General features: G+C 46.6%; 1 protein-coding gene across 2 annotated transcripts; it reads left to right on the top strand.

Annotated features, from left to right (window-relative positions):
• The first annotated feature begins 150,545 nt into the window (after nucleotides 1–150,545).
• Nucleotides 150,546–548,906, top strand: LOC138246454 (putative methyltransferase DDB_G0268948). 2 transcript variants are annotated; one of them, XM_069201071.1, is made up of 8 exons: nucleotides 150,546–150,703; nucleotides 171,288–171,392; nucleotides 281,553–281,663; nucleotides 282,069–282,229; nucleotides 402,359–402,572; nucleotides 408,416–408,519; nucleotides 522,641–522,778; nucleotides 547,485–548,906. In XM_069201071.1, the coding sequence occupies exons 3-8, from the start codon at nucleotides 281,553–281,555 to the stop codon at nucleotides 547,573–547,575; spliced, it is 819 nt and encodes a 272-aa protein (XP_069057172.1). In that variant the 5' UTR covers nucleotides 150,546–150,703; nucleotides 171,288–171,392; the 3' UTR covers nucleotides 547,576–548,906. The 2 variants fall into 2 exon arrangements, with proteins under 2 accessions (XP_069057172.1, XP_069057174.1); XM_069201073.1 differs by lacking the exon at nucleotides 171,288–171,392.
• The last annotated feature ends 27,810 nt before the right edge of the window (nucleotides 548,907–576,716 follow it).

Below are 576,716 nucleotides of genomic sequence, written 5' to 3'. Positions count from 1 at the left end.
GGATGTGAGGGAAAGGTCTCTCATAACCAGTTTCCGTTTGGGGATCATTAGAAGTAATTTGTGTTTCCCGTTAGGTCAGTATGAGAACAAATGTATTAGACCCTGCCCCTGTGATGGGGTGTCCCAACAGACCTTGCCCCATTTTACTTTGTTTTGTGTTTTTTATACACCATTCAGAACTCGTTTTTTCTTACCTCTCCTAAGGCCCAAGGGTTTTGTGCAATATCGTCCTGCTTTTATGTGGCTGCAGATGGCCTCAGATGTATTGGTGTGGAAGGGGCTGGGATCATTCCTGAAGGGAACTATTACTTGGCGTAATAATGTAGAGTTTTTAGAATGAATTTTTCTATTTTATTGTTTCTATGCATGTGGTTATATATGTTTTTATTCCTGATGGGTGTTTTTATTATTTATGGTTTTATTGCTAATTTTAACAAATGTATTGGAGATTATTTATTGTCATGGATGATTTTTTTTTTTCATACCGAATAAAAGTTATTATTATGCCTAAAATGTATTAATGTTTGTCTAAAAATATATATATATGTTTAATTGATTAATTTTGCTTTTTAGTGTCATTAGTAAACTGTTAATACATTTTATATTTTAATGTATAGTTATAGTGTTACTTTAGCTTTTCTTTCAATGGTATATGTACATTGTTTTTATAGTAATAGTTTTGACTAATTTATTTTTTATAGTTTTATAGTACAGGAGGCTGGCCATCTATGTAATGTGCAAAATGGTACACTGCGCAGAGGTCCTGACAAACACACGTTAGTTTGCAGGGGAAAAACCAGACCACTTAATGCTCTAATTTGTGTGGTAGCTTAGTTGAGCAGTTAGGCTAAGAATTGGAGTAATCACAGTATCAATAAAGCAAGACACACACTTGTTATAACTCATGACCAATTTACAAAATTACTTCAAATGTTTCTACAAATTTAACGTCCAAGATCATCAAAATCGGGTAAGTACTTTTTAAGTTATGAATTTTCAAAGTTTAGAAAATTTCTCAGTACTGTGCGTAATTACGCACTATTGGAATCAATGGAGAAATACTTAAAAAATGCATAGAAAATCAGGCAATGCGTTGACCCATGTCTCCAAATAATTGTAGGTCGAGTCCATCTGTGGGCCCGGAGGACCAGCTGGAGAAGATCAGGTGGCTCCTGGTTTCGGCGGGAGCAGCAGCTAAAAGTCTTTGGAGATGGTGAAAGACCACTGTGGGGACCACTTGGAAAAGCACTGCACAGATGGACTTCAAGTTGAGTCTTGTGAGTCCCCTTGGAGTGTTGAGGTCGCAAGGGGTGGGGGACCCTCAGCACACAGCTGGATATTCAGTGCAGGGCACTGGGCCGCTGGGTGCAGAGCAAATCAGTGGGCCAAGAGCTGTGGGTAAAAGTGCCCTTGGAAGGAAGAGGTGGATCACTTGTAGTCAGCATGGGCACTCTGGTGGGATATCCTGGTGTTTTCTGAAGTCCCTCAACTGGGGCTTCCTCCTGGTCCTTTTTCAATCTGGAGTGGGATGTTATTCTGGGGGTCCAATGTTGGGGTTCCAGTACCCCTGGATATTGCGTGGTTCAGTCACTGGAGGTTGCAGTGCCACCAAATTTAGCGCACTTGCAGATGGACTTCCAGGTCCATTGAGTAAAATTTGGTCAAGCTGGGGTGTCAAATTCCGTGGTCAGCAGCCGATCAGTGAACTAGACTTCATTGGATTTAGGTCTTTGGTGCACTCAGAAGGGAGATCTTCAGTGATTTTCAGAAGAGTGGAGCTCCTCTATGGGATTTTAGAATCCATATGATGTCCGAGCAACCCCTCCGTGATTATTGTCGAGTCCTGGGTGCAGCAGGCAGGGGTTGGTGCCTTTTTCCTGATGCAGCAGGACTTCAGTTCTCCAGTCTTGGGTATTCTTTGTGGCTGGTATTCTTGTGTTCTTGGAGTCTGATCTGCAGGTCTAGGAATACCTACTAAATAATGTATGTAGTGGGTTTTTAGGGGAGTATCTGGTAGTGACCAAAGGTTCATCTATCTTAGGGTGGCTACACCACTAAAGTACCACTTCCTGTGGGCAGAGGTCACTTCCCTATCCCTGAGTGCATATTTTACTAACATGCAATTTGGAGGAAAATAAAATGGAAGGGTCACCTTGCATGCAACACCTTAAGGGTAGTGCAAGATGGGGGTTGCCACTCCTCCTGTCCTTTGTGAATTTTCCCTGCGTTGCTCCCACTAGAATTGGGGGTTTGCAACAGAGGCAGCCATCTGCTGGTAGCAGCAGGCCTGGGGGTTGAGTTTCAAAGGTGGTAAGCCCTTTGAATTTTGCTATCAGGGCAGTGCATATTCCTGAGGAGAGAGGTGTGACACCTCTACCCAGAAAGGGCTTTGTTCTGGGACCCAGAGAGCAGGTGCTCTCACCCAGGGTTTCAGAGGCTTGTCTGGTGGTGGTAGGCTTGTTTTAACCAGTCAGCAATCATGCCAGTGTCAGTTAGCTTTGCAGGGAGTCACCTCTATGGTGACCCCTGGGTACATTTTGTAATAAATCCAATACTGGTACCAGTTTGGATTTATATTTCTGAGTTGTTTGATACCAAACAACCCATGGTTCAGGGTAGCCATAATGTAGCTGTGAAACTCGTACTGACCAGTGTCCAGCACATGCATTTAAAATGGGGGCTTTGTTCACTTGCTACGTCACAGATTTTGCAAGCACACTGTAGGGACATATTGCTCATGCATCTATGCCCTCACATACAGTAAAGTGCACTCTGCCTGAGGGCTGGAAGGCCTACCAAAGAGGTGACTTACCTATATTACATGCAAAATATAGTGGACAGGGCACGCAAGCTGTGTTTTATGTCAAGTTTTCATTTTAGGATTGCACCAGCACACTCAGCCTGCAATGGCAATCCTGGGTGCATCTGGATGCATGGCCATTGAGGGTGGCATAATCTGTGCTGCTGCCCTCAGGGGCCTGCCCTTGGTACCTCATGCCATGGGCACCTAGGTACCATTTACTAGGAACTTCTAGTGGCAGCTACAGGTTGCCAGTTGTGCCAATGCATCAGTTTTAGGAAAAGAGATGTGGCCCAGGGAATCTGGTTAGCAGGGGTCCTGGCCATTAACAACCAGACCACATCAATACCAGGCAAAAATTGGGGACTAACCATGACAACTGAGGTCTTTTCTCACATGAGCATAGACTGCTTAATAAAGGCAACTTTTCACGATAGAAACCAATTTAAATGCCCTTCCCATTTTTAATGATCTTTTAATTCATTGATCCACTAATATAATATAATATATAACACAATAAAGCTTGTCACGTTTGTGGAGGAAGGGAAGATACTAGAACTGTACATACAGATAACACTATTGACAATCACATTTTTACTGAGGCAGGATATTGATTTCAGTTCAACACAACTCCTTTGAGATGGTCTCTTAGACTTTTCACCAGCCGCTGTATTTGTCTGGGTTATAATCTTTTAAAACTGCTGCACATATAATGGTAAGGCCATGTTAAGGATTAATGATAATTGTATCTCTGTTAGATGGGCTAGCTTTAACTGCAGAATTAACACTAATCAACAAACCATGAACCCTATCAGAGGAGATAATAGATACAGTATCTTTGATACCAATAATATGAGGTTAAGAGCATGCCAGCTGCCGGTTGAAACAAAACACATATCCACGTGAAACTCATTTTCAATCAATTTCAATATTACAGCAGAAAAATCTTGCTACTGGAGAAGTCATGCAAAAAATGCTTAAATGAAGACGAAAATCATCTGTCTAGAATCTTTAAAAAAAACTCCACTGAATCCTGTATTAATACATATGTTAAAAACGTGTTTTAATAGTTTGGAAGCTGAAATCAGCATATAATGGCGAATCATTTTTATAATCATACTTTAGGAAAATAAACAAAGCGTGATAGTTAAAACAAATGTTCCCCAAGTGAGAAAAAAGACACCAACATGAAGCAATAAAGAAATAGCTTATAGTTCTGTGATCTTTGGTGTAGGACAGCCTCCTATTAAGTTATGAAGTATGCTTGCAAGTACATTGATTGATAATTCAAAACAAAATCGTAGAGGTCTTCTCTGATTAACGTTTCAATGCCGTTTTGACCCTCATGCTGGATTCTAGGGTCTCATCAGGACAAAATCTGATCTAGGGAACTATCAAGGAAAAGACCATCAGTAAGAAGTGTGCTAGGATGTACAGAAACGAAAAGGGGTATATTTAAAATAATATATGTACTGGTGAAAGGTTTGAATTATTAAAGCCTTAGCTGGATGTCAAATATTGGAATCTGGAAAAAAGGTGCTCAATTCAGTGAATAAGCTTATATAAAAATTTGTATTTGTGGGAGCAAGTTACATGAAGGCATAAATCACCACTGTCTGACCCAGAATGGTGCTTTTGTCACCTAAAAAAAGAAAAGCATTGATGATTCTGTGGAAAATAAATGAGTGACAGCTTGAAGGGAGAAAATCATCTTTTTTACCTTAATATAAGAGCTGGGTATACTGGCAGCATCTTCCCACAGTGGAGAACACTGTATTTTCCTAATTCTTAATGTCTGGATACAAGGGAAAGTCAGACCTGACTCTCCTTCTATAATCAGTGTCTGGAGACAAGCCTGGCTTTGTCGCTAGCCCCAGGGCAAAAGGCAATTAGAAACAGCTGTGGACAAGTTGAAGAGAAAAATATACTTTGGGCTTGTTTGGATTAGGTAATATAAACAATAATTATGAGAGAGTTGAATGTGAATTGGAACAGACGTATAAGTGAGATGAATGTAATCTATTAGAAATAATTGCTGAGCGGAAATAAAAAAGGTTGAATAGAGAATCCAACCTAGTACCTCAGCCTTAATAGGTAATGGAATTGCCACAGAGCCATTCAGAAAGTGATCAGAGCAGCTTCCCAAAATAAGGAGCTAATAAATATTTAGTGGAAATAAAAAAGGGAAAATAGGTCCAGTGGAGAATCGAACCTAGAACCTCAGCCTTAATAGGTAATGGAATTACCAGCTGCTGGCTGTAGCATGGTGGTGGACAGCCACAGATGAGCTGGCCTCACGCATACATTCAGCACCAAGCAAGGTGTCCTTTATGTGCATCAGTGTTATACAGCAGTAAGTGACCTGGTCTCAGACTAGACTACTGACCAGTAACAATGGTGGCTGAAAATGGCACAAAGATTACATAGCCTGGGGTGTTGCCTACAGTTGAGCCACATCACTTGAATCTTGAAGAAAGGGGTCTATAGTTGGTGAATAATGTACGAGGCCCCTTCCTGCAGCAATAGCCACCAAGGAAACATAGTCCCACACACAATTTCAGTTAAATAATGCATTCAACAGTTGGGCCCTGATTATGAGTCTTGCGGTCCTAGGACCGCCAGACTCGCAGTGGTGATTGGACGACTGCCAAAGTGGTGGTCCTATAGCCACATTACAACCTTGGCGAAAGTGCTGCGGTCCGACTGCAGGCACTGCCACTTTTTCACTGCCCACCGGCGAGGGGGTGCCGGTGGTCTTAATCTTCCAGGGCAGCGCTGCAAGCAACGCTGCCCTGGGAAGTACGACTCCCATGTCTGTCAGCTTTTGCATGGCAGGTCCACCACCTGAATTACAGCCCCATCGCACTGATGCACCGCAACATTGCCTCCGGCTCGATTACAAGCCAACGTCAATGTTGTGGGTAGGTTCCTGCTAGACCAGCAGGAACCTCATAATAGGGCCAGTGGACCAATCGAGTTTGGCGGGCAGCCTCTGCCACCCGGCAAACTGATAATGAGGCCCCTGATGATTAAATACCCTCAAAAAACAATAAACAGCAGCAGATAAAATGAAATCTGCAAAAAAAAGCTAAAGGTGGCATGAGGTCTAGAAATGTACACATTGGGATGAAATTAGCATTGGGTTTCTTTCCTAAAAGTTGCCTCCACTCTGCAGCTGACACTTACTAGCCCAGTCCACAGTTGTGAGAAGAAAACATGAGTAAACAACTAGATTGAAAACCATTAAAAATGGTTGCAGAAAATGTTTAAGATGTTGCCTAGAGTTGAGAGGGATCTCTTGAAACTCGACAATGGAGTTTAAGACAACTATGGGTGTTGAATGATTGTAAGATGTTCCATATTGCAGTAATAGGTCACTGACATAATATTGTGGTAAAACATATTGTTGACAAAATGATTGGTCCTGATTTAGAGTTTAGTGAAGGGGGGTTACTCTGTCACAAACGTGGCGGATATCCCATCTGCTGTATTACAATTCCCTTATAGACTCTGGAACCTGTAATGGGGTCAACAGGATAACTATCACATCTGTGACAGAGTAACCCCCCCACCGAACTTTAAATCAGGCCCATTGTGTCAAAAATGTGCCATTGATATAATCCAAAGACATCCAAAAATACAGATTTTTAAATGTTTAATCCGTATACAGTTTAAAGTAGTAAATATTAACTATTATAGAATATATCTTTAATATAATGTAAATTAAATACATTACACTAATATTTAATACTATATATATAAATATATACCAATATACATACCTACCCTTCACTTTTTTCTGCTTCAAAGGTCGCCTTTCCCAACACAGCAGCCTCAGTGTGTGGGAAAGCAGCAACTCGCTTTACATCATTAACTTTTCCTCTCTCACCAGGAAAAAAGGGATAACTGCACATTGGTAAAATATCACTGTTTTATAGGTGCAACTGAACCCAATTATCTCTACCTTAATGTATAATCAAATAATGTTTGACATTATGGGTATTGAAACAGAAGAAAATAGGTAATAAAATCCAAAGTTGTTGGTCCCAAAATATTTCTTGCCCACGGTTCACAAAACCCTTAAGATGACATTGTATAAATGTAACAATTTCTTAACACAACTTGAGTTTCAGAGTACTTCTTTTTATTCTCTGTCCTCCAACAACTTCTCAAGGAACTCTCAGCTCTTAAGAAAGCAACTCCTGTTTGCAAATAGCAAATCCTGAATCTAAGTATCAAGGTCCTGGTCACAGCCACATTGAATCACAATTGCCTAACATGTATGCAGTGAAGCACAACGTTTTACCTGATAACTCAAGATGGCCTTGGCAATCTTCAAACAGAGTATGTGTTCAGGGACTGCTGGGAAGTGTAGTTCCTCATCGTGCTTTTTCTTACTGCATTCTACACACATAAGAGGCACATGTGAGTCATCATACCAGATAGCAGCAACACTGTGATACCATCAGCCCCTCCTTCTAAGATATAGACTCAGCATGATCAGATTTGTAGTGATTCACCTTCACACCCACTGAGCCATAAGCTGTAAGCAATTCGTCTTGATAGACAGCAGCAGCAACCAAGGATTCTGCTTGCTCTTGTCATGTCGCTAAGGTCAATAGGGGTGCAGCTTTGCACTGAATTCAGAGTTGAAAAGCCAAATCATCACATTCATGCAGCTCACTGTTCAACCTTTCGCTATTTTCAAATTCATATCAGAAGTAAACAACCTCTTACACTTTGCAAAACATTGTTATTAACATGATACAAGACGTAGTGACTCATGCGCTCCATGCTGGAAAAAGATTTGACAACAGGCCAAACTCTGAAGACAACTTTAGCACTTTCTAATGTCCTCCTCATTTGTGATATATCTATTTTATACTAAAAATATGCTTTCTGTGTAAATGCTGTGTTTCTATTACAACATAAACCTGCAAAAGAAATTAATAATAATCATTTTTACCAGGATAAATGTTTACTGCTTAACAAATTCTCGAACCCCAGAATAGCTAATATGGTAGAGGTGCCCTTCCTGCTTTCTTGGTTGATAGTTTTGATCAGTTTGGCTTAATTACATTGAAAGACTGCTACCATTGAATACTGATACAACAACCATGACCTACAAACACTGACATAAGGGGACAAGAATTTATATTGACTCTGAGACACTAACAAGAGCATTGGGCACTGAAAGAGTGCCAAGAATTACTGCCACAGTGACCCTATCTGAGTGAACAGTCACTGGGCAGAGAGGACACTGACACAGAGATATTGAAACTAACCTATCATTTCATTAGGCTGCTGACATTAATACATAGAAAGTAAAACAGAAGAATTGACATAGGGGCATTGACTATGAAATATGGACACCAGGGCACTGACACTTGGACATGAGTGGTTACGAAAATAGGAAGAATAACTTTTTATGGGAACACTGACAGGGGAAAACAAACAGAGTGACACCACACATATGCAAGTGCTGAGACAGTGACACAAGGATGCTAGCATTTAGAATATTACCACAATGATACTACAACACATGGCTATTAACCCTAGAAAACAGTACAGCATGAAGTTATCAAAATTCAGGCACTGACACTCAGTTTCTGACACTAGTGGACTGACACAGGTAAACTGCTAAAGGGGACACTCACTGGAACACCAGCACTTGCATATAATAATGAGACACTGATACAGGAATACTATATACATATATTGACGCATGAAAACAGGACTACTGATACTGTACAAAATTGAGATTTTAATTGAGGGTGGTGAAAACCATTCCCAAGCAGCAACCACAATCTGTTTCCAGCCAAAGTTCCAGGACCTAAGGAGGCATCTCTTGACAAGGTCCAAAAGAAGCCAGCAAGGCTCAGGCAGGTCAAATTTCACATTCAGGCAGGTCCCGATGCAGGTGCAGGCAGAGCTGGTTGCAGCGGGTCATCTGGGTGGTTGCAGGGAGGCCACTAGCTCTTGTTGTGCCCCTGTAGTTCAGAACAACAGGTCAGCCAACTTACCATACAGGTGAGCCTGGGAAAAAGGAAGCAGGTCCAGGATTCGGTCTCAGAGAGTAGGGTGGGCCTCAAGCAGCAAGGCAGTCCTCTGAAGAACAAGGCAAGCCTCAAGCAACAAAGCAGTTCTCTGGGGAATGAGGCAAGCTTCAAGCAGCAGGCCTTAAGTAGCAGAAGGGCGCTCTTCTGAAGAACAAGATAGGCCTCAATCAGCAGGGCGTTTCTCTAGGAAACAAGGCAGTCCTTATTTCTGTAATGTCCACAGGTCCAGGAGTATACTGATAGGTTGCTCAGGAGGCCCAATATTTATTCCTGGTGCCACTGTTTGAAGTGGGAAAAACGTCTAGTCCACCCCCAAATCTGGTTCTGGAAGATTTCCTCCTTCCCCTTTATTCCCCTGCACAGACCTCAAGAGATTTAGCTTGAGAAAATACTAGCATAAAGTTTCCTTGTGAGTGTGCTAGAGGCAGCCCTTCAAAATATATGTGGGGCAGGAAACAGCTCTGTCCCTCTAATCCTAATAGTCCTCTCAGAGCTACACCCAGGTCCTGTTGTTCACTTTCTGGTCCCAATTTGAATTCCTGATGAGGGCACAGGCCCAGGCAGTTGTAAACTCCTAGAATGCCTCAGAAAGTTAAGAGGAGGAAAATGGCAACCTTCTAAAAGTGGCATTTTCAAAATTATTAGTTAAAGTCTGACTTTGCCATTTAACAGGATTTTAAATTACAATGTATTTGAATCCAAAATTACATTTATACCTGCTCCCAATCAAATGTTAGCACTTATTAAATGAAACACGTGTATCTATCATGTATAGTTAATTAAAACCATTACATGTCCATTATAACACATTAAAAGATTGGCAATGTCAATATATTATAGCCATTTAAATGCTTTAAGAGACAGACTATATCACATACAATTAAGTTAAGCTGTGCCTGGCTAGCGAGGAAAATGATGTGATATCAGAATCAGCTGGACACAACAAAATAAATCAGTCAAGGCATTGGCATAATATCAAATGTTGCAATCAAGATAGTAAAAATCGACCAGGGCCTGCTTCAGAAAGGATCCCCTTAACCTTTGTCTCATGAGCAAAGTAGGTCTTCTAAGAGGTATAAGTGCTTAGCATACTGTGCAATCCTCATGCATTAATGTGCTGTTACACTTAGGTTAGACCCTAGGTGTGACATATATAAAAATAAGGTAGCTTGGGACTTTGGAAGTACTTTTAATTCAAAGGTTGAGTTTGAGGATAACTTTAGCTTAAAAGCAGCCAGCAATGCAGATCTGCCTTTAAAAAGCTACTAGGCACCACAACAGTGCACCTATGGTTGTACTATCTGTACTGGGGTCCCTAAATCCTACATGCCCTACAATATACTAGGGACTTATAGGTAGATTGGTACAGTCAATTATAGTTAGCCTCATTTGCATAATTCATTTTACACAGAACACTGGCCCTGCAACTGGTTAGCAGTGCCCAGGGCACAGTCAGAGTCAGTAATCACCATATCAGTTTGGGAGCGACCAGGGCAAAAACAAGGACTTTCCTACAGGAACCAACAGGTCTTACCTGGATGTGAGGGCTGTGAGAATGTGATGGTTGGAGTGGGGGATGTGAGGTATGGACAATCCTTTTGGGGTGGAGTAGGAGGCACTATGCTGACCAGAGAAGTTGTAGGCTTAGATGTTGTGCCACATTTACCAACAAAAGTGGGCTGGGGATCAGACTCTTCAACCAGTGCAAACAATGCCTGATTTTCATCCTCCTCTATGTCCTCCTCTGGTGCAGATCTTGCAGCTGACAACACAGCTTGGAAGAGTAATAGGTTCTCCCCTTGGATTGCTCATTGCCCGCCACCAGTAAATTGTCCTTTTTATGGGCGAGCGCGAAGCACTGCACCCATAAAGTAATCTCTCTTTGGGCTTCAAACCACGCCCAGGTCATGTCAGTCTCTTTCATTGGTTCCTGGGCTTGCTCTTTAAAATCTGCTTGCTTTCATTTGTGAAAGGCATGCATACGTCATGCCTATTCAGGTATTTATCCCGCCTACACGGCACCGGTAAACTACCAAAAACATACGAGGCTTGATGTTTTGAGCCTGGGGTCCGGACTACTTTATCTGTTCATTTTCCCTGCAGCGTGATTGTGCTGGGGTTTACATAGCGCGATCGCGCTCAGTTTTTCCGTTTTCAATTGCAGCGTGATCGCTTTGTGTTTTTTTTCCTTTTAATTTGTGTGGGAAGAAAAGTTAGGTTAGGAGTCTACAACGTAAATAGCTTCAACTCGAGCAAATGCGATCCCTGTTGCATTGAAAATGCTTGTTTCTGAAGCAACTCAACTCAATACAGAGGCAGCAACAGGCTAAGTCATTACCTTAGAATATCATGCGGTGCAACACAAGGATTGAGTCAAATTATCTTTGCATAAATGGATGTTCCACATGTGTCCTGGTTTGTGTATACCTACCTGTGACAGCTCACACTGTGGCACTGAGGTGCTCAATGCAGGTGTACAATGCAAAAGCAACTTGCCAGTTCCAACCACAGTTCTGTGTGGTATTGAGATTCCCCTTGATGTTAGCTGTTGGACCCGACTCACAAGCTCAACTCAGGCTTGAGTTTGGCCTGCATCACTAGGGTCCATTGAGAGACGAGCCCTAGTGAAATTCTGCTGGAGGACGAGGACAGCTGAAACGAACTTGCATGTGCATCAGTGTTGGCTGAAAATTGAAAAGCAGGCCCATAAACAGAAATTTGTGCTCCCTGGATTACAGCAGTCAATCTCAGCCCTACAACTAGAAGAAGCTTGCACTTCCCCTTGGAATGTGCAATTTTTAAATGAATTACCAATAAAGCAGCCAAGAACTCATCATTCAGCATCGACAAGGACACTGTAGCAAGCAAATGACACATGTGGGTGGTTATGTCATCATACGCTGCCTGAGGTCATACCTTTCTTCCCATTTCTCTGAGGCCAGGAAACAGGAGCTAATGCTAATCCGTTTTGGCGTCTTTTCATCGAAGGACCTAGCGTCCATCTGGAAGTAGCCTTGGTCCACCACTGAGTGCCGTCTTTTTGGATACATCAACAAAATGCTACTACAGACAAAAACTCTTACATCCTTTAAGATCTCCGCAAATCAGAACATGCTCTCCAGCCATAATAGCCTTACTGGGAGGGGACTCGGTGTAAATAGTATGCAAGGCTGTGAGGCTCTTGAACCTCAATAACAAGGAGCTGGAAATGGCCAGCACTTGACTTGACACTCTTCCACTTTGAGCAAAGGACCGTACAATGGTTGTCCTTAGGAAGCACATTGCATTTTGCACTCCTGGTCCTGTTATCAAATTCACACTTTTACACAGTCACAAGAACTGGTCAGTGACACCAGAATAAATTATAAGTACCTTGCATCTTACCCGCCAGGTCAGGTCTTCACACCTCAGGGTCCCAATTACTTTCCAGGGAATGAATGAGATATGCAAACCCTTAGAACTGTTTGCTCACACAGGTAAACAGGTTGGCTGCAATTTTTGTATGGATTCCCCATCCGTTCTTTAAAGATTTTTTTTACTCCATTAATAAAATAGCATTTTATGCATTACATTATAAAAGCAGTGCAAAGGCATGATTATTGCAAAGTATGACAAAATAGCACTGTTTGTAGCACTTTTTAATAGCAGCGCAAAGGCAGCTTAACTCATGAGGATTGCACAGTATGATAAAATAGCACTTTAAGTAGTACATTATAGGCTAACATGGAGAGACTTTATTTTAAAACAATAAAGTCTTATTTTCTATAGGAAGGAGCTAAATATGTCAAGTTTGGTATCACATTAAATGTTAAAATAAATCCAACAACTTGCCATTGTTTAATTTAATATAACTAACCCAGGGAAGGAATTTTAGACTTTTTGCTAAAAAGTACCAACTTCAGCCCTGTAGTACCTTTCTCTGATTGGTTAGCCTCTGGCAGCCTGAACCAGGCTGCCTTAATGAGGTTTGAAGTGGCCTGGACTGAAACAAAGGGAGCATCTGGTGGGGGAAGAACTGCCTCAGCAGATGGTAGAACAGGATGGGGGAGACCAGTTAACCTGGACTTCAAAGGAGGGAAGGATATTTGGGACAGCAACTGGACCTCCCCCATTTCCTGCAGCCCCAAATGGCCAGTTTCCCCGATTAGATTAAGAGAGGGGCTGGAAAGGGGTGTGTTAAGGGAAACCTAGCCACACCAGTGGGTGGACTCAGCCAGATCTAAACTCTATGATTTAATTTTTGCCATGTTGGTTTTTGGATAAATGCTGCTCCCTGGGATTGATTTTGCCACACTTCCCAGGAAGTGGTCACTTAAGAGGGTGGTCGTCTGCACATGATTGGCAAGGATAAATATGGCAGAGCTGTCCCACACTTCAGATTCCTGCTGGAAAAAGATAATAAGAAGAAAGACTGCCCTGCTGGACTCCTGGCCTGCACCTGGACACTGCACTCAGGAGAACTGCACCAGCTGCACACTCTGGGCTTCATCAAAAAAGGACTTTGCCTTACTTCTACAACCCTAGGAAGGGACTCCCTGTAAGCAACAGGTATATAGGAGCTGAACAAAGTCTCCTGCCTCACGTCCTGCAAAAATAGCCCAGCTGACCAGTGACTAGTAGCTAGTTAAGGATTTTGACCAGGTGCATTCTAAGAGTCGAAGTCCTAACTCCCAAGGGGCAACACAGAACTTCTGGAGCCTTGGATTTAGTTGTAGACACTTGGTGGACCTCAACAACACTCCTGGAAGAAGATCCAGAAGCTTTGAGAAGTTTGGAGCAAATTTGGAAAAAAGCTCCATAAGTGGACCGACCGGAAGTCGAGATTGAAGCCAGCCAACGCCATCTGTGACCTGCCCTGAGTTACAAGTTCGTCCTGCTGAAAAGCTCCGGAGCCCCAGACTTCCAGGATTTGACCGGGGGCTCATGGAAAGGCAATCCAATGATGTCTCATAAAAATTGGCTTGCTGAGGAGGACTGCCCAACGTCATGGAAGAAAAGCTCCGAAAAAGTTTGCAAGTCCAAAGGTAAAATCTTGACCGAGGCCACCCGCAAAGTGTATCTGAGGAAAGCTCCATCATGGTCTGATGAAAACAGCTCAAAAACGTTTGCAAGTCCGCAGGTAAAAGTTTGACCGAGGCTTCCCATGCCGTGTATCCAAAGAGGGCTCCATCGTGGTCGGCCTCAAATTGTGACTTTGCCCGGTTCGAAGAAAATCTTTAATCATTTTTCTAAGTGTGAAGGTAAAACTTTAATTAAGGCCTCCCACTCAGTGTAGAGTTCCATTGTGGTTGGCCTCAAATTTTTATTTTGCTCCGGTTGAGTGCGACCAGATTTCCCAGATTGGCATTTTTGTTTTTTAGGCACTAGAAAACATGAAATCATTTTAAAAAATCCTATCTCTTTTTCCTTACTTTGGATTTTTGCCATTTTGGTGTCATTTTAAAGATATTTTTTTTTTTTTAATTGCTGTTGGATTTTTATTGTATTTTGTGTTTTACTTATGTCCTAAGTTATGGCTAACTGCTCGTGGACAAGCTACCAAGGGTTGAGCAAGAGTTAATTTATTGAGACCGTGACTGGATCTAGTGGGGGGTTGTAGCCTATTGCTAAGTGTAGGCACCTACCTGTCCTTACCAATAATCCACTTTTCAACAGGTCCCCTACATATTCATACCCTGGTCGTGACTCCCATGCCTTCTCTCCAACAGCTAAGGGACATGCCACCGCTGGTGAGAAACAGGTAGTCCCTCTGCACAATTTTCCTCCCAGCAAACTCCCACCTGCCACCCCCTCTACTGATGGACCTGACAGTTGCATATGAGGCAATCCCAGCCAGAGACAGCTGGCATATGTTTATGGTGGAGCGTGGGAAGAGGATTTCTTCCAACAGCAGTTTGATGTGAGGCAGGACATTTGTGCCATTGTGGGATACTCTGTCTGATATGTCATACTCGCTACAGGATATGAGCCAACTCCTGCAGTTGGTCCGCAAAATGACTTAGGTATTTGCGAGGATGGATACATCTTGGCAAGACATGGGAAAGAGGCTTAATGGTATGGCCATACAGAGGGAAGAGAGTTCAAGACACCATGCAGTGTCTATGAAGATGATGGAGGGTATACTGAAACTGATACCAAATCAGCCTTCACGGTCAATACATGGAGGGGAGCCAACACATCTACCTGCACCACACACCCAATCCTTGGTAGCAAAAACTACTTAGCCCTCCATCAATCTTAAAAAGCACCACTCCCCTTGCACATGCCCACAATTGCACAGTAACACATCCCCATCCAGGCACCTCCCCTGTGTACAGGCACCACCCCCCATCCCCCTGCCCAGGCACATCCCCACCTGTACATGCACCACCACTGCCTGTCCAGGCACCACCCTCACCTGTACAGGTACTACAACCCACTGTCCAGGAACCTCCCCCACCTGTACAGGCACCATCACCCTATTGAGACACCTCCCCCCACATATATAGTCACAGGCAGCACACACCCTTGCTCCTCAGAACCCCAGGAAATACACATACTCACAGCAATCCTCACCACCAAAATTGAGAAGTCACATGAGAGATCCCCATAAGCACTGTAATATATGTTTTCATAAAGCTTTGTAAATAAAAGACATATTCCACATTTAAAATGGGTTGATGTAAGGAAATGCCTCCTTGGTATGGTTACCCCCTGACTTTTTGCCTTTGCCGATGCTAAGTTATGATTTGAAAGTGTGATGGGACCCTGCTAACCAGGCCCCAACATCAGTGTTATTTCGCTAAACTGTACCTTTGTCTCCACAATTGGCACAGCCCTGGCACTCAGGTAAGTCCCTTGTAACTGGTACCCTGGTAACAAGGGCCCTGATGCCAGGGAACGTCTCTAAGGGCTGCAGCATGTCTTATGCAACCCTGGGGACCCCTCACTCAGCACATGCACACTGCCTTACAGCTTGTGTGTGCTGGTGGGGAGAAAATGACTAAGTCGACATGGTACTCCCCTCAGAGTGCTATGCCAACCTCACACTGCCTGTGGCATAGGTAAGTCACCCCTCTATCAGGCCTTATAGCCCTAAGGCAGGATGCACTATACCACAGGTGAGGGCATATGAGCACTATGCCCCTACAGTGTCTAAGTAAAACCTTAGACATTGTAAGTGCAGGGTAGCTATAAGAGTATATGGTCTGGGAGTTTGTCAAACACAAACTCCACAGTTCCATAATGGCTACACTGAAAACTGGGAAGTTTGGTATCAAACTTCTCAGCACAATAAATGCACACTGATGCCAGTGTGCAATTTATTATAAAATATACCCAGAGGGCATCTTAGAGATGCCCCATGAAAACATACCCGACTTTCAGTGTAGGCTGACTAGTTTCTGCCAGCGTGCCACACACCAGACATGTTGCTGGCCACATGGGGAGAGTACCTTTGTCATTCTGTGGCCAGGAACAAAGCCTGTACTGGGTGGAGGTGCTTCTCACCTCTCCCAGCAGGAACTGTAACACCTGGCGGTGAGCCTCAAAGGCTCACCCCTTTTGTTACAGCACCACAGGGCATCCCAGCTAGTGGAGATGCCCGCCCCTCCGCCCACTGCCCCCACTTTTGGCAGTAAGGCTTGAGGAGATAATTAGAAAAACAAGGAGCAGCCACCCACCAGTCAGGACAGCCCCTAAGGTGTCCTGAGCTAAGGTGACTCCTGCTTTTTGAAATCGTCCATCTTGAGAGTGGAGGATTCCCCCAATAGGATTAGGGATGTGCCCCCCTCCCCACATGGAGGAGGCACAAAGAGGGTATAGCCACCTTCCAGGATAGTAGTCATTGGCTACTACCCTCCCAGGCCTAAACATACCCCTAAATACAGTATTTATGGGCTTCCCAGAACCTAGGAAACTAGATTCCTGCAACCTTAACAAGAAGAAGGACTGCTGACCTGAAGCCCTGCAGAGAAGACGGAGACGACAACTGCTTTGGCCCCAGCCCTACCGGCCTGTCTCCCAACTTCGAAGAAAACTGCAACAGCGATGCATCCAACAGGGACCAGCGACCTTTGAAGCCTCAGAGGACTGCCCTGCACCCAAGGACCTAGAAACTCCAGTGAACAGCGGCTCTGTTCAAAAACCTGCAACTTCCTTGCAACAAAGAAACAACTTTAAAGACTTCACGTTTCCCGCCGGAAGCGTGAAACTTTCCACTCTGCACCCGACGCCCCCGGCTCCACCTGCAGCAAATCAACACTTCAGGGAGGACTCCCCGGCGACTGCGAGCCCGTGAGTAACCAGAGACAACCCCACTGAGCCCCCACAGCAACGCCTGCAGAGAGAATCCCGAGGCTCCCCTTGGCCGCGACTGCCTGTAACAAGGGACCCGACGCCTGGAACCAACACTGCACCCGCAGCCCCCAGGACCTGAAGGAACCGAACTCCAGTGCAGGAGCGACCACCACCAGGCGACCCTCTGCCTAGCCTAGGTGGTGGCTGCCCTGAGGAGCCCCCCCTGTGCTTGTCTGCATCATTGAAGTGACCCCCGGGTCCCTCCATTACTTCCTATCTAAAAACCGACGCCTGTTTGCACACTGCACCCGGCTGCCCCTGTGCCGCTGAGGGTGTACTTTCTGTGCCTTCTTGTGTCCCCCCTGGTGCCCTACATAACTCCCCTGGTCTGCCCCTCAAGGACGCGGGTACTTACCTGCTGGCAAACTGGAACCGGGGCACCCCTGTTCTCCATTGAAGCCTATGTGTTTTGGGCACCTCTTTGACCTCTGCACCTGACCGGCCCTGAGCTGCTAGTGTGGTAACTTTGGGGTTTCCCTGAACCCCCAATGGTGGGCTATCTATGCCCCAACTTTGAGACTTGTAAGTGTTTTACTTACCTTCAAAACTAACCTTTATTTACCTCCGCCAGGAACTATTGATTTTTGCATTGTGTCCACTTTTGAAATAGCTTATTGCCATTTTAACAAAAACTGTACATGATACTATGTTCATTCAAAGTTCCTAAAGTATCTAAGTGAAGTACCTTACATTTAAAGCATTAACTGTAAATCTTGAACCTGTGGTTCTTAAAATAAACTAAGAAAATATATTTTTCAATACAAAAACCTATTGGCCTGGAGTAAGTCTTTCAGTGTGTGTTCCTCATTTATTGCCTGTGTGTGTACAGCAAAGGCTTAACACTATCCTCTTATAAGCCTACTGTTCAACCACACTACCACAAAATACAGCATTAGAATTATCTATTTTTGCTTCTATCTTACCTCTAAGGGGAACTATTCGACTCTCTGCACACTATTTTTTACTTTGAAATAGTATATACAGAGCCAACTTCCTACATTGGTGGATCAGCAGTGGGGTCTAAGACTTTGCATTTGCTGGACTACTCAGCCAATACCTGATCACACGACTAAACTGATTATTGAAATTTGAGCTATTTTTCTAAATTTTTAAAAGTCCTGCTAGGGCCTTGTGTAAGTCCCTGTTAGCATTTCTTTTAGAGTTTAAAAGTTTTGTAAAAGTTTGGATTAAGTTCTAGAGATAGTTTTAGATTCTTTAAAGGTATCCCAGGTTTTAGAGAAATAATGTCTAGCACAGATGAGATGGTGGTGGAACTCAACCTCACACCTTACCTGCATCTTAGGATGTCAGAGTTAAGGACTCTCTGTAAAATAAAAAATATAAAAACTGGATCAAACCCTACCAAAGTACAGCTCCAGGAGCTTTTGGCAGAGTTTGCTAGAGACCACCCCTCTGAAGACAATCTTACAGAGGGTGAAACTAGTGACTTGGAGGAAAATGTCCCCCCTCCTTTCCTAGTTAGGGAGCTCAGGGTTGCTCAAACTCTGACTCCACAAGTGATAGTCAGAAATGCTGCTTCTCCCACAGGGGAATCCAGCAACTCTGGAAGCATTGAGGGCAGCCTCAATGAAGATGACCTCCTGTTAGCTAGGATGGCCAAAAGATTGGCTTTGGAGAGACAGCTCCTAGCTATAGAAAGGGAAAGACAAGAGATGGGTTTAGCTCCCATCAATGGTGGCAGCATCTTAAAATGGGTCAGAGAGAATACTGACATGCTAAAAATCCCCAAAGGGATTGTAACAAAATATGAAGATGGTGATGATATCACCAAATGGTTCACAGCTTTTGTTAGGGCTTGTGCAACCAGAAAAGTAAACAAATCTCACGGGGTGCTCTCCTTTGGGAAATGTTCACTAGAAAGTGTAGGGATAGACTCCTCACACTCTCTGGTAAAGATGCAGAATCCTATGACCTCATGAAGGCTACCCTGATTGAGGGCTTTGGATTCTCAACTGAGGAGTACAGGATTAGGTTCAGGGGGGCTCAAAAATCTTTGAGCCAGACCTGGGTTGATTTTGTTGACTTCTCAGTAAAACACTGGATAGTTGGATTAATGGCAGTGGTGTAAATGATTATGAAGGGCTGTATAATTTGTTTATGAAGGAACAACTTTTAAGTAATTGTTTCAATGATAAACTGCATCATCAGCTGGTAGACCTAGGTCCAATTTCTCCCCAAGAATTGGGAAAGAAGGCAGACCATTGGGTCAAGACTAGGGTGACCCAGACTTCCACAGGAGGTGACCAAAAGAAAGGGGTCACAAAGACTCCCCAGGGGAAGAGTGTTGAGACATCCAAGGGAAAAAGTAAAAAAGAGTCTTCTACAGGGCCCCAAAAACCTGCACAGGAGGTGGGTCCAAAGCCTCTTCACAATCCTCATTTGGGTACAAGGGTAAAAACTTTTATCCCAAAAAGTCCTGGTGTCGTAGCTGTAATCAGCAGGGACACCAAACTGGAGACAAGGCCTGTCCCAAGAAAGGTTCCACTTCTACTACTACTTCAGTTAACACTGGAATAGCCAGTCTCCAGGAGGGAGTAACAGTGTGTCCAGAGTAAATCAGGGTCCACACTGAAGCTACATTAGTCTCTGAGGGTGGGGTGGACCTAGCCACACTAGCTGCCTGGCCGCCTAACATGCAAAAATAAAGGCAGCAGCTCCTTATTAATGGGACTAGAGTAGAAGCCCTGAGGGATACAGGTGCCAGTGTCACAATGGTGACAGACAAGCTGGTTTCCCCAGGACAATTCCTGACTGGACAAACTTATCCAGTCACCAACGCTGACAATCAGACTAAAGTACATCCCATGGCTTTGGTAACTTTAGAATGGGGAGGGGTCACTGGCCTGAAAGAGGTGGTAGTCTCTTCTGCTATACCAGTAGACTGTCTGCTTGGAAATGATCTGGAGTCCTCAGCATGGGCTGGTGTAGAACTCAAACCCCATGCAGCCATGCTGGGTATCCCTGACCTGGTGTGTGTCAAGACAAGGGCACAGTGTTGGAGTCTGGAATAATGGCCCAACCTTCCACGAGAAAAGGAAAGAAGACTGGGGAACCAGCTTCAGCACAGAAAAAGAAGAAGAACCTATCTTCTCAGGAAGAAGTTCTATTCCTTGAGGGAACTGAGCCCATGGAGTTAGAGCCTTATCAGGTTGAGCTCTTGGGTTCAGGGGGACCTACAAGGGAACAACTGTGCAAGGGGCAAGAAACATGTCCCTCTCTTGAAGGCCTTAGGCAGCAAGCTGCTGAGGAAACCAAAGGAAATGTCAGTGGAACCCACAGGGTCTATTGGGAAGATGGGCTCCTTTACACTGAGGCAAGAGATCCAAAACCTGGTGCCACTAGGAGAGTGGTAATGCCTCAGGAGTTTAGGGAGTTCATTCTGACCTTAGCCCATGATATTCCCCTTGCTGGGCATTTGGGACAAACCAAGACATGGGAGAGGACAGTCAACCATTTCTATTGGCCCAATATGTCCCAGAAGGTGAGGGAGTTTTGTGCATCCTGTGCCACCTGTCAAGCCAGTGGTAAGACAGGTGGCCACCCAAAGGCCCCCCTCATTCCACTTCTAGTGGTGGGGGTCCCCTTTGAAAGAGTGGGAGTGGATATAGTGGGTCAATTTGAACCTCCAACAGCATCAGGGAATCAGTATATCCTGGTAGTAGTGGATCATGCTACTAGGTACCCTGAAGCAATTCCCCCTAGGTCCACTACTGCCCCTGCAATAGCCAAAGCACTCATTGGTATTTTTACCAGAGTGGGATTTCCTAAGGAGATGGTTTCTGACAGAGGTACCAACTTCATGTCAGCTTACCTAAAACATATGTGGAATAAGTGTGGTATGACTTACAAATTCACCACACCATACCATCCACAAACCAATGGTCTTGTGGAAAGATTTAACAAGACATTGAAGGGCATGATTGTGGTATATAATCAATTGTAATATTAATGTAGATTGTTCTCTTTGCTCTGCTCTCAGGCTGATGTCATAGTCTGACATCATGTAGAATATGGAATGTTAGGAAGGTTGGATGAGAGCAGAGCTGAGAGGAGGAGAGTGTAGTTGGCTGTGGATGGGATGCTTCAATAAAGGACCAGATTTCATACCTTCTTGATCCAATTTTCATCTTTTCAACACTGGCGACGAGGATGGGATCCTGTGGAGCATCTTAACACTATTTGACAGGCTACTTCGTGCTGATTTGCGTCATATTTTTCATTTTTTTTTTTCCTCTCTCTGACTTGTGTCATTTTGCAGGGGGTTGTACGTTCAGAATTGTGCCCTGCAAAAATCTTAAGGTATTAATTTACCTCCACCTTAAGGTTTGACTAGAAAACAGCTGTGTTTTTTTTTACATCAGTTGTGTTTTTTTTGTTCTCTCACATTCTTTGCTGGCAACCTTTTACACCTTTAAGCTAATTCATTGAATGTGTGTATTTCGATTTTGGACTTTAGCACCATATTCTTGGTTCCGTTTTGTAATCATGCTCAGGAGAGCGTGAAAGTTCAGTGGTGTGCAGTCAAGAACATCGTTTTACCCAGAACATTTAATTCTTGCAGGTTAAGGGCGCTCAGGAGAGCGCGAGCAAGATTTATCGTATTAATTTTTCTTTAAATCGGCTCTAACTTTGATTTTATTCATGCTCGGTAAAGCGTGAAAGAATTATTGATTTTACCGAGACTGAGCTCAGGAGAGCATATTGCTTTGTACAAGGAACAGTTATTTATTTAAAGATTAACTTCGCTCAGCTGAGCACCAGCAGGATTCGTTTTAGAACAGCTTTAACTTTGTTTTTATTCATGCTCGGTAGAGCGTGAAAGAATTATTGATTTTACTGAAACTGAGCTGGGGAGAGCAGATTGCTTGTTCAAGGAACAGTTATTTATTTATGGATTAACTTCGTTCAGCTGAGCGGGAGCAGGATTCTTTTAGAACGGCCTTAACTTTGTTTTCATTCATGCTCGGTAGAGCGTGAAAGAATTATTGATTTTTAAAGAGTCTGAGCTCCGAAAGCTGAATGTGTTAAAAAAAAATACAAGCTGTAAGCTGAGGAAACAATTCTTTATTTACATTTTGTTTGTGTTCAGGAGAACGCGAACAAGTCTTCTTATTTAAACCGGGAGAGCGTGTAAGAATTATTGATTTTGTTTTCCTTCTCAAGTGTTAAGTTGGTTTAGGCAAATTGTACTGAACTGTTTTTTTGGTTTAATAACGCTCTATCAAGCGCGAGCCGATTCCATGGACAGCTACCTGTGTTGAGTTCCATATAGCGCAAGGAGAAGATGTTTCAGCTGAGATTGACTATCATATTCTGACATGTTTTTTTTTTTTTTAACCCCTTCGCTGCCAGGCCTTTTCCCCCTCCTGTGCCAGGCCCTTTTTTGCCTATTTGGGGCAGTTCGCGCTTAGGCCCTCATAACTTTTTGTCCACATAAGCTAACCAAGCCAAATTTGCGTCCTTTTTTTCCAACATCCTAGGGATTCTAAAGGTACCCAGACTTTGTGGGTTCCCCTGAAGGAGGCCAAGAAATTGGCCAAAATACAGTGAAAATTTCGTTTTTTTCAAAAAAATTGGAAAAAGGGGCTGCAGAAGAAGGCTTGTGGTTTTTCCCCTGAAAATGGCATCAACAAAGGGTCTGCGGTGCTAAACTCAGCAGCTTCCCAGCTTTCAGGAACAGGCAGACTTGAATCCGAAAACCCAATTTTTCAACACAATTTTGGCATTTTACTGGGGCATACCCCATTTGTGCAATTTTTTGTTCTTTCAGTCTCCTTCCAGTCAGTGACAGGAATGGTCATGAAACCAATGCTGGATCCCAGAAACCTAAACATTTCTGAAAAGTAGACAAAATTCTGAATTCAGCAAGGGGTCATTTGTGTAGATCCTACAAGGGTTTCCTACAGAAAATAACAGCTGAAAAAGAAAAATATTGAAATTGAGGTGAAAAAACCATCAATTTTTCTCTACGTTTTACTCTGTAACTTTTCCCTGCAATGTCAGATTATCGAAAGCAATATACCGTTACGTCTGCTGGACTCCTCTGGTTGCGGGGATATATAGGGTTTGTAGGTTCATCAAGAACCCGAGGAACCCAGAGCCAATAAATGAGCTGCACCCTGCAGTGCGTTTTCATTCTATACCGGGTATACAGCAATTCATTTGCTGAAATATAAGGAGTAAAAAATTGCTATCAAGAAAACCTTTGCATTTCCAAAAAGGGCCCAAGATAAGGTGTTGAGGAGCAGTGGTTATTTGCACATCTCTGAATTCCGGGGTGACCATAGTAGCACGTGAATTACAGGGAATTTCTCAAATAGATGTCTTTTTTACACACACTCCTATATTTGGAAGGAAAAAATGTAGAGAAAGACAAGGGGCAATAGTACTTGTTTTGCTAATCTATGTTCCCCCAAGTCTCCCGATAAAAATGGTACCTCACTTGTGTGGGTAGGCCTAGCACCCGCGACAGGATATGCCCCAAAACACAACGTGGACACATCACAGAAAACAGAGCTGTTTTTAGCAAAGTGACTACCTGTAGATTTTGGCCTCTAGCTCAGCCGCCACCTAGGGAAACCTACCAAACCTGTGCATTTCTGAAAACTAGAGACCTAGGGGAATCCAAGGAGGGGTGACTTGTGTGGCTCGGACCAGGTTCTGTTACCCAGAATCCTTTGCAAACCTCAAAATTTGGCTAAAAAAACACATGTTCCTCACATTTCTGTGGCAGAAAGTTCTGGAATCTGAGAGGAGCCACAAATTTCCTTCCACCCAGCGTTCCCCCACGTCTCCCGATAAAAATGATACCTCACTTGTGTGGGTAGGCCTAGCACCCGCAACAGGATATGCCCCAAAACACAACGTGGACACATCACAGAAAACAGAGCTGTTTTTAGCAAAGTGACTACCTGTAGATTTTGGCCTCTAGCTCACCCGTCACCTAGGGAAACCTACCAAACCTGTGCATTTCTGAAAACTAGAGACCTAGGGGAATCCAAGGAGGGGTGACTTGTGTGGCTCGGACCAGGTTCTGTTACCCAGAATCCATTGCAAACCTCAAAATTTGGCTAAAAAAACACATGTTCCTCACATTTCTGTGGCAGAAAGTTCTGGAATCTGAGAGGAGCCACAAATTTCCTTCCACCCAGCGTTCCCCCACGTCTCCCGATAAAAATGATACCTCACTTGTGTGAGTAGGCCTAGCGCCCGCGACAGGATATGCCCCAAAACACAACGTGGACATATCACAGAAAACAGAGCTGTTTTTAGCAAAGTGACTACCTGTAGATTTTGGCCTCTAGCTCAGCCGCCACCTAGGGGAACCTACCAAACCTGTGCATTTCTGAAAACTAGAGACCTAGGGGAATCCAAGGAGGGGTGACTTGCGGGGCTCGGACCAGGTTCTGTTACCCAGAATCCTTTGCAAACCTCAAAATTTGGCTAAAAAAACACATGTTCCTCACATTTCTGTGGCAGAAAGTTCTGGAATCTGAGAGGAGCCACAAATTTCCTTCCACCCAGCGTTCCCCCACGTCTCCCGATAAAAATGATACCTCACTTGTGTGGGTAGGCCTAGCACCCGCAACAGGATATGCCCCAAAACACAACGTGGACACATCACAGAAAACAGAGCTGTTTTTAGCAAAGTGACTACCTGTAGATTTTGGCCTCTAGCTCACCCGTCACCTAGGGAAACCTACCAAACCTGTGCATTTCTGAAAACTAGAGACCTAGGGGAATCCAAGGAGGGGTGACTTGTGTGGCTCGGACCAGGTTCTGTTACCCAGAATCCATTGCAAACCTCAAAATTTGGCTAAAAAAACACATGTTCCTCACATTTCTGTGGCAGAAAGTTCTGGAATCTGAGAGGAGCCACAAATTTCCTTCCACCCAGCGTTCCCCCACGTCTCCCGATAAAAATGATACCTCACTTGTGTGAGTAGGCCTAGCGCCCGCGACAGGATATGCCCCAAAACACAACGTGGACATATCACAGAAAACAGAGCTGTTTTTAGCAAAGTGACTACCTGTAGATTTTGGCCTCTAGCTCAGCCGCCACCTAGGGGAACCTACCAAACCTGTGCATTTCTGAAAACTAGAGACCTAGGGGAATCCAAGGAGGGGTGACTTGCGGGGCTCGGACCAGGTTCTGTTACCCAGAATCCTTTGCAAACCTCAAAATTTGGCTAAAAAAACACATGTTCCTCACATTTCTGTGGCAGAAAGTTCTGGAATCTGAGAGGAGCCACAAATTTCCTTCCACCCAGCGTTCCCCCACGTCTCCCGATAAAAATGATACCTCACTTGTGTGGGTAGGCCTAGCGCCCGCGACAGGATATGCCCCAAAACACAACGTGGACATATCACAGAAAACAGAGCTGTTTTTAGCAAAGTGACTACCTGTAGATTTTGGCCTCTAGCTCAGCCAGCACCTAGGGAAACCTACCAAACCTGTGCATTTCTGAAAACTAGAGACCTAGGGGAATCCAAGGAGGGGTGACTTGCGGGGCTCGGACCAGGTTCTGTTACCCAGAATCCTTTGCAAATCTCAAAATTTGGCTAAAAAAACACATGTTCCTCACATTTCTGTGGCAGAAAGTTCTGGAATCTGAGAGGAGCCACAAATTTCCTTCCACCCAGCGTTCCCCCACGTCTCCCGATAAAAATGATACCTCACTTGTGTGGGTAGGCCTAGCGCCCACGACAGGATATGCCCCAAAACACAACGTGGACATATCACAGAAAACAGAGCTGTTTTTAGCAAAGTGTCTACCTGTAGATTTTGGCCTCTAGCTCAGCCGGCACCTAGGGAAACCTACCAAACCTGTGCATTTCTGAAAACTAGAGACCTAGGGGAATCCAAGGAGGGGTGACTTGTGTGGCTCGGACCAGGTTCTGTTACCCAGAATCCTTTGCAAACCTCAAAATTTGGCTAAAAAAACACATGTTCCTCACATTTCTGTGGCAGAAAGTTCTGGAATCTGAGAGGAGCCACAAATTTCCTTCCACCCAGCGTTCCCCCACGTCTCCCGATAAAAATGATACCTCACTTGTGTGGGTAGGCCTAGCGCCCGCGACAGGATATGCCCCAAAACACAACGTGGACACATCACAGAAAACAGAGCTGTTTTTAGCAAAGTGACTACCTGGAGATTTTGGCCTCTAGCTCAGCCGCCACCTAGGGAAACCTACCAAACCTGTACATTTCTGAAAACTAGAGACCTAGGGGAATCCAAGGAGGGGTGACTTGTGTGGCTCGGACCAGGTTCTGTTACCCTGAATCCTTTGCAAACCTCAAAATTTGGCTAAAAAAACACTTGTCCCTCAAATTTCTGTGGCAGAAAGTTCTGGAATCTGAGAGGAGCTACAAATTTCCTTCCACCCAGCGTTCCCCCAAGTCTCCCGATAAAAATGATACCTCACTTGCGTGGGTAGGCCTAGCGCCGGCGACAGGAAACACCCCAAAGCGCAATGTGGACACATCCTAAATTTTGGAAAAAAACAGAGGTGTTTTTTGCGAAGTGCCTACCTGTAGATTTTGGCCTCTAGCTCAGCCGGCACCTAGGGAAACCTACCAAACCTGTGCATTTCTGAAAACTAGAGACCTAGGGGAATCCAAGGAGGGGTGACTTGCGGGGCTCGGACCAGGTTCTGTTACCCAGAATCCTTTGCAAACCTCAAAATTTGGCTAAAAAAACACATGTCCCTCACATTTCTGTGGCAGAAAGTTCTGGAATCTGAGAGGAGCTACAAATTTCCTTCCACCCAGCGTTCCCCCAAGTCTCCCGATAAAAATGATACCTCACTTGCGTGGGTAGGCCTAGCGCCGGCGACAGGAAACACCCCAAAGCGCAACGTGGACACATCCTAAATTTTGGAAAAAAACAGAGGTGTTTTTTGCGAAGTGCCTACCTGTAGATTTTGGCCTCTAGCTCAGCCGGCACCTAGGGAAACCTACCAAACCTGTGCATTTCTGAAAACTAGAGACCTAGGGGAATCCAAGGAGGGGTGACTTGCGGGGCTCGGACCAGGTTCTGTTACCCAGAATCCTTTGCAAACCTCAAAATTTGGCTAAAAATACACATGTTCCTCACATTTCTGTGGCAGAAAGTTCTGGAATCTGAGAGGAGCCACAAATTTCCTTCCACCCAGCGTTCCCCCACGTCTCCCGATAAAAATGATACCTCACTTGTGTGAGTAGGCCTAGCGCCCGCGACAGGATATGCCCCAAAACACAACGTGGACATATCACAGAAAACAGAGCTGTTTTTAGCAAAGTGACTACCTGTAGATTTTGGCCTCTAGCTCAGCCGCCACCTAGGGGAACCTACCAAACCTGTGCATTTCTGAAAACTAGAGACCTAGGGGAATCCAAGGAGGGGTGACTTGCGGGGCTCGGACCAGGTTCTGTTACCCAGAATCCTTTGCAAACCTCAAAATTTGGCTAAAAAAACACATGTTCCTCACATTTCTGTGGCAGAAAGTTCTGGAATCTGAGAGGAGCCACAAATTTCCTTCCACCCAGCGTTCCCCCACGTCTCCCGATAAAAATGATACCTCACTTGTGTGGGTAGGCCTAGCACCCGCAACAGGATATGCCCCAAAACACAACGTGGACACATCACAGAAAACAGAGCTGTTTTTAGCAAAGTGACTACCTGTAGATTTTGGCCTCTAGCTCACCCGTCACCTAGGGAAACCTACCAAACCTGTGCATTTCTGAAAACTAGAGACCTAGGGGAATCCAAGGAGGGGTGACTTGTGTGGCTCGGACCAGGTTCTGTTACCCAGAATCCATTGCAAACCTCAAAATTTGGCTAAAAAAACACATGTTCCTCACATTTCTGTGGCAGAAAGTTCTGGAATCTGAGAGGAGCCACAAATTTCCTTCCACCCAGCGTTCCCCCACGTCTCCCGATAAAAATGATACCTCACTTGTGTGAGTAGGCCTAGCGCCCGCGACAGGATATGCCCCAAAACACAACGTGGACATATCACAGAAAACAGAGCTGTTTTTAGCAAAGTGACTACCTGTAGATTTTGGCCTCTAGCTCAGCCGCCACCTAGGGGAACCTACCAAACCTGTGCATTTCTGAAAACTAGAGACCTAGGGGAATCCAAGGAGGGGTGACTTGCGGGGCTCGGACCAGGTTCTGTTACCCAGAATCCTTTGCAAACCTCAAAATTTGGCTAAAAAAACACATGTTCCTCACATTTCTGTGGCAGAAAGTTCTGGAATCTGAGAGGAGCCACAAATTTCCTTCCACCCAGCGTTCCCCCACGTCTCCCGATAAAAATGATACCTCACTTGTGTGGGTAGGCCTAGCGCCCGCGACAGGATATGCCCCAAAACACAACGTGGACATATCACAGAAAACAGAGCTGTTTTTAGCAAAGTGACTACCTGTAGATTTTGGCCTCTAGCTCAGCCAGCACCTAGGGAAACCTACCAAACCTGTGCATTTCTGAAAACTAGAGACCTAGGGGAATCCAAGGAGGGGTGACTTGCGGGGCTCGGACCAGGTTCTGTTACCCAGAATCCTTTGCAAATCTCAAAATTTGGCTAAAAAAACACATGTTCCTCACATTTCTGTGGCAGAAAGTTCTGGAATCTGAGAGGAGCCACAAATTTCCTTCCACCCAGCGTTCCCCCACGTCTCCCGATAAAAATGATACCTCACTTGTGTGGGTAGGCCTAGCGCCCACGACAGGATATGCCCCAAAACACAACGTGGACATATCACAGAAAACAGAGCTGTTTTTAGCAAAGTGTCTACCTGTAGATTTTGGCCTCTAGCTCAGCCGGCACCTAGGGAAACCTACCAAACCTGTGCATTTCTGAAAACTAGAGACCTAGGGGAATCCAAGGAGGGGTGACTTGTGTGGCTCGGACCAGGTTCTGTTACCCAGAATCCTTTGCAAACCTCAAAATTTGGCTAAAAAAACACATGTTCCTCACATTTCTGTGGCAGAAAGTTCTGGAATCTGAGAGGAGCCACAAATTTCCTTCCACCCAGCGTTCCCCCACGTCTCCCGATAAAAATGATACCTCACTTGTGTGGGTAGGCCTAGCGCCCGCGACAGGATATGCCCCAAAACACAACGTGGACACATCACAGAAAACAGAGCTGTTTTTAGCAAAGTGACTACCTGGAGATTTTGGCCTCTAGCTCAGCCGCCACCTAGGGAAACCTACCAAACCTGTACATTTCTGAAAACTAGAGACCTAGGGGAATCCAAGGAGGGGTGACTTGTGTGGCTCGGACCAGGTTCTGTTACCCTGAATCCTTTGCAAACCTCAAAATTTGGCTAAAAAAACACTTGTCCCTCAAATTTCTGTGGCAGAAAGTTCTGGAATCTGAGAGGAGCTACAAATTTCCTTCCACCCAGCGTTCCCCCAAGTCTCCCGATAAAAATGATACCTCACTTGCGTGGGTAGGCCTAGCGCCGGCGACAGGAAACACCCCAAAGCGCAATGTGGACACATCCTAAATTTTGGAAAAAAACAGAGGTGTTTTTTGCGAAGTGCCTACCTGTAGATTTTGGCCTCTAGCTCAGCCGGCACCTAGGGAAACCTACCAAACCTGTGCATTTCTGAAAACTAGAGACCTAGGGGAATCCAAGGAGGGGTGACTTGCGGGGCTCGGACCAGGTTCTGTTACCCAGAATCCTTTGCAAACCTCAAAATTTGGCTAAAAAAACACATGTCCCTCACATTTCTGTGGCAGAAAGTTCTGGAATCTGAGAGGAGCTACAAATTTCCTTCCACCCAGCGTTCCCCCAAGTCTCCCGATAAAAATGATACCTCACTTGCGTGGGTAGGCCTAGCGCCGGCGACAGGAAACACCCCAAAGCGCAACGTGGACACATCCTAAATTTTGGAAAAAAACAGAGGTGTTTTTTGCGAAGTGCCTACCTGTAGATTTTGGCCTCTAGCTCAGCCGGCACCTAGGGAAACCTACCAAACCTGTGCATTTCTGAAAACTAGAGACCTAGGGGAATCCAAGGAGGGGTGACTTGCGGGGCTCGGACCAGGTTCTGTTACCCAGAATCCTTTGCAAACCTCAAAATTTGGCTAAAAATACACATGTTCCTCACATTTCTGTGGCAGAAAGTTCTGGAATCTGAGAGGAGCCACAAATTTCCTTCTACCCAGCGTTCCCCCAAGTCTCCCGATAAAAATGATACCTCACTTGTGTGGGTAGGACTAGCGCCCACGAAAGGAAAGGGCCCAAAACACAACTTGGACACATCGCATTTTTTTATAAAAAGCAGTGCCTACCTGTGGATTTTGGCCTGTAGCTCAGCCGACACCTGAGGAAACCTAGCAAACCAGTGCATTTTTGAAAACTAGAAACCCAGGGGAATCCAAGATGGGGTGACTTGCGGGGCTCTGACCAGGTTATGTTACCCAGAATCCTTTGCAAACATCAAAATTTGGCCCAAAAAACACTTTTTCCTCTCATTTCGGTGACAGAAAGTTCTGGAATCTGAGAGGAGCCACAAATTTCCTTCCACCCAGCGTTCCCCTAAGTCTCTCGATAAAAATGGTACATCACTTCTGTGGGTAGGCCTAGCGCCCACAAAAGGAAATGGCCCAAAACACAACGTGGACACAACATATTTTTCACAGAAAACAGAGGTGTTTTTTGCAAGGTGCCTACCTGTGGTGTTTGGCCTGTAGCTCAGCCGGCCCCAGGGGGGGGGGGGGGGGGGCAGAAATGCCCTAAAATAAATTTGCCCCCCCAACCCCCACCCCCCCCCCCCCCGGGAGCGACCCTTGCCTACGGGGTCGCTCCCCCTGCGTGACATTGGCGCCAAAAAACAAATCCCCGGTGCCTAGTGGTTTCTGCCCCCTTGGGGGCAGATTGACCTAAAATTGGCCAATCTGCCCCCAGGGGGGCAGAAATGGTCTAAATACAATTTGCCCCCCAGGGGAGCGACCCTTGCCTGATGGGTCGCTCCCCATCTCTAAAAAAAAAAAAAGAACCAAAAAAAAAAACACAAAAAAAAAATTTGCCCTGGCGCCTAGAGGTTTCTTCCCCCCCTGGGGGCAGATCGGCCTAATAATAGGCCGATCTGCCCCCAGGGGGGGCAGAAATGGCCTAAAATAATTTCCCCTCCCCCCCAGGGAGCGACCCTTGCCTAAGTGGTCGCTCCCTTTGCGTGAAATTCACGCAAAGAAAAAACTCCCTGGTGTCTAGTGGTTTCTACCCCCCTTGGGGGCAGATTGGCCTCATCAAAATAGGCCAATCTGCCCCCAAGGGGGGCAGAAATGGGCAAAATATAATTTTCCCCCAAGGGGAGCGACCCTTGCCTAAGGGGTCACTCCCCACCAAAAAAAAAAAAATGAAAAAAAAAAAAAAAATGGTCCCTGGTGCCTAGAGGTTTCTGCCCCCCCTGGGGGCAGATCGGCCTAATAGTAGGCCGATCTGCCCCCAGGGGGGGCAGAAAAGGCCTTCCCGAAAATATGCCCCCCTGGGAGCGACCCTTGCCCAAGGGGTCGCTCCCTTTTGTCAATAACCATAAAAAAAAAAAAAAATCCCTGGTGTCTAGTGGTTTCTACCCCCCTTGGGGGCAGATTGGCCTCATCAAAATAGGCCAATCTGCCCCCAAGGGGGGCAGAAATGGCCAAAATATAATTTTCCCCCAAGGGGAACGACCCTTGCCTAAGGGGTCGCTCCCCACCTCAATAAAAAAAAAATGAAAAAAAAAAAAAAAAAAAAAAAAAAAGAGGTCCCTGGTGCCTAGAGGTTTCTGCCCCCCCTGGGGGCAGATCGGCCTAATAAGGCCGATCTGCCCCCAGGGGGGGCAGAAAAGGCCTTTTCAAAAAAATGCCCCCCCTGGGAGCGACCCTTGCCCAAGGGGTCGCTCCCTTTTGTCAATTTCTCCGAAAAAAAAAAAAATCCCTGGTGTCTAGTGGGGTTTCAAAAACCGGATTGCAAGCAATCCGGCTTTTGAAACCCTCGGAGGGACTTCAAAGGGAAGGAAATACTTTTCCTTCCCTTTGAAGCCCCTCCGGGCCTCCCAAGTGATTGAAAAAGAAATGCTTTTGCATTTCTTTTTCAATCGCGCTGGAAGCAGAGCTTCCAGCGCGACGAGGGAGGCCCCTGTGACACATCAGCGCGCGCGCGCGCGCTGACGTCACAGGGGGGGTGGGGGGGGGGTCGGGGGTGGAAGGGGAAGGTCTTCCCCTTCCATCCCCGACTTGGGGGGGGGGAGGGGGGTGCACGGGGGGCGCGCTAGCGCGCCCCCAAGTTCCCCTGTGCCATGGACGAGATGATCTCGTCCAAGGCACAGGGGAACTGTAGCCTTGGACGAGATCATCTCGTCCAAGGCACAGAAGAGGTTAACAGCACGTCATTTGAGAGAAGAATATTTAGTTTTACTGCACATTTTCTAGTATAAAAGACGACTCACCTGACATTTCTTCAGATCCTACCAGATGACAAATAAGTAGCAAGGGCTATTTTCCTTAGAAAATTTACTAATTGTTGCTAGTTATAAAACAAAGTTGTTTTTCCTACAAATTTTACATATATTACATTGTACTGTTATTACATATTTTATATTATAGCTTTAGTGTACTTTTATTATCCGTTTGGAGTTTAGGGTTGGCAATATGCAAAGTGTTACACCGCCACCTTTCTTTTTGACAACGCCTGGTGAACCTTTGATAAAATGGTCGAAATGGAAGAAGACTTTTTTGCACTATGCCAGGGTTTGTGGTTCTAATTTAACAAATGAGCGTAAAACTGCACTACTCATGCACTGTCTTGGGTGTGAGGGTCAAGAAATATTTGAGAGTCTTCCGGATCCGGGTGAGGAAGCTACAGATCTCAATGAATTTGAACTCTGTCTTAAAAAACTTGATTTACATTATCTTCCCAAAGTGAGCACTATATTGGAACGCTATCATTTTGGGATGAGGGAACAGAGACAGGGAGAAAGTATAGAAGAATATATCACAGCACTTAGAAAACTTGCGTCAACTTGTAAATTTGGCAGTACAATTGAAGAAAGAATAAGAGATCAGTTCATGTTGAGATGTATGAGTGATAAAATTAGGAAGGAATTATGGAGTAAAGATGACCCCACATTGCATGAGGTAATAATTTTGGCCAAAGGGGTTGAACATACAATGGCTTGTGTTGAGGAATTGGAAAAACAAAGGAAAGTAGAAGTGAACAAGATTGTAATGAAAGGAGAATCTTCTAAGTGTGATATATCTCAGCGTGAAAATGGGAATGTTGATCAAATTGGAGAAAACAGGTATAAGAATGCCAGGTGTTTTCGTTGTGGGAATTTGGGACACTATGCTACTTACAAAAAATGTCCTGCTGTGAATTCCACATGTAGATCCTGCAATAAGAAGGGGCATTTTGCTAAGTGTTGTAAATCTGCAAAAAAACAAATACCTGTGAAAACTGTTGAGGACTGTATTTTGTCTGTGTCACTGACTACTGGCAAAAAGAAACATCCTAAGGATTTTGTATCTATTTTAGGTAAATCAACTGAAATGTTATTTGACTCAGGGGCATGGTTGACATTGATTTCTAATGAGTTCTTTGATCAAAATTTTAGTCACAAGGTTAATTTGAAAGCTCCTGATCTGGTTCCTGGGGGGTATGGTGGTCAGGTCATAGATTTGAGGGGATATTTTGAAGCAGAGATTATCTACAAGTCTAACACAATTTTTGGGAAAATTTATGTTCCAGTCAAGGGAGGTAGTGTTTTGAGTTGGCCTCATCAGGCTGGTTTGAAAGTCATTTTGGATCCTAATTCTTCTTCTCCAGTGATGATCAAAGATGAATATGTAAAAGCTCTTGGTCAGGTATGTGAAATAAGTACAGGAATGGAGGTATCCTTCCAAGAGTTTGTTGATGAATTTAAGGATGTGTTCAGTTCAAAGTTGGGTTGTTTGAAGGGTTATGTTCATCAAATAAAATTAAGGAAAGGATCAGTCCCTGTTATGGCTAAAGTGCGACCTATTCCTATTTCATTGAAGGATGATGTGGAAAAGGAAATTAAGAGACTGTGTGGTGAAGGTATCATTGAACCTGTGGAGTCATCAGAGTGGGTTTCATCCATTGTAGTAGCAAGGAAACAATCTGGTGAGCTGAGGTTATGTGTGGATTTGAGAAATCTCAATAAATGTGTCATCAGTGATCAATTTCCTTTACCCAACATCACGGAAATGGTCACTTTACTATCTGGATCTAGATTTTATACGAAATTTGATTTAACCTCAGCATATCACCAAGTCATGCTACATCCTGATTCACGTGATCTTACTACGTTTATCACTCCTTTTGGTACATACAGATTTCTAAGAATGCCTTTTGGATTAGTCTCTGCAGCAGCGGTTTTCCAAAGATTGATGTATAATCTGTTTGGTTCCATGGCCGGTGTCAAGTGTTTTCAGGATGACATTTTGGTATATGGAAGTTCAATGTTTGAGCATGACGAGAGGGTTAGGAATGTTCTTACCATCCTTAGAGATCATGGTCTCACACTTAAGTTGAAAAAGTGTCATTTCAAGGAAACTGAGGTGGATTATTTAGGTCACAAAATTTCTGCAACAGGTCTGCATCCTAAGAAGGAGTTAGTGGATAATATTTTGCATCTTCGTACACCTGAGAAAAAAGATGAGTTGATGTCCTTTTTGGGAATGGTTGAATTTCACGCAAAGTTTCTACCGGATCTGGCTTCAAAAACGGTGTGCATGCGTCAGCTTCTGAAAAAGAATGTTGAATTTGTTTGGGATGATGCGTGTTCAGAGGAGTTTAAGAACATCAAGAGTATTTTGTCTTCGGTAGGGTGTTTAGAATCATTTGATCCCAAGAAGAAAAGTGTAATTATGACAGATGCGAGTGACAAAGGTTTAGGAGCTGTATTGTTACAAGAGAGTGAGGATTTGATTCGCAAACCCATAGTGTTTTGCTCCAGAACGTTACGTGGACCGGAGTTTAACTACTCAACAATTGAAAAAGAGGCTTTGTGTGTACATTGGGCAGTTAACAAACTTAGGAATTTTGTGTGGGGGAGAAAATTTGAAGTTTTTACTGACCACAAACCTTTAGTTGAAGTGTTCATGAGGAAAGGATTGGATTCTATTTCTGGAAGGGTGAGTAAATGGGTGATTAGTTTACAAGAGTATGATTACACTGTGCATTATGTTCCTGGTTTGTACAATAGAGTTGCAGATTGTCTCTCCAGATTGAGTTCAATTGTGGAAGAGAGTCCCAGTGAGTATGGTTTAAGGGATGTTTCTGTGTGCAGTGTGACAAGTGGTATTGTAGAACAGAAAGAATGGGAGGAAGCGGTTGCAGAGGATGAAGTTTTGCAACGAGTGTGTGAAAAGATCAGAGGTGGTTGGACACATGATGCAAAAAGGGATGTAGAATTGAGTGGATATTGGAAGGTAAAGGATGAACTATCTATTCAGGATGGTCTGTTGTTACGAGGTCTGAGGTTAGTGGTTCCTGTAGTTTTGAGAGATAGAGTTGTTAATCTTGGGCATGTTGGTCATCAAGGTATGAGCAGAACAAAGGCCAGAATTCGTCTGGATTATTGGTGGCCAGGAATGGATTTGAGTGTGGAGAGGGTTGTGAGAGAATGTATTGAATGTTGCAATAGTGACAAAGTTTATAAAACAAGAGTACCTCCAATGTGTGTAAGAGACATGCCACTAAAACCATGGCAAGAAATTGCGGTGGACATTGTGGGCCCGTTACATGGTAGGGGTGGTGTCACTTATTTGTTAGTGCTCATTGATCATTGTTCTAGATGGGCAGAGATAGGTATATATCACAGTACAGAAACCAGGAGAATAATTTAGTTTCTCAAGGACATTTTTGGACGTGAGGGTTTCCCTGATACTATTGTCACTGATAATGGACCGCAGTTTGTTTCGAGAGAGATGAGTGAGTATCTTGAGATGTCTGGTATAAAGCACAAAAGATGTTCTCTTTACCATCCCGAAGGAAATGGAATCGTTGAAAGATTTAATAGGTGTGTGAAAGAATGTATACAACTAGAGAGTGCTTCAAATAGAGACTGGAAGGAAGGTCTAAAAGAATTCCTATATGCTTATAGGATGACTCCCCATTCTACAACAGGATAGGTTCCTTTCGAACTGTTCAGAGGTCGGAAGGCTAACACGTCACTTGCACCTGCATGGGTGTATTGGAGGAAGGATGTAAAGGATCAAAACATAATGGATGAGAAGAATGTGCATGAGAGTGAAAAGGTACGAAAAAGGAAATTGTATTATGACCACAAGAAGGGAGTGTGTGAGCTTGACATAGAGGTTGGAGATCAGGTATTGATCAAAAAACCAACATTGAGTAAAGGCAAGAGTAAATTTCAAGGACCTTTTGAAGTTATTAAATTATTCAGGAATGCCGTGAAGATAAAAGATGGTAGAATATGGAATTTTAATAGAATTGTAAAATTCATTGGAAATTGTTAAGGTTAGTGTTTCAATGTATTGTATTTTGTTATCTGTTCTATTGTTATTTCTTCCAATCTTTGTATATTGTAGTCTGAGCATTTTTATTTTAGGGGGAAGGTGTGTGGTATATAATCAATTGTAATATTAATGTAGATTGTTCTCTTTGCTCTGCTCTCAGGCTGATGTCATAGTCTGACATCATGTAGAATATGGAATGTTAGGAAGGTTGGATGAGAGCAGAGCTGAGAGGAGGAGAGTGTAGTTGGCTGTGGATGGGATGCTTCAATAAAGGACCAGATTTCATACCTTCTTGATCCAATTTTCATCTTTTCAACACTGATCATGGGGCTCCCTGAAAAACTCAAAAGGAGATGGGATGTCCTCTTGCCATGCCTGCTTTTCGCCTACAGAGTGGTGCCTCAGAAGGGAGTACGGTTTTCCCCCTTTGAACTTCTGTTTGGCCATCCTGTCAGGGGACCACTAGCTCTTGTAAAAGAAGGCTGGGAGAGACCTCTCCATGAGCCTAAACAAGATGTGGTGGACTGTATGCTAGGCCTACGTTCAAGGATGGCAGAGTACATGGAAAAGTCAAGCAAAAACCTTGAGGCCAGCCAACAACTCCAGAAGATGTGGTATGACCAAAAGGCTGCTATGGTTGAGTTTCAGCGAGGGAAGAACATCTGGGTTCTGGAGCCTGTGGCTCCCAGGGCACATCAGGACAGATGGAGTGGCCCTTACCCAGTGCTAGAAAGAGTCAGGTCACCTACCTGGTAGACCTAGGCACTAGCAGGACCCCCAACATGGTGATCCATGTGAACTGCCTCAAACTCTTTCATGACAGGCCAGATGTAAACATGTTAATGGTTACAGATGAGGACCAGGAAGCTGAGAGCGAACCTCTCCCTGATCTCCTCTCCTCTGACCCTAAAGATGGCTCAGTAGATGGAGTGGTCTACTCAGACACCCTCTCTGACCAACAGCAAACTGACTGCAGGCAAGTCCTCTGGCAGTTTGCTGAGCTCTTTTCCCTAACCCCTGGTCAGACACACCTGTGTACCCATGATGTGGACACAGGAGACAGCATGCCTGTCAAAAACAACATTTTTAGACAGTCTGATCAAGTTAAGGAAAGCATCAAAGTGGAAGTCCACAAGATGCTGGAGTTGCGAGTATTTGAGCACTCTGACAGTCCCTGGGCCAGCCCAGTGGTCTTAGTCCCCAAACCTCACACAAAAGATGGCAAGAGAGAGATTAGGTTCTGTGTGGAATAGAGGGCTTAATTATGTCACCAAGACAGATGGTCATCCCATCCCAAGAGCAGATGAGTTAATTAACAAATTGGGTGCTGCCAAATACTTGAGTACCTTTGACTTAACAGCAGGGTACTGGCAAATAAGAATGACACCAGGAGCAAAAGAGAAAACAGCATTCTCTACACCTGATGGGCACTACCAGTTTACTGTGATTACCTTTGGCTTAAAGAATGCCCCTGCCACCTTCCAAAGGTTGGTGAATCAAGTCCTTGGTGGCTTGGAGTACTTCAGTGCAGCTTATCTTGATGATATTGCTGTCTTAAGCTCCAACTGGCAGGATCACCTGGTCCACCTGAAGAAGGTGCTGCAGGCCCTGCAAGCAGCAGGCCTCTCTATCAAGGCATCTAAATGTCAGATAGGGCAGGGTACTGTGGTTTACTTGGAACACCTTGTAGGTGGAGGCCAAGTTTAGCCACTCCAACCCAAGATCCAGACTATTCTGGACTGGGTAGCTCCATAAACTCAGACTCAAGTCAGGGTATTCCTTGGCTTGACTGGGTACTATAGGAGATTTGTGAAGGGATATGGATCAATAGTGACACCCCTCATAGAACATACCTCCAAGAAAATGCCCAAGAAAGTAACTGGACCGTGGAATGTCAACAGGCCTTTGACACCCTGAAACAAGCTATGTGCACAGCACCTGTTCTAAAAGCTCCAGATTACTCTAAGCAGTTCATTGTGCAGACAGATGCCTCTGGACATGGGATAGGAGCAGTCACAGTCCTGTCCCAAACAAATGATGATGGCCTTGACCAGCCTGTTGCTTTCATTAGCAGGAGGTTACTCCCCAGAAAACAGCGTTGGAGTGCTATTGAGAGGGAGACCTTTGCTGTGATCTGGTCCCTGAAGAAGTTGAGACCATACCTCTTTGGTACTCACTTCATAGTTCAGACTGACCACAGACCTCTCAGATGGCTGATGCAAACGAAAGGAGAAAACCCAAAACTGTTGAGGTGGTCCATATCCCTACAAGGAATGGACTTTATAGTGCAATACAGACCTGGGACTGCCCATGCCAATGAAGATGGCCTTTCCAGGTTCTTTCACTTAGAAAATGAAGACTGTTGGAAATGGCCCTTTTTGCTGGGTTATCCCCAGTCTTTTTGCCTCCTGCCTCCTATTTTTTTTTGACCTGTCGCCATTGGCTTTTGAACTCTGAGCAGTTTACCACTGCTAACCAGTGCTAATGTGCATATGCTCTCTGTGTAAAATTGTATGTGATTGGTTTATCCATGATTGGCATATTTGATTTACTAGTAAGTCCCTAGTAAAGTGCACTAGAGGTGCCAGGACCTGTAAATCAAATGCTACTAGTGGGCCTGCAGCACTGGTTGTGCCACCCACATAAGTAGCCCTATAATCATGTCTCAGAGAGAGTGTTGTGCTGGGAAAAGATTGACTCAAGATCTGTGGCTGAAAAAAACGGCGCGCCGCCGGCTCTGCAGCTAAGAAAATGATGCTTGCAGGAAATGTGACCGAAGAATCGATGCAGGGGAGCAGGAGAAACGACGCGCAGCTTCGCTGACGGAGGCTGGGAGATCATAACCTGCAAGGCGGGGATTTCGGATCATCGTGTGGCTGGATTTCTGACTCACGTACCGTAGTGCAGAGTTATTTTTGACGCACACCCACCCGTGCTGGGTTATTTTTGACGCGCACCAGGTACATTTTCACGCTAGCAGCGCTAGTGTGTGTTTAAAACTAGTTAAAGACTATTTTTGCATTTTTATTGATAACTTGGCATGTGTATTGTGGATTTTTGTAGTTTTGGTCTTGTTTTGTTTAGATAATTATTTCCTATTTTTCTAAAATGGTGTTGTGCCATTTTGTAGTGTTTTCATTAAGTTACTGTGTGTGTTGGTACAAATACTTAACACCTAGCACCCTGAAGTTAAGCCTACTGCTCTGCCAAGCTACCAAGGGGGTAAGCAGGGGACAGCTGAGGGTGATTCACTTTTACCCTGACTAGAGTGGGGGTCCTTGCTTGAACACGGGGTAACCTGACTGTCAACCAAAGACCCCACTTCTAACAAAGACTCTCTTGGGAAAGGTTAGTCTCATCCTCTTTTGTTCGGGGGTGGGGTTGTGTAAGGAAATGCCTCCTTGGCATGGTTACCCCCTGACTTTTTGCCTTTGCTGATGCTAAGTTATGACTTGAACGTGTGCTGGGACCCTGGTAACCAGGCCTCAGCACCAGTGTTTTTTCCCTAAACTGTACCTTTGTCTCCACAATTGGCACAGCACTGGCACTCAGGTATGTCCCTTGTAACTAGTACCCCTGGTACCAAGGGCCCTGATGCCAGTGAAGGTCTCTAAGGGCTGCAGCATGTCTTATGCCACCCTGGGGACCCCTCACTCAGCACATGCACACTGCCTCATAGCTTGTGTGTGCTGGTGGGGAGAAAATGACTAAGGGGGTCATTCTGACCCTGGCGGCCGGTGGCCGCCAGGGCCACCGACCACGGGAGCACAGCCAACAGGCTGGCGGTGCTCCCACGAGCATTCTGACCGCGGCTGTCAGAAGTGGAAAGTCGGCGGTCTCCCGCCGACTTCCCGCTGCTCGGGGGAATCCTCCATGGCGGCGGAGCGTGCTCCGCCGCCATGGGGATTCTGACACCCCCTACCGCCATCCTGTTCCTGGCGGGAGGATGGCGGTAGGGGGTGCCGCGGGGCCCTTGGGGGCCCCTGCAGTGCCCATGCCACTGGCATGGGCACTGCAGGGGCCCCCGTAAGAGGGCCCCACTGTGTATTTCAGTGTCTGCAATGCAGACACTGAAATATGCGACGGGTGCAAACTGCACCCGTCGCACCCCTGCAACTACGCCGGGTCAATTCTGAGCCGGCGTCCTCGTTGCAGGGGCATTTCCTCTGGGCCGGCGGGCGCTCTTTTGGAGAGCGCCCGCCGGCCCAGAGGAAATGTCTGAATGGCCGCCGCGGTCTTTTGACCGCGGTGCGGTCATTTGGCGGCGGTACCTTGGCGGACGGCCTCCGCCGTCCGCCAAGGTCATAATCACCCCCTAAGTCTACACGACGTTCCCCTCAGAGTGCCATGCCAACCTCACACTGCCTGTGACATAGGTAAGTCACCCCTCTAGCAGGCCTTACAGCCCTAAGGCAGGGTGCACTATACCACAGGTGAGGGCATATGCGCATGAGCACTATGCCCCTACAGTGTCTAAGCAAAACCTTAGACATTGTAAGTGCAGGGTAGCCATAAGAGTATATAGTCTGGGAGTTTGTCAAACACAAACTCCACAGTTCCATAATGGCTACACTGAAAACTGGGAAGTTTGGTAAACTCCAGTGCAAGAGCGACCCCCAGGTGACCCTCTGCCTAGCCCAGGTGGTGGCTGCCCCAAGAACCCCCCCGTGCATGCCTGCATCGTTGAAGTGACCCCCGGGTCCCTCAATTACTTCCTATTTAAAACCTGATGCCTGTTTGCACACTGCATCCGGCCGCCTCTGTGCCGCTGAGGGTGTACTTTCTGTACCTTCTTGTGTCCCCCCCGGTGCCCTACAAAACCCCCTTGGTCTGCCCCCCGAGGACACGGGTACTTACCTGCTGACAGACTGGAACCGGGGCACCCCTGTTCTCCATTGAAGCCTACGTGTTTTGGGCACCTCTTTGACCTCTGCACCTGACCGGCCCTGAGCTGCTGGTTTGGTAACTTTGGGGTTGCCTTGAACCCCCAAGGGTGGGCTACCTATGCCCCAACTTTGAGACGTGTAAGTGTTTTACTTACCTTCAAAACTAACCTTTACTTACCTCCCCCAGGAACTGTTGATTTTTGCAGTGTCCACTTTTGAAATAGCTTATTGCCATTTTAACAAAAACTGTACATTATATTATGTTCATGCAAAGTTCCTAAAGCATCTAAGTGAAGTACCTTACATTTAAAGCATTAACTATAAATCTTGAACCTGTGGTTCTTAAAATAAACTAAGAAAATATATTTTTCAATATAAAAACCTATTGGCCTGGAGTAAGTCTTTGAGTGTGTGTTCCTCATGTATTGCCTGTGTGTGTACAACAAATGCTTAACACTACCCTCTGATAAACCTACTGCTCGACCACACTACCACAAAATAGAGCATTAGAATTATCTATTTTTGCCACTATCTCACCTCTAAGGGGAACCCTTGGACTCTGTGCACACTATTGCTTACTTTGAAATAGTATATACAGAGCCAACTTCCTACAGTTGAGTAATGGTTGATAATGATCAATTGCTTAATGAGTTTGCAGGCCATATATGTGTTGATAAACGTGGGTAAGACATGTTCATTAGTAGAACCACCTGTGTACAAAGGTATCATGTTGAGAGCGTAGGTTACCCAATCCAAACGAATATTTTCATACTTTAATTCCAGCAAATACAATACCAAACAGTGAGTTTTTTTTATCAAAGACATTCATTTTTATATAAAATAGAGAAAAATAATGCCATAAAATAACTGTCTATTGGATAGGGAGAAAGTAAATGATATAATGGTCTTTATGCAGAATGGGCAAGGGGATTTGGAGGTATGGGTGGGCGGTGAACTCAGCTCCACTGGTAGAGTTCACAGAGTTTTGGCACTCCACGCTCCAAATGACGCGCAGAGTTTAGCAAAAAAAAACTCTGCCAGACAGTGGCAGAGCAAAGTTGAAAGCCTTGTCACTCATCCACCCCTAATACCATTCCAGTGAGGGTGGGGACTAGAGAAGGCAGACATTCGTAGGCAATCCAACCAGAAAGCTGTTTCAAGGACAAGAAAGAGCTCAGAGCTTGTGCATGTAGCCAGCGGAAGGCAATGAGTGGATAATCCGTGTAGCATTGGGGTATGCCATTGGATGTCACATCAGTATAGCTGCCTAGCCGGTACTGCAGCGGCAAGGCCTATAGGCACCTACCTGACAAGGAGGAAGAGCTGCTGTGCCAGTTCAGAAGGGAGGGGGACCGACCAGCGGGGGCTTTAGTGTGCACCAACTCTCCATGGTGCTGCTCACTGGTGCCTGCCTCTTCTTTCTGCTGCTGGCACTCACATACCTGAGAATGTGAGGTAGTGGCGGGCCACAAGAGGTTGCAGCTGATTACGGTGGTGAGTATCCAGGAGGTGATGGTTGCTCAAGGCTAAGGAGGCTGGATTAGTCTTAGTTTGAATGAGAACTTTGGTGGTATTTGAGGGTGAGAGGAGGGTAAGTCGAGCTATATTAAACGTTAAGTAAACCTTTAGGGATTTCGCCAATGAGTGAGCTGCTCTTCCTGGTCATAGGCACATTGAAGTGAAAGGTACATGTCTGTTGAGATGTTTAATGATCTAACCGTTTTAATCTGATCTTATGCTTTCACGTTTTACCTGGGGTTTCCTTATGTTTTTAAGTATTTGTTTTAATATCACCGTCAAGCTTAGAATTTACGATTTGGACAGACGATCCATCCTTTTTAAAGGATAATGATTTTAGCAGCCTGTCTGGTTTTCCAAGTGTAATGCATCTCCTTATTAGTGGGCTACCTCATGATTCCCAGTCCTGTTTACTTGACCTTAGGTGCTTGTTTAACCCCTTGGGTGCCTTGGATATAACAGTTATGCAGTGTGCTGCACTGCCCGGGTGCCCTGGACGTAACCATTATTTCATGCACCCGGCCCTCAGGGGCAGCGCTAGCGCTCCCCCGAGGGCCTACCACTCCCCTCCCATGGGCAGCAATGGAAGGGGAATCGCTGATGACGTCAGTGCGTGATCGTGCACTGCGATCAGAAGAGAAATGCTTTGCATTTCTCTTCTGATCCTGGGGGTGGGGGCAGGCAGAGAAATCAAAGGAAAGGAAAATACTTTTCCTTTCCTTTGATGTCTCTTTGAGCATTTCGATCGGGCTGCAGAAATGCCCACTAGACACCAGCCCCTTTGGCATGGGTCACTCCCCTGGGGGGCATATTTTAAGCTCTTTTCTGCCTTCCCTGGGGGCAGATTGGCCTATTGTAATTAGGCCGATCTGCCCTCAGGGGGGCAGAAGCCTCTAGGCGCCAGGGATAATTAAAAAAAAACATTTTTTTGTGTTTACATGTGGGTTTCGACCCCTTAGGCAACAGTCGCTCCCTTGGGAAGCAATTTGTTTTTAGGCCATTTCTTGGGGGCAGATTGGCATATTTTTACTGGGCCAATCTTCCTCCAAGGGGGGAAGAAACCACTTGACACCAGGGATTTTTTGTTTACACAACAATTTCACGCAAGGGGAGTGACCCTTTAGGCAAGGGTTGCTCCCTGGGGTACAAATTTATATTAGGCCATTTCTAACCCCCTTAGGGGCAGATCGGCCTATTTTAATTAGGCCAATCTGCCCCTAGAGGGGTCAGAAATCATTAGGCACCAGGGATTTTTTTGATGCCTATTTCACGCAAGGGGAGTGACCCCTGAGGCAAGGGTCGCTCCCCTGGGGTGCAAATTTATTTTAGGCCGTTTCTGTCCCCTTTGGGGGTAGATCGGCCTATTTTAATTAGGCCATTTCATTATTTTGGGTTTTGATTTTACATTCCGGCCATGAGAGCGTGGCTGACGCTCAAAATCGTCCTACTTGGAATTGTGAGGGCTGCACTTTTTTGACTTTGGGACACTGCCATCTAGAAAAGTCTACAAGACCTAGACACATCAGAAAACTAAACATCTGGGTGAGTCCAGGGTGGACACAGGCACCCTGCACAATTTTCCTACCCACAATGCCCTGCAAACCTCCAATTTTGCTTGAAATCAAATATTTTCCCCACATTTTTGTGATGGAACCTTCCGGAATCTTCAGGCATCCACACAATTCCTACGACCCAACATTGTCGCATCTATACCGATAAAGTTCTGCTCAACTCGTCAGCCTAAAAACTATTTTCTTTTTCAATTGTCCTTTTGGACCCGCTTTGGTTTTTCCTCAATTTCGACATGTTTTGGGCTCTTCTCTGTCACATGCACTTGTCCCACCTACATGAGTGAGGTATCATTTTTATCAAGAAGACTGAGGGGAACATTGGGTGGTAGGACATTTGTGCCGGTGCGGTGAGCCCACACAGAAATGTGGGAAAAATGTGATGTTTTATCTAAATTTGAAGTTTACTGAGGACTCTGAGGAAGAAAACACTGGGGGATCCATGCAAGTCACACCTCCCTGACTTCCTTGGGTTTCTAGTTTTCAGGAATGACTGGGTTTAGTAGGTTTCCCTCGATGGCTGCTGAGCTCAGGACCAAAGACGCAGGTGCCCCACCACGCAAAAATAGGTTGTTTTGTATTTGATCATTTTGATGTGTCCAAGTAGTGTTTTGGGGCATTTCCTGTTGCAGGCACTAGGCCTACACACACAAGTGCAGGACCATTTTTATCGGGAGACCAGGGGGAATGTTGAGTGGAAGGAAGTTTGTGGCTCCCCTCAGATTCCAGAACTTTACAGCACTGAAATGTGAGGGAAAAAGTGTTTTTTTTGCCAAATTTTGAGGTTTGCTAAGGATTCTGGGTAACAGAACCTAGTGGGAGCGCCACAAGTTAACCCATCCTGGATTACCTTAGATGTCTAGGTTTCACAAATGCATAGGTTTAGTAGGTTTGGTAGGTTTCCCCATGTGCCAGCTGAGCTAGAGTCCAAAATCCACAGCTAGGCACTTTGCAAAAAACAAGTCAGTTTTCTTTGGGAAAATGTGATCTTTCCATATTGGGTTTTGGGACATTTCCTGTCGTGGGCACTAGGCCTACCCACATAAGTGGGTATTTTGCCAAATTTTGAGGTTTTTGAGGTTTGCAAAGGAGTCTGGGTAACAGAATCTGGTGAGAACCCGAGAAGTCACCTCATTCTGAATTCCCCTAGGTTTCTTTTTTTTTTAAAATGCACAGGTTTGGTAGGTTTTCCTAGATTCTGGCTGAGCTAGAGGTCAAAATCTACAGCTAGGCATGTTCTAAAATAACACGTCGGATTTCAATATGAAAATGTGATGTGTCCATGTTGCATTTCCTGTTGCGGGCACTAAGCCTACCCACACAAGTGAGGTACCATTTTTATTGTGAGGCTTGGGGGAACACAGAATAGCAGAACAAGTGTTCTTGCCCCTTGTCGTTCTCCACATTTGCTCCTTCCAAATGTAAGACAGTGTGTAAAAAAGACATCTATTTGAGAAATGCCCTGTAATTCACATGCTAGTATGGGGACCCCCGAATTCAGAGACGTGAAAATAACCACTGCTTCTCAACACCTTATATTCTTCCCATTTTGGAAATACAAATATTTCCTTGATACCTCTTTTTCACTCTTTATATTTCACCAAGTGAATTGCTGTTTACCCGGTATACAATGAAAACCCATTGCACAGTGCAGCTCCTTTATTGGCTCTGGGTAGCTAGGGTTCTTGATGAACCTACAGACCCTATATATCCCTGCAACCAGAAGAGTCCAGTAGACGTAACGGTTTACTGCTTTTGAAAATCTACTAAAAGTTGGGAAGATGGTGATTTTAGCACAGCAAACCCATTTTTTGGGGGAAAAACACAAGCTTTCTTCTGCAGCATTTTTTCCCCATTTTTTTTTTTTTTAAACGAAATATTCGCTGTATTTTGGCTAATTTTTTTGTTTCCTCTAGGGGAACCCACAAACTCTGGGTACCTCTAGAATCCCTAGGATGTTGGGAAAAAAAGACGCAAATTTGGCATGGGTGGCTTATGTGGGTGGACAAAAGGTTATGAGGGCCTAAGCGCGAACTGCCCCAAATAGCGAGAAAAAGGCCTGGCACCTGAGGGGGAAAGGGCCTGGCAGCGAAAATTTAATAAGCTGCTAACATTCCGCACACATCGGGGAATGAATGAGCTTGTCTGTGCCTTCTGCACGGTCGTGTTACACTGTTGTCCCAACTAAAGACATTATGAAAAGAAAATGCGTGTCTACAGTTTGGATTTGTAGACTACACTGACATGGGCTTTCAATGTCCTGCAGCAGAAACATCACGGGAGCAAAGGCGGCCAACGCGTGCCCTACATTCGCATTTCTAATACATTATTCATGCATCTCAGAGGGAAAGGGCAACTTTTTTCAGTTGAACACTTACTTTCAAATTGTTTCCTATCGGTAACATCGAGTGTTTTTGCAGCATGTCCAGTTAGGTAGATAATCCAACAGGTGTCACAAATGTATTTGTATTGTATATTAATTCTTACTCAGTATCGTCACAGCCTTCAAAATCCAAGCAAACATGTTAAACAGCATAAATGTCATAGAAAAGTGTCCGTTTTCTTTTTAGTAGCTTTTTTAATTTTCACGCTGGGGCAGATATATTTGCAAACCAATACTGCCGAACATGGATACTGCATCCCGATTTGCTTCTGTTTATATTTTGCAAAGTCTTTGAAGTTCACAGATCCATGAATATTAAGTGAATGCGCTCAATATCAGCTCCAAACCCTTTTACCAATCCAGGCAGGCTCAAACGCCCTCCACCTTTCTCTTGAGTTCTGCGCAGTTGATAGCATGTGTAAACTAGAATGGGCAGCGTTCTGCTGCCATGGAATTCCAGTGAATTTCAGAGTTTTTAGATCATTCCGTGGAGTAGAACTCCGTGAAAACTGCCCACCCCTACTTGGAGGGGGTTGAACAAAATAAATTAAACACATCAGGTCGAGGAATTCAGTCCATATACCAATGTTAAACAAATGTCCAAACTTAGGGGCAGATTTAAGAGCCCCTAGCACCTCGTTGCGCCACATTAGCATAATTTGGTTTACGCTAATGTGGCCCAATGATGCCAAAGTCGCTGCGCCAAATTTACAAAGTGGCGCAATGCATGCATTGCGCCACTTTGTAACCCTTTGTGCTGCATTATGCCTATGCCAGGCATAATGTATGCAAAGGGGGCGCTCCTCAATTGTGGGGGGTGAAAAAGTGGGACAAAGAAATCTAAAAGATTTCTTTGCGTCATTTTTTTCAGCACTTTTAACGCCTACTCAGAGCAGACGATAAAAGGAGCACACCATTGTTTTCAAAGGGCCTCTGGGTGCTTTGCAGGATTAGCGTCAGAATATTTTATGCTAATCCTGCAAAGCACGAACTAGCTTAAAAAATTCTGAAGCTTGTTCCCTAACTAACACCATGGTGCCTTGTATATTAAATATGGCGCACACATGGTGGCTCTAGCAGGACGCTAAGGGGCGCAAGAAAAGTGGTGCTCCTTAGCCCTGTCACACATCATCCTGAGCAGCGGTGGCTAGCGTCACACCAGGCCAGCAGCTGCAAATCTTTAATAAAGAAAGGATAATAAACCATGTTTATTATCCTTTTGTTGTTAGAGGGGTGGGGCCATGGTGGATGACGGGGGTGAGGGGAGTGCACTGTGCACTCCACTCAGTGCGCATGTATGTTTGGCCAGCAGTCTTGGGCCAGCCAAACACACATGCCCACTGTTCTCTCTCCAGCCCGACATTGTGTTGCTGGGCTGGAGAGAATAGACACAGGCTCCCAGTCTGCCTGGGAGCTTTCTGGCTGGGTGCTCCAGCCAATCATAACTCTGAGCAGCATCAGGATTGGTCGCAGGGCAGGCTGGGAGCCTGTGCCTTCTAAGAGGTTGGTGGAGCAGTGGTGCGGCGCTCAGGTACATTTTTTTAAACTAGTTTTATATCAATAATATTCTCCCCCCCCAGCGCACCGACCTGCCCTTTGTAACCCCTGCGAGCCGTGACTCAGACTGAGATTCTTCTATTTAATGCTGTAGTGGGGAATCTCCCTGTCTCTCACAGTACGCTAGTTCACTCTGGCCAATTAGATATCTGGGAATATTTGTCACAAACAACTATGATCAGCTGTTCCAGTTAAACTATGTAAGAATGTTAAAAAAAAACAAGCACTTTTAGAAAGGTGGTCGGTTCTCATGTTGACTGTGATAGGGAGGGTCTCTCTAATGAAGATGTCCATTTTGCCATTGTTTGTTATTTTGTTCAATAATGTCCCATAAGAGTCAGAAGCTCATAGTTTCAGGTGTGAAGTTTTATTTGGAGCAACAAAGCCCTGAGGGTGAAATATTCAATTTTACAACTCGATAAAACTCAAGGAGGTGTAGCTCTCCCTAATTTCCTAATATATTAACAGGTAGCATTGCAGGCCATGTTAGCACGTTTGCTTGATGATATGGAAATGCTTGATTTCTTTTGCTAGGTAAAATGATCCATGAGTCACCAATAAATCTCCAAATTTTTATAAAAACAGTGAAACTGCCGAAAATAACTCGCTATAAGTTGATCCGTGAGCTCAGGGATAGGTTGGAGCTTTTTCTTAGAACTCTTCAAATACCAGTAGGTTATAGCTTCCTTAAATTACAGGAGTGCAGTCTTTTTGGATTAAGTGTATCTAGTTCAGTGACAGGATTATGGAATACCAAAGGCTTCAGAGAGTTGAGTGAATTCATAGTGCGAGATAGCTATATGACATGGGACAAGATCTTATTACGTCTTGAGGGACAGGGCACTAGGCTCTTCTTGAGTTTTAGACAGATTGTCCATTTTAATGCTTATATAGATACCAAGAACTAGTTAACAAGAACATGCAGTTTGGCAGGCTCTAATAAAGAGTAAACTGATAGGCACTGGTAATTAGTATAGACTGGTAAGTGATTACTCAGCTCACAAACTGATTATTGATTTTAGGGAACAAGGCCCAGATTTAAGAAAACTAAGTGCCGCCTTTCCACAATTTTATTTGAAGCAAAAGCAGCACTAACTTAACAAATATTTATATTTTGATGCTAGTGCAGTCTACCGTCAAAATTTTTGACTCAGCGTCATTTTTTGGGAGCGCCACCTCAACTGTCGTCATTTATCGACAATAACTTGCAAGGTAAGTGTTCCCTCCTATGAAAATGATGCTAGGCTCTAGAGGCAAATCCAGAACCCAACGGAAAAACAATGCATGCAAAGTACCGGGTGCAAAAAATTAAGCTGGGTCCGATTATTGTCAACATTTTAATGCCTGGTCAGACCAGGCATTACAATGAGGCCTACACACTAGTACATAAGGGAAACACACAGGAGGAGCATTGAAAAGCGACTGGACACTATGCAAGTGTTACTTCTACAGTTTGGCACCCGTAGAAGGCAATAGCAATGACACCACTGCCACCAGCACCACTGCAGCAACCACAAACCCCACCACAACAGCCACAAATGCTGCATAGAAGGCAGGAGAGGATCTTTCACCAGCATGCAAGCATCCTGGCCCTCAGGGAAGAAGAGGTGATCAGACTCTAACCTCTGAGGCGGGAGTCCATTGCACGCCTGCTCTATCACATTGCACCAGATATCACAGCAAGAGTGCAGAGTCACACAGCAATTCCACCCACCCATGACCAAACTTGCTGTCTTTCACTTGCTGGTATCAAGTTAATTCCAGATGACTCCTGCACAAGAGGGTGGGACCTCCCAACCATTCCCCTCTGCCTTCCTTACGAAGGTCCTGGATGCCATCATTAGACTCACACCCCATCACATCTGGTTCCCCAACACCAAGGAACTGCAACAGGAGACCAAGCAAGGTTTCTACCAAATTGCTGGCTTCCCGCATGTGCTAGGTGCGATGGATTGCACCCAGGTCCAACTTGCTCCTTCTGCAGCAACCGAACACCTCTACAGGAACTGCAAACATACCCACTCCATCAATGTTCAGGCCATTGTGGACCACCATTGAATTATCACAAACATCCTTGCAAAATATCCAGGAAGGATCCATGATGCTTACATCTTCAGCACTCTACTATAAACCAACAAGGATGGACAATATGGCAAAAGCCTACTTGTAGGTAAGAAACCATACAAATCATAACACACACAACACACCAAACTTGAAGTAAAAGCAATACAAACACAACACCAACCATACATAGACAGGGAAACACAGATGTAGAGACCACAATGCTTATGCCACATGCAACACTACACTGCATGCAATGCACATCACCCTCACAAACACACATAACTACAAGTCCCTGGCACCACCTGACTGACACATCACTGGACAGACAGGTGATGTAATGTTCCCTATGAATACAACAGCTGGATACCGGTTCATAACCAAACACTGCTCCTTCACACATACCACTTACCAAGGAATTGTTTTGCTATGTGATTTGCATTAGCCATTCAAACGTCAAACAACTCACATATTGGCACTGCCCCACATTTACTATGCTGTAGAAATCTCAGGCAGCACTGATATCTATTGCCACCCGAGTGGTCCCATCACCATCTACATATTAACAAAATAAATGAGATATACTCAATGTGTACAACTTTCCCTTGTGTGGTGCATAGTGCAGCACACTTAGAAATGCAACACCACAATCACCGAAAGATCATGGACACCAACAAACATACCTGTAAATCCCACATTTTATACCATGGTACAAGGGTACCAACAATGGACTGCGGCAGATGTACTACTGACAATGTACATGGAGAGGTCAGAAATGCATATGAATGAGGCCATATGAAACTTAGGAGGGCTGGACTCCTGATGCAGGGCAGTGCTGAAAAGCACAGCATGCCCTGTCCTGTCCCACAGCGGTCTGAAAATTCTTGCATACATCACAATACATCCCATATAAGTGTCCAACACTGGGCCTGTGAACCTCATGCACATAGGGGCTGAGGCTGAATCTTGATCCGACGTCCCTGGAGCCCTCCTCGGATACGCTGTGCGGGAAGTCCTGGTCAACTTTTTACATTCAGACTTTGTCACTTTTTTGGAGCTTTTTCCTTCCAACGGCAGTCGACCCTTTACAGCAAGCCGATTTCAATGCAAGGTCATCAGATTACCTTTCCAGAAGCCCCCGGTAAAATCCTAGAAGTCTGGGGCTCCGGAGCTTTTCAGTGGGACTCCCCCTTTATGGAGTTATTTACCAAAAGTTCCCCAATCTTCTCCAAACTTCTGGATCTTCTTCTAGAAGGTCTATGAAGACCCTTTCGGAGTCCATAGCTCACCCCAAGGTTCCAGAAGCTCTGAGTTGCTCCTTAAGGGCTAGAACCCCAACTCCCAGAATGCACCTGGCTCAAACTCGAAAATGACCACTGGACAATGATCAGCTTGTCAGTTTCTTCAAGATTTACTGCAGGGGACTCTGGTTAGCTATTTTTCACATTTAGTGAACAGGAAGTCCCTTCTTAAACCAGTTAAAGCCAGGCTAAGTCCTTTTTGTGGTAAAGCCCAAGTGTGCAGCTGGTGCAGTCCTTTAGAGTACAGTATCCAGGTGCAGGTCAGGGGTCCAGCAGGGCAGTCCTTCTTCTTCTGACATTGTTCCTTGCTGGGATCTGAGGTGTGAGTGCAGCCATGCCAAATGTATCCTTGCTCCTGGGGTGAAATGCAGGGGGGCAACTGTCCAGTTGCTGGCAGTCCACCACCCTCTTGGATGACCAATCCCTGGGAAGTGTGGCAAAATCAGGAGGCTGGCCTGGTTTGTAGTGGGTACCTTGGGTACTTACACCTTACACCAGGTCCAGTTATCCCTTGTTAGTGAATGTAGTAGTGTTCTAGCAGCTTAGGCTTATACAGGTAGCTATAGCAGAGCAGCTTAGGCTGAACTACGAGACATGCAAAGCTCCTGCAATACCACTTATAGTTACACAGTACTTATATACAAGTAAAGACAATACTCAGTGTGACCAAAAATAAATGTAGTTATTTGGGTGACACAGCACCAGAAATATCTTAGAGACAATACCCCTTCTGGAGGTAAGTATTATACTCAATATATACACTAGACACCAAAATTAGACAAGTAAATAGTCATAGAACAATGCAAACAGTAGGAAATCCTATAGAATGCAAAGGGAGAAAATAGGTCTAGGGGCAACACAAACCATATACTAAAAAAGTGGAATGTGAATCATGAATTCCCCCCTAGATAAGTGTAGTGTGTGCAGAATCGCTGCGAGAGTAAGAATACAGTAAAAGTAAGTAAATTACCCCACCCCAGAGCCCAGAAAAGCAGGAGTAAAGTACTACAAGTTTCCTTAGGACACACTACATCTCGTTTTTGGAATTTAGCAGCAGCCAACCAAGTCTGCAAAGAACAACTGCTGGATTATTAGACCTGAAGACCTGCAAAGAAAGAGGACCAAGTCCAGAAGTCAAAAGAAGTTCCAGGAAGGACAGGAGCCCCTGCCAACCCACAAGAGGGTGCCAAAGAAGAGTCCCCAGTTAGTTGAAGACTGCAGAAATCCACCCTAGGAAGATGCCAGCGGGTTCCTGCATGGTGCAAAAGATGTCCCACGGCGCGAAGATTGTTGCAGACAAGATTTCATTTTGGAAGGCAGCAACAAAGCCTTGGCTATGGCAAAGTGTGATTTTCATCAAAATGGTGTTGGATGGACCCAAGAGGGACCTGAGGGCCTCAACTCTGTGTGAGGAGGAAGAGGGGGCTCTCAGCACTTTAGAGAGCCCTCAGGAGGCCAGCCAGCACCCCCAGAACCCACAGGATTTGGGTTTAAAGGAGGTGCAAAATGCAGTTGATGCAGCACAACAAAAGAAGGTCCCAGGATACCGGAGAACAAGTCAGCGAGTTGAGGGTCATAGGGTGGAGTGCTGGGGACCTGGGCCAGGCTGTGCATGAAGGAATTTTGCAAAGAGTGCACAGAGGCCTCAGGAGGCAAAGAAGACAAAATACACAGGTTACTGTCGTTCTCAGGGAATGCAAGGTCTCACCTCCTCCAAATTGCATCAGCAGGACCTCAGGACAGTCTATGTCAATAATGTCCACCTTCTGTGTCCTTAGGAGCACGCTCATCACCGTGAGAGGAGTCCCAGGGTACCAGTTGTCGTTTTGGAAGGAGCCTGCTTGGTGCAAGGGATTGATTCCGTCACTTCACTGGAGAGTTCTTTGGTCCTTCTGGTGCAGGATGAAGACAGGGAGTCTCCAGAGCATGCAAACTGTGGAAACTGTTGCAGTTGCTGACTTGTAGCTGAGGTGGCTGAAGAAAAGTGTCTTTTGTAGACACTTTGTTGCAGTTAAAGTGTTTCTTGGAGCAGGCTGCGGTTGATCCAAGGTCAGAAGAGTCTGAAGTTGTTGCAGAGGATTCCTGAAGGAAACTTGCAAGCAGAATTTGAAGAGAACCCACAGGAGAGACCCTAAATAGCCCTAAAAGGGGGATTGGCTCCCTTATCAGGTAAGGTCCTATCAGGAGGGTTCTCTGGCATCACCTGCTGGCACTAGTCATTCAGAGGCCTCCAGAGTGCCCCCACACCTTGCAAAGCAAGATGGCTGAAGTCTGGGACACACTGGAGGAGCTCTGGGTACCACCCCTCGGATGTTGATGGACAGAGGAGTGGTCACTCCCCTTTATTTTGTCCAGTTTCCCACCAGAACAAGGGATAAGGGGTCCCTGAGCCGGTGTAGACTGGTTTATGCAAGGAGGGTACCAGCTGTGCCTTCAAAGCATTTCTAGAGGCTGGGGGAGGCTACCCCTCCCCAGCCTGTAACACCTATTTCCAAAGGGAGAGGGTGTAACACCCTGCTCTCAGAGGAAATGCTTTGTTCTGCCTTTCTGGGACTGGGTTGCCCAGACCCCAGGAGGGCAGAACCCTGTCTTTGAGGTGGCAGCAGCTGTAGCTGCAGTGCAAGTCTCAGAGATCTGGCTTGGCAGTACTGGGGGTCCATGGTGGAGCCTCCCAGGATGCATGGAATTGGCTCCTCAATACCAAATTTGGAATGGAGGGACAAGTCCATGATCTTGGACATTGTTACATGGCCATATTCTGGGTTACCATTGTAAAGCTACATATAGGTATTGACCTATATGTAGTGCAAGCATGTAATGGCGTCCCCACACTCACAAAGTACAGGGAAATGGCCCTGAACTATGTGGTGGCACCTTTGCTAGTGCACGGGTGCCCTCACACTTAGTAACTTTGCACCTTACCTTCAGCAAGTGAAGGTTAGGCATGTAGGTGACCTATAAGTTACTTAAGTGCAGTGAAGAATGGCTGTGAAATAGTGTGTGCACTATTTCACGCAGGCTGCAATGCAGTCCTGTGTAAGGGTTTGTCTGAGCTCCCTACGGGTGGCAAAAGAAATGCTGCAGCCCATATGGATCTCCTGGAACCCCAGTTCCCTGGTTACCTAGGTACTGTATACTAGGGACTTATAAGGGGGGTCCAGTATGCCAATGGAATTGGTAAGTGAAGTCACTGGCCTACAGTGACAAATTTAAAAGCAGAGAGAGCATAAGCACTGAGGTTGTGATTAGCAGAGCTTCAGTGACACAGTTAGGCACTGCACAGGCATACACATTAGGCCACAAACTATGAGCACTGGGGTCTTGGCTAGCAGGATCCCAGTGAGACAGGCAAAACACACTGACATGTAGGTTTTTATCTGTGAGCACCTGGGTCCTGGCTAGTAGGATTCCAGTAACACTGTAAAAACACACTGACACACACTCACAAGCAGGTCAAAAGCGGGGGTAACCATGCTAGAAAGAGGCTACTTTCTCACTACCCCCCCCCAAACGAAGGACAATAAGGCTAACCTTGGCCAGTTGAGACTTTATTGTCTAAGTGGTGATAAGTGGAGAGTAGATCTGTAATAGAGTGATTACTCCCTTTATCATCCACTATATGGTTACTTCCCTGTGGGGATGTAAACCACCCTGTTTGGAGATTTTTACCTAACCAACAGTGTGAGTGTAAATTCTCAGAGTTCCTTTTAGTATGTTTTTAAGTTGGGCCGTGGAATTAGTCCACTGGGCCTATGCCAAATGCAGGAAATGCTAGACAGGGATGCTTTCTCAATAAAGCCAAAGCTGGGCAAAAACTATGTCCATATGGCTGTAAGAGAGAACAGGGTTGCTGTTTCTCTTGAGTTGGAGCAGGGCAGGGCTGCTGTCGTATAAACTCCACACCAGGACATGGCTGCTGTCCTAAGTGTTTAGAGGCAGTGCAGGGCTTCTGCACTAAAGTTTCTCCGGGAGGGCTGGAGGGATGCTCCATATTTACTGAAATGGTGCAATTTTGCACATCTGGATTAGTAGTTCCACACAGAGGTACTTTTACCTCTGGGAGACCAGCTGTATTAGATGATGGCTCCTTTGGTACAGGTTCCACCCCAGGAGAGGTTTCTCCCACCACAGGAATGGTATCCTTAGTGGTAGGGTGGGGACGGGATACTTTGATACCCTTCTTACCTGTTGGTGGAGAGGGATCCTGAGATTTCAGGCCGTTTTTTCTCCTTTGCGTTGTTATTTCACCAGAAATGAGAGGAAGCAATTCCTTAGGGATACCCAGCATGGATGCATGGGTACTAAACTCTACCTCAGCCCAACCTGAGGCCTCTAGGTCATTCCCTAAGAGACATTCTATAGGTAAGATAGGAGATACCACCACCTGCTTAGGGCCAGTAACTCCATCCCAACTAAGTTGAACTACAGCTAAGGGGCGAGACCAAGTGGACATCAGTAACTTGGTACTTCTGTCCAAGGAGGTGTTGTGCAGGTGACACTAGGTTTTCAGTCACCAAAGTGATACTGGCACCTGTGTCCCTGTAGGCCTGGGCCTCAACACCATTTATTGAGATTGACTGCCTGTACTTATCCATGTTAAGGGGACAAGCAGCCAAGGTGTGAGGCCAATACCACCAGGTGTGACAGAAACTGTCTTGGGACTGTCTACCCCAGTTTCTCTTATGATCCCAAAAGTGAACCCAACTACACCTTTAGTTTGATTATTGCCAGTAGTCCCTCCACTATTACCACTACTGCTAGGGGCACTAGAGTCTGATGCCGTAGTTGTGGTAGGCTCACGGGCTTTACCTGTGCAGGACGTATCCCCTGGCCAATGGCCTTTATTTCTATACACATAGCAACAAAGCTTTTTCTGATTGTGTGAAGAGTCAGAAGAAGATGAAGAAGATTTATCCCCACCCCCAGAGCAGTGTTTTTGACCTGAAGAAGGATCTTTCTGTTTACTTTTATCCCCATGCTTGTTCTGAGATTTTTCACCATCTTTCTTCTTGCCATCTTTCTCACCCCCTGTATGAGCTTTTCTGTTCACCCTTGTTCTGATCCATTTGTCTGCTTTCTTTCCCAATTCTTGGGGAGAGGTCAGATCTGAGTCCACAACATACTGATGTAACAAGTCAGACACACAATTATTTAACATATGCTCTCTCAAAATCAGGTTATATAGGCTTTCATAGTCAGTCACCTTACTGCCATGTAACCAACCTTCTAGGGCCTTCACAGAACAGTCCACAAAGTCTGTCCAGTCCTGTGATGACTCCTTTATGGTCTCTCTGAACTTAAAGCTGTACTATTCAGTGGTTAAGCCCAGACCATCTAAGAGTGCATTTTCTAGAACCTGGTAATTATCTGCATCATCCTGTCTGTCAATAAGAAGTCTGTCTCTAACTTTGACAGAGAAGACTAACCAAAGGCTAGCAGCCCACTGTACATGAGGGACCCTCTGAACTTTACAGGCCCTCTCAAGTGCAGCAAACCAGTTGCTGATGTCATCACGATCCTTGTAAGGAGGGACAACTTTGGGCAGATTTCTAGAATGAAATGAAGGTTCCTGTCAACACCAGGGCAGTGCGCGCTCTATTGGCGACTAGAATGCAAAAACCCAGCACTCTCAAAACAACGTAATTTATGCATTGTGCTGATATGTTGTTGTTTAACCTTTTGCATTGCAGAGTTTAATCCTGAAGACTTATTTTTAATGTGTTTACAAATACTGTTCATTTGCAATGTATTACTGCAGGCTTTCAGAGTGTGTTAGGGTGTGGTCCCTTTCCAGGGCCTTCCAGAGACTTTCCCTGCAGCATGCCTGGGTGTGGTTGTGGGCTGGGCCAAGACTCTATAAAAGGGAGCCAGCCCAGCTCCAAGTGCTCACTATTCAGAGGTCCCGGTGCAGAGCAGCAGCTACTTCCTGAGCTCCTGTCCCGGTGGCCTATTCGATCTTCCAGGCCTCTGCCCTTCATCCTTCATTGGTGATCCTTGTTCTGGGCGGTAAGACGGTGGATGGGCTGGCCTCCCGACACCATTATCGAGAACTTTCATATTCTTGGCCGAATTCTTTAATGATTAACAGATTACTTTGCGCGCTACCATTTCTTGACATTTGCATAGTGGCTTGCGAATCGGCAAGACGCGCGATTCGTTTCATGATGATTTGATCTTGTTATTCATTGTGTGCTACCATTTCTTGACATTTGCATGGTGGCTTAAGAATCGGCAAAACGCACGATTTGTTTCATGGTGTTTTAACTTTGTTATTCAGTGCGCTCTACCATTTCTTGACATTTGCATGGTGGCTTAAGAATCGGCAAGACGCGCAATTCGTTTCATGGTGCTTTAACCTTGTTGTTCATTGTGCGCTACTATTTCTTGACATTTACATGGTGGCACTCGAATCGGCAAGACGCACAATTCTCTCCTCGAGCTTCATTAATGTTGTTCATTTTATGCCACTATTCTAAGACATTTATGAGGTAATATTCGAGTTGACAAGTTGTGTGATTTGTTTCCTGAATCCATGTTGGGTTATTCATGGTGCAAAATCCTTTTATGGTGTTTACTATATATATAAAAATCTGCAATGTGCGCAATTCGTGTTGAAATATTTCAAGAGAACACAGAAGGCCAGAGTTTCTAGATGCAATGTTGCATGGTCCTAGTATGCATTCTCAAAAAAAGGATTCATATGACTGGTTTATAACTTATTCAGAATGTTTTCCTGATTCCCTTGTAAAGGAAAGTACTTGAATTTGAAAGTTTCATTTAATCCATCTTGATTCCTTTACAGGTATCCGGCCATCTTGAAATTTAGTCATTTTAAGCCTAATTCTTAGATTGTTCATGTTTTCAGAATGACTAGGCTTAGAGTCATAGGCGGTCATTCTGACCCTGGCGGTCAAAGACCGCCAGGGCGGAGGACCGCGGGAGCACCGCCGACAGGCCGGCGGTGCTCCAATGGGGATTCCGACCACGCGGTAAAGCCGCGGTCGGACCGGCAACACTGGCGGTCTCCCGCCAGTGTACCGCCGCCCCATTGAATCCTCCAAGGCGGCGCAGCTTACTGCGCCGCCGAGGGGATTCCGACCCCCCCTACCGCCATCCAGATCCCGGCGGTCCGACCGCCGGGAACCGGATGGCGGTAGGGGGGGTCGCGGGGCCCCTGGGGGCCCCTGCAGTGCCCATGCCACTGGCATGGGCATTGCAGGGGCCCCCGTAAGAGGGCCCCTACAAGTATTTCACTGTCTGCTTGGCAGACAGTGAAATACGCGACGGGTGCCACTGCACCCGTCGCACAGCTTCCACTCCGCCGGCTCGATTCCGAGCCGGCTTCATCGTGGAAGCATCTTTCCCGCTGGGCTGGCGGGCGGCCTGAAGGCGGCCGCCCGCCAGCCCAGCGGGAAAGTCAGAATTACCGCGGCGGTCTTTTGACCGCGCAGCGGTATTCTGGCGGCCCCCGACAGGCCGGCGGCGACCGCCGCCGGTCAAAGTCGGAATGAGGGCCATAGTCTAGTATTGATTTCATGAAATGTAATTCTCATATTGTGTGTTTTAACCTTTTTCTTACTACAGGTCTCCTTCCCAGCTGTTCCTCTCTTAATCCCCTCTTCCCCTCTTGAACTCTCTTAGCCTCTGTGATTTATCTATCAGAGTCTTGGAGCTGTTCAATGGTGGACGTGTTGGGAACGTGCACAGACCCGAGGATCTGGTGACTCTGACAGTTCCCTAACATTTGTATTCCTAAAAGTGCTGCTGTCTAAGGCCAACTGCTGCTGCATTAGCTTCATTCTGGCCTCCACTAACCTCAGCTTTCTGAGTTCCCCACTCAATCTGAGCCACAGAAAACCATGACTATACACCATACACGCACCTCACAGCACACACCCCAACACAGCACCCCACACACCCTCACACATACCACTCACACCACATCCTTGGCACCCCAAAGACACCCCAGGTTTTCAGAGGAAGAGCTAAGGGGCATGGTGGAGGAAATCATACGGGTTGAGCCACAGGTTCGGATTCAGATCACAGGTGCAGCAGACGTCCATTGCAAGGAAGATGGAGCTATGGCAGATAGTCATGGACAGGGTCAACGCCATGGGACAGCACCCTAGAACAAGGGATGACATCAGGAAGAGGTGGAACGACCTACGGGGGAAGTTGCGTTCCGTGGTAGCAAGAAACCAGGTAACTGTACAGAGGATTGGTGGTGGACCCCCACCTACCTGCTCCTCCACAACTAACAACATGGGAGAAGCATGTCTTGGCGATCATGCATCCTGAGGGCCTTGCAGGAGTAGCAAGAAGACTGGGCTCTGGTAAGTCAAATCTTTACTATTATGTCCCCCACCCTTCCTGCATGCCATCACAAACTCCTACCCCTACCCTCACCCCCATCACTCCACCACCTCACATATACCCCACTATCACAACCGTCCCATCACAAAACCAAGCCCTGCATGCCACACCAATGCATGGACATCCATAACCGACCTGCAAGGACACCCATCACTAAAGCATGCACTTCAGAGAGAATCACCTAGCCCACAAAATCACCACTCACACAAGGCAAAGCTGACAGGGCAATCACAACCATACAGGAATACACCCATGCACAAGATGGTACATGCAGCTACAATAATACTGCATGTACATCCCCACAGGAACCCCACTCAACGTCACCGGGGAGGAGGTGCCACCAACATCCAGCCACCCCCAGAAGAGGCACACAGTGATGACAGCAGCTCTGCACACCTGGATCATGATGACCAATCTCCAACCTGGCCCATCAGGGACTTCTGGACAGTCGGTTACCCTGCCACAGTCCCAAACCACTCAGGAAGCACAACCACAGCACCCACCCAGCGGGCCCATCCCTCTGTCCCCAGGACACGTCAATCAGCAGTGTGTCCATCACTACAGGGACCCCAGGCAACCCCACAAACCCAAGACAATCAGGGACCTGGGGTCAGTGGCAGTGGGCATACAGTTCAGGGGACAGAGGCACAGGACAACAGGGAAGCTGGGAGGACTGCTGTGCGACAGGGGAAGGACAGGCCGGGGGAACCCACTCTCCACGAGGCATATGCAGGGATCCTGGGAGCATACCACCATTCCCAGGAGACCTTGGGCCAGATACTGGCCAAGTTGCAGGAGACCCAGCGGCTACAAGAGGGACAGTGCCTGGGGATCAGGAAGGACCTCAAACACATCCACAACATCCTGGTCACCATTGCAGAGGTGCTGGCTGACATGGCCAACACCATGAGAGAGGCAGTGGCACACCAACAGGCCCCTGACACAAGCCACACTGAAGAACAGCCCTTCACCTCTGCCGGCGCTAGTGGACAGGAGGCCCCGCCACAGGACCAACAGGCCACCAGAACCCCACCCCCTGCAGAAGGAGAAACAAACCGCAAATGGTCCCTGCGATCCAGGCAGAAGCCAGAGAACATTGCCAAGACCCCCACCAAGAGATAGGACTCTCCTGAATGTCACCCTTGTGTCCCACTATGTCACCCTGGACACCTTGAACTGCCATATGCCCCCTTGGACAATGCATCTGTGATACAAAGAGACTGGACTCTATCTGGACATTCCTCCACAATCACCCCAGCCCATTGCACATCCCCCTCCACCTCTTAGCACTTAAATAAACACCCTTCAAACAAATACAACTATGGAGTCTGTCAATTGATTTAAATATGTATTAGTTCAACAATCTGTAAACATTTCAAATCATATGTACAGTTACATATACATTGGTATGACCTGTAGTGGGCAGCACTAAACACATCAGGAGCCAGAGTGGGCCACAGAGATCTGAAAATAGAGATGCCAAAGGGCACAGTAAGTGGCCATAGACATGGGGAAATCAGGCTACTATGTCCAATGTCTAACACAAAACTGCAATGGAAAGTGAAGGTACAGTGTCTTACCTGTGTGTCACTGGAAGTACTGTTGTATGAGTGAGCTTCTGTTGTTCACATCTTCTTCCTCTGCCTCCTCTTCCTCACTGTCCACAGGCTCCACCGCTGCCACAAGACCATCTCCAGGCTCATCTTGCTGCAGAAAAGGCACCTGGCGTCTCAAGGCCAGGTTGTGCAACATTCAACATGCAACATGCAACGATGATCTGGCACACCTTCTTGGGTGAGTAGTACAGGGATCCACCTGTCAGATGGAGGCACCGGAACCTGGCCTTCAGGAGGCCAAAGGTTCTTTCAGTGATTCTCCTGGTTCACCCATGTGCGTCATTGTAACTTTCTCTGCCCTTGTCTTGTCATTCCTCACTGGGGTCAGTGGCCATGAGAGGTTGGGGTAACCAGAGTCACCTGCAAACATTCGAGGGATACCTGTTAGACATACACTCACCCTTAGGGACCACCCCACACCCATATACCTACCTCAACTGGCTGAGGACCATGGGCTCACCTATTAGCCACACCCTGTGCCTCTGGAGTTGAGACATCACATATGGAATACTGCTATTTGTCAAGATATAGGCATCATGCAAGGAGCCTGGATACTTGCCATTCACATGGGAGATGTACTGGTCCGCCAAACACACCATCTGCACATTCAGAGAGTGATAGCTTTTTCTATTCCTGAACACTTGTTAATTCCTTACGGGGGGGACAAATGCTACATGTGTACAATCAATGGCACCAATAATGATGGGGATATGTCCCAGGGAATAGAAGTCAGGTTTCACTGCGGCCAAATCGTCCACCTGGGGGAATACGATGTAGCTGCGCATGTGTTTCCACAGGGCAGACAGCACTCTGGTCAACAAGTTTGAAAACATAGGCTGTGACATCCCTGGTGCCATGGCCACTGTCGCTTGGAAGGAACCACTTGCCAGGAAATGGAGCATACCTGTGGGCTGGCGGATAGCTGAAATCAGGTCTGGCTCCAATTGGGCACACAGTTCTTGGATTGTGGCCCTATGAAGTCTGTAGGTTAGGATAATGTGTATGTCCTCCATTGTCGCCAGGTCCACCAGCGGTCTGTACACGGAAGGATGTCTCCATCTCATATTCATCCTCAGCGGTTGAAGTCTAGGGAGAAAAACGGTGAGCAGAGGGTCATATTCACATATCTTTTGAAATAATGATGCATCTCTTCCTTTAAAGAAACAGTATGTGAATTTGAGAGTCAGTTGATGTGCCACTGTCTGCTGTGATGCAGTTAGGTGCCATGCCCTGTGCCCCCTGAAATGGCAGCTGACTGACCTCTGTGGAGAGACAAGTAGAAATGAGATAATTCCGCTGGTGTTGTGCGCCATAGCGGTCGGCGTTCAACGATTGCCACGCAACCTTGCATTGGTTAACATTGTGCCCTATGGGTTCCAGGAGCAAATGTCGTTGTACGCCGGCGGTGGCGGTATGCACCGCCGCGGACGTGACCGCCATTTTCTATCTGTTGACTCACTTGCTACCTGACCTTCAACAGGAGAAGACCTACACTGCAAGTGCTGCTGTGACCTGTGTCTGGAAGCGACAATGGCTCAAGTGTCTGTGGCAAGGGCATCTGCCTTCACTTCTGAGGACTTGGAGAGACTGGTGGATGGGTCCTACCCCAGTACACTTTACTCTATGGTCCTCCAGACAAACAGGTGAGTACACTGTGAGCATGATGCATGGGCCATGAATGTATGGAGTGCTGTGTGTGTCAGCCTCATGTAGAGGGGGGCTGAGGGGTCCTGGGCAGAGTGCTGCATGTATGGTGGTCAATGTATGTGCATAAGGGGATGGGAGGGATATGGTGGGGCATGAGTATGACAGTCCGGACGGTATGACTAATCCTTTTTCTGCTGGCTTTTCCCTGCAGGACAGCGCCCATCAGAAAAAGGGTATTTGGCGTGCCATCGCCAAGGGGGTGCTGAACTTGGGGAGCTTTGACAGCCGGAGCACCTACTGCCGCAAACGTTGGGAGGACCTGCGATGCAGGGCAAGGAAGACGGCGGAGGCCCAGCTGGGACTGGCCTCCCAACGAGGAAGGGGTGGCCATCGTACCCAGACCCCCTAATGTTCCGCATCCTGGTGGTGGCCTATCCAGAGTTGGATGGGCGCTTGAAGGCATCAATAGGGGGTGAGTATAGATTCAGATTCCTGACTTTGCACGTGTTAAGGTTTTACTTGGGTGGAGGATGTGGGCTGTGGGTGCCCCTAAGCCAGGTGCGAACATGGCAGGGTAGGTCCTTTGTTGGGCAGGCTCTGAAGCACTCCAACCCCAATAGTGTTAGTGACCATCTACTACTGGGCTGGATCCTGTGGGTTTTAGGTGTGCAGCTAATGGCGTTAGGCAGTGTACCCCATGGGCTGGTGACTAGCAGTGTAACTGGTAGTGCATGGCATAATGCATAGGGCTGTTCCCTGTGTGTTGTGTACGCCAACGGTAGTGTTGTTGCTGGCATTGACCAAGTGTATCCTCTGTCTCTCCTCCCCTTTTTGTTTTGTCACCCTGTCCTTGTGTGCATTAGCATCATCTGGAGGAGGAGCAGAGGCACCGTCGACGGAGGGAGCTGCATCCCACATGGGCCTGAAGGCTGAATCCACCGACTGTGAGGCCACCAGTGGGACGGAGGGCGAGGGGAACACCACGACGGAGACAGTAGGGGACACTACGGACAGCGACTCCTCCTCCGATGGAAGCTCCCTGGTGGTGGTGGACACCTCTGTGTCCACTCCAACAACAGGTACAGCCGCCACCACCAGTACCAGCACCACCCTCCCAGCAGCCCCTCAGTGTGTTTCATGTGCACACTCACCCAAGAGGGTGGGCATCTCCTTCGCCATAGGCACCTCAGGCCCTGCCCCAGTCAGCCCTGCTGCCCATAGTGAGAAGGCTATTCACCTTCTCAGATCCCTCACTCTTGGGCAGTCAACCCTCCTGAATGCCATCCAGGGTGTCGAGAGGCATTTGCAACAAACAAATGCATACCTGAAGGGCATTCACTCTGGCGTGGTGGCCCAACAGAGAGCATTTCAGGCTCCTGCCTCCGCTCTGATGGGAGCCATTGTCCCTGTCTCCAGCCTCCCCCCTCCAAACTTCCTCTACCCAGTCCCAATCCCCTCAACTCAAGCCTATCCCAAACACACCTCCAGACCAGCATTCACCCATATCAACACACAGAAGTGGCTCAGGCAAACACAATCACCACAATTCATCTTACAAGCACTCATGCAAGCACCATCCCCATGCAGACACACTAACATCCACTGCCTCCACTCTGCCCCCTCCTCCTCCTCCTCGTTCACCTCCCTCCCAGTAGTGTCTCCACTCACACCTGCATGCACTACATCCTCATCCACTACCTCCATCACCAGCACACCTATCACTACACACCCCTCACTGGCAGTCACCCACCCCACATCCATGCACATGTCCCCTGTGTCCTCTCCCACTGTGTCTGTGACCCCTCCTCCCAAAGTACACAAACACAAGCACACACCCACCCAACAGCCATCCACCTCACAACAGCATCCAGCTCATGCACCTGCACCCAAACACAGCAGACTGACACCTCCTACAAGCACTCCTAAACCTTCACAATCTTCCCGCCCCAATGTCCCTAAGAAGCTTTTCCTAGCCAAAATTGACCTGTTCCCTACCCCTACCCCCCGTCTTTCACTTCAGGCCAGGTTGGCCAGAACCCAGCCCAGCACCTCAGGCACCAAGTCCATGTCCGCTATGGTTTCTGCAGCTGTCAGAGGCTCTAAGGGGGCACCTGTCATGCCACCAACCCCTGCCAAAGGCCAAGAAGATTCCGCCAACTGGCAAGGTCAAGAAGGGGACAGCATCCAGCAAGGAGCCACAACCACCCAGCAGGGCCACGTCAAAGACTCCAGCTGGCAGACCCAAGGTGACACCACCATCTGCCAAGGGCAGGAAGTGGCAAGGGACACCAGCCAAGGCACTTCAGCCGTCCGAGTCTGCAGGTGAAGGCCTGGTAGCTACCAGCACAACCGCCAGCACCGCCACATGCACTGTGGCCAGCACCACCACCTGCACCGCCGCAAGCACCACCACCTGCACTGCCACCTGCACCACCTCAAGCACCACTACTGTCAGCAGCAGCAGCCCCAGTGGGCAGCAGGGGAAGGGCTGGAAAATCCCCTTGCATCTGGCAGCACCCCCACCAGCACCGGCACTACCACCACTGTGCAGCCGTAGCAGACGGTAGATGGAATGTAGTGCTGGCTCCATGGAGTATCATGCATCCTGGCCACTGCAAATCTCCGGGCTCTGACACCCAGGTGAGGGACTGTGCCCTTGCACAACCCAAGTGCTGCATCACTGGTCACAAGGCCCCCTCCAGAATCAGTGGAAGAAGGCATCCACTCACCCTATCCTTGGCTGGATGAGGCACACTGGGCACAAAGACCCCTCCAGAACCAGTGGAAGAAGGCATCCACTCACTCTATCCTTGGCAGGATCAAGCACACTGGGCACAAGGCCCCCTCCAGAACCAGTGTAGGAGCCACCCTCTTGAGAGACTGTGGCTATGCACTCTCCAGGACCAAGCAGTCGACAAACCACCCACTTGAGAGACTGTGGCTTGGCACTCCCCAGGACCAAGCAGTGGGCAAACCACCCACTTCAGAGACTGTGGCTTTGCACTCCCCAGGACCACGCAGTCAACAAACCACCCACTTGAGAGACTGTGGCTTGGCACTCCCCAGGACCAAGCAGTGGGCAAACCACCCACTTCAGAGACTTTGGCTTGGCACTCCCCAGGACCAAGCAGTGGGCATGGAGCCCCCTCCAGGAGCAGTGGTGTTGTACCATCTTCTGGCTGAGGTGCCCCCCCTTCCCCATCCCCCTGAGGTGCTTGTGTGTTTTCAACCTGATGCCCCTGCAGTGTTCTCTCCGTATTGAGGCAGGAGTCAAGTGTGGGCTTGGCCTACGTGTTTTGGCCCAGTGGGCCACGGACATTTTGAGTGGACAGTGTCCCGCCTTTTGTAAATATTGTATATTTTGTAAATACTGTTTTTGAATTCTAAACATATTTATAACTATTTCTAATATAACACTAATTTGACTCCATTCCTTTTGTCCTTGCGTTACTCCTGAGGGTAACGGGGTGTATATGTAATGTTGTTGCATGTGTTTGTGTGTATGGTGTTGGGGGTGGGGGTGTTGCGTGTTGCGTGTGTGTGTCACTCTCTTTTTCCTCTCCCCCCTGTGTGATAGGTGCAGTACTCACCGTGGTCGCCGGCGCTGGTACTCCTGGTATATGAGCAGATACATCAGCATGGGAAAAACGTGCAGGTCGGGCTCCATGGCATCCTGGTTCTTCCTTGAGTGTCGAGAGGTGAGTCGTTTCCCTTCAGAACACTGTTTCCACCGTGCTTTTGATGGCATTGGTACCACCCCCGGAAAAGGTGGCAGATAGGCCTCTTGTAATACAGTGGGCGGAACCTTGTCTTCCGGATGACTTTTAGCGGTTACTGCCGCTGTGTATGTTACTACCGCCGTCGCGGTCGGAGTGTTAATATGGCTGTCTGTGTTGGAGGTTTCGGCCGTGGTCATGATTCCATTTTTTTTACTGCCGGCCTGTTGGCGGTGTTACCGCCGCTTTACCATTGACCGCCAGGGTTCCAATAAGGGCCTATTTCTCCTTTCAGAGGTCTCCAGATTCAGAGAATCTGCTCTCTAACTTCTTTTGTCTTTGTTTTGTTTTTGTTCATCTCAGTGTTTTTAGAACCCCCTTGTGCTTGTTTAGTACCTTCCTTAAGGTTGGCACTCTGAATCTGTGGTTCAGTTGGTCTGGCTCCCAGACTATCTCGACCTATACTAGTATACGTTTCAGAGATAATCTTTGGCAGTCCACACTCCTTGTTCTGTTGAGGAACCTCATGGAGCCATTGGCGAACGGTCACAGTTGCTGTTTCCCTATTTAAATTGCTTGATATTATTGCGGAGACTGTGTCAAAGTTATACATCAGTTTCATCCCCTGGCTTCACTGTGTTAATTTTTTTATCTTTTTAACACTTCCGGCAAATTGACAGGTGTCGGGGTACTATGTGTGGTTGTGTAATTTGCGGCAAAGACTGTACCCCAAGTGGTACAGTGCTTTACTGAGGGAACCATTCCGAAAGGCAAGCACATTATGAGTATTTTAAGTTTATCTAGGGGTCCCGTATGGGGACATACTGCTTCGAACTGATTTGTTTTTGGTCCCAAACTGAATCTTTTCCTTTTCCATGGGTGCTTTGACCATTATTGAGTGTATGTTTGAGGATTTATTCCTGTATCTGCTAATTGATGGATAGCTAGAGCAGCCCTCTCTGAGATGGTGTTCAAAGTCTGCATTATGAACTGTATTAGTTGTCTGTATATTGCTACTAGCTCATTGTAAAATGTGCATATGTCAGCTACTTGCATAGCGTGCACTTGGGGATGTGAGGTGTATGTGGCAAACATGGGCCACATTGTTCCATCATTACTTAAGGAACCTAATCTCATGAGTTGTATTACATGTGGAAGGGCGCCATTGAACCAGTTTTGGTGTTCTTGAGTAGAAGTGGTATTTCCAAGTGTTGATAAGCTTGTTACCACTGTTGTACGTTCACTATGCTGTAAGTGTGAAATGTATGTGAGTTGTTCACGTCAGGAAAAGTGACCCAAGAATAGAATGTTTCTGTTTTGGTATGCTTCTTTAGCTTCCACAACAAATGGACTTCCCTGCCATCATCAGTTAAACCATTGGCTAGAAGTAACTACATGAGTGCTTGTCTGCAATTCTCTGGGATGTTTATGGCATTTGCCATGTTTAAGGAGAGAGTTTCAGAGTTGGGAACACAAATGGGGGAAATAATCCTTTTTAAGGTTTGAGCTTGGACAACCTACATTCTAGATAGATACTCCTTATTCCGCAGATGAGGATTGTCCCTAATGCTACAGATGCATCTGTATAATGGTACTTTGGGGTACCTTAGTGTGTGTGAGACAGAGATACTCAGGAGACTTGTAAATTACTGTCTACACCATTGTTCGTGGTGCCATGTCATAAGGACTCTTGTATCTCTACAAGACTGCTGGATTAGGGGTGGCAGCACCTCTGATTGTAGGCGACTGAGTCACTCCTACACCAGTTGGCAGCTGTCAGTCCAATCCTTCCAGCTTTCTATCAGCCCCTCACTCAACAATAGGTACTAATAGGCTTAACAACCCTATTGTCAGTACAGACAACTAAGAGCCAGGGCAGGGGAAGTAGGAAACTCCTGGAATTTCAAGGAACCTTTCTGGAATCTTCTCACACCTTCTAGGAGCAGGACACCAGGATATAAATTAGTGTTCTCCAACCCACTCCTCAGTTCACTATTGGACCTGTGGAAGGACATTTTGAGGACTGCCTGCTGCTGTGACCTGCTGAGAACACTCTACTAGACTGCTGCTGTATTTGGATGGACTGCTTTACTGCCTGGAGCCTGCCTTGAACCTCAGATCTCAGTCCTGCTGTTTTGCCCTGCATCTTCTCTGGGGAGAGAAGTGTGTTAAGCATTTAACATTTAAAAAAAACAGTAAGTAAGAAAAGCATGACACACAATAACAATTGAACAACAATTTATGAAAATAGGACATTTTTATATCTATACTGTTACACCAAAATGACAAAATTCCAATGTAGGGAATGTGAGATAAGAATTTTTAAAGTTTAGATAAAATATGTGCCTACTAGTGCCTAAATGTGAAAAGCACCAAACTGCGACTATCTGGTTACACCTGACCGGGTCAAAGTCAAACTTTGAGGCCGACCGTGAAAAAGCCTGGGTCGGATACACAGAGCGGTATGCCTTGGTCAAAGTTTTATTTTCTCATTCAGGCCCTCATTACAACCCTGGGGTCGGTGTTAAAGCGTCAGTAATACTGCCAACAGGCTGGCAGTAACATAAATGGAATAATGACCAAGACGGAAACCACCAACACAGACAGCCACTTTAACACTCTGACCGCCATGGTGGTAGCAATAAACATTGCGGCGGTAACCGCCAACAGCCAGGAGGAAGACAATGTACCGTCCACCCCATTACAACCTGCCCATCCGCCAGCTTTCTCCGGGGCGATACCAACGCCATCAAAAGCACAGCGGAAACAGTACTTTGAAGGGAAACCACTCACCTCTCGACACACAAGGAAGAACCAGGACACCATGGAGCCCGAGCTGCAGGTCCTCCCCATGCTGGTGTACCTTCTCATATACCAAGAGCACCAACGGTGGCGGTGACGACCACAGTGAGTACTGCACCTAGCACATGGGGGGGATGAAAAAAAGAGTGGCATACACACGCAACATGCAACATCCCCACCCCCAACACCATACACACAAACACATGCAACAACATTACATATACACACCGTAACCCTCTGGAATAACGCAAGGACAAAAGTAATTGAGTCAAATTAGTGTTATATTAGAAATAGTCAAAAACAGTATGTACAAAATATATACTATTTACAAAAGGTGGGACAATGTCCACTCAAAATGTCCGTGGGCCACTGGGCCAAAACACATATGCCAAGCCCACAGTTGTCTCCTGCCTCAATATGGAGAGACCACTGCAGGGGCATCAGTTCCAAAACACACAGGCACCTCAGGGGCAGGGTGAAGGGGGGTGCGCCTCACCCAGAAGATGGTAAAACGCCACTGCTTCTGAAGGGGGCTCCATGCCCACAGCGATGTCCTGGGGAGTGCAAGGCCACAGTCTCTCAAGTCTCTCAAGTGGGTGGTTTGCCCACTGCTTGGTCCTGGGGAGTGCAAAGCCACAGTCTCTCTAGTGGGTGGTTTTCCCACTGCTTGGTCCTGGGGAGTGCAAAGCCACAGTCTCTCAAGTGGGTGGTTTCCCCACTGCTTGGTCCTGGGGAGTGCAAAGCCACAGTCTCTCTAGTGGGTGGTTTGCCCACTGCTTGGTCCTGGAGAGTGCAAAGCCACAGACTCTCAAGTGGGTGGTTTGCTCACTGCTTGGTCCTGGGGAGTGCAAAGCCACAGTCTCTCAAGTGGGTGTTTTGCCCACTGCTTTGTCCTGGGGAGTGCAAAGCCACAGTCTCACAAGTGGGTGGTTTGCCCACTGCTTGGTTGTGGGGAGTGCAAGGCCACAGTCTCTCAAGTAGATGCCTTTCTCCACTGGTTCTGGAGAGGGCCTTATACCCAGTGTGCTTCATCCTGCCAAGGATAGGGTGAGTGGATGCCTTTCTCCACTGGTCCTCGGAGGGGGCTTTGTGGCCAGTGTGCTTCATCCTGCCAAGGTTAGGGTGAGTGGATGCATTTCTCCACTGGTTCTGGAGGGGGCTTTGGGCCCAGTGATGCAGCACTTGAGGGGTGCCAGGTCACAGTCCCTCACCTGGGTGTCAGAGCCACAAGATTTGCAGTGACCAGGATGCATGATAGTCCATGGAGGCAGGGCTACTGTCCATCGGCCGGCGACTATGGCTGCACAGCGGTGTTAGTGCCGGTGGTGGTGGTGGTGCTGCCAGTGGTTGGGGGAGGCTCCAGCCCTTATCCTGCAGCCTCGGATGGCAGCCCACGGGGGCTGCTGCTGCTTGCAGTGGTGCTACTGTCAGCGGTGCAGGTGGCAGTGCTTGCCGCGGTGCAGGTTGCGGTGCTGCCCACGGTATAGGTGCAGGTGCCGGTGCTGCCATTGGTGGGGGGAGGCTCCAGCCCTTCTCCTGCAGCCTCGGACGGCTGCCCTCTGGGGTTGCTGCTGCTGGCAGTGGTGCTACTGTCAGCGGTGCAGGTGGCGGTGCTTGCGGCATTGCTTGCGGCGGTGCATGTGGTGATGCTGGCTGTGGTGCCAGTGGTGGGGGGAGGCTTCAGCCCTTCTCCTGCAGCGCCAGACGGCTGCCCACTGGGGCTGTTGCTGCTGGCAGTAGTGGTGCTTGCAGCAGTGCAGGTGGCGGTGCTGAGTGCGGTGCAGGTGGTGGTGCTGGCAGTTGTGCTGGTAGCCACCAGGCCTTCACCTGCAGGCTTGGATGGCTGAAGTGCCTTGGCTGGTGTTTTGTGCCCCTTCCTGCCCGTGGCAGATGGTGGTGTCACCTTGGGTCTGGCAGCTGAAGTCTTTGAGGTGGCCTTGCTGGGTGGTTGTGGCTCGTTCCCCTTGCTGGATGCTGTCTCCTTCTTCACCTTGCCAGGTGGCGGAATGTTCTTTGCCTTGGCAGGGGTTGGTGGCACACTGGCTGGGCTGACGGGTGCCCCCTTTGAGCCTCTGACAGCTGCATGTACCACAGCAGACATGGACTTGGTGGCTGAGGTGCTGGGCTGGGTTTTGGCCACCCTGGCCCGAGGGGAAGGACAGGGGGAGGGGGAGGAAAGAGGTCAATGTTTGCCAGGAGAAGCTTCTTAGGGACATTGGGGCGAGAAGAGGGTGAAGGTTTGGGAGTGGAGGAATAGGGAGTGGTTGTAGGAGCTTTGTTTGGGTGCAGGTGCATGTGCAGGTGCATGAGCTGGATGCTGTTGTGAGGTGGATGGCTGTTGGGTGGGTGTGTGCTTGTGTTTGTGTAATTTGGGAGGAGGGGGTCACAGACACAGTGGGAGAGGACACAGGGGATGTGTGCATGGATGTGGGTGTGGTGACTGCCAGTGAGGGGTGTGTAGTGATGGGCGTGCTGGTGATGGAGGTAGTGGATGAGGATGTAGTGCATGCAGGTGTGAGTGGAGACGCTACTGGTAGGGAGGTGGGCGAGGAGGAGGAGGGGGACACAGTGGAGGCAGTGGATGTTGTTGTGTCTGCATGGGGATGGTGCTTGTGTGAGAGCCTGTGAGATGAGGTGTGGTGCTTGTGTTTGCCTGAGCTACTTCTGTGTGTTGATTTGGGTGTATGCTGGTCTGAAGGTGTGCTTGGGATAGGCTGGGGTTGAGGGGATTGGGACTGAGTAGAGGAAGTTGGAGGGGGTGGCTAGAGACAGGGACAGTGGTTGCCATCAGTGCGGAGGCCAGAGCCTGAAATGCTCTCTGTTGAGCCACCACACCAAAGTTGATGTCCTCCGGGTATGCATTTGTTTGTTGCAAATGCCTCCTGACACCCTGGATGGCATTCAGAATGGTTGACTGCCCAACAGTGAGGGATCTCAGGAGGTAAATAGCCTCCTCACTGAGGGCAGCAGGGCTGACTGGGGCAGGGCCTGAGGTGCCTGGGTCAAAGGAGATGCCCACTCTCCTGGGTGAGCGGGCACGGGAAACACGCTGAGGGACTGCTGGGACGGCGGTGTTGGTAGGGGGGTGGAGGCTGTACCTGTTGTTGGGGTGGGGACAGAGGTGTCCGCCACCGCCAGGGAGCTTCCATCGTCAAAGGAGTTGCTGTCTGCAGTGTCCCCTCCTGTCTCCGTCGTGGTGCTCCCTCCGTCCTACTGATGCCCTCACCATCATTGGATTCGGCCTCCAGGCCCATGTGAGATGCAGCTCCCTCTGTCGCCAGAGCCTCTGCTCCTCTGCCAGATGATGCACACAAGGAAAGAGTGACAAAACTAAAAGGGGCGGAGAGACATGATACACTTGGTCAATGCCAGCAACAACACTACTGTTGGCGTACACAACACACAGGGAGCAGTCCTATGCACTAGGCCATGCACTACCAGTTACAGAGCTAGTCACCAGCCCATGGGGTACATAGCATAATGCCATCAGCTGCACACTTGAAACAAATAGGGCCCTGACCAGTAGTAGATGTCCACTAACACCATTGGGGCCCTACCCTGCCATGTTCACCCTGGCCTAGGGGAAACCACATTCCAGATCCCCACCCAGGTAAAACCTTAACACGTGCAAAGTCATGAATCTGAATTTGTACTCACCCCCTTGTGGCTGCTGTGATGCCCTCAAGCGCCCACCCATTTCTGGATAGGCCACCGCCAGGATGCGGAACGTAAGGGGGGGGTCAGGGTACTGCGGGCACATCTTCCTCGTAGGGAGGCCAGCCCCAGCTGGGCCTCCACCGTCTTCCTCACCCAACGGCGCAGGTCCTCCCACTGTTTGCGCAGTGGGTGCTCTGCCTGTCAAAGACCCCCAGTCTCCGCAGCTCCTTGACGATGGCATGCCAAATACCCTTTTTCTGATGGGCACTGAACTGCAGGAAAAAATACAGCAGAAAAGGTATACGTCATACCGTCATGACCATCACACTCATGGCCCACCATATCTCTCCCATCCCCTAATGCACATACATTGACCACCACACATGCAGCACTCTGCCCAGGACACCTAAGCCCCCCCACATGAGGCTTACACATACAGCACTCCATACATTCATGGCCCACTCATCATGCTCACAGTGTACTCACCTGTTTGTCTGGAGGACATAGAGTCAACTGACTCTCGGATTCACATACTGGTTCTGTAAAGGAAAAGATGCATCATTATTTCAGTAGATGTGTGAATATAACCCTCTGCTCACCGTTTTCCTCCCTAGGCTTCAACCGCTGAGGATGAATATGAGATGGAAACATCCTCCAGTGTAGAGACCCCTGGTGGACTTTGCGACAATGGAGGACAGACACATTATCCTAACCTACAGACTTGATCGGGCCACAATCCAAGAACTGTGTGCCCAATTGGAGCCAGACCTGATGTCAGCTATCCGCCAGCCCACAGGTATCCTCCCTCTATTGCAAGTTCTGTCAGCGCTCCATTTCCTGGCAAGTGGTTCCTTCCAAACAACAGTGGCCATGGCATCAGGGATGTCTCAGCCAATGTTGTCCGTGTTGACCAGAGTGTTGTCTGCCCTGCTGAAACACATGTGCAGCTACATCGTAATCCCCCAGGTGGAGGATTTAGTCACAGTGAAAGCTGATTTTTATGCCCTGGGACATATCCCCAACATCATTCGTGCAATTGATGGTACACATGTAGCATTTGTCCCCACCCCCAGAGAAATGAACATGTGTTCAGGAATAGAAAAAGCTATCACTCTCTGAATGTGCAGATGGTGTGTTTGGCTGACCAGTACATCTCCCATGTGAATCCCAAGTATCCTGGCTCTGTGCATGACTCCTTTATCTTGAGGAATAGGAGCATCTCATATGTAATGGCTCAACTCTAGAGGCACCGGTTGTGGCTAATAGGTGGGCCCAAGGTCCCCACCCAGTATATGTTGGTGTCTGGGTATGGGAATGTCCCTAAGGGTTAGTGTGTGTCTAACAGTTGTCCCTCGATATTTGCAGGTGACTCTGGTTACCCCAACCTCTCGTGGCTACTGACCCCAGTGAGGAATGCCAGGACAAGGACAGAGGAACGTTACAATGAGGCACATGGGCAACAAAGGAGGATAATTGAGGGAACCTTTGGCCTCCTGAAGGCCAGGTTCCGGTGCCTCCATCTCACAGGTGGATCCCTGTACTACTCACCCAAGAAGGTGTGCCAGATCATCGTTGCATGTTGCATGTTGCACAACATGGTCTTGAGATGCCAGGTGCCTTTTCTGCAGAAGGGTGAGCCTGGAGATGGTCTTGTGGCAGCGGTGGAACCTTTGGACAGTGATGAAGAGGAGGAAGAGGAAGAAGATGTAGACAACAGAAGCTCTCTCATACAGTAGTACTTCCAGTGACACACATGTAAGACACTGTAACTTCACTTTACATTTCAGTTTTCTGTTGGACATTGGACATGGCAGCATGATTTCCCTATGTGTATGGCCACTTACTGTACCCTTTGGCATCCCTATTTCAGATCTCTGTGCCCCACTCTGCTCCTGGTGTGTTTACTGCTGCCCACTACAGGTCATACCAATGTATATATAACTGAACATATGAATTGTGTTGTACTAATACTTATTTCAATCAATTGACAGACTCCAGATTTGTATTTGTTCCAAGGGTGTTTATTTAAGTGCTAATAAGTAGAGGAGGATGTGCAATGGGCTGGGGTGATGGTGGAGGAATGTCCAGTTAGAGTCCAGTCTCTTGGTATCACAGGTGCATTGTCCAATGGGACATGGGAAAGGGAGTAATGGCAGTTCAAGGTGGACAGGGTGACAGAGTGGGACACAAGGGTGACAATCAGTAGAGTCGTATTTCCTGCAGGGGTCTTGGAAATGTTCTCTGGCTTCTGCCTGGATCGCAGGGACCGTTTGCGGGGTGGTTCTCCTTCTGCAGGGGTTGGGGTGCTGGTGGCCTGATGTTCCAATGGCGGGGCCTCCTGCCCACTAACGCCGGTGGAGGTGGAGGGCTGTTCATCGGTGTGGCTAGTGTCAGGCCCATTGTTGTGCCACTGCCTCCCTCATGGTGGTGGCCATGTCAGCCAGCACCCCTGCAATGGTGGCCAGGATGGTGTGGATGTGTTTGAGGTCCTCCCTGATCCCCAGGTACTGTCCCTCCTGCAGCCACTGGGTCTTCTGCAATTTGGCCAGTATCTGGCCCAAGGTCTCCTGGGAATAGTGGTATGCTCCCAGGATCCCTGCAAGTGCCTCATGGAGAGTGGGTTCCCTGGGCAAGTCCTTTACCTGTTGCACAGCACAGCAGTCCTCCCAGCTTCCCTGTTGTCCTGTGCCTCTGTCCCCTGAACCGTGTGCCTACTGCCACTGACCCCAGGTCCCAGATTTTCTTGGGGTTGTGGGGTTGCCTGGGGTCGTTGTAGTGGTGGGGTGGACACACTGCTGTTTGATGTGTCCTGGGACAGTGGTTGTGTGCTGTGCTGTTGTTTCCTGAGGAGGGAAGGTTTGTGGTGGTATGGGACTATGGCAGGGTAACTGACTGTCCAGAGGTCCCTGATGGGCCAGGTTGGTCATCGTGATCCAGGCGTGCAGAGCTGCTGTTATCACTGTGGGCCTCTTCTGTGGGGGGGCTGGATGTTGGTGGCACCTCCTCTCCGGTGACGGTGACGTTGCCCTGTCAGCTTTGCCTTTGGTGATTTTGAGGCTAGGTGATTTTCTCTAATGGGCATGCTGTGGTAATGCGTGTCCATGCAGGTCTGTGATGGGCGTCCATGCATTGGTGTTGCATGCAGGGCTTGGTATTGGGATGGGTGGGTTGTGATAGTGGGGTATATGTGATGTTGTGGAGTGATGGGGTGAGTGTAGGGGTAGGAGTTTGTAATGGAATGTGGTAAAGTGGGGGATATAGTCGTAAAGATTTGACTTACAAGTGTCCAGTCCTTCTGCTACTCCTGCAAGGCCCTCAGGTGCATGATCACCAAGACTTGCTCCTCCTATGTTGTTAGTTGTGGGGGAGGAGGTGGGGGTCCACCACCAGTCCTCTGTACGGATACCTGGTGTCTTGCAACCACGGAACACACCTTCCCCCGTAGGTTGTTCCACCTCTTCGTGATGTCATCCCTTGTTCTGGGGTGCGGTCCCACGGCGTTGACCCTGTCCACGACTCTCCGCCATAGCTCATTCTTCCTAGCAATGGACGTCTGCTGCACCTGTGATCCGAATAGCTGTGGCTCTAACCGGATGATTTCCTCCACCATGACCCTTAGCTCCTCCCCTGAAAACCTCAGGTGTCTATGGGGTGCCATGGATGTGGTGTGAGTGGTATGTGTGAGGATGTGTGGGGTGATGTGTTGTGGTATGTGCTGTGAGGTGCGTGGATGTTGTATGGGTGATGGTGTTTTGTGGCCCAGACTGAGTGGGTGCTCCTGGCTTGTCTCGCTCTCTGTTAGCAATCTTTATTTTTCATTGAAAGGGTTGTGGGTAATGTGGGTGTGTGTTTTATAGTGGTGTGGGTGTGTGGGTGCGGTGTGTGTATGTGTGTCAGGTGTGTGTAGTTTGAATTGTCCAACGTGGTGTAGTTTTGTAAGTGTCTGTGTATTTTGAGCACATCGGTGTGTACCGCCAATGGTTTGCCGTGGTTGAAAGACCGCCATGGTGATTCATGGGTCCTGATACTGTGGGAATATTTCTGTTGGCATAACGGTGTGGGTTATGGTACCACCAGTTTATCACTGACCTTTGGTCTGGCGGACTTGTGTGGGTGTCTGTATAGTGATGGATTTCTCTGTGTGGGTCATAATACCCGTAGCGATATACTGCCGTGGTCACAGTATGTTGGTGGCTGTCAGCACGGCGGTAGGCGGCATTTACCACCAAGATTGTAATGAGGGCCTTAGTCACTTTTTTTGGTTCTTTTTTTCCTTCCTTGTCGTCAAGCGGGTCTCATTGGCAGGCAGGGTTTCGAGTCGATGACAGCAGCTTGCTCCAGCATGAGGCATCGGTGAAGTATTGGAGGTTGTGGAGCTTTGGGGGTTTCTGCGGGACGAACCTGGGGTCTTGAAGTGTCCGCAATACCAGCTGAGGTTCGAGAAGCTCTGAGTTGGTCCTTGGATAGTTGGGACTACAATTCCCACAATGCATCCTGTCACATCCTTAAAGGTCCGCTGGTCAGCTGGGCTCTTCTTGCAGGAGTTGATGCAGGGGACTCTTGGTAGGTCTTTTGCACCTGTTGCTTATAAGACTCAGGAGTGAAGGGAGTCCACTCCTGAGTCTTATAAACAAGGCAAAGCCTTCTTTTAGTGAAGACCAGAGTGTGCAGCAAATGCAGTCCTTTGGGATGCAGTCCTCTCTTGGTGCAGACCAGGGGCTTTATCAAGGCAGTCCTTCTTATTCAGATTTCTTCCAGTAGGGATCTCAGGTGCTGGGCAGTTCTCACATATTTATCCAGGTTTCTAGGCTGGCAAGCAGGGGGATGCCACTGACAGGGGGACACCACCGACCAAAGGGATATTGAAGACACCCTCTGTGATGGCCACTTCTTTAGAAGTGTGGCACATTTTTGTCCCAGAAAGACTGTTTCTCAAAAATCCAAGATGTAAAAATCTCTCCTGGATGTTCAGGTCTGGCTAACCCCATCCGCAGGTGTGGCCATCTTTCCTTTACACTCACATTCCAGTCCTTCTCCTAATTGAATTACAGGGGCTCCCATCTAGTTGGGGATTGTAGGAAGTGGGGGTGGGCCTGGTTCCTGTCCTAACTGTCTTTCTCCCTTTGAAGGCCAGTTTGGCTACCCATCTTCTTCCTATCCTGGCATCATCAGACAGCAGACCTTCTCCCACCAGATATTTCCTTCATACCCCATCAGAGCAGCTCAGCCCACCAAGGGCAGACCAATCAGAATGCGTGGCTACAGGGCTGATTTCAGGTAACTTAAGGAAAGAGTTCTAAAACTCTGTACCTGTAATAGTTATAATAAATCTAACCTTGGTAAGTTGTTGGATGTATTTTAATGATGATGTTGGCATTTTGAATCCCTGTTCTAGTCCATTCCTAGCAAAAGTTAGACTTTATTAAAGTTTAATAACTCCTTCCCATGTTAGCCTAAGGAGCTAGCAGTCATACAATGGGGAACAATGAAATTGGAAGTTTTTCCCTCACCAGGGAATACAAAATATATTTTATAATGTCCCTAATAATTATTACAATGCCCCCCCCCCTTGGGGCACCTAGGACTGCTTATATGTTCCTGTTTACTAGAGTGAGAGATCTGTCTGAAATCTACCACTACAAAACTTCCTCTCACAAGAGTTTTCTTTTGTGAGGTACAAAATGAAATATTTGAGGTGGCAGGGGATAATATTTGAGTTCCTGGTCTCTTGACTAATTTCCTTTCAGATAAAACATTTTGAAATCCCCAGAAAGGTTAGTTTTTCTTCTCTGTTGGAGGACGAAGTTTTGGGAAAGTGTCATCCAACCAACCTGAAACATACTCAGAAGAACTCCAAATTCAACTGAAAAATGTTTGAAGATGACTGCCTTCTTAAAGTCTCTGAAAGGTGAAATTTCAGAGTAGAATAAAAGGGAACATACAAGATCCTAAACTATTTTTCCACGGGTGCCTAGTGACTCAGGGCAAACAGGTAGTGGCATATCAAAGTCTTTCCTCCCTGTACAGAATTGTAGGCTGTAGGTATAGCCAATCTTGCTTTTGATGTACTGCCTAAACAGCTATTGCTTGTATAACATCCAAAGCTATGTTTTTTTGTGGTCTATACATTTCTCTGAAACTCCTGGCAAAGTGGTCCAGTGTAGAATGAACTTGGAATACCTGATCAGAGTCTGGATGGTCTCTGGAAAGGGCCTGTGTGTTTTCATTGAAATGCAACATGCATTGTGGAAGCAAAACAAGATCTCCACTAATGTCAACAGAGAACAATGGCATGCATCAAGCTGGGTCATGAGACCTGTAAGAGGACACTATTGAGTTGTAAATTATGCCAACCAGGAGACTAAGATGCCCAATATTTCTAATTTCTTCAACATTGGTTGCTGTCCATTGCTGCACTCTTGAATGAGGCTGAATACAGTCCTGCATCAAATACTGTTTGGCAGAGAGCGTAGATCAGAGTTCCCGATCTGTAGGCCTGCCAGCAGCATGATCTTGAAAGCCAACTGAACCCATGGACCTCTGAGGTTTGCGGGTGGGTGCTGGTGACCACAGCAGTGTGGCTGCAAGATGGCATGAACCCCCTGCAGGGGTAGCTGGGACTGCCAAAGAATGTGTCCATGTGTGATAGAGCACAACAAATGCTGGTGTTGAATCAGACAGCCTGAGCTGTGCCTGTAATGACTGGTCCCTGGTAACGTTTAGTTATGTATTTAATATGGTTTTGTGGGCAATAGGTATATCGAGCATTCGAGTGGAGGTAGTTGTACATTCATAGCAGAGGTTGATAAGGAGCAGGGGCCTGAGAGGAGGGTGGTGGGCAGATGCAGCTGAACTGGCTGGATATTCCCTATGATGGCATGGGTGGGTGGATGGTAACATCCCAGATGGTCTCCAAATATGACACACTCACTGGGTTGGGAAGGGCACTTCTCTTAAGATTCTTTCATGGAATGTTCATGGACTGGGAAACAAGTTGAAGAGAAGGCAGGTGATTAAATATCTGGAGCACCACTCCCCGGACCTGATGATTTTGGAGGAGACCCACTAGATTGGCAATAATTGTTGATTCCTTTGCCAAGGCAGTTACAATACATTGGTTAATGGGTTACTTCACAGGGTTGAGGGGGACTGGAATTGTTACCCACAGATCCCTATCATTTCAGATGACATATAGGTCTACCAGACACAATCTGTGGCACACAGACAAAGAGTGATGAAACCGATTGGTGTTACATGCCCATAACCCTTTTATTTGCTAGAATAACCCTATCTCATACCACTGCTCAAACAGAGGGGCTTTGGGACACCCTTTTTGACTTGGCTGCTCATCATTTACCAGAAACAGACAGTAACAGTCTGAGTGAATGATGAAGTCTCAGAGAAATTCAATTTGGACAGGAGCACCCGTCAGGGTTGTCCTAAGGCTCCCCTGTTTTTCACAGTAGCAGTGTAAGGGCCTAGACATGCCCCCTATTTTAGAGGGAAAGTCGGTTCCTGTACTTGGGAATCTATGTGAGTACAGACTGCAAATTATGGTGCAACACAAATTTAGGACATGTTATGGCTGACTCTAAAAGGGTCATGTGCCACTAGTGTTGACTCCCCATCACTCTGCTAGGGATGCATTCCCTACACAAGATGATGTATCTGCCCACAATTTTCTATTCCATTCATAACTCACTGTTTGAAGTCTCCAAGTACTTTTTCAAGTTGGTAGAGACTGAGATAAGATCCTTGCTGTGGAATGGTGGGACGCTGATGATAGCCCCTGCCACTCTGGCCAGAAAGTCAGCAGCAGGGTGAATAGAATGATACGATCTGCATTTGTACTAAGGGCAACTCAACTGCTGGTGGTAACAGATTAGTCCCAGAGAGAGTTCTCCATTAATGCAGACCAATGGGCTATGTATCCCTGGTGCTATGTTGACAGCTGTACGGCAAGAGGAGACTTATCTATCTCCTGACATAAACAGCTATTGTGGTCAGGACTTGGAGGAGGGTGTGGTATATAATCAATTGTAATATTAATGTAGATTGTTCTCTTTGCTCTGCTCTCAGGCTGATGTCATAGTCTGACATCATGTAGAATATGGAATGTTAGGAAGGTTTGATGAGAGCAGAGCTGAGAGGAGGAGAGTGTAGTTGGCTGTGGATGGGATGCTTCAATAAAGGACCAGATTTCATACCTTCTTGATCCAATCGTCATCTTTTCAACACTGGCGACGAGGATGGGATCCTGTGGAGCATCTTAACACTATTTGTCAGGCTACTTCGTGCTGATTTGCGTCATATTTTTCATTACGTTCAGAATTGTGCCCTGCAAAAATCTTAAGGTATTAATTTACCTCCACCTTAAGGTTTGACTAGAAAACAGCTGTGTTTTTTTTTACATCAGTTGTGTTTTTTTTGTTCTCTCACATTCTTTGCTGGCAACCTTTTACACCTTTAAGCTAATTCATTGAATGTGTGTATTTCGATTTTGGACTTTAGCACCATATTCTTGGTTCCGTTTTGTAATCATGCTCAGGAGAGCGTGAAAGTTCAGTGGTGTGCAGTCAAGAACATCGTTTTACCCAGAACATTTAATTCTTGCAGGTTAACAGCGCTCAGGAGAGCGCGAGCAAGATTTATCATATTAATTTTTCTTTAAATCGGCTCTAACTTTGATTTTATTCATGCTCGGTAAAGCGTGAAAGAATTATTGATTTTACCGAGACTGAGCTCAGGAGAGCATATTGCTTTGTACAAGGAACAGTTATTTATTTAAAGATTAACTTCGCTCAGCTGAGCAGGAGCAGGATTCCTTTTAGAACAGCTTTAACTTTGTTTTTATTCATGCTCGGTAGAGCGTGAAAGAATTATTGATTTTACTGAAACTGAGCTGGGGAGAGCAGATTGCTTGTTCAAGGAACAGTTATTTATTTATGGATTAACTTCGTTCAGCTGAGCGCGAGCAGTATTCATTTTAGAACGGCCTTAACTTTGTTTTCATTCATGCTCGGTAGAGCGTGAAAGAATTATTGATTTTTAAAGAGTCTGAGCTCGGGAAAGCTGAATGTGTTAAAAAAAAAAAGGAAATACAAGCTGTAAGCTGAGGAAACAATTCTTTATTTACATTTTGTTTGTGTTCAGGAGAACGCGAACAAGTCTTCTTATTTAAACCGCTTTCCCTTTGTTTTCATTCATGCTCAGGAGAGCGTGTAAGAATTATTGATTTTGTTTTCCTTCTCAAGTGTTAAGTTGGTTTAGGCAAATTGTACTGAACTGTTTTTTTGGTTTAATAACGCTCTATCAAGCGCGAGCCGGATTCCATGGACAGCTACCTGTGTTGAGTTCCATATAGCGCAAGGAGAAGATGTTTCAGCTGAGATTGACTATCATATTCTGACATGTTTTATTTTTTGTTTAACAGCACGTCATTTGAGAGAAGAATATTTAGTTTTACTGCACATTTTCTAGTATAAAAGTCGACTCACCTGACATTTCTTCAGATCCTACCAGATGACAAATAGTAGCAAGGGCTATTTTCCTTAGAAAATTTACTAATTGTTGCTAGTTATAAAACGAAGTTGTTTTTCCTACAAATTTTACATATATTACATTGTACTGTTATTACATATTTTCTATTATAGCTTTAGTGTACTTTTATTATTCGTTTGGAGTTTAGGGTTGGCAATATGCAAAGTGTTACACCGCCACCTTTCTTTTTGACAACGCCTGGTGAACCTTTGATAAAATGGTCGAAATGGAAGAAGACTTTTTTGCACTATGCCAGGGTTTGTGGTTCTAATTTAACAAATGAGCGTAAAACTGCACTACTCATGCACTGTCTTGGGTGTGAGGGTCAAGAAATATTTGAGAGTCTTCCAGATCCGGGTGAGGAAGCTACAGATCTCAATGAATTTGAACTCTGTCTTAAAAAACTTGATTTACATTATCTTCCCAAAGTGAGCACTATATTGGAACGCTATCATTTTGGGATGAGGGAACAGAGACAGGGAGAAAGTATAGAAGAATATATCACAGCACTTAGAAAACTTGCGTCAACTTGTAAATTTGGCAGTACAATTGAAGAAAGAATAAGAGATCAGTTCATGTTGAGATGTATGAGTGATAAAATTAGGAAGGAATTATGGAGTAAAGATGACCCCACATTGCATGAGGTAATAATTTTGGCCAAAGGGGTTGAACATACAATGGCTTGTGTTGAGGAATTGGAAAAACAAAAGAAAGTAGAAGTGAACAAGATTGTAATGAAAGGAGAATCTTCTAAGTGTGATATATCTCAGCGTGAAAATGGGAATGTTGATCAAATTGGAGAAAACAGGTATAAGAATGCCAGGTGTTTTCGTTGTGGGAATTTGGGACACTATGCTACTTACAAAAAATGTCCTGCTGTGAATTCCACATGTAGATCCTCCAATAAGAAGGGGCATTTTGCTAAGTGTTGTAAATCTGCAAAAAAACAAATACCTGTGAAAACTGTTGAGGACTGTATTTTGTCTGTGTCACTGACTACTGGCAAAAAGAAACATCCTAAGGATTTTGTATCTATTTTAGGTAAATCAACTGAAATGTTATTTGACTCAGGGGCATGGTTGACATTGATTTCTAATGAGTTCTTTGATCAAAATTTTAGTCACAAGGTTAATTTGAAAGCTCCTGATCTGGTTCCTGGGGGGTATGGTGGTCAGGTCATAGATTTGAGGGGATATTTTGAAGCAGAGATTATCTACAAGTCTAACACAATTTTTGGGAAAATTTATGTTCCAGTCAAGGGAGGTAGTGTTTTGAGTTGGCCTCATCAGGCTGGTTTGAAAGTCATTTTGGATCCTAATTCTTCTTCTCCAGTGATGATCAAAGATGAATATGTAAAAGCTCTTGGTCAGGTATGTGAAATAAGTACAGGAATGGAGGTATCCTTCCAAGAGTTTGTTGATGAATTTAAGGATGTGTTCAGTTCGAAGTTGGGTTGTTTGAAGGGTTATGTTCATCAAATAAAATTAAGGAAAGGATCAGTCCCTGTTATGGCTAAAGTGCGACCTATTCCTATTTCATTGAAGGATGATGTGGAAAAGGAAATTAAGAGACTGTGTGGTGAAGGTATCATTGAACCTGTGGAGTCATCAGAGTGGGTTTCATCCATTGTAGTAGCAAGGAAACAATCTGGTGAGCTGAGGTTATGTGTGGATTTGAGAAATCTCAATAAATGTGTCATCAGTGATCAATTTCCTTTACCCAACATCACGGAAATGGTCACTTTACTATCTGGATCTAGATTTTATACGAAATTTGATTTAACCTCAGCATATCACCAAGTCATGCTACATCCTGATTCACGTGATCTTACTACGTTTATCACTCCTTTTGGTACATACAGATTTCTAAGAATGCCTTTTGGATTAGTCTCTGCAGCAGCGGTTTTCCAAAGATTGATGTATAATCTGTTTGGTTCCATGGCCGGTGTCAAGTGTTTTCAGGATGACATTTTGGTATATGGAAGTTCAATGTTTGAGCATGACGAGAGGGTTAGGAATGTTCTTACCATCCTTAGAGATCATGGTCTCACACTTAAGTTGAAAAAGTGTCATTTCAAGGAAACTGAGGTGGATTATTTAGGTCACAAAATTTCTGCAACAGGTCTGCATCCTAAGAAGGAGTTAGTGGATAATATTTTGCATCTTCGTACACCTGAGAAAAAAGATGAGTTGATGTCCTTTTTGGGAATGGTTGAATTTCACGCAAAGTTTCTACCGGATCTGGCTTCAAAAACAGTGTGCATGCGTCAGCTTCTGAAAAAGAATGTTGAATTTGTTTGGGATGATGCGTGTTCAGAGGAGTTTAAGAACATCAAGAGTATTTTGTCTTCGGTAGGGTGTTTAGAATCATTTGATCCCAAGAAGAAAAGTGTAATTATGACAGATGCGAGTGACAAAGGTTTAGGAGCTGTATTGTTACAAGAGAGTGAGGATTTGATTCGCAAACCCATAGTGTTTTGCTCCAGAACGTTACGTGGACCGGAGTTTAACTACTCAACAATTGAAAAAGAGGCTTTGTGTGTACATTGGGCAGTTAACAAACTTAGGAATTTTGTGTGGGGGAGAAAATTTGAAGTTTTTACTGACCACAAACCTTTAGTTGAAGTGTTCATGAGGAAAGGATTGGATTCTATTTCTGGAAGGGTGAGTAAATGGGTGATTAGTTTACAAGAGTATGATTACACTGTGCATTATGTTCCTGGTTTGTACAATAGAGTTGCAGATTGTCTCTCCAGATTGAGTTCAATTGTGGAAGAGAGTCCCAGTGAGTATGGTTTAAGGGATGTTTCTGTGTGCAGTGTGACAGGTGGTATTGTAGAACAGAAAGAATGGGAGGAAGCGGTTGCAGAGGATGAAGTTTTGCAACGAGTGTGTGAAAAGATCAGAGGTGGTTGGACACATGATGCAAAAAGGGATGTAGAATTGAGTGGATATTGGAAGGTAAAGGATGAACTATCTATTCAGGATGGTCTGTTGTTACGAGGTCTGAGGTTAGTGGTTCCTGTAGTTTTGAGAGATAGAGTTGTTAATCTTGGGCATGTTGGTCATCAAGGTATGAGCAGAACAAAGGCCAGAATTCGTCTGGATTATTGGTGGCCAGGAATGGATTTGAGTGTGGAGAGGGTTGTGAGAGAATGTATTGAATGTTGCAATAGTGACAAAGTTTATAAAACAAGAGTACCTCCAATGTGTGTAAGAGACATGCCACTAAAACCATGGCAAGAAATTGCGGTGGACATTGTGGGCCCGTTACATGGTAGGGGTGGTGTCACTTATTTGTTAGTGCTCATTGATCATTGTTCTAGATGGGCTGAGATAGGTATATATCACAGTACAGAAACCAGGAGAATAATTGAGTTTCTCAAGGACATTTTTGGACGTGAGGGTTTCCCTGATACTATTGTCACTGATAATGGACCGCAGTTTGTTTCGAGAGAGATGAGTGAGTATCTTGAGATGTCTGGTATAAAGCACAAAAGATGTTCTCTTTACCATCCCGAAGGAAATGGAATCGTTGAAAGATTTAATAGGTGTGTGAAAGAATGTATACAACTAGAGAGTGCTTCAAATAGAGACTGGAAGGAAGGTCTAAAAGAATTCCTATATGCTTATAGGATGACTCCCCATTCTACAACAGGAAAGGTTCCTTTCGAACTGTTCAGAGGTCGGAAGGCTAACACGTCACTTGCACCTGCATGGGTGTATTGGAGGAAGGATGTAAAGGATCAAAACATAATGGATGAGAAGAATGTGCATGAGAGTGAAAAGGTACGAAAAAGGAAATTGTATTATGACCACAAGAAGGGAGTGTGTGAGCTTGACATAGAGGTTGGAGATCAGGTATTGATCAAAAAACCAACATTGAGTAAAGGGAAGAGTAAATTTCAAGGACCTTTTGAAGTTATTAAATTATTCAGGAATGCCGTGAAGATAAAAGATGGTAGAATATGGAATTTTAATAGAATTGTAAAATTCATTGGAAATTGTTAAGGTTAGTGTTTCAATGTATTGTATTTTGTTATCTGTTCTATTGTTATTTCTTCCAATCTTTGTATATTGTAGTCTGAGCATTTTTATTTTAGGGGGGAGGTGTGTGGTATATAACTACCACTAAATCTGGGATGGAAGGACAAGATTATTCTAGAGACATCATTAAGGGACCTGAATGCTCTTGTACACCTGCCGGGTTTGCCAATTTTAGACAATGGGATAGATTGGGTAACTGGAAAATGGGTGATATCTGAAAGTATAAAGGGTGTCTATCCTTTGCTGAACTACAGAGGCAATATGATCTGGCTGGGAGACAATTTCTGAACTACTCAGAGCTTAGATCGATCATAGCCTGCTTTATTGATCAGTCCCAACAAATAGGGAAGACAACCCATCGGGATATAGGGTCCTTGGTCCCCCCTACACAGTCGTGCAGTATCTCTGATGTATACAACACTTCTCAACAATAGACAACCCCCCTGCTGGAACTGATGGAGAGGCAAGAAAGCAACCTAGGCAGGTGGGAAGATGCTCACTAAGGGATGGGGGGGAATACACCTCAGGGAGGTTGCTATTTTAGCTGGGTTAAGGCTGGTCCTGGTAAAACTAGGCCTAGGTGGAATTTCAGTTATGCCCGGGTAATTGGAATTATATTGGTAATTCTGCAATACACTTTCATGTATAATTGCTGATAGTTACGCGATTACTTCTCATCACGTAAATAAGAGTGATTTGGGAGCACATTTAGTGATCATGCATGGATGCTCCCTTTGCTGTCCTCAGTAGTTTGCAAAAATTTGGGGACCATGGCAGGGTTCCGATTGTTTATGAGGCAGGTCAACCGAAACAAAGACATCAATAACTCTTGTTGGACCCATCTTCGATGGACATAGTGAGGGGGAAGAGGGACCCTACAGGGGAGAACAATTAAAAGAAGCAGGATGGATGGCTGGCATCATAATCCACCCGGCCACTCCGTTGTACAAGTGATTGCTTGACTTTTCATTGATGACTTTAACATTCATAAGTGGCAGTACTCATGGTTACTCACGGTTACTGCCCTTTTTACTGGGTTATGGTGTTTATATGATAGATGCTCAATAAAAAGATTTGAGAAAAATACTTTTTTGCATAAAGGTTCATTTGAACAACCATCTTACAGAGGTATCCATTGTCTATGAAGAAATAAAAATAATGAATTGGAGTGAAATTGTTTATGTCTGCAGGATAGCCAACTTCTACAAAATGATAAGGTACAACATGTTGGACCCTAATGAGATCTACCCACATCAGCCCACCTCTGCCTTTGTTGCATCAGATTATTAACCTGTGAAGCTTTCACTTTCTCCCCAACAGTCAAAGACCTTGACTAGCCAACAACGGATGTGTCACCATTGTCATAGAACTTTGATTCCTCTCCATACTCAACATCTGATTCGGTGTCAGTGTCTGAACCATGCATCAGCTCTAGGTCTGAACTGGGTTCCAGAATGATGCAGCAGTAGACAGCTCCATAAAGCCAGTTAAGGTCAAAAAAGTAAAACAAGAAAAACAAGAAAAAAAACTGAAAAACTCCTGAAGTGAAGCGCTGATATTGTTTGAACAGAAAATTACTTATTTAACAGTAGCAGTGAGAAGAATGATAATAATGCCTCTCAAAGAAAAGCACACAACACAAATAATATAATGTAAAACGTACACAGACAAAGCAGTAAAACAAAGTAAAATTTGACCAAAATCCAACCGTTTAACCTACTCTACTAACTACAAACCTACATAAAAATCAATAACCAATCACAATACAATAACAATTGACTTTACTGAAAGACACTCAATGCTAGTAGAGCCAAAAAAAACTTACCTCCAACTCATCAACAAAATGCAACATACCACCATCAAAATTAACAATATAACTCTCCAAAAAATATATGTATAAAGAAGTTACATACAGAAAACATGTAGGAATTGTAAATACATTGGTAAAATTATAACCATTCAAGCTAAGCTGTTTCAAACGCAGTGCCTACTTTCACAACCTTTCACACAAATTGGTAATACGAGTCTCACATATGCAACGTCTGATCAGTGTTCTCTGCAAAGAGGGCAAACATTAGATAAACATAGAGGGCCTGATTACAACTTTGGCAGAGGGGGTTAATCTGTCCCATATGTGACGGATATCCCGCCCACTATATTACGAGTTCCATAGGATATAATGGACTTGTAATACGGCGGGCGGGATATTCGTCACGTTTGGGATGGATTAACCCCCTCCATCAAAGTTGAAATCAGACCCATAGTCTAAAACGGGGATCTCCAAACTGTGGCCCGCTCCCCACATCTGCCCTCTACAAGATTTAATTGGGCCCTCTGCTGTTTTCAAAAGCCTTGGATTCCGATGATCAAAGGGAAATCCATATCTAATTCCTTTGACAGCCTGTAGGTGACAGCAGAGCCTCTTGAATCTTCTCTATTGCAAATTTTAGACCAGCAATGCCTTGTATGCCAGATCTTTGAAAAACACACTTTCCTAGTGCAAATTATCCATGTTGCAGAATACTCAAATTGCCAGAACTGTGTAGAAAGGTATAGAGTGATTTTTTTTGTTCGAACTTTATTAATAGTTCAAGTTTATTTTGAATTTATTTGCTTTGTTTCTTGAAGCATTTTTCAGAAAACCACAGAATTGTTTCTCTGTAATTGTCACATTTCACTTTTGTTCCGAATCATTTCATGCTGATTACAAAAAAAGAGCCAAGTAAGCCTTATTCATACATTTTAATTGTATTCATTCATTTATAAAAGTGTTTTTTTTGTCCTGTGAATATTTGTGAAATGAACCATATGGCCCTGGTACTGAATGGTTTGGAGACCCCTGTTCTAAAATCATTTATTGCACAGTGACGGTTCAGTGAGGAACTCATGCTGTCTTCAGCCTCTACTTCAGAGCTTTCAAATTGTTTGCTATCGTGAAGACCTGGGGCACAAAGTACACAGCATCTACAATAAATGGGTGGCATAAAACAGTGCTGTAACACATCATCCAGAAAATGCTGATGCTTCTAGCAAATAAAGGATGAAATAACAAATAAATGTTTTTGCCACCCCTCGCACCTGGAAACTCAGAAAATGTAATGCATTCTTCAGATTGAATGAACAAAGGTGTAGCTTCATTTATTTATATTATTTTCATTGGTGGGGGTGAAGTTAGGTGCCTTGATAACACCAAGGAAACCAGGTAGCCATTTCCACTGACTTAATTGTGTCAGTTACGAAATCATGTCACTTTCAGAGCCTTCACACCCCCATGCAGTGAAGCAGGGGAATCTCAGGGAGAGGCACAGAGCAGGCCACAACAGCTGCTGCATCAGGGCCAGACACCTTGGCATCATCGTGCGTCAACTGCGCCCATCCATGAGCGCTCTTAATAGATAGGACATGTCAATATAGCCCAAAGGGCTAAGTTACATAAGATAAACAGCAAGATATATCTTAGGTTTATCACCAGCTTCAGTTGAGTCTGTTCTTCAACAGTAAGTATGGGTGATGCTAAAACCATGAATTGTAAGGAATAATTAATGTAATGACATAATCCAAAACACAATTTAAAATGTTCCTTAAAGTACAGTATGCAGTGCACTTCAAACATAACAAGAGAAAGAATACTGTCCTTCTACAATAGGGCTTACAAAGAAGGGAAAACCCTTCTAGGTATGCTGGGACTTCCTACAACCAGAATTCTTATGCAGCACCTTTTATCAGTGAGTATAGATCTGTTTTGCAAGGTGCAAAATACAAGGGCATAATTTCGAATGATGTGTAATTTACATGAAGAATTCATGACTTCTTTTTAAGAAGAAAAGACAATTAAAAATCTCTGTGATGAATGGAGCAGTTTTGGGGCTTTCTGAGCCTAGCAAATACCAGGTACTACTATTATCTATGTTATCAATAATCAATGCATTGATCGCTTCAGAATATAAAGCAGACATGGCTTACACACTGATTATGTATGTGCACTACGGCTACATTTATGATAAGGATTGAAACTCAGTGAAGGGCTCTGTGGTCTGGTGGGGCACATCATCAAATCACTGTATGCCAAGCAGACTGTTGTCAGTTCGCTGTACTGAGAGTTGTGGCAGCAATACCAATTATAGTGGCACAACATGCATTTTATCAGTCGATGCTGGAAAAAGTAACTTACTAGCCTCTCCCACACATTTCAAGTTAGTCTGCAAGTGTTCAGCAGCCAGCCCGTTTTCCAGCCATGTGCTTAAGGATGTGACATGTGTAGAGAATTAGTTGTGGGAGGAATTGGCAGAGTTTGATTCTGCAGAATTCCATAGATCTGCAGAAACATTCTGTGAGATTCCTTGGAATTCCATGATGCGGCAGAGTAGGCATTTGGTGATTTCTTCCTAGCACAAAATGCACCCTCGTGTCTAAAAATGGATGTGAGGATGCATTTTGCACTAAGAAATAGCACACCGAAAAACTAAATACACTGCAGTGCCTACCCTACGACAGCGATACAGTGATTACTGCAGAGTATGCAAGGGCTCCAAGGGGTACGTACTGCAGTGCAGTCAGAGTTTTCTAAAGATTAAACTTTAATCTGCAGTGTATTTTAAACATAGAGTGACTGCCCCCTCTTCCAGCCCTATTTAGAATCCAACCACTGAAGATTAGGAATTTAATTCCCCATTACAAGTGTAACACAGAATTACTAAATTCTTCTGATTCTACTGGCAGGATTAAACGTTCCACCCATGCCCATAGAGGATGTGTGTATGGAATGTCCACATAGGTGGCCACAGCCATACTGGAATCTATTTTGTATTTACTGTACTTAAGTGATCCCAAAGTTGGAGTTTTGGAGTAAGTGCTTAATTAGTAAAAGGATAAGTGCCAGGGTCCTCAGATTTGCCCTGAAACCCCCAGCTAGTGCTGTCAAATGTCAGAGAATGTTTAATATTAAGGCTGCATTGTCTTGATTGCACCTCATGCCACTTTCGTTTACTACCAGACCCTCACAAGCCCTACATCTCGATCTATCAGTTGGTTTCATCTCACTTTGTTTATTTGTCACTGTTTTTCCGTCTTTCTTTATCCTCTTTTTTGGTTTTCTCTTGCTTGCTCTCGGCCAAAGACTGAAAAGAATAATAAGTGATGATCCCCCAACATGAGTACGGTTTGGAGGAAAAGCTTTAGCCACAGAGATTAAGTTAAAGAGTGCAGCCTTCCCCTTCCTGGACCATTTGTCTTGATAAAGTCTACATCTACTGGCTAAGATGTTTTTAAGTGGAGCAGTTTCTCTTGTATGTTTCCCGTTCTTTTGGTTTTCCTCTGCTTGAAGAGAGTAAGGGCCTCATTTACAAGCCCTTTCTACCACTGCTGCACAATTTTTTCTTTTATGCAGCAGTGGCGGTAGCAGTGCACTGCACTGCTATACATTTACAAACTGATGCATTGGGCCCAATGCATCAGTTTATAAAGTCCTGCATAAAGTCCTCCACCACATTATACCTGCACCAGTATGCAAGTTAGGCATTCCCCCGGGAAAATACATGCAAAACAGATGCAGTGAAATTTGCATTTCACTGCGTTATTATGTGCCTCCACTGCGTCATAATTTAACCTTCTGCTCAGAGCAGGATTAAGGTTGATGCAGGGCTTTTTCCTATAGGTGACTCCTCACATTGCTAGAGTTGCATTAGTTTAACAATGCTACTCCAGCAATGCACATGTTTAGTGTGAAAACATGCGCCATGGAGCTCTATGTTGTAAATACAGCGCATCCATGGCTTAGTTAGGGGACGCGTGGGAAGCGCAAGAAACCTGAGGCATCAATGGTGATGAGTCAGATTCTCATAAATGAGGCCCTAGGTACCTCACCTACTCCCTGCTCATGCAGAGTGACAAAATCCTTAGCTGAATTTGCTTGATTAAAATAAGTAAAAGAGCAGAACTAATTAGAAGTTGTCTTTCCACACTGCTCCAAAGAAGGTGGCAGTGAAGGGTTGGAGGAGAGCATAGCAAGAAACATCCACTGCAGTATTAGAGAGAGGCATGCACCACTCTGTGAAGGTGAGGCCCTGGGATCCTGACGTGAAGCTATACTTTATTGGAAAAAGAGTGTGAAGGAACATGTGATCTAAAGTTTAAGGTGTAGAACGAGGGCTCCAAGAAGTCATGCAGCTTTAAAGGATGCTAGACCACAGTCAGAGATTCCTGACAGGAAGAACCTACAATACTTGAGGCAATGTGTATCCACTGAGTGGCTTGTTCCAGCAGTAAGCAGTCACCCACACCATCAGAAGTAGGCATTTAGCTTGTTTTGGTGGTGGACTTTGGGTCTGGGCCAGAGGAAAATTGCAAGCTGCAAAATGCATTGAGCTTTGGGATTGCAACTCCAGTTCACCTTACATGTCTTGTGCTGAGGCTACCCTTTGGTTGCCTTGTGCTAGCACCATTAAGAGTTGACTATGCACCAGACAGCACGGCCTAGCCAAAGTGCCTGCTCCTCGTGCTCCACGAGCCATGAAGGGCAAGCAACGTTGAACCTCACGTTCCTGCTGACAAATGCTGAGGTCTGTGTCAGCAAAGATCTTAGTGAGACAATGACTAAAATACAGTGGAAACCCAAAATTTCATACAGAGGTTGTTGACACTAGTCCAGTCGTGTTAGGCGCTATCCTTGCACAGCACAGTCAACTCCAAAATGCTCAAAGGCATATTGTGGCCTCTGCTAGTAGAGGTTTGTCCCAAACAGAACATGCTTACTCACAACCTTGAGAAACAGGTTTAGCCATGGTACGGGCTTGTGAACATTTCCATTTATTCGTGTCCGGCAAGCCTTTTATCCTGTCAAGGGATCATCAAGCCTTACTGTTCATCCATGCAATCAAAAAGTCAAGATACCTCCTCACATTGAACCCTTGGGACTAATATTGCAAGAATATGATTATACAATTGTCCAGTAAAGGATCGGAACCCTGCTGAATACATTTCCAGAGTGCCTAAAGAAGGTCATGGTACTCCAACCAAGATGGCTGAAGCCTATGGTTAGAAATTGGGTCTCTAGTAGGCAGAGGTATGCACCCTGTCCAAGTACTGACCACAATCCTAGCCAGGGTATATCAGATACACAACCTAAATTAACCTGTGCTCATCCTCTGCTAGCGTGGCACAGAGCAGTCTGGCTCAACTTAAGAGGCAATGAGTAAAGTATTTGTGCAAGAGTTAAATTACAGTAATACTGTGAAAACACAACAAAAAGATCTCACACCAGTATAAAAAATAGATAATATGTAACTGAGTAAAACACTACCAAAACAACGAAAATCCAATGAGTAGTTCTCAAGAGATGAATTTTAAAAGAATGAACTGAAATGTAGTGCTTTAAAGTCAATAGCACTTAAAGGTTACCTGAGGTCACACTAGACTGGGATGAATCCAAGTTCAGGCTGACCACGATGGAGGGTAGCCTAGCCTCAGGACTCATGCAGAACCCATTTAAAAAGTATCTTCAATGGAGTAAGCGTCAGTCTCACAGACTCAATGTGTCAGTTCTGATCTGCGCAAATGGGTAGTTCATCATGGTTGAGCCTCGCAGTTGGGTTCCACTTTGAGCTCTATTGAGATGTATGGAATGTGTTGAGCCACGCAACAATGTCCTTAGATTGGCGATGTGCCATCGTCAAACCTCACAGTGGGGTCACGTGTTGTTGTTTAATCAGCAATGCACAGGCATTGTAGGGCACTGAGATGATTCCAAGGGGCGCAATGGGCCTGGTGTGTCACTTTTTGATAAAATCAGCTACAGAACCCACTTCTGAGGCTAAGGACTGGACTGGCTCCTCAGGCAGGGGAGGACTCCCAGTTTATAGAGTCCGGCAACTGAAGCAAAGTTGCAGTAAGTCTTTGATGACGTCAAGAATAGGAAGCAGGTCAGCCAGCCTTTGGAGAAACGTGGGTTCAAGGATGTAGAGAGCAGGTCCAGTCCTTTCTACTCCCAAGCAAGAAACAGCAAGCAGCAGACCAACACATCAAGGAAGGTAGCAAACTGTCAGTCCCACTGAGCAGCACAGCAATCTTCTTCTAGGCAGAATGTCCTTGGTTCCAGCAAAGTTCTGATTTGGTGTCAATTGGGGTCCAGTACATATACCCAGTTGAACCTTTGTAGAGGAGTAGATTTCAAAGAGAGGCCTTGGAAGTGCACACAGTCCCCGCCCTTCCTTGCTTGGCTCCAAACTCCCTACAGAGTGGTACGCAGCCCTTTGAGTGAGGAGAGGCACAGCCTTCTTTGGCGCAGTAGCTCTTCTTTCCCATCTAGGCCAGGAAGACCCATCAGCCTAGTGATGGTCAATCAAGTTGCAAATGTCACACCCCAGCTCTCTTTGTGTGTGACTGTCTAGAAGGAATGCACAAAGCCCAGCTGCCACCTGCTGCAGACTTGTTTTCAGAGACAGGCAGAGGCACAGAATGGTTAAAGTAAGAAAGCACCAACTATCTTAAGGCATGACCGGTGTCCAATAACAGGCTCCAGAGGTCTAGCCTAACCCAGTAATAATAAATACTGAACTTGGGCCGGAACCAGACACAGAGCAAGAATATGGAAGACCAGTTGCCACTGGTTCCTTAACTGCCACTGCTGCTCACCACTGCCCAGAGGCAAATAGGAAACCATGGACAGAGAACATCAAGTTACACAGTCAGGGACTTTGGGGCCATGCAAGCTCCACCTATGCTCAGCCTGACTTTTCAGACAACAGCGATATGCTAACTCTTATTCCAGAGTATATATCAAAAGGCAACTGTGACATCCTGAACAGGGGCAATATTTTCCTGTTATTGTCATCAATTCCAAACCTTGCTTTTTTGAAATTGAAAGACCTTACAGCAACTGAAATTGTTCAAACTAATGATAGTCCCTGAAGTGAAGCAACTAAGGCTACTTGGAGCACAATTGCAACTTCCCAGAGAGTGTTGTCTGAATGGCCAACCTCTAAGAGGTGGGGCATAAAGGTCACTCAGCACCACGACCCAGGGTGCCCCTCACCGTTGCCTACCCCCGGCTAACCTAGTTGGAGGTTCAAGCACACAAGGTAACCTTCTCTGTTGTCAAGGGAGCTAGGGGTCCTCTCCAAGGCACAGGGGTTCCAAAGGCGACCAACGGGTCCAAGAATTCACTGGATGGGGACATGAGGTGGTTCTTGAGGACAATCATCCATCTGCCTCATGGCGCATGACAGAGCCCGGACCAAGGGGTACCTGTCAAGGTCAACAGTCATCCCTTTTGTCTGTGCTCCTGGAATACCAGTGGCCTTTCCTCCAAACTACTGGACCCTGATTTCCAACAGTATGTGTAAGCATTTGGTACCTTCCTTTTACAGGAGCCTTGACTTGATGAATCAGTTTACATATAGGGGATTACAAATTATTTTGTTCCACCCATAAAAGAGGCTAAATATGGCCACCTCTCTGGCGGTCTCGCAACATATACCTCAATATCAAGTGTCGCCTCAGCCATTGTTCTGAACACATAGGGGCATATTTACTAGTGGCATATGCTGCAGATGCATCACTTTGTTTGATGCAGCGGTGGTGCAGGTTGGAGGCCCATATCTACAATGCCACACAAAGCATCTTTGAGTGACTTTTCATGGCCTTGTAGATATGGAGTTAGGCAACACAGTGCAAGCTGCTGCATTGCCTTACTCTGCATCAGAGGGCGTTGTGGTGGTTTTTCCCATGCTACACCCATGGATTTGGATGCATTCCCAGATTAACAAGTATTTGTAAACCTGGGAATGCGTCAAAGGCCTCCGCCTCCGCAAGGGATGAGTAATGAGGAAAAATAACTTTATTTCTCCTACTTTATTCCTCTTTTTATGTCTGCTGTATTCTGCCTCCATTAATTGTTTTTGTGCAGGAAAGTGTCCCTTCTGCACAAGATAATAATTGCTACTACACAGACACACTTGCACCATGTTACAAGGGTACCTGCACCTCCTTGGTTCCTGCTAGAATAACATTGTGTTGGCCCATGGCTCATATTGGGAGACACCAGAGCAAGGTAGATGTAAATATGGGGCCCTAACTAGAATTGGTAGGCAGCTGTTAGATGACCTGGAACATCTTAGTTTTAGGGTTCAGGGGGAACCACACCAAGGATGCCATGTCTAACACCTACATTAATTTACAAAAAATTAAATATGCCAGCTGCTGTTTCATTAGTCCACATTATCACTGCAAAGAACCATGATAGTGACATGCTGAAGTTAAAAAACATAATTACACATCAGTCATAGAGCTGACACAATTTAACCCCTTGTCAATGATGGTGAATTTCAAAAATACAGAAATGTCAAAGATGAATTGTCCATAACTCAGGAAGGAGTTAAAATGCAAGTGTTGAGAATCCTGAATCCGGAGGGTTTGCAACAGAAGGTAATTTAAATGGCTCACAAAGGTCATTGTGGTTTCATTGCCACAAAAAGAGTTCTCAGGGATAGAGTTTGGCTTCTGTATTTAAATGAAAGAGTTGAAAAATAACCCAAGGGCTGTCATGTATACAGCTGCATTTCTACCAATGTTAATCAACACACTCATGTCAAACGTTCCTAAGCATGCATGGGAGAGAATAGCCATTTACTTCTTCAGTCCACTCAGTAATGGACATTACCTGATGGTGATTGTGGATGGATACTCACTTTTTCCTCTGTTGAGGATCTCTTATTCACAAATCTCATATAAGTCACTGAAAAAAATAGAGGGCATCTTTGCAAAATGGGGCATTCCAGCCATTTTGAAGTCTGATAATGGCACGCCTTTAAACAGTAAATAATTCAAAGAATTCCTGGAACATATGAACATAAAGCATCAAAAGAGTATACCTTTGTGGCTGCATGCAAATGGACTTGAGTGTTTTATGATTATACTAAAGACAGTAGTAAAGTGTGCAATTCTTGAGATGCTCAATTTGAAAGGTATTACATTCTACCCGTTCAATACCTTACTCGACCACATGCAAAACTCCTGCAACTGTGATGTTCGGGAGAACAACCAAGTTGCCTCAAAGGACCACAAACAGAAAACAAATGAGAACATGATTCATACAGGGAATCTGGTTAGCCAGCAGAAAACTAAAGCATGATCAGACAAGAGGCAACATACAAAGAAGATCACGTTTAAGAGTAGGGCGGTCATTACAACATTGGCGGTATAAGGCGCTTACCACCGTGCAGAAGACTGCCAATACACCGCAGCAGACGCGGTAGACGGCCACAGCTATTATGACACACATCACGGAATCCGCCGAAATTCAGACACCCACACAAGTCCGCCACACCAAAGGTCAGCGATAAACTGGCAGAAACACATCCTCCACCTCCACAGAAACACGCCCATGCTATTACGACCCACGAATCCACGCGGCTGTCTTTCAACCGTGGTATTCCATTGGCGGTACACACCGCTGCGCTCAAAATACACACACATATACAAAACACCACCACAGTGGACATTTCGAAATACACACACCTGATACACATACAAACAACACTCCCACACACCCAACACAATATAAAACACACACCCACATCACACACAAACCCCTACAACTAGAATTTCTGATAGCAGGCCAGAGAGACAGCACAGCTATTGACAACCCCATCACACAGAGGCGCACAACACCATCACCCACACTACATCCACGCACAAAACACCACATACCACTACTCTCACCACACTCATCAACACATACACCACTCCACACATCACACACACCACCCCATGGCACGCCAAAGACACCCCCGCTTCTCCGAGGAGGAGCTCAGGGTCATGGTGGAGGAAATCGTACAGGTAGAGCCACAGCTATTTGGCTCACAGGTACAGCACACATCAATAGCCAGGAAGATGGAGCTATGGCGCAGAATAGTTGACAGGGTCAACGCCGTGGGACAGCACCCAAGAAATAGGGAGGACATCAGGAAGAGGTGGAACGACCTACGGGGGAAGGTGCGTTCCACGGTCTCCAGGCACAACATTGCAGTGCAGCGGACTGGCGGCGGACCCCCACCTCCTCCCCCACAACTAACAACATGGGAGGAGCAAGTCCTGACCATCTTGCATCCTGAGGGCCTCGGAGGAGTCGGTGGAGGATGGGACACTGGTAAGTCAATTCTTAACTATCACATCCCCCACCCTACCTGCATGCTATCACACACCCCCTCCCTCACACCCTCGCCTATCACTACAACTCCTCACTAATCTTCCCATGACACCAACTACCCATCCCAACACCAAGCCCTGCATGACAAAACTAAGCATGGGCACCCCTCACTAAAGCATGCCCACTGCACATACCCAGAACACCCCCCCAACCATCACCACACAAACCCCCACACAGGAATGCCTGCACTGGGGTACACAAACACCCACCCATTGCACACCATTACACACACACATGCAATAATCATGTATTTATACCCCTGCAGGAACCCGAAGGAACGTCACCACACCGGAGGGTCCAGACAACACCACACCACCCCCAGAAGAGGCCCACAGTGACGACAGCAGCTCTGCCCTACTGGATCCTGATGACCAGCCCAGACCATCGTGGGCCTCAGGACAGTCGGTTCCCCTTGCCCAGCCACAGCCCAACACCGAGCTGCCACCCTCTGGTAACACCAGCATAGCACCCACCCAGCGGGCCCAAACCACCCTACCCAGGACAGGTCAATCAGCGGTGTGTCCACCACTACAGGGCACCCAGGGTAACCCACCACCCCAACAACAACAGGGACCTGGGGGCAGTGGTAGTGGGCACACGGTCCATGGGACGGAGGCACAGGAACATAGGGGAACTGGGAGGGCTGCTGTGCGACAGAGGGAGGACAGGCCAAGGGAACCAACTCTCCAAGTCTCCTCCATCATGGGAGCATACCACCACTCCCAGGAGACAATGGCGACGGTCCTGGACAAGTTGCAGGAGACCCTGCGTCTGCAGGACGAACTGTATTTGGGGTTCAGGGAGGAGCTCAGGCCCATCAGCTCCGCCCTGGGCACCATCGTAGGGGTGCTGACGGACATTCAAAAGACCTTGAGGGACACTGTGGGACTCCAAGGGGCCCCTGACACTAGACTGGACGACGAACTGCCCACCACCTCCGCTGGCGCTAGTGGACAGGACGCCCCGCCACAGGACCAACACACCAGCACCCCATCCCCTGCAGACGGACAACCACCACGCAAGCGGGCCCTGAGATCCAGGAACAGGACAGAGCAAGATGGCAAGACCACCACCAGGAAATAAGACCACCCTGATTGTCCCCCCACTGTCCCACTTTGTCACCCTGTCCAGATTGGAACTGCCCCAGCTCCACTTCCTATGCCCATATGGGCAGTGCACCTGTGAGACTAATAGACTGGACTCTGCCATGGACATTCCTCCACCATCACCCATCCCCATTTTACAAGCTTCCTTGATTTTATTAGCACTTAAAAAAACACCCTTGAAAGCCAAAAAAATCTGGAGTCATACTAATGTCACACATCACAAGCCCTTCAAGGATGCAAGCAGTTGACACGTAGGTAACCACACCTGTGAAACTGAAATGGAGGTACAGGATAGAGGTAGACGTGTGAAAGTTAATGTAATGTTAAACATGCAAATGTTCTCATTTGTGTGTCACTGGAAATATTGCTATATGACTGACTCCCTGTTGTCGTTTTCTTCATCCTCAGCTTCATCCTCATCACTGTCCACTCGCTCCCCAGGCTCCACAGCTGCCACAACACCGTCATCGGGATCATCCTTCTGCAGAAAAGGCACCTGGCGTCGCAATGCTAAATTATGGAGCATTGAGCAGGCGATGATGATGTCGCACACCTTCTTCGGTGAGTAGAATAGGGATCCACCTGTCATATGGAGGCACCTGAACCTGGCCTTAAGTAGGCCGAAGGTGCGTTCGATAACCCTCCTAGTCCTCCCATGGGCATCATTGTACCGTTCCTCTGCCCTGGTCCTGGGATTCCTCACTGGGGTCAATAGCCAGGACAGGTTGGGGTAACCAGAGTCCCCCAATAGCCATACACGGTGCCTCTGGAGTTGACCCATCATATCAGGGATGCTGCTATTCCGCAGGATGTAGGCGTCATGCACAGAGCCAGGGAACATAACATTTACCTGCGAGATGTACTGGTCTGCCAAACAGACCATCTGGACATTCATCGAATGATAATTCTTCCTGTTCCTGTACACTTGTTCACTCCTGCGGGGGGGACCAGAGCTACATGGGTCCCATCAATAGCACCTATGACGTTCGGATATGTCCAAGGGCATAGAAGTCACCTTTAACTGTAGGCAAATCCTCCACCTCGGGGAAAATGATGTATCTCCTTACGTGTTTCAGCAGGGCAGACAATACTCTGGACAACACGTTGGAAAACATAGGCTGGGACATCCCTGATGCCATGGCCACTGTTGTCTGAAAAGAGCCACTTGCAAGGAAATGGAGTACTGACAGCACCTGCACTAGAGGGGGGATTCCAGTCGGATGGCGGATCGGTGACATCAGGTCTGGCTCCAACTGGGTACATAGTTCCTGGATTGTGGCACGGTCAAACCGGTATGTGACGATGATATGTCTTTCTTCCATTGTCAACAGGTCCACCAGCGGTCGGTACACCGGAGGATTCCGCCATCTTCTCCTATGTCCCAGCTGACGGTGCCTAAGAAGGACAACAGCGAAGAACCAGTCACTATTCCTCAAGGTATGTACCCACAGTTACACACAAGACTACATCACACAAAAGACCTTCCTGTATGTGTGTTGAGTATAGGCCTAGCTATGCGTGACGCAGTAGTAAATTAAGCAATGTGGGACCCTGAAATGGCGGCTGCCTGACCTCTAAACTGGGACAATGGGATTGTGGGGTAACTGCGCTGGCGTTGCACACCGTCGCGGTAGGCGGTCGTAGACCGCGGCGCAATGCTGCATTGGTTAACATTGGACCCTATGGGTCCCAGGAGCCAATGAACAGGTGCACTGGCGGTGATGATGTGCACCTCCGCGAACGTCACCGCCGCGGACATCACCGCCATTTTCTATCTGTTCAATCACTAGATACCTGACCTTCGACAGGAGAGGACCTACACTGCTAGTGCTGCTGTGACCTCGGTCTGGAAGTGACGATGGCTGCTGCGTCTGGGGAAAGGGCCGCTGCCTTCACTGCACAGGAGTTGGAGAAACTTGTGGATGGGGTCCTCCCCCAGTACACGCTACTCTACGGTCCTCCAGACCAACAGGTTAGTACACAGGGAGCACATTGTATTGGCTAGGCCTGGGTGAAGAGGGCTGGTTGGAAGAGGGAAGGGGGCAGAGTACATAGATCAGTTATGCATGGGAATGAATGGGCCACATGGGCAGAGTAGGGAGGGGGCCACTCACATTGACGGTGCAGTTGGTAATGACTGTTCCTCTTTCCTTGTGCATGTCATGTAGGTCAGCGCCCACCAGAAGAGGGACATTTGGCGTGCCATCGCCAAGGAGGTCTGGACCCTGGAGGCCCACTAGAGATGGGGCACCCACTGCCGTAAGAGATGGGAGGACATTCGCCGCTGCAGCAAGAAGATGGCGGAGGCTCAGCTGGGGATGGCCTCCCAACGTGGGAGGGGTGCCCGTCGCACCATGACGTTCCAGATCCTGGCGGTGGCCTACCCGGAGTTGGATGGGCGCTTGAGGACATCACAGCAGACACAAGGGGGTGAGTACAACCTCATTCTGTGGACTTTGCATGCAGTGGAGGGGTCTGGGTGGGGGAGGTGGACTGTGGGTGTCCCTAGGGCAGGGCGAGTTAGGTAGGCAAGGCCCCTCCGTAATGAAGGCCATGTGGCACTCCACCCCACCTCAGCAGAGTGCCAAGTTGAGGTATAGTTGCCCCTGTGGCATCCATGTGCGCAGATTTCCACCATTGCCATGTAGGCCATGTCCCAGAAATTGCAAGTGCAGAGGTCAGGAGCACGGCGTAATGCAGGGGGCTGCTGCGTCTGTCTTGTCCGCCAATGGTAGCGGCATTACATGCACTAAAACTCTCTTTCTTCTGTCTCCCACCCTTTTCCTGCTCTCCCTGTCCTTTTGTCCATCAGCATCATCAGGCGGAGGTACAGTGGCACCGGAGCACGAGGGAGCTGCATCCTACTTGGCCATGGAGGGCCACACCACAGACTCTGAATGCACCAGTGGGACGGAGGGCGAGGGGAGCTTCACGTCGGCCACAGGATCACCAAGCAGCGACACAGACTCATCCGCCAATAGGAGCTCCCCTGTGGTGGCAGCACCACCTGTGCGCCCCACTTCTACAGGTACAGCCGCCACCCCCCCTACCAGCACCGCCCTCCCAGCAGCCCCTCAGCGTTTGCCCCGTGCCCGCTCACCCAGGAGGGTGGGCATCACCTTCGCCCTAGGCACCTCAGGTCCTCCCCCACTCACCCCTGCTGCCCTCAGTGAGGAGGCCATTGACCTCCTCAGGTCACTCACTGTTGGGCAGTCTACCATTGTGAATGCCATCCAGGGTGTAGAACGAGAGTTGCAACACGGTAATGCATTCCTGGAGGGCATTCATTCTGGTCAGGCTGTCCTTCAGCGAACCCTGCAATCTCTGGCCTCAGCACTGATGGCAGCCATTGGCCCTGTGTCTAGCCTCCCCCCTCCAACTTCCTCCACCCAGACCCAATCTCCTGTACCCCAGCCCATCCCAAGCACACCTACAGACCAGCATGCACACAAGTCAACACACACAAGTAGCTTAAGCAAACATAAGCACCACACACACCACAGGCACTCATGCAAGCCTCACCCACATACAGACACAGTAACATCCACTGTCTCCACTGTGTCCCCCTCCTCCTCTTCTCCCTCCTCCTTCCCAGTCTCGTCTACACACACACCTGCATGCACCACATCTACAGGCACTAGGACTCGCACCAGGACACCCAGCACCAAAAGCCGCTCACCTACACTCACCACCTCCACTCCCATTTACACGTCCCCTGTGTCCTCTCCCAGTGTGTCTGTGACGCCCCCTCCCAAAGTACACAAACGCCGGCAATCACTCACCCAACATCCATCCACCTCACAACAACCTCCAGTACCTGCACCTGCACCCAAAACAGCTAAAGTGACACCTCCTACAACCAGCTCCTCTTCCTCCACTCCCAGACCCCCTCCAGCTACCCATCCCGGTGTTCGTCAGAAACTGTCCCTCTGTCAAATTGACCTTTTTGCCCCAACCCCCCCCCCCCAATTCATCAGTCCCGTCGTAGCGCCTCAGCCAAAAAGCCTCCAGTACCAGTGGTGCGTGTTCCAGGTTTTTGGAGTGCACCGTCCACCAGGGCAGGCAGTAGGACCCGGAGCCAAGGCACTGGCAGCCCACCCCCTGTAAAGGCTCAGAAAATGGAGAGTGGACGACGGGACCCTCTCAAGACCCCTGGTGGGACAACAAGTGACATGGGATCGAAGGGGATCGGTGAGTCAGCTGTAACTCCAACAAAGGTGGGGAAGGTCCAGAGGAAGTCTGCCCAGCCTGTTGTGAGTGTCACGGCGGAGAAGTGCGCCATCATTTCCGGCGGTCCAGACACAACCGCCAGCACCGTCGTCACTGGTCAGGAGACAACTGCCAGAGTCACAGCCCAGGAGGGCCCAAGTATCGTCACTGGTCCAGAAACCACTGCCGGAGTCACAGCCCAGGAGGGCACAAGTATCGTCATTGGTCCAGAAACCACCGCCGGAGTCACAGCCCAGGAGGGCCCAAGTATTGTCACTGGTCCAGAAACCACCGCCAGAGTCACAGCCCAGGAGGGCCCAAGTATCGTCACTGGTCCAGAAATCACCGCCGGAGTCACAGCCCAGGAGGGCCCAAGTATCGTCACTGGTCCAGAAATCACCGCCGGAGTCACAGCCCAGGAGGGCCCAAGTATCGTTACTGGTCCAGAAACCACCGCCGGAGTCACAGCCCAGGAGGGGCCAGGATGCCACAGCCCCGCTGGGCAATGATAGAACGTCATGCCACACACCAATGTCCAGTGTAGAGATCGTCATGCCACACACCAATGTCCAGTGTGGGGTTCGTCATGCCACACACCAATGTCCAGTGTAGAGATCGTCATGCCACACACCAATGTCCAGTGTGGAGATCGTCATGCCACACACCAATGTCCAGTGTAGAGATCGTCATGCCACACACCAATGTCCAGTGTGGAGATCGTCTTGCCACACACCAATGTCCGTATCAGAACCGCCATGGCAAAGCACCGCTGAACAGGGCAAAGACCGCCATGGCAAAGCACTGCTGAACAGTCCTGAACCGCCATGGCAAAGCACCGCTGAACAGTCCTGAACCGCCATGGCAAAGCACCGCTGAACAGGGCAAAGACCGCCATGGCAAAGCACCGCTGAACAGTCCTGAACCGCCATGGCAAAGCACCGCTGAACAGGGCAAAGACCGCCATGGCAAAGCACTGCTGAACAGGGCATGCACCGTGTAGGAATGAATGGACCGCCACATCAGGCATCCTTATCCCATGTGCAGCTGGGACAGGACAGGTACTTTCACGTGGAGACTCATCCAGTCTGGGCACCAGTCCCCCTCCAGAACCAGTGGAGACCTGCATCTACTTGAGAGACTGTGGCTTTGCACTCCCCAGGATGGCACAGATACTTCAATGGGCATGGAGCCCCGTCGTGGATCTGGTTTCGCATTCATCTGGCTGAGGTGCCCCCCCTTCCCTTCCCTCTCAGGTGCCTGTTTTATTTATATCTGATGCCCCTGCAGTGTTCTCTCCGATTTTGGTCAGGTATCTATTGTGGGCCTCGCCCATGCATTTTTGGACTGTTGGTGCACGGACATTGTTATGTACATATCTGCACTACTTCTCGGATTGTATGTGTAAATAAGAGTGATTTTTAAATTTAAATATCTGTATATTTTTTTATGACATGTATATTGGCACATTACAATGTTTGCCCGATTTTGGCTATCTGTTTTCATTCTTCCGGGGGGATTGTGGGTTGTTACTGTTATTTTTGTGACTGCATTGGTGTGTATGTTGTGATATGTGATGGTGGGGGTGGGGGTGTTTGGTGGGTGTCCCACTAACTTTTGCCTCCCCGTGTCGTAGGTGCTGTACTCACCGGTATCTTCTGCGCCTACGTAGCTGTTGGTCGTAAAGGAGCAGAAAACAAGCGCAGGGAGTATTTGGAGTTCGGGGTCCATGGAGTCCTCGTTCCTCATGGGATGTGTTGAGGTGAGCGTATTCCCATAGCAAAAGCTGTTTCCACCGTGTTTTTGAATCCGCCCCGGAAAAGGTGGCAGATTGGCGGGTTGTAATAGTGTGGGCGGTACATTGTCTCCCGCCTGTCTGTTGGCGGTAACCGCCACGCTGCTTGTCTATACCGCCGTGGCGGGCGGTGTGTTAAAGTGGCTGTCTTTGTTGGCGTTTTCCGCCAGGGTCATAATTCCCTTTTTTTGTCCGCCGGCCTGTTTGCGGTATTACCGCACCTTTAACACCATCCGCCAGGGTTGTAATGACCCCCTAGATTTAGTGATCGCCTGACAGATGTGCACAAGGAAATCTGATGTTCCATGTGGTGCTGAACCTTTCCACGTGGCTATTACCAAGGGACACATGGTTAGCTCCCAACATCCTGGGAAGTCTGTTACCAGAGACTCTTCTCACGTTAGGCTGTTGAGGCATCAGTCTTCAAATCGAGATTGTGAAGTAAAGCTGAATCTGAAAGCTCAATGACTGCTGTTACCTATTCACCGTCTTTACAAATCTCTGACACTGAAGATGGCATCTTCTAGTACCCAGATCAGGTCTAAAGATCAGAGCTCTAAGAAGGTCGATTAAAGAGATATAGGTGTACATGTTTATATATTTTGTAAACATCAGTCTGAGATTAAATAAAGTTATGTCCCAAATACTTTTTATTCATTGTGTTGAGTTATGTTGGTTAATTTGTGACTTTGTGATAATAAGTATCTATTTTATTCACATTGACATTCCTTTTGTTTACATTAGCTTTATTAAAGTACAGAGGGAATCAACATGTATGGATTTTTGTATGTACAGTAGTGGATGTAGATAACATCTATTCATGTATGAGAAAATAAGATGTTAAAGACAAGAAGCATATAATGATGTCATATAAAAGTGTTTGGCTAATTTAATATTGATATTTTCCTTTTCTACATTTGTGACAGCCCAGAAAAAGTGCAAAACACATGTTAGCTATCTGAAAAACGCTATATTTATAAATAAATGAAGTTGGGACAAGGCACAGGTACTTGGGACATTATCTTTATTTCATTTCAGACTAACTTTTACAGTATTATAATTACCAACTCTGGTGGGGTACCAATGTCCAGAGAGACAGTATATATATACAGATTTTGTAAAAAAAAAAATATATATATTTAACAGATGGGTAGATGTAGTGTCTTGTGAGTCTAATGACCGAACACTTTTGTGTCTGAACGAACTCCGTAGAAGAGTGGTGTAACTTTTTGAGTGGAAGATAATGAACGCTTGGTTTAGAATGTTGGGTTCACAGGTACACGCAGAGGAATAAAGATGTGTAATATTCAGCTCCATGTGTGGCATAGTCATTGGCAGGTACCCAGGCTGGGGAGGAGGCTACATTGATGAGGATGCTGCTTGAATGTAATCATTGTTGTCTATCAAACTAGTCATCACTCTTGCATTGCTGGTGTTTATATGTGGAGTAGTGGGAGCTGTACAATATGGTGCATCAAATATCGTGGAACTGCTTACTAACCTCACCAATGCTTCTACGTCCCCTAGGGATGAGGTTTGTTAACCAGTCCACTTGGGATTGAATTGTGTAGGGTAGCCCTCTGCTTTCCTTTTCCTAAGCCTGATCAGCCTGTTCAGGGGCTAGATTGGTCTCCAAGTCATCCTATTTCATACTACCCAAGGGGTCTGTAAATGACTTTATCATAGGCTAAATGCTCACTGGTCTCAAGGATGTGCCTAATCTTATGAGCCTATTATTAAGTGCTTGCACCTGCCTATGGATCCAGATACACAACAGTATTACTGCCATGTGGGCATAGGTACCATTTAGTGTCCTTTCCAGTAGATCCACCTCGCTATGGTCAATCTGGCCATGCAGCACACAATGGGAAAGGAGCTTTGCTTTTGTCCTTTACACTATTTGTTATGGTCATTATTTTGGAAGGTATTCCCCAGGCCATGTTTATTTTATTGTCGCTACTTATTAGTTTGTCTGACCTTTGACTGCCTTTTGTCAACCTGGTCCCTCCTGTGTCTGTGAGTCTTTGTCTGTATCATTTTACAGCTTCCTGTGCTTTTTGGCTACCTTCCAACATGTGTCCAGGCATAAAGCCATATATGAGTGATCTCACTGGGGATCAGCTTGAGAGTGTGCCGGTGCTTGACTTACAATCTCTTGTCCATAAACCCCTGATCTCCCTCCTAAACATGCAATGATTCTATGTCCTTTACCCAGAGTTCTAAATAAGGAATGAGGATAGTTGAATGAAATCTTAGGAAAATGTGAAAATGCAAGAAGGTGTCAACATAGTGAAAGATTCAGTAGAAGTCTTCCAGCTAAGGGAATAAGGGCCAAATTTACAAAAAAGTGACGCTGCACGGTGCAGTGTAAAAATTTACAGCACCACACAGCATCACTTGAGAAACGCAGGGATGTGCTGTATTTACAAAAATACAGTGCACCCCTGTGTTTCCCCCTGCACCAGCGCTAAATTTAGCTGCCTGCGCCAACACAGGCATCCTTGCACCATAGTGCAAGTGTGTCTGCATTGAGAGAATTGATTGTTTATGTACAGGAAGGTGTCCTTTCCTGCACATAAACAATCTACAATGGAGATTTGGCACTTCTATGTGTGCTGCAGAATGCAGCACACATAGAAGTACCAAATCGTCATTCTTGAATGATTGCTTATGTGCAGAAAGTGATACATTCCTGCACATAAGCAATCATTCATGGGCTTTAGCATAGAAAAAGGAAAAACGAAGAGGGATAACATTATTATTCCTCGTTGCCCCATGCTAATGCCACCATTGAGGTGTCATTAGTTTTCGGCGCTGTCACAGATTTAAACTTTATAGTAAATTTGGGCAAGTGTTAAAAGCAATGGGTGTTGCAGTGGAACACCCACTAGAACACCCACTGAACACCCCTCTGATGCAGAAAACTGCGTCAGAGGGCCCCACATTTACAAGGTGGCATTAAGCCACAAAATGTGGCTTTGTGCCACATTGTCAATGTGGTGCACTGCACAGCGCCACTGGAGTATCACTAAAAGTGATGCTCCGGTGGGGCTAGGGCCTTGTAAATCTGTCTGTAAGTGTTTAGCATGAAGCTTCACACTTGCAAGAAGAAAGGAAGCAGAGAGGACAGCATCCCTCGAAGTCTACGGGAATCTGCCTGTGTCTAGCAATGTGAGCATTAATTAAATAACCTAACAAAAACCTCCAACATCAATGGTATATCCTTCTTCCTCACCAGTAGCCAATCACCTCCCTGTCCGTTCAGTACAATTACAACATCACCTGAACTTCTTATCAGACAGAACTTGGACTGTTACTGCAACCTTGAATACCCCGATTTCTGATCCACAATGAATTGAAGATTTCAGCTGCTCATTAGGTCTTTATGTCTCTCACCAATAATTATTTTCTCATTCCTTACAATCAACAACTAATACATATAACAATGCTCCTTTTCTCGAACTAATGTAGCCCTGAAACACACCTGCCAATGAAATAAAATGACTGACAAAACAAAAAAATCTCAGAATTGAGCTAACTTAAAAGGAGGACTTAATGTGTATTTTGAATACATGGCATTAATTTTGCGCAAATGATCTCAAACTAATATGTTACATGAATAAAGGCACGTGCAATTACACTTTCAAATATGAAATGTAATGTGAATACAAAACACATCTCCATGTTAAACGAAACATTAGCACACATTGTATAAACTGTAGTTTCTGCATTAAATACATCTCATTAATGCATTTAAACATCCACAAGAGAAAATACTATTAAGGCACACTTTGAATATAATGTCAAATGTAAATGTTGTTTTGGGCAATAATGATGTACAAAGGAGGACATCTATCATGTGGTGCTCCAAGCATGCATCGTCATTGTTTCTGTCAGGAATAGTATGACCTTGTGGTCCCAAGACCCACCAGCCAACTCCTTGTCTTCATTTTATTGGTGCACCAAATACATGAAGGGCAAAACCATCTTCATTGTCCCTCCTTCTTTGAACATTTTTCAACTACATTGTGTAAGGGCAATGGTACATCTCCTTTCTGTTTGCACATTTTTTAAGACAGCCTTATTGTTAATTTCGATTTTGGAAGTTCTCGCTTCCCTGACCACCTTTGTGATGTTATGTTATTTTGATTTGCATGGTGCACTAATCACGCAAGAGGGTATCCAGGCTCTTGGGCAGGTGTGCAGGTGCATGGTCCCCAAGATGCTTGTATGAAAATCCAGCTCTTCAGATTCTTGCGGAACTCAAAAAGTGAGGAAGAGCCTTTGACTTGTTAAGGGAGGTCATTCGTGGGTCAAGTGTGCAATGTAAGCAAATGAGTGGCCTACAGTTTTGCTTTTGCGGATGCAGGAATGTGTGCGAGTGAAACCTATGAGTGTCATTTTTACTCAAACCTTTCATGAACTCTGATGATCATTCACACAAAATATAACATAGAAATACATGGGAGGCAAAAGTCAAATCAAGTCAAGAGTGTAGTTGCAACCATCATTGACAACATCTGTTAAAAGTGCAATCCAAACCTTCAACGTCACAAACTGTCCAAATTGAAAACAGGTCAAGCGGTAATACAGAATCAAGCAATAGTTTCCCATTTTCTATTAGGTCCTGACCATCTTCTATGTGTTCTCCTTCTTATGTCCCTCTTCTTTTGTCCCACTTGCCCCTCACTCTCAGAATTGGTGTACTTGATTTTCTGTACACAATTATTTTCCTCTGCAAGGCACAGCTGCTGCCGGACAATTTCTACACTCAGGAATGCTACTTAAGTAAGCTGCTCAGCCACCTACTCAATTGCAAGGCAACACGAGGAGCCATGGACTAATGTCTAGTCCTCTCTCTTGGCTTTCTAGGAGTCCTGTTTATTGACTCCAATCTGTCAGAGAAGAGACAGTATGGGAACAAACGAAGGTTAATGTGGCATAATCATTAGGAGTGGGTGGAACTTGTGGAGTCTCACTTCAGAGAATTCCTCGGGTTACATGAAAACTTCACGAGATTCCATGGAGTTCCACCAACAGACAGAAATCTGCATGTCGAACTGCTTGTGCTGCAATTTAGCTCCAGTAGTGCGAGCAGTGATATTAAATCATCACAAATTTTACCATGCGGTGCAGAAGAGCACGCAGTCTTTTGAGTTGATTTTGTTGCAGCTCAACTAGAAACTCCACTTGAGAAGCAGTCCTTTGACCAGGAACGTCCATGTTAGAAAATGGTGCCAGGGTATGCCAAATCTTGCTCGCACTCACTCGCATTTCTGGACCCTCATTGGGAAAATATCACCACAGAGTGAATGGGGGAATTTTGCCAGAACTCTGTGTTACAAGAATAATGTTGAGTTGCCAAATTCCGCTAATTTCACATACACCACACAGGTTTAGAAAAATATAAGATATTTATCTGGTTAAATTAAGGTCAAAACGATAAAGACTCAATAAGCACAAGTTGAGAGATCACTTTTGCAAGATTAGAAAGAGTCTTAAATCTTTAAATCAACAATTGTCTCTTGTTTGCACAAAGCACCTGTTTTGTGTCAAAAATAACATGCATGGAGATCGCAGAGGAGGAGATGCGTGGAAAAATAGGGTGTGCATCGGAATTTCTGGTCCAGCACAGACAATGCGTCGTTTCTTTCCACACTGCGAGGGGCTTTGCGTTCATTAATGGCACACAGTCTTGGTTCCTCAGTGCGATGCGGGGATCTTTTTGACACCCAGGGATGATGCATGGAAATCCTGGGCATGCAGGATGAAGTCACAGGCGTTGCATCGATCCAGTAGGCAATTCACCAAATTTTCTGTCACACCACAGGCACTGCGTCGATTCTTCTCTTGGGAAGTTGGGCTGCATTGTTTCAGTTTGGCTGTGGGTCGATTCGGTAGGCCGTGCATCGAATTTCCGGCTGCAAAGCAGGTGCTGCGTTGATTCTTCACTCTGGAAGTCAGGACGTGTCATTGCAGTTCAGCTGTGCGGTGATTTTCTCATTGCAAGGCAGGCTCTGCATCGTTTCCGACAGGCTGTGCATTGATTTTCGGTCCACAAGAAGTTTCTTGAGGGGATGAAGTCTTTTTGGCCCTGAAACTTCAGAAAACAGGAGGTAAACTCAATCCAAGCCCTTGGAGAGCACTTCTCAGCAGAGTCAGAGGGCAGCAGGGCAGCAGGGCAACAGCAGGGCAGCAGTCCTTCTCAGCAAAGCGGTCCAGATGAGTCCTTTGGGCAGCCAGGCAGTTCCTCTTGACAGGTTGCAGGTTCAGGTCCAGAAGTGTCTGAGTTGGTGGGGTCAGAGACCCAGTTTCTATACCCAAAAATGCCTTTGAAGTAGGTGGTTTTGAAGTGCACAGGTTCCCCTTTCAGTACAGGTCTGTCTGCCAGGGTCCCAGTAGGGGGTTTGGCAGTCTATTGTGTGAGGGCAGGCCAATAGCCTTTGAAATGTAAGTGTCAGGCCCTCCACCCTTTAAGCCCAGAAAGACCCATTCAGTATGCAGATGAGTGCAGGTGTGACTGAGTATCCTGTGTTTGTGGTTGTCTGGGTGAAATGCACAAGGAAGCTGTCAATTAGCCTAGCCCAGACATTGATTGGAGACGGGCTGTAAGATACAGATGGATTTTAAGTGCAGAGAGATGCTCACTTTCTAAAAATGCCATTTCTAAAACAGTAGTGTAAAATCCAACCTCACCAATAAGCAGGATTTTGTATTACCTTTCTGGTCATACTAAATATGACCATGTTACCCCTTTCTGATCAGACTCCACTACTCACACAGTATATAAGGGCATTCCTAATGCTATCCTATGAAAGGTACAGGCCTCACAGCAGTGGAAAATGAATTTAGGAGTTTTCCACTACCAGGACAATTACAACACACATATACATGTCCTAAACTATGGGTTACCTAGAGCCTACCTTGGGGATGACTTATATGTAGAAAAAGGGGAGTTTAAGGCTTGGCAAGTACTTTTAAATGCCTGTGGCAGGCTTGGGACATGGTTAAGGGGCTACTTATGTGGGTGGCACATTCTGTGATGCAGGCCCACTGGCGGCATTCAATTTATAGGCCCTATGCACCTGTAGTGCACTTTACTAGGGACCTACAACTAAATCAAATATACCAATTGGGAATGAACCAATATTACCATGTTTAAGGGAGTGAACATGTGCACTTTAGCACTGGTTATCAGTGGTAAAGTGTGCAAAATCCTACAAACCAACAAAATCAGTGTCAGAAAAGTGGAGGGAGGCAGGCAAAAAGTTTGGGGATGACCACCCTAAGGCTGTCAGGACTAACAGCGAGCTACAGCATTGTCGCCGGCTCGATTACGAGCTGGAGACAGTGCTGTAGCCTGTTTCCCGTGAGGCCAGTGGGCAGACACATAGTGGGAAACTCTTAATGACTCTGACGGGGTGGTTGTCCCTGTCGGGAGTTTGGTGGATGGGCTTTCCCATCTGCCAAACTCTTACCTATGGCCATTGTGTTGGAAAGTGGATTATTGGTAAGAGCAGGTAGGTACCTATACTTAGCAATAGGCCACAGGTCCCCCCCTTTAGGCCCAGTCAGGGTCTCAATAAGATAATCCTGGCTCAACCCTGGGAATCTTGGCAAGGAGAAAAGATGCTTAACTTAGGAGACAAAGGGCCTTATTACGACCTTGACGGAGGGGTTTCCTCCATCACAAATGTGACAGATATCCCGTCCGTAGTATTAGGATCTCCATTGAATATAATGGGATCGTAATACGGTGGACGGGGATCCCCGTCACATTTGTGATGAAGGAAACCCCTTCGTTAAGGTGGTAATAAGGCCCAAAGTGTGTAAGACATTAAAAAAATCACAAAACAGTAATAAAATACAGTTTAAAAATCCTTAAATTAAGTATAAAAATAGATCTTATTTTTATCTTTAATTCAAAATTTGCAAAATCATTAGCAAAATCGGATAACGGAAACCGGAGATATGAAACTAAAAGCACCAATCTGGACATCTGGTCTCACTCGACCAAGGCAAAGTCCAAATTTGAGGCTGACCTAGATGGAGCCCTGCTCGGCTACAGTGAGCGGGAGGCCTTGGTCAAAGTTTTACCTTCTGACTTAGGGGGTCATTATGACCCCGGCAGTAAAACCTGCCTCCTACTGCGGCGACGGCTGCCAAAAGACCGTCATCGTGGCTGCCAGACGTCCGCTGGATTATGACCACAGCCGGATTTCCGCCAGAAGGATGGCAGAAATCAGGCTGTGGCCATGCCAGCGGATGGCAGCAGCGCCACACCATTAGACCGCCGCTGGCTGTATTATGATCCATAATATGGTCTGGCAGTGTTCTGCTGGTGGACGCTGCTGCTGGCAGCAGTGCCCCGTCCCATCTCCTGCAAGAGGACCTCCTGACTACAGGTAAGTGGGGGCTCCAACAGGGGAGGGGGGTGTTGTGTGTGTGGGTGTGTTTTTGTATGTCTGTGGGTGCATGGTTGTGAGTGTGTGTTGCATGTTGTATGTGTGTGCATGTATGGGGGTATGAGTGTGTGTGTATGTTGAGTTGTATGAATGCGTGACTGTGTGTATGTATGTAAGTGAGTGTGGATGCGTGTGTGAATGGATGTTGGCATGCTTGGATGAATGTTGGAATGTGTGTGTGTATGCATGTGTGTGTGTGTGTGTGTGTGAAGGGAGGGGTGTGTATGAAGGGGGGCCTAGAGAGGAACAGGGGTGGGGGATCTGTGGAGGGGGGGCAGGAAAACCCCTATCAGTGACAGGGAAGGTATTCCATATCACTGATGGTGCCTACCGTATCGTGGCGGTACGAAAGCCACGGAAACCATGGCGGTAGGCGGGGTCATGATCCCGTAGGCGGCCAAGTGACAGCCGCTGGGCTGGAGACTGATGTCTCCGGCTCGGTGGCCGTTACCGCCATGGCGATCAGTGTAGTACATTGGCGGTTTGGCTGCAGCCAAACCGCCAATGTCATAATATGGAGGAAAGTACGGCCAGCCTGTTGGCAGTACTTTCTTTCATATTAACACTGACCTCCGGGGTCATAATGACCCCCTTAGTCTTTTTCTCAGGATGAGTTTCTTCACCGGGACGAAGTTGCAAGTTGGATCCGACCTCCCTGGAGCTCTCTTCGGATACATGTCATAGGAGATCTCTGTGAAAAATTCTACTTTCGGACTTAGATGATTTTTCGTTCAGACCAAACTTGAAATTGGAGCTGACCTCCCTGGAGCCCTCTTCAGATACACCGCGCAGGAAGTCTCTGTCAACTTTTTACGTTCTGACTTTTTCACTCTTTTGGAGCTTTTTCTCTCCGACGCCAGATGACCTTCCAAAGCAAGCTGATTTTGAGTCAACGCCGTTAGATTGCTTTTCCAGGATCCCCAATGAAATCCTGGAAGTCTGGAACTCTGGAGCTTTTCAATGGAACAAACCTGCTAGTTAGGCCGGGTTGTGGTCGCGTAAGCCGGCGTTGGGTTGTTCCACTTTTTTCCAAAAGTTATCAAATCTTTTTCAGATTTCTGGATCTTCTTCCAGAAGGTCTTTGAAGTTCCTTTAGGAGTCCACAGCTCAGCCCAAGGGCCCAGAAGCCCTGAGTTGCTCCTTCAGGGTTAGGACTCCAACTCCCAGAATGCATATGGCTCAAATCCAAAACTGTCCACTGGACAGTGGTCAGCAGGTGAGTTTATTCAGGGCTTGATGCAGGGGACTCTGGTCAACTATTTTCTACCTGTAGCAAACAGGGAGTCTCTTCTTGAAGCAGTTGAAGACAGGCAAAGTCCCTTTAGTGGTGAAGCCCAAGTGTGCATCTGGTGTAGTCCTTCAGAGTGCAGTGCTCAGGTGTAGGTCAGGGGTTCAGAAGGGCAGTCCTTCTTCTTCTTTGCCTTTTTTCTAGTAAGGATCTGAAGTATGGGTACGGCTCTGCCCTATTTATCCTTGCTCCTGGGGTGGAAGCAGGGGGGGACAACTGTCTAATCACAGGCAGGCCACCACCATCTTGGATGACCATTTTCTGGGAAGTGTGGCAAAAATCAATACCAGCGAGCAACATTCCTCAAAAAATCCAAAATGACAGACATTCAATCTCAGAGGTTAGGTCTGGTTGAGGCCACCCACTGGTGTGGCTAGGTTTCCCTTAACACACACCTTTCTAGCCCTCTCCTAATCTAATCAGGGGGCACCTGGCTGTCTGGTTTTACAGGAAATGTTGGAGGTCCACTTGCTGGCCCAAATATCCTTCCCTCCTTTGAAATACGGTTTGGCTGCTGTCCCCTATTCTGCTTCACCATCTTTTGAGGCAGTTCTCCTCCTCCAGGCACTTCCTTCGTCCTCAGCCCAGGCTACTTCACACTTCATGAAGGTAGATTGGCCAGGCTGCCAGAGGCTGGCCAATCAGAGAAGGGCAGTGCAGGGCTGAAGTTGCCAATTTTCACATAGATTTCTAAACCTCTTTCCCTGAGTTAGTTATATTAAATTCAACAATGACAAGTTGTTGGATTTATTATAACAAGAAGTGTGATACCAAGCTTGGAGGTTTTAGCTCCTTTTGAGACTTTATTAATTAAAAATAAAGTCTCCCCATGTTAGCCTATGAGCCCATTCACTACTGTGAGGGGAAAACAAATGTGGTTATGTTTCTATCACCAGGGCTTATAAACCATCTTTTTTAAAGCCCCTGCTGATAGTTACATTGCACCAAACCCTAGGGGCACTTAGGGTACACCATAGGGGTGACTTATATGTATAAATAAGGTAGTTTAGGACTTTGTAAGTACTTTTAATTCCACATTTTAATTTGGGGTTAACTTTAATTTATAAGCAGCCAGCAAGGCAGGACTGCCTTTAGAATGACACCGTGCACCTCAGAAGTGCACCTATGAGTGCACTACTATGCTGGGGTCCCTAAACCTACATGCCCTATCATACACTAGGGACTTATAGGTAGGTTGGTACAGCCAATTATAAGTAGCCTAATTTGCATAATCCATTTTAACAGAGCACTGGCCCTGGGACTGGTTAGCTGTTTCCAGGGCACAGCCAAGAGTCAGCAACCACCAGTATCTGTCCAAAAAGTTTGGGGGTGACCAGTGACAAAATAGGACTTTCCTACACATAGTATTTGTCAAACTTTTCTATAACTTTGGGTTGACCTACCACCATAAAGTTACCATCAAGTAAACATATATAGGCTACAAAGACCACTGATACTGGAGTTGTTTACTTAATATCTCATAATCACCACTGTGACTAAATAATGTGTACTGTATTGCATTCCATATATCACAACATTTATATGGTGTTTGCTACCCATATGTGGAGCATTGCAGTCCCTGCCAACATGCTAAGCATGGTACACCATGTATTGCATTGCATTGCATAGCTTTGCAACTTTTTTATTGTGTTTACTACTCATATGTGAGGCATTGTAGTTCTTGCCACCATATAGGGTGTGTGGCTAAAAAGTGTGTTTTTGTTTTGATCCTATAAGGGAAGTGTTTCTATATCATTCAATGTCATGCATGATAGTCACTGAGGTGTGGTTATCATTCTATGGGATGGAATCTTAGCACTGTGATGAATGAAGATGTGCACGAGAGAGGAGCTCATTCATAGAATTCACTAAGGCGGCAGCTTTCAGCAGCTTTGCAGGCCCTTGTATGGTATTTATCATTATCATAGTCCGCATAGCTGGTTACCACACAGAGATATCCATTATAATATATTTGTATTAAAGTGTATGGTCCTGAGAATCCATAGGCACGGTAGAGAGATCTGCTGGGATGGACTATAATATTGTCATCCCATACATACATGCATAATAGGTACCCCCCCAATTAAGTAAATACTTTGTAGTAAATACTTTGTATGTTGTTACCTTGCTAACACAAAGCAAAATACATGATGATCTTGAATGCCAATAATGCAATGAGGCTGGTCTTGATATAATGTTGCCAATGCACCAGCTATTTAACCTACAAACATAGTAGGGCTGCATCAAAAGATATTCAAGTACATTTCAACAAGTCAATTACTTTATTTAGTTTGTTGAGTCTATGGAATGATGGAGTAAGGTACTAGATGGTCTCTGATTACTTAGGTCAGTGCTTCTAGGCCTGACATCATTGGTGTGGTAGTCCCTCAAACATTTTTGTCTCCTCCCCTCCTGTTTCACTGAATTAATTTCTGTTGGCATTAGGACTCTGTGCACTTTATCACTACTAACCAGTGCTAAGCTGCTTGTGCTCTCTCGTTCAAACATGCCGGATTTGGGCTACACCTATTTAGCACACTTACTTTACTTGTAGGTCCCTACAAAATGGTACTACCTCTACCCAGGGCCCGTAAATTAAATGCTACTAGTGGGCCTGCAGAAATCTTTGTGCCAGTAAAGTAGCCTTTGTCAAACATATGTCAGGCCTGTCACTGCAGCCTGTAGTAGAGTGCCAAACTTCCATTTCGACCTGGCAAAATAAACATTTAGGGGTGACATTACATAGTAAAAGGGAAGGTTAACCTTCCTTTTTACTACATAAAAACATCCCAAAGGTAGGCCTGAAAGTTTGCAGGGCAGGGTGCAATGTACTTAAAAAGTAGAACATGTGTGTTTAGCATTTACATGTCATAGCAGTAAAAAACTGCTAAAGTTGTTTTTTACTGTTGCAAGGCCTATGTCTCCATTTGAATAACACTAGGGGCCTGATTTACACTCTTTGTGTAAGATTATATTTGTTTTAGAATAGACAGACTCCAGTTTAATAGTAAGTCTATGACTGCAGAGACTTCACAGTTGGAGAAGAGACCTCCGCAAATAAAAAGATATAACTTTCCTATCTTTTTATATGCAGAGTTCTCCACCACAATTCTGGAGCCTTCTTCGTGTGTGAACTCCAAAACAAATGTAAACTTACACAAAAGTGTAAGTATACTATTGTGAATCAGGCCATTGGTTACCTCATTATTTTTAATAAGCACTATCTTTTGATTGGTGGAGAATAGACACATGCTGTTCACACTCAAATTAATTGAAATTTGAATCTTCTTCAACAGTAAAGTTGGATTTAAAATCACAATTCTGAAAATGTTTAGAAAGTTATCCTATTCTTGTCCCAACCATTTGTGCCTTTTGGCAGTGTTTTGTGTTACATGATTGTGAACGGCACTGCTGTTGGGGTTTGTGCATTCCTTCCAGACAGTGACACAAAGGTACATTATGTGTAGGCAAGATGAGCCATAACACACTGAGCATTTGCTGCCTAACACACAAAGCCTTCATTAGGAAAAGACACACTTACCTGTCGGCCAAGCTTAGCTGATACTGCCCTGCCAGATCTCTAAGATCAAGTGATAAAATGCTACTGATGGCCCCAAGAGTGAAAAAGTCTTGCTCAGGATGCGGATACTTTTCCTATCTTGCCCCACTGTACTGGAATAGGTTGCCTCTATGCACACGTATGTGCCTCGACCACTCCATGTTTCGGAAACTACTCAAGACAGCCTTGTTCAATGATCTATAACTACCTTACGGACTTGAGCAAGAGTGCATCTGGTCCTCAACTTTGCACTGATATACTCCATTCTGGAACGATTGGAGCATGCTACAAGTTCTCTGACATAGCCATTGTGGCAAGATGCATGGTGAGGAGCAGCACCCAGCTCAACTTGCACTTCAAAGGACCTTGCTTCACATAAACACAGGAAAATCTGACACCAGGCCTCCCCTGCCTTTTGCCACCTATAGACAATTGGCATTTTGATAGATTAAGCGATGGGGAAGAACTTTCCAGACGGTGATGTGGGGGTAGGACAGGGAGTCCCCTCACACAAAGACTGGCACCAGTTATTGACCTCCAGAGTCACTCATCAGAACACTCCTTGGGATATGGATGTGACAGGAAAAGGACTGCCCTGCTGCCAGGTGACTGGCCTGTTGCTGCAGGCCTGCCTTGCTGTCTGAGAAGGAAGATTGGACCTGCTTACCTTCATCCTAGCCTAACCAGAGGAACTCTAAAGTCAGTTGGCCTATATCATGTATAGCTATGGGAACTCAACATGTGTTAGAGGCCTACCTACAACTGTCAAGCTAACCTGCTGCAACTGGACCTGCCTGGGCCCAGCTGGCCTCAGCTGGAGTGAGTCCCTGACCCCCAAGAGGTGTGTCCCTAGGACCTGGACCCTTGGCTGTCATCAGAGTATACTTTTCTTGAAGTAAAAGTGGGAATCCTGTAGTTTGGCCTTCTTGAGAAAGCACACGGACCCATTCATGCAAAGACTCTGCTGCAACATCCACCAATGCGAAGCTCCAGTGAGACCTGCTCTTTGCACTACAGCAAACCTCAGTGATTGCTAACAACACAGGAAGTCTACAAGTATGGAAATGAATCTTAGCAGCCTAAAATGCCACACTGTTTCTTAGCTGAAAGGATTTTGCAAGAAGAAGGGAGTGCATGTAACCAGGAGATCAAAGAAGCAGGAGCTTCTGAAGGACCTGAGAGCCTAGGCAGAGGCCAGCCAGTTACTGTCTACAGTAAAGGATCACAAAGAGGATGAGGATATGGAGGAGAAGGAAGAGGAAGTGATAAAGGGAGATACTTACCTTAGAGGAGAGATATTGACTCAAAAGAGTGGGGTTCCCTGCTGGATATAAGGCAGGAAGGAGTGTATCCTCCCACAACCTGTCCCCAAAGGAAGTGGAGGAAAGAATGGCTGAAAGAAATCTAAAGTTGCAGCTGACCAACCTCAAAGTGAAGAAGGCAGTTGCAAAGAGGGAAACTACAAAGCAGGGGGCAGTGCCCAGAGGGCTTTAGACGAAATGAAAGGTCTGTTTGGCTCATGAAGTAAGCATGAAGGAGCTGGATCTGAACGCAAACAAGTCTCAATGTCCAGCAGCTATGAAAATCCAGTGTCTAGTGGAGAAAGGAGAGTCCACATCCCCAAAGATCTGATGCCTAGCATGGCTGCGAGGGATAACATTGACAAGTGGCTTAAGGCATAAGAAGTCGCCCTGGAGATGCATGGGGTCTCTGAGGAGGACTGGGGAGCCAGTCTATGGAGGCAAATAACCAAAGAGAGAAGGGATTCACTAGCAGCCCTAGAGAAGGGTGCCAGGGTGAAGTTCATGGAGGAAGCCATTGTCAAGAAATAGGAGCAGAGTAGAGAGATGTAGAAGCAGCGATTGGAGTTCAGGAACAGCCAGACGTTACCCTACCAGTCCTAGGTACATTATTTGGATTGCTTTAGCAAGGCATTGAATGGTTGGGCAAAGAGCAGTGATTTGACTGATTACAATGAGCTGTACATGTTGATTGCAAGAAGGCACATGTCCAGTAGGTATTTTCAAGAGCTGAGCCAACCCTTGCTATTTAATAAATGTACTGATAGCGTGAGCTTGCAAAGGAGACGCTGTCTCTGCACCGGAATCCAGAAGAAGGTGTCTGGGCTTGGATAGAAAAAAGGCTGGTCAGGGTTCCCACCAGATAAAAAAATGCGAACACAAAAATAAAGGGTTCTCATAAAGCCCCTTCTCAAGGGAAGCATACCCAGTCCCACCCTGACCAGAACAAAGACGGTTTTCCACAGAAAAACATCTTGCTCCTAAATGCCACAAGTGCTACAAGTATAGGCATGTCAAGGGGGACCCCCCCCCCAACAGCCCCAAAAGGCAGAAGCACCCCCACACTGGTGGCAGACACCCAACATCCAACATATAGCTTGGCAAGGAGGTTGCCCCAGTTAGTATGGGGGGAAGTGCAAAGGTTACCCTAGGATCCCTGGGTGACAGAGTTGGTGCTAACGATTCACATGCCTAACAATACTACCAAGTATAGGCAGTGAAATACTATTCATAAGCAGTAGGTGGAGGCTCTGAAACACACAGGAGCCAATATGACTATTGTCAGGGATCATCTGGTTCCTCAGAGCAGGTAATTCCTAATGTGTTCCACCCAGGATGTAGAAACTGAAATCTGCAAAAGTCACTATGTCATGACTATGTTTCCCTTAAGATGGGGTGGTGGTTTCAGGTTCCTCAAGAGTAGCTATGAGTTCAGCCATGCCTGTGAATTGTCTTGTTGGTAATTACAATGAGTACACCATCGGGAAGGTAGTGGAGCTCCGGTCCCACCTGGAGATGATAGGGCTGCCAGAACCAGTGTGCCTGCCCACACAGTCCCTGGCAGCTCAATTGGGAAGCCAAGAGCATCTAGAGCCTGGAAAAATGGCCCAGGTACCTGCAAAAATGAGGAAGGGCAAGTGGCATAGGAAACCCACTCCTAGGACTCCCACAGTCTGGAAGAAGACTGAGGGTGATATACCGGACCGTACAAAGGTGGATATTTCTGTCCTGGTGGACGTACCCAAGCTGCCCCACTGGCAAGCAGAATGGGGGCTATCCCGGGTGGATTTCTGAAAAGTCCAGAAAGAGTGTCCATTTCTTGAGATCCAATTTCAAAAAGTTTACTGGTGACACCTCTGGTGATCACCTGATGTAATAAGAGCATTAACTCCTGTATAGTGATCCTAAGGTACCTGAGTCTGGTGAGACCCTTGTGTTGGTGGGATAGTCCCCCAGTGCTACAGGGCCTTCCTACTGGAATTGGCTTTTGATGTACCCTTGACAGGACATCTAGGGTAACAGAATACCTTTGCCAGGCTTGGCATCCACTTCTACTGCCCCTGAATGACCTCAGATGCATTCTGGAGGTCTTGCCCCACCTGCTATGCCAGTGTGAAGTCAGGGGAAAAGCAGAAGCCTCCCAGGTTCCCCTTTCTATTGTAGGCACCCCCTTTGAGAGGGTGGGTGTTAGACCTGGCAGCCTTAAGGTGGTCACCCCTAACTTTTTGCCTGCCTCCCTCCACTTTTTGGGCTCTGTTTTGCTGGCTTTTAGACTCTGCGCACTTTATCACTGCTAACCAGTGCTAAAGTGCATATGCTGTGTCCCTTTAAACATGGTAACCTTGGATCATACCTGATTGGACTATTTAATTTACTTATAAGTCCCTAGTAATGTGCACTATGTGTGCCTAGGGCCTGTAGATTAAATGCTACTAGTGGGCCTGCAGCACTGGTTGTGCCACCCACAGAAGTATCCTCTTTTCTTTGTCTCAGGCCTGCCATTGCAAGGCCTGTGTGTGCAGTTCCACTGCCACCTAGACTTGGCATTTAAAGGTACTTGCCAAGCCTAAACATCCCCTTTCTCCAGACATAAGTCACCTCTAATGTGTGCCCTAGGTAACCCCTAGAGCAGGGTGCTGTGTGGGTGAAAGGCAGGACATGTACCTGTGTAGTTTCCATGTCCTGGTAGTGTAAAACTCCTACATTTGTTTTTGCATTACTGTGAGGCCTGCTCCCTTCATAGGCTAACATTGGGGCTGCCCTCATACAGTATTGAAGTGATAGCTGCTGATCTGAAAGGAGTAGGAAGGTCATATTTAGTATGGCCAGAATGGTAATACCAAATCCTGCTGACTGGTGAAGTTGGATTTAATATTACTATTCTAGAAATGCCACTTTTAGAAAGTGAGCATTTCTTTGCACTTAAATCTTTCTGTGCCTTACAATCCACGTCTGGCTGGGCTTAGTTGACAGCTCCTTGTGCATTTACTCAGACACACCCCAAACACAGGGTACTCAGCCTCACTTGCATACCTCTGCATTTTGAATGGGTCTTCCTGGGCTGGGAGGGTGGAGGGCCTGCTCTCACACAAAGGACTGCCACACCCCCTACTGGGACCCTGGCAGACAGGATTGAACTGAAATTGGACCTGGTGCACTTCTTAGCCACTCTTTGAAGTCTCCCCCACTTCAAAGGCACATTTGGGTATAAAATAGGGCCTCTGCCCTACGACCTCAGACACTTCCTGGTGAAGAAACCTGAACCAGAATGTGCACCCTGCCAAGAAGAACTGCCTGGCTGCCTAAAGGACTCACCTGACTGCTTTCTACAAAGGACTGCTGCCTTGCTGTTGTCCTGCTGCCTTGCTGAACTCTTGTCTGGCTGTAAAAGTGCTCTCAAAGGGCTTGGATAGAGCTTGCCTCCTGTTCCGTGAAGTCTCAGGACCAAAAAGACTTCTCTCTTTCATTTGGACTCTTCACGCACCAAACATTTTGACGCACTGCTTGCTCCGCGGTGAGAAAATCGCCGCACACGACTCTGATCGACGCAACACCTTCGGGGCGACTGGAACTTCGACGCACGGCCTCGCAAGGACAACGCCGCCCGACTTCCAGAGGGGAAATCGACACAACGCCTGCCGTGAGAACGAGAATTTCACGCACAGCCTCCCAGAACGACACGCAGCCGGAAAACAAGCTGAAGAATTCACGCACAGACCCCAGGACATCTGGTAATCCCGCGACCCACAGAAAGAGACTGTCTGCGCACCGGAAAATGATGCACAACTTCGCCGTGTGAAAAATAACGATGCAAGTCCGTGTGTGCAGGGGAGAAATCGACGCACAAACCATTTTTTCACGTATCTCTTCTTCTGCGGCCCTTTGCGGAGATTTTCCACTTTAAACCAGGTACTTTGTGCTTAAAAGAGACTTTGTTTGCTTTTTAAAGACTTAAGACACTTTGGGGGTCATTCAAACCCTGGCGGTCGGTGTTAAAGCGGCAGCCAACCCGCCAACAGGCAGGCGGTCAAAAAAATGGAATTCTGACCCTGGCGGAAACCACCAACAGAGACCGCCACTTTAACACTCCGACCGCCACGGCGGGACAAACAAACAGCGCGGCGGTCACCGCCAACAGACAGGTGGGAGACAAAGTACCACCCACCCTATCACAACCCACCAATCCGCCACCTTTTCCGGAGCGGTAGCCCCACCGATAAAAACACGGCGGAAACAGACATCACGAACGGAAAACGCTCACCTCTACACACTCCACGAGGAATCTGAACAGCATGGAACCAGAACTACACATCCTACCAGCTATTGTCTTCCTGCTCCTCTACCAGGAGCACGAACGCCGGCGCAGAAGACACCGGTGAGTACTGCACCTACGACACAGGGGAGGGGGGAGGGAAAAAATTACGGGCACACACATACGCGACACACCCACCCCCACCCTCACCCACTACAACACACACATCAATGCATAGCAACACATCACAGTTACCCTCCCAAACCCCCCGGAAGAATGCAAAGGCAAAAGGAAATGACCATGAAATTTGAATTATATTGTATGGCTAAGTAAAAAATATATCAAACATCTATAACTCTATATACATATGTAAATTGTCCGGTCCAAATTGGGTATCAGCCATTGTTCCAGGGCCAATGGGCCTAAACACATGGGAAAAGCCCACACAGGAGACCCGAATCCATTGGAGAGAACACTGCAGGGGCATCAGATAGCAAAACTACAGGCACCTCAGGGGGAAGGGAAGGGGGGGCACCTCAGCCAGATGAGTCCACGACACCAGATCCACGAGGGGCCTCCATGGCCACTGTTCAATCCTGGGGAGTGCAAAGCCACAGTCTCACAAGTCTCTACAGTGGGAGGATTGCCCACTGTGCCATCCTGGGGAGTGCAAAGCCACAGTCTATCAAGTCTCTACAGTGGGTGGATTGCCCACTGTGCCATCCTGGGGAGTGCAAAGCCACAGTCTCACAAGTCTCTACAGTGGGTGGAATGCCCACTGTGCCATCCTGGGGAGTGCAAAGCCACAGTCTATCAAGTCACTACAGTGGGTGGATTGCCCACTGTGCCATCCTGGGGAGTGCAAAGCCAAAGTCTCACAAGTGGATTACAGACTCCACTGGTTCTGGAGGAGGCATGGTGCCCAGAGTGCTTCGTGCAGCCCTGCCCGACACAGATGCGGGCCTGCCCCTTCTGCCAATGGGCCAGCGGTGCTTGACACGGCGGTGCCCAGCGGAGCGGTGCAGAGACGGCGGTGCCCAGCGGAGCGGTGCTTGAGATGAAGGGCCCAGCGGAGCGGTGCTTGAGATGAAGGGCCCAGCGGAGCGGTGCAGTCACGGCGGTGCCCAGCGGAGCGGTGCTTGAGATGAAGGACCCAGCGGAGCGGTGCTTGAGAGGAAGGGCCCAGTGTAGCGGTGCAGAGACGGCGGTGCCCAGCGGAGCGGTGCTTGAGATGAAGGGCCCAGCGGAGCGGTGCTTGAGATGAAGGGCCCAGCGGAGCGGTGCTTGAGATGAAGGGCCCAGCGGAGCAGTGCTTGAGATGAAGGGCCCAGCGGAGCGGTGCTTGAGATGAAGGGCCCAGCGAAGCGGTGCAGAGACGGCGATGCCCAGCGGAGCGGTGCTTGAGATGAAGGGCCCAGCGGAGCGGTGCTTGAGATGAAGGGCCCAGCAGAGCGGTGCTTGAGATGAAGGGCCCAGTGGAGCGGTGCTTGAGATGAAGGGCCCAGCGGAGCGGTGCTTGAGATGAAGGGCCCAGCGGAGCGGTGCTTGAGATGAAGGGCCCAGCGGAGCGGTGCAGAGACGGCGGTGCCCAGCGGAGCGGTGCTTGAGATGAAGGGCCCAGCGGAGCGGTGCAGAGACGGCAGTGCCCTGTGCAGCGGTGCTTGACTTGAAGGGCCCTGTTTAGCAGTTCTTGAGACGGCGGTGCCCTGTTCAGCGGTGCTTGACTTGAAAGGCCCTGTTCAGCGGTTCTTGAGACGGTGGTGCCCTGTTCAGCGGTGCTTGACTTGAAGGGCCCTGTTCAGCGGTTCTTGAGACGGCGGTGCCCTGTTCAGCGGTGCTTGACTTGAAGGGCCCTGTTCAGCGGTTCTTGAGACGCCGGTGCCCTGTTCAGCGGTGCTTGACTTGAAGTGCCCTGTTCAGCGGTTCTTGAGTCGGCGGTGCCCTGTGCAGCGGTGCTTGACTTGAAGGGCCCTGTTCAGCGGTTCTTGAGACGGCGGTGCCCTGTGCAGCGGTGCTTGACTTGAAGGGCCCTGTTCAGCGGTTCTTGAGACGGCGGTGCCCTGTTCAGCGGTGCTTGACTTGAAGGGCCCTGTTCAGCGGTTCTTGAGACGGCGGTGCCCTGTTCAGCGGTGCTTGACTTGAAGGGCCCTGTTCAGCGGTTCTTGAGACGGCGGTGCCCTGTTCAGCAGTGCTTGACATGTGTCTCCAGGGCACCAGATCCGGCCATGAAATGGATTTCACTCGCCACCTGACATGTGGCTGCCGGGCCCTCCATGCACATCTGTCTTCTCACTTGCAGGGCCCTCCTGTGCTGCCGTCCCAGCCCCGTGGGTGTCCTCCTTCACACCTGGAATGGGGCTGGTGGGGCCCTCCTGGGCAGCTTGCCTGCTGCCGGACTTGTCGGGCGTGCTGCCCTTGCCACCCTTCCCTGCTCCTCTGTGGCCCTTTCCTCCCTTTTTCGGTGTGCCAGGTGGCACCCCACTTCCTGACGGTGCCAGGGTAGTGCCTTTGGAGCCTGCTGTCTCTGGCCTCTCGCGCCGGAACCCTTGGTTTCTTGGCTTTTTTTCCGGGGGGGGGGCTGGCTGTCTTTTTACTGCTAGCCGAAGTATATGGCCTTGAAGGTGGTGGACTCCAAAATCCTTGGACTATTGTCCTTGTAGGTCCAGGGTTTGTGGTGGCTGAGGTGCTGATTGGAGACTTATGAGATGGAGGGGGTGGTTCAGGTGATGGAAAGAGGTTAAGTTTGGACAGGAAAAGCTTTTTAGGAGCAGTAGGAAGGGTAGGTGTAGTGGGTATGGGAGTTGAGGAAGAGGATGTGGTTGTAGGAGAGTCAAGTCTGGTGTCTTTGGGTGCAGGTGCTTGTGCTGGAGGCTGTCGTGAGGTGGATGGGTGTTGGGTGGGTGGCTGCCTGCGTTTGTGTGGTTTGGAAGAGGGGGTGACAGACACACTGGGAGAGGACACAGGGGACGTGTAAATGGTAGTGGGGGTGGTGACTGCACGTGTGCGGAGTGTTCTGGTGGGTGTGCTGGTGATGGACGTAGTGGCTGATGATGTTGTGCATGCAAGTGTGAGTGGAGACGTCACAGGGAGGGAGGAGGGAGACGAGGAGGAGGGGGACACAGAGGAGGCAGTGGCTGTTGGCATGTCGGCATGTGGATGTTGCTTGTGTGAATGCTTGTGTGATATGTGGTGCTTATGTCTGGATGAGCTTGCCTTGGGTGTTGAGGTGTGTGCAGGCTGGTCTGTAGGTGTGTCTGGGATAGGCAGAGGTACAGGGGAGTGGGACTGGGTTGAGGAAGTTGGAGGTGGGAGGCAGGAGACAGGGACAATGGCTGCCGTCAGTGCTGAGGCCAGAGCGTTGAACGATCGCTGATGGGCAGCCTGACCCGAATGAATGCCCTCCAGGTATGCATTACTCCGGTGCACCTCCCTCTCTACACCCTGGATGGCATTCAAAAGGGTAGACTGCCCAACAATGAGCATCCTCAGGAGGTCTATGACCTCCTCACTGAGGGCAGCAGGGGTAACTGGGGCAGGGCCTGAGGTGCCTGGGGCGAAGGAGATGCCCACATTCCTGGGTGAGCGGGCACGGGGCGAAGGCTGAGGGGCTGCTGGGAGGGCGGAGCTGGTGCGCTGGGTGGCGGCTGTACCTGTTGTTGCGGTGGGCATGGATGTTGCCGCCACCACAAGGGAGCTCCCTTCCGAGGACGTGTCTGTGTCACTGGTGTCACCACGTGTCCCCGCTGTGGAGCTCCCCTCGCCCTCCGTCTCACTGGTGTACTCTGAGTCGGTTGCATGGCCCTCCATGGCCATGTGAGATGCAGCTCCCTCGTGCTACGATGCCACTTCTCCTCCGCCTGATGATGCTAATGCACACATGAACAGAAAGACCACCAAAAAAGGGGGGGGGGGAGAAATAAAGACATGTTGAGTGCATGCATTGGCGACACAGTTGGCGGAGAGGACAGACACAGAAGCCCCCTGCACTACGCCACGCACTTGGGGTACACTACTCAATCCGTGGGACATGGCCTACAAGCCAATGGACGACAAATCCACACATAGGTGACACAGGGCCATGATTAGCTGTACTAGGCAACCTACAGAGGTGGGGGCGGGGGCACAGGGCCATGCCTAACGGAGGGGCCTAGCCTACGGAAATCGCCCTGGCCTAGGGATACCCACAGCCCTCCTCCCCCACCCAGACACCTCCAATGTGCGCAAAATCAGCAGAATGTGCTTGTACTCACCCCCTTGTGTCTGCTGTGATGTCCTCACGTGCCCATCCAAATCGGGGTAGGCCACCGCCAGGATCCGGGACATCAGGGGGGTCAATTGACGAGTGCCACCCCTCCTACGTTGGGAGGCCATCCCCAGCAGAGCCTCCGCGGTCTTCCTGCTCCCACGGCGGATGTCCTCCCAGCTCTTGCGGCAGTGGGTGCCCCGTCTGTTGTGCACCCCCAGGGTCCGGACGTCCTTGGCGATGGCACGCCAAATGTCGATTTTCTGATGGGCGCTGACCTATGTGACATGTACAGGGGGAGAAAATAAAATATCATCATTTTCTGCATGCTCGATGTGAGTGGCCCCCCATCCCCACCCTTGCCATGTGGCACATGCTCTCATCTGTCGTTGGATGCATGCCTCATTCGCTCCCCTCCCCACATCGTACATTCACCCCATTCAACCCAGGCATTGGCCACAAAGCATGGTCCCAGTGTACTTACCTGTTGGTCTGGAGGACCGTAGAGTAGCGCATACTGGGGGAGGACCTCATCCACGAGTTTCTCCAATTCTTCAGAAGTGAAGGTAGGGGCCCTTTCCCCAGTCGCAGCAGCCATTGTCTCTTCCAGACCGAGGTCACAGCAGCACTTGCAGTATAGGTCCTCTCCTGTGGATGATCAGGTCTCGAATGATTAAGCAGATAGAAAATGGCGGTCATGCCCGCGGTGGTGCGTACCGCGGCGGTGCGTACCGAGACCGCCGGCGCAAATCGTCATTGGCTCCTGAGACCCATAGGGTTAAATGTTAACCAATGCGGCTTTGCGCCGCGGTCTTCAACCGCCTACCGCCACGGTGTGGCACGCCAGTGCATTGACCTCACATCCCACTGTCGCACTTCACAGGTCAGGCAGCCGCCATTTCAAGGGCCCACATGGCTTAAATTCTACTGCGTCACACATACCTAGGCCTTGCATCAACACTCATACAAGCCATTAAATGCATTGAGAATCGTGTACTGTGCAAGCTGTGGGAACGTACCTGTGGGTTGATTGACTCTGTGCTCCATGTTGTCCTTCCTAGGCACCGTCCGCTGGGACTTGCGAGGAGATGGAGGAATCTTCCCGTGTACAGACCGCTGGTGGACCTGTCAACAATGGAAGAAAGACATGTCATACTAACATACAGGCTTGACGGAGCCACTATACAGGAACTGTGTGCCCAGCTGGAGCCAGACCTGATGTCACCCATCCGCCAACCCACAGGGATTCCCCCTCTAGTGCAGGTTCTGTCAGTACTCCATTTTTTGGCAAGTGGGTCATTCCAAACAACAACGGCCATTTCATCAGGGATGTCCCAGCCTATGTTTTCCAAGGTGTAGTCCAGAGTGTTGTCTGCCCTGCTGAAATACATGCAGAGCTACATTGTTTTCCCTGAGGTGGGCGATTTGGCTACGGTGAAGGGTGATTTCTATGCGCTTGGACATATTCCCAACATCATTGGTGCAATTTATGGGACCCATGTTGCTTTAGTCCCCCCAAGCACGAGTGAACAGGTGTTCAGGAACAGAAAAAGTTATCATTCCATGAATGTCCAGGTGGTCTGTTTGGCTGACCAGTACATCTCCCATGTAAATGCCAAGTTCCCTGGGTCAGTGCATGACGCGTACATCCTGTGAAATAGCAGCATCCCTTACGTGATGGAACTACTTCAGAGACACCGTGTGTGGCTAATTGGTGACTCTGGTTACCCCAACCTGTCCTGGCTACTGACCCCAGTGAGGAATCCCAGGACAAGGGCAGAGGAGCGGTACAATGAGGCCCATGGGCGAACTAGGAGGGTGATCGAGCGGACCTTCGGCCTCCTGAAGGCCAGGTTCAGGTGCCTCCATATGACAGGTGGATCCCTAATGTACTCACCAAAGAAGGTGTGCCATATCATTGTGGCCTTCTGTATGCTTCACAACCTGGCTTTGCGACGCCAGGTGCCTTTCCTGCAGGAGAATGGTCCAGATGGTGGTGTTGTGGCAACTGTGGAGCCTGCGGAGAGTGAAGAGGAGGAAGACGAAGAGGACGACACAGTCAACAAGGACACAGTCATACAGCAGTATTTTCAATGACATACAGGTAAGAATCAACACCGGCTTTTTACATTTACTTAAAGTCTCCTGCCTTTCTACTGTCTGAGTTTCCCCCCAGTGTATGTTAACTGAGTTGTGACTTTCCCTTCCAATTTCAGAGATGTGGGCCCCACTCCGTGACCTCTGCTTTGTTTCCCCATGGACTACAGCCGTGTGACAGTGGTATGTTGTCATCACAATGTATCTGGACATTTTGGCACGGTTCTGTGTAATACATTTGTTCAAAAACACAGGCAGACTCCAGATTATTTTTGTGCAATAAGTGTGTTTATTAAAGTGCTCAATTTTGGGTAATGGTTGCAATTTGGTGATGGGTGATGGTGGAGGAATGTCCATGGCAGAGTCCAGATTTTCAGTCTCACAGGTGCATTGTCCATATGCCTGTGGAAGGTGGAGCAGAGGCAGTTTAAGGTTGGACAGGGTGACAATGTGGGACAGTGGGATGACAATCAGGGGGTATCCTTTCCTGGCGGGGGTCTTGGCATCTTACTCTGAGGGTCATTCTGACCCTGGCGGCCGGTGGCCGCCAGGGCCACCGACCACGGGAGCACCGCCAACAGGCTGGCGGTGCTCCAATGAGCATTCTGACCGCGGCGGTTCAGCCGCGGTCAGAAGCGGAAAGTCAGCGGTCTCCCGCTGACTTTCCGCTGCTCTTTAGAATCCTCCATGGCTGCGGAGCGCGCTCCGCAGCCATGAGGATTCTGACCCCCCCTACCGCCATCCAGTTCATGGCGGGAAAGCCGCCATGAACAGGATGGCGGTAGGGGGGGTCGCGGGGCCCCTGGGGGCCCCTGCCGTGCCCATGCCAATGGCATGGGCACGGCAGGGGCCCCCGTAAGAGGGCCCCGAAAAGTATTTCAGTGTCTGCCTTACAGACACTGAAATACGCGACGGGTGCCACTGCACCCGTCGCACCTTCCCACTCCGCCGGCTCGATTACGAGCCGGCATCCTCGTGGGAAGGTCGTTTTCCCCTGGGCTGGCGGGCGGTTTTACTGGAACCGCCCGCCAGCCCAGGGGAAAACTCGTAATACCCGCCGCGGTCTTTTGACCGCGGCGCGGTAATTTGGAGGGCGGGATCCTGGCGGGCGGCCTCCGCCGCCCGCCAGGGTCATAATGAGGCCCTCTGTCTTCTTTCTAGATCTCAGGCCCGCTTGCGGGGGGGTTCTCCTTCTGCAGGGGGTGGGGTTCTGGTGGCCTGTTGTTCTTGTGTCGGGGCCTCCTTTCCACTAGCGCCGGCGGAGGTGGTAGCCTGTTCTTGGTCCATGCTAGTGACAGGGGCCCTTTGTGGTGCCACATGGTCCCGCAATGTGCTGACAATCTGATTGAGAGCCACAACGATGGTGCCCATTGCGGAACTGATGTTTCTGAGTTCTTCCCCGAACCCCATAAACTGTTCCTCCTGCAGTACCTGGATCTCCTGGAACCTGGCCAGGACCGTCACCATCGTCTCCTGGGAGTGGTGGTAGGCTCCCATGATGGAGGATAGGGCCTCGTGGAGAATGGGTTCCCTGGGCCTGTCCCCCCGTCGCACAGTAGCCCTCCCAGTTCCCCTGTTTCCCTGGGCCTCTGTCCCCTGGACCGTGTGCCCACTAGGTCCCTGTTGTTGTTGGGGTGGTGGGTTAACCTGGGTGCCCTGTAGTGGTGTACACACCGCTGATTGACGTGTCCTGGAGACAGAGGCATAGGCCCGCTGGGTGGGTGCTGTGCTGGTGTTCCCAGAGGGGGGTAGGTCTGCTGTGGCCTGTGGCTGTCTGTGGGGAACCGACTGTCCCGAGGTCCCCGATGAGCAGGGCTGATCATCTGGGTCCAGGGAGACAGAGCTGCTGTCATCACTGTGGGCCTCTTCTGGGGGTGGAATGGACATTTCTGGACCCTCCTGGGCGGTGTCGTGGCGTTCGGGTCCTGCAGGGGTATAAGAGTATGTTTATTGCTTTTGTGTGTGCCATAGCGTGCAATGGGTGGGTGCCCGTGTACCCCAGTGCTGGCATTCCCTTGTGGGGGCTGTTGTGACGGTGGTTTTGGGGGGGATGGGTATGTGCAGTGGGCATGCTTAGGTGATGGGTGTCCATGGTTTGTGGTCGCATGCAGGGCTTGGTGTTGGGATGGGTGGGTTGTGATGGTGAGACATTAGCAAGGAGGATGTGTGATGGGGTGGGGGGGAGGGTGGGGGTATGATTTGGCATGCTAGTAGGGGGAGGATGAAGTAGTTGAGATTAGACTAACCAGAGTCCATTCCTCCGCCTGCTCCTGCGAGTCCCTCAGGGTGCAGGATCGCCAAGACCTGTTCCTCCCATGTTGTAAATTCTGGGGGTTGAGGTGGGGATCCGCCGCCAGTCTTATGCACCGCGATGTTGTGTCTGGATACCATGGAACGCACCTTCCCCCGTAGGTCGTTCCACCGCTTCCTGATGTCATCCCGATTTCGTGGATGCTGACCCACAGCGTTGACCCTGTCCACTATTCTTTGCCATAGCTCCATCTTCGTAGCAATGGTGGTGTTCTGCACCTGTGTCCCGAAGAGCTGGGGCTCTACCCGAACTATTTCCTCCACCATGACCCTGAGTTCAGCGTCTGAAAACCTGGGGTGTCTTTGGGGTGCCATGGGGTGGTGTGGATGAGGTGTGAGGTGGTGTTTGTGGTGATGAGTGAGGTGAGTGTGGTGTTTTGTGCGTGGATGTTGTGTGGGAATGATGGTGTTATGTGCCTGTGAACAATTATCCTGATAAATATTATGGCCCTGATTCTGACCCCGGCGGTCTGAGACCGCCGGGGCCAGGGTCGGCGGGAGCACCGCCAACGGTGCCCCGCAGGGCATTCTGACCGCGGCGCTTTGGCCGCGGTCAGATTTGGAAAACCGGCGGTCTCCCGCCGGTTTTCCGCTGCCCTTGAGAATCCGCCATGGCGGCGGAGAGTGCTCCGCCGCCATGGGGATTCTGACACCCCCTACCGCCATCCTGTTCCTGGCAGGTCTCCCACCAGGAACAGGATGCCGGTAGGGGGTGCCGCGGGGCCCCTGGGGGCCCCTGCAGTGCCCATGCCAATGGCATGGGTACTGCAGGGGCGCCCGTAAGGGTGCCCCACTCTGTATTTCAGTGTCTGCTTTGCAGACACTGAAATACGCGACGGGTGCCACTGCACCCGTCGCACCTTCCCACTCCGCCGGCTCAATTCTGAGCCGGCGTCCTCGTGGGAAGGTTGATTTGCCCTGGGCTGGCGGGCGGCCTTTTGGTGGTCGCCCGCCAGCCCAGGGCAAATCCCAAAATACCCTCAGCGGTCTTTCGACCGCGGAGCGGTATTTTGGTGGGGGAAGTCTGGCGGGCGGCCTCCGCCGCCTGCCAGACTTAGAATGACCCCCTATATATTTTTCTAAACACTGTGTGGTGTATTTTTGTGGTGCTATATTGTGTTATTGTATGATTTATTGCACAAATACTTTACACATTGCCTTCTAAGTTGAGCCTCTGTGCTCATGCCAAGCTACCAGAGGGTGGGCACAGGATAATTTTGGATTGAGTGTGACTTACCCTGACTAGAGTGTGGGTTCTTGCTTGGACAGAGGGTAACCTGACTGCCAACCAAAAACCCAATTTTTAACATTGGTGATCAGCGGTGAGGATAGGACTTGTATTTGTGCAGTGACATACAGTAGCTAAGTATTTCACTACCTACCCACAGTTGAAGGTCAACTTGATTTTTATCTCTTTTTGCAAATTCGTTTTTCAAGACAATTTTCAAAAACTAAATCCTCACTCAACATGTCTCTGGCTGGGTCTCAAGTAGGAGATTTGGACCTAGCCCTGTTGGAGACATATACTGTCAAACAGCTAAGAGGGTTCTGCATGGTGCTGAGAGTACCCACTCAAGGGGCCTCCAAAAAGGAGGACTTTCAAGTGGCGCTGAGGGCCTGGGCAGAAGCCCATTTAGAGGAGGATGAGGAAGAAGAGGAGCCAGAAAATGGCCTCTCAGAGGATTTATTGCCATCAGTGTGTAATGTTACCACTGCAATTATGCCCCCTTCCAGACCAGGGAGCAGTGTCTCTGAGCAAAGCCTGACCGCAGAGGAAAGGAGAAAAGAAAGGGAGTTCCAAATTGAAGCCAAACAAGCTGAGGCGGAAAGAGCAGCCAAACAGGTGGAAGCTGAAAGAGCTTTGGCTGAAAATAAACTATTGTTAGCTCATGAACTGAGTCTCAAAGAGCTGGAGATCAAGGCGAGACAGTCTGAGTTCAGCAATAATGGTGGCAGCATACAGACAGGACCTGCTGGAGAAAAGAAGGTTTGTATACCCAAAAATGTGGTGCCCAGTTTTGTGGTGGGAGATGACATAGATAAATGGTTAGCTGCTTATGAAGTTGCACTAAGGACTCAGGAGGTTCCTGAAGGGCAAAGGGGGTAGCTATGTGGGGTTATGTGCCGCCATTGGGGAGGGACACACTTCTCACATTGGATCAACCTGATCAAAACACATACCCACTTCAGACGGCCACTTTACTTGCCAAGTTTGGGCTGAGCCCTGAGGGATACCGTCAGAGGTTCAGGGACAGCACCAAACAAACCACACAAACATGGGTAGATTTCTTTGACTTTTCCAGTAAGGCACTGAATGGGTGGGTGCGGGGCAACAAAGTAGATAATTATAAAGGGTTATATGACTTGATTCTGAGAGAGCATATGCTCAATATTACTTTTACAGAGTTGCGCCAGCACTTAGTAGATAGTAAGCTGACTGATCCCAGGAAGCTTGCTGAGGAGGCGGACCTCTGGGTTAGCACCAGAGTGTCCAAAAAGGTACCTGGGGGGGACACCCACAAAGGTGGTCAGGGTTCCCAACAGAAGAAAGAGGGGGGATATAAACCTACAGATAAAGAACTCTGCAAAGGCCCCCAAAAGAATTCCCAGGGAGGGGGTGGCAACCATTCCTTTTCCAGATTTGGGAAAAAGCCAGGTACTTATGATAAATCAGGGAGATCCAACCCCAAATGCTTAGAGTGCTACCAATATGGTTCACTATACAGGCGACACCCAGTGCTCCAAGAGGGCACCGTCCACTACTGGACAGACACCTGGGTTGACTAGTGTAGCGCTCGGGGGGAGATGAACCCAGATAGCTTTGGGGAGCAGGTAGAGATTTCCCTAGTGTCTCTGGGAGAAGGAGAAATGGTGCCCAAAGCCCACATGCCCCAAAATACTTCCAAGTACAGGCAGTGGGTCACCATTGATGGGCAAAAGATGGAGGCTCTGCGTGACACAGGAGCCAGTATGGCTACTATCAAGAGTCAGCTGGTGTCAACAGAGCAGATAGTCCCTAATACATTCCACCAGGTCATAGTCGCTGACAATCGTGAGAGTCACCTACCGGTGGCTCTGGTACCCTTTGAATAGGGGGGGTCTCTGGTACTCTGAAAGTAGCTGTGAGTCCTGCCATGCCTGTAGATTGTCTGTTAGGCAATGATCTTGAGCATACTGCTTGGAAAGAAGTAGAGCTCAGATCTCACCTGGAGATGTTAGGGTTACCTGAGTGGGTCTGCATGACCACACGGTCCATGGCTGACCGAGAGGGAAGTCAAGGGCGTCTGGAGCCTGGAACAATGGCCCAGAGAACTGCCAAGAGGAGGTGCAAGGGGCGCAGGAAACCGGTCCCAGAAGTTCCTGCAGTGGTTGACGGGGTTCCTGAGGAGGAGGCTCCTGAGCCAACTGGGGAAGACATTGCCACCCTAGGTGATCTACCTGAGCTTGCCGGCTGGCAAGTTGAGGGTGGACCCACCAGGGAGGAATTCTGCAAGGCGCAGAAAAAATGTCCCACTCTAGAGGGTATGAGGAAGCAAGCCTCAGCCCAGGCAGCAGGTGAAGCCTCTGGCGATTACCACATATATTGGGAGAATGATCTCCTCTATAGTGAACCTAAGGTTCTGGCCATTGGGGCAGCGCATGCGCTGGTGGTCCCCCAGTGTTACTGAACCTTCCTACTGGGTCTGGCTCACGACATTCCCCTGGCAGGACATGTGGGGCAGGCCAAGACCTTTGACAGGCTTGTCACCCACTTTTATTGGCCCAGAATAAGGACAAACTCAGATACGTTCTATAGAGCTTGTCCTACCTGCCAGGCCAGTGGTAAAACAGGAAATAGGGTTAAGACCCCCCTGATTCCACTTCCTGTCATTGGCACCCCCTTTGAAAGGGTGGGCATCGACATTGTTGGTCCATTGGACCCCCAAACTGCCCTAGGCAACAGGTTCATCCTGGTTTTGGTGGACCATGCCACCCGTTAACCAGAGGCAATCCCTCTGAGAACCGTAACTGCACAGAACTCTGATGGGGATATTTACCCGTGTGGGATTCCCAAAGGAGATAGTGTCTGACAGAGGCACTAACTTCATGTCTGCATACATGAACTCTATGTGGGATGCATGTGGTGTATCCTACAAGTTCACCACACCCTATCGCCCCCAATATAATGGTCTTGTGGAGAGATTCAACAAGACCTTGAAAGGCATGATTGGTGGCCTCCCTGAGGCCCTGAGGTGCAAGTGGGACGTCCTCTTACCATGCCTTCTCTTTGCTTACAGAGAGGTATCCCAGAATGGAGTAGGGTTCAGTCCCTTTGAGCTTCTCTAATGGTACCCTGTCAGGGGACCCTTAAGAATTGTCAAGGAGGGGTTGGAGAATGCTCCAAAGGCACCCCCTCAGGATGTGGTCAGCTACATGTTGGGCCTCCGCAACCAGATGACCCACTTCTGGAAAGAGGCCAAAAGTAACCTTGAGGCCAGTCAAGAGGTAATGAAATGCTGGTATGACCAGAAGGCCACCCTGTTAGAGTTTCAACCTGGAAACAAAGTGTGGGTAATGGAGCCAGTAGAGCCTAGAGCTCTCCAGGACCGCTGGTCTGGCCCATTCGAAGTAAAGGAGCGGAAAGGGGAGGCCACTTCCCTAGTGGACCTCCAAACCCCTAGGAACCCACTAAGGGTGCTCCATGTCAAACGACTAAAGCCTCATTTTGAGAGGTCTGAAGTCAACATGCTTCTGGTCACAGATGAAGGAATGGAAGAGGAGAGTGAACCTCTCCCCGACCTCCTCTCTGCCCAAGAAGGTGATGGGTCAGTGAAAGGTGTCATTCTCTCTTACCCCCTGACTCTAAACCAGAGAGGAGACTGCTATGAGCTGTTGGAGCAGTTCTCCCCCCTGTTCTCCCTTACTCCTGGACTGACCCACCTCTGTGTTCATGACATTGACACAGGTGAGTCTCCCTGTGAAGAACAAAATTTACAGGTTATCAGATAAGGTGAAGGCCAGCATCAAGGAGGAGGTCTCCAATATGTTGACTTTAAGGGTTATTGAGAAATCCAGTAGTCCCTGTGCCAGCCCTGTGGTGTTGGTCCCTAAGGCTACTGCCCCAGTTGCGAAGCCAGAACTCCGGTTCTGTGTGGACTACCGGGGTCTCAACTCAGTCACCCGGACTGATGCTCACCCTATCCCCCGAGCGGATGAGCTCGTTGACAGGCTGGGAGCTGCCAAGTTCCTGAGTATGTTTAATCTTACTTCAGGGTACTGGCAGATTGCCCTGACTGAGGGGGCTAAGGAGAGATCCGCATTTTCCACACCTGATGGCCATTACCAGTTACGGGTGATGCCATTTGGGTTGAAAAATGCCCCCGCTACCTTCCAACGGTTGGTTAACGGGGTCCTAGCTGGCAAGGATGCCTTCTGTGCAGCCTACCTGGACGACATAGCTGTCTACAGTTCCAGCTGGGAGGAACACCTGCTCCACCTCAAGGAGGTGCTTCAGGCCCTGCGACAGGCAGGCCTGACCATCAAGGCTAGTAAGTGCCAGATTGGGCAGGGTTCCGTGGTGTAATTGGGACACCTAGTGGGTGGTGGCAAGGTGCAGCCACTCCAGGCCAAGATTATAACTATCAAGGCCTGGCAACCACCTAGAACACAGACTGAGGTGAGAGCCGTTTTAGGCCTCACAGGATACTACCGCAGATTTGTCAAGGGCTATGGTACCATTGTGTCACCCTTGACAGAACTCACTTCCAAGAAACAACCTAGGTTGGTGAATTGGACAGAGGCTTGTCAGAAAGCCTTTGACTCTCTGAATGAAGCCATGCGCACGGCCCCTGTGCTCAAGGCCCCTGACTACTCCAAGGAATTTGTCGTGCAGACAGACGCTTCAGAGCATGGCATAGGTGGGGTCCTAGCAGAACTAAATCAGGAGGGCCTTGACCAACCAGTAGTCTTTATTAGCAGAAGGCTATTACCACGGGAACAGAGGTGGAGTGCTATTGAGAGAGAAGCTTTTGCTGTGGTCTGGGCACTGAAGAAGCTGAGGCCATACCTGTTTGGGACTCACTTCCGGTTTTCAGACCACAGGCCCCTCAGATGGCTCATGAAGATGAGGGGTGAAAATCCTAAACTCTTGAGGTGGTCCATTTCCCTACAGGGGATGGACTTTACGGTGGAGCATCGCCCAGGGGTTGACCACGCCAATGCTGATGGTCTCTCTAGATACTTCCGCCTTAGGGATGAGAGCTCCCAGGAGGTCGGGTAGCTCTCCCCACTTTCAGCTGGGGGGACACATGTTAGACCTGACAGCATTAGGGTGGTCACCCCTAGCTTTTTGCCTGCCTACCTCCACTTTTTGGACTCTGTTTTGCTGGCTTTTAGACTCTGTGCACTTTATCACTGCTAAACAGTGCTAAAGTGCGTATGCTCTCTCCCTTTAAACATGGTAACCTTGGATCATACCTGATTGGACTATTTAATTTACTTATAAGTCCCTAGTAATGTGCACTATATGTGCCTAGGGCCTGTAGATTAAATGTTACTAGTGGGCCTGCAGCACTGGTTGTGGCACCCACATAGGTATCCCCTTTTCCTTGTCTCAGGCCTGCCATTGCAAGGCCTGTGTGTGCAGTTCCACTGTCACTTCGACTTGGCATTTAAAGGTACTTGCCAAGCCTAAACCTCCCCTTTCTCCACACATAAGTCACCTCTAATGTGTGCCCTAGGTAACCCCTAGAGAAGGGTGCTGTGTGGGTGAAAGGCAGGACATGTACCTGTGTAATTTCCATGTCCTAGTAGTGTAAAACTCCTAAATTCGTTTTTGCACTACTGTGAGGCCTGCTCCCTTCATAGGCTAACATTGGGGCTGCCCTCATATAGTATTGAAGTGGTAGCTGCTGATCTGAAAGGAGTAGGAAGGTCATATTTAGTATGGCCAGAATGGTAATTCCAAATCCTGCTGACTGGTGAAGTTGGATTTAATATTGCTATTCTAGAAATGCCACTTGCTTGTTCCGCGGCGAGAAAATCACCGCACACCAACGCTGATCGACGCGACACCTTCGGGGTGACCGGAACTTCGACGCATGGCCTCGCAAGGACAACGGCGCCCGACTTCCAGAGGGGAAATCGACAGGGCGCCTGCCGTGAGAACAAGAATTCCACGCACATCCTCCCAGAACGACGCGCAGCCGGAAAACAAGCCGAAGAATCCACGCACAGATCCCGGGACATCTGGTAATCCCGTGATCCACAGAAAGAGACTGTCCGCGTGCCAGAAAACGACGCACGACTTTCCCGTGTGAAAAATAACAACGCAAGTCTGTATGTGCAGGGGAGAAATCGACGCACACACCATTTTTTCACGTATCTCTTCTTCTGAAGCCCTTTGCGGAGATTTTCTACTTTAAACAAGGTACTTTGTGCTTGAAAGAGAATTTGTTTGCTTTTTAAAGACTTAAGACAGTTTATATCACTTTTCAGTGATATCTCTACAATTTCACATTGCATCTTTATTCCTTTTGACCTACAATTATCCTGATAAATATTATATATTTTTCTAAACACTGTGTGGTGTATTTTTGTGGTGCTATATTGTATTATTGTATGATTTATTGCACAAATACTTTACACATTGCCTTCTAAGTTAAGCCTGACTGCTCGTGCCAAGCTACCAGAGGGTGGGCACAGGATAATTTTGGATTGTGTGTGACTTCCCCTGACTAGAGTGTGGGTTCTTGCTTGGACAGAGGGTAACCTGACTGCCAACCAAAAACCCAATTTCTAACAGTGGGCATCAACATTGTTGGGACCCAAGATTGCCCTAAGCAATAGTTTCAACCTGGTCTTCTTGAACCATGCCACTCAGTACCCAGAAACCACACCTCTGAAGACAGTGACTATGCACAAAGTGGCCAAGAAACTGATGAGATGTTTACCTGGGTGGATTTCCCCAAAGAGGTGGTGTCTGATTGGGGAACCAACAACATGTCAGCATACATAAAGTAATTGTCCTCAAAGGTATGATCACTTATCCTATGTTCTCTTGTTTGCTTACAGGGAGGTGTCGCAGAAGAAGAGGGTGGGGTTCAGTCCCGTTGAGCTTCTTTTTGGCCAGCATGTCAGAGGGTGTTTCAGCCTTGTGGTAGAGGGGAAGGAATAAGCTCTCAAGGACAACCCCCCAGGGCTTTGAAAGAAAGCTACTAAAAAGCTAGAAGTCAGGTAGTAAGTCCTATAACTCTGGCATGACTAGAAGGCCACCCTGGGTGACTTTCAGCCTAATCAAATAGTGTGGGTGATGGAAACAATGGAACCTCGAGCCTTGCTGGACCGGTCTTAATTGAGGTGAAGGAGTGCAATAGTGATGTCACCTACCTGATGGCTCTTAAGACCCTCAGAAACCTTTAAGGGTTTTGCATCTCATCTGTCTCAGATTCTAATTTGAGAGGTGTGAGGTAACCGTGCTCCTAGTGACACATGATCAATGTAACACATACAGTACAGTGGGGGAACCTATTCAATGTATACCTACTATCAAGTGTACATCCTGCCTTCAGCTAGATGCTGTGATTATTTAGACTACTGCCTTAATAATAGTAACATCCCTAAACATTATTCAAAAGGGGCCCGCTGCTACCTTTCTACAAATCAAGTGAAGATTTCAGTGAATTGAAAGGAATAACTATCTTATCATTCAAACAACTTGATTCCAGATATGAAAGGTAAAGCTGTTTCCCCATTTCTAATGGTGCGTTAAGCGAAGGATAATGCAGTTTCAGAACACAACCACCATATATAGTAATGGGTAACTAAGAATTTCTATCTATAGCTAGTAGCCAAAAATATAATTAATAGGAATAGTATATGTGTAATAACAGACCACACAGTTCAAGACAGAGGGCCCGATTAGAGAAGGATACTGTGCATTTAGCAGAAGTTTGCAGCCATAACGGCCACAAGGCACCTGACTCATCCCTGAACAGAAACAGAGCTCTGCTACCACAGCCTAATGTATATGAAACAGGACATTTCCGGTAGAGTAGGCTGAATGGCATGCTTTTATTTTCCCCTCCAAGGTACATGCTCTAGGTCTACTACTCTAATCTAAAAGCCTAGGCCCCAGCAGAGACATGACTTTCCTGTGTGCTGAGTGAAATAATAGTTACTTGATAACCTAGAGTTTGAATGACTCAGGAAAATGGTATAAGCCTGTATTTTTAAGCAGGGGGCACTTGCTTACCAAAAGTATTCATTCAGCAAGGCGCTAAAATTCTTCTGTCAAAGCTCTCTTGGTTAACCAACTTTACTGGATGATTTACTGACAATTTTCCTTGACTATCATTTGTATTTCGGGAACAAATGTGATCCATCTCTTTTCAGAAAGGGTCTCTATGAAGCACCCAATGCTCTGGCTTTTAGCACTATAGACTCAGCTCTGGATGCAAGAATGCTCTAATCCCAAATAGCAATTTAAATAATTGTAAATAAGGTGCTGAGGTTGGTGTGATTCTCAGTTCTAAGCAAATGTTGGCTAGTTGGGGTTACCCCTAGATGTTTTAGATATGAGAGAATGCAGAATGTGGCTCTATACATCCATTGATGTGATCATGTTACTCTGGCCCTCTTCCAATGGTTTCCAATCACCTAGCAGATTTAATTTCAATTTCCTGTTTGCTGGAGTGAGCTATTTAGAAGTGTACACTGCTCAGTAGCCAAACTGTTTAGATCTACTTGTCATTCAGCCCTGTTCAATCGTCTAATAGCATCTGAGAGTTAGGATGAACACCTAATTTCATGTCATCACAGGCATTGTCCCCAGTCCCACTCTTAATCTAGAAATAATTGCTTTGTAGCCTACAAAGCATTGCTATTGAAGGTGTTTTTTTTTGCAGTTTTATATTGTGCAATAGTGCAAACTCAACTCAAACATATCGGGACAGTGTACATAAGCACCACTTTAAATGAGCGATGCTGGAATCCGCGACAGAGCCCTAGACTGGGTCACCTCCTTTCTCACCAGCAGAACCCAGAGAGTCCGCCTCCCCCCATTCTGCTTAGAGGCCACCGAAATCATCTGCGACGTACCTCAGGGTTTGTCCCTCAGCCCAACCCTCATCTGCGTCAACATGGCCCCGTTCGCTAATATCGCCCGATCCCACAACCTCAACATCATCTCATATGCCGACACCCAGCCGAACCTCTCCCTCACCAAGGACTCCGCCAAGTCCAACCTCCACAAAGGAATGGAGGCCATCGCCAAATGGATGAAAAACAGCTGCCTCAAACTCAATTCTGACAAGATGGAAGTCCTCATCTTCAGCTCCACCCCCTCCGCATGGGATGAATCGTGGTGGCCTGCCACTCTCTGAACCGCTCCGACTCCCACCGACCACGCACGCAACCTAGAATTAATTTTGGATTCCTCATTATCCATGACCCAGCAAGTCAACATGATCTCCTCCTCCTGCTTCAACACCCTCTGCATGCTCCGAAAGACCTACAAATGGATCCCCATCGAAACCAGAAGAACAGTCACCCAAGCCCTCGTAAGCAGCAAACTGGACTACAGCAATGCCCTCTACGCAGGAACCATGGGCAAACTCCAGAAGAGGCTGCAACGCATCCAGAACGCCTCCGCTTGCCTCATCCTGGACTTTCCTCGCCACTGCCACATCCCAGGCTATCTGAGAGACCTGCACTGGCTTCCAGCCCACAAGAGAATCACCTTCAAACTCCTCACCCACTCTCGCAAAGCACTGCACAACACCGGACCAGAATACCTCAACAGACAGCTCTCCTTCTACACCTCGATCCGGCATCTCCGCTCAGCCGACCTCGTCCTCACAACCGTCCCACGCGTCCATAGAACTACAACCTGCGGCAGATCATTCTAGTACCTCACCTCCAAGACGTGAAACACTCTTTCCACCGACCTGCGTCAGACCAAAGACCTCCTTACCTTGAGGAAACTCCCCAAGACCTGGCTGTTCGAGCAGTAGCAGCACCCCACCCCGTCAGCGCCTTGAGACCCTCACGGGTGAGTAGTGCGCTTTACAAATTTCTGATTGTAATTACTAAACACTCTTTTACGTTTTAAAAAGATGAAATCATGAAAATAGGAATCAGGATATTTACTTTTCTTAAAATTGTCAAATTTCTTATTTCACTACTTAATTATGTACAATACTAATGCACTCCACTGCATAATAACATCAGCCTATGTTTTATGAAAAATAAATCTGCTAGGTCGCAAATCTGTTTCTGCCTCATTACCACACACATGGTCCCTTGATTGAACACATTTCTAGGAAATTCTGTTACATTAGACTCTTTTTATTGAGACATAAATGGTGAGCAACAAAAGGTTCTGAACTATTTTCAGGCCACCTTTTGCCCTCCATCTGCACAGAGCTCTGGGTCGAGCTACAGGTGTATTAAATCAAGGATCCTAAAGGCCAGAGTCCATACACTTAAATTTAGGTTGCATCTGGTGGCACGCAGCGCACTGTCAGACATAGTTGCATGTGGTTTTGTTCTGCCTTATAGATGAGATGATGAAGTCATAGCCCTATACCATTTACTTCCATTCAAATCAAATCACCTGCAGAATTGGGTCAAGTAAGCCAAGTGGTGGGCACGAGAATTAGAGCCTTATTTGGAGTTTAGTTGGAGGTAGTCTGTCAGTCAGGATAGTGAAGGCCATTACGTCCCCAATCCGGATACACCAAATTTAGAGGTCAAGACTGACCCACCTGTAACCTCTGCACTGTTAGAGGAACCAATGTTCCAGCATTTCCTCTGAAGGTATAAAAAGTTTGGTGGACAGACACCATCAGTTATGATCGCCCTCCACCCAACGTTTTGGTTTTCAGAAGCAAGTCTGAATATGGGAGCATGGTTTTAAAAAACTAATAGCTAATGATCCTCACACCAAGAGAGATTTCTCCCAGGTGTGGCTAATTCATTTAGTTTTCGTTTCCTGACAGCCAAGTTTTGCTTTGGGGTGTTAAGACAGAAAAAGAAACACTTGAACCTCCACCCTCACAAGGGCGGGAGGTGGGATACCCTTGCTTGAGGTCGAACACTCTGCCATGTCCTTGGAGTAAGCTTTCCCATAACAGAGCCAACAAGGGCACCGGTGAAATAAAGCTGACAGCCTGCCCAATTCTCAATAGGGGAAGGGAATGAAAGATCCACAAAAGTCTAAAATACACCTTTAGTCTATCCATATAGTATTTGGATTGGGTGCTTTATGTTGCCAAACATACAGTCTGTGCATGTTAATTGTCTGATATAGGTTATAGGTTGACAGTAACGAGAGCATTTAAATATTCTATTCCAATAAGATTAAAATGACCCAAAGTGAATGTTGCTACCAAAACGTATTTCTGTGATAAAAACATTTTTCACCTTAAAACTACATGTGCTCTTTGGGTTGGAGGGGGTCATAGTATTGTGGTTGAAATATCGATCTCAAACAATCTTGGATCCACAAAATCAACTCTCTTTATGTCTTCTTTTAATGGTAATACAGTGCTGGCAAATACTGTGAATGCACTGTATTACAGGATTGATATGTTTGACCTCAACGCCAAAGCTGCTGCTGCTCTTGGGGACTATGCATCCCAGGAGGTTTGAAGGTGAGGAGGAGACCGCCACATCTGCCATCGCCTGTGTGACCCCATAGAGCTATTTAGCGCTGAAGTTTCTTCCGAGGCATGGGATACGTGTGGCCCGTGCCGGAGAAGCTGGGGTCAAAGGGCAGGCCCACCTGTGCCAGGAAGAGTCGGGGCCACCGCCGTTGACCCTGCTTCAGGTCACCCATGCTGGCTATCCAGGACATCTTTAAATTATTGCTGAGACATAATTTAGTGTGTAACAAAGGCCTCCGCAGCTCCTGTGGTGCGGGGGATGGGGTGTCGGGGGATGATGTATACATATGGGTGAATTGTGTGTCTGCTGCACATGGAAGATGTATTGCTGAAGCCAGTCTGTAGCCAGTATTTGCATGCATCAAGGTGTGTTTGGGGTCTACAGCCTTCCATCATGGTTTCCGACCTTGAAGAGTAGTTGACTTACCATGAGGGGTAGTGGTAATGCACTGCTACTGAGTACATGTGTGGAATGCTGTTGACATTGCGGTACAGCCTTATAGTTGTACCAAAGGTTTAGGGTCCTCAGTCTGCTTGTTTGGGGAAATGTTAGGTGGACTTATCAGTCTTGTCCTGCTGTGTAGGCATGTCATGCTGCATTGTCAGCTGATGTGTGGCAAGCACCTATTCCTGACTACTCAGGGAGGTGAACAATAGAGGATGTTACCTATGTTACAACTTTCCCATCCTACACATGTGAGTGCCTATGCAGGCCTTTACATATGTGGTATAATAGCTGCTGGACCAGTCATCCTGTGTATGTGTTCAAATGCTGTGGATGTATGTCTTGTTTACATGCCTTACAACTTTGTGCCTGTTTCCATTTCATTTTCCCTCTTCAGGTCACATCTCTGTCTGCAAGCTGATTTCTGTATTGTCTGTTGCCATCATTTACACTGGATATCATTACAATTTGGATGTACTTACACACCTGCCTTTGTGTCCCACTACATCTGTCACTTCAACATTTTTGTGGTGCGAACATGCATATATATTTGCTGCTTGGAAACAGGATTGCCACTAAATAAAATGAAGAGACGTGCACCATGACTTCTGTGAATTTGTGTTTATTAAGTGTATGACATCACAGTCCAGAGGAGTGGGGTAATGGTGTGGGTGCTGATCAGAGTGGGAGGTACAGGCGTTTATCTCACAGGTCCTGTATCCATTTGCCCGGTATGCTGTGTACTTGGTATTGGATAGACAACAGGGTGTAACAGTGGCACACAAAGGTGACAGTTGAGAAGAAGGATCACTTCCTGGTGTGGGGATTGGTCTTGGCCTTAGGTCTTGCAGGATGTCTGGATGGACGGCCTCTTTTGCGGGGTCTCTCAGCTGCAGGGGTAGGGGTGCTGGTGGCCTGTGGGTCCTCCTGCTGTGCCTCAATTCCAGTAGCAGGTGCTGATGTTGTTGGCAGTGGTGTTGCCTGACTACTGGATGGGGCCTGCTGTTGGGTTGAGGAAGTCTGCAGGATGTAGTTCAATTTCTTGAACTCCCCTAATATGGAGATCATGGTGGCATTGAGTGCCTGCCACTGCTGCATGGCCTCCTGGTGGTATTCCCCCTGCAGCCTTTGCGTGTCCTACAAGATGGTGAGTATCTGGCCCAGCTTGTTCTGGGTTTGCTGGTAGGCTCCCAGGACTCTGGAGATGGCCTCCTGGCCAGTCATGTCCTGTACCAGCCTCGTCCCTTGGCCCATGATTGCCCTCCCACTGGCCCTTGCCCCCTGTGCCTGTGCCCCTGGTGCAGTGTGCCCCCTCACACTGACACCAGGACCGTCATTGTCTTGGGTGTGCACTGTTGACTCCTGTCCTGTGGGGAACACTATTGTCTGATGTGATCTCGGGACACAGGTGGGTTCTGCTGTACCTTGGCTGCCAAAGGGGAGGTGGTTTCATTTGAGGGCAGGGTGAAGCTGGTGGTGGTGGACTGTCCATTCATGCCTGATGGGCCAGGTTCGACATCCATATCCAGACTTCCAGGGGACTCCTCCCCTATTGGACCTGCTTCGAAGCCTGGGCTTTCTGTCACTGGGCCCCTCTACTGTGTGGCAGTACTTGGGAGACCTGTGGAGTGAGAGGTATTGTGTCAGATGATGGTATTGTAGCAGTGACACACATAGTTGTATGCCATCACTGACTGGATTTGCAGGGTAGTAATGACATTGACAGTTAGGAGTCCACTACTTGTGTTTCCATCAGTGGAATGTTGCAATGGGTCTATTTTGGAGGATAGTTAATGTTTGCCATGCTACTGTCATTGCCATGTGCTGATGTGTATTTCTTATACTTATTGGTGATGGGGAGTGACATGGTTTAACGTGCAATTGCAGAGTTGTGATGTGGTTGTAGCAGTCATGCAAGTGTAGGGAGTGTTGCATTGTGGTAGATGTGGTACTTGCTGCAGTGTGGAATATCCATGTACTAGGTGGGTCTGTGAGGGAATGGTGTCAGTGGGATGCTGTGGCATGCGAGGGTGGGTATTGGGTCCATGTTGGGTTTGTGCATGTTAGGGTGGTGGGGGTATATGCTGTGCACAGGGACATGTTGGCCGGTGAGTAAAGTAGACTTAAAAGTGACAATTCCATTAGGTATTCCTGTCAGCCCTTCAGGATATAGAATGGCCAGGACCTTCTCTTTCCACTGAGACATTTCTGGGGATGGGGACCCACCATCTGTCATCATTATGGTAATTTGGTGCCTGGAAGCCATGGCCTGTACCTTCCCCCTAAGGTTGTTCCACCTCTTTCTAATGTCCTCCCTTGTGAGTGGATGGGTCCCCACTGCATTCATCCTGATGATTATCTTTTGCCATAGGTCGTTCTCCCGGGCTATGGATGTCTGCTGGACCTGTGCTCCAGACAGTTGCGGCTCCACTCTGAGGATTTATTTAACCATTACCCTCAGCTCCTCTTCTGTGAATCATGGGTTTTTTGGTGGTCCCATGGTGGTTGTGTTGTGGGTGGGGGTGTGTGAAGTGCAGGGATTCTGGATGTGCTATTTATTGATGTGAGTTTGTGTAGTGGTATGTGTGTGTTCTCTGTGGTGTTTGTGTGCAGTGGTGTGTTGTATGATGCGTGTTCAATGTGATGGTACCTGTGGTATCTAGGTGATGTGGCTCCTTTCAGTGTGCTCTTGCCTCGCTCTGTCAGAGTTTCTGGTTGCAAAGGGTTACGGGTATGTGTGGGAGGGTGTTCTGTAGTGCTGTGGACAGGTGTGTGTATGTCTCAGGTGCTGGGCAATGTGGTGCAGTGTTCTGGTAGTGGTGCCTTTTTTCCCCACGGAGGTTTGGACCGTTAATGGATTACTGCTGTATTGGGTCCACAGTGCTGATTTGTGAATCGTTATTTGGTGGGTGGGATATTCTTGGTGTGGCCGTGCCGCGCCTCCTTCACGCTGTCGTTTCAACCGACAGAGTCGTTTTTTTGTGTGTATTTTGGGCAGTGTTGTGTGGGTGACTCGTAATATGGCGGTCTTCACTCCGCGGTCTTTCGGCGGCCACTTGCACAGTGGTCTTTGGTGATGACTGCCAAACTTGGAATGACCATCTCAGTCTAGAAGGTCACCTGGAACTTTTTATCATTCATCTTCTCAAAGATCTCTGACACAAACATGCACACACATGAAGCAAATTGTGTGTAGCAGCTGCTCCTTTAGGATTCTTATGAAAGCGAATTCTCTCAGCATCTTTTGCCGATACCACAGATCCTGTCTGTGCCTAGACATGCTCGCTGCCCTCCCTCAGTCAGGCTTTGTTGCTTTGCAGGGAGGAGAGATCCTCGAGCACAAGGGAGCTGCCTTTCCTTGAGTTACTTTCTGCCCACCAGTGAAGCGACTGCTGGGCAAGCAGGAAGACATACCCGTTGCAACTGTAAGTTATGTTTTTTCTCTTTGTTTAATTCTCTAGAATGTCTCAGCATCCTTAGCCTGCTAAGGATAGCAACGTAAGCGCCATGCTTCGTCTCTGCAGAAGCCATCTGGGTGTTGCCAGTAGTTGTGCTCATTTTTCTTTAATTTACCTTTTGTTTTGTGATTGCTTCCCCGTGTAGTCCGCTAATGACACACACACTGCTCACACTAAACATATTTTCATAAACCTGCACGCATACTTGTGCCTTTGGTGAGCCACTGATGTTGCTTTTTGTGCTGCTGTCATCTGTGACAGTGTCAGGGCATCATACAGTTTAAACCTGTTACTGAGTTTTAAAACTACTTTATGGAACACCTTAAAGCCATTTTCTATTACAATTGGTTTAATAGAGCGGCAGGAGGCTCTAGGCGCTGCCTCGTGCATTGCTCTCTTCCTGAGCCACTGGTAGCTCCCCACGCCCTCCCAACCAAGGTGCTCACTGCACCTGCTGCCAAGGTATTTATCTCGGTGGGTGGGATGTACCTGAACGAAGGGGTGTCACACAGGTGTCACACTACTCCGTTTCACACAATCACACTCACAAACGGACACATTACTGCTTTGTAGAAACTGATTTTACTTGTTTGTATCATTGTCTTATCCAGAAACAGGTATTTGCTTCTTCATCTTTAGCAATACTGGTTGGTTTCTTGCAAAAAACATGCCATGCACATTCTTATATTAGAAATTAGATTGCGGTCAGCACGTTTATCATAACACGTTTTTATAATGGCAACAAGCTGACAGAATTTCACTGAAGAAAATAGGGAAAACTGTACATCACCAAGCACACCCCTTCTTTGTACCTGAATGATCACTTGCTACAGGACGCCAGGAATACTATATGTGTCGTCCAAGTACCCTGATCGGGCAAACAACTCAGAAGGAGCGAGTAGGCTAGTGCAGTAGTAACTGTTTAGAAAGCCTCTGCTTTTGGCGGTCAGTCGTGGAGACCTGCAGAGCCCCCGAGCAGGGATCTGGTTGATCCAGTAACCTCGTACCCTCATGATAATAAAGGGAAGCAAGCCTTGCTGCCTTGCTGTTCATTCTCTACAGGTGGAACACACATTAATGAAAACGTGAGTTTTTACCTCCCAGGCTCAAACTCGTGCGTAAAGGAGAATTACGACCCTCCACAGACAGAGTCATATTAGCACAAGTGTAAGCTCTTGTTTAAGGACATGGTGGGTCAGGAAAATCCTCGTTGCATACCTTATGTATTATTCAAATCTGTTTATAATTCCATTCTTCAGACCACTGAGTGACTCAATGCGTTTTGGAGCAGCGCCATTGATGAAAGTAAGTGCCAGAGCTAACAGAACGAAGCAGGACTGCTAACGGAAAGAATACATCCCCGTTCTGCGCTAAATAAGAACTGGAATAAAAAAACTATTTTTTTTGTCCATGAAGATTCCCTTACTACTCCTGGGCCCGGTGTTCTACTTGTCATTGGTGCAGGGGCCGGGAGAGCCAGGCTCAGCTCTGTAACTATTCTAAGTGAAAGCATTCGCAGCGCTGAACACACACGTTCCCACCGCACTCCCAGTATCTATCTGTTTGTCTCCCTATAACCGGCTCCCTCAAGGTATTCACCTGCCTACGACGCTTCTGGCCAGACAAGTCAATGGAGCTCTGCTATCGCTCCTCCAAAGGCTATTGCATAAGCGCATGGAGAAGGGACGCTATGTACGCCTTGTAAATTACAAACTCTGCTATGATGACTGTGCCATAGCCTGTGCCTTCAAGCCAAAGAAACCGCGACCGACTGGCACCTGCACAGCAGGCCAAGTCAAAATCCATCTACACCCTGATGAAGCAGAAATGAAGGTTTTACATTTATTGACGCATAAACGTAGTGTGAAATAATCATGTGTGACTTTAACCAAACTAATAAAGATTGTACGGGGACAAAATGTGCCTTCAGAGTAGTTTGCCAACATTTATAAGCGTGCTTTATATAACGTGGTGTATTAGAATTGCACTAATCCGACATAATCATAAACGTGTGCTACAATTTGCTTGCTCGAAATGTTTTAGCTTAGCATAACTTTAGCGGAGGCTTTGGCCTAGTTGCCTGGTCTCACGGTTTAGATGCTCGTATTTTTCCAATGTGCTATTAAACGTGTATTTTTGCTTGAAGCTGTACTTTTCCACTGAGATCGTTCACATGCTTATCTTAAGGTTTCGTGCCAGCCTGGCATATTTCTCTCCTTACTCCAAGGTCAATCTGCAGGTGCGGACAATGGAAGCTCTGAAAGTGAGTTAATTGGTATAAAATGTTGCAACTTGCGTACTCGTCTCCAAGGATAATGTATGCTTAAGTAAAAGCTTGAGAACTGTTGTTTTTGATTGGACAATTTGAATTTAACCTATGAACCCTCCAATGGAAGACCCTACTGGATTTGAACTGTTGTCTATAAAACCCAGGTGCACGAGAGGAAAGCAGCCATTATTGGACATCCCGCCATTTTGTAGACTTTGCAGCTATTATGGCCCACTTAGCTGCGACGCCATTTTGAAAGAGACTTTGATGCTTTCTCTAATCGAGAGAAAGAGACTTTAAATGATTCTTGCCCTAGAGACTTTAACTTTGATCCCTTGCATGAAGTAGTAGTTTTACCTTGCCGCCGTGAGGCAATTGCCCTGTCCAACCCTGCCCCTTTGCCCCGTCCCATGCTGATCGAAACGGTACCCATGCTGATCGAGAAACGGTACCTGTGAGACGAAGACTTCCTTGTATGCTGATCGTAATTGGTAAATATGAAAGGAAATTGTACAATTGCATTGTGTTTCTTTTAGGTAACCAACTGCTGATTTTGATAAGACCCCTAGCTAGGAGTTTTCTAAATTAATGTTGCTAAATTGTTTTTGCATGAAGTCCCACATGCCAATGCTAATTTGTGGTTAGATGAGGATTCCTTTTGTTGCACGATGCAATTTGAGACCTTGTTATGCTGACTAAATGTATGCAATTAGTTCATTACAGATTATCGTATTAGTGATTTGCATCGCTATTATCGAATGCCTTGTTATTCAAATGCTACATAGATTGCATCTGTTTCGCCGCTATGGACAGCTATTAATGTTCATTTATGTTTATCATTTGGTGTTGAGACACATCTATATTGTGCTAGCTTTGTTAATATAGGGAAATAAATTCACTAACTCTGAACAAACTGGTGTGGTTATTCCTGACTGAAAGGTCAGGGTTCGCCGAAATGTATTCTGGATTAATTGTTAAGTGTTATGTTGATCAGGGTATTGCTTATGTTCGTTATTGATTATTGATTTAATGAAATTGACCGATATAGAGTACGGAGAGTCCCACTTAGCCAAAAGATTCATCGGCCTAAAGAGCGTCCAAATACAGGTAAATTATTAATACGGAACGCTCTATCAGTAGATGGTAGCAGAGGACGGTTTCGCCTTTTGGGACCCCGTACTATTAAAGTACATGGTGTTGAATTAACGGTTACGCCCTTTGAGACCCCATTCGAGAAGTTGAATTAGATTTTTCTTGGGTAAAATAGATTGACAGAATGATGATGGGCTAGGTCCACCGTGACTTTCCCGGGATCTCGGAGCTTGCGAATGAAGAGAATGGAGGTGTGAGATTGGCGTTGGTGGTACTAGTGACGGTATGAGAGAAGTTAGGGTTTTGCGCTTGCACAGCTTATTGCCGCAGATTGTGTGAAAAGGTTACAAGGATTTTATAGAATAGCGGAGTTGCGACTCCGAGTGTAGAAGTAGAGAAGTCGTCGAACTTCATAGAAAATAGCGGAGGTGCGACTCCGAGTGTGAGAGTAGGGAAGTCGTCGAACTTCATGTGCGTGTGGCGCTTTGTGCAGAAAAAGGTCCACGTGGTTGTTGTTGTTGAGACGGGCCCTGCGAGGTCAAGAGACTCCGGAGTATGTTGTTTTATGTTGTGGTCTGGTCGGTTTAGTAGGTTGACCGGGCGTGGTCAACGAGTCGGTACGTGTGTTAAGGGAGTGAAAGAAACTTCGACTTCGGGCTTTGACAAAATTCTAAGTGCACTAGAATAGATCATTGACAAGTTGAGAGTAGGTCTGCGGGTCAGATTCTGCTTGCGAAAGTGGGGACCGAGAAAGATGGAATAACTGCCGAGGCTAGTGAAAAGTCCCTAAGGTCCTGAAGCGGTTGTGTTACCCTTCCTGTAGTAAACCGACAGATCTGTTTTATATTTTTGGTAGCTCGCGATACATGCAAGAAGTTGTTACGAAAGGAGTTGAGTGAAGGAGGATTAGCCGCGAGGCTTTGTCAGCCGCAGTGTGTGTGAGTGTGACGTCACTAGGAGCCGCGCTGGGATAGGTTGGTTGCAGAGAAGGGTCGCGCACAGATTGGACGCAGTCCGTGGGGCTCGATTGGAAGGGGAAAGGCAAGCGAAGAGTATTCCGGGAATTAAAGTCACCTATTGATTACAAACTTTGTGAAATAGAAGACGAGAAAATGAAATTTTTTAAAGCATTCAAGAGTGCGATGAAGGGAGAGTCTTACATTAAAGCGAGCGTAGGAGAGGAGACGCCGCCCGAAGGTACACCAGCTTACATTGTAATGGAGGAAAAAGGGGTAGCTCCGTGTCTTTGGCTAAAGCAATGGCACAAGCTGACAGAGAAACATGGGAGCGTAGCATTCCCGATCCACGGGACATTTAATATAAGGATTCTAGAGAATTTGAGATTCGCGATGTACGACATGAAGGTGCCTCCAAGGCCAGCCCAGTTTGAGGCTCTAGTGATTTGGGAACTGATGGCTAGACAGCAACAGCAAAATAAATTCGAGACCAGGATAAGAAAGGTAGAAAAGACACTAGCGGACGCTAGGTGGGATAACGCACAGAAGGTGTGGAGGTCAGATGTATTGCAGGGGATAAAATTGTTTCCCGCAATTACTAAGGAAGAAGAGGAGACAGGTAAGAAAGCTACCTGTAAGACAAACAGGAGGTGTTCCAAGGAGTTAGAGGATGAGGAGTTAATAATGCAATTGCTGAACGACCGTCCACCACCTTATGCGGAGAGTGGACAAGGTCCAAGTACCAGTTCTGCCCCTCCGGCACCGGTACAGAACAGTGAAACTCAGAGTTCAGGAGCATCATCGGGGTCTAAGGACCCGAGTTTACTGTTCACCCCGCAGATACCGCAGGTTAGGAGAATATATCCAGATGTGCCCATGTTGAAACCAGCAGAAAATTATCAGCCGCAGATGCCAGGGTACTACAGCAGTGACAACAGTGCAGGAATGATTCTAGATCCAACCGTAAGGGGAGGACAGAATGGTCACAACCCAACACTGGCACAAGCCGCATCAACCCAGTTTTTGATGCCTCAAAAGCAGATGCAGGGGGGAAACGCACATGCTCAGATGACGGGGAGTCAGATGGGCATGCCGGCAATGATGACCCATGGTGTGGGAATGAACATGCCTCAGAACATGGGGAATGGACAAAACCCAGATGCGATATCGCTACCCATTACTGTAGGTCCACCGGTACCTTTGTACAGTCAGCCTAACTTAGGAATGAGCGGTCAGGGATCAATGCTGCAGAGTGGGACAGAAAGGAGGTGCATAGAAAACACTCCAGGGATAACTCCGATAGCGGCTCAGCCAACTGGACCCGGATCCTTGATGGAGTTTAGTCCCATATGTGCTCAGTCAACAGTGGTGAGGTTGAGTCCCCCACTGGTGATACCGCTGTCATCGAATACTGAAAAGTTGCCGCAACCATCAATGGCAGTCGATGCGAATGCTACACTTATGGGGTTGAATGCGCAACAGCTGACACAGTGGTTCAACAGTCTGAGTTCCACACAAAGCTCAGCCAGTGGGAAGGGAGAAGAATATCTGAATAGGGTCAGGTTGAGCATGGAAGCACAAGAATTGGTGGAAGGGACTATGGGTGTGAATAGGTTAGAGTCCTACTCGGAAGAAGAGCTGAGGTATCTATGTCCCAGGATTACGAGAGAAGTGGACAAGGTACATAGAAGGTTGCAAGAAATAGCAGACAAAAACGGGGTGGAGATAGACAAGATGAAACACTTGAGCAGGAGCTACAGGTTGGATTTTGGGACCACAGATTTTGAACACATGAGGTCAGCAGGCATGAAGGCGCACCTTAGAGAATTGTTGCAGAGTGCACAAGTGTGGAGGTGCTTAGGCAAATGGGAAAGCAGATGGGTAAAGAGAAAGGAAAAGAGGAAAGACAGTGTCCCAGAGCTAAACGAAAAGAGACCACAGAGTAGTGATGCAGTAACAATGTTACCAATGAGGGAGACAGCAGGGGGAAAGTTAATACATGTACCATGGCACAGAAGCGACATTCAGTCTTTTACGGATGATTTTCCTAAACTGAGAGAGAAACCGATTGAATGGTATCAACAGACTGATAGGTTTGTGAAGCTTGCAAAATGTCTCTGGGAAGACCTGAACACTCTCTTTGAGATTGTGGTTCCGGCAGACTTGTGGGAGGATTGCAAAAGAGCTGTAGGTTGGCCGACAAGTGAACCAGAGAGAGACAGGGAGACGGGTGCACCATCACCTATGGTGATGAGCTTGTACTATAAGGTAATTGAGCATTTGAAGACGAAGGTGGCCGCGAAAAATGTGGATTGGCAGAAGATCGATCGAACTGCCCAAGATGCTAAAGAGTCGATTCATAGTTACTATGAGAGGTTGTTGAAGACGTTCAAGAACTACAGTGGCACGGAAACAATAGAGGCGAAGGACATGCTTCATTTTGTGTTTAGATTTGTGGAAGGGCTGAGACCAGAGATAAGTCAGATGATAAAGTCGCATTTGATTTGTTGGCAGTCGAAACCGATTGATGAGGTGTTGAATTATGCGAAATACTGTAGCGACGAAATTGAAGTGAAACAGAAAAGGTTGAAAGAGAAGGTGATAATGATGCAACTTAAAGCAGCTCAGACAGGTCTGCAAAGTTTGCAAGGGTTGCAAGGGTTCCAACAGCAGGTACCGCAACCGCAGCCGCAGTTGCAGGGAAACATGGCGTTTCAGCCACAGGCAAGAGGCAGAGGAGGTTTTGTGAATAATGGTCCGGATTTGAACACTGTTGTGAATGGTGTGCAGGCAATGAAGAAGGTGATGCCGTGTCACGTGTGCGGAATTGTCGGTCATTGGAAACACGAGTGCCCGATGGTGGTGCAGGAAGGTGCAGGTGTAGGTGTTGGTCAGCAAAACAATGATGTCAATGCATTTCAGACAATGAGGGGACCGAAAATGAGAGGTCCAAACCCAAATTTTCAGACCGTAAATCAGTTGCAGGGATTACAACCTATGCAGCCGCAGCAGATGCAGATGCCTCGTATGCAGGTGACGCAAATGCAGCCAATGCAACAGCAGTTACCCATGGTACCTAATCAGCAAATGCAAATACCTTTGGCACCAATGAGTCAGCAGCAAGTGATGGTTCCTCCACAGGTCTCGGGTCAGGTAATGAGTACAAATGGCACCGTACAACAGTTCCCACTACACAGTGAGAGTGGAATAAACAATGTATGGGAGAGTGATAGTTCAGGAGAGGAAGGAGATTGTGTGCTTGCAGCATCCTTGGAAGTTGATCAAAAGGGTCCGTACGTGGAGGGAAGAGTAATGGGTCATCGTGTCTCATTCTTGGTTGACACAGGAGCAACACGTTCAACTGTTAAGAGCATTGAAGTACCAAATTTGCCACTCTCAGGGAGGACAATTCAAGTGGTGGGAGTAGCAAACAGGCACCTGACGAACCCAATAACAGATCCGGTACCAGTCAGCATCGGTAACTATCAAGGGTTACATCAGTTTGTGGTATGTGACTCAAGCCCGATAGCACTGTTAGGGAGAGACTTGTTGTGCAAATTGGGTTGTTCGATTATGTGTTCGAACGAGGGAATAAAAATACAGACGAGCAGTGATGGGGAAGAAGAGGACAGTGTAGAGGGGGATGAGATGGAAACTGTCGATGAAGAGTATCCTCTGATTTGCCTTTTCCCGATGATAACTGAAGAAGATATTCCAGCTGAATTACGGGAAACAGTCGGAAAGGAAGTGTGGGATATGACGGGGAAAGAGGTGGGATTGATGAAGGGAGTGGAACCAGTGAAAGTGACTGTAAAGCCCAATGCAACTTTTCCCCAGACCCCACAATACCATATGGCACAAGACACCCTCATGAAAGTTGCCCAACTTATTGACGAATTTGTAAAGCAGGGAGTACTGAAAGAAGTGTTGAGCAGTCCATGTAATTCACCAATCATGGGACTAATAAAGCCGAGTGGAAAGGTCCGAATTGTGCAGGACTTGAGGAAAATAAATGACATCATAGTCAAGTGTTGCCCTGTCGTACCAAATCCAGCTGTGATAATGTTTCAAGTCCCTTGCGACGCCGAGTGGTTCTCAGTCATCGACTTGTCACAAGCATTCTTTTCGGTACCTCTTCATGAGGACAGCCAATTCCTCTTTTGTTTCAAATTCTTAGACAGAGTGTACAGTTGGTGTCGAATTCCTCAAGGGTTTTCTGAGTCACCGTCAATCTTCAATCAAATTCTAAAGAAAGATTTGGAAGCATTAGAATTGCCATTCGAGTCAACCCTAGTACAGTACATTGATGACTTACTGATTGCATCAAAGACAGAAAGTGGCTGCACAGCCGGTACCATTGCTCTGTTGAACCATTTGGGAAGGAATGGACACAAGGTGTCTCCTTCCAAATTGCAGTTCTGTCAGAGGAAAGTGAAATACTTGGGTCACCAGATAGAGAAAGGGTCACGGAGAATAATGAATGAAAGAATAACAAGTGTACTTCAAATGAGTCCACCAAAGACAAGGAGGGAGGTGAGGAAGTTTTTGGGAATGGTGGGCTACTGTCGCCAGTGGATTCCCAACTTTTCAACTCTAGCAAAGCCTTTACTGAAATTGACCCAGAAGGATGCATTGGATGAAATTGAGCTGAAAGGAGATGAGATGGATGCTTTTGTTGAATTGAAAGAATGCATGTGCAGGGCTCCAGCTTTAGGTATGCCTGACTACACAAAGCCTTTCACATTGTTTTGTCATGAACGTGATGCATGTTCTTTATCTGTCTTGACTCAAGCCCATGGTGGCATAAACAGACCAGTAGCGTATTTTTCAGCTACTTTGGATCCGGTCGCAGCAGCACTTCCAGGGTGTTTGCGCGCCGTAGCAGCAGTTGGTATCAGCCTCACTCAGAGTGAAGGAATAGTGATGGGACACCCAGTAACAGTCATGGTCCCTCACTCAGTTGAGATACTTTTGACCCGCTCCCGAACGCAACACATGACTGGAGCAAGACTCACAAGGTATGAAACAATAATTCTGGGCTCACCGAATGTGCAGCTGAAAAGGTGCACTACGTTGAATCCAGCAACCTTGCTCCCTGGAGAAAATGCTGAAATTGAGAACGCTGAAGACGTCGAGCATGACTGCCTTCAGGTGACTGAATTTTGCACAAAACCTCGACCTGACATTAAGGATACTAAGCTTGATGAAAATGACCAAATTGTTTTCGTTGATGGTTCATGTCTAAGAGATGGGATGGGAATTTTGAAAGCAGGATATGCTGTATGTACTGTAACAGGTGTCTTGGAAGCGGGGTGGCTTCAAGGAGTCTATTCTGCACAAGTAGCAGAACTTGTAGCCCTTACAAGAGCATGTCAACTGTCTGCATTGATGAAAGTCACCATTTACACTGATAGTCAGTACGGGTTTGGGATTGTGCATGACTTTGGACAACTATGGTCACAGAGAGGTTTCCTGACTTCTTCAGGATCCCCAGTGAAAAATGGGGAAAGGATAAGGGAATTGTTACACGCCATTCAAATGCCAGCCGAAGTTGCAGTGGTAAAGTGTAGTGCTCATACGAAAGGACAAGACTATGGGGGTCATTCTGACCCCGGCGGTCTTAGACCGCCGGGGCCAGGGTCGGCGGGAGCACCGCCGACAGACCGGCGGTGCCCCGCAGGGCATTCTGACCGCGGCGGTAAAGCCGCGGTCAGACCGGCAACACTGGCGGTCTCCCGCCAGTGTACCGCCACCCCTTTGAATCCTCCAAGGCGGCACAGCTCGCTGCGCCGCCGAGGGGATTCCGACCCCCCCTACCGCTATCCAGTTCCCGGCGGTCCGCCCGCCGGGAACCGGATGGCGGTAGGGGGGGTCGTGGGGCCCCTGGGGGCCCCTGCAGTGCCCATGCCACTGGCATGGGCACTGCAGGGGCCCCCGTAAGAGGGCCCCTACGAGTATTTCACTGTCTGCTTGGCAAACAGTGAAATACGCGACGGGTGCAACAGCACCCGTCGCACCTTCCCACTCCGCCGGCTCGATTACGAGCCGGCTTCATCGTGGGAAGGACGGTTTCCCCTGGGCTGGCGGGCGGCCTTTTGGAGGCCGCCCGCCAGCCCAGGGGAAACCTCAAAATATCCACCGCGGTCTTCCGACCGCGGTACGGTATTTTGGCGGCTCCCGCCGGGCGCGCGGTGACCGCGCCCGGCGGGAGTTAGAATGACCCCCTATGTCTCCTTGGGAAATGCATATGCGGATCAAGTCGCAAGATTTTGTGCCTTGAACTGTATATTACTCAGGGATGAATGGAATTCGATAAGTGAACCAGAACTCGAACCAGCTGAAGCATTTGCCTTGAAGGTTGTAGATACAATAGATGAATTAAAAGCATTACAGAATAACGCCAGGGAAGATGAAAGAGATTCCTGGATTAAATCACAATGTATAAAGAGACCAGATGAGTTATGGGTTTCAAATGAGGGAAAATTTGTTTTGCCAAATAGTCTCTTATCACAGCTTGCGCGGTTCTATCATGGGCAAGCTCACCTAGGGAGAGATGCCATGATAAGATTGTTCAAAACTGATTGGTTTAACCCCAGATTTCGTCAAGCTGCAGAAGCCGTTTGCCATCGATGTGTCACTTGCCAGCAAATGAACCCAGGAAAGGGAACAGTTGTGAACGCGAGCCACATTGGCAGAGCCAGTGGCCCGTTTAGTCGAATGCAGATGGACTTCATTGAGATGCCTGTGCATGGAGGTCTGAAGTATGTGTTGGTGATTGTGTGCATTTTTAGTCACTGGATTGAGGCATACCCCACACGTAGAAATGACAGTCTTACAGTTGCAAAGCCATTGTTGAGGGAGTTAATACCACGTTTCGGATTCCCGATCTCTTTAGAATCAGATAGGGGAAGTCACTTCAATAACGAGGTGATAAAGTTACTTTGCGAAGCGCTGAACATTGAGCAAAAGCTACATTGTAGCTATCGCCCTGAAGCATCAGGACTGGTGGAGCAGATGAATGGTACACTGAAATCAAGAATGGCGAAAATATGTGCATCGACAAATTTGAAATGGCCTGACGCATTGCCCTTAGTGCTAATGTCAATGAGAAACACCCCTGATAGAAAGACTGGATTGTCTCCGCACGAAATTCTCATGGGCAGGGCTATGAGACTTCCTGCAGTTCCCGCAAACGCGCTTTTGAATATTACAGATGATATGGTGTTAGACTACTGCAAGGGTCTGGCTGACGTGGTTCGCTCTTTCTCTCACCAGGTGGAAGCAACCACCTTGCCACCGATCCAAGGTCCAGGACACGCTCTGAAAGCAGGTGACTGGGTAGGGGTAAAGAAGCACGTGAGGAAGTCGTGTCTGGAACCCCGTTGGAAAGGCCCTTTCCAAGTGATCCTGACGACAACTACCGCTGTGAAGTGTGCGGGAGTTCCCAACTGGATTCACGCCAGTCACACAAAGAAAGTGTTGTGTCCCACAGATGAGGAAGTTGAAGCGCTGAAACTGCCAGTGCCTGATAAAACAGTGCTGAGACAGAGCAAAACCGAACTGAAAGCGAACAGGCAGGAATGGAAGAGAGAGAGATATTCTCTGAGGATGAAGAGGCCAACTCACTTGGGGGAGACCAAGGAGAAAGTTCAGACAGCGACGAAGCAGCTGAAGGTGACAAAGAGCCTGAAGCAGCTGAGGGTAGCAAAGAGCCTGAAGCAGCTGAAGGTGACAAAGAACCTGAAGCAGCTGAAAGTGATAAAGAGCCTGAAGAAAGTAACGGTGACGAAGGGCTCGAAAAAGGTGAAAAAGCAGGAGAGCCTGATAAGAGGAGGGCTTTCCCAGAAGCAGACGATACAGAAAAAGAAAAAGAGAACGTGATTGATTCCCCAGAAGGAGGGGACAAGGCCGAACAGAACGAAAAGGTTCAAGCTTCCTCAGAAAAGATCGCAGGTCCATCAAATGGACATGGTGCAAAGAGGAGACTAAGTATATCACCAACAAAACAAAGGACTGAAGAAAGTTTGAACGACGGAGAAAGGCCAAAAGTGAAAGAGAAAAGAAAAGAAGTAACTGTTGTGGTACCATCCCCGAGTGAAGAAAAAGACTTGACAAAAGTGGAAAGTACCAGCGAAGCAGAATCGAAAAGAGAAGCAAAATTGAAAAGGAAAAGGATACCGAACAGAAGATATTCCGGTCCTGAATGGGCATATGTAGTTCATGACGATTGGACTGACGAGTTTGTATCTCTTAGCCTCGAGAACGAAGAAGAAGAGATACCAATAGAAAAGAAAAGTTTTATGGACTCTGTCGATTGAAAGGGTAATAAATGATATTGCTTGCTATAATATAACGTGATACAAACAACCAGCTGAGACATTGCTAAACCGGATGAGACTTTTGCTGAACTGATAAAAGACTGAGTTATTGCCGAATTGAGACAAATGCTGCTAACTGATAAGTGACTGGCCTCCTGAAGAAGACGGTGTGAACATTGCGCTCGTTCATCTTTGTAACTGAATTGCTAAATAGTTTCTTTATAGGTGCTTCTAGCTTTCTGATTCTATACAGATCATGATGCAAAACAGTAGAAAGAAATATTGTAAATATGTGTGTATAGGCTTGATAATTGCATGTGTACTAATAATAATGGCAATAGTGCTTGCAATGCATGGAAAGGGTGAGAATGAGAAAATTGATGCTTCTACCTTTGCTCCTGTTACTGTCACTGAACTAACTGCATTGAAAAGACTAGAATTAGATGAGAGACACTTGCATGATAAGAAAGAGCTTTCATATAATGTTTTCTATCGCTTGCTAACAGAATATGTTGAGACTATGGATGCGAAAGATTGTTATGTATGTACACAGATACCGACATCAGTAAAGGAAGGGGTGACTTATCACCACATGCCTCTTACATACGGGATTACATGTAGTATAGTAATGTCCAGATTTTATGGTCAAACTAACATACAGTATTTTTACTCAAATTATGATGTTACCTTTGCATATGTTCCTATAATAGCGCAGCTAAACCAGATTGCTAAAGATTGGGATGCTAAAATAATGAGGGAATTTTTCGAGCCAATGCAACCTTTTGAAACGGCTCACGCTCATAGGGAAAACCTTACCTGCTCGCTCTCTGCAGTAGAAATAAGCTTTTTAGATCGCACAGATGATAGAAGAGCACAAATGAAGGCGAAATTAGAAAAAGAGCTACATAAGAGGACTTCAGTAGACAATTATGATTTTGCCGCAATAAAGACACAAGGGAGAATAGCTTTAGATGCTTGGCATGTAGGGAAATTTTGTATATATCGAGGTGAATCTTATTATGACAACATTTTCGTAGGAGCGAGTGAGTGTAAACATACGTTTATCTTTAAGGCCAAATGGACATTCATGATGAACGGACTTGACCCTGTCATTCCAGGTGTATATTACATTTGTGGGTATAATGCCTATTATCGTCTTCCAAAGGGATGGTGGGGGAGATGTTATTTGGGTATAGTGTTCCCAAAGGTTTATCAACTGGATGACCTATCGATGATTCAAAAGACATCTGGATCCCATCGTATCCAGAAAAGAGAGACCGCAGCTGCTGTGGTGGGAGATATATTTGGAGCCATGATTCCTTCATTAGGAGTTGTGTTGAATTCCATCAAAATAAGAAAATTGTCTACCATAGTGGATAACATGTTGACAAAGTTTTCAGGTGCTATAATCCTGATAGATGCTGAACTTGCAGCGGAAAGAGCTATGACTCTTCAAAATAGGCTTGCTTTAGACATTCTTTTAGCAAAGGATGGCGGCGTTTGCAAAATGCTTGGTGCACGACACTGTTGTACGTATATTCCAGACAATAGTGTGAAGATTAAAACTATGCTTGCTAATCTAACAAAAGAGAGTGCAGATTTGAAGGAACTGAAAGAACTAGGAGTGTGGGAGAAGGTTGGAAAAGGACTTGCTTCAGTGGGAAATTGGATTGGGGGCATTTGGAATGGAATCTTGCTAAAAATAATACAGGGAATTCTAATAGTTCTGATTTGCATATTTGGAATTTGGGGAATAAAAAGAGGAATAATAATGATTATGGAAAGAATTAAAAGACGGAAGGAAGAGAAAATAATGAAAAGAATGGCAGAAGAATACAAAGCAAAAACTAGGGGAATTAAAAGGAAAAGAGAACTGACAGAATTTTAATGGAATAAAATTTGTGGGCATGATTTGGTGTGATGACAAGTAGTCATCAGAGGAGGGATTGATGAAGCAGAAATGAAGGTTTTACATTTATTGACGCATAAACGTAGTGTGAAATAATCATGTGTGACTTTAACCAAACTAATAAAGATTGTACGGGGACAAAATGTGCCCTCAGAGTAGTTTGCCAACATTTATAAGCGTGCTTTATATAACGTGGTGTATTAGAATTGCACTAATCCGACATAATCATAAACGTGTGCTACGATTTGCTTGCTCGAAATGTTTTAGCTTAGCATAACTTTAGCGGAGGCTTTGGCCTAGTTGCCTGGTCTCACGGTTTAGATGCTCGTATTTTTCCAATGTGCTATTAAACGTGTATTTTTGCTTGAAGCTGTACTTTTCCACTGAGATCGTTCACATGCTTATCTTAAGGTTTCGTGCCAGCCTGGCATATTTCTCTCCTTACTCCAAGGTCAATCTGCAGGTGCGGACAATGGAAGCTCTGAAAGTGAGTTAATTGGTATAAAATGTTGCAACTTGCGTACTCGTCTCCAAGGATAATGTATGCTTAAGTAAAAGCTTGAGAACTGTTGTTTTTGATTGAACAATTTGAAGCTAACCTATGAACCCTCCAATGGAAGACCCTACTGGATTTGAACTGTTGTCTATAAAACCCAGGTGCACGAGAGGAAAGCAGCCATTATTGGACATCCCGCCATTTTGTAGACTTTGCAGCTATTATGGCCCACTTTGCTGCGACGCCATTTTGAAAGAGACTTTGATGCTTTCTCTAATCGAGAGAAAGAGACTTTAAATGATTCTTGCCCTAGAGACTTTAACTTTGATCCCTTGCATGAAGTAGTAGTTTTACCTTGCCGCCGTGAGGCAATTGCCCTGTCCAACCCTGCCCCTTTGCCCCGTCCCATGCTGATCGAAACGGTACCCATGCTGATCGAGAAACGGTACCTGTGAGACGAAGACTTCCTTGTATGCTGATCGTAATTGGTAAATATGAAAGGAAATTGTACAATTGCATTGTGTTTCTTTTAGGTAACCAACTGCTGATTTTGATAAGACCCCTAGCTAGGAGTTTTCTAAATTAATGTTGCTAAATTGTTTTTGCATGAAGTCCCACATGCCAATGCTAATTTGTGGTTAGATGAGGATTCCTTTTGTTGCACGATGCAATTTGAGACCTTGTTATGCTGACTAAATGTATGCAATTAGTTCATTACAGATTATCGTATTAGTGATTTGCATCGCTATTATCGAATGCCTTGTTATTCAAATGCTACATAGATTGCATCTGTTTCGCCGCTATGGACAGCTATTAATGTTCATTTATGTTTATCATTTGGTGTTGAGACACATCTATATTGTGCTAGCTTTGTTAATATAGGGAAATAAATTCACTAACTCTGAACAAACTGGTGTGGTTATTCCTGACTGAAAGGTCAGGGTTCGCCGAAATGTATTCTGGATTAATTGTTAAGTGTTATGTTGATCAGGGTATTGCTTATGTTCGTTATTGATTATTGATTTAATGAAATTGACCGATATAGAGTACGGAGAGTCCCACTTAGCCAAAAGATTCATCGGCCTAAAGAGCGTCCAAATACAGGTAAATTATTAATACGGAACGCTCTATCAACCCCCATGGGAAGAAACACACAGATGTGCACTACCTTATCACAAGCAGCCATTTAGTTCCAGCTGCTCGGTGTTCCTTCTCTTCTTGCCTCCCCGCCAGGGTAGGACGACATCTCCCATCACGCCATTCACCGCCAGCCCCCCAGACTGTAGCTTTCATTAGATTACTAAGAATAGTTCTTTTTATAAACATTTTAGGGCTTCGCTAGGGCCCGTGAGGCATTGTATTCCACTGGCATTTTCCCAGTGGGCTGGAGCCCACGGAGGCCAGTTTTCAAAGACCATGGCCATTTCTGGTGCCTCTGTCACCTCTCCCAGGTCCATGAGGTTGATTGCTGTAGACAAGGAAGGTAGCAAGAAAGCTGGAGATGGAGAAGAGGAAAGAAAAGAGAAAGAGATGCAGATGGTTGGAAAGAGAGAGACTGCACACGGATACACATGGGCAGGGGCTGGTTTGAGAATGTTGCCAGGTCTGCCTTAGGTTCCCAGCCCAGTCCTGTGCTTCATGAGCCTTCATGACAGAAATCCTTAATACCATGCTGAACTGTTTGCCACTGACAAATGTGTGTTGAATTATTACAAATCGCCTTTGCTGACACCTTTTATGTGTTAACTTCATAACATATGTTATGCAAAAATCTTTATATTCCACAGAAAAAACTCATCACAAATAGAAGAGCAGATCATTTTCCATGGCAGTCTATGTAATTACTAAACACTCCTTTACAAAGCTTTTAAAAAGCTGAGATCATGAAAATAGGAATCAGGATATTTACTTTTCATAAAATTGTAAAATATCTTATTTCACTACTTAATTCTGTACAATACTAATGCACTCCAGTGCATAATATCATCAACCTCTGTTTTACAAAAGATTAATCTGCAAGGTCGCAAATCTGTTTCTTCCTCATCACTACACACACAGTCCCTTGATTGAACACATTTCTAGGGAATGCTGTTCCATTAGACTCTTTTGATTGAGAGATGAATGATGAGCAACAAAAGGTTCTGAACTATTTTCAGGCCACCTTTCACCCTCCCTCTGCACAGAGCTGTGGGTCGAGCTACAGGTGTATTAAATCAAGGATCCTAAAGGCTAGACGGCATACAATTTCAATTAGGGGTTGTACGACGGAACACCGACTTCCAAAACAACTAGTGCCTTAACAACGAGGTCGGAACACCGACCTCGTTCTTACTACTAATGATTTTACCACGAATGCCTTAACAACGATATTTCATTGTAAAGGCATTCCTGATAAAAGCATTACTAATAGGCACCATTCACCCTACATCCCTCACCCCACCCCCCCCAACCCCACCCCAAAACCTAAAACTCCCTGACCCCCCACCCCCTCCCCAAAACCAAAAACGCCCCACCTCCCAACCCTGCCCCAAAACCTAAAACCCCCTAACCCCCCCACCCCCTCCCCAAAACCAAAAATGCCCCACCCCCCCCAACCCCGCCCCAAAACCTAAAACCCCCTGAACCCCCACACCCTCCCCAAAACCAAAAACGCCCCACGCCCCACCCCCAACCCCACCCCAAAACCTAAAACCCCCTGACCCCCACCCCCTCCCCAAAACCAAAAACGCCCCACCCCCCAACCTCACTCCAAAACCTAAAACCCCCTAACCCCCACCCCCTCCCCAAAACCAAAAACGCCCCACCCCCCAACCCCACCCCAAAACCTAAAACCCCCTGACCCCCACACCCTCCCCAAAACCAAAAACGCCCCACCCCCCAACCCCACACCAAAACCTAAAACCCCCTGACCCCCCACCCCCTCCCAAAACCAAAAACGCCCCACCCCCCAACCCCACCCCAAAACCTAAAACCCCCTGACCCCCCACCCCCTCCCCAAAACCAAAAACGCCCCACCCCCCCAAACCCCACCCCAAAACCTAAAACTCCCTGACCCCCCAACCCCTCCCCCAAACCTAAAACTCCCACTTACCCTAGTCGACCCCTTGTCACCTGCGTCATCCTCCTTCGCCAACTCCCTTCTTTGTACCTTAACCACGCATGTTCGTTGTTCAGAACATACGTAGTTAAGGCGGCACAAAATAACGGAGTCGTGGTTAAAAAAAGCGTTGTTGCGCTTTCGTTAACCACGACTTTCGTAAATAAAACGTAATAAAGGATGTTTCCCTCATTTAGGTTGCATTTGGTGGCATCTTGTTCTGGGTTTGCTGGTAGGCTACCAGGACTCTGGAGATGGCTTCCTGGCCAGTTGTTTCCTCTACCAGCCTCGTCCCTTACCCTCCCACTGGCCCTTGCCCTCTGTGCCTGTGCCCCTGGTGCAGTGTGCCCCCTTCCACTGATACCAGGTCGGTTATTGTCTTGGGTTTGCACGGTTGACTCTTGCCCCTGTCCAGTGGGGATCACTGTTGTTTGATGTGACCTTGGGACACAGGTGTGGGAAGGTGGGCTCTGCTGTACATTGGCTGCCACAGTGTAGGTGGTTTCAGTTGTGGGCAGGGTGAGGCTGCTGGTGGTGGACCACTCATGCCTGGTGGGCCAGGTTCGTCATCCATATAGAGACTTATAGGGGGCTCCTCCCCTATTGGACCTGCTTCCAGGCTGGGCTTTCTGTCACTGCGCTCCTCTGCTGTGTGGCAGTACTTGAGAGACCTGTGGAATGAGAGGTATGGTGTCAGATGATGGTATTGTAGCAGTGACACACATGGTTGTATGCCATCATTGACTGGATTTGCAGGGCAGTAATGGCATTGACAGTTAGCAGTCCACTGCTTATGTTTCCATCAGTGGAATGTTACAATGGATCTATTTTGGAGGATAGTTAATGTTTGCCATGCTACTGTCATTGCAAAGTACTGATGTGCATTTCTTATACTTATTGGTGATGGGGAGCAACATCGTTTAACATGCAATTGCAGAGATGTGATGTGGATGTAGCAGTCATGCAAGGGTAGGGAGTGTTGCATTATGGTAGATGTGGTAATTGCTGCAGTGTGAGGTATCCATGCACTACATGGCCTGTGAGGGAATGGTGTCAGTAGGGTGCTGTGGCATGCAAGGGTGGGTACTGGGTCCATGGTGGGTTTGCACACGTTAGGGTAGTGTGAGGGGGTGAGAGGGTATTGGGGTATATGCTGTGAACAGGGACATGTTTGCAGAGGAGTACAGTAGCCTTACCAGTGTCCATTCCAGTAGGTATTCCCGTCAGCCCTTCTGGATATAGAATGGCCAGGACCTTCTCCTCCCAAGGTGACATTTCTGGGGGGGAAGGGGCAGTGGGGGCCTACCACCTGTCATCATAATGGCAATTTGGTGCTTGGAAGCCATGTCCTGTACCTTCCCCCTAAGGTCATTCCACCTCTTCCTAATGTCCTCCCCTGTGCGTTGATGGTTCCCCACTGCATTCACCCTGATGATTATCTTCCGCCATAGGTCGTTCTTCCAGGCTATGGATGTCTGCTGGGCCTGTTCTCCAAACAGTTGAGGCTCCACTCTGAGGATTTCTTCAACCATTACCCTCAGCTCCTCTTCTGTGAACCATGGGTTTTTTGGTGGTGCCATGGTGGTTGTGTTGTGTGTGGGGGTGTTTGAAGTGAAGGGATTCTGGGTGTGCTGTTTCTTGATGTGAGTTTGTGTGTGTGCTCTCTGGTGTTTGTGTGCAGTGGTGTGTTGTATGATGCGTATTCAGTGTGATGGTGCCTGTGGTATATAGGTGCAGTGCCTCCTTTAAGTGTGCTCTTGCCTTGCTCTGTCAGAGTTTCTGGTTGCAAAGGGTTCCGGGTATGTGTGGGGGTGTGTTCTGTAGTGCTGTGGACAGGTGTGTGTATGTGTCTCAAGTGCTGGGTAAATGGTACTGTTTAATGTGGTGCAGTGTTCTGGTGGTGGTGCCTTTTTTCCTTGTGGTGGTTCCGACCGGCAATGTGTTACTGACATGTTGGGCCTGCGGTGATGATTTGTGAATCGTTATTTGGCAGGTGGGATATTCTTGGTGTAGCGATGCCGCCGCCTCCTTCCCCCGATCGTTTAGGCCGACAGTGTAATTTTTGGGGTGTATTTTTAGCAGTGTTGTGTGGGTGACTCGTAATACGGTGGTCTTCATTCCACCATCATGGGCAGTCTTTTGGCAGCCGCTTGCACAGCGGTCTTTAGTGATGACTGCCAAACTCAGAATGACCAACTCAGTCAAAAAGGTCACCTGGAACTCTTCATCATTAATCTTCTCATAGATCTCTGACACAAACATGCACACATATGAAGCATGTTGTGTGTAGCAACTGCTCCTTTAGAATTCTTACGAAAGAAAATTCTTTCAGCATCTTTTCCCAATACCACAGATCCTGTCTGTGCCTGCACATGTTCGCTGCCCTTCTTCAGTCGGGTTTTATTGCTTTGCAGGAAGGAGAGCTCTTTGAGCACGAAAGAGCTGCCTTTCCTTGAGTTACTTTCCACTCACCAGTGAAGCAACTGCTGGGCAAGCAGGAAGACCTACCCATTGCAACTGTAAGTTACGTTTTTTCTCTTTGTTTCATTCTATAGAATATCTAAGCACCTTTCGCCTGCTAAGGTTGGCAAAGTAAGCGCCATGCTTCGTCTCTGCAGAAGCCATCTGGGTGTTGTTGGAGTGTGTCTTTTAAAAGCAATATTAACATGAAAAGCTTGCAATATATTCTGTAATGAAGCTGTAAAGAAAATGTGTTAACATACAAAATAATGCACATGTTTGAAATGTGAACACGGGGAGTGGCTACCAATGTAAACGAAGACTAATGAAAATTATTAGTAATGAATTAATTATGTACTAATTTTTTGAATTTTGTTAGAAATGGGGTCTTTGGTTGACAGTCAGGTTACCCCCTGTTCAAGCAAGGACTCTCACTCTAGTCAGGATAAAAGAAAATCACCCTCAGCTAACCACTGCTTACCCCCTTGGTAGCTTGGCAGAGCAGTAGGCTTAACTTCAGAGTGCTAGGTGTAAAGTATTTGTACCAACACACACAGTAACTTAATGAAAACACTACAAAATGACACAACACCAGTTTAGAAAAATAGGAAATATTTATCTAAACAAAACAAGACCAAAACGACAAAAATCCAACATACACAAGTCAAGTTATGAATTTTTAAGGATTCAACTAAAAAAAATAGCGCTTAGAAACAAAAATGCTTCGATGAGATGTTAACACGGCGTCGTGATGGAGTCGTTCCCAACAAGCCGACACCAGCGGCGCTGGACACGGAGTCGTGGAGACCCCCAAGTGAAGTACCTTTGGTGAAGAGTGAAAACAAGCTGATGCGCGAAGTCGGGGATCGCGGCGTCTGTGCGAAATGTTGAATCCACGCACTTTGAGCGGCGTCGGTCACGACGTGGTGCAGCAACTTCCACGGAGTCGTGGACTTCAGCGGGGCTGCAGTGGCGTCAGGCCTGCGAAGAGCGTCGCGTTCCAGCGAAGGTTACGGCGTCGGGTGCATGCGGCGTCACCGGATTCAGCAGCGGCGTCGGTCCGGAGTGGTCCGAAGTCGATTTACTTGGATTTCCACCAGATTTCCTTTCAAGGGCCCAGGGACTGGATAGGGCACCACTTGTCAGAGCAGGAGTCTCTCCAGAGACTCCAGGTGTTGGCAGAGAGAAGTCTTTGCTTTCCCTGAGACTTCAAACAACAGGAGGCAAGCTCTAAATCAAGCCCTTGGATATTTCTTCACAAGATGGAAGGCACACAAAGTCCAGTCTTTGCCCTCTTACTCTGGCAGAAGCAGCACTGCAGGAAAGCTCCACAAAGCACAGTCGCAGGCAGGGCAGCACTTCTTCCTCAGCTATCAGCTCTTCTCCAGGCAGAGCTTCCTCTTGGTTCCAAAAGTGTTTCTAAAGTCTGTAGATTTGGGTGTCCTTCTTATACCCATTTTAGTCTTTGAAGTCACCTTTCTTCAAAGGGGACTCACACCTACTTGTGAAATCCTGCTTTGCCCAGGCAAGGCCTCAGACACACACCAGGGGGTTGGAGTCTGCATTGTCAGAGGCAGGTACAGTCCTTTCAGAGGAGAGTGACCACTCCAACCCTCCCTCCTAGCAGAGATGGCTAATCAGGAAATGCAGGTTACACCACAGCTCCCTTTGTGCCACTGTCTAGTGTGAGGTGAAAAACAACCTAACTGTCAAACTGACCCAGACAGGGAATCCACAAACAAGGCAGAGTCACAGAATGGTTTAAGCATGAAAATGCTCACTTTCTAAAAGTGGCATTTTCAAACGCACAATCTCAAAATCAACTTTACTAAAAGATGTATTTTTAAATTGTAAGTTCAGGGACCCCAAACTCCACATGTCCATCTACTCTCTAGGGGAATCTACGCTTTAATCATATTTAAAGGTAGCCCCCATATTATCCTATGAGAGAGACAGGCCTTGCAACAGTGAAAAACAAAGTTGGCAGTATTTCACTGTCAGGACATATAAACCACATTACTATATGTACTACCTTATCCTTACACTGCACCCTGCCCTTGGGGCTAACTAGGGCCTACCTTAGGGGTGCCTTACATGTAAGAAAAGGGAAGGTTTAGGCCTGGCAAGTGGGTACACTTGCCAAGTCGAATTTACAGTGGCAGGTCTGAGACATGATTACAGGGTTACTTGTGTGGGTGGCACAACCAGTGCTGCAGGCCCACTAGTAACATTTGATTTACAGGCCCTGGGCACCTCTAGTGCACTTTACTAGGGACTTAACAGTAAAACAAATATGCCAATCATGGAGAACCAATTACGTACACATTTTAAACAGGAGCACTTGCACTTTAGCACTGGTTAGCAGCGGTAAAGTGCCCAGAGTAACAAAAACAGTAAAATCAGAGTCCAGCACACATCAACAACCTGGGGAACAGAGGCAAAAAGTTAAGGGAAACCACGCCAAGGATGAAAAGTCTAACACGTGTCCCCTCCAGCTAAAAGTGGGGAGCAACTACCCAACCTCATGGGAGTTCTCATCACTAAGGCGGAAGAACCTGGACAGACCATCAGCATTGGCGTGCTCTGTACCAGGACGGTGTTCCACCGTAAAGACCATCCCCTGTGGGGAAATGGACCACCTCAACAGTTTTGGATTCTCATCCCTCATCTGCATTAACTATCTGAGGGGCCTGTGGTCGGTCTGAACTCGGAAGTGAGTCCCGAACAAGTAGGGTCTTGTAGGAAAGTACCATCTTGCCTGGCATGTTACCACCATATTTCACTGTATATATGTTGTTTTAGTGTATGTGTCACTGGGACCCTGCCAGCCAGGGCCCCAGTGCTCATAAGTGTGCCCTGTATGTGTTCCCTGTGTGATGACTAACTGTCTCACTGAGGCTCTTCTAACCAGAACCTCAGTGGTTATGCTCTCTCTGCTTTCTAAATTGTCACTAACAGGCTAGTGACCAATTTCACCAATTCACATTGGCATACTGGAACACCCTTATAATTCCCTAGTATATGGTACTGAGGTACCCAGGGTATTGGGGTTCCAGGAGAGCCCTATGGGCTGCACCATTTCTTTTGCAACCCATAGGGAGCTCTGACAATTCTTACACAGGCCTGCCACTGCAGCCTGAGTGAAATAATGCCCACTTTATTTCACAGCCATTTTACACTGCACATAAGTCACCTATATGTCTCACCTTCACCTGGTGAAGGCTGGGTGCAAAGTTACTTAGTGTGTGGGCACCCTGGCACTAGCCAAGGTGCCCCCACATTGTTCAGGGCAAATTCCCTGGACTTTGTGAGTGCGGGGACACCATTACACGCGTGCACTATACATAGGTCACTACCTATGTATAGCGTTACAATGGTAACTCCGAACATGGCCATTTAACATGTCTAAGATCATGGAATTCATGATCCCCCGAGTCTCTAGCACAGACCCGGGTACTGCCAAACTACCTTTCACGGGGTTTCACTGCAGCTGCTGCTGCTGCCAACCCCTCAGACAGGTTTCTGCCCTCCTAGGGTCCAAACAGGCCTGGCCCAGGAAGGCAGACAAAGGACTCCCTCAGAGAGAGGGTGTTAAACCCTCTCCCTTTGGAAAGAGGTGTCAGGGCTGGGGAGGAGTAGCCTCCCCCAGCCTCTGGAAATGCTTTGATGGGCACAGATGGTACCCATCTCTGCATAAGCCAGTCTACACCAGTTCAGGGATCCCCCGGCCCTGCTCTGGCACGAAACTGGACAAAGGAAAGGGGAGTGACCACTCCCCTGACCTGCACCTCCCAGGGGAGGTGCCCAGAGCTCCTCCAGCGTGCCCCAGACCTCTGCCATCTTGGATTCAGAGGTGTGCTGGCGCACTGGACTGCTCTGAGTGGCCAGGGCCAGCTGGTGACGTCAGAGACTCCTTCTGATAGGCTCTTACCTGTGTTACTAGCCTATCCTCCTTCCTAAGTAGCCAAACCTCTTTTTCTGGCTATTTTGGGTCTCTGCTTTGGGGAATTCTTCGGATACCAAATGCAAGAGCTCACCAGAGTTCCTCTGCACTTTTCTGTTCACCTTCTGCCAAAGGATCGACCGCTGACTGCTCAGGACGCCTGCAAAACCGCAACAAAATAGCTAAGACGACTACTGAAACCTTGTATCGCTGATCCTGCCGCTTTCCCGCCTGTTTCCTGGTGGTGCATGCTCTGGGGGTAGCCTGCCTCCTTCTTGCACCAGGAGCTCTGAAGAAATCTCCCGTGGGTCGACGGAATCTTCCCCCTGCAACCGCAGGCAATAAAAGACTGCATCACCGGTCCTCTGGGTCCCCTCTCAGCACGACGAGCGTGGTCCCTGGAACTCAGCAACTCTGTCTAAGTGACTTTTCAGTCCAAGTTTGGTAGAGGTAAGTCCTTGCCTCCCCACGCTAGACTGCATTAATGGGTACCGCGTGATTTGCAGCTGCTCCGGCTCCTGTGCACTCTTCTTGGATTTCCTTCATGCACAGCCAAGCCTCGGTCCCCGACACTCTAACCTGCAGTGCACAACCTTCTGAGTTGTCCTCCAGCGTCGTGGGACTCCCTTTTCTGACTTCGGGTGGACTCCGGTTCACTCCTCTTCTAAGTTCCTGTTCCAGTACTTCTGCGGGTGCTGCCTGCTTCTGTGAGGGCTCCCTGACTTGCTGGGTGCCCCCTCTGTCTCCTCATCCAAGTGGCGACATCCTGGTCCCTCCTGGGCCACAGCGGCACCCAAAAACCCTAACCGCAACCCTTGCAGCTATCAAGGCTTGTTTGCAGTCTTTCTGCATGGTAACACCTCTGCAAGCTTCTTCACAACGTTGTACATCCATCCTCCAAAGGGGAAGTTTCTAGCCCTCTTCGTTCTTGCAGAATCCACAGCTTCTACCATCTGGTGGCAGCTTCTTTGCACCCTCAGCTGGCATTTCCTGGGCATCTGCCCACTCTCGACATTGTCGCGACTCTTGGACTTGGTCCCCTTGTTTCACAGGTACTCAGGTCCGGAAATCCACTGTTGTTGCATTGCTGGTGTTGGTCTTCCTTGCAGAATTCCCCTATCACGACTTCTGTGCTCTCTGGGGAACATAGGTGCACTTTACACATACTTTTCAGGGTCTTGGGGTGGGCTATTTTTCTAACCCTTACTGTTTTCTTACAGTCCCAGCGACCCGCTACAAGCTCACATAGGTTTGGGGTCCATTCGTGGTTCGCATTCCACTTTTGGAGTATATGGTTTGTGTTGCCCCTATACCTATGTGCTCCTATTGCAATCTACTGTAACTTTACATTGCTTGCATTACTTCCTTTTGCTATTACTGCATATTTTTGGTATTGTGTACATATATCTTGTGTATATTTGGCATCCTCATACTGAGGGTACTCACTGAGATACTTTTGGCATATCGTCATAAAAATAAAGTACCTTTATTTTTAGTATATCTGTGTATTGTGTTTTCTTATGATATTGTGCATATGACACCAGTGGTATAGTAGGAGCTTTGCATGTCTCCTAGTTCAGCCTAAGCTGCTCTGCTATAGCTACCTTCTATCAAGCCTAAGCTGCTAGAAACGCCTCTTCTACACTAATAAGCGATAACTGGACCTGGTACAGAGTGTAAGTACCCCTTGGTACCCACTACAAGCCAGGCCAGCCTCCTACAGGTCTTAGCTTCTTCAGTGCCCAAACCACTGCAAACGCTTCGCGTTCTATGGCACTCCACCTACGTTCCCTGGGTAGTAACCTCCTGCTAATGAAGGCTACGGGTTGATCTAGACCCTCTTCATTAAGCTGTGAGAGTACTGCTCCAATACCATGCTCTGAGGTGTCTGTTTGCACAACAAACTCCTTGGAGTAGTCAGGTGCCTTTAGCACAGGTGCTGTGCACATGGCAGCCTTCAGGGCATCAAAAGCGTTCTGGCAAGCCTCTGTCCAGATCACTTTCTTGGGTTGCTTCTTAGAAGTCAACTCAGTTAAGAGGGTAACAATGGTACCATATCCCTTAACAAACATCCTGTAATATCCTGTGAGACCTAAAAAGGCTCTCACTTCAGTCTGGGTCTTGGGAGGCTCCCAAGCCAGAATCGTGTCAATCTTAGGTTGTAGGGGTGCCACCTGGCCACTCCTCACCTGGTGTCCTAAGTACACCACAGAACCCTGCCCTATTTGGCACTTGCTCGCCTTAATAGTGAGGCCTGCCTTCTGCAGGGCCTCTAACACTCTCCAGAGGTGTTGCAGGTGTTCCTCCCATGTGGAACTAAACACAGCAATGTCATCCAGGTTGTCGGCACTGAACTCATCCAGTCCTGCCAACACCTGGTTGACCAACCTCTGAAAGAAGGCAGGGGCATTCTTCATCCCAAAGGGCATCACGTTGAAGTGGAAGTGCCCATCTGGGGTAGAGAATGCTGCCCTCTCCTTTGCCCCCTCAGTTAAGGCAATCTGCCAGTACCCAGATGTTAAATCAAACGTACTGAGGTATTTGGCAGCTCCTAACCGATCAATGAGCTCATCAGCTCGGGGATGGGGTGTGCGTCAGTCTTGCTGACCGCATTGAGACCCCGGTAGTCCACACGGAACCTAAGTTCTGGAGTGCCACCAGGAGCAGCAGCCTTTGGGACCAGTACCACTGGGCTGGCCCAAGGACTGCTGGAGTGCTCAATAACCCCTAGGGTTAACATTTTGGAGACTTCCTCCTTAATGCAAGCCCTGACCCTGTCAGTCACCCTGTAAACCTTATGTTTAACAGGTGTACTGTCCCCAGTGTCCACATCATGTGTGCACAGGTGTGTGACTCCTGGGATCAGGGAAAACAGCGAGGCGAGCTGTCCCAACACGTGCGACAGTCCCTCTGCTGTTCCTCAGTCAGCGAGGGGGAGAGGATCACTCCCTCCACAGACCCATTTTTCTCTCCTGCAGACAGGAGGTCAGGAAGAGGCTCACTCTCTTCCTCCACCCCGTCATCTGTCGCTAGGAGCATGGATAGCTCAGTTCGCTCAAAGTGTGGTTTGAGGCGGTTGACATGTAGGACCCGCAAAGGGTTCCTGGGGGATTGCAAGTCTATCAGATAGGTGACCTCGCTCTTTCTTTCCACCACCTCAAAAGGCCCAGTCCACTTATCTTGGAGAGCCCTAGGCTCCACTCGTGCCATGACCCACACTTTTTGTCCAGGCTGAAACTCAACCAGAGTGGCATTCTGGTCGTACCACCGTTTCATATCCTCCTGGCTTGCTTCCAGGTTTTCCTGAGCAAGACTCCTGAAGCAGGCAGTCTGGTTTCTTAGTGCCAGCATGTAGCTAAATACATCCTGGGGTGGTTTACTAGGAGCTTTCTCCAAAGCCTCCTTCACCAGACTGAGCGGTCCCCTCACAGGGTGGCCATAGATGAGCTCAAAGGGGCTAAAGCCAAGTCCCTTGTGAGGCACCTCCCTGTAAGCGAACAGAAGGCATGGCAAGAGGACGTCCCACTTACGCCTCAAGGGCTCTGACAGGCCCTGAATCATGCCTTCCAAGGTGCGGTTGAATCTCTCAACCAGACCATTACTTTGGGGCTGTTAAGGTGTGGTGAACTTGTACGTTACCCCACACACCTTCCACAGAGACTTCATATAAGTGGATATGAAGTTTGTACCTCTATCGGATACCACTTCCTTGGGGAACCCATTGCGGGTAAAAACTCCCATCAAGGCACGTCCCACCACGGGGGCAGTGACCGTCCTTAGAGGAATGGCTTCTGGGTACCGAGTGGCATGGTCCACCAAGACCAGGATGAACCTGTTGCCCGTGGCTGTCTTGGGATCCAGAGGCCCCACAATGTCAATTCCTACCCTATCAAAGGGAGTACTGACTACAGGTAAAGGTTGGAGGGGAGCTTTGCATTTCCCCCCACTCTTGCCACTTGCCTGACAAGTCTGACAAGAGCTACAATAAGCAGCTGACTGCTTGTGCATCAAGGGCCAGTAAAAGTGGGAGACAAGCCTCTTATAGGTCTTGTCCTGCCCTAGATGTCCTGCCAAAGGCACATCATGAGCCAAACCCAGTAGGAAGGCCCTGAAGCACTGGGGTACCACCAGCATACGAGCTGACCCAGGCTCAGGAACCTTAGGCTCACTATACAGGAGGCCATCCTCCCAATATATCAGGTGAGTACCTGGCGCCTCACCAGCCGCCTGGGCTGCAGCCTGCTGCCGCAGCCCCTCAAGAGTAGGGCACTCCTTCTGCGCTGTGCAGAATGCTTCCCTGGTGGGTCCCCCTTCCTGCTACCACTGTGACAGCTCAGGGACCTCCCCCAGTTCAGCCACCTGCTCCCCTGTAGGTCTCGGGGCATCACCCTCAGGCTTAGCCTCCTCCCAGACCGTGGGAACCTCGGGCCGGTTTCCCTCGCCCCCTGCCCTTCCTCTTCTTGGCGGTCCCCTGGGCCACTGTTTCAGGCTCCAGGGGCTCTTGACTACCCTGATTGGCTGCCATAGACCGGGTGGATACGCATACCCACCCAGGCAGACCCAACATCTCCAAGTGAGACCCTGTGTTTCACCTCCTTCCAAGGGGAATCCTCCAGGTCGTTACCTAGCAAACAATCAACAGGCCTGGTTGGACTCACAGCTACTTTCCAGGAACCTGAGCCCCCCCCCCATTCAAAGGGAACCTGCGCCACTCTGCAGAGGCACTCAGAGTTGTCTGCCGCAACTACTTGGTGAAGTACCCGGGGATCAATCTGCTCTTCAGACACCAGGTGACTCCTCACTGTAGTCACACTGGCTCCTGTGTCTCTCAGAGCCTCCACCCTTTGTCCGTTGATGGTCACCAATTGCCTGTACTTCTTAGTGTTATCAGGCACTAGGTTTCTCTGGACCATCTCACTGTCCCCCAGTGAGACAACGGTCATTTCTGCTGGTTCCCACCCACCTGAAACCAACTCCTCCCCAAGCGCTACACTGGCCAATCCCTGGGAAGGTGCACCAGTGGGTGCCGGTGTACTTTTGAGGCATTTGGGGTCCCCCCTCACATGACCCACCTGGTCACATGCATAGCACTTACGTGGGGGACCACCTGCCACTGGTTTCCCTTTGGACAACCATGGCTTCTTTTCACTGGGTGGTTGGGAATCCTTACCCTGGGAATCAGTTTGGGGCCCTTTAGAGAATTCCCCCTGTTTGCCCTTACCCCCCCCTTTTTTTCTGAGAGGGACCCTGCCCACCTTTGGCGTGGTCTCCCCCATACCTCTTTTGGACCCGGTGCTCTCCCAGCGGTCCGCTGCCTGCTCAAGCTTCCTGGGGTCAGTCAGCTTGCTGTCAATGAGGTGCTGGCGCAGCTCTGGAAAACATAAACTGTACAAGTGCTCCCAAGCAATTAAATTGTAAAGCCCCTCATACGTGTTTACCTTACTGCCCTTCACCCAACCATCGAGTGACCTGCAAAAAGAATCAACACATTCCAACCATGTTTGGGTTTCCTTTCTCTTGTTGGATCTAAACTTCTCCTTGTACTGCTCAGGGGTGAGACCAAACCTGGTGAGTAAGGCCTCCTTCATGACAGGGTAGATGAGATCCTGAGCATCCCCTAAGGCTGTCAGTGTGTCCCTCCCCTCTGCCTCAAAATGCTTCTACAGGGCTGCCCCCCAATGAGCTTCAGGGACCAGGTTCATGTGGAGAGCTGACTCATAACCCTTGAACCACAAGTAGAAATCATCCTCCCTCTTATAATCCCTCACAAGGTATTTTGGGATGTGTACCCTTCTCTCAGGCTGCACTGTAGGATTGCTGCCACCATCTCTACTGGACTGACTTCTATGATCCATCTCTCTCAAGCTAAGCTCATGAGCCATCGCTAACTTCCTCTCCTCAAGGGCTACCCTCCTCTGCTCCAACTGGTACTCCCTTTCTGCCTGTCTGTCCTGTAACTCCTCAGGTGTCAGACTCTTGGATGAGACACTGCTACCTGCCCTGGAGACCTTCTCCCTGGACATAACAGGCCCACCCACAATACCATTGTGTACTGAACACTCTTCCTCATCCTCCTCATCTCCCTCATCCTCTGTGTGCCCTTCAGTGCTCTTGGCTGTCACCCAGGCCCTCAGCGCCTTTTGCAGCTCCTCCTTCCTGGATGAGCTCTTAATGGGACAGTCAAAACTTTTACAGAACTGCTTCAACTGAGCTTTGGTATAACTCTCCAATTTCTCCAGGTCAAAGTCAGCTCCAACTGATTCATCTCCAGCATGGGACATGATGAAGATTCAAAAACAAGTGTAAAGTTCCAAAGGCAGAAAAACAAGTTCCCAAATGAAGTTCCAAAGAAAGTCAATCAAGGAATCAGCGAGAAAAAAAATGAATGCAGAGCAAAAACAGTCCAAATAGAAAAAAACAAAAATCACAAGACTAGTAGTATGTGGTTACGTAGTGGTCTGAGATCAAAACAGTAGTGTACACTTAATTACTATATGTCAAGTACAAACACAAGTCCAAATCCCAACTGCTGATCACCAATGTTAGAAATGTGGTCTTTGGTTGACAGTCAGGTTACCCCCTGTTCAAGCAAGGACCCTCACTCTAGTCAGGGTAAAAGAGAGTCACTCTCAGCTAACCACTGCTTACCCCCTTGGTAGCTTGGCAGAGCAGTAGGCTTAACTTCAGAGTGCTAGGTGTAAAGTATTTGTACCAACACACACAGTAACTTAATGAAAACACTACAAAATGACACAACACCAGTTTCGAAAAATAGGAAATATTTATCTAAACAAAACAAGACCAAGACAAGTCAAGTTATGAATTTTTAAGGATTAAACTAAACAAAAATAGCGCTTAGAAACAAAAATGCTTCGATGAGATGTTAACACGGCGTCGTAACAGAGTCGTTCCCAACAAGCCGACACAAGCGGCGCTGGACACGGAGTCGTGGAGACCCCCAAGTACAGTACCTTTGGTGAAGAGTGAAAACAAGCCGATGCGCGAAGTCGGGGATCGCGGCGTCTGTGCGAAACGTTGAATCCGCGCACTTCGAGCGGCGTCGGACACGACGTGGTGCGGTGACTTCAGCGGGGCTGCAGCAGCGTCGGGCCTGCGAAGACCGTCGCGTTCCAGTGAAGTTTACGGCGTTGGGTGCAGGCGGCGTCACCGGATTCAGCAGCGGCGTCGGTCCGGAGTTGTCCGAAGTCGATTTCCTTGGATTTCCACCAGCTTTCCTTTTAAGGGCCCAGGGACTGGATAGGGCACCACTTGTCAGAGCAGGAGTCTCTCCAGAGACTCCAGGTGTTGGCAGAGAGAAGTCTTTGCTGTCCCTGCGACTTCAAACAACAGGAGGCAAGCTCTAAATCAAGCCCTTGGAGATTTCTTCACAAGATGGAAGGCACACAAAGTCCAGTCTTTGCCCTTTTACTCTGGCAGAAGCAGCACTTCAGGAAAGCTCCACAAAGCACAGTCACAGGCAGGGCAGCACTTCTTCCTCAGCTATCAGCTCTTCTCCAGGTAGAGGTTCCTCTTGGTCCCAGAAGTGTTTCTAAAGTCTGTAGATTTGGGTGCCCTTCTTATACCCATTTTAGTCTTTGAAGTCACCTTTCTTCAAAGGGGACTCACACCTACTTGTGAAATCCTGCCTTGCCCAGGCAAGGCCTCAGACACACACCAGGGAGTTGGAGTCTGCATTGTCAGAGGCAGGTACAGTCCTTTCAGAGGAGAGTGACCACTCCACCCCTCCCTCCTAGCAGAGATGGCTAATCAGGAAATGCAGGTTACACCACAGCTCCCTTTGTGCCACTGTCTAGTGTGAGGTGAAAAACAACCTAACTGTCAAACTGACCCAGACAGGGAATCCACAAACAAGGCAGAGTCACAGAATGGTTTAAGCATGAAAATGCTCACTTTCTAAAAGTGGCATTTTCAAACGCACAATCTCAAAATCAACTTTACTAAAAGATGTATTTTTAAATTGTAAGTTCAGGGACCCCAAACTCCACATGTCCATCTACTCTCTAGGGGAATCTACGCTTTAATCATATTTAAAGGTAGCCCCCATATTATCCTATGAGAGAGACAGGCCTTGCAACAGTGAAAAACAAAGTTGGCAGTATTTCACTGTCAGGACATATAAACCACATTACTATATGTACTACCTTATCCTTACACTGCACCCTGCCCTTGGGGCTAACTAGGGCCTACCTTAGGGGTGCCTTACATGTAAGAAAAGGGAAGGTTTAGGCCTGGCAAGTGGGTACACTTGCCAAGTCGAATTTACAGTGGCAGGTCTGAGACATGATTACAGGGTTACTTGTGTGGGTGGCACAACCAGTGCTGCAGGCCCACTAGTAACATTTGATTTACAGGCCCTGGGCACCTCTAGTGCACTTTACTAGGGACTTAACAGTAAAATATGCCAATCATGGAGAACCAATTACGTACACATTTTAAACAGGAGCACTTGCACTTTAGCACTGGTTAGCAGTGGTAAAGTGCCCAGAGTAACAAAAACAGTAAAATCAGAGTCCAGCACACATCAACAACCTGGGGAACAGAGGCAAAAAGTTAAGGGAGACCACGCCAAGGATGAAAAGTCTAACAAATTTGTATTAGCATATCATAAATAGAGTCATGTATTAGGGGTTTGTTAACTTAATCACTAGGCTTTAGTTTAGCGAGGGTCTGGGCCTAGCTGCCTGGTCTCATATTAAACTGTGTTTTTTCTAACGTGCAATGTGCTGTTTTCTTGAAGGACACAAAACTGTACTTTTCCAGAAGCTAGATGTGTGTGTAGCCGTAGTTAATTCTTTCTCATTGGACCCGACTTGCTCAAGGAGTCATTCTTGCTGACTGCAACAGTGTAATTCGTAACAGGTGCAAGGCTGCCTGGAGTAGGAGAAAACAATAGAGCTACTGACTGGAGAGTAAAGTGTAACTTTTCTTACCTGACATTCCAACCGATGAAGAGGTCAATAACATGGGCCAATCAACAACATGAGAACTGTGGTTTGTGGAAAATTCTAGTGAAATGTGTGGAGAATTACTGGACAGAGATAATGATGCACAAATTATTATCCAATAAGGAATTAGGAGCAAATTAGGCAGTATTGATTTAACCGCATGATCTTGATCTGAGGAGAAATCGGACATTCCACTCCAAGCCATTCTTTGTCATTCTACTAAGGCATTTAGGCCATTCTTTTGGGACTTTGCTGTTTATTCTTCCTGATACTTTAACCATCCTCTATTCATTCCTACCGATACTCACTTCTCCTCCATATGAGGGAAGATCTTATTCCTTAGCTATGCCATACTGAGACTTTGCCCTGTCCTATCTTTGCTGATGGTGAATCAACTGATGTCCTGAGGACGAAGACTGACACTGTTTGCTGATTCGTTGGATGGGTAACTATCTGATGAAAATTGTAATTGTCTGTTTGCCTTTCTCTCTAGGTACCAACTGCGCTTTTGATAGAGGCCATAGTTAGATGTTTTCCAAATTTGTGGTTGCTAAATTGTTTTGCATGAAGCCCAACATGCTGATTCTATTTCGAGGTTAGTTAAGGTGTTTACTAATATCTGACGCAAATAGACAAATGACTGAATTTTTGCTTTGTTGAATCATGCACTACCGAGACTTTGCTAAGTTGTTTCTTATTAATGCTGAATGATTATTCTCTATGCATTGATTAATTGTGTTCTAATTACAAATCTGAAGATTTACTAATGAGGTGAATTGCTAATGAGACTAACAGGAATGACTTTAGATTGTAATGAATAGGGAAATAAATATCCTAAACATTCGACTAAATTGGTGAGGTTATTTATGATTGAAAGGTCATGGTGTGCTCAACTTATTGATTCACATTAAAGGTTATTGATTAACTTGATGATTCGTTTTTGCGATTGTTGTTGAGATATTGATCTATTGATTTGTGATGCCAAAAGACATATGGTACTGGGAATTCCTCAACTGGTCCAAAGGTTCATTGACCTAGGCGTGTCTCCTTGTAAGTTTAATTATCAAGACTCTGACACGCTATCAGTGTTGCCTGTAGTTGTGCTCATTTTTCTTGAATTCACCTATTGTTTTGTGTATGCTTCCCCGTGTAGTCCGCTAATGACACACACACTAAACATATTTTCATAAACGTGCACGCATACTTGTGTCTTTAGTGAGCCACTGATGTTGCTTTTGTGCTTCAGTCATCTGTGACAGTGTCAGGGCATCATACAGTTTAAACCTGTTATTGAGTTTTAAAACTACTTTATGGAACACTTTAAAGCTATTTGCTATTACAATTGGTTTAATAGAGTGGCAGGAGGCTCTAGTCGCTGCCTCGTGCATTGCTCTCTTCCTGAGCCACTGGTAGCTCCCCACGCCCTCCGAACCAGGGTGCTCACTGTACCTGCTGCCAAGGTATTTATCTCGGTGGGTGGGATGTACCTGAACGAAGGGGTGTCACACAAGTGTCACACTACTCCCTTTCACACATTCATCTCACAAACGGACACATTACTGCTTTGTAGAAATTGATTTTACTTTTTGGTATCATTTTCTTAACCAGAAACAGGTATTTGCTTCTTTATCTTTAGCAATACTGGTTGGTTTCCTGCAAAAAGCATGCCATGCACATTCTCTTAATTAAAATTAGATTGCGGTCAGCACGTTTATCATAACACGTTTTTATAATGCGAACAGCAGTGCTTAATTTGCGCTTGTTTCTGGTGCTGAGCACCGGCACTTATTTTTGAGGGCCAACGCATATTCTTCTGCCTCAGGCATTTGCTGAGAGCAAAAGACACATTTGGGAAAGACGGAGGAAGAGAAAAACGAAAAAGCATCACAAAGGAAGAATGTAGAAAGCTGCAAGAGTGAGCTGAAGCACAGTGAGTGGCTTTAAATGGATTTTAGGGGCCCGAGATGGCTTCAGTGTTACGCTGCCTCCGTATTCCGTGCTCCCACATTCAATTGCAGCAGCCGCGTGTTCCGGAGGAGAGCTCTGAGCACCGGCACGTTTTTATTTACAAATTAAGCACTGGGAACAAGCAGCTAGAATTTCACTGCTGAAAATAGGGGAAACAGTACATCATCAAGCACACCCCTTCTTTGTACCTGAATGATCACTTGTCACAGGTCTCCTGGAATACAATATTTGTTGTCCAAGTACCCTGATCGAAGGAGCAAGTAGGCCAGGCCAGTGGCAACTGTTTAGAAAGCCTCTGCTTTTGGCGGCCAGTCGTGGAGACCTGCAGGGCCCCCGAGCAGGGATCTGGTTGATCCAGTAACCTCGTACCCTCATGATAATAAAGGGAAGCAAACTTTGCTGCCTTGCTGTTCATTCTCTACAGGTGGGACATACATTAATGAAAACGTGAGTTTTTACCTCCCGGGCTCAAACTGGTGCGTAAAGGAGAATTACGACCCTTCACAGGCTGAGTCATATTAGCACAAGTGTTTGCTCTTGTTTAAGGACATGGTGGGCTCAGGAAAATACTCCTTCCATTCCTCATCTATTATTCAAATCTGTTTATAATTCCATTCTTCAGACCACTGAGTGACTCAATACGTTTTGGAGCAGCGCCATTGATGAAAGTAAGTGCCAGAGCTAACAGAACGAAGCAGGACTGCTAACGGAAAGAATACATTCCCGTTCTGCGCTAAATAAGAACTGGAATAAAAAAACTTTTTTTTTTGTCCATGAAGATTCCCTTACTTCTCCTGGGCCCGGTGTTCTACTTGTCATTGGTGCAGGGGCCGGGAGAGCCAGCCTCAGCTCTAACTCTTCTAAGTGAAAGCATCCGCAGCGCTGAACACACACGTTCCCACCGCACTCCCTTATCTATCTGTTTGTCTCCCTATAACCGGCTCCCTCACGGTATTCACCAGCCTACGACGCTCCTGGCCAGACGAGTCAATGGAGCTCTGCTATCGCTCCTCCGAAGGCTATTGCATAAGCGCATGGAGAAGGGACGCTATGTACGCCTTGTAAATTACTCACTCTCTGCTATGATGTCTTGCCATAGCCTGTGCCTTCAAGCCACAGCGACCGCGCCCGACTGGCACATGCACAGCAGGCCAACTCCACAATCCATCTACACCCCCATGGGAAGAAACACACAGATTTGCACTACCTTATCACAAGCAGCCATTTAGTTCCAGCTGCTCGGTGTTCCTTCTCTTCTTGCCTCCCCGCCAGGGTAGGAGGACATCTCCCATCACGCCATTCACCGCCAGCCCCCCAGACTGTAGCCTTCATTAGATTACTAAGAATAGTTATTTTTAAAAACATTTTAGGGCTTCGATAGGGCCAGTGAGGCATTGTATTCCACTGGCATTTTCCCAGTGGGCTGGAGCCTACGGAGGCCAGTTTTCAAAGACCATGGCCATTTCTGGTGCCTCTGTCACCTCTCCCAGGTCCATGAGGTTGATTGCTGTAGACAAGGAAGGTAGCAAGAAAGCTGGAGATGGAGAAGAGGAAAGAAAAGAGAAAGAGATGCAGATGGTTGGAAAGAGAGAGACTGCACACGGATACACATGGGCAGGGGCTGGTTTGAGAATGTTGCCAGGTCTGCCTTAGGTTCCCAGCCCAGTCCTGTGCTTCATGAGCCTTCATGACAGAAATCCTTAATACCATGCTGAACTGTTTGCCACCGACAAATGTATGTTGAATTATTACAAATCGCCTTTGCTGACACCTTTTTGGTGTTAACTTCATAACATATGCTATGCAAAAATCTTTATATTCCACAGAAAAAACTCATCACAAAAGAAGAGCAGATAATTTTCCATGGCAGTCTATGTAATTACTAAACACTCCTTTACAAAGCTTTTAAAAAGCTGAGATCATGAAAATAGGAATCAGGATATTTACTTTTCTTGAAATTGTCAAATATCTTATTTCACTACTTAATTCTGTACAATACTAATGCACTCCAGTGCATAATATCATCAACCTCTGTTTTACAAAAGATTAATCTGCAAGGTCGCAAATCTGTTTCTTCCTCATCACCACCCACACGGTCCCTTGATTGAACACATTTCTAGGGAATGCTGTTCCATTAGACTCTTTTGATTGAGAGATGAATGATGAGCAACAAAAGGTTCTGAACTATTTTCAGGCCACCTTTCACCCTCCCTCTGCACAGAGCTGTGGGTCGAGCTACTGGTGTATTAAATCAAGGATCCTAAAGGCTAGACGGCATACAATTTCATTAAGGTTGCATTTGGTGGCACGCAGCGCACTGTCAGAAATAGTTGCATGTCGTTTTGTTCTGCCTTATAGATGAGATGATGAAGTCACAGCCATATACCAGTTCATTCCATTCAAATCAAATCACTTGCAGAATTGGGTCAAGTAAGCCCAGTGGTGGGCACGAGAATTAGAGCATTATTTGGAGTTTAGTTGGAGGTAGTCTGTCAGGATAGTGAAGGCCATTACGTCCACCTTCCGGATACACCAAATTTAGAGGTCAAGACTGGCCCACCTGTAACCGCTGCACTGTTAGAGGAACCAATGTTCCAGCATTTCCTCTGAAGGTATAAAACATTTGGTGGACAGACGCCATCAGTTATGACGCCCTCCTCCAAACGTTTTGATTTTCAGAAGCAAGTCTCAAAATTGGAGCTTGATTTTAAAAATCTAACAGCAAATGACCCCCACACCAAGGGAGATTTGTCCCAGGTGTGGCTAATTCATTTAGTTTTCGTTTCCTGACAGCCAAGTTTTCCCTTGCGGTGTTAAGACAGAAAAGGAGATACTTGAACTTCTACCCTCAATAGGGCGGGATGTGGCCTACCCTTGCTTGAGGTCGAGCACTCTGCTATGTCCTCGGAGTAAGCTTTCCAATAACATAGCCAACAGGGGCACCTGTGAGAGAAATCTGACAGTCTGCCCAATTCTCAATAGGGGAAGGGAATGAAAGGTCCACAAAAGTCTAAAATACGCCTTAGGTCTATCCATGTAGTATTTGGATTGGGTGCTTTATGTTGCCAAACATACAGTCTGTGCTCCATTTATTGTCTATTATAGGTTGTAGGTTGACAGTAACGAGAGCATTTAAATATTCTATTAAAATGACCTAGAATGAATGCAGGTATCAAAACTTATTTCTGTGAGAAAAAAGTGTTTTCAGCTCAAAACTACATGTGCTCTTGGGGTTGGAGCGTGTCACAGTATTGTGGTTGAAATATCAATATCAAACAATCTTGGATCCACACAATCAACTTTTATTACATCTTCTTTGAATGGTAATACAGTGCTATCAAATATTGTGAATGCACTGTATTGCAGGTTGATATGTTTGACCTCGACGCCAACGCTGCTGCTGCTCTTGGGGACTATGCGTCCCAGGAGGCTTGAAGGTGAGGAGGAGACCCTCACAACTGCCATCACCTGTGTGACCCGGAAACGTTATTTAGCGCTGAAGTTTCTTCTGAGGCATGGGATACGTGCGGCCCGTGCTCGGAAAAGCCCGAGCCAAGGGCAGGGCCGCCTGTACCAGGAAGAGTCGGGGCCACCGCCCTGGGTACTGCTACAGGTCCCCCGTGCTGGTCCTCCATTACATCTGTAAATTATTGCTGCAAGATAATTTTGTGATTGATCTTCCTGCCAGTGGGGTAACAAAGGCCCCCGCAGCTCCCGCGGTGCGGGGGGTGGGGGGATGAAGAGGGCTATCTTCAGGGCCCCCCCTCAGCCCAGTTCACAGTGCACGGCCGGCAGGCATCTGACTACGGGTAAGGATCACACTTGCTGCCCGTTTTTTGACAGTGATTGCGTTTGGCTCCACGACGTTTATTCCGTCCTTATATACGTTTCAGAGGATGGGGAAGAGAAAGCATTCCACGACTGGGACGGAGGCTAAATCCCCGGGTAGGCTATGCACATACCTAATGAATTGCATTATCGAGGCTACGGGGTCGATTTAAAAGCAAATGTCCACTGTCAGGAGACCCTATCTACTTGTGTTGAGGCTAAGGCATTACCCTCGCAACGAGAGAGTGTAGCTGACTCCGAGAAATTCCGAGAGCCGTTACGGCGAATGGGATAGAAGAGTGGGAATGGCAGTGCTTAATTTGAGCCAGCGGCACTTATTCTTCTTCCTCGAACATTTACTGCGAGCAAAAGGCACATCTGGGAAAGAAGGAGGAAGAGAAAAACGAGAAAGCGTCACAAAGGCAGAAAGCTGCAAGAGTGAGTTTAAAGGACAGGAGTGGCTGCAAATTGATTAAAGAGGCCCGAGATGGCTTCAGGATCACGATGCCTCAGTATTCCGCACTGCCAGGTTTAATTGCAGCAGCCGTGTTTTTCAGAGTAGCGCTTTGGGCACCTGCACGTTTTTATTTACAATTAAGCTTAATATGACTGGTGCCACGGCGCAGAAAGCGCAGGCAGTGTCACTTAAGCCCAGTCCATCCTCTAAACGAGTTCCTGTGAAATCATCTACCAAAAAAGAAATGGGTAAGGTTGCATCTAGGATCTGAAGGCATTATTAACTTTGGTACAATCAGTAGATAACTTTGTTAAGTCCACATTGGCTTCCCTCACCGCAAGTTTCCATCAGGTGGAACGACTTGCCTCTACCTGTGTTGCATTACTGAAAACTAGGTACCCTTTGCACACTGCTCATGGCTCGCACGGTGTTCCAATAGGGCTTAACTCGACTGATACTATACCACCCATTGAGGTGCGGGCCCTTCGCCTATATTACATCCACCTACTGGTGCATGTAAGCCCTTACTGCGAGTTGCTATTTAAGAGTCACTGCGGTTAACCCACACCTCTTGCAGACACCTATTAATTTGCAAACCTCAAGCAGTGGCAATAATTGTGGTGATCTAAATCCCCCCCACACTCTCTTACAAACCTGCATGAGTGGTTTATTAGGAGCGGGACTGATAGGGAGAGCACCCGACTTTCTTCATCAACCCCTGGTGGTAGGTCCCCATGTGGTAGTTCCTACTTTTTCACCAATGGAAAAAGAATCATGGGTCTCATTGAGGAATAAAGCTTTGCATTGGCTGGGAAATAAAAGTGGGTTAACACATGCCCTTTTCCAGGACATAAAAATAGCACGAAGAGTCAAATGGGTTGGGAGGGGCCGAAAAATACTTCAGGGTGATTGAGTGGTTCTGTTCTTTAAAACACCTTTAGTAAAACGATCGTAGACAGAGCTGGCTCTCCTGCGGTGTCTCCAAACCATGTTTCACTCTTACCTCTTTGTTATTTTTACCAACCAGCAAGCAAGGGGATGGAACTTACTCTGACCTTCAATAAGGGATACCCATCTAGGGAGTCCTACCCAATTCTTACTAGCAACCATTTTGCCAGGGTAGTGCACCTTGATGGGGTTGACTGACTTGTGGAGAAACACCACCCGGTGTCTGGACTCCCAGATTATGAGCCTGTGGTGCATCAGGTGTCTACGCTTGATACAGTGTGAATTTTTAATGGCCCCTTTTGTGTTTCTGTATTCAATGCATCTGCGGCCTTATTTTTTAATGATGCAGGCCTCCAGAAAAAGAGTATAATTACAGAAAGGGTTGATTTTGTGTCAAATTTTAACATTCCATGCCTTCAGGAGACCTAGGCGGTAAACCCAATTCACTTTAATGGTTACAGAACCTTTCATTTACTGTCTGTGCCATCTAGCGCACAGAGACCTAAGGAGGGTCTAAGCATTTCTGTCTCAAATTATCTGTCTTTGCTTAATATAACCACGGCTGCGTCTAAGACCTACTATCAGATTGTTTCTTTTGAATGTTCATCTACATGCTGGTTAGGAGTGGGTAATTTTTATAACAATGCTCCAGTGGTGGAGATTATCATTGTCCTGAGACAACTTGATAGAGATCTCAAAAGTATCCTCAATAGAACTAGAAAATATATGATCACATTCTGGGGTGGGGTCGTGATTCTAACATCAATCTGTGTGCAAAGCCAGCAAAGAAGATCTGTGGACTAACCAATTGTGATAAATTTGACCAATCACATTTTACACATTGTCGTTATGGAGAAAAATTAAATGATCTATTGTTTAAGAATGATTTGGCCTTTGGCAATGAACTATGTACACCAGCTGTTCCATTCAGCTGTACCGACAATGGGAGAAAAGAGAATATGATCACTGATTATGCATTGATTAACTATTGCCACCCTGCAAGGGTCGTAAACTACATTGCTCATAATGATGCGATTAGTGATCATTTCCCATAAGATATATATCTCAATCTTACTAATAAAGACAAGCTTACTAAGACTTCAAATCAAACCTCTCACATAGTAGATAACATTGAGATTGCCAGTATCAATGGAAGTTCTTTGCAATGGTCTCAAATCGATCCCAATATATTTCTAGAATAGCTAATTAAGGGAAATAAAGATGCATTTGAGGATTGTTTGGATGATGTAACCGAACCTGTGAAAGTAATAATGGCCTGCCAGAGTATCGCAAGAGGGGTTACGTATGGTCTATCCTGTGTCAGGAGGTGTTCAATACGTCAGAAGGAAGGGTGGTTTGATTTGGCCTGCTCCTAAGCACATAGAAGTCTAAAAGCTGCTTTCCATAAATCCACCCATTTGCATGTACGAAATTAAGGCTGCCAGGAAGAACTATACTTTATTGCTGAATCATCGGAGAAATGGCTTAAGGGAGGGAGCATGGGAGTTCCTACAAGAAGCTAGCCATTGTAAGGACAACATGGCATTCTGGAGTGTGATTAATTCTGCCTTCTTAAGGGACACAGAGGAGCCCCATTTGGAGACTGCTATCACTGCATAAGACTGGGTATCCCACTTTTCTATCATTTACTTAAATTCTCCAGAGGGGCCGGCTGGTTGTAATCGTGCTGCTCCTAGTAGTCCCTCTTCTAATAGTCCCATTAACCTAGAGTTTATAATAAATGAGGTTACTAAGGCCTTAAATGCTAGTTATGAGGGGAAGGCTCCTGATTGTATCCCTGTGGATCACTTTAAAGCTAATGTTCCCCTGTGGGGACAAATATTGACCCCGGTTTTAGGGGCTAGCTGTCAGGCTTCTTAACAACTTGATCGGAGTCTCTCATTGTTCAAATTTACAAAAAGGGAGACTGACACAGTCCAGTCTGCTACTGACCAATTTCATAATTAGACTCCTTAGTCAAGGGAGCGGGATGCATTGTTTTAGAGTACAGGTCTGAGCGAAAGACATGGTAATCCAATTTGGCTTAATTTATGGCCTCTGGTCTGGTTCGAGGACTATTGAGCAGGGACTCAATGTAAAAATGGGAATTGGGAAATACTACCAGATTAGAAAGGGAAGCTTGTTTTCAGTTTGTGTAGGTCTATCATATGCATTTTATTATGTTGTTCACAGTAAGCTATGGTGTGCTATGAGGGACCTCAGTGTGAACCCACCGATAGTCCATTTTCTTAGGTAACTCTACCAGGGGTGTAGGGTGAGGGTGCTGTATGGAGTGAAGGGAGAGTGTACCTGTTCATTCACCATAGAGAGGGTGGTGAGGCAGGGCTGTGTTCTTGCACCCTTCCTTTTTGCACTGTATATAAACAGTGTGCGAAGGGTGCTAGCAGAACAATGTAAAGATGTTCCCTAAATTGGTCATCAACCAATCTCTGCCCTTCTCTGTGCTGAAGACACTGTGCTCATGGTCCACACATTTATGGCCTTGCAACAGTTGCTAACCCATTTTGTCTCATATGTGGAGGAACTAGGGTTGTTTGTGAACAAAAGCAAGATCTTTGCAATGAGGTAGGGGGAAAGAATCCTAAAGTTTTGAGACTTAACGAATAGTGGTACTAAAACTTGTAATACCAAAACCTTTTCCTATTTGGGTATTATGTCTGATCAAAAAGTTTCTGGGACGCAGTCAATAACCAGAAGGAAGCTACTTTTCCAGAAAACGACTATGGCCCTGTGTAATGTCACCGGGAAACGTCGAAAGAAGCCCCCTATGGAAATATTAAACATTTATAAGCAAAGTGCCTATCCACAGCCCTTTTTGGGGCAGGCTTATGGGAGCACAAATATAGCCACTCCCTGCAACTGGTAGAAAATGCTTTTTAAGGCATCTTCTTTCAGTACCTTCCTGTAGCACTTTGTACGTTTGTCATGCTGAGGTAGGGCTATCTTTTATAACCCATTTAGTACAGATCCAGCCAGTTTTATTGTGGCACAAGATCTGAATTCTGAGCACACTGGGCGTAACCGCAAGATAATTAGGGACTGCCTCAAGTCAACCTGAGCTCCACCTAGTTTGTGGTTAAAACAAATTAAAACTTTTTTTCGAGATCTGACGCACCCAAAACACTTTGAACTGTCAGAAACTATGGAGCATGTTGTAAGAAAATTAGTGCATGCCCCTACTTGAAGAATTAAGGCTGCCTCCCGAACTTCTAAAGCCCAGCGTACTAAAAAACAGTTGATGCTAGTAACATACGATATGCAACATTAACTAAAACATGTGGTTAATGGTTGCGCAGGTTTGCTCTAACATGTTTTAGATTGGAGATAGTCCATCATTTGACGAAGATTAATGATTGATCCCCATCAGTAGAAAAATGTCCATGTGACAATGTGTAGAGTAAAAGCACATTTCATGTTGTTTTGCTCTGTAAACACTATAATGTACAGAAGAAGCTTCTGATTTCATCATTGCTGAGGTAATTCCATTTTGTACAATGCCAGCCTGCATATCTGTTTCTACAGTCATTGCCTTCTATTTATATGTAATGTAATGTCTAATTATTTATGGGCTGTGATAAAACAAAGAAAGAATATTCAGATTTAATACTTTGATTTTGAGAGTGTTCTGGTAGATAGTATGTGCACATGACTAGTTGTGTCTTTCTTAAATTGCTACTGTGGATGCTTTTAAAATTAGTTTTATGTAAAATCAAATCAAGCCTATTTTGATTTTAACTTCGACCTCGATATTGTGATCTACAACTTCAATTAGCATATTAGAATGTTGAGCATTTCACTGAAAAGACAAGAGTGGCTCAGGGGCAATAATGTTCGGTATAGACCATCTACTAAAATGTTCCAATGTTTCTCTTTCTGTTTCTTGCTTTTTAATTTACATTCTACCCCCTGTGAATGAAATGTTTTATTAGCTTTACAGCCTTTCAATCAATCAATCAATCAATCAATCGCATTTATAAAGCGCGCTACTCACCCATAAAGGGTCTCAAGGCGCTGGAGGGGGGGGGTCAGTGCTCGAAGAGCCAGGTCTTGAGCTGCCTTCTGAAGGAGAGGTGGTCAGGTATGGCGCGAAGGTGGCTGGGCAGAGAGTTCCAGGTTTTCGCTGCTAGGAAAGAGAAGGATCTTCCTCCGGCGGTGGCTTTGCGGATGCGGGGTACGGCTGCCAGGGCCTGTCCGGTCGAGCGTAGAGTGCGCGGAGGGGTGTAGAAGGAGACGCGGTTGTTGATGATTTTGGGTCCGAGGTCGTGGAGGGCTTTGTGTGCGTGGGTGAGGAGTCGGAAGGTGATCCTCTTGTTGACTGGGAGCCAATGAAGTCTCTTCAGGTGTCCGGAAATGTGGTGGTGGCGGGGTATGTCCAGGATGAGTCGTGCGGCAGCGTTCTGGATCCGTTGTAGTTTCCTCTGCAGCTTGGTGGTGATGCCGGCGTATAGGGTGTTCCCGTAGTCCAGGCGGCTGGTGACGAGGGCGTGGGTGACGGTCTTCCTGGTGTCGGTGGGGATCCAGCGGAAGATCTTGCGGAGCATGCAGAGGGTGTTGAAGCATGCCGAGGTCACCGAGTTGACCTGTCTGGTCATGGAGAGGGATGAGTCCAGGATGAAGCCGAGGTTGCGTGCGTGGTCGGTGGGTTGGGGAGTGCTGCCTAGGGCAGGGGGCCACCAGGAGTCGTCCCATGCGGCGGGAGTAGGGCCGAGGATGAGGACCTCCGTCTTATCTGTGTTCAGTTTAAGCCGGCTGTCTGTCATCCAGTTCTCTACTTCCTTCATTCCTTCATGTAGTCTGGTCCTAGCTGAGGTGGGGTTGTTTGTGAGGGATAAGATGAGCTGGGTGTCGTCGGCGTAGGATATGAGGTCGAGTCCGTGTTTGCGTGCGATGTTCGCCAGGGGGGTCATGTAGACGTTGAAGAGAGTGGGGCTGAGGGAGGATCCTTGGGGTACGCCGCAGATGATCTCCGTGGCTGTGGATCTGAAGGGGGGCAGGCGGACTCTCTGAGTCCTTCCGGAGAGGAAGGAGACGATCCATTCCAGGGCCTTGCCTCTGATGCCGGCGTTGCTGAGGCGGTGTATCAGGGTGCGGTGGCAGACCGTGTCGAAGGCTGCAGAGAGGTCCAGGAGTATGAGGGCCACGGTTTCTCCCTTGTCGGTCAGGGCTCGGATGTCGTCCGTGGCTGCGATGAGGGCGGTTTCGGTGCTGTGGTTGGCCCTGAAACCGAACTGTGTGGGGTCGAGGGAGTCGTTGGTTTCCAGGGCGGTGGTGAGTTGAGCGTTGACGATTTTCTCAATCACTTTGGCGGGGAATGGAAGGAGAGAGATGGGCCGGAAGTTTTTGAGTTCGGTGGGGTCTGCTGTAGGTTTCTTTAGGAGGGCGTTGAGCTCTGCGTGTTTCCAGCTCTCCGGGAAGGTGGCGGCGGTGAGGGAGGCGTTGATGACGTCTCGGAGGTGCGGTGCGATGATGTTGTCGGCCTTGTTGTAGATGTGGTGCGGGCAGGGGTCTGATGGGGATCCGGAGTGGATCGAGTTCATGACGCGGGTGGTCTCCTTGGTGGTGGTAGGGCTCCAGGTGAGGATGGTGGTGATGTCGGTGGCGGGTTCCGGGTGGGGGTTTGCGTTGGGGGTCGGGAAGCTGTTGTATATGTCGATGATCTTGTGGTGGAAGAAGGTTGCGAGGGAGTCGCAGAGGTCCTGTGAGGGGGGAATAGGGTTGTTTTCTGCGTCCGGGTTGGAGAGCTCTTTGACGATGCCAAATAGTTCCTTGCTGTTGTGGGCGTTGTTGTCAAGTCTGTTCCGGTAGGCTGTTTTTCGTGCGGCGCGGAGGTGTTGGTGGTGTTGGCGGGTGGCGTCCTTGAGAGCTGACATGTTCTCTTCGGTCTGGTTGAGGCGCCACGCCTTCTCGCGGGCGCGGCATTCTTTCTTGGAGTTCTTGAGGTCGGGGGTGAACCAGGAGTTTTTCTTGTGGTTGTTGGTGTTGGCTTGAGTCTTCAGGGGGGCCAGGAGGTTGGCGCAGTCGGAGATCCAGCTTTTGAGGTTGTTGGCAGCTTCGTTTGGGTCGGTGGTGCTGGTGGGTTGGTTCTGGGAGAGGGTTGATGCGAGCTGTTCAGTGGTGATACGATTCCAGTGTCTTCTTGGTGGTTGCTGGGTGTGGTGAAGCACGGTGGTCTTCTTGAAGCTGAAGTGGACACAGCTGTGGTCCGACCAGGTGAGTTCGGTGGTATGGCTGACGGTGATGTGTTTGCTGGAGGAGAAGATGGGGTCGAGCGTGTGTCCGGCGTGGTGGGTGGGTGTGTTGACTAGTTGTTTCAGTCCCAGGTTGGCGAGGTTGTCCAGTAGGGCGGTGGTGTTTTTGTCGGTGAGGTTCTCCAGGTGAAAGTTGAGGTCTCCTAGGAGGATGTAGTCGGTGGACAGGAGTGCGTGAGGGTTGACAAAGTCTGCGATGTCTTCGCTGAACTTGGCGCGGGGTCCTGGTGGTCTGTACATGAGGGTGCCTCTGAGGGTGGTCTTGGGGTCGCTGTGGATCGTGAAGTGGAGATGTTCGGCATCGGGGAGTGAGTCGTCGGTGTGGGTCGAGATGCGGATGGAGTTTTTGTGTGCGATGGCGATGCCTCCTCCGATGCGGTTGGTGCGGTCTTTCCGGATGATTTTGAAGCCGTCGGGGATGGCTATGGCGATGTCGGGTGCCGAGGAGGGGTTCATCCAGGTCTCGGTGAGGAAGGCGATGTCCGGGTTTGCTGAGTTGATGAGGTTCCACAGTTCGATGGCGTGCCTGTGGATGGATCGGGTGTTGACCAGGATGCAGTGGAGATTGCTTCTGGGGGGGTTGTTCTTGGCGGGAGCGGAGTGGGCCTGAAGGCAGGTGAAGCGGCAGTTGTTGCAGGTGAAGGATCCGTGGGTCCGTTTCGGGGTGGCGCGATAGCAGCCCGGCGTGCGGCCAGGGTTGAGTTTGGTGAGCGTGGTGGAGTCGTAGGTCAGGCGGGAGGCGCGGGGACCAGGGGGTCGGGCGCTGGGCGTGGTCCAGGCGCGGACGGGCGCAGACGGGCTTGCCTTAGGCGTGCCTTCGGCGCGCCAGCGGCGCGCCCGCTGCGCGCGTCCGCTGCGCGGCCTCGCAGCGGCCGCCATTTAAGGGGTAGCCGGGGAGGCGGGGTTAGCTGGGAGGCGGGAGGTGAGCGGGTAGGTGAAAAAGCGGGAAAGCAACGGCGGGAAGCCTCGAGAGTGGCGAGGAGGCCTATAAACGAAAAAGTACCGAAAAAGGTACGAAAAAACGTGGAAAAAAAAAACGCGGAAAATGAGGAGAAAAGGCGGCGGAAGGACGGGGGGGCGGCGGGGACACTCGGCGAAGGCAGGCACTCGGGGTACACGGAGAGAAGGGGGGCGCGATCACAGCAAGCAGGCAGCGAGGGGCACACACAGGCAAAACCAAGCAGGCAGACAGCAAAGGGCACACACTCGGGGTACACGGAGAGAGGGGAGCGCGATCACAACAAGCAGATAGCAAGGGCACACACCTCCACTATAATGATTGAAAAGGGAGTTATTGGTCCATGCCTGTGGCTCAATCCTGTAGCTTGGGTTTAGGGCTTTAAACAACAGCTATTGCCCTTGGTACAGCTAGAAATACTTGCAAGGCAAAATGATAAACAACAATAGAATTCAAGATGGCAATTACAGCTATTAGCAACAACAACAGTTAGAGGAACAATCAAACTCTTGAATGGTAAGAACAGTCCAAAAGACAATTATTCAAAAATAGGGCAGAAACAGTTCAAATTCCCAGCAAAAAGCAGTATTAAAGACTCAAATATTAGTTCTATATATTCTATTTATTCCAGCCCACTGGTACCCTTCTCCAGTCCCTCTTCTTTTGTCCCTCCCAACCCCTACTCTGGGGATGGTTTTTGTTAGAAATGGGGTCTCTAGCTGGCAGTAAGTTTGCACCCTGTCCAAGTAGGGACTCTCACTCTAGTAAGGGTAAGGGAGCCATGCGCCTAAGATAACCCCTGCTCACCAATTATTCGGTCAGGACTCTCAGCAGAAGAGCCCAGACACTGTCAGTCTTTGATGTCCCTGATACTTCACAACAGGAGACAAGCTCAATTCAAACCCTTGGAGAACCTTGTAAACCAAGATGTAGAAAGAAAAGTCCAGTTCTTTCACTTCCAGGGCAGAAGCAGTAGACATCAGGCCAACACAGCAAAGCAACACGCAGTTGCTCCTTCCGCATCCAGCTCTTCTTCCTGGCAGAATGTCCTCAGTCCAGAAGTGTTATGAAGTGGTGCGGTCAGCAGTCCAATACGTATACTCATTTCTGCCTTTGAAGTAGGCAAACTTCAAAGGAAAGTCTTTGTAGTGCACAAGACCCTGCCTCTCCCTTGCCCTGCCACAGACACACTCTAGGGGGTTGGAGACTCTATTGTGTGAGAGCAAGCACAGCCCATTCAATTGCAGGTGTCTGCTCCTCACTCCCACTCTAGCCCAAGAAGACTCATCAGGATGTGCAGGAAACACCTCAGCTCCCTTTTTGTAACTCTCTAGAGTGAATTCACAAACATCCCCAACTGTCAGGCTGTCCCAGACATGGATTCAGCAGCCAAGCAGAGGCACAGAATGGTTAAGCAGGAAAATGCTCACTTTCAAAAAGTGGCATTTTCAAACAGACAACCTAAAAACCAAGTTTACCAAAAGATGTATTTTTAGCTTGTGAGTTCAGAGACCCCAAACTCCACATCTCTATCTGCTCCCAACGGGAAACTACACTTAAAAGATATTTCAATCCAATCCCCATGTTATCCTATGGAAGAGATGGGACTTGCAATAGTGAAAACTGAATTTAGCAGTATTTCACTATCAGGACATGTAAAACACACTAATACATGTCCTATCTTTTAAATACACTACACCCTGCCCATAGGGCTGCCTTGCGCCTATCGTAGGGGTGACTTATATGTAGTAAAAAGGAAGGTTTGTGCCTTGCAAGGTAGTACACTTGCCAGTTTGAACTAGCACTTCAAAAGTGTACACACAGCCACTACAGTGGCAGGTCTGAGACATATTTACATGGCTACTCATGTGGCAGGCATAATCAGTGATGTAGGCCCACTAGTAATATTTGATTTACAGGCCCTGGGCACACATAGGGCACTTTACTAGGGACTTACTGGTAAATCAAATATGCCAATCAGGGATAAACCAATCACCAGTCCAATTTAGACAGAGAACCCTTGCACTTTAGCACTTTTCAGTAGTGGTAAAGTGCCCAGAGTTCTAAAGCCAGCATAAACAAAGTTCAGCACAGGATCATAATAGGAGGTCAGAAGCAAAAAGTTCAGGGGAAACTACATCAAGAGCTGACAGTTCTAACAGGTTTACAGGAACTTTTGTGTGGGAATATGTTCCTCTGCAAGGCACGGTGGCCATTAGAGAACTTCCCAGTGCGGAAATGCTTCTTATGTGAACCCTCACTCACCAGCCTGACCTCCGTTGAGGTGGAATGTGAGAGCCCCTGGAGGGCAGGAAGATGAGCCATGCCTAATGTTTACTCAACTCTCTCTGTCTCTTCATTAATCTTGTTTGTTGTCTTCAGTCTGCCAGAGAAGTGACAGACGCATATATACACACACACACACACTTGCCCATCTTAGGGGACATTGGTGGAATTGGGGCCTTGGGCGTTAGCTGGTGGGGTTCCACACCACACAAATTAGGCCGGCCCATGTGCTTTCTACTGCCCCTTCCTTCTTGGGCACATTTTCTCCTTACTACCTCAACATCATGGTGATACTTAATTTAGATAGTACCCCTTTTCCCAAACACACTCCCTCTTTTCAAGACTAGATAGGGAAATATTGAAACAAATGTTCCATCATTCACAGGACAGCTGGTTACATAGGTCCCCTCTTGGGGGACGGAGGAATGACCATAGTCAGAAATGCCCACTTTTGGCTCTCCTCCATGGGCCTTATGCCTAGAACCATCCATTAATGATTTTCTAATAGTTTCAAGCAGTTGGATAAGTTTAACATTTTGCGTATTATTCAAGACCAAAGCCTTTCACATCCCTTGAAATGTTACTTGTATTAGGAAGAGGAGATTCAACATTGACAAATCTTGAGCAAAATCAGATGCATTTCCCATAGAATTAATCTAATTTGTTAGTTCATAAACAGTCTCCTTTGTTGGTCCAGAAGTCAATCGTTTGTGCTCTTCACACTCAACAAAGGATGTGCATTTGGATTGTACAGTGCATGATGGTTTGATCAGGGCTACACCCGATCCAGCTCCCCTCGGGGCATTGGAGAGGATGAGCGCCTTGGGAATCTGGGTCTAAACTTGATATGTGGACTTAGATACCAGGATGTAGCCATTGTCATTGGTCAATACATACATACAATCACAATATCTAATGCTAGACTAGGCTAGGCATCATTTACAAGAAATGGCCACTGCGGCAAAGCAGCGATGCAGCAAACATTTTATTGCTGCGGTATGACGGATCCTAACGCCATGCCTTTGCCATATTTACAAAACTGTGCATCATGGCTTTAGGATCTTGGCAATGTCAAAAAAGTGACGCTAGCCTGTGTTTTGCATAGGAAAAAAAATACACTACTGCTGCAAAAGTGACACTAGGCTGAATAGAGGCACGTAATGTGACACTAGCCATCCTAGCGTCACTTTTGAGAGCTGAAAGTTTGAAAAAAAAAAGAACAAACTCCAGAAGCAGACATGGAGAACCCAGGACACCAGAGACCCCAGGACAACCCCAGCAACCTCAGTACCACAGACATACTCCAAAGAGAAGAGGAAGAAGAAGAGGAACTGCAAGTTCAGTGAAGAGTAGAATAAAATCCTGACCACTGAGGTGACAGATCATCAACACCAGCACTTTTTCACCTCAAAATTGCCATTAGGGATGAAAGAGGCCACATGGCAGACTATTGTGGACAAGGTTAACAGTGTGGCAGTGGTCAAGAGGACAGTGAACAAATTTCAAAAGCGCTAGCAAAATTGCAAGCGCAGGACAAAGGAGAAACTGGCCAGAAAACCAGCAAACAAGGAATCATTGCAGAACAGAGGTGGAAGTCCAGTACCCCAGGAGCAGCTGGATGAGTTGGAGGAGATGGTGGCAGCTGTCATCCCCAAGGAGTTGCTGATAGTAGTCCCAGGACATGACACTGTGGCCTATGAGGAGCATCAATAACAACTGGGTAAGTTACAGAGAGGGGCAATGTGGCAACTAGGTTATTTGGTAAGCTGCAGGCAGCTTTGTCCAAGTGCTCCAATACACTTTCTGCAGGTCAAAGGGTAGTATGCTGGCACATCTATGGTTAAAGAGCAAAGAAATGTAATGCACACTGGCCACTCACAATTTGCACAGCCCAGGACAGATCCGTCACCTTACTCTGGCACTTTCAGTGCAATGTATAACAGTACCAGTCACAGCTAAAACTCCCAGAATACACAGCAAAAAACATGGAGTGAAACAATACATCAGGCATGTACACTGCTACCTTGCACAACCTGACTGTGACAATGCAGTTCACCTTGCACCATGTAGTTACTCCATGGTACATGGGCCCATGCACACTGCTCTAAAATGTGAATCTTCCAAATAGAATGGCTGAGTCACAAGAGAAACAACTAATATGCGAGGTGGATCAGGTGTGGGCTTTGGGATGTATCCACACATAGAAACATGGCAAGAAACATGCCTATAGTACCCTGTATGAAACTACAATGCACCCAGCTGACCTGGCATGCAGGATGTGTGCACACTGGTGTCAGCTGCCATGGAAGGGACCACAGGAACCCCTCACAACTAATCAACTGGTCTGGGTGTGGGGGGAAATCAAGAGCTGCACTCCACAGGACCATGTGTGTGTGTAAACAAATGATTCTGGTGGGCCACTGCTTCTGCTGTGCATCATAGGTGCTGAATGTGCATGTTAAATTGGCCTTTGGTATGGATGAGGAGACTGTGCATACTGGGAATGGACATGTGTCCTGCAATGCAGCCACACAAATAGACATGCACTGCTGGGTCTGTCTGGGCAACGCTTGTGTCACACCTGGGGATGAATGCAGAGAACAGCCCATTGGGGGACTACAACCTACATGGGGGGCTGGGGGAAACATGTAGCATGTGCCAGGAGGGAGTGTCCCAAGGTGCCACATGGAAAATTTGGAAAATGCCAAACAGGGACCTGACAAGGGATACGAATAGCCACTTAGCCATCACAAATTACAGGACTCATGAAATCACCCAGGCTGAAGTGAGTGGGCCTTGCGATGTGGGAATCATATGCAAGTACATCCCACTCTTTACAACACTACTACCACATGGGGTGATACCAGACCCATAGTTTTCTATAGCAAAGCAACATATAGCACCATTGGATATGGTCGCTCATAATCCATGTGTTGTAGGCATGTAAGAATGAATGCATGATCTATGTAGTATCTCTGTGTGACACTAACCCCTGTACCAGGACCCAAAAGTGGCTGATCAGAGGAGCCATGTACACATACAAGGGCATGGGCCTAAGTCACATGACATGTGACACTCTGCAGATAAACAGCTCTGAATGTGATGAAATGGGGGGAATGTCAGTGGTCGTCAACTACCCAGCAGGAGAGGGCCCAATCATTGAGTATGGACACTGTGGTTGTGAGAAAACTGAAGAGATGCTGCCATCACTAACTGAAATACTATGACATTTTGAATCAATACCCATACCTAACAGGTGTACTACACATCACTGTTGATAATTCATGGTGACATCTATCAGAGATCACCATTTACATCCCTCTATCTCATTGCAGAGGATAGACCCATATCTCCTGGCCAGCTGACTGTCCTGGTCTTTACCGGCGTGGATGATGAGTTGCCAACCATTATCCCAGACACGCTCCAGCAAATCCTGGGTGCCCTATAGACACTGTCTCCAGCTGCAGGGAGGCTTGAAGCATTGTGAGGTCTCCAGATGTTCTATGAACATCCAACAGACACCACCTGCCAGCCCATTTAGGGTCTGGACTCCCTGGACCCACAACTAATTTTTCAAAAGACTGCAGTAGCAGTCCAGTGGGAGCTGGTAGATCTGTTGCAGGCGGGGATGGGGACCATGGTGGGCACTCTAGAGGCAGTCCATAGGTACCTCAGTTCAAATACGGATAACTCCTCCACCATATAAGGCACCTACTCTCTGCTCCGTGGCCTACAGCAGTCCCTGGCTCACATCGCTGGAGTCATTAGGTAGTAGCATGGGTAAATGCCCTGCCAAAGTGGCCGGGGCAATCAGAAATGTTTTGGAGTCCAAGGAGCTGAAGCAGGACTTCCTCATTGCCATCATGGGTGCCTACCACTGTGATCTTGCTGCTGTGTTGCTAAGCCAGCAGGTCCTCCTTGCTGCTGTGCTGCTTTATGTGTTGCCACAGATGAAAGCTGCTGTGGACACAGGATCTACATCTTCAGCCCCTGATGTGTGTGTGCCTCCCTCTACTTCAACACCGACAACACCCCTTTTACGGGAGGCACCGCATACATCTGAGGAAGAAGATGTGGACTGCACATGTTTTTCCTGAACAAGTGCTGGTAGCATTTCTCTGTGGCACATTCTCCTTTGCCCCCTGCTTAACAACATGCCAGTGTCAAAACAGCTGGCAATGTCCTCAATATGACTCTCCCTCTGTTGATCCCACACATTTGTGGAATATCATAGTGGCCAATCTACCCTAATGGAAATGTGGTCTTCCTCTTCACTGAATCACTCCTCTCCTACACATATACCTTGACATATTCTCCCCATAGACTCTGTCCTGATATCCTCTGGCTTTACATATCTGTTGGGGGTGTTGCCCCTTGAATTGTCCCTCTGAACAACATATAATGTTTCATTTATAAATAAATGCACCTACCACAGAGTGTGTGTAATATGTGTGCCTGAGGCAGGACTAAGTTGACAATGTTTCCTTGGGTGATGCAAATACACTGACTACTTGCCAAAGAAACATGTGTGGATTGGAGCTAGAGACAAAGCCACACAGACAGAGTGAAACATATTTGCAGGACCTGATATGTATGTTGATCGCAAGCAGTTACGGAGACTTCCAAGCATGGAGTGCAACAGGAATCATGCAGTCAATGTGAAAGCTGACGTAACTCACACCACATGTGGCTGGACTAAGCATGGATAGTAGCAACCAAACAACATTGCTGTGACAAGCCAATGATGCATGTGTGAATGTGTAAGGGGACAGCATCAGTGTTTGAGTAACACATCCTTGGATTAAGGTGAGTGCAATTACAATATCCCACCAACGCATGTTACATGACCTACCGACACAGAGCAACTGTACGTGAATAACTGTATTGGGGTGTGTATCCATTCACATCCAGATTGTCCCATACACTGCTGAGCGATGTTTGTAGATAGCTCATGTGTTTCATTGGCCACCTGACTGGCACTTCTCCATAGGGAACAAATTAGTCACACATGTAGCCAAATATTGGTAGCAAAGTCTAAGGCATGTACCTAACATTACCTGAGCAGACGTGGTAATTCCTACACAGTAAGTCATGATGGAGACTCATATATAGCAAACAACTAAATGTATTTAAAACTCAAACATATGTACCTAAAACTACCTAACATACAAAACCTAACTATCCTAAACTACAATAACTTATATTAGCTACTACCTACAACTATCTTAGCTTAAACTTCCTTACTCTATATATTTAAAACCACATGACCAACATCAACCCCCACCTCCTCTTAAAATGCACCAGCAAACAAAGACAAAAGTGACTATAAACATTTAGGCCTAAACAAATATATATTTTTTAGATTGAAAAAAAAAACATTTTTTGGGTGGATTTTTTTTATAAGCACATAACTGCCACATCAACGCCAACCACTGAAAACTTCTAATAAAGCCAATACCCTAAAAATGCACCCAATCCTATGAATAACTAAAAACTACTAATACTATCCTACATTACAATAACTTACCAAAAAAACTTCTTACTTCCTCCCAAAGTAACTGCATTTGTCTCACTATGCAGCCTGTTGCCTATACATATGTGTCGGATATTCATGTCACTTTGCTGCACACCAGAGGTCAGCACAACCAGTTGATGGATGTGTGCAGGCATGCCCTACATTTCAGCTGCACAGGGATCTTGGGATGGCAATGGCTAATGCTGTTCATAGTATGACTCTGTTTCCGAGACATTTTGGAGACTATTATGTCCAGCACTATCTGAACATGGATTGGGTATTGGCATGTTGTATGACCATGCTGTACAGACATTTCTCAGGACCAACACACATTAGTTATATCTGTGAAGATGTCAGGGGATAGCAATGTTGATCCATCCAACATTGAGTATGGGGCATCAGAAAACATGAGTGGGCACTTCAGCTGCATTCCCAAATGTGGAATGTTGACATCTTGCCTGCTATACTTAGGGCCTTATTCACGAGTCCCTCAATCCCAGAAGAACATCTTTTCTGTGATGGTCCTGTGTCACACACTCCAGGAATATAGATAGAAAACAACATGATGACACCCTTCATGGCTTGTTGGGACTCTGTAATTCTGGCACATAGCCTGTCATTACTCTGTTGTTAATCATCCTTCCATGTGGGCTAGCTATACACATCGGACATAGAGTGCACTGTGAGCATCAATAGCATGGGCGGCTCCTCCATAACAGTGGAGGAGCGTAGCCCTCTGTTCAGAGTCAGACAGTAACAAATAAAATTATAATAAAACAATGTTATTATCATGTTATTCGTCACTGTCTCTCTGACAGCCATTGAATCTAGGGTGGGTGGGGCCAGGCCATAGGAAGGAGGAGTGGTGGCCAATTTAAAGTGCGCATGTCGGTTTGGCCGGCCATCTCAGGACAGCCAAACCGGCATGCGCACTTACTTTTCTCCAACCCAGTTCTGTTGCACAGACGGGTGGAGAAATGGCACAGCCTCCCTTTGCCTGAGTGAGCGTCAGACCAGCCCGTTCAGGCCAATCCCGGCGCTGCTGTTGTGTTTTGCATAGCATGAGAGCAGTGTCTGGATTGGAAGCCTGTGCTTTGTGCCCCAGTGACTGCTGGGAGGACGAGGAGTACCAAGGTGGCTGATGCCAGGAACTGCCAGGAAATGTTAAATTTTTTGAACATTTTTTACCCCCGAGACCCCTTGGCCCCACCTTCCCTGCCCCACCACTTTTGATTGGCAACAGTCGCCACTGATCATCAGAATATCTGTGCATATTTAAATAATTTGTTAGGTATACCATCCCTTCCATGTTCACCTATGAATCCACTGCCACATATGTTCACAGATTCTGGCACTGTGGTACTACCAGTGAACATGTGGCCCCTCAGTGATAACAATCAGATCTTCTTTGACATTAGTTAGAGGCAACTTCATAGCCAGAACACAAACTCTACCTTCCTGTCCAGATTCATATGTAACACATGGAGTTTAATTTGGAACAGATGCACATTGAACATGTCATTGCACAAAGCTTCCAACATCACACACAATCCTTGCACTACCCATTAAAAATACAGCATGACACTCACTGGGACATCCGGGTCACTGAAGCTCTCAACCTCTCCAGCAGTGTAAGGCTCTGGTCCACCTGCAAGACAAAACATGAAAAATTGCACTGCGATTGAAGAACACAAACACTTTGGTCAAATATTAAATATTACACATGAAATACAATTGACCATGGATCCCTTCTGGTTGTAACAACTTAAATGGCTCATTCGACATGCGGCAATGATATACATTGTTAGGGCAAGCTGACATGTACACACATATGATGAAAGAATACAGGCATCTGTTGGGCTCATTGTCAAACCATTTCAAATGACTCACTACCCCAATATCTCACAAGGGTAGCAAAGTGTCATGACACTCTGCACCTAACTTACTCACAGACCACACTCAAAAGCAATACCCATGCTTTACTTTTTTCTTCACATGTACATGACAATGACATACACATCACAAGTTAGCCAACGGTGTTCCCTAATTTTACGGACATTAGTATTTGTCAGTACTGCATAGTCTTAGACATCAAACATACATGTCTTGTGCATCCCCAAAGCTCAGTACCTGACAATCAGATACACATGTGTGAGATATATTCAGATGTATGACAGTCCAATGTCAGACCTATGTACATAGTTACATCCATCAGACCTCATTTACATGCATAATAATACATAGGGGGTCATTCCGACCCTGGCGGTCATAGACCGCCAGGGCCGGGGACCGCGGATGCACCGCCAACAGGCTGGCGGTGCATCCAGGCCAATTCTGACCGCGGCTGTAAAGCCGCGGTCAGAAAAGGGAAACCGGCGGTTTCCCGCCGGTTTTTCCCCTGGCCTGAAGAATCCTCCATGGCGGCGCTGCAGGCAGCGCCGCCATGGGGATTCCGACCCCCTTCCCGCCAGCCTGGTTCTGGTGGTTTTGACCGCCAGAACCTGGCTGGCGGGAATGGGTGTCGTGGGGCCCATGCCAATGGCATGGACACTGCAGGGGCCCCCTAACAGGGCCCCACAAAGATTTTCAGTGTCTGCATAGCAGACACTGAAAATCGCGACGGGTGCAACTGCACCCGTCGCACCCTTTCCACTCCGCCGGCTCCATTCGGAGCCTGCATCCTCGTGGATGGGGGTTTCGCGCTGGGCGGGCGGGCGGCCTTCTGGCGGTCGCCCGCCCGCCCAGGGGGAAACTCAGAATTACCGCGGCGGTCTTTTGACCGCGCTGCGGTATTCTGGCGGGGGAACTTTGGCGGGCGGCCTCCGCCGCCCGCCGAAGTCAGAATCACCCCCATAGTGTCTAATAGATATGGTGCATTTCTGCCCTATTATTTAGATGCATCCACCATGTTGGACTGTGCCATGGATGGTTCATGTGCATGAATGTGTTGAATGAAATGTGATTCAAATTGACAGCAGACTAGGAGAATCTGTGACACTTTTATACAGCCCTACAATTTGCACTGAGTAACACATGTGAGCCTCTTGGTGTGTTTTCAGTTCCTCCAAGGCAATGAGTCCTGGATAATCCACTTTGCATGGCCTCATGGATATTGTTGATAGGCTTGTGCCACCAGATGGGCGTGAAAGGGGCGACACCAGCGTCATTAGCTTGCAGCACCTAGGCTCATATCTGTACAACTTGTCATCCTAGGATGCCTTGTGGTTGCAGTATAGCCAATCAATGAGTGCCCGACCCTGTGTGTTGCAAACACTCAACAGTGTAATTGGTATGCAGTTGATAAACTAGCTCCCTACATTTGCAATGTATGTGTGATGTCATCATTGACACATGGTAATATGTGCAAACCAATTGCCCTCAGAAACGCACAACATACCGTACTACACACAGTTCGACTGTATGGGCTTGTGTTTTGCAGAATATGTGTTGCATATTCACATCGCATCAGTGTAGTGGATCCTATTTAGTTCTATTGGTAATCAGGAATTTGTTTAGCCTTCCGGCTCGTAGACCTGTGCCCCGTCACCTAGTAACTTTTAACCTACTTAGGCTTCTCTGTTTTAGCACATGTATTTCATTATTTCTTCCAAGATGGCTGCTATTTTTATAGTTAGGAAAATGTTTTGATTTCACGTTATCAGTGCCACTCTGTGAAGGTCTCACTATCAGCATCAAAGACAAGTGATATACGTAGGTATTCACATCATGTCCATTTCCCACTTACTTGTGACAGGACATGGGGGGTCATTCTAACTCTGGCAGGCGGCAGAGGCCGCCCGCCAGAGTTCCCCCGACAGAACATCGCTCCGCGGTCTGAAGACCGCCGCAGTGATTCTGTGTTTCCCGCTGGGCTGGCGGGCGACCGCCAGAAGGCCGCCCGCCAGCCCAGCGGGAAACCCCTTCCCACGAGGAAGCCGGCTCCGAATGGAGCCGGCGGAGTGGGAAGGTGCGACGGGTGCAGTTGCACCCGTCACGAATTTCAGTGTCTGCTAAGCAGACACTGAAATTCTTTGTGGGGCCCTCTTACCAGGGGCCCCACGACACCCCATTCTGCCATCCTGTTCCTGGCGGGCGAACCGGTATGGAGTGTCGGAATCCCCATGGCGGCGCAGCAAGCTGCGCCGCCATGGAGGATTCCTGAGGGCAGCGGAAAACCGGCGGGAGACCGCCGGTTTTCCCTTTCTGACCGCGGCCAAACCACCGCGGTCAGAATGCCCTTGAGAGCACCGCCAGCCTGTTGACCCCCATGATGTATTTTTTGAGGGAATTGTTTATATAATTGCTGCCTTAAGCATGCCTTCTTATCTATTGTTTGGGAACATACCTGTGTCAGAGGTCATACAAGATCTGTATAAATACACCATAAGATACTGGTCTGTTATTGTAAATTAAAAAATAAATCCAACATTGCATTCTTCCTATTGTGCACACTACTCACTGCATCTGAGCCAAACCCATCAAGTGCTATACAAACACTCAAACAGCATCCACTATATGGCAAAGACGATAAATAATCAACATCATGAAATACTTCTTAATCGCAGTCTACCCACTGAAAGAAGAAAAAGGAAAGGAAAAGAGGGGGAGGCAGAGTGTAAGTGTTCATCTTGTGCTGCACCAAACTTCTAAATGTCAACCTCTCACATAGCAAAAAACCACAGAGCAGGAATCCTGCATTTAAAGATGTACATAAAGTTCAGTGTCTGTATTCAACTCCATTGGATTTCCTTTCCAATTCTCATAATCCACTTCAGCTCCATCTTCCCAGGGCCAATTCTCAACCTCACCTTCTCACGTTGGCTCTCACATGATGAATCCCATAATACCTCAAACCATTGTGGTCCTCATCATGCAGTTCCCAAATATATTTTGCAATCACATAAGAATAGTCTTTGTTCGTTATCGCTCTTAAGTGATGCAATATGAGTAACTTCAATTTATTTACAGTGCTTCCACTGTGCTTTTTACTGCAGCTGCCCTCCAGAGCGTACACTACAAATGAGGTCTCACATAGTATTCATCCTTTAAGGTTCCTCGCAAATCCATCAAGACATTGGAACTCTGCCATACCAACAGGCCTTGCATTTAGAGCACTTGAAAAAATAATTTCTTTGGAGCCAACTATTCATATCAATCTTCTGCACAGGCAGATAACTTTTCACCAGCAAATCACGTAGTGATGATGTTTTTCTGTATGTTACATTAAGATATTCTGCTATTCAGTTTTTCAACTCTTCATTGTAGGAGGCTGGCCTGGCTTATAGTGGGTACCTGATGGTACTTACACCTTGTGCCAGGTCCAGTTACCCCTGATTAGTAGATTAGTAGTGTTCTAGCAGCTTAGGCTGAGAGAGGTAGCTATAGCAGAGCAGCTTAGGCTGAACTAGGAGACATGCAAAGCTCCTACTATACCACTTATATGATATAGCACTATAGCATAAGAATCACAATACTCAGAGTTACTAAAAATAAAGGTACTTTATTTTAGTGACAATGTGCCAAAAATATCTCAGAGGATATACTCCCTTAGGAGGTAAGTAAAATACACAAAATATACACACAAACTAAAATCAGGTAAGTAAACAGTTAGAAAAGTAGTGCAAACACTGTAGAATACAATAGGATGCAATAGGACTAGGGGCAACACAAACCATAGTGGAATGTGAACCACTTAGGGACCCCAGGCGTAGTGTAGTGTGTAGAGGGCAGCTGGGAGTGTAAGAAAACACTAAGGGTGTCCAAGATACACCACCTCAAGATCCTGAAAAGTAGGAGTAAAGTGACCCTACTTCCCCGGAAACACACTAAAGTCGTGATGGGAGATTCTGCAAAGACCACAACTGACGGCAAAGCACTGAACACGGATTCCTGGACCTGAGGACCTGTAAAGAAAGGAGACGAAGTCCAAGAGTCATAAAAGTGTCCGGGGGCAGGAGCCCACTAAACCCCAGATGAAGGTTCAAAATGGCTGACTCTGGGTGGAAGAAGCTGAAGATTCTGCAATAACAGAAGATGCCAGGAACTTTTCCTTTGCACAGAAGATGTCCCACGGAATGCTGGAGGAGGCAGATTTGTTTTCTTGCAGAAAGACCGCAAACAAGCCTTGTTAACTGCAAAGGTTTTAGTTGAAGAAAATGGGTGATGTTGGGGCCCAGGAAGGGCCAGGGGGTCGCCACTTGGAGGATAAGACAGAGGGGGCCCTCAGCAATACATAGAGCCCATGCAAAAGAAGGCAGCACCTGCAGAAGTACTTGAACATGGGTTCAAGAAAACTGAGCATGGTGGTAGTCTCAACACTACAAAGGAGGGTCCCACGAAGCTGGTGGTCAACTCAGCGAGTTGAGCAATGCAGGACGGAGTGCTGGGGACCTGGGCTATGCTGTGCACGAAGGATTCCTTGCAAAAGTGCACAGAAGCCCTAGCAGTTGCAGTTCACACAGTACACAGGATTACTGTCTGGCGAGGGGAGGCAAGGACTTACCTCTGCCAAATTTGGACAGATGGACCACTGGACTTTTGGGGTCACTTGGATCCAGCTCCTGTGTTCCAGGGACCATGCTCGTCACGATGAGAGTGAACCCAGAGGACCGGTGAAGCAGATGTTTGGTGCCTGCGTTAGCAGGGGGAAGATTCCGTCGACCCACAGGAGATTTCTTCTTTGCTTCCAGTGCAGGGTGAAGGCAGACAGCCCCCAGAGCATGCATCACCAGGAACAGTTGAGAATGCCGGCAGGGTTAGGCGCTACAATGTCACTGGTAGTCTTCTTGCTACTTTGTTGCAGTTTTACAGGTGTCCTGGAGCAGTCAGGGGTCGATCCTTGGCAGAAGTCAAAGAGGGAGATGCAGAGGAACTCATGTGAGCTTTTACATTCGTTATCTGAAGAGAAGCCCACAAAAGAGACCCTAAATAGCACTCAGAGGAGGATTTGCCACCTAGTCAGGTAAGCACCTATAAGGAGGGGTCTCTGACGTCACCTGCTGGCACTGGCCACTCAGAGGCCTCCATTGTGCCCTCACACCTCTGCAATCAAGATGGCAGAGGTCTGGGACACACTGGAGGAGCTCTGGGCACCACCCCTGGGGTGGTGATAGACAGGGGAGTGGTCACTCCCCTTTCCTTTGTCCAGTTTCACGCCAGGGCTGGGGGTTCCCTGAACCGGTATAGACTGAAGTATGCAAGGAGGACACCATCTGTGCCCTTCAAAGCATTTCCAGAGGCCAGGAGAGGCTACTCCTCTCAGGCCCTTAACACCTATTTCCAAAGGGAGAGGGTGTAACACCCTCTCTCAGAGGAAATCCTTTGTTCTGCCTTCCTGGGACTGGGCTGCCCAGACCCCAGGAGGGCAGAAGCCTGTCTGTGGGTTGGCAGCAGTGGTAGCTGCAGTGAAAACCCCAGAGAGCTGGTTTGGCAGTACCCGGGGTCCATGCTGGAGCCCCGGGGACGCACGGGGGGACAATTCCATGATCTTAGACATGTTACATGGCCATATTCGGAGTTACCATTGTGAAGCTACATATAGGTATTGTCCTACATGTAGTGCACGTGTGTAATGGTGTCCCTGTACTCACAAAGTCCGGGGGAATTGCCCTGAACTATGTGGGGGCACCTTGGCTAGTGCCAGGGTGCCCTCACACTTAGTAACTTTGCACCTAACCTTCACCAAGTGAGGGTTAGATATATAAGTGACTTATAAGTTACTTAAGTGCAGTGTAAAATGGCTGTGAAATAACATAGACGTTATTTCACTCAGGCTGCAGTGGCAGTCCTGTGTAAGAATTGTCTGAGCTCCCTATGGGTGGCAAAAGAAATGCTGCAGCCCATAGGGATATCCTGGAACCCCAATACCCTGGGTACCTAGGTACCATATACTAGGGAATTATAAGGGTATTCCAGAGTGCCAATTAGAATTGGTAAAAATGGTCACTAGCTTGCAGTGACAATTTTAAAGGCAGAGAGAGTATGCGCACTGAGGTTCTGATTAGCAGAGCCTCAGTAACACAGTTAGGCACTACACAGGGAACACACATTCAGGCCACAACTATGAGCACTGAGGTCCTGACTAGCAGGATCCCATTGAGACAGGCAAAAGCAAACTGACACACAAGTAAAAATGAGGGTAACATGCCAGGCAAGATGGTACTTTCCTACATTCATCCTTTCTGATAATATATCCAATTTGTTCTCTCAGAGCTGTTTAAATTTCCTTGTCAGAGCTATTGTAGTCCATAATATATCTAATAGGATTTTCATGATCTCTCTTCCCATCTCTTGAGTTCCTTGAGACTAATAAATCCTCTCTTTATTTGTCCATTGCTCTTTTTATGGCATCCTTCAACACTGACACTGGATAGCCTTGTTTCATGAATCTCAAGATTATTTCATCACCCTGTGGCTTGAAGTCATTCAGCTCTGAACAGTTCCTCTTGACCCTTAAGAATTCTCCATAGGGCACACTCCACTTTTGAGAACAAAATGCATTTGCAACAGCATCAGGGGAACATGGCGGCCAGCTAAGCAGCTGAGCCGTGAGTGCTCCGTACAGGGGCGAGCTGACGCGACACAACGGTGGTGGAGGAGGAGGGGCTTGCCGGGCGCGCTGAGTCAGCGCTAGGCTGGGTACTGGCGACTCCGACGCGAGCCCGGTTTGTTTTTGCCTGTTCCAAACCGCGTTTCTTTTTTTTTTTTTTTTAAATCCCTAGCGCCAAGGAAACTCTGGCTATTGGCCATTAGGCATTGGACTTATTTTGGTTTATGGATGTTGTAGAGAATATATCTCCTGCACATACTTGCTACTTTAATTGTGCAAAGAGTCCCTTTCATGTTTGCTCAAGATTAAAGAGCACTGTGCTGGATTATAACCTCTGAGTTTGTGGCAGACTACGAGGCGAGCCAGTTTTTTTTGTTTTTTTGGGGGGGGGTTTATTTTTTCTCTCTTTCTTTTTCCCTCTCTTTCTCAGGCAGCGGGAGGTTGTAAACCTCTTCAAAACAATTTTGGAGTTCTGGCCCATACATATGCTGGGGCCGCTGTAGCGGCAGGCAGAAGCGTAATTGAAGGTTCATGTGGAGAGAGACGTTGGAGGTCTCACTCAACCTCGGGAGTGTGGAGCGAGGCTGTAAGGGGTGTGCGTCAGGGACGGCGCTACACCTCCAGGTGCAGTCTTCGAGGTCCGAGAACATTTCCTGGGGCTGACTTAACAGAAGTAGAGAAGCAAGGAGAAGAGACATCTGGACCAGCATTAATATCACCGGTTAAGCATTATTTGAAAGGTCCTCAGGTAGGCGCTGGCAAGCTTGGGGCGACGTGAAAAGGTAAGCCCGGCTCTCGGGGACTGGAGAATATTATAACTGTGGACAATGTATGCTTAACCAAAAGGAGGGGCCAATCTCGAATAAAGGGGAGTCTGGGAGAGTTGGAGAACTATATGGGCGGTACCGGTGACTCTGGGGGAAAAAGTGCTACTCTAGGCTCAATAACTAAATACTTTCAGCCAGGGGTGGAGGAGGCAAGTGAGATTTCTCCTTCACCTATGGAAGCACAACTGGCCTTAGGGGGCTCGGAGGCATTGGAACAGGAGTCCCTGGAGAAGTGTGAGGCTCAGATGGCCCAGATCCCTCAAATAAGGAGTGGCCTTTTAAGGGGCAGGGAGGATTCCTTGCTCATACAGGGCCCCTCTTTTGAGCCCAATACCTCAGCCCCTGCAGAGCCCAGCAATGGGGTTGTCTATGAACTTTTGCTTTCCCTCACAAAAGAGATTCGGGAAAAGTTTGAGATCTCTGAGAGTAATCAAGCTAAGATACAGGAAGCATGTATGGTTTTGGAGACCAAGATTAATCAGTTAACAGATCGGGTTGGTAAGGTGGAGGAGGCCGTGGAACAGCAAAAGGGCCAGGTGTTGGGTAACTCTCAAGATATCTTGCAACTTAAACGTGGGGAGAGGAACCTACAGGATAAATTACAGTTTTTGGAGAACAATATGAGAAGAAACAATATTAGGGTTCTAGGAGTCCCGGAGGGGACGGAAGGGGCAGATCTTAAGGGATATATGGTCTCACTGATAAAAGACACAATGCCAGGTTTAGCACATTTGAAGTTGGAGGACGATATTCAAAGAATACATCGAGATCCGTTCAAAAAGAATCCGGGTAGGAAATCCCCCAGAAGAATCCTAGTGAATTTTGCTACTTATTCAATAAAAGAGAAGATCCTGTCCGAGGCTTTGAAGGTGGGGAATTTTGTTAAAGATGACTGATCTTTTAGAATACGGTCAGATGTCTCTAGAGTGACCTTGGACAGACAGTGGGAGTTGGGGAAATTAATGCAAGAGCTTCGTTCCTTGGGGGCAACAGTGCAGCTGAGATTTCCCGCGGCCCTACGGATTATGTGGCAGAATAAAACTCATAACATAAGAGATCCAGAGGAGGTTAGGGCCTTTATAGAACAGATGAAGTTGTCGCAATAATGTTATAAATTTTGTATGATTGGATACAGCTTGGAGTACGGAGTGCTCCATGGGATAACTATGGTTCTCCTATTAAAAGAAAGGAGGGTTCCCACGGGTGGGTGGGTCATGGGTATGAGGGGGCTTTGTGTGGTGTGGGGAGTGCGTTGTTTTGGGTGTGAGAGCATGGTGAGAAAGATAAAAATATAAAAGTCCTCAGGATGCTTTTGTCACAATTAAAGAATGGAAGGACCCAAGAAGATTCTCTAGAAGATGGGTAAGCAGGAGGGTTTATTCCTAAAAATAATTTCATGGAATATCAACGGGTTAAGGGTCGAACATAGAAGAAGAAAGATTCTGGAGTTTCTCAGACAGGCAGAAGAGGATGTGATTATTTTACAAGAGACGCATCTCTCACGAGAAAAATGGGAAAATGTGTTTAAAAACACACGGTGGATCTCCCGGGGGATAGTGACCAATCAATTGTGCCCAATTAAAGGTGTTGCTATTCTTTTTAAAGAGAAAATAACTAAGGGGTTACGCATAGGCGACGTGCAGGTAGATTCAAAGGGCAGATAGGTGGTGGTTGAGGTTTGTTTTTTTGGACTATGGCTTACGATTGCAGACTATTATGGCCCCAATACGGATGATTTTACCCTGTTTATAGAACTGTATAACCTTCTTTTGAAAACGAAGTATCCGGTTGTGTTAGGAGGGGACTTTAATATATTGTTGAATTTGGATTTGATCAAATCCACCACCCGGGTGACGGCTAACTCCCCTAGAAGTAGGTCAATGGTTAAACAGGCGATGATTGATTTGGGGCTTGCGGATGTGTGGCAGGTTAAGGGGGGAGTAGGGCCCAGATTCACCTTTTATAATAAGAAATATGTGCATAAGTCCATAATAGATTTTTTTTTTATTGCAAAATAGCCTGCTAGGGAATGTTTCTTATATAGCTCATGCCCCGGCACATCTTTCAGATCATGCTGCGGTTAAGTTGTATCTTTCCTTTACAATGCAAGTTCCTAGGGTTTGGTGTACAATAAGTCGTTCATTATTATTGGTTGATTTGATAATTGAGATATTAAGAAAAGATACAAGCTTATTTTTTTAGTTGAATCAGGGTTCAGCTAGTTTGCAAATAATTGGGATGCATACAAAGCCTACATAAGGGGGAGATTGATTAGTTTGGCTGCACATAGGCGTAGTGAGGAAAGAGGGAAGTTACGTAATATTGAGACCAGAATGGCAACTTTGCAGAAGTCCATACAGGCTGCACAGAAAACGGAGAACAAGGTTCAAATAAGGATACTTGAGCAGCAATATGAAAAGGCACATTTGAACTTAGAGTGTTTTTTAGAAAGCCAAGAAAGGAAGAAATGGGAAGCTAGTCAGTATGCGCATTATGAATACGGGGCAGGATGCAGTAAATTATTAGCTTGGAAAACAAAGTCAGATCGTTCAAAGAAATATATTTCTTCAATAAGGTCTGAGGTCACCGGGCAGATCTGTGTAGAAAGAACAGAAATAGAAGCTGCTTTTGTTTCTTTTTTTCAAACCTTGTACTCAGATGAGTTGCGGAACTCTGGGGAGCACATTAGGGACTTCTTGACTAAGGTTAGATTGCCTTGCCTGGAGAACTCAGCACGACATTTATTAGAAGGAGAGTTAACTGAGATGGAACTAATTGAAGTTCTTAAGGGTTAGAAGAGAGGCATCTGGCCCAGATAACCTCCCGAATGAGTTGTATTTGGTACTGAGGGAAGAACTAATCCCGGTTTTATTGAAATTGTTCAATTATATGCTTCTGGAAGGGGCGCATGCACCGAGCTCTTGGGCTGAGGCTGTAATTTGTTTGATTTTGAAACCCCGTAAAGATCCAACACAATGTTCTTCTTATCGGCCTATTTCATTACTTTATTCAGATTATAAAATTTATACAAGCTTGCTATCTTTCCTGAACTAGTCCATCCAGATCAGAAGGGGTTTATTAAAGGCAGACAGCTACAGGAATTAGTGCATGACTTGCCGGCGACAATGGACTTGGCCTTAGCAGAGAGGCTCCCTCTGGCAATAATAACTTTTGACGCGGCTAAGGCATTTGATCAGGTAAATTGGCTATTTTTGCAGGTTGTAATGGAGATGTTTGGATTAGGGACCACTTTCATTAGAGCAGTCCAAGAGCTATATAAGTCACCAACAGCGAGAATTTTGATTAACAATGTGCTATCACAGGAAGTAGGCATTCTTAGAGGGACACGTCTGGGTTGTCCCTTATCCCCTTTATTATTTGATTTATATATTGAGCCTCTTGCAATATCGCTTAGAAATAACGGGGAAATTCATTCTTTTCAGAGTAAGGGTTGGGGGGGGGTTAGCAACACCTGATTTCTATAAGTATTATTTGGCTTTTCAATTTAAGAATAGCAGAATTCTTTTAAGTAAAAAGTCTGAGTATACCCCAATGTGGGAAGCTTTGACAGCACACGTGGAGGAAGGGGGCGAGTTTTTTTTGTATACATTTGGTCATCAAAGGTTTTTAAAAAAAGTCAGATTTAAGATTCCACGGCAGGCCTGCAAGGTCTCGCAACAGATTCGTAATCTACTAGGGATAATTTATTATTCTGGATTAGCCCCAATTTGGGATTCACCAGGTACCCCGGTATGTCTCCTTGATAAGCTATCATTTCCGCTGAAAGTGAGTGGGGTACTACGGTGGGGACAGATTATAGAGGATGTGAAGTTGATTCCATGGGCTACATTTTTGGAAAGAGCGGGGGGGACTGTTAATAAATTTAAATATTATCAGTTGGCTAGTTGGATTAAATCGTTACAAGAAGGAGAAATTGGTAGATCTAGTTGGGAGGAGAAATTAACTCAGAGACCTTTACTTAAAGAAATCGCGTTTTGGTATCAAGCCTTGTTGGAGGCAACTGAGGAGGATCCCCCCTCCCGCTCCAGAAGTGGGGAGAGGTTTTTCCAACCATTGATATAATATCGTTGTGGCAAAGGTCATGTTCAATTCTTTGGTCCGCTGTTAAATCAGCGGCAATGAGGAGGAACCATTTGTTTACTTTGCATAGAGTGTATTGGACTCCAGCTAGGCTATCCCGCATTGGCAAAATTCAGAAAAATTGTCCAAGATGTGATGACCCAAACGCGGATGATATTCATATGTTTTGGAACTGCCCCAGCCTAGCTAATTTTTGGGAAGCCGTGCAGAAAGTCCTAAACAAGATATCTGGTGAAGGAATAACATTGAATTCTGTTCTAGTTTTATTTGGGGTTTGTGACTTGAAAGCCCAAACACAGCAATGTCTTTTGTTTGTTTTGATGCTTATTGCCCGGCGGCAAATCTGTTATAAATGGGTATGCTCCCTACCTCCCACAGTGCAGGAGTGGCAGCCCGATGATTATACCTGATCCCCCCTTCCGCGCTTCTAGGCCTATTGTCCATTTATGGTACTAGGTGGATAGATGGGAAGGATTTGCCAAGGTTATAGGGGGATCCATGGAAGAGAGTGGCAGGTGGAGTGGCCCATTGATATTGTGGGGCTATACACCTGGGGGTCAAGGAGTAGTGTATCCTTCCTTTTTATTGGCACAGATTAGTGAAATGAGGAAAAAAAAATGCATTTGCAGTTAGTAGGCTTCCAATATAACTTTGCACATACTTTTTCATTGTCAATATAAATCTCTATATCTCGATCATCTCTTTACTTATTTCATATGTGAACTGTAGCCTTAGATAATTGTGATTCAAGGAGTTTAAGAATATCTCCAATTCACCCTGTTCCCCCTCCCAAATTAGGAATAGGTTATCTAATAAAGCGGACCTACAAATTGACCTTTATATATATATATATATATATATATATATATATATATATATATATATATTATCAACAGTGTCATTATTATTGCTAAAATAGTCCCCTAATAGACTTCCAGGACTAATCAAGGGAAGTGTTCTCTCCTGTCTAGAATCAAAATAGCACTCATTGCCAATTTTATTTACTCAAAATCTATTAATTAATCAGTTTTCAAAGTACAGCAGCATCGGAGAAGCACTACCAGTAGCTTTAGAAAACATCAAATACACTGGCATATTATCAGAGATATAACCCAGATTGCAAAAACGTAGCAAATATTAGAAATTATTCAATAATTCCAGTAGGTGGAGAGAGTGACTTAATAGTATCCGAGCAGCAAGTCTGAAGTGAATATTCCTTATACAGTAACAATATTAAACAAAGGAACTCAAACAATGGGAGAGTAGCATCCTGGGTGGGTTAGACGCTGCACTGGCTGTCATCAGAGCTAGTAGGGAGGGAAGGAGGGATGTAAAGGTGAGGGAGAGAGTCAGGGGGAGTGGTAAGGAGTGTGACAAGCTGTAGGGGGTCTCTCCATTATCTATGAATATGGTGCAATGTATGTACTTCATTCAAACAGTCAAGTCTGGGGGGAGTGAAGCATGAGTGTTTTAGTCATGAGAAGTATCAAATGAGAGGTTGCCAAAAGTAGGTAAATTTGCTTTCAGTGCAGCTGATCCTATGAGACAGAAGTTCAATAGATAGGAAGTGCCACATGCAAGTGTGCCAATGAGCTGTCAGCAGGGGAGAGTTAAAAAAAAATCCAAAACAGGGCAACAATTTGTTTGCCGGCTTCCACGTGTGACTGATTAACAACTACTCAGCGTGTCATGAGGTTGTGATGTGGAGGGATGATGCCTAGGATCACCACCCAGTAGGATTCTGGGATGGAGAAACATATAACCCTCTAAATATGACTGAGTCTTTCTTTTCAGAATGTTGCAATAAGTGAACAGGACCACCATTGGGGAGCCAGTCACCCGGTGCCAAGGAGCAGTGCTAATAGAAGGGTGATGTTAGAAATGGAGTCTTTGGTTGGCAGTCAGGTTACCCCCTGTCCAAGCAAGGACCCTCAATCTAGTCAGGGTAAAGGAGAATCACCCTCAGTTAACCCCCGCTCACCTCTTTGGTAGCTTGGCACAAGCAGACAGGCTTAGCTTCAGAGTCTAGGTGTAAAGTATTTGTAGCAACACACACAGTAACTCAGTAAAAACACTACAAAATGACATGACACAGGTTTAAAAAAATAGGTAATATTTATCTAAACAAAACAAGACCAGAACAACAAAAATCAACCATACCCAAGTCAAGTTATGAATTAGAAAGCAAAACGAGTCTTAAATCCTTAGAAAACAGTGCTAACGCTGTTAGTGTGAAAAAGTACCTGGGTTGCATCAAAATAACACCGCACTGGCGAGTGTGCGTCCGAAAAACCCAGCGATGCGTCGATTTCTCACTCGCAAACAACACCGTGCGGCGTCCCTCCTCCGGTAAGGTCGGCATGTGTTGTTTTTCCTCTCCGCCGGAGAGCGATGCTCGATCCGGACAGGCACCTCGGGTTCTGGCAGGCTTTGTGTTGTTTTTCCACACCCAGCGAGGCTTGCGTAGAAAATACTGCGGCTGGTATCTGAAAAAACACGCTGTGTGGATTGCGACGTTATCAGCCTCCGGCGGCAGGTGTTGCGTGTTTTTTCTCCAGCCACATGTGTCGACCTTCCAGCTGCAATGCTGGTGGAGCGTAGATTTCAGCTGGGAAACCAGCGGCGCATCGTTTCTCAGCAGCGTCTCAGGAGGTGCGTCAAAGTTTTCCCTGCGTGGATTTACAGTCTTGGTCTGCCAGCTTCACCTTTCAAGGCCCCAGGAACTGGATAGGGCACGACTTGGCAGGCCAGGAGTCTCAGCAGAGAGTCCAGGTGCTGGCAGGGGAAGTCTTTGATGGCCCTGAGACTTCAACAACAGGAGGCAAGCTCAGGATAAGCCCTTGGAGTGTTCTTCACAAGCAGAAATGCACAACAAAGTCCAGTCTATGTCCCCTTGCACAGGCAGAAGCAGCAACTGCAGGATAGCTCCACAAAGCACAGTCACAGACAGGGCAGCACTTCTCCTCAGCTCTTCAGCTCTTCTCCAGGCAGAGGTTCCTCTAGATTTCCAGAAGTGATCTAATTTTTCAGGGGTTTGGGTGCTCTTCTTATACCGATTTTGGCCTTTGAAGTAGGATCTCTTGTTTGTGAGATCCTGCCTTGCCCAGGCCAGGCCCCAGACACACAACAGGGGGTTGGAGACTGCATTGTGTGAGGGCAGGCACAGCCCTTTCAGGTGTAAGTGACCACTCCTCCCCTCCCTCCTAGCACAGATGGCTCATCAGGATATGCAGGCTACACCCCAGCTCCCTTTGTTTCACTGTCTAGAGAGAGGTGCAAACAGCCCAACTGTCAAACTGACCCAGACAGGGAATCCACAAACAGGCAGAGTCACAGAATGGTTTAAGCAAGGAAATGCCTACTTTCTAAAAGTGGCATTTTCAAACACACAATCTCAAAACCAGCTTTACTAAAATATGTATTTTTAAATTGTGAGTTCAGAGACCCCAAACTCCACATGCCCATCTGCTCCCAAATTGAATCTACACTTTAATCACATTTAAAGGTAGCCCCCATGTTAACCTATGAGAAAGATAGGCCTTGCAACAGTGAAAAACAAATTTGGCCGTACAGTGGCAGGTCTGAGCCATGTTTACAGGGCTACTAAGGTGGGTGGCACAACCAGTGTTGCAGGCCCACAAGTAGCATTTGATTTACAGGCCCTGGGCACCTCTAGTGCACTTTACTAGGGACTTACTAGTAAATCAAATATGCCAATCATGGATAAACCAATCAACAATACAAATTACACAGAGAGCATATGCACTTTAGCACTGGTTAGCAGTGGTAAAGTGCTCAGAGTTCAAAAGCCAACAACAACAGGTCAGAAAAAAGAGGAGGATGGAGGCAAAAAGATTGGAGATGACTTTGTAGAAGGAAAAAAATCCAATAGGTGACAGAGTGGAAAGATTGAGCGAGGCCTCACCAGGGTTTGATACCATCATGTGACTACTTTATATACTGTTTCTCATTGGATTATGCATTTGTTGCTGGAAGATATATCCTGCCACAGCTGGTCCCATTGTTTTGGGGGGATATCTCCAGCCACGTCTGCATGCCATTATGTTTGGTAGGGGTGTAGATGGGAGGGATAGATTGCTGAAGCACTTGTTACGTATGTGAGATCAATCCTCGGGTAATGTCGAACAATATGACCAGTGCCTCAAAGGGAGTAGGTTGGTGTTTTGCTCCCTGTGCATTAGTGGGGTGGAGAGCCCAGTGGTGCAATTGGTAATACTGTAACCTATCTGAGTGGGGGAGGCAAAATTATTTCTGCCACTGGTCAAAGGTTTTAATGAAGTCGCCCTCGAAGAGGTCCCTATGGGGATGGCAATCACCCTCTTGCCAGTGGTAAAAAGAGTATGGGTGCAGGGCTCGTTTTAAATCAGCATTGCATGGCAGGGGGGTGTTGAGAGATGGGAAAGTGGTAAGACCATGTTTCAGTTTCACCCTGTCCCATATCTCCCAAACTGTTTTCCTGGGGCTCTCAAAATATGCACTTTGTAGTCTCCCGTGTTTAGGGAGCCATGCTAGGTCTCAGAGGGGTCAACAGACCACAGCCCAGTTTATTTGAAACCAAAGATTGTCACTTTCCTTAACAACCCACTCTGAAATGTAGTACAAGTATGCAGCCCAGTAATATTCAAGAAGATTTGGACACCCTAAGCCCCCTCAGTCTTGGGGGAGCATCAATACTGTGTTGGAAAAGCAAGGGCATTTCACACCCCCCATAAAGGATCGGATCGCCGAGCCACGTGATATCGTCTTGCGGAATTAGGGTCTGCAGGGCCTGGCAAAGGTAGAGGCTTTTGGGTAATAGTGACCTTTTAACCGTGTTTGTCAAGTGCCGGAGTTCTTCCAGGGAAGATTTCTGATAGATCAGCCAGTTCACCGCTGTCCAAGTGGCCAGTGATGAAGTGAGATGTAGGCTCAGGTATTTATTAGCACACTTTGCCCATTGAAAAGGTGCACAAGACCAGAGTCCTGGGAGGTCAGATGAAGGTATTTTAAGATTTCACACTTGGGACTAGCCCATGTTGATTTTGAAACCTGAGGCTCTTTCAAACGCAAGTAGTGTTTGCACCAAGGTCAGGAGGGAGGACTCAGGTTTAGCAATGATCAACAGGAGGTCATCAGCAAATATAGCTACCTTATGAGTTCGGCCCCCAAAGGGTATGCCCACTATGTCCTCCGTCCACTGAATGGTGATTGTCACGGGTTTCACCGCCAAGGCAAAAAATAGAGCAAGAGGGGGCAATATTGACTGGTGCCCCTCCCAGGGGAATAGATTGAGACAGGTGGCTATTGACTCATATCCTAGCTGTTGAGAAAATGTATGGTGCCATGATGCTGTTCACGGGACCTAGGCCAACTTAAGTAGGGACTGCTCAAAGAAAGGCCCAGTTGACTGTAAAAGCCTTCTCCATGTCTAGCAAGAGTAGTCATGATGGTATATTGTGGCGCTGCTCCTTCTCTACTAAGTGGGCAATGAGGCGGATATTGTCCACTCCTTGTCTGTCTCACATGAAGCTGACCTAGTCTGGTCAATGAGACCTGGGAGGTAAGGTTACAGTCTAGCCACCAATAGTTTGGTGAAGAGTTTAGCATCGGTATTGAGGAGTGGGATCGGGTGGTACGATGAGCAAAGAGAGGGATATTTTAGGGATCAATGTGATTTCAGAATCAGACTTGATGTGAGTCTGACCCGTATCCATCATACAGGTATTGAAAAGAGCCAACAGATGCTACTAGGGAGGAATGTTTGGTAGAATGGCACCAAAAGACCACCCGAGCTGGGGGTTTTGCCCAGCTGGAAATTCTTCAAGGTGCTGAGTAATAGGGGCCTCTAGCAGTTGAGAATGAAAGGCTTCTAGTGGCAGCTCACTAAGTAAGCATCAATAGCCTTTCGAGGGGCATCCACCACTCCCTAAAGAGAGAGAGAAAAATCTTAGAATACTTGTTACTCAACCCCTTCAGAGGTAGTTCAGGTGTCAGTTCCAATCTGGATCTCCAAAATATGTGCATATTCATGTTATTGCTGGAGTCTCCACACTACCAAAGTCCCTAACTTGTTTCACCCTTGGAAGTATTTTTGCTTAAGGGCGAAAAAGAGCTTTCTGCCCTGTTGGGATGATATGCCCACAGCTCGCCCCATAGGAGGTCAAGACGTTGCTTGTTTCATCGAGATGGATTGGTGTGATGAAGACGTCCGAACTCCTGAATGTCATCAGCTAGGCCTGTCTCGGCCACTGAGTCTCTCTCACCCATGCAATGTCTATAGTGGAGGTGGAGCCTCTAATGTTGGCCGTAAACCCATCCCAGAGTGTGTGGCTTGAGATATCAGGGCAGTCGTTGAAATCAAAATAGTTGATAATTTCTTTCTGGATCCCTTCAATATCCACAGGGTCCTGAACAAGTTGTGAAGGAATGCACTATCACCGGCAGTAAGGGCCCGACATCCCCAGTCTCACCCAGATCAGCTCCAAGTGTGCATGGTCACAAATGAATATCACAGACAGAAGTGTAGAGTCAAGCCCCCTCAAAAGAGAATGAGAGAATACGATGTAATCAATAGTAGAGTAAGACTGGTTGAATATGGGAGTAAAAAAAGTCCTTAGTACCTGGGTGTTTGTAGCACCAGGCATCCAATGGGCGCAAGTGTAGGAAAGTACCATTTTGCCTGGCATGTTACCCCCATTTTTACTTGTGCGACAGTTTGTTTTTGCCTGTCTCACAGGGATCCTGCTAGCCAGGAGCCCAGTGCTCATAGTTGTGGCCTGAATGTGTTCCCTGTGTGGTGCTTAACTGTGTCACTGAGGCTCTGCTAATCAGAACCTCAGTGCTTATGCTCTCTCTGCCTTTAAAATTGTCACTGCAGGCTAGTGACCATTTTTACCAATTCTAATTGGCACACTGGAACACCCTTGTAATTCCATTGTAACCCAGTGTATTGGGGTTCCAGGAGACCCCTATGGGCTGCAGCATTTCTTTTGCCACCCATAGGGAGCTCAGACAATTCTTACACAGGACTGCCACTGCAGGCTGAGTGAAATAACGTCCACGTTATTTCACAGCCATTTTACACTGCACTTAAGTAACTTATAAGTCACCTATATGTCTACCCCTCACTTTGTGAAGGTTAGGTGCAAAGTTACTAAGTATGAGGGCACCCTGGCACTAGCCAAGGTGCCTCCACATAGTTCAGGGCAATTTCCCCAGACTTTGTGAGTGCGGGGACTCCATTACACGCGGGCACTACATATAGGTCAATACCTATATGTAGCTTCACAATGGTAAATCTGAATATGGCCATGTAACATCTAAGATCATGGAATTGTCCCCCGATGCCAAATCTGGTATTGGGGTGCCAATCCCATGCATCCCCGGGGCTCCAGCATGGACCCTGGGTACTGCCAAACCAGCTCTCTGGGGTTTTCGCTGCAACTACCGCTGTTGCCAACCCACAGACAGGCTTCTGCCCTCCTGGGGTCTGGGCACCCAGTCCCAGGAAGGCAGAACACATGATTTCCTCTGAGAGAGGGTGTTACACCCTCTCCCTTTGGAAATAGGTGTTAAGAGCCTGAGAGGAGTAGCCTCTCCTGGCCTCTGGAAATGCTTTGAAGGGCACAGATGGTGCCCTCCTTGCATAAACCAGTCTATACCAGTTCAGGGATCCCCCAGCCCCTGCTCTGGTGTGAAACTGGACAAAGGAAAGGGGAGTGACCACTCCCCTGTCCATCACCACCCCAGGGGTGGTTCCCAGAGCTCCTCCAGTGTGTCCCAGACCTCTGCCATCTTGAATGCAGAGGTGTGAGGGCACAATGGAGGCCTCTGAGTGGCCAGTGCCAGCAGGTGACGTCAGAGCCCCCTCCTGATAGGTGCTTACCTGACTAGGTGGCCAATCCTCCTCTGAGGGCTATTTAGGGTCTCTCCTGTGGGCTTCTCTTCAGATAACGAATGCAAGAGCTCACCAGAGTTCCTCTGCATCTCCCTCTTCGACTTCTGCCAAGGATCGACCGCTGACTGCTCCAGGACGCCTGCAAAACTGCAACAAAGTAGCAAGAAGACTACCAGCGACATTGTAGCACCTAATCCTGCCGGCATTCTCGACTGTTTCCTGGTGGTGCATGCTCTGGGGGCTGTCTGCCTTCACCCTGCACTGGAAGCCAAGAAGAAATCTCCTGTGGGTCGACGGAATCTTCCCCCTGCTAACGCAGGCACCAAGCTTCTGCTTCACTGGTCCTCTGGGTCCCCTCTCATCGTGATGAGCGTGGTCCCTGGAACATAGGAGCTAGATCCAAGTGACCCTGACAGTCCAGTGGTCCCTCTGTCCAAATTTGGCGGAGGTAAGTCCTTGCCTCCCCTCGCCAGACAGTAATCATGTGTACTGCGTGAACTGCAGCTGCTGGGGCTTCTGTGCATTTTTGCAAGGAATCCTTCATGCACAGCACAGCCCAGGTCCCCAGTACTCCGTCCTACATTGCTCAACTCGCTGAGTTGACCACCAGCTTCGTGGGACTCTCCTTTGTAGTGTTGAGATGACTGCCGTGCTCAGTTTTCTTGAACCCATGTTCAAGTACTTCTGCGAGTGCTGCCTTCTTCTGCATGGGCTCTCTGTATTGCTGAGGGCCCCCTCTGTCTCCTCTTCCAAGTGGCGACCTCCTGGTCCTTCCTGGGCCCGGGCAGCACCCATTTTCTTCAACCGTGACCTTTGCAGCTAGCAAGGCTTGTTTGTGATATTTCTGCAAGTAAACAACTCTGCATCTTCCAGCTTTCCATGGGACATCTTCTTTGGAAAGGAGAAGTTCCTGGCACCTTCCATTGTTGCAGAATCTTCAGCTTCTTCCACCTGGAGGCAGCCATTTTGCACCTTCATCCGGGGTTTAGTGGGCTCCTGCTCCCCTTGGACACTTTCGTGACTCTTGGACTTGGTCCCCTTCCTTTACAGGTCCTCAGGTCCAGGAAAACTTCTTCAGTGCTTTGCAGTCAGTTGTGGTCTTTGCAGAATCTCCTATCACGACTTTAGTGTGTTTCTGGGGAAGTAGGGTAACTTTACTCCTACTTTTCAGGGTCTTGGGGTGGGGTAACTTGGACACCCATACTGTTTTCTTACACTCCCAGCGACCCTCTACGCACTACACTAGGCCTGGGGTCCCTAAGTAGTTCGCATTCCACTTTCTTAGTATATGGTTTGTGTTGCCCCTAGGCCTATTGCATCCTATTGTATTCTACAGTGTTTGCACTACTTTTCTAACTGTTTACTTATCTGATTTTGGTTTGTGTGTATATTTTGTGTATTTTACTTACCTCCTAAGGGAGTATATCCTCTGAGATATTTCTGACACATTGTCACTAAAATAAAGTATCTTTATTTTTAGTAACTCAGAGTATTGTGATTCTTATGATATAGTGCTATATGATGTAAGGGGTATAGTAGGAGCTTTGCATGTCTCCTAGTTCAGCCTAAGTTGCTCTGCTATAGCTACCTCTATCAGCCTAAGCTTCTAGAACACTACTAATCTACTACTAAGGGATAACTGGACCTGGCACAAGGTGTAAGTACCATCAGGTACCCACTATAAGCCCGCAAGTCGATGAGCTTGCTTTCGAGAGCTGCCAACATCGCACCCATTCCTTTCAAAGGCTGTAGTGCTATAGTCAAGCTCAATAAGCTGAAGTCTTCCTGCAACCATTAGGTCACCCATGTCATGTGTCAATTGTTCTTTAAAGAGTGTCTTAAGATATGGGCCTGGGTTTGTTTTGGGGAGAAGACAATGAGGAGGGTTAGGGCTCTTTAGCTATGGTGCACCATCAACTTCAAGAAGCACCTGTTTTCATCACAAACAACCTGCAGTACTTTAGTGCAAAAATGGCTTCACACATAGGCCCTCATTCTGACCTTGGCGGTCGGCGGAGAGGCGGCGGTCGGACCGCGAACAGACCGGCGGTATTAAAAATGGCATTCTGACCGCGGCGGTCCCCGCCGCGACCGACCGCCACTTCCCCACTCCGACAGCCACGGCGGTCATGACCGACGGGCTGGAGTCTGCGCACTCCGGTCCGGCGGGCGACCCAAGACCGCCAACGGTATCATGACCCTGCTTACCGCCGCGGTTTCTGGCGTTCGGGAACCGCCATGCGAACCATGGCGGTAGGCACTATCGGGGCCAGGGAATTCCTTCCCTGGCACTGATAGGGGTCTCCCCCACCCCCCACTGCCCCCCCGAGTCCTCCCCCCACACCCCCCTGCCACCCCCCAGAGGTGGTACGAACCCCCTCCCCACCCCCACCCCGACATGCACATACACGCACCCCGACATGCACACACCCCCAACATGCACATATACACACCCCCTACACACACACATACACAACGGGGACACATACCCGCACACATACATGCCGACATGCGCACCCGCCGAACTACACACATTGCCCATAGGCACAGCAGCACTCCCCCGCCCGCATGCACGCACTCACACACCCCCTCTACACACTCACACCCACACCCCCATGCACGCACACATCACACAACACCCCCCCACCCCCTCCCCTCACGGACGATCAACTTACCTTGTGCGTTGGTCCTCCGGGAGGTGACAGGAGCCATGGGGAGGTGACCGCCAACAGAAGACCGCCAACAGAAGACCGCCACACAGAAATGTGGGTCGTAATTCTGTGGGCGGTGTTCTGCTGGCGTGGCGGTGGAGGTTGACCAGTCTCCACTTTCCCGCCGACCGCCAGTGTGGCTGCTGGCGGTTTTCCGGCGGAACGCTCCCAGCGGTCAGAATGCGCACAGCGGCATACCGCCGCGGTCGGCGGTCTTCACCGCGGCGGTAACTCGGCGGTCTTGCGAAAAGACCGCCAAGGTCAGAATGACCCCCATAGTCACCAACCCAGCTGCCTTAGTGGTAGTGTACGCCCCACAACGGATTGGGTATTTAAGGTGTCTCAGATGTGAGGTGCCCTGCCTTAGGAGGTGGGTTTCTTGTGGAAAAATTACATCAGTGTCATGAAAAAGGAGATAGCGCGATACCTGGCTCCCCTTGTTACGTGCAGGTTGCGGAGTTTGTTGGTGATGGGTATGAAGTCCCTGTGGTGTCTTAGTGCGATAGATGCAAGGTCTTTGAATATTTGGACAGGGCGACCTTTGTAGACCAGTTCGACTTTCTTCTGGGATACCTGTAGGATTACCTCCATTTCGGTACACTTGTCAGGTTGTCAGGAGTTAAGTCGGAGCGGACCAGAGTTGTTGGTACCCTGTGAGCCCTGTCAAGCATTAGACGATGGCTTTCAGTTCACCACGAGCAGCGTGCAAGAGACCAGGGGGCATATTTATACTCTGTTTGCGCCGGAATTGCGTCTTTTTTTTTTACGCAATTCCGACGCAAAACTAACTCCATATTTATACTTTGGCGTTAGACGCGTCTAGCGCCAAAGTCCATGGAGTTTGCATCATTTTTTAGCGTGGACACCTATTTTGCGTTAATGATATGCAAGGTAGGCGTTCCTGTCTAAAAAATTGACTCCGAGGCATGTGCGCCGTATTTACACTCCCGGGCAAAATTCACGCCCGGGAGGGGGCGGGTCAAAAAAAATGACGTACGCCCGCTTTTGCGCCGTTTTTTAGCACCTGGACAAGGCAGGCGTTAAGGGACCTGTGGGCTCGGAAGGAGCCCAGAGGTGCCCTCCCATGCCCCCAGGGACACCCCCTGTCACCCTTGCCCACCCCAGGAGGACACCCAAGGCTGGAGGGACCCATCCCAGGGAAATTAAGGTAAGTTCTGGTAAGTATTTTTTTTTTTTTTTTTGTGTGGCATAGGGGGGCCTAATTTGTGCCCCCCTACATGCCACTATGCCCAATGACCATGCCCAGGGGACAGAAGTCCCCTGGGCATGGCCATTGGGCAGGGGGGCATGACTCCTGTCTTTGCTAAGACAGGAGTCATTTCTATGGGGGTTGGGAGTCTAAAAAAAATGGCGCAAATCGGGTTGAGGTGAAAAATTTGCCTCAGCCTGACTTGCCCCATTTTTTGACGCCCAAGCTCCATATCCCCCTACGCCAGCGCTGCCTGGTGTACGTCGTTTTTTTTCACGCACACCAGGCAGCGCCGGCGGCTAACGCCGGCTAACGTCATTGAATAAATACGACGCCCGCATGGCGCTTCAGAATGGCGTTAGCCGGCGCTAATTTGTTTGACGCAAAACTGCGTTAGCGCAGTTTTGCGTCAAAAAGTATAAATATGGCCCCAGGTGTGAAGGCAATGATGTTGGTTCCTTCCTGTCCCTTAGGAATCCCCCTAATACGAATGTTGTTCCTCCAAGTCTAGTTCTCTAAATCTCCCTCCTTCAGTAGGAGGTCAGTTTGCTAGTCTTTCAGAATCACGATCCTCTGCCACAGAGATTCTTGATCTTCAGTACAAGAGTCCAATATGTATTCCATATCGTTCACTCTTTCGCCAATCTCATCAACATGACTTTTTAAGTTATGGATACAAGATTTGAGCTCCGTCTCGAGGTAGCTGAGTTTAGTTCGCAGCTTCAGGAAGAAATCATCCATTTAGGCTTGGCGTTGGGTCATAGGAGGGGTCCCCAAGAGTGCAAGAGGTGGGTCCATGGCCAATTGAGGTGATTTGGGCCACAGGGAGGTGACTGAATTTTTCTTTGAGGAAGTGCTAAGTACACCTTTAGTGGGTTTCCCCTGTGGCATGACAGGATGAAAATGTGAAATGGGAGTGCAGACTGAGTGTAGGCTGGAAGACCCCGCTTGGTAGGCTTTGTACATCCTCCCTGCAAGAGTAGGGCAATCCCCAGTGTATCCAAAGTGAGTTGGGGGTCTCAGTGCAGAGTTTATAGGGGAATCGGAGCGTCTTTCTCCTCCTGTGCATACGTAAGCAGGTGTCTCCGCCCACTGGCGTTGGAGCTGTCAGTCATCATAATCTTCAGAATCTGCCACCCAAAGGTCTAATTCCTAAGTTTGAGTGCAGGTGGTGGTGGGGGGGATTACGCAGGAGACAGATGATATAAAGGAGGGGGTTCTCAGTCAGTCCTAACTGGGGGCTCCACACTAGCGATGTGAATGGGCATAAAGAGTAGGTAGTGTTCCCTCAAAGTGACTTGCCACATCTGATGCTGCAGAAGTAAGCACTAGAGCGCAGGATATTACTCAGGTGCAAGGGCTGCTGGATGGAGGTGTAAAGAACAATGCGCGAGTCAAGGCTGTAAGACAAGTATCTGGGTGGTGAGAGAGGTAATGGCACTCATATTGTGGGAGTATCAGTCTCTCAGAAAGGGACCCCAGAAGTCGGGTGACGGGGTGAGAGTCGGGGGCACCCACCGCTCAGGAGTTCTCACCTCACCAGTCCCCGGCCAGGCAGTAGCAGTGGTCTCATTGCCACCCAGCCTGGTGCCCGGATAATATGATGCTGTGAAGGCCCATTCTTTTTGTATAGGCCTCGTTCTTCCCAAGAGCAGCAGGAGGGGCCCGGCATGTCCAGAGATTGCGGAGGTCGGGGTCCGCTGTGAGTTATGGAGGCAATGAGGGTCATTGCAGTCAGGGCAGCAGACATTGCAAGTGGTGGCTGGGGCACAGATGGAGCAGCCTTGCAGCCCACCCTCAAGCTGCTGGCACGTTTCTCCAGGCGGGAGTCTGGAAGCTCATAAGAGGTGTCAGAGTGCAGTTGGGGCATAGCTCCACTTGTGCAGAGGTCAGCAGCATCTTTTATGCTGCCGTGGTTAGGTTGTTGAGTCCAGCATACTCCAGGGCCTCCATAAGACGGTTGCATGGGTGCATCCCCGGCAGGCCCAGTTGGAAGTCTGTTGCAGGCCTGGTGCCAGGTGCAAGGGTCAGCAAGTGGGGAGCACAGGGGCCAAGGGACAGGATGCTCAGATCCTCAGGAAGAAGGTGATGATGCGAGGAAGGCCTGTAGGAGGCTGTCCTGGTTTGTAGTGGGTACCTTGGGTACTTACACCTTAGACCAGGTCAAGTTATTCCTTATTAGTGAAGTAGCAGTGTTCTAGCAGCTTAGGCTGATAGAGGTAGCTATAGCAAAGCAGATTAGGCTGAACTAGGAGACATGCAAAGCTCATGCAATACCACTTATAGTTACACAGTACTTACACACAAGTAAAGACAATACTCAGTGTTACCAAAAATAAAACACAGTACCAAAAATATCTTAGAGGCCATACTCCTTCTGGAGGTAAGTATTATACACAATATGGACACTAGACACCAAAATAAGGTAAGTAATTAGACATAGGATGGTGCAAACAATAGGAAATGCTATAGAATGTAATGGGAGAAAATAGATCTAGGGGCAACACAAACCATATACTAAGAAAGTGGAATGCGAATCACAAATTCCCCCCTAGACAAGTGTAGTGTGTGCAGAATTGCTGGGAGAGTAAGAACACAGTAAAGGTAAGTAAATTACCCCACCCCAGAGCCCAGAAAAGCAGGAGTAAAGTATTGCAAGTTTCCTTAGGACACACTACACCTCGTGATTGGAGTTATTGCAAGAATCAACCAAGTCTGCAAACAACAAACAGTGTATTTTTGGACCTGAAGACCTGCAAAGGAAGGAGACCAAGTCCAGAAGTCAAAAGAAGTTCAAAGAAGGACAGGATCCCCTGCCAACCCAGAAGAGGGTTCAAAAGAAGAGTCCCCGGTTGGACGAAGATTGCAGAAATGCACCCTAGGAAGATGCCAGCGGGTTCCTGCATGATGCAAAGGATGTCCCACGTCGTGAAGTTGGATGCAGGTGAGGTTTGGCGTTGGATTCCTCCAACAAGTCTTGGTTCCGGCAAAGTAGTGTTTTGCATCTACTAGGTGCTATCTGGACCCAGGGGAGTCCTGGGGGCCTCAACTCTATGTGAGGAGGAAGGGGGGGCTCTCAGCACTCCAGAGAGCCCTCGGAGCACCAGATAGCACCCACAGGAGTCCCAGGACACGGGGACAAAGGAGGTGCAAAATGTGGTTGGTGCAGCGCTGCTCAGGAAGGTCCCAGGCTGCCGGAGATCAACTCAGCGAGTTGAGCATCACAGGCTAGAGTGCTGGGGACCTGGGCCGGCTGTGCATGAAGGAATTTTGCAAATAGTGCACAGAGGCCTCAGTAGGTGAAGAAGACGCGTTGCACAGGGGTACTGTCGTTCTGGGGGAAGGCAAGGTCTTACCTCCTCCAAATTGCGACAGCAGGACCTCAGGACAGTCTGTGTCGATGGGGTCCACCCTCTGTGTTCCAAGGAGCATGCTCGTCACTGTGAGAGGAGTTCAAAAGAACCCGTCGTCGACATAGAAGGTGCCTGCGTGAGCAGGGGAGTGACTCCGTCACCCCACAGGAGTTTTCTTTGGTCCTTCTGGTGCAGGGTGAAGACAGGGAGTCCTCAGAACATGCACACCATGGAAACTGTTGCAGTTGCTGGCTGGAGCTGAAGTTGCAGAAGAAAAGTATCCCTTGTGAATACTTTGTTGCTGTTACAGCGGTTCCTGGAGCAGGCTGCGGTTGATCTGAGGTCAGAGGATGAAGTAGTAGTTGCAGAGGATTCCTGCTTTAAACTTGCAAGTATAATCTGAAAAGAACCCACAGGAGAGAACCTAAATAGCCCTGAGAGGGGGATTGGCTACCTTATCAGGTAAGGACCTATCAGGAGGGGTCTCTGATGTCACCTCCTGGCACTGGCTACTCAGAGCCCTCCAGAGTGCCCCCACACCTTGCAAAGAAAGATGGCTGAAGTCTGGGACACACTGAAGGAGCTCTGGGCACCACCCCTAGGGTGGTGATGGACAGGGGAGTGGTCACTCCCCTTTCCTTTGTCCAGTTTCGCACCAGAGTAGGGGACAAGAGGTCCCTGAACCAGTGTAGACTGGCTTATGCAAGGAGGGCACCATCTGTGCCCTTCAAAGCATTTCCAGAGGCTGGAGGAGGCTACCCCTCCTGCAGCCTGTAACACCTATTTCCAAAGGGGGAGAGGGTGTAACACCCTGCTCTCAGAGGAAATGCTTTGTTCTGCTTTCCTGGGACTGAGCTGCTTGGACCCCAAGAGGGCAGAACCCTGTTTGTGAGGTGGCAGCAGCTGTAGCTGCAGTGCAAGCCTCAGCAAGTTGGTTTGGCAGTACTGGGGGTCAATAGTGGAGCAGTGGCAGTCCTGTGAAAGGGTTTGTCTGAGCTCCTTATGGGTAGCCAAAGAAATGCTGCAGCCCATACGGATCTCCTGGAACCCCAATGCCCTGGGTACCTAGGTATCATATACTAGGGACTTATAAGAGGGGTCCATTGTGCCAATTGAAATTGGTAAATGAAGTCACTAGCCTATAGTGACAAATTTAAAAGCAGAGGGAGCATAAGCACTGAGGTTCTGATTAGCAGAGCCTCAGTGACAGAGTCAAGCACTATACAGACACACACATTAGGCCATAAACTATGAGCACTGGGGTCCTGACCAGCAGGATCCCAGTGAGACAGGCAAAAACATACTGACATACAGGTAAAATTGGGGGTAACATTGTATTAGAACAATAGAGTACTAGAAATAAAGATGATCTTGAAGAATCGCGCTGGGGATACTCAATTCTTTTTATTAGTACTTCTCAGGAAAAAGAAACTCCATCCACACCTGGCACAGCTCTCACCACACTAACTGATTCTGTGTGGAACACAGAAACATTCTAGATTGTAACACTAAGTGCCAGGGTTGGGGGAAACAGAATATACCATACAATACATACAATTACAACATTAAAATAAAGAAGAAAACAAAACTAATAAAACTAACACTAAATACTACACTATCTTCCCTCTAAAAAGAGACATCAGGAAACACATATACAATTCAATGGAAATACATTCACATGAGCTTGACAACTCTGTTTATATTCCAAATACGATCATCATCCACTTTAACAGCTCCTTTGAATACCTTAATGACCTTGACAATTCCACTAAAATGAGATTGTCCACTACTAGTCTTTCCAGGCAACTTAATTTTGACGGCATCACCTACACACACCTCAACTTCCTTTATAGACTTCCGAGCATCATACACATGTTTTCTTTTACTTTGAAGATACAAATATTTTTTAAGAGTAATCCTCTTCAGATCTTCATAATTGAACTGTTTCTTAACATATTCTTTGATCCATGGAGGATTAATTTTGGTGTGAGGAACACGTTTCTTGAACATTACAAATGGAGATTGACTAGTGATTGAATGAGGAGTGAACCTATAATCTTCAACTTTTGACATAACCAATTTCTCCCAATTCACACCCATTTGCTCTGCCAATTGAATAGTTTCCTTTAAAGTTCTGTTAAAGCGTTCTATCATCCCATTAGTGTAAGGATGGTACAAGGCACATTTTTTATGAACAATTCCCCTTGAGGTTGAAAAATCACACATCAACTTAGAGGTGAATTGAACCCTATTATCTGTCAAAATGTATTTCAGGTTTCCTTCTCTTCCAAACACATCTGAAAGAAATTTAACCACAGTCATAGACGTAATTTCAGAAGTTATTAGAATCTCAGGCCAACGTGACAACACGTCCATAATGACTATAAAATATTTAGAAACAGCCCCACAACAAATAGGGCCCATAATGTCTATAGATACCTCTTTCCACACCTCCTTGGGAATTTCCTTTAACACCATGGGTTGTGTCCTAGGTTTCAAGGACTTATCAACCACCTTGCATTCTACACAATCCCTGACTTTTTTCTCCAATGCCAAATCCATACCAGGCCACCAATACACACTTCGCATGCTTTCTTTTGTTTTACATATCCCATGATGACCAGAATGTGCCAAATCAATGAGACATTCACGTAGGCTAGATGGAGGTATCAATTTACAACCCCTCAAAACCAAACCATTTTGTACAGAAAGTTCATGCCACACCTTATTAAACAACAAGTTTTTTCCTTCAGAACTCACCCAACACTTCCCAAATGCCAGTAAATCTCTGATCTCCAATAATTCACTATCTTTGCTTAATTCTTGTATCTACTCATTTTCTGAAATACAGCCATCCATCACACTGCAGACTTTAACATCTTCATCAATCCACCAAGAAACATCATCCTCACTCACATCCAAATTCTCCGTCCTCATTCTGGACAAGCAATCAGCAGTCCTGTTCTCACACTCGGGTACATACTTAATAGCAAAATGACAATCTTGTAAACCTACAATCCACTTACAAATGCGAGAAGAAACATTGTCCAAACCCTTTTTTTTCAAAGATTTCTCGTAATGGTTTATGATCAGTCTGAACTTCAAACCGTACCCCCCAAAGAAACTGCTTAAACTTCTTAATAGCCCAATATATAGCCAAAGCCTCTTTCTCAATTGTGGAATACCTAGGTTCTGTATCACGTAGACTATGTGAAGTGAAAGCAATAACATTATCCTTGCCATTGTTCAACTGTTTAAGAACACAACCTAAACCTTTATCTGAGGCATCAGTAATAACACAGCAGGGCATACCCGGATGAAAACTGCTAAGAGACTGAGCAGAAGACAAAGCCTGTTTAAGATCCACAAATTCATTTTGACATTCCTCAGTCCAATCACATTCCACTCCTTTCCTGAGCAAATTTCTAATAGAGCTGGATCTCCTAGCAAAATTGGGAACAAACCTGGCATAATATTCAGCCATTCCAAGAAAAACTTGAATATCTTCCTTTCTCTCTGGGGTGGACAAATTCATTATGGTCTTGACTAAATCATCCTTCGGTTTGACACCACTACCAGGGATGACATGACCCAGATACGTAATATCTGATCTGAAAAATTTGCACTTCTCACCGTTCAGCGTGATACCTTTAGACTGAAAAATTAGCAGAACAGCTCTGACCTTCTCTTTATGATGCTCAAGAGTGTCTGTGAAAATGAGAACAGCATCCTAGAAAAACTTGACACCCACCATGTCACTCAGAATCTGATTCATAAGCCTTTAAAAGACAGATGCTGCTGAACAAAGCCGAAAAGGCATTCTATTGAATTTGTAAACCCCAAAAGGTGTGATGAAAGAAGTCAACAATTTAGATTGTTCACACAACTGCAGTTGATGGTACGCAGAACTCAGATCTAAAGTAGTAAATTATCTAACACTGCCTAAAGAACAGACCATTTCAGTGATAATTAGGTAGAGGAAATCTATCCACAATCACTTCCTTGTTAAGATTGCACAAGTCAACACACAACCTGATGTCCCCAGATTTTTTTGAAGCAACACCAATGGGGGCAATCCATTGAGATGCTTCCACTTCTTCAATTATCCCTTGTGACTTCAACTTCTGAATTTAAGCTTTCACCTTGTCTTGCAAACTGAAAGGAATACTCCTGACCTTACAAGCAATTGGTTGCGCATTTTCATTCAAAACAATACGATGCTCGTAACCCTTAATACACCCCACTTTGGTATTAAAGACATCAGGAAACACACGCATTCATTCTTCACCAAAACTACAAACTTTCTGTACTTGAATTTATGACACAGAATTAGGATTCAAAATAATCCCCAACAACTTTTGATGAGGCCAACTCAAAATAGTATCCCCCACAACAGGAACGTACATTTTACCAAATTTTTTGTTACCTTTAAACACAATAGAAGCATCAAAATACCCTTTTAATTTGATAGGTTTACCACCATAACTGCAAGGTGTAACATCTGGATCTTCCAAAGATACCTTCCCTTGAAAATATTTAGCATAATCCACCTCTGATACTAGAGATAACTTTGCACCTGAGTCCACCATCATAGAAATATTGACACCATTCACTTCCACTAAGTCTGAGGGATACTCACAATGGATGTTCGAAACACAATTAACATCATTAACAACTTGCAGAACAAAGTTACGTTCGTCATCACCACATTCAACTTCATTCACTTTCAATTTCTGCTTACCCAAAGATTTACAGCATTTGACAAAATGTCCTTTCTTCCAACACTTGTTGCAAGTAACATTTAGAGCAGGACATTCTTTACTATTAGCTAAGTGTAAAGCAGACCCACACCTAAAACATAATAACTTTGACTTTTTATTAACAAGTGTCTTGTCTTTGGCTTTAACATTCAACGACTGAACAGAAGACGATATACTTTTAGATTTTTTCAAATTCTCAGTGCATGACTCAGAGTGTTGAATCTGCTTTGCAATCACCAGAACTTCATCCAAAGTAGGATCATTCTTTGACCAAAGAGCCTCCCTAATCTTATCACTCTTACATTCAAGCATGAACTAATCACGAATACGCACATCAAGACTTCCACCAAAATTGCATTGCGCAGCTAATTTTCGTAAAGTCGTCACAAAATCTTCAATTGTTTCACTGTCATTTTGCCTACATTTACCAAAATAATACCTTTGAAGAATAATAGAAACCTTTGGTAGATAATGTCTAACTAACTTGAGCAAAACTATTTCAAACTCATTTAATGAGGAATCACCCTCAACACTGGAGAGTTTCTCATAGGTAAAGTTTCCCAAAATTTTTGTCCCTCTGCTCCAAGACAATGTTGAAGAAGAGAAGCTTTCCTCTCTGCAGACAAATTGCTGCCACAGACTCGGATGTAAGTTAGAAAAACTTTTTTCCATTTATGCCAGATAGAAAAAATGGAGGTGGCGTGATATTCTGCATGACTCCTCAAAATGAGTGAAACAACAAAAAAATTAAAATAAAATGGTAAACACCACAGATAAGTGTTGCAAAAACAGGAAAATTGAAGGAAACGTTCTAGAAAGCATAGACTCTGGTAAACAGTCAGTAGATTAACTATAGTACATTGTAGCCATCCAACAAGCACAAGTCCACGAAATGCTTGGAGATGAAATGCAGCAATGAATGTTCAAATGTTAAACGCTGCAAAATTGTAGCCAAAGCTAAGAATTTTTTTTTTTTTGCGGAAAACGCAGACACGTTTAAAGTTTTATATCCAGGGTTAACATCCAGAATAGAGTAGCCAGCCAGTGAATAAACAAGAAGACTTCCAGAGCCTCAATAAAAATTGCAGCAAAGCTCAGGCACAACGTTAAAGATGAGTTCCAGATGAGACCATATATCCAAACGAAGAAGAATGCAGCACAAAGACGACAGAGTCAGGAGAGCGTGCGCTCCAGAATAAATAGCGCGTTCCACAGAATGTGATTAAAGGTTGCCAGCATGGAGGAGAGCACGCGTATGAAAAACAGCGCATGTTAAACAAAATAACAAATGCTTCACATTCCAGTACATGTACGTGTATAAAAGCAGCACGCGTCGAAGAAATAAATAGCTTCACATTCCAGATCAGACACGCGTGTAGAGAACAGCGTGCGTCCAAAGAAGCAGTAAAAGCTTAGGATACCAGTACGCATCAGGTAATAAGCTCGTGTCAACTACAAATGTGGAGGTTGTTAAGCAACCACACTGCAGAAATAAAAGAGCGATGCGGCGCGAGAGCAGTCGCCAGAAATAGGAAAAACAAAATTTACTAAACGAGCCAACTTAAAAAAATACATGTTCGCATAGTCATTGTAACAGTACCTTACAGATACGAAGAATAAAAGTAACAATTAGCGTGTGTTGGAATTTCAGAAGAATCCAGGAAGGGTCCCAAGTTCAAGTCGTGGCCAAAATGTAGTAGTACAATATAGTACTAGAAATAAAGATGATCTTGAAGAATCGCATTGGGGATATTCAGTTCCTTCTATTAGTACTTCTCAGGAAAAAGAAACTCCATCCACTCCTGGCACAGCTCTCTCCTCACTAACTGACTCTGTGTGGAACACAGAAACATTCTAGACTGTAACACTAAGGGGCATATTTATACTCCGTTTGCGCCGGAATTGCGTCGTTTTTTTTGACGCAATTCCGACGCAAAAGTAACTCCATATTTATACTTTGGCGTTAGACGCGTCTAGCGCCAAAGTCCATGGAGTTTGCATCCTTTTTTAGCGTGGACACCTACTTTGCGTTAATTATATGCAAGGTAGGCGTTCCCGTCTAAAAAAGTGACTCCGCGGCATGTGTGCCGTATTTACACTCCCGGGCAAAATTCACGCCCGGGAGTGGGCGGGTCAAAAAAAATGACGTACGGCCGCTTTTGCGCCGTTTTTTAGCGCCTGCAAAAGGCAGGCGTTAAGGGACCTGTCGGCTCTGAAGGAGCCCAGAGGTGCCCTCCCATGCCCCCAGGGACCCCCCCTGTCACCCTTGCCCACCCCAGGAGGACACCCAAGGCTGGAGGGACCCATCCTAGGGACATTAAGGTAAGTTCAGGTAAGTCATTTTTTATTTTTTTTTGTGGCATAGGGGGGCCTGATTTGTGCCCCCCTACATGCCACTATGCCCAATGACCATGCCCAGGGGACAGAAGTCCCCTGGGCATGGCCATTGGGCAAGGGGGCATGACTCCTGTCTTTGCTAAGACAGGAGTCATGTCAATGGAGGTTGGGAGTAAAAAATAAATGGCGCAAATCGGGTTGCGGCGCAAATTTTGCCTCAGCCTGACTTGCCCCATTTTTTGGCGGCCAAGCTCCATTTTCCCCTACGCCGGCGCTGCCTGGTGTACGTAATTTTTTTTAACGCACACCAGACAGCGCCGGCGGCTAACGCCGGCTAACGTCATTCAATAAATACGGCGCCCGCATGGTGCTTCAGAATGGCGTTAGCCGGCGCAAATTTTTTTGACGCAAAACTGCGTTAGCGCAGTTTTGCATCAAAAAGTATAAATATGTCCCTAAGTGCCAGGGTGGGGGGAAACAGAATATACCATACAATACATAAAACTACAACATTAAAATACAGAGAAAAACAAAACTAATAAAACTAACACTAAATACTACAAACATGCCAAGAAAGATGGTACTTTCCTACACAACCCCTCCCAAACGAGGGACAATAAGGCTAACCTTGCCCAGATGAGTCTTCATGGTCTAAGTGGAAATATCTGGAGAGTCCATCTGCATTGGAGCGGGTACTCGCAAGTCTATGTTCCACTGTAAAGTCCAACGCTTTTCTCTAGGGGTTAACCTCCTGCTAATGAAAGCAACAGGTTGATCCTGGCCTTCTGAGTTAAGTTGGGATAGTACAGCCCCTACCCCTAATTCAGAAGCATCTATTTGAACACTTAATTTTTTGGAATAGTTTGGGCTCTATAAGACAGGTGCAGAGCACTTTGCCTGCTTAAGCTCCTCATAAGCTTTCTGACAGCTAGCTGTCCACAATACCTTTTTAGGCATTTTCTTACTGATGAGGTCATTAAGAGGGGCTGTAATGGAGCCATAGTTCTTAATGAACCTCCTGTAATACCCAGTGAGACCTAAGAAGGCTCTGACTTGGGTCTGTGTAGTAGGGGGAGCCCAGTCCATAATGGTCTGAATCTTCCCCTGTAGTGGTTCAATCTGTTCTCCACCTACCAGGTGGCCCAGATAAACCACTTTCCACTGCCCTATCTGGCACTTTGAAGCCTTGATAGTTAGGCCTGCCTTTTTCAGGGCCTCCAAAACGTTTCAGAGGTGGACCAGGTGGTCATCCCAGGTGGAGCTAAATACAGCAATATCATCAAAGTATGCTGCACTGAAAGCTTCAAAACCTTGGAGGACTGTATTCACCAGTCTCTGGAAAGTGGCAGGTGCATTTTTCAAACCAAAGGGCATAACAGTGAATTGATAATGCCCTCCTATGGTAGAAAATGCAGTTTTTGCTTTAGCATCCTCCGACATTTTGATCTACCAAACCCCTGCAGTCAAATCAAAGGTGATTAGATACTTGGCAGATGCCAGTGTATCTATTAGCTCATCTGCCCTGGGCATAGGGTGAGCATCAGTTTTGGTTACTGTATTGAGACCCCTATAGTCCACACAAAACTGCATTTCTCTCTTTCCATCTTTGTGGTTTGGGGACAAGCACCACTGGGCTGGCCCAGGGGCTATCAGAAGCATTAATAACCCCAAGGTCTAACATTTTCGGAACTTCTGTTTTTATGCAATCTCTGACATGGTCAGGTTGCCTGTAAATTTTACTTTTGACAGGTAAACTGTCTCCAGTGTCAATTGTATGTTCACACCAAGTAGTTGTACCAGGTGTGAGTGAGAAGAGTTCAGAAAACTGACCAAGGAGATTTTTACAGTCTTCCTTCTGCTCAGCAGTAAGGCAGTCTGCAAGAACCACTCCTTCCACTAAGCCATCAGCTTCAGCGTGGAGAAGAGACAGGGAGAGGGTCACTCTCCTCTTCCTGTCCCTCATCTGTAAGCATGAGCAGGATTAAGTCAGCCCTGTCATTGTAAGGCTTTAGGCAGTTGACATGAAGCACCCTAAGGGGGCTTCTGGCAGTGCCCAGGTCCACCAGATAGGTGATCTCACCTTTCTTTTCTACAATTAGATGGGGTCCACTCCATTTGTCCTGGTATGCTCTTAGGGCTACAGACTCCAATACCCACACCTTCTGTCCTGGGTGGTACTCTGTCAGGGCAGGCTTCTGGTCATGCCATTGCTTTTGGCACTCTTGGCTGGCCTGAAGGTTTTTAGTGGCCTTTTTCATGTACTCAGCCATTCTACTTCTCAGGCCAAGTCCATAGTCCACAATGTCTTGCTTTGGGGGTTTTAAAGGTTGTTCCCAACCCTCCTTAACAAGAGCCAGGGTACCCTTATTAGGGTGACCAAATAGGAGTTCAAAGGGGCTATAACTCACTCCTTTTTGGTGTACCTCCCTGTAGACAAAAAGGAGGCATGGCAAGAGGACATTCCTTCTCCTTCTGAGTTTTTCAGAGAGTCCCATGATTATGCCTTTGGAGTTTTATTAAACCTCTCAACCAATCCATTAGTTTGTGGATGATAAGGGGTGGTGAACACTCCTTCCACATTGCTTTGAGGTAAAGATTCCCAGGACGGCTTTTGCCACTGCAGGTGCTATAGTGGTCCTTAAGGGGATAGCTTCTGGATACCTTGTGGCATGGTCCACCACGACAAGGATGAATCTATTTCCAGAAGCTGTTGGAGGGTCATGGGAGCCAACAATATCAACCCCTACCCTTTCAAAGGGCACCCCAACTACTGGCAGTGGAATTAAGGGGGCCTTTGGGGTGCCACCAGTCTTGCCACTGGCTTGGCAGGTGACACCGAGCAACAAAACTCCTTTGTGTCTTCTGACATATGGGGCCAGTGAAAATGTGGAACAATTTTTTACTCTGGCCTAAATGCCCAGCCATAGGAATGTCATGAGCAAGAGTTAGGAGGAAATCCCTGTACTGAAGGGGGGTGACCAGCCTCCTGGTGGCATCAGGTTTAGGGTCCCTTGCTTCAGTATAGAGGAGATTATTCTCCCAGTAAACTCTGTGGCTGTCATTGACATCCCCATTTTGCTGCTTGATAGCTTGCTGTCTGAGACCCTCCAATGTGGGACAGGTTTGCTGTGCCACACTCAGCTCTTCCCTGGCAGGCCCCTCTACACCCAAAAGCTCAGCTGTATCAACTTCCAGCTCCTCTGGTGTAGGTTCTGTACAGGGAGAGAATTCCTCTTCCTAAAAAGGGAAATCATCTGTGGAGGGAGGGATAGTGGACAAGGGTTTGCCCTTCTTACCCCTAGTTCTTGGGAGCACTTGTCCATTATTCCAGGATCCAAGTTTCCCTGTCCTCTTTGCTTCTTGGCCTGAGCCCTGGTAAGATCAAAGATATGCCCAGGAATGCTCAGCATTACTGCATTGGCCTCCTACTACACTTCAGCCCAAGCTGAAGTCTCCAAATCATTGCCTAGCAGACATTCTACAGGTAAATCAATGGTTACCAAAACTTTCTTTGGACCAGTAACCTCCCCAGTTGAGATTTACAACAGCCATGGGGTGGCTAACAGTGTTGCTATGGGCGTCTGTCACTTGGTACTGGTGACCAAGTAGGTTCTGCTCAGGGGCAACCAGTTTGTCTATCACCATTGTGACACTGGCACCTGTGTCCATATAGGCCTCAACCTGAACACCATTAATCAGGGGTAGCTACTTGTACTTATCCATATTATGGGGACAAGCAACTAAAGTGGCTAGGTCAATGCCACCATCAGAGACTAAAAAAGCCTCAGTGATCTCCCTAACTAGACCAACCCCAACTAAATTACCAATGGTGAGCCCAGCTGCACCCTTTGATTGGCTATTAGTAGTGTTCTTCCCACCACCACTGCTATTACTAGGGGCACTAGTGGTTGCATTTGGGGTTGTGGTAGTGGGAGCCTTGGTGTTTTTCTTTGGACAAGTGGAATCACTTGCCCAATGGCCTTTACTCTTACATAAATAACACCATAGCTTCTTTTGATTGTTGTAAGAGGATTTGGACCCACCTCCCCCAGATGATTTTTGTGGGCCTGATGAAGACTCAGAATGCTTTTTATCTTTGTCCCCACCCTTGTCAGAAAACTTACCATCCTTGTTCTTGCCATCCTTGTCACCACCTGTATGAGCTTTTCTGCTCACTCTTGTTCTGAGCCATTTGTCTGCCTTCTTTCCCATTTCTAGGGGAAAGGTCAGATCTGAGTCTACCAAGTACTGATGTAACACGTCAGACACACAATTATTCAAAATATGCTCTCTCAAAATAAGATTATATAGGCTTTCATAGTCAGTCACCTTACTGCCTTGTAACCATCCCTCCAAGGCCTTCACTGAACAGTCTACAAAGTCTGTCCAGTCTTGAGAGGACTCTTTTCTGGTATCTCTGAACTTTATCCTGTGTTGTTCAGTGGTTAAGCCAAATCCATCCAAGAGTGCATCTTTCAAAACTTTGTAGTTGTTGCCATCACTCTCCCTGACAGTAAGGAGTCTGTCCCTACCTTTGCCAGTGAAAGATAGAACAAGATAGCAGCCCACTGCCTTTGAGGGACCAACTGTACCATACAGGCCCTCTCAAGTGCAGAAAACCACTTGTTTATGTCACCCCCCTCCTTGTAAGGGGGGACAATCTTATGCAGGTTTCTTGAATCTGTTTCTCTAACAGGATGACTATCAAGATTACTGCTGCTGCCACCATGGGGAACTAACCCCAACTTCGGTCTTTCCCACTGTACATCTAGGGATTCCCTGTCTAAGGCCAACTGCTGCTGTCTTAGCTTCAGTCTGGCCTCTTCCAAACTCAGCTTTCTGCGTTCCTTGTCTAGGGTGTTATCCTCAGGGTGGGAGGTTTGGGAATTCTCTGACACAGAGGTAATCTGAGAATTAACAGAAGTGGACCTTTCTCTAACTACCTGAACCCTAGTGACCTGGCCTTTTGGAGTGAAAGGTGCCCTACTGATGTGTGACCCCCTCCCACTATCAGCTTCACTAGGTGGCCTGATAACTGGAAGGTCTTTGAAGGTACCCTCCCCAGAGTCCTCAGGGGCCTCCCCTGATTCTACCTGGGTACCTCCCTCTTCTACCTCCTGTTCCTGGGTTTGACCAGTCTGGTTCTGGTCACTTTCTAGGAGAAGGCTAAGAAGGAGATCTTTGGTAGGGTTCTTACCAAACCCTAAACTCTTTTCCATACAGAGACCCCTCAAACTTTTAAAGTTTAAATTGTCATAAGTTGTCTGCACAACTTTGGGAGTGGCCTCTACCACAGACATAGTTGAAAGGAAGAGTTTAGGGGAGAGAGAAAACGTTTAGAAAACTTTTAAAGAAAAGAGAAAGACTTTTTCAAACTTTTCTGAAACTTTTCTGAAACTTTTTAGAAAGAAAGTAAGACTGTTAAGGTTACTTGTGTATATTTCTAAGTATTTAGAATATGGTTTTCTTAAAGCACCAATGACAAAGTGGTAAAGCAGTTACGAGTACTTATCCCACCGCTGCCACCAATGTAGGAGGCTGGCCTGGCTTATAGTGGGTACCTTATGCTACTTATGCCTTGTGCCAGGTCCAGTTATCCCTTATTAGTAGATTAGTAGTGTTCTAGCAGTTTAGGCTGATAGAGTTAGCTATAGCAGAGCAGCTTAGGCTGAACTAGGAGACATGCAAAGCTCCTACGATAGCACTTAAATCACATAGGTTTAAAGGTACTTTAATTTTAGTGACAATGTGCCAAAAATATCTCAGAGGACATACTCCCTCAGGAGGTAAGTAAAATACACAAAATATACACAGAAATCCAAATCAGGTAAGTAAAACAGTCAGAAAGTATTGCAAACACTGTAGAATACAATAGGATGCAATAGGCCTGGGGGCAACACAAACCATATACTAAGAAAGTGGAATGCGAACCACGAATGGACCCCTGGGCTAGTGTAGTGTGTAGAGGATTTTGCAAAGACCACAACAAACTGCAAAGCACTGAAGACGGATTTCTGGACCTGCGGACCTGCAAAGGAAGGGGACCAAGTCCAAGAGTCGTGAAAATGTCCAGGGGGGCAGGAGCCCACTAAACCCCAGCTGAAGGTGCAAAATGGCTGCCTCTGGATGGAAGAAGCTGAAGATTCTGCAACAACAAAAGGTGCTAGGAACTTCTCCTTTGTGCAGAGGATGTCCCGTGGAGTGCCGGAGGAAGCAGAGTTGTTTCCTTGGCAAAATACTGCAAACAAACCTTGATAGCTGCAAGAGTCACAGTTGAAGAAAAAGGGTGCCGCCCAGGCCCAGGAAGAACCAGGATGTCGCCAATTGGGAGAGTAGACAGAGGGGGCCCTCAGCAACGTAGAGAGGCCACGAACAAGAAGATAGCACCCGCAGAAGTCCTTGAACATCGGTTCAAGAAGTCTGAACATGGTAGTCATCTCAACTGGGCAAAGAGGGTCCCACGACACCGGAGATCAACTCAGGGAGCTGAGCCTCACAGGAAAGAATGCTGGGGACATAGGCTTGGCTGTGCATGCAGGATTTCTTGGAAATGTGCACAGAGGCCCTTGTAGCTGCAGTTCACGCAGTGCACAGGATTACTGTCTGGAGAGAGGAGGCAAGGACTTACCTCGTCCAAATTTGGACAGTTGGACAGCTGGACAGTCTGGGTCACTTGGGTCCACCACCTGTGTTCCAGGGACCATGCTCGTCAGGATGAGAGGGGTCCCAGAGTACCAGTGATGCTGAAGTTTGGTGCCTGCTGAAGCAGGGGGAAGATTCCGTCGACCCACAGGAGATTTCTTAATGGCTTCCAGTGCAGGAACTATCCCCTCCAGTTTCCGCCGTGGTGCTCCCCTCGCCCTCTGTCCCACTGGTGCCCTCACCGTCGGTGGATTCGGCCTCCTGGGTCCTGTGGGATGCAGCTCCCTCCGTCGCCGGTGCCTCTGCTCCTCCGCCAGATGATGATGATGCACATAAGGACAGGGTGACAAAACAAAAAGGGGGGGAAGAGACAAAGGATACACTTGGTCAATGGCGGCACCAACACCACTGTTGGCGTACACAACACACTCACACACAGGGAACAGCCCTACGCATTAGGCAATGCACTCCCAGTCACAATGCTAGTCACCAGCCCATGGATAGGGACACCTAACGCAAATTGCAGCATACCTGAGACCCACAGACCCCTGTCCAGTAGTGGATGCCTACTAGCTTGGTTGGAGGACTTTCACATCAGAACCCTGCCCAACATAGGACCTACTCTGCAATGACAGGCCTGGCCTAGGGGCACCCACAGGGCCCACACCCCCCACCCGGATACCACCCCACCATGCGTAAGTTGTAATGTAGGGCACTGTACTCACCCCTTGTTGCTGCTGTGATGCCCCCAAGCGCCCATCCAGCTCTGGATAGGCCACCGCCAGTATGCGGGCCATCAGGGGGGTCAGGTTTCGACGGGCACCCCTTCCTTGTTGGGAGGCCATCCCCAGGTGGGCCTCTGCCATCTTCCATGCCCAGCGTCTCAGGTCCTCCCACTGTTTCCGACAGTGGGTGCTCCACCTGCCGTAGACCCCCAGGGTCTGCATGTCCTTGGCGATGGCATATACCCTTCTTTTGATGGGCGCTGACCTGCAGGAAAATAGATACAGGGAAAGGTATCCGTCCGGCCTGTTACACTTATGGCCCACCATGCCCCTTCCCATCCCCATTAGCACAGACATAGCCCAGCATACATGCTGCACGCTGACCAGGCCCATCCACCAACCCCCCCACATGAGGCCTTCACACACAGCAGTCACGCCCCTTGCATCGTACTCACAGTGTACTCACCTGTTGGTCTGGAGGCCCATACAGCAGTCGGTACTGGGGTAGGACCCCATCCACCAGTCACTCCAACTCCACCGAGGTGAAGGCAGGGGCACTTTCCCCTGTAACACGAGCCATGGTTGGTTCCAGACACAGGTCACAGCAGCACATGCAGTGTAGGTTCTCTCCTGTTGAAGGTCAGGTAGTAAGTGAGTGAACAGATAGAAAATGGCGGTCACGTCTGTGGCGGTGCGTACATCACCATTGGTCACTGTACCCCATAAGGCACAGTTATAACCAACGAGGAGTTGCACAGCGGTTCTCGACCGCCTCCAACAATGGCGCACAACATCAGCGGAATTACCTCATTTCCACCTGTCCCTCCATACAGGACAGGCGTGGATCCTAACTGCGTCACAGTACACAAATTCACATTTTGGACCAATCCCACCAAAATAATGTTACAATCACAATATGCATTGAACTGTAGTGGTTAGAATGTACAGATAATGACCAGCTGCTCACTATTTTGCACCATAGATTGCAACCACTGCAGATGAATAGGAGATGAGACATCCCCCGTGTACAGACCCCTGGTGGACTTGGCAACAATGGAGGACGGGCACATTATCCTCACCTATAGACTTGACAGGGCCACAATCACTGAGCTCTGTGCACAATTGGAGCCTGACTTGATATCTGCTATTTGTCACCCCAATGGGATCCCCCCTCTTGTGCAAGTTCTGTCTGTGCTCTATTTCCTGGCAACTGGTTCTTTCTAAGTGACAGTGGGCTTGGCAGCTGGAATGTCACAGCCAATGTTCTCAATAGTGCTGACCAGAGTGTTGTCTGCCCTGATTAAACACATGTGCAGCCACATCCTTTTCCCCCAGGTGGAGGATTTGGCCATAGTGAAAGCTGACTTCTATGCAATGGGACATATGCCCAACATCATTGGGACAATAGATGGAACACATATTGCATGTGTCCCACCCCAGCGAAATTAACAGGTGTTAAGAAATTGAAAGAGTTTTCACTTCATGAATGTCCAGATGGTGTGCCTGACGGACCAGTACATATCCCACATCAATGCTAAGTATCCTGGGTCTGTGCATGATGCCTTTATACTGAGAAATAGCAGCATCCCAAATGTGATGGGCCAACTCCAGAGGCACAGGGTGTGGCTAATAGGTGAGCCCTGGTTCCAGCCCAGTGGATGTTGGTGTATGGGTATGTTTTGGGCCCTAAGAGTGAGTGTGTGGCTAACAGTTGTCCCTCGATATTTGCAGGTGACTCTGGTTACCCCAACCTCTCATGGCTACTGACCCCTGTGAGGAATACCAGGACGAGGGCAGAGGAACGTTACAATGAGGCACATGGGTGAACAAGAAGGATTATCGCAAGGACCTTCAGCCTCCTGCAGTCCAGGTTTCATTGCCTCCATCTAACTGGTGTATCCCTGTGCTACTCACCCAAGAAGGTCTGACAGATCATCTTGGCATGCAGTATGTTGCACAACCTTGCCTTGCAACGCCATGTGCCTTTTCTGCAGGAGGAGAAGGCTGGAGATAGCCGTGTGGCAGCAGTGGACCCTGTGGACAGTGAAGATGAGGAGGCAAAAGATGAGGATGAGGACAACAGAAGTGCACTTATTCGTCAATACTTCCAATGAGACACAGGTAAGACAGTGTTATTTCACATATAATTGACAGTTTGATGTGTGACATTGTCACTGGCAGGCTGTGAATTCCTACTTCTATGCACACTCACTGTACCCTTTGGCATCTCTTTTTGCAGATGTTGGTGCCCCACTATTGCTCCTGGTGTGTTCAGTGCAGCCAAGTACAGGTCTTTCCTATGTAAACATTACTATACAGTTGAATTGCAAAGTTTGAACCTGGTTAAACGAATACATTATGAAACATTTGACATACACCATACTTGTATTTTATCAAAGTGTGTTTATTGCAGTGCTCGTAAGAAGAGGGGGTAGTGCAATGGGGTGGGGTGATGATGGAGGAGGGTCCAGGTTGGAGTCCAGTCTATTTGTATCACAGGTGCAATGTCCAAGGGGACATAGGAAGGGAAGCAATGGCAGTTCAAGGTGGACAGGTTGACAGAGTGTGACACAAGGGTGACATTCAGGAGAGTCTTATTTCCTGGCAGGGGTCTTGGCAATAGTCTCTGGCTTCTGCCTGGATCGCAGGGAACGTTTGCGGGGTGGTTCACCTTCTGCAGGGGGATGGGTGCTGGTGGCATATTCAGTGTTTTGGCTAGTGTCAGGAGCCCACTGGTGTGCCACTGCCTCCCTCATACTGTTGGCCATGTCTGCCAGCACCCCTGCAATGGAGACCAGGGTGGTGTTAATGGCCTTCAAGTCCTCCCAGAGTATCCTGGGAATGTTGATATGTTCCCAGGATCGCGGTGAGTGCCTCCTGGAGGGTCGGTTCCCTGGGCTTGTGCTCCCCCTGTCGCACAGCAGTCCTCCCAGCTTTCCTGTTGTCCTGTGCCTCTGTCCCCTGAACCGTGTGCCCACTGACTCCAGGTCCCTGTTTGTCCTGTGTAGGGTGGCCTGGGCTCCCTGTAGTGGTCGACACACTGCTGATTGACGTGTCCTGGGGACAGAGGTATGGGCCCGCTGGGTGGGGCTATGGTGGTGTTTCCTGAGGGGGGGGAGGCTCTGTGGTGGTGTGAGAGTGTGCCTGGGTAACCAACTGTACGAAGGTCCCTGATTCTCTTTAGTGTGCATGCTGTGGTGATAGGTGTCCAAGCAGGTCTCTGAGGGGTGTCCATGCATTGGTGTTGCATGCAGGGCTTGGCATTGGGATGAGTGGGTTGTGATGGTGGGGTGTGTGGGAGGTGGTGGAGTGATGGGAGTGAGGTTGAGGGTGGGGGTATGTTTTGGCATGCAGGTAGGGGGGTGATACTAATAGAGAATTGACTTACCAAAGTCCAGTCCTCCCCCTACTCCTGCCAGGCCCTCAGGATGCATGACTGCCTAGACTTGCTCCTCCCATGTTGTTAGTTGTGTGGAAGGAGGTGGGTGTCCACTGTCAGTCCGCTGTACAGCGAGTTGGTGTCTTGCTGCTCTGGAACGTACCTTCCCCCGTAGGTCGTTCCACCTCTTCCTGATGTTATCCCTTGTTCTGGGGTGCTGTCCCACGGCATTGACCCTGTCCATGATTCGCCGCCATAGCTCCATCTTCCTATCAATGGATATCTGCTGCACCTGTGATCCAAATAGCTGTGGCTATACCCGTCTTATACTCTTCCTAATGTTAGTGGGAGAGATCTTGAGGTCTTAGTATTCCTTGGTGCACGTATCAGAGTATCAGAGAGAATATTTTACAGAGCTAAAGTAAACACAGAGGCCCTCATTATGACTTTGGCGGTCTCTAAGCGAGACCGCCAAAGCCACGGGTGTCAGAAAACCGCCCGCCATATAATGGGTACTGTCGGATTTCCGCCACACTCTGGGCAGAAATCTGGCAGTAGCCATGGGGGCGGATGACGGTGCCCTGGCATTGCTACCACCTGCACCGCCTTGCCAGAAAGACACTGCCAGCCGCATTAAGACAATTAATACGATCTGGTGGTGTCCTGCTGGTGGGGCGCTGCTGGCGGTAGCAGCACCCCTACCCGTTCCCTGCTGGACGACCTCCTTGTCTGACAAGGTAAGTCAGGCGTCCGACAAGGGACAGGGGTGGGAGGATGGGGGTTGTTGCGTTTGAGTGTGTGGTGTCCACGTGGGTGTATGAATGTGTGTGTGTGTGTGTGAATGCGACTACAAGTGTTATGCGTGGTCGTATGCATGTGAGTGAATTCATTTATGAATGTTGAAGTGAGTGCGTGTCTGCATGTCAGTGTGTATGCATGTGAGTACGCATGTTAGGATGTTTGGGTGTATGCGTGCCTGAATGTGTGTGAGTATGTGTGAGTGAATGTGTGTATGGATGAGTGTGAATGGATGCGTGTATGGAAGTGTAAGTGAATGGGTGTATGCGTGGTATGTGTGGGTGTATGTGTGCATGTATTTGGGCAGGGGAGTGGGGCGTGTCATGTAAGTAGAGGAGGTGGGGGTGCTATGTGTGTAGGGGGCGCTGTGACTGTGGGGGGGTGGGGGTGCTATGTGTGGAGGGGGTGAGGGTGTCAGGTGCTTGCTGGTGGGGGGAGCCCTCTACCAGTGACACCGGTAGCCCTACCACCATGGTTTTCGTGGCGGTGCTACCACTGCGGACATTATGGAGGTAGGCAGGCTCATAATGTCGCTGGTGGTCTGCTGTGGACTGAGGGGTCAGAGATGTACATCTCCGGCCTGGAGGTTCATACCCCCATGGTGGTACAAGTGACGATGTGGTGGTATACAGCCCCAGCCTGTTGGCGGTGATACCGCCACATTAACCCTCGCGGTCAAAAGACCCCAAGGGTCATAATGAGGGCCATAGTACCACATGATCATGATCAATTTCTGGTCTTTTACCAACCCCCATATTTAGGGCACTTGTCCAGTTTTCTGTGTTAATCATAATATAACCTAGCAATGATGACCTATTGCCATTATCATAAGTTGCTTTAGCAAGGGTGTCTGAAGGAGTCTGACCATTAATAAAACATAGCTGATGGGTTAAAAAGAGTGTTGGAAAAAGAATCACCCTTCTTGTTTGGTTTGGGAATCTAGTATCTAGCACTAGAATACCAAAGCAATGATATTCGAGTTATGCCTCTTCATTAGTTACTATATCAGAAGGTTGTGCGTTAAAGCCCCGCAAATCAGTAACATATGTTTACCCTTTCTGCCAGTCTCAAGCACTTTGTGGGCATCAATATCCTTTGTAACAGGGTCCATCTAGTTGACAAAATTTCACCAAACTCTCTGTACCTCAGGGGACCAAACAGGCGGGATGTAAACATTAAGGGTATCAATCACATCATTCTGAGAATCCACTGAGAAACCCTTGTATTCAGTACATTTGAATAAAGTTGGACTGCATCAAGAAGTTCTATCTTACAATTCAATTTTCAGCACACTCAAATCGAGAGACCCCCTGATACATGTCCCTTTCTAGAGCATTTTGCCAGTGCACCGAACTCCAAACAGACATCTAAAGTACTGTCAGATAGAGCCCAGGTTTCTCAGAAGTAACCAATGGCATGCTGATTTATAGATTTTAGTCAATCTTGATCCTCTAGCTTACTGGCCAGTCCTGCTATAATCCAGGATAGTATGTGCAGGTAGTCTTTATCAATATGGTTTACTTCACACTCTCTCAGTAGCCTGTAAGGATCTCCAGCAATGGCTGTAAATGGTTGGCTGTTTACCATTCATTGTTCACTTCTTGTCTTGCATCTGCCACCGCTCACTAGTGGGGCTGCTATCCATGTCAAGTCTTGGAAGTCTGATTGAGACATCTTTCCTTCACAATTTGCTCCTTAGATTACTCTTGTGTCACCTTTTGTAGTAATACAAAGGTTTTCATAGATAACATTTTTGGTGCCCTGCTGGTCGCTCCTTGTGGGGCCTCTGGTGGGAGAATCTGTATTCCAGCTTGATGGCCTTAGAGACTCTTAACAGGACCACTTTTGCCACTGTATGGTTTTGTCCCTGTCTGTTGAAAAGGGCATGGTATAACATCAACTCCCATTACCCAGAAATCATCCAGGCTGAGTAGTACTTACATTTGCTTGGCGCTGCAAACTCCACTTTTGATATTAGTGCACTGCTAAGTCCAGCCCCAGTCTGTTGTTTTGTCAGCAGTACTCTCTTTATGTCCTTGGACAACACCACCCTTAGCTTAGGAACTGCATAAAAGAGGGTTAAGAGTCTTGATCTTTTTAAGGAGCTGCAGTATCCAGCCTCAGGAAAGAGATCAATAAATTCCAGGGTACAAGTGGCTAATCTTTGATCCATTGCAGTATCTGTTGTTGTATCACCAGCTTCTCTTACTGTTAATAAAAAGGATGGTGCCAATGGATATAATTCTGAGGTGACAGCAAGCATGCCAAGGGTTCTGGTTTCCACGGCCTCATCTTGCATAGCATTAGGATCTCCAAGAGGTAATGTCACTCTACTGGGCTCCTTCTTATTCCTGATGCCCTTCCTCCTGAAGGAGTGTCTCTATTTCAGCACATTGTTTCTACGGAGCGTAGATTTTTGTTATAATGGTTCATTGGGTTCATCTAAGCCAGCTTCGATATTCCGTTCTAGTGTTACCTATGAAGTGTTTTCAGGTCCCTTGATGTTCTTTGCGTTCTTAGGACGAAATATTGGCTATATGGAGATCAGTGCCTGATTGTCAATGCTCTTCGTAGTTTCTTGCCTCATATTGCTTATGATATCAGCTCCGCCCTGGTTCGAGTTAGGGCTGAGAAATAGCCATTTTAGTGAGTCCACAGTTTGTTTGGGTTTCTTCCTTCTTTGTTTTTGCCTTTTTCACACACTTCCCATTGATTTACCAATTTCAAGAGTCCCACTCATCTCCTTATTGTGGGCCAAATCTTTGTTCACTTTTGTCATTTCAGTTTTGGTTGGCTAGGGATTGATACTAATCTCTTTTGCATTTCTACCTTCTGCCCTTGGATTGGTGGTACTGTTACAACTGCTACTAAAATTACATACGTTTTCCTCATTTTGTTTGAGTTCTTGACTGAAGGCAGTTCATTTGTGAATTTATTGGATGCTGCACTCATTTTGTGGTCCTCTATTTTGTCACTGTCATTTATCTGAGTGCCTGCATCCACATTTTGTTTAAATGACACTAGATTAAACAATATTGACGTCAGTAGGGAGGCTATGTAATCTGAACCTCCAATAATAGGAGACTGGATGACAATACCCTATGCAGGGCACTCATTGCTTCAGAGGTCATGAATTCTTGGGTACCTTCTGCCTTGTAAGAGGGGCTCCCAGCCTTTAACATTGCTCACATAACTGTTGCCCAACATAATAAAAAAGATCAAGTCATCTAGTTGTGCTCTCTCAATAGAGATCCTGAGACTCTCAGCAAGACACTTAGCAGGCTCGTCTGACCCTCTAGGCCCCTCACTGGTTTTTTTATCCTCTTTGATGTTACCAGCTACAGCGTCAGCCATCTCCCTGCTATCAAACACGTTGATGGGTAAGGTAGGTAAGTCTGGTAAATCAGGTAGAGTGTAATCAAGGGAAATAAGTTAATTGGCACTCAGGCGTTCTCCTCCTTGGGGTCCATGACCTGAGCAGTCAGTATGAACTTCAGTAATCTTGTGAGTTGTTCACTCTAAGGCATTGCATTTAAGAGGATGGATATCCAAGAATTCACCCTCAGTATTGATCTTACTTAAAAGAGAAACATGGGATTTTGTTGGTCCTGGTCTTCACTCTGTTCCCTTAGCCGCATGAGTGGTGGGTGATTCACAGGATCTGAATGCTCTCACCAACCTGTCACGGGTACCATGTTGATCACTCAGCTCAGCTTTACCCTCCTATTCGCCTTTACTTTTATCAATGCTCTTCCTTTCTTCTCCTTCTGCACTTACCTCTGCATCACCATCGGCGTCATCGTTAGGTATAACATTCACATTACTTTGTAGTGAGCTTTGTGAGCAGCTCTTATCCCACTTCTGGCTCTGATTCTGGTTAGCTATGCCAATATGAGCTTTTAAGGTAGTTGCTGGATCCTTGCTGATCATTTGAAAAAAACTTGATATAAGTTTAGGAGTAGCACAGGCACTGCTAGAGCTTTAACATTACGTTCTTGGGCATCAGTCAGTGGAATGATTTGCTCCCTATTGGACAGTTTTAGCTTATTATACACCCCTAGGGACCATCTTGGAATTGCCTGATCACCTTTCGCATGTCTGCTTCTAACTGTCATTGTAACTTGCAAATAGTTAAGCACCGACTGGTAATCTAAAATCTGGCTGCTCCGATTTGCTACATTCGCTCACTAGGGGCTGTCAAAATCTCCAAATCTGAAAAAAATGGGCAGTGGCAGATGTTTTCTTTGTTGTGTGTCCTTAGCTGGAGTGTCGACTGGACTGTTTGTTGCTGGCTGCATCATCTAACAGCTTGCACAACCAGGAATACAAAGGTGCTTGTCTAGAGTACAAACAGGGATTAGACCCACCACAGTACACTGATGATGAACTGGCTATGAAGCAGTGTGGCACAGCAGGGAGAGAGCTAACCAGGGCCACAAGCAGCACCCGATCTTAGGCCGCTTCTGTGGCTACCAGGCTCTACCTACTAGTGTAGTGAAGCCTTTGGTAGTACGTACCTTGGTGTCCCCACTTTCAGTCCCACACAGTGTAGTCTTGTCACCATAAGCAGCAAGTGTCAGCAATGAAAGGTGACAACAACAACAAAAAGAACAAGCTGGTTGACAAAGAACAATAGCACAGTACAAGGCAGCTGCTGTGCTGGTGCAGAATGGCAGGTGATTACTTGTGTACTTAGGCCGCGGGGTCTTAAGGAGGAGACCTCTGACACTGACACATCTTTTCCACTTGCCTCGATGCTTGCCAAGGGCAGACGCTGCACCACACCACCCTGAAACCATCCCCAAGGAGCGCTCCTCCACTAAACCTCTCAGCAGCTCCCAGTCGTAGCTCAAAGTGCTAAAGCTGCAAGCCAAAGCCTGGTGCTGACCCAACAGGGCTGCCCACATGCTGCGGGGGGTGAAGTGGGGAATGAGGTTGGGTGGGATGTACCCCAAAAGTGAAACGAGCAGGAGCGACACAAGATTGACATGCAGCTCGGCTGCACAGCAGCAGCTCAGCATGCAAGACTGGCTGAGGGGCAGTTCAGCTCAACGAAGATAGCCTAGAACAAACTGTAGCTTTCATCTCTAGAAGGTTACTTCCCAGGGAACAAAGATAGAGTGCTATTGAAAGAGAAACCTTTGCCTTGGACTGGCACTGAAGAAGCTGAGACCTCACTCATTTTGGACTAGCTTCTGGGTTCAGACAGACCACAGGCCCCTCAGGTGGCTAATGAAAATGTGTCATGGGTCCATTTAAGTTTCCTGTCTGGGCACAGTATGGCTCATCTCAAGCTTGCAGCCTGTGCCCTTTTACCCAGATGATATGCTCAGTTTTTCACTTATTCTATTTTATTTATTTTAGAATAGCTTGTTTTTAGCAGCAGTGTTTTATTTTCATAATCAGTTGCTATTCTGCAAAAGCTTCATTATCAGTGTTATGGATGACATATTTTTCACTGTGTTCTTTTACCCCGGGTTAGGAGGAACAGAATGCAAGACACTCGGGATAATATTTTGTATTGCCGCCACAAGACTGCATAAACAGTCCAGCGCTTAGGTACATACCCGGGTCCAGCTTCTGTGCAAGAACAAAACATACTCCCTTTATAAACATATTGTGGGACAGAGGGCATTAAATGGGGTTCCAGCCAGGATTTTCCATCCATACTTCATGTCTGTTTGCGGCTGACCTCAGCCTTTGTGTCTCTATGAAGGCTGATCTGAAGACTGAAGGACTGACATTGTACCAAGGTAACGGGGTGGGGTATGCTTCTCATGGACACTTTTTTGTGACACAAGGAGAGAGTATCGGGAGTAATCTAACCCCACACTACCTCCCGTTTGAACTAGAGACTGTAAACATACCAAGTGTGTGGGGTCATATGAAAGAAGGAACAGGGCTTTTAAGGCCTGTTCGAGGGGCGCTTGTTGAGCGCGAGATGAACAGAAGGTGCATAAATATGATGAGTAGTTTAAACTTTAGGGGAGTTCCCTTTACGGACTAGGTGGTCTCACACACATTATAGTGTCCTGCTTCATCATATGACCACCTAGCCCCACCCAGGTAAGATGATACTACCTGGGCGGACTCAACCTCGTTGTTAAGAGAACTGCAGAGGGAGTGCTGAAATTTAGCCTAACTGGATAATACAAGGGATCCAGATAAGAGTGAGAATAATAAATTTACCTTACAAATCACCTATTTTGGTTTAGGAACATTTTAATGTAGGTGTTTGTAGGTAAGAGTAAAACCAGGGGAGAAGACTCCGTTGAGGATAATGGCTCACGGGGTCTAAAAATTGGGGACCAACATGTTTCTGCCCACACTAAGAGCCAAAAAGGTCTTGGGCATTCATCAGGGTAGGGGATCCCTACAAATGAAGAGCAGAGTTAAATGCTCAACAGGAAAAAAAAAAAAAAAAAAGTGCATGGAAGTAAAAAGGCCTACCTTAGACATTCTGGGGGTGGCCTAAAGGGAGAGAAAAGGGATGCAGATAAATGATGGTGAGATATCTGTGCCACTACAAATCACAGCACACTAAAGGTGCCAAAAACATGCCGTGGGCGGAATACACATACACATGCAAGAAAACAAGGTCTTGGGGCAGGAGAAACCTATTGATATGGTCTTACCCTGCAGGCAAAGGCAGTTTGCCTCTGGTCTGGGATCTGACAGTGGGGGTTTGCCCCTTATAGTCACAATCTGTGGAAAAGACGAAGAAAGGATCTAGGTTGTGGATACATAAATTAAATTACAACTAGGAAAAGAAAAGTGCACCTGGTCATCAAGATTGGCTATAAAAGAATGGCAGGCTGGTAATAATGGCGTAGTAATAATATGTAGCAGTAAGACCAACAAAATTATTCAGATGGTCTGACACAACAGCAGCACTGTGTAGTACATATAGATTTTGGATGTCCGGGTAGAGAATACACACACATATCCTCAAGCATGCATATTAAGACACTTATCTCGAGTAGAAGGGCCAAGATGAGTCAAAAGAGGCCCTACTGTTTTCAGTAAAGGTACTTTGGCTGCAACGTCCCTGTTCTTTGCTGCCTCCTAACTGGTTGCACAGGTGATACATCACTTCCTGTTCTTTGCTGAGGAGAACCTGCCAAGTACAGTTTCTTTACTCTTTGAATTGTTTAACTGTGGGAACTCTTTTTTAATTGTTCCCTCCCTCTCCTCGTGTACTTTTGGTATTTACAGTTATAGCATGATGGTTTTTATTTTAGCAGCGTCACACACGCTTCTGGTTTAATATGCATAGAAAGTGTTGTTTAATTTGATATATTAACAGTTTAAATTTATTTGTTATGATTGACATATACTTGGAAGAGCGGACGCCAACACTTGAAGCCGGTTCCCCAGGCACATAGCAGCTCAGTGAGTTATGCCACATCGATAACTATTTTTTCTTGTTTATGTTGCTTTCTGAAGCCCTCTCTCAAGCTTGTCGTGATTGACAACACAGTGAACCAGTCACTACAATTCAAAGGACAACAGGCAATTTAAAAAAACAGCTGTTGTTGTGAATCAAATAGAAGGCACAAGGAGTCTGATATTCACACCTAAACCAAAGACAAGGTGGAACTAATAACTGTGAGAAGGTAGCCTCTTTCTAGCCTTGTTACCCCCACTTTTGGCCTGTTTGTGAGTGTATGTCAGGGTGTTTGTCACTGTTTTCACTGTCTCACTGGGATCCTGATAGCCAGGCCTCAGTGCTCATAGTGAAAACACTATGCGGGTCATTCCGACCCTGGCGGTCGGTGGCCGCCAGGGCCACCGACCACGGGAGCACCGCCAACAGGCTGGCGGTGCTCCTACGAGCATTCTGACAGCGGCGGTTTAGCCGCGGTCAGACGCGGAAAGCCAGCGGTCTCCCGCTGACTTTCCGCCGCTCGTAGGAATCCTCCATGGCTGCGGAGCGCGCTCCGCAGCCATGGAGGATTCCGACTCCCCCTCCCGCCATCCAGTTCCTGGCGGTTCTCCCGCCGGGAACCGGATGGCGGGAGGGGGAGTCGCGGGGCCCCTGGGGGCCCCTGCCGTGCCCATGCCTATCTCACTCACCATACTGCCCATGCCTATCTCACTCACCATACTGCCATACTGTCTCACTGAGGCTCTGCTAACCAGAACCTCAGTGGTTATGCTCTCTCATTACTTTCAAATTGTCAATAACAGGCTAGTGACCAATTTTACCAATTTACATTGGCTTACTGGAACACCCTTATAATTCCCTAGTATATGGTACTGAGGTACCCAGGGTATTGGGGTTCCAGGAGATCCCTATGGGCTGCAGCATTTCTTTTGCCACCCATAGGGAGCTCTGACAATTCTTACACAGGCCTGCCACTGCAGCCTGAGTGAAATAACGTCCACGTTATTTCACAGCCATTTTACACTGCACTTAAGTAACTTATAAGTCACCTATATGTCTAACCTTTACCTGGTAAAGGTTAGGTGCAAAGTTACTTAGTGTGAGGGCACCCTGGCACTAGCCAAGGTGCCCCCACATTGTTCAGAGCCAATTCCCTGAACTTTGTGAGTGCGGAGACACCATTACACGCGTGCACTACATATAGGTCACTACCTATATGTAGCTTCACAATGGTAACTCCGAATATGGCCATGTAACATGTCTATGATCATGGAATTGCCCCCTCTATGCCATCCTGGCATAGTTGGCACAATCCCATTATCCCAGTGGCCTGTAGCACAGACCCTGGTACTGCCAAACTGCCCTTCCTGGGGTTTCACTGCAGCTGCTGCTGCTGCCAACCCCTCAGACAGGCATCTGCCCTCCTGGGGTCCAGCCAGGCCTGGCCCAGGATGGCAGAACAAAGAACTTCCTCTGAGAGAGGGTGTGACACCCTCTCCCTTTGGAAAATGGTGTAAAGGCAGGGGAGGAGTAGCCTCCCCCAGCCTCTGGAAATGCTTTCTTGGGCACAGATGTGCCCAATTCTGCATAAGCCAGTCTACACCGGTTCAGGGACCCCTTAGCCCCTGCTCTGGCGCGAAACTGGACAAAGGAAAGGGGAGTGACCACTCCCCTGACCTGCACCTCCCCTGGGAGGTGTCCAGAGCTCCTCCAGTGTGCTCCAGACCTCTGCCATCTTGGAAACAGAGGTGCTGCTGGCACACTGGACTGCTCTGAGTGGCCAGTGCCACCAGGTGACGTCAGAGACTCCTGCTGATAGGCTCCTTCAGGTGTTAGTAGCCTTTCCTCTCTCCTAGGTAGCCAAACCCTCTTTTCTGGCTATTTAGGGTCTCTGTCTCTGGGGAAACTTTAGATAACGAATGCATGAGCTCAGCCGAGTTCCTCTGCATCTCTCTCTTCACCTTTTGATAAGGAATCGACCGCTGACCGCGCTGGAAGCCTGCAAACCTGCAACATAGTAGCAAAGACGACTACTGCAACTCTGTAACGCTGATCCTGCCGCCTTCTCGACTGTTTTCCTGCTTGTGCATGCTGTGGGGGTAGTCTGCCTCCTCTCTGCACCAGAAGCTCCGAAGAAATCTCCCGTGGGTCGACGGAATCTTCCCCCTGCAACCGCAGGCACCAAAAAGCTGCATCACCGGTCCCTTGGGTTTCCTCTCAGCACGACGAGCGAGGTCCCTCGAATCCAGCGACACTGTCCAAGTGACCCCCACAGTCCAGTGACTCTTCAGCCCAAGTTTGGTGGAGGTAAGTCCTTGCCTCACCTCGCTGGGCTGCATTGCTGGGAACCGCGACTTTGCAGCTACTCCGGCCCCTGTGCACTTCCGGCGGAAATCCTTCATGCACAGCCAAGCCTTGGTCCACGGCACTCTAACCTGCATTGCACGACTTTCTAAGTTGGTCTCCGGCGATGTGGGACTCCTTTGTGCAACTCGGGCGAGCACCGTTTCACGCATCCTCGTAGTGCCTGTTTCTGGCACTTCTCCGGGTGCTACCTGCTTCAGTGAGGGCTCTTTGTCTTGCGCGACGTCCCTTCTCTCTTCAGGTCCAATTTGCGACCTCCTGGTCCCTCCTGGGCTCCAGCAGCGTCCAAAAACACCAAACGCACGATTTGCGTGTAGCAAGGCTTGTTGGCGTCCTTCCGGCGGGAAAACACTTCTGCACGACTCTCCAAGGCGAGAGGGATCTGTCCACCAAAGGGGAAGTCTCTAGCCCTTTTCGTTCCTGCAGAAACCTCAGCTTCTTCTGTCCAGTCGAAGCTTCTTTGCACCCGCAGCTGGCATTTCCTGGGCATCTGCCCATCTCCGACTTGCTTGTGACTTTTGGACTTGGTCCCCTTGTTCCACAGGTACCCTAGATTGGAAATCCACAGTTGTTGCATTGCTGGTTTGTGTCTTTCCTGCATTATTCCTCTAACACGACTATTTTGTCCTTAGGGGAACTTTAGTGCACTTTGCACTCACTTTTCAGGGTCTTGGGGAGGGTTATTTTTCTAACTCTCACTATTGTCTAATAGTCCCAGCGACCCTCTACAAGGTCACATAGGTTTGGGGTCCATTCGTGGTTCGCATTCCACTTTTGGAGTATATGGTTTGTGTTGCCCCTATCCCTATGTTTCCCCATTGCATCCTATTGTAACTATACATTGTTTGCACTGTTTTCTAAGACTATACGGCATATTTTTGCTATTGTGTATATATATCTTGTGTATATTTCCTATCCTCTCACTGAGGGTACACTCTAAGATACTTTGGCATATTGTCATAAAAATAAAGTACCTTTATTTTTAGTATAACTGTGTATTGTGTTTTCTTATGATATTGTGCATATGACACTAAGTGGTACTGTAGTAGCTTCACACGTCTCCTAGTTCAGCCTGAGCTGCTCTGCTAAGCTACCATTATCTATCAGCCTAAGCTGCTAGACACCCTATACACTAATAAGGGATAACTGGGCCTTGTGCAAGGTGCAAGTACCCCTTGGTACTCACTACAAGCCAGTCCAGCCTCCTACAATAACAAATTCAAAAGGCTGGCTAATTCAGACATAATGCAAAATGCTATATCAAAAAATGGCAGCAAGTTTTCATACACGAAAGCTGCTCAGAGGTCCACCTAATATTCGCACCCAAATCTGGAGCTTGAACCACGTTTAATCAGGAAGAGAAAAACCCTTGGTAAAAGTGTGATGTGCCATAAAAGGGATAACAGCAATAGTTCATATAAAGTGCTTGACCATTAAATTGTATCCGCAACGCAAAAAGGCAGTGTTAACATAACTACTATAAGGGGTGCACGCAGCGACTTAGCACTCAAGCTTGAAGCAAGCACCTAGATGGTAATTTGCATTTAGCAAGATTTGCTTTAGCGCCAGTAGCTGATTATATGCATGGTGCAATTAATAAAATAACAACTAAATTGAAATAACATTTTGTGGGCAAACACAGAGGTAAAAAAGTAAAGTAAACGTTGTACCAATAAATTGGCTGGTTTTGAAAAAAAATAGTTTGCCTCGTTGCACAAGTTAATGGATAAAATGTGTTTGAACAATGCCACATTGACACATTTAAAAAGCATCCAGCATGGAAAAGCAGAAATTGTGGTAGGACTGATTTAGAGATTTAAAAATTACGCTAAAAGGGGTATTCAATTTAAAACTGTAGAACTATTTAGCCAGGCATTTCCAGTCAGATAGTTTGAATTTTTTAACTTTCACATAAGTGTAAAGTTGGATTTCCATAACTTCATCCCACCTCAGGGCTGGTTTTCATATAGCTTGCTTCGTTTTCTTTTAGTGCTCAGCCTCTAGTCTGAGTTAGTTCTTTAGCGACCGTGCCCATGAAAAGGCCAACTTGGGTGCCAAGGGCCTATTTATGTTCACTCTCTCCCTTAGTGTTCCACGCGCAGACTTAGTTGGATTTTTGCATTAACGCTATTAGGAGTTGTCTTCACATGTTTATAAAGTGACTCACTTTATTTTCTCTGAAGTTCAGACAAGCACTGTATTTTCATTATGGACCTGTTCAGCATTAGTTTTTGATTTCAGAAGGAGGTGACAGTTTAATTCTGTAAAAATATTAATTATATTTAATCAACCAGATAGTGTTCTTTTGTATTTTATTATTTGTCACGCTGTGTTGCTCAATTTTCTGAGGCTCTGTGATTTGTAAATTAAGTAGAAATATGACCAGATTAAATATTTACTGTTTCTACACATTTTTTTTATTTCAAGACTCTGACTGTAGACACCATGCTTAAATCACTAAAAATTGGTGAATCATGAACACCGGAAACATATGCAAGACGTTTGGAAAAGCTTGGTCATTAGTCCGTAGAATAGTCCTTTATCAATTTAGAAATGACTGGTGAATCAAGCAGTTATTAAAGCAACAAATTAGTGTGCTAGTATGGGCAACCTTTATTGCAATCTGGAGATCGGTGTGTTGCTCTAGGACTTAAAAGGGCACTTCAAAAAAGGTAGTCAGGAAGTGGCTTACAATATAATGTGCACATCTCACCTCCGTAATGTTAAAGTAGTAGAAAATGAATAATTGAAAATAATGCGTTTTTAGTCACTATGGGCAGATTATAACAGACTCAGGATACCACTGGATTAAAAAATATGATAAACTCTTCTCTACATTTCCAGCTGTGGGACATTTTTTCACCATCTGATTCGTTAATGGAAAGCACTTTTATTTTGGTGCCCGGTTAAATTATGATGCTAAATGGCAACATTTTCATTTTTTGCTGCAGATAGAAGAAGGAAGAAGGAAAATTGAAGTGTTTTAGTTATATGCAAAGCCACTGGAATGATGTGGCAGGAAAGGACCAACAACTATGAGAAATGATTGACCAATTTATGTGGCAAGAAAAGTCCAATAAGGCATTTACAATGCCAATAACTCTGTCGTAAATGTGAAACCTATTACATTCCAAATACGTGTTTTTAATTTCAATCTGAGATGGATTGGCAAATGAAAAGAAAAAAGAAGAGAGCTAAGTCAAAATAATTATAAAAGATACAACAGAAATGCAGGAAATACGCACACAAGGAGAGCAAAACCAAGGGAAGGGGGGAGAAGCACATGAGCGATGAAGCAGCATGAAACATGTGGGAGGGAAGGACTTTGGAAGGGGTGAAGCACATGAGAAATAGCTTGCAACCCAAAAGACATGGGAATACAGGGCATTGTTGTAGGTATTTGGCAGGGAGGCTCACAGTAGCAACTTGCAAGATATATGCACTCTCATGGAGTGCTTAAGCAAAAAGAGCTCTCTGCAATTGAGCAGTGGAAAGATAGAAAAAAGCAAATTAGAGAGATGCTAAAGAGGGAAAGCTCCAGGGGATGGACAAAACAATGATGGACACGGTGGGACAAGAAAAGCCATTGAGAAAGAAGCAAACATATGAGAGTGACAATAAAGGCAACAAGTGGTAATTAACAGTCAAGCTGTACCACCCTGTAAGTTCTTTGGCAATAAGTGGTAATTAACAGTAGGGCATAAAGGCCCCTGTAAGTTCTTTTGCATCCAGACATCTTGTATGTCTGGTATAACTGACCTAAAAAGTACTTGCCTCTTACCCAATCCATCTTCACTCTCTTGCTGCACTTCTCTTTCTTTTACTATTTGAAACACACCTGTGTTGGTGCGCAAACCTGTGTCTCCTTTACTTGCTCAATTTGTGCCAACTGCTTGGACCAGGAGCCGTATTGACCCTATTCAGACTTTGGTGCTCCCTAGTGGATCCCTTTCTAGTTTTAGGATGAAGCTGTAACTGTTTGCAGTAAGAATGACAGACAAGGAATAAAGTTTAAAAGTGTACTAACAAATATAAGTACAGAATATATCAGCTGGGTCAACAGTCAATTTAAAAATGCTAGCATATAATCAAGGAGTACAAGAAGAACTAACTAAAGTTCAGTAGAAAGCCAAATAATTTCTTACATTCACTGCACACATATATGGTTTTCAGGGTTTGCACCAATGGGAAACAAGCATGAAGAAACATTTTGCTGTAGAATACATTTGAAGATTCTTTCACAATTTTACTACGTTAGATTCAGTCTATTCAGGTGACATGACTTGTCAAATAGCATGGTATGTGGTATGAGACAGTTAAGTTATCCATAATTAGGTACATCACGTTCAATGTGACATTACAGTGCAAAGCCAACAATTCACTATTACAGCAATAGACAACAGCCACAGTGATCATGTGATACAATGTCACATCCAAAATGGAAGAAATAACAAAATTGACTTATATTAGTGTGAATTTGATTTCTCATGCATTAAACACTACAATTAAAAAACAAATTTCACCAGATGATTTCTGAATCCTAGCATTCATATATTTATTAAAACACAGTTGTCATTGTTCTATGATTTTTTCGCTTGAATCCTTAAAGATTCCAAATGGTATCATAAAGTTCACTCTGCATCCCTTCAACTCCTACATTGATTCTTTTCTTCAACTCGTTGCTGACAGCTTTTCTATCCCACATTTTAGCCCACCATTTGATGCCATTCCTCTACAAAGTTTTAGGAAAAAAGCACACATTGAATGCAAATTAACATTACCAAAAGAGGAGGAAAAATCAATTATGGTTTTCCTCCACCAGCACTTCCTAACCATCGCATATCTTGGCAAATCACTTTCCGATAGACCCAAATATAGAACCTATTTCTATGGGCTCCAAGGCACCTGTTTCTTTGCATTTAGTTAGTGCATTTGAAATATTAGTAATATTGACAACATAAGTATAAAGTTGATTTTTTTAGGAATGTAAGCTCAATATCCTCTCCCATAAATTGCTTTGCAGCCTCGGTGTTACTTATTGAGAAGCATGTCTAAAGAAGCAGGTTTTGTATTATCACAGATCGCAGAGCAATAAATTCTTTATCAATGACTGTTAGGGCACTTGCTGTATTCGTACCAAGCCTATCCATTAAGGTTGACAATTTTCTAATGCTACTCCCACTGAGGGTATTAATGCTCAAAAAATATAATTGAGTATCTGCTTAAAGCTGTCCCTGCTTTATTTCACATAGCGATTGAGTTGCAGATCTATATCATTAGTGTGATAAATCCTTGGAAAGAGTACAGCTGAAAACCAGCTACCTACTCAATTGAAAGCTGACTTACCAAACACATAATAATATACCTTTAATACTTACCTCTAATTCAGCAAAAACACTTCCACTAACTAAATGGCTATGCTCATATCCGTTCCAAATGACACCCTCAAAGTTCTCATTCCCTTCTTGTCTTCTTATCATACACAGAGGTCCTTTCTTGGCCACAGCAACGCTCAACCTTGGGAAAGACCCTCCAGATTCATTTTCCTATTTCCAATAATGTGTTCTAGGTTGAGTATCTTGCTCCCCTCTTCCTTAATCATATTCTTTAATTAAATTAATCTATGAAAATTCTTTCATCCTGGATATTTTACAAATTAAGTTGTGTAAGCCTTCGTTAGCAGCATTTGTGTTAGTAATAGGGATAAAGAACTTCATCATTAATATTATTATTTAAGTTTGCGCAGCTACCTGAAGGGGTTTCCCGGTGCAGGGTGGGTGCAGGTAAGGTGAATAGGTCAATTATTGTAAAATAACCAGGTCAACAGTCTTTTTACAAAAGGTCAGTAGTGAATTAAAGTTCCTTAGTTTCCTGGCGAGAATTGCAAAGTTTGGGGCCTAAGTACAAAAAGAACTTCCTTTCATACGAGTGAGACAAAATCTCGATCCTGTAAAGAAGGCTTGATATGAGGATTAAAGAGAATATGGGCTGATAGGGTCTCACTAATCTCTGAATGTAACGTGTTTTATGCCCTGTTTCACCTTGAACATGATGCAAAGTGCCTTAAACTCACTGCGTTTAGTGATCCTAAACCAATGTAATTGCTGTAACAGATGAGAGACTGAGGCCGATTTGGGCAAACAAATGAATATCCTTGCAGCAGCATTTTGCACTATCTATAAATGGTGAATCATTGTTTAATCGGCACCAAAATAGAGCGCATTTCCGTAATCCAGTCTAAATTTAATCAAAGCTTGAATAACGGTTCTCTGGGGTGCTGGAGGACTTAGCCAGATGATCTTTTTTTAGCCTTCTAAAAACTGAAAATAAGCAGCAGGTACTTTAGTCACTTGCGGTTTCCTAGAATGTTTATCGTCAATCAGAAATCCCAGGTTTTTCACCTTCAGGGATGGAGTGGACGAGAGGGTCCCGAGGAAATCCAGCAAAGTCTAGGGCCCCAGAGAGAGGTGCTCTTGCCCAGAATCATGGCCTCTGTTTTATCACCATTGAGATTCAGATAGATTTTATTCATCCATCTATAGAGTCTACTCAAGCTCAGGTTCAAGGTCAAAGGGTCCTGATTCTGAGCTGATGACAGAGAAAAGATGATCTGTGTGTCATTGGTGTATGAGAAAAGGGTATGCTCACACCTCTCTTTAATCTGCCAAAGGGTGGATATTGAGTAGCAAACTGCTCAGGACGGAGCCTTGAGGAGCTCCTGGATTCAGGGATTGTTGCTTAGATTTCGCATCAGCCAAAAAGACCTTAAATAAATGGTCTCATAGGAAGGAGACCAACCATCTCAGAGCTGGACCTTCCAGGCCTAGAGCCTCCAACCTTTCCACCAGGATTAAGTGGGTGTCAAAGGCTGCACTCAAAACCGACAGGATGAGTGGAGCACTGCGTCAATAATCCAGGTGGTGTCTTAGATGTTCAGTAACGTTCAATAAGGCAGACTCTGTACTGTGTCCAGCACTTAAACGGTCCTAAACAATGTTAGTAAGGTATCATTTAACATGCTTTTCCAACAATTTGGAGAAGATGGGTAACAAGGAAAAGGGCCCGAAATTCGACAGGTTGGAGGTATGCAGATTAGGTTTTTTTAATAAAGCAAGGAACATAGCATGTTACCACCTCAAAGGTACAAATCCGTCCCTCAAGAAAGAATTAAGATGATGCAGTAACATAGTAAATCAAGTTGTGTCCAGTAACTTGATCCTAATGGGAGGGTAAAGGATCCAGGAGGGATCCTAATTTGATGGATTGCAGGACAGTTAGGAAAAATGTGTAATGGAGAAGAGGCCATTAACTTACTTTAGTGCGGCATCTTGTCTGAGGTGACAGGTCATTACTCCCCTCGGCAGGCAGATTCAACATTTCATAACTGGGATGAAACCTACTTTCAAAGAGCCTCTAGCCAACTGTGATTGAATTTTCTCCACTTTTTGAGTGAAGAAGGAAGCTCATCACACTGGCTCTGAGAGAGATGAGAAGCAGGGGAAACATTATCAGCATCTACCAGTTCTATCACCACCTTAAAAAGTGTCTGCAGGCAATTCTGGGCATTAGTAATTTTATCTGTGTAAAAAGTAATACAAGCAGATTTACAGAGGGTGTGAAATACTTTTATTTAATCTTGGCCACATCGATATATGACTTCCTCCAGAGTCTTTTTAATGCTTTGCAGCATTTGTTTTCTAATTTAAGTACATCAGTGAGCCAGGGAGCAGGAGGATAAATTCTGCCAGCATGTTTAGCAGTAATTGGCAAAGTGACATCAATGGCCTTAGTGAGCCACTGATGGATCATAGCCTGGCCTAGATCAACCTGATGTTTAGAGCAGGCTGAGTACTAAGAAAAAGCTCATTAAGGGCCTGATTTAAGAAAAGCGGTGCTGCACCCAGTGCAGCTCAACTTTTCTTGTGCCCCTTAGCTCCCCCCTAACGCCAACATGTGTGCGCTATATCTAAGATATGGTGCACCATGGCGGTAGTTAGGGGAACTAGAGTCAAACTTTTTTGACGCTAGTTCGGAGCTTTGCAGGATTAGCGTAACATTTTTTGACGCTAATCTTGCAAAGCCCATTGAGGCCCATTCTAAACAATGGTGTGCCTCCTTTCAACACCTGCTCTGAGCAGGAGCTAAAAGTGTCAGAGGCATAATGTAGCGCAAAGGGTTATAAAGAGGCACAATGTATGCATTGTGCCACTTTATAAATTTGGTGCAGTGATTGTGGCCTTGTTGGGCCACATTAGCGTAAATGAAATTATGCTACTGTGGTGCAAGAGGCTTTTCAATCTGCCCCTAAGTGCCAAGATGTTAAATTTGAACCAATTCCTAAAATTCATTTTGGATTTCAACCATGTTGTAGGATGATGAGAGTAGACCTTCAGCTTGAACGGCACAGCAAGGAGACCAGATCAGCAAAGTGGGAGAGGAGGATCTATTATCATATTCATGATGTTAGAGAAAATGTGGTTCAAGAGATGTCCCACCACATGAGTGGGTGCAGAGTTAAGGAGTGCCAGATTTAGTACACTCAAATCCGCAATAGAAGATGTATTCAAATTATTTTTTGCATCATCAAGGTGCAGATTGATATTCCCAAGTAAAATTAATTTAGTTGTTCTCAAAATGTGAGGAGCCAATAAATTGGGAAAGGAGGTACACCACTTTTCAGCATATCCCAGGGGATGATAGTTCAAGGCTCCAGAGAGCTAAAATTTTTAGTGAGGAAGAGTGTAAATGTCAGCGCTTCACAATATGGGACCAGAAAATCTTCAATTTTACTCTAATAACCTTTTTTTAAAAATAATAGCAATACCTCCTCCTAGCCTGTTTTGCCTGTCTATCCTAACAAGACAAAAACTAGTAGGAAGTGTTGTGATGATATCATGTAAGGAGCCTGCATTTGTCTATGTCTCGGTGAGGAATACTGCGTCTGAGTTTTAGTCACATAAAAAGTAAAGGGGTATATTTATGATACCCTTAGCGCCACCTCCTGCCACATTTGTGTCATTTTTTTTAATGCAAATATGCATTAAGGTGGCAATTCCCATGTGCCATATTTACAATGTGGTGCAATGCAAGCATTGCGCCACTCTGTAAAGCCTTGTGCCACATTATGTCTGTGCCAGGCATAATGTATTCAAGGGGGCATTCCCACGTAGAGAGGCCCAGAAAAATGGTGCAGTTCATTTATTCAAGATTTCACAGTGTCATTTTTAGCGCCCTGATAAACGCCTGCCTAAAGCAGGTGTTAAGATGGCACTCTTATCGAAAACAATGGGCCTTCCTGTGCTTTGCTGCATTAGCTCCATTATTTATGGCGCTAGTCCAGCAGAGCGCCAGATTAGCACCTTAAATAGTGACGCTAATGTGGACACGACCGCCATGGTGCGCCATATTGTAAATACGGCACACACATGGTGTTATTACGGGGACCCAATGGGGAGCTAGAAAAGTGGTGTGTCATGAATGATGCCCCACTTTTCCATAAATATTCCCCTCAATGAGTGTTGTTGGTGTTTAGGAAGTGAGCCACAATTAACACTAAAAAAGTGAAATATCTTAGTGAGGTGGTGCACGGCTAAGGGCTGAAGGCTGTGCATGCCAATGTTTTCTTTACTTAAAAGATGGTTGGCCAACAAGTCTGGAGAAGTAGGATCGGTACCACAATTGCTAGAAACAGTGCAAGCAAAATTGCAGTAGCTGCAGGTCAAGGAATACACCCAGGGATTATGGGCTGGTCGCAGTGTTTCAAAAAGTCTTCCATATATGATCCTACCTCTCACTGCAATAGACCAGTATTACTGGCCCCTGGCTCTGGTCGGATGTGGACTGGCACAGACGGGCTTGTCATTGGTGCACCTTGGGCATGCAGCTGCGGGTCCACTCCCCAGCCATCTTAAATAAGGCTGTGTATTCGGGAGCTAGAGCGCCAACTGCCAGCTTCACCAAAGATGGCCTCTGCTAAATGGAGCAGCAAACTGAATACATGCTGATCCTCAAATAAGAACAAAAGAGTTAACAAACCCCAGTTCTCCCCAAATAAAAGTCCCAAAACAATCTTCCAAAATTTAAAAAGGCACCAGTCCCCCCCCAAGTGAAAATAGCAAAAGTGACCAAAACAATATAAACTGTCTAAAAATAGCAGAGTGGCTCAATGCAATATGGTGATGTACAGTGGTTAAATAGCAGCAACATGTACTTCGTAAAGACATGCACCCTAACTAGGCGCTCATGCTGATCTCTTTGGTTAAAAGCTTTAGAAAAACAGTAAGCATGCTCAGTAGACCCCAAATGCATATTGGACCTCTTCACCAATGGAAAGACACTGCAGGAAAAAGGGTAGGATAAGGGCAAATGAAAGTATGGAGATCCTTCGGCTGCAGAGGCTGTAAGATAGGAGCAATACTCAATTTTTATGTTTCTAACAAATTTGGCTAACATTTGAAAATAGACATTCTAACTAGTAAAAATGACTTCAGAGGCAAAACTTTCTCTATCACCACACTCTCTGATTCTGGTGCACTTGCTTTAGACAAATTTGATTCTGTTCTCCATGAACTTTCCCTGTCTCTGTGAGCATGTACTTTCAATCTAAAGTCTGCAGTGTTGGTCATGGATGGAAGTGAGGTACTGTCATCCTGTCTTTGCTACTATTGATGTCTTTCTCCAGAAGGCTGAGAAGTTCCAGACAGGCCTTCCTCTTCCTCTTCAGATACTTTGGAAACCTCAAGCCTAGGTGGACTAGAGGAATTAGTGGATGTTTGCTCTGCTTCTTCTTCTCCTCATCTCACTCTCTTGGTATGGGAGGCATGTATTCAGTTCAGTAGTCCGACGTACTTCACAGCAGTGTTGGTAACCAAGAACACTTGGCATGTGTCTTTCTAACGTTCCTACATGCATTACTTGTAAACGTGTTTTTTCACAAGAAAGCCAATAATCAGGCCTCAGGTCATGACATGGAGTTTCTCGCACAGCTGCTGGCGCAGATGCTTTTGGCACATAGATACAATGGATTCTTTGGCCTAACCTTACTGTTGTATACAGCAACTACATCACCTTGTTCAAGAAGTGGTTTCCTTGAGCTGATTCAAGATAAGCTGGGCATCCCAAAATGCGGGTTCAACTCTCATAGTAGTAGTTTGGCAACTGTCAGCTTGTCGCATCTCCTGTTGGGACATGACTCCACCCAATGAGAGAACAGACATACAATGACCAAGATATACCTCAACACATTACATTGGGCATCTCCATGAAGTCAATCTGGAGGCAGTAGAAGGCACCATCAGGCTTCTGGCAAATGGCACAATGTTGCCACAGGTTTTCTGCCATCGCAGGAAAATGTGGATTATGTCGGTACTGCTTAAATGTCATCACCATCCCATTACAACCCACATTGTTGGCCCATGCATGTGTCTCACTTTAGCTGGTAACATTGAATTTGGAAGTACAGGCTTTCTATCAATTGATACTAAGATGTTACAAGCACCCATCACACATTCCATTCTTTAGTATCTTGCTCTCTGGAGCTATATACTGCAATACCGTCAGCTCATTGAAGGTTTGCACAGTGTTTACCAGCATGTTTGAAACTAGTCCTCCCTCAGCACGGCTCACCCATGTGGAAGGTACTGGACTCAAACGCTCAGTATTAAGCATTCTTATCCACAAAGCAGTTGCAGAACACTTTAACACATCAATTCCTTTCAATAACTTGATGGCTTCCAATACCTTTGAGACATGCAACCCATTCTTGATGGGAGACCCAGCAGAGCTCATAAATCCTCTCTGAGGCCACAGTTGACCAAAGTTGTGCACAATATGGAATCTATACTATCTATCAGTGTAAATTGTGACTTGTGAGCCTTATTAACTGCAACAGGTTCTGAAAGGGCAATCTGTTCTTCTACTTGTGCAGAGGCTACATGGCACATGTAGGATTCTTCCACAACTCCACCCAGGGTACAAACAGGAACCATCAACAAACATTGTGTGGTCAGACTCAAGAAGGGGGACATCCACTATATCTGGTCTCAGCTTTGTGTGCAACTCATTGACACTTACATGATAGAATTTGCTTTCCTCACTTTTGTTTGGAGTGGGCAGTAAAGAATATGAATTTAGTATGTTATACCACCTTAAAGAAACATTGTCTGCAGCCCAGAAAATTCTCTCAGATATAGTCGTACATTCCAACAGGGAGTGCACTGCAAAATTTGTCCCATATTTATGAAAAACTGGCACATCACAGCTGATGCGCCACATTTTTCTGTGCCCCCCCCTACTTGCACCTTAAGACACCACAGATTGCCATATTTATAATACGGCACACCATGAAGGCCGTTATCACAATAGCACCAACATTTTTGATTCTATTGTGATGCTTTGATGCACTGGCGTCAAAAATGTTCACACTAGTGTATCAAAGTGCAAGGAGGCCCATAGTTTTTTATGGGTGTGTCATTTTAAGGGCTTCTCTGAGCAGACATTAAAAATGATGGCAATTTTGGCACAGTGAAATCTGTTAAATCTCACTGTGCCTAGTGCGAGAATGCCGCCTTGCATATATTATGCCTGGTGCAGGCCTAATGTGGTGAATGGAGTTACAAAGTGGTGCAATGCATGCATAGAGACACTTTGTAAATATGATGCAGGAAAAAGGCCACCTTAGCATCAAAAAAATGGTGCAAAGGAGCCGCAAAGAGCTCTTAAATATGCACCCTTACTTTTTAAGCTCCTGGACAGTTTCCATGTTCTCTTTATCCCTTGGGACCAGGTCAATGACATCAGTGTGCATCAGGCTCAGGAAAGGGTTTGTCACAATTGAAAATTTGAGACTGGTTGCTGGATATAGCCAACCATGCTCAAGAATATTCGTACTTCTTTCCATACGGTCATAACTTTCATTTCAAGAACAGTCTCAATGTACTCATGAGACACTCCTTTGACTTCTTTCTCAGTTTGATGTGTCACATACTTAACTTCCATTTGCTAATACTGCAAATTTTTGGGGTAAATATTATGCCCATTCTCTTCCCTATTTCCATCTTTCTCTTTTTTGAAAATGGATTTCCTAACATTTGTCAGCCAATCCCCGTGCAGCACCTAACAACAAAAGTACCTGTACACTACCATCTTTCTACTTTTCTTACTTTTCTTTCTGTTAGCATTTGTTTGCTGCTCCTAAACATAAAACACATAAATCTCTATGATACATAAGATACTACACACTTTCACACAGTAGTAAACCCCCGATATGTGGGAGTCCACAGTACCCAGTGCGCTCACTCCTGTTTACTGAAGAATGAACAACCACAGTTTTGTAATAAAAAATCCTTGCTTGGTAAGTAGGAGTCAAGTAGCCAGCTCACATAGGATAGAGGTTGTAGGTTTATTTAAAAGTTTGCAGGATAAGTTACAAGTTATTTAATGAGGAGACCCCACAAGGAGCAGCATCTCATCCTCACTGCTCAGCCCACTTTCTCTTACTGTCACTCCTCCAGTCACTCACCAACGTTCCATGACATTACACACTGGCTGACCAGAGTAGAGAACAATGGAGGTGTGCACAGAATACATTACAAGCATAGCAGATATTAACATATCCTTTCTCTAGAAAATAATAAAATGCGAAGAGGAAACATAAGATAGAAAATAATAAAATACAAGCAGAAAACGTACAACACACAGTGGTAACACCCTACCCCATCCACACAAAAACGAAAAACACATCCATATAGAGGTCCCACTGGACCCATATCATCCACCTATTACTCAACCAGGCAGACACAATCAAATGAATCACAAAACCACATAACAAGTATCTTTGAACCCTTACTCAACCAAGAACAAGACAAATTATGCATAACACAATGGGTGTCTTTCAACCCTCATCGTAGCAGCAGGCAAAGTTGTCTTTCAACCCTCGTTCTAGAAATTTGCAATGGGTATATTTAAACGTGCATCCAATCTGTGGCAGCAGAGAACCTCATGAATTTACCAAACGAGTCTCTTTCAACCCACACTCATCCTATAACAACAGGGCATCTTGTGAATGTAGCAATTGTCTTTCAACCCACACTCATACCAAATGACAGGGCTTTTTGTGAATTTAGAAATGGATCTCTTTCAACCCAGGCTCAACTCAGAACAGTGGTTGTCTTGTAAACTTAGCAACAGGTGTCTTTCAAACCACATCTTGTGAATTTATCAATGGGTCTCTTTCAACCCACACTCATCCCAAAACAACAGGACATCTTGTACTGCGCACTCTCACAGGACCAAGGTCACATTTCATACACTCTCCCTCTACTGCGTAACCATTTACAGAACCAGGGACACAAAACACAGACTCAACCATAGCCACTTCCATTCACCAAAACCGCTGCACACTGCTACAGGAACACTAACACAAAACTAAAAAGTAGTTTTGGCAACTGACATTATCAGTAAAACTTCAGCATATCACTGCACAAAATGGTCACAATGTGACTAGACAAAATACGGAACCATTCGGCATTACATTGCATGGCAACTTCATTCAAAGTAGCACAAATGAAAACATATACTATGGCAGCAAAATCAGCATGACATTTGTTTTAGGAAACAAATGGCGAACCCAAAGTCCTCCTCAATGGTGAGCGATAGATCCCCCGAATATGCCACACAGAACCCATGACAGTATATGTGGCAGCAAAATCAGCATTACATAAAAAAATAACCAAGGCAGTTAATGCAAAGTTCTCCACTTCGGTGAGTGACACCTCACCCGAACTACACACAATACCCAGGGCAAAGATCCAGTACTTAAACACACATTACAGTACTTACAGACACATTACTGTTCCACAGGTGCTCAAGTGAATAACATAAATGTACACATCACCTATTCCTGCATAACAAGCGAGGATCAGCAAAACTGCATGCCTCTTATATTGATCCTGCAGGGTGGTCTGGCTTCAAATAATGATGCTGCATGCTGCTTTGACATGTTTCTAACAACTAAGGTCCTCATATACGGGGAAATGTTGGAGCGCAGCACTGCACCAAATTTGGCAACACCATGCTCAGACATTCCCAAAACGCTGGTATGCACCGTATGTAAGACAATACAGAGCACCCCTGTGTTTTCCCTAGTGCTGGCGCTAAATTTTAGCTTCCTAGTGTCAACGCAGGCACCCTTGTACCGTAGTGTAAGGGTGCCTGCATTGCATGGAATTATTGTTTTTGTGTAGGAAGGCATCCCTTCCTGCACATAAACAATCAATAATGGTGATTTGGCACTTCTATATGTGCTGCATTCTACAGCACACATAAAAGTAGCAGATCGCCAATATTGTATGATTGTTTATGTGCAGGAAGGGATGCACATAAACAATCATTGATGGTGTTTTGCTCTTTCTACGTGAGCTGCAGAATGCAGCAGACATAGAAAAAGCACAAAAAAAGGAGAAATAAAAGTATTTATCCTCATTTGGCCATGCTAATGCAACCTCTGGGGTGGCGTTAGTTTTTTGCGCTGCCTCAAGCTTACGATTTCTGGTAATTTTGAGGCAGCATCTAAAAATGGGTATTGTGGTGGAATGCGCACAGCAACACCAAGAAAACTGCATTGAGAGGGCCCATATTGACAAGTCGGTGTTAAGTCACAAAAAGTGCACCTTGTAAATATGGCAATGACCACAGCACCACCAGAGCATCGCTGAAAGTGATGCTCCGGTGGCGCTTGCAAATGAGCTCTTAAGATACTGATACCAATGATCCCTGTATCGCGTTGACTTGCAGTTGAAAAGTGTTCTAGTCTTTAACTGCTACGTTGCGCATTGCTCTAAAGTGTAACACTTATCACAATGTGAGCACACTTGGGATTTTCTTCCCTTGCTCCTAGGAGCTTGCACTTGGAATTCCACAGATGACAGAAGGACAGAGTTAATATGCATGTGCCTGCACCTTCACTATGGCAGCACGAGTTAAATCTTGCTTACCAGCTGAACACTCCCATTTAATGACATTCACTGCCTTCAACAGATGACAAGCACTAATTGCTCTCTCTTTCTGCATGTGGTTTGGTATATTCTCACAATGAAAATGTTACAACCCTATCCAGATATGACCAATAGTGCCTCAAAGTACACCTCACCTTAGAAGAAAATGTCAACAACTCAACAAATATGAGGTACCTCTCTACAAATGGGAGGTGCTGAACCAGTTTTTGTGACAAGCTACCCAGGGTTAAGCACAGGTTAATTTAGTGACTTTTTGTGGTCCACCCTGCATGGGATTGTGGCTGTTGCTTGACCAAGGCTCACACTGCAGTCAACCAACAGCCCCACTTCTCAAATATACATACTGGATTCTCTGAGCTAATCAACAGCTGGACCCTCACTCTGTTGCGCCCGCCACCGAATCCCTGAATGTCACGGCTGCTGGTGGTGACCCTGAAGGAGAAAATACCCACCCAAAGGCAAAAATACATGGTTTTGAAGCAGGTGTTCAAACCATTTGATTTGCATTGTTCATTTTTGAAGAGCCTGAAGCACAACAGGCAAGGAACACAGCTGATCCATCTCCAGCAACAAACTGGCCCCAGAATCAATGAAAGTGGCCCTTACCAGCCCATTGGGAAAACATCTTGTTCCTGGTAGTACTGTTATAAGTTTGCCTTTGTTTCATAACTGCAGGCAGGAAATTTGATATGCAGGTGCTGTGATGATGAATAGCAGCTGGCAATCAATTCTGGAAAATCAAACCAGAAGCCTGGGGTCAAGGGATGACTCCCCTTAAATAATATCCCAATTTCTCACACTCTGCATAATCCCAAACCAGGCTTTTTGCACTATGTCTGACATTCATGCGTTTTTAGCCAATTCTTAGTGGAATTGTGCAGGCAAATATAGAGGCAGATTTCTTTGTGCCCCTTTGTGACCCTACCGCCACTGTGTACCGTATTTAAAATACAATGCACCATGGTGCAGGCTAGGGGGCAACAGCGTCATTTATTTGATGCGATTGCTGTACTCTGCAGGAGTAGCGCAAACATTTTGGCACTACTCCTGCATAGTACATACGGGCCCATTATATATAATGGAAGCCCCCTTTTAACGCCTGCTCTGAGCACTTAGATTCCCTTGCGTCATTTTTTGGTCCCCCCTAACAGCCCCTTTGCATACATTATGCCTAGTGCAGGCATAATGTGGCGCAAGTGTTTGCAAAGTGGTGCATTGCATTGAGCCACTTTGTAAATATGGCGCGGGGAAATTTTTGCACTGCCGTAGCTTAAAAAAAAAATGACGTTATGGCAGTGCTAAGGTGGTGCTAGGGGCTCTTCATTCTGGCCCATACTGTTTTAGTGGAGAGTGAACCCTGAAGAATCCCCTGTGCCCAGGTGAAGATCAGGTCTGCCTGACTCACTATGAAAGTATAGGACTATTTATTGTTCCTGTGGATTTTCTCCAATTTAGGTACAACTCTTTATAAAATGTGGCTAACAGACTACACCAGCCACCAGTGATTACAGCTTCCTTTTATGTCATCCTTCATGTTTAAAGTTTAGCAGCCCTGACCATGGCTGCGCTTGAGCAGAATTTTGCCCACCCAACAAAAAACCTGCCTGTGACACTGATGCAAAGATCACTATTGTCTGTTAAATACATTAATTCTTATTAACAAACTTTATATTTGAAACAATTTGACTATTTAAACTTTCGGTCATATAATAAAGTGATACTATTTCTATTAAAAAAAACTATTTGCATTCATTGAAGTAGAATGATGAATCATCACAATCAGTATTTTACGTGAAGTTTTTTTAGCGACTATTATGTTCACATAAACAAGTCAAAGTAGGTATGTAGGAGTAGGGTATGTGGAGTTTGTTGGGCATCCACATGCTAAAAAAAAGAGAGCACGTGATGTACCTCTTGGCACACTATCATTATCCTCATGGTAACATGTTTTTCTTCGTCATTTTCTCAATTACCTTTCCAGCCCCATGGTTGATTCTTATATTCTAGTGTTTATTAATTGATTCTGCAGATGGCGTTCCCATTCTTTGAAACAAAGGAACGTGTATCGATCTACCGGAAATACATGATCCCTACGCCTAAGGAGGTGAATGACGTGATCCTGTCCTACCTGGAGGAGAAGGTAAGAGGACGCGCAGAACAGATGATGAAGACTAGAGATGAGTGTATTGTTTTTTAGAATTTTAAAGGCGGAATATAACTGCACTTATGGTTTGTTCAAAAACAACGAAAATAGTAAACCTTTAATTAAAGAAATTGTTTTGGGATTAACTAAATTGAGTGGTGATCAATCATGTTTTACGCATTATTAGAACAAATAATGGATTTGATAATAGAGCTTGACAGTTTTACGCACCGTAGAACTTACTATAAATGTTAAGACGTTAGAGGTTATATAGGGGGATTGGGACAGAACATTTGCTTGCAATGACTCCCCGAAAGCTGAGACGCTATGACACAATAATATGAATACTGTGCATGAAAATATTTTGCCTGTGATACCTCAGCCCGGCTCTACCTTTTCCAGAAGGGAAGTCCCTTTGAGCTGGCAGTGGATGTCGGATGTGGCAGTGGACAGAGCACTCCATTCTTGGCTGATAATTTCCAGAAGGTGGTTGGAATTGATATCAGCGAAGCTCAGATACAAGAGGCCAAGCGTGTTGGCTCGTCGCCCAATGTATCCTACCTGTAAGTTAGCAAAAACGTTAACAGTTTGTTCTATGTGAAGCATATCTTTTCATCTGTGCTGCATCCTGTTCAAACTCAGAGGCTGAACACCTGAAATGCAAACATTAAACCCACACATGCATGTGTGGACAGTATGGTACTCGAAAAATTAATTTTATAGCTGGCAAAATGACATTGCTACTTTGTTGATTTAGATTCAATGCCTTTATGCATAGATTATAAATTAATTTGTACAGTTCAACAGAATATATTTTCCTACAAAATGAGAAAAATCTGAAACCAAAATTAGAAACCATCAAATGACCGGGTAGACCATCTTATGTCAGGGGTTCTCAGCTTCATGCCATGGATGGCCAACATTGCGGCACAGTGTCATGAATGACTAATTGTGTTGGTGATTTCCACAAATCCCTGGACATCTATATTATGCAGTCTGCAGCACACATAGAAAGAGGAAAAACAGGGAAAAATAAAGATATTTCTTCCCATTGTGTCATTCTTATGCCACCCCTGTGGTGGAGTAGGAATCAGACTCATTCCCAGACTTGTAAATCTGGGAATGCAACAGATTCCTTCAGGTTCCATGGGTGTTGCGTGTGAGCACCCTCAGCAACACCCATGGAACGCCCATTTCATGCAGTGTTATATGTGAAAGGGGTACATTTTTACAAGGCTATGAAAAGCCATGCAAGGTGGCTTTGCATGGCCTTGTAAATATGGACTAGGACACTGCGCCACCGGAGCTTTGAAAAAAATTACACTTCGGTGGCACAGTGTGCCACTAGGGCCTCATAAATGAGGCCACAAGGATTACAACCAGGTGTATTCCAGGGCCAGTATCATGCCTTGGTGACCACTTTATGAAAAATCGCTCTTTAGAGAGCAACGTTTGTGTCTAGTAGAAATTTGGACACTTAATAGCTTTACACTTTAGTTTATTTATGAATCCTTGTGGCAGCCACTTGTGATCAAAGAATGTATGCTGTACTACCAGTATCCTTTGCTCTTACCCAAAGTATATTCAGATATTGCATTGGGATCCAAGTGAATGTTTTGACATATGATTGTTGGTTTAAAGCTAACTTTGGGAGAGACAAGAATGATTATTTGATGCCATACAGAGGTATTTACATCAGTTGTGTATAATTAAAAATTGTTGCATAGTATGAGTAGTGTGTGGTCACTAGCCTGGTGAGACAAGTCCCAGGCTCCCTTGCCGCTGCCCCTCACCTGGGGGCTATCGAGAAGGAAACGGGGGCGCTATTAAGCGCACCGCGCACCATCGCTCCTGCTCCTGGTCACTAGCCTGGTGGGACAACAAGTCCCAGGCTCCCTTGCCACTGCCCCTCACCTGGGGGCTATCGAGAAGGAAACGTGGGCGCTATTAAGCGCACCGCGCACCATCGCTCCTGCTCCTGGTCACTAGCCTGGTGGGACAACAAGTCCCAGGCTCCCTTGCCTCTGCCCCTCACCTGGGGGCTATCGAGAAGGAAACGCGGGCACTATTAAGCGCACCGCGCACCATCGCTCCTGCTCCTGGTCACTAGCCTGGTAGGACAACAAGTACCAGGCTCCCTTGCCGCTGCCCCTCACCTGGGGGCTATCGAGAAGGAAACGCGGGCGCTATTAAGCGTACCGCGCACCATCGCTCCTGCTCCTGGTCACTAGCCTGGTGGGACAACAAGTCCCAGGCTCCCTTGCCGCTGCCTCTCACCTGGGGGCTATCGAGAAGGAATCGCGGGCGCTATTAAGTGCACCGCGCACCATCGCTGTGCGGGACGCGCGCGGGCCGCGCCCGTCAGAGACCGTCAGAGACCGAAGGAGACTGAGCTGGTCCCCCCCTCTGGGCCCTAAGGTACGGAGCCAGGTTATTCAGTGCCTGAAATGATTTCAAGTACTCTTTGCATTGCACTGAAGTATCTACTTCTTAATGGGAAGCGCAAGGCGAAGGGTAGCCCAGTATTGGGCTCTGTTAAACCCAAAATACCTAAAATTAACATTACCATGCAATCCCACACCAATTGTGTCACCAAGGAAATTGATAACCTGATTGAAGAGGTGGAACAGATTTTGAATAAAAAGGAGAGAGCCCCACGAAAGGGGCTTAAATCCGGCACTCTCATTCCATTTTTAACTTTAGGACCTCATACTGTTCACAACCCACAAGTTACTACTTCTCCCTACCAGGTATCAGCCTCTCAAGGCTCTTCCAAAACCGCCAGTTCTCCTAGCCCCCTTGTATCCCACTCCGAATCTGAAGTATCTAAAACCAACTTAACGAATGTTACAATTCCCTGTTCTAACTGTTTCTCCCCTTTGGAGTCTCAAGATCCGGAAAATCCCCAACTAACCCCCCAGACCTTGCTGTACACGGAGAGTGCCCCCCGCAAGATGACTTGCTTACATTGGTGTTTAGCGAAGTAGGCAAGCTGAAATCCTTTCTGCTTGAAATCACTACTCTTCTTAAAATTCAATTTCTGTGCCAACCAAATATCCTCTTGCAAAAGGCGTTTTGGCAACTGGGCCCCTGCCAACGCCAGCAAGTGCAGCAGGCCCTACGCAAAGGCATTGTCTCCGTAGCCCGCATGTGTTCCCTCCTGAAAGCAATACTTCTCTTTTCTCCAATGTTTATTTTAAATGGGACACTACAAAAGCACCTTGTCGGAATCTACATCCGACTAATAACAACTATATATATATGTGCAACGTTCCATCCTTGTCTCCAAACGTACGGGAAGATAAAGCCTCACTTGTCAAAAAGGCCTCGCACTGGCTGAGATATGTCAGAGGCTGTGGCTCAGTTATCCACGATGACATCCTATCGGCTGAACGAGCAAATGACCCACCTGGAAGCCGGGATTTCATAAAACTCAATCTTAAAAACGCCCACTTGGTAACAGGACTTTTAGATATGGAAGCACGCAACAAAAAAGAGGAAGATTCTGCCATTTTTCTCAGCGATAGCTGCCCTTTTGCTGGTAACACGCGGCTGAATCCTTCATCGAGAACAGACAATTTGGCTTTGAGTAGTACTGCAGGCTATCATGATATTAGGCCATCAAGCCACCAGGTTTTTAAAGGTACACCATCTGATCCAGTCTTCATGATTAGCACTGGTCCTGCTTCCAGTGGCCAAACGGCATGTGAATTTGAATCCCAGGGGGCCATTTCAGACATTGACTGACTATGTCTTTTCAACTCCTGCACTTCCAACACTAGCCGTGATCTACTGGCTATAGGTTTTTCACCTAATCCATCTAGTCCAGGTGTTGTATCACCACGGAAATTACAATCTGTTACTACTAATAATCCTATAAATTTACCTTCTGTGGAGCAAATTAATAGCCATGCCTTAGATGATACTCTTCGCAATCCAAACTGCTTCACTGCCCAAGCGATAGCAAAATTCCTGTCCTGGAACGTGGCTGGTATCAATAGTAAACTTGCTGACACTGAATGGGGGGCATATGTTGAGAATTTCAATATCTGTATGTTCCAGGAAACCTGGGCGACACATTGTACGTATAGACAGGGGTTTTGCTCCTTCTTTAAACCAGCTAAGCCATCTTTAGCAGGTAGGGCAGCAGCGGGCTTATGTACTTGGGTAAAATCGACAGAGGTGGGAGGAATCAAGGAGATATATGTAGATTCTCCCGACATCTTGGCCATTGCCATTCAACCAAACTCAGGCTCCCCTGTCCTATGTATAAATATCTATAGTAGGCCGGGTCCTTCCAACCATCGTTCAGCTACTATCGAGCTTTTGCATACCTTAATCCCGGACCTCCATTTGAAATATAACATCATAACAGCGGGGGATTTTAATGCCCAACTTGAACTCAACGTAGACCTCATAGAGGTTATGCAGCTTGAAGACAACATATGGAATATCCCCTCTTATCCCATACAGCAAACTTTATATAAAGCTTGCATTAGGGCCACGCAGATAATAGATTTCATGATACTCCATGGTCTTCGTCTTGGCAACGGTCGCTTTCCAGCCGACACCCCCGCCAGACCAACTTTTTTTAGGGGCTCATACAGTAGCACACTGGGCTATATTTTCCTTGACTTAAGAGTTTGGCATCACATAATAGACATGGAAGTGGGTAATCCATTTACCAGTGATCATGCCCCTCTTCAGATCACGTACAAGAGAACTCTTTTAGCAGGAGCTGCATTCTCTTCCGCTCCTTCTGGTGGCATGAAGTTGTCTAGTAATAGGCGTACGGTAAGAGGAGACTCCTTCCAGAGATCTAATAAGCTTCGAGATAAACTGTGTGCATTAACTTCTACCCACCAGTTATTCGATGACCACTTTACATTTGCCCTCACGTCTCTCCATTTGGACCTCTTCGCAATCTTGAAAGAATTGTTTTCCAAATGTGTCAGGCCACCGACGAACTCTTGTGTCCAACCCAGCAGCAAATGGTTTAACAAGAGGTGTAGAGAGGCTAAAAACATCCTGATAAAGGTGCTAAGGACAAAGGATAGATTAGGAATTACCAACGCTAGGTGCCATTACGTACTAACATGTAAAACGAGCAAACTTGAGTATGAAGAGGGGCTCTGGAGCGAAATAGCTGAGGCAGCTAAGGTCCACGACTCTAAACGATTCTGGCTTTTAGTTTCTCGTAGTGACCAGAATCGAGCATCCAACGCAGAGTCTCATATTACCCCCGATGTCTGGCTCACCCATTTCAAGGAACTGTATGGCTCCTCACTGGATTGCGATGCACCAAGTCCTGGAGAGATGACAGCATCTCACTCGCCTGTGACTCCCCTGCCTCCTTTCACACTAAAAGAAACTGTGTTGGCCATCACTGCCCAAAAAGCAGGGAAGGCCCCAGGGTCGGATGGGATCCCCTCAGACATGTTTAAAGCGGATCAGAACAACTGGAGTCCGTACATTAATAGGCTCTCCAATGCTATTCTGACCACTAGATCCTATCCCGACTCATGGAAAGAGGCAATTATCGTGCCCATATACAAGAAAGGAGAGAGAAATTCCCCGGGAAATTACAGACCTATCAGTCTCCTTGATAATCTTCAAAAAATATTTTGCCACCAACTATTGAGCAGGTTGAGGAAATGGATAGTGGAAAATCAAATCTTAAGCCACCTCCAAGCGGGTTTTAGAGAAAAAGTCAGCACAATAGATCAGATTTTCCGTTTTATTTCCATCAAATGGAAAATTGTTGATGCGGATCTAGGCCACCTATTTGTGGCATTTGTCGATTTAAAATCAGCTTTTGATTTAGTACCCGCTACAAATTGTGGGAGATCTTGAACAAACTGGGAGTTCCTTGTTCTATCCTAAATATTATCAGAGACCTTTATACTGGCAATTATGCCAGAATTAGATGGAGTCCGCGAGGTGAACTAACTGAAGAGTTTCCCACTGCCCGCGGCGTGAGACAAGGTTGTGTATTCGCCCCCAAATTATTCCTCCTATTCATAAATGCATGTATCCCCCATCTCATGGAGTGTTCCAATGATGCCCCTAAAATAGGAGGGCAGAAGATTCCTTGCCTCCTATTTGCTGATGACACTTTGTTGATATCCCAAACAGCCACAGGCCTTTCAACCCTGCTCTCGAGGTTTATGGACTTTTGTAATGACCATGGCCTGGAAATCAACCGATTAAAAACTAAATGCATGGTGTTTGGGGACAAAAAAGGCAGGATGAGGAGACCCATCTAATTAGAGGGTGCCACACTGGAAAGAGTCGGTGATTTCGACTATTTAGGTCTGAAATTAGAAGACACACATAAATGGCACTCCCATCTCCAGAAAGCAACCCTGCGCTTGAAACAACGGGCGTGTGGCATTGTAAGATTTGCAGCTAGATCCCCCAGTTTTGCCATGACGCCAGCTATAGAAATATATAAATCGCAAGCAAGGGGGGGGGGTTCTATATGGAGCTGAATTGTGGGGTCACTGCAATTTAGATGATTTGACAAGGGCGGAAAACTCTTTCCTAAAGATGCTGCTAAGAGTTCCCTCCAGTACCCCAACACTTCCTATTCGAATGGATCTAAATTTGCCTCCAATTAACCAGATTTCCGCCCTTAGGCCTCTGTTGTTCTGGATTCGCCTGTGGTCACTAGATTCTCTTATTCCCTATAGATGCGGGCTAATTAACCTGATGGATACCAACATCAGCTCAAACATTAAGTGGTGTGTTTATGTGGAACGGACCTTTGTATCACTTGGCTTGGGGACATACTGGAAGGATCCGTTATCTATTCCAAAAAATGCCACTCAGATTCTAAAGGATGCATTCTGGCTTAATGCTCAATTCTCACAATTGACTGCAGTCTCATTATCATCCATGACTGGCAGTTTTCTACAAATCAAATGCCATTATGAACCTGAGCGATACATGGACACATTACTTTCCCCACATGCACGTGCATTGTATATCAGATTTAGGATAGGCTCTCTTCCTTTGCGCACTCTAATTTACAAATGGTCCAATACAAGCTGTAGCTCTAAGATGTGCCTGATGGGTTGCGCCAGGGAAGAATCCATAACCCATTTCCTCTTCCAATGTTTTGCATACCACAAACAGAGGGCGTCTTGGATTATTCCATTATGTAAAAAAATGTGTTTTAGGAATTGCCTATCGGCTCTGTGAGTTTTTAAGTCTGATCCATCTGTTTTAGTGGCTTGCTGTTTGGCAAAAGTTTTAGAATCTATTTGGGATTGCAGACTGAATATGTTAAAAAAACAGGAAAAAATCCAACAACAGATGATGGGAGTGGTCATCGATGAACTTACTTGTGAATTATAATGTATGCATACACCAACTCTCTACCGTCTAATGAATTTTCCATGTTTTTATATTCTTATATGTTTTAAATGGGAACGTTTTCTACTTTTGTCTTATTCATTGTTTTTAGTTAGGTATATACTTGATTTATGATATTTATTACGAAAAACTTTGCATTCTTGCATGATTTTATAATATGGTACGAATTTTTATAGGGAGAATGTTTTATATTCGAGGATATTTACACACAGTCTAATGTTTTATATTTGAGGACTTTTATACATAGCCTGTTTTTTGTAAAATCGTGAACTTGTGGTGTGCTTTTATGGTATTTGTTTTTACCAAAATAAAGCTAACAACAACAACATACATACGAGTAGTGTGTGTGTAATAAATGTACTTTTTCAAAAGTAAAAGCACAGACTGGACAATCATTTATTGAGTGTTATCATTGTGTACTTTGTGAATGGTGACTACGAGCCTACACCAACTCCCTTGAGTAGGTCTTGGACAGAACAGAACTCAATGACTTCCCCTCTACACCTCAGAACCAAAGCAACTCATCTGCAGAAGCCATCAAGGATTGTCCCTCAGCCCAACTCTCTTCAACTACATGACAGCCCTTGTTATAGTCAGAGGCCACTGCATTAACATAGTATCCTACACCAACAACACAGCTCATCCTATCCCTTACCGACTTCACCAACACTTCCAAAGCAAACTTTGCTAACTGCATGTGCAACATCACTGCCTGGATGAAAAACCACTGCCTCCAGCTCAACACATACAAGACTGAAGTCTCCTGCAACAACATCTCTTCCTGGTACCCCTTTTAGTGGCCCTCCAAACTTGGCCCTCTACCCAGCCCAGTGGACCACGACAAGAACCTCAGGATCATCCTGGACGTCAACATCTCGATGAGCAGACAGATCAATGCAGTTGCCTCACCATGCTTCCACATCCTTCTAATGCTATGCAATATTATCAAGTGGATCCCACTTAACACCAGATGAACAGCCACCTAGGTCCTTCTCACAAGTAGACTTTGCTACAGGAATGCCCTATGCTTCAGAATCCCAGCCCAAACCACCCATCAGACTCATCCTCAAAATCTTGAGAAATAGCCACATCTTTCCACACCTCAACAATCACCACTGTCTCCCAAACCAGGAGAGATGTATGTTCACGCTACACACCCATGCCTACAAAGCTCTCCACAACACTGGCCCAGCATACCTCAACCTCCACCTCAACTTCTACCAACCCACCAGATACCTTTGATCCGTGCCCCAGACAAGAGCACACTTCCCTTGCTTCTAGAAGGCAATAGCAAAAAAACACTCCTTCGAAATACCAAACAGCCAAAACTTGGAACAGCCTCAGGCAACATCTCAGAACTTCCCCCTCCCACATGGACTTCAGAAGGAACCTCAAGACATAGCTCTTCCAGATGAAACAGGCATGATCTCCTCCTCCCTCCTCATGCCTGCCATACTCAGCACCTGGATACCCTTACTGGTGATCAGCCACGCTCTACAAATCCACATAACTGTCATCATTGGTTCTTTCTCTGGGCCTGCACAGAAACGTAGTGATCCACCTTTAGGCACCACCAACTTTGAATACTATATTAGCACAGAGTATTGGAGAGGCCAGTTGAGGGCAATGTATTTTGAGGATGGTAACAGTGGGTAGGGAGATCATGTGCAATGAGTTTTTAAACTTCTTATCTTTCAGTGAATTATTTTAATTTTCATTTGGGCTTCCCTTATATCTTAACAGGAAGATCATTACTAGGCATCACGCTCTCTACCTTATATAGTCAGAGCCTAGGTTAACATTACCTGGCTAAGAGAGATAAGTACATGGATAGGATATGAAACCAGATTTCCACCTTAAATGACAGAACTGAGTTTTAAGCACAACAACCTTGTGAGTCAGCCTTTCTGGATTTAGTTCACTCCTAAAAATGGCACGTGTTCTTGAACCATTGTTAAAAAGTTTGTAATCTCCATTTCCTAAAATACTGATGAGCGACATCATCTTTCACCCGATATTTTTAGGAAAAAAATTACTAACAAGGTATAGGGGGCTGGCCTGGTTTGTAGTGGGTACCTTATACCTTATACAAGGTCCAGTTATCCCTTGTTAGTGAATGTAGTAGTGTTCTAGCAGCTTCGGCTGATTGAGGTAGCTATAGCCCAGCAGCTTAGGCTGAACTAGGAGACATGCAAAGCTCATGCAATACCACTTATAGTTACACAGTACTTATACACAAGTAAAGACACTACTCAGTGTTTCCAAAAATATCTTAGAGACAATACTCCTTATGAAGGTAAGTATTATACACAATATATACACTAGACACCAAAATTAGACAAGTGAATAGTGATAGAACAATGCAAACAGTAGGAAATCCTAAAGAATGCAATGGGAGAAAATAGGTCTAGGGGCAACACAAACCATATACTAAAAAAGTGGAATGTGAATCACAAATTCCCCCCTAGACAAGTATAGTGTGTGCAGAATCGCTGGGAGAGTAAGAATACAGTAAAGGTAAGTAAATTACCCCACCCCGAGCCCAGAAAAGCAGGAGTAAATTACTGCAAGTTTCCTTAGGACACACTACACCTCGTTTTGGGGGTTTTGCAGCAGCCAACCAAGTCTGCAAAAAACAACTGCTGGATTATTGGACCTGAAGACTTGCAAAGGAAGGGGACCAAGTCGCGAAGTCAAAAGAAGTTCCAGGAAGGACAGGAGCCACAGCCAACCCAGAAGAGGGTGCAAAAGAAGAGTCCCTGGTTAGTAGAAGACTGCAGAAATGCACCCTAGGAAGATGCCAGCGGGTTCCTGCATGAAGAAAAAGATGTCACACAGCGCGAAGATTGTTGCAGATGAGATTTCGTGTTGGAAGGCACCAACAAGCCTTGGCTACGACAAAAGTGAATTTTTCATCAAAATGGCACTGGATGGATCCAGGAGGGACCTGGGGGCCTCAACTCTATGTGAGGAGAAAGAGGAGGCTCTCAGCACTTTGGTGAGCCCTCAGGATGCCAGCCAGCACCCACAGAAGTCACAGGATCTGGGTTCAAAGGAGGTACAAAACACGGTTGATGCAGCACAACAAAAGAAGGTCCCACACCGCCGAAGAACAACTCAGAGAGTTGAGCATCACAGTGTGGAGCTCTGGGGACCTGGGCCAGGTTGTACACAAAGGAATTTTGCAAAGAGCGTACAGAGGCCTCAGGAGGTGAAGAAGACACAATACACAGGGGTGCCATCGTTCTTGAGGAAGGCAAGGTCTTACCTCCTCCAAATTGCATCAGCAGGACCTCAGGACAGTCTACTTTGGTGATGTTCACCATCTGTGTCCTTAGGAGCATGCTTGTTGCCATGAGAGGAGTCCCAGGGTACCAGTCGTCACCTTGGAAGGTGCCTGCTTGGAGCAGGGGAGTGACTATGTCACTCCACAGGAGATTACTTCCGTCCCTCTGGTGCAGGATGAAGACAGGGAGTCCCCAGAGCATGCACACCGTGGAAACTGTTGCAGTTGCTGACTTGGAGCTGCGGTTGTTGAAGAAAAGTGTCTCTTGTAGACACTTTGTTGCAGTTACAGCGTTTCTTGGAGCAGGCTGCGGTTGATCTGAGGTCAGAAGAGTCTGAAGTTGTTGCAGAGGATTCCTGAAGGAAACTTGTAAGCAGAATCTGAAGAGAACCCACAGGAGAGACCCTAAATAGCCCTGAGAGAGGGATTGGCTACCTTATCATCTAAGGACCCATCAGGAGGCGTCTCTGATGTCACCTGCTGGCACTGGCCACTCAGAGCCCTCCAGTGTGCCCCCACACTTTGCAAAGCAAGATGGCTGAAAACTGGGACACACTGGAAGAGCTCTGGGCACCACCCTTGGGGTGGTGATGGACAGGGGAGTGGTCACTCTCCTTTCCTTTGTCCAGTTTCCCACCAGAAAAAAAAAAGAGAAGGGGTCCCTGAACCAGTGTAGACTGGTTTATGCAAGGAGAGCACCATTTGTGCCCTTCAAAGCATTTCCAGAGGCTGGGGGAGGCTACCCCTCCCCAGCCTGTAACACCTATTTCCAAAGGGAGAGGGTGTAACACCCTGCTCTCAGGGGAAATGCTTTGTTCTGCCTTCCTCAGACTGGGCTGCCCAGACCCCAGGAGGGCAGAACCCTGTCTGTGAGGTGGCAGCAGCTGTAGGTGCAGTACAAGCCTCAGAGAGCTGCTGTTGCAGCGCTGGGGGTCCATGGTGGAGCACCCAGGATGCATGGAATTGGCTCCCCAATACCAGGTTTGGAATGGGGGGACAATTCCATGATCTTAGACATGTTACATGGCCATATTCGGAGTTACCATTGTGAAGATACATATAGGTATTGACCAATATGTAGTGCACACATGTAATGGCACTCACAAAGCCCTGAGAAATAGCCCTGAACTATGTGGGTGCACCTTTGCTAGTGCAAGGGTGTCCTCACACTTAATAACTTTGCACCTAACCTTCAGCAAGTGAAGGTTAGACATATAGGTGACTTAAAAGTTACTTAAGTGCAGTGAAAATGGCTGTGAAATAATGTGTGCGTTATTTCACACAGGCTGCAATGGCAGGCCTGTATAAGGGTTTGTCTGAGCTCCCTATGGGTGGCAAAAGAAATGCTGCAGCCCATATGGATCTCCTGGAACCCCAATGCCCTGGGTACCTAGGTACCAAATACTAGGGACCTATTAGGGTCAATTGAAATTGGTAAATGAAGTCACTAGCCTACAGTGACAAATTTAAAAGCAGAGAGAGCATAAGTACTGAAGTTCTGATTAGCAGAGCCTCAGTGACACAGTCAAGCACTATACAGACACACACATTAGGCCATAAACAATGAGCACTGGGGTCCTGACCAGCAGGATCCCAGTGAGGCAGGCAAAAACATACTGACATACAGGTAAAAAAGGGGGGTAACATGCCAAGGAAGATGGTACTTTCCTACAATGACTATGACTTCTGTGTAGACACATTTAACATCTATGCATCCACATATATTTGCTGTACTCAGATTGCTTGTAGAACAGTTCAAAACTTTCTACATTGTTTCATCCTTGCATACTGACTTCAAAGGATGAACTATGTGTGTAGAAGGGTTTAGGAAAGCACTACACCTTGTACTATTACACTCCAGATTATTTGCTTAATTTTTTTTAAAACACTGTGGGGGTCATTCTGACCCTGGCGGTCATTGACCGCCAGGGCCAACGACCACGGAAGCACCGCCAACAGGCTGGCGGTGCTTCCTGGCCAATTCTGACCGCAGCGGTAAAGCCGCGGACAGAAAAGGGAAATCGGCGGTTTCCCGCCGGGTTTCCCCTGGCCAAAGGAATCCTCCATGGCGGCGCTGCAAGCAGCGCCACCATGGGGATTCCGACCCCCTTCCCGCCAGCCTGTTACTGGCGGTTTACACCGCCAGGAAGAGGCTGGCGGGAACGGGTGTCATGGGGCCCCTGCACTGCCCATGCCACTGGCATGGGCAGTGCAGGGGCCCCCTAACAGGGCCCCAGCAAGATTTTCAGTGTCTGCTTGGCAGACACTGAAAATCGTGACGGGTGCCACTGCACCCATTGCACCCCAGCAACTCCGCCGGCTCCATTCGGAGCTGGCTTCATCGTTGCTGGGTCTTTCCCGCTGGGCCGGCGGGCGGGGTCGGAATGACCCCCTGTGTTCCTTAATTACAACTGTATTCCAGGTGAACACTACACATTTTTATACATCATGGAATCCCTGCTCTCTTTACAGTATAATGTCTGCTTCTAAAAAGTGGCTCAAAAGCAGCACAAAGAAACCTACATCTCTACAAACAGCTTTTAGCTCAGTAAACATTAAATATAATATGTGTATAAACAAAGGGGTGCTTACCCTTCTCAACAAAGTTCAATGGGCTTGATTTAGATGTTGGCATATGGTTTGCTCCACCAGAATGATGATGGATATTCAGTCCAGCATGATATAAATCACATGGGAAACAATAGGACTTAAATTTCGGGAGACAGGATATTCGTCATTGTTGTGTCAGAGTAACCCGTCCACCGAGATCTAAATCAGGCCCTATATTTTTAATCACATGAGCTTGAAGTTGTTTCTTAAATGAGCACAAGCCAAAGAGACTACCTTCTCCTCCAAACTACCAAGCACAATCTCAGCTATCTTTGGATGTGCAGTCAATCACATCATAGCATTTCTTCAACAATGAAGTGACAACATTAACTATTGGTTGCCCTTAATACAATCTGGCTTTCTTTCTGTTTCTCCGCATACGATCTTGTGGAATCATAAAACATCGTGTTGTAGGCTCCATAGTTTTCCATGTGGGTCTTATGCCTCATGTGGCAAGTGTCACTCCCTGGAGCATGCAAACAACTGTCACAACACTCTTGCGGGATGACAACACAATTGCAAAGTCAGATGATAGATGTTGGACTTTTTTGCTTATGCAGGGTCATCCCCAATCTTTTTGCCTCCTGCCTCCTATTTTTTCTGACCTGCTGCTGTTGGCTTTTGAACTCTGAGCACTTTACCACTGCTAACCAGTGCTAAAGGGCATATGCTCTCTGTGTAAATTGTATGGTTGATTGGTTTATCCATGATTGGCATATTTGATTTACTAGTAAGTCCCTAGTAAGGTGCACTAGAGGTGCCAGGGCCTGTAAATCAAATGCTACTAGTGGGCCTGCAGCACTGGTTGTGCCAACCACAGAAGTAGCTCTGTAATCATGTCTCAGACCTGCCACTGCAGTGTCTGTGTGTGCAGTTTTAACTGCAAATTCGACTTGGCAAGTGTACCCACTTGCCAGGCCTAAACCTTCCCTTTTCTTACATGTAAGACACCCCTAAGGTAGGCCCTAGGTAGCTCCAAGGGCAGGGTGCAGTGTATGGTCAAGGTAGGACATATAGTAATGTGTTTTATATGTCCTGACAGTGAAATATTGCTAAATTCGTTTTTCACTGTTGCAAGGCCTGTCCCTCTCATAGGTTAACATGTGGGCTACCTTTAAATCTGATTAAAGTGTAGATTCCCTTTGGGAGCAGACAACATCTGGATTTTGGGGTCTCTGAGCTCACAATTTAAAAATACATCTTTTAGTAAAGTTGATTTTAAGATTGTGCGCTTGAAAATGCCACTTTTAGAAAGTGAGCATTTTCTTGCTTATACCATTTCTGTGACTCTGCCTGTTTGTGGATTCCCTGTCTGGGTCAGTTTGACAGTTGGGCTGGTTGCACCTCACACTAGACAGTGACACAAAGGGAGCTGGGGTGTTGCCTGCATGTCCTGATGAGCCATCTGTGCTAGGAGGGAGGTGAAGAGTGTTCACTCGCACCTTAAAGGGCTGTGCCTGCCCTCACACAATGCAGTCTCCAACCCCCTGGTGAGTGTCTGGGGCCTGGCCTGGGCAAGGCAGGATTTCACATTCACTGGAGACTTTGCTTTGAAGTAGGCCTACTTCAAAGGAGAAATTGGGTATAAGAAGGGCACCCAAAACCACAGACTTTAGAACACTTCTGGAAACAAGAAGGAACCTCTGCCTGGAGAAGAGCTGAATAGCTGAGGAGAAGTGCTGCCCTGCCTGTGACTGTGCTTTGTGGAGCTACCCTGCAGTTGCTGCTTCTGCCAGAGTAAGAGGGCAAAGACTGGACTTTGTGTGCCTTCCATCTTGTGAAGAAATCTCCAAGGGCTTGATTTAGAGCTTGCCTCCTGTTGTTTGAAGTCTCAGGGATAGCAAAGACTTCTCTCTGCCAGCAGCACCTGGAGTCTCTGGAGAGACTCCTGCTCTGACAAGTGGTGCCCTCTCCAGTTCCTGGGCCCTTGAAAGGAAAGCTGGTGGAAATCCAAGGAAATCGACTTCGGACGACTCCGGACCTACGCCACTGATGAATCCGGGGACGCCGCCTACACCCGACGCCGTGACCTTCGCTGGAACACGACGCTCTTCGCAGGCCCGATGCCGCTGCAGCCCCGCTAAAGTCTGTGACTCCGTGGAAGTCGCCGCACCACGTCATGACCTACGCCGCTCGAAGTGCGCGGATTCAACGTTTCGCACCGATGTCGCGATCCCCGACTTCGCACATCGACTTGTTTTCACTCTTCACCAAAGGTACTGTACTTGGTGGTCTACGTGACTCCGTGTCCGGCACCGCTGGTGTTGGCTTGTTGAGAACGACTCCGTCACGACGCCGTGGTAACACCTCATCGAAGCATTTTTGGTTCTAAGCGCTATTTTTTTAATTTAATCTTTAAAAATTCAGAACTTGACTTGTGTATGTCGGATTTTTGTCGTTTTAGTCTTGTTTTGTTTAGATAAATATTTCCTATTTTTCTAAACTGGTGTTGTGTCATTTTGTAGTGTTTTCATTAAGTTACTGTGTGTGTTGGTACAAATACTTTACACCTAGCACTCTGAAGTTAAGCCTACTGCTCTGCCAAGCTACCAAGGGGGTAAGCAGGGGTTAGCTGAGGGTGATTATCTTTTACCCTGACTAGAGTGAGGGTCCTTGCTTGAACAGGGGGTAACCTGACTGTCAACCAAAGACCCAATTTCTAACAATAGGTGTGCAAATAAGGTGTGCGAACGGACTGGCCTCTTCACTGAAACCGCTCTCTTGGATGACGTGCGTGGTGAGTAGGATGTGAGGAGGCGCTGGTCTTTCCTTTCAGAACTCTCTTTCAGATAACAGGTGACCATAGTAGGGTATGTGAAGGGATTAGCTTCTCTGCTGACACCTCTCTGTAAGATGATACATACTCATTCTACGGTGTGAGGAGGGACAGGACCCTCTGCTGAGTCCTCTTTCTGGAACAGCGGTTGTGTGTAGTACGGTAAGAAGAGGAAGTTCCCTGTCTGCTGAAACCTCTGTCTTGAATGAAACACATTCATATGTTCATAGTAGGATGTAGGCTTAGTGTAAAAGATAGGTAAACAAATAATACATAACTAACTAAATAAATAATTAAATACATAAATTAGAGAGAGAGAGAGAGAGAGATGTAATATAAGATAACAATCATCTTAAATTCCATTCAAAAGCTTGACATTTTAACGCAGTTCTCAATTTGTGCAACCTTTCAGTGAAATAAACGAATAACTATCTTTTGAAAATGATAAGCATTTTCCTTCTACTAATTAGTTTTGCGGACAGTCTCCAAACTGTATAACAAGAATGCAGGCAATTTCTCAATATATTTCTCTCTCTAAGAATATCTAGATGTTTTCACCTGCTTCAGACAAAATTTGTAACCTATTTTTATTAGACCTCAAATGTTGATAGTTACTTATTAGCTAAAGTGTATGTCTGGAAACGATTGAAAAACATTCCCCATATTTTTTCAAAGGGAAAGTCACTACTTTATTCTTATTAAATTTGTTGTAAAGTCATTTTCCTTTCCATATTTTACCAGTAGAAGCTATTGTCGAAACCCAAAGCTATCAAGTCGACAAAGCTAAAGTCACCTGCATAGACATCATTAAGTGTGTGGGAAGTGAATTGTTGACAGTAAACACGGCACTGAATATGCTAATTTGAAAATAGTATTGGAATAAGAAAACATCCAATCTATAATTCAATGGCTGTGTTACTCTTCAACTGGTCTTCCCTGATTAACTTTATTCTAAGTAAATGTGTAGAGCTGAGTAGTAATTGTCAAATGGGTTGGTGGAATCCACCATCTTTGATGTGTAAACCACGAGTTTGGACAATCAAAAGTATTTAAATCAAATCAAATCAAATCAAATCATTAACATTTATAAAGCGCGCTACTCACCCGTGCGGGTCTCAAGGCGCTAGGGGGGAAAGGGGGGGTTATCGCTGCTCGAACAGCCAAGTCTTTAGGAGTCTCCGGAAAGCGGAGTGGTCCTGGGTGGTCCTGAGGCTGGTGGGGAGGGAGTTCCAGGTCTTGGCCGCCAGGAAGGAGAAAGATCTCCCACCCGCCGTGGAGCGGCGGGTGCGAGGGACGGCAGCAAGTGCGAGGCCAGCGGAGCGGAGGGGGCGGGTGGGGACGTAGAAGCTGAGGCGTCTGTTGAGGTATTCCGGTCCCTTGTTGTGGAGGGCTTTGTGTGCGTGGGTGAGAAGACGGAAGGTGATCCTTTTGCTGACTGGGAGCCAATGCAGGTGTCTCAGGTGTGCGGAGATGTGGCTGTTGCAGGGTACGTCGAGGATGAGGCGGGCCGAGGCGTTTTGGATGCGTTACAGGCGGTTTTGGAGTTTGGCGGTGGTCCCGGCGTAGAGGGTGTTGCCGTAGTCCAGGCGACTCGTGACAAGGGCGTGGGTCACGGTTTTTCTGGTGTCGGCGGGGATCCCGCGGAAGATCTTGCGGAGCATGCGGAGAGTGAGGAAGCAGGCGGAGGACACGGCGTTGACTTGCTTGGTCATGGTGAGAAGAGGGTCCAAGATGAAGCCGAGGTTGCGGGCGTGGTCTGCGGGGGTCGGTGCGGTGCCGAGGGCCGTGGGCCACCAGGAGTCGTCCCAGGCGGACGGGGTGTTGCCGAGGATGAGGACTTCCGTTTTTTCAGAGTTCAGCTTTAGGCGGCTGAGCCTCATCCAATCTGCGACGTCCTTCATACCCTCTTGTAGGTTGGTCTTGGCGCTGGCGGGGTCCTTGGTGAGGGAGAGTACAAGTTGGGTGTCGTCGGCGTAGGAGGTGATGATGATGTCGTGCTTGCGTACGATGTCGGCGAGGGGGCTCATGTAGACATTGAAGAGTGTCGGGCTGAGCGATGAGCCTTGAGGTACGCCGCAGATGATCTTGGTGGGTTCTGAGCGAAACGGAGGGAGGTAAACTCTTTGGGAGCGGTTAGCGAGGAAGGAGGCGATCCAGTCCAGGGCCTGGCCTTGGATCCCGGTGGAGCGTAGGCGGGTGATTAGGGTGCGGTGACAGACGGTGTCAAAGGCAGCCGAGAGGTCGAGGAGAATGAGGGCGACTGTTTCACCGTTGTTCATCAGGGTTCTGATGTCGTCTGTGACTGAGATGAGGGCGGTTTCCGTGCTGTGGTTGGTTCGGAATCCGGTTTGTGAAGGGTCGAGCAGGTTGTTGTCTTCCAGGAAGGTGGTCAGTTGTTTGTTGACGGTCTTTTCTATTACCTTGGCTGGGAAAGGTAGAAGAGAGATGGGGCGGAAGTTTTTCAGGTCGCTTGGGTCAGCCGTAGGTTTCTTTAGTAGGGCGTTGACTTCAGCGTGCTTCCAGCATTCGGGGAAGGTAGCAGAAGAAAAAGAAGAGTTGATGACGGTCTGGAGGTGCGGGGCGATGATGTCGTCGGCTTTGTTAAAGATGAAGTGCGGGCAGGGGTCCGAAGGGGCGCCGGAGTGGATAGAGTTCATGATGGATTTGGTTTCTTCCGTGTTGATGTGGGTCCAGTTGTTGAGGGTGATGTCCGGGAAGCGGGTTCAGTGGTGTATGGTTGGGTCTGGTGTCCGAAGCTGTCGTGGAGGTCGCTGATCTTGCGATGGAAGAAAGTGGCGAGGGATTCGCACAAATCCTGTGAGGGCGTGACGGCGTTGGCGCTGGCGCTGGGGTTGGAGAACTCTTTGACGATGCTGAAGAGTTCTCTGCTGTTGTGGCTGTTTTTGTCTAGTCTGTCGGTGAAAAAGTTCCTTTTGGCAGTGCGGATCAGGTGGTGGTGTTCGCGTGTAGCGTTCTTGAGGGCGGTCATGTTGTCCGCGGTGTGGTCCTTGCGCCAGGCCTTCTCAAGGGCACGACAAGTTTTCTTTGATTCTTTGAGGGTGTCAGAGAACCAGAGAGGTTTTTTGGTGATGAAACACACAATGGCTGTGTTTTCCCCAAAGGCAGGTAAAGATTGATAGTATTGTCTTATGTAACACTCACAACATCCAGATCTTCAGACTGGCAGAAGTTGTCACCAGGGTTTCCCCCATTTCACTCTAACTTGAAGACCATTGGTCAAAGGGTAGCAAAAGGCTCATCACTGAGCCAAAGTTTATTTAACATCTGCAGACGTCTAGCTCAGTTAATCTGCAATCATAGTTTAACCTTAATGAATTATGCAAACAGCTTCAGCAGCTCATCATAGTCTCTACTGATCCTTTTGAAACTTTTCACAACTGTGTGTTCAATTTCACAGGCTAGCTAACCAAGAAAGACGCCCTCTGTTGTTCAAGGGGTAAAATCCCTGATCGTTTTCTCTGATTTTTCCTCTTGACAAGAGGAGACTTCTCCTTCAACCTCCTTGGCCATGAGAAACTGATGTATGCTCAGAAATCACCGAAATCCACAAGAAATATTTACATTCAGTTCTTTTTTTAGTGGCAAGAGGCTAAGATAACACTACTCGTAAAAAAGACCCAGGAACACTTGCAATGGACGCAAAGATTCAAACATTAACAAAAAACATTCTCTAATAGAACACATGTGAACCAATGGTGTGGCAGTGCCAGGGTACATCATGAAAAAATCTAAGCATGCTACACATCCCTACTGTATATATAGCTATATATGTATATATATATATATATATATATATATATATATATACACAGACCATGTAGGTCAAACCGTATTGGTGATGGTTGTTGTGGCTCCTTGAATCATTAAATAGCGGAATACTGGATCTTTTGAGTGCCATGTTTGACTTGTCGTTGGGTGAAAATAATCAACAGGGAACTGGTCCATCCCCCAAGTTTATATGCAGAGTTAGGTATACAATGAAATGTCGCTGTTTTAACAAAAATAGAAGTGTTGTTCGATTGTGAACATTTTTGCAGCTGTGACTATGTGACAATATATAAAGTAAACAAAAATGGCGCTCAACAGATTGATGAAGGCAGAGATTCCGAAACGCGTTCCTGTGGCATTTGTCAAATAAATATTGCATATTAATTTGCTTATGGAGTAAGAGTAAAAAGGAGGAGAGTGTGGATATATATATATATATGTGTGTGTGTGTGTGTATGTATATATATATGTACAGTATATTAGCAGAAACAATAGAATGATTATAAGACAAACCTAATCAATATATCTTTAAGGTACTCTGATAATTCTACGGCTCTTTCTTAACACAGATCTTTCTGCATCTTTTATCATGTTACTCAGTTAGTTTTCTGTGGTGGACTTAACACCGTCTTCAGTAACTCCAAATGACTGCTGCAGTTTTCTGAAGACAGCTTACTGCAACTATCTAAGTTTATTCGCATGTGCATCATCTATTCCAGCTGAAGTCCCCCATATTTGAAGTACTATTCCACCCTCATGTCATGCCTTTTACAGACCTACTACAATTTTGGAAATGCCTGAAGACTTGCTTTTATACCCATTAATCATTGTAGGGATGACTCAGTCTGATTTTAAGCCATTATTAGCACTGGGACCCCTTCCTAGGTAGCAGGTGTACTTTATAAATAGATAACAACAGTACTTTCCTAATGTTTTTCCTTCTATATTTATTTTCCTAATGTTTTCCTTCTATATTTATACATAAACAATTTCTCTATAGTGTGCACTCCAAGGCATAGTGACTAAGACATTGGGAGTATTAGTTGAGGGTTTGGTAACCCACTTTCAGTAATAACCGCAATCATTGTCAGGGTGAAGTAGCAGAGTCAATAAATTAAGCTAAGCTCAACTCTATGTTAGCAATGGCACAGACAGGCTTATTTCTGCAGGACCAAAACAGTTATAAAGTCCAAACACAACACAAGAAAGCCCCCAAACCACTTCAGAAAATTGGAGAATGTTTCAACAAATAAAATTACGACAAAATAGCAAAATTCCAAAGAGGAAAACTGAAGGCAACAAAAAGCATTATGTGCCAACTACGGTCAACTAGTTGTGCTTTTGTACCTAGGTGAATAAAGCCTCACTGCATAGGAGAGTGAATCAGATACAGGAACAAGGTTCAACCCAGTCTGACGTTTTACCTTCACACTTAGGGGCATATCTATAAATGCTTCATGCAACCTAGGACATTAAGAAGGTTGCTACTTTACATTGCTTAAGATGGAGAGTACAGAACTGTGCCATATCTACTGACACTTATCACTTAGCACCCACACACTGTGTGCTGCCTAGTGCCAATGACCAACTGGTAAGATTGTTTTTGTGCAGGAACAAAACCAATCCAAAAAGGCACTTTCCTCTCTATGTGTGATGCACAATGCATGACACATACAAAGGAAATGAAAAGAAGAAAATAATATTTTTCTTCTTGTTACACCATCCTCTGGAATGTGTACCAGTTTGATGCATTCAGGTTTCCAAACCTACGTAGATCTGCAATTGCATCAAATACATGGGTGGAGGCATGGAAACATCCAAGCTCCACCCACGGAACACTGTAAAGTGTTCTAGCTTGAAATGCAACGTAACACAGAGCAACCTCTGTGTGTGTTGCTCAAGACAGCCCAATCGCCCATTGTGTGGATTTTGTAAATTTTACTGAAACGTTTGCACTGTCCTTGTGTCACTTTTTGTGATACAATTACAATGTAAAGGTTTAAGTAAAATTGGGTCTTTGCCTCTGAAATGTAAATCAAAAAATCCTCAATTGGGCAAGGCAGCAGGCTGTGGCTGAAGAGGGCTCCATGGCATTGAATAGAGGTTGGAGGAGCACTCAGTGAAGCCAGAGACATTTGAAGGAAAATTTCCACATTCAGACTTAGTCACTTTTTTGGAGCTTGGATTCTTCTAGCGATGTAAAGCAACATGCTGCAGCCAAAGAAGGCTCCATGAGGCTGGATACCTTCTCCACAGGTTCCCACTGAATCAGATTTACTGACACAGATAACTTTGTAGCAGGAGCTACTTGAATCTTTAGCCCAGCGTAACATCATCATCAGATTGGTTTGGGGTGTTGAACCCGGTCTACAGGGGTCTTTAATGCCAAAACGTTTCGAAATCCAAAGTTTAAGTATATTTTAGGGGGAGTACACTTTGACACAGTCAAAGGTTTCAAGACTGGGGACAGTACTTGGGGGTAAAGACTCATTACAGCAGATGCCAGCAGCAGGGATCTGGGCATGTCCAGTTGGACCGGTCAATTGCAGGAAAGACTTCTTGTAGCTTGCTGCGTCCCTGTAGTTTGAAAAGGAAGTCAACGTTTTGAGGCTAGAGTCCACCTCTTTGACCTCATTACAGGGTTAGCCTTCATGCTCTTCTCAGGTCTCAAACAGTGGTAGTGTTCTGAGAAGGGTACTATGGATGCCACATGTATGACTGGCACCGGCCTATGGGTAGGGCTAAGCCATGGCTCTTTACTTTATCAATGGGGTATAAGTTCCCAGAGGTGAACTCATTCACTTTTGCAGCCCTTCCTGCATGCCCTACTGCAATAATCCAACAGTTCTCTTTTCTGCTAAATCCAAGATTGTTAAACCCATCTACACTTGTGCAGAGCCTGTGTTCCCACTCCAGAGATGTGGCCAAGGAAATGAGCAGCCCCTCCTCTGTGGTCACTCTAAATCAGTTCTGAGGAGCATCTCATCGCGTACTGTGATTGGAGTCTGCCTGGTTGTGGGAACAAGGAAAGTGACTGCCCAGGTGTCAGCTAACATTTGCCTATGGCAGGGTAGGTCTCCTTGATGTTAATCAAGTTCTTTGGCACAGCCCTTGGACATCCTATCAAGGAAACAACAACACCTTGCTACACCCCTACACCCTAAGCCATTGCCCTGGTCTTTGCAGCAGATTTCACACCTCATCATGGGAGCTATTCAGCTTTAGTCAGACAATGTATTGTTCTAAAACAACCTTTACCTTTACAGTTAATAAACATTTTGATTTTAGCATAAATTAGATTAGATTTTAAAAACCTATTAAAAAGAGCCTTTGAATCATATTTCTAGTCGTTAGCATTAATAGAAATAATAATATAACCCATTGTTTTTCCCATTGAGCAGCCAGTCTTGCTACAGTGAAAATAGCTTTTGGGACATTTTCAACCTAATGCCACGTTTAGCATTAAATGTTTATATGTCCTACTTTAAAATACTTTTTACGATTTTTGGGCAGCATGCATGGTATTTAAGGAGATATATTAATAATTAAAATGGCTATTTTGGCAGGTTGTGTTTGCAGTTTAGAACTGCAACATTCAGGTTACAAAAGGCAAGCCTCTAATGACATTTAACCTTCAGGACCTCTGTACACTTTGTGCCATGTAAGTGAAATATGCTTATAAGAGTTTTCCAAATCTCATCATGTTGAAAGTGAAAGCACATGCACTTTACCATTGGTTAGTAAGGGTAAATTGCACAGATTTCTACAGCCAGCAAAAACAGATAGGGCTTTAAGTACAGAGATGTGATTGTGATCATTTTAAAGAGCAGACGGATGTCTTATGTAGCATTTCCAAATACACTGATCTAAACATGTCTGATTCATTGTCTCTGTATTAGTGTGTGATATATGCGAGGCACTGTGACACAAATGAAATACATGTGAGAGAGGGGCTATGGAGAGATGAGGACACTGCTAAATGGTGATAGTGAGGAAATCATTGAAGAGCCCCAATAAGGATTGAAGAATGCTGGTGCTCTGTAAGGTTTACTATGCCCTAAAAGCTAATATAATTGGATAAATAATGTGTTGCAAAATGAGCCGTTTTAGACCACATTTTCTTGGGGGAGAATCCCCTCAAACCCTCTTTGTAGTGATCACGCTTGCTGCACTCACTATGCACCATATGGGGGCTGGTCTGAAAAACTTTGCCAGGGCTGTTTTGGTTACCAGTGTGACCCTGATGGGGCTGGCTCACCCAGATTGGACTTCACTACTGTGCTGTCCAGGTTGTACTGACTGACTCTTCTGGCCACTGATTGGTCACTACCAGTGTGCATGTGCATGGCTATCATTACGGAACTCACAAGTGCCCTGTCAGTGTGTGTTTTATGAAAATTTAAGGCAATTTTATTGAGAATTGTCAACATGTTTGGTCACGGTCCCCAGAAAAGTATCAGGCTCACTGCAAGGTTAACCTATCGGAGAGATGCATATTCCAAAAGCATGGCCTTGAATCCCAGAGAAGTGACAGGTCCACTGCATGGGTGACCTAGCCCAAAGAAGCCTCTCACACAAAACAGCAACTGTTTGATGGCTTTCCAATGGCCTATGCTGCTGAACAGAGGGGTGAAGTTTTCAGAGAGCCTTCAAAAATGTCCTTAGGTATTCCCTGCACATACCTATGGCAACAAACTGTGAGATACAACATTCTTACTTGTGCTTTAAAGGTGAGAGTTGACATAAAGTAAACCTTCAGGTTTTTGTTAGAAATCAGGCATTTGTGTATGAGGGATTTGCAGGAATGCAGAAAACCCACTCTCTTGTTCCAAAGAAGAAAGAGATCAATTTCCATTCCTGCTCCCAATATCAATGAATAAACAGTATCAACCAAAGGAATATTGTTAACAGGATGCATTTTGAGATGAAGCCAGCAAGGTATGCCTTTGCAGGAATCTTGCTATATGGAGACAATGATTGCACTTTAGATCATTCTTTCCTATGATGTAGGATGAACTGAATGTTCACTGTTGGTCACTGTGTTGGTCACCTTTCTCACCATAATGCATGTTTCTATTTCCATTTCACTCATTTATAGAACAAGGACACACTTATATTCACCTAACTGGCACTACCTTCCTATCAACACAATCCGATTCTGCATAAACCACGGACTTGGTCCATTGTACGGTAACAAAAATGTACAAAGAAAGATATATTTTTACTTATGGCCACTTTAATGCACAATCTAGTCTCTTGTAATGGAGCAAAAATGATCATTTCTCAAATGAACCTTACAGAATGAATATAACCGATTTGTTTGGCAATAAAATATCACATATAGGCTTGCTGAAAGCATTTCCAGATCAATTTGAAATTAGCATATACAGGTACAATTGCAGGATGCATATCTCCCAGATATTCAGGGCCAACATGCACAAGTCAGTGACTGAATGAGCATGCATGACATATCTTGCCTGAGTATACCTGCTGAGTACCTACTGACTTAACATACACCTACACCCACACACACACATAAATAAATACATTATATTCATAATGAGTAACAGTGTGAGACGGTCCAACATTGTGATTTGAATTCTGGTGGTATCATCACCAAACAGGCCAAATGACAAGTGGTTTGTAAATAGCACCAGAAACACAAGAAAGTAACATAGAACTATGCTGCATACTGCCTGTTTTGAGGTACCTATCTTGAAAAACCTATTTCCTTAAAATTACATAAAACATTTGGTAATGGTGAGGGTCAGAGGATTTATGGAATTGTGTAATTGCGGTGTTAATCACATATTTGGCTGCATAATTTTCAAAATTTGCAACATTTGAAGATTTAATAAAAAACAATAATTCTAGCTAAAATGGATGCAAATAATACTGTCTGAGAATGTGCCTCATAATTTCTTTTTCGCCAGATTCTTAAGAAAACTGTGCTGCATAATTTGGTCATCCATGTTATATAATTCTATAATCATTAAGGGCCTGATTTAGAGTTTGGCAGAACGTTTACTTCATCACAAACATGACAGATATTCCGTCTACTGTATTACGATCGACATAGGCTAAAATGAGATCGTGTTACAGAGGACGGGATATCTGTCACGTTTGTAATGGCGTAACCCCCTCCGTCAAACTCTAAATCAGACCCTAACTTTGTATGTCACAGGCAACCATGAAATATTTTTAATACGAAAAGTTTCCTGTGATATATGAATAATTATACCACTGCATTTTGTACAATAAAATCAGTAAAACAAGGAAATAGTGAACTGACTTATTTCCAGGTTTAAAAAATATTGTAAATCTGGAATGTGTCCGATTCCATGGGTATTGCGGGGAACATCCCACGGCAACACCCCTAGAATGCCCCTTTCACGCACAGTAATGCATGAAAGGGGTCCATATCTACAAGGCCATGTAAAGCAATGCAAAGCCAGTGAGTCCAAAAATGTATCCAACGACAGTGCAGGTCACTTGAAAATGAGGTCCTGAGTTCCTATGTCCTGAATATGTGTTTAACAAAAAAGTTCACTGTGGTACGATTGGGACCCCAAACTACTTTAGGGAGTGGAATTAGAGGTCTACTCCCCCAGCCAAGGTCATATTTAAAAAACAATGTGCTGAGGTTACTGCAATTCTCTTGCAGGACCCAGCACAGCCCTTCCATGAGGTTTCAAGATGGTCCTGCAGGAAACGTTGATTAACCGCCACCCTGATAGAGGAAGCTTGCATAGTATCCTGGCAAGGCAGGGGTAAAGCTTGGGTTGCAGCTACTGCGGGAGCACTGTGGTACCCGCTAACATTTTTATAAAACTAAATAAATAAGAAAAGAAACTGGGGTTGGTTGCCAGTGGAAAGTTGGCTTTCCACTGATAATTTTAGTATCCAAAAAGAGTTGTAAAAAGGGTTGTATTAAAAAAGTGATTGATACTTGAATTAATCTCAGTCACCGGCCACATCTCAATAGATTGTGATTCTGTACACCAAGCCACCTCATTGTGGACGTGGCCATGTGAAAATTAGTCTTGACCCTGCTCCTTTCTGAACAGTCCAGCACGAAATGTCAGTCTATGCCCTCCATGATCACACGCAACCTAGGACTGATTTTACGCTTATTACTAGCTATACCTCGGTTTCAGTAGAGTGTGTTAATAGGATCCACATCTGGAAATATCCATCCCACTTAGGGTGACAGACTGCAGTATATGTAAAAAAAAAAAGTGAAGATGATTATTATTTGGTTTTATACTTTGCGGTTGATTTTTGTTGAATTAAGTTTATCTGCACTGTTTGGCTGAAATGCAAGCATTCTGATTGGCTGAAGGGGCTTTTTACGAGTAACATCGCTGATTAGCTTGGTGCTACCTTTTTCTATGATCTTCATAAAAGTTTCATCAGATGCGATTGACAATGGTAATAAGAAATAATTTAGTTTTACAGTCAGTGCGAATAAATCATAGTAACATCATGTAAGCAATCCCCAACATTCCTCCCCTGCTTTCACACACACCCTCGCAGGTAATAAAGTGCAATATTGCAGATCTAAATCAGATTATTCTATGACATCTAAGTGCATTGCCCCACAGAACCCAACTCCTACCTCATGCTCACCTGGCATGTTCCTCAGCGGCCACATCCGTAGGATGATTCTCCTAAAGCAGATAGCATGGCTGCCAAACCTTCAGAGCATCTTGCAGTTTGTCATCATGATGGACGTGTTGCATCTGGATTTCTGCAGCTGTTGCCTGCTCAGAGACGTCTTTAAGTCACTCACCATACTTAGTGGACACCTCCCTTAGTCATTTTATAGCTATCCGGGTGTTGCTAACAGCGGGCCAAGTAGGATAAACTTCCCACTAAGTTTCATATTGGAGGGGGAGGAAATCAGGCCCAGTAGTAGTATCTGTCTCATTTCGAGTTGTATGTCCCAGCCAGTAGCTCTGATTAGCTTGTCTAACATAAACTGTCAATAGGGAGATAAAATCATACATGGCCATACCATATGGATAAAATCATCTGCCAGGCTCCTAAAATGGGGGCAATTATCTGATCTGGTAGGATATATAGCATGCAATGCTTTTGGGGAGAGATGTGTTGGACTTAGTTACGTTGGCTCAATTTGATTCTGGCATTGGAGCTGACTATCCGTACCCCCTTCGTATTCGTGCTCAGTGTTTCTTTGACACTGGTTCACCTAATAATCCCTCCTATTTAGACTGGATGGGGAGAAGCATTTCTGAGAGATCACTGTAAAATGCCTTACAAACATGTGAAATTAGCAGGAGGCCCCTCCGTCACCTCCAACAGCTTGAATAGTGTCAGAGCACGATGGGGCATCCAGGAAGACGGGCAGATATTTTGGCATATCGCTGATATTGCCCCAAATCCAGGGCATGAATTCCAATGCATCGTACCATGGGATGAATTGTCCATCAGGATTTAAATTGTCCAATGTATTACATCCTCCATCTTTCCATCTTTGCACCGACATGGACTCTGCTATCTTTCAGAATGGCTGTAGGATTCATAGAGGTAGGTTTAGAGTATAAGAGGCACACCGGAGCACTCTCTCGACTGCTCCCTCCCACCTCCCTCCCTTCCCGGCGGAACTTTGGATCCATTCATTAGCAGTACAAGTAATGGCCCCTCGTCATGGGTTCAACTGAAAAAGGGTCTTTTCTCACATGTCTTGAGGATCTAACCAGTGAACTGCATTTTGCAACTGTGTTGTCATATAATATAATTCTATTTTGGGAACCTCCAGGCACACAACGCTCCAAGTTCTTTTCAGCAAGGGCATCCTGACATGTTTTCCCTTATTAGTCCACAAGAGGTAAGGTTGGGTGGTGAACTCTGCATCGCTAGTGGATTTCATGGAGTTTTGCCACTCTGAGCTTCACTTGAGGCACAGAGTTCAGTAAAAACTCTGCAAACTGCCATTTGGTGGAGTTTACTAGCACCCACTACCCCAAGTTTGAGACGCCTGTCGAAAATTGAATACATTACATTTCACTATAGCACTGCTGGTGTTCGGGTTGTCTCATTTTACTCAGAGCTCAGTGCTGTGATTGGACCATTGATGTGGATATCTGGTGCCTGCAGACAGGTGTTCCGTGTGGAGTAGGTGCAGAGTGGGGACAGCACACTTGCTGTACAACATTACTCTTTACCTGTCTGCAGGAACAGCAATAGTATGCCCCAGCACGAGTCTGAAAGCCTTCCTATCCAGACTCCAGAGATTAGACAAGCCATGGCTATTTTTCGACTGAGATCGGCAGGGCCCGGTGAGGCAATGCAGGTTATTATGAAGAGTGGGAGGTGAATATGAGTGGCTTTAATCCCCCACCAGTTGCACGTGCTCTATATCCCACTTGCCATGGTTACCCCTTTCCAAGGAGTCGCACGATCTATTAACTCACTGTAAAGGCAGGTAACACATTTTTGGAGAGTGAGACACATACCTACACTCAAATTCACACTCAAATTCCCATAGATGTTTTTTGTCTCTCCATGCATTTGCTAATCTGTTCACTTCCGTTGCCCCTGTCACTGATGCTGTAAATATGTGCTTCGGTCTGTGTTTTATCAACCACACAATCCATGTTTGGCACTCTCTGGCCCTTCTGGTTTGCCAGAACGCAACATGCTAGTGGCTAATACCCAGTGGAAGGCTCTAGCTGCCACTTGCAACAGGTGGCCAGTTGCCCGCTCTCTGGACAAGTGAGGACAGCTGATACTGTGTCACGAAGCTAGAAGGGAGACAGTAAAACAAGTGCTTAAAGCAGTATTTAATTTGTTCTGATCTTCCCAGTGAGCGCTCTCTTTCTCCCCTGCCTCGCATGAATAAGTAGGGGGTTGCACGGTTGTGGGTGTATTATTAAAATGTTTGAAGAGCTGAAAGTGCGGCTTGTTGATGCCTCAGCTCAACACTGATTTGCATTGCAGTATCTGAATCCAGTGGTGGGAGTGCCAAATGTAAAGTAAGAGCAACCAGCCCCTCCATGGCACTGGCTCCTTGGTGCTAGGGTGTCAGAAGGGGAAAGCATAGGAGAGGAAACAGGCAGTGTCATGAAGTCAAACACACCCTTTTTAGATCAGTGGAGGAAGGGTGCCGCTCAAGAAATTGTACCTGGAGAATACCCAGTTAGTGCTATAATCTCATTTTACCTTTGAGGCTAGGAGACTTTAGGACTAGCCCCTACTTCTTCACTAGAATCTGATTCTTTGTTCTTGTATTTAAAGACTTATTTATAAAAATGTCCGTGTAGCCTTTCTTTGAGCATGCAGCACAGAAAACCACTGGGAAGATGGAATTTTTTGCACAAGCTTGTACAGGGACTACAATTCTGCATCTCTCGGAACTCAATGGAATCTCACATAGATTTTAGGTAACTCTGCGTAATTTCACAGAGTAAAACTGCATGAGCTCCTCCCACCTCTAACTATGAGTTATGAATCTCTTTAAAAGTAGCATCAAGGGATCATGGATCAAGGGATCACATTGCAGCACGCAAAGACATCTAGGGGGCATAATCATTTTCACTATAGAAATTCTACCCTTAAGGGAGAAAGGAAGTTCCCTCCCAAATCGCACAGACTTGTGTAGGCACTTCACCACCCTACTAATATTAAGCTTCATAAATGATTGTTCCGTACGCGCCAGTCAAATCCCTAGATAGCAGGCATTAGTCAACTCCCAGGGGAGGCCCACATCTGAAGTGACTCAATTAAAACCACAGCTGGGGATCCTAATGAAATAACTGAGATTTGGTCAGATTCATATGTAGCCCAGAAATCTTCACGAACTCCCGCATAATGTTCAGGAGTATGGGCATGGAATATAGCGGCTGCCTCAGGAATATCAGGGCACTGTCCACGTGTAGGGAGATCACATAGGCGGTCATTACAACATTTGCGGTAAAAGCCGCTTACCACCATGCAGAAGACCGCCAACACACCGCTGCAGCCGCGGAATTTCGCCACAGCTATTATGACCCACAGTTCGGAATCTGCCAAAATCTAGACACCCACACAAGTCCGCCACACCAAAGGTCAGTGATAAACTGGCAAAAACAAAACCTCCACCGTCATGCCAACCTAAATACGCCCACAGTATCACAACACACGAATCCACGCAGCGGTCTTTCAACCGCGGTATTCCATTGGCGGTACACACCGCTGCGCTCAAAATACACACACTTTTACAAAACACAGCCACATTTGACAATTCAAAAAAATACACACACCACTCCCACACACATTACAATATAAAACACACACCCACATCACCCACAAACCCCTACGACAAAAACAATTCCAAAAGAAGACCAGAGAGAGACAGCACCAGCAAGAACAACAGCATCCACAGTTACACAGCACCATCACGCACCTCACACAACACACCACTACATATCAGCACACTTATCACCACACACTCCACCCCACACATCACCTACACCACCCCATGGCACGGCAAAGACACCCCAGGTTCTCGGAGGAGGAGCTCAGGGTCATGGTGGAGGAAATCGTCCAGGTAGAGCCACAGCTATTCGGATCACAGGTGCAGCACACCTCAATTGCAAGGAAGAATCGTGGACAGGGTAAACGCAGTGGGACAGCACCCAAGGAATCGGGAGGACATCAGGAAGAGGTGGAACGACCTACGGGGAAAGTGGGTTCCGTAGTCTCAAGACACCACCTGGCGGTTCAGCGGACTGGCGGCGGACCCCCACCTCCTCACCCACAACTAACAACATGGGAGGAGCAGGTCTTGGCGATTATGCATCCTGAGGGCCTCGCAGGAGTAGGTGGAGGAATGGACTCTGGTAAGTCAAATCTTAACTATTACATCACTCACCCTACCTGCATGCCAGCACATACCCCCACCCTCACCCTCACCCCCAGCACTCCAACTCCTCACATATGTCCCAACATCACAAACCACCCATCCCAACACCAAGCCCTGAATGCAACAACAAAGCATGGACACCCATCACTAAAGCATGCCCACTGCACATACCCATACAACCCCCTAAACCATCATCACACAAGGTCCCACACAGGAATGCAAGCACTGGGGTACACGGTCACCCACCCATTGCATACCATGGCACACACAGATGTAATAACCATCCTTTTATACCCCTGCAAGACCCCTACCCAACGTCACCGGACAGGAGAGTCCACACATGTCCACACCACCAACAGAAGAGGCCCACAGTGATGACAGCAGCTCTGTCCAACTGGATCTAGATGACCAGTCCGGCCCATTGGGGACCTCTGGACAGTCGGTTCCCCTCCCCAGTCACAGGCCACCACAGACCTTCCCCCCTCTGGAAACACCAGCACAGCACCCACCCAGCGGGCCCATACCTCCGTCCCCAGGACACGGCAATCAGCTGTGTGTCCACCACTACAGGGAACCCAGGCTAACCCACCACCCCAACAACAACAGGGACCTGGGTGCAATGGCAGTGGGCACACGGTCAAGGGGACCGAGGCCTAGGAACACAGGGGAACTTGGAGGGCTTCTGGGCGATGCGACAGGGGGCGAACAGGCCAAGGGAATCCACTCTGCACGAGGCCCTCTCCTCCATCATGGGAGCCTACCACCACTCCCAGGAGACAATGGCAACGGTACTGGCCAAGTTTTAGGAGACCCAGCGCTTGCAGGAGGAACAGTATATGGGCTTCAGGGAGGAACTCAGAACCATCAGCTCCATCCTGGGCACCATCGTAGGGGTGCTGAAGGAACTTGTGAACACCAGGAGGGACACTGTGGCACTACAATGGGCCCCTGACACTAGCATGGACAATAAACTGCCCACCACCTCTGCCGGTGCTAGTGGACAGGACGCCCCGCCACAGGACCACCACACCAGCACCCCACCCCCTGCAGAGGGAGAACCACCAACAGAGCATGATGCCAAGACACACACCAAGAAATGAGACCACCCTGATTGTCATCCTACTGTCCCACTTTGTCACCCTGTCCAACTTGCCACAGCTCCACTTCCTATGCCCATTTGGGCAATGCACCTGTGAGACTAATAGACTGGACTCTGCCATGGACATTCCTCCTCCATCACTCCTCACCATGTCACTACCCCCACCAATATTGAGCACTTAGATAAACACACTTAAAGCACAAAACAATCTGGAGTCTGTCTGTGATTTCGAAATAGTGTATTAGCAATTACAGTGACAAAATGCTCTTTCAATTGTAATGTCAACATACCAATGTCACACAGCTCTTGTCCATGAGGAATCTAAGCAGATGTCACACAGTGGGACCCACATCTGTGAAATCATAAGGGAAAGTGACAACTCAGTGACCATACACTGGGTAAAAACAACAGACAGTAGAGAGGAAGTAGTGTTAAAGTACATGTAGTAGGCAGGTCTGTACTCTTACCTGTGTCTCACTGGAAATATTGCTGGATCACTGAGTCCCTGTTGTTCATGTCTTCTTCCTCTGCTTCCTCGTCTTCACTGTCCACAGGCTGCACAGCTGCAACAACACCGCCATCTAGACCATCCTCCTGCAGAAAAGGCACCTGTCGTCGCAAAGCCAAGTTGTGAAGCATACAGCAGGCCACGATGATCTGGCACACCTTCTTTGGTGAGTAGAATAGGGATCCACCTGTCATATGGAGCCACCGGAACCTGGCCTTCAGGAGGCCGAAGGTCCGCTCGATCACCCTCCTAGTTCGCCCATGGGCCTCATTGTAGCGTTCCTCTGCCCTTGTCCTGGGATTCCTCACTGGGGTCAGTAGCCATGAAAGGTTGGGGTAACCAGAGTCACCTGCAAATGGTGAGGGACAACTGTTAGACACGCACTAACCTGTAGGGATATCCCCAGACAACCATTCCCACTTCCAGGTGCTCACCTAATAGCCACACACAGTACCTCTGGAGTTGACCCATCACATAAGGGATGCTGCTATTCCGCAGGATGTAGGCGTCATGCACTGAGCCAGGGAACATGGCATTCATATGGGAGATGTACTGGTCTGCCAAACATACCATCTGTACATTCATTGAATGATAACTCTTCCGGTTTCTGTACACCTGTTCACTCCTGCGGGGGGAACCAAAGCCACATGTGTCCCATCAATGGCACCTATGATGTAGGGGATGTGTCCCAGGGCATAGAAATCACCTTTCACTGTAGGCAAATCCTCCACCTGAGGAAATACGATGTAGCTCCGCATGTGTTTCAGAAGGGCAGACACCACTCTGGACAATACGTTGGAAAACATAGGCTGTTACATCCCTGATGCTATGGCCACTGTTGAAAAGACCAACTTGCAAGGAAATGGAGCACTGACAGCACCTGCACTTGAGGGGGGATTCCTGTGGGATGGCGGTTTGCTGACATCAGGTCTGGCTCCAACTGGGTACACAGTTCCTGGATTGTGGCACGGTCAAGCCTGTATGTGATAATCACATGTCGCTCCTCCATTGTCGACAGGTCCACCAACGGTCGGTACACCGGAGGATGCCGCCATCTCCTCACATGTCCCAGCGGACGGTGCCTATGAAGGACAACAGCGAGCACAGAGTCAAACAACTCAGAGGTACGTACCCACAGTTTACCCAGAACACCATTCATACACAAAAGGTGGCCTGTATGTGTGTTGAGTCTAGGCCTAGGTATTTGTGATGCAGTTGAAAATGAAGCCATGTGGGCCCCCCTTCCAGCACCGCCCTCCCAGCAGCCCCTCAGCCTTCGCCCCGTGACCGCTCACCCGGGAGGGTATCACCTTCGCCCCAGGCACCTCAGTCCCTGCCCCAGTCACCCCTGCTGCCCTCAGTGAGGAGGCCATTTACCTCCTCAGGTCCCTCACTGTTGGGCAGTCTACCATTTGGACTGCCATCCAGGGTGTAGAAAGGCAGTTGCAACCAACAAATGCATTCCTGGAGGGCATTCATTCTGGTCAGGCGGCCCTTCAGCGAGGTTTTCAGACTCTGGCCTCAGCACTGATGGCAGCCATTGTCCCTGTGTCTAGCCTCTCCCCTCCACTAGCCTCCCCCCTCCAACTTCTCCACCCGACCTAATCCCCTGTACCTCAGCCTATCCCAAGCACACCTACAGACCAGCATGCACACACGTCAACATACAAGGGAAGCTCAGGCAAACAGAAGCACCACACATCCCACAGGCACTCACGCAAGCATCACACACATGCATACACACCAACATCCATTGCCTCCACTGTGTCCCCCTCCTCCTCATCTCCCTCCTCCTTCCCAGTCTCGTCTCCACACACACCTGCATGCACTACCTCTACAGCCACTTTTACCATCACCAGCACACACACCACCACACCCCGCTCACATGCAGTCACCACCCCCACTACCATTCACACATCCCCTGTGTCCTCTCCCAGTGTGTCTGTGATGCCCCCTCCCAAGATACACAAACGCAGGCACACACCCACCCAACAGCCAGCCACCTCACGACAGCCTCCAGAGCATGCACCTTCACCCAAAGTCACCAAACGTACACCTCCTACAACCACAACCTCTTCCTCCACTCCCAAACCCCTTCCAGCTACCCGTCCCAGTGTCTCCAAAAAGCTTTTCCTGTCCAACCTTGACCTCTTCCCCACACCTCCCCCACCCCGTCCGTCTCCTAGGTCCCGAACTAGCACCTCAGCAACAACATCTCCGGGACCAGTGGTGCCTGTAGTCACCGGAATCTGGAGTGCACCGGCCACCAGGGCAGCCAGTGTGGCACGGAGCCACAGCACAGACAGTCCCCCACCTGTGAAGCATCAGAAGTTGTCCAGTGCCTGGCGGGAGAGAGGGAAGACTCCAGCCACCAAAGCCGCTCCCAGGGATTCCGGTGGGAGTGTGGAGTCAGCTCTGACACCATCCAAGATGGGGAAGGGCCACAATAAACCAGGCAAGTCTGGGAAGAGCAGCACAGCGTAGAAGACTGCCATCATCCCCGCTGCCCAGGAGGCCACCTCCAGCACCAGCCCAGCTGCCCAGGACAGGCCCGCCAGCACAAGCCCACCTGCCCAGGAGGCCACCTCCAGCACCAGCACAGCTGCCCAGGACAGGCCCGCCAGCACAAGCCCAGCTGCCCAGGACAAGACCACCAGCACAAGCCCAGCTGCCCAGGACAGGACCGCCAGCACAAGCCCACCTGCCCAGGAGGGGCCCGCCAGCACCAGCCCACCTGCCCAGGAGGCTACCACCAGCACAAGCCCCGCTGGGCCATGAAGGACCGCCAGCAAAAGCCCACCTGCCCAGGAGGCCAACGCCAGCACAAGCCCCGCTGGGCCATGAAGGACCGCCAGCAGCTGAGTCCCTGCAATGGAGACCGCCGCCTCAAGCACGGCTGAACAGGGCACCGCCATCTCAAGCACCGCTGCACAGGGCACCGCCGTCTTAAGCACCGCTGCACAGGGCACCACCATCTCAAGCACCGCAGAACAGGGCACTGCCGTCTCAAACACCGCTGCACAGGTCACCGCCGTCTGAAACACAGCTGCACAGGGTACCACCGTCTCAAGCACCACTGAACAGGGCACCGCTGTCTCAAGCCCCGCTGGCCCATGAGCGGCAAGGGCACTGACGCAACTGAGTCTGTCACGGGGTGAATGATGCACTCTGGGCACAGAGCCCCCTCCAGAACCAGTGGAGACTATCATCCACTACCTCTGTCCTTAGCAGGATGTAGCACTCTGGGCACCATGCCCCCTCTTTAACCAGTGGAGACTGTCATCCACTACCTCTGTCCTAGAACCAGTGGAGACTGTCATCCACTACCTCTGTCCTTAGCAGGATGAAGCACTCTGGGCACCATGCCCCCTCCAGAACCAGTGGAGACTGTCATCCACTACCTCTGTCCTTAGCAGGATGAAGCACTCTGGGCACCATGCCCCCTCCAGAAACTAGTAGAGACTGTTATCCACTTGAGAGACTGTGGCTTTGCACTCCCCAGGATTGAACAGTGGGCAAACCACCCACTGTAGAGACTTGAGAGACTGTGGCTTTGCACTCCCCAGGATTGAACAGTGGGCAAACCACCCACTGTAGAGACATGAGAGACTATGGCTTTGCACTCCCCAGGATTTTTGGCATTGTGCACTCAAGCGGCTGAGGTGCCCCCCCCTTTCCCTCCCCCTGAGGTGCCTGTTTAGTTGCTCTCTGATGCCACTGCAGTGTTCTCTCTGTCATGGCCGGGGATCTTGTGTGGGCCTCGCCCATACCGTGTGGTCCCAGTGTTCCACGGACTTTATTAGAGCACTACCTGGACTACTATGCTTGGTATATATTTTGTAAATGGTGTATATATATATTTCTGCCTACTTGCTTTTAATATATTACAATGGTTACACTCATTTCCTTTTGTCTTTGCATTCTTCCAGGGGGTTTGGGGGGTGTAACTGTGATGTATTGATATGCATTAGTGTGTGTGTTTTAGTGAGTGAGGGTGGGGGTGTTGCGTGTGTATGTCCCTGTTTTTCCCTTCCCCCTCCCCTGTGTCGTAGGTGCAGTACTCACCGTGGTCTTTGCAGCCGGCGTTCGTGCTCCTGGTAGAGGAGCAGGAAGACTATTGCAGGGAGAATTTGGAGTTCCGGATCCATGGCGTCCTCGTTCCTCGTGGGGTGTGTAGAGGTGAGCGTTTTTCCTTCGGGATTCCTGTTTCCGCCGTGTTTTTATCCGTGGTGAATCCGCCCCGCAAAAGGTGGCGGATTGGCCTGTCATAATAGTGTGGGCGGTACATTGTCTCCCGCCTGTCTGTTGGCGGTGACCGCTGCGCTGTTTGTTTGTACCGCAGTGGCGGTCGGAGTGTTAAAGTGGCTGTCTTTGTTGGCGGTTTCCACCACGGTCGTAATTGCTATTTTTTTACCGCCGGCCTGTTGGCGGTCTTTCAGCCGCTTTAACACCGTCCGCCAGGGTTGTAATGACCACCATAGTCTCTCCCACTGTAATCAGCACCATTTCAGTCGTGAACAGGAGCAGTGACAGAGAACATCCCTGCCTTGTCCCTCTCTGAAGGCATTGTCGACGGGAGGCAGCCTTTCTGGAAAGACTGTTTGTACACATGCAGGAGCTTGTCAACGACTGTGCCTACATATCTGCAGTAAAACTCAGTAGGGATACATTCACTCTATGGCGTTTTTGCTCTTTTTAGTCTGAGAATCAACGAGAGAATCTGTTCACACATAATAGGTCTATCCAGTAAGTTCTGGTTTGGGAGGGGGAGGCCTGCCGGGAAGTCCCTGGAACAACCCATCTGATCTGCCTTCTTGCTAGCATAGATTATACGTAAGTGGGATTGAAATATCCCATTAATGGCCTGCTGTGTGCATTCCAGGCATCCTGTATGATCATGTAGGGTCAGGATGGGAGTCTGAGGATACACCTCCTTGACCAATCTGGTTAGCACCATTCCTGTTTTATCTCCAACATGTAGCTGTTGATGATATGCAGTGTATGCACTGTATTACACAATAAATCTTTATAGGCCTTTTGCCATGCCACCATTCTGTTGGGGTGTAAATGAATAATTGCCTCTATATCACCTAGGTCTCTCTCCAGGGCTTTGATATTGCGTTCCAGTTGATGTTTGACCTTATATGATGTCTTCAGTCATACCCCTCAAAGACCCATTGTCATCTCCTTCCAGTCTGTAGCTGTACTCCCCGAGGTACACCAGTTCTCGTGGAAATAGTGTATTAGTGTGTTAGTGTGTTATTAACTGTGGCCTCAAATGGAGGGTCCATCACAACTTATGCTCTCAAGCACCAGAGTAGTATCGCAGGGTACCTGCACTCCCTCCCTGTGGGAAAGTACTATCTTCCTTGGCATGTTACCTCCATTTTTACCTGTATGTCAGTATGTTTTTGCCTGTCTCACTGGGATCCTGCTGGTCAGGACCCCAGTGCTCATAGTTTATGGCCTAATGTGTGTGTCTGTATAGTGCTTGACTGTGTCACTGAGGCTCTGCTAACCAGAACCTCAGTGCTTATGCTCTCTCTGCTTTTAAATTTTTCACTGTAGGCTAGTGACTTCATTTACCAATTTCAATTGGGACACTGGACCCCCCCTTATAAGTCCCTAGTATATGGTACCTAGGTACCCAGGGCATTGGGGTTCGAGGAGATCCATGTGGGCTGCAGCATTTCTTTTGCCACCCATAGGGAGCTCAGACAAACACTTGTACAGGCCTGCCATCGCAGCCCACGTGTAATAACGCACACATTATTTCACAGACATTTTCACAGCACTTAAGTAACTTATAAGTCACCTACATGTTTAACCTTCACTTGCTGAAGGTTAGGTGCAGAGTTACTAAGTGTGAGGGCACCCTTGCACAAGCAAAGGTGCCCCCACATAGTTTGTGTCCCGGGACTTAGTGAGTGCGGGGACGCCATTACACGTGTGCACTGCACGTAGGTCAATATTGATATGTAGCTTCAGAATGGTAACTCCGAATATAGCCATGTAACATGTCTAAGATCATGGAATTGTCCCCCCATTCCAAATCTGGTATTGGGGAGCCAATTCCATGCATCCTGGGGGCTTTACTGTGGACCCCCAGTACTGCCAAACCAGCTCTCTGAGGCTTGCACTGCAGCTACAGCTGCTACCACCTCACAGACAGGATTCTGCTCTCCTGGGGTCTGAGCAGCTCAGTCCCAGGAAGGCAGAACACCCTCTCCCTTTGGAAATAGGTGTTACAGCCTGGGGAGGAGTAGCCTCACCCAGCCTCTGGAAATGCTTTGAAGGGCACAGATGGTGCCCTCCTTATATAAGCCAGTCTACACCGGTTCAGGGACCCCTTGTCCCCTGCTCTGGCGCAAAACTATACAAAGGAAAGGGGAGTGACCACTCCCCTGTCCATCACCACCCTAGAGGTGGTGCCCAGAGCTCCTCCACAGTGTCCCAGAGTTCAGCCATCTTAATTTGCAAGGTGTGGAGGCACTCTGGAGGGCTCTGAGTGGCCAGTGCCAGCAAGTGACATCAGAGACCCCTCCTGATAGGTCCTTACCTAATAAGATAGCCAATCCCCCTCTGAGGGCTAATTAGGATCTCTCCTGTGGGTTCTCTTCAGATTCTGCTTGCAAGTTTCCTTCAGGAATCCTCTGCAACTACTTCAACATCTTCTGACGTCGGATCAACCGCAGCCTGCTCCAGGAACCGCTGTAACAGCAACAAAGTATCCACAAGGGATACTTTTCCTCTGCAACTTCAGCTCCAGCGAGCAACTGCAACAGTTTCCATGGTGTGCACACCCTGGGGACTCCTTGTCTTCATCCTGCACCAGAATGACTGAAGAACTCTCCTGTGGGGTGACGGAGTCACTCCCCTGCTCCAGCAGGCACATTCTAAGACGACAACCAGTACCTTTGGACTCCTTTCACTGCAACGAGCTTGCTCCTAAGGACACAGAGGTTGGACCCCATCAACATAGACTGTCCTGAGGTCCTGCTGATGCAATTTGGAGGAGGTAAGACCTTGCATTCCCTGAGAGCTATGGTATCCTTGTGTACTGCGTCTTATTCACCTCCTGAGGCCTCTGTGCACTATTTGCAAAATTTCTTCATGAACAGCTTGGCCCAGGTCCCCAGCACTCCATCCTGTGACTCTCAACTCGCTGAGTGGTTCTCCGGTGGCATGGGACATTCCATTGTTGTGCTGCACCAACTGCGTTTTGCCACTCCTTTGTCCCCATGTTCTGAAACTCTCGTGGGTGTTGTCTGGCATCCTGAGGACTCTCTGAAGTGCTGAGAGCCCCCTCTTTCTCCTCACACAGAGTTGATGCCCCCAGGTCACTTCTGGGTCCAGCCAGCGCCATTTTGACGCAAAACATATTTTTGTCGTACCCAAGGCTTGTTGGTGACTTCCAACGCGAAATCACATCTGCATCCATCCTCACTTCGTGGGACATCTTTTGCATCATGCAGGAACCTGCTGTCATCTTCGTAGGGTGCATTCCTGCAGTCTTTGACTAACTGGGGACTCTTCTTTTGCACCCTTTTCTGGGTTGGCAGGGGCTCCTGTCCTTCTTGGAAATTCTTTCGACTTCTGGACTGGGTCCCCTTCTTTTGCAGGTCTTCAGGTCCAGGAAACCAGCAGTTGCTGTTTGCAGACTTGGTTGGTTACTTCAAAATCCCAATCACGAGGTGTAGTGTGTCCTAAGGAAACTTAGTACTTTACTCCTGCTTTTCTGGGCTCTGGAGTTGGGTAATTTACTCACCTTTACTGTATTCTTACTCTCCCAGCGATTGTGCACACACTACCCTTGTCTAGGGGGGAATTTGTGATTGGCATTCCACTTTCTTAGTATATGGTTTGTGTTGCCCCTAGACCTATTTTCTCCCATTGCATTCTAAAGCATTTCCTATTATTTGCATTGTTCTATGACTATTTACTTGTCTCATTTTTGTGTCTAGTTTATATATTGTGTATAACACCTACCACCAGAAGGGGTATTGGCTCTAAGATATTTTTGGGACTGTGTAGCCAGAGTATGAGGTTGCACACAATTGCCCCCTCCATCATTTCCTGGGAGAGGATATGAAGTGACCCATACATGTGTTTCTTGTAAAAATGTAATACTTTATGGCATTTCTGGTGGGCATGTACTGTCCTATGCTTCTCAACTTGAGCTATGCCCTGAACATTCCAAGACATGAGTTTAATTATGTGGTCCATCTATAGATATTATTAAGTTCTTCCACCCCATCAGGTGGTATGCTCCTGTCATCAGCTCCTCTCCAAGGAGGTAAACCGGGCTCAACAGCAGGTAACATAGGCCCTCATTATAACCCTGGCAGTAAGTGATAAAGCGTCGGTAATAAAAATGGAATCATGACCACGGCGGAAACCGCTCACTCAAACACCCACTTTAACACACCGACTGCCCGGCTGCACCCCAAACAGTATTTCACCGGAGTTGCAGGTTGGGGTGCATGTATGGCAGCGTGACTACCCATCTCATGGATTGAGTCACATCTCACCTCCTCTCTGTCTTCAGGGCCACCACACTGCCTCCCCTGGGCCTCAGGGAGCAAGGCAGGCACTCAGTGCAGCTCACAGTCAGCAGATGCCGCTCACCTTTACACGATGTGTCAGCTGTAGCAAATGACCAGTGCCCCAGAAGCACTCACTAGCTCAGAGGAGGCCCCCCGCATAGATCAGCATCACTTCCAACCTTGGCTACCAGCCTCCTCTACGCAATCGATGGCCCCTGCTACTGATGGGTAGGGTAACAGGGAGGCCCAGTGGGGTCTGGCTTGTGGGCCTATCGCCTTCACCATTCGACGGTCCCTGAGGGTCACAGGAATTCGTCTACAGGCACCACATCATGGCATTTGCTTCCCATAGATGAAGTGTTTTGTTGTTTTTCCAGTAAATTTAGTGCCGTATGAAACTTGTACTCTAATTCAGTCAATCAGGGCGTGAGAAAAATTGGGGTCCCAAAACAAGTTTTCTCCATGCAATTTACCATAGGGATTTTGAACACGACTACAGCCTGAACCACTGGGCGGAATAACACCCAATTACACCAAATTTGGCAGAAGGCTAGATCTTGGTCCAGAAGGAGCTCTTTTTGGTATTTGGTATGAATTCATTCAGTAGATTTTTAGATATTTAAAGAAAAAAATATATATTTCTAGGTATGCGGATCCTCAGCAGATCCGATAGTCCCATGCTGATATCTGATTGACTGCCAACACTATTTAGGAACTCAGAGAGAAGGGGGAAGGGTAAGAATATTGTGACCCCTTAGGCCTTGTGGTAAGGATCCCCAGGGAACTTCCCAGGGCCAAAAATCATTTATTTTGAAATTTTGGCCACAATTTTGTGAAGGATCTGCAAGTCTGCTGCAATTTTATTTTCAAAAGCGCGGTATCCCATGCTTGTTTACAGATCGGCCCCTGATCGGCCAGGTCTCGGGGGCATATGTAAAGTAATATTTTGAAGGAGGAGGCATAGGCGGCCTGTAGGAGGCAGGTTTGGTTTGTAGTGGGTAGCTAAGGTACTTACACCTTATACCAGGTTCAGTTATCCCTTATTAGTGAAATTTAGACAGTGTCTACAAGCCACGCTCTCTAGAGGCAGCTGTAGCTGAGCAGCCAAGGCTTATCTAGGAGACATGCAAAGCTCATGCAATACCACTGTACTCACACAGTACTCACACACATGAAAGAAAATACTCAGTGTTACAAAAATAAAGGTACGTTATTTTGGTGACACAAAAGCCAAAAATACCATAGATACTATACTCCCTTAGGAGGTAAGTAATACACAAATTATATACACTTTGTGTAAAAACAGTAAGAAAACAGTGCAATTAGTGAAAATCACACTAGTTAGAAATGGGCCTGGGGGAGCACAAACCATATACTAAGAAAGTGGAATGTAAATGTCGGTTTCCCACCTAGGCATGTGTAGTATGTAGAAGGATGGTGGGAGTACTAGAAAACCCCAAAGGTAAGTACTAGAACCCCCCAGTTCCCAGAAAAGCAGGAGTAAATTACAGTAACTTTTCCAGAACACACACAGAAATGAAAAAGAAGATAATGCAAGAACCAGAAGAGACTGCAAGACACCAACAGTGGATTCCTGGACCTGAAGACCTGTGGAAGAAGGGGACCAAGTCCAAGAAGCACAGAAGGGTCCAGGGAGAATAGGAGCCCCTACTAACCCAGATGAAGGTGCAAAAGAAGAACTACCAGTGAAGAAGAACAGTCAGTACTGCACTCAAAAAGATGCCGTTGGGTTCCCGGTTGGTACAAATGATGTCCCACCCCGGATGAGAATCGCAGTCTAGTTTGCGTCGCTGGAGTCCGCCAAAAAGCCTTGGTACTTGCAAAGCTTGCAGTTAGTAGAAAATGGTGCTGCCCTTGACCAGGAAGGACCAGGTGGACTCTACCCAAGTGGGGGAGTCAGAAGGGTCTCTCAGCAACTCAGAGAGTCCAATGAAGATCAGGCAGCGCATACAGGAGTCCCAGAGCATGGGAACAAAGAAGGTGCAAAAGAGGCCCACGCAGAACGACAACAAAGGCTCCCACGCCGCCGGAGAACCACTCAGGAAGCTGTGCATCACAGGATACAGTACTGAGGGCCGGAGCTGCAAGATGCATGAAGAACTTTGTGGAAGGATTCCAAAAAGCCTTGGCAACTGCAAAACATGCGGTGCACAGGAGTACTGTCTTGCGGGGAGGCAAGCTCTTACCTCCACCAAAGTTGGATAGTAGGACGTCAGGACAGTCGGGACCACTTCTGTCCACCAACCGTGATACAGGACCCATGCAGCTCAGCAGGAGAGGGGATCCACGCATCCGGTCATCATTGCAGTAGGTGCCTGCAGAAGCAGGGGAGTGACTCCTTCAACCCAAGGAGATTCCTTCACTCTTCTGGTGCATTGAAGACGGGCTGTCCTCAGAGGATGTACGATGGGGAAATAGTTGCAGTTGCTGACAGGAGCTGAAGATACAATGTTGCAGAAGGTGTCTTGCTTCTTTGTTGCAGTTTGTAGAGTTCCTGGATAGTCCAGATGCAGTTTCTTTGGTGAGAAGTTGAAGTGGAGGATGCAGAGGATTCCTGCTGGAGTCTTCCAACATGAATCTGGAGAACCACCCAAAGGAGAGACTCTAAATAGCCCTGGAAGGGTGATTGGTCAGCTGAACAGGTAAGCACCTATCAGGGGAGGGCTCTGATGTCACCTGCTGGCACTGGCTACTCAGATGCTCCCAGAGTTCCCTGCTAACTTGGAATCCAAGATGGCAAAACCCAGGGACCCTCTGGAGGAGCTCTGAGCACCACCCATGTGGGGGTGATGGACAGGGGAGTAGTCACTCCCCTTTCCTTTGTCCAGTTTCGCACCAGAGCAAAAACTGGGGGTCCCTGAACTGGTGTAGACTGGATTATGCAAGGAGGGCACCAAGTGTACCTTTCAAAGCATTTCCAAGGGGAGAGGGTGTAACACCCCTATCCCAAAGGAAATCCTTTGTTCTGCCTTCCTGGGCTTGTGATTTTCAAGCAACAGGAGGGCAGAAACCTGTCTGTGAGGTGGCAGCAGCTGGGGCTGCCTGGAAAACCTCAGAAGGCTTTAATGGCAGTACTTGGTGTCCTCTAAGGAGCCCCCAGAGTACATGGGATGACATACCCAATGCTTGCAAAAGCATGGGGGTATGATTCCTCCATGTTTGATACCAAACATGCCTGTGTGCAGACTTAATATCATGTAGACCTATGTCCAGTACACACGGAAAATGGCGTCCCTGCACTCACAAAGTCCGGAAAAATGGTCCTGGAGATTGTGGGGGCACCTCTGCTAGTGCAGGGGTGCCCTCACACACAGGTACATTTCACCCTACCCTCAGGGCTGGAGGGCCTGCTATAGGGTGACTTATAAGTTACCTGATGCAATGTAAATGGCAGTGAAAGGGAGCATGCAACTTTTCATGCAGGCTGCAATGGCAGCCCTGCAGAAACCATTGCATGGGCTCCCTATGGGTGGCAAAAGATATGCTGCAGCACATAGTGATCCCCTGGAACACCAATGTCCTGGGTACCTAGTATGTGAAAACAGGTATAAAACAGTTAGAAAACAGTGCAAATAGTGAAAATCACAATAGTTAGATATGGGCCTAGGGGATCACTAACAATATACTAAGAAGGTTGAATGCAAATGCTGGTTTCCCACCTAGGCAAGTGTAGTGTATAGAGGGTGTGAGAAAGTAGTCTCTTTCTTGCATGGTTACCCCCACTTTTGGCCTGTTTGTGAGTGTGTGCCAGTGTGTTTTTACTGTGTCACTGGGATCCTGCTAGTCAGGACCACAGTGCTCCTAGAGAAAAACCTATATGTCAGTATGTTTTGCCTGGCTTACTGCGATCCTGCTAGCCAGGACCCCAGTGCTCATAGTTTGTGGCTAACTGTGTCACTGAGGCTCTGCTAACCAGAACCTCAGTGCTTATGCTCTCTCTGCTTTTAAATTTGTTACTGTAGGCCAGTGACTTCATTTACCAATTTCACTTGGCATACTGGATCCCTCTTATAAGTCCCTAGTATATGGTACCTAGGTACCCACGGCATTGGGGTTCCAGGAGATCCATATGGGCTGCAGTATTTCGTTTGCCACCCATAGGGAGCTCAGACAAACCCTTACACAGGACTGCCATTGCAGCCTGCGTGAAATAGTGCACACTCAATTTCACAGCCATTTTCACTGCACTTAAGTAACTTTTAAGTCACCTATATGTGTAACCTTTACTTGCTGAAGGTTAGGTGCAAGGTTACTAAGTATGAGGGCACCCTTGCACTAGCAAAGGTGCCCCCACATAGTTCAGGGCCATTTCCCCAGACTTTGTGAGTGCGAGGACGCCATTAAACGCGTGCACTATATATGTGTCAATACCTAGATTGAATTTCACAATGGTAACCTGAATATGGCCATGTAACATATCTACGATCATGGAATTGTCCCCTTATTCCAAATATGGTATTAGGGAGGCAATTCCATGCATTCCGGGGGCTCCACCATGGACCTCCAGTTCTGCCAAACCAGCTCTCTGAGGCTTGCACTGCAGCTACAGCTGCTGCCACCTCACAGACAGGGAACTGCCCTCCTGGGGTCTGGGCAGCCCAGTCCAAGGAAGGCAGAACAAAGCATTTCCTCTGAGAACAGGGTGTTACACCCTCTCCCTTTGGAAATAGGTGTTACAGGTTGGGGAGGAGTAGCCTACCCTAGCCTCTTGAAATGCTTTGAAAGGCACAGATGGTGCCCTCCTTGCATAAACCAGTCTACACTGGTTCAGGGACCCCTTCTCCCCTGCTCTGGTGGGAAACTGGACAAAGGAAAGGGGAGTGATCACTCCCCTGTCCATCACCACCCCAGGGGTGGTGCCCAGAGCTCCTCTAGTGAGTCCCAAACTTCAGCCATCTTGCTTTGCAAGGTGTGGGGGCACTCTGGAGGGCTCTGAGTGGCCAGTGTCAGCAGGTGACGGCAGAGACCCCTCCTGATAGGTCCATACCTGATAAGGTAGCCAATCCCCCTCTCAGGGCTACTTATGGTCTCTCCTGTGGGTTCTCTTCAGATTCTGCTTGCAGGTTTCCTTCAGGAAACCTCTGCAAACAACTTCAGACTCTTCTTACCTCGGATCAACCTGCAGCCTGCTCCAATAAACGCTGTAAGTGCAACAAAGTGCCTGTAAGAGACACTTTTCTTCAGCAACCTCAGCTCTATGTCAGCAGCTGCAACAGTTTCCACAGTGTGCATGCTCTGGGGACTCCCTGTCTTCATCCTGCACCATAAGGACCAAAGAAATCTCCAGTGGAGTGACGGAGTCACTCCCCTGCTCCAAGCAGCCACCTTCAAAGGCGACGACCAGTACCATGGGACTCCTCTCACAGCAACGAGCATGCTCCTAAGGACAACAGAGGGTGGACGTCATCGACATAGACTGTCCTGAGGTCCTGCTGATGCAATTTGGAGGAGGTAAGACCTTGCCTTCCCCGAGAGCGATGGTACCCCTGTGTACTGCATCTTCCTCACTTCCTGAGGCCTCTGTGCACTCTTTGCAAAATTCCAAGATGCACATCCTGGTACCCAGGTCCCCAGCACTCCATCCTGCGACGCTCAACTAGCTGAGTTGTACTCCGGCGACGTGGGACTTTCTTTTGTTGTTCTGCATCAACCGCGTTTTGCACCTCCTTTGAACCCAGATCCTGCGGCTTCTGGGGGTGCTGGCTGGTATCCTGAGAGCTCTCTAAAGTGCTGAGGGAACCTCTTCCTCCTCGCACAGAGTTGAGGACCTCAGGTCCAGTTCCATTTTCATTGAAAATGCACTTTTGGCGTAGCCAAGGCTTGTTGGTGACTTCCAACATGAAATCTCATCTACAGCGATCTTCACGCCTTGGGACATCCTTTGCATCATGCAGGAACCCACTGGCATCTTCCTAGGATGCAATTCTGCAGTCTTCAACTAGCAGGGGCTCCTGTCCTTCCTGGAACTTCGTTGGACTTCTGGACTTGGTCCCCTTCCTTTGCAGGTCTTCAGGCCCAAAAATCCAGCAGTTGTTCTTTGCAGACTTGGTTGGCTGCTGCAAAATGACCAAAACGAGGTGTAGTGTGTCCTAATGAAACTTGCAGTACTTTATTACTGCTTTCTGAGCTCTGGGGTAATTTACTTACCTTTACTGTATTCTTACTCTCCCAGATATTCTGCACACACTACACTTGTCTAGGGGGGAATTTGTGATTCACATTCCACTTTCTTAGTATATGGTTTGTGTTGCCCCAGACCCATTTTCTTCCATTGCATTCTACACCATTTCTTATTGTTTGCATTGTTCTATGACTATTTACTTGCCTAATTTTGGTGTCTAGTGTATATATATTGTGCATAATACTTACCTTCAGAAGGAGTATTGCCTCTAAGATATTTTTGGTACTGTGTCACCCAAATAAATACCTCCATTTTTGGTAACACTGAGTATTGTCTTTACTTGTGCATAAGTTCTGTGTAACTATAAGTGGTATTGCATGAGCTTTGCATGTCTCCTAGTTCAGCATAAGCTGCTCTGCTATAGCTACATCTATCAGCCTAAGCTGCTAGAACACTACTACATTTCACTAATAAGCGATAACTGGACCTGGTATGAGATGTAAGTACCCAAGGTACCCACCACAAACCAGGCCAGCCTCTTACATTGGTGGCAGCGGTGGGATAAGTACTTGCAATTGCTTTGCCACTTGCTACCTGTGCTTTTCACAAGAAAAGCTTGCTTCAATACTTAGAGGATACATAATATATACCTAGAAACAATTGTCTAACTTTCTTAAAAGTTCTTTAAACTTTGCAAATATTTTTCAGTTCTCAAAAGTTTCCTTCTTTTCTCTAGAAAGTTAGCTCTGTGATTCTACTAACGTTTTACTCTACTCACTTTCCTAAACTTTTTTTCTTTCAATATGTCTTCTGTCAAAGCCACCCCTAGAGCTGTCAAGACTACCTATGACAATGTAAACTATAAAAGCTTGAAGGGGCTCTGCAATGAAAGAAATGGAGGGTTTGGGAAATACCCCAATAAGGAGTACCTCTTAAATCTCCTCCTTCAGGATGTCCAAGGAATCAGCACTGAGGAAGAGGTAGAGGACAACTCCAACCAGGACAGCTCAGAGGAGCAAGATGATGATCCTGGGGAGGGTCCTTCTACAGACCCATCTGTCAACAAGCCCCCTAGTATTACTGGTAGTGGTAAGGGTTCACACACAAGTAGGGCTCCCTTCACACCTAGAGGCCAGGTCACTAGAGTGGCCCCTTTTGGAGATAGGTCTGCCTCTACACACTCTCATCTTACCTCTGTTTCAGAGGCTACACATAATTCTAACCCTGAGGACCAGTCCCTAAATAGGGAACTCAGAAAGCTGAGGTTAGAGGATGCCAGACTGAAACTAATGCATCAGTTTGCCTTAGACAGGGAATCCCTGGCTGTGGAGAAAGCGAGGCAGGGTTTGGGGTTAGTTCCCCATGGTGGCAGCAGCAGTTTCAGAAATACAAATGTTAGGGAACTTTCATTTGATTCTAGGAATCTGCACACAGTTTACCCTCCTCACAAGGATGGTGATCACATCAACAAGTGGTTTGCTGCACTTGAGAGGGCCTGTAAAGTTCAGAGGGTCCCTCATGTACAGTGGGCGGCTATCCTTTGGTGATCCTTCTCTGCAAAGGTAGAGACAGATTTCTTATTGTCAGAGAGGATGATGCAGATAATTACCAGGTTCTTAAAAATGCACTCAGATGGTCTGGACTTAACCACTGAACAGTACAGACTTAAGTTCAGAGAAACCAGAAAGGAATCATCACAGGACTGGACAGACTTTGTGGACTGTTCTGTGAAGGCCCTAGGAGGTTAGTTACATGGCAGTAAGGTGACTGATTATGAAAGCCTATTTAACTTGATTTTGAGACAGCATATCTTGAATAATTGTGTGTCTGACTTGTTACATCAGTATCTTGTGGACTCAGATCTGACCTCTCCCAAAGAATTGGGAAAGAAGGCAGACAAATGGGTCAGAACAAGGATGAGTAGAAAAGCTCATACCGGGGGTGACAAGGATGACAAGAAGAAAGATGGTGAAACATCTCAGGACAAGCATGGGTATAAAAGTAAACATAAAGATCCTTCTTCAGGTCCAAAACACTCCTCTGGGGGTGGGGATAAAACCTCTTCATCGTCTTCAAACTCTTCACACAATCAGAAAAGCCTTTGTGCTATGTGTGCAGAAATAAAGGCCATTGGCCAGGGGATAAGTCCTGCACAGGTAAAGCCCCTGAGCCTACCACCACTAAGACATCAGACTCTAGTGCCCCTAGCAGTAGTGGTAATAGTGGTGGGACTACTGGAAATAGTCAAACTAAAGGTGTAGTTGGCTTCACTTTTGGGACCAAAATAGAAACTGGGGTAGACAGTCCCAAGACAGTTAGTGAGTAGTGGGACAGGTAGTGACCTATGTCCAGTACACATGGAAAATGGCATCCCCGCACTCACAAAGTCCGGGAAAATGTTCCTGGAGTTTGTGGGGGCACCTCTGCTAGTGCAGGCGTGCCCTCACACACAGATACTTTTCACCCTACCCTCAGGGCTGGAGGGCCTGCTGTAGGGTGACTTATAAGTGACCTAATGTAATGTAAATGGCACTGAAAGGGTGCATGCAACTTTTCACTAAGGCTGCAATGGCAGTCCTGCAGAAACCATTGCATGGGCTTCCTACGGGTGGCAAATGATATGCTGCAGCCCATAGAGATCCCCTGGAACCCCAATGTCCTGGGTACCTAAGTACCATATACTAACGACTTATAAGGGGGCACCAGTATGCCAATTGTGGGTGAAATACTGGGTTACCAGTATGCAACAACCAAATTTAGAGGAGAGAGATCATGATCACTGGGGTCCTGGTTAGCAGGATTCCAGTTAACACAGTCAAGCACACTGACATCAGGCAGAAAATGGGGGTAACCATGGACAAAAAGGGTACTTTCTTACACACACCTTCCTCCTCAAACTAGGGACAATAAGGCTAACCTGGCCCAGATGAGTCTACTTTGTCTAAGTGGAACTATCTGGAGAGTCCATCTGCATTGGAGTAGTTACTCCCAGTTCGATGTTCCACTGTAACGTCCATCCCATGTAGTGAAATGGACCATCTCTACAATTTTGGGTTTTCTCCTTCCATTTTCTTTAGCCATAAGAGAGGCTTGTGGTGCGCCTGAACAATGAAGTGAGTACCAAAGAGGTATGGTCCCAACTTCCTCAAGGCCCAGACCACAGCCAAGGCCTCCGTCTCTATGGATGACCAATGCTTTTCTCTGGGGGTCAACCTTCTGCTAATAAAAGTAAACAGGGTGGTCCTGCTCCTCTGTATCAAGCTGTGAATGATCTGTCCCAACATGTACCTCTGAAGCATCAGTCTGAACTGTGAAGTTCTTTGAGTAGTTTGTTTTTTTAGGAGAGGTGCAGAGCTCCTCAAAAGCTTTTTGACAGCTGGCTGTCCACAATACCTTTTTAGGCATCTTCGTAGAGGTGAGGTCATTAAGAGGGGCAACAATGGTGCCATAGTTCTTAATGAACCTCCTGTAATGCCCAGTGAGACAAAGAAAGGCTCTGACCTGGGTCTGTGTTGTAGGGGAGTCCAATCTAAAATAATCTGGATCTTCTCCTGCAGTGGCTGAATCTGTTCCCCACCTATTAGGTGTCCCAGATAAACCACCTTACCCTGCCCTATCTGGCACTTTGAAGCCTTGATAGTAAGGCTTGCCTTTTGCAGAGCCTCTAAAACTCTCCAAAGGTTTGCCAGGTGGTCACCCAAGGTGGAGCTAAAGACCGCTATATCATCTAGATGTGCTGCACGAAAAGCTTCCAGACCTTGGAGGACTGTATTCACCAACCTCTGAAAAGTGTCAGGTGCGTTCTTCAAATCAAAGGCCATAACTGTAAACTGATAATTCCCATCTATGGTTCAGAAAGCCATTTTGGGTTTTTTATCTACTGACAATTTGATCTGCCAATACCCTGCAGTCCAAACAGAGGTGATTAGATACTTGGCAGATGCCAGTGTATCTATTAGCTCTTCTGCTCTGGGTAAAGGGTGAGCATCAGTCTTAGTGACTGTGTTGAGCCCTCTGTAATCTACACAGAGCCTCATCTCCCTTTCCCAATTTTGTAAGTGAGGTTTGGGTACCAGCACCACTGGGCTAGGCAATGGGTTGTCGGAGTGCTCAATCACTCCTAGGTCAAGCATCTTTTGAACATCAGCCGTGATACAATCTCTAACATAATCAGATTGTATAAAACTTTTACTTTTAACAGGCAAACTTTCTCCTGTGTCACTGGTGTGTTCACACCATGTAGGCTGACCAGGTGTCAAGGAAAACTGTTCAGAGAACTGGCCTAGAAGGATGTTATAGTCTTCCTTCTGAGATTCAGAAAGGCAGTCTGCTAGAACTACTCCATCCACTGAACCATCAGCTGCAGTGTTGGAGAAGAGATCAGGGAGAGGGTTACTCTCTTCCTTCTGTCACTCATCAATGCCCGTGAGCAGAGTTAAGTGAGCCTGTCATAGTAGGGCTTTATGCGATTCACATGAAGTACTTTGAAAGGGACTCCTTGGCACACAAAATAAGTGACCCCACCCTTCTTCTCTACCATAATGTGTGGTCCACTCCATTTATCTCGGAATTCCCTTGGTACCACCGGCTCCAGGACCCACACTTTCTGTCCTGGTTGGTACACTGTCAGGACAGCCTTCTGGTCATGCCATTGCTTTTGTAATTATTGGCTTACCTGAAGGTTCTTAGTGGCCTTTTTCATGTACTCAGCCATTCTAGAGCTTAGGCTAAGCACATAATCTACCACATCTTGCTCAGGAGTTGCTCCCAACCCTCCTTGAGAAGTGCTAGTGGACCCCTTACATGGTGTCCAAAGAGGAGTACAAAGGGGATATAGCCCACTCCTTTTTGGGGTACCTCCCTGTAGGCAAAAAGGAGGCATGGTGACAGGACATTCGATCTCCTCCTGAGTTTTTCAGAGAGTCCCATAATCATGCCTTTGACTGTTTTATTAACACGCTCAACCAACCCAATTGTCTGGGGATGGTAAGGTGTGGTGAATTTATAAGTTACACCACACACTTTCCACATTGCTTTTAGGTATGCAGACATGAAGATACTACCCCTGTCTATGACAACCGCTTTTGGGAAACCCACCCTGGAAAAGATTCCCAGGAGGGCTTTGGCCATTGCAGGAGCTATAGTGGTTCTAAGAGGTATGGCTTCTGGATAGCAGGTGGCATGGTCCACCACCACCAGAATGAATCTGTTTCCAGGAGCTGTGGGAGTTTGAAGGGGGGGGGGGGATATCACTCCCAACCCTCTCAAAGGGTACCCCAACCACTGGCAGTGGGATTATGGGGGACTTTGAAGTGCCACCTGTCTTGCCACTGGCTTGACAAGTGACACAAGAGCGACAAAACTCCTTGGTATCTTCAGACATGTGAGGCCAGTGAAAGTGAGTGACCAGTCTGTCCCAGGTCTTATTTTGCCTCAGATGACCAGCAAGGGAAATATCATGTGCCAAGTTAACAAAAAATTATCTGTATTGCAAGGGAATGACCAGTCTCCTGGTGGCAGCAGGTTTTGGGTCCCTTGCCTCAGAATACAAGAGAATGTTCTCCCAGTACACCCTGTGGGTGCCACTGATATCCCCTGCCTATTCTCTGACAGCTTGCTGTCTAAAACCCTCAAATGCGGGGAAGGTTTGCTCTGCCACACTTAACCCCTCCATGGCAGGCCCCCCTCCCCCTAAGAGTTCAGCTGTATCAGCTTGAAGTTCTTCAGGTGTAGGTCATATCCAGGGATTGGACTGCTACTCCTCAAAGGGGGAATCATCAGCAGTGGAGGTACGGATAGTGGATAAATGTTTACGCTTTCTACCACTGCTTTTAGGAAACTCTTGGTCCATAGTTTCAGGATCCAAGGATCCAAGTTTACCTATCCTCTTTGCTTCTTGGCCTGAGCCCTTGTCAAACCAAAGATATGCCCAGAAATGCCCAGCATGGCTGCATGTGCCTCCAACTCCACTTCAGCCCAAGCTGAAGTCTCAAAGTTGTTCCCTAGCAGACACTCTCCAAGTAGGTCTGTGAATACCACAACTTTGTTAAGACCAGTAACCCCTCCACCCCAGTTGAGATCAACAACAGCCATGGGGTGGCTTACAGTGTTCTAATGGGCACCAGTCACTTGGTACTGATGACCAAGTAGGTGTTGCTCAGGGGCTACACGTTTTTCAGTCACCATTTTGACACTGGCCCCTCTGTCCCTGTAGGGCTCAACCTGAACACCATTTATTAGGGGTTGTTGCTTGTTGTAAGGAAATGCCTCCTTGGCATGGTTACCCCCTGACTTTTTGCCTTTGCTGATGCCAAGTTATGATTTGAAAGTGTGCTGAAACCTGCTAACCAGGCCCCAGCACCAGTGTTCTTTCCCTAACCTGTACTTTTGTTTCCACAATTGGCACACCCTGGCATCCAGGTAAGTCCCTTGTAACTGGTACCCCTGGTACCAAGGGCCCTGATGCCAGGGAAGGTCTCTAAGGGCTGCAGCATATCTTATGCCACCCTGGGGACCCCTCACTCAGCACAGACACACTGCTTGCCAGCTTGTGTGTGCTGGTGGGGATAAAATGACTAAGTCGACATGGCACTCCCCTCAGAGTGTCATGCCAACCTCACACTGCCTGTGGCATAGATATGTCACCCCTCTAGTAGGCCTTACAGCCCTAAGGTAGGGTGCACTATACCATAGGTGAGGGCATCAGTGCATAAGCACTATGCCCCTACAGTGTCTAAGCAAAACCTTAGACATTGTAAGTGCAGGGTAGCCATAAGAGTATATGGTCAGGGAGTCTGTCATGCACGAACTCCACAGCACCATAATGGCTACACTGAAAACTGGGAAGTTTGGTATCAAACTTCTCAGCACAATAAATGCACACTGATGCCAGTGTACATTTTATTGTGAAATACACCACAGAGGGCATCTTAGAGATGCCCCTTGAAACCATACCCGACTACCAGTGTGGGCTGACTAGTTTTAGCAGCCTGCCACACACCAGACATGTTGCTGGCCACATGGGGAGAGTGCCTTTGTCACTCTGTGGCTAGTAACAAAGCCTGTACTGGGTGGAGGTGCCTCACACCTCCCCCTGCAGGAACTGTAACACCTGGCAGTGAGCCTCAAAGGCTCAGCCCCTTTGTTACAGCACCCCAGGGCACTCCAGCTAGTGGAGTTGCCCGCCCCCTCCGGCCACGGCCCCACTCTTGGCGGCAAGGACGGAGGAGATAATTAGAAAAACAAGGAGGAGTCACTGGCTAGTCAGGACAGCCCCTAAGGTGTCCTGAGCTGAGGTGACTCTGACTTTTAGAAATCCTCCATCTTGCAGATGGAGGATTCCCCCAATAGGATTAGGGATGTGCCCTCTCCCCACAGGGAGGAGGTACACAGATGGTGTAGCCACCCTCAGGGCTAGTAGCCATTGGCTACTGACCCCCCAGACCTAAACACACCCCTAAATCAAGTATTTAGGGGCTCCCAGAACCTAGGTAACTAGATTCCTGCAACCTAAGACGAAGAAGGACTGCTGAGCTGAAAAACCTGCAGAGAAGAAGGAGACACCAACTGCTTTGGCCCCAGCTCTACCGGCCCGTCTCCCCACTTCAAAAGAACTGCTACAGCGACGCGTTCCACAGGGTCCAGTGACCTCTGAAGCCTCAGAGGACTACCCTGCATCTAAAAGGACCAAGAACTCCAGAGGACAGCAGCTCTGCTCCAAGGAAGAAGCATCTTTGCAACAAAGAAGCAACTTTGAAAGAACACACGTTTCCCGCTGAAAGCGTGAGACTTTGCACTCTGCACCCGACGCCCCCGGCTCGACTTGTGAAGAACCAACGCTACAGGGAGGACTCCCGGGCGACTACGAGCCTGTGAGTAGCCAGAGTTGACCCCCCTGAGCTCCTACAGCGACGCCTGCAGAGGGAATCCAGAGGCTCCCCCTGACCGCGACTGCCTGCTTCTAAGAACCTGACGCCTGGTAAGGACACTGCACCCGCAGCCCCCAGGACCTGAAGGATCCGACCTCCAGTGCAGGAGCGACCCCCAGGTGGCCCTCTCCCTTGCCCATGTGGTGGCTACCCCGAGGAGCCCCCCCTTGCCTGCCTGCATCGCTGAAGAGACCCCTAGGTCTCCCATTGAACTACATTGCAAACCCGACGCCTGTTTGAACTCTGCACCCGGCCGCCCCGTGCCACTGAGGGTGTACTTTTTGTGCAGACTTGTGTACCCCGGGTACCCTACAAAACCCCCCTGGTCTGCCCTCCGAAGACGCGGGTACTTACCTGCTGGTAGACTGGAACCGGGGCACCCCCTTCTCCATTGAAGCCTATGCGTTTTGGGCACCACTTTGACCCCTGCACTTGACCGGCCCTGAGCTGCTGGTGTGGTAACTTTGGGGTTGCTCTGAACCCCCAACGGTGGGCTACCTTGGACCCAACTTTGAACCCTGTAGGTAGTTTACTTACCTGCAAAACTAACAAACACTTACCCCCCCCAGGAACTGTTGAAAATTGCAGTGTCCAGTTTTAAAATAGCTTATTGCCATTTGTGTGAAAACTGTATATGCTATTTTGCTAATTCAAAGTTCCTAAAGTTCCTAAGTGAAATACCTTTAATTTAAAGTATTGTTTGTAAATCTTGAACCTGTGGTTCTTAAAATAAACTAAGAAAAGTTATTTTTCTATATAAAAACCTATTGGCCTGGAATTGTCTTTGAGTGTGTGTTCCCCATTTATTGCCTGTGTGTGTACAACAAATGCTTAACACTACCCTCTGATAAGCCTTCTGCTCGACCACACTACCACAAAATAGAGCATTAGAATGATCTCTTTTTGCCACTATCTTACCTCTAAGGGGAACCCTTGGACTCTGTGCATGCTATTTCTTACTTTGAAATAGTACATACAGAGCCAACTTCCTACACTTGTACTTATCCATATTAAGGGAATAGGCAACAAGGGTGGCAAGGTCAATGCCACCATCAGAGACTAAAACAGCCTCAGTTGTTTCCCTAACTAAACCAACCCCACTATAATGGTCCCTGCTACACCATTGGACGGAATATTTGTAGTGTTAGTTTTCCTTCCACCACTGCTATTGCTAGCGAGACTAGTTGAAGCAGTGGGGGTTGTGGGGGTGGGAGGCTTGGTTCTTTTCTTAGTACAAGAACTGTCTTCTGTCCCATGGCCTTTATTCTTACAGATATAGCATCTAGGCTTTTTATTCTGTTGGTTGTGTGAAGAGGATTTAGACCCACCCCCAGAAGAGTTTGTGGGCCTGATGAAGACTTTTTGTTTTTATCTTTGTCCCTACCCTTGTCATGAGAATTACCATCCTTCTTCTTGCCCTTGTCACCGCCTGCATGAGGTACATACACCTTATACCGGGTCAAGTTATCCCTTCTTAGTGAAATGTAGACAGTGTCTAAAAGCCAGGCTCTCTAGAGGTAGCTGTAGCTGAACAGCCAAGGCTTAGCTAGGAGACATGCAAAGCTCATGCAATACCACTGTAGTCACACAGTACTTATACACATAAAAAAATACTCAATGTTACAAAAATAAAGGTACTTTATTTTGGTAATCAAAATGCCAAAAATACCATAGAAACTATACTCCCTTGGGAGGTAGGTAATGCAAAAATTATATACACTAGTATGTGAAAACAGGAGTAAAACAGTTAGAAAAGAGTGCAATTAGTGATAATCACAATAGTTAGATATGGGACTAGGGGGATCACAAACGATATACTAAGAAAGTTGAATGCAAATGCTGGTTTGCCACCTAGGAAAGTGTAGTGTGTAGAGGGTGTGAGAAAGTAGCCTCTTTCTAGCATGGTTACCCCCTACGTTTGGCCTGTTTGTGAGTGTGTGTGTGTCAGTGTGTTTTTACTGTGTCACTGGGATCCTGCTAGCCAGGACCCCAGTGCTCATAGTTTGTGGCTAACTTTGTCACTGAGGCTCTGCTAACCAGAACCTCAGTGGTTATACTCTCTCTGCTTTTAGATTTGTCACTGTAGGCCAGTGACTTCATTTACCAATTTCAATTGGCATACTGGATCCCCCTTTTAAGTCCCTAGTATATGATAACTAGGTACCCAGGGCATTGGGGTTCCAGGAGATCCATATGGGCTGCAGCATTTCTTTTGCCACCCATAGGGAGCACAGACAAACCGTTTCACAGGACTGCCATTGCAGCCTGCGTGAAATAGTGCACACACTATTTCACAGCTATTTTCACTGCACTTAAGTAACTTTTAAGTCACCTATATGTCTAACCTTCACTTGCTGAAGGTTAGGTGTAAAGTTACTAAGTGTGAGGGCACCCCTGCACTAGCAAAGGTGCCCCCACATAGTTCAGGGCCATTTCCCCGGACTTTGTGAGTGCGGGGACGCCATTAACACGCATGCACTACATATAGGTCAGTACCTATATGTAGCTTCACAATGGTAACTCTGAAAATGGCCATGTAACCTGTCTAAGATCATGGAGTTGTCCCATCATTCCAAATTTGGTATTAGGGAGGCAATTCCATGCATCCTGGGGGCTCCACCATGGACCCCTAGTACTGCCAAACCAGCTCTCTGAGTCTTGCACTGCAGCTACAGCTGCTGCCACCTCACAGACAGGGTTCTGCCTTCCTGGGGTCTGGGCAGCCCAGTCCGAGGAAGGCAGAACAAAGCATTTCCTCTGAGAGAAGGGTGTTATACCCTCTCACTTTGGAAATATGTGTTACAGGCTAGGGAGGGGTAGCCTCCCCTAGCCTCTGGAAATACTTTGAAGAGCACAGATGGTGCCCTCCTTGCATAAACCAGTCTACACCGGTTCAGGGGCCCCTTCCCCCCTGCTCTGGTGGGAAACTGGACAAAGGAAAGGGGAGTGACCACTCCCCTGTCCATCACAACCCCAGGGGTGGTGCCCAGAGCTTCTCCAGTGTGTCCCAGACTTCAGCCATCTTGCTTTGCTAGGTGTGGAGGCACTCTGGAGGGCTCTGACTGGCCAGTGCCAGCAGGTGACGTCAGAGACCCCTCCTGATAGGTCCATACCTGATAAGGTAGCCATCCCCCTCTCAGGGCTCCTTAGGGTCTCTCCTGTGGGTTATCTTCAGATTCTGCTTACAAGTTTCCTTCAGGAACCTCTGCAAACAACTTCAGACTCTTCTGACCTCGGATCAACCGCAGCCTGCTCCAATAAATGCTGTAACTGCAACAAAGTGTCTGTAAGAGACACTTTTCTTCAGCAACCTCAGCTCCAAGTCAGCAACTGCAACAGTTTCCACAGTGTGCATGCTCTGGGGACTCCCTGCACCATAAGGACCGAAGAAACCTTCCCTGCTCCAAGCAGGCACCTTCAAAGGTGACGACTGGTACCATGGAACTCCTCTCACAGCAACGAGCATGCTCCTAAGGACACAGAAGGTGGACATTATCGACATAACTGTCCTGAGGTCCTGCTGATGCACTTTGGAGGAGGTAAGACCTTGCCTTCCCCGAAAGCGATGGAACCCCTGTGTACTGCGTCTTCCTCACCTCCTGAGGCCTCTGTGCACTCTCTGCAAAATTCCTACATGCACATCCTGGCCCAGGCCCCCAGCACTCCATCCTGCGACGCTCAACTAGCTGAGTTGTTCTCCAGCAGCATGGGACCTTCTTTTGTTGTGCTGCATCAACTGCGTTTTTCACCTCCTTTGAAACCAGATCCTGTGGCTTCTGGGGGTGCTGGCTGGTATCCTGAGAGCTCTCTAAAGTCCTGAGGGACCCTCTTCCTCCTCACACAGAGTTGAGGCCCCCAGGTCCCTCCTGGGTCCATCCAGTGCCATTTTGATGCAAAATGCACTTTTGGCATAGCCAAGGCTTGTTGGTGACTTCCAACACAAAATCTCATCTGCAACGATCTTCACGCCGTGGGACATCTTTTGCATCATGTAGGAACCCGCTGGCATCTTCCTAGGGTGCAATTCTGCAGTCTTCGTCTAACCAAGGACTCTTCTTTTCCACCCTTTCTGGGTTAGCAGGGGCTCCTGTCCTTCCTGTCCTTCCTGTCCTTCCTGGAACTTCTTTCGAGTTCTGGACTTGGTTCCCTTCCTTTGCAGATCTTCAGGTCCAATAATCCAGTAGTTGTTCTTTGCAGACTTGGTTGGCTGCTGCAAACTCCCAAAAATGAAGTGTAGTGTGTCCTAAGGAAACTTGCAGTACTTTACTCCTGCTTTTCTGGGCTCCTGGGTGAGGTAATTTACTTACCTGTACTTTATTCTTACTCTCCCATCGATTCTGCACACACTACACTTGTCTAGGGGGGAATTTGTGATTCACATTCCACTTTCTTAGTATATGGTTTGTGTTGCCCCTAGACCCATTTTCTCCCATTGCATTCTATAGTATTTCCAATTGTTTGCATTGCTCTATGACTATTTACTTGTCTAATATTGGTGTCTAGTGTATATATATTGTGTATAATACTTACCTCCAGAAGGAGTATTGCCTCTAAGGTATTTTTGGTACTGTGTCACCCAAATAAATACCTTTATTTCTGGTAATACTGAGTATTGTCCTTACTTGTGTATAAGCACTGTGTAACTATAAGTGGCATTGCAGACACACTAGCCCCCCTCAGAAAACACATCGCCACCCGCAACATCAAGAACGCCCCATGGTTCACCCCTGAACTCCTAGACTCCAAGCGCAAATGCCGACAAGCTGAGAAAATATGGAGACTAGAACCTTCCACAGCCAACTTCTCCACCCTCAAAACCACCATTCGCACCCATCACCAACTCATACGCACCGCCAAAAGAAATCACTAAAAAGACACGCCTTGACAACAACACCCAAAACAGCAAAGAACTCTTCACCATCATCAATGAACTTGCCAAACCCAAAGCCAGCAACATAGACCCCACACACACACAGCCCCTATGTGACGCCCTCTCCTCCACAAAATCCTGGACATCCACAACAGCTTCATACCACACACACCCACCACACATACCCCTCACTCACCCAACCCAAACCCCACTCAGGACCCCCCCAACACACTCTCCACATGGACCCCCACCACACACGAAGAAACCGAAAAAAACATGAACTCCATCCACTCCGGTTCCCCCTCTGACCCCTGTCCACAAGCTAGCCCTACCATCACCCCCATACTCTACAACATAATCAACTCCTTCTTCGACTCCGCCACCTACCCTGACCCCTGGAAGCACGCGGAAATCACTGCTCTCCTAAAAAAAAAAAAAGCCGACCCAGAGATCCTCTCCAACTACCGCCCCATCTCCCTCCTCCCTTTCCCCGCCAAGGTTGCAGAGAAATTAGTCAATACCCTCCTATCCCACTTCCTCGAAGCAAACAACCCTCTTGACCCCTCACAATCTGGGTTCCGCAAGAGCCACAGCACAGAAACCACCCTCATCGCGTGCACTGACTATATCAGGACCAAAGTCGACAAAGGCGAGACCGTCGCACTCATCCTCCTAGACCTCTCCGCAGCCTTTGACACCGTCTGCCACCACACACTCCGCAAATGCGTCCACAACATAGGAATTCACCACAAAGCCTTAGACTGGCTCACCTCCTTCCTCATCGACCGGACCCAGAGAGTCCGCCTTTCGCCCTTCCACTCCAACACTACCATGATCACCTGCGGAGGCCCCCAAGGGTCCTCCCTCAGCCCCACACTCTTCAACATCTACATGATCCCCCTAGCCAACATCCTCCGAGCACACGGAATCACTATCCTCTCCTATGCAGATGACACCCAACTCATCCTCTCCCTCACCCTCAACCCCACTACCGCCAAAACCAACCTACACGCCGCTCTCCTCGACACTGCCAACTGGATGACCACTAACCACCTCAAGCTCAACTCAAACAAAACCGAGATCATCATCTTCAGCCCCAACAAAACCACATGGGACGACTCCTGGTGGCCCACCGCCGTAGGCCCCGCACCCACACCCGCAACCCACGCACGCAATCTCGGCATCATCCTCGACCCCTCCCTCTCCATGACACAGCAAATCAATGTACTAACCTCCTCCTGCTTCCACATACTCCGCACTCTAAAAAAATCCTTCAAATGGATTCCCCCAGAAACCAGAAAGACAGTCACCCATGCACTCATCAGCAGCAGACTGGACTACGGTAACTCCCTCTACGCCGGCACCACACTCAAACTCAAACGTAAACTCCAAAGAATCCAGAACACAGCTGCACGCCTCGTCCTTGGCCTCCCCCGCTATGAACGAATCTCACCACACCTCAAATCCCTTCACTGGCACCCCATAGACAAAAGAATCACATTCAAGATCCTCATCCACGCACACAAATCCCTCCACAACCCCTGGCCCAACCTACCTCAATGAAAGAGTTAACTTCCACACTCCCACACGCAACCTCCGATCAGCCGACCTCACCCTAGCCACAGTCCCCCGCATCCAACGCACCACCACAGGAGGCAGGTCTTTCTCCTACCTCACCCCCAAAACCTGGAACTCCCTCCCCACCGACCTTCGCAAAACCAAAGACCTACTGGTCTTCAGAAAGAACCTCAAGACATGGATGTTCGATCAGTGACCCTCCCTGCCCCCCCCCTGTTTCCCCTCCCCCAGCTCCTTGAGACGCTCACGGGTGAGTAGCGTGCTCTACACATTTTTTGATTGATTGAACCCACTCCTGTGCCCAGGAAAGCAGGAATAAATCACAGTAACTTTCCCAGAACACACACAGAAATGAAAATGAAGATAATGCAAGAACCAGAAAAGACTGCAAGACACCGACCTGAAGTCTGCAGTCTGGTTTGTGTCGCTGGAGTCCGCCAACAAGCCTTAGCAGAAGCAAATCTCATGGTTAGTGGAAAATGGCCCTGTCCGGAAGCAGGAAGGACCAGGTGGACTCTACCCAGGATGGGGGAGTCAGAGGAGGCTATCATCAACTCAGAGAGCCCACAGAAGACCCGGCAGTGTGAACAGGAGTCCCACAGCATGGGTACAAAAAAGGTGCAAAAGAGGCCCATGTAGCATGATGACAAAGGCCCCCATGCCGCTGGAGAATCACTCAGGAAGCTGTGCATCGCAGGATAGAGTGCTGAGGGCCGGTGCTGCAAGGTTCATGAAGAACTTCGTGAAAGGATGCCAACAAGCCTTTGCAACTGCAAAACCTGTTGTGCACAAGGGTACTGTCTTGCGTGGGGAGGCAAGCTCTTACCTCCAAGAAAGTTGGGCAGTAGGACCTCATGACCATTGGGACCACCTCAGTCCACCGCCCATGATACAGAATCCACGCAGCTCAGCAGGAGAGGGGATCCCCACAGTCAGTCGTTGTTGCAGCAAGTGCCTGCAGAAGCAGGGTAGTGACTCCTTTACCCCATGGGAGATTCCTTAGCTCTTCTGGTGCAGGCTGAAGACAGTCTGTCTTCAGAGGATGCTCGACCAGGAGACAGTTGCAGTTGTTGACAGGAGCTGAAGATACAATGTTGCAGAAGGCATCTTGCTTCTTTGTTGCAGTTTTTAGAGTTCCTAGAGGAACCAGATGCAGTTTCTTCGGTGAGAAGTTGAAGTGGAGGATGCAGAGGATTACTGCTGGAGTTTTGCAATCCAACTCTGAAGGACCACCCAAAGGAGAGACCCTAAATAGCCCTGAGAGGAGGATTAGTCAGCTAAACTGGTAAGCACCTATCAGGGGAGGGCTCTGACGTCACCTGCTGGCACTGGCCACTCAAATGCTCCCAGAGTTCCCTTCTAACTTGGAATCCAAGATGGCAAAACCCAGGGACCCTCTGGAGGAGCTCTGAGCACCACCCCTGTGGGGATGATGGACAGGGGAGAGGTCACATCCCTTTCCTTTGTCCAGCTGGGGGGTCCCTGAACCAGTATAGACTGGATTATGCAATGAGGACACCAAATGTGCCCTTCAAAGCATTTCTAGTGGCTTGGGGAGGTTGCCCCTCCCAAGCCTGTAACACCTATTTCCAAATGGAGAGAGCATAACACCCTTCTCCCAATGGAAATCCTTTGTTCTACCTTCTTGGGCTCAAGCTTTTCAAGCAACAGGATGGCAGAAACCTGTCTGTGAGGTGGCAGCAGCTGGGTCTGCCTGGAAAACCTCAGAAGGCTGTAATGGCAGTACTGGGGGGTCCTCTAAGGAGCTTCAGAGTGCATGGGATCATACAACCAATGGTTGCAAAAGCATGGGAGTAAAATTCCAACATGTGTGATATCAAACATGCCTGTGTTCGGAGTTACTATTATGTAGCTAGACATAGGTAATGACCTATGTCCAGTGCACATGTAAAATGGTGTCCCCGCATTCACGAAGTCTGGGAAAATGGTCCTGGAGGTTGTCAAGGCACCTCTGCTCGTGCAGGGGTGCTCTCACACACAGGTAATTTGCACCCTGCCCTCAGGGCTGGAGGGCCTGCTATATGGGTGACTTATAAGTGACCTGGTGCAGTGTAAATGCCAGTGAAAAGGTGCATGTACCTTTTCACACAGGCTGCAATGGCAGTCCTGCAGAAGTCTTTGCATGGGCTCCCTATGGGTGGCAAAAGATATGATGCAGCCCATAGAGATCTCCTAGAACCCCAAGGCCCTGAATACCTAAGTACCATATATTAGGGACTTCTAAGGGGGCACCAGTATGCAAATTGTGGGTGAAATACTGGGTTACCATTATGCAACAACCAAATTTAGAGGCGAGAAAGCATAATCACTGGGGTCCTGGTTAGCAGGATCCCAATAACACAGTCAAGCCCACTGACATCAGGCAGAAAATGGGGGTAACCATGGCAAAAAGAGGGTACTTTCCCACAGGGCCCTTCTCCCCATTGACAATATGGGCCCTTGGGAACCACCACCTCCCTTGGGTCAGAACAAAAGTAAATACAGAGGAGGGGGTTGCCCGTCCCCCCTCTGGAGTCCATTTGCAGCCCCAGTGACCACCACCCCCAGGGTATGTGCACTGAATTCAGGATGAAGGGAGGGTGCCAAGCTGACCTGTCCTCAGAGCACTTTGTAGACCCTAGGGACCACCGCCTCCCCAGGACCAGACCGATTGATTATAAAAGGGGAGAGGGGCAATGCAATTACAATCTTGGGGAACACCACCTTCCCAGGGCTTGGCTACATTTTGAAAGGGGAGGGAGGATACCTGGCACCCCTCCTGGTCTGTTTTCAACACCTAGGGCCACCGCACCACCATAGCAGGCCTTGTTAAAATGAAGGACGGAGCATGGGGCCCTCCTCCTGGAGCTATTCATGGCCCTAGGGACAAGCATCCCAAGGGCTGATGACCTGTGGCCCGAGGTGCCCACCCTCAGGACATAGTAGTTTCCTGTTGATAGTGAGTGAGAGCAGGAAAACAGTTCCTGCCCTCTGGGAGTAGACTTTTCTGCATTTTTCCAGACATCTCTCAAGCGGCAGAAAAGCAGATCAAAGAATTCTTCCTGAGCTCAGAACACAGCATTTTTGCTGCTCCCTGCAAGCGGAAGCAATGCTATCTCATCCTCAAGGTGAGGAGACAGCAGGAACTATAGGGTCCCTAAGACCGCCCAATGGGTACTGTGAGTGGGACCAGGGCACCCATGGACAAGTGGCTGGATCCCAGGAGATTGGCTCCTCAGGGCCACAATGCCCGGGGAAGGGACATGGGTGGATCCTCCATTAGAGCAGAAGAGCTTAACCCCACTTACAAAAATGCATCCAGATACTGCCCAGAGATGAAAAATAAAATGACAATAAAGTTAATTTATTGCCATTTTATTTTTCATTAACCCATCCCCAACCAAATGTCAGGACGGAGCAGGACCAGCTAAGTGGCAGGTGCAGAGAGAAATGCTTAGCTGGGCGCTTATTTGTAAAGTGCACATATCTCTTTGGCCCGCTGTCTTGCGACGTCCATCCAGACATACACACTTTAAAGTGTAAGAAAATTGGGTTGAGAGCAAGCACAAGCCTCCAGTGCCCTCTGCAGTGCTGAGAGAGGCTGTTCCCTCCAGTCCTGGCACTTCTCTCATGATGGTTAACAGCATGAGAGCAGTGCCAGGATTGGTTAATGGGGCCTGTGCTGTAGTCTGGATGAGAGAAGAATAAAACCAGACTGGAGCCAGGAAGATGTGCCTCTTACTAATTTGCAAGCAAGGTAAGTGGCTTTTTAGTTTATTTATTTAATGTGCCCCCTCCTTACATATAGCATGCACATGCATGCACCCATCCACCACCCATTTGCCTGCCTCACCACTCTCTGTATTTGCCAGCCATTACTAGCAAATGGGCCTCTCTCCCCCTTACAATAATTGACCGGGCTCCTAGGTGTGTGGTTCCTGGGACCCAAATCTGCCCTGGAGGAAGGGTGGGCACATGCCCCCCCCTCCTCCTTTGAATAAATGGCTGGGCCCTGGGGGATGGGTTCACCAGGACTAAAATCGGCCTGGCCACCCCTCCCTTCTATGTTCCATGAGAAATCAGAATGTAATGTGCACGGCTGGCACAAATCACTGCCGCTTCCAGATGCTGGTGAGGTACTGCTAGCTAGCCGAAAGAGTTAAAGCGACAGTTGTCACAAGGTGGATCCCCACATCCTGGTTGTGCGGCCGCCCGAATCCAGCAGTCTCATTGGTACAATGAGAGCCAACATGTCAGGACGACACTAATGTTTGGTCAGACACTGAGGGGGGTCATTCTGTGTTTGGTATGCGGTGGAGGCCACCTGCCAAACTCAACCCACCACCTGACCGCTGGTGCCGCCAGGACACTGCCGACCCTATTCCAAGTTCACCACAGGGCCTGCGATGAAGAGGGCCTTAACATTGACGTCGACTGGGAATCAGGACGTCGTCAATGTGGCGGTGCAGCGGGTGCAGCAGCACCTGTCACGCATTTCACTGTCCGTAATTCGGGCAGTAAAATACAAGTCAAGGCTGTGCATGGGGACCCCTGCACTGCCCATGCTAAGTGCATGGGCAATGCAGGGGCCCCCAGGGGACTCCGGGCACCCTAATTTCCACCAGATTTTCCACGGCGGTGTAAACCGCCATGGAAAAGCTGGTGGAATGGGACTTGTAATCTGGAGGGCAGCGCTGCTTGCAGTCTGCCCAGGCGGATTACAACCGCCGGGACCACCAGGCTGGAGGCTGACTGCAACCTAGTGGTGTTGGCGGTTTGACCGTGGCAGTTCAGCCGCGGTCAGAATGTGGCGGATCAGACCGCCACTACCATGGTGGTCCGATAACCACCCTGAGTCTAGCGGTCTCAAGACCGCCAGACTCGGAATGACCCCCTGAATTAGGGACCTACACAGTATCTCTGTCTCACTACATGCTGAAGGTACCCTAATTCTATATACGGAGATGTTCGTGGTATTGAGGATATCCTCCTCAGCTAGATTGGTAGCACCTATTTTAGACTGAAGGTTGTGCAAGCTTGAACCTTTAAGGATTAATCCCCAATTGGTGTCCTTATCTCTGAACTAGTACATTTACCATAACGGACCTGCAACAGGTGGTAATTCCAGTAAACATGCCCCATACTAATAGTTTTTTAGCTAACATTCTTACAGCCCCAGGTGGTCCTGTTACATTTGTGGTTGAGGCTCATCCAGCATATAGAACAGAAATTTACTATTATTGGGTCATTTTTCCAGCAGTTGATGGGGACACTATTACCTTTCATCAGTATACACCTGCTAATGCACCTGCACAATACAGAGCATATGCATACATAGAGATACCTCTATCTTTTCAAAACCACCATAACTGGCTTGTTGACACCCTACCTCATAAAATATTACATGTTAGGCTAGGTTCTCTGAGCAGTGATGGCTCTACCTAGCCTTTATTGGGCATATAAACACCACAGCCTGATGCTGGCAACATGGCAGTAACTGAGGTTTACCGCTTATACATTGAGCTTACAGGAATATATAGAATATTAGTTAAATCTTTAATGCAAACATTAAGTACAAACCCAGCACATGCAGCTCCAGCACAACCGCACACGGTCACACCAGGCATTAACCCTGCAGCAGTGCAATCAATCATGGGTAAAGTTCCCACCAAATGTGAAGAACTTCCATGTTGGTTACCTCATAAAATAAATATTATGGAAGCTGTGTTGCCTCTTACAGGACCTCAGGATAAACACAAATATCTCACTATGTGCTCGCGATTTGGAATGATCCTCACAGTATATAACTGCAACACTTGAGGCAAAGTATTTGCCATTCTCTACACTTCCGCATATGGTACAACAACACTTGCCAGTCTTCTGGAAGTGTTAAAATTAAATTCAAGATATATAGAGGGCTGGCCCTGCACTGGATTTGGGGATACAATTAATGGGCAATTTAGCCACAGTGTCCTCAATTATATTAAGCAACTTTAAAAGTGAAGCAGGCGCACTGGCAGTGTGCATGCAACTCTGGGACATTCCTGCACAGGATCAAGAATAAGAGCTGCCTAACATTATTGCCACAACCAATTCAAGTATAGTTCGGGATAGTTTGGGAGCCAAACCTACTAAACCAAAATTACAAGGTAAATCCAGTAAGGATTCTACCAAGCAAGCAGCTGAGGGTGCTAAAAAACACTGAGATAAACAAAAACAAACATTTAAAAAAGTCAAAGGAGAATCTCTGCATTCGAACACCCCTGAGAAACATCATGACCTGCGAAATAGGAATACTATAAAAACGTCTGATCGATATCAGTATCCTGATAGACACTAATCTTGTTCCTTTCACTAATGAATAATCCTCTATTTCCCATTGATAAACTGGATCATTCACATAGAATAGTCTTAGATTACAAACATTTATATAGTCATAGGCAGACATTTGCTATCCAAAATGTACATAGCACAGAACTCATTAACAATATAGTGCACAAAATATTTCAAAACAACGTTTTATATTTCTAACAACTTCTTGCCAGAACATAGCACCTGAAAGCAGGGAATTAACCACCTTTAGCATCTTAGGCTTGCAGAAAACATTTTTTAGTCTTCCTCAAAGGTATAAGAACAGTCCAGGGCTGTTTTCAACCCATGTAACATCTATTTTACACAACATTGACCCTGAGACCTTGTCCTATGTTGATGACATCTAGCCAACAGATGATGATCTCATTCCCCACCTAAAGCAGGTGGCCCGCATTGATGTGGAATTTGCCAAACTCGGATACAAATTCAATTAAAAAAAAAAAAAAAAAACTTCTCAGTGACCTATTTTTGAGATATGAGCTTTCAGATGAAGGCAGGAGCCTAGTGCCCCACTTTCTAGAGAAGTGCACTCAATTTTAGCCACCAAATACCATAAAAAGTTACAGTCTTTATGGGGCTTTTAAAACTTTGGTAGAATTTATATTCCAGAATATGCACAACGCATTAAACCATTATGTGATTTAACGTGCCCTGACTTTTCTAGCATATTTTGGACAGTCCAACACACACACATTCTCAGAGCATTACAACATGACATGCTTGTAGCAAAACACTTACACACAAGGAACAGCAAAACTCATTTGGTCATCAAAGAAATTGCTGGTGCCATCGTCTTCACCTAACTAACATTCAATGAGGGTGACACCATCCCTATTGCATACAAATCAAACCTGTACTCCACAGTTGAACAACGATTTTCTCCCACAGAAAAGATTCTAACTGATGGCTGTCATTAGAGAAATACCTCTGGCCCAGGGAAAAAGCATTATTGTCGTCTCTCCGATTTCAGCCCTTAGGCTGTCACCAAGGGTAGCATTCCTAACACAAAAGGACTACATCTATGTTGGATCCAATGGGCCACAACTCTAACGGCCACTAATGTTGACTACATTTTCAACCCAAATTTACAAACTCAAGAAATCCTTCAGTATGAAATGGAATATCCAATACTGGCAAAGATGTTGTCAATTGATCAATTTTAAGAAATGGGGTCTTTGGTTGGCAGTCAGGGTACCCCCTGTCCAAGCAAGGACCCGCTCTCTAGTCAGGGTAAGTCACACATTATCCAAATTATCCTGTGCCCACCCTCTGGTAGCTTGGCTTTGAGCAGTCAGGCTTAACTTAAAAGGCAATGTGTAAAGTATTTGTGCAATAATCATGAAATAACACAGTATGATACCACACAGATTTAGAAAAATATAGAATATTTATCCAATAAGAGTAAGGTCAAAACGATTAAGATTTGCAATAAGTACAAGTTGAAATATGAATTTCCAGAGTTGTAAAATGGTCTTTAGATAAGAAATCAACAGTTAATTCTTGGGTTTTCAAAGTAACTGATGTGTGTCAAAAATTACAAGCATGGAGATCGCAGAGGAGGAGGTTGCGTGGAAAAAGAGAGGGTGTCCGTCGGATTATCTGTTACCCACAGACGATGCGTTGTTTCTTTTCCCGCAACACAGGACTTGTATTGTTTCCTCGACGTGCCATCCCGGTTCCTCACTGCAGTGCTGGGATCTTCGTTGCCCCCAAGGACGATGCGTGGAAATTCTGTGCATGCGGGACAAAGTGGCAGGCTTGCATCGTTCCAGTAGCGTGTTACACCGGATTTTCTGTCGCACAGCAGGCGCTGCGTCGATTCTCTGTCTAAGAGTCATGCTGCGTCAATTTGGCTTAGCTGTGCATCGATCCGGAAGGCTGTGCGGCGAATTTCCCGCGCAACGTAGGCACTGCATCAATCTTCACTCAGGAAGTCGTGCTGCGTCATTCTGGTTCGGCTGTGCGGGAATTTTATCATAACTGTGCAGGCTGTGCATTGTATCCAGCAAGCTATGCATTTAATTTTCAGTACACAAGGACTTCTGTGCAGAAATTGAAGTCTTTTGGCCCTGAAAAACCAGCAACAGGAGGCAAGCTCTATCCAAGTGCTTGGAGAGCACTTCTCAGCAGAGCCAGAGGCCAGCAAGGCAGCAGGGCAACAGCAAGGCAGCAGTCCTTTACAGCAAAGCAGTCCAGGTGTGTCCTTTGGGCAGCCAGGTAGCTTCTCTTGGCAGGTTGCAGGTTCTGGTTCAGAGTTTATTTCCCAGGAGATATCTTGTCAAGAAGTGTGTGAGTTGGTAGGGTCAGAGACCCGGTTTATATACCCCAATGTCCCTTTGAAGTGGGGGAGACTTCAAAGAGTGGCTTAAAAGTGCACAAGGTCCCCTTTCAGTTCCACCCTGTCTGCCAGGGTCCCAGTAGGGGGTTTGGTAGTCCATTGTGTGAGGGCAGGCCATTGTCCTTTGTCATGTAAGTGTCAGGCCCTCCACCCTCCCAGCCCAGGAAGACCCATTGAGTATGCAGATGTGTGCAGGTGTGACTAAACATCCTCTGTTTGGGGTTGTCTGAGTGAAATGCACCAGGGAGCTGTCAACTAACCCAGCCAGATGTGGATTGTGAGGCACAGAAGGGTTTAAGTGCAGAGAAATGCTCACTTTCTAAAAGTGGCATTTTTCAAACAGTAATATTAAATCCAACTTCGCCAGTCAGCAGGATTTTGTATTACCATTGTGGACATACTAACTATGACCCTGTTACTACTTTCAGATCAGAATTTACAACTTAAACAGTATATGAGGTGTAGAAGGCTGGTCTGGCTTATAGTGGGTACCTGATGGTACTAACACCTTGTGCAAGGTCCCTTATTAGTAGATTAGTAGTGTTCTAGCAGCTTAGGCTGATAGAAGTAGCTATAGCAGAGAAGCTTAGGCTGAACTAGGAGACATGCAAAGCTCCTACTATACCACTTATATCATATAGCACTATATCATAACAATCACAATAATCAAAGTTACTAAAAATAAAGGTACTTTATTTTAGTGACAATGTGCCAAAAATATCTCAGAGGATATACTACCTTAGGAGGTAAGTAAAATACACAAAATATTCACACAAACCAAAATCAGGTAAGTAAAGAGTTAGAAAAGTAGTGCAAACACTGTAGAGTACAATAGGATGCAATTGGCCTAGGGGCTACACAAACCGTATACTAAGAAAGTGGAATGCCAACCACTTAGGGACCCCAGGCCTAGTGTAGTGTGTAGAGGGTCACTGGAAGCATAAGAAAACACTAAGGGTGTCCAAGATACCCCACCCCAAGACCCTGAAAAGTAGGAGTAAATTTACCCTACTTCCCCAGAAACACACTAAAGTCGTGATAGGCGATTCTGCAAAGACCACAAATGACTGCAAAGCACTGAAGACAAATTCCTGGACCTGAGGACCTGCAAAGGAAGGTGAACAAGTCCAAGAGTCACAAAAGTGTCCAGGGGGGTAGGATCCCACTAAAACCCCGATGAAAGGGGCAAAATGGCTGCCTCTGGGTGGAAGAAGCTGAAGATTCGGCAACAACAGAAGATGCTGGAACTTCTCCTTTGCACAGAAGATGGCCCACGGTGTGCTGGAGGATGCAGAGTTCTTTCGATAGGGAAAGACCACAAACAAGCCTTGCTAGCTGCAAAGGTCGTGGTTGAAGAAAATGGGTGCTGCCCAGGACCAGGAAGAACCAGGAGGTCACCCCTTGGAGGAGGAGACAGAAGAGGTACTCAGCAGCACAGGGAGCCCACACAGAAGCAGGCAGCACCTGCAGAAGCACTTGAACAGGGGTTCAAGGGAACTGAGCACGGCGGTCATCTCAACACTACAAAGGAGTGTCCCACGAAGCCAGTGGTCAACTCAGCAAGTTGAGCAATGCTTGACAGAGTGCTGGGGACCTGGGCTGTGCTGTGCATGAAGGATTCCTTGCAAAAGTGCACAGAAGCCCTAGCAGCTGCAGTTCACGCAGTACACAGGGTTACTGTCTGGCGTGGGTAGGCAAGGACTTACTTCCACCAAATTTGGACAGATGGACCACTGGACTGTCTTGGATCCAGCTCCTGTGTTCTAGGGACCACGCTCATCAAGATGAAAGGGGACCCAGAGGACCGGTGAAGCAGAAGTTTGGTGCCTGCGTTAGCAGGGGAAAGATTCCGTCGACCCACAGGAGATTTCTTCTTGGCTTCCAGTGTAGGGTGAAGGCAGACAGCCCCCAGAGCATTCACCACCAGGAAACAGTTGAGAAAGCCAGCAGGATTAGGCGCTACAATGTTGCTGGTGGTCTTCTTGCCACTTTGTTGCGGTTTTGCAGGTATCCTGGAGAAGTCAGCGGTCGATCCTTGGCAGAAATCAAAAAGGGAGATGCAGAGGAACTCTGGTGAGCTCTTGCATTTGTTATCTGAAGAGGAACCCACAGGAGAGACCCTAAATAGCCCTCAGAGGAGGATTGACCACCTAGTCAGGTAAGCACCTATCAGGAAGGGTCTCTGACGTCACCTGCTTGCACTGGCCACTTAGAGGCCTCCATTGTGCCCTCAGACCTCTGCATTCAAGATGGCGGAGGTCTGGGACACACTGGAGGATCTCTGGGCACCACCCCTGGGGTGGTGATGGACAGGTGAGTGGTCACTCCTCTTTCCTTTGTCCAGTTTCATGGCAGAGCAGGGGCTGGGGGGTCCTTGAACCAGTGTAGACTGGCTTAGGCAAGGAGGGCACCATCTGTGCCCTTCAAAGCATTTCCATAGGCTGGGGGAGGCTACTCCTCCCCAGCCTTTAACACCCATTTCCAAAGGGAGAGGGTGTAACACCCTCTCTCAGAGGAAATCCTTTGTTCTTCCTTCCTGGGACTGGGCTGTCCAGACCCCAGGAGGGCAGAAACCTGTCTGTGGGTTGGCAGCAGCGGTAGCTTCAGTGAAAACCCCAGAGAGCTAGTTTGGTAGTACCCAGGGTCCATGCGTGGGATTGGCACCCCAATACCAGATTTGGCATGGGGGGACAATTCCATGATCTTAGACATGTTACATGGCCATATTCGGAGTTACCATTGTGAAGCTATGTAGTGCATGCGTGTAATGGTGCCCCCGCACTCACAAAGTCCGGGGAAATTGCCCTGAACTATGTGGGGGCACCTTGGCTAGTGCCAGGGTGCCCTCACATTTAGTAACTTTGCACCTAACTTTCACTAAGTTAGGGCTAGACAGTTATAAGTTACTTAAGTGCAGTGTAAAATGGCTGTGAAATAAAGTGGACGTTATTTCACTCACGCCGCAGTGGCAGTCCTCTGTAAGAATTGCCTGAACTCCCTATGGGTGGCAAAAGAAATGCTGCAGCCTATAAGGATCTCCTGGAACCCCAATGCCCTGGGTACCTAGGTACCATATACTAGGGAATTATAAGGGTGTTTCAGTGTTCCAATTAGGATTGGTGAAAATGGTCACTAGCCTGCAGTGACAATTTTAAAGGCAGAGAGAGCATAAGCACTGAGGTTCTGATTAGCAGAGCCTCAGTGGCACAGTTAGGCAGCACACAGGGAACACACATTCAGGCCTCAACTATGAGCACTGGGGTCCTGGCTAGCAGGATCCCAGTGAGACATATAAAACACACTGACAGATACACACAAGCAGGCCAAAAGTGGGGGTAACAATGATAGAAAGAGGCTACCTTCCTACATGAGGGTAGCCCTAAGATTAGCCTATGAAAGGAGCAGGCCTCACAGCAGTGTAAAATGAATTTAAAAGTTTTACACTACCAGGACATATAAACTACACAGCTATATGTCCTGTGTTTTACCTACAGAGCACCCTGCTCTATGGGTTACCTACGGCCTACCTTAGGGGTGACTTATATGTAGAAAAAGGGGAGTTTAAGACTTAGCAAGTACTTTTAAATGCCAAGTCGAAGTGGCAGTGAAACTGCAGACAGGCCTTGCAATGGCAGGCCTAAGGCATGGTTAAAGGGCTACTTATGTGGGTGGCACAAACAGTGATGCAGGCCCAATAGTAGCATTTAATCTACAGGCCCTGGGCTCATGTAGTGCACTTTACTGGGGAATTACAAGTAGATTAAATAAGCCAGTTGGGTATGATCCAATGTCATCATGTTTTAAGGGAGAGAGCATATGCACTTTAGCACTGGTTAGCAGTGGTAATGTGTGCAGTCCTAAAACCAGCAAAACAGTGTCAGAAAAATTGAGGGAGGCAGGCACAAATTTAGGGGTGACCACCCTAAGGCTGTCAAGTTTAACAATCAATATCAAACAAGTATCTACACTTATGGTTCAGCCAAACCAGCCACAGGGTCTTAACGCCAACACTCCGCCGCTTGCGTGGCTGTGAGTGGCTACATTAAGGATGCTGAATTCTATGCACACATTACTTACACGCATACCTTAAGGGACTGCACTGCACGATTAGCAGAGCACAATTTCTGGTGATGCCACTGGAACGCACAGATCATGAACAACTAACGTTGATAGTCTGTGATTCATACTACTGATTCCAGAACTTCAATGAATTACTGGCATCAGAATGGGTTCAGAGATTTAAAAGTCAACACCATCAAACACAGGTTACTTTTGAAGGAAGTTGTGCATCTGAAGAAAACGCTACCCAATGCCCATGTAGTTCATACACTGGGATACCAATATGTAGGAGTACCCACTGCAGGCAATACCTTGGCTGATGAAGCGGCCACGTCAGCAGTAGCTTTTGTTGCTGCACTAACTCATTCACAAACGAGGTTGGATGGTGAAAGCTTCAGCTGACGGCAAGCCATTACCAAAGGCATATCCTGCCAAATATTCCTCCTACATAACTAGCCTAAATACTGTCTTAGTAACAATACCATGGATGGGTGATCATCCATGCAAAGCCAAAGATCTGAGTTGATAAAAGCAGAACATGAAGGAGTTGGTTCTGCCCACGCAGGTGTGGCGGCTACTATTTCTGTACTTCAAAATCGCTAAAGGTGGCCAGTTCTATACAAACAGACAAAACAGTATGTCCTTTGCTGTGATATCTGTCATCAAATAAAAGGGTCCACTGTCAAATGGCCACGGCAGACATCCCTTCTAATCTAGTCACCACTCGTGGGAGGGAAAAGAGGCGGGCAGTGGGTGGCGGTGGGGACAAAAAAAAAATAATTAAAAAAAGAAACATTCCTCTCGCCAGCAGCATGAAAGCATTATTAGGACTGGACAGAACACCCAGCCAGGGTGCTCCAAGGCAGAGTGAGAGTCTTTGCCTGCTCTCTCCGGAAACAGCCTAGTGAGCATGCATGTTTGGCTGGGTTGAGACGGCTGTCCAAACATACATGTGCACTGAGGGGTAGTGCTGTGCACTCCTCCTCTGTCCCTGTCACGCTCCATGGCTCCTCCCCTTTTATAGAAAACCATAATAAACGTGAAACACATTCATGTGGGCAGCTATGAAAAGCTAGAAGATGTTACATTCATAAGTTGTGGGAGCTACCCTTCTCATTCAAATATTTCAATGGCATAAGAGAGCTTTTTCTTAGTGGCAGAGAATGTAAGAACTTCTGTGACCCATTTAACAGCTTTCCTTGTACCGAGCATGCAATGCTTCTGCATCAAATCTAGCCTGTTATCTGAAGTGATCTTCTGTCCCGTTATTTCAACCAGCATTTCGACCATCACCCTCAACAACTGGACCCACATCAGCACGGAAGAAACCAAATCCATCATGAACTCTATCCACTCCGGCGCCCCTTCGGACCCCTGCCCGCACTTCATCTTTAACAAAGCCGACGACATCATCGCCCCGCACCTCCAGACCGTCATCAACTCTTCTTTTTCTTCTGCTACCTTCCCCGAATGCTGGAAACACGCCGAAGTCAACACCCTACTAAAGAAACCTACGGCTGACCCGAGCGACCTGAAAAACTTCCACCCCATCTCCCTTCTGCCTTTCCCAGCCAAAGTAATAGAGAAGACCGTCAACAAACAGCTGACCACCTTCCTGGAAGACAACAACCTGCTCGACCCCTCACAGACCGGATTCCGAACCAACCACAGCACTGAAACCGCCCTCATCTCAGTCACAGACGACATCAGAACCCTGATGGACAACGGTGAAACAGTCGCCCTCATTCTTCTCGACCTCTCGGCTGCCTTTGACACCGTCTGTCACCGCACCCTAATCACCCGCCTCTGCTCCACCGGGATCCAAGACCAGGCCCTGGACTGGATCGCCTCCTTCCTCGCAAACCGCTCCCAAAGAGTCTACCTCCCTCCGTTTCGCTCAGAACCCACTGAGATCATCTGCGGCGTACCTCAAGGCTCATCACTCAGCCCGACACTCTTCAATGTCTACATGAGCCCCCTCGCCAACATCGTACGCAAGCACGACATCATCATCACCTCCTACGCCGACGACACCCAACTTATACTCTCCCTCACCAAGGACCGCGCCAGCGCCAAGACCAACCTACAAGAGGGTATGAAGGACGTCGCAGATTGGATGAGGCTCAGCCGCCTAAAGCTAAACTCTGAAAAAACGGAAGTCCTCATCCTCGGCAACACCCCGTCCGCCTGGGACGACTCCTGGTGGCCCACGGCCCTCGGCACCGCACCGACCCCCGCAGACCACGCCCGCAACCTCGGCTTCATCTTGGACCCTCTTCTCACCATGACCAAGCAAGTCAACGCCGTGTCCTCCGCCTGCTTCCTCACCCTCCGCATGCTCCGCAAGATCTTCCGCTGGATCCCCGCCGACACCAGAAAAACCGTGACCCACGCCCTCGTCACGAGCCGCCTGGACTACGGCAACACCCTCTACGCCTACAACGCATTCAAAACGCCTCGGCCCGCCTCATCCTCGACGTACCCCGCAGCAGCCACATCTCCGCACACCTGAGACACCTGCATTGGCTCCCAGTCAGCAAAAGGATCACCTTCCGACTTCTCACCCACGCACACAAAGCCCTCCACGACAAGGGACCGGAATACCTCAACAGACGCCTCAACTTCTACGTCCCCACCCGCCCCCTCCGCTCCTCTGGCCTCGCTCTCGCCGCCGTCCCTCGCATCCGACGCTCCACGGCGGGTGGGAGATCTTTCTCCTTCCTGGCGGCCAAGACCTGGAATTCCCTCCCCACCAGCCTCAGGACCACCCAGGACCACTCCGCTTTCCGGAGACTCCTAAAGACCTGGCTGTTCGAGCAGCGATAACCACCCCCTTTGTCCCTAGCGCCTTGAGACCCGCACGGGTGAGTAGCGTGCTTTATAAATGCTAATGATTTGATTTGATTTGATTCCAGATGATCTCTAATAGAAGTTATGTGCTTCTTACTAGTGACAGCTGTTGTGGAGTGCGAGCTGGAATTCCTTTTTTAGGCTGTTGACTCTGGGTTTGTCAGCACCGTCTCATTTATGTTTGGCATAATACCTTCAGTCATGCACTCAATATTATTGGGTGTATTTGGGGGATTCCCAATCACTTTGGCCTTAATTGGTGGCATTCTGGCGTTGCAATTTTTTACTCACAATGGCTGCCACATCTCAACTAAGAAGAGTGACATGGCTTCCACCAGTGCAACTGTGTTGTGAATGCATGATGCAGTATTTTGGAGCACCATTCCAGAAGGAACTGGAGTGCAACTGGTCTCTCCAATTCAGACCGGTACTAAATTGTATGCAGACCCTGCTTCATTGCCTTTGGTGCCTCTTCAAATGTGCACTAAATCTGTGTCTTTCTTCGCAGTGATTACTTTCACTGGACGCTGACTTGTTGATGTTCTTGATGAGAGTCATTACCAGACATATGCATAGAGGGTGCCTCCTATGAGCCACCATTTGAGGATCAAGCAGCTCTGGACACTACAACATCTGGCACTACACAGAATTCTGCCACCTCGGCTGGAGCTGAGGTCTTGGAACACGAGTGCTCTTTGTTTTGTTTTTTTGGCACCGATTTGGTTGGTTTAACACCTACCAAGTGGGATCTTTCCTGGATTCAATTGCCCTAGATATAATTGGCAGTGTTAGAAATGGGATCTTTGATTGGCAGTCAGGTTACCCCCCTTTCCAAGCAAGGACCCTCACTCTAGTCAGAGCAAAGGAGAAACTGATCTGATTAACCCCCACTCACCCCTTTGGTAGCTTGGCATGAGCAGGCAGGCTTAACTCAGAAGCAATGTGTAAAATGAACACCACACCAGTCTAGAAAAATAGGCAATATTTATCTAAATCAAACCAGACCAAATGACAAAAATCCAACATACACCAGGCAAGATATGAATTTTCAAAAGAATAAGAGTCTAACTCCATAAAAAACAATGAAAACATTGATTCTGCACAAAGTACCTAGTTTGCATCAAAAATAAAGGCGCATGGGTGAGCGTGCATCAGAAAAGTCAGCAATGTGATGCGTCAATTCCTTTCTCGCACGTGAGGCCGTGCGTCGTTTCTTCTCCGGTTGAGTAGGCAATGCGCCATTTTTCTCTCTCACAAGAGAGCGATATATTTATTTCTGGACTGGGCACCTCAGATCCGTGCAGGTTCACAATGACTTTGATGTGTGAGAAATCTGGTCGTACGGTGTTAGAAAATCGTGCTGCATGGGGTTTATGTCATTATCAGCAGCTGCAAGCGGGTGTTTGCTGTTGTTTCTCCAGCCGCCATGCGTCGATCTCCCAGACTCGATGCAGGTGGAGCGGCCATTTCAGCCACGAAGCCGGTAGTGTGTTGTTTGTCACCTGCGTTCTGTGCATGGATTTCAGCTCCTGTTCAGCCAACTTCACCTTTTAAGGGCTCAGGGACTGGATAGGGCACCGCTTGGTAGAGCAGGAGTCTCAGCAGAGAGTCCAGGAGCTGGCAGAGGAAGTGTTTGATGTCCCTGAGACTTTAAAACAAGAGGAAAGCTCAGTTCAAGCCCTTGGAGATTTTTTTCAAGCAGGAAGGCACAACAAAGTCCAGTCTTTGCCCCCTTTCACATGCAGAAGCAGCAACTGCAGGATAGCTCAACAAAGCACAGTCACAGGCAAGGGCAGAACTTCTCCTCAGCTCTTCTGCTTGGCAGAGGTTCCTCTTCAATCCAAAAGTAATCTTGAAGAAATCTAAGTCTGGGGTTTTCCTGTCCACTGCTTATACCCCTTTATGCCTTTGAAGTAGACAAACTTCAAAGAAAAGTCTCTGTTGTTCACAAGATCCTGCGTTGCCCATGCCAGGCCCCAGACACACACCAGGGGGTTAGAGAATGCATTGTGAGAGGGTAGGTACAGCCCATTCAGGTATAAGTGACCACTCCTCCCTCCACTCTAGCACAGATGGATGATCTGAATATGCAGGCTACATCCCAGCTCCCTTTGTGTCACTGTCTAGAGGAGAGTCACAAACAGCTAAACTGTCAGTCTGACCCAGACAGGGAATCTACAAACAGGCAGAGTCACATATTGGTTTAAGCAAGAAAATACCCACTTTCTAAAAGTGGCATTTTCAAACTAACAATCTAAAGATCAAATCCACTAAAATATATTTTCTGAAATTGTGAGCTCAAAAACACCAAACTCCATAGTTCAATCTGCTCTCAAAGGAAATCTCTACTTTAAGAATATTTGAAGGCAGCCCCCAAGTTAACCTATGAGAGATATGGGCATTGCACAGTGAAAACCGAATTTAGCAGTTCTACACTGTTAGGACATGTAAAACATGTCAGTGCATGTACCACCTTTAACATACATTGCACCCTGCTCATGGGGCTAACCAGGGCCTACCCTAGGGGTCCCTTTCATGTATAAAAAGGGAAGGTTTTGAAATGGCAAGTGGGTTCACCTACCAGGTCACCTTGGCAGGTCAAAAACTACACACACAGACACTGTAGTGGCAGGTCTGAGCCATGTTTACAGGGCTACTAATGTGGGTCGCACAACCAATGCTCCAGGTGCACTAGTAGCATTTTATTTGCAGGCCCTGGGCACCTCTAGTTCACTTTACTAGGGACTTACTAGTAAATCAAATATGCCAATCATGGAAAAGCCAATTACACATACACTTTACACAGGAGCACTTGCACTTGAGCACTGGTCAGCAGAGGTAAAGTGCCCAAAGTACCAAAAACAGCAAAACAGAGTCCCGCACAGGCAAAACATAGGAAGCAGAGGCAAAAAAGACAGGGGAGACCACGCCAAGGATGCCAGGTCTAACAGGCAGTTTTCAAAATGACAATGACTTTTAAATTTGACATTAGGCTTTTAACACCAAATAGGTTCTGTTTTTAATCAACAGTTTTTAATTTGTCTTGCTGGCTTGCTTCAAGTATGCTTGCTTGTCTATTTGGACCTTTATATATATATATATATATATATATATATATATATATATATATATATATATATATATATACAAATATATATATATATATATATATATATATATATATATATATATATATATATAAAATTGTAATTAATTTTAATGCAGTTTGATTGGGCTTACCTCTACACTTTGAACCCAAAAGAGGAGGGTGTTGTGAGGTTATTTTTATATCTTTTTATGGGCACATTATTTTAGCCACTGGCCTGCACCTTGTGCCTAGATACAATTAATTTTATTTTATTTTAAGAGTAGAAGCTCTCTTCTGCTGTGGTTTTATTTTCCATTTCTCATACACTTTTAGTTCAGAAACTGCTTTTATTCCTTTTACTCTGACATTTTTGTTATGTGCTTTGCTCAGGATTGGCTCCAATATGTTGTCAGCACAAAGTAAAACAACTACAATATCTGCCACTGCACAGAAAGATATGTGTTTTAACGTTAGTGCATTTTTCCTTAAACAGCAACTGTTTTATTCTAAAACATCCCTTTGCTCCCCCATACGTTAGCGGGAGAGGAACAGTCCAGCCAGAATAATTGCCACCACATACTGTTGCTTCATTACAGCTGTCTGCTGAGACATGACATTTGTCCAACTACATGGGAGACTGACAGCCCTCTCCACTATTACAATATTCAGGTATGGGGGATGGTGTCTTCTGAGGGATCCTGAAGGGCAGATCAGGACTAACAGTGCTCATCTCTAGTAGTACTTTAGTGGCATAAGTAGAAATTCCAACACCTAGCATTCTGCCACAACAGTGGGACTTTTTCTATTTTTCACTTTCTTTGTCACAGCATTTTTATTATTATGTTTTACCATCTTAGTCATTGCAGTACATGCCAATGCCATTTTATATGGAGGACAATTAATTCAATAAAATACATTGAACCAATTTCTGTTTCTGTTTGTCTTTTAATGTGTGAGACAAAGGTAACTGAAAGAAAAGGATGAGATTTGTACCACCACGATTTCCCCCGAGAAATTAGAATGTCATGCGCACGTCTGCCACAAATCACTTGCACTTCTAGGTGCCAATGAGGTACTGCTAGCTGGCCAAAAGGTTTAGGGTTTGGCTGACTGTTGTCACAAGGTGTGGAGCTGGACTCGGATCCCCGCATTCTGGTGGTACTGACCTCCAAATCTAGCAGTTTCATTGGTACAAGGAGACCCAGTACATCACTACACAAGAAGGGTTTCCCAGTGTTAAGCATGACCTACAGCCATACTGTCAACTTATAATAGCCATGTCTTCAGGCCTTTGCTAGAAGCAAGCAGAGAGGTACAGTCCCTAAGAATCTTGGGGATCGAATTCCATAGTTCCCGACCCAGCACTGCAAATGAGCATCCTCCCATCTGGGCCAATGAAACCTAGGTACAGTGAAAAGAGCCAGATTGGAGGACCTCAAAGATGATGTTGATTGTAAGGTGTCACAAGGTCTTGCAGGTAATGAGGACCTATTTTGCCTTTGGCCTTAAGCATATAGGAAAGGGCCTTAAATTGAACTTGTTTAAGGACAGGGAGGCAATGTAACTCTGAAAGAAGGTGAGACACTGAAGCATACTTAGGCAGCCGAAAGAGCAGCCTAGCGTCTAAATTCTGAACCATCTGCAGACATCTTAAAAAAGCATGATCCATTCCCAAGTATAAATGTTACCATAATCTAGATGTGATAGAATTAGGGATTGAATGAGCGTCCTCTGAACAGATTGAGGCATCATCCAAAAGATCTTCCTCACTTATTTTAGCACTTTAGCATTTTAGCAACTGAGTCTTCATCGAAAATTCATCATCAAGCACAAAACCCAGGTTCTTCACCTTGGAGGACAAGATGGGATGCGGTCCCAATGAATCTTGCCAATGGTGAAGGTCCCAAAATTGTGCACACTTACTCAGGACCATGAACGCCACCTTATCACCATTAAGCTTCAGCGAGTTGACATTCATCCAGGTAGCTACTTTATTCAAGCCCAGTCCCAGATCAGAAGGTCCATGATCCTATACAGATGACAAGGAAAAAATAATATGTTTCATCTGCGCAGGAGTACATAGTCAGAAAACATCTCTCCAGCATGTTTGCCAAAGGGGAGACATAAATGTTAAATAACAGAGGACTTAGCAGCAACCCTTGAGGGACACCAGACGTTAGGACCCACAGTTTATATCTGATGCTACCAGATAAGACTTGAAATGTATGGTCCTTAAGAAAGCATGTTAACCAAGCCAGGGCTATACCCTCTAGCCCCAGTGATGAAGATGCTCGGGAAAGATGGAATGAGACACAGCATCAAAGGCTGCACTAACAAATAATGTGCTACTGTGTCACCCTCATCCAGGAGGTTTCTAAGATGTTCAGTAACCCCAAAAGGGGCAGATTCCGGTCTGTGCCCAACCCTGAAGCCCAACTGCGATGAATGGAAACAAGCCTGATGTGAGCAAAACATTCAGATGTTTCTCCAAAAGTTTTGAAAACACGGGCAGCAGAGAAATTGATTGAATCTTGGACCACATCAACCAGTCAAGGTTAGGCTTTTTTAAGAGTGGAAGAACCATAGCGTGCTTCCATCTCAATGGAACAGTCTTCCTTTAAAGAGGTATTCAATACATTCAATACCAACCTTAGTAGCATCAAATCCAACTAGAAAACCTTAGAAAATGGCAGGTGGTGCAATGGAGAACCTAACTTGATGGACTGCAAATTATTGGAGAAGATAGATAATTCAAGAGGGGGGCAGGAGGACATATTGGGTGCAGCATCAGAGCTATTCAATCTGTCAATAGGACCTTGTACTAAGGTACTTGAGCAATTAGTCTCAGCAGCAGTGTCACTCACTGAAGTCATGTCTGTTGCGGCTTTAAAAAGATGGAGATGTATATCTGTCTCCTTTTTTAATGAAAAAACTGCACAATCTCCTTGCATTGAAAGTAAGAGAGCAAATGTATAAGTGACAGGGTGTGAGAATCAGAAAGTTCTCAAACCACCTTAAAAAGCATCCTAGGACAGTTTTGTGCTTTCATTAATTTTATCAGAACAGAATGTAGCGGAAGCTGTTCCACACAATGTATGATATCTTGTATGTGCATTGATATCCATTATTGACCCATTAAAAATACAGTACATATGCATTTTTTTCTGAGTGTTGGTAGCCACTTTGTAGTTATCGTTAGGGTGATCAGAGAGAAGGATTTTTGGGGATATTTATCCCTTCATATGTTTGACGATTGCCTGTGAAACTTTGCAGGCTCGGTGCCCTTGTTTAAATCTCAGAGTGCTGAAAGTTTTATGGCGTTTGTCAAGGGTGTACAAATAAGGGGGGTGCCCAAAAAGGGCCTTGAAATCGAATGCATTTTACATAGACTTTTGTATTCTGCGTTTCACAAAAACTGCCAGCCAAAATGTTCTAAAATTTGGCAGCATTAGATATTAGGGTGAACAGATGATTCTTTTGAGTACTGCAGGACAGTATTTTTTAAGTTTTAAGGTTTTTCAACTTAGTGATATCTTGCAGCACAATACTACTAAAAGTAGGAAGGAAAACCAGAAAATAAACTAGATTGAATATGCAAAGGTTTAGATTTAATACATGAACAACTGGTCAAATGCTAAGGGAACCTTTAAAAATTACATAACAAATAGAATACATCTTATTCAATATGTGTGTTCTTTGACAAATCTCTGGATCACAAAATAGAACTGGCCCAACAGGCCAAACAAAAACATTCTTTCTTGTGCACCTCTGTGCAACAAAATAAAAAATTGACTACTACTCGGAGGGCATGATATTTAGCCCCAAGGAAACAAATAATAATCTACATTTTTATAACAACAATAATAATTAACTTTCACTCACTTTGGCCTTCGTATGTAGCACAATCCTACTAAAAGTAGCAAAGGAACCCAAAGGATAAACTAGATTGCATATGCAAAGTTCACTATATGAACAACTGAAAGACTTATTTGTGGCCACATACTAATGGAAATCTATAACAATACATAACAAATAGAATACATTTTACTATAGCTAATTTTTTAAGCATGCTCTCTGGCTCACTGTTGGGAAGTGGATTATTAATAAGGGCAGGTAGGTACCTACACTTAGTAATAGGGCACAAACCCCCACTAGGTCCAGTCACGGTCCCATTAAGTTAGGCAGTTAGGCTTGTGTAAAGCATTTGGTATAAACAAAACAGTAAATAAGTCAAACGCAACACACTATTTAATTCCAATACCAATTTATAAAAATAGGAAACATTTTTATCTTTGAAATGACACCAAAACGACAACAATCCATTATAAGGAACCAAAGATGAAATGAAAAAAAAAATGCTTTCCAGCACCTAAAATTTAAAAGCGGCAACCGGGGACATCTGGTCACACTCAACCGGGGCAAAGTCAAAAGATGAGGCCAACCGCAATGGAGCCCTACTTGTATGCATTGAGTGGGAGGCCTTCTTCCTTGACATTGTGCGGTGCTCCTCAGCAAGCCAATTTCAATTTTGATTGCCTTTCCTTGAGTCCCCCGTCAACTCTTAGAAGTCTGCAGCTCCGGAGCTTTCAGCTGGACAAACCTGAAATTAAGAGAAGGTCGTGGTTGAAGGTAGCCAGTTTGAATTGCGTAATGTCGGCCCACTTATGAATCTTTTTTCACAGAGTTGCTACAAACTTCTCCAAACTTCTGGATCTTCTTCTAGAAGTTCCTTTTGGGTCCTTGAAGTGTCCACACACTTGATTCAAGGTTCCATAAGCTCTGAGTTGCTCCTTGGAAACTGCAGTTCCCAGAATGCACCTTGTCAGAATCCTCAAATGGCCACTGGATGCTGGTCAGCTGGGCTATTCTTGCAGGACTTGATGCAGGGGAATCTGGTCAACTTCTTTATACCTGTAGCTTGCAGGGAATCCACTCCTGGAGTTGCAAAAGCAAGGCGAAGACCTTTTCTTGTTGAAGCCCAAAGGATGCAGCTGGTACAGCCCTTGTGAGTGCAGGGTCCAGATACAGGTCAGGGGTCCAGTCGGCAAGTCCTTCTTCTCCAGTATCTTTTTCCAGCAGGGATGTGAATTGTGGGACAGCGCTGCTATATTTATCATTGCTCCTGGGGGTGGGAAGCAGGGGGGTGATCCTGGCCAATGGGGTCGAGGCCATCACACTCTGGGGGGACCCCTTCTTGTGAAGTGTGGCAAACATCATTCTCAGGTAGCAACATTCTCTAAAAATCCAAAATGGCATAAATTCACCCTTAGGAGTTAGATCTGGCTGAGTCCACCTACTGGTGTGGCTCAGTCCCTCTTAACACACCCCTTCCAGCTACTCTCCTAATCTAATCATAGGGGTTCCCATCTATCTAGGGGTGCAGGAAATGGGAGAGGTCTAGTTTCTGTCCCAAGTGGCTTTCCCTCCTTTGAAGACCAGATTGGCTACTCTTCCCCCATCCTGCTCTGCCATCTGCTGCAGCAGTTCTCCACCCACCAGATGCTTCCTTTGTCTCAGCCCAGGCTACTTCACATCTCATTAAGGCAGTCTGGCTCAGGCTGCCAGAGGCTGACCAATCAGGAAAGGGCGCAACAGGACTGAGGGGGTCATTCCAACTTCGGCGGGCGGCGGAGGCCGCCCGCCAAAGTTCCCTGCCAGACGACCGCACCGCGGTCAAATGACCGCGGCGGTCATTCTGACTTTCCCGCTGGGCGGGCGGGCTACCGCCAAAAGGCCGCCCGCCCAGCGGGAAAGACCCAGCAACGATGAAGCCAGCTCCGAATGGAGCCGGCAGAGTTGCTGGGGTGCGACGGGTGCAGTGGCACCCGTGGCGATTTTCAGTGTCTGCTAAGCAGACACTGAAAATCATTATGGGGCCCTGTTAGGGGGCCCCCGCACTGCCCATGCCAGTGGCATGGGCAGTGCAGGGGCCCCCAGGGGCCCCACGACACCCGTTCCCGCCATCCTGTTCCTGGCGGTAAGAACCGCCAGGAACAGGATGGCGGGAAGGGGGTCGGAATCCCCATGGCGGCGCTGCTTGCAGCGCCGCCATGGAGGATTCCTATGGCCAGGGGAAAACCGGCGTTCCCTTTTCTGACCGCGGCTTTACCGCCGCGGTCCGAATTGGCCAGGAAGCACCGCCAGCCTGTTGGCAGTGCTTCCACGGTCGTTGGCCCTGGCGGTCTATGACCGCCAGGGTCAGAATGACCCCCTGAATCTTGTAAGTTTTAGAAAGCGTTCTAAAACTCTTTACTTGTGCTCGTTATATTAAATTCAACATTGGCAAATTGTTGGATTTAGTATAACATTTAATTTGGTACCAAATGTGATATATTTAGCACATCACTTTAGAAAATAAGACTTTATTATTTTAAAATAAAGCCTCCCAATGTTAGCCTATGAAGCACATTGACTACATTGGGTAAACACAAATGCTGCTGTTTTCCCTCACCAGGGCTTATTAAATATCTTTTGTAAGGTCCCTGCTTATATTTACACAGCATCCAACCCCGTAGGTACCTCGGGTGGATGTTAGGGGTGACCTATATGCAGAAATAAGACAGTTTAAGAGTTTGGAAGTAATTGTAATTCCAAGGTCGAATTTAGGATTCATTTTAACTTATAATTAGACAGCAAGACAGGCTTGCCTTTACAATGACACCAGGGAACACAACAGTGTACTCGGGGTGTCCTATCTTCCCTAGGGTCCCTAAACGTAGTTATACTAGTGGCTTATAGGTAGATTGTCAGAGCCAGTTATAGTTAGGTCTAATTTGCATTTACAATTTTGCACAGAGCACTGGCTCTGGGACTGGATAGTAGTGCCCAGAGAACAGTCCGTAACCACCAGTATCAGTCAAAAAGTTTGGGGTTGAACAGGGCAAAAAAAGATGACTTTCCCACACTGCCCCCTCCCAGACGTAAGGTGATGGGTACTACACCCTGGAAGTTTTCATCAGCCAAGTGGAAAAACTTGGACAGTCCATCTGCATTGGCAATCTCCGGTGTATGTTCTACTGTAATGTGCCCTGTAGGGAATTGGATCACCTCAACAGTTTTGGGCTCTTCCCCCTCATCTGCATGAGCCATCCGAGAGGTCTGTGTTCAGTTTGAATACAGAAGTGAATGCCAAACAGGTATGGCCTCAGCTTCTTCAGGGACCAGACCACAGTAAAGGCCTCCCTCTCAATGGCACTCCATTTTTGCTCTCTGGGGAGAAGTCACCTGCTGGTGAAGGCAACTGGTTGATCCTGGTCCTCCTCATTCACTTGTGCCAACACTGCCATAATCCCTGGTTAGGGTTCAGAAGAACTGGTGCAGAACTCATAGCCTCCTCCAGAGTGTCAAAAGCCTTCTGACATTCTTGGGTCCAAATTACCTTTTTTGGCTGTTTTAATGGTTTGATAATTCTAGACAAATCTCCTGTAACACCCAGTCAGGTCATGAAAGGCCCTGACCTGAGTCTGGTTTTAGGAACCTCTCAATCCAGGATGATCTGGATTTTGGGCTTGAGAGGCATACATGACCTTCACCTATAACGTGGCCCAGGTACACCACTGAGTGAGCTCTGCCCTATCTGGCATTTGCTTGCCTTGATAGTCAGGCCTGCCTGTAGCAGGGACTAAAGCACTTCCCTCAGGTGGACTAAGTAATCCTCCCAGGTAGAAATGAATACAGCTGTATAATCAAGATAAGCTGCACTAAAGGATTCCAACCCAGACAAGACTCTGTTCACCAACTTTCAGAAGGTGGCAGGAGCATTTTCCAAACCAAAGGCCTTCACTTTGAATTGAAAGTGGCCCTCTTGGGTGGGAAGTGGTAAACTATTTCAAACTTCATATTGGCTCTGACCTGGAATGACAACCGGTACAACTTGCTTTTGATGGAGAAGCTGTCACCAGTATCAGTGTCATGGACACATCAAGTGGTGAATCCAGGGGTCAGGGAGAACAGCCCAGCAAACTGTTCCAGCACTTGCTTGCAGTCTTTTTGCTGCTGTGCTGTCAGCTGGGAGAGAGTACCACACCCTCCACTGACTCATCTTGCACATTGGTAGAGAGGAGGTCTGGCAGAGGGTCACTCTACTACTCTTTTTCCTTATCTGTGACCATAAGTATGGTCATGTCTGCCCTTTCTTGGTGGGGTTTATGTTCATTGACATGCAGGATCCGGTAGGGATTCGTGGGGGTGTCAAGTTTCACCAGGTAGGTGGCCTTACCTTTTTTCTCTAGAATGGGGTAGGGCAAAGTCCACTTTGCCTGGAGCGCCCTGGGTACCAGAAGCTCCAAAACCCACACCAACTAACCTGGATGGTACTCCAGCATAGTAGCCTTCTGGCCATGCCAGTTCTTCATGAGCTCTTGGCTGGCCTTCAGGTTGCTGCTTGCCTTCTTCATATGCTCTGCCATGTGAGACCACAGGCCTACCACATAGTCAAGCACATTCTGCTTGGTCTCCCTGAAAGGCTTCTTCCAAGGCTCTCTCATCAAGCACACTGGGCCACTATCAGGGTGCCCAAACAGTAACTCAAAGGGGCTGAAGCCATCCCCCTTTTGGGGGTACTTGTCTGTAAGCAGAGGGATGGAAGGAGAACATCCCATCTCCTCCTGAGTTGTTTCTCAGATAAACCCATAAGTCTGGGGATAACATGGGGTGGTGAACTTATAAGTAACACCACATTTGTCCCACATCAAGTTTATGTCCTATCTGAGACCAGCTTCTTGGGGAAACCCACTCTGGTGAACACATCAAGTAGGGCCCTAGCCACTGTGGGAACAGTGACTGTTCTGAGGGGTATTGCCTTTGAATACCTGATGGCATGGTCCACTACCAGCAAATTGATTCTATTGCCTAAGGCAGTTGGTGGGTCTAGGGGACAAACAATATAAATTCCTATCCTCTCAAAGGGAGTCCCAACCACTGACAGAGGTATTAGGGGAGCCTTTTTAGCTCCCTATTTTGCCACTAGCCTGACAGGTGACACAGGAACTACATAACGTCTTCATTTTTGCTGACATGTTGAACAGAAATGGTTGTCCAGTTTATTCCAGGTCTTGGTCTGCCCCAAATATCCTGCAAACAAGATGTCAATGCTTAAGGTTAAGTGTAATTCCCTGCACTTCTGGGGACCACCACTCTACTGGTTGCCCCTGGTTTGTGGTCCCTTGCCTCAATATAGAGGACTCCATCCTCCCAGTAAACTCTGAGGGATACACTGACATCACCCTATTTTTGCCAGTAGGCAGTCTGCCTCAGGTCCTCAAGTGTGGGCCACTCTCTTTGCCCCTGGTCCAGCTCTTCTCTGGTGGGTCTACCTGCCCCTTGCAATTCTACCAAGTCAGGCAGAGCTTGCATGGGTGAGGTCCCTCCCTCAGAATTCAGATACTCCACCTCATGATTGGATTCCTCCTGCACCTCTGTGGTACCCTGGGCTGGGAAGCCAGACCCTGTGCCCTTTATATTTTTTTGGAGGCTTGGCCCATTGTCCCAGGGTCCAAGTGACCAGAAGTTCCCTGATGTTCAGCCTGTGACCTTATCACAGCACACACCTATTCAGGGAAGAACAGCATCTGTGCATGGACCTTTCTCTCCACCTCCGCCCACTCAGATGTTTCCAGATCATTTCTCAGTAGACGTTCAACTGGTAGGGCAGGAGCCACAACTAACTTATTAGGGTTAATCACACCTCCCCATTCCAAGCTCCCTTTAGCCATGGGATGGAGCTTGGTTCTGCTGCCTGCATACGTTACCTGGTGAAATACACCAGGTAGGATTGCTCTGGAGAAACAATTTTCTCTGTGACCATAGACACACTGATTCCTCTATCTCTCATAGCCTCTACCTCAGTCCCATTGACTTTAGGCCTCTGCCTGCACTTCACAATGCCTAGAGATAAGGCGTCCAGGGCTGCAACATCCACCCGTCCCATGGACACTAAGGTGACCTCTGTGTATCTGGACCCTATCCCTGGGCCAACTTCTACCCCCACACCTACACTAGCAATCCCATGGGACTGCTCACCAGTGGGGAACTTTTTAGAGCAGACAGCATCTCCTCTTTTATGTCTTTGCAGGTGAGAGTCGCAACACTCCCCTGCCTTAGCAAGTTCCTAGAACTTCCCTGCCTTAACAAGGTAATACATCTTCCCCTGATACCCCCTACCTTTGAAAGTGCCATGGCTTGGGGTTCCACCTCCCTATGCAGGTTTTGGGGACTCTTGTGAGGACTCTTTGGATTTTTTATTTTCCTTCCCCTGGGCTTTTATCTGGGAAGGGCCTTGATCTCTCCTTGGGTGTTTGTTGGAAACTCTAGTTCTTAGCCACTCATCAGCTGCCTACCCCAGGCCCTGGGTTTGCACAACTTAGAGTCTACCAGAAACTGGTGTAACTTCTCTGAGATGCAATTAGTCATGATGTGTTCCTTCATGATTACATTGTATAGCTCTTCATAAGTCTTTACCTTGTCACCCTGTATACAGCCCTCCAATGTCTTAACTGAGGTGTCCACAAAGTCAACCCAGGACTGGGTCTGACTTTCTGGGTGCACCTAAATCTCATTCTGTACTGCTCTGGGGTGACACCAAACTTCTGGGTGAGGCATCTCCTCAAATTGGGATAGGACTCTGTCTCATCCTCCCCTAGGGTCATGAGCCTATACCTCCCAGACACTGGGATCAGTTCCCATAGCTGTGAACCCCAGTACTGAGGCCTACTTTTTCTCATTCTGAGAGCTCTCTCTAATTTCTCTGACTCTAGAGCTATACAGGTCAGCTGGCCTCCCAGCACTCTTTCTCCGAGGTACAGGTTTGCTCATTCTAAGGTGACCCCTCTCTCCCAACCCTTGGTAGCTTGGCCCATGAACAGTTAGGCTTAACTTAGGAGAAAGGCATGTAAAGCATTTTATATCAATATATTGCTAAGTGTAGGTACTTTGCCATCCTTACCAATAATCCACTTTCTAACAGAGGTCATAAGCAGTGCATTACAGGGGCACAAGTTATAGTTAGCTGAGGTAACTGTAACTGCTGAACTGGTTTTGTACATGTAAAATGTGAGTCTATCTATAACATCCCTGTAACCTTTTTTTTCCGGGAATGTCTATTTTTTTAATTCTATTTCCTAACGATATTGCTTCAGTAACCTTTGGGTTTTTTCAGGGAATTTCTAAGGTTTTTTAAATGTAGATAGTCGCTTTCACTAGGGTCTGGTAAGAGAAGGTAATAGGAGAAAGTAATTATATTAAGGAAATAAGGGCTAGAATTTAAAAAGAAAAGAAAATAAGAAAATACGTTTGAGAAAACAGAAAGTATTAGTAATTTAAATATAACTATATTTACTGAGCTATTATTATTTATTTTTTAATTTTTCAGGCTCCGCGGATCCTGCATGCAGCAGTAAAACCATGTACGTCCGTACTGTTGTTTCAATCACATGATTGAGATGGTTCCACAGATCCAGATCCATGGACCCTTTAATTTTTTTATAAGTTTAGTTTTAGTATATATAGACATCTGCTTTTTTATATTGGAATCAGGTTGCACCTACATGTAAGAATATATAAGGGGACTCGCTGTAGGGGGAGAGAGGCTCATTCCCCCAGCTACACTTGTGGTAGAGGCCACCCATCAGTCGGAGAGTGCCCGGAGATGTGATAAAATCCAGCTCATTGCCCGCGGCCTGGGATGTGCTGAAGGGGGAGTGGGACTCCATCCCCCAGCTCTACTTGCAGCAGAGGCCGCCCATCATTGGAAGAGCGCCCCAAGGCACTATAAAATCCAGCTTTTTGCCTGCAGAATGGGAATCGCATGTGTCACATGTGTGCCTGGGCCAAGAACAAGCCCGTCTTTGCCCATCATCAACTGGAAGAGGCCCGAGCAGGCCCATCTTCTTTTGATTTGGACTGATTTAACTGAACTAATTAAGTAAGTCCCTTTTGCTTGCAATTTAAATTTGCCATTGTATTAGCCACTAGTTTATTCTGCTGATCATGGGCAAGCAGAAAGCTGGGGAACATGTAAAACCTGCGGGAGTGTTAAGAAAGCAAGAAGACCAAAAGTGGTATCACCACACAATCGTCCGGCATAGGCCAAGGACACTACCCTCATGGACATAGATAATCTTATTGGTGAAGTTGAGTCTTTACTAAACGCTAAAGGTTCCAGATGCAAATAGGTCAAGGTGCCGGACAAATTTGCTTAAAGGAGAAATTAACTCGAATCCTCCCATGCTAAGCCCTTAAGTGATGTTCCATCACCATGTGAAAAGCAAGGAGTGCTTTCAGTTTGTCAGACTTAATTCTCCTGCAACTCGGTGATTCCACCTAGACATCCCCTATCACCTACAATTGTTATTAATGAAGGTGTTCCCTTTGTAAATAGGTTTGTCATCTTAGCAGTACAGTAAACATCTGTATTATCTTCTGTATGTACTCTTACCCTACATTCTGTTGGTACCCAAACGGATAACCATAGCTCTGAATAAGGTAGACGACTCAGGGCCTATGGCTATCTACCACAGGTTGAATGAACTTCGTAGATTAATAGCTGCTTAGTGTAGCTGAAAATCTTGAGCTGCAGTTGGGTCAACATAGGTGGAGGTGCACTGTGGATTGCACGGTTCTATCTGAAATACAAAACACGCCAAACAAGGCTTCTCTTTACACTTTATCAGCCCCTCAAAGGGCATGGGATTGGTGGATGACACAGGAACAAGAACAGGAGCAGAAATCTGAGGCCCAGAATACGGTTTACATGTATCCAGGGTAGTAGTAAAAGATTTGCACTCCTTTGACACCTAGAGGCCCAAATCTTCGTGAAAGATGAAGTAATATTGCACCTAGCATCCTCAATCATTAACTTGCTTCCTTGAATTACCCCTGAAGCAGTATTCACTCTGCTGCTAGGGTCCTCCCTACTGGCCAAAAAAGGTTTTCTCCCCCTAGGGGGAATTCTACTAACCCAGATGTGTGGCCGCGTTCTCAGTCTTGTTCCCAATTTCAGGCTGGTAGGGAAATCCCCAGGACAACAACATTTTTCACACAAGTGCCAATGCTAAAGTAGGGTGTTTACGAAGATGATAAAACACAGATGTCTCACTGTGATTAGGTCAGACGTCATCCATGCAAGAAGACACATAACAGCTTAGGAACCCCTTGATTTTATTTCTGTGTTATTGTCCTCCAATGAATTGATCAATAATCTTATACATTTTGAGCTATGTACATGCCATCTCTTCGGAAGACAAAAGATTGATATAATACTCAAATTGTCTGCCCCAACAGTTAATTCGGCCAAGCACAGCACAGGGAGATCCCTGGGTTCTGCTGAGCGGAGTATGTCTCCCACCACCAGCATAGGATCTACGGCTGGCATGTTCAGGGGAGTTGTTGCTGGGGTTAACCCATTAATTGATATCCAAGGTCCCCAAGTGTTATATCAGGAAGTTTCTTTGTTTTGTGTCCCTGAAGCAGCTTTAGATAGAATTACTATAGTTACAAGTCATAGGGAACCATACATTTTGCAAGTGGGAACTATCTCAGAGGGGAAGGTTGAAAACAGAAATTATGGCGATTTGGCTATGCATGGTTGTCTTAGGAGGGGCCACTTCAGTGATGTAAAAGACGCAGGTTGCATGGGGAGTGGGGATTTTTGTGATAGTATTGAGTTATGGTGTTGAATTTGGCAGGAGCTAGGCCCAAGTTATCAGATCCAGAATGGTTAGCTTATATAGAAGACTGTGACATTTGGCTGTGTCAAGAGATGTGGGCCACTGAGAAGATACATGTAAATGGCTTCACCTCCTTTAGTGTTGATGCTAAACCATCGAAGAAATTTGGTAGGAAAAGTGGTGGTTTACTAATACTGCTGAGGAATGACCTCCCGGGGTCACAATGGATTCTACTAATAGATTCCACTGATATGATGAGCATTGCAATATTGTTTCCTATGGGTTTATGCATTGCCCTCATAAATATATATGTGAGGTTGAACAGGGAAAATGCTATTCTATCCATATAGGAAGAGACCTTGGACACTCTACATCCCAACATAAGAATAATAGCAGCGGGGGATTTTAACACTCTGTTTGAGCCCTCCCCACTCATAAATGAGGTAAAAGAATTTGAGGACGAACTGTGGAAAATCCTTGCTTCGACAGGTAAGTCGCATTGTGACTTCTCTGTTAAAGCTGTTAAATTGCGTCATTGACAGTTGGCAAGGGTTTAATGGCTTGTAATGGATGCACTTCCTCTGATCTTGCAAGGGCCCCTACTTTTAAATGTAGCTTATACAATAGAGTCAATGATTATATTTTGCTAGAAGTCAGACTATGGCCTCCCCTAGGGGACATTAAAGTACATACCTGATTTGACAGTGACCTCTCTGATTTTGACTTTGTCAGAGCCAGCACTAGTTAGGGGAAAAAAAAATGTTTGACAATCCTAGAGACAGAACCACTCTAAGTAATAACCGCCATTACGTTTCATGGCCAACTTTAGTGTCTAACCAAAATTGATACTCCAAAATCAATGGTCCCTTTGTTCGCCATCTATCACAATATGTCAACCATCCACTCTCAAATATCGTGATTCTTAGTATTCATAATCAGTTATTCAATGACTTACAGAAATTAGTTTTATAAAAATGGATATAAGAAGCCTGGGAAGGGTGCTACTATTAAACAATTTGGCGTGGGCTTCAAAGCCAGTCAAGATTTATCTGAGGATTGCAGTCATACAGTGAGAAAGAGAAAGAATAGTGCTCGCTAGATAGCTTAATAGAGCTAGGAAACAATGGGGTGAATCAACCTGGCAGGAGATGCTTGCTTCTGCCAAAAAGAAGGATAATCAATCATTTTGACAGGAAGCCACGAAAAATGAACCTGTCAGTAAGACCTGATAAAACTATCACATCCAATCCGAAAGATGGGTCTCACATTTCACCAAGATATATGCCCCTGAAGATTCTCTGTCCCCTGCTAATGCAGTTGAGCTGATTGTGAAAGACACATCATCTGATATTGGAGAAGACTACCCTGATGGTGCAGTTACCTTCAGTTTAGATGATATAGCCATGGCAATTGAATATTTAAAATGTGCTAAAGCACCAGGGCCCCACAAAATTCCAGGCAATCTATAAAAAAAATGAGCCCTTGATATGGACACGTTATATACATTTTCTGACTAATTCTATCTCGGAGGGCGGATCGATTTCAAGAACCTGGAGATATGCGGCGATAATTCCAGTCTTCAAGAAAGGTTCTGGTAGTGACCCCTTAAATTATCGACCAATAAGCATGAATAATAATCTCCAAAAGATCTTTGCCAGGCAAGTTCTAGATAAACTACTTGCTTGGGTAAAAGGGAGGAGAATCCTGTCACCTCTCCAGACTGGTTTGCGTCTGCAGACTAGTACCTTGTATCAAGTTTTTAGATTAGTTACTCTCTATTTGAAATATCTGTTTTTTTTTCTAAACAAAGATTATATGTAGCCTTTGTTGATCATAAACAAACATTCAATCTCATTCCCCGTAGTACATTGTGGCAAGTGTTGCTGTACATGGGTGTGCCGAGGAACTTGCTAGATCTAATCATAAGATTGCATTACAAAAGCTATGGCCAGGTTAGATGGGGTAGTCAGGGACCATTAACAGATTGCATCCTCATTTTACGCGGTGTCTGCCAGAGGTGCATGCTTGCACCCATGTTATTTACTCTTTTTGTGGATGATGTGGTGGAAGCTCTTCTTGAATGTCAGAATGACTCTCCTAGCATTAATAAGGAAAAGATACCTATCCTCTTATTTGAGGATGATTTGTTACTAATATCTAAAACACCGGTGGAGCTACAGCTGCTCGTCGATAAATCTATAGGGTTCTGCTCTTCGAGGGATTTAGTTTTGAATGTTGGAAAAACTAATGAATATAACTATTACATTATAATTCAAGTGGGCAGCGAACTCCTGGAGAGGGTTAATAGTTTTGATTACTTAGGGGTTACACTAACCCAAGATCTTTAAATGGCTGCCATAGCTTACTAGATCCACCTTAACTGTTGAACATAGATCGAACGCTATAATTAAGTTCTACAAGAAAACCAGTTGCTGTGTTGTGTCTCCCGCTAAAGAAGTGTATCGGGCCAAAGCACAGAACGCTGCATTATAAGGTGCTGGGATCTAGGGACATAGTAATTTGAACAGCTTAGCTGTCGCCTGAAACAACTTTGTGAGGAAGCTACTATTGTTGCCTGTTAGCTCACCCCTTGTTCCTCTTTTCCAAGATTTGGATTTAAGAAAAACAATGCCTATTGCTTGCTTATAGCCACTATTGTACTGGGTTCGTCTCTGGTCTTCCTTTGAGCTAAGTCAGTACAGAGACTCATTGAGAGACGTATTAAACATTCCCAATGCCAGAGGCATCCCATGGATACAATATTTACACAATTGGCTATTTTAATTGGGTTTGGAGAGCTATTGAGCGGAACCAGATTCCCTTCGTAAAGCTTATCTAGGGATCCTGAGGTCCTGTTACTGGGAGTATATTCAAGAACAGTTCATATGGAATGGGAAGAATGGTCATTTAACAACTGAGTTCCTGGAATTCAAACCCCATCCATGTTTTGAGCGATCTCTTAATGCAATCACCCTCCCATTAGCTAAAAGTCCATATATTTGCTTTAGACTTGGTGAATTACATCTGAGGTCCTTTGTTAGCAAATTAAGGAAAAGATGCAGTTGTAAATGAGTGTCCTGCATGTAGAGTGGATGTGGAGTCTTTGGCTCATGTGTAATTTCTTTCTCCAGCATATCTGGGCCCACGTAGAAAATGGATCCACCCAATTTGTTTGAACTTGGGGATGTCAAGATACCTATCAGCTTTAAGGATCTTGAAAACTGATACTTCATTATCAATTACATTTGTAATTAGTCAATTTTTATTGTGTTTGGTTAAAATGGCAATAGTTTTTAACTTTGTCTGTTTTACAGTCCTTTTATTGGATTTTACCCATTGTTGCTGTGTGCATTGATGGTGATAATGAATTGTGTATGACATTTTGGGCCTCATTATGACCCTGGCGGGCGGCGGAGGCCGCCCGCCAGGATGCCGCCCTCCATAATACCGCTCCGCGGTCAGAAGACCGCGGAGAGTATTATGAGTTTTTCCCTGGGCTGGCGGGCGGTCTCCAAAAGACCGCCCGCCAGCCCAGGGAAAAACTCCCTTCCCACGAGGATGCCGGCTCGTAATCGAGCCGGCGGAGTGGGAAGGTGCGACGGGTGCTACTGCACCCGTCGCGTATTTCACTGTCTGCTACGCAGACAGTGAAATACTAGCGGGGCCCTCTTACGGGGGCCCCTGCAGTGCCCATGCCATTGGCATGGGCACTGCAGGGGCCCCCAGGGGCCCCACGACAATCCCTACCGCCATCCTGTTCCTGGCGGGCGAGCCGCCAGGAACAGGATGGCGGTAGGGATTGTCAGAATCCCCTCGGCGGCGCAGCGAGCTGCGCCGCCTTGGAGGATTCTTACGGGCAGTGGAAAACCGGCGGGAGACCGCCGGTTTTCCCGTTCTGACCGCGGCCAAAGCGCCGCGGTCAGAATGCCCAAGGGAGCACCGCCGGCCTGTCGGCGGTGCTCCCGCCCCCGTTGGCCCTGGCGGTTCTCTACCGCCAGGGTCATAATGAGGCCCTTTATCTTGTACTATAATGTACTATAATGTATGTATTGAAGTGACTCTTGATCCGTGCACTTTGATGGTTGTTAACAACTGAATAAAGTATAAATTGTTGAATTGTATATAAGCTACCCTTTAGTACTTTTTAGTCATTTTATGTGTTAGTGTGAAACGCGGATCAATGAAGGGAACCACACATCTGTCTGATTTGGAAAAAGAAACATTCTCATTTGATTGGCTGTATTTGGACCATTAGAGTTGCAGCTACACCCTACACTAATTATTTTCTTGTGTCTAGCCATTTTCTCTTACAATAGGTTTGCACATGCATGGTTGGTTCAGTATATGTTTGTATGTATAAGTGTATGCATCAGTGTCTGCTTGGGTGTGTCACTGTATGTATAAATATGTGCCCTCCATTTTCAACTACATTTCTGCATTTCATTTCACGTCCTCATTCAGCTGTAGCCTTGTCTTCTGTAGCCCTCCAGCTTCATGCAAAATGCTCAGAGTGTGGATTGTGGAGCACAGTTATATGTTTTGGGCTAGAGAAAGTGCAACAAGGAGTAGCATTGACAGGAACCTTGGTTTATCTAATGTGGACCATACTTGGATTTGCCACAAGGGATTAAAGTGGCATCAATTGCTCCCTTTGGTTCAAAGCATTATGGATTGCCAACATCCAGACCTCATGATTTTGCACTGTGGTGGCAACGACCTAGGCACAGCTATAGGGGTAGGATATTCCTCATGAAGGATACCTTCTGAAAATGAATGACACTTATCCCATGCACTGCCTTAGTTTTTTTCTAACATTTGTCAGAGGCAGAAGTGGAAGTGGACAACTGATTTCTGTCCACAAATCTAGTAAACGTGTTAGTAAAACTATTTCTGCATTTCCCAGAGACCAAACATGGGCTTCATATACCACAGTAATTTACAATGTGACACAGATGATATATGCAGAAATTATGGCATTCAGGTAACTGAGAAAGGCAACAGGGTGTTCCTGCAGTACTTGAGAGACTGTATCCTCTTTCATGTATAGTGGTCACCTACACTTCATAAACACAAAGGCTCTTTTCAGAGCCAATCCTTTTACCATACACATATTAATTTATGTTTTCATATTTTTTTTAATCTCATCCAGATCCGCTGATCTACTAAAAAAGCAAAAACAATTGTTGACATTCTCTCCCTAATGTTTCCTATGGTGCCACATTTATCTGAACCCCTCTGGTCAGGGACCAACTCCCCTGACCCCTTTATATGTATTACTACTGACATTTGTGTTCTGGAACCCTTTCATGTTGCAATAAAATGACACCAACGTCTCTCCATCTCAGATCACAGCCTCAGTGTCTGTTTGAGGGAGAGAGTGGATGTGGAAAGGTATGTCTTCGTGTGACAGTGGCTGTAACAGTGTCTCTGTTGGTTTGACAGTGAATGTGAGAGTGTTTGTCTAGATGTGAGAGTGGATGTGGGAGTGTCTCTCTGGGTGTAAGCGTGAGAGTGAGAATGTCTCTCTGGGTGTGAGAGTGGATGTGAGGGTATGTCTTCCTGTGAGAGTGGATGTCAGAGTGTCTCAGTTGGTGTGACAGTGGATGTGACATTGTCTGTATGGATGTGGGAGTGTCTCTCTCGATCTGACAGTAAGTGTGAGAGTGTCTCTTTGGGTGTGAGAGTGGATGTGGGAGGGTATCTATTGCTGTGAGAGTGGGTGTGAGAGTGTATCTGTTAGTATGCAAATGGGTGTTAGAGTGTCTGTCTGGATTTGAGTGGGTTTGAGAGTGTCTGTCTTGGTGTTAAACAGGGTGTGAAAGTGTCTTGCTGCGAGAGTGGGCGTGAGAGTGTCTGTCTGGATGTGAGAGTGGATGTGAGTGTGTCTCTGTTGGTGTAACAGTGAATTTGACAGTGATTATCTGGATGTGAAAGTGTCTCTTTTGATGTGACAGTGAGTGTGAGAGTGTCTTCATGGGTATGAGAGTTGATGTGAGAGGGTATGTATTGCTGTGAGAGTGGGTGTGAGAGTGTCTGTGTTCATGTGCAAGTGGGCATGAGAGTTTCTCTATGGATGCGACAGTTGGTGTGAGAGAGGGTGTGAGAGTGTCTGTGTGTGAGAGTGAGTGTGAAAGTGTCTGTCTAGGTGTGAGACTAAATGCGAGAGGGTCTGTCGTGCTAAGATTGATGTGACAGCGTCACTGTTGGTGTGAGCGTGGGAGTGAGAGTGTATGTCTGGATGTAGGAGTGGATTTGAGAGTGTCCCTCTTGGTGTAAGAGTGGGTGTAAGAGTGTCTATCTGGGTGTAAGATTGGGTGTAACAGGGTATTTCTTGATGTGGCAGTGGGCCTGTGACTGTCTGAATTGATGCCTGAGTGTGTGCTCTAATATTTTTTTTATATATATATATATATTGATGTTTTCTGAGATCTGTGGATCCATACGCAGGGCTCAGCATGGCCCCCCATTTGAATCCACAGGTGAATCCACGGACCTCGGAAAATGGAAAAAGAAATACTTTTTACGCATTTTGTTTTACAGATTATTTATTCCTCAGGCACATTTATATGATCCTTCTGGAGTAATGTAACTACTATCCTGACCCCTTCATATGAATTTTCATATGAATTGTAGCCTGCATTGCAGCCCCATGGACTGATCCCTGATAAAACAAATTGGTGTCAGCAAATTCCTGTCAGGTTGTGGATACCCAATCAGAAGCATCCTATGTCTCATGGATCTACCAGTCAATCTGTGGTGGATCTGCAGAGGAACTTCGCCCCTATATATGTATATTTTTTGGCCTGAAATATCTCCTAAACTACTGAATGGATGCACACCAAATCACAAAAAGTGTGTTTTCAGGACCAAGACCAAGCTTTCTACCACATTTGTTGTAATTTCATTCAGCGGTTTGGGCTGCAGTTGTGTTCAAAATTTTGAAAAATCCCATGGACATAGGATGGAGAAAAAGTTTTTTGCAACCCTCTCTTTTTCTCGGCCCCTACATGACAGATCACCCAAAACATTCTAGACAGCGGCTGAACTGACCAATGTATAGGTTTTGAAAATATATTGAAGATTCTTCAAATGACCCCAAAGTTACTAGCAAAACCAAAAACGTTCTATGTATGGTAACAATGGTCCTAACTCTAACTAATTAGTGGCGTACGTAATATATATATATATATATATATATATATATATATATATATATATATGTATGTATTCAAGTAACTATAACTCCGGCCCTATGGTAACTATGACTCGCATTTCTGCCAAGCACAGTTATCTGATCAATAATTTTACTGCAGATGTTACAGTGACATTATCAATGATGTTATCAAAGATGTCATGAATGCTTTCATTTGTGGGGTAATTAGAAGTGCAGGGTGCGAGTTACAGTTACTTAAAATAAATCGAACTATAGCTGCTGAATTTTGCTGGTTTTATGCGAGTAAATTCAGAACCTAATTCTAACGTCCCTATAACAATTGTTTTTTTAAGTGAATTTCTAAGGTTATTTTTAATTCTGTTTCCTAACTATAACGTGACTGTGCCCTTTGGATTTCGAAAGTGAATTTCTATGTCTTTTTTAATGTAAGGTTATTTTTGGCTGTGGACAGCAGGGGTTGGCTGCAGGGCCTGGCCTATATATAGCCTCAGTGGGTTGTTATATTTAGGTGAGCGTTTTTTGGGTTGCTCTTAACTTTGGCACCATTCAACAAATATTCACAAAACTTTACCCAAGCATTTTCCATAGGCGTCTTTAGGCATGGTTACAGCAAAAACTGCTGAACCAAAGTGCATCCTTTGGGACCCCTCCTCACATACCCATGCAGGTCAGGGTGTGCGCAACTTGGCCTTAATATATATTTTTAGTTAATTCTTAGGATGCAAGGACCATACCTGTGACACCTGAATTCTGTGCCACAATATATTCATGTTGTTACCTTCTAATCAGGATTGACTAGTCCCCTTTGCATTGTACAATCAGAGTTTATCTGTATCTAGAGCCTTCCCTATACTTGCCCCTGCTTGATGGATCAGCTCATGTAGAAACTGATACAGATGAACTTTTGATTTTGAAGCTTTGGGATGTTTTGCCAATTAGTGCCAATGTTATTCACAAAACAAAAAAAGGCTGGCACCTAACTATAATTAGGTCGTGGTGATATATATATATATCTACATAGTAAACTGTATACCATGATTATTATTTTAAAGTTGACAATATAAAACCGAAGAAGTTTCACTCTCACTGACTAATGAATTCAGCAGTTAGAACCGGGGTAATCTCAAAAGCACATTCATACACACACACACACACACACACACACACATTTACAAATGCATTCCTAACTGTTGAAAATCCTGATAATTTCCCAATCTGCCATGTGGTTTCATGTATGCTTCTAGGAAGATGGCTATTAGTTCTCTTAATCTTTTATCTACAAAAGCTAAATATAAACCATTGACTATTTAAGTCTGTGAATCATTTAAATTAAGTGTGCACATAAGTATATCTGATTGTAATACAATTGTTGCCATACTCTCAGATTGTCACTTCCTTCCTAGCTGTAGAAGGGAAGTGTAGGAAAGTACCATCTTTCTTGGCATGTTACCCCCAATTTCTACCTGTTAGTCAATATGTTTTGCCTGTCTCACTGGGATCCTGCTGGTCAGGACCCCAGTGCTCATAGTTTGTAGCCTAATGTGTGTGTTGTCAGTAGTGCTTAACTGTGCCACTGGAGTTCTGCTAACCAGAACTCCAGTGCTTATGCTCTTCCAAGTTAGTCACTATAGTTTAGTGACTTCACATTCCAATTCCAATTGGCACATTGGACCCCACTTATAAGTCACTAGTATATGGTACCTAGGCACCCAGGGCATTGGGGTTCCAGGAGATCCTTATGGGCTTCAGCATTTATTTTGCCATCCATAAGATGCTCAGACAAACCCTTTCACAGGACTGCCATCTCAGCCTTTGTGAAATAGTGCAACTTTTAAGTCACCTATATGTCTAACCTTTATTTACTGAAGGCTAGGCGCAAAGTTACTAAGTGTGAGGGCACCCTTGCATTAATAAAGGTGCCCCCACATTGTTCAGGGCCAATTCCCCGGAGTTCGTGAGTGCAGGGATACCATTACACATGTGCACTACATATAGGTCAATACCTATATTTAGCTTCACAATGGTAACTCCGAATATGGCCATGTAAGGTGTCAAAGATCATGGAATCGTCCCCCTATTCCAAATCTGGTATTGGGGGGCAAATACCATGCATCCTGGGGGCTCCACCATGGACCCCAGTACTGCAAAAACAGCTCTCTGAGGCTTGCACTGCAGCTACAGCTGCTGTCGCCTCACAAACAGGGTTCTTCCCTCCTGGGGTCTGAGCAGCTCAGTCCCGGGAAGGCAGAACAAGAGGGTGTTACAACCTCTCCCTTTGGAAATAGGTGTTACAGGCTTGGGAGTTGACGCCTCTGTGTAGGAGGCTGGACTGGCTTGTAGTGAGTACCAAGGGGTACTTATACCTTGCACCAGGCCCAGGTATCCCTTATTAGTGTATAGGGTGTCTAGCAGCTTAGGCTGATAGATAATGGTAGCTTAGCAGAGCAGCTTAGGCTGAACTAGGAGACGAGTGAAGCTCCTACAGTATCACTAGTGTCATATGCACAATATCATAAGAAAACACAATACACAGATATACTAAAAATAAAGGTACTTTATTTTTATGACAATATGCCAAAGTATCTCAGTGAGTACCCTCAGTATGAGGATAGCAAATATACACAAGATATATGTACACAATACCAAAAATATGCAGTATAGTATTAGAAAACAGTGCAAACAATGTATAGTTACAATAGGATGCAATGGGGGCACATAGGGATAGGGGCAACACAAACCATTTACTCCAAAAGTGGAATGCGAACCACGAATGGTCCCCAAACCTATGTGACCTTGTAGAGGGTTGCTGGGACTGTAAGAAAACAGTGAGGGTTAGAAAAATAGCCCACCCCAAGACCCTGAAAAGTGAGTGCAAAGTGCACTAAAGTTCCCCAAAGAGCACAGAAGTCTTGATAGGGGAATTCTGCAGGAAAGACCAAAACCAGCAATGCAACAACGATGGATTTGCAGACGAGGGTACCTGTGGAACAAGGGGACCAAGTCCAAAAGTCACGACCAAGTCGAGAGTGGGCAGAAGCCCAGGAAATGCCAGCTGTGGGTGCAAAGAAGCTGCTACTGGACAGTAGAAGCTGAGGATTCTGCAGGAACGACAAGGGCTAGAAACTTTCCCTTTGGAGGATGGATGTCCCACACCGTGGAGAGTCGTGCAAAAGTGTTTTCCTGAAGAAATACCGCAAACAAGCCTAGCTAGCTGCAAGTCGTGCGTTTAGGGTTTTTGGATGCTGCTGTGGCCCAGGAGGGACCAGGATGTCGCCAATTGTGTCAGGGGACAGAGGGGGTGCCCAGAAGGACAAAGAGCCCTCTCAGAAGCAGACAGCACCCGCAGAAGTGCCAGAATAGGCACTACAAAGAGGAGTGAAATGCTGCTCACCCGAAGTTGCACAAAGGAGTCCCACGCCGCCGGAGGACAACTCAGGAGGTCGTGCAATGCAGGTTAGAGTGCCGTGGACCCAGGCTTGGCTGTGCACAAAGGATTTCCACCAGAAGTGCACAGAGGCCGGAGTAGGTGCAAAAGACGCGGTTCCCAGCAATGCAGTCTGGCGTGGGGAGGCAAGAACTTACCTCCACCAAACTTGGAATGAAGAGTCACTGGACTGTGGGAGTCACTTGGACAGAGTTGCTGGATTCAAGGGACCTCGCTCGTTGTGCTGAGAGGAGACCCAGGGGACCGGTGATGCAGTTCTTTGGTGCCTGCGGTAGCAGGGGGAAGATTCCGTCGACCCACGGGAGATTTCTTCGGAGCTTCTAGTGCAGAGAGGAGGCAGACTACCCCCACAGCATGCACCACCAGGAAAACAGTCGAGAAGGCGGCAGGATCAGCGTTACAGAGTTGCAGTAGTCGTCTTTGCTACTTTGTTGCAGTTTTGCAGGCTTCCAGCACGGTCAGCAGTCGATTCCTTGGCAGAAGGTGAAGAGAGAGATGCAGAGGAACTCTGATGAGCTCTTGCATTCGTTATCTAAGGAATTCCCCAAAGCAGAGACCCTAAATAGCCAGAAAAGAGGGTTTGGCTACCTAGGAGAGAAGATAGGCTAGCAACACCTGAAGGAGCCTATCAGAAGGAGTCTCTGATGTCACCTGCTGGCCCTGGCCACTCAGAGCAGTCCAGTGTGCCAGCAGCACCTCCGTTTCTAAGATGGCAGCGGTCTGGAGCACACTGGAGGAGCTCAGGGCACCTCCCAGGGGAGGTGCAGGTCAGGGGAGTGGTCACTCCCCTTTCCTTTGTCCAGTTTCGCGCCAGAGCAGGGCATGGGGTCCCTGAACCGGTGTAGACTGGCTTATGCAGAAATGGGCACCATGTGTGCCCATGAAAGCATTTCCAGAGGCTGGGGGAGGCTACTCCTCCCTGCCTTCACACCATTTTCCAAAGGGAGAGGGTGTAACACCCTCTCTCTGAGGAAGTCCTTTGTTCTGCCTTCCTGGGCCAAGCCTGGCTGGACCCCAGGAGGGCAGAAACCTGTCTGAGGGGTTGGCAGCAGCAGCAGCTGCAGTGAAACCCCTGAAAAGGCAGTTTGGCAGTACCCAGGTGTGTGCTACAGACCCGTGGGATCATGGGATTGTACCAACAATGCCAGGATGGCATAGAGGGGGCAATTCCATGATCTTAGACATGTTACATGGCCATATTCGGAGTTACCATTGTGAAGCTACACATAGTTAGTGACCTATACGTAGTGCACGCGTGTAATGGTGTCCCCGCACTCACAAAGTCCGGGGAATTGGCCCTGAACAATGTGGGGGCTGCTTGGCTAGTGCCAGGGTGCCCACACACTAAGTAACTTAGCACCCAACCTTTACCAGGTAAAGGTTAGACATATAGGTGACTTATAAGTTACTTAAGTGCAGTGTAAAATGGCTGTGAAATAACGTGGACGTTATTTCACTCAGGCTGCAGTGGCAGGCCTGTGTAAGAATTGTCAGAGCTCCCTATGGGTGGCAAAAGAAATGCTGCAGCCCATAGGGATCTCCTGGAACCCCAATACCCTGGGTACCTCAGTTCCATATACTAGGGAATTATAAGGGTGTTCCAGTATGCCAATGTAAATTGGTAAAATTGGTCACTAGCCTGTTAGTGACAATTTGAAAGAAATGAGAGAGCATAACCACTGAGGTTCTGATTGGCATAGCCTCAGTGAGACAGTTAGTCATAACACAGGTAACACATACAGGGCACACTTATGAGCACTGGGGCCCTGGCTGGCAGGGTCCCAGTGACACATACAACTAAAACAACATACATACAGTGAAATATGGGGATAACATGCCAGGCAAGATGGTACTTTCCTACACAACCCCCCCCCCCAAAACGAAGGACAATAAGACTAGCCATGACCTGATGAGTCTTCATTGTCTAAGTGGAAATATCTGGAGAGTCCATCTGCATTGGAGTGGGTACTCCCAGGTCTATGTTCCACTGTATAGTCCATTCCCTGTAGGGATATAGACCACCTCAACAATTTAGGATTTTCACCTTTCATTTGTTTTAGCCAAAGTAGAGGTTTGTGATCTGTCTGAACAATGAAGTGAGTGCCAAACAGGTATGGCCTCAACTTCTTCAGTGCCCAGACCACAGCAAAGGCCTCCCTCCCTATGGCAGACCAACGCTTTTCTCTAGGGGTCAACCTCCTGCTGATAAAAGCAACAGGTTGATCCTGGCCCTCAGAATTAAGTTGTGAAAGGACTGCCCCTACCCCTAATTCAGATGCATCAGTTTGGACAATTAATTTCTTGGAGTAACAGGGGCTTTTCAGGACAGGTGCAGAGCACATGGCCTGCTTCAGCTCCTCAAAAGCTTTCTGACAGCTAGCTGTCCACAATACCTTTTTAGGCATTTTCTTTGAAGTGAGGTCATTAAGAGGGGCTGCAATGGAGCCATAGTTCTTTATGAACCTCCTATAGTACCCAGTGAGGCCTAAAAAGGCTCTCACCTGAGTCTGAGTAGTAGGGGGAACCCAATCTATAATAGTTTGGATTTTCCCCTGTACTGGTGCAATCTGTTCTCCACCTACCAGTTGTCCCAGATAAACCACCTTACCCTGCCCTATCTGGCACTTTGAAGCCTTGATAGTGAGGCCTGCCTTTTGCAGGGCCTCCAAAACTTTCCATAGGTGGACCAGGTGATCATCCCAACTGGAGCTAAAGACAGCTATATCGTCCAGATATGCTGCACTAAAAGCCTCCAGCCCTTGCAGGACTGTATTCACCAACCTTTGAAAAGTGGCAGGTGCATTTTTCAATCCAAAAGGCATTACTGTGAATTGGTAATGGCCTCCAATGGTTGAAAATGCAGTTTTTGCTTTTGCATCTTCTGATAATTTGATCTGCCAATACCCTGCAGTCAAGTCAAAAGTGATTAGATACTTGGCAGATGCCAGTGTATCTATTAGCTCATCTGCCCTGGGTATAGGGTGAGCATCAGTTTTGGTTACTTGGTTGAGACCTCTATAGTCTACACAAAACCACATTTCCTTCTTTCCATCTTTGGAATGAGGTTTTGGTACAAGTACCACAGGAGAGGCCTATGGACTTTCAGAGTGCTCAACCACTCCCAGTTCAAGCATTTTCTGAACTTCTTGTTTTAAGCAGTCTCTGACATGGTCAGGCTGCCTATAGATCTTACTTTTGACAGGCAAGCTGTCTCCAGTATCTATAGTGTGCTCACACCAAGAAGTGGTGCCTGGCACAGTAGAAAAGAGTTCAGAAAACTGACCCAGGGGATTTATGCAGTGGTCTTTCTGCTCAGCAGTAAGACAATCTGCCAGTACAACACCTTCCACTAGAGCATCTTGTTCTGTGGAAGAGAAGAGATCAGGGAGAGGGTCACTCTCTTCTTCCTGTCCCTCATCTGTTGCCATGAGCAGGGTGAGATCAGCCCTGTCATAGTAGGGTTTCAGGCGATTGACATGGAGCACCCTAAGGGGACTCCTGGCAGTGCCTAAGTCAACTAAGTAGGTGACTTCACCCTTTTTCTCAACAATTGTGTGGGGTCCACTCCATTTATCTTGGAGTGCTCTTGGGGCCACAGGCTCCAAGACCCACACTTTCTGACCTGGTTGGTACTGAACCAAAACAGCCTTCTGGTCATGCCATTGCTTTTGGAGCTCTTGGCTGGCCTGAAGGTTTTTACTGGCCTTTTTCATGTACTCAGCCATCCTTGATCTGAGGCCAAGTACATAGTCCACTATGTCTTGCTTTGGAGCTTTTAAAGGTTGTTCCCAACCCTCCTTAACACGTGTTAGAGGACCACTCACAGGGAGTCCAAATAGGAGTTCAAAGGGGCTGAAGCCCACTCCTTTTTGGGGTACCTCCCTGTAAGCAAAAAGGAGGCATGGCAACAGGATATCCCATCTCCTGCGGAGTTTTTCAGGGAGTCCCATAATCATGCCTTTGAGAGTTTTGTTAAATCTCTCCACCAGTCCATTTGTTTGTGGATGATAGGGTGTAGTGAACTTGTATGTAACACCACACTCCTTCCACATGGCCTTTAAGTAAGCAGACATGAAATTGCTTCCCCTGTCTGATACCACCTCTTTTGGGAAGCCCACCCTGGAAAAGATTCCCAGGAGGGCCTTTACCACTGCAGGAGCTGTAGTGGTCCTTAGAGGAATTGCTTCAGGATATCTGGTGGCATGGTCCACTACCACCAAGATAAACCTATTGCCTGAAGCAGTAGGAGGGTCAAGGGGGCCAACTATGTCAACCCCTACCCTTTCAAAGGGAACCCCAACCACAGGCAGTGGGATAAGGGGTGCCTTTGGAGTGCCACCTGTCTTGCCACTGGCTTGACAGGTTTCACAGGACTTACAAAATTCCTTTGTGTCCTCTGACATTCTAGGCCAATGAAACAAGGGAACAAGCCTGTCCCAAGTTTTCATTTGCCCCAAATGTCCAGCTAAGGGAATGTCGTGGGCTAGAGTTAGGAGGAACTTTCTGTACTCCTGAGGAATCACCAATCTCCTGGCAGCTCCAGGTTTTGGATCCCTTGCTTCAGTGTACAGAAGATTGTCCTCCCAGTAAACTCTGTGAGAGTCACTGACATCCACATTTGCTTGTTTGACAGCTTGCTGCCTTAGACCCTCTAGTGTGGGACAGGTTTGCTGTGCCACACTCAGCTCCTCCCTGGCAGGCCCCCCTTCACCCAAAAGCTCAGCAGTGTCTGCTTCCAGCTCCTCTGGTGTAGGTTCTGCACAGGGTGGAAATTCTTCTTCCTCAGAAGAAGAATCCACTGTAGAGGGAGGGACAGTAGGTAGTGCTTTACTTCTACTAGCCCTAGCTTTAGGGAGCACTTGGTCCATTCTTCCAGGATCCAAGTCACTCTGTCCTTTTTGCTTTTTGGCCTGAGCCCTTGTCAAAGCAAAAATATGCCCTGGGATGCCCAACATTGCTGCATGGGCCTCCAACTCCACATCTGACCAAGCTGATGTCTCTAAATCATTTCCAAGTAGACAGTCTACAGGTAAATCTGAGGCAACCACAACTTTCTTTGGACCAGTAACCCCCCCCAGTTGAGATTTACAACAGCCATGGGGTGGCTAAGTGTGTTGTTGTGAGCATCGGTGTTGGAAAATGGGTTATTGGTAAGGGCAGGTAGGTACCTACACTTAGCAATAGGCCACTAACCTCCACTAAGGTCCAGTTAGGTATCAGTAAATTAAACCCAGCTCAACCCTTGGTAGCTTAGCAACGAGCGTCAAGGCTTAACTTAGGAGACAGAGTGTAAAGCATTCAAATATCACAAAACAGTAATTAAATAAAACACAGGAAACAGTTTAAAAATCCAAAACCAATTAATAAAAATAGAATATATTTTTATCTTTAAAATGACACCAAAACGAATAAAATCGGATAAGGGGAACCGGAGATATGAATTTTTAAAGATTTCTTTTTTTTTTAGCGCCTAGAAACAAAAAGCGCCAATCGGGTCATCTGGTTGCACCTCGACCGGGGCAAAGTCAAAGTTTCAGGCCGACCGCGATGGAGCCCTGCTTGGCTACAGGCCGCGGGAGGCCTCGGTTAAAATGTTACCTTCACACTTAGGCGGTCATTCCAACCGCGGCGGGCGGCGGTAGCCGTCCGCCTGGCGGGAACCGCCGAATGACCTCACTGCGGTCAAAAGACCGCGGCGGCCATTCTGGCTTTCCCGCTGGGCCGGCGGGCGACTGCCAAAAGCCCGCCCGCCAGCCCAGCGGGAAAGACCCAGCAACGATGAAGCCGGCTCCGAATGGAGCCGGCGGAGTTGCTGGGGTGCGACGGGTGCAGTGGCACCCGTCGCGATTTTCAGTGTCTGCAAAGCAGACACTGAAAATCATTATGGGGCCCTGTTAGGGGGCCCCTGCACTGCCCATGCCAGTGGCATGGGCAGTGCAGGGGCCCCCAGGGGCCCCACGACACCCGTTCCCGCCATCCTGTTCCTGGCGGTAAAAACCACCAGGAACGGGATGGCGGGAAGGGGGTCGGAATCCCCATGGCGGCGCTGCAAGCAGCGCCGCCATGGAGGATTCCCTGGGCCAGGGGAAAACCGGCGGGAAACCGGCGGGAAACCGGCGGTTCCCCTTTTCTGACCGCGGCTTTACCGCCGCGGTCAGAATTGCCCAGGAAGCACCGCCAGCCTGTTGGCGGTGCTTCCGCGGTCCCCGGCCCTGTCAGTCATGGACCGCCAGGGTCGGAATGACCCCCTTAGTCTTTTTTTCGAAGATTTTCTTCAGCGGGACGAACCTGCCAGTCCAATCCGACCTCCTGGAGCCCTTCTCCGGATACGCGATGCTGGAATCCTCGGTGGAGATTTTTACCGCGGCGGGTCGTTCCCTCTATGGAGCTTTTTTACGAAAATTCTCCAAACTTCTCCAAACTTCTGGGGCTTCTCCCAGATGTCCTTTTAAGGTTCTTTTGGGGTCCACAGCTCACCCCAAGGGTCCAGAAGTTCTGAGATGGTCCTTGGTTGGTGCGGACTACAACTCCCAGAATGCACCTGGCGCAAACTCCTTTTTAGCCACTGGACAGTGGTCAGCTGGTCGCTTTCTTCAGGAGTTGGTGCAGGGGACTCTGGTTAGCAATTTTTCACCTGTAGCAAACAGGGAGTCCCTCCTTGAACCAGTTGAAGCCAGGCAAAGTCCTTCTTGTGGTGAAGCCCAAGTGTGCAGCTGGTGCAGTCCTTCTGAATGCAGTTTCCAGGTGCAGGCCAGGGGTCCAGCAGGGCAGTCCTTCTTCTTCTGTTCTTCTTCCTTGTTGGATGTGGTAGGGAACTGAGGTGTGGGTGCAGGTCTGACAGTTTTATCCTTGCTCCTGGGTGAAAAGCAGGGGGGGCCTGGTTCTCCAATCAGGTGCAGGGTCCCTCCCCCTGTGATGACCACTTCCTGGGAAGTGTGGCAAAAATCAATCCCAGGAGGCAGCATTCTCTAAAAATCCATCATGGCTGAATCTGATTTTTGGAGGTTACATCTGGCTGAGCCCACCCACTGGTGTGGCTAAAAATCATAAACACACCCCTCTCCTGCCCTCTCCTAATCTAATCAAGGGGGCACCTAGTTGTCTGGGGTTGCAGGATGTGGGGGTGTTGCTGGTTGCTCCAAATATCCTTCTCTGCCTTTGAAGACCAGTTTGGCAGCCCTCCCCCTTCCGCCTCACCATCTGCTGAGGGGAGATTCCTTCCCACAGGCACATTCCTTTGTGTGAAGCCAGGCCACTTCACACCTCATCAAGGCATCTTGGCCAAGCTGCTCAAGGCTGGCCAATCAGAGCACAGCAGCAAAAACAATGCAGGGCGGAAATTGGCAACTTTTCAGGTAAAGTTTAAAACTCTTTACCTGAACAAGTTATATTAAATCCAACAACTGGAAGTTGTGGGATTTATTACAACAATTAATTTGATACCAAACTTTTGGTAGGCATCATTTAAGGAGACTTTAAAAATTAAAATAAAGTCTCCCCATTCTAGCCTATGAAGGCCATTTACTACAATGAGGGGAAAACGAATTTGGCTGTTTTTACCTCACCAGGGCTTATAAAACTATTTTTATAAAGTCCCTGCTTATAGTTACATGGCACCCAGCCCTAGGGGCACATAAGGCACACCTTAGGGGTGACTTATATGTAAAAATAAGGTAGTTTAAGACTTTGGAACTACTTTTAATTCCAAAGTCGAATTTGCATATAACTTTAATTTAAAAGCAGCCAGCAAGGCAGGCCTGCCTTTAAAATGACACTGGGCACCTCAGCAGTGCACCTATGGGTGCACCACCTATCCTGTGGCCTCTAAACCTACATGCCCTACCATATACTAGGGACTTATAGGTAGGTTAACTTAGCCAATTATAATTAGCCTAAATTGCATATCCATTTTACACAGAGCACAGGCCCTGGGACCGGTTAGCAGTACCCAGGGCACCATCAGAGTCAGGAAAACACCAGCAAAAAGTGGAAAATGGGGGCAAAAAGTTAGGGGGACTCTGCAATCAGCCCTGTTTTCTCACAATCGGTTACTTGGTACTGGTGACCAAGTAGGTGTTGTTCAGGGTGGACCAGTTTCTCTATTACCATTGTAACACTGGCACCTGTGTCCCTGTAGGCCTGAACCTCAACACCATTTATTAGGGGTAGTTGCTTGTACTTATCCATGTTAAGGGGACAAGCAACTAAGGTGGCTAAATCAATAGCCCCCTCAGAGACTAACACAGCCTCTGTGGTCTCCCTAACAAGACCAACCCCAACTAAGTTACCAAAAGTGAGCCCAGCTACTCCCTTGGATTGGCTATTAGTAGGTTTGCTCCCACCACCACTGCTATTAGTAGGGACACTAGGTGTAGCAGTAGGGGTTGTAGTGGTAGGAGGCTTGGTGCTTTTCTTTGGACAACTGGGATCTGTTGTCCAATGGCCTTTTATTTTACATAAATAGCACCATGGTTTCTTTTCTTTGTTTTGATTTGAAGAGGATTTGGACCCACCACCCCCACCAGAGTGTTTTTGTGGGCCTGATGAAGACTCATTTTTAGATTTGTCCCCACCCTTGTCAGAAGACTTACCATCCTTCTTCTTGCCATCTTTGTCACCCCCTGTATGAACTTTTCTGTTCACCCTTGTTCTGACCCATTTGTCTGCCTTCTTTCCCAATTCTTGGGGAGAGGTCAGATCAGAGTCCACCAGGTACTGGTGCAACAAATCAGACACACAGTTATTAAGTATATGCTCTCTCAGGATTAAGTTATACAGGCTTTCATAATCAGTAACTTTACTGCCATGTAACCACCCCTCCAAGGCCTTCACTGAATGGTCAACAAAGTCTACCCAGTCTTGTGAAGACTCCTTTTTGGTTTCTCTGAACTTCATCCTGTACTGTTCAGTGGTTAAGCCATAACCATCTAGGAGTGCATTCTTAAGAACTGCAAAATTATTGACATCACTTTCTTTTACAGTAAGGAGCCTATCCCTACCCTTTCCACTAAATGATAGCCATAGGATAGCAGCCCACTGCCTTTGAGGGACATCCTGTAAAACACAGGCCCTCTCAAGTGCAGCAAACCACTTGTTAATGTCATCCCCCTCCTTATAAGGGGGAACTATCTTGTGCAGATTCCTGGAATCATGCTCTTTTGCAGGATGGCTATGGGGAATACTGCTGCTGCCACCATGGGTTTCTAAACCCAATTTCTGTCTTTCTATTTCCACTTCTAAGGACTGCCTATCCAAATCCAGCTGTTGCTTCTTGAGCTTCAGTCTGGTTTGTTCCACTCTCAATCTATTGAGCTCCCTTTCTAACACTCTGTCATCAGGGTGGGTGGGTGAGGCATGTCTAGAGACAGAAGTATGCTGAGATTGAACAGAAGGAGACCTGGCCCTAACAGATGGCACCCTAATAGCTTGACTAACAGAAACTGCACTTCTACTATGATGAGAAGGGATACTCTTACTGTGATGTGAGACAACACTATCAGTATGGTGTGACTCTACATCAGTACCAGCTATGCTAGGTGGCTTGCTAGGGGGCAGGCTTGGAAGTTTCCCTCCCACATCTTTTGCTAGGGGTGCCCCAGAATCAGAGTGGGAACCATCAGCTAACATTTCAACCATAGTGCCAGCTCTGGCCTTATCCTGTTCAACAAGCATATTCACCAACAGTTCTCTAGGGGGATTCTTTCCTACACTTAAACCTCTTTCTATGCAGAGACTCCTTGCTCCTTTCCAGCTAAGGTGATCATAAGCAAGTTTGGACAGATCAACAGTTTGGCCTGTTCCAGACATTTTAGAAAGTGTTTAAGTGATAGAAAAAGGAAGTAAAACGTTTTTCAGAACTTTTGAAAAGACAGAAAAAAAACTTTTAAAACTTTTTAAGAACTTTTTAAAAAGTTAGAGGTACTTTTCAGCACTTTAGAAAAGAGGTGAGAAAAGAAATGCAAAACTTTTTGGTTAGGTGTACATACAATGAACTTGTTTTGTATATTTTTCTCTTATGAAAACTACAATGACAAAAGTGGTAAGTAGTTACAAAGTACTTATCCCACCGCTGCACAACCAATGTAGGAGGCTGGACTGGCTTGTAGTGAGTACCAAGGGGTACTTACACCTTGCACCAGGCCCAGGTATCCCTTATTAGTGTATAGGGTGTCTAGCAGCTTAGGCTGATAGATAATGGTAGCTTAGCAGAGCAGCTTAGGCTGAACTAGGAGACGAGGGAAGCTCCTACAGTACCACTAGTGTCATATGCACAATATCATAAGAAAACACAATCCACAGATATACTAAAAATAAAGGTACTTTAGTTTTATGACAATATGCCAAAGTATCTCAGTGAGTACCCTCAGTATGAGGATAGCAAATATACACAAGATATATGTACACAATACCAAAAATATGCAGTATAGTATTAGAAAACAGTGCAAACAATGTATAGTTACAATAGGATGCAATGGGGACACATAGGGATAGGGGCAACACAAACCATATACTCCAAAAGTGGAATGCGAACCACGAATGGTACCCAAACCTATGTGACCTTGTAGAGGGTCGCTGGGACTGTAAGAAAACAGTGAGGGTTAGAAAAATAGCCCACCCCAAGACCCTGAAAAGTGAGTGCAAAGTGCACTAAAGTTCCCCAAAGAGCACAGAAGTCGTGATAGGGGAATTCTGCAGGAAAGACAAAAACCAGCAATGCAACAACGATGGATTTCCAGACGAGGGTACCTGTGGAACAAGGGGACCAAGTCCAAAAGTCACGACCAAGTTGAGAGTGGGCAGATGCCCAGGAAATGCCAGTTGTGGGTGCAAAGAAGCTGCTACTAGACAGTAGAAGCTGAGGATTCTGCAGAAACGACAAGGACTAGAAACTTCTCCTTTGGAGGTTAGATGTCCCATGCCGTGGAGAGCCGTGCAGAAGTATTTTCCTGAAGAAAGACTACTAACAAGCCTTGCTAGCTGCAAGTCATGTGGTTAGGGTTTTTGGATGCTGCTGTGGCCCAGGAGAGACCAGGATGTTGCCAATTGTGTCAGGCGACAGAGGGGGCGCCCAGCAGGACAAGGAGCCCTCTCAGAAGCAGGCAGCACCCGCAGAAGTGCCGGAACAGGCACTATGAAGAGGAGTGAAACAGTGCTCACCCGAAGTTGCACAAAGGAGTCCCATGCCGCCGGAGGACAACTCAGGAGGTCGTGCAATGCATGTTAGAGTGCCGTGGACCCAGGCTTGGTTGTGCACAAAGGATTTCCGCCGGAAGTGCACAGAGGCCGGAGTAGCTGCAAAAGACGCGGTTCCCAGCAAAGCAGTCTGGCGTGGGGAGGCAAGGACTTACCTCCACCAAACTTGGACTGAAGAGTCACTGGACTGTGGGAGTCACTTGGACAGAGATGCTGGATTCAAGGGACCTCGCTCGTTGTGCTGAGAGGAGACCCAGGGGACCGGTGATGCAGTTCTTTGGTGCCTACGGTAGCAGGGGGAAGATTCCGTCGACCCACTGGAGATTTCTTCGGAGCTTCTAGTGCACAGAGGAGGCACCCCCACAGCATGCACCACCAGGAAAACAGTTGAGAAGGCGGCAGGATCAGCGTTACAGAGTTGCAGTAGTCGTCTTTGCTACTTTGTTGCAGTTTTGCAGGCTTCCAGCGCGGTCAGCAGTCGATTCCTTGGCAGAAGGTGAAGAGAGAGATGCAGAGGAACTCTGATGAGCTCTTGCATTCGTTATCTAAGGAATTCCCCAAAGCAGAGACCCTAAATAGCCAGAAAAGAGGGTTTGGCTACCTAGGAGAGAGGATAGGCTAGCAACACCTGAAGGAGCCTATCAGAAGGAGTCTCTGACGTCACCTGCTGGCCCTGGCCACTCAGAGCAGTCCAGTGTGCCAGCAGCACCTCTGTTTCCAAGATGGCAGAGGTCTGGAGCACACTGGAGGAGCTCTGGGCACCTCCCAGGGGAGGTGCAGGTCAGGGGAGTGGTCACTCCCCTTTCCTTTGTCCAGTTTCGCGCCAGAGCAAGGCTGAGGGGTCCCTGAACCGGTGTAGACTGGCTTATGCAAAAATGGGCACCATGTGTGCCCATGAAAGCATTTCCAGAGGCTGGGGGAGGCTACTCCTCCCCTGCCTTCACACCATTTTCCAAAGGGAGAGGGTGTAACACCCTCTCTCTGAGGAAGTCCTTTGTTCTGCCTTCCTGGGCCAAGCCTGGCTGGACCCCAGGAGGGCTGAAACCTGTCTGAGGGATTGGCAGCAGCAGCAGCTACAGTGAAATCCCTGAAAAGGCAGTTTGGCTGTACCCAGGTCTGTGCTACAGACCCGTGGGATCATGGGATTGTACCAACAATGCCAGGATGGCATAGAGGGGGCAATTCCATGATCTTAGACATGTTACATGGCCATATTCGGAGTTACCATTGTGAAGCTACACATAGGTAGTGACCTATATGTAGTGCACGCGTGTAATGGTGTCCCCGCACTCACAAAGTCCGGGGAATTGGCCCTGAACAATGTGGGGGCACCTTGGCTAGTGCCAGGGTGCCCACACACTAAGTAACTTAGCACCCAACCTTTACCAGGTAAAGGTTAGACATATAGGTGACTTATAAGTTACTTAAGTGCAGTGTAAAATGGCTGTGAAATAACGTGGACGTTATTTCACTCAGGCTGCAGTGGCAGGCCTGTGTAAGAATTGTCAGAGCTCCCTATGGGTGGCAAAAGAAATGCTGCAGCCCATAGGGATCTCCTGGAACCCCAATACCCTGCGTACCTCAGTACCATATACTAGGGAATTATAAGGGTCTTCCTGTATGCCAATGTAAATTGGTAAAATTGGTCACTAGCCTGTTAGTGACAATTTGAAAGAAATGAGAGAGCATAACCACTGAGGTTCTGATTAGCAGAGCCTCAGTGAGACAGTTAGTCATAACACAGGTAACACATACAAGGCACACTTATGAGCACTGGGGCCCTGGCTGGCAGGGTCCCAGTGACACATACAACTAAAACAACATATATACAGTGAAATATGGGGGTAGCATGCCAGGCAAGATGGTACTTTCCTACACTCTGGAAATGCTTTGAAGAGCACAGATGGTGCCTTCCTTGCATAAGCCAGTCTACACCAGTTCAAGGACCCCCAGTCCCTGCTCTGGCGTGAAACTGGACAAAGGAAAGGAAAGTGACCACTCCCCTGTCCATCACCACCCAGGGGTGGTGCCCAGAGCTCCTCCAGTGTCTACCTGGTGTTAGCCATCTTGTTTTCCAAGGTGTGGGGACACTGTGGAGATCTCTGAGTGGCCAGTGCCAGCAGGTGATGTCAGAGACCCCTCCTGATAGGTGCATACCTCTCCCCATCTCAGAGCTATTTAGGGTCTCTCCTGTGGCTTCCTCTTCCTCTTCAGATTCAGCTTGGAAGTTTCCACCAGGAGTCCTCTGCACCCTCTGCTTTGGCTTCTGACCATCGGATCAACCACAGACAGCTACAGGAACCGCGGAAACAAAGAAATCCAGAAAGGCTACTGTGACCCTGCAACTTCAGCTTCAGCCAGCAACTGCAACAGTTTCCAAGGTGTGCATGCTCTGAGGACTCCCTGCCTTCATCCTGCGCCAGAAGACCCAAGGGAATATCCTGTGGAGTGACGGAATCACTTTCTTGCTCCTGCAGGCACCTTCCAAGTACCCCTTTGCACTGCGTCGTCTCTTGCTCCCGAGTCCTCTGTGCACTATTTTCAAGAATCCTTTGTGCACAGCGTGGCCCAAGTCCCCAGCACTCCATCCTGCGATGCACAACTCGCTGAGTTTTTCTCCGGCGGCGTGGGACCTTCTTTTGTTGGGCTGCACCAACTGCATTTTGCATCTTCTTTGTCCCCTGGTCCTGGGACTCCCGTGGGTGCTGCCTGGTCATCTGTGGGCTCTCTCTAGTGTTGGGAGAGCCCTCTGCCTCCTCAGTCTGAGTTGAGGACCCCAGGTCCCTCCTGGGTCCACGCAGCGCCATTTTGATGCAAACTGCGACCTTGCCTCAACCAAGGCTTGTTGGATGAATCCAGCGACGCAAACTACCTTCATCCAACTTCAAGACGTGGGACATCTCCTGCATCATCTAGGAACCCACAGCCATCTTCTTTGGTGCTCTTCAGCAGACTTCTTCCAACCGGAGAATCCTCTTTTGCACCATCTTCTAGTTTGGCAAGGGCTCCTGTCCTTCCTGGAATCTTCTGCGACTTCCAGACTTGGTTTCCTCTCTTTGCAGGTCTTCAGGTCCAGGAGTGTTGCTTGCAGTCTTGCTCGGTTCTTGCAATAACTCTAATCACAACTTTTAGTGTGTCTTGAGGAAACTTGCTGTACTTTACTCCCACTTTCCTGGGCTCTGGGGTGGGGTATTTTACTTACCTTTGGTGTTTTCTTACACTCCCAGCACACCTCTACACACTACACTTTCCTAGGGGGGATGATTCGCATTCCACTTTCGTAGTATATGGTTTGTGTTGCCCCTATGCCTATTGCTTTCTATTGTATTTTCTAGTGTTTGCACTATTTTGGGACTATTTACTCACCTGATGTTGGTCTCTAGTGTATATATTGTGTATAATACTTACCTCCAAAAGGAGTATTGCCTGTAAGATATTTTTGGCCTTGTGTCACTAAAATAAAGTACTGTTATTTTTGGTAACACTGAGTATTGTCATGTATTGTATATAAGTACTGTGTAACTATAGTGGTATTGCAGGAGCTTTGCGTGTCTCCTAGTTCAGCCTAAGCTGCTCTGCTACAGCTACCTATAGAGAGCCTAAGCTGCTAGAACACTGACTACATTTAACTAATAAGGGATAACTGGACCTGGTATAAAGTGTAGGTACCTTAGGTACCCACTACAAACCAGGCCAGCCTCCTACAAGAAGATACAAGTAATCAACCACCAAACCAATGTTATACTCATATATCGTATCTGTGAAAATACTTGCTTTTCTGAGGTTGATTGCAGCTAAAGACAACCCCTTCTCACAGTATATGGGATGCAATGACGGTCCCTATGGAAATAAATAATTAAAACACCAACAACCATTTTAGCATTCAATTTGTGATTAGTGTTAATTTTATGAGTGTGTAATTAATTGCACAATTAATCCTGGGTGATAATGACTTCCTTGTTAACCAAGGTAGTGAATATTTTGTTTTTAACAAATTTGTATAGTTAAACAGCAGCACCCACAGAAATATCATGCTTTCTAGAGATCATAGAGAAACATCTATAAAAAAGTGTAAAAGCATGATTTGTAGATACTTGTGCCTTATGTAAACACATCTCATGTCTTAAATTCCAGGGTTGCTGCAGCAGAGCATATGCCATTTGAAGATGGCTCCGTGGACTTGATCACTGCTACAGTTGCTGCTCACTGGTTCAAAATGAAGGAGTTCATGAAAGAAGTGGATCGTGTCCTCAAACCCAATGGCTGCCTAGCAATGGCCACACTACATACACACTTTGACCTTTACTATAAAGATTGCTCTCAAAGTGCCTCTGATGCATTAAATGAGGTGAGTGGTAAACTCGCATTACTCCAGAAATGTTCAACAAGAGTAAGAGTTGGAATTATTGATTCAGGGATTAGCGCTTGAGTAAGCTTATATAAAACATTTGAACTCAGACATACTGCTGTCAGACCTGTGGATGTAGATCTATGTAAAAGAAAGTCAAGTACCTAGGATGGGATCATTTATATTAGTGGGACTTTCACTACCACATCCTCTATTCTGTCAAATGAGTATGTTGCAGTTCTATTTCCTGCACATGATGTACCCTGCTTAACATGGGCACAACTATTGAGCTGCAACAATACATAGCTCAAGGCTAGTGATAAAAAATATATCCTTGATGCTTGAATATACATGTCATAGGCACTGGACTATAAAAATTATCAAACCATTCTATAATGCAGCAATAACTAGGAAATCACTCTATATCTCACTAATAAGTTATACAATGAGAAATATTTATAATTTATAATTGGGGGGAGCATGTGATGAACTGTGCTTTATAAAGAGTGTCATGGCATCATAAGGGAAATCACGTGATAAACTGTGTTTAAAAAGAATGGCATGGCAGCACATTTGTCCGCAGTAATTCCTGTGAATGCAATCTTGGCGCTGGTGTTTGAATCCATACATGGCTTACCATGTATCCCATAAGTGCAGGCCTAGGTGGCTTGGTCTCTCTCTCTCACACTAAGGCCAAGCCCAGGGAGGCACTGTAATTTGGTGTTTTGAGATAATGCTGGGTGAGAGGAGGTTCCATCTGGTGAGGGCTTTCTGTCACATCAGGCCTCTCCAAGGCCCACAAATCAGGAGTCTCCTGTCACTGACCCTTGCATGTATTGGTCAGGTCCTCCTTAAATGTAAGAGAAGCCTGCACAACATATGGTCCTCGCCAAGGTTCCAGCATGGGTTGGGAGGTACTAAGCCCAGTGCATGTATTCCAAATGGGAGGTGGCCAAGTTCAGGCAGGTGCTGTTTACTTTAAGCTGCTACACAATTTTCTTTCTCTAAGTTCACCTACAGAAACCTTGTTGCAACATTTGCCTCCTCTAAATGACCATTTTCTCTGACCCATATTTACTGGAAGTTCCTTGTTCCTGAGAGATACTTTAAAGCTTAAAAGAGCATCACCAGTTTTTGCTCGATCTCATGAGGCTGAACTCCACTTGTCACTCTCAGACATTAACACCAATCATTGGTGTCTAAGAATGGCATCAACCATCACTCTCAGAATTGAAAATGACCCTGTCAATCTTTTTCATGTCTGGACAGAGTGCGCTTTCCCATGCTAAGCCAAAATAAGCTGCAAGCTCCACTCCTAGTGTTCCCCTTCTTTCAATTCCTTAAATTTTCAGTTTTGCAACCATACTCCCCCTGGAACCTAAAGATTTTGGTTTCCCAAAAGCAGCTCAGCGGGTCAGGGATAATGCTGCCAGATGGCTAGACAGCATTGTTTGCGATCAGAACTACATTGGTATTTGATGCTCTTCAAACCTACAATTTTCATTCTAGATTAATTAAAATATTTTTGGCAAATGCTTTTACTTTGGTACATCTTGCGCCGGTTCAACAATTTAACTTCTTCCAGTATTAATGCCCCCTGCCATCCTCTCAAAAATGGCCTCAGTTCCGAAAAACAGAAAAATCCAACTGAGGTCCTAATCCTTTGATTCCTAGCTGAAAAATGTAGGCAACTGGCAATTTCTGATCACTTTTTACTTTTTTCAAAGTGGGTAATTCAGATTGCGATTCTCTGTATAGGAAATCGCAAATAGAGAATTCCTATTTGCGATTTCCAAAACACATGTATCAAACATTTCCTAAATGCAAACTGGGCATTTAGGGAATGCAATTACCATAAATTAAAGTTTGGTGGTAAGCATGTGCAAATTTTAAGGCATGTATGTGCTGCACATGTCCACAAATATTTTTTGGGGTGGATCAGAGGGGCCCTTAGGCCCTCAGCACCCTCAGAACACCAGACGGACCATCACACAAGCACTCATCACCACCAGGCTGGACTACGAGAACCCTCTCTATGCCACAATCTCCAAACCACTCCTACACAGACTCCAGACCACCCAGAACACTACACTAAGACTCACACTTAACCTACCACTACCACATCACTCTGCACCTGAGGAAGCTTTACTGGCTCCCTATTCACAAGAACAGCCAATGTAAACTTCTCACACACACATAGAAAAGTCCTATACAATATGGTACCAGAATACACGAACAACTACATACACTTTCACCAACCCACCAGACACCTACGCTCTGCCTCACTCTCGCTCGCACACACTCCCTGCATTCACAAAAGCAAAACCATATGTTGTTTATTCTCCCACATCCCACTGAAGACATGGAACAGCCTCCTTTAACGCATAAGATCCTTGTCCTCACTTTTTGAGTTCTGCATGAAGCTGAAGACCTGGCTCTTCATATAAGCATCTTGAGTACCACACACCTGGCCAAGCAGTTGGACACCCTCTGGGCTGAATGGTGCGAAATACAAATCAACATAACATAACTGTCACTATTGACCTGGTTCCATTAGTAGAAGTGTGCTGCCTTGCAAAACTTGTCATTTGCTGTTTGGGAGAACTCGTAGACTTCAGAAGGCAGTGTAGCCTGGCAGTAACTGAATAGTCGTGGGCAGAACTGCACATGACTATGATTCGCAGTACTGACAGAGCGTTCTGAAATGCCTGACTCTTCATCCTGACAAATAGACTTCTTTGACCCCGAGCTGACTGTTGTTCCATCCACCCACAATGATCCAACGACATGAACTAGCAAAGACAGTAAGGTATGCAACCACAACTTTGACAGTGATTGCCACACTGTCTGAGTACACCAGTGAAACAACACCACTGAACTGTTGCCTACTACTTACCCAACATCCCAGAGAAATAGCTCCTTTTACACCAATTATAAACTATTAATCATATCAATGCCTGTAGCCTGGTCCACTAACTGGTTATATCAACATCTACAGTGCGTTAAGAATTAGACTATGTTAACAGCCCTCTAAAGCACTTTAAAGTTTAGAGCACCTTCCCTTAAGAAACATAAAACTCAATGGGCAGATGTATAAAGTTCCATTCACAAAAGGTGGTTGCAAATTATGCACCATGGAATGGAATTTGAGAATCCACTTTTGTTCTAATAGGTCAGTTTACAAATTCCCAATTCGGAGTGAGTTGCAATTCGACCTACCTCATTACTATTCGTGAACAAGCTTGCAAATAGCGACTCACTGCAATTGGTGGCTATTGCAGGAATAATGGTCTACTGGGGGTCAGCAAACCACTATGATTTTTTTTATTTTTTTGTATGAAACCTGTTTTAAATAAAGGAAACGGTGTACATTTAACTAAAAAGTTTTCTTTTTTTTAAAAACTTTGAGAGTGGAAAGCGATCCCTTGCACCACTACATTGCCCCACTACATGTTTTTCATCACGTCAAGAGGATCTGTTCCCTATTGCAAATGTGTCACAAGCCCAACTCAGTTGTAAGTGACTTTTCAATGTTTTGCAACCAGGTGTGGGTCACAAAGCATGGCCACATTGGTATGCAAGTTGCAAGGGACTCCCTAAACTCAACTCTTCCAAAAAACATGTGTTATGTATTCCTAAACACATTCTGAAATTCGGTAATTACTTTACTACAGAACAAAAGGCCACTTTGAAGTTGCAAACCATATGAATTTGTATATCGCAGGCTTTGCAACTGCAAACTGCTTTATACAGCTGACCTCTTCTTCTGCTTAGTATTACTTGCACAGAAACTCCACCTAACACGTTATTGTTTGTAAGTAATGCCATCACGTACATTATTATATTTGATTGTAAGTTGATGATAATGCAAAACTGCCCACACTCCCTTGCGAATCATCACTGTTACTGCTTGGCCTTACAAAGTAGTAACTACTATGTTATGTATGCTGAATGTGACCACTTTCAGCAGGTTCAGGGTTTCTAAACCTACAACTCCTGTAAATAGAAAAACTACAAAGCCCAGAAAGCAACATGCTGTTTCAAATCGCATTGAAGGGTGAGACGAGGCAAGTCCTCATTGGTGAACTTTAACACATTACCAATGCATCACTGCTTGGTTTTACTTGCAGTAAAATGTCACTCTCAGTGTCACACACAAGGCAATTACATGACGCATTAAAACGTGTCACATATTAGCAATCTCAAAACTTAGCTGCTATTATAAATTTTTAAAAAATGAATGCACCTCCTGTGACTGTTTGCAAGACTATTTATTGACAGCACGGTACATCCAAATGAATGGCTAGTGTCCAGCTGCGCAGGATGTCTGGCACAGAGGACTGAAAGGAGTCTTGATAACTTATTTCAATGGTGCCCAGTTCAATCTGGAGCTTGCAGGTGAAGTATCTTCCTGCCTGGTGGAGTTATGAGCCTAAGTGGCCTTTAAGGGTGTGTTGCCAGACAAGACCTTGAGCTGATGGGACAAATTGAAACAGTATTGAGTTTCACCTGTCCCCAGCAAGAGAAGCGTGCAGCAATTGCTGCTGGAATTCCAAAGCTGCTTTTATTTTCCTATGAAAATCTCCTACTTACTCTGTTCCTGGTACTACCTGAGTCGACGGATCACAGGTGCAGTGCTAGCCGTTGCAGGGGACAAGCCAGGGGTAGCATCTGCGACCTCTGGGGACCCCTAAATGATGTCCATCGTGCTGGGGATACTACTATGGCAACTATTAAAATACTGGAGAGGGACATGAGACCATACAGTTTGAAGAGGGCATGGCATATCATTAGCAGCAGATTAATATAGAATGATCGCTCAACACACCTATACCTGGCAATGGAAAAACATAGACGATATACTGTAAAAAAAAACATTATCAAAGCGATACAAGCATAGTCTCCCACTGAGGTACAGACATCCATCTATCCCATTATCACACACACATACACGCACACACACACCCATGCACCACCACACACACACGCACTGCAAACAAGTCGCCAGAGCACGAGTAAGTTATCATCCCCTAGTCCTCACAAGGGTAAAACACAAACCAAACACTCACAAACAGCTCTGTCGAAGGTTGAATAATGAACCCTTCTAGGAGCACCTTCCATTAGAACAAACATCCTGGCCACAAACTGAAACACCCAACAGAGCTAAACTGAACTGATAAAACACAATTTTATGTGGTATAAAACAGATAAACACATCCAGCCCCTTTCTCTACGTTCCTGGAATCATTTGCATTATGCACCGTGCCATAGTCACTCACATTCACTGATGAAGACATAACCTAGAGTGTCATTTAGAGAAAACTAGAAGTGAATCCACCAAAAACTAGTAGATGCTCTGGGGCTCACCTTGTGTTTCCGCTGCTTCGTTCTTCATTTCAAGCTGGTGAAAACCTCATTCTGGTGGTCCGTTCTCCAAAGGGCTGCCAGCTAATCAGAGTCAGAATATATGCTTTATCTACCAGCAGCATGAATGGCACAGGGGTCCCTGACAGAAATGCGAAGACATGTCCCTAATGTGCTAATGTGGTACTTTGTTATTTCTTTTGAAGATGATATATCATCAGATATTAAATTAAATTTCCCTGCCGATATGGCAGGAAACTTCAAAATGATTGGTGAGCTGCTGCAGGGACGAGGGTAGTGGAGTTACAGGTGGGAAAGGGTTTTGAGCGGAGAATACCGTTGGGATCAACAGAGAAGATTGCAAATGTGTTGAAATGGTAATTAAGCTGCTGCCATTACAAGATCTTGTGTATTTTATTTGACATGAAGTGGAGAATGGGCATGTCATTATTGTCTAATTACTGCACGTATCTCTGCAGGCTTATGAATTTCTTGGGGCTAACTACAGTGGTGGAGGTTTTGGAAGAGTGAAATCTGAATACAAAGAGATATTTGATGCAGTGCATTTTTCAGATAAAAAGAGGTAAGGTGAATTATTGCAATGCTGGAAAGCTAGGAGCTCACCTTACAGTGTTAACAATTGTCCACATTTCAAACCGTTTGCAAGTAACAAAATAGCTGGAAAAAAATTACTGAACTTTGGTACTGTGAAATGTCTATACTTTGGAGCAAATTTCAATTACTGTCTTGTACCTCCCAAGTTTGCAGAAGTGTAATGCGATTATGCAAAGGGCAGTTTCTTACCGTTCACATTTGGCCATCTTCCTGTAATTCACTGTCTTCCTTCTCAGTTATATGATCATTGGAACCTAGTTCTAGCCTATTGGAGTGATGGACCTTAGAACATTGATCAATGACTTTAGATGTTTTTCAATGTCTGGGCATGTAACACTTAAACATACATATCCTACTTTTGAAATAACAACCACTCTGCCTTATGAGCCTTTAGGTCTTACTTTATGGGTTTAGGTCTAGCAAAAGTAGTTTTTTAATCAGGTCGAAATGAGAGTTTAAAATTGCACTACCGTCTGCAGTTGGAGGCATGAGATGTTTTTAAAGACAGCTTAGTTGGCAGCACAATGATTGCTGCTGCCACTAGAAGCGTATAATTTACAGGACCTGGATACATATAGTACTATTTAGTGGGTACTTGCAAGTAAATTAAATGTAACAAACAGGTGTAGGCAAATGTTACCGTATTTTAGGGAGAGTGCACACGCACCTTACCACTGGTTAGCGGGTAAAAAGTGCACATTGCCCTAAAAGCCAACACAAACTGGATTAACAATGGAATGCAGAGGAAGGCAAAAATCTGGGGTTACCCTGCAGAGAGGGTTAGGTCCACAAACAAGGATCTTAAACAAGTCAGGAGCCAATCAAACAGTGACTTGGGGCCATATGTACGAACACCTTTTCCCATAGACATAGAATGGGGAAAAACCTTTGCTACATCTGGCCCTTGGTCTCATGGATTCAAAACCAGTAAAGCACCAGCTGAGTCAGACATCAGACCCTCAGAACACCTGAATGACAATTCATTAGTCTGTGATAGGAAATAAACAGGAATCAGGAGATGAGGCCATGGGAGCACAAAACAAGAGAAGATGCAGCACTTACACACGGTTCAATAGACAACATCACAGATACCATCATGCCCAGATAGTTCGAATGATAGTTTCAGTAGAGACCCAGGCATTTCAGGAATGATGGATCATATCTTACGTAGTGAAGAAAAAGAAAAATTATGTGACTTACCGTTTTGATTCTTTGACACCTAGGAACTTCACAAAACCCTATACAAATGTACAACAATGACAATTCTAATGAAGTCTGATGGTGAAGAAGAGGAGCAAGTGAACCCCTCCACAAACCCATGTTACATAATGAGCTCAATGGCTCAGTGGAGAGGGTTGTATTCTCTCCCACGCTGAGTGTTTGGAGTTGGCCCTCTATGTAGTGTCGACTCCAACTGTTTTGTCTTCACTCTGCCTCTTTTCTGAACCATTTCTGATGGTTTTTAGGATTCTGTGAAGTTTACCACTGCTAACCAGTTCTAAAATGCATGTTCTCTCACCTTTAAATATGGTACAATGGGCTTACTCTCAATTTGGCACAATTATTTTACTTATAAAGTAGACTGGTACAACATTTAGCCAAGGCCTGTACATTAAATGCTACCAGTGGGCCTGCAGCAACTATTGTGCCACCAGCTCAAATAGCCTTATAAAAAATATGTCAAGCCTTCCATTGCAGCCTGTAGACAGGTGCGAACTGCAATTTTAACCTGGAAAGGTAAACAATTTGCCAGACCTAAAACTTTTTTAATACACATGCCTCTCTGCTATGGTAGGCCCTAAACAGACCAAAGAGCAGGGTGCATTCTATTTAAAACGTTGGACATGTATTTTTAAGGTTTACATGCCCTGGTAGTGAAAAACTCCAATTCCAATTCCAATCCCGTTGTTTACCACTGTGTGTCCACCTCTCCTATAGGATAAGATTGGAATACTTTATTACATTTACAAATTGATAGCCTTTGTTTGGGAACAAGTAGTGTGAGAAATTAGGGTGTTGGTTGCGGACGGGGGTGAAACTTTACTCAAGCAATAGCCAAATTCCTTGTCAGAATGAACGACAAAATTCACTAAATTAAACTGTACTTAAGCTCTGGTACCTTGGCACAAAGCCAGTCATACTTCCCTTAGAGCTAATGTGTAATATGGATTTTCCTTGTGTTGTGTTTTCACTTCATTGCTCTTTGAGTACTGAATATATACTTTACAATTGTCTCTACGTTGAACCTGATTCCCTTTATGCAATGCTACTAGAGGTTTAAGCACAGGTTAATTTAATTACTTTTTGTTATTCACCATGATGAGGACTGTGTTTGTTACTTTCCCCTCCTCCACAAATAACCCAGTTTCTCATACTACTTTAAAAAAATCAAGCCATAATGAATAAATGTTACTAAACGTATTATTGCTAATGGATTATCAGGCTATATTAAGAGTATATGCCAAGGTATTAATGGAGCCTGGGGCCCTATCTTTTTTTCTGGGGTGATATGGGTCTTTTCTTCTCTATTCGGAAGGGTGAAGGGAACATTTTACCATGTCATCCAAATTCAATTTCAGTGCAACTCAATGGTCACAAATGAAATCTCAGAGTCTAATTAAAGTTTCAACATGTTTTATTACAGACTCAAAGCCAAAGTTATATAAGTGAGTGTTTAAACCATAGTATAAAGATACAATATCACCAATGGAGAGTTAAGACATCTTAGAATATTAAATCAAAGCAACATATGAAAGATCAAAACTTCAATAGCAACATCGCAGAAAACAAAGAAAAGCAACTAATGTCCGAATTCTGAAATTTAGAGCCAGATTAATGGAGCACTTGCACCCTTTCAATGCCACAGTAGTGTAATTTTTTTTACACTAATGTGGGGTTGAAAGGAGAAAAACACTGCACTATATTTACAAAGTGGCCCTATGCATGCATGCGTGCAGTTCTCCAGTTTCTCTGCTCAGCATCCCATCTAGCATCTGCATAGGTACACATAGCTTTCTTCACTCTGCCCTGATGTCTTTCTTCATCTCTCGCATGTGCAGCAGGCTCCCAAGCATTATCTGCTTCACATTGTGCAGGTCTGGGAGGTGGCTTCATTTCATGTAACACTCTCTTCAAATTTTCAATAATTCTCAAATTAAATGTGCCATATTGTGTGAATCTCAGTAGACTATCCTTTGTGGATACCAGTTGAGCAACCATTGAGCAACCGAAACACATGTATGAGGCCCTATATTAATCGTCATATGGTGACCTGGAGTACTTTCTGGCAGTGCTATTTCTCCCTCCTTACCAGGAATATGAACATTTCCTCTAAACACAGCTTGAATAATTTTAAAGCATTTCATGTTTTAAACCAGTTCGATTAAAATGATGCCCCATCCACAGTTGTTTGCCCCTAACCAACCATCAAACGCAGCTTAATACCTTATGACGTTGCCCACCAATAGCAGACAAGCACCACGCTAACTGACCTATACCAGCACAACACACTGTGATGTAAATCTCACTCATCGCAGCAGTTCCCCCTTCTTTACAATCTGCACACCCACTTACTCTGAAACATTGCACGCATTCAAAAATACAATACAATAACCTTTGTCTGCTTCACTAAAGAATAAACAGTTTCAATCACACAAGAAAGTTCACAATAACTTCCGATGAGACCTTGACCTGCGGAGTAACATCTAAATCAGTACAGTTTCTATCTGCACATTAAGATCCACTATACCTATTTGTCTCATACTCATGCAAAGTGAGTCCCTAATTTAACTGTGCCATTGACGAGGTTTCACAACAAACACAATCACTCAGCAGACAGTGTCTTCTATACCTTTTAAACTATTACGGAATCTTAGGCCACGTCGGACCCGATAACCATTTCAGCATCTCTTTAAATCACCACACTCACACAACATGCAAACAACTCCACTCAACACAATCCATTTTCACAGTCACCCAAACTAAGTGCAAACTGCTGCACTCCACAACCCTACTAATGCTCACTGTTCCGCTTCTAGTACAACTCTTCTCCAACCCTCTGCGACTTCACCAATTCTCCAACTCTGGGCATGGATACTAGGGCTTGGGCTCTGGCAACAGACTGTTCTAGAGTGTAATTCCGGTTCTTCTCAATTTGGAAAGAGAGCCATCCTTGTTCGCTACCATCTGAGGGACCCTGGGCCCCATCTTCTCATCTAGGGTCCGATGGGTCTTTTCTCCTCTGTTCCAAAGATTGCATAGGTAATTTTACCCAGTCATTAAAATTTAATTTCAGTGCAAGTCAATGGTCACATGTTGTATGTCAGAGTCCAATTAAAGTTTCAACAGACTTTACTACAGACTCAAATCCAAGGTTATATAAGTGAGCCTCTAAATCATATTATAAAGATACAATACCATCAATAGAGAGTTAGGACATTATACAATAGTAAATTTAGCCAACATATAAAAGAGCAAAACTTCAATAGCAACAATTCAGAAAATCAGGATAAGTACTTGATGTCTGTATTCTGAAATTAAGTTATCCTGCCTAACCATTGAATCCAGTTCCTCTATTTTCCTAATATTAAAAGACTATCTGAGAAAGGTTAGCAACATAATTTCAGTCGAGGATTCTCTTCAAGAGAGGTGGGAAGGCATAAAGCCACATAGAAAGTATGAGGTCTGTACCTCAGAAAGGTCTGCTCTGAACTAGGGGCAGAGAGAGCCTTTGTTTCTCCACGGGTATTAACATCACATTTCGGAACTTCTCATTTGAAAAAAAAAGTCCCTCCAATTAATTTAATTAGGATCTACAACTTCAGAAGCCTTGCATGTACGACCTTGGTGCACTCCTGTTTCCAGTGATTTCAAAAGAGTTACATCTGCCAACTTCCAAGATATGCCTCTCATCCATGCACTGCTTGTCTCAGGCTTTCTTATCTTTCATGCACAATGGACTCCATTGATTCTTATCCTAACACCTACAACTGGGAAAGAAAACGTTCAAAGAGTAAACTGCAGGTTGAAAGTTAACTAAAATATACGTGGCCTTCACTCCAGCCAAGTTAAGGAGAACACACGTTTACTTTCAGATAAAATACAGTCTGTTACATATAGTAAAACCATGAAATTATTATATAAAATAATACTTCTAAAACATTATACATAACATATGTAGGAGGCTGGCCTTGTAAGTAGTGGGTACCAAAGGTACTTGCACCTTATATAAGGTCCAGTTATCCCTTATTAGAGAAATGTAGTCATTGTCTAGAAGCCAGGCTCTCTAGGGGTAGTGTGGGCGAGCAGCCAAGGCCTAAGTAGGAGTCATGCAAAGCTCATGCAATACCACTGTAGTCACACAGTACTTACTCACATGAAAGAAAATACTCAGTGTTACAAAAATAAAGGTACTTAATTTTGGTGACACAAATGCCCAAAATACCTTAGAGACTATACTCCCTTAGGAGCTAAGTAATATACACAGTATATACACAAGAATGCAGTAATAGCAGTAAAACAGTTAGAAAACAGTGCAAATAATGAAAATCACAATAGATAGTAATGGGCCTAGGGGGAACACAAACCGCATACTAAAATAGTGGAATGTGAAAGTGTATAAGGGGACTGGGAGTGTCAGAAAACACCAATGGTAAGTAATAGAACCCACCACAGAGTCAAGGAAAGCAGGAGTAAATCACAATACGTTTCCTGAAACAAACAAGAACATGTGATATAAGATTTTGCAAGAACCAGACAAGACTGCAAGACACCAACAATGGATTCCTGGACCTGAAGACCGGTGGAAGAAGGGGATCAAGTCCAAGAAGCACTCAAGAGTCCAGGAAGAACAGGAGCCCCTGCTAACCTGGATGAAGGTGCAAAAGAAGAACCACCGGTGAAGAAGAACAGTCAGTACTGCACCCAAGAAGACGGATGCAGGTTCCTAGTTGGTGCAGATAATGTCCCACGCTGGATGGATGATTGCAGTCTGGTTTGCATTGCTGGATTCCGCCAACAAGCTTTGGCACACGCAAAGCACGGAGTTAGTGGAAAATGGTGCTGCCTGGGACCAGGAGGGACCTGGTGGTCTCTACCCAGGAGGGGGAGACAGAGGGGGTTCTCAGCAACTCAGAGATACCTCAGAAGACCAGGCAGCACGCACAGGAGTCCCACAGCATGGGGACAAAGAAGGTGCAAAAGGAGGCCATGCAGTACTACACAAAGGGATCCCCCGCTGCTGGAGAACGATTCAGAAAGCTGTGCATCGCAGGATAGAGTGCTGGGGGCCGGAGCTGCACGGTGCATGAAGAAAGTTGGTAGAAGGTGAAGTAAATCATGCAGAGGATTCCTGCTGGAGTCTTGCAATCCGAATCTGAGGAAACACCCAGAGGAGAGACCCTAAATAGCCTGGAAAGGGGGATTGGTTAGCTATACATGTAAGCACCTATTAGGGGAGGGCTCTGATGTAAGCTGCTGGCACTGGCCACTCAGATGCTCCTAGAGTGCCCCACCACCTTGGAATCCAAGATATCAAGACCCAGGGACACTCTGGAGGAGCTCTGGGCAACACCCTTGGTGTGGTGATGGACAGGGGAGTGGTCACTCTCCTTTCCTTTGTCCAGTTTCATGCTAGAGCAGGGACTGGGGGTCCCTGAACCGGTGTAGACTGGATAATGCACGGAGGGCACCATCTGTGCCCTTCAAAGCATTTCCAGAGGCTCTGGGAGGCTACCCCTCCCATGCCAGTAACACCTATTTCCAAAGGGAGAGGGTGTAACACCCTTCTCCCAAGGGAAATGCTTTGTTCTGCCTTCTTGGTCTCGAGCTGCTTGAGCAACAGGAGGGTAGAAACCTGTCTGTGAGGTGGCAGCAGCTGGGGCTGCAGCATGCTTCCAATATCTATAACTCTGTGAGGTCCGCAGGCAACAGTAGATCACTTCTTAACTTTTTTGCAGTGCACCGGGCTTTGAGTTTATTATCAATAAAACTATATTTATGGCGTTTAACCCTTGTAAATCTGCCATGGCTTACATTATGGTGCAGGGTTTTCCACTTGAGTAAATACAGGGGTTTGTTAATCTGAGAGTGTGTCCAAATCATAAAATGAGCTGATCAATGCACATTAGTAAGAGCGCACTCTGGGGTTGTGTCTAAAATGCATAGGAGGTCCTATACTAGCTATCTTGCTTCGGTGGTTGATAGATATAATTTTAAAGCAAAATGCTGTCATTTACAGTACAGAAAAAGGGGATATGCTGGCTGTACTGAGCTTTATAAAGTAGAATAATGTTTGTGCAGAGTTTTGTCAAACTCCAGTAGAGTGCCCCTCATCTTCCTCAGCTTTTGGACTTGGATTTGTATCCAATTCCTCTTTTCATTTTGTCCAGACCCATCTTGTACTGGCAGACACTGGTCTGTAGATTAACTGGAAACCAAACCATTACAATTAAGGCACTGCTAACATCCACAGGGTGTGAGAAGATCTCCTGGCTTCTATACATCAAGTCTTCCCATGTATGAAATGGGTTTGTCTTCTCTTTGGGATTCACCCAGCTCAGCTAAGTCAGTCCTCCATAAGTTGATAGAAGATCATATAAAAGGGCATCTGTTGCTGAGGGACCCAAATGTGTTGAGGCAGGGAGTTTTACAGATTTATTTCTGAACACAGGGATCAGTCCTGTATATGAACTGTTTTCTGACACTCTACCTGGTTCTACCCCATTACATCTCTATGTAAAATGGAGGAATGGGGTCATCCAGGCAAAACATTTCTGTGTGAAGTGAGGTGAGAAGTTTTGCAGTTCAAGCAAGTGCCCCTTTTTCAATACTCTGAAAGAAAATCCATAATTTTTGACTTTTTCTATTCTGTGTATGTTAGTCCACATAATCGTTGGCTAAAACCAAAGAGTAATTTCTTTGGTTTTAGGCGATATGCATCTGTGCTACGTATTTTAAGTTTTGCCACAAGAGAGGTGATTGTGGTTGCATGAATACGTTTTTGCATGCCACCTGGCTTCATTGTATACTTGGAATGCAGCATTGTAGTCTTTCACTTGGCCATTCTGGATTTTTTATTGCCTTGTTTTTATGGTGTAATTCAATGGTACTTTTATTGGCTTGTTTTAAAATTGTCAAGGGTTCTCTTTGTTCATTTTGCTGTTAGAATTCTGATTCTTGTCTCTGTTCCTATAGGCGTCACCTATGTTTACTGTGTGATATTTTGACGCTATGGCTGCTCTTTGTTGTTTTATTCTTCATTTCAACACATTTATATTGCATTGCTTTTCATATTGCATTTTAAAGTATAATGTGTTATGGATTTTAACATTCTGAAATAAACAATCATGATAAACATGGACATTATAGACATTTTTTTATACGTCCAGGTGAGGTAAGAACTGTCAATTTCATTTTCCCTATTGTAGTGCATTATGGCTATGGAAAGGCTCCATAGGAAAGCTTTTTTTTAAATAATAATGCCTTCCTTTTGATAGGAGTGAGATAAAAATGCCATTCAATGTATCAAGCTAATACTTAGAATAAATCCAACAACATGCCAATGTTACATTTATTATAACTATTAGAGGGAAAGAGTTTTAGAATGCTTTCTTAAAGATACTTAAAATCAGCCCTGTAGTAGCTTTTGCATATTGGTCAGCCTTTCACAGGCTGCACCAAGCTACCTTAATGAGGTGTGATGTGGCCTGGGCTGAGACAAAGGAAACACCTGGTGGAAGGAAAACTGCAGCAGCAGATGCCAGAGCAGGAAGTGGGCTGGGTAGCTAACATGGTTTTCAAAGGAGCGAAAGACACTTGGGACAGAAACCAGACCTACCCATTTACTGCACCTAGGGCCAGATGTAGGTAAAAATGGGTTTGAAAATCGCAAATTGCGAGTCTGAACGACTTACAATTTGCAAGTCGCAAACCCATATGCAGGATGGTGTCCCTGACACCATCTGCGAATCGCAAGGGGGTCGCAAAGACCCACCTTATTAATATTAATGAGGTGGGTCGCAATTTGCGACCCTCTTGCTATTCCCTGCACTCACAGGGATGGTGGCCTGCTGGAGACAGCAGACCACCATGTCTGTGACTGCTTTTTTAATAAAGCAGTTTTTTTTTTTTTGTATTGCAGCCCGTTTTCCTTAAAGGGAAACGAATTGCAATACACTCGAGAAAATGAAACTATTTTCTTTAGTTTTTCCAGAGTAGGCAGTGGTCCATAGGACCACTGCCTGCTCTGAAAAAATATTTTCAGAGCCATTCACAAAGGGGAAGGGGTCCCCTGGGGACCCCTTCCCTTTTACGAATGTGTTAGCACCCACTTCACATGGGTGCTAACTGCGAATTGCTTTGCGACCGCGGTCACAAAGCAATTCCGCATCGCAATGCGAATCGCAAATAGGAAGGGGAACACCGCTTCCTATTTGCGAGTCGCATTCCCATTTTGCGAGTCGGTAACCAGGTTACCGACTCGCAAAATGGGAATGAGCATCGCAATGCACGTTTTGCATGGCGCAAACAGCAAATTTCGCTGTTTGCGGCATGCAAAACGCTTTGTACATCTGGCCCCTAATTACAAGGGCTCCCAGGCAGATGGGCACCTTGTAATTAAATTAGGTGAGGGGCTGGAAGGGGAGTGTAGGGAAAAGTTAGCCACACCTGTGGGTGAGCTTAGACAGACCTCAACCTCCAGGAGAGATTTTCTCCAACTTTTTAAGAAACAGTGCTTTCTGAGATTGAAATTGTTGTAATCACAGAAGGTGCCCCCCTGCTTGCCAGCTCAGAAACCTGGATAAAAGAGGTAGAGCTGCCCAGCAACTCAAATCCCCACTGGGATAAATCATATGAAGAAAGACTGCCCAGATGCGCCCTGGCCTGCACCAAGATGGATTTTACTCTAAAGGTATGCACATGCTGGTCACTCTGAGCTTCACCACAAAAATGACTTTGCCTTGCTTCTAAAGATTCAGGGTTGGGCTCCCTGTAAGCAACAGGTACAAATAAGCTATCTTCCCTGCATCACGTCCTGCAAGAAATCAAGAAATGCCCAGCTGACCAGCAGCCAGTGGAATTTGAAGGCTTTGGACAGAAGCATTATGGGAATTCTAGTCCCAACTCAAAAGGAGCAACTCAGAGCTTCTGGCAACTTGGATCAAGTTTGTGGACACTGCAAGACCCCAAACTGACCTTATTTAAGAAGATAAAGAAGTTTGGAGCACCAAACCAAACAAAAGCCAGCGATTCACGACCCAGAATGAGTTTTTTTTCTTCCTATTGACGCTCCAGAGCTTTTCACCTTCGACAAGACCTCCAAAAGTTAACCAGGACATTGCTTTGTGCCAAGACACCCTCATCGAACCATAAGGTGCCCTGAGGAGGAGACCTACTCGACGCTGAAAGAGCAAGTTCCAAAAAAAAGACTACGGTTTTGATTTAGAGTTTGGCTAACGGGTTACCCCCACACAAATGTGATGGGTATCCTATCTGCGAGGTTTCAATGTTCATAGAATATAATGGAATGGTAATATGGTGGATGGGATATCTGTCACATTTTTGACAGAGTAAGCCCACCCACAAAACTCTAAATCAGACCTTAATCCCGAAGGTAATATTTTGCCTGAGTCCTAATGCTCACTGCCTCTGACTTGGACTCCATCATAGTCGGCCTCAAATTTTGACTTTGTTCCAGTTGGGCATGTCCAGATGGCTACTGTTGGTGCTTTTTAGAAAACACACATTTTTATTTAATTATTTAAAAATTCATATCTCTGCCCCCCCATATTTGATTTTTGTTATTTGGTGTAATTTTAAAGTTAAAAAATATTTCCTATTTTTATAAATTGGTGCTGGATTTTTATTTTGTGTTGTGTCTTTCTTATTTACTGTTTTGTTGATATTAAATGCTTTACACATCTCTCTCCTAAGGTAACCCTGCTGCTCGTGGGCCAAGATACCAAGGGTTGAGTAAGGATGAATTAGCTGAGACCTTGACTGGAACGTATTTGTGATTGTGGCCTTATTCCTAAATATAGGTTCCTACCTGCCCTTAATAATAAATCACTTTCCAACAGCTGGTGCGCACTGGTACGATACAGTACTTGTGTTTATTATCACATCTTAGCATTTAAGTGAGGCAATAAAAATTCCGTTAAATTGTCCTAGGGCAAAATAGTTTTTTACTATTACTTTGGACTAGTTTCCTTTAATTAATTGAATTCATGTTCCTTATTGTTCTAAACTACTGACTGAATTTTTGTTTAAAAAAAATTGTGTGACCCAAAATGTAGGGATGCCATGGAACTTTTAATTAAACATTACTGCCGGGAGATCAGTTACAGAACCAGGGTCTGAGGACTGTCTCTCAATGTACATCAGTTTGAAGCAGGTTTTTATACACTTTATCTGAGTATCATAAAAAAACATGCCATTCTTGGTAAAAATGCAAACAGGTGTCATGGAGTCGCAAATACAATTCTAGGTAGGGAATCCATATGATCTCGACTTGACGTGGTCACAATATGGGCCAGTGAATATGTTTCCAGATATTAGGCCTGGGGGCACCTGGTCACTGCATGTTCTGTGCCTTGATTGGCTAAGTGTTCCAAAATACATGTGGCATCAAACTTTATTCTGTTTTTGGGAATACACTTGTCCCTCTGGCCATGTGTGTTTTATTGGGGCCAATCTCAAGGGACCATTGTGGTGTTCCTGCATATCTTTGGAATTTGATTGAAGTTTTCCTGTTTGTGCATTTACCTGCCGGTTAATCCATCTGTGACCTGTCAGTCATTAACCTCAAGCCTAGGTCTCAGAGCCTGCCTGACCATGTACCTACATGCCGGGGTTGACGGAGAGCTCACAAGAGAATCTAATAATGGTGAGGGGACTTCATTTGTGCATAGAAATGTATCTCTGTGTGCACTGACATCAATTAATCCAATATTAGAATTCCCTCCTACAGCTGAATTTTCAACTACACCATAAACCCACCAGTCACGACAGTCTTATTGTCGGTAGCTTGTTGTCCCACTTCCCTAGATACTTGTTCTCTACCCAATTTAGAGACTAGGGGGCTGATTCACAAAGGTAAACCTCGACCAAAAATCTAAGGAGCATATTTAAGAAAAGTGGATGCACTGCCATTTTTCTAGCACCCCTTAGCGCCGCCTACCACCACCATGTGTGCGACGTATTTAACATACAGCACACCATAGCGCAGGGTAGGGGCAGTACTTTGCAGGACTACCTTAAAAAATGTTGGCACTAGTCCTGCAAAGTACATAGAGGCCCATTTTAATAAATGGTGTGCCTTCTTTTAACACCTGCTCACTATTACTCCCAGAAAGACAGAGCCCAATCATGGGTAGACTTTGTAGATACCTCAGTTAAGGCACTGGAGGGCTGGGTAACAAGGTAAGTACCTATGAGGGGCTATACAATTTAGTCATGGAGGAGCACATCTTTGAGTAATTGTTCCTCAGATAAGTTACACTGGTATCTGGTTCACTCTAAGCCATCTAGCTTTAGAGAACTGGGCGAAATAGCAGATGAGTGGATGAGAACCAGGGCATCCACAGAAGAAAGGAGGACAGGTCCCCTTCCAGGGGAAAGCCCTGTGTAACCAAGATACAAAAGCAAAAGAGTCTTCTGAAGAGCCACAAACACTTCCACAAGGAGGGGGAAACAAGACATTCCACTTCCAAGGGGAGAGGTTATCAGGGGCAAAGGCAGGAAAGTTATTTGACCCTTCAAAGGCAGGGAAGTGTTTTGACTGTTTTCAGCCAGGGCACAAAAGAAGAGCTCTTGTCTGCTCAAAGAAGCCCCCCCACTGGTGGGTAGTCTTGGGGGTTTGCTAATGTAGATGTGGGGGTGGAAGTTGTCCCAGAGATAGGGACAGGGTACACAGAGGTAACCTTAGTGTCCATGGTTGGGGTGGAAGTTGCAGCACTGGCTTTCCGACCTCCAGGCATTGAGAAGTACAGGTAGAGAGCTAAAATCAATAGGACTGAGGTTGAGAGTCAGGAGCCAGCGTGACTGTGGTAATGGACAAACCTGGCTTCTCTAGAGTGGATCGTACCTGGTGTATTTCACCAGGTGACTGATACAGACAACAGAGCCAAACCCTATCCCATGGCAATAGTGAGCTTGATATGGAAGGTGTGACAGACCCTAAGAAGGTAGTTGTGTCTACTGCTCTCCCAGTAGAGTGTCTATTGAGAAATGATCTTGAAGCAACCAAATAGTCAGAGGTAGAAAGGAACGTGGGCAGATGCTGCACCTCCTTGAGTGGGTATGTGCTGTGACCAGGTCATAGTTTGCAAAACAGGAAATTGCTGGATACTTGGACCCAGGAGCAATGGGTCAATCCTCCAGAAGCAAGAGAAAGGCTATCAGAGGCGCAGAAGGAATCTAACTCTGAGGGAAAGAATCTTATCTCTGAGGTAGGGACTCAACCCCTGCAAGATTTGTCTGACTTGGCAGAATTGCAAGGAGCCAGTGGACCCACCAGGGAAGACTTGTACCAGGAACAAAAGGAGTGTCCCACACTTGGGGGCCTGAGGTAGACTCCCTCCTGGCAAGCGCAGATTGATGTTAGTGGATTCCACAAGGTCTACTGGGAGGATGGAGTCCTCTATACTGAGGCAAAGGACCCCAAACTAGGGGCAACCAGTGTGAGAGGAGGCCTCTTTTTGCATGGTTAGCCCCCACTTTTTGCCTGATGTTGATGTGTTCTAGAAGTTGGTAGTGCCCAGGGCCCCTGCTAAACAGGTTCCCTGTGCCAGAGCTCATTCCCTAACACTGAGGTGATGCGTTGCACAATTGGTTATACTCTTAAATACCCCTGTAAGTCCCTAGCAAATGGTTACCCCAGTACCCAGGGCAAGAGATATTAAGAGTAGGCCCCGGGGGCAGCAGCACCGATTGTGCCACCCCAAGAGCCATTGCCATTGCAGGCTGAGTGTACTGGGGCAACCCTAAAAGGATAAACTCGACATGGCACACTCTCTGTGTGTCCTATCTACCATATACTGCATATGTTATGGGTAAGTCACCCCTCTAGCAGGCCTTTCAGCCCTAAGGCAGGGTGCACCATGCTATATGTGAGGACATAGCTGCATGAGCAATATGCCCCCACTGTGTCCTTGCTAAACCTAGGACATAGTGAGTGAACAGAGCAGCAATTTTTATGTATGTACTGGGCACTAGTCAAACACGAGTTTCCAAGCTACATAATGGCCACTCTGCACCCTGGGTTGTTTGGTATCAAACAACTCAGAATCTAAACTAATACCGGTGCTGGATTGCACCTTAAATGTACCCAGGGGCCACCTTAGAGGTGCACCCTGCAAAACCTAACCCTCACTGTCAGACTTGCTGGCTGGTTCCATCCAGCTGTCACTCCAGACAGCCAATATACAAACATGGGGGAGAGGCCTGGCTCTCTGGTTTGTAAGACAATGCCCTTCCTGGGTGGAGGAGCTAACTCCCCCTCCCTCGAGAACGTGCAACACCCTGGCAGGAGCTTCAAAGGGCTACAGCCCCAGAAACTCGAGCCTCCAGACCTTCTGCTAGCAGCAGAGGGCTTCCCCCTTTGCAAACCCCCACTTTTGGCAGGAGCAAAGATGGGAAACCAGACAAAGAGTAGGAGAAGTGGCCTAAGGTCTTGCATGCGAAGTGGACCCTCTGATTCAGTGGTCTCCATCTTGAAATGGAGAAAAACAGCCAATGAGGTTTAGGGAAGTGACCCTTCCCACAGGAAGTGGTCACTAAAGTGGGTGTAGCCAACCAAGGGTAAGTGCCCCATTGGAAACTACCAGGTTCTCCTAAAACGCCCACTAAATTCAGTATTTAGTGGGCTTACCTAGACCAAGATTTTAGATTCGAAAAGGATTCCAAGAAAACAAGAATACCAGCACCAGAGAACCCGCCAGGACGAGAACTGAGGACCTGCTGCACCAGAAGAGGTGCCAAGACCACTGCTTGCTGCACCAGGGTCACAACAATCGTGACAGCGGAGGAGCTGAACAATGGATTGACCCCAAGAGACCCAGGGGACCTCTAGGCTTCAAGGATCACCTCAGATCTCCCTCCTGAGTGGAGGTACCAATCAGGAAAAGCAAGTAAACTGCAAAGGACCAGTAAACCAGTGAGGGACACTTCACTAAATCGCCGATATCTCCGCATCTAGAAGTCACAGCAGGACCCAATGACACACAGACTATACTGAGTTTGGTGGTGCTGCGACCTCTAGTGGCCGAGATAGAGCAATACCCTGTGTCCTGGTCAGCTGACGTCAGACCTGGAGAAAACCAGCTCCCCCCGAGCTGACAAAGTATCAGGAGGAAGCCCCAATCAAGGGATTTTAGGAACACCCCGGACCTCCGACTACAGTACCCCCGTTGTCCTGCAAGCAGCCCTCAAAGAGACTTACCTCCAGCTCCAGTGGACTTCGTTGCGCACAGCATCCAAGACCTCCAAAATGCCCTGCACCTGGCAGCCCTGGGCCTTGCATCGCGTGATCTGCTGCATGCCCCGGGTCTCCAAACCCTTGTGACCTCGACAGCCAAAGGGACACCCAGGCACCACTTTGAATTTGTAAACCAGCTCCTTTTCCAAGTGGCCCATCCAGGTGGCCATGTGCCTATGCCAAGAATTTTTCCAACGCTGCTCCTGCCGGAACCGGGAGCTGCCCAAAGCTCTCCAACTGGCACAAGGTGCCCACCAACCCCTGCCATCACCCTGGAAAAGAAGAGACTGGTAACTCAACCAGATGATTTTTAATGCATTTTTTAAAGTGACTGCCTATTGATTCCAATGATGCGTAATTACTCACAGAAAGACTAACTTTGCTAGAACTTTAAAAAGTCATAACATGAAAAGTACTTAACCTATTCTAAAGATTTTGGTCTTAAAAATCTGAAGTATTTTTATAAATCCTGGTCTTGAGTTATTCATTGAGTGTGTGTGGTGCATGATTGGATTTGTGAGTTCAGCAAATACTTAGCACATCTCCTGGATTAGCCTAACTGCTCGATCAGCTACCTTAAAAATTAGAGCATTAGGTGGTCTGATTTTTACCCCAGAGAACTAACATGTGGTTGTTCGGACCCTCTGCATAGGGTACTTGGGTTTGTATACTACATAGAGGGCCAGCCTCCAACAACCAGGAGAGTGGTAGTCCCCCAAAAGTATAGGGAATTCCTCCTTGTCTTAAGCCATGACATCCTCTTACTAGGACATTTGGGACAGACCAAGACTTGAAAGTGTCTGGTCAACCATTTCTATTGACCCAACATGTATGCCAGTGTGAAGGAGTTCTGTTGCTCCTGTGTCACCTGTCAGGCCAGTGACAAGGCGGGGGCAAGTCAATGGCTACCTTAATACCACTATGGAGACTCCCTTTGGTCCGCTAGACCTACCAACTGCCTCAGGCAACAGATATATCTTGGTGGTAGTGGACCATGTCACCCAATATCCAGAGGCAATACCCCTCAGGACATTCACTGCTCCCACAGTGGCAAGGGCCCTTCTTGGAGTGTTCATCAGAGCGGGATTCTCAAAGAAGGTGGTCTCAGATAGGGGCACAATCTTTATGTCTGCCTATCTGAAGGTAATGTACGATGAATGTGGTGTTACTTATGAGTTCACCACCCTATATCATCCCCAGACCAATGGCCTGGTGGAAAGATTTAACAAGACCCTAAAGGGCATGATCAAGGGTTTGTCCGACAAACTCAGGACTCAGGACATTGGATTTTTTGTCATTTTGTTGTCATTTTAAAGATAAAGATACTTCTTATTTTTATAATTTGGCATTGGATTTTTATTGTGTATTGTGTCTTTCTTATTTCTGTTCTGTTAATATTAAATGCATTACAAAGCTGTCTCCTAAGGTAAGCCTAACTGCTTGACGGTCAAGCTACCAAGTGCTGAGCAAGAATTACTTTACTGAGAACTTAATTGGATCCTATTTTTGATTGTGGTCTTATTATTAACTGTAGGTACCCACCTGCCCTTACTAAAACAACACTTCCCAACACAGCCATCAAAGGCTGTTACTATCATTTCAAATAAAGTATAGGGAGACATATAAAAAAATCCTCACTCTGGGCCTAATTTGGAGTTTGGCGGATGGGAATGCCTGTCTCCCAAGCTCCAGAAAGGGTGGTTTCTACCCTGCCGGACCCATTACAAGTTTCCCGCTAGGCTGACGGACGAAAACCGAGGTTTCTGCCAATCAGCCTACAGGGAAAATGGTGGCAGCATTGTCTCTGGCTTGAAATCGATCTGACAGCAATGCTGTCACCTGCAGTGTGCACCAGTATTGCAAGGGTGCTGGGCAGGGAGATCCCTGCACTGCCTATGCCAAGTACATGGGCAATGCAGGGGCCCCCTTGTGGCTCATGGTGGCAAAACCTCCATGAAAAGGCTGGTGGAGAACGAGGTTGTATGCAGCGCCACCCTAGCTGATTGTGACCTCCACCTGCCATCAACCCATGGGGATCACCAATCACGACAAAGAAAGCGAACCTTGGCAGTCGGACCGCCAGGGTCCTAATGTGGCAGTTGGACCACCACAGCAGGGGTGGTCCTGACCACCACCGCGAGGCTGGCAGTCTCAAGACAGCCATCCTCATAATGAGGCCGTAAGTATATATCTACAGCCAATTTCCTTTTGAAATCAAAAGATGATAGCACTAGCCAATTGCCCCTGTCATAGAGGTAGCCAACCACTGCAGTTTACTAATAGAAAGCCCTTTCTACCAACAAAATGAAGTCAAACTTAGGTGGTCATTATGACATTGGCAGTGAGTGATAAAGTGGCTGTGTCTCAGCTGTGGAAGGTGCCTCCTGGGCAGCCTCTGCAGGAGGTGAGGGCTGCTGTGTGGCAGCCGGAGGTGAGGGCTTCTTCACTTCCATGACAGGAGGTGAGGGCTTCTTCCCCGTCCTGGCTGTTGGAGTGGGATCCTTCCCCTTCCTGGCTGTTGGTGTGGGATCCTTCCCCTTCCTGGCTTTTGGAGTGAGATCCTTCCCCTTCCTGGCTGTTGGTGTGGGATCCCTTTCCTTCCTGGCTGTTGGTGTGGGATCCTTCACCTTCCTGGCTGTTGGTGTGGGATCATTCCCCTTCCTGGCTGTTGGTGTGGGATCCTTCCCCTTCCTTGCTGGTGGAGTGGGATCCTTCACTGTCTTGCCTCCATGACTAGGAGCTGCCTCCACTGTCCCTGTGGACTGTTTGGCTGAGGTGCTGGGCTGGGTCATTGGGACCCTGCTCTTATGGGCAGGACAGGGGGGAAGGGGAGAAAAGAGGTCAAGTTGGGCAAGAAAAAGCGTCTTAGGGACGGTGGGGCCGGATGAGGGAGGAGGGATAGGAGTGGAGGTTGAGGGAGTGGTTGTTGGAGGAATACGTCTGCTGGACTTGGGTGCAGGTGCGTGGGCAGTGTGCTGATGTGAGGTGGATGGCAGTTGGGTGTCTGAGTGCCTGCCTTTGTGTCCTTTAGGAGGGGGGGACAGACAGGGTGGGAGAGGACACAGGGGACGCGTGGATAGATGTTGTTGGAGGTGTCTGCTAGTGAGGTGTGTGTGCTGCTTGGTGTGGTGATGCTGTTGGTGGATATTGAAGCAGTGCATGTTTGACTGCCCTACAGAGATGGATCTCAGGAGGTCAATAGCTTCCTCACTCAGGGCAGCAGGGCTCACTGGGGCAGGGCCTGAGGTGCCTGGGGCGAAGTAGATGCCCACCAAATTAAGCAGTACCGCATATAAAACTATAAATAACAATTTATAAATTAATTAAAAGCCAGAACTAAAAAATTAATTAACTTGGATCGAAGAAACAGTGCATCATATACCTATACAAGGAAGGGAAAGAGCGGGCCACCTAACAAAATATTACAGTTTGTGACCAAATCGTTTTCTGATAAGGTACACATTAAATAAAAATCTACTCGTGCCAAACACCACTAATTGTGAAGTATTAGACTGAAATATGCGCTCTGCTTCTTTGTAGGATCTAACCCCCCACATATTTACAAACGGGTTTGATCCAACAATCCCTTGGTTTCTTGTATACTGGGCAAAAGAAGAGTAGATGAACAACATCTTCTTTAGCCCCTAAGGTACAGAGAGTGCACAATCCACAACCTTTTACCCCTCCCCAAATGCATGTGTATGCGTTAGTCTGTAAGACCCCATACCTAAACTGTAGATATAGTGCTTTTGCCAGTGGAGGACCGATCTCATCCAAAAATTGTTCGAAATTAGGTGTGTCTTTTATGTTCAAAAAATTAAGAGTCAGAATACCAATCGATGAACTATGCAATAGCTCTCCGTTGACATAAGACCAAAAGGTGTCCTTTACATATTTCCTGGTACATATTGTCATATTCTGAGGAACATCCCATAGGTGTGATAAACCTAATCTCTCATACCACTTAGATACATATTTTAACCAAGGGGTATTCATATGACCATCTATCTGAGTTAATTCAATCAATCCACTCTTGTAATCACTCAACTCCGGGGTTACCCATAACCTAACCCAATACAGCAATGGTCTTAATAATGCTTGGTAATCTGCTCTTTTAAGGTTAATATCAAGGAAAACAGGGACAAGAGGAGTTCTCGTCGGTATTTTAAGTAGCCTTCGTACAAAGTGGTTTTCCGTTTTTCCAAAATTATTATTACAATAGTAACCCCAGAGTTCAGCACCATAAAGGGCGGCCGATTGGGCCTTTGCTTTATATACTTCAAGTGCCGGTGAGATTGCTTTAGAATAACTAGCTCCGTGTACTTTTAAAATAGGCATTGAGTTTTGTTTAAGGGATAAGATGCTTTTATCCATCTGTCCTTTCCAGGACAGGTTACTATCCAGCATTAACCCCAAATAATTAAAACTCCCTACCTGTTCCAGTTTTTGATTCTCCAAGGACAGATTATTCCTGAGGGATTTCTTGGGGTTTATGGACATATACTTAGTTTTGGTAGGATTTATTTCTAGCCCCTTCCCCACACAATACTTCTGGAAAGAGTCCACCAAATTTTGCAAGCCTCTCGGAGTTTGAGAAATAAGGATGGTGTCATCGGCAAATAATAATGCCGTACCCGGCTCACCACCTAGCTTCGGGGAGTCATGTACACAATTCCTTAAATAGCTCGGAATATCATTAACATATAATGAGAAGAGTGTAGGTGCTAACACGCAACCTTGGCGCACACCACGATCTACAGCTATGGCCCTTAAGGTTTCACCTTCTTTTCCCCATCTAATTTTTGCATAGTTCCCTGTGTGAAGCTTGATAAGTTCTTTAAGTAGTTCCCCAGGGACCGCCATGTTCCTTAATGTAATCCACAACAAATTGCGCGGAACAAGATCAAAGGCGGCCCTTAGATCCACAAATGCCACATAGAGACTACCCTTCCTTATGTTTATATACTTCCAACAGATGCACATAAACCTAAACACCTGGTCAACCGTACTGATTTTTATTCTAAAACCAGCCTGATATTTGGTTAGTATTTTAGTCTCTTCAATCCAATCTAAAAGCCTATTTAAAATGTGTCTGGCATATATATTTTGTAAAATGTCTATTAAACTTATTGGGCGGTAATTACTTGGATCATAGCGATCACCTTTTTTAAAAATTGTTATGATTTCTGCCCCTTTCCATGAATCGGGGATCGGTGTGCCTGCCACAATGGAATTACTCAGGTAATTTATATAAGGCCCCCACACATCCACATCATATTTTAGTAGATCGCTGGGAATTTTGTCAGGGCCTGGGGCTTTGCCCATTTTCACAGCTGATAAAGCCTTATTAGTTTCTTCTAAACTAAAAAGTAATGGAGCAGTACTCATTTCTAGGTTTGTCTCATAGTCCCCGAAGGACAAACTCTCCTTTTTGTTAGCATAGAGCTTAGTGAAGTGATCACACCAAGTATTTTCGTCTACGAAAATATCCTTTGTTGGTCTACTCTGCTTATTTCCCTTAGCGATTAAATTCCAGAACATGTTCTGATCCCGTAGCTTAGCTGCATTCAAGAGATCCTCCCAAAAACTTTCATCCCATACTTTTTTAGCTTGGGCCATAGTGTTTTTATAGGCTAGTCTACCGCTTTTTATATCCAAACAGTTCCCGGATTTTACTGCCTGGATCAGTCTTGATTTTGCTATTCGACAATCTTTATTATACCATGGGTTCGCTGTCTCTAGATGGTTCCTTATCCTATTACCATCTTTTTTATAAATTTTACTCAATAGTGGAGTTAGTGCATCCACCAGCTTAAGATGTAAATCAAGAACACCTTGTGTTCCCAATAATGTTGACTGTAAGTCTCCTACCGTTTCAGTAAATACATTGTACATATTTATCAGTGTCTTTTCTGTTCCCAAGATATATGGCCATCTTAGAGCACGCCTGTTATTGGTTACCTCTAGCTCCGTGACCGTGGTTTTTAATAGGGTCTCTTCTTCGGATCTAATAATAAATGATTGAGAGTCTAGCCATAGTTGGAGGGGGAAATGATCACTCTCCGTCCTATGGTCTATCTTGAAATCAGTTATTTGGTCCCATATATTCCGGGTAGCCATTCCAAAATCCATATGTGACCTGGAATTTCCCTTAAAATAGGTTGGAGCTGCTGGTCTGTCTGATCGGAATCGACCATTACAAGCCCTTAGATCATGTACCACAGTCAACTGTAAAATCTGTAAGGCGGCTTTTGTGCTTTTAGCTGAACTTGCAGATTCTAAGGGCAAGATATCATTAGCAGCATTTTGTTCATCAAGTAATTTTTCCAACCCCAAGACAGGCTCATATTTACAGTTAAAATCCCCACCAACTAACACCTTTACATTATCTCCTAATGAATCTAAAAAGGAATCCAAGAGTTCTACCACCTCTGATTCTTTGTTAGATGGGGACGGTCTATTATATATATTTATTAAATGTATAGTTTCTTTCCCTCTTGTATCAATTTTAAGGCCTAGTAGGTCCGGAGAGGGGATGGATAACTGGGTGACATCTATTTCTAGAGTCACTTTAACCCAGATAACCAGCCCCCCTGAGGCTCTACCTCTAGTTGATGGAATAGCATAAGAACAGTATGTTTTATACCCCAACCTATGGGGGGTTTCTACCATCCAAGTTTCCTGTAGGAATATGATATCGTAATTCTCAATATAGGAACACCATACCACATCCTCAAGGTTCCTGGCTAAGCCAGCTATATTCCAAGATATCAATCTAATATTTGTTTTCCGTTTTACACAGGGTGAATCTAATACAATTGGTAGGTTGTCGTTTTCTATAACATCCTCTAATTCAACAAAAGGATTTAACTCTTTGTCTTGATTATAATCTTTACTAACGTCATTAACCTCCATAGTCACTGTGAGGCACTTATCAGGTACGCCCAAACTGATTACCTCACTCAAAATAGAATAAGGGGATTTAACGCAATTTACCAATTTAACTGTCCATGAATTTCTGGGGCTCGAAGGTACTATAAGTTTCGGTTCTAAATATTCTATACTCTGTTTTTGTTCCCACGTCTGGGTGTATACTAACATTTCTGTGATAGATTCCCCTACTCGTGGGAGTCAATCGTTTTCATCCAAAGTACTCAGTACCGAAAGTCTATTTTCAATTGGAATATAAAGATTTGCGTTTCTTCTATTAGTCAAGAGTCTGTGTGTTTTAGAAAATTCTGATATACTGGCTAAATGTCTATAAAAATAACCCAGAGAATGCACACCACGTCAGACTCCTCTACATCCAAATAAGCTGCTCTAAGAAGAACAGTCGCAACATGTTGAGGGTGCCTAAAGTTAATAATTACACAATCCCCCTTACATTTTTTCTTCGCGTTTCCGATCCATGATACCCGTCTAGTGGACAGTATATGATCGGATAGATGTGGGGGGAAACCACAATTTTTGTTTAACCAAGCAACTGATTTCCGTTTGAGAGAATCATGTGATTTCTCACGGAAATTCATTGCTGTTGGGTCTAAGGGAGGAACATTCGAAAGGACTATGACATATGGTTCACAATCAGGTAGGAGATTAATATGATTTGGTCTGTTCACGGGAGTAGTGTACCTCACGATATTAGATGCAGCTGCTTTTATATGTGAGGTACTATCCACCATACATGGTGGCTCCCTACATTCTGGTAAATATGACCTCTGTGCTACAACCAATTGTGCAGAGTTACCGGGATGGACGGGTAACTCAGATTGTTTCATAGTCTGTTCCTTACACATCTTATCTAAAAGACCACCCAACCTAGATACCTCCGTAGATAGCAATTCAATTTTTTCCATAAGAGGTTTAGTCATATGGTCTAGTTTTTCCTCAAATAGCTTAGCGATGTGACCCAAGAGATCACAATTCACATCGTCCTTATTAATTATAATCTCGTTATTAGCTACATTACTTCTATGACCAAATTCTATCGTTGGTTTAAGATGTACGTTCCCCCGCTTAATTTGCGTTTTTCTGCATTTTCTAACAGCTCTCTTAGGAGGAGAGTGAGACAATGCGGACTCACTCGGGGGCTCCAATGGGTCTTGAATTGATGGTTCTAAAACTAAGGGTAAAATGGCTGAGTTTTCCAAAGGGAAAGCTTCAATATTATGGGGATACACCATAATAGAACTGCTGCCATCGTCTACAGAAGAGAAAATTTCTGAGGTGGACCCCTTCCCTAAGGATTTCCTTCTATCAATGTTTATCTTGCTCACCATTTTAACCAAATAATTATCCAGGGTGGAAATATTTTTAGCCATTCTACACCACCCTCACGTATATAACAACCACTACTAATATTGATAAAATACTCGATGGACTGTCTAGTATTTATAGCCCTGCCCTACACAAAACTTTTATATCGTAACAAAGTATAGGGCGCCTACATATATCAGCAATAACACAAAACAACAAGTGTATCTGACCCAGAAGGCACAATAACTAAATGGAGCCCAAGTATACAGCTTACTAAAACATTAACAGATTAGATAGAAGCAATTAACCGCTTAGCGAATTGGCCCAACCCGACCCCTTCCGGCCCCCTAATGGCCACACAACGGCCCGCCCTTTGCCCAGGCTTAGCCGCGCGCGGCCCGCGCGCGGTCCCGCGAGGCAGGGGGCAGGATCAGTTTAATAGCGCCTTCGGGCGCGCAAAATGCGTTGGTTCCGCTTCCGGGGTGCAAGGGGACCTGGGTAATGTAGTCCCGTCCTGTCCCGTCAAACGTTCCCCCCACACAGCGGTCGCGATGTCAGGCGACGGCGGGGGGGAGACGTGGAGGCCAGCAGAAGGAACAGCAGCCCCGAGGACCACAGGGGCACACAGGTATGCAGCACGATGCGGGCGTAGGTAAATTCTGCAATCAGCCCCCGCTCAGCCAGGGGCAGGATCAGTTTATTAGCGCCTTCGGGCGCGCAAAATGCATTGGTTCCACTTCCGGGGTGCAAGGGGACCTGGGTAATGTAGTCCCGTCCTGTCCCGTCAAACGTTCCCCCCACACAGCGGTCGCAATGTCAGGCGACGGCGGGGGGGAGACGTGGAGGCCAGCAGAAGGAACAGCAGCCCCGAGGACCACAGGGGCACACAGGTATGCAGCACGATGCGGGCGTAGGTAAATTCTGCAATCAGCCTGGGCTTGTCAGCAGGAATGTCACAACCAATGTTCTCAATCGTGCTCTGCCCTGGTGAAACACATATGCAGCTACATTGTTTTCCCCCACATGGAAGATTTGGCCACTTTTAAGGCAGGATTCTATGCAATGGGGCATATCCCCAATATTATTGGGGCGATTGACTATACACATATTGCATTAGTCTCCCCCTGCTAGAATGAAAAGGTGTTCAGGAATCGGAAGAGTTTCCACTCACTGAATGTGCAAATGGTGTGCCTGGCTGACCAGTACATCTCCCACGTCACTGCCAAGTATCCTGGGTCGGTGCATGACGCCTTTGTCCCGAGGAATAGCAGCATCCCAAATGTGATGGCCCAACTACAGGGACACAGGGTGTGGCTAATAGGTGAGCCAGAGTTCTCAGCCACTGTATGTCAGTATATGCCTTGAGGTGTTATCCCCATAGGATTATGTAAGGCTAAAGTATGTCCCTCACTATTTGCAGGTGACACTGACTACCCAAACCTTTCGTGGCTCCTGACTCCTGTGAGGAATGCCAGGACAGGGGCTGAGAACCGTTATAATGAGGGACATGGGCAAACCAGAAGAATAATTGAAAGGACATTCGCCTTCTGAAGCCCAGGTTCGGGTGCCTCCATCTGACTGGTGGATACCTGTGCTACTCAACCGGGAAGGTCTGCGAGATAGTAGTGGCATGCTGCATGTTGCACAACCTAGCCCTCAGACGGCATGTGCCTTTTCTGCAGGAGGAGGAGACTGGAGATGCCCCTGTGGCAGCAGTGGACCCTGAGGACAGTGAGGATGAGGAGGCAGAGGATGAGGATGTGGACAACAGAACATCAGTTATACTTCCAATGATACACAGGTGAGACAGTGGAACTGATCATTGCTCTGAATATTGATTTTATCTGTGTGACTGTGGCATGATGGCATTCGCTTCCTTTGCATCTAAACTTACTGTCACCTATGGCTTGTCATCTTTCAGATGTTGTTGATATAACAACAGTGTCCTGAAGTGATTGCTGCAGACAGATACAGGTCATTAATTGTATGCTATCACAGTGTCCATACCATTTGCACCAGATGTGACTGTTCCCCTAAATATACATTTTCAACAAATAAAATACTATCAATCAAGTTGTGTTCAAGGGTGTTTATTGTGGTGATATAAAATTGAGTGTAAAGTGCAATGGAATGGGGTGAGGTAGAGGAAAGTCCAGGATATTGTTCCAGTCTGTTTGTACCACAGGTGCAGTGTCCAAGAGGCCATAGGAAGGGGAGCGAAGGCAGTTCAAAGTGAACAAGGTGACAGGGTGGGACACAAGGTGGACAATCAGGAGAGTCTCATTTCCTGGTGGTGGTCTTGGCCTTGGCAAGTGTCTTTGGCTTCTGTCTGGGTCGCAGGGAACATTTGAGGGGATTTTCACCTTCTGCCGGGGGAGGGGTGCTGGTGGCCTGTGGGTCCTGTGGCTGGACCCCCTGTCCACTAGATACAGCGGAGTTGGTGGGCTGGTCAATAGACTGGCAAGTGGTAGGGGCCCGCTGCTGTGTTGTCGATTCCCTCATGATGTTGGCCATGTCTACCACCACCCCTGCTATGGAGATCATGTGAGTGTTGAGAGCCTGCAAGTTCTCCCTGGTCTCCTGATGGTGTTGTTCCGGCAGCCGCATGTTCTCTTGCATGTTGTCAAGGATCTGGCTCAACGTGTCCTGGGATTATTGGTAGGCACCCAGAATCTTGGTGAGTGCCTCCCGGAGAGTCGGTTCCTTGGGCCTGTCCTCCCCCTGGTGCACAGCTGTCCTCCCAGTGTCCCTGTTGCCCTGTGCCCCTGTCCCCTGAACGATGTGCCCACTGCCACTGACACCAGGTCCTTGATTGTCTTGGGTGTGAGGTGTGGACTGTACAGGTACAGGTGGGCACACTTCTGATTAATGTGTCCTAGGGACAGACGTGTGGGGACGCTGGGTGGGTGCTGTGGTGTTGGATACTGAGGGGGAAGGTTCTGTGGTGGACTGTGAGTGGGTTGGGGTGACCGACTGTCCAGTGGTCCCTGATGGGCCAGGTTGTTGATCTAGATCCTGAAGTCCAGAGTTACTGTCATCACTGGGGTATCTTCTGTTGGGGGACTGGGTTGTTGTGGCACCTCCTCTCCGATGACATTGGTTGGGGCACCTACGGGGATGTAAGTGATCTATTATGCTTCATGCCTGTGACATTTTGTACATCCCTAGCTTCCCCTCTATCGTTGCTGTTTCCCTGCCACCTTTTTTGCGTATGGTGATGTATTGTGAGATTGTTAGTTACCCTATGCTGTGCTGGTGTTGAGATGGGTGTCCATGCAGAGCTGGGAGGGCTGTCCATGCATTGGTATTCCATGCAGGGCTGGGCATTTGGGTTAGTCATATGTGTAGGTGCAGTGTGTGGGTTAGAGTGGAATGATGGGAGTGAGGGTGGGGAGTGATGGCATGAAGGTATGGGGGATGATAAGTAGTGAATATTGACTCACCAGTGTCCAGTCCTCTCCAGTGAGTCCCTCAGGATGCAGTAATGCCAAGACATTCTTCTCCCATGCAGTGAGCTGTGGGGGAGGGGGTGGGGATCCACCACCAGTCCTCTGGATGGCGAGCTGGTGCGTTGCTGCTATGGAACGTATCTTCCCCGTAGGTCGGTCCACCTCTTCATGATGTCGTTCCTAACGGCTTTCACCCTGCCCATGATTCTCCGCCATAGCTCCATCTTCCTGGCAATGGATATCTGCTGTACCTGTGCTCCAAATAGCTGTGGCTACCCTGACTATTTCCTCCACCATGACCCTCAACTCCTCATCTGTCAAAATGGGGTGCCTTTGTGGGGACATGGGTGTTGTGTGGAATGTGTGTAAGTGTGTGGGTTTTGTGTAGTATGGTTGTATGTGAGTAGTGGTGTAAGTGAGGGATGTATGGGTGTATGTGGTGTGTGTGTCTAGTTGTCACAGTGGTCTTGGTGTCAGTCTGGTGGCAATAATTTGTATTCCTAAAGGATTGTGGGTATTGTGGGTGGGTGTTTTATAGTGCTGTGGGTGTGTGGTTGTGGTGTGTGTATGAGTGTCAGGTGTGTGTTTTTGGTATTGGCCAATGTTGTGTAGTTTAGTATTTGGGTGTCCATTCTAAGCGTGCCGGTGTGTAGCGGCAATGGTTTACCGCCGTTGAATGTCCGCCGTAGTGATTCGTGGGTCATGATGTAGTGGGCGTTGTTTTGTTGGCGTAACTGTATGAGTGTTGGTACAGACAGTTTAACACTGAGCTGGCGAACTGGTGTATGTGCCAGTATTCTGTCAGTTTGGTGTGTGTGTATCATAATATAGCGAATGGATATTTGCCACTGCGGCGGTATGTTGGCGGCCGTCACCGTGGCAGTAAGCAGGATTTACTGCCAATGTCATAATGAGGGCCTTAGTCCCCTTATGGAATATCTTGAAAACACTTGTGTTGGCAAACAGCGTTGCTCCAGACACAGACATCAACCCACATTCCAAAAACCATGGTGGAATGTCTATAACAGCACCTTGGTACAGGAAGCCAAAACAAACAACTAATTTAAAGGATGGCACCATGTCTTCCAAACCAGTACCAGAAAGTACTTACTGGGTCACGTGACATTCAAGTTTAAAAGCACCTGAATGAGATCATTTTAAACCTTTTCCTGTGATAAAGGCATTCGCCGAAACGTGTTAGGATTTCAATTGTGCAGGCCGCTCGTTACTATGAATTAAATGCCTGTGGTGACTCTGAATTTGGGCTTCGACATTTATTCTTATTGGGGATTTATATGGGCAGGATGCTCTGTCCCTGCCATCCAAAGCCGCCCTGCAGGGTTGGGGGCCCCCGACGATGGAGGTGTTTGTGTTGGATATATACATATATATGTATACATATATATATATTCCAAAGTGAAGACCAGAATGTGGAAGCAAAAATGCAGCGGTCCCAGCTGGGCTCCTGTACGCCCATATGATTATCAAAAATGTCCTCTTGTCCTCAAGGAAAGCCAGGACTCCTCCAGAGTGCTGTCAGTATAAACAAAATGTATTTGTGGAGAAAAGACTACCCTCCAGGTCATATTACTAAAAAGTAACACAAATCAGTGTCTCACTCTACTTTGCATTACTTAACACATAGAGGGCATTCCATGGGTGGTGCACGTGTGCTTCCATGCAAGCACTCATGGATTCTGATGGAAAACCCTGTGTGAAAAAAAATATAAACAGGTTTTTTGATAAAAAATAACACTCTTTTGAAATAGGCACTATCAAGGAGAAATGTTGTTATTTTTTCATTCTTTTTTTACTTTGCATTGTACAGCACACATACAAAGTAGAAAACAGTTTAAGCTAGTCTAATCATAGTATTGTGTACTAGAAATGTACCCTTGTAGGACATAACCTATACTAAACTCATGCAGACACCTTTGCAGAATTATGCAAAAGTGTGTGAATGGCATTCTGCAACCTGATTGTGCACCAGTAGTAGGGAGAGTGAAGGAGAATGTCATATCTCTGTAGATATGGTGGTGTCCTGCTCTCTCCTTCTCATGCATCACAGCCCAGCATTTTTGGCTACTGTGTTGCGTTCATTAGAATTTAGTAAATGTATCCTGTGGTGCATGGTGAAACAGAATGACAGGCCCTTGGTGAGTCCTTCATGCACCAGGGGACCTCCATTTTTATTCTTTGGGGCTGATTATGAGTTTGACCGATTGGAAAGCCCATCTGTCAAACTCCTGACAGGACCTATTAGAAATGTCCCGTTAGGCCGGTAGGCGGAAACCGGCTACAGCATTGTCTCCGGCTCGCAATCTAGCCTGCGGCTATACTGTAAGCCTGCAGGGTGCACAAACAGCCTCGTAATGTTCACCGCCTGCAAGGCAGACAGTGAACATTGCGATGGGGCTGGGCTTGGGGACCCCTGCACTCCCCATGGCAAATGCATGGGCAGTACAGGGGCGCCCCTGTCGCCCCCTGCACATGTTCTCTGACAGCCTTTTCATGGCCACCATGAAAAGACTGGAAAAGAACGAGGTCATAATCCTCAGGGCAGCGCTGCATGGAGCGCTTCCCTGTTGGATTATGATGTCCGCCACCATCAGTCTGTCAGGATCACCAATCCCAGCGGAGACGGTGGAACCCTGGCAGTCTGCCCGTCAGTGTCTTAATGTGACGGTCGGACCACCACAGCAGCTGCAGTCCTTGAAATGGAAAACCAGACCTTCAGGGCAAACTGAAAGGGGAGACCAGAGCCATGTAGCGACATCAGAAAATAAAAGCAAGGATGCAAGGTTGAGGATATATCTGGTGCTCTGGTGCCTGATGGGCCAGGATATTGGAAAAGAGGGCACTGAATGTGGCCTTCTGGCATTCCTCTGAATCAATAGTGATCAATTGCTGCTACCGGTGGCTGGAGCCTTGGATGTCATTCCATATCAGTAAGGCAGCAGTTCACTTAACATGTTAATATATTAAAATTCTAAATACTTACAAGTGAATTGCACTTGCTCACACAGGTGTTTGAGGCAAAAATGGCAAAACCCTTTAAGGACTGTATATGAAGAGGGAAGTGCACCAGAAAGATATGTAACATGTCAAATGTTGAATACGATACATCTTTGCATCTGATCTTCACATACATATGTAGGACTTTGTGGAAGCGATATGACTTAAAATTTCAATAGGTTGGTTAAGAGACTGCAAGGAATATATTTTTCTAGACCAATTCCCCTTGGCCCTTTGGTGAATACTGTAGATTTTGCTGAGAGATTAAGCTGCAAACACCACCCTGATGTTGAGAAGGGAGACTATTGAGTTAAAGTTCTTCTTGATATACTACACATTATAAGTACGCCTGGGCACACTGTCGGAATAATGGGAGTGATTTCTGTAACTCTGAATTACCGATAATTTCACAGTTACTCCTCCTAGCGTAATTAAGAGTAATGTGGTGGGGAAAATCTCCATTTAGAGAGTGCAGGCAGCTGCACATGCTTGTTATTTATGTTCTGCTGCATTTAGCTCTGGGTCTTAGTGCAAAATGCATGCTTGCCTTTATTTTGGACATGACAGTGCATTTTGTGCTAAGAAAAGAGCTATAAATGCCAGTAGTATTTTGGGGGAAAATCCTACCTAAGAGCAGATTTAGTGAGTCTGAATGGCTGCTCTCACTATTTGTGTTCTATTTCATTTAGCACTGTTTCTTAGTGCAAAATGCATCCTAGTGTCCATTTTTGACGTGAAGGGGCATTTTTGCACAAAGAAATAGTGCCAAAAAAAGATGTATTCTGATTGTGTAATATTATTCTGTGTGATTACGCTACACAGGAGGTAGGTCCAGCCGGATTTATAAGATCCTTCTGTCCATGTCACACACTTAATATTGGGATCAGTTTTATACCTTTTAATCAACCTTTCCTCCAAGGTCACTCCGAATCTTCACATAGTTTAGTCCTGGACACTTGACATACCTCCATAAAAAATTGTTGTCCAGAGATTTTAATTTTTGATTTGTATTTTTGTATCATTAGAGAAGTCATTTAGTTTGGGTAGATATTGCTAATCTGGGCTGATTTTTTTGCGGATGCCATTTTTAAAAATGGCGGATGAGTTGCAGTGATGAAGTAATATTTCAGGAACCATGAGAATGACTTCTCTAATGATCCAAAACACAAATCAAAAATGAAAGTCTCTGGACAACAATTCTTTTACAGAGGTATATCAGGGGCAGGGGTTATTTGTTCAAATAAGATATCTCCCTGGTTTGGTATCTAAAGGGGCTCAGATTTTCAATAGGCCATCTATTCTTGGAGGTCTTATGTTCCATTGATGTAATGGCGAGATCTCAAGAAAGATCATTTTCTTTCAAGGTCACTCATGCCTGCTCCTTTAAATAGGCTAACAGATATTCGTTAGAGTAGGATGTCTTTTAGCCAAATATGGACAAGCTTAGCTAGGTGAGTGTACTCCATAACAAATCATAATAAACTCTCCCCTTTATGATCATATTTTAATCACATAAGAAATCACTAACAGATGAGACTTGTTAGACCTACCAACCTTAGGGTGTTCTTAGCCCAGACGTTTTCCCTTTCACCTCCTGTTTTAAGCTGTATCTTTTTGTTGAACTTAGGGCTCTAACCACAGAACCACTGTCAACCAGTGCTAAAGTGCATGTGCTTCTCCCCTAAAACATGGTGACATTGGTGGATCCACAATTGGCATATTTAATTTACTTGTAAATCCCTTGTAAAGTGGTACACCATACAACTAGGGTCCATAAATTAAATGCTACTAGTGAGCAGTACAACTGATTTTGCCACTCACTTAAGAAACCCTGTAAACATGTTGCAAGCCTGCCCCCGCAGATCCTGTGTGTGCAGTTTTACTGCCATTTTAACTTGACATTTGCACCTCTTGCCAAGCCATAAACTCCCCTTTTCTCACATATAAGTCACTCGTAAGATAGGACATAGGTAGCCCATAGGGCAGGGTGCCATGTCAGTAAAAGGCAGCACATGTACTTGTAAGTTCTACGTGTCCTGGTAATAAAAAACTCCCAAAGTTGTTTTTCATTACTGTAAGGACAGCATTGGGAATCCCTTAATATACTTTTAAGTTGCAATTCCTGATCAGAAAGGAGTTGCTAAATCATGATTGATATCATTGGAATGGTAATGATAAATCCTCAATACTGGTAAAGTCAGAATTACTTTTACTATTTCAGAAATGCCATTTTTTAAAACTGGGATTTTCTCTGCTCTCACTGCTCTGTGTGCCTACAGCCTGCACCACTACACGTCTGAACTGGGCTGGGTGGCAGCTACATTTGTGCATTCACTTCAGAAACCGACACCACAGGATACTCTGCTTCTGCATTAACCTGCATACTGCTTACTGATGGTTCTTCCTAGGAAGGAGATTGGGAAGGGCTCATACTTGCACTTCAAAGTACAGTGGCCTGAGCCCATCCAAAGGGGCTGATTATCTCCCATTGATAGTCTGGAGCCAGGGCCGGGCTGAAAATGGGACACGTGCACTTCAGAAAGATCCTTTGGTATCATCCCCCACATCAAAGGCATTTTGGGGTATCTGACCACTTAAAATTAGATCACTACTGGATCTGGAAGAAACTACATTGGAGTAAAGGCTGCTGTGCTGAAGGAGGGCCATCTTGCTGTACTTAACTGTTCCAATGGACTGCTGATCTGCCTGACTGAGCTGCCCTGCTGCCTCCTGACCGCTACCCTGCTGTACAAACTAAAACAACCGCCTCCAGTGGCTTGCTGGTGTGCCCCTGTCTTTCCTGAGGTCTCAGGGATATTAACGACATTGTGAACCCAAGCTCTGCAACGAAGTCCCACCGAGTTGGGCCATTCCGTGCTGTGACTCTGAACCGGCCCGCACCACTCAACAAGTTCTCAGAGGACTCGCACTCTCCACTTCATTCAGTGAGTTCTGATTTAGTGTCTACTTGAAGCGTCTGTGTGTTGTCACTCGTGGTGATTCTTTTCAACTGTGGTGAGCCCCACCCCTATCCTGAGATGTAAACATACTGAACCTGGCTTGCAAAATCTTCCATGCCAGAATGTGTGCACCAGCTCCCAGAGCATGAGCGTCCAACACTGCGGGCTGTAGGACAGCATCAACAGCATCAGCGGACCTTCACTAAGTGTCATCCAGGACCGAGAAACCCTAAAGGTCGAACTGCACTCCTTGCAGCAACTTGTGTGTACTGTTGTAAGGACCAGTCCTGAGCCGTCTGTTCTACTTAAGGCCGACAGCCTTTCTTAACATTGGCGTAAATTCGAAGATCGTGTCTGCTGGATTGGACAACTTCATTTCAGATTAGGTGCATGGGAATTAGTTGGTAAAGACAGAAAGGCCCACAAGAACACCAAGATAGTTGTCTGGTACTGGTGATTCTCATTTCCCTGGGTGCAGACAAGATTGTGAACTGGGAGGTCTGGTCTTGTCTATTGCAGGTTTTAAAGGGGTTTGGCATAGGCCCCAGATTTCCCAAAATGGTCATAGCTAATTATCACAATTCTTTGGCCATGATATAATTAATTGACCCAACCAGACGGAGCGTCACCCTCTCTCTGGTTTGTTTACCTTAAATATTTAACAATTAGCATACCTCATATGTCAATCCCAGGATTTTATTGGCTTATCTTTTGGCCCTGACACACATAAAGTGATAATATATCCTCTTTCACATATGGGTTTATAGGTAGATCACCTCTGACTGAAATGTTACGTTCTTCACAGAACCTTGATAGTTGTAAAGTAACAATGAAATATTAACTCTCGCAATAGGTGAAGTTTTAAGAACAATTTGTCTGGGCAATACCAATTTCTATGGAAAGCAAACTATATTGAATAACACACGGGCTAAGGTAACATCATCTGTATCAGAGCTACATACATAGAAGCAGTTATTCACCTCTTCTTGCAGAAATTCATTCAGACTTAAGGATATGGTTGTCTGTCTTTGTTTTGTGTATAGGTAAGAATGATCCAGGAAAAATTAATGTTACCATATGTTTTTAGATTTTCCTGTCAGTAGCAGTACAATTAGAATCTGTGAGATATTTTTAAAATATTGCGTGCAATAAACAATTGAAGTAATGCGCGTTTGCATCTTTCACCATTTCCACCAATGCCTACATGTATTAAACCTTAAGAGCCAGCGGTAGAAGCAGTGAAAGCAAAATTTGATCAAAGAGAACAGAGACTCAAGACTCTCATCTTAGCCTTGTCACTTCTGGTAACAAAGACAACCTTCAGATCGAAGTGGAATTCTGGAAGATGAAGAAAACCTCTTAAGTACCTCATCCTTGGAATACTAAACTATCATGCAATGGTAAAATTATATATGCATTAATATGTCCCCATAATCATCACAGTGTGTTATGGCAGCATACTGGGAATCCCTGAAAAGTTAAACATAAAGATTCATAAATATCTTGCTAGATATATAAACACATACTCCCCCCTCTGTGTAAATACCTCAAGCTGTGCATCTATTTACTCTTTTGTGGTGAATTTAGTGACTGCTTGATTGCTTGACTGCTGAAAACTGAAACCACAGAATATCATTGTGAGAAAGTAGCCTCTTTCTAGCATGGTTACCCCCACTTTTGGCCTGTTTGTGAGTGTGTGTCAGTGTGTTTTTACTGTGTCACTGGGATCCTGCCAGCCAGGACCCCAGTGCTCATAGATAAAAACCTATATGTCAGTGTGTTTTGCCTGTCTCACTGGGATCCTGTTAGCCAGGACCCCAGTGCTCATAGTTTATGGCCTAATGTGTATGCCTGTGTAGTGCCTAACTGTGTCACTGAGGCTCTGCTAATCAGAACCTCAGTGTTTATGCTCTCTCTGCTTTTAAATTTGTCACTGTAGGCCAGTGACTTCGTTTACCATTTTCAATTGGCATACTAGACACCCCTTATAAGTCCCTAGTATATTGTACCTAGGTATCCAGGGCATTAGGGTTCCAGGAGATCCACATGGGCTGCAGCATTTCTTTTGCCACCCATAGGGAGCTCAGACAAACCCTTACACAGGACTGCCATTGCAGCCTGCGTGAAATAATGCACTCGTTATTTCACAGCCATTTTCACTGCACTTGTCACTTACAAGTCACCTATATGTCTAACCTTCACTTGCTGAAGGTTAGATGCAAAGTTACTAAGTGTGAGGGCACCCTTGCACTAGCAAAGGTGCCCCCACATAGTTCAGGACCATTTCCCCGGACTTTGAGAGTGCGGGGATGCCATTACACAGGTGCACTACATATAGGTCAATACCTATATGTAGCTTTACAATAAGGTAGCCAATCCCCCTCTCAGGGCTATTTAGGGTCTCTCCTGTGGGTTCTTTTCAGATTCTGCTTGCAAGTTTCCTTCAGGAATCCTCTGCAACAACTTCAGACTCTTCTGACCTCGGATCCACCGCAGCCTGCTCCAAGAAACGCTGTAACTGCAACAAAGTGTCTACAAGAGACACTTTTCTTCAGCAACCTCAGCTCCAAGTCAGCAACTGCAACAGTTCCATATGGCGTGCATGCTCTGAGGACTCCCTGTCTTCATCCTGCACCAGAAAGACCGAAGAAATCTCCCTGCTCCAAGCAGGCACCTTCCAAGGCGACGACCGGTACCCTGGGACTCCTCTCAAAGTAACAAGCATGCTCCTAAGGACACAGAGGGAGGACATCATCAACATAGACTGTCCTGAGGTCCTGCTGACGCAATTTGGAGGAGGTAAGACCTTGCCTTCCCCAAGAGTGATGGTAGCCCTGTGTACTGCGCCTTCCTCGCCTCCTGATGCCTCTGTGCACTCTTTGCAAAATTCCTTTGTGCACAGCCTGGCCCTGGTCCCCAGCACTCCATCCTGTGACATTCAACTCGCTGAGTTGTTCTTCAGCCGCGTGGGACCTTCTTTTGTTGTGCTGCATCAACTGCATTTTGACCCTGTTTTGAACCCAGATGCTGCGGCTTCTGGGGATGCTGGCTGGCATCCTGAGGGCTCTTTAGAGTGCTGAGAGTCCCCTCTTCCTCCTCGCATAGAATTGAGCCCCCCATGTCCCTTCTGGGTCCATCCAGTGCCATTTTGATGCCTAACATACTTTTGTCGTAGCCAAGGCTTGCTGGCACCTTCGAACACGAAATCTCATCAGCAACGATCTTCACGCAGTGGGACATCTTTTGCATCATGCAGGTGCCCACTGGCATCTTCCTAGGGTGCATTTCTGCAGTCTTTGACTAACCATGGACTCTTCTTTGCAACCCTCTTCTGGGCTGTCTGGGGGTCCTGTTCTTCCTGGAACTTCTTTCGACTACTGGACTTGGTCCCCTTCCTTTGCACGACTTCAGGTCCAATAATCCAGCAGTTGTTCTTTGCAGACTTGGTTGGCTGCTGAAAAATCCCCAAAACAAGGTGTAGTGTGTCCTAAGGAAACTTGCAGTACTTTACTCCTGCTTTTCTGGGTTCTGGGGTGGGGGAATTTACTTACCTTTACTGTATTCTTACTCTCCCAGCGATTCTGCACACACTACACTTGTCTAGGGGGGAATTTGTGATTGGCATTCCACTTTTATAGTATATGGTTTGTGTTGCCCCTAGAACTATTTTCTCTCATTGCATTCTATAGGATTTCATATTGTTTGCATTGTTTTATGACTATTTACTTGGTGTCTAGTGTATATATTGTGAATAATACTTACCTCCAGAAGGAGTATTGTCTCTAAGATATTTTTGGTACTGTGTCACCCAAATAAATACCTTTATTTTTGGTAACACTGAGTATTGTCTTTACTTGTGTATTAGTACTGTGTATAAGTGGTATTGCATGAACTTTGCATGTCTCCTAGTTCAGCCTAAGCTGCTCTGCTATAGCTACCTCTATCTGCGTAAGCTGCTAGAACACTACTACATTTCACTAATAAGGGATAACTGGACCTGGTATAAGGTGTAAGTCCCCAAGGTACCCACTACAAACCAGGCCAGCCTCCTACAATCATTAACACCCTGTGATTCCCTACAACTAAGAATGTGTGTGCACATTGGAAGCCTAATACTTTACACTCATGCATCACAATTTATGATAATGTCCTTTCAACTCGTTCTTGTTCAGTCACAGAAACCTAAGCAGAACTTATAAACCTCAGTCTTTAACATGTGCTAAAAACAGTTCAGAGCTCTAATCATACATGACATCAGGATATCAAAATTCTTAGAGATCTAGATGCATTGGTCATGAAAACTAATGCCCATGTAGCACATTTATCTAGCAAGGGTGCCAAGAATCATGAAGAGAGGTATAGCTGAAGATCAAAGATGGCTGTCATCTCACTAGATGTGCAAGAGTTTGTGGCTTACTGGGTAATGTAGTTCACTGCACCACTTGGTGTTGTTGTGTAGCCATTTTAGTTATAGCTCCATGCACGCTATTTTAACACACTAGGCCACTGTGCACTTTAACCTAGATATATGTTATTCCGCTTCGTCTTATTATTGTTACAATAACCATTTTTACGGTCTTGTTTTATTTCTGTCTATCTGTTTTTGCTATGTCAGCACTCTGTTCCCAAACAAGACATTATTGATCACTCTGTGCTTCTTCGAAATTGCTGGTGAACGTGGTAGAAGTTTAGCCTTCAACATTCGTAGAAAACACACATCCTTACGTAGGGACATTTTCTCAGAACATCAGTTGTGTTATTATAAAAACACTTCCTAGTCCCTTACACGTTAGAGGGAGATTCCAGCCAGGGAACCACGGCTGTATGCTGATTGCTGAATGCTTTGCTACAGATGCTTATGCAGACCGCAGGCCTTTGCTTATGTGAGAAAATGTACATAAAGTTAATCATACACCATAGCTGTTAGGCACCTGTTTATCTTTATTATGTTGCCATGTGCTTGACAAACATCCTGAACTTTGATGATTGACCTTGTGCTCGCAGCCTTGGGCTGCAATCTGCTTATCGCTGTAATTTACTTGTTCTAACTGTAGTTCCGAGAATTTTTGTGCTTAATCAGTAACTGCCAGAACAGGTTTGTACAGGTCGTTGCCACCTCCTGCCAGCTGCATCTGTACCTTCTCCCACCACACGTGTATCCCTGAAATATTCTGAAGGCCGCAGATGACCTTCAGTACGCTAGGGGTGGAGTTGTCCTCTGACTAAGCAGTTTCATGTGTATATAAGGTTGGGTGCCCCAGAGTGAAGGTGCAGCCTCCGTAGGATAGTTACTTGACTGTCCTGGGACTCTGTATTAGCTCGAGCTATAATCCATGTAATAAACTTCTCTTTATTCCTCCAGTCGGTGACTCCGCTTGATTTGTGTACTCTCTGCTAAACTGACCCTGAGGACTAGGGTGTCCCTCCACCGCTGGGAAGGAGACCCCGGGTGGGGATTCTATCTTTCCTGGTTCCTCATAGGTATGGGGGTTGATGTTTTCCCAGGGGAACCTGAAGGGCAGAATTAGAGCTTAACATGCTGTGCTCTATCGTAGCCTAGGTAGGAGCTAGTCCATAAATTATAGTGACAACATTATAGCGTCGTTTTTATGCTTCACTCTTCTTGTCACAATTTTAATACTGTCATGTTGTGTCGTCCTGGTTATTGCAGCTCACGCTTTGCTATCTAAGATGCAGTTGTTTTATTAAACCCATTATTGAAACATATACTGCCTCTGTTTGTCATATATGAGACTGAATTGTAAATGAGAGAAACGGATGAGACCTGAGTGACCACGACTTCCCTGAGAAGTCAAGTATGTCATGCCCCTAGATGATAAAGCAGCTGTGTTAAGATTTATTCAGTCAAGGACCCAGTTTATGACAAGGATGACGGCTAAACACTTTCGAAGGAGGCAGGACTTTTCTCAATCGCGCATGTAAAAAGACCAAGTCTAATCCCTTAAGGAATAAGAGCATTCCTCACCTGCACACAAAAAGTGTAATTTCCATCCTGTCAGTTGTCCAAAAGGAGTCACTTGAAGAACTAGCTCCTAACGATTGCACTGATCTAGGAGTCAGCAGTGCTATTGAAAGAGAGAAGGAGGCACCCCCTCCCGTCTTGAGGGGGGTCACGGAGACTTTAATACCACAGCAGGAAAATCAAAAGTCCTCGACAGCGAATGCGATGAGTGAGGTGGGAATTAGAGCGGGAACAGAGGATTTTACTCCCCCAGGTATTGACTTGGATTATGCCCAAGGGAAAAGAATCTCTCCCAATAGTCACCTAAAAAATCATCTGGATAGTAACCTCTGTCCCATGACACCAGGTTTAAGGCTGTTTAGTAGCACTCCCTCTGACCTTTCTGTTTCCCACCAAATATCATCTCTGAAGCCAGACCTCATGTGCTCTCTGCATCTGCCGAGTCGTCACCCCAGAGCAAAACTTAACATTCTCAGAGTCCTTCAAATGTCTTGAAAGAATCTTGTCTTCTATCTTGGTTCATTTAGAAAAATCAGTTTCTAATTCTGATCATATACAAGACATATTATTATCCATATTGAAAACCTTGTTAGATCAAAAGGACCTAAACCCAGGTCAAGCTGAGAAATCAGATAGTGCTGTTCGGGCTGATCCGCAATAGTCGGGGCGACAAGTTCTACAACCATTTTTGTGTTAGCCAGCCCCGTGTGTGCCCATGACTTTTTCTACTCGGCTTTCTCTCTCTGAGCAGGGTACACAGGTAGGAAAGCTGCAAATTCATGGGAATCCTTCAAACACTCAGGGATCATTCCTTCGAAGAGAGCCTTGTCTATTCCTTGGAAGATCCCTTTTCTAGTCCTTTTCCTGCTAGTAACGTAGCCCCTACTGTGAACCTGCTCTGAATAAATATGAGGCTATTCCCCCAATGACCCCTATCCCATCTTTTTACCTAAAATACACCCTGATTTGCAGTCGGTGGAACATGTGAGGATCCTGGCTGGAAAAGCCTCAAGCAAGAAGGTACCGGGGAAAGAAAGGAAAATAAAACAACAGTAAAGGGGGAAAACTGTGGAAAAGGAGCATTTCTAAAAAGAACCCAAGAAGGGTTAAGTTTGATGTTATAGGCCACAATGGGTCCTCATCCCAGCAAGAAGAATGGGAATTGTCTCTAAGGATGGAGAGTGCCAAGGTGGTGAGATCGGCTAGCCCCCTAACGCTACGGGGTGAACAAAACTCTATAACTCCCGTGGAGGTGCAACAGTCTCGCCTCCTGACTCTAGGAGTCTGTTTCTCATTTTAAAATTATGAGATATCTCCACCTGCAATGTAAATGCAAATATAGCAGCAGTAAATTGTATGTGTGATCCCTTTGACCCCTTCGCTGCCAGGCCTTTTCCCCTCCTGTGCCGAGCTTTTTTTTGGCTACTTGGGGCAGTTCGTGTTTAGGCCCTCATAACTTTATCTACACATAAGCTACCCAGGCCAAATTTGCGTCCTTTAATTCCAACATCCTAGGGATTCTAGAGGTACCCAGACATCATGGGTTCCCCTGAAGGAGACCAAGAAATTAGCCAAAATACAGCAAAAATGTTTTTTTTTTTTTTAAAGAAAATGGGGGAAAAGGGCTGCAGAAGAAGACTTGTGGTTTTTTCCCTGACAATGGCATCAACAAAGGATTTACGGTGCTAAAATCACTATCTTCCCAGCTTTCAGGAACAGGCAGACTTGAATTAGAAAACCCCATTTTTCAACACAATTTTTACATTTTACTGGGACATACACAATTTTTACAATTTTTTATGCTTTCAGCCTCCTTCCAGTTAGTGAAAGAAATGGCTGTGAAACCAATGCTGCTTCCCAGAAAGCTAAATATTTCTGAAAAGTAGAAAAAATTCTGAATTCAGCAAGGGGTCATTTGTGTAGATACTACAAGTGTTTCCTACAGCAATTTTTCTCCACGTTTTACTCTGTAACTTTTTCCTGCAATGTCAGATTTTTGAAAGCAATATACAGTTACGTCTGCTGGACTCTTCTGGTTGCGAGGATGTATAGAGCTTGTAGGTTCATAAAGAACCCTAGATACCCAGAGCCAATGAATGAGCTGCATCTTGCAATGGGTTTTCATTCTAAACGGGTATACAGCAATTAATTTGCTGAATTATAAAAAGTGAAAAATAGGTATCAAGAAAACCTTTGTATTTCCAAAATGGGCACAAGATAAGGTGTGGAGAAGCAGTGGTTATTTGCACATCTCTGAATCCCGGGGTGTCCATACTAGCATGTGAATTACAGGGCATTTCTCAAATAGATGTCTTTTTTACACACTGTCTTACATTTGGAAGGAAAAAATGTAGAGAAAGACAAGGGGCAATAACACTTGTTTTTCTATTCTGTGTTCCCCCAAGTCTCCCGATAAAAATGGTACCTCACTTGCATTGGTAGGCCTAATGCTCGCGACAGGAAACACAACATGGGCACATCACATTTTTACATTGAAATCTGACATGTTTTTTACAAAGTGCCTAGCTGTAGATTTTGGTCTCTAGTTCAGCCTGCACCTAGGGAAACCTACCAAACCTGCAAATTTTTTAAAACAAGACACCTAGGGGAATCGAGGATGGGGTGACTTGTGGGGCTCTGACCAGGTTCTGTTACCCAGAATCCTTTGCAAACCTCAGAATTTGGCCAAAAAACACTTTTTCCTCTCATTTCGGTGACAGAAAGTTCTGGAATCTAAGAGGAGCCACATATTTCCTTCCACCAAGCGCTCCCCCAAGTGTCCTGATAAAAATGGTACCTCACTTGTGTGGGTAGGCCTAGCGCCCGTGACAGGAAATGCCCCAAAACACAACATGGACACATCATATTTTCCCAAAGAAAACAGAGCTGTTTTTTGCAAAGTGCCTAGCTGTGGATTTTGGCCTCTAGCTCAGCCGGCACCTCGGGCAACCTAGCAAACCTGCACATTTTTAAAAACTAGACACCTACAGGAATCCAAGATGGGGTGACTTATGTAGCTCTGTGAGAAACTGGGGCTGATTGCAGAGGCCCCCTAACTTTTTGCCCCCATTTTCCACTTTATGCTGGTGTTTTCCTGACTCTGATGGTGCCCTGGGTACTGCTAACCAGTCCCAGGGCCTGTGCTCTGTATAAAATGGATATGCAAATTAGGCTAATTACAGCATAGGTGGTGCACACCTAGGTGCATTGCTGAGGTGCCCAGTGTCATTTTAAAAGCAAGCCTGCCTTGCTGGCTGCTTTTAAATTAAAGTTATATGCAAATTCGACTTTGGAATTAAAGGTACTTCCAAAGTCTTAAACTACCTTATTTTTACATATAAGTCACCCCTAAGGTGTGCCCTATGTGCCCCTAGGGCTGGGTGCCATGTAACTATAAGCAGGGACTTTATAAACATAGATTTATAAGCCCTGGTGAGGTAAAAACAGCCAAATTCGTTTTTCCCTCATTGAAGTAAATGGCCTTCATAGGCTAGAATGGGCAGACTTTATTTAAAATTTTAAAGTCTCCTTAAATGTTACATACCAAGAATTTGGTATCAAATTGATTGTTATAATAAATCCCACAACTTCCAGTTGTTGGATTTAATATAACTAGTGCAGGTAAAAAGTTTAGACTTTACCTAAAAAGTTGCCAATTTCAGCTCTGCATTGTTTTTGCTGCTGTGCTCTGATTGGCCAGCCTGCAGCAGCTTCTGCCAGGCTACTTTAATGAGGTGTGAAGTGGCCTGACTTCACACAAAGGAATGTGCTTGGGGGAGAGAATCTCCCCTCAGCAGATGGTGAGGCAGGAAGGGGGAGGGCTACCAAACTGGTCTTCAAAGGCAGAGAAGGACATCTGGAGCACCCAACAACACCCCCACATCCTGCAACCCCAGACAGCTAGGTGCCCCCTTGATTAGATTAGGAGAGGGCAGGAGAGGGGTGTGTTTATGATTTTTAGCCACACCAGTGGGTGGGCTCAGCCAGATCTCTCCTCCAAAAATCAGATTCATCCATTTTGGATTTTTAGAGACTGTTGCCTTCTGGGATGGATTTTTGCCACACTTCCCAGGAAGTGGTCATCACAGGGGGACGACCCTGTCCCTGATTGGAGAACCAGGGCCCCCCTGCTTTTCACCCAGGAGCAAGGATAAAACTGGCAGACCTGCACCCACGCCTCAGATCCCCACCAAATTTCAAGAAGAAAGAACTACAAGGAGAAGAAGGACTGCCCTGCTGGACCCCTGGCCTGCACCTGGACCCTGCACTCAGAAAGACTGCACACTTGGGCTTCACCACAAGAAGGACTTTGCCTGGCTTCCACTGGTTCAAGGAGGGACTCCCTGTTTGCTACAGGTGAAAAATTGCTAACCAGAGTCCCCTGCACCAACTCCTGAAAAAGTGACCAGCTGACCACTGTCCAGTGGCCAAAAAGGAGTTTGCGCCAGGTGCATTCTGGGAGTTGAAGTCCGCACTTCCCAAGGACCATCACAGAACTTCTGGACCCTTGGGGTGAGCTGTGGACCCCAAAAGAACCTTAAAAGAACATCTGGGTGAAGCCCCAGAAGTTTGGAAAAGATTGGAGAATTTTTGGAAAAAAGCTCCATAAAGTGACCGACCCGACGCGGAAATTCTAGCCGGCTTGCCTCAACCGCGACCCGGCCTGACTTCGTGGTTCGTCCCGGTAAAGAAAAACATCCAAAAAAGAGACTAAGTCCGAACGTAAAAAGTTGACCGGGACCTTCCAGCCATCGTATCCGAGAAGGGCTCCACGGACGTCGGATCAAGATCCAGGTTTACCCCGGTCGAAGGATTTTCATCTCGAAAAAACGACTAAGTCCGAAGGTAAAAATCACCACCGAGGAAACCGACTTCGCGTATCCGGACAAGGGCTCCAGGAGGTCGGATCCAACTGGCAGGTTCGTCCCGGTGAAGAAAAACTTCAAAATAAAGACTAAGTCAGAAGGTAACTTTTTAACCGAGGCTCCCGCGACCTGTAGCCGAGCAGGGCTCCATCGCGGTCGGCCTGAAAGTTTGACTTTGCCCCGGTCCTGGTGCAACCAGATGACCCGATTGGCGCTTTTTGTTTCTAAGCGCTAGAAAATAATAATATTTTAAAAATTCATATCTCCGGTTCCCCTGAACCGATTTTAATCGTTTTTGTGTCATTTTAAAGATAAAAATATAAGCTATTTTTATAAATTGGTTTTGGATTTTTAAACTGTTTCCTGTGTTTTATTTAATTACTGTTTTGTGATATTTGAATGCTTTACACTTTGTCTCCTAAGTTAAGCCTTGACGCTCGATGCCAAGCTACCAAGGGTAGAGCTGGGATTAATTTACTGAGACCTAACTGTACTTTTGTGGAGGTTTGTGGCTTGTTGCTAGGTGTAGGTACCTACCTGCCCTACCAATAACCCATTTTCCAACAAGCTCTGACCAGGTTCTGTTACCCAGAATCCTTTGCAAACCTCAAAATGTGGCCAAAAAAACACTTCTTCCTCTCATTTCGGTGACAGAAAGTTCTGGAATCTGAGAGGAGTCACAAATTTCCTTCCACCCAGCATTTCCCCAAGTCTCTCAATAAAAATGGTACCTCACTTGTGTGGGTAGACCTAGCACCCGCGTCAGGAAAAGCCCAAAAACACAATGTGGACACATCATATTTTCCCAAAGAAAACAGAGCTGTTTTTCGCAAAGCGCCTAGCTGTGGATTTTGGCCTATAGCTCATCCGGCACCTAGAAAAAGTTAGCAAACCTGTGCATTTTTTAAAACTAGACACCTAGGGGAATCCAACATGTGGTGACTTGTGGGGCTCTGACCAGGTTCTGTTACCCAGAATCCTTTGCAAACCTCAAAATTTGGCCCAAAAAACACTTTTACCTCTCATTTTGGTGACAGAAAGTTCTGGAATCTGAGAGGAGCCACAAATTTCCTTCCACCCAGCATTCCTGCAAGTCTCCCGATAAAAATGATACCTCACTTGTGTGGGTGTCCCAGGTGCTTGCAACAGGAATATGCTGAAAACCTGTGGAGATTGAGGCGATAGCACAGCGAGTTGACAAGCACATTTTTTCTTTTATATATCTTTTAGGCTGACTCTGCTTTGGGGTCCCACACAAGTAAGGTATCATTTTACTTGGGAGACTGAGGGGAACGCTGGGTGGAAATATGTGCCGCAGCGGTGATCCTACAAAGAAAAGTGAGGAAAATATGTTCAGTGGATCACATTTTATTAACAAGAGATTTCACAAAAATGAAATGCACTTTTAATAACTGAAAGGCCAAAAAACTGAACCAATGACTCACAGCTCGTGAGCTGTAAAGCCCCGACAAGGCACCAACCGCTTTACAGTCCATTCACACACCTTTCATACATGACATGCACAAGACCATTCATGCCACCAGCCACGGGCCCAGCACATTACAACACTAGCATCGACAGACAGCGCCACTCAAGGGCCCATCACTTACATATGCACACATGCCTGATACAGCAATCACACCAGCTGATGGGAGTGTGTGGACTGGCGTTTGTCTGGCAGTGTGTTGCAGTAGCCAACAGCAAGTTAATATTTACACTGCCAGACAAGCACCACTCCATACACAATGGCATCACTTTTTTTTTTTTAAACAAAGAAACCACTAACTAATTAGAAATAATTACAAAACTACAAACACAAAAGCTCTAAGTACATGACAGAAATACCAACCATGAAACTGAACACATGAAAATATAAAACAGGCAGTTTACACTCATGGTAGTTCCCAGTAATTTTTCTGGGTGTGGTAATCCTGAAACAGCAACCCACACACAGCCCAGGCTTTGAAGGGCAATCTGGGCAGTACATTTGAGTCTCCCTCCGGATACCTCTTCGAGCACAGACTCTACTTTTCTTAATTGGAAAGTCTTTTTTGGGCGTGGGAGCAATGTGCTCAGCAAAGTGGCGATCTTTCAATCTAGCCACATCCTCCACCACTGCTTCTCTAGGAACTCTTGCCTGTTCCACCACAATAAGACTCTCTATCACTGACTCCTGAAATTTCACAAATGTCATCTTTGACTCTGGAGACCTATCCGTAAACACAATAAAAGCATTAAATGTTGCCAAGTGGAACAGGTGAATTGCTAACTTCGTATACCAAATGTAAGACTTACGAATAGCAGTATAACGTTCCAACCTCTGATCAACTCTAACTACACCTCCCATGTGCTTATTATAATCTAAAATGCACACAGATTTGCGCACTTCAGCAACCTTGCCCCAAACAGTCACAGGGGAAGTACTCTCATCATGGATGGTACTTAGCATGTAGACACCCCTCCTGTCTGAAAATGTCAAAGCTAGCAGCTCATCATTCCGCAAGGCACTGCACTGTCCCCTCTCAATTTTTTTACCGACAAGCCTTGGATAGCCTTTCTGGTTACAATGAATTGTGCCACAAACAACAGTGTTCACTCTAATCAATTCCTTGAACAACTGCACTCCAGTGTAGAAGTTATCTACATACAAATGGTGACCTTTGTTAAACAGTTGTCTACCAAGTTCCCACACAATTTTCTTGGTAACTCCAAAAGCAGGAGGACAACCAAAGGGGTAAATACTGGAATCCTAACCAGTGTAGACCCAGAAATTATACACATATCCTGTACTACTTTCAGACAGCATATATAATTTAATTCCATATTGTGCCCTCTTGCTAGGAATGTACTGTCTAAAAACCAAACAATCCTTGAAGAGGACCAAAGACTTGTCCACAGCTATTTCTTTGCCTGGAACATAGACCTCTGAAAACCGATCTACAAAATGATCAAGGACAGGCCTAATCTTAAAAAGATGGTCAGAATCAGGGTGATCTCGTGGCAAGGCTAAAGCATTGTCAACAAAATGCAGCATCCTAAGAAGAAGCAAATACCGTTTACAACTCATGGTTGCAGGAAATATAGCCTTTGCCATCAAGGGACTGGTAAACCAATAAGAAGCCAGTGACAGCTTCCTTATCAACCCCATCAAAAAAGTAAAACCCCAAAACCTTTTCATCTCCTCCAAATTTGTGGCAATCCACTGGGTCACTCAGTCTAGCAGCGTTGTCCCTCAAATACTGTTCCGCATACAAATTAGTCTGCTCAACAATCTCTTCCAAAAACACATCATCCATAAATAACTCAAAGAAATTGACAGGCAAAAAGTTTTCTGTATTGACTCTACACCCCGGGAGACCAGTAAAGGCAGGCAACTCTGGATGCTCCATGTTTGGGGCAACCCAGAGTTCAGGTTTTCCAACGGGAAACCTTTCAGCCCCAGGTTGCTGCACTAATGGCACATCAGTGCCCTCCTCTAAAACAGGGCCTTCATCTGCACTGAGAGTGACTTCCTCATCAGAAGATTCCTCTCCAACAGAAACTTCACTGCCAGAATCTCTCACTTCCTCCTCTGCCTCAGATGCAGAGTCAGTCTCATAATCATGATCAGACAATGACTCAAAAAGCATACCAACAACCTGCTGAGCGGTCATCCTGCGGCTAGCCATGATCCTTCCTATGAAAAGTAACTGGACAAATGCACCACCAACTACCAGCACTGTATAAGATAAGTAATAAACAAAGTATGGCTTTATACAAAGAGTTATGTACTGAAAAACGCTACCGCTCACTTGCCTGAAAAACCTACTCCCCAGCAACTACTCTGCACAGACACAGCAATCACAAATGATATCCCACTAAAAAGAAAGAAAGAAAAGCAAATTCAAAATAAGACAACACAAATATCATTGTGCACAAATCTAATGACAATTTCACAAACAATCCTACATTTAGTATACCACCTACAAACATGTCATTCATGCATGGCAACAATACTCCTTTGGAGTAAATTGTTTTACTTACCTACAACATGCAACTATGCAAACCGCAGGTCAACCACCGCCAAAACCGCAAGGAGCCACAGCAAAGAAAGCAAAAGCTTTGAACTAGAACAAAAAGGAGAAGTTGTTTTTATCACAAATGCAAATACTTTGCCTGTTGACAAACACCCCACCATCAAGCATTTAGAAATTGGTGCCTAAGTGGATTCTGCCCCCCATAGTGGCAGATGGGCCTACTAAAAAATAGGCAGAAAACGCCTTTAGTAGTGTGTCACCATGAGGAGCGACCCTTGTCCAAGGGGCCACCCCCCAAACAAAAAAACCACACACACATTGTCCCTGATGCCTAAATGGCTTCTGTCCCCCTTGGGGGCAGATCTGCCTAAAAATATTAGGCCGCCCCCCCTAAGGGGAGCAACCCTTGCCCAAGGGGCCGCCCCCCCATCCAATAACCACACACACACATATTATCCCTGGTGCCTAAGTGGCTTCTGCCCCCCTCGGGGGCAGTTGGGCCAAAAAAAATAGGCAGATGGGGGCAGAAATGGACAACAGTTCTATGCCCCCCTTGGTGGGGTGACCCTTGCCCAAGGCCCCCCCCCCCCACAGAAATACACAAATAAAAAAAATCCCTGGCATTCCAGTGGTTTCTGCCCCCCTAGGGGGCAGCTCAGCCTAAAAATAATAGGCTGTGCCCCCCCTAAGGGGAGCGACCCTTGCTCAAGTGGCCACCCTCATCCTATAATCACACAAAAAAATAGACCCATCTGTCCCCAAGGGGGGCAGAAATGGGCAACAGTTCTATGACCCCCCTTTGGGGGGCGACCCTTGCCCAAGGGTCCGCCCCCCACAGAAATAAACAAATAAAAAACATCTCTGGCGTTACAGTGGTTTCTGCCCCCTTTGGGGGCAGATCAGCCTAAAAATAATAGGCCGATCTGCCAGCTAGGGGTGCAGAAATGGCCATAAAACATATGCTCCCCAAAGGGGAGCGACCCTTGCCTAAGGGGCTGCTCCCCGACAAACACACACAGCACAGATAAATAAAATTAAAAAAATCCCTAGTGTCTACTGGGCATTCCTGCTGCCCGATCGCGATGCGATTTTATTTGTGGGAAGAGGGGAGTACAAGTTATTTCTACAAAACACCCTTAAAAATACAGCCCTAGGTACCATATTTTTTCTGGAGTTTAATTGCAGCCCTAATATAACTCACGACTGAGTAACTATTTCCGGCGTGGCAGCAGATTGCAGATATTTCAAACCATCTTTATGAGATTTAAAGTTCACGTGCTTTAAAACAGGGCAAAGAAAATCAGCCTAAATCACTATATGCAATTTAAGAAAAAAACATAAAATGCATAGTTGATTGCATTGAAACATTATCACAGGGACAATGAGAGAAAAAGGCTAATCTCGAGGCCACTGTTGGAAAAGCAATTAAATGGTGTGTTAAATCCAGCCTTAACCTTGTATAATAAAATCTATGCTGCAGGTTAGTTAGCCATGTCAAGTACCCATTCGTGCCCAAACTGTTAGAAATCTGCATGTAGCTAAAGACAGAAACCATCTTAAAGAGCCTTACTATGCAACCTTTGTCTTTATAGGACAAATAACATTTTTGGATAATATTCTTTGCTTGAATCCATAACCCTTCGGGTGCATCAAAATGTTGGTTAATTCCAAGACTACACAAGTTATTTTTTACATAGGCTAACCACGGGATAGCATGCCAATTATCAAAGTTCAGACAATCCATAATAACTTCCTGAGAGAGCCCTGCCTTGGGGGTGCTCCAAATTGTAGCCCAAAGCAGCAGGCGAGCCAAGCCCACAAATTCTTCCCAATAATCCAGTCCAAGTTTGAAATGGGATATAAAACTAGCCATACTTTGAGGTATTGCAAGCAGGTGACTGAGAAACATGTTTCTAATTTCCTTCAGTTTACCTGGCATCACACAACCCCATGCACTTGCTCCGTGAATACCAAGTAATAAACATTTTGGGGGTCATTCTGACCCCGGCCGGCGGCGGAAGCCGCTGGCATGGCTGGAACCTCCAGAATACCGCTGCGCGGTCAAAAGACCGCTGCGGGTATTCTGAGTTTCCCGCTGGGCGGGCGGGCGACCGCCAGAAGGCCGCCTGCTCGCCCAGCGGGAAACCCCTTCCCACGAGGAAGCCGGCTCTGAATGGAGCCGGCGGAGTGGGAAGGGTGCGACGGGTGCAGTTGCACCCGTCTCGATTTTCAGTGTCTGCTATGCAGACACTGAAAATCTTAGTGGGGCCCTGTTAGGGGGCCCCACGACACCCGTTACCGCCAGCCAGGTTCTGGCGGTCAAAACCGCCAGAACCAGGCTGGCGGTAAGGGGGTCGGAATCCCCATGGCGGCGCTGCCTGCAGCGCTGCCATGGAGGATTCCCCAGGGCAGCGGAAAACCGGCGGGACACCGCCGGTTTTCCGCTTCTGACCGCTGCAGTACGTCAGAATGCCCATGGGAGCACCGCCAGACTGTTGCCGGTGCTCCCGCGGTCGTTGGCCCTGGCGGTCCATGACCGCCAGGGTCAGAATGACCCCCTTTATCTTGTATCAGCTCCCTGATTGGTTTACAGCCCAATCGATTCACAAATCTAAATATCACATTACAGGCTGCCCCCATCTTCAATGCTCTCTGTGCAATAAGCCTCTCTCATAAGCCACAAGCGTCAAATAAAATACCTAAATTGCTAAAAAAAAGGGACTTTTAAAATGTGGGTTCCTCCAATATAGAAATGTTGGTCTTAGTTAACTTAGGACCACAGGTCAAAACAAATGATTTCAGCTGATTGACCTTATGATTTAATATACTCATAAAATCGTTAAGCCTGGCTGTAGGAAAGTAGCCTCTTTCTAGCTTGGTTACCCCCACGTTTGGCCTGTTTGTCAGTGTGTTTGACTGTGTCTACTGGTGTCCTGCTAACCAGGACCCCAGTAGTTATGCTCCCTCCCATAAATTTAATTGTTGGTAACTGTTATCACTATAGTTCACCCACAATTGGCACACTGGTGTCCCCTTTTAAGTCCCTAGTATACGGTACCTAGGTACCTAGGGCATTGGGGTGCCAGGGGATGCCTATGGGCTGCTGCATTTCTTTTGCCACCCATAGGGAGCCCATTCAAAGGCTTATGCAGGATTGCAGCCTGCGTGAAAAGGTGCAAGCACCCTTTCACTGCCACTTTTAACTGCACCAGGTCACTTATAAGTACCCCTATGGCAGGCCTTCTAGGCCAAAGGGCAGGATGCAAAGTACCTGTGTGTGAGGGCACTGCTGCACTAGCAGAGATGCCTCCACGAACTTCTGGCCCATTTTCATGGACTTCGTGAGTGCAGGGACGCCATTTTACCCATGTACTGGACATAGGTCAATACCTATGTCTAGCTACATAATGGCAATGCCGAACATAGGCATGTTTGGTATCAAACATGTTGGACTCATACGCCAAGGCTTTGGCAAGCATTGGTTGTATGATTCCATGCACTCTGGGGGCTTCTTAGGGGACTCCCAATATTGCCATTACAGCCTTCTGAGGGTTTCCAGGCAGCATAGGCTGCTGCCATCTCCCAGACAGGTTCCTGCCCTCCTGCTGATTGAGAAGCTCGAGCCCAGGAAGGCAGAATAAAGGATTTCCTTTGGGAGAGAGGTGTTACACCCTCTCCCTTTGGACATATGTGTTACAGGCTTGGGAGTGGTAGCCTCTCTAAGCTACTGGAAATGATTTGAAGGGCACATTTGGTGCCTTCCTTGCATAATCCAGTCTACACTGATTCAGGGACCCCCAGTCCTCTCCTGATAGGTGGTCACCAAGCTAGGTGACCAATCCCACTTTCAGAATTATTTATGGTCTCTCCCTTGGGTGGTTCCTCAGATTCGGATTGCAAGACTCCAGCAGGAATCCTCTGCACCCTCCACTTGGACTTCTGACCGACGAAACTGCATCTGGACTCTTCAGGACCCTACAAGCTGCAACAAAGAAGCAAGACACTTTCTGCAACATTGTATCCCTGGCTCCTTCCAACAAATGCAACATTTCTCCAGTTGTGCATCCTCTGAGGACAGCCGGTCTTCAGCCTGCATCAGAAGGAAGAAAGAATCTCCCTTGGGGTGAAGGAGTCATTCTCTTGCTTCTGCAGGCACCAACTGCGACAACAACCAGCTGCGTGGATCTCCTCTCCTGCTGAGTTGCGTGGATCCTGCATTACGGGTGGTGGGCTGAAGTGGTACCAACGGTCCTCTCTTCCAGCTGTAACCCCTGCCTGCCCATGCAGGACTTTTGCAGCTGCCAAGGCTTGTTGGCAACCTTTTCACAAGATCTTCAGGCATCTTGAAGCTCAGCACTCCTTTCTGTGATGCACAGCTCCCTAAGTGGTTCTTCGGCGGTGTGGGGACCTTTCTCGTAGTGCTGCATGGGCCTCTTCTGCAACTCTCCTGTCCCCATCCTGTAGGACTCCTGTGGGTTTTGCCTGGGCTTCTGTGGGCTCTCTGTGTTGCTGAGGGCCCCCTCTGACTCACCCTTCTGGGTAGAGTCCGCCTGGTCCTTCCTGGTCCCCGGCAGCTCCACTTTCTGCTAACAGGAGGCAAGGTTGACACTGTGCCAAACCTATGCTTAAAGACTTTGCTGTATAAATGGCAAAAGACGTTGGCCCTCATTCCAACCCTGGCGGTCTATGACCGCCAGGGTGGAGGGCAACAGAAGCACTGCCAACAGGCTGGCGGTGCTTCCAGGGCCATTCTGACCGAGGCGGTAAAGCCGCGGTCAGAAAAGGGGAACCGGCGGTTTCCCGCCGGTTTTCCCCTGGCCCAGGGAATCCTCCATGGGGATTCCGACCCCCTTCCCGCCAGCCTGTTTCTGGTGGTTTACACAGCCAGAACCAGGATGGCGGGAACGGGTGTCGTGGGGCCCCTGGGGGCCCCTGCACTGCCCATGCCACTGGCATGGGCAGTGCAGGGGCCCACTAACAGGGCCCCATGAAGATTTTCACTGTCTGCTTTGCAGACAGTGAAAATCGCGACGGGTGCTACTACACCCGTCGCACCCCTGCAACACCGCCAGCTCCATTCGGAGCCGGCTTCTATGTTGCAGGGGCTTTCCCGCTGGGCCGGCGGGCAGCCTTTTGGTGGTCGCCCGCCGGCCCAGCGGGAAAGCCAGAATGGCATCCGCGGTCTCCTGACCGCGGAGCGGCCATTTGGCGGTGACCGCATGGCGGGCGGCGACCGCCGCCCGCCGAGGTCAGAATGACCGCCTTTGGCACTATCTAGCTCAGCGTGGATAGCACTCTGCTGATCCAATGCTTAAATACTTTGCTAGATAAACAGACATTTGAGGTGAGCAAATCTAGAGTGTTGCTGGTGTTGCAGAGTGCTCCTTACTTGAGCTGCTTTCCACCTAAACTTGGGAACTACCCAGAGTTCTCTATTCTTTTTTTCATATATATATATATATATATATATATCTTTGCCACCAGTTCTTTTGCAGCTTGCGTCTTCAAAGCAATGCACAAAGTAAATCTTGTGATTATTTTTCTGCTGGAAAAGGATCTTACTTTTGTCTAGTGGCAGTTTTTATGCCATAAAGTAGCGCAAAAGGTTTATATGCCTACTGCAAAAATCAGAACTGTATTAAATGTGAATAGCTGAGTGGATTAGTAAAGCCAGCCATTACCTCCACTATAATACAAATGAAATGTATGTGCAAGGGGGGCTATGGAGAGATGGAGGGCACTTTCGCTGGGTGGTAGTGAGGGAATCCGAGGAGGAGGTCATGGGAGTGGGAGCACCAATAATGATTGTTGGACTGGGCGCTAGGGGCGCTAAAGTCTGTGAAGATTGGTATGTGACAAGGTGAAGTAATAGTGTGTCTTTTTTGTTTTTTTGAGTGTATTGAGAGAACGTGCTGATTGAGGAAAGAAGCGAAGGTAAGGTGACCTTTACTGTTGCACGTATCACACACACACCCACCAGACATTTTGTGACTGTCTACATAGGCTAGTGTTTTAGAGCGATAGTTTAGCCAGTAGCAGAGATGGCGTCTCATTGGATGACTACTGCTCAAGCCCTAACTCGGGTTATAGAGGACAGCTCTGACATAGGATCAGAGACTGAGACAGCAGATACTGAGACAGCATCTGAGGGATAGGACAATGGCATAGACTCTGGGAGTGATTTTTCAGTCAGAGGAGTCCCATCCAACAACTAGTCTTCCCGTGATTCTGAGGGAGGTGATGAGGACAGTCCTGCTTCCCTTTGCAAGCACAGTCCGTGCAGCAGAGCAATAGCGGGTTGCCAACCCATAGAGCAGGTGCATGTGACGGCAAGCACAGAGAGAGTGCTTTCTTGGGGAGCACTCCGATTTAGTTCAACCTCAAATTCCACCTCCCAAATCGTATTGTGGAGAGATCACAATTATCTATCACAAACCAACCTGATTTTGTAAAGCAGACACCTGCGTTTTTGGTCCTGGGCCATATAGGTAAACCTACCAAACCTAGACATTTCTGGAAACTAGACAGCTGGGGGAGTCCACAGAGGTGTGTCTTGTGTGGATTCCCCAATTTTTCTTGCCCAGAATACCCTGTGAGGTGAAATGTTGAATAAACACTCTATTTTTCTTGCATTTCTGTCACTCAAACTAAACGAATATGCTGTGTTTCCCCACCTGTCCTGATAAAAATGCTACCCTACTTCAGTGACTGTACCTAGTGTTTGTGTCCGGAATGGATCACCCCAGGATCAACAGTTGCCCTCATGTAAGGACTAACATTGACATTATGTGATCTATTCTTGACACAGGCACTAGGCCTACCCACACAAGTGAGGTACCATTTTTATCAGGAGACTTTGGGAAATGCTGGGTGGAGGGAAATTTGTGTCTCCTCTCATATTCCACAACGTTCTATCACCGTAATGTGAACAAGTGTTTTGTTTGGCCAAATTTTGAGGTTTGCAAAGGATCTGGGTAATAGAACCTGGTGAGAGCGCCACAAGTTACCCCATCCTGGGTTCCCCTAGGTGTCTAGTTTTCAGAAATGTCCAGGTTTGCTAGGTTTTCCTAGGTGCCAGCTGAGCTAGATGCCAAAATCCACAGCTAGGCACTTTGCAAAAAACAGGTCAGTTTTCTTTGGTAAAATGTGATGTGTCCACATTGTGTTTTGGGGCAATTCCTGTCGCGGGCACTAGGCCTACCCACACAAGTGAGATACCATTTCTATCTGGAGACTTGGGGGAATGCTGGGTGGAAGGAAGTTTGTGGCTCCTCTCGGATTCCAGAACTTTGCAGCACCGAAATGTGAGCAAAAAGTGTTTTTTGTTTGCTAAATTTTGAGGTTTGTAGAGGATTCTGGGTAACAAAACCTGGTGAGAGCCCCACAAATCACCCCATCCTAGATTTCCCTAGGTGTCTAGTTTTAAAAAATGCACAGGTTTGGTAGGTTTCCTTAGGTGTCGGCTGAGCTTGGGGCCAAAATCCATAGCCAGACACTTTCCAAAAAAACTTCACATTTCAATATTAAAATGTAATGTGTCCATGTTGCGTTTCCTGTCGCGGGAACTAGGCCTACCCAGACAAGTGAGGTACAATTTTTATCCGGAGACTTGGGGGAACACAGAATAGAAGAACAAGTGTTATTGCCCCTTGTCTTTCTCTACATTTTTTCCGTCCAAATGTAAGACAGTGTGTAAAAAAGAAGTCTATTTGAGAAATGCCCTGTAATTCACATGCTAGTATGGGGACCCCAGAATTCAGAGATGTCCAAATAACCACTGCTTCTCAACACCTTATCTTATGCCCATTTTGGAAATACAAAGGTTTCCTTGATACCTATTTTTCACTCTTTATATTTCACTAAATAAATTGCTGTATACCCAGTAGACAATGAAAACCAATTGCAAGGTGCAGTTCCTATATATCCCCGCAACCAGAAGAGTCCAGCAGACATAACGGTATATTGCTTTTGAAAATCTGACACTGCAGGAAAAAATTACAGAGTAAGATGTGGAGAAAAATGGCTGTTTTTTCACCTCAATTTTAATATCTTTTTATTTTAGCTGTTACTTTCTGTAGAAAAACCTTGAAGGATCTACACACATGAACCCTTGCTGAATTCAGAAGTTTGTCTACTTTTCAGAAATGTTTAGCTGTCCAGGATCCAGCATTGGTTTCACACCCATTTCTGTCACTAACTGGAAGGAGGCAGAAAGTACAAAAAACAGTAAAAATGGGATATGTCCCAGTAAAATGCCAAAATTGTGTTGAAAAATGTGTTATTTTGATTCAGGTGTGCCTGTTCCTGAAAGCTAGGAAGATTGTGATTTTAGCACTGCAATCCGCTTTCTTCTGCAGCCCTTTTTCCCATTTTTCTGAAAAAAATGAAATTTTTGCTGTATTTCAGATAATTTATTGGTCTCCTCCAATGTAACCCACAAACTCCGGGTACCTTTAGAATCCCTAGGATGTTGTAAAAAAAGGACGCAAATTTGGCATGAATAGCTTATGTGGACAAAAAGTTATGAAGTGTGAACTACACCAAATAGCCAAAAAAGGGCTCAGCACTTGGGTGGGGGGGCTTTGGGGGTCAAAGACTATCGGCTCTTCGTTATGATGGACATCCAAACAAACATGGATAGGATTGTGGTCACTAAACAGTAGAGGGTATACTTTAAAGTGACCCAATCTATTGGCCAAATCAGAAGACATAGGCAAGAAATCAATTGTACTGCCCTTACCCCTCCCTATATATCTAGGTGGAGTAGAATCAATTACCCAAATTATAGAGGGGAGGCTTCCTCTAATCTGTTATGAAATTTTAAAAAGCAGCTCCCCCAAATCTTCTACTATCTCAACTGTCTGAGAAGTGAAGTAATTATAATAAAAACTAATTAAAATCAAATTCAACAAACTATCCTTTTGTAAGTGTAGAATTTACAATTATAGGTAGCTGCCACAAGTGTAACCTTAAAATTAGTCAATGAACAGGTAACAAAAACTGTCCAACCCCTCTTTCCTCTCCAAGCTGGTAACGGTATAGCGGCTGAGCAATAGGTTGTTTATGCATTTAAAGAGGCAGGGTTCACAGCCCTGTTTCCTGGCAACATAGGCCCTCATGGCAACCCTGGTGGTCGGTAATAAAGTGGCATTAATACTGCCAACAGGCCGGCGGTAATTACCACCAAACTATGACCATGGGGGAAACAGCTCAGATAGGCAACCACTTTAACACACCGACCGCCAGGGTGGAAACAACAGGCACCACAGCAGTAACCGTCTACAGCCAGGCAGAAGACAATGTTCTGCCCACTGTATTAAGACATGCCAATCCGCCACCTTTTCCTGGGTGGTTCTGAGGAAATTCGATTTTTAATACGATCGTATCGACCCGCCATTTTGTGGCCCGCCGCCATTTTATGTTGCCTTCACTCAGGCAGCACAGCGAACGAAGTCCATTCTGCCTTTTCTGCTTATTCTGCAACATGATGTTCAAAACAGCCTTCTGCCTCTATCTTTACAAGGCTGGTATTAAGGTCTGACCGAGTACACTAATCCCTGTCTGGTTTTCTAATCCTTGTTTCAACTATCTGTAGGCTCACACTATTCTCCGCCGATCTTATCTTATCGTCTGGCCTTCGCTGTCCTTTGCTAGTATTCTCTCATTTCACAACTGTCCTCCAAACGCACACAAACTTATCGCACCACATGCAACTTCGTTGTGGATCGGTTAATGAATTAGTTCAAGGGAGGGGTGACAAACACAGCTGGAGGGGAGGCAACCTTAAGTCACTTGATACTTTGTTTTCCAATTCCTTCTATTGGTGCTGTCTTGTTTTCCGACATTTCTATTGGCTCTGTTCTATCTTTACGTTATTCTTACTGGCTCCTTTCTATGTGTTCTGGGAGTGTATGTAGTTAATAAATGGTTTTTATACGGTATATAAGATTGTGCGCCACAAAGTAAAGTGGCAGTCTCCTGAGAACATACCTTGTGTACTTCTTGGACAACTGTACTAGCTGCAGCTAATAAAATCTGATCTTTTACGCCTGACAGAGTGTCCCGTGTCTCTGTTAGTTGAGGCAGGTGAATCCAAGGAGATTTCAGGCGTACCCTGCGCCGCCAGGCCCATAAGGTTCTGGTTCTTCAGTTCCAACGACATCAAAAGCCTGGCGGAAACACTGCACAGAAGGGAAACAACTCACCTGTGGAGACTCAGGGAAGAACCACGCTGCCATGGAGCCCGAGTTGCATGTCTTCCCCATGCTCTTCTACGTGCTCCTCTACTATGAAAACCAACAACGGCAAAGACGACCACAGTGAATATAGCCGGCTAGCACACAGGGGAGGGGGGAGGAAAAAGAGAGTGACACACACACGCAACACCCCCAACACCATACACACAAACAGATGCAGTAACATAACTTATTGACACCGTAACCCTCAGGAATATTGCAAGGACAACACCAATAGATTAAAGTGAGTGTAATAAGATAAATATTGTAGGAATACGCACATCCAAATAAAAAGGTATTTTCAAATCAAGGGACACTGCCCAGTCCTCAATGTTCGTGGGCCACAGGGCCACATCACAAAGTCCAATGCCCCACCTCACTCCTGCAACAAAACGGAGAGAACACTGCAGGGGCATCAGGTCAAAAATAGGCAGGCATCTCAGGGGGACTGGGAACAAGGGGGGCACATCAGCCGGAAGATGGTACAACGCCACTGATCCTGGAGGTGGCAACATGTCAATTGCTCTGTCCTGGGGAGTACAAGGCCACAGTCTCTCAAGTGGGTGACTTGCCCACTGGCTTTGGAGGGGGCAACATGCCCATTGCTCTGTCCTGGGGAGTGCAAGGCCACAGTCTCTCAAGTGGGTGACTTGCCCACTGGCTCTGGAGGGGGCAACATGCCCATTGCTCTGTCCTGGGGAGTGCAAGGCCACAGTCTCTCGAGTGGATGGCTTCTCCACTGGTTCTGGAGGGGGCATCATGCCCAGTGAGCTTCATCCTGGGGAGGATGGGGTGAATGGATTGCTTCTCCACTGGTTCTGGAGGGGGCATTGTGCCCAGTGATGCAGATCTTGGGGCGTGCAAGGTCACAGTCTCTCAGCTGGGTGTCAATCCCACAAGATTTGCAGGGGCCAAGCCGCACAATAGTCCATAGACGCAGGACTACACACTCTCCGCCGGCGGAGACGCCTGTTCAGTGGTGGTGGTGCTGTGCTGCTGGTAGTGGTGGGGGGAGGCTCCAGCCCATCCTCTGCACCCTCAGACGGCTGCCCACTGGGGCTGCTGCTGGTAGTGGTGGTGGCGGTGATGCTGGTGGTGGTGGGGGGAGGCTCCAGCCCATCCCCTGCAGCCTTGGATGGCTGCACCACCATGGTTGGTGGTGGGGGCTCCGACTGAATCCCAGCATGAGGCCCCTTGTCCTTACTGGCTGTTGGTGCAGGCCACTTGCCCCTCCTGCCAGCAGCTGGGGATGGCTCCTTGCCCCTTTTTGCAGCAGCTGGGGCTGGCTCCTTGCCCTTCCTTCATGCAGCTGAGGCTGGCTCCTTGCCCTTCCTTGAAGCACTTGGAGCAGGCACCCTTTCCGTCTTGCTTGCTTCCCACCTGGAGTTGCTAGTGCCCATGGACTGGGTGGCTGAGGTGCTTGCCTGGGTTTTGACAACCCTGGCATGACATGAGGGACAGGGGAGGGATGGGGAAGAGGTCAATAGTGGAGAGGAAAAGCTGCTTAGGGACATTGGGGCAGGAAGAGGGAGAAGGTTTGGAAGTGGAGGAAGAGGGAGTGGTTGTAGGAGGTGTCAGTCTGCTGTGTTTGGGTGCAGCTCCTTGATCTGGATGCAGTTGTGAGGTGGATGGCTGTTGGGTGTCTGAGTGCTTGCGTTTGTGTACTTTTGGAGGAGGGGGCACAGACGCAGAGGACACAGGGGACATGTGCAAGGATGTGGGGTGGTGACTGCCACTGAGGGGTGTGTACTGATAGGTGTGCTGGTGATGGTCGTAATGGCTGAGGATGTAGTGCATGCAAGTGTGAGTGGAGACGCTATGGGGAGGGAGGTGGACGAGGAGGAGGAGGGGGCCACAGTGGAGGCAGTGGATGTTGGTATGTCTGCATCTGGATGGTGTTTGTGTCAGTGCCTGTGGGATTAAGGCTCTCATTACGAACATGGCGGTCCGTTCTACTATGCCGGCGGTAGAAACCGCCAACAGAGTAGCGGTCCGGACCGCCAAATAATGATCCAAACGAAACACACGCATCCCGCGAACCACCCACCGCCAGGAGAGAAGTCCCGACGACGACGGCAGAGTCCTCCCACAGGCCTTCGGAAAGGCCCAACCCACCCATCAAATAATGAACCACCATTCCGCCGCCAGTTCCGGGGCGGGAACCACTGCCACACAAAGCAAGACGGAAATGAACCAAATATAAGGAAACACTCACCGGAGTCCCACAGAATGTGTAGCGGCAGCCATGGATAGAGAGCTGCAGTTCATGCCAGCCCTGCTCCTTCCCATATTCCTACACGACCGAGACTGCCAACGAAGACGACGACGGTAAGTACCGCAACCTACGAAACAATGGAGGAAAGGGCACAGTTACATACCCACCCACTCCATCCATCAGGCAATGCCCCCCCAACCCTTCCCAGCAGCACAAGTCATACACCCCACACCAAGAGGGACGTACCCGACCGAAGGCAAATGCAACTTGACCCAAGTATAAACAAAAGCCCAACACCCATAAAAACATAAACAAACACCAGGGTGTAACTGCGTGCAGCCCAAACACAGGCGACACAGAAACTTTAATAAGAAGCTCACGGAGCCAAACAGTGCAAACAGGGCCAATGGCCAGTCCGTAAATTCCCAATTGTCATGGGCCACAACGGCCCACACCTAACTCCCACAAGTGCTGGGTACTCCACAGAACGGGGCACCATATGGGGATCCAGGCACCTCACGGAAGGGGGTTAGGGGGTGGTGGGGGTGGGGATTTTCGACGGGGTGGGCTTTTGACTTTCTTGTGGAGGGTGGAGGGGGGTGGGCTTCTCCTCTGAAGGGGGTGGGGGCTGTTTGGCTCGGGTGGAGCTGGATTTCCTAGGCTCAGACCGGGCTTTCTTCTTCTCTGGGGAAGAGGCACGGGAATGTGAAGGGTGGAACGGGGTGGGCTGTGATGTGGAAGGAGCTGAAAGGGCAAGGAGGTGGGCACGTTTCGGGACAAGATGGGGTGGGCCAGTGGGTTGGAAGAGGTCAGCGCGGGAGAGGAAAAGTTTTCCGGGGAAAAATTGGAATGGGAGTGAATGAGGCTGTGGGAGTAGAGGCAGAGGGTGTGGATGTATGGGGTGTAGGGGTGCATGTAGTGGGTGCAGGTGACTGCTTAGTATGCTGTCGTGTGGTGGATGTCTGATGGGTGGGTGTCTTGGTGCGTTTGTATGTCTTACGAGGTGGAGGGTGGACACAGTGGGAGAAGACAGACAGCTAGTGTGGATGTATGTTGGGTGGGTGTCTGCAAGTCTGGTGAGTGTGCTGCATGTGTCAAATACAGTAGAGGTGGTGAGTGCAGGTGTGGTGTATGGGGTGCATGTTGGCTGTCTGCTATTGTGGTGAGTGCAGGAAGAGGAGCAGTAGCAGTGAGTGAAGGTGCAGTGCATGAGGGTGTGGATGTAGAGAGGACAGGCAGGGAGGCGGAAGAGGTGGGCACATTGGGGGAAGTGGACATTGTTGTGTGTGCAGGTGTCTGTTGGCTGTGTGAATGCTTGCGGTGGGAGGTGTGGTGCTTGTGTTTTGAAGTGTGCTTCTTGTGTGTGCCTGCGTGTCAGAATGTGTGCTTTGGACGGGTGAAGGGAGTGGGGTGCTGGAAGGGGTAGAGGAGGTTGGAGGGGGGACGGAATGGCCAGGGAAACTGGCTGCCGTCCGAGAGGAGGCCAGAGCCTGAAAAGATCTTTGTAGGGCAGACAAAGCACCGTGAATGCCATCCAGATAGGCATTGGTCTGCTGCACCTCTGATGCTAGACCCTGGATGGCATTGACGGTGGTTGTCTGCCCTACAGAGATGGTTCTCAGGAGGTCAATAGCCTCCTCTGTGAGGGCAGCAGGGCTGACTGGGGCAGGGGAGGAGGTGCCTGGGGCGAAGGAGATGCCCACCTTTCTGGGTGGGTGGGTACGGGCAACTCGGTGGGGAGCAGAAGGGAGGGCGGTGATGGTATGGGGGTGGTGGAAGATCTCACGGTAGTGGTGTGTGCACTAGGGTCGCCACCGCCGGGGGACCCCCATCGGAGGAGGTCTCAGAGTCACTACCTCCTGTGGTAGTAGCCTCCCCCGTGGAAGTCCCCTCGCCCTCCCACCCACTGGTCCCCTGGGCGTCCGTTGTCTCTGCCTCGGAGGATCCATGGGCCGCTGCCTCCCCACTTGCCGGTGCCTCAGCTCCCTCGCCTGATGTTAATGCTGTACCAAACCAACACAAGAGAACAGGGATGGGGAGACAAAACAGGGGAGACACTTGTAAATAGCTGAATGCAGATGCAGAATGGCCAGACATACACCCACCCAGCAAACACACCCAACAGCCAGCACCGTACACTATGCCCATGGCTATGCCCCTGACTACTGACCAGAATACTGCTCTACACCCATCCCCTGAATTACTTTCGGAGCTGAGGTAGGTGAAACCTGACAGGGACACCTCTACACCCTTTGGGGAACATACAGTTGATGGACACCAGTCAAAATCCCTGCTCTGAGCAGCATGTGCCCTATTGCACACCCAGACATCCTTCCAGACTGAAGTATGGTCAATGAGTACTCACCCCCTTCTGACTGCTGTGCAGCCTTCAAGCGCTCATCCAGATCTGGGTACGCCACCGCCAGGATCCTTCGCATGAGAGGGGTCAGTGCCCGACGGGCACCCCTTCCACGTTGGGAGGACTTCCCCAGCTGGGCCTCACTGGTCTTTCGCGCCCAGCGCCACAGGTCCTCCCACCTCTTTCGACAGTGGGTGCTATGCTGGTTGTAGACTCCCAGGGTCCGCACCTCCTTGGCGATGGCATGCCAATGTGCCCTCTTCTGGTGGGCGCTGACCTAGAAGGGCGATACAGAAATGGAACACAGAGGTCAGGCACTTGCACAATAGGAACAGTTGGCAAATTGTCCAACATGTGATGGACAGTACTCTCAGACATACAGGACAATTGCACACAGCATTCCATGCACCATGGCCCATGCTGCCTCAGAGGAGCACACATATGTCCAATCAACACCATTCATTACACAAACAGTGCCCTCCAAACCCAGACTCACCTGTACCTCTGGCCGTCCGTAGAGTTTGCCGTACAGGCGCAGGACCCCGTCCACTAGCTTCTCCAGTTCTTCCTGGGTGAAGGCTGTGGCCCTCTCACCTGCACCACGTGGCACATCCATAGCCAGAGGCAGGCCACAGCAGTACACAGAGTAGAGTACCTCTCCGCACGAGATCAGGGAGTCAAGTGATCAAACGATGACGAACGCATGTACGCACCGTCACCACCGGCGCCAGTCATGATACGCCAGGGTTCCCCATTGGCATCCATGTTAGCCAATGAGGGTGCGAACAGCGGTCAACACCGCCTTACGCTGTGACGTCAATCGCTAGCGGTATGAGGTCACTTCCACAACGAGGGGGCAGATCTACAGTGGGCAGACATTTTGCCATCACCTACGCATCTAGAATTTCTCACTAATCACAATGCAGGGCCTACTAGCCACATGAAGCACCTAGGCCTCTATCCATTCCGTATAGTAGCACACATAAATTACTCTGTTTCCTCCCAGTGATGTACATATATATCTGTCAGGTAGCAGTTATTGTAGAGACATTACAATGAACAATGCAGTGCAGAAATGTTGGGAAGTGTGCCTATGTATGTGTCTACATCACTCCGTTTTGTAACCCCTCTTAGGTACCGACCCTTGCGGCGAGGAAGGGCACCATCGGTGTACAGACCACTTGTGGATATGGGGACCATGGTGGGGAGTCAGATCATAATCACTTACAGACTCACACATGCAACTATTCAGGACCTTTGTGCATTACTGGATCCTGCACAAACTCTGGGAAATCATAATCAGCATGCCATTCCAACTGAGATGCAGGTGATCTCAGCACTCCATTTCCTGGCCACAGGCTCATTTCAAGTGACAGTGGGCATGGGTGCTGGTTTCTCACAGCCAATGTTCAGCCAGGTACTGACAAGATTTCTGAATGCATTTGTACTACATCTGCAATCCTATGTGCGGTTTCCCCAAAGTACTGACCTCCCTGCCATCAAGTCAGACTTCTATGCCTTTGCAAACATTCCTCATGTTATAGGTGCCATCGATGGCACACACATACCCATCATCCCCCCAAGAGTGTGTGAACAGGTGTACAGAAACAGGAAGAACTTTCACTCCATGAACATCCAATTGGTGTGTACTGCAGACCAGTACATTTCCCATGTGAATGCCATGTTTCCAGGTGCAGTCCATGATTCATTTGTGTTGAGCAACAGTAGTGTGCCTCAGAAGATGGAACAACTACAAGAGCACAGAGGGTGGATCATAGGTAAGTTTGCCTGTTAATAGCTGACACATTGCTGTAAACCAGCCTGTCTGACTAAGGGACATAACAGTGACGAGTCTGTATTGCACCATTTTGTAGGTGATTCTGGCTATCCAAACTTGCGTTGGCACCTGACACCAGTGAGGAATCCCAGGACGGATGCAGAGAGGAAATACAATGAGGCCCATGGACGTACTAGGAGGGTAATAGAGCGTACTATAGGTCTCCTGAAGGCTAGATTCCGGTGTCTACATATCTCTGGGGGTTCCCTGGCCTATGGCCCTGATAAGGTGTGTAGAATAGTGGTGGCCTGCTGCATGCTGCACAACGTGGCAGTGAGACATTCAATCTCCCTCTTGGAGGTGGAGGGTGCTATAGGTCCTGATCAGCTACCTCAGAGAGGTGAGGAGAGTGATGGTGAGGATGAGGAAGGGGAAGATGTAAATTCCAGGAACCAACTAATACAACTCTCCTTCCAATAACTGTGTGGGACTTAAGCCTGTCATTGGGGTTGTTGACTAATACTGTCAGTGTGCTCTATCATATAGGGGGGATTGGTCATGATAGGCGTTACATGGACCACTTCTGCATGGTACTGACAGAAAATATATGCATACCCTCCTGGCCACCATTTGGGCACACAGTACCACCATCAAGCAAAAATTGACAATAAAGTTGTTCTCTGCCAATTACATCCATACTCCACTTTGTTCACAATTTAGGACAGGGGACAGTGTTACAGGTGTGAAATGTGTTTTATTGGTAGAATTGAGTAAATTGTGCCATATAAAGTGATGGGAGTCGTAAGGGTTTTGGTGTCCTCAAAACCAACTTGGTGGCAGCCCTGTTAGATGGTTTAGATGGGTCAATTTTGTCGAACAGTACTTCAAATTGCCCTCAGCTAATTGTTGTTGGTGAATGTGTGTGATTGTTGCTTTGCATTAGTAGCAAAGTCAATTGTTGGAGGGGGCCTTGTTCCTAACTGGGTTTCCAGTGCCATATCTTGGCCTAAGCGTGCGTTTAGGCGCCTGCTGTGGAGCTTCTTGGGGTGGCATGGTTGGCCCTTGTGTTTCCTGGAAGGGTATTTCCTGTGATGTTTCTGCTGCTTGGGTGATCAGATGCTGGCTGTCCAGGGCTGTTGTGGGGGCCTCTTGTCCGGTGTGGGTGTCAGACTGGTTTTTTACCCACTGCAGCAGTGCTCCAGTAATGGTGGCCATTGTGGCATTGTGCTCTTTCCACTGCTCCATGGCCTGTTGGTGTTGTTGCTGCTGCAACCTCTGACTTTGCTCCAGGGTGGACACAATCTGTGCCAAACTGTCTTGGGTATCTTGGTAGGCCCCCAATACCTGTGCAATAACGTCCTAGGTTGCTGCATCCATCCTGTGCCCTCCACCCTTGCCCACTGGGACACTTGAACTTGCCCTAGCCCCCTGTGCCTGTGTCCCATGCACAGGTCTTAACATTCCACTTGTACTGGGGCCCTCGCCTTCCTGCATGTTCGGAGTGGGAGACTGTGGCCTCTGTAGCTGTGTTCCACCAGTCTGTGCCCTGGGTACACTGGTGTGGGTACGCCTCCCCTGGCCTGCTGGTCTTGACTGGGTGTTAGGGGTGACAGTGCTTTACTGGGTGGGGCTGCTGCATGGTGAGAATCCAGGACTGTGTGAGGGGCCTGCCTGCTCATCAGTGTCCTGGGATCCTTCGCCAAGGTCTTGTGAGGTGGCTCTGTCTCCCTGGAGGGCTGTGGCACTCCTTGTCCCATCCGTTAGGGTTGCATGGGTGGTGGTGCCTGTTGGGGGACATAGACATGTCTGTTACATATGCATGTAGGTTTTAGGTGTACAGGACTGTGCTATTTTGTTCTGGTGTTAATTTCAGTGGCCTTCCAGGGTGCTTTTGTGAGGTTGACATAGCATTTAGCGGCAGTGGTGGGGTTGCATTGTGGTGGGGGTATTGTTCCATTGTGGGTACGTGCAGGGGTGGGTGGCTGTGCACAGCAGGAGTGATGTGGGTCTGTTAGTGGGTTGTGGGTAATGCAGGGTGGTGGATGTGGTGGGTAATGGCTGGGTTGGGTGTAGGTCCAGGTGGGTGTGGGTGGGGTGGGGTGGTGCATGCATTGCAGCTGTGGTGTATATGGGGTAATTGTAGATGACTTACCCAAGTCCATTCCTCCAGTGAGTCCAGTGAGTCCCTCTGGGTGCAGGATGACGAGGACCTTCTCCTCCAAGTCGGTGTAGTCGGGTGTTGTTGGTGGCAGCCCTCCCCCAGTCTTCTTCACTGCGATGTGGTGCCTAGATGCCATGGCCCTGACCTTCCCCCGCAGGTCGTTCCATCTCTTCCGGATGTCGTCCCTTGTGCGTGGATGGTGTCCCACTGCATTCACTCTGTTGACAATGGTCTGCCCCAGCTCCAATTTCCGGGCGATGGGTGTGTGCTGCACCTCGGACCCCAATATTTGTGGCTCCACCTTCAGGATCTCGTCCACCATGGTCCTTAGCTCCCTTTCAGTGAAGCGTGGATTTTTTTGGGGGGACATGGTGAGTGTGGCGGATGGCGTCGGGACTGGGGACGGGGTAAGAGTGCTCCTCTGTGGGTCGATGTGCGTCTCCTGTATGCTGCTGTTCGCTTTCTGGCTCTGGTACTCTCCTTCTTCTTGTCGCTTGTTGCTGTTGAGTCCACTTGCCGCCCTTGGCAGTCGCAGCCGCCAATGGTCGTCCGGCCTCCACTGTCTGCAGAAGTGATTTGTGCATCATTATTTGGAGGGCGGAATGTGGGTATGCTTGGCGATGGCGGGGTGGGGTGGGCCGGGATTCTCGCCAACAGAGTCCTGGCGGGGAGTGGTGGTGTGGGAAGTTTTGGCAGGGTTGGGATTTTCGATCATTATATGGCGGGTTTCCATTCACCGCCAACAGCGGGATTCTGTTCACCGCCGCCACGGTTGTCGGCGGTCTTTCCCACCATGTTCATAATGACCGCTTAAGTGTGTGCTTGTGTTTGCCATGTCCACTCTTGTTTGTTGTCCTGTGTGCATGCTCGTCTGCCTGTGTGCTGGGAATAGGTTGGGGTTGAGGGGAATGGGATTGGGGGGAGGAAGCTGGAGGGGGGAGGGTGGAAACAGGGACAATGGCTGCCATCACAGAGGGGGCCAGAGCCTTGATTGATCTCTGTTGGGTCTGTTGGGCCACCAAACCAGTGTAAATGTCCTCCAGAAATGCATTGGTCTGTTGCATTTGGGCTGCTAGCCCCTGGATGGCATTCACAATGGTTGACTGCCCAACAGAAATGGATCGCAGGAGGTCAATAGCCTCCTCACTCTGCTCCTTTACTGGAGCACATCCACGTTGGCAGGCCCGACACTCACCTGCTGTGAGATGCCAGTTAGTGATGGCGAAACTCATAATAAATTATTTTTTCACAAACTTGTCTGGATGCGTAGTAGTAATAAACTCAACCACAGACATATCATTATGATGAGAAAGTGGGAAGATTATTAGCAGTGTAATTGGCGCAAAGGAAATCACAGCACTATTTCAGGAGATTATGGTTTCTCAGTGATTTCTAAAACATATGTACACCTCTTCAAACTTCCTTGCTACATGTGACACCTAAAGAATTGGAAAACACTGGTTCCTAGAGAGCCATTTACAAAATCCCCATTTTTACCTTATATCAAAAGAGTGTGGAGACCCCTTGAATGCTCCTATTACTGCCCTGTACCTTTAATTAACATCAACATCAAAATTCTAGCACAGATACTGCCAGCAAGACTAGTCTCAGGTAGGCTTTGTGCCTAGCTGCTCATCTAGGCATCAACTTTGAACTCTGGTACTCCTCTTGCAGCACACTAGAAACATCTTCTATGAAACCATACCTCTGTAGTTAGATTCTGTGATGTCACTGATTCAATCGTTACCCAATTTTCCTCAAGAAAGATATAGCGGTACTTGTGGGGCAGAATCCATATAATTAAAATGGCTGTAGGAATTGCCTATAGTGACACTCTAAAGTGAAACATAATAAACAGTGAGAGCACATTAAAAAGTACCACAGAACAGATAAACCCTTAAAGGTACCCTACACTCCCGAACTGAGAACATGACTAATAGTTTGCACAATAGAAAGTCCTGAACCATAGAACTATGTTGCACCCCCCCCCCCCCAAATGATGATCAAAATATAATGGTGAGTAGTCATGAGACATCAGACCAACTTGCTTTGTCAGGATGTCAACACAACTGTAAAAGTAGAGGTGCATTACTAAAAACCAACTGACATTCTCCTCCTGTGTCAGCACAACAGCTGTATTCTTCATTTTTATGTATCACTCCTCACAATCATCCTCGAGCACTGCAGCAATAGGAGCCAACCAAGTGACTTGGCATAAAGAGTGGAAATGTAGAAGCAAGAGCTCTGACTTATTCAGGCAATTGAGATAATTTTGGTGATAGTACCACACTCCAGTCACCAAGAAGGGTCAATTCAGGCTCCTGGGCTCTAAAATGTGTCTATGTTCTAGGAGCCTGCTGTTCACCACTCTCCCTCCAATGAAGGGGATCTTAGGGCCTAAATGTCGATCATTTGGTTACTCAGCCCATAACCCACCCTTTCTGGGACCTAGTTCTCCATTTCACCCATGGTCTTATGCAGTAGCACCTCACAGTCCCAAAGCACTCTATGCCTCCATTAGTCAGGATCCACAATATCCTTACCATTTGCAAGGCATCTATGTGTCCAGTAAGAGTAAGGCCCACCCACCTAATAGGGGTTATCTACCTACAGGGCCAGTCCTCAAAAGGTCTAGGGGAACCATCTACTCTGAGTTCCACAACAGGCCACCCTTCTACTATCCCCAGAGGGTGTGGGGAGATTAGGGCCTTTGATCTTGGATAGTTGGTTCTACAGAGTCCAAGCTAGTTGAGGTCCAGACTCTTCCATCAGGAACCCTCATTATGAACATGGCTCTGCCCGCTGGATAATGTACCTGTTTTCCACCAGCCTTTCCCTGGCGGTTTACCCCGCCAGGGAAAGGCTGGTGGAATGGGTGCCTCGGGCCCCCTGAAGGCCCCTGCAGTGCCCATGCACTTGGCATGGGCAGTGCAGGGGCCTCTGTGTACAGTCCAGTTGTGGTTATCAACGCCCCATTTATGGGCAGTGCTATGCGCGGCGGGTGCTGCTGCACCCGCCGCACTGCTACATTGCCGCCGGCTCCATGTGGAGCTGGCGTCAAAGTACAGGCCCTGCATTTCAATGGGCTGGCTGGCGGAAACACTGCTTCTGTCCACCGGACCAGTGGAATGCTAGTAATGTGGCCAGCGGGGTCTTCAATGCGCTGGTGGTCTTTTGTAGACGGCCAGCGCCAAACTCAGCGATTTTTCCCGCCAAGTTTGTAATGACCACCTTAGTCTTTGTTGGGGTCCTGCAAATTTCATGCTTCTCTTTCAGCCAGCAATGAGTGCACATGTGGCGTGGAATTCATAGTCACATGAGTGGTCTAGACCTCTGCATACACATTTAGATTAGCATGATGCCGGGAATTGAGTAATAGTGAGGATGATAAATATACACCCATTTTGGCGCTCAGTTCAAACAAACCCACCACATTTCATGCAAGCACATTTGAGAGAGTGGTCTGGGCATAGAGATTTCCAAAAAAAAGTTAAAAACTCTGGGGCAGAATTTCCACAAAAGAAGAGTATGTGTACAAAATATAAAGGTAAACTAAAAAATGTATACTACTGGTATAATGACTCAGAAAGAATCTATCACCATTAGCCCAAATCGCATTAGAGGGTGAGGTCAGAGTTGTGATGCATTACATGTATTGTGAAACTCTCCCATTCCTATACTATTTTAGAGGTAAGTTCTTAAAACTATTTGGAAGTTGGTTGGTGACACCATACTAGCAGACCCTGGTGTTGTGGTTTTAGGCTTGAGACAAACATAAGGCAGGTGAACTGCATGTTAATCTGGAAGTGTTGGGGGGATGGAAAACTTACAATAGCATTATGTGGAAAAAAGATCTCACAGTGGCACACATTGAACTTATTATGTAGAGCAGCTCAATACAATTAACAGAAGAGAACATATGAAGTGCAATGCTACTTGATGATCACTACTATATTACGTGACTATAGACCATTCATGTCTGGCTTTGATGGCACACCTTTGGCACTGGACCGCTTAGCTTCATTTCAAGTATGGATTTCTCTGTATGAGAGCATAAAAGCAATTGCATGATGATAAGGGCCAATCCTCTCCCTGCTCATGTTTTGTTGCATGTGGTTGTTGATTGGTTGATTCGTATAAATTACAAGCTCTGCGCTAGGTGAGGGGTTTGGCACAGGGGTGAGATGGATAAGTTCCTTGTCCTTTTTTCTTTTATCTATGGGTTATTAGTATGATGTACTGTATCATTCATAAACAATTTGAAATAATGATTAAACCCATGTTTTAATTAATGTTTAAATTTAAAAACTCATACAGATATTGTTGAAAAAAATGACTTCTCTGTATACAATGCCAATTAGGTCCATTAGATCAGTCTGAGTCTAATACAATTTAAAATTATTTCTATGCAACTTCTCCTTCTGCAACCTAGCTCAATTGCAGGCAGAGAGATGGCCAAAACGAAGTCTGTTCAGGAGGATCAGGCCAGACAAGTGAAGATGGGGAGAAAGGTCTCATCTCTGTTTCAGCTCAAATCTTGCAATTAAATTTAAAGAAAACCCGGTTTTCCATGAAACGGCAAACAGTCAGATGGAAAGAGGAAAGAAAACCAATGTGCAATATGAGAAAGGAGAACAAACCAATAAGGCAAATGTGGATCAGGGAGAAAGCCCCCAAACTGGAGACTCATCCAGCCAAGTGCTGGTTCATCTGAGGGCAGAAGTACCCAGCCTGGTAAAGTAATCCAGGGTCTGAAATATCTTGCATGCAGTGAGGGTCATGGAGGCTTTCTGCCTTTGGATATGGCCATGTCTGCTAAGACCATGAATTCTAGCAATACAGGAAATGATTGGGCCTCTACACTGCAGCCTGAGCTGCTAAAAGCATTGTTTGAGACAATAATCTTAGAAATAAGGGAACTTAAGCAGCAAACGGTTTATGAGATAGAAATGCTAAATCAAAGATTGATTAAGATTGAGCAAAGTCTTGAGCAAATGTTGCAAAGACTCCAAGAGGCTGAACACAGCATTTCGGACCTGGAAGACAGAGTGGTGTCACTTAATAAAAATGTCCTGATAGAGCAGAAAAAAGGTCTGCCAGCTTGAAAACAAACTTGAAGACACTGAGAATCATGTGAGGCAATTGAATCTCTGGTTTAATGGTACACCAAAGGGCAGTGAGTCCCAGGGCTCGGTCCAAAGTGTGTCTCAGCTAGTGTATTAATTGATCAGACAGTATATAATTCCCAAAGTCTCTGCTGATCTTACAGTTATGAGGTCACACAGGGGGACAGCACATCACTCCGCGGACACAAAATATCCATGAACATTCTTTGTTAATTTCTAAGACTACAAAATTAAAAAAAACAGATCTTGACCGTAGCAATTCAAAGAAAGTTGTTTCCTCTGCCAGACATTATCCATATGAGGGTGTTTTCTGATTTTTGTTTCATGGCTGCTTCATGGCGAAAAGCTTTCCAAGGATTGGTTCAAGAATATAAACTTCCTGGGGTGCATGCCATGCTAGTGTAACAATCTGTTAAAGGTTCTTGCCAATGGCCAATGTCATGCCTTTGTGGTGGTTGAGGAGGCACAGGCTCTTCTCTCAAGACTCTCACAAATCTAAAAATGGTAGTATCTAGATGACACTGATGTAAGGGAAGGAAGTGTTGTGTGTGTGTGATAACAGGGACGGTAGCAGCCATAATTTCCTTTGTTTTTCATTTCTGTTTCACAGTGGCTAGTGAGGGGCGCTGAAACTTGAGAGACATTGAGTGCAATAACAGGACGCTCAGTGAGGGTAGGGCACCTTGGGGAGGAAGGTGGGTAATTCTCTGGGCCAAGGAAAGAGAAAGGGATGGGTGGATGGGTGTGCTTAATGTGCAGAGAAAATGAGTAGGATACAGGTGTGGTTTATTTTTTTTAACTTAAAAAACCATTACAAAAGATTAAGCCAGAAAGAGTCAGACATATTGGGTCAACAAATTAAAATGATTAACTGTAATGTGAATGGACTGTCAAATAGTCGGAAGAGTAGGGCTTTGATGAAGTGGATAACAGCTTTGATCCAGAAGGGTATTTTCCTCCAGGAAACGCATCTCAAAAGCAACATGCCCAAAATTCATATTGCTGGCAAAAATTCATTAGTGTTCTATGGCTCAACAGGTGTGGCAATGTGGGGAGTAGCCATATTGTTTTCCAGCTATATAGCCTGGCAAGTTGAGACATCTCAAGGGACAGGAATGGAATGTGTATGTGGGTGAAAGTCAGCATTGTAGATGAGGTTCTGAGCTTTATCAACTATTATGGACTCCTGTCGGATAACAAAGAGTCTTTGGTACACATCTTTAATCTGGCACTACAGACAAAGGGTTCTTTGGTAATACAGGGAGACTTTAATTTTATACAAAATCCAAATTATGGTATGTCCAACAAAGACAGGAGGCAGATGAAGCAAAAAATGTGAAGCATCTTAGCATAATCAAACAAGACTTAGGGCATCATTATGAGTTTGACGGTTTGACCGCCAGACCACCATGTTGGCGGTCCTGAAAAGACTGCCACTTTGGTGGTTTTCAGACCATAATATTAGAAGTTACACTGGCAGGACTGCGGACCACCAGTCAAAAAAGGCAGACCAGCAGTGGCATGGAGGCATGAAAATAGGCAGTCTGACTTCCTCCACCTACAGCCCCACGACCAACCACTGACAGTATTACAAATTAAAAGTCACAGTGGCGGGCACCCATGCTGGTCAGCCAATGGTGGTCCGAACCATGTCGGTCTGCGATCACAAAAAAATACTCAACTGCACATTGAATAGATTTGAAGACAACACAACTGACACTCATTGCCAAACTGGACATACCTGCAAAGGGCACTATAAAACACACCCCTCAAACACCATAATCCTCTGCATGTTCATTGCAAGACACAAAAGCCAGAGCACATTATTACAAAAAATTCTATTGAATATGCACCCCTTCAATTCCTTTCTACATCACATACCACACTCTGCAGACACCTTTTTCCTGTCATATTCTTTTGCACTTCCCCGCTTTAGTAAGTCACTGTTACCTGTTAATTTTTTTTTTCCACCATGTCACCTTGGAAAATCCGTGTTTCACTGATGATGAGTTAAGAGTCATGGCGGATGAAATCATAAGAGTAGAGTCACAATTATTTGGTGCCTATGTCCAGCATACTACTCTCAGTAGGAAAATGTAACTGTGGCAAAGGATCATCGACAGGTTGAAGGCTGTAGGAACCATCCTGCCCCAACGGAGGACATCAAGATGAGGAGGAACGACCTGAGGGAGAAGGTCCATTCCATGGTCTCCAGGCACCAACTGCAGGCCAAGAAGACTGGATGTGGCACCTCCACTCCTTCCTTAGAACTCACTTTCTCGATGGAGAAGGTCTTGGCCATCTTGCATCCTGAGGTCTTGACAGGAATACCTGGAGAAGTGGAGTCTGGTAAGTCACAACAATAAAAATGTCACAAAAATGCTATGTCATGCATGTTCACTGCTCACCTTTTGCCACCTTCACTGTCACCCCACTCACCAGCCTCCATCTGTCCAAAGACCCCTGTCTGGTTTCTCACAATTGAAATAAACTCACCTGGGGGTATACCATCTGTGTATAGTGTATATAGGACAAGGACTGACAGGACCACAGGTCTCAGCATGCACTGTTCTACGACTCCAAAATCCAGGTCAGTGTATCCTTCTCCAAAGACCCTTGTTTGGGAACTCCCCATAGAAGTGTACTCACCTGGGAAGATAACATATGTACAGTGTGTGTGGTACAGGTAATAGGACTGCTAACATCGCGAGGCAATGATACTGTCACTCCAAGCAGTCAGCCCAGTGTCTTCTACCCAAAAATTACCTTGTTTGTCACCTCCTCATTAAAGTGTACAAACGTGGGAAGATTAACATTTGGATATTGTGTCTAGTACAGGGACTGACAAGACTGGTAAGGCCAGGAACCACTGTTTCTATCACTCTACTCAAGCAGTTCAGTGACCTCCGCTCCAAATTCCCTTGTTTGTCAACTCCCCATTGGAGTGTACCCACCTGGGAATATTAACATTTGTATAGTATGTGTAGTACAGGGACTGACATGACTGCTAAGGATATGAGGCCCTGTTTCTGTAACTCCACTCAGCTAGCCCAGCGTCCTCTGCTCCAAATTCGCTTGCTTGTCAACTCTGCATTAAAGTGTACCCACCTGGGAGGATTAACATTTGTATAGTGAGTGAAGTACAGGGACTGATAGGACTGCTAAGGCCAGGAGGCCCTGTTTCTGTAACTCCAGTCAGCTAGCCCAGTGTCCTCTGCTCAACATCACCTTGTTTGTCAATTCCCCATTGAAGTGTACTCACCTGGGAAGATTAACATTTGTATATGTGTGTAGCACAGGGACTGGTGACTGCAAAGGGCAGGGGGCACTGTTACTGTTACCCCACTCAGCTGGCCCAGTGTCCTCTACTCCAGGGACCCTTGTTTGTCAAATCACTATTTAAGGGTACCCACCTGGTAGGATAACATTTATACAGTGTGTGTAGTACAGGGACTGACATGACTCCAACTCCCAGCAGGCCCTGTTTCTGTAACTGTAAGCACCAGACCAGTGGTAAATTACTCTAATATATCTGTTAGTCAATTCTCAATTGAAGTGTGGTCACTAGCGGAGAACATTGGTCAAGTGTGTGAACTGAAGTTAGTGACGTGACTGCAACTCATAGCATGCCCTGTATCTGTATCTCTAAACATCAGCACAGTGTTCTCTTCTCCAAAGACCACTGTATGTTAAATCACAAATGAAGTTAACTCACCCTGGGGGAAAATATTTGTCAAGTATTGTGAAGCAGTGAGAGTGACAGGACTGCAACTCACAACAGGCTCTGTTCATCCAACTCCAAACACCAGACCAGTGTTCTCTCCTTAAAAGACACATGTGTCTTAACTTTCTATTATAGTGTACTCACCTGGGAGGACACCATCTGTATACTGTGTGTACTACAGGGAGTTACATGATTGCAACTCACAGGAGGACCTGTTCATGAAACTTCAATCACCAGTCCAGTATCCACCTACCCAAACACCCTTGTTTAGCATCTCACAATCGAGGTATACTCACCTGGGGGTATAGCATCTCTGTATAATGTGTGCCGTACAGGGAGCTATATGGCTTCTAAGGCCAGGAGGCACTGTTTCACTAACGCAAAATACCATTCCAGTGTTCAGGTCTCCAATTATCAAGTCTATTAAATAGTGGTGACATGACTGTTAACTCCAAACACAAGCCCAGTGAATACTTGTCCTAATACCCTTGTGTTTTAACTCTCAATTGATTTTTTTCTTTCCTGGGAGGATAAAATTTGTCTAGGATTAGTGACCTGAACGTAAAGTCCAATGGGCCCTGTTTTGCTAACTCTAATCACCAGCCCAGTGTCCACTTGTTACAATGCATCTGTTAGTGAACTTTGAAAGGAAGTTTACACACTTGGGAGGATAGGATTTGGCTAGCAGAACAGTGGTCACTTGTCCAAAATCCCTTGCCTGCTCACTCTCAAATGATGTTAACTTACCTGGGAAGACCCAAGATGCAGATGATGCTCAACTCGGAGATGGGGATGGCCACCTTGTTCTATCTTGAACTGCTAATCCAGGAAGAAACCATTGAGGACAGGAAGGACAACACTCCCAGAGTGCAACATAAATGATCCACAATGCTTTAAATGCGACACCAAAATGGTATTGGCAGCAGACACATTCACAATGCACTGACCACAGGATATCTCCAATCACATATACAGCAAACTCCTGGGTCTGCCTGCATAACAATCAACTAGACTTCAAAATGGTCAAATCCATATCTTGCCTAGCCACTGTTTTGCCTGCACCGGTGGCAATAACCAGCTAAATTCCGCTGCTGCTTGTCTTAAATGGAACTGTCATGTATCACAAATGGCAGGTCAATACAATCAATAGCATGGGTACCTGTCACAATAGGATAACCAGCAAATCATCTATGTACAGGAGCTTTGCAAACTGTTACTACAATCTTTTGGAGGTAGATGCCACAATACAGCCATTAACATTGTATCTTTTACATCAACAGGTCTTGCTGCCACTGGGCATATAGAGGCCACAGAAGACACTGCCACTACCCCATGGATGAAGCCCTCAGTGAAGAAGACACTCCTGGAGGTATGGATGTGGAGGATGGTTCTGGCCCATCTGGGCAATCTGGTCAGACACCAAATTTGAGTCTCACTGTGTCCACATCAAGACCACCCACCTCGGTTACATAAACATCACAGGCAACTATTTTTCCCCCAACCTGTGTCCTTGTGATAGTGGCAACCATCTTGTGCCCCCCAGGCTAGAAATCTGAGTCACAGCAAAACACCTCAGGCAATGACTTACCAGCAGTAGGGAGCATCTTGTTGCAAGGGTATAGGCCTGTGGGGATAGGGTGCGGTGAAGGGATGTTGTGGGGCAATGGGGTGAGGCCACTGGGGATGCTCCGGGCCAGGACACTATCAGCCATGTCTTGGGGTGGTCTATCAAGATTCAAGGCATGATGGGCCAAGTACTTGCAGAACTCCTGGAGATGAAGCAGCTGCAGAGGGACATGCATAGGGAAATGCTTCAAAAGTGGGAGGCCACCAATACCATCCTGCCCTCCCTAACAGGGTTGTTGAGGAAGGTTAGCAGTACCCAGATCAGTGTTTATGAGCAACACCATATCCCTTCCTTTGGCCCAGCAACACAAGGCCCTTCATCATTGGTGCTGGCACGGAGGCCCTGTCAGGGGAGGAACCAGCCCCAGACACCCCTGCCTCTGTAGCAGCAGCTCCCACCCTACACAAGTGGTGACATCCATCTCAGGCTACAGGAGGTGCGGATGGAAAGGCACCAACCACTTACAACAAGTGATCTATTCCTGAATAAACTCCTTTGTGTGCTAATTATTCACTCTGTAGTCTGTTCTCTGTACCTGTTCTTGAACCACCTTCCATTTCCTATGGGAGGAGTACCCTGGACTTTAAACTTCCAATGCTGTGGAATCTACTACAATGATTTTATCCACAATGACTGAACCCCTCAATTGTCTGTTCCATCATATCCATTATTTTTAACTTATGCACAGATTCACAATTAATACCACCTGTTTCAGTTACAGTGTCCCACTAAGGAATACAACCAATACAGACAAACACATTGGTACATGTGTCCGGTCACACCAAACATTTTATTTCACTGTACAGCATATAGGCTGTTGAAATGTCTGGACTGTCATAGCTACGAATGACTGACTCACATTGTGTCAAGGTAGATATACGAAGCTACAGTCCCCCAGACCACAGAAGGAGGGCTTTACTAGACATTGTCCTGTAGAACAGGCAAACAGAGAAGTGGATGGGTTCAGCAGCTTGAGCCTTCTCACATACCAAAAACAAGTATTCCAACATCACATAAACCATGGTACAGACAGAGGGCAATAGAACAGTCCCTGATCACAGGTCCATCATAATCCAATGGCCATGCATCTGGTGGCATGGCACAAACAGTTGTCAGTGTTGTGGCACAGGCACTGTGACCTGCAATAATGAAAGACATCTACAGCTATATACACGTCATACAAGGAAAGTGTTTAGACAATGTTAAGGGTAAATGCCTGGCTTGTATTGATGACAATATATTTCATGTCCACATGATCACACACATGATGCAATTGGCCCAACACAGCACATAAAACAAGTATATTGTGTACTTCAGACTTCCACCCACTCACTGCCATGCTGCTTCGGCATAGGTCTCATACATATCAGTGAACTACATTAACTGGATCAATCTATGTCCACTTCCTATGACAGAAAAGCATCAGATACCTGCCAATGTCACAACTCTGAAATGCCCACATGAGGATGCCATGGTGAAAGTACCTGGACAAAGACAAAACAAGGAGTATAGCCTTGAAAATAATACATATTACACAAATCACATAGCAAGCATCCGTAACTTAACCTCCATTGCAATGAGACTGACACAAACAAAGCAGGTACATCACTATGGGGATATGTCAAAGGCTAACTCTTCCAGCACGCTTTGGCTGAATATGGCAGAGCATTAACTCTCCAGTGTTTCATCATAACACTCCAGTCCACACAACCTGAAAACTGCAATACTTAAACTCAATTAAAATAGTTATTGATGATAGCTTCCCGCAAGTCAACTCCTTCTTCTTCACCACTGTCATCCTCACTTGACATCTCAGGAGGCTCACCCAGTGGTACTTCTGGCTCCCCCTTATCTGGGATGTATGGGATATTCTTCCAGAGGGCAATGTTGTGGAGCATGCAGCAGGCCTCAATAATCTGACACTCTATTCTGGGTGAGTAGAGGAAGGCTCCAGCAGTCCGGTCCAGACACCTAAATCAGGCCTTCCGGAGCCCAAAAATCTGCTCCACTACCTGCCTTGTTCTTTCATGGGCCTCACTGAAGCAGACTTCCCCTGGTGGAGTTGGATTCCTTAGTGGCGTCAACAACCATGGACAGTTTGGATCTGCTGAGCCTCAATGGGGCATATGTGCACTATGACTCCCTCTTATCAGAATTGTCACCAGACATTGCACACACACATACAGGACAGATCCCACTTAACAACCAGACTGACCATCTCTGGGTACAGAAGTGGCATCAGCTGGTGGATTGCACATTTCCGCATAATGAAGGGATCATGGGCTGAACCAAGATAACGGGCACAGACCTGTGAAATCTATAGGTCTACCAAACATACAACGTGGACGTTGATAGAATAGAAGTTCATTCTGTTGTGGTATACTTGTTCCTTGGTTTGAGGTTGGACCAAGCACCATGTGTGTCCTCAATAGCTCCCACTGCATGTGAAATGTGTGCCAAACCATAGAAGTCAGTCTTCACATGAGCTAAATCCTCACATTGGGGAAACCGGAAATAGCTGTCAATGTTTTTCAACATTGCTGAGAGTACATCCTTCAACACCAGCCTGAACATAGGTTGGGACGTGCCTCCAGATAGATTGACTGTATGTTGGAAGGATCCTGTGACTAGGAAGTGCAACACTGACATGACTTGTACAATGGGCAGTATACTGGTTGAATAACTAATAGCTGGCATCAGATCGGGCTCCAACTGACAACATAGGTCCACTATTGATCGCTGATAAAGATGGTAGTACATGATGATTTGTCATCTTTCCATTATCTGAAGGTCTGGCACTGGACAGTAGACAGGAGGTTGTTGCATCATCCCCCTCCCTAGGTATTTATGTATGACAAGAAATGAGTACGAATTTTATTCATTGTGACCCCAGCAACACATGATGCATGTCAATGTTATCATGTGGCAAGGTATATTAGAAGGGATGGACATGACAAACAGTACAAATCACAACTTCTAATTACACAGGGGTCACATGTTACTCCCTTGGTTTGTCACACATGTGTACACATCATGTATCTGGACCTCAAAATTAATGTGCATTACATTGCATTACTCAGAATGTGACTAGATGTCCCTAGCTTAAACAGGAGTGGATGGGGCCCCACTTTAAATTGCCATCTGTGCCCTACAACATGCTTCAATGGTGTTTGAGTAGTAGGAACTACATGACAAGATAAGCAGTTTTTTGTGCTCAAAACAACATTTTCGGAGGTGTGACACATTTTTGGATTCCCAATATCTCATTACTGGCTTCTACAATGGTGGCTCCCTGACCTACTTCAATGGACATTAGGAACAACCAGTGACTACTGGCGTAAGTCTTCATGGTGGTAGACAGTTGCAATCATGGCGGACACAGTCATAGGCTAATATTGTTACCAGTGGCAGTCGAGGGCCAATGGCTGTGTCATTCAGCAGTGACGACCACGGGTACATAGCGGACATGTCCGCCATGTTCTGAAAAATCCCTCACTTGACTCCTGACACTGCTGTCAGCAACACTGTGTGCTGCCTCTGGGAGCAATCATGCCACATCCAGTAGATGATAGGGCCCCTGCCCTCTCACCATAAGAGTTGGAGAGCCTGGTGACTGAGATCCTACCCTTGTATGGACAGCTCTATGGTGCACCAGAGGAGCAAGTTAGTGCATCATGTGCACAATTTTCTCTGTACTTCTCCATCTTTTCCTTCCCCACAGGCTAGAATGTGACCATGTGTGCCAGATTGAATACTCATGTGCCTGTAGGTGCTATTCTGTGTGGCGTCAATGGGAGTGTCAATGTGCACGTATTGGTGGCCAGTGCCATATGTTGTGTTCATTCACAATGTGGTGTGAGATTTTAGTGTTCCCTGATCCACTTTGTATTAGATGCACATACCTAGGTGAGGTGACATTACTCCCATCCACTGGCATTTCTTTCCTCATGAATGTTGTAAATGTGAGACAACATGTATTTGCATGACAGCATGAGCTGAATATGCATGTTGTATGTGTCAGTTGTGAGTAATGTGCGCTATGTGTATATTGCCACAAAGATTCCTTCACCCATTTGCCCTTGCTAGACTGTTGTTTGGAAGGCATGTTATCACTCTCTCTGCCCTTCATGTTGCTACTCGCACCACATGCCAATTTGCTTTCGGCTATATGATGTGCACTAATGCATGTAATTGATGGGAATGTAGTGTCACGTAGGTTCTGTCTGCTCAACCTGCAGAGACCAGGGCCTGTCACATGCATCTCCCGATATAAATCCTAGTCTAGGCTGGGGTGAAGTTACTGTGGCTATGCACCTGTGGCACTGTGCCCACTCCCTGTATCCATACAGATCCTGGCATGTGGCCAGTATGAGGATCTGTGGTAATATGCTGCTTAAAAGGCATTGTTCCTTTGATCAGACTGTGAATAGGTACAGGGGTGAGTTATTTATCTGTCACAGATGTGCACTTGGCATCACTGTCAAAGTATGTCTCTGACTCCTGACAGGTGCCTTACTTCCACAGCCCTTTTGTTACCTTCATACAGGTCACATTTGTCGCGTTCTGGCTCATTGCATTACTGACATTTCCATATTGCATACAGTGTGTTGATTCCTCGGAAACCATGATGTGTGACTCAGTAGTTTGGTCACATAGTAGAAAATGGATACTGCACTTGTTTGTGTGCTGCATGTCATCTCTGTGGGATGGACACATATGTCCATAAGCATGTTATGTGGTACAGATACATGACACAGAACCCCACCCTATGAAGTGGCATGAGTCTGCATTTGTTATTGTATATGTCCACCCATGGACAGGCTAGACACGTTTTGCACCCATGATGCCAGTCTCTTCATTGTTACCCATGAGTGATACTTGAGTTTGTACTCTGGCAGTAGCCTGAAGGGACTCTAAGCAGTAAATAATTCGCACAGAGTGTGAATGCGTTGGTCCATTCATGCCTAAGGAGCCTACCTTTCAGAAGCTACAGAGGTGTGATGTGTCTCATAGTGGGTCAAATCGCAGGCAGCTTGCTAGAGCATGTCCCACAAGAAGTCAGTAAGCCTGCCTAGTCATTGTAGGGCCTATGCAGGGTGGTGGGTTGCAGATTGGGAAATGTGTGTCTGTAGTCACATCCCTGTATTTAATGGCTTGTATGTGTCACACTTATGTAAAATGGGCAAAATAGAAAAGTTCTAGCTTGATATTACTGACATGTATGTGACTCAACCATTTGTGTTAAAATGTGTGGTCATGATCTTCTGATTTGTCTTTTGCATCCATGCAGGTAAATGCAAATCAAAAGAAAGGGATCTGGAGAGCCACAGCCGGCGGAGCACCCACTGTGGTGAGAGGTGGGAGGAGCTGAGATGCTGGGCCCAGAAGATCATGGAGGGCCATCTGGGGATGTCCTACCAATGTGGGTGGGGTGCCCATTGCAGACAAGGAGTGTGTTCAGTTGTGCTAGCACTGTTTGCAATTGACTGTGCATGTGTCCGTTTAGGTTTGTGTCCCTTGCAGCTAGTTCCTGTTGAGGTAAGCAATTAGAGTTGTGTGTGATTTGTTGTCTTGTAGTTCCACATTGTGCAGATAGGCATGACATTTGTGTCTAGTACTTTTTGCCCCTGAGATCCACGTGGGCCATTTCCTTTGCAAATGTTGTTTAACAGGCTTGTTCAAAGTTGAAATGTGTCTCAGTGCAGCCTCCTTTCCTGAGTGTTCCTGATCCTCCCATACCTATTGTGCAGGTATTGTTAGCATGCTGCTTCTTGTCTACTTGTCTCTCTGTGTATGCCCTTCCTTTGTTCTGTGATGTGTGTTTCCATTGCAGGGCTGTATAATGGTGGTGTTATTTGTGCTGCATGCCACATTCATACATATGTGTGTTGAATATGTTGGCACTCCCTGGCCTGTGTGAAATGTGAGTGTTTAAGTTGTATTTGTATATGTGATTTTGGTGTGTTGTTGGTCATTTGTCAGACAATGATGTGTAGCCTTCATTTTCCCTGTGTCTGAGGTGTGTGGGATGTATTTGGGTAGTGTTGCATTGCAGTGCAAGTGAGCTTCTCAAAGGAGGCTTATTGTGCCTGTGAACCTGTCTGCCTTCATGTATGTTTTGGATTGCCTACAGGATGAGACGTATTCTTTATGCCTGTGGCGTGCCCCTCATATGATGTGGATGATGGTGCTACAACCTGTTTTAAGATTAATGACGAGGTAGGTGTGTGTACTTATTGCTGGTAGCGTCCAAAGTGGCATTAAGTTTGTCGACCTTCAGTGATCATCAGCAGCTGCAGTGTGTGTGTGATGGGCTCCATGGTGGCCTCAGACATGTAAAGCTGCCTGAAGGTGAGTGTCTCCATTATAATGTTCGTTTCCACCTGCTGGGACATGGTGGTTGGACCACTATGGTCACATTCGTGGTGTGCAAGCTCGTAATAAGTCCAGCAGAAACACAAGCTCCGCAGGCCTGTTTGTGCGGCCTTGTGACTGTGGAGGTCTGTGCTACCTGGCAGTGCCAGCAGAACCGTAATGAGATTTGCTCCATAGGCCCACTTTATTCGTAATCTGGCGGTCAGATCAACACCCTGATGACCGTCGGACTGCCATCACTACTATGGCAGTCCAGGAACCGCCAAACTAGTCCCCTAGCCTTGATGGACCCTTGGCAAAAAAATAATCCAAATTTTTCTTAATTCAGTTACTATTCCTCGAGATTCCAGTCTGCCTCTCACCTAGATTTCTTTCTTGTAGCACAGTCATTAAAAAGGGGTACTGTTACTGTTGAGATAAGAGCTAATACCTTTTTGGATCATTCAGTAGTATCCATTGTCATAATTGTAGAATTGACTCCAAAGAGGAGCTCTAGAAGACAATTAGACAAGGCTCTGCTATCTGATCAAACTTGTGTTAGTGATGCTAAACATTCTATTTTTGAGTGTTTTTAGTAAACATTAATTTGGTCCCTGTTTTTAAAGTTTGGGAAGCTTTTTAAGACACTTTTAGGGGCAGGTGATTTCATATAAAGCTAAATCAACCACAGCTTGGGCAGCTAGGATACACGGCTTACAGATAGTTGAAGAAAGAGCCCATAGGCAGTTTATGGACTTGTTGTGCAGCTCTGTCCTTAACAAGAACCCATCAGTCTTTGAAAGATCAGCTACTAAGGGCAGTATAAGAACTCAATGACTTTTTTACTGTTGGAAAATATACCGGGTGGTAAAGTTTACCAACAGAAGTTCTATAAAGAGAGCAAACAGGTGGGAAAATCCCTAGGCTTGCACAGCTAAGACTCAGAAGAATGGACAAATAACTGTAAAATCAGGAATCCTATCACAGGAATAATGGAGACTGAAAATACAGAAATCGTTGAGTGATTTTTGACCCTTTATAGATGTATTTATGAAGAAGTTGAAAGGGTTCTGGAGCAGGCCCTAGAGCAGTATTTTAATGGGTTACAGCTCCATCATATTTCGGACACCCAGAAAAGTGTATTGAATAGCAAAATAGAATCCTGGGAGGTGGTCTTAGCTTTAAACAATATGGCCAACGCTAATGCACCTGGGGACAACAGGATTCCAGTAAAAGTTTACAAGACTTTTTGAGATGAACTCCTCCCCTTCCTCTTAGTCAGTTTAATAGAATAAAGGAAGGAATGGAAATACCCACTAATTTTAAAAAATTGGTTGTTGTTAGTTTTATTAAAAAAGATAAATACCCTGTAAACCCTAATTCATACCACCCCATAAATCTGCTAAATGTGGACTACGGATTATATATGAAGGTTGGTCTGATCGGATAGGTTTGCACTGTGTGTGTATTTATTGATTCATCTGAATCAAAACGGTTTTCTGCTTAAAAGGTTGATGGCAGCCAACACCTACCATTTGATGCAAGCTACTGATTATTCCAAAGTTAATAACACAAAGGCAGCAATCGTTATGATGAATGCAGAAAAGGAATTTGACCTTGTCCACTGGAAAGCCCTTTTTTAATTCTAGTTATTTTCAGCATCCCACTGGCAAAAGTAGATATGCTGAAGAAGCTATATCAGAGGGTAGAGGCTACGATTGATATTAATTCTTATGAAGCATGAAGTGGAAATCAATTGTGGCACTCGTCATGGCTGAACTTTCTCACTTCTTTTCTTTTACCTATTGTTAGTGAACCCTTAGCTTCCATGATTCATAAGAATCAAGTTATTTTACCACCTACTGAGGGGATGGAAAAAATCAAGTTATTTGCTGATTATATGATTTTATTTTTAAGGGCAGATAAGTCAAACATCCAGAATGCTTTGGATGAAATTGATAATTTAACGCACACTTGGGGCATAAAAAGTTAATCAGGCTAAGACCGAGCTTTCATTGTTTAGTTGACCTGGTTCTGAGCTCCCAGCTGTTTTACAGATGATCCCTCTGTACCATGTTAGATATTTATGGATTTTTGTTGTGAACAATTTTTCACAACTATTCAGTTGAAATTACGGCAAACTGAAGGCAGTGCCACCCTGGCTAGTTACAACTCTGAGTGCCATCACACAATCGGGAATAATCTGGAATAATGTTCCTGGTGGGAACAGCGGTCTTCTGGTGGGTCCGCCCAGCAGGATTGTAGTGTGGCGGTAGGACCACAACAGTTGTGGTGGTCCGACTGCCACCACGAGGCTGGTGGTCCTAGAACCGCCAGCCTCGTAATAAGGCCCTTGGATTTTTGGTCAAAGTTTACCTTTGTGAGTCGGCCCAAAGTTTTTGAACCTTGATTTCTGAAAAACTATTGAACAGATTTCCACTGAATCACAAAAATATACTTTCTAGACTAAGCGCCTCATTACAAGTTAGGTGGCCCTAATTAACTGACCGCCAAACTCACAAGGAGCAGGCAGCCATCATACCGGCTGCCTCCCCCCAGCTGTATTATGATGTTCCTGCAGGGCTGAGTGGTAGGAACATTGTATTACTATGAGAAACCAGAGGGAACAATGCTACTGTATTGGTCTCAGCTCCCTTAACCCCTTCGCTGCCAGGCCTTTTCCCCCTCAGGTACCAGGCCTTTTTTTGGCTATTTGGGGCAGTTCGTACTTAGGCCCTCATAACTTTTTATTCACATAAGCTACCCGCAATAAATTTGCGTCCTTTTTCCCAACATCCTAGGGATTCTAAAGGTACCCAGAGTTTGTGGGTTCCTCTGGAGGAGACTAAGAAATTAGCCAAAATACATTGAAAATTTTGTTTAAAAAAGAAAAAAATAGGGAAAAGGGGCTGCAGAAGAAGGCTTGTATTTTTTCCCCTGAAAATGACATCAACAAAGGGATCTGGGTGCTATAATCACCATCTTCCCAGCTTTCAGGAACAGGTAGACTTGAATTAGAAAACCAAATTTTTCAACACAACTTTGGCATTTTACTGGGACATACCCCATTTTACTGTTTTTTGTGCTTTTAGCCTCCTTGCAGTTAGTGACAGAAATGGGTGTGAAGCCAATGCTGGATCCCAAAAAACTAAACATTTCTGAAAAGTAGGCAAAAAAAAGCAAGGGGTCATTCGTGTAGATCCTACAAAGTTTACCTACAGAAAATAACAGCTGAAATAAAAAATATTTAAATTGAGGTAAAAAAACAGCCATTTTTCTCCACATTTTACTCTGTAACTTTTCCCTGCCATGTCAGATTTTTTAAAGCAATATACTGTTACGTCTGCTGGACACTTTTGGTTTTGGGTATATATAGGGTTTATAGTTTCATCAAGAACCCTAGCTACCCAGAGCCAATAAATGAGCTGCTCCTTGCAATGGGTTTTCATTCTATACCGGGTATACAGCAATTCGTTTGCTGAAATATAAAGAGTGTAAAATAGGTATCAAGGAAACCTTTGTATTTTCAAAATAGCCACAAGATAAGGTGTTGATAAGCAGTGGTTATTTGCACATCTCTGAATTCTGGGGTCCCCATATTAGCATGTGAATTACAGTGCATTTCACAAATAGACGTCTATTTTACACACTGTCTTACATTTGGAAGGAAAAAATGTTTGGAAAGAAAAGGGGCAATAACACTTATTCTCCTATTCTGTGTTCACTTAAGTCTCCCGATAGAAATGGTACCTCACTTGTGTGGGTAGGCCTAGTGCCTGTGACAGGAAACGTAACATGGACACATCACATTTTTACATTGAAATCAGACCAGTTTTTGGGAAAGTGCATAGCTGTGGATTTTGGCCTCTAGCTCAGCTGGCACCTAGGGAAACCTACCAAACCTGTGCATTTTTTTAAACTAGCCACCTAGGGGAATCCAGGATGAGGTGATTCGTGGGGGTCTCACTGGGTTCATTTACCCAGAATTCTTTGCAAACCTCAAAATGTGGCTAAAAAAACACTTTTTCCTCATATTTCGGTGCAGCAAAGTTCTAGAATATGAGGTTAGCCACAAGCCTCCTTCCACCCAGCATTTCCCAACATCTGCCGATAAAAATGGTACCACACTTGTGTGGGTAGACTTAGAGCCCATGACAGAAAGGGTCCAAAACACAACATGGACACATCAAAATTATCTATTACAAAACTACCTGTTTTTGCAAGGGGGACACCTGCGTTTTTGATCCTGGGCTCGGCAGCCATCTAGGGAAACCTAAAAAAACAGACATTTTCTGAAAACTAGACACGCAAGGGGGTCCAGGGAGGTATGACTTGCGTGGATACCCCAGTGTTTTTTTTACCCAGAATCCCCTGCAAACCTCAAATTTAGTTCCCCTTGGTCTCCCAATAAAAAATATTCCTCACTTGTGTAGGTGGGCCTGTGACAGGGAAGGGACAAAAACATGTCAAAATTGAGGGGGCAACCAAAGCAGGCCCAAAAGGGCAGTTTGAAAAAAAAAATTTTTAGGCTGACAAGTGGGGAAGAATTTTTATCGGTATAGATGCGACAATGCTGGGTGGTAGGAATTCCTGCAGATTCCAGAAGGTTTCATCACAAAAATGTGGGAAAAATGTGTGATTTCCAGCAAAGTCGGAGGTTTGCAGGGCATTGTGGGTAAGAAAATGGTGCGGAGAGCATGTGAAGCACACCACCCTCGACTCACCCAGATGTTTAGTTTTCAGATGTGTCTAGGTGTTGTGGATTTTTCTACATGGCAGCGTCCAAAAAGTGCAGCCCTCGCCATCCCAAGTGGGATGATTTTGAGAGTCAGACAAGCTCTCATGGCCCAAATGTAAAACCAAAACACAAAATAATCACCTTGCCTTAGGATAAGATGTTTTAGTGTGTGGGAGGAGAGCTGAAAGACTGTTACCCCCTTCAGTTGGGGTGGGGCCGTAACCATGCCCATACTGGTCGGTAGCCACCACCCACATTTTTTATTTTTAAATTCCCTGGCATCTAGTAGGCTTTCTGCCCCCCCCCCCCTTGTCTGGGCAGAACAGCTTTGGCTCCATTGGGTGGGGGGATGGCCATACTCCACACTCTTTAAAAAAAAAGAAAAAAATCTTCCCTGGTCTCTGGTGGGCTTTCTGCCCCCCTTGGGGGCAGATGGGCCTTCCAAAAATAGGCCGATCTGCCCCCCAAAGGGGCCAACAGTAATGTGCCCCCATGGGGAGTGATCCTTACCCAAGGGGAAGCCCCCCCATACAAAACACACACACACCAATCCCTGGTGCCTAAGTGGTTTCTGCCCCCTCTGGGGGCAGATTGGCCTAATAGAAATAGGCCGATCTGCCCCAAAGGGGGCAGAAATGGCCTAAAATAAATTTGCCACCCCAGGGGAGCGACCCTTGCGAAAGGGATTGCTCCCCTTGTGTGAAATTAGTACAAAAAAGATCCCTGGTGCCTAATGGTTTCTGCCCCCAAGGGGGGCAAAAATGGCCTAAAATAAATTTGCCCCCCAGGGGAATGACCCTTGCGTAAGGGGTTTGCTCCCCTTGCGTGAAATTGACGCCTAGTGGTTTTTGCCTCCCTTGGGGGCAGATCGGCCTAATAAAATAGGCCAATCTGCCCCCAAGGGTGGTAGAAATGGCTTAAAATGAAATTGTCCACCAGGGGAGTGACCCTTGCCTAAGGGGCTGCTCCCCACGACTAACAAAATAAAACAGAAAATGATCCCTTGTGCCTAGAGGATTGGCCTAATAAAAATAGGCCGATCTGCCCCCAAAGGGGGCAGAAATGGCCTAAAAGAAATCCCCCCTTCCTGGGGCGCAGCCCTTGCCCAAGAGGCCACTCCCCTTATGAGTAAATACAAAATAAATCAAACTCTCTGGTGTCTAGTGGGCATTTCTCCTGCCCAATCGTTTCATGATCGGGCAGCAGAAATGCTGAGAGAGACATCAAAGGAAAGGAAAGGTCCTTCCTTCCCTTTGATGCCTCTCTCGCCCCTCCACGTGATCGATGGAGAAATGCTTTTGCATTTCTCCTCCGATGCATGCTGGAAGATCGCAGTGGGGGCATCCTCTGATGAGGTCATCAGATGCCACAGGGGGTGTCTAGGGTGCGGGGGGGAAGGGGAAGCGGTTCTTCTTCCAGGCCTGCCCATGGGAGGTGGTGCGTGGCCCTCAGGGGGGAGCACTAGCGCTTCCCCCGATGGCTCATACCAGGACGAGGTGGGTATGTCTGTGGAACCTCAGCACCACGGATGAGGACGACACCACCTCGTCCTGGGAACCTAACGGGTTAAGGGAGCCAAGACAAATACCGTAGCACCACAGCACCCTCAGAATGTGTGCTGTCTGCAAAGCAGACATTGCACATTCTGCGGGTGCTGGGTGGGGGCGCCCTGCACTGCCCACAGGGGCAGCTTTAGGGCAGTGTGACTAGTGCACCCCCACCGGGTGCTGACCTGGATGGGGGGGGGCGCTAACCTCAGGGGGGGCGCTGTGTTTAGCAATAACTTATGAATCTTGCAATTTAAAAGCACCTGCAGAAAAGTTGCTTGTGCGTCCAGCTTGATGTCAAGATAACTATTGTGATTGATATTCTTGCTAGAGAGAGACAGAGATCAAAATTTTTTCCAGTGGCAGTTTTGACTTGCCATAAAGTAGTGCAGAGGGTTAATATGCCTGCTGTAAAGAACAGAACTATATTTTATGTGGATAGCTGAGTGGATTAGTAAAGCCAGCGCTTACAGGCGCTTTAAAACAAATGAAATGTATGTGAGAGAAGGTCTATGGAGGGAATCTGAGGAGGTGGTCATGTGGTAGAGGGTGCCAAAAAGACTGCTGAACCAGGTGCCACCAGCGCTAAAGCTGGCCCTGACTGCCCACAACATGGTCATGGGCAATGCAGGGGTCCCACTATGGCCACCAGCACAGACTTTCCACCAGTCTTTCCATGGCAGTTTAACTTTAAATTTCACTGTGCCATTGTTTTGGGCCTCCTAGCACCGGAATGACCACCTTGCATACATAATGCCTGGCACAATCATAATGTGCCGCAAGGGGAAAAAGGCCACCTTACCGCTCCCTTAGCATCAGAAAATGACACTAAGGCAGCACTATCATGGCTGAAGGTGCTCTTAAATATGCCCCTTTGTGTGTAAAAAACGTGAGAGGGGACAGTGCAGTGCCTTGCATAATGATGAGCTGCTAATTTACAGATAGGAGGGATGTCTACATGATGACTTCCATCCATGATGAAAGTACGTCTTGTATGACTGTTTGGGGTCATGTTGCTGAAGTGCACAAACCTCTGTGCATTTCAGACTTCAATAAGAACATGGGTCGTGTAGATAGAGAAGCTCAGAGGTTGGAACCTTGTTGTTTAATGGGTGTATGTTTGGTGTAAGAAGTTGGCTATCCATCTGTTCCAATAAGCAACCTTCAATGCTTTTGTTGTATTCATGGATTGTTCTACAGAGTCAAAGGTGACGTTTGTTGAGTTTCATGAGTCTGTAATAGATAGCCTTGTTGTAGTGGAACAGGCAAGAGTTTCTAGAGAAGCAGTGATGGAGGATGTGGCTAAATAGAAAGGTCGCCACTTGCCTGATCACTTTCCTACCACACCCAAAAATAACTTTCCCACTAAGAAATGTTTGTGCCCAAAGAGGTATCTGGAAGGATAGTCGTACGTACTGCCCCGATTGTCCTTCTAAGCCTGGGCTGTGTGTGACTTAAAGTGTACAACACGCAACAGAGTTTTTGTTTGCAACCATGAGCGTAAAAGTAAACTGACTGGTATGTATCATTTTATATTTTTTTGTTCAGATTTCACAGTTAGGATCAGTGTGATGTATTTAGTTAGAGCTGGTGTGTTTGTAGTAATAGTTTTGTATATACAGGGAGTGCAGAATTATTAGGCAAATGAGTATTTTGACCACATCATCCTCTTTATGCATGTTGACTTACTCCAAGCTGTATAGGCTCGAAAGCCTACTACCAATTAAGCATATTAGGTGATGTGCATCTCTGTAATGAGAAGGGGTGTGGTCTAATGACATCAACACCCTATATCAGGTGTGCATAATTATTAGGCAACTTCCTTTCCTTTGGCAAAATGGGTCAAAAGAAGGACTTGACAGGCTCAGAAAAGTCAAAAATAGTGAGATATCTTGCAGAGGGATGCAGCACTCTTAAAATTGCAAAGCTTCTGAAGCGTGATCATCGAACAATCAAGCGTTTCATTCAAAATAGTCAACAGGGTCGCAAGAAGCGTGTGGAAAAACCAAGGCGCAAAATAACTGCCCATGAACTGAGAAAAGTCAAGCGTGCAGCTGCCACGATGCCACTTGCCACCAGTTTGGCCATATTTCAGAGCTGCAACATCACTGGAGTGCCCAAAAGCACAAGGTGTGCAATACTCAGAGACATGGCCAAGGTAAGAAAGGCTGAAAGACGACCACCACTGAACAAGACACACAAGCTGAAACGTCAAGACTGGGCCAAGAAATATCTCAAGACTGATTTTTCTAAGGTTTTATGGACTGATGAAATGAGAGTGAGTCTTGATGGGCCAGATGGATGGGCCCGTGGCTGGATTGGTAAAGGGCAGAGAGCTCCAGTCCGACTCAGACGCCAGCAAGGTGGAGGTGGAGTACTGGTTTGGGCTGGTATCATCAAAGATGAGCTTGTGGGGCCTTTTCGGGTTGAGGATGGAGTCAAGCTCAACTCCCAGTCCTACTGCCAGTTCCTGGAAGACACCTTCTTCAAGCAGTGGTACAGGAAGAAGTCTGCATCCTTCAAGAAAAACATGATTTTCATGGAGGACAATGCTCTATCACACGCGTCCAAGTACTCCACAGCGTGGCTGGCAAGAAAGGGTATAAAAGAAGGAAATCTAATGACATGGCCTCCTTGTTCACCTGATCTGAACCCCATTGAGAACCTGTGGTCCATCATCAAATGTGAGATTTACAAGGAGGGAAAACAGTACACCTCTCTGAACAGTGTCTGGGAGGCTGTGGTTGCTGCTGCACGCAATGTTGATGGTGAACAGATCAAAACACTGACAGAATCCATGGATGGCAGGCTTTTGAGTGTTCTTGCAAAGAAAGGTGGCTATATTGGTCACTGATTTGTTTTTGTTTTGTTTTTGAATGTCAGAAATGTATATTTGTGAATGTTGAGATGTTATATTGGTTTCACTGGTAATAATAAATAATTGAAATGGGTATATATTTTTTTTTGTTAAGTTGCCTAATAATTATGCACAGTAATAGTCACCTGCACACACAGATATCCCCCTAACATAGCTAAAACTTAAAACAAACTACAAACTACTTCCAAAAATATTCAGCTTTGATATTAATGAGTTTTTTGGGTTCATTGAGAACATGGTTGTTGTTCAATAATAAAATTAATCCTCAAAAATACAACTTGCCTAATAATTCTGCACTCCCTGTATTTCCAATTTCTTGGTGTTTTCTTTTTGTATAAAAAAATGTGATGGTGGTGTGTGTGAAGGATGGTGCGTGGCTGGCGCAGTGCCTGGTGTGCTGCTTGGCTGGTGGTGTGCGTGGAGTGGCACTTGTCTGGTAGTGTGTGTGGATTGGTGCTTCGCTGGTGGTGTGAGTGAGATGGTCTTTGGCTGGCAGTGTGCATGGACTGGTGGTTGGCTGGAGATGTGTAAAGATTGGTGCTTGGCTGGCATGGTGTATGGATTTGTGCTCAGCTGGTGTTATGTGTGAGCTAGCACTTGGCTGGTGGTGTAATTAGAGACTTGCTGCTTGTCACTGTTGGAAAGTGGATTATTGGTAAGGGCAGGTAGGTAACTATACTTATCAATAGACCACAACCCCACACTAGGTTCAGTCAAGGTGTCAATAAATGAATCCCTGCTCAACCCATGATAGCTTGACCATGAGCAGTTAGGCTTAACTTAGGAGATGATCTGTAAAACATTTAAGATCAACAAAACAGTAAATAAGTAAAACACAAAACAGAATAAGAATCTAACACCAATTTGTAATAATAGATTAGATTTTTATCTTTAAAATGACACCAAAACAACAAAATGCCAACAAAAGGATCCAGAGATATGAATTTTTAAAGATTACATTTTTTCTAGTGCCTGGAAATCAAAAGCACCACTCTGGACATCTAGTCACACACGACCGGGACAAAGTCAAAATTTGAGGCTGAACACAATGGACCCCTGCTTGGCTACATTGAGCAGGAGGCCTCAGTTAACGTCTTATCTCCACACTTAGGCCCTCATTACAACCCTGGCGGTCGGTGAAAAAGCACCGGTAATACCGCCAACAGGCCGGAGGTAACCAAAATGGAATTATGATCACGGCGGAAACCGCTCAGACAGCCACTTTAACACACCAACCGCCACGGGGGAATCAACAAGCACCACGGCGGTAATTGCCAACAGCCAGGCGGAAGACAATGTACCGCTCACACTCACCTCAGCCGGAAGATGGTACAACACCACTGGTCCTGGAGGGGGCAACATGCCCTGTGCGCTGTCCTGGGGAGTGCAAGGCCAGTCACTCAAGTTGGTGATTTGCCCACTTTCTCTGGAGGGGGCAACCTGACCTGTGCGCTGTCCTGGGGAGTGCAGGGCCACAGTCTCTCAAGTGGGTAGTTTGCCCACTGCTTGGTCCTGGGGAGTGCAAGGCCACAGTCTCTCAAGTGGGTGGTTTGCCCACTGCTCGGTACTGGGGAGTGCAAGGCCATAGTCTCTCTAGTGGATGGCTTCTCCACTGGTACTGGAGGGGGCATTGTGCCCAGTGTGCTTCATCCTGGGAAGGATGGGGTGAGTGGATGGCTTCTCCACTGGATCTGGAGGGGGCATTGTGCCCAGTGTGCTTTATCCTGTCAAGGAGGGGGTGAGTGGATGGCTTCTTCCACTGGTTCTGGAGGGGGCATTGTGCCCAGTGTGCTTCATCGTGGGAAGGATGGGGTGAGTGGATGGCTTCTCCACTGGTTCTGGAGGGGGCATTGAGCCCTGAGATGCAGATCTTGGGGAGTGCAAGGTCACAGTCTCTCACCTGGGTGTCAGACACACAGGATTTGCAGGGGCCAGGACTCACAACAGCCCATGGAGACAGGACTAAACACTGCCTGCCGGCGGTGACAGCTGCTGCTGCTGGCAGTGGTGCTGGTGTTGGCGCTGGCAGTGGTGGGGGGAAGCTCTAGCCCATCCCCTGCAGCCTCAGATGGCTGCCCACTTGGGCTGCTGCTGCTGGCGGCAGTGCTGGTGGCGGTACTGGCAGTAGTTGGGGGAGGCTCCACACCATCCCCTACAGCCTCGGATGGCTGGCCACTGGGGCTGCTGCTGCTGGCGGTGGTGCTGGTGGTGGTGCTGGTGGCGGTGGTGGCAGTAGTGGGGGGAGGCTCCAGCCCTTCCCTTGCAGCCTCGGACAGCTGAACCACGATGGTTGGTGATGGGGGCTCCGAATGAGTCCCAGCACCAGGTCTCCTGTCCTTCCTGCCTGCTGGTGCAGGCCCCTTGCCCTTCCTGTCAGCAGTGGGGGATTTCTCCTTGCCCTTCCCTATCGCAAATGGTGGTGCCTCCTTGAAGTACCTGCTGCAGGCACCCTTTCAGTGTTGCTGTCTGGTGCCCATGATCCTCTCCCACCTGCAGTAGCTGTCGACACTAATGTGGCCGTGGACTGGGTGGCTGAGGTGCTTGCCCGGGTTCTGAGCACCCTGGCCCGATGTGAAGGACGGGGTGGGGAGTGGTAGGGAAGAGGTCAACGGTGGAGAGGAAAAGCTTCTTAGGGACATTGGGATGGGAAGAGGGTGAAGGTTTGGGAGTGGAGGAAAAGGCAGTGGTTGTAGGAGGTGTCTGCTGTGTTTGGGTTCAGGTGCATGGGCTGGATGCTGTTGTGAGGTGGATGGCTGTTGGGTGTCTGAGTGCTTGTGTTTGTGTTCTTTGGGAGGAGGGGGCACAGACACAGTGGGAGAGGACACAGGGGACATGTACATGGATGTGGGGGTGGTGACTGCCAGTTAGGGGCGTGTAGTGATAGGCATGATACGGATGGTGCTAGTGGATGAGGATGTAGTGCATGCAGGTGTGGATGTAGACGCAAAGGAAAGGGACGTAGGCGAGGAGGACACAGTGGAGGCAGCGGATGTTGGTATGTCTGCATCTGGATGGTGTTAATGTGAGTGCCTGTGGGATGATGTGTGGTGATTGTGTTTGCCTGAACCACTCCTGTATGTTGTCTTGTGTGCATGCTGGTCCGCCTGTGTGCTTGGGATAGGTTGGGGTTTAGGGAGATGGGATTTGGTAGAGGAAGTTGGAGGGGGGAGGCTAGAAACAGGGACAATGGCTGCCATCAGGGAGGAGGCCAGAGCCTGGATTGATCTCTGTTGCGCTGCCATGCCAGAGTGAATGGCTTCCAGGAATGCATTTGTTTGTTGCAAATGGGATGTCAGCCCTTGGATGGCATTCACAGTGGTTGACTGCCCAACAGAGATGAATCGCAGGAGGTCAATAGCCTCCTCACTCAGGGCAGCAGGACTAACTGGGGCAGGGCCTGAGTTGCCTGGGACGAAGGAGATGCCCACCCTCCTGGGTGAGCAGGCACGGGAAACACGCTGTGGGGCTGCAGGGAGGGCGGTGCTGGTACGGGGGTGGCAGCTGTACCTGTTGTTGGGGTGGGCACGGAGGTGTCCGCCACCACCAGGGAGCTTCCATCTGAGGAGGTATCACTGTCAGAACTGTCCCCTCCAATCTCTGCTGTGGTGCTCTCCTCGCCCTCCGTCCCACTGGTGCCCTCACCGTCAGTGGATTCAGCATCCTGGGTCCTGTGGGATGCAGCTCTCCCCATCGCCGGTGCCTCTGCTCCTCCGCCAGGTGATGCTAATGCACATAAGGACAGGGTGACAAACCTAAAAGGGGGGGAGAGACAAAGGATATCCATGGTCAATGGCGGCAACAATACCATCGTTGGCGTACACACAGGGAACAGCCTTACGCGCTAGGCAATGAACTAACAATCACAATGCTAGTCACCAGACCATGGACAGGGATACCTAACACCAATTGCAGCATACCTGATGTTGGGAGGGGTGGGTTGTGATGGTGGGGTGTGTGTGAGGTTGTGGAGTGATGGGGGGATAGTAATAGAGATTTGATTTACCAGAGTCCAGTCCTCCTCCTACTCCTGCGAGATCCTCAGGATGCATGATTGCCAAGACTTGTTCCTCCCATGTTGTTAGTTGTGAGGGAGGAGGTAGGGGTCCGCCGCCAGTCCTCTGTACAGCTAGTTGGTGTCTTGCTGCCATGGAACGCACCTTCCCCCGTATGTCGTTCCACCTCTTCCTGATGTCATCCCTTGTTCTGGGGTGCTGTCCCACGGCGTTGACCCTGTCCACGATTCTCCCCATATCTCCATCTTCCTTGCAATGGATGTCTGCTGCACTTGTAATCCGAATAGCTGTGGCTCTACCCAGATGATTTCCTCCACCATGACCCTTAGCTCTCCCTCAGAGAACCTGGGGTGTCATTGTGGTGCCATGGGTGTAGTGTGAGTGGTATGGGTGAGGGTGTGTGGGGTGATGTGTTAGGGTGTGTGATGTAAGGTGCGTGGATGGTGTATAGGTGATGGTGGTGTGTGGCTGTGGTCTTACCTGCGATCTTGCTATCTCTCTTGTGGTAATTGTTTTTAGTCATAAAGGGTTGTGGGTAATGTGGGTGTGTGTTTTATAGGGGTGTGGGTGTGTGGGTGTGGCTTGTGTATGGGTATCAGGTGTGTGTTATTCAAATTGTCCAATGTGGTGTTGTTTTGTATGTGTGTGTGTATTTTGAGCGCAGCGATATGTACCGCCAATGGTTTACCGCCATTGAATGTCTGCCGCGGTGATTCGTGGGTCATAATGCTGAGGACGTAGTTCTGTTGGCGTAACGGTGTGGGTTTTGCTACTGCCAGTTTATCACTGACCTTTAGGCTGGCGGACTTATGTGTGTGGCTGTATAGTGACGGATTGCTATGTGTGTCATAATATGTGTAGCTGTAATCCACTGCGGCGGCAGTATGTTGGAGGCAGTCAGCATGGCAGTAAGGGGTACTTACCGCCAATGTCATAATGAAGGCCTTAGTCATTTCCTTGAAGATTTTTCCGCAACCGGGATGAAGTCGCTGGAGCCCTCTTTGGATATTTTGCACAGGAGGCCTTGGTCAAGTTATCTAAGTTCGGACTTAGAAACTTATTTAGGATGGAATCCTCAGCCCGGGACCAAGTCGAAAGTTGACGCCAACCTTGCTATAGCCCTCCTTGGATAGACTGAACGGGAGGCCTCAATAAACTTTTTACGTTTAGACTTAAACAATTTTCTAGAGCTTTTCTTACTCGATGTTGTACAGTCTTCCTCAGTGAGACGATTTCAATGCAACATCATCAAGTGGCCTTATCACAAGCCCCAAATGAGATCCTGGAAGTCTGGGGCTCGGGAGCTTTTCAGCAGGATGAACTTGCAAGTCAGGCCGAGTCGCAGTCAACGTTGGCCAGCTTGACTCCCGACAGTGGGTCAGTCCACTTATGGAACTTTTTTTCCAAGTTGCCCCAAACTTCTGGATCTTCTTCCAGAAGTACTTTTAATGTCCTTCACGCGTCCACAACTCACCAAACGTTTCCTGAAGGTCTGAGTTGCCCCTTGGGGGTTCGGACTTCAACTCCCAGAATGCACCTGGCTCAAATCCTAAAATGACCTCTGGCCACCGGTCCGCTAGGCTATTGTTGCAGGACTTGGTGCAGGGGACTCTGGTCAGTTCCTTCCTACCTGTAGCTCAGAGGGAATCCCTTTCCTGAAATTGCAGAAGTAAGGAAAAGTCCTTTTCTTGGAGAAGTCAAAAGTATGCAGCTGGCGCAGTCCTTCTGGGTGCAGTGTCCAGGTACAGGCCAGGGGTCCAGCAGGGCAGTCCTTCTTATTCATGTCTTTTTTCCACCAGGGATCTGAAGTGTGGGGCAGCTCTGCCATATGTATCCTTGCTCCTGGGATGAAAAGCAGGGGGGTGATCCTGTCCAATCAAGTGCAGGCCACCTCCCTCTTAAATTACCGCTTCCTGGGAAGTGTGGTAAAAATTAATCCCAGGGAACAACATTATCCAAAAATCTAAGATGGTGAAAATTCAGTCTTAGAGTTTAGATCTGGCTGAGTCCATTCACTGGTGTGGCTATGTTACCCTTAACACTCCCCTTTCCTGCCCCTAGACTCGCAAATCTTTAATAACAGTCCGAGCGTCAGCCGAGCGTTGTGGCCACACCCATACAAATCTGGAGCATGAATGAACCGCGGCTAATATGTATTTGTATGCAGTCGTTTTATTAAACCAGTCTTTAAAACTTATACTGCTTTCATTTTCATTTATATATGAGACCGAATTGTGAATGAGAGAACCGGATGCGACCTGAGTGACCACGACTTCCCTTAGAAGTATGATATGTCATGCGCTCGGATGCCCAATCATCTCTACTTTTCGGGAGAGATGAGGCACTGCAGTTAGCCGGAACAAAACCCGAATTTGGAGCGACAGGTGTCACCCACCGTGGGTCAGACTCAGTCTCCCACACTGTGGACGATCTTGCTGCTCAAAATCCAGTAGTCTCATTAGAATAAAGAGAGCCTACGCGACACTATCATGGGGCCCCTAAACCTATATGCCCTGACATATACTAGGAACTTATAGGTAATACAGCAAATTATAATTAGCCTAACTTGCATAATCTATTTTACACAGAGCACTGGCCCTGGGACTGGTTAGCATTGCCCAGGGCACCGTCAGAGTCAGTAACCACCAGTATCCCCACTCAGCTCGGCCCCATCCCCTTTGCCTGCCTGTGCTGATGCTGGCAAATGAAAGACAAATAGGGTCACAACATGGACATAAAAACACTTCAATCACAACTCTGAGAGGCAAACCATGCCATCGTATCAAGTAGCCCCCTACAAAAAGTGTCACCTAAGTGGCACAATCATGTGTCATTACATAACCATGCATCTCATCTGCAATTACAAAAGTGACACATGAGAAGAACAGGACCTCAGACAACTACAATTGCATGGATGAAGTCTAGCAACCACACTAACCATACCACAACTAGGTTACCCCTCCATCCTCTATCCTGTGCCACATGCAGCAGACCCCAGTGAACTAGTAGCCAACAATTGGATGCCATTTTAAGGTACTCTACCAAATACACAGACAGAAGCTCAGGCACACATCTACTCTGCACTGATGTGATGTACAAACAATATGAGAGGTTGCAAAGGAAATGCAGCTGACACATGGACAAATCTGCAAAAACCTGGAGTCACTGTGGATACATCACAACAATGTACAGATCCACAAGTGACACCTGTACAAAATGAGCCTAGGAGGTAGTAGCAATGTCACTAAGAAATGCCCTAACTGTGGCATTGTATTGAACAACGAAGAAATCATGCTCAAAATCTCATGGAGAGATGTCTCCAGATTACACACAAAAATGATCCTGTAAGACCCAGGATAGCCACCACCAATGTCTGACACTCACTACAATGTCCACATCTGAGTGTGTTTGTAGTGAACAACAGTACCGTGCAGGTTGGAAAAACACAGAACTTGCAATCACCAACAGAAGGACACCAACTTCTTGTCCAATAAGAAGCTACATCATTACCCAAATCTCAGACATGGCAAGCATGGCATTGGTCTGGGGATGAATCCCTGTCCCCAAACAAATGTGATGCAAACATCACTGCAAGTCAGTCCAAGATGCATGCCAACCGTCAGGGCACAATCCCCAATGATTACACAGGTGCAGTGAACTTCTCAACATAATCCACATAAAGGGCACATACGGCCATAAAGTGGATCCATACGGGGCCCTACCTGTCATGTCCCTTATTGCTACTTCAGTTTTACATGACAAATGACATGCTATGAGGCATGAAGGTATCTGTCAGGTGACATATGATAGTAACACACTCCTGTCTGTGGCACCAACAAAAATTACCAACATTGTAGATGCACCAGTACAGCACCTGTTCCCCATGCACATATATGCAAAAGACTTCAGACATTATCCCATCAACATGGGTAGCATATGTATAAAACAGCAGCATAGATATGTTTCCTAAGAAGAATGGAGCACATGCTGACATGTAGGCACCAGGACTGCTGTCAACAGTGATGACACATCACTCATGCAAATGCACTTTCCATACTTACCAAAGGAAAGTAGTTTGCTACAGCTGCCAAACATTAGTCATGTAAGTCATGTCACATCTAGGATGGACACCTATGCATCATAGACTGCAGTGAGGCACCAACACTCATCATACACTGAAGATAACAAGCTCCTGGGTGTCAGATGTCAATCTACACATATTCTCAAACGGATGGCAGAGGACAGTGATCCACATCCTACTTACATTTGGCTTGTAACATTTGGGAGGAGTGATCTGTTGGAGGTAACTAACACCCGCTAGAAGAACAAATAGTAAATATTTGTTCACTTCACACAGTCATATGTGGTCCCTCCAAAGCAATAGGTCTGAGGATTCCCCATAGTGTTGTCCTAGGTGTAGGAGGCTGGTCTGGTTTAAGGTAAGTACCTTGGGTATTTACCTTACACCAGGTCCAGTTATCCCTTATTAGTGAAATGTAGTAGTGTTCTAGCAGCTTAGGCTAATAGAGGTAGCTATAGCAGAGCAGCTTAGGCTGAACTAGGAGCCATGCAAAGCTCCTGCAATACCACTTATAGTTAAACAGTACTTATACACAAGTAAAGACAATATTCAGTGTTACCAAAAATAAAGATAGTTTATTTGGGTGATGCAAGGCCAAAAATATCTCACAGGCAATACTCCTTCTGGAGGTAAGTATTATACACAATATATACCGTAGACACCAAAATAAGGTAAGTAGTTAGACACAGGATAATGCAAACAATAGGAAATGCTATAGATTGCAATGGGAGAAAATAGGTCTGGGGCAACACAAATCATATACTAAGAAAGTGGAATGCAAATCACAAATTCCTCCCTAAACAAGTGTAGTGTGTAGAGAATCGCTGGGAGAGTAAGAATACAGTAAAGGTAAGTAAATTACTCCTCCCCAGAGCCCAGAAAAACAGGAGTAAAGTACTGCAAGTTTCCTTAGGCCACACTACAAGTCGTGATTAGAGTTATTGCAAGAACCAAGCAAGACTGCAAACAACAAATGGTGGATTCCTGGACCTGAAGACCTGCAAAGGAAGGAGACCAAGTCCAGAAGTCGAAAGAAGTTCCAGGAAGGACAGGACCCCTGCCAACCCAGAAGAGGGTGCAAAAGAAGAGTCCCCGGTTGGACGAAGACTGCAGAAATACACCCAAGGAAGATGTCAGCGGGTTCCTGCATGATGCACTGGATGTCCCACGAAGAGAAGTTGTATGCAGGCGAGTTTTGGTGCTTGATTTCTCTAACAAGCCTTGGATCTGGCAAAGTCACGTTTTGCATCAAAGTGGCGCTATGAGGGACCTGGGGGCCTCAACTCTGTGTGAGGAGGAAGAGGGGGCTCTCAGCCCTTCAGAGAGCCCTCAGAACACCAGATAGCACCCACTGGAGTCCCAGGACATGGGGACATACGAGGTGCAAAATGCGGTTGGTGCAGCACAACAAAGGAGGATCCCACGCCACCGGAGTTCAACTCAGCGAGTTGAGCGTCACAAGGTAGAGTGCTGGGGACCTGGGCCAGGCTGTGCATGAAGGAATTTTACAAATACAGCACAGAGGCCTCAGGAGGTCACGAAGATGGGGAAGGCAAGGTCTTACCTCCTCAAAACTGGGACAGCAGGACCTCAGGACATTCTGTGTCGAGGGAGTTCACCCTGTGTTTTCCAAGAAGCACGCTGGTCGCCAGGAGAGGAGTCCAAGAGAACCGGTCGTCGACTTAGAAGATGCCTGCTTGATCAGGTGAGTGACTCCGTCACTCCACTGGAGATTTTTTCAGTCCTTCTGGTGCAGGGTGAAGACAGGGAGTCCTCAGAGCATGCACACTGTGGAAACTTGCAGTTGCTGGCTGGAGCTGAAGTTGCAGAGGAACAGTAGCCCTTCTGGATACTTTGTTGCTGTTACAGTGGTTTCTGGAGCAGTCTGCGGTTGACCCGAGGTCATAGGATGAAGTAGTAGTTGCAGAGGATTCCTGCTGGAAACTTGCATGTAGAATCTGAAGAGAACCCACAGGAGAGACCCTAAATAGCCCTGAAATGGGGATTGGCTACCTTATCAGGTATGGACCTATCAGGAGGGGTCTCTGACATCACCTGCTCGCACTGGCCACTCAGAGGCCTCCAGAGTGTCCCCACGCCTTGGAAAACAAGATGGCTGAAGTCTGGGACACATTGGAGCAGCTCTGGGCACCACCCCTAGGGTGGTGATGGACAGGAGACTGGTCACACAAAGTTCCGGGCATTGGGCCAGAACTATGTGGGGGCACCTTTGCTAGTGCTAGGGTGCCCTCACACATAGTAACTTTGCACCTAGCCTTCATTAAATGAAGGTTAGACATATAGGTGATTTTTAAGTTACCTAAGGGCAGTGAAAATGGCTGTGAAATAATGTGTGTATGATTCCACGCAGGCTACAGTGGCAGTCCTGTGAAAGGGTTTGTCTGAGCTCCTTATGGGTGGCAAAAGAAATGCTGCAGCCCATAAGGATCTCTTGGAACCCTAATGCCCTAGATACCTAGGTACCATATACTAGGGACTTATAAGGAGGGTCCAGTGTGCCAACTGAAATTGGTAAATGAAGTCACTAGCCTATAGTGACAAATTTAAAATCAGACAGAGCATAAGCACTGAGGTTCTGATTAGCACAGCCTCAGTGACACAGTTAAGCACTATACACACACACACACACATTAGGCCATAAACTATGAGCACTGGGGTCCTGACCAGCAGGATCCATTGAGACAGGCAAAAACATATTGACATACAGGTTAAAATGGGGGTAACATGCCAAGAAAGATGGTACTTTCCTACACTAGGTCCCGGGTCCAAAAGGAAAAGCACACCACTTTGAAACACATGACCTGTCTACAAAAGTAAGATCCCATATGATCTCTGACACATGACACATCCCTCATTATCAGGGGGAGCAGTCAGTCCTTCACTCAGTCACCTGGCAACTTAACTTAAAAGCAGCTAGCAAGGCAAGCCTGCTTTTAAAATGACACTGGGCACCACAGCAGTGCACCTATGGATGTAGTATCTATCCTGGGGCCCCCAAGCCTATATGGCCTACCAGATAATAGGGACTTATTGTTAGAAGGTATCCTCTTTCTAGCATTGTTACCCCCACTTTTGGCCTGTTTGTGAGTATATGTCAGTGTGTTTTTACTGTCTCACTGGGATCCTGCTAGCCAGGTCCCCAGTGCTCATAGTGAAAACCCTATTTGTCAGTGTGTTTTATATGTCTCACTGGGACACTGCTAGCCAGGACCCCAGCGCTCATAGTTTGTGGCCTGAATGTGTATACCTGTGTGGTGCCTAACTGTGTCATTGAGGCTCTGCTAACCAGAACCTCAGTGCTTATGCTCTCTTTGCCTTTAAAATTGTCACTATAGGCTAGTGACCATTTTCACCAATTCTAATTGGCACACTAGAACACCCTTATAATTCCCTAGTATATGGTACCTAGGTACCCAGGGTATTGGGGTTCCAGGAGATCCGGCTGCAGCATTTCTTTTGCCACCCATAGGGAGCTCAGACAAATCTTACACAGGAGCCTGAGTGAAATAACACACATGTTATTTCACAGCCATTATTACTACACTTAAGTAACTTAGAAGTCACCTATATGTCTAGCCTTCACTTGCTGAGGGTCAGGTGCAAAGTTATTAAGTGTGAGGGCACCCTTGCACTACCAAAGGTGCCCCCACATAGTTCAGGGCCATTTCCCCAGACTTTGTGAGTGCGGGGACACCATTACACACGTGCACCACATATAGGTCACTACATATATGTAGCTTCAGAATGGTAACTCAGAATATGGGTATGTTACATGTCTAAGATCCTGGCATTGTCCCCCCATGCCAAATCTGGTATTGGGGTGCCAATCCCATGCATCCCCGGTGCTCCACTATGGTCCCCGGGTCCTGCCAAACCAGCTCTCTGGGGTTTTCTCTGCAGCTACCGCTGCTGCCAACCCACAGACAGGGTTCTGCCATCCTGGGGTCTGGACAGCCCAGTCCCAGGAAGGCAGAACAAAGGATTTCCTCTGAGAGAGGGTGTTACACCCTTTCCCTTTGGAATTAGGTTTTAAGGGCCGGGGAGGAGTAGCCTCCCCCAGCCTCTGAAAATGCTTTGAAGGGCACAGATGGTGCCCTCCTTGCATAAGCCAATCTACACTGGTTCAGGGAACCCCCAGTCCCTGTTCTGGCGTGGAACTGGACAAAGGAAAGGGGAGTGACCAGAGCTCCTGCAGTGTGTCCCAGACCCCTGCCATCTTGGATCCAGAGCTGTGAGGGCACTCTGGAGGCCTCTGAGTGGCCGGTGCCAGCAGGTGACGTCAGAGACCCCTCCTGATAGGTGTTTACCTGACTAGGTGGCCAATCCTCCTCTGAGGGCTTTTCAGGGTCTCTCCAGTGGGCTTTTCCTCAGATATTGACTTGCAAGAATTCACCAGAGTTCCTCTGCACCTCTCTCTTCAACTTCTGCCAGGGATCGACCGCTGACTGCTCCAGGAAGCCTGCAAAACTGCAACAAAGTAGCAAGAAGACTACTAGCGACATTGTAGCGCTTAATCCTGCTGGCTTTCTCTACTATTTCCTGGTGATGCATGCTTTGGGGGCTGACTGCCTGGAAGCCACGAAGAAATCTCCCGTGGGTCGACGGAATCTTCCCCCTGCTCCAGCAGGCAACAAACTTCAGCGTCACCGGTACTCTGGGACCCCTCTCATCCTGACGAGCGTGGGCCGTGGAACACAGATGGTGGACCCAAGTGACCCAGACTGTCCAGTGGTCCAACTGTCCAAATTTGGAGGAGGTAAGTCCGTGCATCCCCTCTCCAGACAGTAATCCTGTGCACCGCGTGAACTGCAGCTGCTAGGGCTTCTGTGCACATTTCCAAGGAATCATTCGTGCACAGCCAAGCCCAGGTCCCCAGCACTCCTTCCTGCATTACTCAACTCCCTGAGTTGACCTCTGGCTTTGTGGGACCCTCTTTTGTAGTGTTGAGATGACCGATGTGCTCAGTCTTCTTGAACCCATTGTCAAGGACTTCTGCGGGTGCTACTTTCTTGTGCGTGGGCTCTCTACGTTGCGGAGGGAGCCCTCTGTCTCCTCTCCCAAGTGGTGACATCCTGGTCCTTCCTGGGCCCGGGCAGCTCCTTTTTTCTTCAACTGTGACTCTTGCAACTAGCAAGGCTTGTTTTCGGTCTTTTGCCAAAGAAACAACTCTGCATCCTCCAGCACTCCGTGGGACATCTTCTGCATGAAGGAGAAGTTCCTAGCACCTTTCGTTGTTGCAGAATCTTCAGCTTCTTCCATCCGGAGGCAGCCATTTTGCACCTTCATCTGGGGTTTAGTGGGACACTTTCACGACTCTTGGACTTGGTCCCCTTCCTTTGCAGGTCCTCAGGTCCAGGAATCCGTCTTCAGTGCTTTGCAGTCTGTTGTGGTCTTTGCAAAATCCTCTATCGCGACTTTAGTGTGTTTCTGGGGAAAACGCTTAGTACTTTACTCCTACTTTCCAGGGTCTTGGGGTGGGTTATCTTGGACACCCTTAGTGTTTTCTTACACTCCCAACAACCCTCTACACACTACACTAGCCTAGTTCGCATTCCACTTTCTTAGTATATGGTTTGTATTCCCCGTAGGCCTATTGCATCCTATTGTATTCTACAGTATTTTGCACTACTTTCTGACTGTTTTCCTTACCTGATTTTGGTTTGTGTGTATATTTTGTGTATTTTACTTACCTCCTAAGGGAGTTATTTTTGACACATTGTCACTAAAATAAAGTACCTTTATTTTTAGTAACCCTGAGTATTGTGTTTCTTATGATATAGTACCTATATGATATAAGTGGTATAGTAGGAGCTTTGCATGTCTCCGAGTTCAGCCTAAGCTGCTCTGCTATAGCTACCTCTATCAGCCTAAGCTTCTAGAACACTACTAATCTACTAATAAGGGATAACTGGACCTGGCACAAGGTGTAAGTACCATCAGGTATCCACTATAAGCCAGGCCGGCCTCCTACACTTATAGGTAAGTTAATACAGCCAATTATAATTAGCCTAACTTGCATAATCCATTTTACACAAAGCACTGGCCATGAGACTGGTTAGCAGTGCCCAGGGCACAGTCAGAGTCAGTAACAACCAGTATCAGTCAAAATGTTTGGGATGACAAGGGCAAAAAGGAGGACTTTCCTACAGCTACTACAAAACACTGCTAACCAAATGCCAGTCCACACACTCCATCAGCTGGTGTGATTGCTGTGTCAGGCATCTAGGTGTATAAAAGTGATGGGCCCTTGAACGGCTCCGTCTGTTCATGTGAGTATTGTAATGTGCTGGGCCCGTAGCTGGTAGCATTAATGGTCTTGTGCATGTCACGTATGAAAGGTTTGTGAATGGACTGTATAGCGGTTGGTGCATTGATGCAGCTTTACAACTCACAAGCTGTGATTCATTGATTCGTTTTTTTGAACTTTCAGTTATTACATTTCATTTTTGTGGAATCTCTTGTTGATAAAATTTGATCTGTTTAACCATTGCTCACCCTAGTGCCAAATCCAGTGTGTACTTGATAAATATATGATTGTTCACTAATAATTGCCTTTTCTATCATTCTCTGTCAGGGCGTACATTTTCTATACATTGTCTCTTGTTTGGAATCTTGTAATGTTCTGGGACCACGGCTAGTAATGTGAATGATCTTGTGTGTGTCATGTATGAAAGGAGCATGAATTGCCTGTAAAGCTGTTGGTGCCTTGTATGGCTTTACAGCTCACAAGCTGTGAGTCTTTGGTTCAGGTTTTGGCCTTTCATTTATTAACAGTGCATTTTATTTTTGTGAAATTTGATCTGTTGAGCCATCACTCACCCTCAGGCCAAATCCAACCAGTATGTCTGTTTTCATGAAAAAAACACTGTAATTGGTTATCAAAGCACACTCTTGACACGCTATATGTCTCAGGTGGGACCCCAAAGATGAAGCATGCCACCAACTAGGTTGAGAATACTGGGTGTCGGAACCTAGTAAGAGCCCCACAAGTCAACCCATCCTGGATTTCCATAGGTGTCTAGCTTTCATAAATGTACAGGTTTGCTAGGTTTCCCTAAGTACCGACTGAGCTACAGCCCAAATTCACAGCTAGGCACTTTACAAAAAAATGCACCAGTTTTCAGTGTAAAAATGTGAGGTGTCAATGTTGCGATGTGGAGCGCTTTCTATCACGAGCACTCGGCCTACCAACACAAGTGAGGTTCCATTTTTATTGGGAGACCTTTCAGGAGTACAGACTATAAGCGTTCCGGAACAGTCAGACTTGAATCTGAAAACCACATTTTTCAACTCAATTTTGGCATTTTTTAATGGGACATACTCCATTTTCACTATTTTCTGTGCTTTTATCCTCCTTCCAGTTAGTGACAGAAATGGGTGTGAAACCAGTGCTGGATCCTGGGCAGCTAAACATTTCTAAAAGGTAGACAACATTCTGAATTCAGCAAGGGGTCATTTGTGTAGATTCTACAAGCTTTTCCTACAGAAAATAACAATTGAAATAAAAAATTATTACAATTGAGGTGAAAAAACAGACATTTTTCTCAGCATCTTACTCTGTAACTTTTTCCTGCAATGTCAGATTTTCAAACAGCAATATACCGTTATGTCTGCTGGACTCTTCTGGTTGCGGGGATATATAGGGCTTGTAGGTTCATCAAGAACTCTAAGTACCCAGCGCCAATAAAGGAGCTGCACCTTGCAATTGGTTTTCATTGTATACGGGGTATACTGCAGTTTATTTGGTGAAATATAAAGAGTGAAAAATAGGTATCAAGAGAACCTTTGTATTTCCGAAATGGGCACAAGATAAGGTGTTGAGAAGCAGTGGTTATTTGCATATCTCTGAATTCCAGGGTCTCCATGTTAGCATATGAATTACAGGGCATTTCTCAAATAGCCGTCTTTTTGCAAATTGTCTTACATTTGGAAGGAAAAAAAGTCGAGAAAGTCAAGGGGCAATAACACATGTTCTACTATTCTGTTCTCCCCTAAGTCTCCTGATAAAAATGGTACGTCACTTGTGTGGGTAGGACTAATGCCCGCGACAGGAAACACAACATGGACACATCAAATTTTTACATTGAAATCTGACCTTTGTTTTGGAAAGTGCATAGCTGTGGATTTTGGCCTCCAGCTCAGCCGGAACCTAGGGAAACCTACCAAACCTGTGATTTTTTGAAAACTAGACACCTAGGGGAATCTAGGATGGGGTGACTTGTTGGGCTCTCACTGGGTTCTGTTACCCAGAATCCCTTGCAAACCATAAGATTTGGGGAAAAAACACTTTTCCTCACATTTCGGTGACAGAAAGTTCTGGAAACTGAGAGGTGCCACAAATTTCCTTCCACACAGCATTCCCCAAGTCTCCTGATAAAAATGGTACCTCACTTAAATCGGTAGGCCTAGTGCCCGCGACAGGAAATGCCCCAAAACACAACATGGACACATCACATTTTCCCAAAGAAAACTGACCTGTTTTTTGCAAAGTGCTTAGCTGTGGATTTTGGCCTCTAGCTCAGCCGGCACCTAAGAAAACCTAGAAAACCTGGACCTTTCTGAAAAGTAGATACCTAGGGGAATTCAGAATTGGGTGAGTTGTGGGGCTCTCATCAGTTTCTGTTACCCAGAATCCTTTGCAAACCTCAAAATTTGGCAAACAAAACACCTTTTTCCTCATATTTTGGTGATAGAAAGTTCTGGAATCTGAGGGGAGCCACAAACTTCCTTCTACCCAGCATTTCCCTGTGTCTTTCAGTAACAATGGTACCTCACTCTTGTGGGTAGGCCTAGTGCCCGGGACAGGAAATGCCCCAAAATACAACATGGATACATCAATTTTCCCAAAGAAAACAGACCTGTTTTTTGCTAAGTGCCTAGTTGTAGATTTTGGCCTCTTGCTCAGCCGGCACCTAGGGAAGCCTAGCAAAGCTATACATTTTCAAAATCTAGACACCTAGGGGAATCAAGAATGGGCTGACTTGTGGGGCTCTCAAAAGGTTCTATTACCAAGAATCCTTTGGCAATCTCAACATTTGGCAAACAAAAAACACGTTTTCTTCACAATTTGGTGATGCAAACTCCTGGAATCTAAGAGGAGCCATAAATGTCCTTCCACCCAGCATTCCCCCAAGTCTTCCGATAAAAATAGTACTTCACTTGTGGAGGTAGGCCCGGTGCCCGCAACAGGAAATGCCCCAAAAGCACAACGTGGACACATCAAAATCATCTATTACAAAACTACTGTTTTTGCAGAGGCACCTGCGTTTTTGGTCCAGGTGCAGCGGTCATCTAGGGAAACCTACCAAACCCATACATTTTTTAAAACTAGACACCCGGAGGAGTCCAGGGAGATGTGGCTTGCATGGAGGGTGACGAAACATTTAGAAATTTTCCCTGATGTCTATGGTCTCTGCCCCCCTTGGGGGCAGATGAGCCTAAAAAAACTAGGCCAATCTGCCCCCAAGGGAGCAGAAATGGCCACCAGTACTGTGCTGAATCCAAGGGGCCGCCCCCCACAGAAAAAAACAAAACTTAAAAAATACCTGGCGCCTTAGTAGTTTCTGCCCCCCTTAGGGGCAGATGGGCCTAAAACTAATAGGCCCAAGGGGGTCAGAACTGCCCAACAGTGCATTGCCCTCTTTGGTGGGTAACCCTTGCCAAAGGGGGTCCCACCCCAACACAAAAAAGCAAAGGAAAAAATTAAAATCCCTGGTGTCTTGATGTCTTCTGCCCCAGACTAAAAAAATAGGCCAGTCTTCCACCAAAGGGTGGCAGAAATGGCATAGAATATATTGCCCCTTTGAGGGGCGACCCTTGCCCAAGGAGAGACCCCCTCACACAAGGCACATACACAAGATCCTTGGTGCTAAGTGGATTCTGCCACTCTTGGGGGCAGATGTGCCTAAAAAGATAGGCTGATCTGCCCCCAAGGGGGCAGAACTGCCCAACAGTGCATTGCCCCTTTGAAGGTCGACCCTTGCCAAAGGGGGTACCCCCCCAACACAAAAAAAGGAAACAAACAAAAAAATCCCTGGAATCTTGGTGGTTTCTGCCCCCCTTGGGGGTAGATGGGCCTAAGAAAAATAAGCTGATCCGCCCCCAAGGGCATAAAATATATTGCCCCCTTTGGGGGGGGTGACCCTTGCCCAAGGGGCCACCCCCCACACAAAGCACACACACACACACAAGACCCCAGGCGCTAAATGGATTCGACCTAAAAAAAAATAGGCCGATCTGCCCCCAAGAGGGGAAAAACTGCCCAACAGTGCATTGACCCCCACAAAAAAAAAATTAAAACAAAAAACAAAGAGCAAAACGTTCCTTGCATCGCTGTGGCTTCTGCCCCATGGGGGCAGATCGGCCTATAAATAATCGTCTCATCTGCCCCCAAGGGGGGCAGAAACTGAGAAAAACATTATGCCCTCTTAGGGGAGCGTCCCTTGCCCAAGGGGCCGCTCCCAGACACCTAAAACATTACAAAAAACAACATAAACAAAATTCCTGGTGCCTAGTGGGTGATCACGCGCTGACGTCAGTAGATGTGGGTTGGGGGGGGGCGTTGGCCAGGGTGGAAGGGGAAGTGATGCCCCTTCCAGCCCTGCCCTGGGGGGGTGGGAAGGAGGCCCTCGGGGGAGCGCCAGCGCTTCCCCCGAGGGCCTGATAGGACATAACAGTTATGTCCGGGACACCTTAGCGTTACATACAAGTCACCCAACAGGTTAAAATCTCCATTTGGTCCTGTTTGGATGTTATTAAAATACGAATGTCTGAAAAGTGCATCAAATTTAGAGACTGAGACAGTGTACTGAGGTCCTGTTTAGGGCTTTGTCTTCTTTCTAAAGTTTCCAAAATATTACAGGAAACTAGGGATATGGTACACTTGGGGATGTGACAGTTATAGTTTGACCTTTTACTAATCCCTAGCATCACAGGAGCCAGCCAGTGGGCGCCCAATCGCCATCAACCGATGCCCAGAGATATTAATGAGGTGTGAACCTCGACGGGGTGCAGAGTAGATAATAACAGATACTTAGACAAGATGAGGCAGTACTGTTCAAAGCTTTGGCTGCTTCTTTCAAGACTTTCAGGAATCTTAAAGGTAACTGGGGATAAACCCCATTTAGACATGCAACAATTGCACTCTGGCACTTCCGAATCCCTAGCATTCGGATCACAGGGGTCAACCAAAAGGCTCTCAATTAGCTCAATTCTTTACAGATGCATACTATATGCTGTAATGATTCTAATTTGTACTTGCATAATCTACAATGCAGGTATGCCAGTACCTGGCCATACTTATAGGCTTCTAAGGGTATAATCCCACACCTCAGTCTGATTAAGTATTTTTTCCAACACAGCTTCGCCGGGTTGGACAGATAAAGTCCCGCTCAGGGGACTGATAAAAAGTACTACATGAATCAACATGAGCCTTTGTGGCGAGCTCCAGTCTGTCTTCCTCTCCGGATCTCTGCCTTCTGTTTTTTATTAACAACTTAGCTTGCTGTCTTAGAGGTAGATTTAGACTAACAATTTCATTGACTCTTGCAGCGAAAATAGACTTGTTGGTATATTCCATCCATGCCGACTTACTATTCTGTCTGCTCAACCAAATCAAACTTCTCAATGAACCAGGAGGAGCTGCCTTAAGCTTTGCAAACTATTCTAATATCTTACCTCCACCAAGATTGCTTACTTACTTAAATTAGATTCAAATCAAATTTGTGCTGCTATAATCATCTGTAATATCGGCACTGTGCCTTATCTAACCAGGATCCTAGACTGCCCTTGAAGATCTGCGAGCCATATGCCAATGTTGGAATCAGCTTTGCAGTCAAGTCTGGTCCTGGCATTTGTTTCAAGAGTTTGGCATGGGCAGTGCAGGGACCTCCCTGGCCAGCCCCGTCGTGATGTTCACTGTCTGCTTTGCTGACAGTGAACATTGCAACAGGTGCTGGTGCACCCTGCGCACTACAGCATTGCCGCTGGCTCTATTGTGAGCCATCTGCAAAGTTGTAGGCTGTTTCTGGCTGGGCCAGCAGGTGCAAACACCGTTTCTGCCTGCTGACCCAGTGGGAAACTCTTAATAGGGCCCGCTGGAAGGTGGCCACACTGGGGGCAACCTGACTGTTGGGACTTCTGTGGACGGCTTTTTCCATTTGCCGAAGTCATAATCCACCACCTAAATACTTGAAGCTGGAAATGGACTCGATTTTGTCCTGGCCCAATACAAAGGCCCTCTTTTTGAGTTTATTTCTCCCAAAACCCATCATTTTGGTTTTAGAGACATTGATGTAGATCATATTTTCATTACAATAATGTGACAAGGCATGCAGCACTCGTTGCATTCCTACTGCTGTGTGATCAAAGAGAATAGTATCATCAGCATACTGCAGACATTGCAAATGTATACCAGCTAGCCTAGGAATGTATTAACTTCTGCCATAACACTGTTAAGGTCTGCCAGATATGAATAAGATAACAAAGGCGCCAATATACAACCCTGTTTTAACCCTTGATCCTCAAAGTAAGTACCAATCCCAGCCACTATAAGCCTTTCCCTCTGAGCATCTGATCCAGTTAGGACTCCACCACCAACATTTCAATGGGGAAGATTCCAGACCTTAATTATGCACTTTTTATACAGGTGAGTGTTATTTCAAATCACCCTCCTTGATCTTACACATCACTGCAGTTGGAAACCTTACATTAGAAAGTAGTCAATCCTAGTGTGAGTACCGTGAAGCACAACACAAATCTATCCTCCAGATGTTTACTTCGGTTAGATTATGCATCAGGTTTCCTGAAAGAATGTAAAAAATTAATTAGAATCCATACCATTTTGTTTGATAAGGGGCATAGCACTTATGGGTAGGAAACAATTGATTCACTTCCCGGGGAGGACCAATATTACAATCCCTTTAAATTTCTACATATATAACAAAGAGTTCTTGCTCACTTTGTGAAAAGTGATGCTGGTTTGAGTACTCCTCACAACAATTGTTTCTTACATTTCTTAGTAGCCCAATAGAAATTCTAATTATGGATTCCTACCAATATTGTCCTTTATATAATCTAGCACTTATGGTTCCAAACTAGGATGTCACCTCTTGAGAACCACAATCAAGTTTTCAAAAACAGAATATGGAAGTCTGTCTGTGATGAAAGGCGATGTTCTGCAGCCCGTAATCTCTTTTTTTTTTTTTTTTTTACAGAGTTACTAATATTTTGCAGAAGAGCACCATGTCTGTTACAGAATTAATGAGGTTCACAGAGTCAATTTGCATATATCAAAACTTCCTCTCGAAGGACCCAGAAGCTGCAAAACAATTTCTACACGAACTGCAAGAAAGGTACGAAAATGAGTTTGCTATAAGATGAAAGCCTCTTAGGACATTTAGGGGCATATTTATACTCTGTTTGCAACTAATTAGCGTCATTTTTTATTTTACTCTAATCCGGTGCACCAAATGTATGGAGTTAAAGTCATTTTTGGGACGTGGAAACCTACCTTGCCTTAATGAGATGCAATGTAGGTGTTCCCGTGCAAAAAATGACTCTAGGGCCTTAACGCCATATTTATACTCCCGTGCAAAAATGGTGCATGGGAGGGAGGAGGGGTCATAAAATGGTGCAAAGCTTGCTTTCCCTATTTTTTAACGCCTGGGTCAGGGCAGGCGTTAGGGGACCTGTGGGCCTATTTCCATGGTGGAACACCATGGAATAAGCCCACAGGTGCCATCCCCAGGCCCCAGGGATATCCCCACCCACACCAGAGGGACAGAGGAGGATGGGGGATCCCATCCCAGGTAAGTTCAGGTAAGTATTTTATTTTATTTTTATTTTATTTTTTAAATTGCCAAAGGGGGCCCTGAAATGGGCCCCCATACATGACACAGGGTGCAATGACCATACCCAGGGGACCCTGGTCCCCTATGCTGGCCATTGGGGTGGTGGGCATGTCTTTTCTAAGTGGTATAGATGGTTTTTCATCAGAAAATGACTCTAGGCAGATAAGAGTAATTTTTTTTTTACTCTAACCTGCCTAGTGTAATTTTTTGGTGCAAAACCCCCTTCTTCCATACCGCCAGCCCCACCCGACTAACGTCAGTTTTTTTTTAACACTAGCCTACCCTTTGCACCGGCTTGCACCATTCCATAAATATGGTGCCCGGCTGGTGCACAGAAATGGTGCAAGCCGGTGCTAAAATTTTTGGTGCAAAACTGCGTTAGTGCAGTTTTGCCCCAAACAGTATAAATCAGGGCCTTAGGTTTTGTCAACATGCAAGGGAATACATAGCATAGTGGCAAAATGTTGATGTAGATCACAGGAAACCAGGGGCCTGCCTAATGTTTCGAGCAGCACTTGGAAACTTTCCCTATGCCCCTCAGGCGATGCTGTGCCTGTCTGACATCTTCTTCAGGCCTGAAAAATAAGGCGGTGGCCCTTAACCAACTTTGTCCAGATTCATGATCTGTTACAAGTGGCAGGCCCGCTGGCATCTCTCGATCTGCCATTGTGACTCCTCACCAGTGTGTGTTAATGTTTTCAGTTGGTACCAAGGATGCTATAAAGAGAGGTACACCACCCGCACCCTATTGGACAGTAAAAGACAGCCGTTATTGGGTTGGATTACATCCATAACAACCCTGGGCCCTGTTGCAACTGCACATTCTGCATTAATTACTCATAAGCCCTGTGGTTTTATTGATGAAATAAACAGACCTAAAGCTTCCAAGTTGCCCCAGGCCAGATGGGAGAATCTCACCCAGCCCAGGTTATTTTTGTATCCTGGTACTCGTGGTGATGCATTTCTAATCAGGAAAACAAACTACATGTATTCCAAATGTTAACAAGAAACAAATAGTACATGCGCTTTCCATGTTGGAATTAATCAACTCGAGATATCTGTTGATGTTGCTCTTTAAGTGTGAAAGTTTCATAAACAAAGGCCCTGCTCAGACTTTTAGAAAGCTGGAGATGCAGGTGCTATTCTTGAACTAACTATTGCAAAGGATGCGCATGTTTATATAAGGTTATGTGTATATGGATGTCAACTGACGAAAATGCCAGTGGTAGCAGAAGTTGACATCGTTCAAAATTTAAGCCACTGGTGACCTCATAGAAGTAACATCACATAATGTTTCGAACCTTCTGGTTGAGAAAGTGTTGTCACTTGAGCTGTGGCCTAATAGCATTAGGGAAATGACACTGCTGAAGTAAAAAAACAATAATAAATGAAAGATTGAACATTAAAAGATTGTTACCGATGTGTGCACTTCACATGCATATTTTTAGAGGTAGTGCCATGGTATCCCAAATGTGCAGCCATTATATGCTAGAAGGGATGCCTTAGTACATCAGGTTTGCAGCAGTCATCTACCAGATACACCCCTATGCACCTACCCATCGCTACGACACGGCTCAAAATACCCAGTACCCATACACAGCCTCCAGTTCATCGACACAGCCACAAATGAAAGGCACACCTATCATTTCAAGGTTGCATCACACACCAAATAGGTATTGCATGTGCAGCAGCAGAACAGAGAGGTAGCCAAATGTCTCAGCTTAGGTCAAGTGATGCAGGTATACCCTGCCAGGTCAACACTAAGGGCCAGATGTAGGTAGACACCTTCTGCGACTCGCTATGGGGTCACAAAGACCCACCTCATTAATATTAATGAGGTGGGTCGCAGGTGGCGACCCCATAGCGAGTCTAGGCACTCACGGGGATGGTGGGCTGCTGGAGACAGCAGACCACCATGTCCGTGACTGCTTTTAAATAAAGCAGTTTTTTTTTTCTATCTGCAGCCCGTTTTCCTTAAAGGAAAACGAGCTGCACATAGAAAAAAATACCGAAACCTTTTGTTTCGTTTTTTTCAGAGTACCACTGCCTGCTCTGAAAAAATACTTTTGTGATCATTCACAAAGGGGAAGGGGTCCCATGGGGACCCCTTCCCGTTTGCGAATGAGTTACCATCCACTTCAAGTGGATGGTTACTGCGAGTTGATTTGCGACCGCTTTCGCGGTCGCAAATCAACTTACATTGCGGTGCGAGTCGCAAATAGGAAGGGAACACCCCTTCCAATTTGCGAGTCGGAAACACATTTTGCGAGTCAGTTCCGACTCGTAAAATGTGTTTCTGCATCGCGTGCGGGCATTAGGGCCTCACAAACGGCGAAAAACGCCATTTGCGAGACGCTAATGCCTTGCTACATCTGGCCCTTAGATTTGTTTTTTTCTCAATTCTCCAGGAGGGATAGAACATTAAGAGGCACATTGAAAATTCAGCAGAGAAAGGAAAATGAACTATATTACTCATGCCGCCCCTGAAATGAAGTAGGGCTTTTGTAATAGATCTGCGTGAAAACAACATTTAAATTCTCTGCAGTGTTCACTGCACACACTTCGCAATGTTATCCAGCTGCAAAATAAAGCCATTCTAATGTGAAACACAAACCAGATCAATTAAACCTTTCCCTTGAAACTTCAGAAACTAAACAAAGCGCACGGCTATGAGTTTTTTATTTAATTTAATTTTTTTTAAATTATTTTTCAGAGGATCGTAATAGTACAAAAGGAAAAACTGTACAGATTTAGAACATATTGAAATACACCACAATGGTTTTAGTGAATGACAAATGGGGTCAGCAACTTTTCAAACCATTGGAAATAGGCAATGGCTGGGAAAGGGAAAGAAGAAAAAAAAGAAAGATATAGAAATAGGAGGGTAGGAAGCTGAGATTGAATAATCCTGAACTGAGGGAGTTGTGCGCCACAATTGGTGGATAATAACCTAGGTACTAACGTGCCGGAAGGTTCTGGATAGGCCTGACATGTTTTTCCCTTCATGACAACAAGTAGGATATCTGGTAGTGTACCTGCGGGCCTATAATCAACATTTGGGCAGGCTTAACTGTCTACCGGTTCAAATGCTAGATGCTGAAGGCCAAGTTGAGGCTTGGAAGAGGACACAGAGTGTGGAGAACAAGAGCCGTTGCCAGGGTGTATCATCGGGTCATGCCCTCTGGTGTGCAGGACAGGTGACTTGCAGAAGGGGGGGGGAAATGGGAGGTGGCACAGCTGACATAAGGGAGGTATTGACGGTTGATAGGTAGGTAAGGGGACGTGTTCAGGGGAGGAGGCTAAAAACGGGTAGTATACTGCGGGTTCAGGTGGTGATAAGTGTAGTGAAGCTGAGGCTCTGTTGCACAGTACATTGGATGGGCATGGGGGCACTATGGCTGCAGGGTAGATTAGTCCGTTTTGCTGGAGAAGGGTAGTTTGTAGAAGAGAAGGGATGAGTGGGGAGGGAGGAGCCGGTTTCATGAGGAGGGTGAAAGGTGCGAATATTAAGTGCCAGGGAAGGAGGAGTTCATAAGAAAGAGAAGGTGCTATTTGAAGAGTGGCAAATACATGGTGGTGGGGGGTAGGAAGAAGGGGGAAGGGACAGGCCTGGAAGAAGAGCACAGTGACAATGATCCACGGGCGGAGAGCACCCAGCACCTTGTCTGTGCTCTCAGGGTGGAGGGGGTTCGAGGTAGTAAGGAAGAAGAGGTGGGGGAAGGGGAAGAAGGAGAGGGGGAGAAGAAGGGGGAGGTTTGGAAGAGGGAGAGAGGATAGTGAGGGTTTGGAGGGGGGGGGAGCTGATGTCTCAGCTATGGCAACAGTGATGGAGAAGGACGAAGAGTGAGGGTGGTCGATGGTGAACGTGCTATGGTGCCCCTGTGAGTTAAGAGGCCCATATATGATTAAAAAGGGCTGCCTGGTACTGTAAGTTCTAAATGACGCATTTGTGTGCGACTATCCGAACCATTGTCTCAATCCACTCTTCCGGAGTGAGGGAAACGATCGACCTCCAATGGCAGAGGATGCATGCCTTTGCTGTTGCTAGCGCGGTGTGCAGCAGCCTCTGCTGCGGTCATGACAGGGCAGGTAGAGGTCCTGTATCATGTAGGAGTATGAGAGAGGGGAGAGCAGTAGTCGGATCAGTAAAGATTCATCTAGGGTGGACCTTACCTCTTCCCACAAAGGCTGGACCGATGGACATTCACATATGATGTGGAGCAAGTCTCATCGGATATATCAGCAGCATCAGCAATTTGCATGTGGTAGAAGTCCTGCTCTGTGTAATTTTGCTGGGGTCCAGTACCAGTCATAGATTATCTTAAAGAGACAAAATTTAAGTCGGGCTTCACCAGTCCCTCTGACCCGGGCATCTAGAATGTCTGACCAGTCTTCAGCGGCCATAGTCCATCCGTAGGTGGGTCTGCCACTTAGAGCATAACATTTCAAGGAGGGGCTGCGAGTATAGGTGTTGCATAATTACATCATAGAGGTCTGCCAGTACACCTTTATGGCGACCCCATATCTTAAGATAGGCAACTACTGGCGAGGTCTAAAGTCCCCAAGGGGCGGTACCCATATTCTGTTGAAGACAGTGTTTGACTTGTAGATATCGCCTTTCTTGCCTTGGGTGGAGATTGTACTCTACCCGTAATTTATCAAATGGTTTGGGTACCCCTTCTTCAATAACCTGGGCTTTGCTATCAATACCAGTCATGCTCCATTGTGGCCTGCTGAGGGCAGCTCCCCCTACACGCAGACTGTCATTTCCCCATATGGGGGCCTGGGTGTGTAGAAAAGGGTGTATTCCGAGTAAACAATTAACTCTGCACCATGCTGCATGCATCGCCTTTAGGATTGGGTTAGTTGGGCTGGTTTGAGAAGAGCCATTACAGTACTGTCTGCTAAGAGCGCCTTGATGGGAGAGCAGCATTTTCTCTGTGACCACCCATTGTGGTTGTTCCGGGGATCCAGGTAGAATGTATGCCAGTTGGGACAGGTGGCGGGCAAGGGCATAGTGTTCCACCGAGGGAAGCCCCAGTCCCCTGCAAGAGCTGGGTGCCATTATCATAGTCAACGCCAGTTGTGGACGTGTGGTACCCCACACAAAGGTTCTGATCACTGCATCTATTAGCCGCAGGGTCAAGAGGGGCACCTGTAGGGGAAGCATACTCAAAATGTAGGTAAAACGTAGGAGTGTGGCCATTCTCACCGCCTGTACTCTGACCCACATGGAGAGGCCCAAGTGTGACCTCTTCTCAAAGTCCAATTTCATACGAGCAACGAGAGGGTCGAGGTTATCAGCCACTATACGGTCTAAACCTCGGCTGACAAATACCCCTAGGTATTTGAGGCGATCCGGGTCCATTGGAACGGAAATCCATGTATTGCGGCCCTTGTCGTCACTAGTGGGAGGGGCAACGCTTCGCTCTGGCCCCAGTTCACCCGGTAGCCGGATAGGATTGCAAATCCATCAATGATCTCTAGTAAAGCTGGCAGGGATTGATCCAAGTCCGTTAGGGTGAGTAGAACGTCATCCGTGTATAGGTAATTTTTTGAGGCCGCCCGTCAGAAGTATTCCTGTAAGCAACTGAGAGTGACGGATAGTGGCCACAAGAGGCTCAATAGCCAGCAGAAACAAAAGTGGTGAAAGAGGACAACCCTGCTCTGTCCCTCTACGAGTTGGGAAAGGATCCAATCGAAATCCCCGCAGTTGACTTGCACCATGGGGTGATCATAGAGCAGGCAGACTTTGGAAAATAATTGTTCTCCCAGCCTGAATTTTTCCAGAGTCGCAAATAGATATGGCCATTCAATGCGATCAAATGCCTAGGGACAAGGCGAGCGCTTCGTCCGGTATATTCCTGGATTCCCACAGAGCATGGCAAAGATTGTGCAGGTGGTTCTTAGAGATACGTCCCGGTACAAATCCCACTTGAGTGTGGTGAATCAAGGATGGGATAACTTTGCGCAGTGGGCTGCCAGGACGCTGACCAGGATCTTGGTATTTCCATTAAGGAGAGATGTGGGCTGGTAACTGCCGCAGAGTAGGGGGTTCCGTCCTGGATTCGGTATGACCACTATCGTTGCTCTGTTGGATATTGCACCTAGAGAGCCCTCTCGACATGCCTCACTGAGCGCCTTGTGTATGGCCCCAACCACCGTCTCACCAGCCCACTTATAAAGTTCGGCAGGAAAACCATCTTCCGCTGGTGATTAATGGTAGAGAAGTTTAGAGATGGCTTCTGCTATTTCTACCCTGCTTATCTCTCCATCAAGAAGGGCTCTGCCATCAGCTGAGAGGAGGGGCAGGCTCATGTTATTTAAAAAGACCTCTATTTGGGGGGGTTAGACACCGATTCCGGGATACATAAATGTTGATAGAAGGTCGCAAATTTATTAACAATTTCCTGCAGGTGTGTAAGTATCTCCCCGTTAGAGGTTGTGATAGCCGAATGGCTTGGGCAGCCTCTCTCTGACGGAGCTGTCCCGCCAATAGTCATCCAGCCTTCTCTCCTTGCTCGTAGCGCTGTCCTTGCAGGCTTATTTGGCTTGAGACGTGTACAGCTCGTTGAGGGCCGTGCGGGCACGTTCCAGGCAGTGGCATGTAGGGATAGATGGGTGGGTTGTTGTAGGAGGCTGGCCTGGCTTATAGTGGGTACCTTCTGGTACTTACACCTTGTGCCAGGTCCAGTTATCCCTTATTAGTAGATTAGAGGTGTTCTAGCAGTTTAGGCTGATAGAGGTAGCTATAGCAGAGCAGCTTAGACTGAACTAGGAGATATGCAAAGCTCCTACTATACCACTTATATCACTTAGCACTATATCATAAGAAACACAATACTCAGAGTTACTAAAAATAAAGGTACTTTATTTTAGTGACAATATACCAAAAGTATCTCAGAGGATATACTCCCTTAGGAGGTAAGTAAAATACACAAAATATACACACACAAACCAAATCAGGTAAGTAAACAATTAGAAAAGTAGTGCAAACACTGTAGAATACAATAGAATGCAATTGGAGACAATAGGCCTAGGGGCAAGACAAACCATATACTCCAAAAGTGGAATGAGAACCATGAATGAGGGTCGCTGGGAGTGTAAGAAAACACTAAGGGTGTCCACGATACCCCTCCCCAAGACCCTGAAAAGTAGGAGTAAAGTTACCCTACTACCCCAGAAAGACAGTAAAGTCGAGATAGGGGATTCTGCAAGGACAACAACTGACTGCAAACCACTGAAGATGTATTCCTGGACCCGAGGACCTGTAAATGAAGGGGATCAAGTCCAAGACTCACACAAGTGTCCAGGGGGAGCAGGATAAAGGTGCAAAAGGGCTGCCTCTGGGTGGAAGAAGCCAAAGATTCTGCAACAACGGAAGGTGCGAGGAACTTCTCCTTGGGTCAGAAGATGTCCCACGGCGTGCTGGAGGATGCAGAGTTGTTTCCACCTAGAAAGACCGCAAACAAGCCTTGCTAGCTGCAAGAGTCACAGTTGAAGGTTTTGGGTGCTGTCAGGGCCCAGGAAAGACCAGGAGGTCGCCCCTTCGAGGAGGAGACAGAGGGGGCACTCAGCAACACGGAGAGCCCACGAAGCAGGCAGCACCCGCAGAAGCACCTGAACAGGGGTTCAGAAGATCTGAGGACGACGGTCGACTCAGCACAACAAAAGAGGGTTCCACGAAGTCGGAGTCCAACTCAGCGAGTTGGGCAATGCAGGACGGAGTGCTGGGGACCTGGGCTAGGCTGTGCACAATGGAAGTCTTGCAAGAGTGCACAGAAGCCCGAAAAGCTGCAGTTCACGCAGTACACAGGATTACTGTCTGGCGTGGGGAGGCAAGGACTTACCTCCACCAAATTTGGACAGAAGGGCAACTGGACTGTAGGGGATATTTGGACCCAGCGCCTGTGTTCCAGGGAGAACGCTCGTCAGGATGAGATGGGACCCAGAGGAGCGGTGATGCAGAAGTTTGGTGCCTGCGTTGGCAGGGGGAAGATTCCGTCGACCCACAGGAGATTTCCTCTTGGCTTCCAGTGCAGGGTGAAGGCAGACAACCCTCAGAGCATGCACCACCAGGAAACAGTGGAGAAAGCTGGCAGGATAATGTGCTACAATGTTGCTGGTAGTCTTCTTGTTACTTTGTTGCGGTTTTGCAGGCATCCTGGAACAGTCATGGGTCGATCCTTGGAAGAAGTCGAAGAGGGAAGTGCAGAGGAACTCCGGTGAGCTCTTGCATTCGTTATCTGGTGAGATACCCACAGGAGAGACCCTAAGTAGCCCTCAGAGGAGGATTGGCTACAGAGAAAGGTAAGCACCTATCAGGAGGGGTCTCTGACATCACCTGCTGGCACTGGCCACTCAGAGCTGTCCATTGCGCCCTCACACCTCTGTCTCCAAGATGGGTGAGGTCTGGGACACACTGGAGGAGCTCTGGGCACCTCCCCTGGGAGGTGCTGGTCAGGGGAGTGGTCACTCTCCTTTCCTTTGTCCAGTTTTGCACCAGAGCAGGGCTGGGGGGATCCCTGAACCGGTGTAGAATGGCTTATGCAAGGAGGGCACCATCTGTGCCCTTCAAAGCATTTCCAGAGGCCAGGAGAGGCTACTCCTTCCAGGCCCTTCACACCTATTTCCAAAGGGAGAGGGTGTAACACCCTCTCTCAGAGGAAATCCTTTGTTCTGCCTTCCTGGGACTGGGCTGCCAAGGCCCCTGGGGGGCAGAAACCTGTCTGAGGGTTGGCAGCAGCGGTAGCTGCAGAGAAAACCCCGGAAAGTTAGTTTGGCAGTACCCGGGCTCTATGCTGAAGACCCGGGGATGCATGGAATTGTACCCCCAATACCAGAATGGTATTGGGGTGATAATTCCATGATCTTAGACATGTTACATGGCCATGTTCGGAGTTACCACTGAGACGCTACATATAGGTGTTGACTTATATAGTACACGCAGGTAATGGTTGTCCCCGCACTCACAAAGTCCGGGGAAATTGCCCTGAACAATGTGGGGGTACCTTGGCTAGTGCTAGGGTGCCCTCACTCTAAGTAACTTTGCACCTAACTTTCACTAAGTGAGGGTTAGACATATAGGTGACTTATAAGTTACTTAAGTGCAGTGTAAAATGGCTGTGAAATAACGTGGACGTTATTTCACTCAGGCTGCAGTGGCAGTCCTGTGTAAGAATTGTCTGAGCTCCCTATGGGTGGCAAAAGAAATGCTGCAGCCCATAGGGATATCCTGGGTACCTAGGTACCATATACTAGAGAATTATAAGGGTGTTCTAGTGTGCCAATAAGGATTGGTAAAATTAGTCACTAGCCTGCAGTGACAATTTTAAAAGCAGAGAGAGCATAAACACTGAGGTTCTGGTTAGCAGAGCCTCAGTGATATAGTTAGGCACCACACAGGGAACACATACAGGGCATACTTTATGAGCACTGGGGTCCTGGCTAGCAGGATCCCAGTGACACAGGCAAAAACAAACATACATACATTAAAAATGGGGGTAACATGCCAGGCAAGATGGTACTTTCCTACAGTTGTGTTTTGCCATGTGATACGTCTTATATCGTCCTCTAGAGTCTTCTGATGGGCCCTTTCTGTCCCTATTGGTCTGTCCCTATTGGCTAGCGCTGCATCTTGCATCATTTGTCCTCGCAGGGTAGCTTTAGCTGCAGCCCAAAGAACCCTCTTGGAGTTAACAGTGCTAGCGTTGTCACACATGTAAGTGGACATGTGGGCCTGCAGTTGCACCTTGCCCTGGGGAGAACTGTAGCAGTGAACGGCAAAGCACCAAGCTTGTGGCCTGGGGATTCTAGGCCCGTGTGGACAGATAGATGGATTGGGGAGTGGTCAGAGAGACCACATTCCAGTATTCAGGTATCTTGTAGTTGGGCGACTATGCTGTGTAATACAAGGAAATAATCCATTAGGGACTGGGTTCCGTGTACAGGCAACAGGAAAGTGTACTCCCTGTCGGTTGGGTGTGTAAGCCTTCAGTAGTCCACCAACCCAATATCTGCCATCACATCAGTCAGAATAGCTCTGTCATTGTTGCTGCTAACATTGAGGGAACCAGTCCTATCTAACACCGCATCTCTGGCCAGGTTCCAGTCTCCCCCTATTACATAGTGGGTTGCCCCTATTTCAACCAAGAGGCGGTTGATTTGAAAGAATAACAATTGATTAGGACCGTTTGGTGCGTATACGGACCCCACACATATCAAAGAGTCTCCCATCTTTAATTTGTCAGCACATGATTTTATGACAGTTATGGGCAGTGCCTTACGGAGCAATATTGCAACCCCACATTTCCTTGAGACACCACTCCCTGACACCTGTTGTGCTGGGCTGCAACTAAAGAGCGCCATTCCCACCCAGTCACGGTGCAATTTACTGGATTCAACACTGTCAAGATGTGACTCTTGGAGAAGAGCTGTGCCAGCCCATTTAGATTGGAGGTAGGAGAGTATTTTCTTTTGTTTCACGAAATGCGTCAACCCATTAACATTCCAGGATATGATCTATAGTGGGTTGGCTGCGTTAGGGACAGGACCAGCCATGATGGAACCATAAGGGAAGGGGTGCAAGTGGGTCGAGGTAAGCTATACGGGTGGGGGGGGGGCGCTGTGTGGAATGATGTGGGTAGGGACAAGGTGGTATGGGGGAAGAAAAGGCGCAAAGCCCCATGGGTCCAAATCTGTGGACTGCGGGTCCAAACCTGTGAAGCCCACACGCTCAGCTAAATGGGCCCCAACCAGGGGCAGGGCGCCCACTGCCTGCTGCCGTATGTATATCAAGTAAGAATACTATACGGGACTGAGCACAATGGTGGAGGATGGGAGAGGGACAGGCTGTCGAGAGGGGGAACGGGTATGGGCGTAACCCCTGTGTCAGTTACCGCTGGGAGTAGGAATAGTAGCGGCAGTACTCCTGTTTCCATGAGAGTCCCTAATAGACACTGGCGACAATGATGGTACTGAGTCGTGTGGTTGCAGCGGCTGTGGTGGGACTTGGGAGGGCTTGGTCTTCCTAGGGCTGGAGGTAATATGAGCAAATGGCATGCCAATGGAGGTGCATTGTATTATAGCATTGTGCTCTAGAGCACACTGTGCTTTGTTCTTCATTATTTCTGTGGCCCTATCATCATGCCTAGGAATCTGCTACTCTCATGTATCTTGGTACCGTGTATAGAACTCAATACTTCTCTACTACTGCAGTAGGGACCTGATAGATACACAAGGTGGTGAGCTCATCAACGGGTAGGGCAGGGGGTGAGACGATATGTCTGGAGACAGCAAGAATGGGGCAGTGTTATATATAAAGCACCAAACAGTGGTATGTTAGGCATGGCCAACAAATAAGGCACAGCCGAAACCTGGTTATCACACGACTAGAACATAATTGATAAAATCACAAGATTATAACATCAACGTGCGCTCAGATACTCATCCGTCTTCTGATTCGATGGCGAGTTCTCTCATCCCCGAATGGAACTCCGGACTCTCATGCTTCTCGTATCGTGGCTGTGATTTCAGGTGGGAGTTGAGAAGGGTTGCAGGTCGGAGCGAGACTTGTCCCTGTCAAATATCTGGGTGTGGAGCCCCACTGCTTTAGTACTTGCCCCCTGTCATTGTGTGTCCTTGCAAGTCTTTCTAAGTCTCTGCCTCTGAGATGATAGTCTGCTTCACTGTGGCCTGTTCCCCCCAGGGTAACTGTTGGGGGTGGTGCACTCCGAATGTCAGTAGGTAGTTCCTGAGGCCGGGCCGGAGTAGTTGTATCCATGGACTGGGGCAGTAGGCCATTCAGGAAAAGTTGCAGGTCCTCTGGTTCAAAGAAGTCCTTGGATATGCCGTTTTTGGTGACCCACATTCTCGCTGGCTCAAACAGACCATACTTCACTTGCAGTTGGTGCAGCAAGGTTCTGACAGCCAAGAATGCTTTCTGAGGGTCGTTGGTCTCCTTTGAGAAGTCAGCTGTTATACGGACCTCATATCCCTCCACCCGAAATGGTCTGTGTGCCCGGGCCGCTAAGAGGAGTTGGCAGGTCTGCCCATGTCATAGGAGATCGGGGGGCCTGGGGCTCCATCCCGACGTTTTGGAGCCAGTCGGTGCACCCTCTGAAACTCCAATGGCTGGTCGAAGATTAAGTCAGTCAGTTTTGGAAGGACAGCCCTCAGAAAGGGTTGGGTGTCTGTACCTTCTATGTGTTCCGGGAATCTAAAAAAACAGACGTTGTCCCTGTGGCTCCTGTCTTCTAAGTCTATCAGCTTACTGGGGAGGTACAAAAGTTCCTGATCTCTGACTTCTGCAGTGTTAATATGATCTTCCATTGTCGTCACTCGTCACTCCAGTCCTGTTGCTCGAGACTGTACTCCCGATATGTCAAAGCACATGGTTTTCTGTCTCCGCTGTCAGTGAGGTTATATCAGAGTCCATTCCCTCAAGTCTGAGACCCACTGCTGTGATCTCCTGAAGTATACGTTACACGGTTGCTTCGTGCACTGGGTTGGTCATGGTGTGAGACTGAGCAGTCTGCTGCGATTCTGTGGTGGAGGACATAGTTTGTGAATGTCGGAGGGCTTCAGAAAAAAGTAGTTGTCTTGTCGGCTTGCCAGAGGATTTATGTGCCGTCTTGCCGCCGGGCATCGCAGATATAGCCCTCAGGTCTGAGGTCTGGAAGCCACTCTACCAGTATTTTCTTGTGTTGCAGTATTGAAGAGGAGTCGATGATAAGGTGAGGAGAGGAAAGAGGGAGATGATCCTCTTGTCACCCCCAATGGCTATTCCGGCACGATCTATGGCCTGAGGCTGTCTGGAGCAATGATAGCACTCGAGGGGGAGTCAGATTCTTTTCCTGTTGATTGGGATAGTTCTGGTGATAAAGCTAGTATCCAGATCAGCCTCCTTCCCATCTTCCGGTCCGCCATGCAGAGTCGTTGTTGCAGGGCCCCATGAAGCTCAGGAGGAGGAAGGGGTAGAATAAGACCTCCTGTTGTCCCTCTTGGCGAGTTTGCAGCAGTGTCCACTCCCCCTTGTATGGCTGTGCCTTCCCCGCTGGGCTATAGCACGGAGCGGCACCGCATGGAGAGAGCCCAATGACTTTTTGCTGAGCTGTACCAGCAGGTAGGCTGCGGGGGAGAACTAGAGGAAGGAGGGGTCCCCGATGTAGGTGGGGAGGGCTAGGATCCCCTCCTCCAATGGCGCCATGGGTCGGGGATGGGGCCAAGAACAGCTCCCTGGTGTTGCCACCTTGCTCCTGCAGCCATGCACCTCCGTCACTACAGACCGTGGCTCCGTACAGGCTGATAGGCCTCACTTCCGTGCCTCTCCTCAGTTGCCATTGAATGGGCCCCTCTCCCAGCACCCTGATCGGAGCACGTTGTCAGAAGGCTCATCGGGGCTCAGTTAGGAGGGTGCAGGGCCCCAGTAGCGACCCTGCTCCTGATCAGGGCACACCACCTTGCAGAGCTCCCAGTTCAGGTGGCCATCTACGCCTGTGGCCAGAACACCCCCCCCACAGCTATGAGTTTGACAGTTGGGCCATCAGACCACCAAGGCGGCAGTGCCATAAAGACTGCCAAATCAAAGTTCTCCCACCTGCTGTATTGCAATCTTACAAGTCGCCCAGCGGCAGTGTACATGATGGAGGTGGACCGGCGGGTTACAAGGTAAGCAATACAAGGTATATTTTTACATCAGTGTCAATGCAGGAATCTACATTTTGACCAAAAGGAACGCATATGCATGACACATGTAAAAATACCTTGTGCATGTACCATTCCATTGCTGGAGACTGGGCCATATTTGTCCAGTCCAGTCAACAGCAGAAAAATGCAAATTGTACGTGCCCGTATTTCTTTTTCAGGGGTGAAGTTGCTGCCCTGAAGGGGGTCCCTGGACAATGAGGTCTACATTGGAGACTGAAGGGAAAAGAAGGAAATGTGGTTGCTAGCTCCCCATTTCCTTCAATTCTGCCATCTCAAAGCCGGCAGTCTCTCATGCCACAGTCTGCTTGGCGGAAAAGCATATTGTAATGTGCACGTTAGTAGCCTTGTCTATACCACCCTCTGAAAGCTGCTTTTCACCAGCCACCGACAAGGCAGTTGGAGGAAGGCTGGCAGTGTCGGCAGGACTCCAGTTGTCTCAATATCAGGAAGCTACTAACATTGTAATGTGGCTGTTGGACTGCCAACATGAAGGCATTTGGGCCTGGTTGTACGACGGAACACCGATTTCCTAAACAACTAGTGCCTTAACAACGAGGTCGGAACACCGACCTCGTTGCTACTACTAATGATTTTACCACGAATGCCTTAACAACGATTTTCGTTGTATAGGCATTCCTGATAAAAGCTTTACCCTCCACCCCCTCCCCAAAAACCAAAAACGCCCCACCCCCCCAACCCCACCCCAAAACCTAAAACCCCCTGACCCCCCACCCCCTCCCCAAAACCAAAAACGCCCCACCCCAAAACCTAAAACCCCCTGACCCCCAACCCCCTCCCCAAAACCAAAAACGTCGCACCCCCCCAACCCCACCCCAAAACCTAAAACCTCCTGACCCCCCACCCCCTCCCCAAAACCAAAAACGCCCCACCCCAAAACCTAAAACCCCCTGACCCCCCACCCCCTCCCCAAAACCAAAAACACCCCACCCCCCCAACCCCACCCCAAAACCTAAAACACCCTAACCCCCCACCCCCACCCCCTCCCCAAAACCAAAAACGCCCCACCCCCAACCCCACCCCAAAACCTAGAAACCCCCACCCCCCCACCCCCTCCCCAAAACCTAAACCCACCACTTATCTTAGTCGACCCCTTCTCACCTGCGTCGTCCTCCTTTGCCAACTCCCTTCTTTGTACCTTAACCACGCATGTTCGTTGTTCAGAACATACGTAGTTAAAGCACAAAATAACGGAGTCGTGGTTACAAAAAGCGTTGTTGTGCTTTCGTTAACCACGACTTTCGTAAAAACAAAGTCGTAAAAAAGGATGTTTCCCTTCGGGCCTTTGCCGCTGTCACAATGGCTATCCCCAGACTTCCAAACTCCTCATCAAGCCCTGAGTTAATCTGCCACATTTCCTTCTGATCCTTCCACTGTTTTTGTGATCTCAGAGGTCAAGGGTTGAAAGACAGTGCCAGTGTTGGAAAGGAGCAAATCAAACACCTGTGTGACGTGATGTATGTATTCCAAAGACGTTCTCGAACATAAATTTGCAGAGTGATTTCTGTTCATAAATTGTTGCTGCTGTCTAATGTACAGTTGCTGATTCCACGCCCAGTGACTAAGTCTCTGTCAACAGCACACACAACAGTCACCAGCACTGGAAACTTAATTCACAGATTTCTGAAAGTAAACTGATGCAAAGATGCCCATGACATCAACGACTGTATGATCATGAAAACACAATTACTGGTGTTAACATGCTAAAAAGAAATCAGCAGCAGAGGAGTAACGCATGCTGTTGTGTCAACTTGATAGATCTGCTCATGTCTCCCTCTCAACCTGAATACTTCATAAACAAAGGTCCTTAGCACAGGTCACATTCTTAGCAAGTTTGAAATGTGTGTCGCAGAGGATTCCTCCAGTCTTTGATTGCCTCCAGGCTCTGCCCACTTACAAGTGGCCTGGAGTTTTATCCTCAAGGAGGATAGTGCTCTCGACCATTCTGCGTTGCCCGGTGTTATTACCAGATCTGCAAATTCCATGGCAAGAAGACACCAGGCTTCACATCTGAAGAAACCATAAGAGACATCCTTTCCCCTTTGCATCCGAGCCCCGGCCATAGCACAGTCTGAGACTGGCAGGAGGATTTGCACTTCCCCTCTTCCCCAGTGCAAGCCAGGAGGAACAATCCAATAAAACAGGGCCCTCACCCACAGGCAGAACAGGACAGTGGTAGTAGACTACATGTCCCTGCTGACCCCTGTCCTGTTGTGCATGTCACCCACCCGGTGCCTGCAGCTCCCTTAGAGACAAGTCACTACAGAGCCCACACTTATTCATCACCTGCGGTACAAAGATGATAAATGGCATGTATATTTGATACCGGCATTCCAGGGTTCCCTTTTACTCCCTACTCCATGAGGAATAACTCATGATTGCTATGTTTAGGGGCAGGGATTCTAGCCTCAATTAAAGATCTTGCATCCAGTATACCTCCATCTCAGTACGGTGATCTCGCCAAGAGAAAGTATCAGAAGAAATTACTATGTCCATAATTTGTTGGTTTTACTTCCCTGGTGTACAATCCCTCCCACCAGATACCATCCTTGTCTGAGTCACATTAAGAAACACACCGGAACCAGCAGCATTGCAAGCTTCTTTCACATGTGCAGAGTAGGGACAGCACGTGTGGTATGTGTGGTATCTTTATCAAATAGAGAAAGACAGGCACTGAACAGTACTGTATGCTCACAAAAGAGCAGTTGGATCATAGCCAGCCCACAGTGCATGCTTCAGTGACATAAACTTTCGAAGCACGACATGCAGCCGCAGTTTGACTCGCTGAACTCGCCTCATACATGCAATAGATTCTGCAGTGACAGCAGCAGGAGACTTCCCTTGCATGCATAAGCACACCATAGGTGGTTTCCGTGCAAGCTTCTTCAATCATAATATGTAAAGACATTACAAGTGCACAGCAACTTCCCTCAGAAGCACCAGTGCATAGTTCCCTTACTCACATCAGGAACAGCACAGGCAGCAGAAGAGGAGGCGTCTTTCATAAACACAACTAAAACCGGTGGCCAGCATGATACACGTAGATCTCTGTGGCAGGTGTATTTACCTGTTGAAGTATTGATCAGAGAAAACTCATCATCTGGCTGTGGTACCCCTGAAAGATCCTGCATATGGAAATAGGAACAAGTCTTCACATTGTGTAGGCTCCAAGGCAACATTTGTAGGATCAGTAGACTGGCTGACATTCCACTTCCGATATGTAGATTTAGAAATCATGAGCTCCTAAGGGCGTAGTTTTATAATTGCATTCCTCAAGAGTCAGCAGGTGCAGTCCAATATCCAGTAATTAGACAGGAGAGTTCAAGCTTCACTGAATAAGGGTAATTTAGAACCCCAACTCTCCCTGGACAAAAATCATATGGACGTGGTTTGTCACGCTTTGCGACAACAGAGATGCAGTCATGGCACTGTAAAAAGCTAGAGTTTCTACTAAGTCACCCTGTGGCCCCTTGTTGATTTAAGCACATTCTGATCCCTCAGAAAGCCAAGGCCAATGCAGTCGCACAGACTGTGCCCCCAGCACCCTCGGAATGCGCACTGTCTGCCATGCAGGCAGTGTGCATTCCAAGGGTTCTGACAGGGGTCCCCTGTACTGCCCAAGCCAAGCCTTGTCCCTGCCTTTCCTTCGCCCTTTTCAGTTTCATGATAAGACTGGTGGAAAGGAAAGTCGTAATCAGTATGGCGGTGCTGAAATCAGCACTGCCATTGCTGACCATGAATTTCAGCCCCGTCCGGCTCTCTGATCCTGGCAGTGGCGGCAATGTGCTGGCAGACCGACCACCAGCATCGTAATGTAGTGGTCGGACCACCAAGGTTGTGGCGGTCTGACTTCCACAACAAGTATGAAGGTTCATGGACCGCTATACTCGTGATCAGCCCCTAGGTGTGAGACTTGAGGAAGAACAATGGAAAAGTGCTTTAATTGCAATGATGAGCAGCGTTTAATAAACTTTGTGAAGTGTAGAATTTTTCAGATCCATAGACTCATTTCACCCTGCTCCCATACGGTTTTTGATGTCACTTGATGCGGGGCCACCGCCAACATGAAACTGTAGCCTCTCCCTAGTGGCCCGACTCTGTGGAAGTAAGTCTTACTAATTCATCAGTCATGCACTGCATTTAATTTTTGTTCTTAACTGATGACTGCCTGAGTGTTTTACATATTTGTTTATGTAACTCTTGTCTAAGCACTATGGGCATTTTAATATTAATTCTGTATACACTTGTGTGTGCTATTTAAATAGCTTTGATTAGGTTGGCAATACATATAGTTTCAGAATCCAACCCCCTTTTGTCAGTGTTCAGAAAGTCTTAACGTTTTTTGTTCAGAAGTTACTGTGCCCTTTTAACATGGCTAAGCTTTGAGCACTCCTACTATTTAACACCAGTAGTTTTGAAAATTGGTCACCAAGACATTGAACTAATCCCGTTTAAGACAAAATACACTAACTTTCCATTTGGGTTTTCCTCTTCTGCAGTATGATTGGCGTATTTTTGGGTTTGGTGGGTTTGGTAATTTTAAAATTTTTATCAGCTCAAATTACTCATAACTTTATCCATATGGCCCCGTGCCCTCAAATTCTAGCATCTATCATAATAGTCATAATACTTGGGGTTGTATCTCAGCCTCAGAAGGTGCTACTTCCCAATGTAACCTGTCTTTTGAAAAAGGTCTATTTATGATAGACCTGAGCGCTCTGACTGGATGCTCAATAACATTTAGTATGTGGAGTAGTGGAAGTTAATATTTGTCAATACACTAGTTTACCGTCATAGTGGTGAAAAAGGCTTCTGTCTGTACCAGGAGTTAAACAGCACAAGTGCAGTGGTGGCAGCATTCCATGAAGTGACACGTTTTCAGTGAAAGGTCCTTTCTACTTTGTGTCACTGCAGTGAGTCCTACCGGACACTCACTTTTTTTAAAGTGCCTCTGCTATATGCTTAACTCACCCCTTGCCAAGATCAGATTTATGTGGAGGCGCATGTGTGATGGAAAAGTTCTGAATGCATGTGCATTCACAAGAAATACACTACACAAAGGATGAAGTGTGGTGTAGTACACACAATGTAAATGTGTGTGTTTGTAGTGTGTGTTTTTAAATAACAAATTCTGGAACAGTACAGAGAGACTGCAGTATTGAACGTTGTGTGCATACTGAGTGCATGTGCTGCATGTGAGTATGATTGTGGTAGCATAATACAGGAGGATAACAGTGCTGTGCAGTGAGAGTGCTGTGAAGGTACACTGAGAGGAAAAGTGCCTGCACAGGTATATTACATGGAAGCCATTTGGTTCTGTTAGAAATGTGGTCTCTGGTTGGCAGTCAGTTGGTACTCTGTCCAAGCAGGGACCCTCACTCTAGTCAAGGTAAAGGAGAAACACACCCCCACTCACCCCTTGGTAGCTTAGCACGAGCAGAAAGGCTTAACCACAGAAGCAATGTATCAAGTATTTGTACCAACACACGCAGTAATAAAAACACTACAAAATGGACAAAATAGGTACTATTCATTTAAATCAAACAAGACCGAAATGACAAAAATCCAATATACACAAGTCATGAATTTTCAAAAGAATAAGAAAGTCTTAAACCTTAGAAAACAGTGAGAAAGCTGTTGTTACACAAAGTACCAGGTTTGCCTAAAAAATAAAGCCTCACAGGAGAGCGTGCATCAGAAAAGTCAGCGATGCATCAATCGGTCATTTGTGTGGATCCTTTAAGGTTTTTCTACAGAAAGTAACAGCTAAAATAAAAAAAAATATTGAAATTGAGGTGAAAAAAAGAGACATTTCTGTACACGTTTTATTCTATAACCCTTCCCAGCTATGGCAGATTTTTAAAGGCAATATACCGTTATGTCTGCTGAAATCCTCTGGTTGCAGGTATATATAGGGCTTGTAGGTTCATCAAGAACCCTAGGTACCCAGGGCCAATAAATGAGCTGCACTTTGCAATGGGTTTTCATTGCATACCGGGTATACAGCAATTCATTTGGTGAATTATAAAGAGTTAAAAATAGCTATCAGGGAAACCTTTGTACTTCCAAAATGTGCACAAGATAAGGTATTGAGAAGCAGTGGTTATTTGCACATCTCTGAATTTCGGGGTCCCCATACTAGCATGTGAATTGCATGGCATTTCTAAAATAGACGTCTTTTTTACACACTGTCTTACATTTGGAAGGAAAAAATTTAGAGAAATAGAAGGGGCAATAACACTTGTTCTTCTATTCTGTATTCCCCCAAGTCTCCCGATAAAAAGGGTACCTCACTTATGTGGGTAGGCCTGATGTCGGTGACAGGAAACGCAACATGGACACATCACATTTTTACATTGAAATATGACGTGTTTTTAAGAAAATGCCTAGTTGTGGATTTTGGCCTCTAGCTCAGCCAGCACCTAGGGAAAACTACCAAACCTGTGCATTTTTTAAAACTAGTCACCTTGGGAAATCCAGGATGGGGTGACTTGTGGCTCTCACCAGGTTCTGTTATCCAGAATCCTTTGCAAACCTCAAAATTTGGCAAAAAAACACTTTTTCTTCACATTTAGGTGACAGAAAGTCCTGGAATCTGAGAGGAGCCCCGAATTTCCTGCCACCCAGCATTCCCACAAGTCTCCAGATAAAAATGGTACCTCACTTGTGTGCGTAGGCCTAGTGCCTGTGACAAGAAATGCCCCAAAACACAACGTGGACACATCACATTTTCCCAAAGAAAACTGACCTGTTTTCAGCTAAAGTGCCTAGCTGTGGTTTTTGGTCTCTAGCTCAGCCAGCACTTATGGAAACCCAGCAAACATAAACTTTTTTGAGCACTAGACACCAAGGGAAATTCAGAATAGGGTGACTTGTGGGGCTCTCACCAGGTTCTGTTACCCAGAATCCTTTGCAAACCTCAAAATTTGGCAAACAAACACTTTTTCCTCACATTTCGGTGATATAAAGTTCTGGAATCTGAGAGGAGCCACAAATGTCCTTCCACCCAGCCGTCTCCCAAACCTCCCAATAAAAATGGTACCTCACATGTGTGGGTAGGCCTAGTGCCCGAGAAAGGAAATGCCCCAAAACACAACATGGGCAAACCACATTTTCCCATAGAAAACTGACCTGTTTTTTGCAAAGTGCCGAGCTGTGGATTTTGTCCTCTAGCTCATCCGGCACCTAGGAAAACCTAGAAAACCTGGACATTTCTGAAAACTAAACACCTAGGAGAACCTAGTATGGGTTAACTTGTGGCGCTCTCACCAGGTATTGTTTACCCAGTATCCTTAACAAACCTCAAAATATGGCAAAAAAAACCAAAAACTTTTTTTTCTCAAATTTCGGCGCTGCAAAGTTCTGGAATCTGAAGGGAGCCACAAACTTCCTTCCACTCAGCATTCCCCCAGGTCTCCTTATACAAAAATGGTACCTCACTTATGTGGGTAGACTTAGTGCCCGCAACAGGAAATGGCCCAAAACACTACGTGGACACATCAAAATTATCAAATACAAAACTACCTTTTTTTTGGGCGGGGGGACCTGCGTTTTTGGTCCTGGACTCAGCAGCCATCTGGGGAAACCTACCAAACCGAAACATTTCTGAAAACTAGACACCTGAGGGAGTCCAGGGAGGTGGGACTTGCGTGGATCTCCCTGTGTTTTCCTTCTCAGAATCCACTGCAAACTTCAAATTTAGGTTAAAAATCTAATTTTTCCCACATTTCTGTGTGGGATCTGTGCACCGGCACAAAATTCCTACCACCCAACATTTCCCTCAGTCTCCCGATAAAAATGATACCTCACTTGTGTAGGTGGGCCAAGCGCCTGTGACAGGGAAGAGCCAAAAACATGTCGAAATTGAGGGGGAACCAAAGTGGGTCCAAAAGAGTAGTTTGAAAAAAAACGTTTTTAGGCTGACAAGTGTGGCAGACTTTTTATCGGTATAGATGCAAGAATGCAGAGTGGTAGGAATTTTGTGGATTCCTGCAGATTCTGGAAGGTTCCATCACAAAAATGTGGGGAAAATGTGTGATTTAAAGCAAAGTTGGAGGTTTGCAGGGCATTCTGGGCAAGAAAATCGTGCAGGGTGCACGTGAAGCACACCACCCTGGACTCACCCAGATGTTTAGTTTTCAGATGTGTCTAGGTCTCGTAGATTTTTCTAGATGGCAGCATCCCAAGAATCCAAAAAGTGCAGCCCTCAGCATTCCAAGTGAGATGATTTTGAGAGTTAGACAAGATCTCATGGCCTAAGCAAAACCCAAAATATTCAAATGTCCTCTTGCTTGACGTAGGATAAGTGTGCGGGGAGAGCTGAAAGACTGTTACCCCCTTCAGTTGAGGTGAGGGCTTAACCATGACCATACTGGATGGTAGCCACCACCCTGTGTTTTTTTTTATTTTTTATTCCCTGGCATCTAGTAGGCTTTCTGCTTCCCCGGGGAGTGGATTGGTCGAGGGCAGAACCACTTTGTCCCCACTTTTTGTGAAAAAAAAATCTTCCCTTGTGTCTGGTGGGCTTTCTGTACCCCTTGGGGGCAGATGGGGCTTACAAAAATAGGCTGATCTACCCCCAAGGGGGGCAGAAATGGCCAACAATAATGTGACCCCATGGAGACTGACCCTTACCCAAGGGGCTAACCCCCAATCAAAACACACACACGCCTATCCCTGCTGCCTAAGTGGTTTTTGGCCCCCGGGGGCAGATCAGCCTACTAGAAGTAGACTGATCTGCCCTCAAGGCAGGCAGAAATGGTCTAAAATAAACTTGCCCCTCCAGGGGAGGGACCCTTGCCTAAGGGGTCGCTTTCCATCTGTAAATAAAAAAAAAATGAAAATAAATACTGGTGCCTAGTGATTTCTGCCCCCTTGGGGGCAGATCGGCCTAATTAAAATAAGCCAATCTGCCCCCAAAGGAAGCAGAAATGGCCTAAAATAAATGTGGGACCCTTGCCTAAGGGTTCACTCCCCTTGCGTGAAATTGACCTGAAAAAAAGAAATCCCTGGTGTCTAATGGTTTCTGCCCCCCTTTGGGGGCAGATTGGCCTAATTAAAATAGGCCGAGCTGCCCCTAGGGGGTGCAGAAAAGGCCTTAAAATGCCCCCTAGAGGAGCGACCCTTGCCCAAGAGGTCGTTCCCCTCATTCCAATTTCCAGCATAAATGAAGATCCCTGGTGCCTAGTGGGCATTTCTGCTGCCCGATCACTTCACAATCAGGCTGCAGAAATGCTCAGAAAGACATCAAAGGAAAGGAAAAACCTTTCCTTTCCTTTGTTGCCTCTCTGACGGCCCTCACCTCCTGAATTCAAGCATTTCCCTTCCGATAACGCTGGAAGCTGAGGTTCCAGAGTAATGGGTGCGGCCTCTGATGAGGTCAGCGCGATTGCACGCTGACATCATCAGACATCACTGATGGAGTGCTACGGGGGGGTCGGGTGGAAGGGGAAGCGTTTCCCCTTCCATCCCAGCCCTTGGGGGGTTAGTGGGATGGCCCATGGGGGGAGCACTAGCGCTCACCCCATGGTACTGGTGTGGGACATAACAATTACGTCCTTGGCACCAAAGCGGTGCTGCAGAGGATGCAACCGTTACATCCCGGCACCAAAGGGGTTGATTACACAGCACCCTGCTCTATGGGCTACCTAGAGCCTACCTTACAGGTGATGTATATGTAATTAAGCAGGAGTTTATGGTTGTTAGAGGAGGTTTTAATGACAAGTGGCCATGGCAGTTTAACATTTTGTTCAGCATACAGTGGTAGGCTTGGGACACACTTCAATGTGCTACTTAAGTGGGTGGCAAAATGTGTGCTGCAGGCCCACTAGTAGCATTTAATTCATGGATCCAGGGTATATGGTATATCAAGATACAAGTGACTTGCAAGTAAATTAAACATGCCAATTGGATATAAGCCAATGAAACCATGTTTGAGGGGAGTGAGCACACGCACTTTAGCACCGGTTAGCAGTAGTAATGTGCACAGAGTCCTAAGGTCAACAAAAGCAAGTCCAGAAAAAATGGAGGGGTTGAGGCAAAAGGTTTGGGAACACACCAGCCTAATGCTGACACGTCTAACAGTAGAGTTATAATAGTAAACCTTTGCTTATCCTTAGAAACATGCCTTCATAAAATTTTGTCCTGGATATTCTTGATGCAATATTTTGCCCCACCATATTTTTGTTTCTGATATTCTTTCTAAATACTGAGAGCATTGTTCTAGACAAGAAGAGATTGGTAATAAAATGAATGCAGAAATAAATTATCAAAGAAATCCCCCAGAGTTGAACAAGGTATACATCTTTGCATTTTGTCCCAATACTTGAAGGATAGCCTCCACCTGCTTTTGTGTGTACAAACTCTCTGTTGTTACATGTCTTATTAACGAAGCATATTGTGTTTTCCCTAATTCCATATACTTCTACCATGTTACCTGCACTAAACTATACACTCCATTTACACTCTACTTTTTCTATTACAGGCTTTTGAAGATCATGGGAGTGTCTTCAGCTGACACTGAACTAGAGGTCGTCTGCTCCTTCTTGTGTGTGCTGGCCAGAAAGGCAGCCTAATAAATGGATGAAACTACCAAACATATGGTGTATTGTGATCTGACCTGCAACTTACATAAGCTTTGCCATGATGTTCTATGAGATCACATTCAATGTGTTTAATAATTGTCCAAATTAAACATACATATCATCTTTTAGCATATCCACCATAACCAAACTGATGTACAAAATGTTTACCAAGACACTGTAGACTGAGAGAGATAATGTTTGATTTTGTCTTCCTACTTTGAGCTGGCAAGCCAGAACAGAGCTCTGTCAGCATCAATCAAGAGCAATAATTCCACCTTCTCAGTGGAAGGAGAAGAAGTGGAATATGCTAGTAATAATCCTGGAAACTGTGAATAGAAGACTTTATCTTAGGTAGAATAGAAGCATCTTCAAATAATCCTCAAAAAAGAACAGCACATTATAACAAACCGTGCTTTAAGTCTTTGGGCCCAAGTAGTCACCAAGGCAAGTGTAGGGGCGTTAGAAAGTGACCTTCTGCCTTTCTTTTGATCAATGTAAAGGCTTTAATGCAGCCTGCTCAGTTTTTTCATTTGGAGTTGGCAAGCTTCAGATTACAGCCATCTCATAAAAACTGTTAATTAGAAGGAAGATAGCACTAGACCACAGGTATTGAATGATTAGTGCACCGCTTGTGGAAAAAAGCTGAATGTATGTATGTATGTCTTGATAAGAATAGAGCTCTAACCTAGCTTAAGTGTATAGAACAGGGGACATGCCCTCCGGGAGAGAGTGTCTAGACTTTGAATTCATAGAAGAAATTCATCATGAATTTTGAAAAGCCTCTGCCAGCTGAACAGAAGGCTACAGTCAAATAGGTTTGCCAACAAACGTGGTATGATATGTCTCCAACATTCACAGAAAAACTCACACTCATACTTGGGGACCATTTCTTGGAATCTCAGCTGTTTTATTATAAAACGCCCCTTTGTCCCAGACATGTTAGAGGGAGATTCCAGCAAGATGACAACGATTGTATGCTGATTGCTTCGCTGCAGCTACTTGCTTTGACGGGTGGACCCCTGATTCACATGGGGACAGTGTCTCTCTAGAATACAGGCTTCTTCCTCCAGGTATGAGGATTGATGTACTCCCAGGGGGGGAACTGAAGAGCCGATTAGGCTTATTACACTGTGCTCAAACATAGTGTAGGTAGGAGAAATATATATATATATCACTCCTAGTGACAGTATGGTAGGACTGTTCTTGTGTTTTACTCTGTTAGTCACCTGCTTGCTTTTATTGTGTTTGATAATCCAAGTTATTGCAATACATGCCTTTTTATCTAAGATGCAGTTACTTCAATAAATCCTTATTGAACTTTATTCTGCCTCTGTTGTCTTTGCCTATATGAGACTTTTGGTAAATGGGAGAAAGGGATAGGAGCTGATTGACCAGGATTCCCCTGAGGAGTCTTTCTTGTCATGCGCCCGGTTGCCACAATCATCTCGGCAAGAGACGAGGCACTGCTAGTTAGCCGGAGAACCCAGATTAGGCCGACAGGCGTCATGTGGTGTGGAATCATACTTAGGTCCTGATTTATACTTTTTCACGCGATAAAGTATACCGCCGGCTAGCACCATCCCAAGACGCCGGCCGGGTGTTGTATTTATGGAATGACGGTAGCCGGCGGTAAGACCGGGTGGGGGAGGCATATGTCCCCTGGGCATGGCCTTTGGGCCCAGTGCCATGTTGAGGGGCCCAAGTTAGGCCCCCATGGCACTTTAAAAAAAAAAGATTTAAAAAACTCACCTGCACTCACCGGACTTACCTTGGATGGGGTACCCCATCCTCTGCTGTCCCTCTGGTGTGGGTGGGGATGTCCCTGGGGCTAGGGAAAGGCACCTGTGGGCTCTTTCCATGGTGTTTGACCATGGAAATAGGTCCACAGGTCCCCTAACGCCTGCCTGATCCAAGCGTTAAATCATGGCGCTAAGTAAGCTTAGCGCCATTATTTAAGGCCCCCATCCCCCTGTGCTTGATCTTAGCATGGGGGGATAAATATGGCGCTAAGGCCATATTGTCATTTTTTCCCCAGGAATGCCTACCTTGCATCTCATTGACACAAGGTAGTTTTCCGCAGGCAAAAAATGACTTTAAGTTTAAAACTTTGGCGCTAGAGGGGTCTAGCGCCAAAGTTAAAATATGGAGCTAAGTTTGCGCTGAATTAGTGTAAAAAATGACACTAATTTGGCGCAAACTGAGTATAAAAATGCCCCTGAGTACCCACACTCCATGAGATCCTGTATCCCAAATCCAGTAGTCTCATTAGCATATTGGGATCCTACACGACATGGCGCTGCCAACGTTTGGTCGGGCACTAATATACGGATCCTCCTGAGTATCTCTGTCTCATTTAAGGCAAGAGACACCTTGATATTATATATGGAGACGTCAGTGGAATTGAGGACTTCCTCCTCAGCTAAATAGGTAATACCTATCTTGAGCTGTAGGTTGTTCAAGCTTGAACCTTAAAAAGACTAATCCCACTTGGTGTCCCTATCTCTGAACATACATCTACCATTAATATGGCGAACCCACAATGGGTAGCAATTGCAGTAAGTATGCAACCTCTCCTTACTACACATTTATTGGCAAATGGACTTACAGCCCAGAAGGGATCCAGTCACATTTGTTGTTGAGGCTCATCCAGCCTATAGAACAGAATTTGTTTACTCTTGGATCACTTTTCCAGCAGTAGATGGGAACATAAATACATTTCACCACTACACACCTGCAAACATATCTGCACAATGCAGAGCTTACGAATATTTAGAAATACCTTTATCTTATCAAGACCATAATAACTGGCTTGAAGTCACCCTATCACATACAATATTACATGTTAGGTTAGGTCCTCTGAACAATGATGGCCTGACCTCGCCTTTATTGGCCACTTATACACCACAGCCTGATGCAGCAACCTTAGCGGTAGCTGAGGTTCGCCGCCTATATATAGAGCTCATGACAATATACAGATTGTTAATACAGTTCATTATGAAAACATTAAATTCCAACCCAGCACATGCTGCCCCAGTGCAACAACATGCAGTTACGCCAGGCATTAACCCTTCAACTGTACATTTGATCATGGGTAAGGTATCCACCAAGCGGGAGGAAATTCCGTTTTGGTTAGCTCAAAAAATAAATGCGCTGGTGGAAGCAGTTTTTCCCCATATGGGCCTCAGGATAAACATAGAATTCTCACTATGTACTAGCCATTTGGGACGGTTCCCACAGTTGATAACTGCAATACATGGGGCACTGTATTTGCCACACTTTATACTACCACACACGGTACACTAAGACTTGCCAATCTTCCGGAGGTGTTAAAACAAATTCAAGATGAATATGGGGCCGACCCAGCCCTGGATTTGGGGATGCAATTAATGGGCAATTTTTTCACAGTATTTTCAATAATATTAAGTAACCTTAAGGGGAAGGAGTTGCACTAGCAGTGCGCATGCGGCTCCAGGACATTCCTGTACAGGATCAAGAATGTGAGCTATCAAAGATTATTGCAGAGACCTATTCTATTATTGGTTGAGATAGTCTGGGGGCCAGACCGATTAAACCACAATTTCAAGGCAGATCTAATAAAGATACTACCAACCAAGCGCCTGAAGGTTCCACAAAACGATGGGATAAAAAACAATAAACACTTAAAAAAGAAAAGGGAGAATCTCCGCACGCGGAGACACCACAAAACAGGTATAACCTTAGAAATAGGGATAATATAAAAACGCCTGACAGATATCAATATTCTGATACATGCCAATCTTGTTCCTTTCAGGACTCACCAGAAAAACGCAGTGAGAGAGGTGGGCGGTCAGAGCAGCGAACTGAGTACGTGAAACCGAGAAAGAACTGCGGGCATGAGTGTCTCCACACCCGATAGAGTGTAAAAAATAACTATTCAGTTAGAAGGGGACATTGAACATAGGATAGACGCCATCTTTTGGGACTGGGTCGTTTCTATTTATGATATTTTTCTGGCTGAAAAAGATTGGCCGCCAGAATTCATCCGCAATCTCCTTTATGGAGTGGATTTGACTGGAAAATCCTTCTCGCCCCTTGTTGCCAGAAAGCTTGTTGAAATGCACGTCATTGATTGGGCAGTGGCGCAAGCACCTGCGTTATATCGCAATCATGTAGGGTGGGACAAAATTCCCCCTACCGCGTAATATCGATAAAGTTCTAACTCCAACCTCAACCTCAATACAAAATAAAATATGATGCAAAAGCACCTGTGAGGGAAATGCTCAACCATTTGGAGTACCAGGGTGTCATTGAACCCTCAGACTCATCCATGAAGAATCCATTATTTCCAGTCGCTAAACCTGACTGCTCATATAGAGTGGTTTTAGACTGCAGACACTTAAACAGTCACAGAAAATCATTTGCCATACAATATGCACATAGCACAGCACTCATAAAAAATAATATAGTGCGCAAAACATATGATGACCCTGGATATATCCAATGGGTTTTTCTGTCATAACATAGCACCTGAAAGTAAGGACTTAACAAGTTTTAGCGCCCTTGTGTAGGAGGCTGGCCTGGTTTGTAGTGGGTACCTTGGGGACTTACACCTTATACAAGGTCCAGTTATCCCTTATTAGTGAGGTAGGAGTGTTCTAGCAGCTTAGGCTGATAGAGGTAGCTATAGCAGAGCAGCTTAGGCTGAACTAGAAGACATGCAAAGCTCATGCAATACCACTTATAGTTACACAGTACTTATACACAAGTAAAGACAATACTCAGTGTTACCAAAAATAAAGGTAGTTTATTTGGGTGACACAGTACCAAAAATATATTAGAGGCAATACTCCTTCTGTAGGTAAGTATTATGCACAATATATACACTAGACACCAAAATAAGGAAAGTAATTAGACATAGGATAGTGCAAAAAATAGGAAATGTCATGGAATGCAATGGGAGAAAATAAATCTAAGGGCAACACAAACCATATAGTAAGAAAGTGGAATGCAAATCACAAATTCCCCCCTAGACAAGTTTAGTGTGTGCAGAATCACTGGGAGAGTAAGAATACAGGAAAGGTAAGTAAATTACCCTACCCCAGAGCTCAGAAAAGCAGGAGTAAAGTACTGCAAGTTTCCTTAGGACACACTACACCTTGTGATTTGGATTATTGCAATAACCAACCAAGTCTGCAAACAACAACTGCTGGATTCCTGGACCTGAAGACCTGCAAAAGAAGGGGACCAAGTCCAGAAGTCGACAGAGGTTCCAGGAAGGACAGGAGCCCCTGCCATCTCAGAAGAGGGTGCAAAAGAAGAGTCCCGGTTGGACGAAGACTGCAGGAATGCACCCTAGGAAGATGCCAGGGGGTTCCTGTAGGATGCAGAAGATGTCCCAAGACGTGAAGATGAATGCAGACGTGATTTAGTGTTGGAAGTTACCAACAAGCCTTGGTTATGACAAATGTACGTTTAGCATCAAAATGGTGCTGGCTGGACCCAGGAGGCACCTGGGGGCCTCATCTCTGTGTGAGGAGGAAGAGGGGGCTCTCAGCACTTTAGAGAACCCTCGGGATGCCAAACAGCACCCACGGGAGTCCCAGGAGACGGGCACAAAGGAGGAGCCAAATGTAGTTGGTGCAGCACAACAAAGGAAGGTCCCACGCCGCCGGAGAACAACTCAGTGAGTTGAGCATCACAGGATGGAGTGCTAGAGACCCGGGGACGTGCTGTGCATGAAGGAATTTTGCAAATAGTGCACAGAGGCCTCAGGAGGTGAAGAAGACATGTTGCACAGGGGTACTGTCGCTTTCAGGGAAGGCAAGGTCTTACCTCCTCCAAATTGAGACAGCAGGACCTCAGGACAGTCTGCATCGATAGGGTCATCCCTCTGTGTTTCTAGGAGCATGCTCATCACTGTGAGAGGAGTCCAGGAGTACCGGTCGTCGACTTAGAAGGTGCCTACATGAGCAGGGGATTGACTCCATCACACCATGGGAGATTTCTCCAGTCCTTCTGGTGCAGGATGAAGACAGGAAGTCCTCAGAGCGTGCACACCATGGAAAGTGTTGCAGTTGCTGTCTGGAGCTGAAGTTGCAGAAGAAAAGTATCCCTTGTGGATACTTTGTTGCTGTTAGAGTGGTTCCTGGAGCTGGCTGCGGTTGGTCCGAGGTCAGAGGATGAAGTAGTAGTTGCAGAGGATTCCTGCTGGAAACTTGCAAGTAGAATCTGAAGAGACCCACAGGAGAGACCCTAAATAGCCCTGAGAGGGGGATTGGCTACCTTATCAGGCAAGGACCTATCAGGAGGGGTCTCTGACATCACCTGCTGGCACTGCCCACTCAGAGCCCTCCAGAGTGCCCCCACACCTTGCAAAGCAGGATGGCTGAAGTCTGGGACACACTGGAGGAGCTCTGGGCATCACCCCTAGGGTGGTGATGGACAGGGGAGTGGTCAATCCCCTTTCCTTTGTCCAATTTCACGCCAGAGCAGGGTGCAAGGGGTCCCTGAACCAGTGTAGACTGGCTTATGCAAGGAGGGCCCTTCAAAGCATTTCCAGAGCATTTCCAGGGGAAATGGGTAGCCTCCCCCAGACCTTCAAAGCATTTCCAGAGGCTGGGGAGGCTACCCCTCCCCAGCCTGTAACACCTATTTCCAAAGGGAGAGGGTGTTAAACCCTGCTCTCAGAGGAAATGCTTTGTTCTGCCTTCCTGGGACTGAGCTGCTCAGACCCCAGGAGGGCAAAACCCTGTCTGTGAGGTGGCAGCAGCTGTAGCTGCAGTGCAAGCCTCAGAGAGCTGGTTTGGCAGTACTGGCGGTCCATGGTGGAGCCCCCAGGATGCATGGAATTGGCTCCCCAATACCAGATTTGTAATGGGGGGACAGTTCCATGATCTTAGACATGTTACATAGCCATATTCAGAGTTGCCATTGTGAAGCTACATATAGTCGTTGACCTATATGTAGTGCACACGTGTAATAGCATCCTTGCACTCACAAAGACCCGGGAAATGGCCCTGAACCATGTGGGGGCACCTTTGCTAGTGCAAGGGTGCCCTCACACTTAGTAACTTTGCGCCTAACCTTCAGCAAGTGAAGGTTAGACATATAGGTGACTTATAAGTTACTTAAGTGCAGTGAAAAATGGCTGTGAAATAGTGTTTGCACTATTTCACACAGGCTGCAATGGCAGTCCTGTGTAAGGGTTTGTCTGAGCTCCTTATGGGTGGCAAAAGAAATGCTGCAGCCCATATGGATCTCCTGGAACCCCAATGCCCTGGGTACCTAGGTACCATATACTAGGGACTTATAAGGGGGGTCCAGTGTGCCAATTGAAATTGGTAAATGAAGTCACTAGTCTACAGTGACAAATTTAAAAGCAGAGAGAGCATAAGCAGTGAGGTTCTGATTAGCAGAGCCTCAGTGACACAGTCAAAGACTATACAGACACACACATTAGGCCATGAACTATGAGCACTAGGGTCCTGACCAGCAGGATCCCAGTGAGACAGGCAAAAACATACTGACATACAGGTAAAAATGGGGGTAACATGACAAGGAAGATGGTACTTTCCTACACCTTGGCTGTCAGAAAAAATTCTGCCAACTCCCACAAGGGTAGAAGAACAGACCAGTACTGTTCTCAGCTCGTGTAACATCTTTTTACACAACATTGACCCTGAGGCTTTGTCATATGTGGATGACATTTATCTCACAGACGACGACCTCATGCAACATTTAAGACAGGTAGCCCACATTGTTGTGGGATTTGTTGAAATCGGCTACAAATTCAACTTAAAAAAAACCCAAAATAGCCTTCCTTAGTGACATGATTCTGGGATACGAACTGTCGGATGAAGGCAGGACCCTGGCACCCCAATTTTAAGACAAATGTGTGCAACTACAACCTCCAAACACAATAAAAAAGCACCAGTCAGTGTTGGGCATTTTAAATTTGGCAGAACATATGTTCCAGATTAAGCACAATGCATTAAACCATTGTATAAGTTAAAAAGTCCTGCCTTCACCAGCAAACCTTGGACAGTCGAACATACACACAATCTAAAAGCTTTGCAAAAAGACATGCTTGAAGCAATACACTTGCATAGAAGGGACAATAAAAATCATGTGGTCATCAGAGTAGTTGCTTGTGTCATTGGTTTCACTTATGTGACATTCAATGAGGGTGAGACCGTCCCAATTGCATACAAATCACACTTATACTCCACAGCTGAACAGCGCTTTGCTCACACTGAGAACATCCTCACTTCTATCCAGATGGCGGTACTTAAAGAAAGACTTCTTGCCCAGGGGAAGCGCATTATTGTTGTATCCCCGATTCCAGCCCCTGAGGCTGATACCAATCCGAGCGTTCCAAATGCTAAATCATTAAATCCACATTGGATCAAATGGACAATGTCTCTGAATTACAGACCCAAGAAGTCTTACAATATGAATTTGAGTATCCAGTTCCAGCAAATAAATTACCTATTAAACAATATCACAGAATCTTGTACACTGATGGTTCAGCCCAACCAGAAATAGAAACCAAACATCAATACTCTGCTGCTTGCGCAGTCCTGAGTGGTTACAAGGATGGCAAGTTCCGGCCACAAAATACTTACACTCAGACTCTAGGAGATTGCACTTCACAACTTGCAGAGCTCAAGGCTCTGGTGATGGCACTGGAACATACGGATCCTGAACAGATAAAGTTGATTGTCTGTGATTCATACTATGGTAATATTCAATGAATATCTGCATTACAGGTGCCAAAATGGGTTCAGAGATTCAAAAGGCAACACCGTTAAACACAGACTACTGTTGCGGAAAGTAGGTGAGCTGAAAGAAACGCTACCTAATGTCTATGTTGTGCATACAGTAGGACATCAGCGTGTTGGAATATATGTTGAAGGCAACACTCTGGCTGAAGAAGCAGCCAAATCAGCAGTAGTTCGGGCTTCTGTTGCTGCAGTAACTCGTTTTAAGCTGAAAGTGGATGATGAAACACTGGCAGCCGTGAAAGCTTCAGCTGACGGCACGCCTTTATCTAAAGCATATCCTGCTAAATATTTCTACCAGATGGCAGGCATGTTTGATGCACAAGTAACAATACTAGGTGTCAAAGTTCAAGTAATTCCCAATAAAGACCTCAGACCCGAATTAATAAAAGCAGCGCATGATGGAGTTGCTGGTGTGGCAGCTACAATTTCAATATTACAATCACGCTATTGGTGGCCAGGTCTCTACAAACAGCCCAAGCAATATGTCCTGTGACATCTGCCTGCAAATAAAAAGGGTCCACTATGAAACACCCACCGCAGACACCCCTCATAATTTCCAACAAACCTTTACAATGTGTATACTTGGACCATTGTGGTCCCCCGACCCCAGATAGTGCATACACATACATTCTAGTCACAGTTGACTCATGTTCCAGAATTCTATGTGTTTGGCCACAATGCTGGGCTGACGCTCTAACTGTTGTTAAAGATTTTCAAGTCTTTATCGGCACATATGCTGTTGTAGCTTTCCACTCGGACCAGGGGCCCTGTTTTTGCCTCAAGGGCTTACATTACCCGTCTCCATTTCATCCCTAGGGAAAAAGTGTTGTGGAGCGACGAAATCACAATTTAAAGCAATCCTCAACAGCTAGAGTATTAGGCACGGGTTGTAGCTGGCTTGCACGCCTTTATGGAGTCCAGAGACCACTTAGCAACCTACCCAGAAGGTCCCTGGGGGGGCGTACATCATAAAAATGCCTCTTTGAAAATCAAATGTATGTTCCAGATCTTGATGGTCCTGGCGTGGAGGTGGCAGATACACGTTTTGACATAAATGAACGTGTCACTGTCTTGCAGGACTTACAACAGTTCCGTGATGACAACGCACCTGCCAATGCTGTCTCCTTTGGAATTAGGGATGTACCAATAACATTTATCGGCTGGATTCTTAAACTTGGGGATCTAGTGCGTGAAAAGATTGCTGTGAAAAAGAAGTTTGATCCTTCTTATCATGCATCGGTTCCAGTCCTGGGAATACACGGTACCAGAACTGTGATTCTACTACTGCTGCCTGGCTCTAAAAAAAATCACTTCATTTCTATTGAAAATGTCAAGTTACACCATGTGGCCAATCCTGCACAGCAGACCTAGAGGACTCCTGGGTAGTGCCCAATCCCTCCCACTACAGATCTTGATATTCCCCTATAAGTCTTCAATAGCAACGTTGACACCTCTCCGAGCTTGGGGAGAGTGGAAAATGAACTTTCAATGGTTCCACTAATAACTACTTCTGCAATTAGAAATGATGGTAATGAGCAATTCCTTTCAAATTCTACACAAACGGATGTCATAGTTTACTATGGGCCACTGAGGAAATGTTCTGTAAGTTGTCCACTTCAAAACACAGCTCCAGTTTTTGCACAAGTAGATTCTGGTTATTTTGTCGACGTTAATTATACTTTCAGTGACTCATCTGCCTCTACTGCAACAGAACTGTCAAGAGCACATAAGCTGATACATTGGCTTAAAATTAACTATTTCATTTGTCAATGGATCCATCTATAGCTCTTATTGACTGTACTTGCCTTCGTCCTGTGGATTGGGTTTGTTGTTATTTTCTTTCTTCTTATGCATGGTCATTTCCTTCCTGGACGCTCTACAGTTGAACTAGTGGATGAGGTCCTAAAACCACATTTTTCATCGCACAAAATTCGCAGAGACTTGTCCCTAGTGAACATTACAGCCATACCAATTCCTGATGGGATTGTTTGGGATAAAGTATTATTCTATATATATATGGGCCTACTGAGGTCATTCAAATACCATATGTATTCAAACTCTCAATGACTGATGTAATCACACCCGGAGTGGTTTCTGATGATTGTGATGTGAAAACTGTTGATCCTATGATGTCTGATCTAAAGTATTATACAGTATTTGAAAATGAAGATGTGTGCCAGTGTAAAGGAATTTATTGAGATATGTACTGTTACAATTATTATGGATATTATTTCATTCACAGAGCAAGTACCCCAAAGACTATTTTTAAATACACACAATGTGAACACTGCCCGACTCCATCAGTAGGCAGTTCTAGAACGTATACTGAAAAGTTTGCATATTTTTCTGGGCACACTGTTGAGAATGCTGAGTCATATTATGTTAAAATGGCAGAAATGGAAAGTCAACATGTTTTATTGACAGATACAACATTGATTTATTCTGATTCCTTTGTCTCCCAATTGGCTATAGAAGGCTATGAGTACTGGTTGAAGTCAATCGACTTAAAGAGTGTGTGGGGAACACAAAACTGGCAAATAAGAGGAAAAGAAGCTTTATTTAGAGCATGTATGATTCCTGTTCAAATTATATTTTCAAATGAAACAGTAAAACAAACAAGCTGATTAGGGTTAGCAAACATTAAAGAATTGAATGTGTCCAGTGTTTCTGCCCCTGATAAATTTTACAAATGGCAAAAGTACTTAAATGTATCTGAAGATCAGCTCAATGAATGGGTCCAGAATAGTACATTTAACACATCATTTTCACATCCTGGTGGGGGGTTATTGTGGCCTATAGACACCAATGAGAGCCATATACATTTTGTTAACTCCTCAAGGGCTTTAAAACAACCGGACCCTCGCTATGTGTCCTCAGAACACTCAGGTATAGTGACAACCTCTACTGTAGGGAAATTATGCCAGCAATGTTTGAAGGGTTCCTCTGTGGATGCTGTCAAAGAACATCTTAGTCTTCTGTCTAATATAAGAGATTTACAGGATTTCCTGTTAGGCCTCAGAAGACAACGCAGAAAATGCTTCTTATATGCAGCATATAATGAAATATATAAATAGATCCCAACAAGAAACTGCTGCCCGGTTAAGGCAAATAGACAGGGAAAATTTAGAGAAAGCTTTAGCCGTTGTACATAATGAGATGAACACCTTGTCTGACCTTGTTTGACTGAATACATAACTTAAATAATATTGTATCCTCGGCAATAGAAATAGTACAGAGTGATGTATCATTTTTGCAAAATGCACAAAGTCAGCTAACATCCATTATGCAGTTAGGTTGGACATTACAGACATTGAAAGCAGGTTGCATTCCCTGGCAACACGTGAGTGCAAGGGAGATTTTTTCAACATTTAATTTAACGCGACAACAACAAATAATGGCCAAGAAAGAAGCAACATATGTTATGTTCAATATTGAAAAGTTAGAAAAGTTGCCTTTTACTGTGGCTGAAATACCATCTGCTGAATGACTAATACATGGGGTTATAAATCTGCCCATTTCAACACTTCAATTTACATCCTGTTTGAAACACATTCCAGTGGGCAGATATGAAAGGCTGGGGGATAGTTACATACATGAGGTGTGAGAGCTTCCTTTCTCGTACAAATGTTTTCTAGGCATGAAAGAGGTATTTCTTAGCGGTAGTGAATGCAAGACTTCTGTGAGCCATTCAATGGTTTGTAAACAGCTGTCCTTGCATGGGGCATGTAATGCCTCCGTGGCAAATTTGGCTTGTTATCTGAAGGGAGTCCCAGTTTCCTTGATTAGACCTGCGTTCCAGGTGCTCTCCAATGGCAGCTATGTGCTCCTTAATAGTGAGAGCTGTTGTGGAATGCGAGCCAGACTAGCTTATGTTGTTTCGGGCTCCCAAATTGTTACGTGTTGCGGAAATGTCCTTCAAGGAGTGGCAGATGTTTGGCCTCATATTACTACTTCTGATGTGAATTTTGACAAGTTGAGTAGACTCAAGGCATTATTGTTTCAAAAACATGCAGCGCTTACATCTGCACCCGAGACCTAAGCGCTTCAGGTTGCAAGGTCATCGGCTGAGATTCAGCTTCTTCTAATTACAAACTTTCCGAGACACTTTGGTGTACTCATGGGATGAATATTCAATGCATCCAGTACTACTGGAATCACCCACTTTTTTAAGCCTGTTGGTTCAGGTTTTGTTCCCACCTTCTCCTCTATATTCGGTTTAATACCATCAGCCATACATTCGATATTTTCGAGTATTTTGGGGGGATTTCTGATTAGTTTGGATATAATAGGTGGCATTTTGCTGTTGCTACTTTTTCTGCGGAATGGTTGTCCCATCACAGCAAGGAGTAATGAAAGTGCTACCACCAGCACAACTGTGTCGTGAACACATGATGCAGAATTTCGGAGCACCACTTGTGGAACAGCTGGAGTGTGACTGGTCTCTGTCATTCCGATCGGTTTTGGATTGTGTGCAGCTGTGTTTCGATGTGTCTAGTGCCTCTTTGAATGTGCACTGAAAGTCTGCCTTTCTATGCAGCAATTACTTTCATTAGATGCTGATCTGTTGATGTTCTCAATAAGGGCTAATTATCAGACATGAGTGTTGAGGAGGAAGCCGTTTATGATTTGCCTTTTGTGGATTTCACGACTCTTAACTCTACAGTGGGCATGACACGGAATGCTGCTGCCTCAGCTTGAGTTCAGGCTTTTGAACACAAGTGCTCTGTGGCTTTTCTTGGATATGATCTGGATCTTTTACCACCTGCCGAAGTAGAACTTCTCCTGGCTTCGACTGTCCCGGATGTAATTGGCGATTTCCAAAGTGACACTGACTGTTGAATTTGGGTTTTTTCATCACTTGTTCAAATTGTCCTTTTCCTGCCTCTGTGTCTCTTAACTTGACACTATAGACACATATGTTTTTTATAGTGTAAGGGTTTTATAATTTTTCTTTTACCTTGAGTTTTAAACCACCTTTGCCCGACAAGGTGAGGGTGTTGTATAGCTATTTTAGCCATGCTTAAGACACGTTGTTTTAGCTAACTAGGCCTGCCTCTGTGCACTTTAATTTGGTTACATTTTATTCAGCATTGCTTTATTTTTCTAGCAATAGCCACATTTGTGGTGCTGTTTTATTTCCTTTATCTTTTTGTACTTTCGCCTAGGAAAGCATCACGTTCTTAGTAGGACATTTATTTCACTTTGTGCTTTCTCCAACGTTACCATCAGATAGGGTTGCCGGCAAACATGGTATTCTGAGTCTCCAACATTCACAGAAAAAAAAACACTCATACGTGGGGACCATTTCTTAGAATGTCAGCTGTTTTATTATAAAACACTCCTTTGTCCCAGGCATGTTAGAGGGAGATTCTAGCCTAATGACCACGACTGTCTGCTGATTGCTGATTGCTTCGTCATGTGCCCAGTTGCCACAATCATCTCGGACAGGGAGGAGGCACTGCTAGTTATATAGAGAACCCGGATTAGGTTGACAGGCATCATGTAGTGTGGAATCATAGTTAGGAACCACACAAATCCAGTAGACTAATTAGCAACATGAGAACCTACGCAACAATGTCAAAGATGGAACATATGAAATACTGATATTTAAAAAACATAAGAAATAATTAGGGGCTGATTTAAGAAAAGTGGTGCTGCACTTTCCTTGAGCCCCCTAGCGCCCCTACCACCACCATGTGTGTGCCATATTTAAAATACAGCGCACTAATATGCAAGGTAGGGGGCAATAGCATCAGAATTCCTGATGCTATTGATGTACTCTGCAGGATTAGCACCAAACGTTTGGCACTAGTCCTGCAGAGTACGTAGGGGCCCACTGCATTCAATGGCATGCAACCTTTTAACACCTGCTCTGAGCAGGCATTACAAGTGCCAAAACAATGGTGCAAGGAAATCTCTTAGGTTTCCTTGTTTCATTTTTTTGCCCCTCCTAATGGGAAAACACCCCCCCTTGCATACATTATGTCTGGCACATACATAATGTGGTGCAAGGGTTTACAAAGTGGTGCAATGCATGCATTGAGCCACTGTAAATATGGCATGTGTAAAAAGCCACTTTTGTGCTGCATTAGCGTAAACAAATTGAAGCTATGGCAGCACTAAGGTGGCACTATAGCCTCTTAAATCAGGCCCTTAGTTTCCACTTGCTTTAACTTCAAGTAGTTCAAATGCCTGAGGATTTAATATGTGGGTCAGTAAGTGGGGCAGTAAGACTGATGGGGTCATAGAGAACCTGTGACAAATGAGGTGCTGGCTTCAATATTATCAATGAGAAGAGGCATAGGATAGGTTGTTCTCTTTATTTAGTGCTGAGTGAAGAGACCAGGAATAAAATAATCAATGCCACAGAATCTGAAACTCAGAGACCACATTTTATGATATGGTATCAGACTCTCAGGTGTTAGAACTATTCTTGAAGGGGGTGATGAGTGATATGACATTACTAACAAACTGAACAGACCTCAATAAGAGGCCTCCCTGCTGAGGTTGATTAATGGGTTCACAAAGAACAAGCTGGAGAATGTATTCATTGATATGGGTTTAATAATATCTAAAAGATAGATTGCAAAGTCATGGAAATAACCCTTTGATTCCTGTGACTTTTTCAGTTGGTATGGTCTTAGCAATGGGAGAGTGAAAACGTAGCATGGGTGTGTAATTACTGAATTCATATGCTGAAGTATTTGGGCTGATTTTAATGTGGAGTGGCCATATAATGTGTCTTGCCACCTTATGAGATATTGTTCAACATTAATTCAGAAAGCTATCAATGAACTTGAAATGTAAAAGACCCAAGCGCCACAATCAGACCCTAGAATCATTGTGAAATAGATAATCTTTGGTTGTGGAATTACCAAGTTTGGAAGGTATATGTTTTGAATAAGAATTAACGCTGAAATGTAGTTCATACGATTAAGACTTTGTAAAGTTATATAAGACTTAGGGGCATATTTATACTCCATTTGCGCAGAATTAGCATTATATTTTTACACAAATTCGCACAAAACTAACTCCATATTTATATTTTGACGTTAGACACATCTAACGTCAAAATATTGGTGTTTGCGCCATTTTTTAGATGCGTGAACCTACCTTGCGTTAATGAGATGCAAGGTAAGCGTTTCCATCTTTAAAATGGTGCTAATCCCATAGCCCCATATTTATCCCCCTGCGCTAAAGTGACACACAGGTGGGAGGAGGGGCTAGATAATGGTGCAAAGCTTGCTTTATTCTATTATATTTAATGCCTGGGTCAGACCAGGTGTTAGGGGACCTGTAGACCCATTGCCATGGTTAAAAACTATGGACTGCATCCACAGGTGCCCTCCTCAAGCCCCAGGAACACCCCCACCCACACCAGACGAACACCGGAGGATGAGGATCCCGCCCCGGGTAAGTATAGGTAAGCATTTTTTTTTATCAAAGTGCCATTGGGGGCCTAAATAGGGGCCCCTTGCACAGCACAGGGTGCAATGGCCATGCCCAGGGGACCCTTGTCCCCTGCACTAGCCACTGGAATGGTGGGCATGACACCCGTCTTTTCTAAGTCAGGAGTCATGTGGTATGGATGGTTTTGCATCAGAAAATGATGCTAGGCTAGTTAGAGGCATCTTTTTGCCTCTAACTAGCCTAACATAATTTTTTGGTGCAAAACCCCCTTCTTCCATACCGTCAACCAAACCCGGATAACTTCACATTTTTTACGCTAGCCCACCCTTTGCACCGGCTTGAGCCATTCCATAAATATGGCTCCAGGCTTGTGCTCAGGAATGGCGCAAGGCAGTGCTAAACGTTTTGATGCACAACTGCGATAGTGCAGTTTTGCATCAAAAAGTATAACTATGCCCCTCAATATTTGTAACTGCTAAATTTAAACTCAATGAAGAAGTATTCAATAAAAAGCTGGAAATGCCTGGATGCTACAATCATTCAGTCCCTCACCAATACAGCCCTGTACTCTATCACTCATAGATCAGACATTTTTTCTCACAAATATTTGTGAAATTATGCTTTTGTAGCTAAATGTGCTTTGTTGGTATCAGAGAGACATTTGAGGTCTGATGTACGACCGCCACAGTTTGTGATTCCCAAATGGGTTGCAAGAGGCCTTCCTAATTAGTATTCATGAGGTAGTTTGCAAATGCTACCGATTGGGAATGGCCAGAACTTACAGGGATGGTGACCTGCTGGGGGCAGCAGGCCACCATGTCTGTGACTGATAAAGCAGTTTTTTTTTTAAAATGCATTCTGTTTTTTTATAGGAAAGAAACAGGATGCATCTCAAACAAAAAAATTGAAAAGTTTTGATTTCATTTTTTGAGATTAGACAGTAGTCTTTGGGACCAATGACTACTCTGAAAAAATGTTGGCACCCCCATTCATAAAGTGGAAGGGGTACTTTGGGGACCCTTCACCCTTTGCGAATGGCTTACCACCAGATTGAAATTAGTGGTAGTCTGTAAAAGTTTTGCAACCACATTCAATTTGCAAAACATTTGTACATGGCCCTACAAGTTGCTATAAGGAAAGGACACACATTAAACACCCCTTCCTAACACTGAATCATAAAAACAAAACACAAATTGGTAACAAGTTACCAAGTTGCATTTTGCCTTTTGTACATGGAAAAAGCATTTTACTTGTCACAAACAGCTTCTGGCTTCTGGCTTTTGTTGCTTCTGGCTTCCCAAGCAGAATATTTAAGAAGGCTTTGAGTGACTCCACAAGTTGCGAGAGGATTATATTTGGAACAACATTCTATTCCTTGACTCAATCAGGTCACCAGAGCAAAGACTTTAGAACGTATCTAATTGAATACCATACATTCCAGCATGCTGTATTTATGGAACATCCTGGTTTCAAAAGGTACTTCTTTCTCCCACGGTCCTGAAGAGGCCCATAATTATAAGGGACCGAAACGCGTCAACCTATTCTTTGTATGGGAGGTTGCCAGAATTGTTACGCAGTACCTACAAGGAGTGGCCTTGGTACACATCCTCTCAAAAAAATGGACTGTAGCATTTGTTTGATGTGGCCATGTTGCAACCATCTTCTTTGTAGATTAGTATATAAAGTAGAGATCATAACCACAATTATTTGAATACAAAAGGGCAATTGGAGTACATCTTTGATAAACTGGAATGGTTGACTGTTTGTGCTTGTTTATGTATATATTTTTGTCTTACATGTTTTTTATGGTATGTAATTTTGTCTGGAAGTTTCTTTGATATGTTAAATTTTCTTTCACCTAGGCTATTATACTGTTTGATAAAATATGATTAAATGAATTGTAGAAATTGATTGTTCTTCCAGTGACTGATTTAGGGTTTCACTGGTGTACTGATGATGAGATTTTTCCCTACTATTGTACCACATTTTCTATACATGTACATGCGCTTGTCATGGGCAGTGCAAGGGCCCCATGGACAGCCCTGTCACGCTTTTCACTGGCTGCAAAGCAGGCAGTGAAAAGTGTGACGGGTGCTTTCACACTCAATGCACCTCAACACTGCCGCTGGCTCGATTAGGAGCAGGTGTCAATGTTTTGGTGAGTTTCCCACTGGGCCAGAGGGCGGAAACACTGTTTCTGCCCGCTGGCCAAGTGGTAAACTCTTAGTAGGGCCAGCGGCTGGAAGATCGGAGTGGCGATCCTCCGTCCTAAAGAGTTTGGCGGGCAGCCTCCACTGCCCGCCAAACTCTTTATGAGACCCTTTATCTTTAAACATTCATATCTCTGGTTCTCTCCATTGGATTTCTTTTGTTTTGGTGTTATTTTGAAGATAAAAACATGTTTTATTTTTATGAAATGGTGTTGGATTTTTTCTTCTGTTTTATGTTTTACTTATTCACTGTTTATTTTTAATTAAATGTTTTACACACCTTCTCCTAAGTTAAGCCTAACTGCTCATGACAAAGCTACCAAGGGTTGAGCCACGATTAATTTATTGAGACCTTTATAGACCTAGTGGTGGTTTGTGACCTATTCCTAAGTGTAGGTACTTACCTGCTCTTACTAACACTCCATTTTCCAACAGTAACCATGTTGTTCCTGCTTACATTTGGCAAGCTTTACTTAATGTAGCACTCTATAAGAGTGTTTACTATTTCCAGAATGTTGTTACTTACTTTTTTTTCAAAAACATATTACCCTTGTATCACCTCCCTCATAACCTATTTCCCATTTTCTCATTCTCCAGATGTGCAAGGTTATGTGAATGGCAATAGCGCTATGCAAATATCATCACTCCACTGCATACAATAAAACAGAATTTAAAAAAAGTGTCAATTTCAATGCCAAGAGCTCTAACTTTCACAATTGCGAGACTGATTGCATTGAAAATGCTTGTTATACTTTCACGTGTTCCAGCTGTTATTTGCAGTCTTTATTTGTTGTTTTTTCATTGAAGTGTTGTTATGTGGGTCATGTGGCTCCAATTCTTTTGGGGAAAAAAAAGGTTGTTTTAGTTTTATTTTAACGATCTGTTTGGTAGTAGATGGGGGACTGGGGAAGTTTAGTTTAAATTTTTCTGTTTTAGGATGAGTTGGACTCAGACTTCGAACATAGGCATGTTTGGTATCAAATATGCTGGAATCATACCCCAAGGCTTTTGCAAGCATTGGTTGTATGATTGCATGCTCTCTGGGGCTCCTTAGAGGACCCCCAGTACTGCCACTACAACCTTCCAAGGGTTTTCGGGTATGCCAAGCTGCTGCCTCCTCACAGACAGCTTTGCAATACCATAGTATAGCAAAAATGAGTGCCACTGCATGGGCAGTGCAGGGGCACTATGGGCCCCCCGGCAGCCCATCTCTGCCTGCCTTCGCATGGTGGTGGAACCGCCGTACAAAGGCCGGTGGACATGGGGTTCCTAATCCCCAGGGCAGCTCTGCCCTGGCAGATTATGACCGCCGGCACCGCCAGGTTGTCAACAGGCGGTGATGGAGGTGGTGCTTTCGCCAAGGTCAAAATGTGGAAGCCGGTCCGCTGCATTGGCTGCGGTCCGACCACCACCACGGCCCTGTCGGTCTCATGATTAAGGCCCTCATTATGACATTGGTGGTAAATCCCACTTACCACCATGCTGACTTCTGCCAACATACTGCTGCCGCCGCGGATATCCATTCACCATATTATGACACACATGCACAAATCCGTCACTATTCAGCCACACACACACATCCGCCACACCAAAGGTCAGTGACAAACTGGAGGTATCAAAACCCACACCTTTACCCCAACAGAACAACACCCATCACATTATGACCCATGAATCACCACGGCGGACATTCAATGGTGGTACATCATTGGCGGTACATACCGCCACGCTCAAAATACACACACACAAACAAAACAGCACCACATTGGACAATTCAAACTACACACACCTGACACCCATACACACACCACACCCACACCACTATAAAACACACAACCACAGTACCCACAACTACCTCCGACTACAAATAATTGCCACGAGACAGACACCACGACCACAGAGAAGACCAGAGCCACACACCACCATCACCTATACACCACCCACGCAGTTACAACACACCACACCCACAACACATCACCCTACACACCCTCACCCACACTACTCACACCACACCCATGGCACCACAAAGACACCCCCGATTCTCAGAGGAGGAGCCAAGGGTCATGATGGAGGAAATTATCAGCGTAGAGCCTCAGCTATTTGAAGCACAGGTGCAGCAGATTTGTATTGCTAGGAAGATGGAGCTATGCGGAGGATCGTGGACAGAGTCAATGTCCCCCCGAACAAGGGATGATATCAGGAAGCGGTGGAACGACCTACGGGGGAAGGTACGTTCCATAGCAGCACGATACCAACTCTCTGTACAGAGGACTGGCGGTGGACTGCCATCACCTCCCCCACAACTAACAGCATGGGAGGAGCAAGTCTTGGCAATCATGCATTCTGAGGGCCTGGCCGGAGTAGGAGGACTGGACTCTGGTAAGTCAACTCTCTATTACTATCACCCCCCTACCTGCATGCCATCACATATCCCCACCCCACCCTCACTCCCATCACTCCACCACCTTCCACACACCCTCCCTACCATCACATATCACCCATCATGATGTCAAGCCCTGCATGCACCACCAATGCATGGATACCACTCACAGACCTGCATGGACACCTATCACTAAAGCATGCACACTAGAGAGAATCAGCTAGCCCACCACATAACAACTCACACAAGTTAAAGCTCCCAGGGCAAATACAACCATAGAGGGCAACCCACTGATGCACAATATGTTACACACAGAAACAACAACACTGCATTTACATCCCCACAGGTATCCCAGCCAATGTTACCGGAGAAGAGGTGCAAGCAATTTTCAGTCCACCCACAGAAGAGGCCCACAGTGATGACAGCGACTCTGGTCGCCTGGATCTGGATGACCAACCTGGCCCATCAGGGACCTCCGGACAGTTGGTTACCCAGGCACAGCCACACACCACCACAGAGCCTCCCCCCTCAGGAAACATCACCACAACACCCACCCAGCGTACCCATAACTCTGTCCACAGGATACATCAATCAGCAGTGGGTCCACCAATACAGGGACCCCAGGGCACACCTCATACCCAAGACAATCAGGGACCTGGGGTCAGTGGTAGTGGGCACACGTTCAGGGGACAGAGGCACAGGACAACAGGGACACTGGGAGGACTGTTGTGCGACAAGGAGAGGACAGACCCAGGGAACCGACCCCCAGGAGGCAGTCACAGAGATCCTGGGAGCATACCAAAATTCCAAGGATACGCTGGGCCAGATCCTGGCCAACGTGCAGGAGAACAGGTGACTGCAGGAGGGACAGTACCAGGGGATCAGGGAGGACTTGCAGGCCAATAACACCACCCTGGTCTCCATTGCAGGGGTGCTGGGAGACATGGCCAACATTAGGAGGGAGGGAGTCTCACAACACCGGGTCCCTGTCACTAGCCAGACATCTGAAATGCCTTCCAACTCTGCCTCAGCTTGTGGACAGGACCAACAGGCCACCAACACCCCTCCCCCTGCAGAAGGAGAACCACCCCACAAACGTTCCATGCGATCCAGGCCAGAGACACTTGCCAAGACTGCCGCCAGGAAATGAGACTCTCCTGATTGTCACCCTTGTGCCCCACTCTGTCACCCTGTCCAACTTGAACTGTCATTGCTCCCCTTCCTATGTCCCCATGGACAATGCATCTGTATTACAAATAGACTGGAACTCTACCCTGGACTTTCCTCCATCATCACCCCATCCCAATGCACTTACCCCACACCTCCTTATCACTTCAATTAATACCCTTTGAACAAATACAAGTATGGAGTATGTCAAATGATTTAAGTATATATTCGTTTAACAAGGTTGAAACATTGCAATTGAACTGTACAGTAATGTTCACATAGGATAGACCTGTACTTGGCTGCAGTGATCACACCAGGAGCTATAGTGGGGCACCAACATTTGAAAAAAGATTTGCCAAAGGGTACAGTGAGTGGGCATAGAAGTGGGAAATTACAGCCCACCAGTGACAATGTTATACAAAAAAATGACAATTAAATGTTGTTACACTGTCTTACCTGTGTGTCATTGGAAGTATTGTCGAATCACTGCAGTTCTGTGGTCCTCACCCTCATCCTAAGCCTCCTCATCTCCACTGTCCACAGGGTCCACTGCTGCCACACGAACATCTCCAGCCTCTTCCTCCTGCAGAAAAGGGACATGGCGTCGTACGGCAAGGTTATGCAACATGTAGCATGCCACGATTATCTGGCAGACCTTCTTGGGTGAGTACACAGGGATCCACCTGTTAGATGTAGGCAATAAAACCTGGCCTTCAGGAGGCCAAAGGTATGTTCAATCATCCTTCTAGTTCGCCCATGTACCTCATTGTAACGTTCATCTGCCCTTGTCCTGGGATTCCTCACAGGGGTCAGTAGCCATGATAGGTTGGGGTAACCAGAGTCATCTGAAAATATTGAGGGACAAAATGTAGCCTTACACTATTTCATATGGCCCACACCATAACCATACACCAACATCCACTGGGTGGGAACCAGGGCTCACCTATTAGCCCCACAGGTGCCTCTGTAGTTGGGCCATCGCATTTGGGATGCTGCTATTCTTCAGGATGAAGGCATCATGCATCAACCAGGATACTTAGCATTGACATGGGAGATGAACCGGTCTGCCAGGCACACCATCTGTACTTTCATAGAGTGAAAACTGTTTTGATTTCTGAACACCTGTTCATTTTGTCAGGGGGCAAATGCAATATGTGTTCCATCAATTGCCCCAATGATGTTGGTGATATGCCCCATTGCCTAGAAGTCAGGTCAGCCTTCAAAGTGGCCAAATCCTCCACCTGGGGGAAAACAATGTAGCTGCACATTTGTTTAATCAGGGCAGACAACACTCTGGTCAGAACAATTGAGAACATTGGCTGTGACATTACTGCTGCCAAGCCCAATGTCACTTGGAAAGAACCAATTGTCAAGAAATGGAGCACAGATAGCACTTGCACAAGAGGTGGGATCCCAGTTGAGTGATGGATAGCAGATATTAGGTCAGACTCCAATTGGGCACACAGCTCAGTGATTGTGGCCCTGTCAAGTCTATAGGTGAGGATGATGTGCCTGTCCTCCATTGTTGCCAAGTCCACCAGGGGTCGGTACACGGGGGTATGTCTCTATCTCCTATTCATCGTCAGTGGTAGCAATCAATGGGGCAAAAGAGTGAGGAGCCGGTCACAAACTGTACATCATAGCCACAACAGTACATTGCATGATGTCAATTTTTAATGTATATGTGGCATATGTTCTGTATGTCCAATTGTGCACTGTGATGCAGTTATAATCCAGGGCCTGTCCCCCCCGGAAATGACATCCGCCTGTCCTGTGTGGAGGGACATGTGGAATTGAGGTAATTCTGCTGACGTTGTGTGCCGTTGCGGGAGGCGGTCGGGAACCGCTGTGCTACTCCTCATTGGATAATATTGGCCCCTAATGGGCACAGTGGCCAATGGTGATGTGCGCTGGCGGTGAAGATATGCACCGCCGCAGACGTGACCGCCATTTTCTATCTGATCACTCACTTGCTACCTGACCTTCAACAGGAGAGGACCTACACTGCATGTGCTGCTGTGACCTGTGTCTAGAACCTACCATTGCTCGTGTGACTGGGGAAAGGGCCCCTGCCTTCAGCTCAGCAGAGTTGGAGCGACTGGTGGATGGGGTCCTACCCCAATACCGACTGCTGTATGGGCCTCCAGGCCAACAGGTGAGTATACTGTGAGCACGATGCATGGGGCATGAATGCATGGAGTGCTGTGTGTGATGCCTCGTGTGGGGGGGTGGTGGATGGCCCCTGGGTGGCGGACAGCTTGTGTGCTGGGCCCTGTGTGTGCAAATGGCGATGTGAATGGGTATGGTGGGCCATGAATGCAACAGGCAGGATGGTCTGACTAATACCTTTCCCTGTGTGTATTTCTCTGCAGGTCAGCACCCATCAAAAAAAGGGTATATGGCATGCCATTGCTAAGGATGTGCGGACCCTGGCGGTCTACGGCAGGTGGAGCACCCACTATTGGAAACGGGGGACCTGAGATGCTGGGCACGGAAGACGGCAGAGGCCCAGCTAGGGATGGCCTCCCAACGAGGAAGGGGTGCCTGTCGAACCCTGACTCTCCTGATCCTTATGGCCCGCAAACTGGCGGTTGCCTATCCGGAGCTGAATGGGTGCTTGAGGGCATCACAGCAGCCACAAGGGGGTGAGTTCAGTTCCCATCATTACAACTTACACATGATAGGGTGGTTTCCGGGTGGGGGATGTGTGTCAGTGGGTGTCCCTAGGCCAGGCCTGACATTGCAGAGTAGGTCCCATGCTGGGCAGGGTTCTGAATTGATTATCCTGCTACCTAGCTTGTAGGCATCCACTACTGGACAGGGCTGTGTGGGTCCCAGGTGTAGTTGGCAGTATGTGTCCCTGCCAATGCCCTGGTGGCTAGCATTATTACTGGTAGTGCATTGCATAGTGCATAGGCCTGTACCCTGTGTGTGATGGTGCTGTGTACACTAACAGTGGTGTTGGTGCAGCCATTGACCAAGTGTATCCTTTGTCTCTTCCCCCCTTTTTGTTTTGTAACCCTGTCCTTTTGTGCATTAGCATCATCTGGCAGAGGAGCAGAGGCGATGGAGGGAGCTGCATCCCACAGGACCCAGGAGGCACAGTCCACCGACGGTGAGGGCACCAGTGGGATGGAGGGAAAGGGGAGCACCACGGTGGAGACTGGAGGGGAAATTTCAGACTCTGATACCCCCTCCCAAGGAAGCTCCCTGGTGGTGGTGGACACCTCTGTGACCACCCCAGCTCCTGGTACAGGCGCTACCCCTGTATCAGCACTGCCCTCCCAGTAGCTCCTCATCAAGTTGCCCGTGCCCGCACACCCAGGAGGGTGCACATCTCCTTCTCCCCAGTCACCTCAGGCCCTGCCCCAGTTATCCCTGCTGCCCTGAGTGAGGAGGCTATTGACCTCCTGAGATCCATCTCTGTAGGGGGGCACTCAATCATTGTGAATGCCATCCAGGGGCTGGCAGCCCAAATGCAGCAGACAAATGCATTTCTGGAGGGCATTCACAATGGCTTTGCAGCCCAACAGAGATCAATCCAGGCTCAGGCCTCCTCTCTGATGACAGCTATTGTCTATGTTTCCACCCTCCCCCTCCAACTTCCTCATCCCAATCCCATTCTCCTCAACCCCAACCTATCCCAAGCACACAGGCAGACGAGCATGCACACAGGACAACACACAAGAATGGCACAGGCAAACACAAGCACCACACATCATCCCACAGGCACTCACACAAACACCATCCAGATGCAGACTCCTAATCCTCCACCTCCCTCCTAGTTGCATCTACACTCACACCTGCATGCACTACACCATCATCCACTACCAACATCACCACCACAACTAGCAGAACACACACCTCACTGGCAGACACTACCACAACAGCCATGCACACGTCCCCTGTGTCCTCTCCCACTGTGTCTGCCCCCTCCCAAGGTACACAAACACAAGCACTCAGACACCCAACAGCCATCCACCTCACAACAGCATCCAGCCCATGCACCTGCACCCAATCACAGACACCACTTACAACCACTCCCTCTTCCTCCACTCTCAAACATTCTCCCTCTTCCCACCTCAATTACCCTAAAAAGCTTTTCCTCTCCACCATTGACCTCTTCCCTACCCGTCCCTCACATCTGGCCAGGGTGGCAATAACCCAGGCAAGCACCTCAGCCACCTAGTCCATGGGCCCATTAGTCTCCACACCCACTCGTGGTGGGAAAGGATCCAGGGAACCAACCAGCCTCACAGAAAATGTGCCTGCCCCAACTGCTGCTCGGAAGGGTAAGGAACCTGCCCCAAGTGCTGCCAGGAAGGGTAAGGAGCCTGCCCCAAGTGCGGCCAGGAAGGGCAAGGAGCCTGCCCCAAGTGCTGCCAAGAAGAGCAAGGAGCCATCCCCAGCTGTTGCCAGGAAGGGCAAGGGGCCTGCACCTGCAGGCAGGAAGGACAAGGGGCCTGGTGCAGGGACTCAGTTGGATCCCCCACCACCAACCAAGGTTGTGCAGCCATCCGAGGCTGCAGGGGATAGGCTGGAGCCTCCCCCCACCACTACCAGTAGCAGCAGCAGCACCACCACCAGCAGTGGGCAGCCTTCCGAGGCTGCAGGGGATGGGCTGGGGCCTCCTCCCACCACTACCAGCAGCACCACTACCACCACTGAGCAGCCGTCACCGCCGGCGGACGGTCTGTAGTCCTGTCTCCATAGGTTGTTGTGCGGCCTGACCCCTGAAAATCCTGTGGGAATGACACCCAGCTGAGAGATTGTGACCTTGCACTCCCCAGGATCAGAAGCATGGGGCACGATGCCCCCTCCAGAACCAGTGGGTATGGCACCCACTCACCCCATCCTCACCAGGATCAAAAGCACAGGGCACGGTTCCCCCTCCAGAACCAGTGGGCAACAACTCAAACAAGGCAAAGCTGCCATGGTAATAACAACCATAGAGGGCAACATACCCATGCACAAGATGTAACACGCAGAAACAATACCACTGCACTTACATCCCCACAGGACCCCTACCCAACATCAAAGGAGAGGAGGTGCTGGCAACATACAGTCCCCCCCCCACTGAAGAGGCCCACAGTGGTGATAGCAGCTCTAGGCGCCTGGATCTGGATGACAAACCTGGCCCATCAGGGATCTCTGGACAGTCGGTTACCCAGGCACAGTCCCATACCACCACAGAGCCTCCCCCCTCAGGAAACACCACCACAGCACCCACCCAGCAGGCCCATACCACTGTCCCCAGGATGTGTCAATCAGCAGTGTGTCCACCACTACAGGGACCCCAGGCAACCTCACAAACACAGGACGATCAGGGGTCAGTGGAAGTGGGCACACGGTTCAGGGGACAGAGGCACAGGACAACAGGGAATCTGGGAGGACTGCTGTGCGACAGGGGAAGGACAGGCCCAGGGAATCCACTCTCCACAAGGCACTCACCAACATCCTGGGAGCATACAACCATTCCCAGGAGACCATGGGTCAGATACTGAACAAGTTGCAGGAGACCCAGCGGCTGCAGTAGGGACCGTACCTGGGGATCGGGGAGAACCTGAAAACATCCACACCACCCTGGTCACTATTGCAGGGGTGCTGGCAGGCATGGCCAACACCATGAGGGAGGCAGTGGCACACCCACGGGCCCCTGGCACTAGCCACACCAATGAACAGCCCTCCACCTCCACTGCTGCTAGTGGACAGGAGGCCCTCCCACAGGAACAACAGGCCACCAGCACCCCTCCCCCTGCAGAAGGAGAACCACCCCGCAAACGGTCCCTGCGATCCAGGCACATGCCAGAGAACATTGCCAAGACCACCGTCAGGAAATAAGACTCTCCTGATTGTCACCCTTGTGTCCCACTCTGTCACCCTGTCCACCTTCATCTGCCATTGCTCCCCTTCCTATACCCCATTGGACAATGCACCTGTGATACCAATAATCTGCACTCCATCCTGGACTTTCCTCCACCATCACCCAAGCCCACTGCTCATCCCCAATTACTTTTCAGCACTGAAATAAACACCCTTGGAAAAATACAAGTATTGAGTATGTCAAATGATTTAAGGATGTAGTCGTTTGACAATCTGTAGACATTGCAAATAGACTGTACAGTTATGTTTACATAGGTATGACCTGTAACATGCTTCAGTCAATACACCAGGAGCCACAGTAGGGCACAAATATCTGCAAATAGACATGTGAAAGGGTACAATAAGTGGCCATAGTAGTGTGAACAGCAGCCAGCCAGAGAAAAATCACTACACAAAACAGCAATGGAAGGTGAGGCTACAGTGTCTTACCTGTGTGTCACCAGAAGTACTGTTGTATGATAGTTGTTCTGTTGTCCACATCCTCTTCCTCTGCCTCCTCTGTCCACAGACTCCACCACTGCTACACGCCCATCTCCAGCCTCATCCTCCTGCAGAAAAGGCACCTGGCGTCTCAAAGCTATCTGCACATTCATAGAATGAAAGCTCTTTCGATTTCTGCACACCTCTTCATTTCTCTGGGGAGGGGGGACACAGGCAATATGTGTACCATCAATTGCTCCAATTATGTTGGGGATATGTCCCATGGCATAGAACTCAGCCGTCACTGTGGCCAAATCCTCCACCTGGGGGAAAACGATGTAGCTGCGCATGTGTTTCATCAGGGTAGACAACACTTTGGTCAGCACGTTTGAGAACATTGGCTGAGACGTCCCTGCTGTCATGGCCACTGTCGCTTGAAAGGAGCCACTTGCCAAGAAATGAAGCACTGATAGGACTTGCACAAGAGGGGGGATCCCAGTGGGGTGACGGATAGCTGAGATCAGGTCTGGCTCCAATTGGGCACACAGCTCTTGGATTGTGGCCCTATCAAGTCTGTAGGTGAGGATGATGTGCCTGTCCTGCATTGTTACCAAGTCCACCACGGGCCTGTACACAGGGGTATGTCTCTTTCTCCTATTCTTCCTCAGTGGTTGTACTCTAGGCTGAAAAATGATAAGCATCTGGTCACTTTTCAACATTTCGTCATTGTACAATGCATTGCAATTTGTGAAAGAAACAGTATGTATCGGTTTATTCCCAAAATGTGCTTATGCTGGATGTGACTCAGTTAGGTGCCATGGCCTGCTCCCCCCTGAAATGGCGTCCGCCTGACCTGTGTGGAGGGACAAGTGGAAATTAGGTAATTCTGATGGCATTGTGCGC

This window comes from Pleurodeles waltl, chromosome 7 (assembly GCF_031143425.1).
Source record: "Pleurodeles waltl isolate 20211129_DDA chromosome 7, aPleWal1.hap1.20221129, whole genome shotgun sequence".
Lineage (NCBI taxonomy): Eukaryota > Metazoa > Chordata > Amphibia > Caudata > Salamandridae > Pleurodeles > Pleurodeles waltl.
The sequence above is the reverse complement of the archived record's forward strand: the minus strand, read 5'-3'. Positions and strand labels throughout refer to the sequence as shown.

Coding starts and splice junctions, on each gene's coding strand:
- LOC138246454 (XM_069201073.1), top strand. CDS start 281,553: ATGGCGTTCCCATTCTTTGAAACAAAGGAACGTGTATCGATCTACCGG. Junction 408,520..522,640: donor CATTTTTCAGATAAAAAGAG/GTAAGGTGAATT, acceptor TTTTTTTTACAG/AGTTACTAATATTTTGCAGA. Junction 522,779..547,484: donor CTACACGAACTGCAAGAAAG/GTACGAAAATGA, acceptor TTTCTATTACAG/GCTTTTGAAGATCATGGGAG.